The sequence below is a fragment of the Neolamprologus multifasciatus genome, chromosome 2, assembly GCF_963576455.1.
Source record: "Neolamprologus multifasciatus chromosome 2, fNeoMul1.2, whole genome shotgun sequence".
NCBI lineage: Eukaryota > Metazoa > Chordata > Actinopteri > Cichliformes > Cichlidae > Neolamprologus > Neolamprologus multifasciatus.
In genome coordinates this window covers 20,983,596-21,560,311 of record NC_140440.1, presented here as the reverse complement: position 1 = coordinate 21,560,311, position 576,716 = coordinate 20,983,596, and the positions used below count along the sequence as shown (strand labels likewise).

Sequence of the window (576,716 nt, the reverse complement as noted above, 5' to 3'; positions counted from 1 at the left end):
TGAATAAAAAATAGATAGTTTTCCCCTAAAGCCCACTTGGTGTAAAATAGAGTAAGAGAATAAAAGGTGTCTATTTAAGGTTTAAAAAAAAGAAAAGAAAGTGAGAAAAAAACCCATTACAATGTGTCAAGTCATTTTATGTTTGCGTCCATTTCCAGATGGTGTAACGTGGGCCAGCATATGCAAGTCAAACTGAGGGAGAACCGAGGTCTCTCTGGTGTTGGCAACATCGTCCCCGTCGATTGAATCCTCATTATCATCCTTTTATAATTGTTTTTTTCTCCCTCTTCTTTTTTTTTTATCGGATATTCTAATGGCTGCTGTTGCATGTAATTATGTAGCAATTATCTGCTTCCTTGCCTCAAACTGGTGTTCCATTGCTGGAATGCAAAGTCAGATTGTGTCTATTACACTCCCGCTGGCGTGGCAGGCTCACTTAGACTATAGTCAGACCTCGTGATCGGGGGACACGCTGAATGTTTGCCTAAACTCCTCCTGAAATCCAAAATATTTTCTATCCTTTTTATTCCATTCATCGGCACAGTTTCAGCCACGTCTGCCCCACTCTGCGGTCTGCGGTACAGAGTGATAATTAGTCTGCAATCTCAGAGTCAAGAAATCATTGATATGTATTTTTTTTCTCCCTCTCTCTATTTTCTTCTCTTCAAGTCAAGTTGATTCTTTGAAGTCGGGGTGTGTATGAAATCACTTGATCTTTATTTCTTTAAGTTCATTACTTATTTTCCAGTTGTGTGCATGTCATGCATTTTTAACAAACCCTTTGAGTTGACTTTGTGATGTGTTATAGCAGAGAACATCAAAGGAATCTCTGTCTCTGTCTCCTTTTCTCGTTCTCCCTCTCTCATTCTTTCGCCTTTTCATCTCCTTTCCCGCTTTTTACAGTGGGAACTGCATGCCCAGAGAGCACTTCTTTCCAGCCTGCATTTTGAGGGAAAGGGCAAAAACAAAAAAGAGAGAGGTGTTTACTTGCCATATTGTTTTTTTGTTTGTTTTTTAAAAATCATTTATAAGTCCATTTCACAGTTTAGTGGATGGTGAACACTTAGATACCTCTAAAAGACAGATTTCTTTAGCTGCAGGTATAGCTGATACATTGCTTGGACAAACGGTGCTAAGGACAGCGCCGTAACCTGTACTAATCGCACTTGCATCAGAATTTTAATGATAAAAAAAAAAAAGCAATCATTGCTTCACCATTAGAAAAAGTCAAAACAGGAAATTAAGCAATCTCAGAGGCTTTTCCACAATTTTCTGAAAAACATGACTTTTTTTTCCAACTGATGCAGCCATCTCCTACTTTGCCATCTGGAAATCCTTAGACTCCCACACTGCTCTATCGTAGAAATGCCTGTAGAGAGAAACCTGCTGGCAGACTCGTGCCTTCAGCAAGACTTCACTGGTTGCGCTGTGTGTGCCAGATTACATAAATTGGGAGGCGCACAACTGGATAAAAAGGCACCAAAGTGCACAGCGCACAATTGGCGATGATGTCACTTTTGGTGCAGCAGCAGTGGAGACAACTGCCTGAAAAAGACTACATGAAGTAATCAATTAAATTTTTCGGTACTTGCCACAGTTCTCCAATGGCAGGGTCGGCACCAGAGCAGATGGTCTGGATGGGCAACTAAATTTGTAAGCCTAATAGAGGGAGGCATTAGGCTCCACACACTTTGTTATTTTATAAAACACAAATAATAAAAAAGCAGAAGAAGAACAGTGCTGCCACCTTTACAGCCTTCCTACATAAAAAAAAATACAAATTCTAGCATAAACAACCTCCAACCAGAAACCTGCATATGAACCAGTATGCATAATAACCAGTCTGCTCATATTAAATTTGTTTTAGAAGATTCAAGCTGCTTTGAAGACAGCTTCATGAGCTGATGATGACCTTCCACTTCCAGACAGACATATATAAGAAGTAGCTGACTTCCCAAGCCCTGATTTGCTTTAGCCCATGCACTCCAAAAACCAGTGTCCTCCTCTGCCATGCTGTTATGATTGGTGGAGGTTCAGTAAGCTACCATCATGGCCCTCGTTGTTACTACAATGACTTATTTGAGATAATAAGTGCCTATTTAACATTTCCATTAGAAAAATGTGTATCTTAATTTTTAAGGGGGCACAGTGACCTTTTTGGACAGGCTTGGACGCCGTCACCTGGGGCCCGTATATAAGACCGACACCATCCATCGATATTACCTTACCTTACCTTTTTCATGTGACTGTTTTAAGTTCCATGTACATTTTCATATTCTAACTTAGGCAGCATATGAAAAGTTGTTGAAGATGACAGCACAACCAATGTTATTGCTCCATCCTAGCCTAATGTAGTACAAACACAGATATTTTTCATGACTGTGTCAAGATCTGTCTTGAACTGTGTCACCACTGTCCTATAAAAATGACACACAAACATGGAACAAACTGAATGCGACTGATTAAAAACTTTGTACAACAATACAATATTTAAAAATATTTTCTTTTTTTGACACTTTAGGAAAAGCCAACAGATTTCAAGCTAAAGGAATTTATGGTATTTTACTGCTGTCAAATACTAACATGGGTCACACCTGAGTTCAATATTTAATATCAAATAATTTCAAAATGTAACTATCAGTTTGACAAATAAGTACTCCACTGCAACCGACTGCTAAGAGCACAGTCTTCATTAATGACAGACTTTTTCTGTTTTCCTGTGAAGCTGTCATCTGCAGTATGTCACCCCTCTTTTACCCACATCTGCAAATCTCCCACAAGTGGAGGAGGCGACCTGTATTACATTTACTGAGATCAGCAGCAGACTTTTGGAGTTTAAAAGTCAATAAATATGTGAAAACGACTTAGCTCTGTAACCTGTTTTACAGCATCATGAAGCAGATTTTCTAACTTCCAAATGATCCAGTGAATGATGATCAGGTTAGGATGATCTTTTTACATCCCTCTGTATCAGCCCATCACAGCAACTGCAGCATCAGTTAGAAAGCAAACAAATTGTGCACGTAACATTTTGCCCTTCATGGTAAGACTTTCTAACTGCAGGCAGACAGCAACCCTGGTGCATAACTGAGACTGAAACAAGTTGAATTAAGAAGCTGCAGATCTCACCTCTGTATTTTGTGATGTAAATGATCAGACCTATTTTTGACACTCATCAGGAATACTCAGTCTGCTGTAAAATCGAATGCTCATATTTTTAATTTCTTTTTTATTTAGACAAAGATGGATACAGAAAGAGAAAGGCACATTGGAAGAAGTCTGCAATTATTTTTTTTTCCTTTTTAAATTTTTTTTATTGGCATTAAATATTCACTGATTACATGAGTCATTTAACATTGTAAAAATGGCCCTGATTTCCCTTGCAAAATCCTAAGATATCAGGTACTTTCAGTAGCAAGTAAAGAAAACATAAACTCTGTGTTTGTGTGTGTGTGTGTGTGTGTGTGTGTGTGTGTGTGTGTGTGTGTGTGTGTGTGTGCTTGTGTGTGTGTGCGCTCACACCCACAATAACTTTGAGCTCTCACATAGTGGTCTGAGTGAGGAGAAGGACTGAGATCCTACAGAGAGGACGAGATACTGAGAAAAATGGTAAATGGCCTGTATTTGTATAGCGCTTTTCTAGTCCCTAGGGACCCCAAAGCGCTTTACACAACCAGTGTAAAGCCATTAGAGACATCAGACAGCCTCAAAGTACCGATCTGAAGCACTTGGATGTAAGTAAAACACACACTTCCAGAACAATGACTTTCTTGCCTTTTAGAGCTATTTCCACAGTGACATCACTTTTTTTTAAGGGCAGTTATTTTGCAGAGAAGAGTTAGGTTATTTTAGCCTTTTAAATAGTTATTGTTTGTCTCTTTTACTTAGTATGTTGTATTACTTTTTAAGTTGTTAGCTTTTATTTACTTACTCAGGGGCATTTTATTGGTTTTGATAAATAATTTAAATGTCCTCCAGTGTTAGTGTGGTGCGTATTTATTTGTTAACGGTGCAATTATTGTTGTTGCTGATTAAAAAAACAAGAGCTTGCACCATGATGTCACAGGTGTTGTCAGGAGACATACGAGCAGGAGGCGTTCCAATGTACATACAAGGTTTTACAAAGATGTAACCACTTTATAATTTCAGTAATTTTGATTAATAAATGATCCTTTTCTACTTTTATGTTATATATAGATATCTGTTATATTTATTTATGTATTTATTTATGCATGTTTATACATGATCACTGTTTTATTCAATGATCAAGCTAATCATTTGTGCTATGTTTAATGTGATCAGGCTAAAATAGTGGGAAACACTGGTTGAAAATAGATATTTTTTTCACCGGATAATTGTGAATTTTCACAGACGGACATGTAATTCAGTTTAAATACTTTCACTGCTGATGTAATGCTTTCACCCAGTGTTCTTTTGGTCAATTTGCATGCACAGGAGCACAGCGCATATAAGACACAGGAGCAAAGATGCTCCATGTTCGAACATTTACATACCTTGCACTTATTCGTGACATACCCAAAAACCAGTCTGTGAGCGCCACAACACACTCTCTCTTCCATCTGTGCCAGGCCCTTGCCAGACATCTTGTGGCCTGCAAGGCAGCAGGGTGTGGTCTGCCCTGCAGGCACCAGAGGGGTGCCCTTCTCGCCTCAAGGCTCTCAGCAAGCCCAGCTGCGCCACGGATGGTCCCTGCCCCCGGGTACCAAAAAAGTGTGTGGCCTTCCTTTGATTTCTTTTCGTTCACTTGCTGCTCAGCACGCAAAAGTTTTCTTGATAACCTCTTGCTGACAAACAGATTCAAGCTAGCATCTGTGCATGCTTCACTTCACTTCTGCTGCCTGTCACAGCCATGCGGTCATGACTCTGCAGCCATGTTGGATTGTAATATTTTGTAGGCTGATATTTACAAAAAAACAACACAGGGACAAATCTTCCTCAGCTCGTGGTTTGAAATAAAGTTTCATCCCCGTGCTGCTGGAATATTTTGCACCTATACTTATTTACAGAAATGTGTGTGAATAACGGTATTCTGACCGCTCAACAATTTTCCTCACTCTTGGGTTCCTCTCCCACATCATGCGAAGTGCACCAGCTACAGTCTATAATCAACCTCGTAAGCAATTTCCTCAATGCATGCATGTTGGGAGAAATGTGAATGTTAAAAATGGAATGGCTATCTTCAGAGTCAAGCTTTTTTTCTCTCGCTCTTTTATTTATTTATTTTTTTTTGCCTCTTCTGTTTCACTGCCTGCATCTTCTCTTGTTGAATAGAAATTTTTACATTTTGAAAGAAATGGGAGAAAGGAATGAGATAGCCACAATTAGAAAAACAAGGGCAGAAATGGTTTGCTTCTTTTTATGTTTTTATTATTTCAGCCATCCCACCCAGCCTTGTGAAAGAAACATACAACAGCATAATATATGCTTTTGGCAAGTCTTAGTGGTAACCCGGCGGTTTCAAATGTTACCAGACTGTTACATTTCTGTTACAGCTGTAACTGTTAGGCCGCCTTCTGATTGTGGAAGGTGTGCTATGATCATTTATTTCTATCAAACACAGTAACTTAGACGACGTCGACTGTGTGGATAAGAGTGTGTAAAATTTCCAGTTCTCTCACTCCTCAGCTTTGGAATATAGAGCTTTCTAGTGATCATAGAATCACAATCTTGTCCTAAACTGAAAATGTTGCAGTGTATCATTCTGTGGTGTTAGCATCATAACACTGCAGAATGATGTAATGAGGGCTCATCAAGCCTATTAGTGTCACGGTGCCTAGGACACAGAGATGTCTTTTCCTTCATCTTTTAGTTCTGTGCTCCTATAAGTCTTTAGGTACCATTCTGGGTTAAGATGAATTTTGTGTTTGAGCTCCGTAGTCTTCTGTTTGTGTTCAATATTCCTAGTGCCTCTGAGTTTTATTATCTCTTTCTCTGGTTCATGGGTTCTTGTGTGATTATGTTATTTAACTTTTTTTTGTGTTGCCTTTCTGTCTCCCCAATCAGTCATGTCTCCATGTTTGTTTGTCTCCTGTCCCTGTGTCAACTTCACATCAAGTTCAAGTGTTAGTCCTGGTCTCAGTGTTTGTTCCTTCCTGTTTTATTTTGATAGTCCCTTATCTCATGTTGTGTCTAGTTTTGCTTCCCCCGTCTCGTTAGTCTGATTTTGTTAAGCTGTGTTTCCTGGTTTTCCCAATCGCTTCCTTTGGCTGTGTCCCAATTCAGGAGCTGTGTCCCAATTCAGGGTCTGCACGCTTGAAGTACGCATTTTAAGCGTGATTACGTCACCGCCACGCGACGACGGCTGTCCCAATTCGAAGTATACTTCAAATGCATACTCCAAATGCGCCGTCGATTTCCCCAAATGTCAAGCGTGGTCCGGTGCACGCTTCATGGTCCCATATATCCCACAATTCATAGCGCGGCGGTGGGTGTGGATAATTTTGCCGCAAAATAGCGGCCGAAGAGTGAACTGTCAAAAGTAAGTACTGAATACGATGTCACTTATTTATGTGCGAATGTTTAATAACGAAGAACATTAAAACATTGCCGACATGTGGCCAACAGCAAAGTTATGTGACATTAGTGATGTTTGTGCTTTCAGCGTTAACGTGGTTTTACAGCCTATATATATATATATATATATATATATATATATATATATATATATATATATATATATATATATATATATATATATATATATTATAATAATCTGACAATACTATAATATTGGCCATAAATTACATTACCACAGTGAGATGACTTTAGTCTCATGAACAACATCAGCTAATTGTTATTTACTAACTAATCTTGAAATGACTGTTTGGTACAGAAATGAAGCCCAACAATCATGTTTTACAGTCCTGTGGTCTCAGCCTCAGATACTCAACTAATCAAAGTGATGTCATGACAAAAATGAATGACCAACAAAACATTTTTCTCCTTTATTTATGTCACATGAGACGTTATGAGACGTTATGAGACGTTATGAGACGTTTCTCGCAGTTAGTATCATGGTTGCTAGGCAACCTGAACAGCGTGACGAAGGCTAGACCGTCCCATTTCACAAGCCTATCACTTCCACACTTCTCGTACTTATAGTACGCACCATACGTAGTACGCGTAGTGCGCGTACTTCAAGCATGCAGACCCTGAATTGGGACACAGCCTTTGTCCTTTGTCGTGTGGTCCGTCGAGGTTGTGTCCTCCCTTGTGTTGAGTTGTAAGTCTGAGGTTCCCAGTCTTGTTTTCACATGTTATTTTGTAAATTGTTTAGTTTATTAAACCTGCCTTTTAGTTTATTCCTTTGTGTTTCTGAGTCCTGCTTTTGGGTCCAATCTGCCAGCCACACAGCCAACGTGAAAATTAGTTGCTGTTGCAAAAAAAGTAGTGCCTGAAGCTGCAGCTGCGTTATCTGCAGTTAATGCACTGGTAATATGCTCACCAACATATAAAGGCAGCCAGATGTTGCCTTTATGTCAATTTTTCCCTTTTCAGTAAGGAAAAAGAAAATCAGATATATACTGTGGCCTACACTAAGCATCCCTAATCCAGTGATATAAAAAAAAACAATTAATTGTATGTAAATCAATTTTCATTACTTTGATGTTGTGCAGAAGATATTGTGATCTGTAGTGAGAGCAGAGGAGAGCCCAGAGATGTGGAGGTATGCTCTGGAGAGAGGAGTAATGAATGAAAGCCAGTAAAAGCAACACAGAACACATATGTACAGGTGGAACAGTGAAGCTGTAAGAAGCAGAGGAAGTGAAGGTAGATAAGTTCAGTTACCTGAAGTTAACCATCAAAAACAATGCCCATTTCGCAAGAAAGGTGAAGTTGAGAATGCAGGGAAGCTGAAGTGGGTGGAGATGAGTGACAAGGAAGCTCTGCAAAATGGTAGTGAGACCTGCTGTGATGTATGATTTGGAGACAAAAAGACAGGAGGCTGAGCTGAAGATGGCAGAGATGAAGATGTTAGGATTTACACCGGGAGTGACCAGGATGGACAGGATTAGAAATGAGTGCATCAGTTGGACAGCTCAGGCTGAGTGGTTTGGAGACAAAGTTAGAGAGGCTTAGTGTGAGTCGATTTGGACATGTGCAGAGGAGGGATAGTGGATATATTAGACAAAGACTGTTGAATATGGAGCTGCCAAGCAGGAGGAAAAGAGAAGGCCCACATAGAAGATTCATGGATTTAGTGAAGGAGGACATGCAGGGGGATGGTGCGGCAGAGGAGGATGCAAGGAATACGGTGAGTTGGAGGCCGATGATCCGCTGTGGCAGTATTATGATCTCCTTTTTTGCCCAACTACCAGAATTCCCAGTTTGCTCTCATCAGTCAACTTGCCTGGCAACAAAATTCCTAATAACAATATTATTTTTACATTTATATTTATTAACCACCAAAGGAGTCATCTAGAAGTTAAGTCTATTCTAAGTTCTTAGATGTTGACTATTATTAAAAGCTAAAAAAAATAAAAAAAAGTAAAAAATAAAAAAAAATGTTTATATAATTTAAACGCCTGGAAATAAAATGCAGTACAGTAAGTTATTTATGTTGACCCACCTAAATCGAGTATTCAGGAGAGCATCTGGAAAATCAGAGGAGAGTTTCCTCCAGCACGGAGCCTCGGCAGCTGTTGCTAAGAGACTGAGAAGTTGTGGGCATAAGTTTCTTTTGGGCACTGTCTTATCAGGTCCTCTCTGTTCTTTTAGCCTCATGTTTCCTTTCTGATAATTCCAAACACAAACATTACTACCACACAAAGACACACATTACATCCATGATAGATAATGACAACAGTTAAACAAAAGCAAACCACCGCTGCAAAAAGCAATGCATACATGATGAATATTCATTTAAACTTCTGTTTACAGTGTCCCCTGGATATGTGAATGGTTTGCTCTGGGTGGTGCAAATTGAGGTCACAGTTAGAAATGGATCTTTCTATTTAGTAAAGTATTACCCACAAATTTGAAATATGTAAGTAGAAAAACAAACAAACACTTTAAGGAAAGCCGACAGTGTACTTGAAACAAAAAGATACTTACTTAACCTCTTAATCAGGGGGCAAAAGGCAGGAGATCAGTTAGGCTTGGTAAATGTGTGTGTGAATGGGTGGATGACTGATTGTGTAAAGCTCTTTGGGGTCCTTAGGGACTAGTAAAGCGCTATACAAATACAGGCCATTTACCAGTTAGGCTTGGGGCGTAAGAGGTTAATTAATTATTATAAACCTACTTATTTTCTGAATTATAACATATCAAAGACATGGATATGGTAATGTCAAAATAATTTATATTGCACATTTCATTATACAGAAGCTTAATGTGCTTAACAGAGAAGATAAAAACATAACATAAACACATAAAAAAATAAGCATTAGCCGGTGTGAATAAAAAGGTTCTGAGTCTGTTTAAGTGTTCTGTGATGTAGTTAGTCTCAGGTTAGCAGCATACTTAGATCCGATCCTAAGAACATTTAAAAGAGTCCTGACTGTGTTAAAAAGGGTGATCCAGAGTCAGAAATGTACTCGAAGGCCAAACCATTATGAGCTTTAACTGTACTAGAAGGATTTTAGATGTAACTAAAAATAACTGCAATGCACGCCAGTGAATAACATTAGAGGTTTTCTGTAGTAGACTTTCCTTAACATGGAGAACACTACCTGGCAGGAGGTGTCCAGAAGCTTTGCAACTACTAGTGGAAGCGTGTTTTACTTTGTGGGCCACTCCAATCTGAGAGAACTCTTTTCTTTGACTGTAGATGGTGAAGACATGAAAGAAAAAAAATGTTGTAGGCCATTTTCCCTCCCACCACATATATATTTTGTCAGAATGAATCTGACAAAATAAGCCAAGAAAAAAAGACTGTGGGCCATGGTGTTGGACAAAAGTAGGGCAGTATGTGCCACTGGGAGTATTCTTATGTGTTCTTAGTCTATCCCACTCTGAAGTATTTGCGTTCAAGGTAAAGTAGAATAAAGAGGCACATCTATCAGAAAACACTCGGTGAGATCCATAGCCCAAGGCAGTTCGGTCTGAAACCTGTAAGAACACAAACCGCAGTCAAACTCCTGCTGGTCCTCTAGTCATCTCTTTGATGGGGCTGTGCAGTTAGTACAGCTACATGAAATGTAGTTATTCCCTCACTTCATTAGAATAAAAAAATACTTTACATTCAAGCTGATAGTGGTTTGCAACAATCCTTTCCTTGCCCTGTAAATTTGTCTAACTTTACGATAAAATTATTTCTGCAGAGTGTGAGCGTTAAAAAAAAATATTGACTTTATTTTTAAAAACTGCTATTCAGGGTCGCTGACGATGTGTTAGTAAAAAGAAGTAGAATTTATCCTATTGTTCCTGTTGTGTACGTAGGAATTGCACTACTTATATCAGAATGCCACCATCAGCTCTGTACTTGGGAAATAATATTTAGAAATAAAGGCAAAAAATAAAAACAAAAGAAGATAATTTTTTTACAAAATTTTTACGAGGCAAAAAACAGACAAAGTATGAGAAGACCGAGTAAAATTTTAACACAAATTTTAAGGAGGAAATGGAGTCAGGAATAAGAGAAAGATCACAGTCCTGTGAATATGAAAAAAAAAAAAGCAAATTATACGTTTTTCTCAAAATTCAGACACATACCAGTGACAGTGAAGAAAGAGGAAATAAGATTTTGGGGAGGTTCTTCAGAGGTTCTCCAATTTCACACTATCAAATTAAAGTGTCCATGTATCTGAGGATGGATGAGTGATACTCCTGCAAGGTGCTAGGTGGTCTGCAATTCCCATGAATAATTTGAGTGTGTCACTGTGGGCGGTCCCCATAAAGGAGATTGTGCAGGCAGGGGGCCGGGTAATGATAGATATACCTGGTTTCCCTTTCATCCCCTTCTTCACCTTATCATGAGTTAAAAGACAATATGGATCCTAAAGGTAGCTGAAGGAAAAAGCAAGTAATTGGCTTCATTTTTTAAAAAAAAATTAGTCTTTAAACAGATAAAACTGTAATTTCTTTCTTCCTCTTTAATATTATCCTTCATCGGTGTTAATTTGGTATGCAAATCGAGGCATTTGAGGACAAGAGTTCAGGAGTTCCTCAAACACTCATTTTAGATGTTTGATATTTACATGAAAAAATCCAGATCTGTAGGTCTCATTGGTGGAAAAAGAAAACTAGCCTGAGACATCGTCAGCACCAGAGAACTCCCACACAGCTTCACACTATCACTTGCTGCCAAGGTGGCAGCTATGGTGACAGGGGCTAAGAGGGGAGCCTGTCATTTGAACAGAGAGGTATGAGAGAGACGACACAGGGAGCAGGGACTCAATAAAACTGAGAGAGGGAGCCAAGAGGGGAAAAAAAATAAAATGATATAGGGCTGTGAGAGGCATAGTGGTGGTTTGGGATAGAATAAATGGATTAGTAAAAGAAGTGGTCAGTTTTTTTCTTTTTTCATGTCCTTTTAGAGTTCTGTTTAAATAGAGCTTTTACGTGGATAAAAGTAAAGACATCCAATGGGAATTTCCGGGGGCTTTTTTGACATGTTAGGAAAAGCAACAAATGATCCTTCTATCAATACAAAAGCTTCATATTCCTACGGAGTATTTCCCCCTTTTCAGCAGAGACAACTTCTTGGAAGTGTTTTGCATAATTGTCCACCCATCGTTAACATTGGCTTTCTGAAGTTTCTGATCACTGTTCCATATAAAATTCCTTTTCGTATGGAAGAGCAGTCAAAAACCTTGGAAGAGTCGCAAGGTATTTGAAGGCAGGCTTTTTTTGTACCGTTTTGTTTTTTCACACATATTGTCCATTTTAAGTACCACCCCACAACATTTCAGTAGGATTTACACAGCTCTCCATTTCTGCTGTTTGAGACTTTCCGTGGCAAATTTTTTAGCTTTCTGCTCATCAAGCCTCATTCACACACTGAAATGTTTCTGTGACCAATCGCTTCACACTAAAATCTGGGATTCATCAATGTTTTCTTAGCTGAATTTTTTTGTTATCCATGAATCAATTGAGAACGGCCTCAGGCCATGTGTATGAACAAATGATGAAGGCCTGACTGCCTCTGAAAACTCAAACACGCATTTTTAAACCGAATACTGCTTCTGCAGTCACTACAACTGCTAATTATAGTTATTTCTTTTTTGGTCCTTATCTAGTTTTCCAAAAGGCCATAAGGCAAGAACTAATTAGACTTAAATGCATGAGAATAAGATAATAAATTACTTGTAAACAACACAAATTGCAACAAATGTTTTTAATTAAAACCTGCTGGATGTCATCAGTTACAGTTTGGTTTCCTCAGAAGAACCTGAATATTTGTCAGTTACTCCTTTTCAGTTTTTTAATGAAAAAGTTGGAACATGTGTGATGTGTCAGCCTAAGTTAGTATTTTTTTTCCATTTAGTATTTTTTTATATGCAGTTATGATGTTTTCAAATACTTTAAATAATGACTAGAAGGCTTTAATAATACAAATATTTGCGTGTTTGTTCACTGGCAAACTCTAGTCTTCCTCTAATGTTACTTTTTGCACAACAGTGGCACACCTGCCATGGAAGTCAAATTTGTGCAATGTTTTTGTGATTGTAGCCCCATGCTTTTTGACACGAACATTTGCGAGAGTTGGCAGATCTCGTGATGAAATTTGGGGTTTTTTGGACACTTCTTCAACAAACAATCTGCTCTTGTTAGGAACTAAAAGAGGTTGGACGCGGAGAGAAGAATCGCCACAGCAAAACCAGGTTTATCCTAACACTGCAATTAGTTCCTTGGATCTGAGTATTATTGGAGGCTCTCTATTTTACAATACAAAGTACCATGAGACGACTGCTGATGTGGTGCTATATAAATAAAAACTGAATTGAATTGAATTCAATCCGAGTCCTGCTTAAGTGGCTGTGGGGACTGGCTCAAACTGTTTCATTTAACTTCACCTTCCAACTGTTCAGAAGCGCAGACAGAAGAATTGAGCTGCACATCAAGAAAGTAAAAAAGTATTAATTCATGTGATGTCACGGTCTGCTGGGGCAAGCAGTGTGGGAACTATTTAGGACCCGGAAGCGGCAGCTCAGGTGCAGATGAGTATTTATTTACAAAAGAAAATACAACAGCAATGGCGCGGGTGAAGGTGTAACAGAAAACCTAAACTGGGCAAACTAACAAAACAAACCAGAAACGTGGATGCAGGGAGGTCCGGGGAAATACACACAGAGAGACGGATGGAGAGACGCAGGGAGACCAAGGGGAAACAACACAGACGAACCAGCAACGACTAAGACAGAAGACACGACTTAAAAACACTCAGAGAACACAGGGAGATTACACACAGGTGGGGGACACAGCTGGGAGTGATTAACGTGATGAGACTAGGGAGGCAAACTGAAAACACTCACATAAGACGCAGACCTTCACAATAAGACAGGAAACACACACACGCAAAGACAGACTAGGAAACGCGGACTTAACACAGGAATAGATGGGCAGAACAGAATACAATAAACAGGAGGAACAGCAGAACTAAAATCCCACTAATAGAAAACACAAAACGCTGGGTCAAAAGGACCCAGGATCATGACATGTGAATTAATTTTGTGTAGATGTTTTAGGCCTTCTTTATTTTGTGTGTTTTCTATGTGAAAAAAAATCCATGGACAAGATAGAGTTTTTATAGAAAAAACATTATAATTAAAAATCCTTAGAGCACTGGCCCAGAAAGGGATCGAGTTAGGCAGAGCAGACAGGCAGGCGTGTAATACAGTGGTGGAAAGCCTGAATAGGCACTGTTTCAAAAAGGATCAAATGCTGCTTGTTGTAAAAGTCAAAAATTTCCATGGTGTGTACTTATTTTGTTCACATGGATGTAGCTCACCATTCAAAAGTCTCACTAAAAGTGGTCTGCTTTTTTTTCCTCTGCACTGCTCTGTGTCTCCCCGAAGGCTGAGAGTTGATGTGACTGACAGACAGCCACGGACAGCTTGGTTAGACACACTACACTCATGGGAGGCCACCAAGACTGAAACTGAGCAGAAAGCAATACAGTGAGGGAGGGGGGAAGCTGACGAAAGGACTTTTAGCGGTCGAAGGAGTGCAAGAGAAATAAAACAAGATAAAAAATCAGAACAAAAAAAAAAAAACACTTGACGTGAAGGAAAAATAAACAAATAAACCATAAAGATTGCGTAAGTTTGAATAGCTGTGAATTTGTCAACTTCTTTATGTTCCTGCCCACTAGGTTTATACGTGTGCACATCTTATCAAGGTCATCTTCTGATCTTTTCTCCGTGATGAACATTGATTCAAAAGTCAGGCAAGGATTCAGGCATTTGTTCAATGTGCAGGGGGAAAAACACATTGTGGAGTTCACAGAACTCCTTAATACTTTCTTTGTCCTTTTACCTGACAAGATTCAATATAACGTTGGTCTGGAAACTATTAAATACCCATAGTTGGTTCTCAAAGGTAAGAATCAGTCATTTAAAACATATAAGACTGAGGATCAAAAGAATAAACTAAACGATCACGATGACTGTGATGACAACAGGCAAAAAAGAAATTCTATTAAAAGTCAGATTAAAAGTCGGTGTGCAGAAAATAAGTCAGGCAACACAACGCATCAGCCTTTCACCTAGACAAGGTGTGAAGTACTAGTATTAGTAGCTACTTATTAGCAGGTACCAAGTAACTAAGGACTAGGAAATACACTCCTCTCCTTATTTCTAAAGTACTATTTATGCAAAGCATTTTCTGTTTTTCATGGGTTAAAATGAGCAAGAGTAAGTATACCACATGATTGATGATTGACTGCAGTGATTTTGATTTATGTTGCCAACATTTCAGATTATCATCAGTTATGTAGGGACAGAATCATAAACTAGAAGATGCTAATGAAATTTTCTGATATACAGTATAATATCTTTTGCTGAGAGGGACAGACCATCAAAAAAAGATTTTGCTTCAGTTTTGTTGGGTGAAATCCTAGAATTTTGTCCTAATTAGCAGATGCCAAAGAACCAAAACCAATGCTGCCAATCTAGAGTGGACCTACAGTGTCGCACAGGCATGTCAACTAGGAAAACCATTCAACATCCAGAGCCTAAAACTCAGGGTGAATGATATTCACCCCAAGGCCCTGCCACTAGCCCTCTTCCCTGGTAAATGGCAAGTAATCCCTGATATACAGAATATTTTACTCTGCAGAGGAACTGACGAGATCCTCAAAACTCCATCACTACATACAGCACTCACCTCTTCTTGCCTTCAGAAACCCAGAAGTTAAGTAAACTCAAGGACTTGATAGCTATTGAGGCAGTTTGATAGCTCCCTTTATACTAATGCTTTTGGGTTCTAGAGTCACTAGCACACCAGAAAACAACAACAGCATCATGGCTGCAGCTTATAGAGTCCCATCAGTGGGACACAGGGTCCACTTGGACTCTATGTCAAAAGCTTCCCTTGAAATGCTGTCAAAGAGGTTTTCAGTTGCCAACTCAGTTCCTCTCGTCACCAAAACACACAGCCACAGATGTCACGATGCAATTACAAAATTGATCATAAACCTGCAAACTGGTGACACCTGCTGCCAAGTGCAGTTGTAAAAAACACTGTTGTGCTACAGCATAGTGTTCATTATGGACAAACTATGATTAGCACAGGAGTCTAAAAGCAGATCAACACTTGGGCTCAGATCGGGAATCACCTCAAGGTTTTACTTACTATTACCCACGCAAATGTTGAAGGCCTCCCGGCAATACAGTGCAATTATGGTGAGGTGGAATACACATATCTGGTACAACCCATCCTCATGTACCCCACAAGAAAGGTGATGTTCCATGTAATTACAATCAGTTTTAGCAACTTGTGATCGATGCAACAGAGCCTTCACCGCATAGCACATGATCAGTTTGCTTCATCACCCAAAGATGTGCCCAAGACCCCTGGTTACAGGAGAAATACCTGGGTGCTGATTACATGGTGAGATACTCATTGAGGCCTTGTGAATCACACAGTCCCTGTCATCAGTTTGTACTGCAAGATTATTCTAAGTGTACATTACCCCAGACAACATTGTTTCTGTCATAACTCCCACATGCAAACTCAGGCATCATGGTAAGATGGTTTGATATATTTCATGATGTATGTATTCTCTGTTTTTATCTCCATTACAGTATGAGATTGATTTTTATTTTTCTGCAACTGTGTTTTCACCAAGCTTACGTTTTAGTTTAAGTTAAACAAATTATGCGTTGGTCTAGTGGAGGAGTTTAAGTGTCTCTGGGTCTTGTTCATGAGTGAATGAATAGGGGAGCTGGAGATTGACAGCTGAATAGTAGAGTCACTATTCCTCCACATCGAAAGGAGCCAGTTTAGGTAGTTCTTGCATCTGACAAGGATACCTCTTGATGAGGTGTTCCAGGTATTGGAAAGAGGCTCTGGGGTAGAGCCAGGACAGGAGAGATTACATTTTTCAGCTGGCCTGAGAGCACCCTGTGTTCCTCCAGAAAAGCTGGAGGGGGTGGGTGTGAAGAGGGAGGTCTGGGGTTTAGGTTTCTGTCCCCATGACCAAGTCCTGGATAGGAGAAAGAAGATGGATGGATGGAGGGACTTCCTTGGGAACAAATTGTTATATTATTTCATTGTATTCCCAACCATTATACAGTGGGGCAAAAAAGTATTTAGTCAGCCACCGATTGTGCAAGTTCCCCCACTTAAAATGATGACAGAGGTCAGTAATTTGCACCCAGAGGTACACTTCAACTGTGAGAGACAGAATGTGAAAAAAAATCCATGAATTCACATGGTAGGATTTGTAAAGAATTTATTCGTAAATCAGGGTGGAAAATAAGTATTTGGTCACCTCAAACAAGGAAAATCCCTGGCTCTCACAGACCTGTAATGTCTTCTGTAAGAAGCTTTTCTGTCCCCCACTCGTTACCTGTATGAATGGCACCTGTTTGACCTCATCATCTGTATAAAAGACACCTGTCCACAGCCTCAACCAGTCAGACTCCAAACGCCGCCATGGCCAAGACCAAAGAGCTTTCGAAGGACACCAGGAAAAGAATTGTAGACCTGCACCAGACTGGGAAGAGTGAATCTACAATAGGCAAGCAGCTTGGTGTGAAAAAATCAACTGTGGGAGCAATCATCAGAAAATGGAAGACATACAAGACCACTGATAATCTCCCTCGATCTGGGGCTCCACGCAAGATCTCATCCCGTGGGGTCAAAATGATCATGAGAACGGTGAGCAAGATCCCAGAACCACACAGGGGGACCTGGTGAATGACCTGCAGAGAGCTGGGACCAAAGTAACAAAGGTCACCATCAGTAACACACTACAACGGCAGGGAATCAAATCCCGCAGTGCCAGACGTGTTCCGCTGCTGAAGCCAGTGCATGTCCAGGCCCGTCTGAAGTTTGCCCAGAGAGCACATGGATGATACAGCAGAGGATTGGGAGAATGTCATGTGGTCAGATGAAACCAAAGTAGAACTTTTTGGTATAACTCAACTCGTCGTGTTTGGAGGAAGAAGAATACTGAGTTGCATCCCAAGAACGCCATACCTACTGTGAAGCATGGGGGTGGAAACATCATGCTATGTGGGCTGTTTTTCTGCCAAGGGGACAGGACGACTGATCCGTGTTAAGGACAGAATGAATGGGGCCAAGTATCGTGAGATTTGAGCCAAAACCTCCTTCCATCAGTGAGAACTTTGAAGATGAAACGAGGCTGGGTCTTCCAACATGACAATGATCCAAAACACACCGCCCGGGCAACAAAGGAGTGGCTCCGTAAGAAGCATTTGGAAGTCCTGGAGTGGCCCTAGCCAGTCTCCAGACCTCAACCCCATAGAAAATCTGTGGCGGAGTTGAAAGTCCGTGTTGCTCGGCGACAGCCCCAAAACATCACTGCTCTTGAGAAGATCTGCATGGAGGAATGGGCCAAAATACCAGCTACTGTGTGTACAAACCTGGTAAAGGACCTATAGTAAACGTTTGACCTCTGTTATTGCCAACAAAGGTTATGTTACAAAGTATTGAGTTGTATTTTTGTTATTGACCAATACTTATTTCCACCCTGATTTACGAATAAATTCTTTAACAAATCCTACCATGTGAATTCATGGATTTTTTTTTCACATTCTGTCTCTCACAGTTGAAGTGTACCTCTGGTGCAAATTGCTGACCTCTGTCATCATTTTAAGTGGGGGAACTTGCACAATCGGTGGCTGACTAAATACTTTTTTGCCCCACTGTATATCATTATTGATTTTATTCATTTTTCTGTTGAGAATATAAAGAGTTGTTAAAGTAACATATAAATGATCTCAAAAATCAACCAAAAAAGCCCCTAATTTTAAGTTATAAAAGCACACAGACTTCATTACAAGTTCTTTTTTCACAAACTGATGCTGAAAGCCTCGAGAAAGGCAAGTATTAAATTGGATTATGTATTCAGCTGGAAGAGAAAACAGAAGTGGACAGGAGGGTGCTATTTTTTTTCTCAGTGTGACAAAGATTCACTTTGTGACTGAGGCCCCTGTGTTCCTTTGTTTTTTTTTATTTCCAGCCTTGACAATTAGCTAATATTTTCACCAGGTTATCCACGTTGATATATTCAGAATTATATTTGCCATGGCAAACCCATGTCACACAAGTAGTTTAGTGTACATACTGTACATATGCTAACATTTAAAATGAGAAAACTGACAAATCTTGGGCTTTCCCTCCTGTACATGTGCATACCAAAGCTTTGCATGTGTTTACATACATTATATGGATACAGAACTATAATCCATATCGCCACACATCAGTCTGCACAAGATTTCCCAGATCACCCACTTCAGAAACCTAAGCTGTAAATCACATTCAGAAATGTGTCACTTTTACAGCCAGTGTCAGACCTTGGCCTCTAATCACCTTTCCTCTGCGTTTCCCTTGCTTCCCTTCATCTCCTTATCAAAGACCCAGCGTTTTAATCCAGCATGCCTCTATGGTCACAATCACTCATGAGTGTCTTGGAAATCCACCCCATCTCCTCTTCAAATCCATGCAAATCACAACATCTAAGCGCAGCGGAGCTTCCGCTGAGACAGAAATATGCACATATGGGGATGGGACAAGTGAAAGGCATCAGGGGGTGCATGTGCACCCCTCCACTTCTCTTCTCGCTTCTCATCCTTAGCAATGTTTATGTCATGCTTCTCTTCAAAAGATCTCATTCGTTCTTTTAAGTCCATTCAATTTGGCACCGTTTGGCAATGTTAGGAAAGTTGGAGACAAACTAGGAGAGAGAGAGGGCAAGTCCCAGGCATTTTGGAAAGAGAAAATATTGCGCTCGTGATCCAGGGAGGGGTGGGGGGGGGGGGGGGGGGGGGGGGGGGGGGCTTGACTAAGCGCTGAGCTTCAGAAAGTGTGTGAGGAGGGTGGTGGTAAATTGGGCTGGGGTGATAGGGGGAGGGGTGTTTCACAGTTAAATCTGGGTGCAGAGAGGATGAAGGATAAGTGTAGGATGACTAGAGAGGATTGACATTACACGGGCATATTGTATGAATGCAAGCACATGCCCACACACACTTTGGGTTTGAAGTAAGGGGCTGAGGTCACATCTGGAGTTTAGTTAATCTCTCTAAAGTGTTACAGATATGCATCATGTTTCCAGTGAAATACTGGAATGTTTGACCCTGAAGTGGTAATGCGATGCCTGAGAACTTCTTCACAGCTACAGTTTGCTAACTCAGTGAGGCAGTGTTGCTCTAAATATAAAGCTCACACAGGACACCCTTTTTTTCCTTGCATCAGTTCTTTTACATTTTTAGGTGTAAGCACTGAATAAATTGTGTATTGTGACACACTCAGAATAGTAGCCTCACTTTCATTCTGTGAATAACAAGCCTTGTTGTTAAAGGACAGGCCCAAGGTTGTTTCCTTTTCTCTCACTGTAAACTCCCATTACTAGTGCTAGTCAGAGACAGGTTATGCGTATGCTCCAATGCGTCCGTTTGCTTGTTTGTCAGTCGGTAACACACGCTAAACTTGATTAATGAATATGAGGGATATTTTATGGCGCTGCTCGGAGAAATGTTTACATAAAGTATTCCTGAAAAAGAGCCAAATGTAACACCATTCATCATCCGAGTAGATGAAGAGGAAAATCCCTCGTTAAATCAAATTACATTTAGATTAAAAAATGATGAAAGCATATTGTTGATGAGGTGCATTTACAATTCGTTCATAGTATCTCACCCAGACCGGATTACCAACAGAACAAAACGGGTGACAAGCTCAAGGCCACGGACCCCAAGGGGCACCTGAATGCCAGATGCAATGTTAGGCAGTCGGTTTGCAGCACTGTGATTAATTGTTACTTTGTTTGGAAATATGGTAATACGCACAATTAATGCACAATACAAGCTGGCATAATAACAGCGCTTAATAGCTGATTTTCAAGCCGTGTCATGCAGGGGACCTTGCTCCAAAATCTAGCTAGGAAACCTTCATTATTTTAGCTGACAAGGTGCATATTGGCCAGTTTAATTAATTTTTAACCACACAGTAAACATTACCCATTGTTCTTCTTTGATTTTTTTATTTAAAAAAAATGAGTTTTAATTTTAGTGTTATCACTCAACAACCAGCGGCACTCCACCTGCCCTCTTTAAAGACACACTCCAAACCCTGAACTCAATCTATCATTGAACTTGTGAAAATGTTGCTTTGACAGTTGACAGTGGCTAATTCTGTGTTTGAACATACAAAGAACTTCAGAACAGTATATTGAGAAGAGGAACTGGAATGTGAATTTTCCCTGTGTAAATCAGGCAGTTATAATATTTTTTTACAGCACTTGTGAATGCATCAAAAGATGCACACACACACGCACACACACACACACACACACACACACACACACACACACACACACACACATATATATATGTACCAAGAGGATTATGTATATATAATCATCTTGGTACATAAAAGGGAAAATCAATGTCATTTTCTGTAGAGCTGGTTAATATACTAAGTGAGAAAACGCTACATAATATTACAAAGCTCTTGGTAAGCACAGTTAAGTAATTTAAAAGACTGAGAGAATGCAAATGAGCCAAATTCCCTTCTTGCTAAACGCGTGCTATTACGTTAGTTTAAACTTTTGCATCCTAAACTTTGATTTATCTATGATATTACAGATCAGGGACTAACAACACACTCAGGCACATACTGTACTTACAAATACTCCTGACCTACCATACACGGCTCACAGTCTCCACGTGCGTGCACACATAAATAGATAACTATGTGCCCACACACGCACACACGCACACACACACCTGTGCTTGCAGCACTCTTATCTGCAGAGTGCCAGATAGGTGCTGTGTGTCCTCTGAACATCCTGATTTCATCTCCTGGCAAAGTGATTGACAGCTCCGACAGTTGGGCTCCATCCACTCTGCAGACATGTGGACAACCCCACACACATGCAGGCACACCACACACACATACAGTACACACACATAGCTGCCTAACAGCAGCAGAGAGATGAAGATGTGGGAGTAAGGCAGAGTGGTGGTGGTGGCAAGAGGCAATGGTAAGGGAGAGAGGACAAACAGGTAGACTGATGGAAGAGAGATCGATTGATTAATTTGGGCATACATTGGGCAGGTATAGGAAAACTAACATTAAGGCAAAAAGGTAAATGTCAGGAGACAAGAGAGACTGTGTGGGCAGCTTGCTGCAGACAAATGAGAGGATAATTATCCCCTCGACACATGCGGCGGCGGGCCCTCAGTAATACACACGCACATATCGAAACATGCATTTGCACTGATATACACTTTGAAGAGCAATGAAAGGGCAATTACTGGGACGTATACTGTCGAAGCTCGAAGCTTGAGTGCTTCTAGGGTAATACCAAGCTAGGAGGTGGTGTTTTGTCGAAGACTACCAGACACACTCATCAGCAGACCAGAAGCAGCAAGCTGGTTGGGCTGCACAGATTCATCTGTCAGTTAGTAATCACGCAGCATGACCTTGTTTTCCCTGACTGCTCGGGCTTGTCAGAAACACTCACAGTAACATGCATCACTCACTCCCCTGACATCCATCTTTGCATGTGTGCGTCCATGAGAGCGAGTGTGGTCACCACGTATATTTGTGTACGACCTAGGCCATCTCTGCCTCGGGAACGACAGCCAGCCCATCATTAACCTCTCCGCAAGATTCCCTGACATGTTTGCTTCCAGCGGTGGCCATTTTCTCTCTATAAAAAGCATGATGAGAAGTGATAAGGTGTTAGGAAGAGAATACAAGTCGGCAACTTGGCTGTGCCCTCACAAATTACCCTTTAAATGCATGTTAATCAGCGGCGGTCGTTCAATGCGGGAACACGTGTGCAACAAAGCCCCAAGGCCTAATTCAAGTCTGCAAACTTAATAAAATTTTATAATTGAATATTTCAAATAAGCAAATAAATTGCTGTTTATTTTTTTTTACACAATAATTCATGTTTATTAAAAGAAGGTCATACAGTATGAAATTAACCACGCAACTGTTTATGTCGCATTGTGTTTCAGAATGTACACATTAGTGTACTGAATGCATTCACTGATTTAGTGTTACCTTAATTATGTCGCCATGTTTGCAAAAACAGGAACCCTTATGAACATTTCATCTACAGTGCTAAAGGTCTGCTGAGCTGTGCTCATGCTACCTGCTGAAAATCAAGTTTCGTCTGCCTGGTTAGGCATTGCTGTTTGCATTGTTTAACATTTTCCTGGTGCTTGGAGAGATTTGAAGGGATGTTTGCAGTACTGTATAGTGTTTCTGTCCGTTGGGCCAATGAATTTGAAGTAATTTGTCATCTCCATCCCGCAGAAGTCACAGACTGGATTGCCATCTTTATCCGATCTCCTTCATGAGTTCAGGTCAGGTGATAATTTCAAAATGTAAGGAACAGCTTCATTGCTTTAATTTAGGGACTTTATTGTCAGTACGACAGTAACGTGTCACGGCGCTGCATTGCAGACACCTGATGAAAGTTACCGGTATCAGCTGTTATGACTTACAGCTGATACCGGTGAAGCCCCAGGGACGCAAAAGTAAATAAAATAGGTGACCCAGCATTTTAAAGGCAGGCACAGCTTAATGTTAGTGAACTCAGACTTACAACAGCGTTATTTGACTAAAGAAATACGATATTAAAGCAGGTCTGATATATGTCATCAATAAAAGAGGAGAATTTTAGCTGCCTCAGTATGGTAGCTTCGCAAATCTTGCTTATCCACTACCTCATTTGTCACTGCCATCTCTGCTGTTCCAGTAGATAACAACAAACAAAAGGAGTATTTAATAGCAAGATGAGTGATAGGCTAAACTGTTGGCTGCTGCCACTTCATATAGTGCGTCAGGGTTTCTTTAAATATTTTAAACTATCACAGAAGCAGTGTCCTTTAGTCAAGGCGGTATTTTATATGTCTTTAAAACCTTTTTTATAAATAAAGTTAAACTTCATTTTGTTTGAGGAAAGGAAATAGATTCTGTGGCTTAAAAAGATTCAGCTTTCTTTTCTCATTCTGTGGTTAAGCGTAAACGTCTGCTATAGTTGGAAAGCAAGTACGCCTACCTGACAACAGCATTTCTCATGTGTAAGCAGAAGCTGTCAGTGCTCATAGCCTCACCCAGGTAAAAAAAAAAAAATCACTAGTATCAATAGCTGTGTCCATAAATAAAACAGCTTCAAACAGACTGTTGAGGTTAGAGCTTTATGAGATTGATGTATTGTCTTGCTTAAAGCCACAGACACTTATTGTCACTTGACAAAAAAGCAATGAGTTCGACCCTGGGCTCGTTCTCTGTGAGGAGTCTTTGGCTAAGACCATCAACTTGTAGCTGGATAAAGTGTGGAGGCTGTGATAAGACTCGAACACAGCAGGAGAGCCTAATCCAAACCACCTAACTCCTCCAATGCTGAGCTGCGCAACACCATGGAGATGATTAAGCGTGATTCCTCAAAGATAAATGTTTTCGCAAGAGATTACTCCCTGCTGGTGCATAGCAGAGAAGTTAGCTAGCTGGCTTAGAGAGCTCCTAAAATATATCATCTGTGCATCAGGCATCCTCATGTGAAAGAATTTGTCACAATTGACAAGCCTGCTGATGGGGTACAGTAAGAGACAAAGCGGACTGATGTTTGAGTCACAAAAATGCCAACAATTTTCATCCTGCAGTCAAGCTTCTTTTTTTTTCTTTTTGAAATCTAAGCTAAAATTGTCCTATATTCCCTTTCATTTCAGGCTCTCTATATTTTTTTGCCAAACTAAATTAAGGGCAGAAACTGTTTTCTCTCTCTCTCTCTCAACATGTTCTGAGACATTTCCACACACACTGAAGTATAACAAAGGCCCATCACACTTCATTTCCTCCCACATTCAGTCTTGTGTACTGCTGTTCCTGTAGCTGAATCGACATCACGGCAGCCTGAGATAACACAGTGTTGTGTCAAGATTATGTCCTCAAGTGTAATTTTACTCTGGCTGCTGCACTGACCAAGTGCAGCTGCAAAGCTGGACGGGCGTGTGTGTGTGTGTGTGTGCGTGTGTGTGTGCGTGTGTGAGGGAGAGAGAGTTATTTTCCTTTCACAGTGTTGGGGCTACACTACATTATAGCAATTGGCACTCTTTATTTTCTTTCCGGAGGAACAAGCGCAAGAGGACATTACTGCAACAGTCTACCACATGCTCATACACACCTGTATTGCAGGTATGTTCATCACAGCTGGGTCTATAGCTGATAGCAGCTGATATTTCTAAGTGGCATGTACATTTGTACAACTTACTCCATTTACACGAGCACTGGTGGATTCTTTTATATAAAGCTTTTTTCTGACATCCACATATTTGCATGATAATAATGATTTCATTTCATTTCATTTATTTATTTATAAAGCACGTTTAATAACAACAGGGAGCTGACCAAAGTGCTGTACAGAGTAACAGATAAACAATGACATTGACAACAATGACAGGTAAGAAAATTAAAAGAAAATTAGGATAAAAGAATTGGTAACTCTCATACAGTTTCGAAAGCCAGAGTAAAAAAAATATTTTAAGGTACAATTTAAAAAGAGTAACAGTTGGGGCCTTTCTAATATGGAGAGGTAGATCATTCCACATTTTCGGCGCCACAACCGTAAATCTCCTCTATGAACCATCCTAGACTTATGTAAGGTAAGGAGCAGGTGATCGCTTGATCGAAGGGCTCTAGAGCAGCGGTCCCCAACCCCCGGGCCTCGGACCGGTACCGGTCCGTGAGTTCTTTGGTACCGGGCCGTGAGAGTTGAGGCTCAGGTGTGAAATGTATGGTTTTCAGGGTTTTTAGCAGTTTTTAGCATTATTTTGTCATCGTTTTTATCGTTAACTCGGTTTTCCTGGGTCTTTCCACGTGTGTTATGAATAAATCTTCTTTTTTTCGATACCGGTACTAGTTTTATTTTGTTGTATTTATCCGTGACACCTTAAAATATTGTCGGGCATAAACCGGTCCGTGGCGCAAAAAAGGTTGGGGACCTCTGCTCTAGAGGGCGTATAAAGCTGCAATAGGTCAGACAAATAGTCCGGTGCCTGGCCAATTAGCACTTTATAAGTCAAAAGTAAGATTTTGAATTTAATTTTAAAACGCACTGGAAGCCAATGAAGGGAAGCAAGCACCGGAGTAATATGTTGGTGTTTCTTCACACGAGTCAAAAGGTGAGCTGCAGCATTCTGTACAAGTTGGAGCCGGGCCAAGCTGGACTGACTGACACCCACATATAGTGAATTGCAGTAATCCAGTTGAGATAAAACAAACACATGAATTGCTCGTTCCAAGTTTCTAAAAGATAAAAAAGATCTCACTTCGGATAGGAGCCTTAATTTGAAAAAGGACCGCTGGACAACTGAATTAATTTGTTTCTCGAATGTAAGTTTGCTATCCAAGAAAACCCCCAGTTTTTTTTACATGCGTTTTACCAGCACATGTTAGGTTGCATAAGTCCAAATCTGGGGCATTGAAATTACAGCTCGGTCCAAAAATAATTACCTCAGTTTTATCCTCGTTGAAGGTAAGAAAATTTGAGGCCATCCAGGTTTTAACTTCGTCAAGACATTTGACTAGCAATTCCATGGGCGTGGAGGTGTTTCTATTAAACCGAAGATGAATCTGGGTGTCGTCGGCATATGAGTGAAAGCAGATGTTATGCTTCCTAAAGATTAGGCCTAGGGGCAACATGTAGATTGAAAAAAGAATTGGGCCTAATACGGAACCCTGCGGGACACCACAAGTAAAAGGAGCTGGGGTAGAAAAAGTCCTCTCGGAGAGGTATGACCTAAACCATTCCAAGGGGATACCTTTGATACCACATTGCTCCAAACGGGAGATCAGAATGCTGTGGTCAACAGTATCAAAGGCTGCAGTTAAGTCTAGGAGCAGGAGCACAGCTGGGTCTCCTGAGTCAGTGATTAATAAAATATCATTAAGTATTTTTACTTGTGATCACCTTGTGTTGCACATTTTAAGACTAGCTTGCTTTTTTATAAGCTAATGGTAGGCTGTTATTGCTAACATTTGGTTGGCTGTATTCACATATAGTAATATGAAGTGTTTTACTGTAATGTGACAAAGATGAACAAGACTGGGGCCACACTACCTTTTCCTTGCTGTCACCAGTGAAAGCAGGTCTGCAATGTGATCCTCTGGGTTGTAATAGCCCAGGGCATGTGAATTAGCAGAATTCTAAAAAAAAATACAATTGTTGGGGATTGCATGCTTTTAATTAGGAATAGATGCCTCAGGCCAAATGTAAAATTAAAATATAAAATTATAAAATAGGAACTGAAAAAAACCCAAAACCCTGTCATACACAAAAGGCGCTTATTAAGGAAAAGGCCAAAACGACTGCGGTCTGTCTGTGCTTGTGTCTGGCAGCATGTCATGTTGGTGCAGAGGGACCTCTGTCCTTATATCAGCATTTAAGTGTAGTCAGCACTCGCAGGTGGGTTTACTGAGCTCACACAGCACTGCAAAAATGTTGCAAATTTAATAAAGAAGTGAAAAAGGTTTCTGGAGACAAGAAAACTTTAAACAAATAGTTTTTGTTCTGTTTTATCTATTCACACTTAAGCATGAAATTACTTTATGTGTTATAATGAGCTTCTTTTTAAAGCAGTACAAAGTGGGAGTCTAGCCAAAGAAAACCCCTAAAACAATCAAAAACAAAAAAACAAAACAGAGAAACAAAGGTATTGTATCTATTGACTATCTTGCGATAGCGAGAGATCTGTGAGTGTGAGTGGATAGTGTAAAGCCACAGTATGCATTGGTGAGCTCTCTGCTCTGTGTGTGCCTGCCGGTGTGAATTTGTACATGCGTGTGTGGTCCTTGTATTTGTGTTTGCCTCCATGTGAGCCCTAAATGCCAGATCTTCAGACTTAATAGGCCCCCATTAAGAAATTATCTCTGGTGCTTTTGTGCCTTTCCACAGAAAAATCTAACTATCAATTAAGTGGTTGTGTGCCTAGATGGCCCATTTGCCTGCCTGTTGGTAATTATTGGTTTTCTCAGTGTTTCTCTCTTCTCAAGCCGGCCCTTCTCCTTTTGATTAGGCTTCTCCAGAGTATTACAATCCACAAACTCTGTCACTCTTTTCCAAAATTAGCTGTCTTTCCAGCCGTAAGCATTTTTCAGCATGCCTCCAGAGAAGGAAACCTCAGTTGAACCACACAGATAGGACAAATAGTATTAGTATTTCTGTGCATGTAAATAGTCCTAAAAATGTCATCATATATTTCATAGTTTGTTTTTTCAAATTAACATGTATTTCCAGTGCACACAAACAGTTAAATTGTGTCTCAGACACAAGAGTTAATTATCACCGTTTGTCTGTGTCTACCTTGTGGCAACAGAAGTGTCTTGAATTTGTTTTCTATTATATAGCACATACAGCACAGTAATCAGTGTGTTTTCAGATTTATCTGCATTTTGCTTATTAGGATCTTACAAGTGTTTAAATTCATAAAAAAGGCTAGAGTTAAATCTCTCCAGAGATGATACTTAGGGGGTGTTGAGGAAATTAGTTTTTTTTCACCTTACTAAAATAAAACATTATTTTAAAACTGCATCTTCTATATACATTTTTTTTGTTTTATCTTCTAATATTATTAATTTTTTAATGATCTGAAACATGTAAGACAAAGAGGAAAATAAGAGATCAGTAAGTGATGAAATACTTTTTAAGTATAAATGTGCCTTTTCTGGCTAATCATAATTTAGTTTCATTTCCAAAATTGTTGTCATTTTGGGAAATAGCAGTGTGGAAGAATCAAATGTGCTTCTACTCCTGATCATTTCCAATTTCATACTTCAATTCCAAACTTACAGGAGAGTCACTGTTTCTCCTTATTTTACCAGTTCTTATATCCCTGACATTAACATTTTGTTGTACACCTGCAGAAAAAAATAATAAGCTAAAACTGCTGACATTTTTATCAGCATGATTGAGACCCAATATATAGAAATGATGTTAGCTTAATTATAACCATACACAGGAGCTTCTAAATGACACAGCACAGAGTGAGGTGGTGGTGGGGGAACAAGAACAATGCACCTACGGCTAAAGGAAAATTAGAATATTTGATCAGAAATAAACGGCAGAGAAGTGACTTATAAAACAAGGTTCAAGATATTCACACACGCTGGTGTGAAGTCATGTGCCCCAGATGTATGACACTTCACAGGCACTGTTCTACCTCACCTGGGTTTGAGTCCACCCTTGACTATTTCTTGCATGACTCTCTATTGGGGTGGCTGTAGCTCAGGCGGTAGAGCAGGTCATCTACTGATCGGAAGGTTGGTGGTTTGATTCCTGGCTTCCCCTAGTCTGCATACCAAATATCCTTGGGCAAGATATTAACCCCAAATTGCTCTCCGATGCATCCATCGGAGCGTGAATGCTACTTAGAACAATGTGCTTGTGTCAGTGGGTGAATGCACAAGTTGTGTAAAGTGCTTTGAGTGCTCAGAAAAGTGCTATATAAGAACCAGTCCATTTACTATTGTTCTATCCATGTGTTACCAGCTCACCAGTGTCCTGTATATTAAAGGCAAAAAATTAATATTTAACACTTAATAGTGGCATTCCACTTTTTAAACAACATTTTATACAGAATAACCTCATAAAAAATATTTTTTTTATTATTTTTAATTACAGTTTCTGCTACAGGTACTGTAGCTATAATAATGCAGTACAATGTATATGTAGTTTATACTTGAAATCTGCAGAACAGTGAGTAACTAAAGCAATAAAATAAATCTTATGGAGTACAAAGGATGATAAAGTTCGAGGCTGAGATGGTTTGGGCATGTGCAGAGGAGGGATAGTGGATATAGTGGACAAAGGATGCTGAAGATGAAGCTGCCACATAGGTGGAAGACCTCAGAGGAGGTTCATGTTGTGAAGAAGGACATGCGGAAGGTTGGTGTGATAGGGTGAGTTGGAGGGAGATAATCTGTTATAGCGACACTGAAATACAAAGTATATTTACATACAAAATACAGTGTAGTAGTAGAAGAAAACAGCATACAATATAAATACTAAAAAACAACAATTAAAACTGCACTTAAAAGCCCTTCGAGTAAATGCACCAACTTACATTCCAGCAGTGATCTTGCCCATGCTCTCATTTAGTAGTGCTGAGCATTGTATGATTAATAGTACTCAAGTCAAATGGGGCACAACTTCATGCTGTAGCCTATAAGAAAAAATGTGAAAGAGGCCACTTGTGTTAATGAACCACATAAAACTTATTCAAAAGACGCTTGCTGCAGCAGATTTCACACAACCATCCCTTTTCCTTCTCCTCCTGCTCTCAAACCATGGATTTTTCACGTTAGACAAATATATTAACAATTGCACTGCTAGGACACACCTTAATGCATATATATATATATATATATATATATATATATGATACATAATGATCCTAAACTTTCTCCAGGCGAGCGTGCATTCAATTTGTCTCACCAAACTGATGTAAAACCTGATGCAAGCTAGCTCATCTAAGTCATTTTAATGTTATTTTTACCACCGTGTTCAGAACTGTTTGATGTCAACGTTTTAAAAAAACATTCTTTCAGCTTTAAAAGGCACTATTTAGCTTTAGAAAACCATCAAAGACACAAGAAATTCATTACATCAAAGAATTCAAAATATGTAGCTTCCACAGGGCAGCCACAGCATGGAACTGGCACGCTGTATGGTTTGCTTATTTCTTACTAAAATGCACTGACAGCGTTAGTAAAACAATGAGCAGAGCTGAGGAAACTCATTCCAAATTTCTGATTAATTATGAATACTAACCATAAAATGAATATCCACAGCAATTCAGTAAAGGCTGCAGTTTCGCCTCTTTCGGCAACGCCTGTTTGAAATCAGCTGACAGGCGTTACTTATTGCTGTGCTTTGTCTACCGCTGCCTGTCAAGGTCAATAATTGTGATTCAGGCTATTCATGCTCCTCTCCAATGTGTTCGCCTTTCATGTGAGGACAAGGAGTTATTTTGAAGCCTGGGAGAGACGGGGGGGGGGGGGGGGGATGGGGGGGGGGGGGTCAATTGATTTGGAAGATACTTTTGCTGATTAGAGCCATCACTCAGTGTCACAATTATCAGTGTCATCAGCTCGTCTGCAACACATTTTTGCTGCATCCTGGGACAGACCAACGCCCTCTGTGTGTGTCTGTGTGTGTCTTATGCATGTGTGTGTGTGTGTGTGTGTAAATGTGTGTGCTCGCAGTCTCCCCACACTATCTCACACACTCCCAATTACTCTACCTGATTGGATATATGCAAATTGGACCAAAATTAAAAGCCACCTGCAAGGGGACCCCTCGTGGGACAGTTTTGTACACACACATACACGCGCGCACACACATACACATGTATATACATCATGCAGTATGATTTCTTCAGCTTTAACCTTCAAATGCCCCAGTGGTAGGTAAACATGTCCATTTTCATTTCTAATAAACCAATATGTACATGATGCAGATGTAACGATGCTATATGGCTCCCTTCGTACCGATATAAACCAAGAAGAGCTTACTTCTTTCTTCATCTTCCTGGTTCCTCTCACAGCATTTCTTTTAAGTATATTCATGTTTTTATTCCTTTCATGGTATGCTCTCTCTCCCCATGTATCTCTCTAATCCTATACTGTATCTATGCATCTGCCATCTTCTCTCAGTGGTCAGGGCATCCAGTTGTGCTAAAAATGACCGCTGCCCCACTGTGACCAGCAGGCCCTTCTCCTCTCCTTGCCATTCTTTCCCTCTTATCGACTCTCATCTTCCCCAGCCTTCATGTTGTCTGTATTTCAAAATCACCTTCTCTTCTCTTCTCTTCTCTTCTCTTCTCTTCTCTTCTCTTCTCTTCTCTTCTCTTCTCTTCTCTCTTGGCCTTCAGAGAACAGGCAAGTTGAGAAATCTCTTCTCTCACACAGGTAGCCCCAGTAAATCTCTCTAAGCTCTGCCTCCCCTGCCATACCTTTAGATTGAAGGCCACCTCCAAAGGTCACTGAGCAGAACTGATCCTCTGTATTCTCTTTATCCCAAAAGGCAGGATGAGACTGGAGAAGTGGGGTGGCCTGGGGCAGGGACTAAGATAGGAAAACAGAGAGAGAAGAATGAAGTGAGAAAGGAAATGAGAAGTAGTTAGGGCATTGGAGGTGATGGCAGCAAGCAGAGAAGGACGTGGGACAGGTAGCTTAGGACATGGCAGGTTCTGGGATACAGCCCGAGGTTAAGAAGAAACCAGATGTAGGGCGCATGAGTAAATAAAGGCAATACAGCAGGAAATTAAAGTAGAAACCATTCCAAAACTATATACCAGACGTGGGAAGACTCTTTCCTTAATTCAATCTTCCAGAAATTAGTGATTACCTAACGCATTCTTCTCTCTCCGGTGGGCAACTCAAAGTCAGCACTGAAGTGAAAGAAAAGAGGGCTGAAGAATTAATTCAAATACAGGCAAGGGGGCAGGGATGCAACACAAGTGCAGCTGTGCTTGCCAAATATTACTCCCCTTACTGCCGTTTTATTTTGACTACCGGCATACTGAGCTCTAGCATGCAAATGCAAGCACACACGCACACACACACTGACACACAGCAGTGCAATGATAGGCTTTCTGCCAGTTAGCATAGGAAACAGCAAGATAAACAATAGCACTGGTTTATGTATGTATAGTATTTAATCTTTAGACGTAGCACACCGCTGTGTAAATGACTGTTTATGCCTTTGTGTTTGTGTCCATTAAACAGAGAGACAAAGGGAGAAGGAGGCGAGGGAGAGAGTAAAGCGATGAAGACAGTTTTAACAGCCCCGGCCTAAACAGGGATGAAGAGAATAGTCCTTTATGTGTAGTCTTCCCTTAGTCCTTAGTCCTTGCTTAATTTCCTGCTGTCATTGGTGCTAATTATGTTTGTTGATAGTTAATTGGTGGTGAGGCATTCTTAGCATCTTTACATAAAGGAAATAGCTGTGTTTGTGGGTGTGCGTTGCAACATGTGTGCGCTGCTGTGCACACATTCATGACCGTGTGTGTGTTTGTGTGTTCAGGCTACTGGTTGAAGCTAACGATGTCAGCTATTGCATCCATGCTTTCATAAATCTCTGTCCAGTCCCATTCACTGTCTTCCCATTTACGCACCATCTTGCCTCGGTAATTTCTCTCTGTAATGAAAGTTCCTCTGCCCATCAGCGGCTGAAAATGATACTGGAAATATTAATAAGGGGCCCTTTTTAACCAAATTACATTCTATCAGAGCCGAGATTAAATTAGCAACCGCCAAGGTGTGTAGGAACGGGGCTAATGGAATTGGATGACAGCTTCCGTCAATCAACAAACGATTTAGGCCATTGCCTATCCGACCTTGTTCCACCCACCCTTATCGTCCTCAACGCACACACATGGAAATATGATCGGGTCTACGAGTGGACACAGGATGTTTGGTCTGCCCCAGATTACTCACAGAAACATTGTGTACCTTGACTGTTACTTGCAGCAGGTGGAGGGAACCGTGTGGGCCTTCAAATTCCGACCCAGAGTTTAACAATGCAGTCTGTTATTAGATTCAGAGGTCTAAATGGTTTGTTTAATGCCACAGTTGACCCATCGTGCTGCATTTTAATGTAAACCTGAAGATTGCCTCAGATGGTTTAAATACATTTTCCTCCCACAACATATCTCTGAAAAAAAACATCCAAGCAATACTGTGACCATTATACTGCAGATACTGGCTTCAATGAGGTACATTAAATAGGTTCTGCAATGCATTTGTACAGCAAGAGCCATTCAGAGACAGGCTCATCAGAGATAAAGCAGCGGTGTGTGCATGTGTGCGTCTGTACTCTTACCAAAACAGTCAGGTATACCTAGTGATACTGATAAGAAATGTAGCTTGTAGTAGTATGAAAAATGAATCAGACTGACTGGCTCATCAGGATAACAATTTCTTCTATAAATGCTGTAGGATAGTGTCTTTTTATCTCTTACTGTGTATTTCTATAAGCTGGATGGATCCCGGTAACCCTTTCTTCCCTTCAATTCCTCATAATTCTGTTTCTTTGCCCCACTAGTATATCCTCTTTATTCTCTTTAACACATTCAGGAGCGCGTGCACACACACACGCACACAAACGCACACATACACTTTCTTTTTGTCTCCCCAGGTGTGCACTGGGCCAGGTGTATGTCTTCACGGGAGCTCATCACTGCTCTAATGAGAATGATCACTGCTCATCTGTCTTCATCCACATCCAACAGAGAGCACCTGCTACTATCTGTGTGAGTGTGTGTATGTGTGTGTATATCAAATAATATATACGGCAGTGTTCAATTCACTGCATATATAGGTAATATTCACTATGCATATTGGTTATGGCTATAATCAAGGTGGACTCACATGACTAAATCACAAACGGCTCTTGTTTTTGCACATTCAATTTGACTTCAAATCTAACTGCGAGAAGCTAATAATCACTTGTGAACAGAGTTTTTTGAAAAATTGCAAAGGCACTGAGAAGTTCTCCACAAGCTTGTTCTGATTTAACCCCTGTACAAGATTCTCCTTTGTTGTTCGCAACTGTCAGCCAAAAGGGTTTGACGTCAAATGTCTTAGTTGAATAAATCAAAGTCCAGCAAACCGTGGCAGAATTCAGATTTGCTACAAACTGTGAGATGCATCTCTGTGTAAAACATCTTAATACTCTATTAGGACACTGATCACAGTCAGGCTAGCTTTTTTCAGCTGAATGCTAGGGTTTCTGGCATGAATAAAGTCGGTTTGATTGAAAACAAGACAAAAATAATGAGTCCATCAGGGACCAAAGTATTTATCAAGTGAAAATCATGCATTTTCTGTGTCAAGACCTGTCTGTAATAATTCTGATATGTATGTCTATTGCAAGTTTACTTTGTACAGTGTAGCCCATTCTAACTTACTGTAAGTGCAATACCACAAACCTAACCCTCACACTCCCCTTTGGATCTTGGAGTCCAGTTCTGCATCTGCCAGCTTACCATCACTAAAAAACATGAATTGGATGCCATATGCGGTACCATATTCGTCTTCTCATCTGGGGCGATCGTGGCTCAAGAGTTGGGAGTTCACCTTGTAATCGGAAGGTTGCCGGTTCGAGCCTCGCCTTGGACAGTCTCAGCCATTGTGTCCTTGGGCAAGACACTTCACCCGTTGCCTACTGGTGGTGGTCAGAGGGCCCGGTAGCGCCAGTGTCTGGCAGCCTCGCCTCTGTCAGTGCCAGGGTTTTAATAGTTTTGCAATTTTCATTAGTTTTTATTTTTATTTAGTTTTGACTTCAGATTTTCAATTTTATATCAGTTTTAATTAGTTTTTACCAATTATTTGCTAGTTTAGTTTAGTTTTTATTTTTTTTGAAAATCCTTAGTTTCAGTTTAGTTTTGATTAGTTTCAGTTATAGTTTTAGTTGTGTTTGCAATAATTAAGTGTAACAAAATCCCAGTTTCATCATATCAGTCATTCTCTTCTGCTTATCCTTGGGTATGTTGCTATTCCAGCTACCATACCCTGCACCCTGGACAGGTCGCCTGTCTGTCGCAGGGCTAACACGCAGAGACAGACAACTCACATTCCCACCTATGGGTTCTTTAAATAAATAAATAAATAAAGGCAGATGAACAACCATTGATACCAGGCAACTATAAAATGTATATCTTGGCCCCAATGAGACTATTAACTCTTGCAGCACCGGGTGTTCGTAATTTTGGTTCAAGTGAATTGATAAACTTTTTGAAGGCAATTGACTCACACAGTTATGTAGATATCCCAGTCCTGTTGTCTCGGGATGCATCACGCTGCCTTGCCTGGGTTTAGCTTCTGTTTTCTGGGGATGAGGGTTGAGTGTGCTCCCTTACCTTCTCAAGGTAAGCTAGGTTAGCCTTCTTGTGTGAGCTTTTCAAGTGCACTTTAAGGTTTGTGGGATTTTTTTCCCTTTAGAAATGTCCCTCATAATTTGTCTCTTTCCACTACAAGACACTTGCTTTATCCAAAACACAGTCATATTCAAAGTAATCCCAAATTGGACTCTGGCTCCCGACTTTTCCTGACATGATTCTGCGCGTGGACGGAGCAGCAACACAGATGACTCGACTACTTGCCACCTGCTGGCATAATTAGACACAGCAAGAAAAAAAATGTAAATTAAACTTCATTTTCACCCTTGACTATTGTATGACACGCACACATCAATGAAAACTAAACACATTTGCTATATTATATATACATATGCTATATGTATATATATATATATAATGTATATATATATACATTGCTATAAATTCAGTTAATTTTAGTTAGTTTTGTGAACACTCATTATAGTTTTAGTTAGTTTTCCTTTTTTTGTTTTTGTTTTTATTTTTATTTCCGTTAACGAAAATGTTTTTTCACTTCTAGTTTTCGTTATTTCGTTGGTTTTCGTTAACGATTATAACCTTGGTCAGTGCGCCCCAGGGTGGCTGTGGCTGTGGCTACAATGTAGCTGCCATCACCAGTGTGTGAATGGGTGGATGACTGGATGTGTAAAGCGCTTTGGGGTCCTTTGGGACTAGTAAAGCGCTATACAAGTAGGCTACAGACCATTCTCCGTGTTATTCCCACTTGTAGGGTCTACATGCTTGCAAAACCATTTTCCATTTGGCTTGATCCAGGGCTTCTTCACAGGCATTGTTCGCTTGTCACATGTCTTCTTTGATTCAATCCAGACACTGCTTCTTCAGCCTTCCTTTGCTAAGGCTAAGCGGCATGGCGGTCTTGGCCACAGAATCCTCTCTGCTTCAAATCTCATGTTCGTGTCATCGAAGTCTAGCTTCGTGCATCTTGTCTGGGCACTACCCCCATTTAAAGTAGAATGTCCTCATTCATTCATACAGATTTAGGCTCAGGTCACACTTGATGCTGCTATGAACTATTCGATACTCAAGTCAGCATCTCACCCCGTCTGTCACCGGTAAGTTCCAAAATGTCCACCTTTCCCAGTCACCACCACAAAGAGGAGGTGATGGGCCTTTAACAAGCTTGTGACAGCACCAAAACAGTAAAAAAAATTAAGTAGATAAATAAATAAAACTGCAATATTTGTCACCCTAGAATGAGAAATTGCATCAGAGAGACTGCATTATTAACTTCAGCAGTGGAACAGTCCCAAAAGAGCCTGGGACTACTGAAACAACTAAGACTGAAACAGTATATAAAATTGGAATTTGAAATCCTGATACTCACACAAATTTAGTCAGGCAGTTGTGTTCACTGCTTGTTACATTTATATACAATTTGTCGACGGTAGAAGTCTCGCGCTTCCACATCTCGTTTTCTCTACTTCAGGTGTCACAAGGTCATGTTTCCTCTTTAGCTTCACTAGGCATTGCTCCCTTTGAAATACAGCATGCTTTGGCAGCTTTGAGAGCTACTTGACTTTGTCCAGAGCAATCCTGAGTGTGTGCATGCAATTCACGGGTTAAGAATTTAATGACCACATCTGCTCTAAGCCCATTTCAATCAAGAGGCCTAGTGGGACCCCTTCCCTTTTGATTTTTTAAAGGCCTGCACTTCAAAATATGTTTACTTAAAACTGATCCGTGAAAGAAAGCAAAACAACAGAGATTGTATTTACCCCCAAAGGCCACATCAATTGGCTATTGTCAAAGTCTAAGTAGATTTTATGTAAAACTCCCAATCAATGCTGTTAGTATTGACCAAACGACAAAATGCTTGTTCATTTTTTTCTCAATCCAATTAGAATTCTTGTGGCTTTCTGACAGCTCGTTTATATCTGTGAGTGAGTGCCCAGTGCTGAATGGGTAATTGTGCAGTTGGTGTGTGCTTGCTATTGTGTGGAGAATCTTGTTACCTGAGTTTGTATAGGAATACAAACCCAATTGGTTTAAATCTGAGATTAACAAAGTAACACAAGGATGGGCTATTGATTGCTTTCTATGATCAAATGAAATCAAAGGTGCGTATGAAGCACTCAGAGGCCTTCGTTGTGTCCTCTCTTTTTTTGTGGTCAAATGAAAGTGCACCATCTTCCAGATGTAGATTTATTGACTAATACAAGAGTCTTTCTGCATGCTCTATTGAAAATATATATAGCATCATAAAAACCCATTTTCCTCAAGTTGGCCACCAGAAACTCCCTTTTGTTTTCGTCTGAAATCAACATCAGCAATTTCCCAGTAATTGCATGTCTTGCACTTGTCAGTATCCCCAAACAGGGTCCTGATAAATCAACACCGACAACAGAAAATGGCAGTTTGATCTTCATTCAAAAGGTTGTTTCCCCTGGCTTTGTCAACATGCCATCTTCCTGTTCAGTCAGTTGGTCCTCCAGGTGTACAATGCCTGCTTGATTCTGAGACATGAGTGGCAGTGACAGTGTTGGAGGGAAAAGGTCAGATATGACACAGTAGTTATGGAGTGGGAACACAAAGAGCACTTTGACATTTCTGGGCAAATTTCATGCGCTGCATTTTAATCATAAGGGATCAGGAGCAAATGACTTGATCAGGGCACTTTAGCATCCCAGGTGGTAGATTTAATGAGCAAACAGCAAAACTTTGGGTTTCCTCTTGAGTAAGAACCGCATTACAGTTTGTGCAAATGCTCCAGTAACACCTGTTGGGAAAGGTTGCTAGTGCTATTAAAGAAGGCACAGAAGGTGCACTGCCTTGGGAGTATTAAGAGCTGTAGGTGTAGACAAACAGTTAAATTTTTACCTAAACCAAAATGGTATTTGCTATCACCTAAAGAAATAGAGCCCGACACTCTTATATTTCATTTTGTCTTGTTACACAATACCTGCAGCAATGATCGCATTCCAGTGGGATGTTTAAGCTCATCTTCAGACTAATGACTGCTAAGTAGCGAGCAGAGTATGGAGGAAATCATAATTTGTTTTACTTAATGCATACATTCTGCTTGCTGCCAGACTAAGATGACCCTTAAGGCTGATGATGCTGTTCAGCCTCCAGCTGCCAGGTCAATGGGGTTCAGTGTCCCTGTCCAGCTCCGTGTCTTCCAAGTGGGATGACATGAGCCATCCTTGGCCTCTGTCTCCCACAGTGCCAGTTCTACGTCCAGGCAAAGCCATTAAGGAAGCAATTAACAGGCTCAATTAAAGAATGATGAAGCAGAAGGGAGAGTTTGCAGAGTGTAAAGTGACTAAAGGGCTTTAGCTGTGGCCCTTCAGATATCGGTGACTTTAGAGGGCTAAATCTAACTATAAATCGGCCCCTTGCTTTATATTCATATAGTTGGTAAGTTTGTCGCTCAATGTTTGTCTCTATTTAAAGAAATCATACTCAAAAACACAGTAATAAAGTGGGAAGGAGCTGTAAAGAATGCTATACATATTTTTCCGATGCAAATCAGTAAGCAGTGCCTTTCCAATCAGGACCAGGAAATTGCTTTGTATCATTTTAGTCAGCTGTCAAGGAAAAGAAAACCTCACAGTTTTGATGTTTGGGTTTCATAATTGAGCCAGCAAGTTGGAGTGTGCATAAAGGCTCCTGCCAATAGCCTGATGTGAATAGAATATAAAGGGATACCTGAAACGCCTGAGATGAAAGCATTGCTTATAGATCTCTTGATCTTGTTCACCTCATCCTTCTTTTGCCTTTTGCCATCTTTTCCTCACTGGCAGATTGCAGACCAGCTAATGGTACCTTACTGCTTCAAAGGGCCTATTCACTTGATAAGGACAGCGTGAAACACGTACACTGAGCTAAGCTTGTTATGGTAACCCTGCTCTAGACCAGTGTCCTCATTAGATCCAATTCCCTCGGGGTCTTTTGTGAACGTATAGAGTTGGGTCATGTACAGGACCTGGCAGGATCTGTGCACACATCTGTGTGTCAATGTGTGTGCGTGATTGTGAATTTCTAACTTCGTCACACCAGCCCCTAGGCAAGCCACTGATCCTCTCCAAGAACGATAACTACAGCTTTGCTGTGATGCTAATGAAGATGGATAGAAACAGAGTGAGAGCAAGAGAAGGACAAAGAGAAAAAGATGAAAGGGGAAATATAAGCACTCTTCCACCGTGCTGCAGGTTAGGATGTAATTGTTCCCCCCTTGACTATCACTATAGGGTATCTAAGGTAGAGCAAACAGACTTACCCCAAGGCCAAACTCCCACTGAGCCTTTGACTTCACTTATGTAATACAATCTCAGGGTGACTGATGGAATTAGTCTGGGACTGTTTTTCTGTGAGACAGGAAGTGAAAGCAAAGAATTAGGGAAGGGGTGCTGGAGGGTGCAGGGAGATTGGGTGGCAGGTGGGGGGCTTCGGCGGGTGGGGTGGAGTGGAGTGGTTGCTACCTCCCTGATGAAAGTGCCAAAGACAGACAGGCGCACACATATGCAGTGAAAGGCAAGGTTGATTGTGCCCCACTGGCAGCCGTCCTCATTACTGTCCACAGGCAAGACTGGAGTCCCCTATTAGACAACCATTACTGCTGCTGATGGGAATCTGTACTGTAACACTGACGCAAACAAGATGGAGAGATCTGGGAAGCATGCCGAAGCCGTAGTGCCAGAGCCTCCAGCGAAAGGGTGAGATGAGGCTCTCCGCCCCGATCGCCACACTTCTCAGCTGGGTCAGACTGCCTAAGTAGCGGCCGTGTGTCAGCATGCCATCTCTGGTTTCCCTGGAGCTAAGACATGTTCACCTAATTAAAACCCCTCTTTCCTCCTACCCTCCGGGAGATATGGGCTGCAGTGAAAAAGATGCCTAGGGAGGGAGAATAGGGAGGAAATAGGTGAGCACACCAGTGACAAAGACAGAGACCAGGCAGACAGGAAAAGAATGAAAGATAAAGGGGAGATGAGAATTTTGCCGAGGCAAAGCAACAGTAAATGATAAACTGAAATGTGTTGCTCTGCAGAGGAGGGGTCAAGACAGCTCCGCTCATTCAGAAGTTTTCTCAATTTTTCTTGTCAAGGTGGAGAATCAAAAGAGAGAATGTGGAGTGTATAGGGGAGACAATGAAAGAGGACAGATTCTTCAGGGTTTTGGTTGCTCATTCACTGCAAAAATAGAGAAAACATTTTTGAACTTGCTTTTTTTTTTATCAGCTCCAAAGCGTAATCAGAACAAGACTGTGCAAACGCAGACAAAATGTGAATAAAAAAGAAGCAGAAGAAGTAGAAGGGAAGGAGGTTACAGAATTCATTGTGTAAAGATGGGGAGATGTATTGGAAAGAGAACAGAGGGAAGCTGAAAAAAGCTGGAAATATTACTTGCTAATTAGCATCACCATCATAATCACATGGTTCTTCAGAAGGTCTGAATAATGCTACTTTGTCATTTGATTTGATTTGATATATCTTTATTAGTCCCACAAGGGGAAATACTTCATTCTACTACTATAGCTATATACTACTATACTATATATAACACCATTCTACATGTCATGAGACAAATTCAACAACCATTTGGAGAATTACAGCTTTAAGTGATGTGGTGCTTTGGGATTTGACTTTTCACAATTAACATTCTCTGATAAATGTTATGACACATTTATGGCTGTTAGTCTTTGATCATTTGCCTGAATAATTAAAAGAAAACCTTTGAATTTTAAAACTAGGTTACTCCTCTCATTTTCTACCACGTCCCTCTTTTGTGTCCGTAGAGGCCTGCTGCTAGCATCTCCCTCCTGTCCAGAGTTATCCTTGGATGGCTCTCTGCCATCCAGCAGTAAGCAGACAACAATAATGGAGAGGAGAAGCCCGTGGAGATGTATAGTGCTTTGTCACTTGAAGTCTTGCATCACTTATGTGATTTCGTCATAGTTTGGTCAGCAAATGGGAAATGGATGAAAAAATGTATTGAAACGTTCTTGTTCTTTCAGTTTCTTTCCATATTGGTAAGTGGAAGTGAGTTGTGTAAAATATCAGTATTTAGAGTCAATATTTAGGATGGCCACCTTTATTCTTTACACAACCTGGACTCTTTTGGTTAGCTTTCTTGTCATTTCCAGTAATCTTCAGGAATAGTTTTCAAGGGTTCTTGAAGGACTCTTCTTGCTGGCTGCCTCTTGTTCCGTTCTCTGTCAAGATGACCCCACACTGCTTCAGTGTTGTTGAGGTTCGGGCTCTGGGGTCAGTTCATGACTGACAATGTAACATTATTTGTTTATCTATTCTGGAATGCTTCTACTGCTTGGGCAGTGTGTTTGGGATTATTGTCAACACGAGGTTACTACCTTTTATAGGTAGTAACTTTTGCATAGTGGATCAAAATCTGTATTTTTCTGCATTCATAATGCCATCACGTTTGAAAAGATCTCCAATACCACTGGTTGAAATGCAACTGGTTGTTTTGCAGATGGCTGTTGACACTCACTGTTATATATCTCTCCTGAACTCCTCCATATAATATGACCAACAATTTCAATCCAAATTTTAAAGACTGGATTCATCACTCCATAAGACCCATTGCCACTGATTTTCAGTCTAGGTCTTGTGTAATATGTGGCACATAGCCTTTTCTCATTAGGAGAAGGGCTAGATGCATTTCTCAGGTCCTGTGTCAGTTCTTTGCTGGATTTTTTCCCTCATTGTTTTAGGATTTTCAGACTTATCATACTTATCATCTGCCGTCGATATGATTTTAGGCCTGCCCCTTCTTCTTTTGTTTTTGAGTTTTGGGCTAATAGGTTTTTTGGAATCACCTTGGTGATTTTTAACATGGCATTTTACAGTATGCCCGGCAAATTGTGTTATCTCTGGCATTTTTCAAAGATTCAACTAAAGAAAAGGGAACAAATTATGTGTTTTTACGACAGGCTGCTAGTAACAAAGAGCTTAAAGATACAATTTAAAATGGATTTTTTGCTAAACCTCCCTTCAGTAAGCTGCCTTTTTTGTGTTTGAATGAATCACAGGTCAGTGAATAGATAAAGAAAGAAAGAAAATTCTTCTGATTGGAATTAAGTGTAAAAGCAGCCTGGGTCTGAAGAAAAACTTTGAAAGCAGGGGGAAGTATTGCTTTAGACCACTTTAAAAAAGCTTACAAGAAAGCCTGGCTATTTGGAAGTAAGCATGAAGAAATGAGAAAATGACCCCACTATTCAATTGATTTATTATCTGGAAACACTTTCCTAATAGGTTTATGATCTCTTTTAATTCTTCTAAGTCTTATTTAAGGCAATATAATGTCCACTTTGTAAATTATGGTTCCAACAATTGTAAAATACTGTATATGTGTGCAGTGTCCTTGGTTTCTCAGTTCGAAGCACCTTTGCTTCATAATGACTGATTTAAAAGAAAATAAAAATGTTAAACATGAGTAGTCAAAGCAGAAGTCTGGAAACCAATGGATGATCTCGCCACAGCTACATTTGTCTTTTTTGCTTTCATTTTCAGCCTATATATCTGCACCATCTGTACACTGCTCAGAAAAGATGGCATTTGACATTGGGACTGCAAATCTTCCCAGCCTGAGTCATTAATGACCCGACCGACGGGGCTGCTGGCTAATGGAGCCACACACCAAAGAACCTCTTCGCCTTCGTGCATTGTTAACTAGGCATCCCCACCTAGCTCAACAGCAACAGCTAAGAGTGACGTTGCTTTGCTGTGTACATGTATCGACTTGGTTTATTTTATTGTTGTGATCTGGCTTCATGCTTAGGTTATTAGGTAGCTGGTGCCGCCACAGAGCTAAGATGTTAGTTAGACCCAGAGCCTTGCATGCACACTAGCCATCCTACTTTTTAATCTGGCATGATTCTACATGGATAACAAAGACATGTTTTAAATTGGCCTAAAACATGAGAGAAAGTTCAAAGCATCAAAGCTGAGCATACAAAGTCACATTCTGTCTGGCGTGCATCCAGGAATCTCATGATAACCCATATGGAAAAGATATATACAAATCTTATAAAGTTTGTATCTGTCTTGTGTGAAACTTGTATGAAAAGCATACAATATAAATGAAACTTGTATGTTTTGGACATTTACTAAAACAATATATGAAAGTAATGAGAAAGCGGCCACTTTCATGAGTAAATCATATAAGCCTTATATGATTCACTATATGAAGTAGGCCAAATCGTATGCAATTCTTTTATAAGTTTTTTCTATTTCTTTTCCATATGGGAATACACACACCCTTTTTTCCTTTGGTAATACATTTAGATATTATATATTCCGTGTTATGACATTTTTAAGACATATATAATGTTTTAGATCATCTATAAGGCACAATGTAGCTGTTCAGAATTGAATTTAACCATGACATGATTTGGTTATAAGACAATCATAACTAAATTGGGACTAAAAATTTGAACAGATTGAAAAATACTTACGTTCCATTTATTTTGATAACTGTCATTAATAATGACCCTGCTAAAAACACCTGCAGAGCCACACTGTAGCACAGATGAAGCAGTGGAACTAGGCTATATAATGTTCCTCTTGCAACTTCTGCGCAAACACACTGGTGAGATGACACAAAGAGACACCTGGGATCATTACATCATTAGAAAAAGAATGTATGTAATAAAACATTTATAGTGAAAGAGAGAGCACCAAATCACAGTTAACCGAACAACTGAATGGTAAAACTGGAAACTGACAAACATTTGCTTGGTTCTCTTTGGTGTTCACTTCTCTATACTTCATTCTACTACTATAGCTATATACTACTATACTATATATAACTCCAACTAGCTATATAACTACCTATATAACTAACTTACTTTTGTCTATTTTTAAATGTGTATTTTATGGTGTCAGTAACTTGATATACATTGATTAGCTAACTTAAGTGTTAGCTTTTACCTTAAAATGTAAAAAAAGACATTTTACTAACAAAAAACACCTGCTGTGTAGCCACCAGGCAATCAGTTCATCAGTGGAAACCGTAATTAGCACAGCAATGGAAAGCAATTAAAATAATAACAACAGAAAACACTCCAAGAACGCAAACTCACTCTCACTCTCTGGACAATATTTTTATATGCATGTATTACATTTTGACTGATAAATCATTAAGTTGATCTTGAAGACCTTGGTGGATGTCAGCCAAATTGTAATGTATCGTTAACATGAGCCCAGTCTACATACCTAAACCTGCAATACATCTCTTTTCTATAAAAACGTAATGTTTCTCTTCAAAGTATAGTAGTGTGTATTTCATAAAAAAAATATGTATTTAATGGCCTTAACACAGTATTCAATATTATCCATTTAAATTTCTTAAATAATAAAAGAAAAGGAGCAGGAGAATATGTGCTCTTGTCTTTAAAAATGTAGCATTTTAGAAGGAAAACAATTTTCACATTGATTCATCGTTGTTCATACAGTTTGTTTTTTTTTTTGTTTTGTTTTTTTGGTCGTTTTTAGAGAGGTCAAAAGCTTTTAAGAAGAAATTGTGTGTTTTGATGTTTGTCCACAATTTATTTTTGAAGATGCACTAATGTGCTGTTCAAAGATGCTACAGAAAGGATGGATTTAAGACACCTTAGAGCATGTCTCCCAAAATACTGTACAGCTGATCACAGAATACCAGAACAGCACAGGGTGACTTATCTACAGCCTCCTACCTTGTAATTGGAGTTTGTGCTCTGTTTATCTGCCCATAGCTTTGTTGCGGATTATTTCATTTTTGCAGGTGTGACATGACAAGTGGTTTGAAATTCCTGTAACTGTGAAGGATGTGCCTGAAGCTGATGAATGTCCTTTGACATATTGTGTTGATTTAATATCTTCTCGAATTCACATGAATTCATTGTTTACATCAATCTTTGCACCTTTCCCTTTGCTGAAATCTGCTTTAAGTGTGTTTTTCCTTGAAAATGGTAGCAATTTGAGGTGTGCTTTGGTATACAGAAAATACCCCTGGTGGGATTTGTCTGGTTGTCCGGACAGGTTGCCATAGTGAAGGTAGTGATTAAAGCTATTAAAGCTGCAGGCGTAGGGTTAAATGGGAGCTCTGACTGCTCCTGCTGTCACAAATTAAACAGAAAGAGAGAGACAGAGCAGAAAAGAATGGGAAAGACATGAAAAGATGGAATTAGAAGGGAAAAAAAATCCACCAAGACAAAAAAAAGTGTGGGTGAGCAAAATGTGATTAGTTGCGCTCAAAGCAAGGCAGGATCCTAATTGATTTCTTTTTACAGCAGATGAAATAAAAGGTTATGGTGTTCCAACAATAACTTTCCTATCTAAGCCCAGACAGGGGGGGTTTATCACACTGTAAAAGACAGAGGTCGTTCATCATCACAGTCTGATGTGTACTACAGGAGCTTAAGGTGTAGCACAGGAAGTGTGTGTGGATGTGCATGCGCAAGGTAGGGCGAAAGAAAAAGAGATGCTTTTTTACAGTACGCAGCATAATCTGGTGTTTTAGCAAAGTGACATGTTAATTTATTCTCCTGCAGGCTCAGCCGTCTGGGAAACGGAAATCCAAGGCAGAACTCTCTTGATCAGGATTATGTCAGTTTTCCTCTCGCTTTAGAATGCCAAAGACAATCAATACAAAAAGGATCACACTGTAATCATCAGCTCTGAGGATACTGGCAAACGTGTCTGGGTGAAAGCAGTACAGAGCTACACAAGATCATGACATAATAATCGCTGAATATCATACACTAAACTAAACAACTACAGCTAAAGAGCAAAGATAGGTTGCACTACAGAAAATTCAAAAAGAATTCAGAATAATTAGGAAACATGAAACAATTCTTTAAAATGGGCAGCTGGCTCAAATTAAATACTGAACTACTGAACCTATATACTAATAAATAGAGGGGAAAAAACATCTATTTTTAATGCATTTTTTGGACACAGTCTAATTATATGTATGATACAATGCAATTACGAACAACACCATATATTTCACAATGCACTAAGGAAAAAAACCTAAAGAATTTAGTGTGTCTGTAAGTATTCTTGTTTTTCAGGGATGACTGAATGAACAACACTCTTATATAAAGAGGTAATTATGTTGTTGTTCTGTTGATATAAGGTGTATGTTGCCATATGGTACGTGCTTGTAAAATTGTTGTTTCTTTTAAATGAGACATGCTTGAAATGAAAGAACTATTACCTATGACTATACAGTTGTCTTCATACTCATGGAGGGAAAGTAAGAGAGGCGAGGCTGAGACAGTTTGGACATGTGCAGAGGAGGGACAGTGGATATGCTGGACAGAAGATGCTGAAGATGGAGCTGCCAGCGAGGAGAGAAGAAAGACGATGACCACTGAAGAGATTGGTGGATGTCACGCAGAGGGTTGGTGTGACAGCAGAGGATGCTAAGGATAGGGTGAGGTGGAGGCAGATGATCCAATAAGGCAAGCCCTGAAGAGAGCAGTCGGATAAAGGACAAGTAAAAAGAATATGAAAAGTATATGAAGACCCTTTTGTTTCCATTAATCATCTGGAAATTTATTGTGTCGGTCTCATGCCTGAGCAAGCACCCCAGTGGCTTTTTTGTAAAAGTCACAATGATGAGGTTAAAAGAAAAATCAGCTTAGATGGATTATGTCTTTGTCTGTCTTTCACACAAACAGGCAAAGACATGTGAGAGTACTTACTGATGTTGTTCTGTGTTCTACCAATCACAGCAATCAAGTAAGTGATGCTTAATAAATCTGTGACCTAATCATGAACATTGTTTGGAAGCTGTAGCGTTGACAGGAAAGACATATGGCTATAGATTTGTTTTTTTGTCTTTTGTTTTGGAACAGCACAAGCAGAAACATTTTTTTTTCAAAGTGCCTAACATGATACTCAGAAAGCTGGCATCCTTTTGTAACAAGGACAAGATGGCCAAAAATTGAGGGTATCCTATATGCAATTTTCCGTGAAATTTCCCATACTATCTAGTCCAGTGTCTCATGCATTTTCCACAACAGAATTGGCAATACCTATATAAACTTCCCTGGCTGTTAAGTGATGACGTATAAACCCTGCTTCTCGGTCCAAACTCCTACAACCTTCATTAAGGCGGTTGTCTTTTTAATTTGTTGTAATGCTTTGTATTTTGTTCTATTCAGTCTCAGCAAGCCCCTAAAAACAGTCACAGTCGGCCTCTCTAGTTTTTTATTTGCACTGTTCATCTGCTGCATGTTTTAAAGCTCAGTTTTAACCCTCTCGGGCCCAAATTAAGTTTTTTGTTGCTAATGCACAACCAAGTCCTACAGTGGTACTTCTGAGTAAAAAAAACTCATAAAATATGTATGTGGGGTAATCAGGTTGTTAGTTCTTAACTGTTGCAAATCTGCAACGTCTGCCTGGAGAGGGTTAAAACCTCACGGGCTTTTACAGCACATCCACAGCCCATAGGCTCACTGCTTGCCAGACACTAAATATTTGAGCTGGTCAGAAAAGAATCACTCTGAGGCTAACAAAGATTTGAAAGGTACATGAAGCTGAGGATCAGGAGCTTTTCATTGCACTCAACCAAACCATGTAACAGTATATAAATGAGTAACGTCATGCTGGGGATGGATTCTCTCAGATGCTCTTCTGACTCAAGTTTGGTCTGTTTTCAACATCTTTTTCCTGCAATTCCTGTGATTGCATTTGTCTCTGCCCATCTGGGACTCTCACATTAACCTTTAATGAGGGGAAATATCTCAGCGTTCATCCTCCTTCACTGTGGTAATGTGTTTATAATATGCTAAACATAGATAACACACAATTAAACGCCAACTAGCCCAACTTCAGTAACCCTACTGTTTAGTTTTCTGTCTTCATTTATGTCTCAAATGATGGCAGAGCTCAGTAAGAACATGGTGTATTATCTTTATGGAAGCTAGCAAGCTAACTTCCTGCTAACGTCTAACTGTGTTAAACTTCATAGACCCTTTTTTCATGGATGCCTGGATGTCAAACTTAATTGTTACACCTGGTAAAGCAGCCACACTGATCAATTTATTAAAGATGAAAGAATTTAGACAATTTTTAACTCTCAGTGATGCCACTGTGTTTTCTGATGTGGACTAGCTAGAGTTGTTATGTTTTAAACCACTGTTTACATTTTAACTCATCTTAGAAAGAACGGATTCTTAGATTCGTAAAATTTAAAAGACTTAATATAAAACGTCTATGAAAAAACTTACAAAACATAATGAGTGGCTTGTAGGGATGACACATATATTGGCCAAACATTGGTTCATTTCAACATTGATTGGGGTAGGATTTCACAGGTTTCTGACCATAGTCATTTAACCCAAAACCTACCCACATTTACATTACTTACGATGTGTTCAGGTTCACTGGACCTGTGGGTTATAATGATGTGGAAACTGAAGGTTTTGTGTACCTTCAGTCTGAACCTGCTGTTAGTCTTAATATGTGTGTGTTGTGTGTTTTGTCTTTCTCCCCCTGCTATTCCTTCACAAAGATTGCAGCATTGTTACACTTCAAGCACCTACACCTGTCTGAACCCATATTCCTGCACATTTTACCCTCTGTCTTGAGGAAAGCATTCTGTAATTTCTTGAACTCTACCCCGCCTGCAAATAGCAGAGAAACTCTGAGAAATTCGGCTGTCAAAAAAAATGGGGAAACCGAACGGTCCTCTTGCCGAGGAATGAGCCACCCTGCACGGCTGGCTCTGCGGTGCAACCAGGGCCAACAAGAATGGCTGTTACTCATGTGCTAGGCTTTTTATCCCAGATTTTATGCTGGAAAATCATCCTGATGAGGAGATGCATCAGATTAAAATCAAGATAAAAACTTAAAATAAACATTAACAGTGATGAAAACCACCATTTTTATATATTTGTTAATGATAAACATGTAATGCTGTTTACATATGCAGAGCGGATCAGAAGTAATAATCTAATGTACATATCAGCTTAAAACACTGACAGTAGCTACTCTGCTGCATAACAATGTGCAAAAGTACTATTTTCTGTTCATTTTTTTAATGTATTTTTACCTAAGCTACAAGAGTTTTCTTGTAGCCCACTATTTACACAGTATGGGACTGCTGTTCTTACTTATATTAAACATATGTCAAGTCAAGGTAGATGCTTTCATGAAGCACACTAAAAACCAAAAGATGACCGAAGTGAATTTGATTTTTTTAAGCATAAGGAAAATAAAAGATGATAAATAAAAAAACATAATGGTTGGTTTAAGAGGCAAAAAAGTAAAAGTAAAACAAAAGACAACAATACATAAAAAAGGCATTTATAGTATAGCCAAAATCATGATCAGTGGCAAAGACATAGTAGGAACATGCACTTTAGTTCAGAATGACCTCAAATATATTTTTTTATCAAGGGAATGGAGATAAGAACTCTGTTCCCTATGGCAAATGCTCATGAAAACAAGTGAAGTGTTTTGCTGCCCCCATTGTATCAACCTGCACTTCTCCAATCCAAGACAGTCCAGGTGTAAAGAGACCTGCAGTGTTTGTGTGTGTGTGTGTGTGTGTGTGTGTGTGTGTGTGTGTGTGTCTGTGTGTGTGTGCATGTGTGTGTGTCTGTGTGCACAAAAGACAGAGAGGGAGGGAGATGAGAGGTAGACTACTGAGTACAGGAGCTGTTGATTGTGTGTGAGAGCTTTAAGAAAGGGTGCAGAGAGCATCTATCTGTATCATTCACTCTAAAAGCCTGGAGAGATGGAAAGGATGGATGGGAGGACAAGTAGAAGTCAATAAAGAGATGGTCGGGATGGAGAGAGGAGATGAGAGTAGTTCTATGTGAAGATGACTTGGAGTCATCTCAAGGAAAAAGAAAGGGGGGGGGGGTGCAGAGAAAGAAAGAAAGAGAGAGAGAAAGGTATAGAAACACAGCAGTGGAGGAGAGAGAGAGAGAAAGAGCCAGGTGCCCAGGGATAGAATAAAGTGTAAAGAAAGGAATTTGGCAGGGCGGGTAACAGAAGTGATAAACAGGAATGCAGTTCTGAGAAAGACAGAAAGGGGGCAAAGCAAAAGGATGAGGAAACAGATGAAAGTACCACAAGTGAGGAAAGGACAAGGCGCAAAGATGTACAGTAAGCGCAAAATGAAGAGGGAATCGAAAGCCCAGGATAATAGTTCCCTTTAGACACAGAAAAAAAGCCAGTTCCTACATCTCCAAAGTATCTTTAGTGTGCCTATTTATGTATGAAATACAGATCCACAGCCAGGAAATAAGATCACCTTTTCCTCTGACATACCTCAGTGTTGACTTTACAGAGCCTTAGTGTTTGTACAATCCTCAGATAGCCCGAGGTTACACTTTTGAATTATTGCTCAACTAGACTCTTTACCTCTTGCTATCACTTTGCACAGCTCGGCAGAGACGGGGAGGAAAAGTTAGACATCAGCTTCCGCTATCAGCTGGTTTAGAGTGAAAAGCTTCACTCCTCACACATCTCTGATTGGTGTTTAATGATGAATGATATATGTTCCTCAAAGATAGGAGAGGTTGGAGTGCATAAAGGAACTCGGGCGCGTCTGAGCAAAGCACACAAAAACCGACTCCACGTAGCAGTTGTCAGAATTTACAAGCGAGAGCGAGAAGCCGCTGGCTTGTCAAATGTGATGCAAACAGACACACAACAGGCAAACGAAAACATATTTTAGCCACTAATTCAAGGAAAATCACCACACACATCATCCATCTGCTAAAATGCATTGTAGGTTGATCCATCCAAAAAAGGGCCCACAGATAGGTCAGAGGTCTGAGAGTAAATCCTCAAATTTGTGCTGTGCTAAATGGAGCATTATGCAATGTTTGGCGTCGCTAACTGGGGGCTTTTACTGAACATCTTGTCCTGTCGCTAATCCTGCCAACAGCAACCAGCCAGGGAGAAAATCAAACTCTGACCCTGAAAACATGCACACTCTCACGGAGATGTGGGAATAAACCCATCTGCGGGCAATCATACATACATACAACATACTTAAATGTATTTCAAGTACAGCAGAAACATGAAACTCGTGCAACACACAAGCACACACACACAGAAGAGGACCTCTGATTAATTTGGCGCATGATGCAGAAAAAGTGTTTAAAAAACAGTCATGGCCTATTAAATGCTTATACCTGAGAGCATGGATCTTATAGCACCTGTAATCCTTCCAGCTTAATTAGACCTTTAGCTGGATTTCCATGTATATATATAGTAGATTGTGACAAAATTACATTGAGTTTCTTTTGCACATTTACAGTCATTTGCATTTTTTTCTTCTCAAATTCAATAAAGCCTTGGAAAGTAAATTATACATTTTTTCTAATATACAGCACGATTTCTATTCATTTGAATAAATCCCCGTTTCGCAACTAGCTAAAGATATTGGTGTGTTAATGGATAAATCTACATTTAAGGATATAGGAGAGTGGAAATCCAATTTGTGTCAGGGCTCTCCACCCGATCCCCACTTTTATCCCCACACGCGCTTGGCTGGAGGAGTAATCGGCTTTGTGTAATAAAATGATGATGATGACTTTATCTGACATTTGTAAAAGGAGGAGTCCCAGATTTCTGTAGGTCTGTATTATCAGCCTCCATCCAGTGAATTAATCTTCAGACAGAGTGAGACAGACTGAAAATGTTGTTCTTGGGAGTAAACACAAGGGTTATATTGAGGTGAACGGAAGGGATGTGTTTGCAGAGGGTTTTGTGTTTGCCTTGTTTGTGTCTTTTCCTGGCTCTGTGTGTGTGTGCGAGTGTGGGTCTCAGCTTACATGCGCTCGACATGTTCTGCGAGATCCTTGCCCCTACCTCCCCTCACCTGCGAAGTGGAGGAGGATGATTACATACCAAGAGGTCAACTTTATCTCCATGGAGATCCCAGAAGGAACACTAATATAAGAAATATGCTCAGAATACCTCCCCATTACCTGCAGTTGCAAGCGAGAGAGGAGGGGGGAGACAGACAGACAGCAGGAGTAGATGCAATGAGATGTAACTAGGTAGCTGTGAAAATTGTTCCATAAAGCTGTGTTTTCAGATAAATCTCAACTGATTCAACCTAATGATCTGAGGAACACACATCACAGTCCTCTGTTTAATTGGCTTCAAAACACATCAAGTCTCTAGCCGGTGACATGTATTCTCTCTGTTTCCAAATATGCTGCTTTCTATATCCTGCTGGATTTCATGGTATAGGGTTTCTCTGGTGCTTTCACAAGGGCCAGATTCAATTAATGTGGCTGTGAGTTAAGTGGGCCCTAAGGGGTTAAGGTCTGTCATGTCAGATGGATCTGTTGGTGTAAAGAAACAGGAGCATCCCACAATCCAGTGTGGAGTGCAGAGGGGGAAGAAATGCCTCAGAGCCCATCTCAGTATTCCCTTCACATGCCTATATGGTTTGGAGGAATTTGATCTTCAGTCTCATACGAGCAGACATCACCTTTTCCCGTTAGGGTAAAATTCATAACCTGCTCTAACACCGTGAGTTAGAATTGCACATCCTTATTCTGCTCTTCAGAAGGGCATGTTCTCCTAATGGCCAAGAAACTCACTAAGTGCACGCAGAGTGAGGGCTATAAATTATTGCTCCTCTGTAAAGCTTAGTACATGTGTACATATGTCTGACTTGGGTTTAATATTTAAAGATACAGGCTGGTAATACCTAAAATAATACAACACACTGACAGGAGAAATCCATGTTGCTTCATTATACTGTTTCCACAGAGACATTGTGTGCACGCTCGTGTGTGTGTGTGTGTGTGTGTGCGTGTGTCTCTAGTAAATTAAATGGAGTGTGATGTAACATCTAGCGAAAACAGCTATGTTATCATCTAAGACCAGGCTAATTGATGAGTGCTTGTCTGCAGGATTTCAAAGATGACTTGTTTGTGAACCCCCTGTATGACATGCCAATCTTCTCGCTCTTATAACAGAGCCAGCAGCAGTTATTTTGAATAAGAAGCCTGTCACACAGCTAGACAGAGACACCAGCAAAATATCAAGGAGCAGGCACCCACATGTTTTCCGAAGGATTTTGGTACGGAGAGCAGAGACATCTTTGGGGGGAGAGGGGGGAGCTAAACAATTGCTTCCACCTGCTGCACTGTATATACTGTAGATTTTCCAAACGTCTCTGCACACCTGGCCCATCTGTATTTTATTCAAGGGTAAATTGTTCAGAAACACTTCACCAGTTAGATAGATAGATAGATAGATAGATAGATAGATAGATAGATAGATAGATAGATAGATAGAGTGTGTGTGTGATCTGGCCATCACTACTGTACATGATGGCACAGGCCTAGCAAATGGTAGCCTCCTTGGATCCGCATATGGCCCAGATGGATAAATGAAGCTACCAAGTCAAGGGTTATGGTTATGACATGGGCGTATGGTTGGGGTTAAGGGTAAGACTAGTGTTTGCCATGAAAATTATGTTATGGTGCGAATCTCTCCTGCACTTGGTATTCCTTTAGTTTTTGTCTGAACAGCTTAATTACAATGGCCTGACAAAACAAACAAGATTAAAAACATTCATTTCGAATTCAATTTTTAAAAGCCATGCTGTGTTTTACAAAACAATACAATGCATTTTGTGACTCTTTCATTATTTGTTAGGTAACAGGCTGTAGAAATAACATCAACCCATTATTTTTTTTCAGAATGGCCAAAGTGTTTATTGGCTTTATATTTCTACAAGTCATGCGTTCACCGTTTTTATCATCCTCTCAGCATGCCCTGGTTGGATCCATATGAATTTTCTCAGTCAGTGAGTAGAAAACATTTTAGTCCAGCTAAACTCCATTTTTGAGCTAGTAAACAAATCTCAGCCTGAATGAGTGCTGCTCAATCCCCACCTGCAATTCTCTTCTTTTAATCCTTCGAATAACAAATCTTGGATGTAAACAATCCTTGACACCATGCTGTATTTGGAGAGACTGGCGCTTAACTTTGCTTCTCTCCTTAAAGTACAGTGAGACAAAACATTGGGGTTTCCAAGCTTGAGGCCCTTTGTGTGTCAAGTAGGCACTTAGTGGATGATAAAAGTACGGAGGGATAATTATATCCTCATCAATACTCCTCTGTGTGTGTGTGTGTGTGTGTGTGTGTGTGTGAGAGAGAGTGTGTACAGCTTTACATTCCACACCCACATATGAAGCGATATGCTAACATGAATATACGCACAGACTGAGCACATTCTAATTCAATATTTAACGAATAAAGACAACTAAAGAAATTGCAGTGTGTGTGTGTGTGTGTGTGTGTGTGTGTGTGTGTGTGTGTGTGTGTGTGTGTCAGTGCATGTGGGTGAGGGTTGGATAGCGTGTGAGAGATGGCTGAGTCATAAAGTGACACAGGATACCCTGTCTGGCATTGTGTTTCTCTATCATCTCTGTTTCGCTGCTCTCTACTTTGCATTTTATTCATGTATTTTTCTGTCCATTTACTTTCCCCCCACAAGGGTAAATCTCGGCAAGGCCGCTCAGTTATTGAATTTTCAACTATCGGGAAGCATTAGGCGGAGAAGTCCCCTGCCTGATTTTCCACTCAATACTGTGGCATTAAGGACAACACACAGAGCCAGAGGCTACGGCTTGTGGTCCACTTGGTTGGTCAATTCAAGCTAGTCAGGAAGCCAGGGTCGGGGCTAGGACTGTAATTAAACAAGTAGACCCCCGTGGAGCGTCGTCTCGGGGCCATATGCAGCGAGAGAGACGGGGAATGCCTCAGCCCCGTCTCCAACCCTCAAAGAAAGGGCAGAATTCATAGAATCCGAGCCTATCTGCAGACGCAGGAAGGCAGGCTCGCTGTGTCTGCACTAAGGACACACATACAGACACACAAACAGACCGTGGTACAGGGCAAGGCCTCTTCTTTGGTAGAGTCTCATAAAGCCTTGTCTCCATGGCAACTACTGCCTCATTAGAAAGTCACTGGTGGTGGCCAGTACCCATGCACTTTCCTTCTTTGTGTCTTTTATTCTGCCTTTGTGTCTTTTGTTTCTTTCTCTTTCCCTTTCCATAATTACAGCTTAAATTGTATTTTACTCCAAATAGGTTTGTTACAAGGAGAGACAGATAATAACTATTGAGGACGCTAAACTGAAAGTGAGAAATGACAAAGGTTAGACACGCGTTCTCTCTGTTATCATCCTCTGCATTATTAAAACCTTGTTTTACCTTACCTAACCTAACACGTTTAATTATGAATTTGGCTGATTGTGAAATACTCAAAAAAATCTTTCTTCCTACCCTGTCGTTTCAAATGGACACGATGAATAAAAATTTTTAATTTAGTGTGGGCTTCGCTCCGAAAAATGCGCGACGTGCGAGGGCTGGGATAATAAGGTCATTTCTGTTCACGTATTAGAAAAAGTCAGAAAATCTGACCTCAAAACCTTTAAATGCATTTTTCCGTTTTCCAGCCGCGTTGTCATTGTGTGCCCTACAACCAGCTCAATTGGCAGTGGTGGGAAGCCGGCAAGGGATAATGTCCTTTTCACCACGGTAGAATCGGTGCACTAGATGACAAGGACATGCAAAGGAAAAATCTGATCTGTCGTGGATCAGTATTGTTGTCTGCCACATTATTTATTCTGGCTAAGAGTTGCCAGAATCAGAGATTTTCAAATCCGACGCAGGGGGGGTATTAAGTAACCACAGCACAAAGCCCACTAATAATTTTTCACTGGCACAGCCACAGCTTCGCACTGGAAAAGTGTCATGATTGCTTCTTTCAAAGTCAAACATCTCAGAAAATGAAGTGAAAGAAGAGAGCTGTAAGAGAACATGGCACATGCTGAAATTTCAAACAGGAATCACACGGGTCATATTATGATCTGTTAAAGCATTACACAGAGCCGGTAATTCTGCCTGGTGCTCAGATCCTTGATAAAAATCAACTTGATACAACAGCTATTACATACTGTAACTTCAAACTGAATCAAGAGAACACACCACTTTAAGCGCGCGGTCTGTCTATTCAGATCTTGTTCGCTCTTTAGAAAGTGTTCCATGAATAGCATTTAGTTAAATACTCTGTTTTTTTTTCTCTGTGACTTCCCCAGATATGCAGACAAAAAAAGACTAAGAACTATGTAATATTCACTGATTTTACATGAAAAAAAAAACCACTCTCTGCACTGACGTGTAGTATTTTAACATTTTATTTCTACCCTCCGCACTACGTTTGCATTAATTGTGACGAAAAGCGTTGTTGCTGTAGTTTGCATAGAGCATAAATGAAATTTCATAAAGCCTTCTTTTGTCTCCCAAGGTATGGATGTTTCACTTAGTTCTTGGTCTTTTATCTATTTATGCATCAAATCAAAAGGGACAGTGAACCACATTTAGGGAGTGGAAAGTGTATCCTGAAGAATTTAATAAGAAAAGAGATTTTGATGGATTACAGACCTTCTCCACATCTGAGACATTTTCAGAATGATAAATCACAAAGGCCTTTTATACCCCCTCTTTCTTTCACTTTTCCTGTCTCTCTCTCTCCCTTCTCTTCCTCTGCCTCCTCTCCTTCCCATCTCATGAGCCTTGGCTTTCAATTGTAAGAGATTACAGGAGCATAGCCGGACTACGGCCCATCGAGGATCTTTTATTAATATTTATATGCATATGAAACAAGCCAATTCTAAGCTGTCGGGGAACAGCTGAACCCCGTGCCCCCATAGTGTATCTATATATACCTATAAGTATAAAGGTATATGCATATATACAGGAATCGGTGTGTGTGCAATATCTGTGTTTGTGTGCTTGTGTTTCACACTGGCACCGACTGCTTAACCCCGCGCCGTCCCAGACCACCTGAGCCACCAGTTACATATCCAAGACTCGCGAGCTGGTGTCTCCCAGCAGGATTCGATAAGCAGGATTTGATTAGATGAATTAGCAGGACTTCTGGCTCTCCGTCTTCAAGGTTAAACAGGACTCCAAGGGTGGAGGTGTTGCAGCAGTGGGGCCTCTAAATCTGCAAACAAGTGTGGAGCCTGGCAGTCAAGGCTATCGAGGAGCTGATATCCCACCGGTGGAAGGAGCAGAAGGAGACTAATCCTTCATACATAATAGATAACCAAATCCTCTAAAACACAGAGACGCTAGCTGCCTGCACCACAGAGGGCCTGCCACTGCTAACAGATCAGACATTAGGTACCCCCCAACACACACACCCCTCACCACCTTCATTAATACTCAATTACAACAGAACTCCTTCAGGCTGACACCATTGTCTCCTACTGAAAAGCTGGCCTTTGTCAAGAGTACAGGTGTAGCTGGCCCCCTGCACACTGTACACAGAGATAAAAACTGTATAATATCTCTGTCACCAGAGTTAAGTGGAGAAGGAAGCCAGCCCTCAGAATAGCATCTCCTCACATTGCAGCCACTTTGCATTTGTCTGTCATACTGATCAAAACAGGAAGGCAATGAATAGATGTGAGAGAACTTTGCGTCTATGCTCGCAGCTCGCCGGAGTGCCCGTATTATAGGAAGGGAAACATAAACTGCATTTAATTTTACTCCTTGGCCACTCTGGAGCCTTTGTGTGCCACAGCTACGCAACACAGCCATTTCAAGCTGAGCCGATGCCACGCACTTTCTGCGCCCTCGTCGGGCAATATTGCGATATGAGAGCTGGGACATGAGGGGCCTCCTGATCAAATGGCACTTTAGCTCTTGTGTCTTTTAGGTATTTATTTATAAGACACTTTACATGATGTGATATTAGCGATTTTATTTCACGCTCCTTTTTTTCATTCTACACGATTCTTTCAAGTTGCCTCTCCTTGCCTTATGTTGCTTTTCTAAAAATACAAAAATGTCTTGACAAAAATAGACTGGGTCTTAAAACCGGAGATGCTCTCACATTTGCAAACCCAATTACTTTCTTCCTTTTGATACATAATCAAGAAGACTGGAGCGTTTTTATGTTCACATGTAACTAAACTGCTTTTTTGTGCGTGTGGGTTTTTTTTTTTACTTTTTCATTTACAAAATCTACATTCCCCTTTTCCACTGAGTGCACATTCTATTGAGCCATTATAAAGTAATGAAATGCCTCTCCTCCTGGGTTTTTGTCACCATTCCTAACATTCGTAGCTGGAAAGCACTACACCGACTGGAAGATGTCACTAACAATACTTCCTAGTGTAGAATTAGTCACTTAGGAATAGAGTACTGCTGCTGTTGTTCCAATTAGTGAGTCCCTGCATGACTTGCTTGCTTCTCCTCACCTCCCTTCGCCTCACCACTTTACATTACCCCATCTATCCCCATTATACTCGATTTCCTCATCTCTCCGTTTCCTTTCTTTTTTCTCCCTTTGCATTCAAAACTCCTTTCAGCCTTTGGGGCTCCAAGATTTCAGACAGAAATAACTAAGCAGGTATAGTCCTCTCTGTGCTTTGGAGAATAAGAAACCAAATGCCTTCTTCCAAATCTTCCCTTCTTCTTCTTTTTCTCTGCACTTCTGTCTGTCTGTTTGTCTGGCCACTGTTCCCCTGGCAGCAGGATCCCTATGGACTCCTGGTGTGAACTGTGGGTGTTTAGCTGTTAATCTGTCAGACTAGCTCTATAGACAAACACTGCTGCGATGCATAATTCTCAGTCCACAAGGAGAAAGGACGTGGAGGCCATAGGGCAGCCAGGAGAGTGATGAGCCACACTAGCATAATTAAGGCCAGCACCTCCCTTGGGATGAGCTTGCACATCCTTCTCTCTATCTCTCTATCTCTACACTATCTACCTGTGTCCTTTCTATCTCTCTTCTCCTTGTTTTTCTTCATCTTTCTTTTCTTTATTTTCTCTCTCCACTGGTGGCGAGATAAATAAATAAATAAATAAAAAAACAGTATTTCATCTGTCTCTCTGCTGCTTATATTAACTGCAGGGAAACCAAAAAGCGATATATAGCAGAGAGTGAAGTGTTGAATCCGTTAAGAGTGCAGAAGTATTTGTGTTGATTTATTTAAAATGCATCAAAGCATTAAGGGGTATTTGTTGCTCCCCACCTCAGCACAAGACTAATTGCATTTTTAGTTGTTGTTTTTACACCATAATGGATATTTTCATAGAGACTCTGAGCTGGTTAAGACCACTTCTTTCCACATAATGGATGTCAATTCCCTGTTTAATTTTCAGCCAGTTAAGGATTACCTCAAAAATGGGGACTTAGAACCATAAGTACATGCAGCAAACTAAAATAATTTCACTTTTGCTTCAAATTGAATACAAATCACTGCTAATCATTTCTAACTGAGCCCAGATGTATTTGATAAGTTCCAGAGTTTGATCCTTTCTTCCGCAAACTAGTGCAATGCTGGGCGTGTTATCTTCAGCAGAGGCAGGTGTCACAATCAGTGGTTAAGCTCTTAGGTCTTTGACTAAAGATCGTTTCATGTTTGCTTTTAGATGTCTGGTTGGTAGATAACATGTTATCTGAACTGGTAACATTGTGATGAGGTCGCAGAGGAGTGTGACATCATCTGTGAGGCCACGCATCAAGCATAAAAGCCGATCTGAACCGCACCGTAATGCGTGTGGTCACAGAAGAGGGATAGAAAGCATGATGGCTGCTCATCCAAATGGCGTCAACCTCAACACTGTGCTTTCTTTGGTTCCAGCAGTGCACCTACAGCCCCGTGGCACTCATGGCCTGATGGGCAGTGCTTCTGAAAGAAAGAGAAGCCTGTGTGGAAGTTTATCAAACCTGCATTCCTTCCAGCGACCAGATGATGGTGACTGCTTTGGTTGCTAAAAGAAGTCAGACTGTAAACGGGTCCATGAGAAAATTACTCTCCTGCTCCTTGATGAATGACCCCAGTAAACACCTTGTGAATGAGAGAATGTATTATCAAATAAAGTGTGATGTTTATATTTTAATTTACAGTCTCATTAAGAATAAAATCATTGTGTTTAGAAAAAAGAAGAACTATGACTATGACTATGAAGAACATGTCTGCAGACAAGGCAGCTGGTTTAAACTATGTTTTAATAGCATTTTAATACAGAAATCAATGGGGAATGAGCTCTTTTTCGGACACTGCAGCTTGACTAGATAACTCTGGGTATGTTTTAGCAGCCTGTGATCGACAAGTGCTTACAGCAGAAATTATCTCAGTCATGTCTTTAGTGACATTTCTTTTTTTAAACTCAATGGCATTGGCCAAAATGCTACCTCAGTCATTCAAAATGGGAGTACACAAAAAATCAACAGTCTGTGGTCTCGTTGCAATATATTTAATCACTTCATTGGTCAGCATAACTTATTTAACGGCTGTAAAATTTGTATTTTTTGGGCATATTGTAGAGGTATGGCTCATCACCCTGTAAACACAGGGTCTAACATTCGGTTAACATTGAACTTTTAAAACAAGCTAAACTTTCCAGCCAAACTTAAAGACCAAGAATTGAAACTCGATAGTAATGAAAGCATAAAAATTGTAACAACAAATGATGGGACCATGCACAAAAGTCAGAAATCCCAATCTCCGGGGCACTTATTCTGCCACCACCTCTACATAGCCCCATTGTAATTGGCAGGGTCGATTTATCTGCAAAGTGACATAGCAGTCATGTAACATTAGCAGAAGCCTAGGAATAGGTCAAAACAAACCAACTACTGTGCAATGGACCAATAAAGTGAAGCAGATCAAATGTATGGTTGTAAATAAAAGACAGAAACAGCTGCCCAGACACACAGACAGAGATTCCTTTATTTATCAGTGAAAGGCTGAAACACTGCCAATGAAAGGTGCCACACAAAAGTGTTTTAATTTGAAAGCAAAAACGCACAAACATGTTACACACAAACATTATCTAGTCACACGTGGACATCATTTATTTGGAATTAGATATAGAGTTTTGATGTGAAAAAAGCATTAGGCACAGTATGGGAACAATCCATGCTGTTATCCTTGTTAAATGTGACCTGTGTTAGCAGTGGGAGCTGTAGCTTTGTTAGCAGCAGCATGTGACAGCTCTGGTAGTGGAAGTGGTTGTTACTGCTGATCTAGCTGTGAAACACAGTGCCATGTCTCCAGGCAAGCTGGAAGATACCATCACACACACACACACACACGCGCGCGTGCGCAGACACACACGCCCGCCTAAATAGTTTGGATGGAATGGAGAGATGGGTTTCAACAGGAATGAGATTGGAAAATAGACAGTTGTCCTTTCCTCTCTTACACCTGAGAGTCCCGTAGGCTGCATATCAGAGCACTACTCTTTAACTCTCCCTATCAAACTCTTCTCCTGCTCTGTTACCTCCTTCTCTGCTTTCTCCTCTCACTGCAGGCAATTGGTTTGATCTGTGATCCTTCTAGTCTCGTCTCTTTCCTCCAAACTTTTAAACTAAACACTGTTGTTTTCTCAACTTACAGCACTCTGCACATTCAACGCTAAAGTACACTAATCGGCATCTGGCACGTAAGCAGATTTGATATATTGGCATTTTGTCTAGCGTCAGCCCTCTGCAAATCTCAAATGAGAAGTATATGTATATAAAGTGTGTTACTTCCATCTGTACTGAGATCTCCCTAATCATTTTACTCCAGGGTACTCTTTCAAGCAACAGACTGTACTTTCTTGTCTTTTTGTTGGCACGCATACAGAAAAGCCAGAGTCAATCTTATTCAATAACATCATCCTGAGGAATAGAATTGAAATAAAATGGTCACAAAGTATGCTGGTTGTTTTGTAGCATGGGGATTTTCCCTCTTCCAGTAACCCTCTTTTTTTCTTTCTTCACAGACTAATAATTTCAAGAAATATTTGCATCTAGTTTGATGACAGAGCTGTGTTTTGAACTGTTAAATTCTTCTTTAATCACGTATCCCATTTTAAAGCTTCACGGTGTATGCTGTGCAGACCATTTCCTTTATTAGCAGGGTTCTGTAGAACTAGTAATTCCCAGGTGAGATGTAAGAGAAAGGAAAATAAAAAAAACAATAAAGCCATGTAAAGATGTGCTTAAATATGTCACATACAAATGGCCTTGCACTGCATCAATGCTCTGTTGAATACTTATACTTCTTCTTTCACAAATAACCCATTGTAGTCAAAGGTCTAAATAACAAATATATATATATATATATATATATATATATATATATATATATATATATATATATATATATATATATATATATCTCTGAACAGCCGCTGGTCTTGAGATATAAACTGGAAAAGAACAGAGATTATTTTAAAGATGAAATAGCCTGGTATATTAATCCATTTTCCAACATATATCGTTCATCTGGTTGTCATGGGACTTGTTTTCTTTGAGAACCTTTGCACACAGCACAGTAAAAAGATGTTTCTCCAATCCATTTCATTTCAGCATTTATGTATTTCCTGACACAAATAAGTATGCTTCTGTGTAAAATTGCTATTAGTCATTTGGTTAAGCCCTTCCATCTTGAATCGGGGTAGCATTATGCTGTAAAAACAGCAACGTGTTCCCAGCCTCATCCCAGGTTCTCAAGGGGGAAGAGCAGCAGTTGTTGTTGTTTGAGCTCCATTCATTCTAAGCTGGTGAAAACACACCAAGGCATATGGCTGCTTGATTTAGTTAGCTTGTAAAATGATTTCAGAAACTACATTTGGATGAAGATAACAAAGTAACCAAGCAATTAAATCAAGTATGGTCAATTTGAAGCACCTGATAGCGCAGACCCAGCTGTGGTGCAACATCTGGTGAAGGCTCCACAGATCAGTAAGGCAAAAAGCTGTGGATTCCACTCGCTTTTGCAGATTCACAAGCAGAAGCATGCATAAGTAAAATGATGTTCTTTTGTGTTTGTGTGTTACGCTTGAAATGTAATGTTACATTCCCATTCAAAGGCACATTTAGAGGTCGATTCAAATAGTGGTGGCATTCAAGAGTAAAAAAAAAAAAAAAAAGAATGAAAGAAAGAAAGTGTTTTCTGCCACCTGGCAAATGAAAAGGGCATTTGCTTCCTCTGATCTCACCAGCATGGCAACAGCAAGAAATGCTGGCATATAGCCCTGCTGCCTAACCTGTATTGAAAACTCAGCTGCCGCAAGATCTCAAGCTGGACTGGAGCTGACCCTCGGCGCACGTGCTTGTTATTTTTTGAGCTTATTTTACCTGAATGAGTCACCTGCCTCACCTTTAGTAACCTTTCTCTTCTCATGATATGCATTGAACTTGCTTTTTTATTTATTTTTTTAAAAAAAAGACATATCTTCATCTGCTAAGCGCATAAAAACAGATCCTCGCCGCTGCACAGTAGCAATGTTTGAGCAGAGATGAATGCAATCAATAGATGAAAGACTAAGTGAAACAAATGGGAGTTAGCGAAACAAATGGGTTTGATTTGAGGTTGTAATCTGTGTGAGTGCTGCATGGGGGCCTAAGAGACAGTAACAACTAATATTAATGGTAAACAGTGAATAAAAAGACCATAATAAGGCATGCATGATTAGATAAAGAGGAAAAGGTCACAGCAGGTTGATGCATCTGTCTCATTAGCTGCTTTATTTGTGTCCCTTCGTTTACCCTTCATTAGCTTGCCTGTTTTATCCTTTTTCCTCTTCTCTAAGTCTCGCCATTCATTAGGCCTGCTGCTCTCCACCGCTTCTTCGCTATGTGTTGTTTCTGAGTGTAATGGCTTCCCACAGTGTGTCTGTCTTTCGAAAATGTCACCCCACTCTCCAAACAGCGTACTACTTTTGACATGAGCGCAATGTGCGGCAGACAGGGCACAGGGATTAATTTACCATGTGTGTATACCTCTGCGCCAGACAGGGGTAGAGACTGTGACTGAGGTCTGACAGCAGAGACAGAGCTTTACTCATTGGATCCTTCAATTCTCCTACTGCACTTGATGTCGCAGGCAGTAAGGGAAAACGGGGAGGTGCGTGATAGAGCAGGAGGTGTGAACGTAGCCCTGTGAGAAAGATAGAAGGAGGGTGAAAGGGAGGGGGTGGCAGGAGGAGATATAGGGTGGGAATATGCATGGCGTCGGGGTGAAAATAAGTAAAAGATGGATCCCAGCAAGGAGAAATGTGAAAGTCCAGCTTGCAGGGAGTTATCACTGTAATGCAACTCGGTGCCAAAAGAGGTCATGTGTGTGCTGCAGATTCATTAGTTTCAGAAGACATTAATATCCTATAATCATTACCAGTTATAGCAAAGAACATTTTGTATGTGTGAGGCTTTATTAAGCACCATTCCATAAACCTTGGGTAAAGTCGGAGATTAATGAAACTGTCTCTACAGTGTCCTGATCTGCAGTTCATTAGTCAGTGCTCTGGGAAGAAAAACTGTTTCATCAGATGTGGCTGCATTCATTTTAAATATAAGACACTCATATGGCTTTTTATTCCCTTCTTTTCAAGTTCATTTATTCTCTGCATTTCTTCTCTGAATACATTTGGTTACATTTTTAAGTCACCTAGATAGATGTGAACTAAGTGCAATGTTCTTTTTTCTTAGAAGAATCTCGTGGCCTTTGAAAGGAACAAAACTGGGAAATAGCAAGGTCACTGACACAGAAACAGCAAAGTCTCTTTTCATATATCAGCTATGGCAAAGGTCGAAAATCTGAAGCTGTAATAAAGTTAAGATGCTTAGATATATATATTTATTTTTTATGTTTATCAAATAGATCAAAACTGTAAGCAGCAAACAAAAAAAATGATGCTCATATGGTTATGTCAGTCAGAGATCTGATGCTACACGACTGTGCCTTGCTGTGAGTTTTGACAGTCTGGCCATTTATCATCACCATCTCAGGACACGAAACAAAAAAAAAAGAAATGTTAATGCTACGTACACAGGCTGCTTTTACAGCAAGTGCAGGACAAAGTGCATGACTGTGCAGGAGCTGCCAATGACTCAGCAAGTGTTTAAATAACGTGGATAAAAGTAAGCAGTGAAAACTAGTGCTGAAGTTACTTAGCAAGTGAGATTTACTGGCTGCCACTTCTGTTCAGACATGTCATGTAATGTAAAGCATTCCATCATAGATGACTTTTACTTTAATGCTCTTTACAGCTTCAGATGTAAACGGGGCAAAATAGCAAGTAGCGCTCAGGCACAGTCAGTTCATTTCAATATCAAGGGCAAAAAAAAAGAGACAGGGGTTTTTCAGCACAATTGGCAGTAAATTGTGTGTTGCAAACATTAGCACATCATTTTGTGCACTTGATTTAAATATTCTCATGTGCAACAGGGTCAGTCACAAAAAGTCCCCAAGTTCCCAAACCCAGTTTCTACCTTAAAGAAGATAAAGTGGAGAAGAAGGTGCAATCCGTTAATTAGAATTATTTCAGCTAGCCTAGAAAAGTCTTGATTTGCTTTTAATAACTGCTATTAAAAACAAGAACAACTTCAGGTTTCTTATCAGAACTATAGCCAGGTGGACAAAGAGTCACAGCTCTGTTGAGCCTTGTATTCCTCTCAGCACTAATGGCATCATGAATTTATCTACAAATATGGTTTTAAACATCAGAGGAAAAACAATTAACAAGTGACTTTCCACTGATGTCACAGAAGTAGAGCAGCTTTTAAAACCTCAACAGTTCCTTTAGCTTAATCATCAACATGTCTGTTAGACTCCATTCCTATACATCTGCAATTATTGATACTACAGAAACTGTAAATCATTTCTTTAACAGCATACACACGATCCAGATGTTTCAGTCAATAATATACGATCCAGATGTTTGAGTCAAAAATATATTGGTTTTCAGATTTTTTTTCTTTACAAAGTATCTTTTTTAGTTTAAATGAATAATGTGATCATCTGGCGAAGATTAATTTAGTGATAGAGTTTCAGTCAGGATTTAAAGTACATCATTGCATGGAAATGTCACCAATGCAGGTTACTAATGATCTCCTCACAGCCTCATACAACAAAGTCTGTTTGTCCTGACAGATCGTCATTTGATACCACTGATCAAAACGTTTTACCATTAAGACTACAATACCCCACTGGGATTAAAGAGCACATTTTTGTGCTCATTTTGTGAATCCCAATTATCTGATAGATTCCAACATGTTAATTAAGGAATGAATTTTCCTCACACACAAAAGTCAGGTGTGGAGTTGCACAGGGTTCTGTACCGAGAACAAGTAATTTTTAAGGAGTGGGTTGCTTTTGTTCCTGGCTGCCCAATTACTGCTAGTTCCCCTTTTTGCTAATCTAAGTGTCCTCTTGAGTTGTAAATTGCTGGTTTATAATTACTCACCTGCCTTTTTTTAATCATTTTTAATCAAATTTGTATCTGTGTAAAGCTTTAGTCTCAGGTTTGCAACTCTTGAGTACCAGTAGCTGAACTAGGTTTGTTTTTAGCCTAGTTGTTATTTTGTTGTTATTTTAAAAGTATGGCAGTGCAGAGCTTTCTTCAGCTTTGAGAGTACAAAAAAGACTACTACTCCCAGCAAATCTGATGTCTATCCTCTTTTTTAGTCATCTATTGTCAAGATGGGGAAAAAGATTTTACTTTACTATTCATACCAGATGGGGATAAAAATCTTCACTCTCAACCTCTCTTGCCCCATTTGAAGAGCTGATGGGGGTAGTGACTGCATGTTCACTGGTGTTCACTTCAGAACATCCCAGCTTGGTTTATCGTGCAATTAAATTAAGCTGCAATTACTCGTGACACCTCCGGTGTCCAGTGGAAAGTGACACCATAGTCATTCCCCTCCTGCGATTCCAGGCTTTGAGTGCATTCCTGCTCCAACCGCTGACCAGCCTACACAGTGGTGTACTGCTGTGGCTAGCAATGCCATCCCATGCAGTGACAGTCTCCCTCTGGCCTACCACCGAGGTGAAACTGCTTAAATAATCTTGGCTGAATTTGATTCTGCCCCAGCTGATATCACAATCAGCGTCTTTCATTAAAACGTTGTGTTTACGATAGAGGGATGTAAGGTGTTGTGGAAAGAGGACAAACATCCTAAAATCATCATTATTGGGGATTTTATTGCTAGATCTGATGGACTTCCTTTTATTATCTCATATTATCCTTCTGGCAGAGAACTCGCAGTCATTACTGATATTTCCCTAGTCTTCCCCTCCATCCCTCAGCTCACACACCAATTGTTCACTTGGGTACCAATGACATCATAGATAAACAATCAATTAAACTCGAGTCTGTGGTAATCATGATTCAGAACATTTCATTTACAGTCTGCATGAATGGCTAAAAACCGCCAGATGTAACCTTCACAAGTAAGATGGTTTATACCCAATCACAAAAGGTGCTAAACAACTTAATAAAAACCTAATTTTGCAAATTAGCTTTAATTCTGACTCAGCATGACCCTGCCCTAGAAATCACTCCTGTTCAAATTGATGAGCATCTCAACCAGGGTCCCGCTGAACACTTCCCCACATATTCTCCATCTGTGAGGGTCACATTATACCGTCCTGTATACAGACTGTGATCACTGCTGAGCCTGTTTCTAAATTTTCAGCTGTGTTTTGTTTACTTAATGTGAGATCTTTAATGTGCCAACTCACAAAATTGATTTTTTTTTTTATTACCGAGTTCTGGCTCAGTTCAGGAAATCATGTCCAAGTGACTGAGATATGTCCCCCCCTATCTACTCCTGCTTTAATCAACCTAGGCACTCAAGCCATGTAGGTGGCATAGCTATCATTTTTAATTGCATCCATAAATGTTCACCTGTCTCTCTTGCCACATTTTCGTCTTTAGAAACTCTCTGTTTTCATTTATATGGCTAGCACCCATCGTGTGTGTTTGAATTTACACGCCACCTAAGGCTTAGTCTTTCTTCTAATTTTATTGACCTTTTCTGGGTCCTTTAATCTGAAACAGTGAGGAAGAAACAAAACATAACAGGGGACAAACACTTGGCCTTGTGCTGTCCCATGCCACGTCTCTAAATAATGTTTAACTACTTCTTTTTATTGCCTGTCATCTACTATTTTCCGTACAGAAACAATCAAGCTGCATTTGCCCTCACTGTCTTCATTCCAAGTCATCCAGAAATTTGTGTGAAAATGTCTTTTACTCCTTTACCCCGATCAAATGGATCTGTTGGTCAAGGAACTGTTATACAATTTCAATAGAAAATGTAAACCTGTCTTTCATGACATGGCCTTTTAAGGCAAAACATCCCAAACACAGTGCTCTCCCATGACGCTGTGATCATATGACAGATATAAAGAGGAAATGCAGAAGAGCTGAGAGTAAATGGAAGAAAAAGAAATGTATTTTGTCTTTGTATAATCTAAAAAAATACAGATGTCAGCCCATTATCATAGAGTGAAACAAGCAAGGAGTACTTATTTTCTCTCTTATTTTTAAAATTTAATCTTTAGTATATGCTACAACCCCAGGGTCTTCTTTCAGACAGTACGCCCAATACCAGGCTTACCAGACCTGCTCCTACACAGCAACGAGAAGCACCCATAGACATATGAACAATTTCTTTATCATTTCTTTAACAAATGAGAAGACGTCCAGTTTTACATCAAACTTGGAACCAAAAATTATCTGTCTTTTTTAATGGGATCTCAGAGCAAGAATTCATTTCGCCACCTTTCAGCTTGACAGTACTCCCTCTAGATTTGAACTGACCACTGGTCCTCATATTTTCATTATGACCAATTTTTCATCTCTATTTAATCGAGGGGGGGGGGACTTGTTTTGTTTTTTGAAGCAGTTGTTAGTTTTATCTCCAAATTAAAATAACAGTCGATGCTCTCAATTAATATTGCATATGAATAACAATAATGTTTTTCTAACATTATCAATCAGGTTTCTGTGCCCAGCACGACACAGAAACAGTTCTTATCAAAGTGACAAGCAATTTATTTAATTGTTGCTGACCCTGGTGTCTGCTCGATTCTGATTCTTCTGGAATTGCGTTCTGCCTTTGATACCCTTGACCATGACGTCATTATAAACCACCTTGAAAGCAGTGTTGTAATCAAGGACATCCTTGCCTGGTTTCAAGGGGGGATTTCTCCTCACCCTTACTCTGACGGTCTTCCTTGGGAGTCAGTTCTTGTTCCTCTTTTATGCTCTATTTATGTCATATACAATTATAATAATCTTTGCTGTTTTGCACATGATACACCACTGTATGTAGCACTGGCAGGTAGTAAGATAAATACAACCTCAAGTCTTATGACCTCACTCTCTGATCTTAAATGCTTGAAGTCAGTAAACTTCTTGAAGGTCAGTGATTTCAAATCTGAGGTCCTCTTGTTTGCCGCCCCCAAACCTGACCTGAACTTGACAAATAAAATCTGGGAAACCTGATCTTTAAAACCACTCCACCCACAAGCTGAGTGACTCAGACCTTTGTCTATACAAACAAATCACCAGCACACTACATCCATTTTTTCAGCTAAGAATTAGTGCAAAAGTTAAACTTTTTTTAAAATTTTTGCTTTTTGTTTTTGTTTCTACCTCAAGCAGACCCTGAAAAAGTCATCACAGGCTTTCGTCTCATCACAACTGGACCTCTGAATAATTTAATAGTTGCTTTCATCATTACAGAAGCCACATCCTATTTGTGGGAAGACATCCATACTCAGATTAGTAAACAAATCAGACAACAATTAAACTCGAGCTTTTGTGACCATGTGACAGTTCACCTGGCTAGATTAAGGATCAAATGATGGCAATAAATAAACTTATTGCTGTTGTGGTGCACGCATAAATGAATGCAACTCTCTTGCTTTATAGAAGCTTGTGGAAGATTTTTTATGCTGCAGGTATGAAGAAAGACTTCTAGAAATAGCTGAAAACAACACCACACCACCACAGAGCTAACCATGTTAGCTGGCATTAGCTGAGGTTAGTTCATAGACTGCTTTAAGAACTGCACATGATTATTTGCAACTAGCAGGTTGTTAATGCTAGCCATCAAGTCTAACAGTCTACAGTCTATGAACTAACCTCAGCTAACGCCAGCTAAAAATGTTAGCTCAGTAGGGCGAGTAGCGTTCAGTAATAGTAATATATCACACAGCAGTAGTACATCAAAGATACTTAAGTGGCACATAACCCAGGTAGCTACCACAACTAAAACAAGTAGCACTAGGCTAACGTTAGTTTTTAAAAAAGAAAGTACTTCCAGACGTTTCTTTAAGTTGGAGGTGGAGTCTTTTGACGCTGAGAGCGGCTTTGTTGCTCGCAGAGTAGCACTGAATGGTCATATTTCGTCCATCCCTTTCTTCTTTTTTAAATGTGAAGTGGTGTCAAAATTTCCTGAGAATTGCCCGTGCACTGCTGGCTCTGTTGTGCTGGCTTTGGGTCCATTGTGTAACTTACAGAAACTAGGACCATGGCATCATTTGAATTTGAACCTGTTGTGACGTGAGCAAGACATTGGGGTAGGAGAAGAGGCTTCAACAGAAGAAATAGAGGGCAATCAGGGTCAGAGATCAAACTGATTCCTGAAACTGAGAGAACAGAATCAAGCAGCACAGACAACAAAGGCGCTGGTACATATATATATATATATATATATATATATATATATATATATATATATATATATATATATATATGATATAATATCTTTTATTTGTCCCAGAGCATATAATGCACTAAAGGCAAAAATCTGGAAAGCCATGTTATTAATATAGATGTTTCCCTTGTTTTCTCAAGCCTAAATAAAAGCCTTGTCCTCACACATGGGCAAGTTCCTTGTAAAGATTGCTAAAAGGACATGCGATGTCCTGTTTCCTGGCACTTTCTGATGTAAGCCCTGGACAGCGGGATTTAATATTGATGCAGGATTTCCTGCAGAAGAAAAAAATAGCAGATATATTTTAAATACATCGGGAATCATCACAGAAATTGAAACAAAACTACAAAAGTGTTCTAAAGTGTAACACTGTATCATAGATCAATACATGTGGCTTAAGTTTTTTTTTCCGAAAAACACACAAATGGGAAAAAAATCTTGCTCAGAATCTGTGACTCTTTTTATTCTTCCTCATAACATCCATTAATCAGCCCAACAATACTCAGGTATGATTATTTCATACAACTGAATCTATTCTTTAGCCAGCATATCAAGGACATTAGAGGACTGTTAGAGCCGTGTGTGCAGCAGAAGCACAGTTAGGACAGTTAGGCTATAATAGTGATCTTAAGTTCTTCATGTTTTCACATGCTGCTCTCACCATCCACACTAGAAGAGCTCAAACGCTCAGCTCATCACAGGTCCTATCGTGTAGGGGGTCATGGTCACAGCTACTGACAGCCCACTGGTGTGACCAATATGACGTTTTCAGCCTGCATCCCACACTTCAGCACAGTCTGAAAGAGCTGTGATGACACGGAATAAATGCATAAAATAGGCAAGGTCAGCTAACTGTGAAAATTCACCCATATCTATGAGGAAAAATCAAAAGCTCTATCCGCTTACGAAAGTACTTCTTCTCTGGCGCAAATCAAATCTGTCTTAGCATGAGAAAAATTTTGCCCAGTGTCAGGGAGGGAAAATAAGGTTTACAGGCAACCAAACTGTACGCAAATGCATAGATTCCAATGTAAAACCACATTTATGATGAAAGTTTAATGAAAGTTTTAAGCTCACACAACTTTATGAGTTATCAGGATGAGTGGATCCTTTTTGGACTTGCTCATCATTGCCTATTCAGCTTGTGATAGTTTTCTTGGCAGGTCCCTTTCACTCACTTTACTAAACTTTAGAAGGGAACATCCAATTGCTGTGACATTTAAGTTCAGCACAGTGTCCTCATCTGCTGGCTCATACACGGAGTGCCCATTGATCCTGAGACTCTCTGTGATCCAAGCTATCAAAATGTAAAGGTTTTGAAAAACATCTTCAGGAAACTAAAGTTTTTTTGATCGGATCAATATGCCCAAATTATTATGCAGAATCCTTTCACATCAATGATGTTTCTCCATTTCACAGCCATAAGCTAGTTTTAGGAGTGTTAATATATGATGATATGAGAAAATTGTTTTGACACAGCTCAGCTGGTATTAAAATGTGGGTAAAAACACTTTTCACATGCTATAACTTGTTTTGACCGACGACCTGTCCCACAGTGATAAGACCTTTCAAAGTTTACCCAAAATGTCATCTTTAAAGTTTTTCCCAGTAATCACCAGTACCGGTGCTTCTGTGTGTCACTCCATGTCACAGATATTAAAATGTTGCAGTATTGCTGATAAAACTATGATAGATACCAAGAAATCTTTTTTATAGAAGAAATCAGTCTGAACAGAAATTACATTTTGGCTTTGGATTGTGATCATGGGCTTGGAATGGGTGTAAAATTGATTTGGTTGCAGAACTTAAATGTGTTTTTAGCTTTGAAACTTTAATGTGGCACCAAATCTGCTGTATTTATGAAGTTACGAAGGATTAACATTGCCAGAAAATAGCACGGAGGTAAACATTCATAATTGGTAAAATATTTATAGAGTATTTATTATGTAGAACTAAAAATTTATATCCCTTTTTAAATCCATTCATACATCAATCCACTTCCTTCCATTTTTTTTTATATTCCAATTAATATAAAAAATGTCAATCTCTAAAAAATGTTGAACTGTATATCTTAAATTGAATGAGGACCAACTGACCAGATATGAAAGGGGTTTTATGATTTTAGAGATGTGTTAATTGTGCACCCTCATCGAGTAAACCGTATTGTCTGCATGCTTGGTAATGCTTATTGATTAGAGAATGTGCTGAAATGTTAAAATCACCTCATATCCAGATGTGAAGTTGTTAAAAAGAAAATATGTATTGAAAGAGAAATTGAAATCAGCAGTCTCCTGGCAAACTTGTTTTCCTCAGGTTATTGTTGTTTCATAACATGCGGTGAATTGAGCAACTCAAGTTTCAGAAGACATGTGCGCAGCTGTTGTTTGGTCTGTTGACAGTGACACATAAATTCTATTAAGGTCTGACCTCGAGAAACTGGCCCTGCATCTTTAAGAGTGCACGTTCCCACATGAAGCTAACATGTTCAGATGCTGTCAGATTGACTGAAAGGCGTGCACGTCTGAAGGTGACTGATTCTAACTAGCCATTTTCTGCTTTTTCAGAGGAATGCTAACTAGACAACATTAGAGGTCCTCTAAAGTGCTACAAGCTCTAAAGATCAGACAGCCTAGAATGTTTAAGAAACCATTTTAAAAAAGAAGAAATATACAATGTGCATTGCACTAATGGTTCATCGTTCTTGACTTGTTGTCATTGCCTTTGTAACACTATTCACTTTGGGCATTATTCTGAATAATAGGCTCTACGGTTACTATAAGTTCCACTCCCAGCTCTTTGCAGTACAGAGTTAAAGAAACTGTAAGAGTGGTAACATTATGTAGTTGAACTGCTGTCCTGACCTTTTTCTAGTCTGCAGGGAACATGGCAATTTACAACAGAAAACAACAGTGAAAGCCATCCCGCTCTATTCTCCAGTGATGAACTTAACCAATGCATGCACCACACCTGCATTATTACAGCACTGTTCATGCCAGCCCACTGCAGCCTCGCCCTCTTAATAAAGTAATGTCTGGAGTGGCTGTGAGAGCCTTGTCTGGGAGGGTATGCAATGGGCTGGGGAGTAATGAGCAAGTCTGAGATAAATAATGGATCGCCGTCATTCACATTACAGAGGAAATGACTGTAATGGTGCTTGCAGGGTGAAAGACCTCCATCTAACACATTAACACTCGGGACAAAGACAGAGAGGAAAGGGGGGGACCAAGGGAAGGAAGAAGATGAGTGGATGGCATCAATGTGTGGGAGGAGAAAGAGATCATCACCCACAAAACACGCTGCCACTTGAGAATGGCACAAAATGAAGCGAGAGAGGAAAGAAAGGAAACGAGCACATGACTATTTTGAGGTTGAGATCGATTTAAACACCTGAAAGCTTCATTACCAATATGACTTATATCTGAAGGAAGTTCTCTTTCATATTCTGATACCTTCCTTCTGCAGCCCCCCTCACACATGTTCACCCTACCCTCCCACCGCCGTGCTCTCTCACTCTCTCTATCCACTATGCTCTCCCAGGGCATTAGAAACAGAATGGTCTGAATGTGAGCCTACAATAGTGGAGATAAATGGGATTTGAAGCACAGGCTATAAGGAGTGGCAGTCATTAGACAGTAAGTGAGCCAAGCGAGTTGTTAGGACATGAGCTGTTCTAGTCGTTAGGAAGGGATGGAGGGAGAGAGAGAGATGGAGCAATGGAGGGAAGGAAGGAGGCCACTGGCTGTTTGTTCTAGGACTAAGTGCTGGATAATGAGATCAGACTGACATGACCCCCAGAGCTGAGAGAGACAGCTTTGGCATTACACCTCTCTCTCTCTATCCCTCTGTTTCTCAATCTTATTCTCTTTGTCTTACACATACTTTCTCTCTCTTTGTGTGCATATCTTTCTTTGTCTTGTGCAAACTACATCTTCATCAACCAGTGGTATGTGAGCTCTAAAGCTAATAAACCACTGGCATTGTATAAATCTAAACAATAAAATAAGACTACACTTAGGTTAAACCTTTAATTCGCTGAATGGAGGTGAGCACAGAGAAGACGTTAGTAAAAACTGTAAAGACTCGAGAGAGCAGGCAGGGAATGTGCTATTTTCAGATATTTTCAGAGGCAACAGAATGAACTAAAATTACGGCTGCGTTATATTTTATTTCACAAGCTCGAGGCCCTCACTATACACTAAAGCACTTGTCAGATGATCAAACAGTGTCTGAAATCCATCTCCCTCAGCTTATAATTTCTATGCAATCTGACAAGCGCACCCACTTCATACAATAATGGGCCAGGTGTGAAATGAAGCTTCTTTGCAATAGTGAGATTTCTTCCAGTGTTTCCCCCTCGTACAGCTCGGCAACAATGAGGAGCATGAGGCAGAGGATAACTGGCTCCTCTAAACTTCCACGGATGCTCTCAGAAGCAAAGTCATGTAGTCATATAAAACAGGAATGCAGTACTTTTGAAGTCTGCAGCAACTTGTCCTCCACCCTACTGTGTAAAAGAAAATCCTGTAACACTTTAAAATGAAGGAATCTTCCAGGGTTTTTTCTACATTAAATTTTACAATTTACAGAAACTGTTAAAAATGATTTATGTACTGGCAGAAAATTACTCGGACATTTCCCCTTTTTTTAACAGTGTTTTTTACTTCGTAAAGTGATCAAAAGGTTATTTTCAGCAGACAGATCACCATTCAACAAGGTATTAGTGTTTGGAAAGGTGAGGTACTTGGATTATAATGTTTTCTCTGGACAAAGAGATGCCAGCGTCTTTGCACGTTTGACTAAAAACGTAAAGTCATATCAAAGCCATGTTAGCACAACCTAAAAAATAGAAATGTAAGCCGACCATACTGAAAGCGTCCTCAAAGTGTGAAAAGTGAACATAGTTGAAAAAGAAAGTCGCTTTATATAAATACTAGGTTCTGAATACTCCTATATTTCATGAATGCCCACTGTGACTATCTGCAATACTGATCTTAAGGTCTAACATTGCTAAGATGTCCTGTTTTTACAAAAAGCATTAAAAATACACTCTGTTAAATAGGATTGGTTGAGAGATTTTGATTCAGTTCAGTCATCTGAATCCTCTAAACCAATTGAGTTTTTAAGTATAGGGTGATGCTCTCCCTGTAGGCTGCAAAATTGCAGGGCACACTAATCATATGCAGTTATCCAGTGGAAGTAAATCAATATCCTCCCAAAGAAAAATCTCCAGGCTTTTTTTTTTTTTTTTTTTTTTTACCAAACTCACTCTATAAACCTTCCCCCCACGTGGATACACAGGGAGTAAAAATTCCACCAAGTCTTACATATGTTGTCTCATGACAATAAAAGAAAAATAATGGGGGCAATTTTTGTCTTTACTAAAACTTGTCTATCAACCAAACTGTAGCAGCATATCTCAGTAAAGTCATCAGGCAGCTAGAAATACTATCCACAGGCAAAGAAATGACTCTAATGTAACTGTAGTACATGAAGAAATCGGGCGTGCCCCAAAGCCCCAAGCAATCTCTTCAGCCTGCAGACAGCAGTTCACCATAAGGGAGCTGTTCGGGGGGTACCACAGATGTATGAGAGTTGGCATCAGCATCAGCCAAAGCTAGTACAGTCAGGCCCATTTAATTATACAGGTTTGTGTGGGTACATCATACAGGAAGTCTTAGGGAGAAGAAATGCTCCTTAAAGCAGGCCACACGTTGTTCCACAATCCTCTGGTGAGCTTGTAGGACTATTCAACATTTGATATGCTACTACGGTATTTATATGGCTGGTAGTTAGTTTGGTAATATATTGTATAAAAACCAATACGCACCCTCAGACTTCAGAGCGCGAGCATATGGCTGTTTCCTGGAGGCAATACTTACCCTTGCTGAACCGACCGATGTCTAACCTGCAAAGAACCATTAAGAATGGTTCATTTTTGGCTAGAACTACCTGAGCTAGGCCTAACTGTAATTTTAAACAGCATACAATTTTCATAGAGACTCTCTAAATGGGGAGGAAAAACACAGAAAAAGTTAAGATGTTATTTGGGAAAGAGGGACTGATAGCTCATCACAGGCTGTTTTTATGTTTTTCTATGTTGAATTTTTTTTTTTTAAAAATCCAATACTTTTACACAGGGTTTTTTTTCCCTCCCTCTGTTTGCACTAAAAAAGGTTATGTTGGAAAAGGTGGCAGCTGCAGGCCATTTATCCAGAAGATGATTTTTTTTTTCTTTTTTTACAGTTCTGCAGCCACTTTTGTGCAAAATGAATCCAGGTGGCCATTGTTTTTGCCAAAGAACAGATGGGCAAGCTTTAGAACAGTGAATGTCTATTAATGACTGTTTGACTGACAGTTGTATGAATGCAGCCATCATTTCTTATTTGGCAGCTGATTGATTGAGTTCTTGGATGACTAGGATGAACGCCTTTAGATTTATGAAGTTGCTAGTGTATAATTTGTGGGCTTTGATGTCCCAGAGTAAGTAACTAAATTGCATTATATTACCTCTTTTCTAAAATCTCAAGAATAAGTTAGTTGTTAGCCTCTATTTCCACCTCTTTCGTTTTTGTGATTGGGATGCTGCTACAAGTCTTAAGTATATTATTCAGTTAGACTTGAATCATACACTTTAGACTTGTAGCAAGTCTAAACTCCAGCATGATTGCCTCAAACCAAAAAAACTTGGTTTGAAGGTTGGACAAACATGGTTCAGATCTTGTACATTTGTAAAACCTTCGTTTTTTCTTTTAGTTTTTAGTTTTAGTTTGGTTTTAGTTTAATAATTGCACACCACTTCTTCTCTCTTTTCACAAATTTCTCTGCCTTTTCAGATGAGCAACCACAGGGACAGTCGCCAGAGGATTGAGATGACCAGGTCAATAGAGCTGCCAGAGGACAGAAGAATTAATTACTTAAACTTTCTTATTACTGATTTCATAAATATGTCTTTTTTTAGAGAAAGCATATGGTAGGGTACCAAGAAAATAACTGTTTTACTGGTATTAGGAAGTCAGGAGTGGCAGGACATATATAAGGACAACGAGACAGAGCAGACCGAGGGGTTTAAGGTGGGGGTGGGATTAAATCAAAGATCAGCTATGAGCCCCTTTTTTCTTGCATCGGTGATGGACAAGCTGAAAGATGGGGTCAAGCAGGAGTCTCCATCTGCAGTAATGTTCGCAAGTGTCATTGTGATGTGTAGTGAGAGCAGGAAGCAGTTTAAAGAGAGATTAGAGAGGTGACGGTATGCTCTGGAGAGAAGAGGAATGAAAATAAGTAGAAGCAAGAGAGAATGTGCTTGAATGAGAGCGAGACAGGTAAAGTGAAGATGCAAAGTGCAGAGGTAGTGAAGGTGGATGAGTCTAAATACTGTGGGTCTAAACCATCTAAAGCAACGGAAACTGTGCAAGAGAGGTGAAAAAGCATTTGTCAAGTGATTTGTGACTGAAGGATAGCAGCAAGAGTGAAAGGAAATCTTTAAAAGACTGTAGTGAGATCTGGGCTCGTGTATAGTTTGGAGACGATGGCACTAACAAAAAGACAAGAGGCTGAGCTGGAGGTGGCAGAGTTAAGGATGTTAAGATTTTCATTGGAAATGACCAGACCAGGATTGGAAGTGAATATATGAGAGGGCAAGCTTACGTTGAGCTGTTCCAAGCAGTTTGGACATGTGCAGAGGAGGAATCCTATGTTGAACAAAGGATGTTGAAGAATAAGCTGCCAGGCAGGAGGAAAACTGGGAGACCAAAAAAAGTTAAAGTTAATGGATGTAGTAAAGAATGACATGCAGAGGCGTGGTGTTGCAGAGGATTCCAGGGATAGGGTGAGATGGAGAAAGATGAAGAAATATTAATGGAGCAGTGTGTGTGTGTGTGGTTGTGTGTGTGTGTGTGGGGGGTGGGGGGTGGGGGGGTGCGCATGTGATATATTGTTACATACATTTCAATATTGACAGAACATAACCCCAGCAAATACAAAATGCAGGAAATTTAAATTTACTGCATTGAAAATGCACTCACTCACTCTTTCAAATAGATGCATGTAAAACACAGCAGAAGACTCAAAGACTCAGCGGTCCTGTTGCTCTATTTTCACCTGTATAGCAGTTGGGCAGGCGGAGGTTTGCCCTGGTGCAGGTGTGACGCAGCGGTCAGTGGAAGGATACGGTGTTCTGGCAGTTTCTCTGTGAATTTCACATTCCAGCAGCAGCACACGGTGCTTGCTTGGACGTTTAGGGGTTTTTTTTGCTGTAAAAAGAAGTTTTCTTCCCACTCAGTGAGCAGCGGACGCTAATGTTTTTGTCACTTTTTACAGAATCAAACTCAAAGTAAGGTCAGTACTTCCACGTGTTAAACGCTGCATGCTCATATGCTCTCCTGCACTCGTTATATTATCCATTTTTGATCTGCACACAGCTGTTGCCACGAACGTCGCACTCGCTTACGTCATTGTCATGAGACGCTCTCGCAAAAAAATCACAGTTTTAGTAACACGGTAACGCAGCGTGCTTACGGGAAAGTAACAGTAATCTAATTACCTTTTTTGCAATAGTTATCCCTTACTTTACTCGTTAACCACAAAAAGTAATCGGATTACAGTAACGCGCCTGACCAGGTGTGGCCAAAATTACTCCATCGCACATTGACGACTTATCAAGGAGGTCACAAAAGAACTGAAAACAAAATCTAAAGAACTGCAGGACTCAATTGGTTCTGTTAAGGCCAGTGTTCCTGATTTAACAATAAGAAAGAGACTCGGCTATCATGGTTTCGCAATTACCAGACTGAAGGAGCAGACTCAGACGACTGTAGAAAGGTTTAAAAGATTTATTTACAAACTGGACTGAATAATGGACCAGCAGTAGATTTATTGAGCAGGAGCTAACTTCAACACTGATGACCAGAGAGAGTCTGCGGAGAGGGAGAGAGGCTATTAGCAAAGACCAACAGTGAATGGGAAGCAGTAATTGCACTGTGAGTTTTTGCTTTGAGTCCTTACTTGAGAGCTGACAGAGCTGCGCTGCGAGAGGGATTGCTGTGGAGCAGGTTTGAATCCAAAGGCGATGGAAAGAGTTAAGCAGAAAGTAGGTAGGCAGGTGAGTTTCAGGTAAGTCCTTTTTTTCAAGGATCAACAGGGCTAGTGTGCTGATGAGTTTCTGACTGTGAGCTTGGGACTCCACGAGAGAAAACAAGTAAGTACTTCTGTTGGTGAGGCAGGAAATATAGGTGAGGAACAAGATAGCAGATGAGAAACAAGTGTTACAGAGCAACACATACAAAGGCAAGAGTCAAACAAAGGGTGCCAATTTACTGTCATGGTGCAGGCAACAATTTGGCAGAGGATCACTCCCACAGCCGGTCATTTAATACTCAGCACTTGATGGAGCAATGAATTGCAGGTGTGTGAGAGCAAACCCAGGAAAGGCAGCACTGCCCAGAGGCAGAGGCAAAAATGATCTGCCCACCTGAGAGACAAAAGAAAGAAAGGGGGGCAGAGAAAGAGAGATTAGAGAAAATAGACAGAAATGGCAAAAATCATATCATAGCTTCAGGACCTGGTAGACTTTTTAATTGCAGAGTGTTACTCTAGTGGACAGATACGTGAAAATTATGCTCTTTAATATGAATTGACGTCTTCCTCTATAATTTGCATAGACATCGTCTCACATACAGCGATTCCTGACATCTGTATATTTAAATTTCCCAATTCCAATGCCAAATCCCAATTCTTTTGATTTTCATATTCATCATCATCCCACAAGTTCAGCATTATGTTCTTTATTTGCATGTTTCACATTCAACATATGCTGCCTGCACATAACTTTACGGTCACTGAAAATTTGATACTGCAACAGTTTTTCTATGAGAAAAAAGAAGAATAAAGAAATCAAAACAGTGCCACAGGCTTGGCAGAAAATGCTTGTATGGTTGTGCACCTTTGAACTAAAGCTCAGGGCCATGACATTATATATAAAGTCTACATCTAATTTCATAAACATTCTGACTGCTTTCAATTCAGCAGCATACAGCAAACACTGGAAAAACACATGAAGGACCTGAAAGAAGAACAGAAAGTTGACTTCCTTGAAGTTCAAGCATTCAAACACCCTCCTCCAAAACCAAGGAAATCAGACAGTTCTTGGAATCACAAGGTAATATAATGGAGTAGCGTCTATGTCACTGACAAGCCTTCCAAGATCAGCAAAATGACTTTTTTTTAATAAGGATGCATTAATATAATTACCACACTCTTTTATGAGAATTATGCGTTTATGTTTGCGCACCATTAAAATGCTGCATAGAGATCTGCTCTTTGCACAGCACATTTTAATGGGTGGAATCAAATGGTCCAGGATTATGGTGCCAGCTGTGGTATGGGGGTAAAAGCCTCAGGGGTCAAGGAAAAAGGCTTCTATTTTCAAAGAGCACTTTAGTCTAGCAGACCTACCTATGTGTAGCACCAAGGAAAGTGTCGCATGCAGGCATTCTTACACTAAAGTAACAGGCTCCATACATGTGAAGATGTCTCTTTCACATGAATTTAACTTGCTGTACTGTAGTAAATCATGTGATATGATTTATGCACGCAAACACCTTTTTTTTACAGTGTTGCTAGTATTTTATTTATGTGTTCATATTTTGTGTTCATATTCCAGCTATTTCAAATGTACAACTGAGAGAGAGCACACTAGCAAATAATGTTTTACAGGATTTCGCGACTGCCATACCCAAGACTAAAAATATCTTATGTTTTTACATTGCATTGCTAATGCTGTTCTTTCCCTCCTTACCTGATGCTGTGATAACAGTGTTTCTCCATAGTGGAACTATGGAAAAACAACAGGACTTCAAAGTAATGTCGAACAGCTTTGCTGAGACAATCTTTGTCAAGTTTTTCTTTACTTTTTCTGTGACACACACACACACACACACACACATAAGGCTAGAAAAGAGTGATTTGTGTAAAGAGGCTTTGACAGAAACAGGAAGGGAGCTGCTGAAACATTTCTCTCTTTCTTTTTTCTCCAACTGACGAGGGATATTTGGAGAAACTGCAACTATATTAATTTTCAAATACATGTCTGTGGAGAATTCCGCTGGAATTTTCAGCTACATGATAACCAGTGCGTGTTTCCCCACACATAGGTGCGTAATCGGTTGATCGTGGCTCCAAGAGTTGGCAGTTCGTCTTGTAACCGGAAGGTTGCCGGTTCGAGCCCCGGCTCGGACAGTCTCGGTTGTTGTGTCCTTGGGCAAGACACTTCACCTGCCGCCTACTGGTGTTGGCCAGAGGGGCCGATGGCGCGATATGGCAGCCTCGCTTCTGTCAGTCTGCCCCAGGGCAGCTGTGGCTACGACTGTAGCTTGCCTCCACCAGTGTGTGAATGTGAGAGTGAATGAATAGTGGAATTGTAAAGCGCTTTGAGGGCAATGAAAAGCGCTATATAAATGCAATCCATTATTATTATTATTATTATTATTATAGGCTTCACAGAAATGTAAGCGTGTTTTTTTGAATACTTCAGACTATTATTCTGTACAATTCAGAATCATGGTTCTGTCATGACTCATTCCATTATCTTCAGTGCTCGCTATTCTCTCAAGCCACAGTCAGTTTTACTGTTTTTTTACACGTACCAACAGTATTTCTCTCTGTGGACCCATCCTCCACTTCCCCTTTATCTTCAGGCCTGTCTTCTTACCAGCCATGCTCACCTTCAGCTGCACTTACTAGCTAGACAATTTTGCCTTTTTACAATAAAGCTTTTAAATCTTCTCTCTGTATCTGTGTGCTGTGTGTGTTTGGGTCCACCATGTTGTTTTAAAGAACAGAGACATGTGTTAAACTTCAAGATTAACACAAGTCTTTGTGTGTTTACCCTTGTGAGTGAGGTCCGAGCTGTGATTGATGAGTCAGTCAAAGTCTGTGTGTTGATGAGACGACTGTTTAACACGCGCCAGCCTGAATGCAGGCTGCTGTGTTTTAAATGGTATCGACTCATTCTGAATCATCTTTGGGAAAAAAAATGAAGCTATACATCATTTGAAAGCACAAAGCCTCACTATTTAAAAAACACAAAAAAACACTATTCTAGGATACCAAGACCACAGCAGAAGCAGTTCACCATTTTGTAATCAAATGTACATTAGCTGAACAAAATGCTCCTGAGCTTTTAGTCCATGTAAGTATGTGGATATGTTATTTTGAGGTTGCATCTCCAGTTGTTTTGTCTTGCTCATCTATCGCATAACTTCTATTCCTCTTTTTAGGCATGTGTCCGTTTAGCAGTTAATTCCTAAGGTGAGCTCCAAGATGGGTTAAAACTGCATGACAAAGGAGAGATGGGCTCTGCAGGCGAATCAACAAAGTGCCACAGTGAAGCAAAATGTGATGTGTGCTGCTGGGTTGGTGGAATCGCAGGATGGGGAAATTGAAATCAGCTGGCTTTTCTATTTGATAAAATGCATGTGAACAATTTAGGGGAAATATTTTGATAAAGCAGCATGGGCCTCTCCTTTTTTTCACTTAGAGGTTTTATTTCAATCACATTTTTAGCAGAATAACCCACCTCTGCCAATGAAAGGATTCACACCTAGATCAGTGTTAATGAACTGGGAAAATAGAGGGGAGTGGATGTGAAAAAAACTGGGCTTTAATGTTGAAGTGATTAAAATTGGACAAAAATAGATAGATGGCACTTTTGTGGACAGTATTTCTGGCCCAAAGTGAATGAATGAATAGTTTCTATGGGCATATCAGATGGTTTGATACTAAGCGAGTTTGCACTTATATGTTCTGTCTCCTGGAGCTAGCAACTCCAGCACGACAAAAGATCTTTCTTTCTCTCTGTTATTCAGTTCTAATATGTCACACAATAAAATGGCAGTCAAATAAATGGCAGAATGGCTTGCTTTAAGATTTCCAGGTGGTGAGTGAGTGCATATTCTTCCCCTTCTTCTTTCTTATAGCTGTATACTTTTGCTGCGGTGATCGTTGGGTATTTCAAACTGATACAAAGGAACTCAACCGAATGGGAGCTTGAGGGCTTGTCGGATTCCTTCATGTACCGCAGTCAGACGGTAGACTTACTGCTTGTTAGCCTGTTGGCCTATTAGCCTGTGCATATTACTTTCTGATTTCTGCTGCCTGACAACTTTGGAGAGACTTGGTGCAGCAGCTGCAGTTTGTTAAAGTTACAGAACTTTTAGATCCTTGAGAATCCTTTCTGGTATCCCTGTGCTGGTCTTGGCAGAATCCAATTAATAAGTTGGTTGCACAGCTTAGTGTGTGCTGTTCCTACTTGCTGCTTTGCCCTGAAGTCTGAGGCATCTTCACTGTCCTACAAATGACCTCTTGTTTCAGTTCTTTTATTAAGTCCAGTCTTTATCAGCTCTTTCTCAGATATTTTACCCTTTTGAATCAACCAACCTTTCCATTTGTAACGTCGGGTTGTGTTTAGTGGTTGAGAGGAGGCGGTAAAAACACTTAGCAGGATAGTCAAAAGAATACACACTCACACTGGCATTGGGAATTCCACAGCGTGTTCTTTAATATAGCTTCTCTTCGTCAACCATATAAGCCCGGTTGAACGGCTGCAGCTTAACAAACATAGCGCACAGTGTTCGTACAACCCATAACGTTGCAAAACAAAGGTGTCTGGAGAGGTAAAACATGAAATCCGTCCCTCCTCATGCACTAGCATGCAAACACATGTCCACACAATCACACACAGAGCAGTGGCGCATACCGATGACAAAATTAACCCTCGACTTGGGTTGTCTTACCACTATACCACTGTGACTGTTACACATTGAACTGCTTCTTTTTCCTCTCCATTTACAAATTCACCTGCTGGAGCAAGATATTCTCATGGCAGGTTATTGTGCTTTGGATTCAGTAAGGACCATCCAGAAATAGGCTTACATGTTTAATCTCTTAGTCACGGTCCCCCTTTTTTCCCAGCAGGTGTGTTCGGTTAATCTTTTTATATGACTGACTGGTTGGAATCCTTAAATAATTAAGATTATTGGTGTCAGCAACTTTCATGTCCCAGCTTGGCACTTTAAAACATTATATCTGAAGGTTGGAGGTTGCATGTGTTTCTTGAGCTTCAGAGCCTCAGTTTGAGATTAATCACCTGTCTGATTATGTCAAGATACTGCACATAGCACACTTGAATAATCAGTGTACATAGTGTATATATATATATATATATATATATATATATATATATATATATATATATATATATATATATATAGTGTGTGTGTGTGTGTGTGTGTGTGTGTGTGTGTGCTGTTCTTTTTATTATTATTTGGAATGGGCTTCTCTATTTTGGGAAGGTTAAGTTCTGTTGATTTGTTCTGGAACTGTTTTGTTTCTGTGGAAGCTTCAAAATCAGCTTTTAGGTTTGATTTCTACTTTAGGAGATAGTACAGAACCTCATTGTGTTTCTTCATCTGAAAAGAAGATTAGACATAGAAGGAAGCATGAAGAAAATTCTCTTTTTGGAAGAATACGCTTCAGAACTAAATTAGACTGTGCCTGTATTAACACATATCCTCTTCTGGCTTTTCCTTGACAAACTTGTTTTTTCTTGTCTATATTTTATACTATACATCTCTTGAACAACTATTTGTCAGTGGTGCTAGTCAATGAGTCTCTACAAGGTTTCCATGACACATCCCTCAGTTTGACTGTTCCATTTCTAATTGGTTCTTTCTACCAGAAAGAAATGGCACACAGATTCACAGATGAGCAGTGAATATTGTAGGAAAGATTCTACAACAAACTGTGTGCGCTGTATCCTGTGTCAGCATAAAAAAAAGCTGAGTTGAGTTTTCAGGAAACAGATACAGCAGTACTATCTAGTCTGAGCACAGTACACATAAGTATTCATGGGTGGCTCCCACTTGAGCTCATCAGCTGTATCCTATATCACCAGCATGTGAGTCAGGTTTCCAGTAGGCAGGCTCAGTAGTCCCAACACATATTGATTAGAAGCACCTGAATGAGGACAGTCTGCAGCTTTCAGTACCATCTGTTCACTAAGAGTTTGCAAATACTAGTGAAATGTGTAACAAAAAAAAGATTTTTTTTCAGTAATATACCATTCATACTAAATTATACTAGATTGAGATATGTGAATATGCTTGTGTAGCTTACAGAACTCCTCTGCCAAACCTTAATAAGCATATACTTTGTGACAAATAAATAACAGACTAAAATTATTAGCTCTCTCTCCACTCAGTTTCTCATTTCATAGCTGGACTCCAAGTCCACAAGTTTTGAGTCCCACGGATGGACTCCAAAATCCACAAATTTGGGTCGCTGCAGGCAACATTAGTCCATGTTCTGCTCAATGAGCTCAGTTTTCCTTCTGCAGTTCTCCTTCTGCTTAGAATGGCCATCCAGCTTGCAGTGGATCTAAAGAGAACGAGGACTACAGTCAAAAGCTGTAGTCTAAGACGCAAGAGTTGGAGTCCATCTGGTGCCGATCTAGAGACTCACTGAAGAGGCAGCTAAATGATACAAAGGACCACAATAACAGCAACCTGCCCACCCAATGTGGAACATGTAAAGGAAAGGGCCTGGACTAGATGCTTAGCAATGACTTAACTGTCAAAATAAGAGCAAGCAGATTATCCAATAATAAGTCAGTTGCAGATGGTGTCATTCTCTCAGAGGGCTTAAAAAAATCCAAATTTAGTTGCCAAATGTACTTGGGTGGCCGTTGATAAACCTGGGTGGTTGCCCAAGTGCAGACTGTGTGTGGGAAACTATTGGGCTCATGATGGACAGTAAAAAAGATCCAATTTGATGCAGCAGTATTTAATGTGTCATTTATTTTTCCTTTCCTCTTCTTCTTCTTCTTCAGTGTCAAAACCTGCTGTTACCCACAATGCAACTTGACTGCTGTCTGTTTAGAGATTTGTTTGTGCAATGCTTGTGTCAGCTAATGTAGCCTTAAGCTGCTAGCCTCAAGCGGAGATGAGGAACGGGTTACAGATGGTAAACTCACATTTATTTGTCTTTGTCAAACTTCTAGTCTTTACACTGAACCAACATAACTTAAGGCAATTGAGAAGACTTCATGAAGCTCCCTCTGGGGCCACAAAAAAAAATTTCTCCCCACATTTGCAGTAGCATTCACTGAGACCTGTAAACAGCCTTTGATGTACAAAATTGTCGAATTTTCCCTTTAAACCCTGGGATGAAAACATGCGTCACCGCCCACACCGGTAAGAGGAAGCAACACTGTGTCAAAGTAACTGTTTCACCATGGAGTCACTTTGTAACATTAAATGAACATTACGGCCACTGGCAATGTGGAAGCGTGGTGATGTTTATACTGCAAGTCATGGGAATAAGGGGCAAATCAACCTTCTTTGATTAGACGCCACCCACAAAAACGCCCCACAAAAAAACAAAAAAAAGCTTCCATAAATGACTGCTACTAATGAGCACATGAAATCAATTTATTTCGTATCTGAACTGTAATGAAAAGATCATACTGGTGATGCGGAAAATATCTGGCAAAACAACAGATGTGAGTGAGCAGAGAGTATTAAATTCAGCCTTTTAGTTTCCCCTCACTAAGATCTGCAGGTGCTCTTGGAGGAACCGCAGAGACCACGGCAAATCGCAGAGTATCTTGCCTGGATACAGCTGAGCTCTAGGCTGGGGTCAAAACCTGGCAGGTGGTGTTCCTGCCAGGTTGCCCCAAAACATCACTCTCAGTTGAGCCATAACAGAGACCAGCAGATGGACTGTTGATTTGTATTGTTGATTTTTATCTACCACACTTTTGCATTTACCCACCTAACCCAACTGTTATAAATAATTGCAAAAGGTTGTATTTAAAGTGTTTAAGTGCAGTGATCTCTTCATGGGTCTAGATGACAAATGCACAAAGAGTACTGCATAGTAAAAAACACCATTGAATTACCAGAAACCTATTTCAAACTCTGCTTATAGGACTTATAGGTTATCCCAATTCTATACTGTGTGCCGCGCGATAACACTGAGGCTTGTTAACGTCTGCCAGTCTAGACAATGATTGTCTGTCTATAACCTTTGGCAAGCAGTTCTTACAATGCTTCACATTGTGATTAGGCCCTGTTTCTTCACTGGAGACGTGCTCCAAGTGGAGTGAAGATACTTTGTGACAAAGGCATTTGAGGAAGAGGTGAAGACCCCGGAAAACAGCATTTATCTTGTTGATAAACCTGTTGCCCTCCAGTACAGCCAGGATGCCCTTCAGAAACTGTTATCTAGAATAAAAACCCTTGTTGAGATTTCAGGCTGTTTGGGTCCCTCACTCTCTTGTTTTACCATGGATTGAGGAACTGGACTGAAGTAATAGGAACTCTGTGATTTTGAAAATTGGTCTGTCAAGGTACCCATTTAAGACCCCACTTAATGCCCCTGCATTTGAGGTTTGAATTTTTTCCCTTCACTTCCATCAAAACATATCGTAACAGGAAGCTCTGGGCAACAGCTATTTCCTGGCTTATTCATTAATGGGTGGAGTCAAAACTCTCTTTGTCAGCAGCAGCACCTAAACTGTAATTGTGAGAAATAGTTGGCTGTAAAAGCTGCAAGTGGAAGCCAAGAAAAGAAGAAGAACAAGTGACGTTAAAAAGCATGCTGCAACCTCCACCCGCCAAAAAAAAGACATCTTCCTCAGCAAAAGCTGTCCCAGCACCTACTGGCAGCAGCAAACCACTCACCACCTAAAATCTTAAAAGACAACCAGGGTTTGACAGAAAAGCCGTTGTCCGCCTTGACACGTGGAGATTACACTTTAAGCATATTCATTGCAGTCACAAGGTGGGTTAGGTGTAAAGCACTTACTCATTTGGTGTCAGCAGCCACACAGGCAGGAAGTGTAACTGAGAGTCGCTGTAACTTTAGAGGCATGCTGTTTAAGAAAATTGAGATGTTTCTTTGAGATCTCTGTCCATTAGGTCTATGAGAGTGTCGTATTTTTATGTACCCCGCCAAACTGAGACGATGTAATGATTTATAATACAAATGTAATGTATTTTAATAGAATACACATTCCCTGCTAGTTTAGTATTTCAGTCTTACTCAAATTAAAAGTACAAAGACCATAAGCAAATGCAAATATATGCCCAGTTGGATGTAAGTTAATTATATTTCTATGGTTACATATCCATTTGTTTAACAGTTTAGCCAGCATTGGTCCTTTGTGCATAGCACCTCTTTTGGGTCAGTTACGTCCAGAGGTTAATGGTTTCCTGTGAAGTTAAATATAATTTTCGTTGCACTATAGCAGGGTATGTCAGGATTTGCAGTGCCAAGGGCCAACTGTTACTGAATGTTATTATGGTTAAATGCTGTCCATTTAATCTTCAGTGTTCCTGTTAATTATTCCCATATTAGTTAATTAGTTTTGTTTTTAAAACTATGAAATGAAGCAAACAACTAATATTTTGTCAACATCAACACTTACAGTTTTATAATCACTACTACTTTAAATAAAAAACAGGTATAAAAGCTATAAAAAGGCAAACAAGTACAAATATAAACCAAATATCTGATCTTTAACAACCAAAGAAACTGTTAAAGCTTCCTCAAGACGTGTAATAAAATTCCAGAGTCCATCAAGCCCATCAGGCTTATCTCCGCCTTGGACAATTAGAGCAGCATGTTCCACTGATAGCGAGTCAATAAAGTCTTTATGCCTGTTCTCCATACTGAAACAGTTTGGTTTTCATTGTTTTCAGGTCAATAAAATGATCCATTTGGCTGATAAAATAGCCAGTGCCCTATGCACACTTTTCGATTTTGCCTCTGTCATTTTCACATCGAGGTCTGACAAACTTTCTGTAATATTTATTCTGAACAGCTCAACAGGAGGGCAAGGCTATACCCTCTACTTCACAGCCATGCCAACACAATTGGGATGATGTATAAGCAGTTTTTGTCAAAAGGAAGGTTGTGATGTAGTGATGTAGGCCGTTCCATCGTTCCATATTTTGTAGTATTTCCGAGCGCTGTGTCCCGCTCTGTTATTATTATGGATATACCCAAGTCACATTGCCATTGCAATTCAGCTGTTCTCTGAAGTTAAATATAATTTTCATGCACTGTGTACTGTAAGGACTATTACTGAGTGTTATTAAGACTAATGAACAAGGTCGCTGCTAATTCTTGTCACTAGCATCAGATGATTTGAAACTATAAAATTAAAAACAAGCAGGGGACGTTTTCTCAGAGTTCATGACCACCATCAATGTCAACATCATCATCATCATCAAGCAGCTAATGTACAGTCATGTAATGGCTTTTGAGGTCATTGCGTTATTAAAAGCCTACATCTGAGCATATTTCATCAACACCAAATAATTAGTGAAAAATGAATATTGACTCTAATATTTCTTGTAGATTGAAATGGTAACGTGTTTCAAATGAATGTTACAGTTCCCATGCCTCAGCTGCTCTACTGTGGGCCAACATGATGGAAAGACAATTTACCAGTTTATATCAAAAAGAACTGCTATATCAGTGTCTAGATTATAAATGAATAACAAAACTCATTTCCCCTCCCCTTCTCAGAGTTTGTAGTCTACACATACTCCCCGACCCCTGGACTGGTTAAGAATGAGTATCTGTCTCTTTTCCACCCTCGTTTTTTTTTTTTTCTTGAAATCCTGATTCATTCGCACCTTTTTAACTTTCTTCGTGTTTCTGTCTAGACTGTTGCATCCTAATTTTCTGTGTCTTATCCCTGCATGCACCCTCTGCAAATATAAAGAGCTCCGGTTTTAAGGAAAAAATTAAAAATGTGCCAGTGCATCAGGCAGTGCTAAAACTTTCACAATGTTAATTACATTAAGTTGCTGATTGATGAATGTTATTAGAAAGCACTCTCATGAGCTACTTTTAAGCTAAGTGTTTTAATAGAAAACTGTAGGTTTTCCCACTAGCCCAGCCCGGTACAGTTACCAAAACATCACAGGACCTTCCAGTGGTTTCTTCTCCCTGACAGTCTGTGTATTGATTCAATTACCTGAAAGTCATGTCAGTGTTTGTTACTGCCACTCTCCCTCCTTCATTTCACAATGTTAGCTTTGTCCACGTTACCCACACACGGTCTCCCATGCTCCCTGGTTGTCAGTCTCGTTTTCTGTCCGTCCAGGTCTGTGCGTTGAGAGCTTCTCTTCCTTTCCTCTCATGTCGACATCTTACATTCATTACCACATGGCCTTGGCTCAGTCTGCTCTCTCCCCTTCTGTGGTGCTCAATTACTCTGTCTTCCTGGGGCAAGCACTGGTGTCAAGCTACTGTAATGACTTTCTGATTATCTGCCTTTATGTGATGAATGAGATGGAAATGTACCACCACGGCCAAACGGGGGCTGGCGCCAGGCCAAGCTGCCACACCACAGTACGGATTGATGCGGGGGGAGGGGGGGGGGAGAAAGAAAATAAACATTAGATTATAATGATGCTCAACTCTTGTTGTGTTTGCCGCTCGAACCAAAGGAGTCTCGCTCGATTTCGGGATTTCAATCGCTCTGATCAGACTTATTGTTTAGGAGTGAACTTGCGAAACCGCGGCTCGTGCCCATCCAGTGATTAAATAATCAGCTGGCTTGTGAGGAAGAGATAAAGACAGGATGCAGGATGCCGGTGACACATGGCCATAACCTCTGCCTGAGTGGGCGTGCTCTGTGTGAAGATGCAACTGTGCAGAATTCACCCAAAGACATTAACACACACCCATCAAGGGCAAAATCATTCTCCGTTTTAACATCTAAAACTGGGTGGCTTCTGTGATGTAAAGCGATTGTTGATGCTTGACTTGACCTTCTAAAACTCTCCTATTGATTTTCTCCTTTTTCCCCCAATGAGTGTTGATGCCTGCTCAGCCTCTAATGTGCTGGAGGTGAAAAATGAGGTTGACGTAGACATGGTTAACCATAATGCGAAGGTGGATGCCACCCGATAGCAGCCAGACACCTGAGATAGCAGGCCTAAGTCCAGCTCGCCACTCACCCCCCTCTCCGGTTCTATTATTCATCCCTCTTTCAAATGCCTTTTATGCTGCTCAATTACCCCTCCAGCGGCCCAGTGTGGACACTGTAATGACATTCTGATTATCAGTCTGTAAATGAGAAATGAAATGAGTGTGTGATGCCGTGCCAGGGGAAGAATGGAACGGCGAGGAGCCTTTCAAAAATGGAGGCTGTGGAGGAGAGAAAGGGGCGGGGGGGTGAACAGAGGGAGGGATGAGTGCGGCACTCTGGTGATCATCGAAAAGACGATAAAAAGAGGAAACATTTTGTAACACGCTGCAAATGTATGAAATTACACTTTAGAATTTAATTGCCCCTTACTCAAGGCTTCACTGTGCTCACCAACAATGCAAGGAGAACCTTTATGTTTCCAAACAATCAGTCGAGTAGAAAGGAGTCGTGTTGCAATTGAAAACGCGTCCAATCGTTTCAGGGCGAGCTTAAATACCAGATATCCTCTTTATGTAGTGAATTGGGTTGAATGGAGAAGTAAAATTCGGCGCTTGCACTGTTTACAACCACGTTATGATATGAAGGTAGTATAGCTAAAATGCTGAACGCCTCAGAAGAAGAAGACTGCCATCGCCTCAAGATAAAACACTGTCGAGGCAAATTTAACACTCCAACTAAAAAAGCCCATGTCAGAGTTTACTCTGAGAATTTGTAAATGAGGATTACAGGCACACCTTGCTGTACTCCAACGGTGAATGGCGGCGAGTTTAATGAAAAATAAATGTTGATTCAAGTCGGCTGAAGTGAAGGATCCTTTGAGAATTATTATACTGTGTGATACCATGTTAAAAGTGTGATTTTCAAAGCCCCTGTTCTTGTCCTTTGAAAACCAGCATAACTGTCTGGTTCTGGCTCACATGACTAGAAAGTTGTCTGTCTACTTGGCGTTTTATTGCTCCATGAAATGCCTTTCAGTAGCAATTACCCAAAGTTGTTCTTGTCCAGGTTTATCTGGCAATAAAATGCAACTCTGGGCCATCTCTGTGTTCATTAGATCAGCAATCTAACTGGCCCACTAAACTACAGTCACTTCATGCTGGAGAGTCTCTCTCATTTCAGCCCAATCAACAGAAATGCTCTGCAGCCCCAGACTGCTGTTTAATAGGATATTAACATCCTGATCAATCACCTTAATTGATATTTTTTAGGCATTAACGCTCTCAAACTCTAACAGATGTAATTGTCAGATAGGGAGTGGGATCCCCATTGGCAGTAATTGGGCCATTATGGATGCAGGCATGACTGAGAGATTTAGAATGCCAATGACATAGGAGATAGATAGAGCCTGGGCCTTTGTGGGTGGATCTGTATATCACTCATGCTTGGGCACCAGAGGATTGTCTGCTAAAAGGCTGGTCTAAATTAGCCAGGGATGCACTTAGATGTGATTTTAACAATCCTGCGCAAGTGTGCACAAACGCGTGTGCAAACAAATCTGCAATGCCTGTATTTTCTCTCAAGTGCACTGGGGTTTCAGCTCAAAAAGTTCCCCGTGTGTGAGCGGCAATGATGCCATATGGCGTCCTGTGTTGACTGCATTAAGGTTGTGTGTTGTGCCATTAGAGCCAGGAGCCAAGGGGTGACTTTGGCATCTTCATTAATCCTGGCTAAATTCCGCGTGCCGGAGGAGCCCGTTTCCTTGAGCGCCTGCTGACGCTAGCACAATGTCACAGCTCACTCAGTCACTGCTTCTTCTCCCTTTGGTGCAAAGTAGGAGTAGAGGGACCAATTGTTTGCAAAATACCTTTCATTACTCCATTGGCTGAGAGCATTTGAAGTGAATTTGTGTGAATTATTGCCCATAGCTGAGTTTATGATGAGAAATTTCTGTAAGTGCACTTCGAAGACGGCTTTTATCCAAGCGTGGAAGAAAGCGCTGAGAAAGAACTGTGCGGGCTAAGTGGGAAAATCACACAATGTAACATTTTCCCTCTTCTTAAATATTATCTGTGTTCCTCCTAAGGAATAAAATCTGTGAAAGCAGCCTTGTGCACATACAGGTGACTAATTAACAATAACAAAAACAAAAATGTATGAAAACAGAACTGATCAAACTCTCCTTTTCACATATCTGAAAAATATATACACACAAGGACCATCACCAGTACGAGTGTTTCATTGATGTCCAGAAATGTTCTATTTGTGTTAGAAAAGATCTAGTAAGCGTTGAGCATCTTGGCTGGCCATGAAAAGTCCTCACACTTTGTGGCATAAGACTCTGATAATAGGTAACATGCTTAATATGTGGAAGACAAAAAAAATACAACCTGGAGATTTTTTGTGTGTGTGACAAGTAATAATAGGTGCAACACACATCTTGTTTCCATAACAACAGGCTGCTAATTTCTTTTACCTGTTGCCTTGTTACAGGCATGTTAGATTTTTTTGACGATGTTTAATTATTACAACAACAAGTTTCTCCGCTGGCACTTTTCTCCACGTTTATTATTCTTAGGGGGAAAATGAAACCCAGCTTGTCCATTGTTAAGATTGATTGGTTGCCAAAAAGCATTTAGCGGCACTCACATTTGTTACAGAGGCCACATTCTCAGCATTACCATATGCTGCTGCTACCTGTAGGTTTTTGTGAGGCAGCAGCAGTTAAACATAGCCTGAAGCAACAGCTGTATGTATTTGATATTTACAGAGCAGCACCTGCTGAAAATCCTTATTTTTTCTGACCTCAACCAGCTAATCCTACCTTTCTGCAGTGATGTAGATGTACTCTAGGGTTTGCCAGTACATTATAGCAAAGCTGGTGGGTGTGGTCAAAGGGACAGGAGTCTTGCACTCTTGTACTATGAATCATTTAAAAGTGTACCCACTCAGTTATTAGGTTTTTGTAAAAATAATCATGCATACCACTTGCAGTGAGTAAAGTCTAGACTAGACTAGGCCCTATTAGGGAGATCAGGTCCCTCCTATGTCACTGCAAACTTTGCACATCGCCACTGCTGTAGTCTAAATTTTGTCAGCCCTCGGGGCCCCCCACTGGCCTGGGTCCCAGAGCAGTCGCCTGCCTTGCCTAGTGGCAAGCAGCAAAACACTGCTGGGTGCAGGGTTAATTCAACTGACACCTGACAATTTACACTCACATACATATACACAATTTTTTTTAAGATCACCAATTAATCAAACACAGATGTCTTTGGAAAGTGGGAGAAAACTGGAACCCAAATACAAAATCCTTGCAAGCACAAGGAGAACATGCAAATTCCACAGAGAGTGGCTCCAGCTAACGAGCAAACCTACAGCCTTCATGCTGTGAGGCAAAAACTACAAATAACAGATACAAATAGTTTTTTATCCCCTAATTATTTTTACTATGAATTCATTTCATATCACTTTGGTAAATGTAATTTTAATTTAGTTAGGAGGTAGCACTCACTAATATTATTTGATCGTGGATAGATAGATAGATAGATAGATAGATAGATAGATAGATAGATAGATAGATAGATAGATAGATAGATAGATAGATAGATAGATAGATAGATAGATAGATAGGAGCAGTTTTCTGTGTCCATTAGTAAAAGTTACTTCCCGAGTTGTGGAATGTAAGAAATTCTGTTGTGTTCTGCAAAATAATAATAATAAGTATTATTATTATTATTATTTCATTAAAAAACATAGCCTGCATAACCTGCAAACTTCGTTGTACACTTTTTTTAATTTATAGTTACTCATTTGCTCTTATCGTTGTATTAGCTCTTATCGTGATTGACACAAGCCATTTTTAATTTTAGTCATATTATATCTGTCTCTATGTTACACTGATTACACAGAACAGTATTTTACTTTCAGTCCTGCTGGTGTATTTTCTTTTTTGTCTCAGTTTGTTTTGTTTTTTTTTAACTAAGCCCGCTATGCCCTGGCCCTTTTGACTGAGCAGGAAAGCTGCTCCAAACAGAGCCATTACACAAGGTCAATTGTATTTGTCAGAATGCATCTGACGGAACTTATCACATTATCTCATTGTTTCTGCTTTAGGGCTTGTGCATCTGTTCAAGTAGCAAATGAGCCCAGAAAAGAAGACAGCGCTGACAGTTTTCCTCTCGCCGTATTCAGGTCACACTGTCTGGTAGTTAGATAGGCAGATCAGACTGCTTCAGCGCCAGAGGAGATTCCTCTGTCTGGAACATCATTTTTTAGCATATTATCAGTTGATGCTAGACTATATTCAAAGTATTCTATGTATAATGTGTTTCCTGAATTTCAAATCTGTATGTATTTTGTGTCACGGCAGATAAAACGAGAATTGCGACTGCAGAGGGTGGACTTTATATAGCCTGCGTTGTTTTCATGACATTGTTTTGAGCTCATGAGACCTTTTTGGCATTTTACTTCATCGTTTTTGATTTAGATGTTCTGCAGCTACGACTGCCAAATGTTTTCCTCATGCTGGTGATTTCTAGAAAACCACTAATGACTGAGGAGGAAAGTCAGGAAACTCAAAATCCAATTTTTTTATATTTTTAAAATTTATTTATTAATGAAGGTTTTTCAGGGAAAGAAATGACCTGATGGTGAAGCTGGAGGTTGGGGGAAGATGTCAAGTCAAACTTATTACAAATTTATCAAGTGGAAAACATGAATGTTTATACCAAGTTTCGTGTCAGTAGGTCAAAAGTTTTTCACACTTTTCTCTTGAAATCATGAGCGTGAACCATGCCGTGGCACTGGTGGAAAGTCGGAGTGACGTTTGGGTACCACAAATCCCTGTAAAAATGTTTGTGTCAATCCGTCACATAGACGGGAAAAAAAACTGGAGTACTACCAAAGTCAGTGGGATTTATCCACTGGGGAGTGTTCCAAATTTCATGGCAATCCATCCAGACTTAGTGTGGACCAAATTGGTGGACTGACCATCTGACAGCCTGACATTGCCTAAAAAGTTGAAAAAGGAACTCTGATAGAGACAAGAAAGAGACGAGAGCCACGATCGATGAATCAAACAGATACTCTGCCCACATTACCTACAATCTGGTGCTTTTGAGAAAGTTTTAATATGGAGAATACTGACGCACGCTAATCCGTCATTGATTGAATAAAGAATTTTTCAGATATTACAGCGTGGACAAAGACCCCGAAATCTGAGTAGAATTTAATAAAGTGACTTTTAATTCCTACCTTTAACATAAACGTAATTACAGGTCTCACTATTGGGCCGTGTCAACAATGGCGCTGTGTCTCTGTAGTGTTTTGGATATGCTTTGAGCAAAACTCCAGTGTGAAGTTGCACTTCTTTGTCAGCACAGAGAACTTTGTGAGAATACATCTGAGATAAGCGCATTTGTCTGACTGAGGGCATTCTTTTGGAGATGGGCAGAGTGCTGTCTGACTTTGCACATTTGTCTTCTGCACTGAGGCACATCAGCAGTTCATCTTGATAACGGAAAGGGCTATGCGAGCGGATTTGGCGAAATAACCTTTTGTGAATATAAAATGAAAAACAGAGCATGGGTGGGTGAGTGTAGGGGTGAAAATAAAAAGAAGAAGCGGAAGTAGTTGCATCATTTTATCAGATTTCCATCATATATAACATTTTACCGGAAAGCCTTTTGTAGCATTAACCTGTGCGATGGTTTACCAGTTTAGTAGCAATTAGCTTGCTGGTAGGCTGCACTTTTCTTTTCTTTGTTTTGGGTTTTTTTTAATCTATTTTATTTTTTCTGGATCGTAAACTGTCACGGACCCGGCTCTGGGGACTCGGGGTCCGTGGGCAGTGGGGACTAGGATTGTTGTTATTATTATTATTATTATCGTTATCATTATTATTTGGTGTGTTGTCTGCACTGCCCCTGTGCACATCTGTATGTAGGCAGGTGGCTGTGTTGCCTGTCTTCTGGGGCCAAGTTACAGGCACCTTCAGCCCTGGGGGCGTGGCCTGACTTGAGGGCTGGCCACACCCGAAGTCCTTGCCGCACACCTGCTCCTCATCTGGGCTCGTCGGTGGAGCTATTTAGAAGAGTGATGGAGCTTCCACCGACGCTGGATTATTGAGTTTGACTCCACGTTAGTGTCATTAGTACCAAGTCCAGTGAGTACATGCCCGCGGTAGTCGAGTGTCCTGACAAGTTGCTTCTTTGTTATTTTTCTCCAGGAAGGAGCAGGGAAGACAAGAGCAGCGAGCACGGGGTGCGGGGACACACTGGAGCGAAGAGCACGGAGCACGAACTTGTGGGTGAAGACACGACACGGAAGTCAAGGGGAAAACATGGGGTTTATTCTGTGAACTATTTACACCACTGTAAATAAACGCACTGCCTTCATCACAAAGTCCTGCATCTTGGGTCCTCATTCCCCTCATCCCCACGGTCTGCCCCACAGACCGTGACAGTAAACATCCCTTTTATATCTGTTTACATTTAAGTTGTTTATGCTATTAGAAAATTCCAGATTTTAGCTCTATTCTAAATTGTCTGTCTCAACGTCTGTAGCATTAAATCGAGCTGCTGGAGCACACACCTTTTAAGAAGAGTTGGCGATTACACAGATTACACATGACTCGTATGAAAATTTAATTTATTAATAAAGAAAACAAAAGTGAAATATAACATTAGTTCATCAGTAGTACGTGTGACAAAGCAAGTAAGGTTTAAATAAACCCATATGACCCCAAAGAGAAAGAAAACAGTTCAGTTTTGGGGGGGGGCAAAACACAAGAAGAATTGTGGAAAAGCCTGTGATCATATCAGCTAATATTCCTAGGAAACACAGCAATTCCTACTTGTTGGAAAGAACTGGGAATTACTATGTTGTCAAAACATTTACACTGATGGGATGAACGTCTTCTTGTCCTACAACCATGCCCACGTAGGTTAGGGCAACTTTTGCAAACTTAAACAGACACAGTCAACTGTGCCCAAAACTAGCTGACAAATATTGCCGCACTCTCTCAGAGATGTTCTTCCCGTGTGTCACAGTACACAACCACGTCATCTAAATAAACTGCAAAACCCTCCAATTTATGCACCATTTTGTTCATTCGAATGTGCTTGCTGCATTAAGCAGTCCAAATGGCATGGTGGTCTAAGAATATAGGCTTGATGGTGTTACAAAAAGCATAGATTTCTCTGGCTCTTTCAGAAATGGAAACCAGACAATAACCCTTAAGAATGTCAAAAATACTGAAAAATTTCACACCCCAACTGCAGACGCAGATGTGAGTGAGAAATTCTGTTGTTCTTTCTGGGAAATCCTTTTACAGGTAAATACAGTGTAAGTTGCAGCTGTGATAGCCATAGTTTTCTGTCATGTGACCGACTCACTAACGTGGCGACTCTCCCAGAGCTCCAGTTTGTTAACATCTGTGTGTATCTTGTAAAGAATTGCTCACTTTACGCTGCTGCCATTTGCCAGACAGCTGCATGTATTTTTGATCTGGATGGGTAAAAAATGCCACCATGTGGGAGGTGAAGAACAAAAAATTGTTCATCGTTAAAGCAAAAGTAAGCACTGCTATAAATCCTACGTTTTGTTGACTTGGACTTTTAAGCTGTAGGGTCGCAAAAGTTCAAGTAGCATTTATTTGTCTTGTTATTGTAGCGCTGTAACAATGAAGTTGATGAATGTCAGGTAAATGTTTCCTACTGTTTAAATGAGTCGCCACTCTCTTCTTCACAACCTGGGTCACTGTGGAGAAGCAGGAATTATTGTGATTCACCTGTGAGGCAGGGTTAAGAGAAGTGTGATCACATGTTGGTGCCGTAACATCCTTCAGGCAGCTGTAAATAAACACTGATCAGTGCATCTGATAGCACAACTATCTGCTATTTTAATTAAGTTAAAGTCGGAAACGTTCAAAGGAAGGCTTTTTTTAAACCTTCACATTCATCTCCCAGGGCCTCGCTGTCAGTGTGATGTTCTAGATGTCTTTTGTGCCATCTACCATGGTACCAACAGTTTTCCTGAAACTTCACCCACCCATCCATCCATCGATGTTCTGCTGCTTGTAGTGGTCTGTGTCCTGGAGGAAGCAGTCTAATCTGAGTGGTAAAGAATTTCTCGCCACCTTCTCCAGCTCATCTAGAGGATACTGAAGTGTTCCCAAGCCAGTCTTGAGACACTTCTACCATGTCCTTAATCTAGCCTGGGTCCTTCTCCCATTATGACACGCCTGTCATTCAGGAGGCATCCTTGTCAGATACACAAACCACATCAACTGGCTCCTTTTGATGTGGAGGAATAGCTGTTCTACTCCGAGCCCCTCTCAAACGACAGAGCTCCTCACCCTATCTCTAAGAGGGAGCTCCATGTACCTTGTATCCATAATTTCGTTCTTTTGGTCAGGACCCACAGCTCGTGGCCATAGGTGAGGGTAAGAACATAAGTCTTCACCACAACAGATTGGTGATTTCATCACTGCTGACGCTCCGTCTGTCAACCTCCCACTCCGCTCTGCTCTCACTCTTGAAAAAGACCCTAAGACACTATTCTATGCCCCTTAAGCCAGTCTTAGCAACCAGGGATCAGACAACTGCAACCCTGCTACTTTAAGTTAGAGTCACCATTTTTGACACAATGGAAGAGATTCCTGCATGCATTACAAATGAGCAAATACAAGCTGTCAGATTGAGACTTCCAAGGAGCATTTTAAAAGTAGCTGTAAGGAGATGGTATCAAGAGAATAGAAGCCGGATTTAAATCTTTTTTATTTTATTTGTATGAATGTTTGTTGATTTCTGCAGAAGTGTTTGAGTTTAACTTTTCCACAATTTCAAATTTCTGTCTTTCAGCATTACCACGCTGACATGGCTCAGAGCAATGGACGTATGATAATAGCTAATGGTAACGTTTTGTTTTTGTGAGAATTTTGATATCAGAAGAAGATGCTGGGTTTACATTAAAATCACTCTTGCTTTTTTTTTTTTAGTTTATTCAACCACTGGCCATTTAAACTTTAAGAGGTTTTTGCTGCTCAGGCAGATCTGATCCGATATGCTCGTGTCTGTTTTACATCACATTCAGAGATGTGCATTATGATCGCTGAGGAAAAGGACAAAATAAGGGGTTGTGTTTTAGATTTTGGGATTCTACAGACATACTGGGATTAAATATTGAAGTTTGGAAATATTTTCCATAGCATGTTCTCTTTAAAAATTCTGGCAAAGATGCAGTGCAGTGTATGATTGACAAAAGAGTAGGAAAAAACTGAAATTGTCCTCTAAGTGTTTTATCAGTGCATCCAAGATCTCTATTTTCCATGTGAATAGGACAGTGAAGTGGCTAGATGGAACATGCAATGGAAAGAACCTGTGAGTGGGACTCTAAGAGGCCAAATGGAACCCTCTTCAGCCAATTAGAGTCCTGGAGGGTGCAGTACAGTTAATCCCCATGGTAACACGGATGAAGGGCACAGTACTACATCCTCCTGCTCCTTTTCTGTCCCCAGCTTTTCATGTGAAAATGTATTCCATTGTCTCGAGCTCCTGCTGCAGAAATAGGCTTGTGGGGGGTAAAAAAAAAAACATCTTCATTGACAGGAAGAGATGTTTTCCAGGAAAGAAATCCTGGAAAAAAAACAACTTAAACCCCCCCCCCAGAAATACCATTTCAGATGAGATGATGGAGAGACTCGCTAGCACACGGACTTTGTTTACCTGTTTACTAATTTAACATGTTTTCAAGAAGTTGTAAAATGTACTTTGTCTGTTGTGGAGGAAAGAAATGATTCAGAGATACATTAGCACATGAATTAAAATGAGACAATTCCATTAGCATGATTGTCTCAACATCCTGCCATACAAGACCTGCATGGTGGATGGGCTTTGGAACCCAAAAAAAAAAACAAAAAAAAAACAAGAATGAGTCATAGGTTATTTATACTTGTTTCGGGCACAGTAAAGAGTGGTGGCAAGCTACAAAAGGATCTATGTGGACCATCAACCCTCATTTGACCACAAGTTAGAGCTTGGCATTGAGTGATAGAAAGTGTACATAGTAGGGGGGTGGGAGTGGGGATTATCTCAGTCAACATTTATAAACACTGAAAAGTGCACATAAAGGAGTTCTCATCATTATTTACGATTAATTGTAATTTGGAGTGATAATGGCCATGGCAAAAATTGTCTTTTTGACATCACAAGAAAGCATAATATGTGAAGAATGCCCATTTGCAGGGTCCCCCCCCCCCTTCTAACTATATTAATATTAACAGTGCCTCATATGGTTTTCTGGTATTTTGCAGTTTTGAGTTTTGGAACATTATGGATTATAAATTATTTCTCACCTGGTTTTCTCAACTCACTCAGTCCAACTTTCTATATATAAATTCAAAATAGGTGAGGGGAAATGTTAAATATACTAGTTTTAACAAATTAATCAGCTTTTTAGCTGCATTTACTCTTTGTGTTTGTCACATAGCAAGTGTGACAAAGCATCTCTTCCCCATGCACTTGCTTACAGTGTATTTGCCTCTTCACCACACTCCTCACCAGGCACCAAAGCATTTCTTTGCCTCACCTTGTCTCTCCAGACATGTTTTTTTTTTTTGCCACATATGGCAGATACTTTTCACACTTGGTAGACACTTCTTGCTCGAGTGTGAGATATTTTCAGTTGTGATGGCAACTACTTCCTACTACTATGGATTGCACCTGTCGCCAGCTCTACTTGAGATGAGCCGATTCATATCTGTATGTAGGCTATATAATGCCAGGGCTGGGGGAAAAGGGGTGGCCCTCACAAGTATGATACTTTTTGAATTCAAGCCAGTACTGTATTAGTGTATTTTGCAAGCATGGCCATGTTTTGTGTGAGATGCACTTTAAAACTTTATTATTATCCCTCATTGTGCAAAATTACATGAGCATAAGACTCAGAATTAGACCCCTTTCATCATCCCGGCTTTCCTGAGATGAGAAAAATCTAGTATTCATAGTAGTACTCATATTACCTAGCCTAATCATATTTGAACTCTTCAGTTTGCTATCAAAGAAAAATGTAGCCTACACATTTTTTGGTTGTTTAATTTTAGAAAAAATACATCTAACTCCACCTTTGCAACCTATAGGCTACAGATGACTCTTTTATCCAGCCTATTTGAGGTGAGGGCATACTTAAAAAATCCACAAGGAATTAAAGGTGAGTGGTCTATTCATCACTTGCTATTAGTGCAGACACCCCTTTCTGCTTGTGTCTGGCACAGCAGGGTAAAAGGCAGTTAAGGCCTAAGCAAAATAATGACAACCTTTTTCTATAATGGTATTTGTGTGTGTGTGCCCCAATTTCAGTGCATGTATCTGAGAGAGTAAATGTAAGCCTGTTCACGTGCGCTTATTTATGTTTGTGTGCACGCATGTGCTAACCAGTGGTACAAGATGACCACGCCAAAGTACAAGAAGCAATTATACCCTGGGCTCCCGCTTAGCGGAATTTAGCTGTTGTGAATGTGGACTTTTAGGAGAGCCTGGGGTGATCCAGCAATTGGAGCAAGAGACGGAAATGGTGTGAGACGGATGAAAAACAGGAACGCAAAGATAGGTGTGTAAGTGAAAACGTTCAATCTGGAAGAGTGAGGAAGTGCTATAATAGCTGCAGAGCAAGGCAATCTTATGGAGTTGAATGGTGTTGAAAGTGCCAAGACGGAACGGTAAAAACGGTGGTTAGCCTGGGATGAATGCTACAGTGAGGCAGAGGTCACATGCAGGAAGACAGAAGCATCTAACTAACGTGGTTAGTCTGCTCACATCTGCCCCGAGCGTGAGCTGATGGCGAATTTGTGAGGGCTGCTGATTTCCTCTATCTCACCTACCTTCCTCTATTTGTGCTCCTCAGATGCGGTCAGAATGGGTCATTGACACCTGAACACCAAAAAGAGTCTACAAAGGTCACGGCAAACTTCCCAACGGCAGCTGCAGCACAAACGTAGGTGTGTGAGGGCAGAACATTGGAAGAACAGAAGGTCCAACATTCAAAATGTCAGATCAAAGCTTGCTTGCAGCAGGGCAGAGGATAAAAAGATTGTGGCCTTGATCTTGGAGGCACACAAGCCAAACCACATGCTTGCACATGCACACTGCAACACGAAGCCAAATGGATGTATTGCTGCCAAACTGTTCATCCAGATGGTTTGAAACAGGGGCGCTAAATTAAAAGTTTTCTTTATAAAATCACACTTTATGGAATCTGAGGGGACAGGATGAGTGGGTATCATACTTAAGGTTTTCTTTTTGTTAGAACAAATCACAAAGCCTTAAAGCTATGAAGCATCTCTATCCAGGTCATAAAAAACTTAGACTTCACCAGTGTGGATCTGCACCCAATAAAAGAGAAAATAAAGTAGGAATAGGTAGGTGTCCTTTTTTTTTTTTAATCAGAAGCAGAATAACGCCTGTATTGTTAACTCTAGATCGGAAATACGTAAATACCTTTACCTTTGGTGACAAGAAAAAACAAATAAAGGTGACATCTGAAAATCTATAGCATCCTATACAGGTATCCAGTCTTCCACTATTAAAGCTATTCCTAGGAGACAGGCAAATGCCCCACTAGTTGCTCCTCAGAGATAATGAGCTGCTTAGTGCTGAGTGAGATGTTTGCAGGGCCAGAGGGCTGGGATTGGAGCTGCTTCAGTGGCTCTGTATGGAGAGGGCCGGGGCTCGGCTCTAAATTAGTGAGCCTTCTGGATCAATGTGGGTTGTAATTAGCTGGTATTGATCCCAGACAGATCAGCCACTACAGTAGGCCACAGCCAAGCACCTCTCAACGTCCATCAAGTTCCATCCCCACAGCACAGCAGCACAGCCTCAGATCACTCTGAGAGCAAACAAATAATATCAGCCAGCACACTCAGCTCCTGGTAAGTGCACTAAAGATACTGTTGGACATTTCAGGATTCACTTACATATTCCATTAGTGCACTGCACAATGCATCTTTTTGATTCAGTGTTTTATCTTGCTTTCCATTAAATCTTATAGATTACATTATGTGCTTGCGTAAGATGCAGAGGGGGGGGAAAGCGGGCCAAATCTTGGATTCTTATCCTGATGCATCACCCATAAATCAGCTGTCATTAGTCGCCAGAACTGCGGACAACACCAGAGATGATGACATGCAATCTGGCATTTGGAAAAAAGAGATATCATCTTCTCGAAAACGATCACAATCAAGGGTTTTTTTAAAGATATCTCATCAAACCGAAGCAAGCGATTTTGCTAATTTCACAAATGCTAATGGTCTAGGCCCCCTCATTAGAAATGTCATGTGTGGGGTTTTTTTTTCCTCACTTTTTTTTCCCCCGTGCTCAAATGAAGCTTCACAGGGTGGCCCTGAAGTGATTGGCAACAACAAGCCTTCATCTAAATAGGAATCTTTTCAGATTACCCCTCATTTTTACCCATTTTAAGAAATTGTCACCGACACTTGTAGAAAGTTTCCTATTCTCTTTCTCTCTTGCCTGAATTTGTAATCACAATAAAATATATTGCCTGTAATTAGAATGGGCCTGCCTGTCAGAGATATGAAGCAGAATTCAAAGCCTGAATTATTTAAGTCTATTAAACAAATGCAATTCAAACAAAGGCAAGAGAACTGTGAAATGTGGTCAAAATTACACTCTTCACGTTCTAATTTCTCTTCAAGAGCCACTGTCTAAGGACCTCGTACTTTCACGCCTAATAGACTTGAAATTTCTCCCCGTGTAAGTTAGAAATGATCATGCTCAAATCGTTTCATTGAGCATGCTTCAAAGAACAGTAATGGCAGCATTAAAGATTCAAACCTGTCCACTCTGTTAAGGGAGGGTTTATGAAAAACCGGCTTCAATCTCACAGGGACATTCATCCTCGTGAGGTGTATAATTAACAGTGTTGACCTTTTCAAACAAACAATTTCTCTATTTAGAAATGCTGCTGAGTAAAGATGGTCCTCACCCGAGGGAGGAAATAAAGTCAGGCTCCAGCAGGAAAACAGCGGGATAGAAATAATGTGGCAGAATATTCTCAGTCATCCAGGTCATAAGATATGAGGAAGTTCAAGTAGAAAACAGGATGACTTGTTTGTTCTTGAGAGCCTTTCACCTCTCATATAAGAGTAACCATCAGCTCCAGTGATAGCAGTAATGATGCCATTTGGATGTGTTGTTTTATTTAAAAGCAGTTCAGACTTTGGCCAACTTCGGTGTCGAACATGAATAATTGCCTTTGCCTCCATCCAGTTCTGGCCTCAAGCTTATTGAACTACTAGAATATCCAATTTCATCCAGTCCAAATGTCCTTTTTGCTGCAGTCTGGCTTGGTTAGATTCAATATTGCGGTGATGTGAGCAATTCCAAGCCCAAATGAATCTCCCAGCACAAGCCCATCTCAGAAAAGATGTTTCCAGAGATTGAAGCACGGGGATACCAGGTGGAAGAGTACTGGTGCAAAGTGAATGAGAGTAATTTGCACTCTGTAGGTTAAACCAAACTTTTCTCTGATATACAAAAATAGAATCTCGAATCAGCAAGAAAAAAAAAGGTGAGCGATTTTCTCAGATGTTTTAGGTTTGGAGTCGTTGTGTGTGTATTCCTCTGGTTGTTTTTCTTCTGCTTAGACTGGATTAAAAGGGACATTATTTCAAAACCATCTACCAACAAGTGTAGCTACAGCTCTTTGCAGGGCTGATGAACCTTGGCTTAAACCTTTACAAGAAACAAAGAACATGTAAACAAAAACCCACAACTATTACCGTGGGAAAACACACAAGAGTGACTACAATCATTGCTATGCTTAGCCAAACTTTAACTGACCAAAACACTGCAAAAGCGTACTACACCAACACGTTCTCACTCCCACAGCGTAACATTTTACGCTAGGTGACAAATCGTCAACATATTACGTTTTCGGCTACCCATCACGTTCCTAAATGACGACCTCGGAAAAATGAGGAAATATGAGAACCGTATGGACTCAATCTACACATGTTCACTCTTTTTCTTCAAATCGCTTAGAAACACGCTATTTAACATCATTGAAGTCCTGGTTAAAGTCAGGAAAAAGGTTATGGTTAGGGTTAGGGATAAGGTTAGGTTTAGGGCTGGAATACAGGGCTGGAACGTCTATTACCGCGGGAGCGTCATTGCACTGGATTTCGGCCATAACCCGCCACGTACCATAAGAACGCCGAAGGTCTCCTTTCGCGTTCCTCAGGAACGCCGCGGGACGTGACAAAACGGCGGCATGTTACGCCTCGGGAGTGAGAACGGGCTCACTACACAGAGGTCCCCAGGATCAGCTTCATAGCGATTTGTTGTTTTTATGTATGTTCGGCATAAAAAAAAAGATTCTCAGCCCTCATAAACACCAGGATATAACTTTGAGTAAAATGCAACTGAAGTATATAAAATCAAAGTTGTATTTATTCAAATAATTGATCATTAAATTATAATTAAAAATTTGACTAGATTTCTACTAAAATTTAGTGTTTACATTAAACTTACCAAAAATACATGGAAATTTCATATTTAGTCAAATAACTCAAAGTCAGATTTTGGGCTTTTTTTTTACTGCAGATTGCTAGCATTCTGAAATATGTGAAATATTACTGATCATACAGTATATATTTTGTTCAGTTGCACACTATCCTGGTTAATTAACCAGTTAAACTGATTTGCAGTTGAAATGTTTAAAACTAGACTCCAAAAGGATTTGTTTTTCCGCCTACATTGTTTAAATAAAGTTTCTGTGTACTTTAATATGATTATGTTTATTTTACATAAAAAGTACAAATGAAAATAGCCAACAAAATACTGCTTTATATAAAAAAAAATGTTGTTTTTTTTTTTTATCTTGCCATGATATGTTAGTGTCATTCAGATGGCCCTACCTGGATGACTGTGTTTGAGATTCTAGCTGTGTTGCGTCCTGTAGTGTCCACTTGAGTCAGTGCTCAGACTCAGAGATGTGTCAGTGGCTCTGATGCGGCTTGTCAGGCATGCTCTAGCTTCTGGCCAGCCTGGTCCAGCCAGGCCCAACCCTTCTCACCCTCCTGGGACCATCTACAGACAGCCATCACAACCCTGGTCTCTCTCTGTCTCTCATCCTCTCATCACCCTTCTCCTTGTCCCTCAATTCACACCACTGGAGTGTGAACATCAGGATTAGGTAAATGACAGGAGGAATCCAAAGTTGACTAGGCAAATGTCCTTTGGGTCTGTCTTTTATCCTGATATGTGGCCTTTGGAAAGAATGCCAATCTTTCTTCTTCTTTTTTTGCACCGGAGTTAAAAACTGAGTAGTTTGTTATTGCTCTGTGTTTGCATTAGATTAATCAATTTCCATCAATTTTACCATCAGCCGCATCAATAAACTTTAAAGATTTTTCTTACACTCTGAGGCCAATCAGGGAGCTTCTCCTCATAGAGACCAGGAAATAGAGACACGCTAGATTTACCCACATCACTTAATGTCATTACCACCGGAGGGGAAGCTGTCAAAATGAAGATGAGCTTCACTGCATTACACCTTCATTGCTCAGGGTGCTCTCATGTGTAAGGTATACACTCCAAAACAAAGCAACTACTATTCACACATTCACAGCATTCCATTTTCACGAGCCGCCTCTCACTCGCTTCTATTCAGTTCACTAATTTCAGGAAATGAGTGAAAGCCGAATGACAAAAATGAAAAGTGTTGGGCTTGTCACGTTAGATCGGCTCCAAGTTTTGCGAGTCTCACTGCATTCCTCCTGCATTTGGTCTTGTGTTGAAACCGTCTGTACAGTAAACCTTCACTCATCTGCCCTGTCTGTATGTGTGCTCTAGAGTCCCAGGAGACGCTTATTACCCAGTCATTAGTTTAGTTTCATCTACAGAGAAAGACGGTTGAAAGCCTGATAAACCTTTGACCCTTTTATACTCCTGTATGGAATTTGGCTGCTCTGTGCTACTTTGTTTCTTTGCCAGAATGGCTATTTCAGCCATTATAACAATAGTAAATTGCAGCGAGGGAACCAGTGCATGGATTGGAGTTTATTCATTAGCGCTCAATATGTGTTATGGAGGGCTACTGAAAATAGAGAACCTGTCAGGCATAAAAAGGGCATGTGGCTGTTCTTTTCTTGCTCAAAACTGCATTTGTGCCTTCAGCAAAACAAAATGGCAAAAAGATGTGATTTGTTGGGCCATTTGTCCCTTTATTGCAAGTGGCTACTGCAACAATTTAGCTGGAGACATTGAAAACGTAAGCTGTAATATCGTCAGCTAAATGGTGATAAATAATTTTTCAAACTTTGGAGTTATAATGTGCTATCATGTCGGCTTTTGTCTGGTAGATAGAGACCTCATTTATGCCAGGGTTTGAAATGACTTTATTTTCTTTTTTTTCCCCAATACTGTCCAAAAGTCTTCAATGCGTCAGATGTTTCCATTCTTATGCATCACACATTACCATCATAAAAATGTCTGACCCATCCCAGATGACCGCAAATATACATCTTAAACAACAAGAACAAGAAGTCCTGCAACAGATGGTAGGATCCCGCAGAGCCCAGGGGCTTGTTCTCCGTATGTGGATTAGCATTTTAGGTGGATTAAATTGTTGACAACTTGTTGTGATCCTGGATTTTATTTTTATTTTTTTAAGAAGGGGGACGGGGTCTTCAAAACTGTTGCTGGATTGGTTGTCACAGCAACATATCTATTAGGTCAGCCCAACACAGGAGCAGTTTATTGAATGGAACAAAAATAAATACATGATTACCCCAGCCTTACACATCCTTGATGTCCTACAGTAATACTTGTTTACTAAGGAATAAATAATCAAACTATATACTGTATAAATGACTATAGACTATGAATGCAGTGAACGAACACACAGAACAGTTAACATATAATATGTTTGTCTCTTGTGGGATCTACTAACATATCCTCTCTCTTCACTCAAAGGGCACTCCATTTTTCTGAGTCAGTTTCCTGGTCAGTGAACAACAAGCTTAAACTTTAGCTATGTTAGTCATGATTGCCTAAAATAAAGACTTCCCTCATGTTACTGAGTTCTCTTATGACTACCACATACACAGTTTTAAATCAGTGGCTGCCTTACATGCATGAGACAACATGTGAGTCCAAGACAGGAAAAATGTCAGCTGAGTCTGCCAGCATCACCCCTGTTCCTGTGTCAGCAGATATTTTCCCCTCTCTTTGAGTCAAAAACAGCTAACATGCCCCCTGTTACAGAGTTGACTCTTGACTCAGCAGATATTTCCTCTATCCCTGAATGTGACTACAAGTCAGTTGACACAATTGCTCTAGCCCTGAGTCAGCTGATGTCCAAGTCATCACCCAGAGTTTTTCTCCATAATTTATCTACACTTACTGCCAAAAACCCCCATCCTGATTCTGAACCTGATTCTGAACCTTTTCAAGAGTTTTGTATTGTACATTTGTATGGTGACAAATATGGATCCCGAACCACAGCAGTTATAGCCAAGGCTGATTTGCAATGCCTATCCCAAGATGGACCTTTAGATACAGCTGTTAAAGTTAACCTTTAGTCCAAGGAACATCTGTCTGCCCTGCCAACTGCTCTGGTTTGCTGCCTTCTGGCTCTCCCTCATCGAGCACAGCCCTCCAGTATCTTTTTTGCTTGACTCTGAGGGCCCAACTCAACCACCATCCACTTGCTGGATCCGCCCGAGATGTCCCAAGTTGACCACTATTAGCTATCTCCAGCCCCCAAAACGGTCATGCCTGTCAGTCTTGCCTCTGGGCTGTCTTGCTGTCGTAAAAAAGAAGAAACGTTACATTCCACTCAGCTAGAAATTATGCCCACATCACACCAGTTTTAGCCAACCTACATTGGCTCCCTGTTAATTATTGTGTCAATTTCAAATTTTTTTTGCTTACCTTTAAAATTTAAAATAATTTGTCTCCCAGCTATCTATGAGAACTCCTTCATTTGTATATCCCTAATAAGGCACTTAGATCTTCCAATCAAATGCTCCTGACGCAACTGAGGTCTCATCTGAAGTCCAGAGGTGATCGGACCTTTGCTGTCGTAGCTCCCAGACTCTGGAATAACCTCCCTCTTTATATTCGTTCCTCCGAGTCCATCCAGTCTTTTAAATTGCATCTTAAAACATATTATTTTAGTCTGGCTTTTGATTCTAACTAGTATTTTATTTTGTGGCTAGTTTTTGTCTCAAACAATTGTCATATTGTTTCCTACCCTCCTTTTAACTGTTTCTTTTTTATTCTGTCTTATGCTGTTGCTCTGACCAACTGTGAAGCACTTTGGTCAACTTTGTTGTATTATTATGTGCATTAGAAATAAATTTTCATTTGATTTGAGCTAAGGTCAAAAAGTATACAAAGGATGATGATGAATGCCAATTTCATTCTAAGACCAACAAATACTTTACTGAAGCAGATTATAGATTCTTGTTGGTTCAATGGATTCTTGACCAGCAAGAATCCATTGAATCCAACCTGTCTTGACTCAATATTTGTTGGTTGTGGTGCAGAGGTCAACTGTCTCTTCACTTTTCAAATATGAATCCAAAATAACACAGATGAGTTGCAGTATACATGCAGCATGATCCTGGAGCTGTCAGAAGTACAGAAATTATATGATGTATTCATTTTAATATTTACCGATGTCTCACAGTGAGTTTCTGAGATCTAGTGGAATCTATGCCATGAAGGACTGAAGTTATGTTAAAAAGCAAAGGAAGGCCCCACTTAGAAATACTATGTTGTCAAGTGCTTGGCGTGTGAATATGCATATACAGTATTTTTTTTATGAAGGCACAAAACAGTAAAAATAATATGTGCCGAACATCTGTTTCTTTATCACAAGATGGGAACACTGTTGACGTCTAATGTAATTAAGATTTAAAGAATACTCTGGCAATTACCTGTCTAATGGGGCGTTTATCAGCCCTCATTCTCCAAGCTGTCTGTCTTACAGGCTGGCTCACTGAGAGGCACGCAGATGGATATGAAAGCACTTTCAATATACAAAGGAGAGAAAGGAGAGGCTTTAGCAGGACAGTCGTCTTACCGCAAGAAGTGCTTGGCCCAGCTGACGCTGACTCTACACTCTATGCTTCTTGTTGTCATGGAGGAGAAAGAGCAAGCATTTCCCAAAGTAGGAGAAGCTGTTGATCGCCTCGCCAACTCCTCGCCAACAAACTACCTGTTTCTGGCACTCAAGCATAAACAGTAAAAAGAGGGCACCCCAGCAGTAGGAGCGTAACCGCATGGAACAATCCATATTCAGTGATGCAGTGAGGTGGGTGGTGGGGGCTTTACCTTTTCCATCTCCAGTGACACCTGAAAGACACCCTGCAGTGTTGCCCTGACAACAGTTATGAACCTGCTTGGCCCCCTGGGTATGAGGTCAGGGTTGAGTGACATCTTGTCTTTCTGTCTTTTGCTCCAGTAGGTGGTGCAGACTGATTGTGGCACAGCGGGGGGGGGGGGGGGGGGGGGGGGGGGTGCGCGTGTGTGTGTGTGGCAGGAAGAGAGAAAGAGTTGTGCTGTGTCTCTAGGGTCAAGAGGTTATAATATTCAAATAATCATTGGGCACTTAAAAAAATAGAAAAGGACAGGAAGGGTGAAGAAGACGAGGTCTTCGCAAGCTGAATTGGTTTTTTCAACATAACATAATGTACTGACTGGGAACGCTGCCTGTTTCAAATGGCGTTAATGTGTGGTTGAATATTAACATATGTTGTATTATATGACATTGAATGTACCTTAAACACTTGCAAGAGGTCAGTGAACAACGTTGGTGGATTAGAGCAATGCCGTATAATTTTAAGAAGAAATAATGACACCTGCAGAAGTCCTATGATGCTAAAATATTAGCATGTGTGCGTCTTTTTCCTTCCCTTGCTCATAAAACATCGAGGAAAAAAAAGAAAAAGTAAATAAGTATTAAGAATTTACAGTCTACTGTTGTTCAATTTATTCTCAGTGTCCTGAGATTTTTTTGCCTGTGATAATGAGCCTAGCTGTGTTTTATAGCTGTCTGTGGGCGTCTGTGTATGCTGAAAATACAGCTTTGTCCATTTGGATTGATCAGTGGGTGGTGGTTGATTAATTTAATTGGGCTCTGTGGTGCATCAGGTTAGTGGTTGTCAAATTATAGCTCTTAATTGATTGATTCATTTTTATTTCTCATGTAATGAAATTACCCATTGACAAGCCAGGCAGACTGGTTCTAATCAATACACGCTGGTAGAGGATAAGGTTTCAACAACCATCTGTGTTTTCAACAGTTATTTATGCTTTTACGTTTAGCAGTGTCTAATATATGCACGTAGAGATCATAGTGAATTGGTAATGATGTTAAAGAAGCAGCGTTTAGTGTGAAAATAGTTTTGATAACATACAGAAAAGATAGTAAAGCAATACATTTACTGATGGTAGGAAAAATGTGCAATAACAGTCCCATCAGATTAACATGAGAAACCTTTTACCAAATCCTGTTTTTTAAATGAAGGAGGTGTCTTGATATAGGCAAAGCGCACCGCAAATGAGATGTTAATACCATTTTGTTAAAGTATGATTAAAGAGCATTGAAATTTTGTTGAATTTATTTCTTTTTTTGACATTTAAATTCCAAAGAATGCAGTACGTGTTTGAAATAAAAGGTTTTTCTCTAACTCTATAATTTCACATGAATTGTAAGCACCCATGTTTCATACTTTTGACAGAGACTCCATTGTCATTTTCTCAGGTTTTTTTGATTCAGTCAGAGATGATTACAATACATTTCATTTTACTCAGCATTAAATAATAACTTTCAACACCCTCATCATTTCATCACAATGAGACCAATTACATAACCTCACAATTCAGGTAGGTTTGTCTTTTCAGTGCAAAGTGCAAAGTGAAACTCATATTGACACAATATATTATAACTCCCTATTATCCTTCAATCAGCCACCAGTGCTCGCTAGTGCTGATACTGTGTGTTTTGCAACACTGGGTTGGCCGCCCCCTTTTTACCTTCAGAACTGACGTCTTTCTTCATAGAACAGATTCAGTGAGGCGCTGGAAACATTTCTCAGAGATTTTAGTCAATGTTGACATGAGAGCATCACACAGTTGCTGCAGATTTGTTGGCTTCTCATCCATGATGTGATGTTCCACCACATCCCCAAGGTGCTCTATTTGATTGAAATCTGGTGACTGTGGAGCCTATTTAAGTACACTCCACTCAGTCTTCTCAAATAGCCTCAAGAAACCAGTTTTGTGACATCTCGCTAAAAGCAGCCATCAGAAGATGTACACTGTGGTCATAAAGGATGAACATGATCACCTTTAGTATTCAGGCAGGCTGTGGTGTTTAAAACGATACTCACCACACCAGCAGCAGATAAAAGGCAGGATGAGTCCATGCTTTCATGTCGTTTACACCAAATTCTGGCCTACCATCCAAATGTTGCTGCAATGGTCCGAACAGGCAACGTTTCTCAAGTTGTCTTTTTTCCAATTTTGGTGAGCCTGCACAAACTGTACCCTCAGTTTTCTTGTAGTTGATTGACAAGAGTGGCACCCAGTGTGGTCTTCTGCTGCTGTAACCCATCTGCTTCAAGATCAAAAATCTTGAACATCCACAGATGCTATTCTAAACCAAAAATTACAGGGTGGGGCAGTTATTTAAGTTACTGTTGCCTTCCTGTCAATCATTTTTCTCTGACCTCTGGAATCATCAAGGCATTTTTAGCCAGAGAACTGCTGGTCACTGGATATTTTCTCTTTTTCAGACTTTTCTCTGCAAACCCCAGAGATGATGGTGCATCAAACCCCCAGAAGATCAGCAGTTTCTGAAACAGAACCAAGGACAACAACCATGCCACATTCAGTGTCACTTAAATCACCTTTCTGGTAGTTTGTGGCTGTAAAAAACATTAATTTAATTCTAAAGCCAGGCTGCTGTTTCAGTAGATTGGTCAATGTACTGTGACACCTCATAAGGAATCGGTTGAATTTGTTTTACCATCTTCCATTCATGCTACTCTCTTCACAGAGAACAACGTGTGGATGTTCGTGCAACAACACGAGTATATGTTGTAGTCTAAGCAGAAACTATCTTAATACTAAAACATACTCCCCTGTCATTCACCGCTTCATTTCTACACTTGGCTCTCTTTTTTTGCTGCAGGCATTTGCTAATAGGAACCTTGCCCGAGGCGCCGTACCTCACACTAAGAGTATCGCTTGTATGAACACTGGGCCACTATATGAACAACACATGAACTCTCTCATTAGTTCTTCATTTTCTCAGGACTTTCTCAGCTTTTGGTCATATGGAATCTTGTCATATGGAAAAGAAAAAGGTTATTAATGATGAGAGATGAGATGAATGAATGCGTTCTCCTCTGTAGGCCATACAGAGGACATTATCAGCAGCAGCATGCTGGGTCCATGTCTTTTCCAATCATCTGACCTAGTTACAAAATCACTCTAAGACACACAGACCCACACAGCTCTCTAGCGGGTATTGCTGGGGATAACTAGTGTCATTTCCTCAGCAGTGTCTCGTGATTCAGTGTGTAAGCATAGTGACAGTTCAAGGAGACTGAAGCAAAGGAAACAATGGCTATGAGGACCTCATTCAGTGTGTTTTTCTATTGTGTCTGTGTGTGTAATATGTGTATGATGCACATGCTGGCTGACTCTTCTCTCTGTGGCAAAGCTGCTCTATAGCACACAGACCTCACAGTTTCTCCCAGTTCAGCCTCCACTCAATCAGCTGGCGATCTTTCCCCGTTATTCTCAGATTTGACATAAACACTTTCTCTCACTCCTCCCTTGTACTATATTTGTCTTTTTTTTTTTTCATTTTACCTTTTCCGATGTTTTTCTTCCCTCAGTTTGCACGTGCTAAAGTTAAATGCAAATCAGAAAATAAATCAAGCCAGTAAAACCAAGACATTGCTTATTTTATATGTGATTACTATTGCACTTCGCCAGCGTGTGCCAGTGGTCAGCTTTCACAGAAATAAGAAATTGTGTCACGAAGGAGCCAAAGGCAATATTTTTTTTCCCCCTCTAAAATGTTGGCACACAGAAGATAAGTGCACCATATCCAACGCAGACAGGGGGGAAAGCAGTGAATATATTTCTGTTTCGCACTGTACATAGCTAAAATAGCAGGATGCGGGTTTTTTTCTTCTTTATTTTTCTAACCGTGCGTGGGATGTGGAAGTATACACATTTCTTGAAGATGGTCTAAAGGATATATTGTTAGAACAATCTGCCCACTTCCTGTCAGACGTGAGTGTGTAGTATGTCATGGGAATAAATGGCCTGTTTATAGGTTCGTCAGTATGCATGCAGAGGGTCTGTACCCTCGAGGCTGGGGTCTGCCTGATACATTGACGGTGAGTGTCTGAAACAAGGGGATGGAGGCCCAATGACAGACTTGAAGCCCAAGGTGGGAAAACCTGCATCCAGCTGCATTTAATTTTCAGTGTTTCTCATTCATCTCACTCGCTCCTTAAAACCCAGTACAACATTGCAGTAGGTGTTTTTGTCATCCAGGATATGTTGTCTTATTCTCGGGGTAGAAGGTGTTTTTGTGTAAGCGTTAAGTACAGGGCTTCGTTCCATAATTGAAGCGAGCTCTGAAAGTGTTCGGCTGGAGTGAATAACTTAGGCAGAGGTCTGGAGCAAGGACACACAGCCATCATCTTTGGCCGTGGCTTATGTCAGGGTTGTGGCAGTGATTGCGATGCCACACAGCCCAGGGATATAGTAGCTGTGGCTCTTGCGCCTGTTTTCTTCCTCGTCCTCCATGTTGTGAGGCATACTACTGCCCTGGAGCCGGGAGCTGTGGCACAGAGCCTAGCTGGCCTACCTGCTTCTGCCCTTATCCCATCAGCCAGCTGTGGCAGCTCTGGGTGTGAAAAGACAAAGTTTGTGTTTGTGTGTCTCTTTGTATTTTAAGAAAGCTGCAAAAAACAGTGGCTGATGGCAAAGCGTGTAGGTGCATCGAAGCTTGCACTTTATCTTTTTGGGGGAAAATCCAGGGGGAGTTTATTTATTTTGAGATTTGTTGAGGGTTCCACCTCTTATTGGACCAAGTGTACTCTGCAGCCACACCGCAATGTTACAAATGACAGAGTCTAAAGGACGTCAATGATGGTTCAAAAACTGCCATTTTGCTATTCAAAGGCAATTTCTTCAAGTGTGAGACAAGCGGGCTAGTCCATTTCACAAAAGGCATGTCATCCATCAACAAATTGATTTGAAAGCGACTTGAAGAGACAACACTGCCCTTTTCACTACCACTTCATGATATAGACTGTATCTCCTTTGATCGGCCAGTATTATCAGCTTTGTTGTCTTTTCAATATCTCAGTTTCCAGAGGTCATCGAACTCCAACAATAAAACATTGTAACAAACTGTAATGTTAGACTTTTTATGTTAGACTTTTTATCAAGTTTTTAGTTTTTTATCAATTAAATGCTTTTCAAGTACTTACAGTAATACATAGTCTTCTTTTGTTTACAAAATTATATCTAGGCATTGCCTTATGGAACCACAATGGGTCGTAGTAAGGAAGTTATTCTTAATGTTATGTGATTACACGATGAGATTGGCACCTATATTTTTCCAGCTGTTATTTTATCTCGTTGGAGTTTAAATCCAACATTACTTTGTGTTAGTGCTTTCTGACTTCCCCATGTAGTGTTTGTAGCCCTCACCCCTAATGCCATTTGTCATTGAGTACATTTATTTAAATTCATGTATGTATGGATCCTTTAAAAAAACAGGAGGTAATTATTGTTTTTAGTATATGTTTGCCAGACAGGAGCACTGACTGAAGTCCATTTTCTGCTATTGATTTTTACAGAAGTACAAAGGGTAATATCGGACTAACAGAGATTAAGCTACAGTGCCTATTATCAACATGATGAAAGAGCATGTAACCCAGTGCAAAGGTCTTGTTCACTTACATGCTTTTAAGAGCTTCTGAACAACAATGCTTGTACTTTTTTTGTACACTGTAAAAAAAAAAAAATCAACATTAAACAAATCTGTTATATCTCCTGGTAATTTTCTGACATCAATGATCTGTTTTGGGGGGTATTTTTAGTGTGTGTTTGCATTGTTTACAGATCTTTGTGGACATGTCTGTATGTAATAAACAACAGAATCCAAAGTAGACAAATATCCATGAAAAATATCCGTAAAAAAGATCTTATATTTTAAAATGGTCCATTATACTGTATATGTACGGAATATTTTTTCAGCTTATATCATGGATGATTGAAATTACATTTAACAGGAGCTACATGGGTGATAATTATATAGATTTATAATTATTTTTATTGTTTGCTTGTTTTTTTGTTCCCATGAACAAAAAAATAGAATATGACCAGACCTGTATGCAAGTCAATATGTTATGAGCCAGTATGTTGTGCACTTAAGCTTAACCAGTACTTTAACAAAAGAGAGTGCATCATAACTATATCCATGACATGTTATGAATGCTTGTTACTGAAGACAGTAAAATAAATAAGTAACAAAATAAATGGTAAAGGTGGAGTAGATTTAATTAGCTTAATGATTTCATTAAATTGAAAGTAAAAATTGAAACATAAGATTCTTCCTGGAAACCCACAAGCACACAGGGATGTCTTTTTCTTCGTTGTCATCTTCTTCTTCTTAATAATAATAATAATAATAATAGTCTTGTGGACTTGGAGAAGGCATTCGACCGTGTCCCTCGGGGTGTCCTGTGGGAGGTGTTGCGGGAGTATGGGGTGTCTGGCCCATTGCTATGGGCCATCCGATCCCTATACAACCATTGCAAGAGCTTGGTTCGCATTGCCGGCAATAAGTCGGACTCGTTCCCGGTGGGTGATGGGCTCCGCCAGGGCTGCCCTTTGTCACCGGTTCTGTTCATAATTTTTATGGACAGGATTTCTAGGCGCAGCCAAGTGGCGGAGGGCTTTCGCTTTGGTGGCCTCAGAATCTCATCTCTGATTTTTGCGGATGATGTGGTTCTGTTGGCTTCATCAGGTGAGGGCCTCCAGCTCGCACTGGAACGGTTCGCAGCCGAGTGTGAAGCAGCGGGAATGAGGATCAGCACCTCCAAATCTGAGGCCATGGTTCTCAGCCGGAAAAGGGTGGAGTGCCCACTCTGGGTCGGGGATGAGTTTCTGCCCCAAGTGGAGGAGTTCAAGTATCTCGGGGTCTTGTTCGCAAGTGATGGGATCGGGGCTGCCAGCTGCAGTAATGCAGACGCTGCACCTGTCCGTCGTGGTGCAAGAGGGAGTGAGTGTAAAAGCGAAGCTCTCAATTACCGGTCGATCTACATCCCTACCCTCACCTATGGCCACGAGCTGTGGGTAGTGACCGAAAGAACGAGATCCGGGATAGAAGCGGCAGAAATGAGCTTCCTCCGAAGGGTGGCTGGCCTCCTCCCTTAGAGATAGGGTGAGAAGTTCGGCCATCCGGAGGGCTCAGAGTAGAGCCGGTGCTGCTCCACATCGAAAGGAAGCCAGCTGAGGTGGTTCGGGCATCTGACAGGATGCAAGCTTTTCTGTCCCCACTCGTTACCTGTATGACTGGCACTGTTTGACCTCATCATCTGTATAACAGACACCTGTCCCACAGCCTCAACCAGTTCAGACTTCAAAATCCGCACATGGCCAAGACCAAGAGCTTTCGAAGGACACCAGGAAAAGAATTGTAGACCTGCACCAGACTGGGAAGAGTGAATCTACAATAGGCAAGCAGCTTGGTGTGAAAAAATCAACTGTGGGAGCAATCATCAGAAAATGGAAGACATACAAGACCATGATAATCTCCCTCGATTCTGGGGCTCCACGCAAGATCTCATCCAGTGGGGTCAAAATGATCATGAGAACGGTGAGCAAAGATCCAGAACCACACGGGGGGACCTGGTGAAGGACCTGCAGAGGAGCTGGGGACCAAAGTAACAAAGGTCACCATCAGTAACACACTACAACGGCAGGGAATCAAATCCCGCAGTGCCAGACGTGTTCCGCTGCTGAAGCCAGTGCATGTCCAGGCCCGTCTGAGTTTGCCAGAGGAGCACATGGATGATACAGCAGAGGATTGGGAGAATGTCATGTGGTCAGATGAAACCAAAGTAGAACTTTTTGGTATAAACTCAACTCGTCGTGTTTGGAGGAAGAAGAATACTGAGTTGCATCCCAAGAACACCATACCTACTGTGAAGCATGGGGGTGGAAACATCATGCTATGGGGCTGTTTTTCTGCCAAGGGGACAGGACGACTGATCCGTGTTAAGGACAGAATGAATGGGGCCAAGTATCGTGAGATTTTGAGCCAAAACCTCCTTCCATCAGTGAGAACTTTGAAGATGAAACGAGGCTGGGTCTTCCAACATGACAATGATCCAAAACACACCGCCCGGGCAACAAAGGAGTGGCTCCGTAAGAAGCATTTGGAAGTCCTGGAGTGGCCTAGCCAGTCTCCAGACCTCAACCCCATAGAAAATCTGTGGCGGGAGTTGAAAGTCCGTGTTGCTCGGCGACAGCCCCAAAACATCACTGCTCTGAGAAGATCTGCATGGAGGAATGGACAAAATACCAGCTACTGTGTGTGCAAACCTGGTAAAGACCTATAGTAAACGTTTGACCTCTGTTATTGCCAACAAAGGTTATGTTACAAAGTATTGAGTTGTATTTTTGTTATGACCAATACTTATTTTCCACCCTGATTTGCGAATAAATTCTTTACAAATCCTACCATGTGGAATTCAGTGGATTTTTTTTTTTCACATTCTGTCTCTCACAGTTGAAGTGTACCTCTGGTGCAAATTACTGACCTCTGTCATCATTTTAAGTGGGGGAACTTGCACAATCGGTGGTATGACTAAATACTTTTTTGCCCCACTGTAACTGAAAACAGCTTTAATGTTAAACTCAAAAAAGTAACAAAACTGAGTATCCAAAAAATAAACTTACACAGACAGACTGACAGAACACAAATGAACCGAAATGAAACAAACACACGGAGCCAGAGAAAAAAAATACAGGGAGCAAAAGCCCAAAACAGAACAAAACAACAGCACTGCGGCCCAGCAACAGTCCAAAGAAAACAGACAAAAAGCCCATGAAAGGCGCAGAGGCCCAGGCAACAGTCTTGAAAAGTTCAGGAGGCCGGGCCCGGAGGCTGACGGCACAACAGTCCAAACCCGGGTAGTTCAGGGGGGCGGCCCGGAGGCAGGCGGCCCAAGAGCCAAGAGGACAGGTCAGGAGGCCGGCCGGGCGGGAGGCACCGGCAGCGACGTAGTTCAGGGGACCGTCCATGATGGCAATGATGTCCACTCATCGGCCCGGAAAGCGGCCGAACAGGACGTGCAGGCCGGACAGGACGAGCAAGCCGGGCAGGACGAGCAAGCCGGGCAGGACGAGCAAGCCGGGCAGGACGAGCAGGCCGGGCAGGACGAGCAGGCCGGGCAGGACGGGCAGGCCCAGACGGCATGGGGACCTCAGGCGCAGACGAAGCTAGACAGAGCGAGGCAGGACCAGGCGACGCCGAAGGCGAAGACTCGGAGGCAGGACCAGGCGACGCCGAAGACTCGGAGGCAGGACCAGGCGACGCCGAAGACTCGGAGGCTGGACCAGGCGACGCCGAAGACTCGGAGGCTGGACCAGGCGACGCCGAAGACTCGGAGGCTGGACCAGGCGACGCCGAAGACTCGGAGGCTGGACCCGACGAGGGCGGCGCTGCAGGGGACGGCGTGGGAGCCGCAGGTGGTGGCGCTGCAGGGGACGGCGTGGGAGCCGCAGGTGGTGGCGCTGCAGGGGACGGCGTGGGAGCCTCAGGTGGTGGCGCTGCAGGCGACACAGGTCGCTGGACGGGCCCCTCGGACCCTCCAGCGGGAGCAGGAGGCTGGACGGGCCCCTCGGACCCTCCAGCGGAGGCAGGAGGCTGGACGGGCCCCTCTGACCCTCCAGCGGGAACAGGAGGCTGGACGGGCCCCTCTGACCCTCCAGCGGGAACAGGCGGCTGGACGGGCCCCTCGGACCCTCCAGCGGGAACAGGCGGCTGGACGGGCCCCTCGGACCCTCCAGCGGGAACAGGCGGCGGAAGCGGTCCCTCTGACCCTTCAGCGGAGACAGAAAGCTGAACGGGCCACTCAGCCCCTCCAGTGGAGACTGAAGACGGCTGGAGCGGTTCTCCAGAACCCCCAGCGGGACCAACAGATGAAGGCCGGACGGGCCCCTCGGACCCTCCAGCAGGACCAGGTTGCAGAACAGATGAAGTGGGTGTGATGTCAGAATGTCCAGAGTCAGAATGCTCAAATGGAGCATGCAATAAACAGTCACCGTCTCCCCCGAGAGGAGTTTTGCTCAACAGTCCTGGAGTGGCGGCGGCCTGAACGCCGTTTCCTTCGGGATGAGGAAAACAGGAACCGGTGGAGAAAAGGAGACCTCCTCCTCATCCTCCGACCACATAGCCGCCAGGAAAAAGGCAGGCGAACGAGGGACCCGGCTGGTGTGGGGAGGGAGAGGAAGTCCGTGGCAGTGTTGAGACAGGTGGAGTGTGTGTGTTGTCCTGGGGCAGCGGTGGGGAAGATGTAGTGAGTGAGAGAGCAAGCTCACCAGCCTTGACCTGCTCTCTCCAGGCAGTAATGGTGCCATCCAACTTAGTGTCCTTAGCAAACTGAGAGAGCTGAGGGTTATGATGAATGATGGCATCTACTGCACTTAGCCCGACTGCCATAGTCCGTAAATCCTGTGACTGGGCAATGCGGTCGAGCAGACTCACCATCCGCATCATCTCGCCGTTGAACTCCGAGGAAAAAGAGTCTGCGGGGTCCATGTTCTGGTCGCGATCTTCTGTTAAGGAACGGCTGTGTGCAGGCAGGAGAAGGACCCAAGTGCAGACTCCGGAGACAGAAAGTAACTGAAAACAGCTTTAATGTTAATAACTCAAAAAAGTAACAAAACTGAGTATCCAAAAAATAAACTTACACAGACAGACTGACAGAACACACAGCTAGATAAACGGTAGATCGCGACAATGACAAACTGAAACACAGGGCTTAAATACATAGAGGGAGCAATCAGGGAATGGACAACAGGAGGGAAACACAGCTGGTGCAAATCAGAACTGACGAGACAAGGAAGCGTAAACTGAACACACTGAGATAAGACAGAGACCTTCAAAGTAAAACAGGAAACACATAACACAGACTGAACAAAAGACACAGACTCACATGCAGGCACTACAACAGAGGGAACAGAGATGTGGGACCAGGGTAGACACAGACTGGACACGGGGATATAGCAGACAGGGGAGACAGCAACTAAGGATTACACAGACACAAACCATAAGACATGACTCTAACGAAAACCCAAAGACTAGAAATTATAAATAATATAATAAACTCAAAACCCCTGGGTCAATGACCCAGGGGTTCACTCATCTTTGGAAAAGAGAGTTTATTATGGAGAAATGTCTCTTTCCAAAATAAAAGCTATACTATACGCTTCTTCTGGGCTATATTCTAGCAGCATATTAAACATATCAGGTCCCCATAAGGAGAATCATGTGCTAACGGCTGTCTAAATGACTCGGGTAAAGTTTGTAGCATGCGTGCTTGTTTTTGTCTGCTTCCACTTGTCTTTGCACTAGGATGATGTCGGAGTAAATGTGCAGTCATATTGGTTGTGTTCCCACTAGTGCTGTCAGCGTTAATCTGAAATGACGTTAACGTCACAACACGGCAAATCTCCGTAACGAGCTACCGCGGATCGCCTCATGAGTGGGGCTGGAAGACGTCAACACATTAACAAGCTAACTGCGCTAACACACTAGTTCCCACCAATTGAGCATTGCTGGCACATCCAACATACTGTTTTACTTTTGTCCATGACACACTTACCTTCAGGGTCATATGTCACATGAAAACCAAAATAGTTCCAAACGCCAGATCTGAATGAGGGTGGGGGAGGTTCAATTTGCCATGTTGCAACTAGCCTAGCTTCTGTCTCGCTAGCTTGCCCTGCGCTCAGTGAATCTGTGTTCGACTACTCGCCTAGGCTGCACTGTCGAGCGCAGATCCACTGAGCGCTCAACACAGACAGCATCGTCAGAAGGAAAGTTGATAAAATAAATTAAAAATGTTGTATTGTTCGATACATATGCATACCGAACCGAAAGCACTGTATCGAACGGTTCGATATCGATACGAGTATCGTTGCACCCCTAATATACAGATACCTAATAACATAAATTGATAAAACATAGTGTGAACAGCTTTGCAGTTAATTCATGGCTAATCTTTAAACTTTAACATTTGCTCATTTTAAAAGCTCACTACTGTTCAAGACTGACTGCTTTTCAATAACTGTTTCTAATACTCAAAGTGAGTAACAGCATTGCCAGCTACAGGTCCTGTGTGGATATAGTTATTGGATAAACATGAAGCTTATGCATAGGATCAGTAAGCAAGATCTGTAATCACTCGTCTTCCTGCTTTCCTGCCTGTTTAGCTGCTAGTCTATTTTTTACATTACTACGACTTTCCCACACTGTCATACTCAGTGCTGTTAGTCCAATCATCTTCTTGCTCGTCGTCTTTGAGCCAATCAGCCTCAACTGTGCTTGGTTTAAATCTGCGGTCTCTGTCATTCTCCCTTTCAGGCGTTCAATCATGTAACCCCCAACTCCACCTCACCTGAGTCTTGTTTACTTGTTTGTTTTTGTTTATTAAGTGAGTATGTGGCCTAAACTTTGCACCTCTCTTTACAAAGAATTTGTCCTCACCAGACCAAACAGTGCCTTATATACCAGATACAATCCTTTATTTCCAATGTCCTGAATACATCCATGACCCCAGCCACTCACCCCAGAGTATGCACTTATCCTCCATGTTTCCCAGCGTCACCCCTCACTTCCTCTGCCCAAGGCTATCTATCATTTGTCCCAGATTCCTTCTCAGTGGGATGCAGCAACATTCTCCCCAACAACTACAGGGTCCATTTGGACTTGCTCCAGTTACCACAAAAAAACAAAACAAAAAAACAACAACAAGTAGAGCTGTGGCACAAACAAACAGTAACAAACAGTCTTTAGACACAAAATAACTGCAGATATATTTTAATATGCATGAAAAAAAACAACAACAAAAAAACCACTTAGACAAATGAGGACTTCATCCTGGTTCACTTTTGTTCTACACGAAAACTGGTATCTTCAAACTAAAAGGACTGCTACCGCTTTCTGCTCTTTCTATCATTTATTTAACACTCCAAGACCGGAGTGTGTGTGTGTGTGTGGGGGGGGGGGGGGGGGGGGTGGTAGGATTTGGGGACAGTGCATAAAGAAAAGCCCCCTGGTAAAATGCAGTGTACACATGTAAACTCGCACAAAATCATGACCCAAGACATTCATTTCTTTCTTTCTGTGCCATTCTTTGTTTTCTCTTCCACACTCACACCGACTGACTTAACCACTGAAGAAAAATACACAACATCATTCAAGCATCCTAACACATTCACACACAATGACTCTTAGTGAGACCAATTAATTGTGCATGGCCCCACACAGACACACACACATACACACACACGCACACACGCACACACACACACACACACACACACACACACACATGCCTTCTACACCAACACAAATAAACTCGTGGAAGTTTGCCCCTGGGGCAAAACAGTGCACCCAAACACATTCCTAGTAGGGAAAAAGCTCAAACACTTCTTACAGTCCCTTTTTATCTCAGTCATTCTGTTTGACATCGGCTGCATCCCATCTCATTTCTATCGATCTGCGATCTGAGGTTAAAGTGTCCAAAGTCAAAGTTACACGGGAAGGAGGGGGGAGTTAAAAAAGCATTCAGCCTTCAATTTCAAAGCTATAAAAACTTGTCTGTGCTAGGGATGTCACAAAAGGACGCGTCTTGCTAGTAGACTTGCATGCAAACACACACAAACAGACACACAACAGGCTCCTGCAGCTTTCCAATGCTGTAATTTCTGCTTTTTGAGGGCAGACTTCCTTCGCGGTGCTGTCCAAGGTCCTGACCAGCTGACGTGATACAGGAGCTGTCCAAGGTCCTGAAACCTGTTTTGGCTCTTGCATACTAGGTGGTGGCAAGAAGCTTGTTTACATGTTATGAATTCGATGGACTCTGTTAAGGTGTTTGGGGATTTTTGCAAAAGTGTGAAAAACAATCAAATTCACTTTTTTTTCATTTTATTTTATTATCAATACCCCAAGTAGTTTAAGATCAGCTGTTATCTGAGTCGTCTTAATGACATTTTTCACCATTAAGTAAGCAAAGTTAAAGTAAATATAGCCCTGGTGAGTGGCAGAGGGATGCTATAGATTCTATACAGCTAGGTCTGTGGCAGAATTTCCAAGGTACAGTGAGTCATGATGCTGTGGCAGAACCTACCGTTTAATGTGATTTCTCAGACTTCTCCGTACTTAGCAATGTGGGACACAGTTCAAACGAACAGCTCAGACAGAATATATCGGGGATGCTGTGTCTATGTGTTACCATGTGTATGAGAAAGCTGATGAAGTTTGCTGTGTTGCGTGGAGGTGATGCATTTGTACGTGCCCGGATGCATGCGGCGGTGTGTGCGTGCACGCACGCGCACACACTAAGTTGGGCGTAACGATGGATTCAAAAAGAAGCCTTTGAAGTATTTTGATGTTCCCTGGCTGCTCTCTTGCCAGTTTCCTAAATAGGTCAGAGACTCTGCTCTCTGCCTCCTGCACTGTGCTAGCTCTCCTGCAGCCTGCTTGAGTCAGAAATGGCAAGAAAAGAAAAACAATCTTACTTAGCTTGACATCGCCTCGCATGACCTAAAATCGTGCCGTTCTAGTGGATAGAATCATTTTTTGTTTTCATGCCAGGTGTTTGTATTTCTACTTGAAGACTCTAAAAGTCAGTTCCGTTAATGAGAGATGGAAAGGAGAAAAGCAGACACACTGCAGCAGAACAGAAGAAAAAGGATGTAAAATGGATCCGGACATTTAAAAAACAGAAGACTGACATAGAATGAGGAGCTGATGAGAGGGATGGCACAGAGGTAGCTTATGTGAGGGCTGGTGTGGTCCTGCAGGCCATCTGTCTATGGTGCTGTGTGGGTTCTGGCTTCGTGCTGCTGGTTCCATGTAGGCCAGTCATTTGCATCTTCCAGCCTGCTGATTAATTTGGTATCTGGAGGAAGCCTTTTTCTCAGACATATCAACTCAGCATGCCATTTCAGGGCTGGCGTGCCATGTGTCTCTCTGTGTGTACACATGCAAGTGTGCTCATGCCGGCATGTGGCTCTTAATTCTGAGCTTGGAGGTGGTCTGTTCCAGTCTCCGCAGGTGCTAGGGTGAGTTCAGCACAGAGCCAGACTCAAAACTTAAATGCCAAACTTAGATAGCATGTGTCTTTTGGGGCAATAAAAATATATCAGGTGTGGTCAGCATAGCTGTCCATTATCCTCCTTTTCTCGTTCTTGCTTCTCATTTACATGCAGTTAAGGAGGCATCCTGAGCATACTGAACAGGCACACATGAAAGCAAGCAAGCTCCTTCTGCTCACCATTCCCTGGGACCCTGTTAGCACCTCCTCTTCTCCTCCTTGCGATGGGAGGAATAAATCAGAATGAGTGAAGTGCTTTGTTTCTAGTTGCAGTGGTGGCATGTCCAACCCTTCTGGGTGGGGGGGTGGGCGGAGTGGCGTGATTTATTGTCGAGTGGCACAAAGTGTAAAAAATCTGCAGTGGGAACAGGAGACACCCCCACAGAATGTGATTTGCCTTCTGTTGGGCTGGATCATATTAGCAAATAAGGCAGAACCCATCCCCTGCCCAGCTCCAACACACACACAAACACCCCTTTTTTCTTGCCTGAAATACTGTGGATAAGCCAGTGGAAATCAGAGAGACAGGCTGGTGTATGAGGGAGGGAAGCATTTATATGTTCGGAAAAGCCATATCCCTGCTTCCTTCTGCTCCACCCTGCTCATTTGTGGCCCACAGCCCTACAAAAAGAGTCCCAAACTTCTCTCTGATCCCCCCCTCCCCCCCCTCCCTACCAGCAGGAGGTCTGGACTCAACCAGAAAACCCTCAGCCCCCCCCCCCCCGGGCTTTTATGATCTCCTCCATGTCACCACCATGGATAAAAGTTGTCTTACATCCTCACAGATGTAGGGCCAATTTTTCCAACCCTCAAGGCCCCCACACAGATGCACAGGTTTGTGTCACAGTCAAAGGCACAATCACCCACACAGCCACCACATTCACACAAGTGCACACATAGCACATGCAAATGTGTGCACACATAACTAATATGTGTCACTGCTGCATATCAAAGTCTTTATGCCTCCCTACAGACTCCAAAAAACATCGGATACACTCGCCCTCTCCCTCTGACAGACGTGCTTGATGCACATTTTATAGCATGCAGTGCTCCCTTGCAATACGCTTTTGTGTTCATTTGCTGTTGTTTTTGTTTTCCCGTTTTCGTTATGCAGCATGTTTCCACGGAATAACCACGAGATTAAATGCAACTAAGTCAAAACTAGACAGATGCCCTATCACATTTGAAGTATTGCCACCTGCTGTGCTTTGAAAAATGAGTGGCTATATTTGAAGCATGAGCGTCGGGTCTGCTACCCTCCACTGTTTATCTTAGTTGACTTCCCATGGGGGATTGTAATGCTTGTGTCAGTGGGCGCACTAATAGAGATGTGTGAGGTTAACACTATTGTATACATCAATGCTGGGGATCTGTGCTCCACCATTATAGGCCTGTCACCTTCCTCCGGGGATTATACAGGTTTAGAATAGAAGATGGGATTCTTACAATACAATACTGAGGGTTTTAATCTAGACAAACAACACCTTCATATGAGGTATTATAACAGACTGTCATCCGTAGATCTCACTTCTTGTAGAACAGGATGTGGAGGTGCTTGCAGAAGACCTGCCACAGACCATATTATGAGGATTAGTCAAAGTGAATTCTACCTGTAAAATGTAATGTGCTAAACAAATGAAACTGTCTCAGCCTGCAATAAGAAGCATGAATTGGTAAAGTTTGAGAAGGTTACTTTCAAAATGTTCATCTGTATCAGAATAGGATTTTCCGCTTGCAGATTGCATGGGTAGCATGACATTTTGTGTCTTCCGAAGTGCAGTTCCGATCCTTACAATATCCCAGCTATAAATTTTCAGCCACGCTAGTGACGTGACTCGAAAGAGGGCAACATTGGGCTATTGGCTGTGATTTTTAGCAGGAATTTGTTTGCAAGTAGCGTGTGGAATCAAATGGATTTAATGTGCTGTTTACAGCTGATTAGGCAATGTTAGCTTGCAAAATGCAAGATGTAAGACATGAGCATATAATTGCTAAACATCAATATGTTAGCGCTGACAGTAGGAACTATGTTGCATGGTGATGTTAGCAGCCTGGCTCAAAGTTCAGCTGTTCAGCTGTTAAACTCTTGTAGTTATTCCACCTGCTTTTTAATCTCACTTTTTAAGCAAAGACTAAAAACATTTTTTTTCCTCCATTTTCATAATATATTTTTAATAAAATTATATTTTAATCACAAACGTGATGGAAATTAACTTGACTGCTTCAGGATTTCAAGAGTCTGTTGTAACTGGGCCATTGTGGAGGACCTGCAGACATGGATAACTCTTAAATGTAATTTTTCCCCGATAACAACATCCTCAAATGTGTGATAGAACCTTTTTATTTTGTCACATCAACATCGTGGATACACATCAAATGAGCATGAACATTTAGCATTTTCTCTAAAAATAAAATGGTACACAGCCGTATGGCTCAGACATTTAACCACTCCAAACAGGTTCCTTGGATTTAAAGTTTTTCATTACTAGCTCAAAGCCATTTCTGACAACTGGAGTGACTGTACAGAGGTGAAGAACAGTTTCCCTTAACCCTGAGGCAAGGTGATTGTGTTTGTTTTCTTTTGTGTCTATGTAGATGTTTGTGTGCCGGTGGAAGTTTGCGTGGCAGATACATGTTTTTTTTTCTTCTTTTTTTTCCCATTTCTGAAATAGCTTTCTGACCTTTCTGTGAAGTTTTTCCTCCTCTTTTGTGCTGTCAGCCATATCCTCCTCTCCTAAATCGATGGCTGCTACTTGTGCTCTCTTCCTAGCAGCAGCACAGGACTGGCATTGCTTAATGTTTAATAATGATAACAATCTTGATCTGACCCCCTACCTTCAGTTTGACCTCTCCTCTTTCTACCATTATGTGTATTTATTCATGAAGGCACACAGTGATTTAACCAAAAACCAAATAGCTATGGCAAAGTCCTGAAAGAAGGGTAACAAGTTGAGGGAGAAAACACATCAAACACAGCAGTCTTCATTTACATTTTCATTTAATTTTCCTTTGGCCTGTAGCGCCTGTGTACAGAATCAATCCTTTCTACTCCATTTCCAATATGTTACTGAGAGACAGCAGGAAGAGAGGGGAAGTATTGATTGACTGAGTGTTCATTGTGTCTTCTCACAAAGTGCGCACTTCATAAGCACGGCAATGAAATTGCTGTTTGTTTCCTTTTTCTGTGTCTTTATTTTATATGAAATAGTAATAATGGTTGTTTTATATGGCTGAGGTGTGACAGTCAATACACATCTCTTTCTCTTTCTGCATCTGACCGTTCACTCACTGAGCAGCCTTTCAGTCCTATCTTAGCAACTGTAACTAGGCACAATATCTCTGTCAAGGTCTGGAATTCTCCACATGTGGAGATGATGTGCATGAGAGCATCTTAAACATACATAATTTCTACCACAAGGGCTATCGCAATCAAACCAATTGAAGCAGTGGATTGAGGATGTCTTTAATTAACTGCAGCTACTGTAGCTAACGGAGATGAGTGGTGCTGTTTTTGTTTTTATTTTTAGTCACGCTTTTTACTGATACTTTCAACACCATAGAAATGATTTGTGTACAAAATGATAAGCTATGTAAAATGATCCACCACGGTGTGCCCGTCTCTTACAGTGATGTGACAAGCGCGGGCTGGGTCATGTGACAAAGGGCTATTTTGATCCAAATAAGGCACAAGTCTACTGAGAACCTTTAAAAGAGATGCATCCCCACACATACAGCATATTGCATTTATAAAACAAAATTGCTGATATTGTTTTGATGACTTAATACCAAATGAGTTGTGTGGGAGTATCGATCCAGCTGTGTGGATCCAACAGGTCTTTGTATCTGTGTGGGGTAACAAGCATATTAATTAAGCTTTATGAGCATGTTTTACTTTGTGTGTTTTGTTGTGTGTACAAATAACACAGTAACAGCGCACATCATTATGCAGTATTTATTCAGTTTCCCCAGAGGTACACCTTTACATCGAATACAATTTCAGATTTAGTTTGTTTTGAAAACTAATGAATAATGTGGGCTGTTGTAAGGAACAAATTAGCAAAATATTTAAGATTAGACACTTTAATGGGGAAATTTTACATTGAATGCATTTTTGTTTTGGTTTTTTTTCTATAAATGATGTAATACTGAAAGCACACAAACACCAGAGGGTGCTTAAGTGTGTATTTAAAGCAAGGTAGAAATCTTAACAAGTCCAGCTTGCCCAGTAACGCCAAATGCACCCTATTGCATACAAGAGTTTGAGACCCTTAGGTTAACCCTAACCCATCATCATCAGTGTGACCCTAATGCTAACTAATTTTCTAACAGTAGCTACAAATAATAAAATGTAGAGTTGTATTTATAGGTGCCAAAATCCATAGTTGCTGAGCGGAAATGAAAAGCATGCTTCTTTTAAGCCTAAAATAAAAACTACTAATAATAGCCTTAATTTAAAAAATAAATGATTAAGAAGAAAAAAAACTACTAATTACGGAGGGGGAGGGATTTAGGGTCTCTAAAACTAATACTAAGCCATTGTACTACATTGTGGAGGTAAACAGCAAGGTGCCGTGCCACCATTTAGTTTAGCCTTTCATGTGCATAACATAGTGTACATGATTAAAAGCACATAAGTATTAAGTTACACAAAGCAAGAGTAAATAGTGGATAAGTCAGTAAAACTGCAGTGAGTATTCTGTGGCTTGTTGCAAACATAGATTTTTGTCTCTAGAGTTTTTGACATTAGAATAAAAATTCAGGCTGTCGGGTTCATTTGTCTTCAACTATCATTGGCAGCTGTGTATGCGATTCGCTGCCGCCACTGATGTTAGTTGCCAGTGTTTGTGTTAACTGAAAGCCTGACACTCATTCACACCTTCAGCTGGAAAGGTAGGCCAATGCGCCTCAGGACAAGTGCTCCATATACTTGCAGTATCTACTGAGATTCCAGTGATTTTCGGTGAGGAAGAGATACTCCTAATGGAGGTGTATATTAGGCAGCCAGCTGTCTGTTAGTGCAGCTCTGTGATTGATGGGAGGAGACACGCGCCATTTACTGGCCAAGCTGGAACTAGAAGGAATCTCCATCTTCTCCTTCAAAGCAGTCACAAGATACCTCACAAAGAAAATTGGCCTATTTCCATGAAGGTAAGACCTGCTAAATTCAGCACCAGTCATGCAGCAATATAAGCAAGCACAAAGTGTGTGTGTGTGCGTGCGTGCGTGCGTGCGTGCGTGCGTGTGTGTGTGTGTGTGTGTGTGTGTGTGTTTTCTTCTTTTTCTCAGTTGTGCACACAAGCATGGGCAGTAATGAGAGCCCAAACAAGGGCCATTGTTCAGGTACATAAATTGGTATTATTGCCAAGGTTCATAAATTGGCTTGCAAAAGAGTTTGCAGTGACTAGTTCTACGATGCATCCATAACTGCGAGCACATTCACACATACAAAAATATGAACACAAACACTTTTTTGTAATTCCATCTGTCCCAGTTTACAGTTGAACTTCAGATAAATGTGCTGGAGATGCCTGTCAGTCACCGTGGCTGAAAAGCCACTTAAACGTTCAGATTTTTCTACTTGAATTTCCATAGTTTGTCAGCTTGGGTATGCTCCAGACATCCTACCCCCAAGTAGGTTGATGGATGTATGGATGGCAGCGAGTTTAATATGAAAACCATCATTCTATATGAGAATAAAATGATTGTGCCAAATTTCTAAATTGGAATAAACAGAACAAGTCTATAAAGATAAAGTTTGTTCTCAAATAACAATAGCGCTCTTTGCCTGTGGGATCTTTTGTGTCTTATTTGCCAAATTGCTCTCTTTCAGAGAAAAAAAACAGGATCAGACTCTTACTCTTGCATTACCACAAGTACTTTCATAACTGACAGTGTGGCAGTTAATTAAATCACCATCTCGTTCTCTCATATGTATGCTGTCCTGTGTTTAAACAGAGTAGGTTTGTCTCTGTGACTGACATACAGCATTCTGTCACCCACCCATTCATCAAGCTCTTGTGAAAACAATGGGCTGTTTGGAGCCGGTCCTGCCATCCTTTCCAGTCCAGAGGGACATGGGAGCCAAAGACAGATGCTGTCTCATCTCTGCTAATTTGATTTCTGGTGTGTGCCTGTTGCAGTTACATGGACTGCACATTAATTGAGATCATGCAAATAAGAGGGGTTTAATTTACTTAATTATAGCTTTTGTCCCTCACAGTATTTTTTCTTGTCCCTCTCTCCTTTCTTGGGTCAGTCAAATGAATGTGTCATCTTGGTTTTCCATTAATCAACATCCTACTTGAGAATGCTTTTAATCACTTGAGACTGTGTTTAGTATCGTTTGTTTTTATAATAATACAACAATGATAATAATAATAATTATCATTATTATTATTATTAGATAAGTGGAAGAAAATGCATGGATTGGTGGTTCTGCTTTGGCACAACTGTCAAAAATATACAAAAGAGTAGAGATAATGTTATATTATAGACAGCCTTCTATATAAGGAATACGTGATTCTGCTGAATAAACTATTGAACTGTGATGTGATTAAAACTAGTTTGTGATCCTGAGCAGCAACCTTAGTGGCTCATCAAGTTGTTACTAATGTGTTCAGTACTGGTTAATGCGACTTTACGTGTTATTAGTCCTTCACTTGTCAGTAATGATGAGTGTGGTTGCTTGGGAAACCTTTATATCTTTTTCGAGAGGGTCCTTCTTCCTAATGGTTTTACTTTCCTGTGGAAGGTGCAAACCATCATGATAAGAAAGAAAAAAAGAAACACGCACACCAAATTATTCATTTATCCACTTTAACCATTCTGTTTGTGTTCATTTGACTGACTGAAGTGGCACAAGTTCAGTTTGCTCAAGGTTTTGGAGGTGTAACTTCAGGTAACTTCAAAGCTGATTTAGTTATATGTTGCAGACTCACCGGGAATTCAGGAATGGGTCGGTTTAGTTAAGAGCTTGAGGGTGTTTGAACTGCAAGAATCCCGGAGTGCATCATCCAGTCTCCGAGGTTAATGCTGAGCTAGCTGGTGATGGTCAGTAAATATTTCCAAGACACTGGCTGATGCCTTTTGAACCCCGGTGCCATGTTTTATATTTGTTTGCATGCCTCGGGAGTCTGAGGGTATTTTCAGACAGTCTGAGCATGCTGACGTGCTCTGATGTTTTCAGTTTGAACAAATGGAAGCAGCAGTTTGAAAGTAATATGACTTATTTTACATTTAGCACAAATAGAACATATTTCATTTGGTACTGGTAAATTTTAAAACATGTTTTAGAACTGTCTGGAATTCATGGAAAAATTATAATGTTAATCATTGTGATGAACTCCTTTAATTGCTTAAGGTGATTTTGTTTAGCCAGTGTTGTGTTTTCAGAACTATGTAAGGATGTGCTTGGTCCTGAGCAGAGGCAAGTACCAATACTTCGTTACTGTACTTAAGTACAATTTTCAGTTATTTTGTGGAGGTAAACACAGACGACACGAGAGCTCTCGATTGACACTGCTCGTTTATTACTCATCACCACACAACTGAACACTTTTCCCTCCAAAACACAGCAACAACACTTCCTGAGAACTGGGTGTGAGTGGAGCCCTCCAGTGGTCCACCACACATGCCCCCCCCCCCCCCCCCTACACCCAGTAGGGTCATCCCCTAGTCCAGAACCCTTGCTTTAATTAAACGTCCAGAACGGCTGAACCGGGGAGGTGGAGAGCTGGCGGAGGGGAAATGAGCCTGAGGGCCAGGCTGGCATGGGCGGTCAGGAAAAACTGAAGATAGCTCGGGCCCCACGCCACGGCGGGGGGCCTGTGCCGGCACCACCTGATCCTCCAGAAGCACATGTGCTGGTTTAAGTCTGTCAATAGAAACAGCCTCCTGTCGACCCCCAAAATCCAAAAGGAAATGCTTCCGGCCCGGTTGAATAACCCTAAAGGGGCCGTCATACAGTGGACTATGAGGCCTATGAGCGTCATGCCTGACAAAAACAAACTGCGAAGAGTCCAACAACCTTGGAACAAAGGTGTCGGGCACACAATGGTGCACTGGGCCAGGAAGAGAAAACGAGTCTCTTGGGGGACGGAGAGACAGCACCGATGGAGCGAAGCACGGGGGCGGGCTCTCAGGCAAGAATTCCCCGGGGACCCGGAGGGGCTGACCGAGGACAAGTTCAGCCGGGGAAACCCCAAGGTCTTCTTTAACTGCGCAGCGCAACCCCAGTAAAACCCATGGAAGGCGGTCAACCCAGTTGCCATCTGTGAGAGAAGCACGGAACGCGGCCTTAAGCGACCGGTGGAAACGTTCGCACATCCCGTTGGCCTGCGGGTGGTACGCAGTGGTTCGGTGGACCTTGACCCCCAGGCCGTCAGCCATGGCAGACCAAAGCTCGGAAATGAACTGGGGGCCCCTGTCTGAGGTGATGTCGGCGGGGGGACCGAAACGCGAAACCCACGTTGACAAAAATGCCCTGGCCACTGCTGCTGCTGTAGTGGACGCCAGAGGCACTGCCTCAGGCCAGCGGGTTGTGCGGTCCACTACAGTCAAAAGGTGTGTGAAACCTTGTGACTGCGGCAGAGGACCAACCAGATCCACATGCACATGATCAAAACGCCTCCCTGGAACACGGAAGGATTCGAGGGGCACGCGGAAGCACGTTGGCATGGGATGCACGCAGCTGCCCACTCTTTCACTGATTTACGAAGGCCCGGCCAAACGAACCTAGAGCTGACCAGCTTGACCGAGGCCCGGACGCCTGGATGAGAGAGGGCGTGTACGGAGTCGAAAACGCGACGACGCCACGAAAGGGGAACTACAGGGTGTGGACAGCTGGTGGAAACATCGCAAAGCAGGCTGGGCCCGCCGTTCCACATGGGTCTGTCCTCCAATACAAGGCCCGTTTGCGCAGACCGAAGGGCAAGGACGTCCGGGTCGGCCTGTTGGTCAGCGGCCATAGCCTCGAAGTCTATGCCAACATAAACGGGAGAGACCAGCACACGGGATAGACAGTCAGCCACGCAGTTGGACTTACCAGCCACGTGCTGAATGTCAGTTGTGAACTCAGAAATGGCTGCCAACTGGCGCTGCTGGCGCCCGCTCCACGGATCAGAGACCTTGGACATCGCGAATGTCAAAGGTTTATGATCGACGTATGCGGTGAAGCTCCGACCCTCGAGAAAAAAACGAAAATGCCGTGTCGCGAGGTGCAGGGCCAGCAACTCCCTGTCAAAAACGCTATGTTTGCGCTCACTGTCCCTAAGCGTGCGACTAAAAAAAGTGAGCGGTTGCCAGACACCGGAGACCCGCTATTCTAACACTGCGCCCACCGCCACGTCTGACGCGTCGGAGGTCAACGCAATCTCCGCCAACGGAAATGGGTGGGCCAGCAGGGCGGCATTTGCCAGCGTGGTCTTGGCCCCAGAAAATGCCTGGATGCGTTCAGGGAGCCAATCAATCGGGTCCTTAGCTGTTTTACCCTTCAAGGCAGCATAGAGAGGCTGCAGCAGGTGCGCAGCTCTGGGGAGAAAGCGGTTGTAGAAATTGACCATCACCAAGAACTCCTGCAGCGCTTTAACGGACGCAGGACGCGGAAAAGCCGAAACGGCCCAGACCTTGTCTGGCAACGGAACCACACTGTCACCGGAAATGCGGTGGCCCAAGAAATCCTGAACCGGCAAGCCGAACTGGCAGTTGGAGGGGTCGACGATCAGGCTGTGTGCTGCCAAGCGCTGGAAAACCTGATGCAGATGGGACGCGTGCTGACTCTCAGAGCAGCTGGCCACCAATATATCGTCAAGGTACACGAAGACGAAGGGTAGACCGCGCAAAACAGAGTCCATCAAACGCTGAAAAGTCTGGGCGGCGCCTTTCAGGCCGAACGGCATGCGCAAAATTTCAAACAGGCCGAAAGGGGTAATAACGGCAGTTTTGGGGACGTCTTCGGCGCGCACGGGAACCTGGTGATACCCCCGCACCAAGTCATTTTTAGAAAAAATCGAGGTGCCGGCGAGGTGGGCGGAAAAATCCTGGATGTGGGGAATGGGGTGACGGTCGTTCTCCGTGACATTATTCAAACGGCGAAAATCCCCACACGGCCGCCACCGACCGTCTGACTTGTGCACCATGTGTAGCGGAGAAGCCCAGGCACTATTCGAGCGCTGCACTATGCCAAGGCGCTCCATTGCGGCAAACTCTTCCCGAGCAACGGAGAGTTTTGCGGGGTCGAGGCGGCGCGCGCGTGCGAACACCGGGGGACCAACCGTTGGAATATAATGTTCAACCCGTGCTTCGTTGCCGTGTTCGAGAAATTAGGAACAGTCAGTGAAGGGAACTCCAAGAGCAAAGGCTGAAAAACGTTCCCTGAAGTCACTAAATTAGCCCGATTCAGGGGCTCGATGGCGCGAGTGAAACAGGGTATCGAAGAAAAAGACAGTGCATCGATTAAGCGTCTGTTAGCGACATTGACCAGCAGTCTGTGGGCACAAAGAAAATCGGCGCCCAAAATAGGTACAGAGCTAACGGCAACAACAAAGTTCCATTGGAAATCCCGACCATGAAAACAAACAGTCACGAACCTTTCCCCGAACGTTGCGATGGGAGAGCCATTAGCCGCAATAAGCTGTGGTCCGTAGCCCGCTGCTAAACTGTCGGCTCCGGACGGGGGAAGGAGGCTCTTCTGGGAGCCGGAGTCGACCAGGAAACGTCTCCCAGAGCGCAAGTCTTCTATGAAGAGTAGTTTTTCTTTGTCGCCAGCCGTCGCGGCCACTACAGCACGCTGGCGGGGTCCCTGTCCCAGGGTCGGAAAAGCACAAGGCGGCAGGCAGCGGCGCGCTCTGGCGCCAAAACGCTGATGGTAGAAACAGAGGTCCCGTCCGTGGTGTCGCTGTGCCGCGATTCAGGGGTCACCAATGTGGAGGTAAACACAGACGACACGAGAGCTCTCGATTGACACTGCTCGTTTATTACTCATCACCACACAACTGAACACTTTTCCCTCCAAAACACAGCAACAACACTTCCTGAGAACTGGGTGTGAGTGGAGCCCTCCAGTGGTCCACCACAATTTATACTTTACTTGAGTGGTTTTTCTTCTGACCACTTTTTCCTTTTACTCCCTACATTTTTAAACAAATATCTCTACTTTCTACTCCTTACATTTTCAAAACAGACTCGTTACTTTTGTGTTTGGGTCGAGTTATTATTTCGTCACTCGGAGCCTCCAAACATCAAAGCGATATGAAACACATGGAAGGCAGTCCTGTTCACATAAAAAGAGATGACGATTGTCAAAGTCGGGGGTTAAAGGTGGGATGGCGTTTTTTGTTTTTGTTGTTTGTTTGTTTTGTTTTGGGGGGGGGGGGGGTTGCCACAATGACTACATACATAGTTGTGGTTGCGGTACTTCCACATCTAGCTACCCCTATGGAAGAGGAGCATAAAGGGAGTGACTTTTTCAGTAGCAGGTAATTTCAAATGCAATGTTTCTATCAGTTTAACAAACATCAGCAAACACAGAGACTGTTTGTGAGCAGTTCGTCGCACAGTGTGTTGCTAGCTAAAGGTCCAGCTGCTGTATTTCACAGGGGGAGAAAAGAAAGAGAGCTAACTTAACTCAGAGATGGAGAAAGATAAGAAAGAAGAAGAGAGGGTAAATTTAAAGGTAAGGACTGCTGTTTGATAAACTGTAATTGTAAAGCTTATGTAAGTCCTCAATATCTCATTTTAAATCCGATATTGTGCATCTGACATTATGTTTTATCATATTGTGAAACATGCTGAAAAACAAACTGAGGTAGACTAACTGTTATTTAAAGGTTGCATGTTAGTGCAGGATGAACTGGTTAGTTTGCTGTACTGTGATGGATTTAAAGCAAAGAACAGTGTGTGACTGGTGCCCAGTGGCTGTGGTTGCATGGTCAGACTTAGGTCACATCAATTGTAGCAGAGACTCATGAATTCTAGCTGAAAATGCTGAGATCCATTCACTAACTTTATACCGTTTAGAAAAAACACAGGATAAAGAGTGTACTGTCAGTGTAGAGGATGGATGTCAGCCAGGACAACCAATGAAACATCTGCTGACATCTGGTTTAATTAAGTTGTCTACAGCCACAAAGAGCAGCAGGTCAACTGATCACAGCCTGCACATTAAGAAAATCTACTGGAGCTCTCAAAATAAATTATCGTGAGTTATGATTCTTTTCCCCATACTGAGCCATTGCAACCAATTTTAGGGTTCCTCCACCTGCTGAATCCACTTTAACCCCTGACTATACAAAGTTTACTGTTTAGAGGCAGGGTGCGTATCACTTTCAACTGTTCCCCTAATGTTTACGGTCAAGTGAATATCTACAAATACCTGTCCTTATTATATTTAAAGATCAATATTTGGCAGTGGGAGGGATCTCCTGGGACTCCTCCCACATTACACAGTGTAAATTGAGTTTGAAATACGCTGGGAGATTTGACTGAATGTACACAAATTGTAACTCAGCTTAATTTGCAAACACCCAGTGCAGTGGTTTAGTGCAGTTATGTGGTGATTAGTACTGTGATTCATAACAAAAAAGCTCCAGGTTTGAATCCACTGGCTGGAAGGGCATTGTCTCCCTATGCCACTCTTGGTTTCCTCCGGGTCCCACAGATTCCTCCCACAATCCAAAGAAATGCATGGGTTAGGTTAATTGGTGATTCTAAATTGGCAGTGGGTGTGAAGGTGAGTGTGAATGGTTGTCTCTATGTGTTAGCCCTGTGATAGATTGGCAACCCTTCCAGGGTATATCCCACCTCTCACCATATGACAGCTGGGATAGGCTCCAACAGCCCTGTGACACAGATCTGGATGGATAGATAGATGGATGATGGAACCAAGCATTTTCATTAAGGTCTGATTTTAAAAGAAATTCTAATATGATGTTTATAGCTGACGTGCATTTACGTTAGATGGAACTGGAGTTGAACTAAAAACTGTAGTGTTGATGCTTTGGAACAGTTGCAAGAAAACTGACACAGAGCAGCCTATATATCAGATGACTGCAGATTTGCTTAAAAAAGAGCATTTTGTTTCATTGTAATTAGTTTAATTCTGTCAGGCCTATCTTTAACCCTGCACTAATCAACATTGCAACATTGTGAGCTGTCTTTGAAGCCAGTTCTGTACAATAAGAGAATGAAGGCAGCATATGCTCCTGGAGTTTTTGCTGTTGTTTTGAAATCTCACCTTGGCAGAGTGAGAATAGTGTTTTACCCCGTTTGTTGCAGAATGTGCCAGGAAATGGTAATATGGCAGACAAAAGTGTCAAAATAAATTATACATCTCTCCAAGACACACATATCATATCTGAATACATTATCACAACACAACCTGACTATGATTCAGTGTGTATTTTTATACCGATGTACTGATTTTAGGAGCTGCGCGGTATCTGTGTCGAGGAGGCACCTGCAGATAACTGCTATCCATTCCAGACATAATAACATGAAATAGCAGAGGCTGAACTCTGATCCAGGTGAAAGTTGAGGAGTATCAAAAGCAATATCTCACAGATGGCCACAGCTTCCCTTTAGAAACATCTGTTTATTGCCCCTCCAGCCCCCCTCCCTCCTGTGCAGTCGCTTCAGTGTACCTCGAAACAAGTCTTGAGCAAACATCAGCTGTCTCATGGGGCTAAAGGGGTACTCTGCATGCCACGTCTCTGCGACTTTGTCGAAGCATTACCACGGGTGAAACTATCACCAACTGTTGCTAGCAAGTAATATCAGTCACATCAGCAGCATCGTCAGGCATTAACGATTTTTATTCAAAAACAGGTTAACTATTGTTATTTGGCAGCAATTATACAGCCTGTCATCAGGCCAAGTGTGTAGAATAAACACATCATTTCCCACCTATAGAGCAAGTGTGCTGTGGCTGAAACCCCATCCCCCCTCCAACAAACACAAGAGCCTTACACACACATGCATGCACACCACCACCACCCACCCCCGCCTCCTCCACTTCTTTCCCCTTGAGTGAATCTGATAAAATTAATTGAAAAGAAAAGCAAGTAGCATCCTAAGGCAGTGTTATTGTTATTATTATAATTAGCAAACGTGGCGTGGCCCTCTGTCTCTGTGGCCTGTTAGCTCAGGGCCTAAAGCCTCTAATGAGGTGGCAGTCATGTGGCGTCAGCTCCACTTTGAAAGAGCAGTGCAGACAAAGCAGAAGGAGCTCATCACCATATCTTTGTGGGCCTGTGCATGTGTGCATTTGCGTGTATATGCAGACAGAGTGCAAAACGGGGGCCCTGATAGCATTCGGTTGTGGTCAAGAATAAAGCGGACACCATCGACAAAAAGCATTCCAGTCCGTTAATGCACCGTTTGGATTTTTTTCTTTTTTTTTTAGCTCTGCTGCCTTGTTTACCCATATACTGCTAAAAGCATGGTCATTCATTATTTCAAAATGAACCTATAAAAAGCATAAAATTGGATTTATTTTAATAGGAAGTCAACAATTACTGTCTAGACACGAGTGAAAAATGAACAGTGTAGTCACTGGAAGCAGAGATAATTGTCTAGATCATCACATCATTACATCATCCAGGCATAAACATCTAAACATGAGTGAGCTTTAACTATACAGTAAGTTGGGAAAGATTTGTATCATTAATCTTGCTTTATGCTTGTTTCTGGGATTGGAACAGAAAATATGTTATCACTCTGTTGATACAATCTAGAGGAAAGCTCTGTTCTAGTTAGTGCTCCAATCCCTTTCCCTTGTACATCCCACATATTTTCTCACAACTCATCAAAACAAAGAGACGTTCTCGCTGCTTGTTTGTTCTTGTGTTGCATCATGGAAATACAAATTTGAGCTGTTTGCACAGAGAGCAGAAAAAGACTTTTATTTTTGCGGGGTAACATTTACTGCCATTTATGGCTGTTTCACAGTGTTTGTAGTAGCTCCACTGTGGATTTGAACCATGGACCTTGATATCACTATGTGATTCTTCACACAGTGTGTGAGCTAAGATCAAACTTTGTCTTATATGAAATAATAGTGGCTGAAAATGTTTCATTATTGTGTTTCTTGGGTGTCAGATGTGCAGTCTATTCATGCAGACACAACAAAGTGCAATGTGCCAACGCTTTGGTATATAATCGCAACCCCTAAAAGAGCTAGCAATGTAGATAAAAACTGAATGTAATGATTTGCAAATCTAAGAAAGACAAAACAGTAAAAAGCAGCATTTTATTTACAATAGAACATAAAAAGATATCATATCATTACATGAGACCATAAAATGTATTTTATACCATCCCCTCTTCTTTTAACAGCAATTATCCTGCTGAAATATCCAATGTCTTCCCTGAAAAAAGATGCTATCTGGATGGGAGCGTGTAAACCTGAATATACCTTTCAGCATTAAAGGTGCCCTTCCAGATGTGCAAGCTGCCAAATCCATAGGTACAGATGCACCCCTATACAATCAGAGATGCAGGCTTTTGAACTGAGCACTGATAACAAGCCAAACGGTCCCTCTCTTCTTAATCTTTAACCTGGAGGACGAGGCATTGATGATTTTCAAATAAGAATTTAAAATTTCAGAACAGAAGAGTTTTTGACTTTGTCTCGGTCCATTATAAATGAGCTGTGTCCCAGAGAAGATCATGTTTACATATGGCTTCTTTTTTACGTGATCGAGCTTTAATCTGCATTTGTGGGTGCCACAGTGATCTGTGTTCTTCTCAGACATTGATTTCTGGAAATGTTCTGACATTTCATGACAGAACAATGCCTGTTTTTAATGAAGTGTCGTAATACGTCCAGTATTGATTTCCAGCCTTTTCCTTTGTGCACACAGATTTATCCAGATTCTCACAATCTTTTGACGAAATCATGTCATGATGAAATTTTCAAACTCTTAAGAAACATTAGATTCATAATGTAGACACATTTTTTTTTCTTTTGCAGATTGGTGTCTTTACTTCTGAGAAACTCTAGCTCTCTAAGATGCACTTTTTTTTTTATACCCAATCATGTCACCGACCTGTTGCCAATTAACCTAATTAGATGCACATACTTTTCCAACCTTTTGTTTGCCCCTGTCCCAACTTTTTTCAGATGTGGTGCTGCCATCAAATTCAAAATGAGCTGCTAATGAACAGTAAACATGTCTAAACATTTGACCAATGTTCTACGCTTTATTGTAAATAAAATCGGGTCTGTGTTTTCTTAAATTGTGTTTTAGATTGCCAGGTATTATTCATGTCTGACAGCAGACAACAGCAAAAAGCAATGTTTTTTGATGGTTTTATGAAATAAGTTTCTTTCTGTTTTTTTATCAGTAGTGATTGAAAAAAAATTTTAAAAAAAAAAGCTTAGCTGTATTTCTGACAAGTTGAAAACATATATTTTGAATATACAAAGAAAATCAAACAGACACAGTGAAGAAAACAATGTATAAGGATTCCAGGGTGACTAAGCAACAGAGTGCAAACTGTAGAGATAATAATGTTTTATTTTATCCTGTATCTCAGCTCATGTTGAGATATTGATTTAGCAGTTTAGCTAGTTTTCTTAGGACTGGATTAAGCTGCTGCCTCTAACTATAACTATAGTTATAAATCCAAGATCTGGATTCATAAGAACTGCAAACTGTTTTCATGGAGATTTATTATATATATATATATATATATATATATATATATATATATATATATATATATATATTAATGGCATTGTTTTAAAACAGATTGCTGTTGTTAAGACAGATTTCAGTCTTAACAACATTTAAATTCAATGTTAGAAGATAATGACTGTGTTTCTTCTTAAGGCAATAGACCTCACTGTTTCATATCATCAAAACATTTAGTTAAGCCGCATATTTTTCTTATGTATGTAATAGAAAAGGAAATGAATGTATTTATTATATGCGAATGTGCAATAATGTTAAATTGTTTATCGAGCAAGCTTAGAAATGAAATCAAATTGGCAAATAGCTGGCCGAGAGTGAATCTTCGTTAAACTGGTCCAGCTCCTAATTAGTCATTAACACTGGAAAAAAAAAAAGGTTGAACTTGGGTGTAACCCCAGGTCCTCCCAGCTGAGATCACAGGCTGATGTTCGGCAGGAGGCAGGCTGTTTCGCCTTGAGCTGAGACTTAGCACTAAAATTCAGGGGCGCACACAGCTGTCAGAGGCCTTGATTGGTGGAAAAATGTACCAGTCATATAACCAAAAGTGAGCCCTTGCGGAGGTCTTTGAATGCAGTTTGCTGCCACACAGAAGTGTTTAGTTTCTCTGAGCCATCATGGGAAATTGCTGAGTAAAAATAAGTGGGTGTGTGTTCATGCGCACATATATACACATGGTGAAGTAGAGGGGGAGACTCAATTAAAAACCAGCTGTGCCCTATTCCTCTGTAAGCCCTCCAGCATTCCTCACCCTCCTCCTCTCATGTCTTACCCACCATCCCCTCCTTCTCCAGTACCCCCTGCCACAAACCCCCCGCTGCACTGTAAGCTGCCTGTAAGCTTCTTGACTCATGCTGATGGATCTAATGCTTCCCCCGAAAACACGCCGGCACGCATTTGAATGTGCAGACATGTGTGCACACATGGACATAATGAAACATGCAAACATAAAACAGCATAGCCTGCCCCTCAAATACACAGTATATGCTCATTTGCATCCGCCCCCGCCCCCCCCCCCCCCCCCCCCCCCCCCCCCCCCCCCCCCCCCCCCCCCCCCCCCCCCCCCGCTACTCGACGTAATTACAGCAGACTTGTGTGCCAATCCAAACGGGCTCCTTTTCCACTCTCTCCAAGTCCCCGATGTACCTGTTACTGCCTCACATCAGCCAGCTCCCAGTGGCACTTGCGGTATTGAGGGTGAGATGAGAGAAAAGAGAAATGGTTGGGAGCAGAAATACAAAGTCACAGCCTTTTTGTTACTAAAGAGACAAACAAATAGACAGGCGCTGGAGAAACAGACTGAAAGGAATGCCAAAAGCCTGTTAATATTGGACTTTAATAACCAGCTTTTATTTTGTGCAGCAAAGGTTATTCTTGAGCGCAAATTGGATAAGAAACTGTGTGTCTAACAACCATTACTGCTGCTTTTTTCTCATATTTGTTAACTCAGAGCCCATCAGGTTTTCTATCCCTTTTCATGCTATTTTGAATAGTTATAACTTACGAGCTATATTATTGCTGTATCGAGAAAGGCACAGTTAATATAGCTTAATAAGGGTCTATCCAGAGGGCAGCAATAGTGCTTAGCCAGCTAATCAGTGGTAATTCTATAAGTTCAGGTCCTTTAATTAGCTCATTTGCATTTTGAAAATTAATCAAATTGATTATATAATTAACAGTGCAATGCATCTTCTTCATTGTGTTTGTAAGGCACACGTTTTCACCCGGCGCATGCACAGATGCAGTTTGTATTGAGAGTTAACCCTTGTGGATGCAGATGTGACTGATGGTGATATATCTATGGGACAGAACTCATTGCACAAGGTTAAATAGAACCCCTGACACTATGCAGTCTGTAATAGCAGAGATAGCACTAGGAACACAATTCACAGTCAGAGCGCTGTAAGGCTCATGGACCCTGGGCATTGGCTATAAGCATTAAGTTTTGATAGGTTATAATAGCCTGTGCTAATATTGGCTCATGATAGGGAAAGGTCAACTAACTCATCTACACGCATAGCATGTGACAACTGGCCTCGGGATTATTTTTTTCCTCATTTGAGCAAGTCTCAAGCAACACATTCATCCACGGGTCAGATTGTGTGCCTCACTGTTTCTAATTACGGGGTAAGGCAGAAGGATGGGACAGAAGGCTAGGTACCGAAAAGGCTAGGAAATGCAGTGTAACCCCCTTTTGAGATTAAGGATGGCAGTTTGCAGCAAGTGTGCAAGGCATTAACTAGTCTTACGTTAAAGAAGGCGTTTCTGGGTGGCTGAGGCCTTTCTCAGTGTCTGTATGCACTACACACTGTTGCTTTGTGCGCGTTCTAGGATTGATCACCAACCTTCCTGAGAAGGACCCACACATCTCGTCCCATTTAATCTCAGATAGTCTACATTAGAATAACATTAGAATAAACATTTTTAAACATTTTTTTAATTAACAAATGGATGGACAGTCTGGCCTCTTGTCTGCTGCTAATGTGAGACTCTTAATAATTTTCATAATCATGGCCAATTAAACACAGATGTTAGATACAATTAGCATTTATTTTTAGGTCGTTCGTGACAATTTGCTAAAATTAGCATTTCTGCGGGCTTAATTCATGCTTCGTCAACAGGTGTTTGATTAATTGCCCGTTGTTTTGTTGCCAAGTGTAGCCTGTGTTTGTTTGTGTCTGTGTCAATCTATGCGAGGCTCGCATAGATTGTGTTTTAGAGCGCAGGAGTGAGGTCCTTTTGGCAGAAGTTGTGACATTATCAGCAAAGCATTAAGATTGAATGTGGGTCACAGTTAGGAGTGAGATGAAGGCTTGGGGTTAGTCACTTTGAGGTTAAGGTTGAGTATATATGCAAAGGAACTGCACAAACTTGTCTGTGTTTATGTCTCTGTATGCATACATGCACGTGTGAGAGCGGCCAAATGAGGGAGGATGTTTAAGTGGCGAGAGTTAGGCAAGACAACCACTGAGAATTGGGTTTTCACACTAACTGATTTTGTGCAACTTTAAATACTAACTAAAAAAACAACAATACTTAAAAACTAGCTTACTCAGTAGCAACAATATCTCTTCATTGTTTGGATTTGTAGGGGAAGACCAATTTACTTAATACTGACAGAAAATTGGAAGCGAGTAAAGACAAGAGGATGGAGGATTTCCACAACTGATCCTGCTTTGTGGCAGGGCCGTAAGCAGAAGCTCGAATTAAAAAGAAAAACCATGAGCAAAATGCTCGTGAACAAGTGTGTGGTTTTAGCTTCTGGTTGATCTAATCTGGGGTTTATTCACTGGCCAGTCTCTGCATCTCGCTGGCTAAGTGTTGGCCTATTATAGGACATATTAAGGCTAATCTCTAGGTGTGTCCATATGCAAGGACTTAAGTGCAGATGGATAGAAAGGACTGATTTGATACTGCTGACATCACTGCTTTTAAGTCCACACTAACACCCTGCAAAATCAGAAGGAAAGGTGGGGGTGTGCCTCTGTGTTGTTTTTTTTGTTTGTTTGTTTGGGGTTTTTTACCATTATGATAATCTGTGGTCTTCTGGTTTGTGTCTTTTACTTTAAAGAAACAAAGATGTGGATGCAGCCATAAGAAGCAATCATACACTGTTGTCAACAAACTAGTGCTGCCTTGCTATATCTTAATGTAGCTAAGCTCATTAGCCTCAAGAAAACAAAATTCCACATTGGACAGTATATGAGACAAATAAAAATCCCTGGACAAAGCTGCACCTGCATTATTAAGAATGGGTACCATGAGCCCAAGTCAAAGCTTTCTATTTTTTTTTTTTTTTTTTTTAGGTTATCACTTGGGGACTTTAAAATGGTTCAGTACGCCGTCCTACCCTCATCTGCATTTTTCATCTTGTACTGCACCTGTGTTACCCACTAGAGATCCAGTGATTCCTTCCTCTTTCCTTTTACCCTTCGCTCTGAATTCAACCAAGCCATCTGTGAATTCAAACCCATTTGCAGTTTTGTTAGATTTTACTTACGCTATAAGTGGACACCTTTGTCCCGATCAATATACCAATTGTGTGCAGGTTGATGGATTGCCAAAGCCAAAAAAGAAGAAGAAAATGAACGAGGTAAAATCAAATAAATAAATTAAATAAAGCAGAAAGTGGGAGGTTTATGTCCCCTGCCAATCCCCAGTTATGCATAAAAATGCCTCTGAAATGAAATCTTTATCAAAAGAGCCACAAGGTTCTCCTTACAAGGTGTTTTCAAATAAGCAGGCGTTATTATCATACCTCCATTGGGAAATATGCATTTACAGCTCGGAGAGTGAGAGGCAATAGGGTAACTGTTAACAATGTTTTCCCTAGTTATGGTGCATAATTGCATGCTTCTATTATTGCACCTTTCTATTGCTGCTAATACGGAGAAAGCCCATTAGGCAGTGTGCTAATGTGAACAGTAGCCTGCAGTGCAGTGGGTGCAATGTTTAAAAAGAGATGCTTGAGGACCACTGTAATGAGCACCAGGCCCTGGAAAGAAGGCACTAACACCAAAAGCGGGCATGTGTAAGTTTCCTGAAAAATGCACTGAGATTCAATTTTTGCTTGTTAGTCTGTAAATACATGTGGCAATGTAGCTGCTGCTGCTGCCGCTGCCTCTCGTGAAATTGTCCCATTATGTCCTCAAGTAATCATATATTAATACTGAGTGGAATATGCATTTTTCGAATAAATCCTACACCATGTTAAATATGTTTTAAAGTGACAATAATATGTAAATAGATTTAGATTAATAGAGGAAGTGCCCTCAATAGTGATCTGCTATTCAACATAGCATAGTTCAACATTTGGGATTCAGATGGTTTAATCGCTGTCACTGCTGATCCCCTGCATCTCATCTCGTAGTGCTGCAGCTGTGGCTGTAACAGCCTACTGTGGATTACTCTTCGGCATGCGCTGATAATGACCACTGACTTTGGCTGGGCCGTGAACGCGCGCTCCGCGAGCCACGGTCATTTCTCTATACCGTGTGTGTGAATGGTCGCTCCCTGGGTGCCGCTGCGCGCAGCCTTTACCGATCGGCCGTGGTTCAGTGTTCAGAGCATGCCCGCTCGCCCCGCCGTTTCTCGGGTCCGAAGAGAAGCAACGGAAGACGTGCCGTTTGCGCACAGCCGTATTCATCCAGTTTTGGTCCATTTTGGGGGTTTGCTTTTTTCTTTTTCTTTCCCCCCCTTTTTTTTGCCAGTCAGCACTGTTTGCCTGTAACGACCACCAGCGCAGAACGGATGGTTCCGTTTGATTCCACGATTTTGGTGAGATGCTGAACTGGAGGCTCCTTGCCTGCCCTCTCTATCAGCTCATCCCCTCGTGCTGTCATCTCACTTCGCGTTCAATAGCGGCTTGACAGGATAGTCAGGGCAAAAACAAACAAACAAAACAAGAAAAAAGAGCGAGAGAGAAGCATGCAATAGACAAGTGTCAAGTAGCTTCGGGCTGGTTCGGTTGGAGGGAAGGAAAAAGTTCAAGTTGAAGAAGGAGGATTATGCAGTGAGTGCCGCACGTAACTATAAACAGGTACGTGATATTTTGCAGTGTATTCCTGTGGAAACGATGCTGCTGATTAACCCGCCAGCTTCTGTGACCGAGCAGCACGTGTGTGTGTGTGTGTGTGACATGCACAGTCATATCTTGTGGCAAGTAGGAAGGGGAGGAGGGCAGCGCAGAGCGATGACATTGAGGTGCCTTTTATCCGAATATCATTCTGTAGTCCTCATGCGAGCCCTTGACGCTTGGCTGACATTGGTGATCGGGGTCATCTCCCCGCGTCTGCAGTGTCGTTCACGTGCCATGCGTAGAGACGTCCAAAAAAATATAGTCCCGTCAATAATGACCTTATTAATTGCGGTGGACTTTTTGTGGCGTGAGAGGTTTCCACATGGCGATTCTGCGCTGCATATTTTTTTTAAAGAAATGTAGTAACCTTAAAAGAATCAGGGTGGACTTCGAGACCCTGTCGTGACTCGTGATGAAGAGCTCCTGTCCGACGCGTTTATGGCTGCCGCAGCGCAGCATCCTCTTTTCAGCGCTCCCCGTAACGTGCATGAGAAAGTAACCTAAGTGAGTGCCCTTCGAAAAGAAACCAAAATCACGCTTTCAGTTCATAATAACAAACATGGAGCTGCTGGAGGGCTTTAATTGGCTGCTTGACTTGTCATTGCCTCTTGCCTCCCCTTCTCGGGACGGCAACAACGATGCATTCCTGTCTCTTATTTCTTGTGCACTGCACTTTATTCAGCTTTTTTCATTCATATTTCTTCTGCTTGTTTGGTATTGTATCAGAGGTGAGGGGCAGTGGAAGTGTGAGCTTTCTTCTTTCTTCTGCTGCTACTGTTTTTGGTGATGTGCTCATGCACAGGACAGCTGCCCCCCTTCAAGCTGCAGCAGAACATAACAGTGTAGGACACACAGGAATGAACATGAGTGAGACTTTTAGTTAAGGGTTTCAGGCACAAAGTTTAAGGATGAATAAGGAAAACTTTTAAAGTCAGTTGTATATCAAGCAGGGTGGCGAGGGATATGAGGCCCACACACCAGCTGTATATCCCAGAGCCTGGCAGTCATCGGCACCTTATGACATGAAACACACACGCAGACACACACACACACACACACATGCCACGAAGATCTTGGTGATGAGACGCACTGTTGAGATTCACACTTCAATCTAACTGGTACAGTTTCTCTCTGCGGCCCTGCTATCTCCTCCTCCACCTTTTTAGCTCTCTTCAAGCCCGCCTGCGTCTGTGTGATTTCTGACGCTCTTTGATCTCTCTCCTGCTTTCCATTCCTCCATCTTGAGCTTTTGACAGGGGCGTAGAAATCAAAAAAGGAAGCAAAGCCCTCAGATTTGCGTGGGATCACTTCTGACACACTTTTAAGCGCATGCATATGGAAACAAGTGCATATGTTGCTCTCTCTCGCCATTTGTCTGGTTCGCTCGCAAGGACGAGTGCACAGGCTCAGCTGTTTGCCACAGTGTTTGACCTGCCAGGTGTAATCACGGCCAGTTTGCCGTGTTTGTGTGTGCATATAGTGAGACTCGGTCTTAAGTGCTAATAGGCGCTCACGCCGGAGAGCAGCAGGCTGTGTCAACCGCAATCTCCCGACTAGCCTTGACGGTGTCCTATTTGGCATGATGACACACACACATGCACAAATGGGCCTGAGATGCATAGAGTTGACTTAAGGGTCTGAGCACTACAGGTTCCCTGAGTCCATGTCCTTGCCGTCCCTTCACAACTAATCATCAAGATTAAGTCAGTGCTGTTACCATGCAGATATTCTGCAGGTTGACTTCTACATAAATATGGCATTTTTTTTTGTTGTTAAATCACACATAGATGTTGTTGGGGATGATCTTTCTGTTAATCTCTCTTCCTTTTCCCAGTGCTCTATATGGGTTATATATTTATACATACATTTCACTGAAACACCTGTGAGTCCTGGAAAGTGGAGCATCAATCTTCATTAGCCTGCAATGAGGCTGGCCTTGTTGAATAAATGACTAGCATAGAGAAAGTGTGTGTGTGTCTATTTGTGTACGTGTGTGTTTGGCTGTGTGTACGTGTGCACTCGTGTGCGAATCTGTTGAGTCCTGTGGCCCACTCCGACCTGGCTGACAGATGACTGCAAGTGATTTCCAGGGTTCAGCAGATTAGGGGATTAAAAGACTGAAGGCTTCACACAATAACCCTAATGCATGTGCATGTCAGCAGGCACACGCGCATTTTGGGGGCTGCGGGGCTGTTCGGAGGTCAGCGATATCCAGTCTGACCCCTGTGCTGTGTGTTATCCCACACTGTGCAGAACTGTCCACAGTCACAGATGGAAAGCGGCATAAGAAAATCTCAAAGGTTTGATTTCACTTTACAGGTGTGAACCCGTAGAGGTACTGAAAGCCCGGTTGATACATTTTGTTCTCCCCAACCAATTCAGAGCCTACTTAGTGTTGGAAAATGAACCAGCATAGTAGCTGAATAGTTGTGACTAGGCCAGTGCAATTTTGTTGCCGATTTAGAGCCAAAAATCCCTTTTAAACACAAACCAGTTACCATTGTTTCCTTTGTTTTAATTCCTATCAACTAGAACTACATTGCACCATGTTAATTGATGTCACAGGAAAAGAGCTGCTTATACGTATGTCTCTCAGGTATAATTACCTGAGAGAAGTAAAGTGCCTCTTATTTGAAGGCTTTCGCATGATTTCATGTGTTGACTGGCTTGGTTTTGGAAACAGCTATTTGCTGCTTGGTGTTAACATTTTTTCCCTTTACCTGGCCATTTCGACAGGGTGTGAACTGCTAAGCACTGTTGTTTCTGACAGCGCAACCATAGCAATTTCGGCAAGTTTTTAAATAACTTAGATCCACAGGGTTCAATTTGGGATTCCAAGTTTAGCTCTTCATTTATTTTTAAGATGCTGGGAAGAATGAATTGAGCAATCACACCCAGATAATCTACACACAGTTGCATCTTGAAGCATCCACTTCTTTTCCTGTTATAGCAATCAGGTCGTATAAGGTTCGGAACGATTTGTGATGTTAAAATATATATATATATATATATATATATATATATATATATATATATATATATATATATAAATAGCAATTATTGCTGCTCTACGGTACATTAGACTATAGCACTTTATAATTTGGGAAAGAACAGGATAAGTAGTAACGGAGGACAAATAGCCTCTTGTCACTGCTGATTAACTAAGAACACTGACCTTTAGAGAGAGTAGAGGTAGGTGAAAGGGATGTTCATTCTGTCAGAATATGCAGAGAGGGTGTTATGTTTACACTGTTGCTGTAATTGTCAAGACGTGCTAGTAAATAGAAAATACTAAGCTTGGTGGCACAGCTCTATTAGAGGCAGGTCCGCCCGGCCTACCACCCTCCCAGTTATGTCACAAGCTCAGGGATTTTTTTGCTTTTTTTTTTTTTTAGAGCCAAATATACAATCATCTCAGTGTCATAAATCCACATCCAGATAGAGAAACTGCTGCAGGAATGGGCTCATTCCTATGATACTGCCCTGTTTGGCCTCCTACACAGTAGAGTTTGGGCAGCATGACATACAACCGTGTCGGAAAGGCTTTTATAAGGACAGACCGACTCAGTTAACCAGTTATGCTTCCATACTATCCCCCCTTCCTTTTTCCTGCCTCGTCTGGCGAGGCCTCACTTTGATCCATTCATGCTCGATTGTCCTCTTTGTGTTATATTTCAACTTTCAACATTAATTGTCCTCCTTTCGAGAGCTTGCCAAGGCATAGGTAGGAATAGCATGCTGTGGGTTTTTGAGAGGCTAAAATTACAAAGGCTTGCTGATGAAGGAGAAAATTATATTAATTGCAGTAATTGATTAATTGGTGGGTAGATGAGTAAGAAACCACAGAGTGTGGAAAAAAAAATAGTCGATGACATATCCAGTGGCTTTCTGTTGAGATATTTTAAGGCTGGAGTTCATAAAAGGAAAGCTAAAATTATTATTAGCATTAGTATTATTATTAGTATTATTATTATTAACCTCCTGATGTGATTACAAGACTGAATTCAATTACGTTTGGTACCACTTTACGTGTGACGAATCTGCCAGTGCAGTTACATTTTTTATGTTGAAGCACTTTTTAGAAGAGCGCCTCAATTAACAGTCCTCCTTAATGTCTGTGCTTCCAGTAGTCCCATCAAATTGAACCAAAACACTGACTCAACATATCATCTTAGCATCTCTCTAAAAGGCTATGACGCACATGGCTGTTGCTCCCTATTATTTAGCATTTTTCAGTGGAAAAAGAGAGATCACATTAACGTAGAGCATTGGATAGCTCTTTATCGGAACAAGCTTTCTTAAAATAGCCACGAAAAAAACATATAATAGGAGAAGATGACGCAGCAGCCAATACTTAGACCCCAATGTAACATGATTAAATTTTAAAATGCGTAATAGTCTGAGATTTGTGTTGTGTTGATCTTCTGTGATTTTTCCTAAACGTACAATAAATTTGAAAACCATAAACTCATCGTTCATCTGGGATTTGGACACTCCTCAGAAGCCTTTGTGGCCTGTGATTTTATTTGACGGGTTTTGTATGTGTGCATGTGTGTGTGTTGCTCAGACTATACTGCTAAGCGTTACATGATGAGAGCGTATGCGTGTGTGTTTGCATGTGTGCGGTGTGTGACACCCAGCATTAGCTGTGCTTTGGAGAAAGTGACGCTCGTAGAGAGCAGCCTTCATCTTGGATTACCATGCTCATGGATCCTGTGGGTTTTTGTGTTGGAAGTGATGGCAGAGTGGGATAATATTTACTACATCTGTCTGACAGCTGACCGACTGGTTTTAACTCATCCCTCTCATGGACTCATGGCGCTTTGTGATGAGCTTCCTCCCTGCATTGAAGTGCAGCCAAGCACATGCGCCTGCTTGCATGCGGACAACGGCTGGTGCCGAGCCTTTCATCATAACAAGGCTGTGTAAGACCATCAGTTTCAGCGGATGATGTGGGTGAAATTTGGAACACACGGAAACAAAGGCCGCTGACCAGTGAGTGATGTGTTCACTCATTTAGGTGCTCAGCGTTCATGTTGATGTTTGAGCGAAGGCGAGCACTGTCAGTCATCTGTCAGTGAAAATGACATCTACAGCACTGTGTATGAAACGGGCTGAAGGCTGATCTTTTTGCAAAGAAGTCATGGTACAGCTGAACATGCACCTTATTGGAAACAAATGAAACTGAATTTCTTGGCTAACTTTCACAGAGGAAACTTAATTGAAGTCACCAAAAAATAACATCCTTCGTCTGTTGGTCTTTGTTTAACAGTTCAGGGTTTTCTTTCTCAGTGTAGACAGTCTTTTTTTTTTAACAAGTTACTAAAATTATTTTCTTCTGTTCCCGAGGAGTGGAGTTAATAGTGGGAAAGTCCTTATCTGCCTTTAAGAAGACATTGTGACCGGTTGAGTCATGCTCAAATATACTGCCTTTATTACTTAGACTTACAGAGTCATTAAGGTCTGACCCCGTTGCTCCTTAGATCAGGAAGTGTATTAACAGCATTCATTGATGATACTTAAGGATCTTTTGTAAGAGTGAACTTTCGTAAAGCCCTCTGACCCAGGAACTATTGAATATTGTGGGGATTAGACAGGTATCCGCTTTAACCTTGACTGGTCGAACATGTAGAAACTGAGGACAACTTCAAGAGGAAAATCAGCATAAAGGCAGTAAAGGGTGCTCGGCCACCATGTGCAATTAGAACAGCTTCAGTATGCTTTGGGATTTATCCTCCAAGTCTCTGGAATTCTACTGGAGGGATGGCAAATTATCCTGCCCAAAAATATTCCCTTATTTTGTGTGTTAATTCCACTGGTGGAGATTATCATTTAATGTGTCAGTCCAAAACAGTTCCACAAGTGTTTAAGTGGACTGGGATATAAAGACTTTACTCACCAACTCCTTCTGGGACCCCCTGGCACCCGTGCATGGGATCATTGCCATTCTGAATAAGATCACTTCCATCAGCATTCCCATATAGGATAAAAGTGGTCAATCAGAAGAACTTTGTATTGGTTTGCAGTGACCATTTCCTGTCAGGGCACAAGTGGAATGAGTGAATAGCCTTACTATAGGAATCAAGCATTCAGGTTTTATCTTTAACATGTCATCTATGTTCTCTAATAACTGCATGATAGCACTGATATAGCTAGGCAACGGACATTGCACAACAGTTTCAGACCAGTCAGTTGACAATAATCCCTTCCCTTAATATGTGGGATCATTCAATTCCATGCCTTTCCTTGGCCAGTGAAATAACTACAAACTCTCTGTGGCAGCCAGTGGAATCTGTATATTTAGTATACCATCTATCCATGTTCTCTCTGCCTCTCTCTGTCTCTCTTTCTAAGCAGACATGTCTAGTTACAGTCTAAAATGGCCTTGTGAAGGAGGATGGGAGTTAAGATGGCATCCCCAGAGACTTTTCAGAGAAGTAATTTAATAAACTGTTATATTTTCCCACTCCACAAGGGAAAGGGGATAGACTCGGAAAAGTAATGAAACTCAGCTGTTGAATTTTTAATATTAAAGAATCAATTTCCTATTGCTGAACACAACTAAGTAAAAGGTCCTTTCTTCCACATGCATTGCAGCTCGCACAGAATATCATTGACTTATGGCTGGCCTCCTGTTCTTACTGTGGGAAGATGTAAAGGTTTGATGAGAACATTTGTTGAGCAGCATCTTCTACCTCCCGTCCACCCTTGAACGTTTAAGCACCAGCTGGAAGCACACATTGTCCTCACCTAAGTCCCTACTCCAAAAAAAAAGAAAAAATGGACTGGCTATCGCAACCATAAATGCACTTTAAAAAAAAATGTTAAAAGCACCAAAAGCATTTTCTGAATTAAGCTGCAATCCATCTGACGGTCAAGATTTCACAGTGTGTAGGTACATTTGCAGAATTATGAAGTCATACATGCTTTACACTGCTTTCATGCAGTGCTGTAAAAAAAATAAAAATAAGTCATCTGGATACAATTACTGGAAATCATTTCTTCAGATGTCTTGGCTGTCTTAACAAATAACCAGTCAGCCATTCAGTCTGAGATTCCTTAAAAAAGGGTCTTCCAGGAAAACTTTTCACTTATGCATAGGCCAAGGCAGGGTATGCTGAAAATATATGCAAAAATAATGCCTTTCGAAGAAGTGGTCATTCAGACCTTGTGCTATATATATCTATATTTTTGGGATGCAGGATTAACAATAAAAACACACACACATACAATGTGTTACAGTTTCTGTGGTTTAGGAATTTGTGGAAGTATTTAAAGGCATTTATTAATGTTTCCCAGCATAGACAGTATATATTGCATGACTATACAGCCAAGTCAAACCCAAATTAGTCCGCAGTAGTGATGCTCTTGTGGTTACTGCAATGAGATGAGGCTGGCATCTTTAGCATTTTTGTTGGAGTTAGCTAAAGTGGCTCTGATTCTGTTTAAAATTAAGACTTTTAGAGCATCCATCGGCTTCTGCGTGTCCCCAGCAGAGGCAGCTGAAGGCCAGCATTTTCCCTTTTTTTTCCTTCTTTTTTGCTAGTTTCTTCTCCCATTTGTAGCTCGCATTGTCTTCTTTTTACCTCTCTCTTTTTTAAATGGTTCTGACCTTAACAGGTTTCTGTGACATCTGATTGATGCTGAACACTGGTATTTGATAATTAGCGCAGTTTCCTACCTTTCCCACTTCTGTCAAAAAGCATTCGGCTGTTTGTTTACTGCAGATATGCAATGACACTCCTTTTACCCTGACTCCACTGCTATGTGAGGGAGACAGAGAGAGAGAGAGAGAGGTCAGGTGATGATATATGACCGCGATGCTGCATTCCAGCACAGGATGATTAATCTCTGCTGGGAACACTTCACGAATACAAGTTTAACCTAGCTCGGCCTTGCACATGCCTGGACGCACACATGTGCGGGCGTGCGCACGGCACAGCAAACACACACAGGTGTAAACACGCGCACACTCTGCATGCTTAACAAGCTGGACATAAACGCTGGGCCAGAGTGCATGTAGTTGTGTTTGTATGCAATTCATGTGCAACTACCCTACCTTCCCCTTCCCCGACCCTCTCCACCTAGCATCCAGACGGATGTATTCACACAAAATCACACTCCCATATACACCCATATCCTCTTTTTTTGTCTCTGCCTGCCTTGTTCATTCTGTCTTTTCCCCCTCTATTCTCACTGGCCTCAGTGGTGCAATGTCTCACATTCACCCCTCTCCTCTTTTGCCTTGTCCATTCATCACAGACAGTCACAGATGCTCACACTCACACAGGGAGAAAGAGAGTCAGAAAAGGGAGGGAGAGAAAGAGTGCGAGCTGCTCTGTATAAGGCCATTTGGCTCCACTAACAGTGAGCATAAGGCTATAGGATTAGTGCTGCTAGGTGCTAACAGCTTCAATGTCTTAATAAGCACAGAGAAAGGCAGGATCTGGCCCTCTTTGTGCGATACAGCTGTGTCTATGTACATAAGTGTGCATATTCAGGTGCTCTGCACAGGTACAAATACCTTTTGGCAGTCCTGGGCCAGCACATTGAGAGGATAAGTGTAAATACAACGGGCTGCATCCGAAGCTCCATTACTTGAGCGCACTTCAACAAATTGTTCCGCAGTTGTACTCATTGAAACACAGAGGGTGGTTGAACACATCTTTATTTTAATGAAGTCATTTATTGTAATGGAGAGCATTTACAGACAACTGTAGCTTAGATTCCTATGCTTTTGTCATTTCTGCTTCTCTGCCTCTTTACATAGTAACAAAGACACAGAGCTGGCTATGTCTCTGTATCACTGATTGAGTATAGCTGCGAATGCAGTCCATCTTCTTTCCTGGGACTGGATGGAAGGGTGGGCATTGGTGGGGGTGGGGATATGAGTTTTGTAGAAACACACTGTCATGTAATCATGTAATTAAATGTTTCTAGCAAGACAGGAAGACTTGAACAAATTCAGGATAAAATGAGCATCTAACACCAAAGCTTTTGACCATTAGCTTTGTAAATTGTGGTTAGCTTTTTATCCAAGACTACACCGATAGAGCAGACAGGGACCGGAATCTGCCCATTTTTAGCATTATCATCCCTTACCAGTGAGCAGCCATTCATAATGTTAAATTATGAGTGGATCTATTTCATGCATGCGCAAGCAAATAGTCACAGCTTCACGCTAAAGTGTCATTAGCTAAGTCCACCAGAGTAAGCTATGAAAACGTTCATAGCAAAAAACTAGTCAGACTATTAAATCAAAAGAAGACAAAGTAGCTTAAGCTAAAAGCCATCTGGAAAGGATCAAAGCAGTTACGAGGGAAATTATGGAGACAAACAAAAAAGGGGAAAACGGTCAATGTCCTGTTATCTGGTGAATTTACATACATCATTTTCATCAGTATGTATATATAAGTCCCTGACATTTGTTTTGTTACATAAGTCTATTTCTCCTGCTTTTGTTAAGGTGGTAAGGTAAAATAGATCAAGGTCGGTGTACAGCAGCTCATTTTCAGTTCAGTTTTGGTTAAAGCACTTTATTTGAAGTTGTTAAAGTGAGAGAAGATTGTGGAACAGGCTGCAGTTTGGGGGAAAATTTCCATTATTATATGTTATATGTTTGCATGTGCTGTCAGGTACAGTTTTTAAAAGTAAATCAGAATCAGGAGAAATTTTTCTCTCTAAGTGTGGGAATGTAATTGATGTCTACCCACATAGATGTACCTTATGTATGGCGAGTCTCGATTTATAAGCTATTGTTGTTGCACTATAATCAGTAAAAATGTTCTATATTTTTATCATTAATCTTAGTCTTATCCACCATGGTCAGACTTGTGGTTAGTGGTGAGAAGCATACTTTTTATTAAAGCTTCTTGCTTTGCTAAAATACAAACCATGAAGCCATTATTAGTATAGCAGTTTACAGAGCTATTAAACCAACTTTCATTATTTAAATTAAGAAGTCAGTAAAGACTAATTGGTTCAATCTGAACTGCATTCTGTCCTCTTGGTGTCGACTTTAAGGAGTTTGGAGTCAGTTGCATAGCTCGAGAAGTTGAAGATTGGAAGCATTTAACTTGCAACCTGAGTTTAAATGAGGTTATTACTTTTTTTTATTACTCCCAGCTATAATTAAAACTGATCTGCCACCGAAAATGCAACAGCAGCCCTGTTTGCATTACGTCGCATGGATCCTGTGTGCATGCGAAGGCAATTTGGAGTGGTAGATTAATGCAAGTTGGCAAAAGAGAAACATACATATCTAACGTGAACATATACTCGCAGACGATTGTGCGTTTTATCTCTTTGGGTGTTAATCCTTTATTTAGCACCAGCTTAATTCATAACATAAGGAGTGTCCATTATCAAATGCAAAGATTTGGGAGAGCAAAATAGTACTGCATAAAGGGGATGAAAGAGAGTAATGTAATCCTTTGTGAAAGTGCCATCATATCACCCAGCCCCACTCAATCGCCTCACCAGCAACAGAATAGATGAATGTCCTGGATGATTCTAATCTCATAACCCGCATACACACATTATACCCACGCACACTCACACACAGATGACTTGTCTACACCATATTCATATTTGATGTTATTACTATTCACTCATGTGAATAGTAATAACACGAATGGATGTAATGATGTTATTGGACTTGAAAATGCCCTCTGAGACTTTAGTGTGTGTGAATGTGTCTTCTAAAGATGTGAGCTTGGCGTGTTCGACTTTGCCAATTATATTTGCAACTCCTGCACAGAACATTCGCACTTAAGGTTAATGCCTCGGCTTTTTATTATTGCCACATGTTGTCGCGTCTCAAGAGTTCTTTTGTTTCTATAAGTGTCAAGCCCTGATGGAGCTCGCGGTGCGGTGTGACACTGTGCATAATAAGGGCACTTCACGTTCACCGTGTTTGTGCGGTTGTATCTAGGCAGAGCGGTCTAATCTTTAAGTCCACTTCTCTGTTTTCTTTACCCTGCTGTCGCTCAACATTGATTTAAGAATATAGCCCTATTTGCACGGAACGCCACGTAATAACTGTTGAGCCTCTTGAAAGACAGCAAAATGTTCCTTATCGCATGCTGCACTGCGTGTTATCCATCTCATCATCCCGATGTCACTCTTCTGATAGATTTGAACCTGCTTTCTGTTACTTGGTCTGCATACTGTGTAAAGACATGAGCCTCTTGATAATTTCCAGCAGAGCCTCTTTAACTCTGATGTAGGAAACAGACAGAAGAAAGAGGTGGAGAACAGCAAATAAAACTTTGAAAAACAAAAAAAAAGAGACACCAAAATCACCAAAATGTACAGGACTAATAATATTACTGGACGTCTGTGTTTGGTGAAATGTGGTAGGTCATTTGTGGTGGAATATTTTACTTATCAGCTACAAAAATCACATGTGAGCACAAAAAGCCTAAACAAACCTTGACCTTTTTTAACAAATAATCAAAGGTTCCTGAGTCATACTTCCTGTGCAAATATGGCATATGTGAACAGCTGCCAAGAGTGGTTTGGGAAAGACTGCTCACAGGAGGAGGATTTGGTTCATAATGTAAGGTTTTCTGGATGTTTCAAGTTTTTAATTGTTTGTTTTGAGTGAACTTTGAATGTTGTCAGTGATGATAAAATTCTAGTACTGCCTGGAAACAACCAGTCGATAGGAAATAATATGTATTCCCCGAATGGTTGACAGTTGGTTGCAGGAGGTTGCTTGTTGGAAATTTGCTTTGCCATGGTCATCCATAGTTTGTATGGAAGGCACTGACTTGTCTCATTCACCTTACCATCTGCTCACTGGGAGGTATTCAAACTGTGAGGACTGCGATGCAAACTGGAAACAGAGACCATTAAAAATAAAAGTTTGCACCTTTTCAAATGTCTTAATATCAGTCTTTACTTTGAAGGCTAACGTTCTCGAGTTGGGGATCTCTGTGCAAACTATGGGTGACTGTAGCAATCTGCTCGCAACCAAAGCAGTTACAAGGAGGTTTTTTTGTCAGCTAACCTCTAAACTATCCAGTTGATGTGTGACTTATAGTTACAAAAACCATCTGCTGAACTCTAAAGGTTGTGAGGCCTGTGAAACAGTGTTATATGTAAATATATTATCTGCTTAAATGGCCAGAAACTGACCAATTGTGACAAGGTATCCAAAAAAGCCAGCACAGAACAAGAAAACGCCTGTGGCGATAACGCTGTGTGGGTTGTGATCAATTGATGGTTTCTCATAAACTTGGTGAAGTTTTTATCAAAAGTTTAGTCATTTAAAAACACACTACAGGTGAGTATTTATCAGTAATTCAAAGAATGGACACAATTTAACATATTAAAATTAGGGATGCACCGATACCGATACTGGTATCGGGTATCGGGACCGATACTGTAAAAATGTGGTATCGGTTAACTCGTAAAAGTTAACCGATACCACGAACCGATACTAACTTATTTCATTAATCAGAGGGTGGATTGTCATTTTTGTTGTAGTTTTTTAGATTGGCCACTAGGGGACATCCCGCGCTAAACAGGCACAGGGTTAGACGAGTAAAAAAAGAGAAACTGGAGGCTGCTGTAGCTAGGCTAAACAAAATGTCAGCAGTGTGGACCGGAACAGCCAACTTTAACTCAGGTTTTGGAAAAGCGATGAAAAATGTCAAGAGAAAATCCACGGGCAGTTAAAGTAACAGAGGCTCTGACTCATTTTATTGCTCTGGATGACCAGCCAATGCCGGTCGTGGAAAACATAGGATTGCACCGTCTTCTGAGCATACTCGAGCTGCGATATGAAATTCCCAGCCCATACATCAGGGAGATAATGGTGCCAAAACTTTCTAAAGAGGTAAAGACAAGCAGTGTGTGCGATGTCAGTCCTTGGTTTAACGGCACAGTGGACTGATGATCCATGGGCAGATGGGGAGTTCGTTCGTCAATACCAAATACTTTCGTTATTTTGTTTGTTTGTTTACAATATGGACACTCTGCAATAATTTAAAAGTTTATTTTATTCTCAAACCTAATTTGTATTTATTTTATTCCAAACAGAATTGTTTATTTATTATTCTGAAAGCTCGAGACAGTGCCAATAGTTCAGTGATATTTTGTTAAATTACAATGTGGAGACTCTGCAATAATTTAAGAGAAGTGCTTATTTTTCACTTGAAATTTTTTTGTGGTCATTTTTATTAAGATATTATTTATTATCGGCAGAGAATAAAATAAAACCTGTCTTCCAATTCATTGCATTTGTGTGTGTGTGTGTGGTAGAAGTATTGGTTTTTGTACTCGGTATCGGCAAGTACTCAGATCCAAGTATCGGTATCGTATCGGTTTGAAAAAATTGGTATCGTTGCATCCCTAATTAAAATAAAAGACTGAAAATAAACCAAACTAGTATGGATATCATAGACACACAAAATAGATATATACTCAACTGATTGTTATTTGATTGAAAGTAATTTATGTTAGAGCTAAACTGGGCTCCTAATGAACAATTATTCTTCCTGCTGCAACCTGCAAGACAGGCATTAATAGCTTCTTTAAAACTATCCCTGTGCAATATATTAAATACATTAAAGTCATATAATATATATTTTCTCTCTTTGTTTACTAATCCTTCACACCAAAAGCAGAAAAGATGTGAAAGAAGAAATTTTCAGTGATATAAAAGAAAAAGGAAGTGTAACATGGCATTAAAATACATAACATGATGTCTAGTAAAATAACTTCAGGTCTAACTGAGTCGTATCCTCGAAGTTTGGTGGCAGCAGAGCTCGGATCTGTGATTAGACTCTAAATTAGAAATTTGCTTCGAACTGAATCACCTCAAATATCATCTGCTATAAGGTCAGCATAAGATATGTGAGAAGGCTCAAGTTCAATTTAGAGGAGTGTGTGTGCTTTGCTTTTAACTGCTCAGACTATATCTTAGAGCAAACACTTGCATCCTGTGTTATTTTCATGGATTTAGTTTTGTGGATTTTCATGGATTTAGCTGGTGAAGGCGCACTGACATAATTACTTAAACTGCCTTCATGTTTATTATGTCTGCCAGTATAATATTTTCCTCAACATGGATTTTATAACCCCAGAAAGGAGCTAAACCCAAAGAGAGTTTGAAGCAGAATGTGAATACTCATTAAATCAGAGGTGCAAGAGCATGAATGTATTAAGTGTTTTCATGGACACGATCACAGTCCATCAAAAACCTCAAGGACGTTCTTTTTTCCTACCCGAAGCCAGCAATTTTATTTTATTTTATTTTTTTGTCTGCTCCCTTATGTTCCTTTTACATTTGTGTAAAAGGATAAAAACAAACTGTGTGCCAGGATTTGCACTCGTGTAAGAGTTTAACAATATTAGGGTCGCAGCTACTGTCAATTAAATGATGGCAACAATTGTTGCCACTAGCCCCTCTCACATCCTGATACCTTGATCGCTTCTGACAGAATGTTTTATTTCCTGCCAACCGCAAATCTGTAGCTGATGTTTGGAAGGCGAAGCTTGGAAATACAATAAAGTCGTATATCTGTACGTTTTCATTCTTATGAACCACATTACATTTGTCTCCTGAGGTTTTGTTATTAAATCTGCCTCAGTACTGCCACTGTATAACCAGATGCTTTTATATTTCTGGCACAAAATAATGCTTTCCATTCATTTGAGTCATGTTTACTTGGGAAAAGGAATAAAAATGGAGTTAAGAATACATACGTTTTATATACCACCAGCAGGGTTTGTGTGGATGCTCAGCTGAGTAGCTTATCACGTTTGTTGCCTTGCATCTTCTCTTTGAAAATTCCTTCTCTAATAATAATAATAAAAAAAAACATGTACTATAAAATATGAATACTAAACAATAACTGTAAAAAAAGAAGAAAGAATCAGCGGAAAAATAATTTGACTGCATTCAGACATGTTTTTGTTCCACAGCAAGGACTACGACAGAGCTTTTAAACTGTTAGATTCCTGCTGCTTTTTAATATCTTGTGTGATCTATTTGTGTCCTAAGCTGCTAATAGCTAGAAGGAATCAGGGGAACACAGCAGGGGTGGCGCTCAGATAATGGATTGGTTATTTTATGTTTCTCCCCCAAAAAAGAGATTTTGTGAATTTGTCTCCCCCCCTCTTCCTTTCCTTTATTTATCACTTGTCTCAGTTTTGTTTTACTACAAAAAAAAACAACAACAAGATTTTCTTCTGCGTTGGAGTGCTATAAAAATTCAGCATCACAGTTGTTTAGAAGAGTGCTGGAGTTGGCACTACTTAGCTCGAGCAAAGACAGAGCATAATGTTTTTTGGTAAATCAGTGTAGGATGGAATTTCAGGACCCTGCACTTACCCTCGGCAAGAGGATATCACTCTGGGTGAGCTGAACTAGAGGAACACTGGCCCAGTGGGCGAGAGCGATTTTCGAGAGCGCTGAAACTCTATTCTCCATTTCACAGTCACAGCACTGGCATAGCTGTGATAACAATGTGCCCTAAACCTGACTTATGTTCTTATTTATTCTGTGTGCCCCTCAATTCCCTGACAATTATTCAGGGGGGGGGAATTTTAAAAAAAAAAAAAAAATTGCCGGCATTGTACGTGCGCTCCAACGTGTCGGCGGTGCAGCAAGGCAGAGCTGCAGCCAGTGTGCTTAATCATACAATTTAGAAACGCGTGAGAGAGAATTACTTTCAAAACCTGCTCCTGACGACTTCAAAGTTTTAAGGATGGCAGCGTGCTAATTCTCCATTAATTACTGATATAGAATAAAAAAGTCAAAACAAGTTAATGGACGTTTTTTTGGAGCGGGAATCGGGGAGGGGGGGGGGGGTAAACTCCGCCTCTTCACGCAGTTTCACATGACTAGAGAAGACAGAAGTAACTGGCAGAGGACTGGTTTATGAATTTGCGAGACACTTGATCATCTATAGGGACCAAGGAATTCTCTGAAGTAAACACTAAAAGCTGTAATGTTGGGCGATGTTGCATAAATGCTTTAGAAACGCCGCGCTTGTTATGGGCTAGCCCAAACCTCAGTGGACCAATTTAGACAGCCTTATAATGGCATCTCTAATGCTCCAGTCTACATGAAAATAAACAAGTCTGTAAAAAAGAATATTACATTCACCGTATTATTGTTTATTCTCAAAGAAACAAATTGATCTTTTTATGACATTGAATCTATAAAGCAGGGCGTTTGCTATTTTACAGCAGTTACCAAAGACAAACTAGTGAGCTGGGCTTTATCACTTGCAGTGTGGATAGAATTTTTAAAGCCGCCCAATTTGTTACACCTGCTGTGAATGGGAGGGTTGTGTGCAGGTAGAGCCTGTGTCGCCATTCATTTGAGTGTTTTTCTATGTGGGGGACTGTGTGTGTGTTGCCTTTCAGTCGTGAAGCATGGCTGATTCCCTGATCCAGCAGGTTAAGGAGGGCTTTGGCTCTGTGCTGCTGACCCATCTGGACTGTTTGGTGGTTTTCAGCTTCATCCCTGGACTACAGGCGGAGTGCTCATCTCTGCTGCCTTTACTCAAATCAGACCTCCGGCATTACAGCTGTGGCGAAGTTTTGTCGGTTATCAACCTAAAGTACCTCGGACAATTTTTATATGAATCACAATATGCGATATGCGAGTAATCCCACGGCAGATGCAGCTCTTGACTCAGACATAGCAGCACGCACACACACGTCGAGACGTAAACAGTACAGATGGATAACTCAAATTATTTGTCCATATTTTTTTCTGTTTTGTGATAACGCTGATCCTTCTCAATCTGTCATTGGTGACTTTACTGCCTGTCCAAATACCGTATCTCTGCTGCTTTCCTCCCCGTCTTATCCTGGAGCTCAAGCTTGATGTGACCCCCGTACACACGCTACGAGAGCCAAGAGATCAGTGCTCGGATCCATTCAGATTACGACCTTCTTTGTTATTCTCTCTCTGTCTCTTTCTGGCCCTCCCTCCTTTTCTCTTGTCCACCTAGCCGCAAATGGCAACTCCATCCAGAAGTTTGGACAAGGACAAATAGTACAGATGGTACACACACACACACACACACATGCACACAGAGGCAGACACCGCTGCAGGGGCTGGGTAATGTTTGAGGGCCAGAATAATGTCAGCTGACCAAGGCCTTGGTGGCTCCCAGTCATCCATGGCTGCCAACTTCAGTAACATCAGCTCCACTACTCAGTAATAGGACAAAGGCAGCCCTCTTTTTTTCTGAAGCTTTTAATAGGTCAGCTGTGTGTGTGTGTGTGTGTGTGTGTGTGTGTGTGTGTGTGTGTGTGTGTGTGTGTGTGTGTGTGTGTGTGTGTGTGAATCAAAGACTGACAGAAAGAGAAGAGGAGGAGCAAAGCATCAGTGGGACTTTGTGTCTTTTTTTGTGACTTGAAGGGAAACACTAGCAGGTATCTGTGCAGCAGAAGATGACAGAAACACGGTGGTGGGTGACATAGGATATACTTTTACCACAATGAACTGGATCGATCTGGAGTAGCGGGAAATGTCCTGCCTGTAAAAGTAAAAATCTACTGGATCTCAAAAATTATGATATGACTTATTTCTAAGTGACCCTTTTTCTCCATGCTGCGCCACTACAGCCGATCTCTGAGTTCCCCCATCCTGCCAAAACCCACTTTAATCCATGGTGGATATCAATAAAAAATAATAAACGGATAGTTCCTGGAGGCTATAGACCAGCTGTGTGTGGCATAGCTCACCCAGAGACTCTGCCCATAATGTCATAAGTTGAGTTGGATTTGGGCTACTGCAGTTGCCATGTGTTGCCAAGGAAGAAGATTGTGTAAGGCAGGGGTAGGTAACCTTTTTGATGACGAGTGCCATCTAAAATTTCCTCAGAAGTCAATGTGCCATATGATTGCATTAGCAATAAATTTAATAACGCTCTATATTAACAGTTGCTGCACTGAGCGGACAGCTCCTGAGGCATTTGAAGTGTCAGAATGTGGAAATTTCAACATCGCCTGAAAAAACTGACAGCTAGCAATGCCCCTCTCACCAGTAGGCTAAGAGATTTTTAGCCAATTACAAGTTGAATCTGGTAGTTGGGGTATCGTCATTAAGAAGCGGCACAACTAATGTGTCTATGCAAGCTAATTTGCGATGTGCACCGCTGGCCCGGCCATTTATTTTTTAATGCACCCTCTCAGATTAATTCACTGCATGTCGTGCCCAGGGCTGGACTGGGACAAAAAATGGGCCCAGGCATTTTGACCAGAGACCGGCCCACCAGGTATTAAAGCCATAAAGCCTTTGAATGAAAACAAACGCTGTTGTGACAGTGATGTACACTGTCTTGTTGGTATATGTATGATTTCTATACGTTGTACATCAGATAAAAACTTTGATTCAGATAATTATTTAATAAAAACTAAACATTTTAAATGAGAATAAGAAAGAAAAGTATTTCTTTGTGCCCCCCTGTTAATGCCCTAGCTGGCCCCCTGGCAAAACTTTACTAGACTGGCCCCTGCACAGTTACCAGCTGTCAGCTACACAGAAAAGGATCCTGGTGTTATTTGTCTCTCAGAAACAGTTCTTAACTTCCCTTCAACTCATTCATGTGACCTAAAAGGTAAACCTGTTTCTCCATCACCTGTTCAGCTCTGATGATTCAGTAAGGTCATCTCCTGGTTTCATCTTCATGTTTCCCTCTCACCAGATAACCAAACCGATATCATGACCAGCAGCTTTTACAGCTGTGGCTCCAGCAAACATCAGCCGATACTAGAAATTAATATAAAATAAATTCTAACAACAGCTGATCAAGCTTGAAAGTGCTGCTGTTGTTTAGCGCGACAACCGCTGGTTTCTTCTTTCTGGCGCAAAGTGGACAATAAACAAACAAGAGAGAAAAGCCGATCAGCTGATCATTGATCAGTTTCATGACTGAATGAGAGAGAGAGGCAGCTGTGCAGCGTAAAGACAGAATAAATCCAGCTTTGTGTCTTTTTCATTCTAGCTGAAGTCCGGGACAAACTGTGTTCCTTTTCAGCTCAATACGAAACGGGTAATATTTTCTCTGAATGCGGGACGATTCCGTTTGTACAGGACGGTTGGCAACTCTACTAACTAACCTTATGAATAAAATAAAGTTCACTATCAGTAACATCATAGCACCCACCCAGCTGTATAGAAACTCTGTCATGCTAGCACGCAGTACGAGTTATTGTATCTGACGGTAAAAAGTCAGCACAACGAAAATAAACTCCACCTAAACTTGGTTTATATCTGACCCAGATAGACTGCAGGTCATAACTTCTTACCTGAAGTTCAGTTCACCTGACACTCGGACCGGCGGCCGCCTCGGGTCTCTGCTCCTCCTGCCTCCCCTTTCCCTCATCCACCTGGCCTCTTGTGGCAGCTCCGCCATAGCCACCACCAAACAAGTTATTTTTACACATCTGCCAGCATCTGGCCAATCCACCACCTTTCATTGTTTATACTGTTATAAAATAAATAAATAAATAAAAATCATCGGCCCATAAAAACAAAAAATCACCATCGGCCCACCGAGCAAATGCCCGGTATGCTCGATGGCCAGTCCAGCTATGGTCGTGCCATCAGTTAACCCTTTGCGTGCCAACCGTGGCACATGTGCCCAGGGTTGCCGACCCCTGGTGTAAGGTGATAAGAGTATGTCTAATTCTCCTGTGCCAACTCTGAGCCATTTTTTTGCCCATTAGGAGTAACTAGTGAAATACTAATACTGTGCAGTAGTCTTACAATCTTATCAAAAAAAATTAGGAATTGAAAAATGAACAAAGAATTGTGTTCCCTTATTTTGAAAGAAAACTATCGTGGCTTGTTCTTCGTCATTACCAAGCAGCTAGATTTGTAGCGAGGCCAAGTTGGGTGGAGGTGAAGCACTTAGGATTCGTAGGATTTGTTGCAGGATCGTTTCTCTTAAAGCCTTGCTGCAGTTACTGGGAATGGGGTCTAATTGCAACCCAGTGGTACCTATTTTGGGGTATGATTAGTTAGAAACAGCTTTATTTCTGTGTAAGAGCCAACTAATGTTCAAGTTAATCAGCCAATGGCTAACGATCAAGCGATGAAACACAGGCTATGATGACGGTATGTCAGTCTCCTCAAGTATATTCATTCAGGGTGTCTCTATAGCTCACCTGGTGAAGCTGGTGGCCTGTATACAGCAAAGCAAGAGTCCTTGCTGCAAGGGTCTGTGTTTGAGTCTACCGCAGACAATATCATGTAGGTCATTCCCCCACACTGTCGCCTTACTTTCCTGTATACTCTCCACTCTCCTGTTGAATAAAGGTTAAACGGGAAAAAAAACTCACCATGATCTTTAACTTCTAGCTTATTACTTCTGTTTATCACTCTTTGCAGTGTGCTTTTTTCAGCATCTCAGACTGGATGCTGCACATATTTTACCTTTTTCTAACCTCTAGGTATTCCCGCTATCAGTGTAAAAAAAAAAATGCAATCCATTATATATTCACACTTATCTTCACTGACCAACAATACATTTCAATTTGTGTAGAAATAGTCATGGTATGTACTGGAATCTGACGTTCAGGTTGAAATGTTGCTCAGGAGATGTGGCATTGAAAAGCTGTGATAGACACATGTACTGATGCACACATAAAAAAAGGAAAAATATCACGCTGTGTTCACTTGGCCATTGTTACTTAACTCCCAGTCATCCTCCCACACAGCAGGGCAGCCAGCCTCTTGACACCATTCCATTTAGCCCACACTCCTGCCGGAGGATTCAGCTAATAACTCACATAGCCCGAATACAGCCATAGCACGAAACAATTACTTTTAAGAAGAAACAGAGGAGTCAGGGGAAATGAGAGAATGTGTAACCTTGAGAGAGGATAACGTTGTATAACATCAACCAAAACCCCCGTGCTCAGTGATGTGGCAGAAATAAAAAAGAAAAAGAAAAAGAAATCATCAGAGTTTGTTAATGAATCTCTCAACTGAACTGAAGTTGCATTACAGCACACACTCATCATTATTCAAGGCCTTTCTCGTACTCTCTCTGCAGGCTGAAAAAAAATACAGGCAAGGAAAGGAAAAGAAAAAAAAATAAACACTCCCAATGTGTCAAAAATCGAATGTCTCTCCCAGTAGAGAATAAATTACCTGAAGTGACTAGGAGTATGTCAGAAACACGCAGCTGGTCTATATTTTCCCATCAAACACATAATTTGCTTGTAATAGTTATAAAACAAAAACAAGTTGGTGGCTATTGATTGCATGTTAAAATTAGCCCTACAGCAAAGAGGGCTCTGTCTGATCAATGGGTGTTAAACTGATAGAAAAGATGTTTAGAGATGAATGAGAAGGCAGCGGGAGAGAGATTGCATCATAGATTGGTGTGTCATTGTTATTGTTATTTTCTCTTCACATTGCAAAGACATAACAATATGTGGTTTACATGTTATATATTTTGCATTCCTCTGCCATCAGGGTTTCTCTTCAGTAACTGAAAAACAGGCTGAGATCAGGTGATTGTCTAGGCCATTAAAGAATATCCCATTTCTTTGCCTCGAGAAACTGTCGGGTTCCTTCTGTGGCATGCTTTGGGTCATTATCTATGCTGTCATATGCGCTGTCTGATCGGGTTTGACGCATTTGTCTGAATCGGAGCAGAGACTACAGCCCCGTACCCTTCACAGTTCATCCTGCTGCTTCTATCAGCAGTCACATCATCAATAAACACTAGTGACCTGGTTCCACTGGCAGCCATATATGTCCACGCCATAACATTTCTTTCATCTTGTTTGACAGATAATGTGGTATGCTTCGAATCACGGTCTGTTTTTTTTTTTTCTTCTCTTTTCTCTTTCCATCATTCAGGTTAATCTCGTATTCATCTGTCAAATGAATTTTCTCTTCCAGGGCTGTGCAGGCTCTTTTAGATGTTTTCTGGCGAAGTCTAATCGGTTCTTGAGTGTTTGCACTGTGTGATAAACCCTTTCCATTTACGTTTATTTTTGAGTGTAGGCTTTAAAAATCATGCAGAATTGTCGCAACTATGTCATTGAGAGTGTTCTTAACTTAGCTGGAGATTAAAGAATTTTTCTACAGTCTTTACGTGTCTTTTGTGGTCTTTCACGTGTTTTGGTGTAGCTGAGCTGGTTGTTGCATTCCTTATAAGAAAGAATGTACCAGATAGTTGATTTGCACACTCCCAAAGTTTGTGTTATCTCTCCAATTGGGTTATTTTGGTTTTTAAGTCTAATGATGGTTCTCCATTACATCCCTTTGGACCCCACATTCAGAATTCTACTGAGTTCAGCTCAAGACCTTGTATCTGCTTAATTTACCATGAAATAACAAGGAAAAAGGCCTCACTTGGTTTGTCTGTCAATTGTTAAATTTCAGCTTCTAAAACTGGGCTGTTATGTATGCATAGATAAAACTGGAGGTCTGCAAATCAATTACATTTTAATTTTTTCATTTCAGATTCATTGTGTTGTTATACTGAGAATGTGTGTTTGCTGGGGCTCTATTGACTGAAGCATGAAAAACAGAAAGGGAATATGAGGAAAAGACAATAGGGGAATGAGCCAAGATCGAAACAGGGGACTTGCTGCTCGGGGCATCAGTGCCAAAGCAGAGTGACAATGTAATTTGATACAATTATGTTACCAGTGATTCATTTGAGAAAGATAGACATGTAAATTATCAATAATACAACCTAATAATCAAGAGTAAACAGACATAACCTACTTTTGGGAAATACAGAAAATCAATGAAGCACACTTAGATCAAAGATGGTTAAGAGAAGGTTGATACAACAGAAGGGTAATTAAAGGCAATTTGTTTAACCAGTAGACCCAAATATCACATCTTAAAAGTAGCTAACATTGAGATTAAAGCATTTTTTATTTATTTATTTTCTGTGATTGTGTTGTTCCTGCTCCAATTAGTGTACATGTCTTCTCACTTTAGCTCACGCCCTTATTACCCCAATTAGACCTATTCTTTGAGTCTAGATGACAGTGCTATACATGGTAATAGAAAAACATACATACTGTGGTTCACAACATAAACAAAGCCAACGCTATGTGGAGGAGCTGCATTTTCTGCTTTGCTGATAAGCAGGCAGAATTTCAAGAAAATTCCTACATTACTGTAAATATTACCTAATGTAATAAGCCACAGTGAGACAGAGGGAGAACCATTTATATGGAGCTACTTTAGTCACATATATAAAACTACAAATTTTCATAAACAAGATTCTGCATTGAAATAACAACAATTAAAACATTGGCATGAACTGTTAATTTTCTTGTAAGCCCATATTAATGATAACAGGAACTTGAGCTTGGTGCTTTAAACATAGCAGACATTGACCAAAGTAGGTTAGATTTTAGGTGTCTGGTTTGTGGAAGACATTATGTAAAGAGTAGCAATTTCAGTGTACTGCTAGTGCCAGTGTCAAGCCCAGATAGATGGGAAGGGTTGTGCCAGGGTGAGTATCCTACGGTGGCCCTCAGAGACCAATTGGACTGCAACTTAAGAAAACACCAGTAACAAGAAAAACTCTGCAAAAGCACACAAAACACAATGAAAATGAAAACAGAAATGGGAAGAAACAGATATCCAAAAAGCACAAGGGAAGTGCTTCTGGGGAGGCAATAACCCGACGGACCAGTTGCAGGAACCAAAATATGCTAAGAATTGCACTGGGAGACACTTAAAAGAAGTGGAAGGTCTATCAGTTTTGAGAGGAAAGAAAAGATGAGAGGTAAGTGTGTTAGCCTAACTATTAGCCCAACAATCCTTCATCAGTATTATATGAACCATGAGATTAAAACACACTTACCTAGCATGTTTTGGTTCCTGCAACTGGTCCGTCGGGCTATTGTCTCCCCAGAAACATTTCCCTTGTGCTTTTTGGAAATCAGTTTTTTTCTATTTCCGTTTTCGTTTTTCCTATTTCCATTGTGTTTTGTGTGTTTTTGCAGCGTTTTTCTTATTGCTGGTGTTTTCTTAAGTTGCAGTCCAATTGGCCTCTCAGGGCCACCGTAGTATCCTGTAGAAAATCTTTCCAAATCATATATGCATATCACCAAGAATAAGTTTGAGCCATAACAGATTAGTCGTGCATCCAGGTTAACGGTGACCACCAGGAAACTGTCCTACTGTAGACTATGACTAAAGGGAGAGAGCTGGCTGCCACGATGGAGAGATGGGAGGTAGATATATTGTGTGTGCAGGAAATTAGGTGGAAGGGAAGCAAGGGCAGGTGGATTTAAGCTGTTCTACCATGGTGTAGATGAATAAGACAGGAGTACTGGGAGGCTAGGTGTATGGGAAAGAGGTGGTAAAGGAAAAAGAAAAGGCTTGTAGTGAGAAAGGGACTTGTATCGATTGCGTAGGCAGAGAAATCGAGCTGGAAATGATGTGCAGCAGGTTAGGGTGATTAAGGATGGAAATGGAAATGTACTAACACTTGAAGACAGTGTGCTGAAAAGATGGAAGGAGTACTTTGTGGAGCTGATGAATGAAGATAATAAGAAAGAGAGGAGGACATGTGGAGGAAAGTTAGTGAATCAGGAAGAGCAGCGCATTAGTACGGAGGAAATTAGGGCAGCTATGAAGAGGATGAAGTGTGGAAAGACAGTTGGTCCAGATAACATACCTGCAAAGGTACAAAGATGTACGGTAGGAGAGACGCCAGTGGACTTTATAACCAGATTCTTTAACGCAATCCTGGAGAGTGCCCAAAGAACGTATAAGAAGAAGTGTACTGATACCGATTTTCGAGAATGAGGGTGATTAGTCATACTGCAAAGCTATGGGGAAGAGTTGTTGAAGCTAGATTAAGACGAGAAGTGACAATTAGTGAGTAGCAGTAAGCCCTCATGCTGAGAAAGATCACTACAGATTGAGAGTGTTGATGGAGAAGTACAGAAAAGGTCAAGAGTTTCACTGTGTCTGTGGATCTAGAGAAACATATGGTAGGGTGCTGCGTGAGGAAGTATGGGAGGATCTTGCAGGACATGTATGAGGACAGTGAGACAGAGGTGAGGTGAACAGTAAGAGTGACAGATGGATTCAAAGTGGTGGCAGGATTATGGGTTTTGAGCCCCTTCTTCTTCCCAGTGATGGATGGGTTGAGAGATGAGGTCCCGAAGGAGTCTTTGTGGACTATAATGATTGCAGATGGCATTGTGATCTGTAGTGAGAGTAAGGAACAGGTGGAAGAGAGCCTGGAGAGGTGGAGGTATGTTCTGGAGAGAAAAGGGTTGAAAGTAGGTGGAAGCAAAACAGGTTGCGTGTCTGTGCACAAGAGGGAGACAGGTGTTACAGTGAAGATGCAAGGAGCAGAAACAGTGAAGGTGAAGAAGTTTAAATACCTGGAGCCAACCATCCAAAGCAACAGACAGTGCACAAGAAAAGGGAAAAAGATGGGTGAAGTGGGTGGAGACAAGTATCAGAGGGGATTTGTGACAGAAGGATAGCAACAAGAGTGAAAAGGAAGGTTTACAAGAACATAGTGAGATGTGCTGTGATGTATGGTTTGGAGATGGTGGCACTGACAAAAAGACAGGAGGCTGAACTGAAGATGTTAAGATTTTCATTGGGAGCGACCAGACTGTAAAGGATTAGAAATGAGTACATCAGAGGACCAGTTTAGGTTGGGCGGTTTGGAGACAAAGTTAGAGACGCAAGGCTGAGATGATCTGGACATGTACAAAGGAGGTATAGTTAATATATTGGACAAAGGATGATGAATATTGAGGAAAAGAACTCATATAACATTTGTGGATGTAGTGAAGGAGGACGTGCAGAGGGTTGGTGTGACAGAGGATTCTAGGGATAGGGTGAGATGGAGAAAGATGATCTGAAGTTGGTAAGCTTTAGAATTTACAGGTAAATGTAAACCGATCAGAAGAAGTAGGAGCAAAAGCATTTTTTTCCCAACCCGAAGTCCAAAAAATACCAAGGTAATCAAGTCTGAGGCTTTGTGTGGAATTGACATTTTCACCGAGTGACTTCAAAATATAAGGGCACCGAATCACTGGCAAAATCTGAGCTACTTCTCAGCTGTGCAGATGTAAGGTGATATGTGTAAAGAGAAATATATGTATATACATATGTGTGTGTGTGTGTGTGTGTGTGTGTGTGTGTGTGTGTGTGTGTGTGTGTGTGTGTGTGTGTGTGTGCGTGCGCGTCTTGGGTTGACTTTCTTTTGCAGCTGACTGTGGTTGAATGGCGAGAGCTCGTTTTAGAAGATGTGATTTGAGGAGTGATCAGGGAATTCCTCCGACATCGTGTGCCTATAAATCATCTCTTTAATCAGCCTGAAACTCCATCCCAGCACACAGCTGACAAACACATACACAGACACACAACAATGCAAAGCAAAAAAACAAATAAATAAGCGCCCGCTGCAGGCTGACAGACCGTGACTATGTCACATAATGAATAAAAGGAGAGATAGAAGATAAAAGTAGAGTGAATGAATGAAGGCAAACTAAGGGAGGTGGAGCTGAAAGACATAGCTCACACAGGTTGGCAGAGTCAGTGCTGAGCCAAGCAGTGCCAGGTTGGTAATTGGATCCGGGAGTCTTTGGGGAAAGGAGGATAGACACTAGGGAAGTAACGTGGGCTAAAACCCCTTTCTCCTGAGCCTATCAGCCAAGAGGGGCTATGGAGCATATTACACACTCGTTTACTTGATAGAATTCAACACCAAGTCTAAACAAGACCCAAACCTAATCATGAACCAAGCAGCTTTTTTTCTATGGAAATATATAAGGTCTTTGCTGTAAGGCATTTTAATCTGATATACATAGAAATGAAATGCCTTTGCACTATAGCAGAATCTATATTAATAACATCACTCTCGCTGATGTTCAGCCTGAATGAGAGAGACAGAGGGAGATAGAAAGAGATAGAGTTGTCCGATAGTTGTATTACAGTAATACCTTGGTTTAATGGATGTCTGGTTTGGAATAAGGCTGTACTCAGTCCAATTGAGATTGTGTTGTGTTGAAGGGATGAGGTGCGCCCCCTCATAAATCCTCTCCTAGATGAGATTGGGGTTCAGACTGAGGGAATGAGCGGACAGTAAGAAAGACAGAATGATGCTCGCAAATCCAGCTGAGGATTTTGCTGTTGTGACAGTGTGTGCGCTTGTGTGTGCGTGTATGTGAGGATATATGTGTGTGTGGTTGGGTGAATCCCACATATGGGCTGTCTTAATCCCCCAGTCAGGCCTGGTGCTGTCTATGTGACACACACACTTACCCATACCTACGTAGAGGAAGCGCCAATGTTTCTCAGACAGAGCTCTTTGGAGGACGACGTTAGCGCTATTCAATTCAATTCAATTCAATTTTATTTATATAGCGCTGAATCACAACAAAAGTCGCTTCAAGGCGCTTCATAGATACAGAGAAAAACCCAACAATCATATGACCCCCTATGAGCAAGCACTTTGGCGACAGTGGGGAGGAAAAACTCCCTTTTAACAGGAAGAAACCTCCAAGAGAACCAGGCTCAGGGAGGGGCGGCCATCTGCTGCGACCGGTTGGGGTGAGAGAAGGAAGACAGGATAAAAGACATGCTGTGGAAGAGAGACAGAGGTTAATAACAGATATGATTCAATGCAGAGAAGTCTATTAATACATAGTGAGTGAGAAAGGTGACTGGAAAGGAAAAACTCAATGCATCATGGGAATCCCCCGGCAGCCTACATCTATTGCAGCATAACTAAAGGAGGATTCAGGGTCACCTGGTCCAGCCCTAACTATATGTTTTAGCAAAAAGGAAAGTTTTAAGCCTAATCTTAAAAGTAGAGATAGTGTCTGTCTCCCGAATCCAAACTGGAAGCTGGTTCCACAGAAGAGGGGCCTGAAAACTGAAGGCTCTCCCTCCCATTCTACTTTTAAATACTCTAGGAACAACAAGTAGGCCTGCAGAGCGAGAGCGAAGTGCTCTAATAGGGTGATATGGTACTACAAGGTCATTAAGATAAGATGGGGCCTGATTATTTAAGACCTTGTATGTGAGGAGCAGGATTTTGAATTCAATTCTGGATTTAACAGGAAGCCAATGAAGGGAAGCCAAAACAGGAGAAATATGCTCTCTCTTTCTAGTCCCTGTCAGTACTCTTGCTGCAGCATTTTGGATTAGCTGAAGGCTTTTCAGTGAGTTTTTTGGACATCCTGATAATAATGAATTGCAGTAGTCCAGCCTGGAAGTAATAAATGCATGAACTAGTTTTTCAGCGTCACTCTGAGACAGGATATTTCTAATTTTAGAGATGTTGCGCAAATGGAAGAACGCAGTCTTACATATTTGTTTAATATGTGCGTTGAAGGACATATCCTGGTCAAAAATGACTCCAAGGTTCCTCACAGTGTTACTGGAGGCCAAGGTAATGCCATCCAGAGTAAGAATCTGGTTAGATACCATATTTCTAAGCTTTTCAGCGCCGAGTACAATAACCTCAGTTTTATCTGAATTAAGAAGCAGAAAGTTAGTTAGCGACATAGGATCTTCTCTATTACTCACACTTTCTTTTGCAGTCAGACAGACAAACACACACTATGTAACACATTGTCCCTCTATGGCCCCTATCCTCTGAATGTAAATGGGTTAAAGGAGAGAGAGAGAGTATGTAAGAGTGAAGCCAGAGGGAGGAGGAAACAGCTGGAGGTGCAAAAGGTCAGTCAGCCAGTGGTTCTGCTAAAGCCGCTGTTGGATGCTTACAATTGTCTTATAGGAGAATACATCGAATGTAGACAAAGGAGGCAAAGGGGGTGCTGGGAAATGACAGAACACGAGGAAGAGAAGGGGGTAAAGAGCCACGAGTAGGCGGCGCAGAGACAAAAGAGCAGAGATGAGATGACAGCAAGGAGGGCGGCAAAAAAAAAAACAAGCTCAGAAATGCTTTGGGTGGCAAAGGCAGTCATCTTGAGCAGAGGCTGATGATTTTATTGGGTTCTTCGGGAGCCTGTAGCGGAGGGGAAGGGTCAGGTTGCCCATGTGTAAACAGCAGATGTGGAAAAGGCGCCTGCACACGCCACCACCCCAGGCTCCAGCGAGCTGCACAGTCAAGGACTCGCCGTGTGTTGCTGCTCGCGAAGCCGTCGCCCATCTGCTGTTTGCTTCAGCCCCATAAGCTCAAGTCCTGTAAAGACATTGACACTGACAGCTACCTCGAGCCTGTAGGATTCAGGTGCGATTAAAACAAGCGTCGCCTCCATTAGGTTTTACACACTAGTCAGCAGTACAGCGAGCAGGCCCAGGCACGCTCTCGCTCATTAGTAGTATGGACTCTGTACTGGCAGGGCACTAATTGTTTTTCTGTTTAACTGAACAACTTCATCAATAATCATTAAAAAGGTGCTCAAGCAGGTGGGGCACTCCTCAACTTTGTCAGAGGCTCCACAAAACAAAATGCGCAGCAAACACACAAACAAAGGAGCTCGAACGCGCAACATATGAGTCATACCAGGCGTGCTTTCTTAGCTTTTATTAAATTCCTGTGAAATTAGTCTCATGATGCTAATTTTATTAGGTTTTTTTGAGACTTCTGATTGAAACCTTGAATCAATATTGGTTCCAAATGGGACTGAATGAAGACCATTACTCATCGGCTAAAGTGGCGGAGGCTGAAAAGAAAGAAAGTCGAAAGCGAGACTTCTTCTGGTAAAACAGACGAAGACGTGCCTTTCGGAATTGAGACGTGAATTTTATTTAGCCACAGAATTGATCACATTTTCAGTCCTCCTGATGTAAGATTTGCTTCTGTCAGCTGTGCTGCCTGTTCCGCGCAGATATGTCTTTCTCTGTGTGCAGCTCTTCGCTTGCTTACTGTCGGTGACATTTCAGCTGCACATTTGGGAGCATGCTGCGTTCTGTAAAGGTTGTCATAGCAAAGTCTAAGGCAATGTCTCTCTCCCTCTTCCTCAGTCACTCACTGTCTCTTCCCCTCTTTTTTTCCCAGTCTTCTTCCCACTTTATCCCCGTCTCTGTCAAATTCTGTCAGTCATTTAATTTGTTTGTTTATCTCTTTTGCCTTTGTTTCTCTGTGTTTTCCCCCCTCTGTCTTAGACGCGCTTTCGCTTGCCTTGTCTCAGTTATAACGTCTCAGTTATAACGTATCATTATTTTATACACCCACACTTATCTTCTCAGCAACCTATAATGCTCAGAGTCATTACATGTGACCTGCATGGTAAACATTCTGCCTCGCCAGTCCTCACCTATACAGCAGTATTCAGCTCCATTTATTTAAGATCAGATTTTACTTGTAGCACTCCTTTGCTTGTTTGGGACAATCAGATCTTTTCCCGTCCGCGTGTCAGCCGGTCCTTCTTACGTTACACTCGCTGTACCCTGAGCCAGCCTCGTGTCTCCCTCTGTTAGTGGTGATCTAGCTTTTGTTTCCTTCGCTGTGTTTCTCCCCTCCCCTGTTCTGTCATCTGTTGCTGATAGTTGTGGCATATTAGAGGAACCCAGCCCTGGGGCAGCCTATTTGTATGGGCTGTGTGCTCTCAGAGCCTGCAGAGCTGACAGAAAAGCTTTACAGCAAAACACATTGTGTGTTTGGTTCCACACTTACACACAAATCACTCTCGTTCATTTACTTTTTCTGTCCTGAGGTGATGTCGCAGCGCTGGGGGAAAGTTTGCCTGCCCTCCCCCGCCAAGTTCTGTCTGTGTGTGTGTGTGTCTGTGTGTGGGGGGGTGTATACACACACACACACACACACACACGTATATATATGTGGGTGTCTGTGTGTGTGTTTGTCTACTAAAGCCAACAAGTGAGCATGTTACAAATAGCTGAGGGAATGAATGCTTTTAGTCCCCGAAGGCATGCGTGAGTTGGAAACAGAGAGGAGATGAAAGCTGTTTCAGGGAGTAAGCTGATTGAGAACTTCAGTCATAAACACAGAAATTAGAGATTTAACCAAAGAGCCATATGTTAGACAACCAAACCAAAAAAGACCAAAAAAAATGCATGGACAAAATTACATGTCTGTTCATTCATTTTTTTAGCCAAGAGATTTTTACTTAATTTTCTCGTGTTGTTTGTGAAAGGCATGTTGGTCTTGCACGAAACAAAGAATTTGGCCTTTTCAAAGCACCACCTCTAAAAAAAAATATATAACAAAAAAAACCCATCTCCTCCATCACTCTAATCATGTTTTCATTGTCTCTTTGGCATTTGTGTTATGGTGTGTGAGTGACAGAGAATAGATGTGGATCTTGAGTAGTAATTAAATCAAGGTCTGCTGCCGTTAAACATGAGGTTTCCAGGGGTGACAATGCCTATTGACAAAATCTACATAAAATGTCAACTGCTCCTTTCTGTTCCAATTTTATGTTATGTACCATTGTTGTCAAGGTAAATTGCTCATTTGTTGGGGGGGGGGGGGGGGCTATAAAGTGAAAGGAGAAAAAAAGGCATTCAGTGAGAGGCATTCTGGCAGAAAGATTATAAAAGAGTGAACACCTTGGTTCTTTTTAGCGATGTCTCTCCTTTTTTTCCAATCTCTGTTTCTCGCTTTCTCCCTTTTTTTTTTCTTTCTTTTTTTTTTGGCGCCTGTCTGTTCAGTACAGTTGGTGAGATTGCTCTCCTCTGGCTACTCACAGTTAAGAGAGGGAAAGAGAAGCAGCCACAGGAGGCTGACGATGCCTTCAGACAGACAAGGCATCAAAAATGTTTGGCGAATTTTGTCCCTGTTTGATTGCAGATGCACAGGACCAAAGTTACGAAGACGTGTGTAAGTGTGTGCGTGTGATGACTAAGACTCAACGTTAATTGGCAACATTGTCAGCTGTATATCAGAAATACGAATGTGGCAACAAAATGTCTTCGGCTGATCAAAGCCGAGCGTTGATGCGCCATCTTTGCTGTTGTAAAAGTTGCCCTGTGAGAATTGTAAGGTATTCGAAGAGGGAGTTGGGTTTACTTGGTGTGCCCTAATTCTGGGATGTCAAGCATAAGGCTTGGGGACCACTTTCTGCCTTACAAAGAATCCAAACCAGCCCACTGAATGAAAATATGAATGAGTGCATAGATTTTAAACTGCATTTTCCTAAGTTTTATTACTTTTCCTATTCACCATTTACACCACACCAAAGTAATGAAGTAATAGATAAACATTCCTGTTTTCTGCTCTAGAAATACCTGTTTTTTACTGTGAGTCCACAGGTTGTTTTCTTAAAAAAAGGACATTTTTGTGAATATTTATAATTTGTAATTAAAAGACAGAACTTTTACTGTAATCTTACACATTTATTGTGTCATTTTATTGGTTCGACCCACTTGAGATCAAAGCGGGATGTATGTGGCCAACAATGTAAAATGAGCTTGACAACCCTGCCCTAAAAGGGATATACAGTCACGGTGGCAAGCACGGTCGTGTTCATTCAAGCACACACACAAACACGCACACAGGTAACGCTATTCCCTCAGCTACATTCATGATACATTTGAAAAGAAGCACGTTACTGCTCGGCTATGCAGGGTGAAATTAACATTTAATTTGGTATAAAATCAGCTTTTAACACCATTCAACATGAAAAGTGTATCAATGGTAGCAGGGTTAAAACTCTGTTTTTATGCTCCTAACTCGCTGAGCCATCGTGATTAAATGAGCAGAGTAAAGCGCAGAGAGGGGAAGAGGAGCCGGAGACACGAAAATAGAGAAAAGAGCACTTATTGGTGTGATCCTTATGAGTTGGTCTTAATTAGCATAATGAGGAAAAGAAAGGATTAAATAAGAATAGAGTACATGCTGCCAGTTACCATGGAAATGAAAAATGAGTTGGAAAGAAAGCAAAGTTGGGCCATAGGTTGTCCTTCACTGTATCTCAGGTTTTTTTTAAGGGCACAGGAGTGATCATTATGCATTGTGTCATTTCAGAACCCCGTGGAAATAATCTCACAATGCAGCATGCGATAAATTTATATATAAATGCACCACCAGCCACTGAGCCAGTCAATAACGGAAATTAGAATACACGATAATATGAAGTGATTAATAGTAGCAAAGACAAATAGCATTTTCTGCCATCTTATAAACAAGGTTATTCAACCACACCCCCAGAATTGGCATTTAAGAATGGCAGCCTTTAACCCTCAGATAAATGTTTTTGGTAGTTTCAAACAAGCTTCTGATATCACTCATTTGAATATTTTTACCCCATTTCTCAAACACAAAGCTTCCAAGTCTACTAGTATGCCTTAATTTCTTCGCAGCCAGCTCTTGTCTTTGAATTTCACCAAAGATTTTCAATTAGATTAAAATTTGGTGACAGAGACGGCCAGTCAAGGACATCCCAGGGACAATTCGTGAATTAAATCTTAATGGCTGAATTGAAAGAAAGATGTGGAGAAAAAAGTGTTTAATTCTTCGAAGGTAAAATTATATTTATAGACCAGAATGCCTTCCACATTTATCCCCTTATTCATTATTCTCCAAAGGAAATTGTACCTACAAGGTACATATATTCTTTATCTCTACCATTTTTCTGGGATTTTTTTTGTTTTTATTTTAGCAGAGATGATAGCAGTCTGTCCACAGGTCTGTGGAGAGATGTTTATTCTTTCTTCCCAGATGCTTCTTTTCAGCTCTTTGTTGGATGGATTTTGTTCCTCAGCCTTCAACTTTGAAAATGCACTAAAGGTGTTCTATTGGACAAAGTCAGGGGACATGTTTGGCCAGGTTCTACTTTCTACTTCTTTTAAAAGTCTTTTGCAGTTGCTGTAAAGGGTTTAGAGTCACTATCATCTCAGAAAATGTTTTTCTCTTCAACCAATATAATTGTTACTCAGTATTTGGGTATATGTATTTATACTTTAAAACTCTCACAGCAAGGTACTTGCTTTGCCATATTCCGACTTGCACTGATTGGAAGTTGCACCACCTACCATTATTCAGCTGGAGTTACTAATGACTCTTGAAATCTACAGTGGAACAGAGACCTCAGTGGCTGAGGAGGTTCGATATCTTGCCAGCCAGGTGCCCCCCTTTTTTCCTAGTTGTCTGCTATCAAAAGTTTGGTCCAACTTGGAAAAAAAAGTGCTGTTTGGGTTTTTTTTCTGTGCCCAAAAGTTTTGCTGCAGGGTCATGAGATTTAAACTTTGATAGTTTGATGCTGCCAATGTAGAAGTCTCTTGAAAATTGAAGCAGAAACAAATTAATAGTTGTTCTGTCACATTTTACAATAACATGGTGTCCTTAAATGCAAATAATTGTATTAAAAACTGGCAAAATAACCGTAAATAAAAGTAAATCCCTAATGAAAGCCTGGTTCTGCTCTAGGTTTCTTCCTGTTAAAAGGGAGTTTTTCCTTCCCACTGTCTCCAAGTGCCTACTCATAGTGTACTGTCTGAATTTGTATTATTGTAAGGTCTTTACTTTACAATATAAAGCACCCTGGGGCAACAGTTGTTGTGAATTGACGCTGTATAAATGTTGTCATTGTGTATAATTGTGTGTTAAATAATTAATGACATGTGTGACTAAAGGAGGTCAGAACGTCAATATTTCACTTGGATTTTTCAAAATCATAAAAATAAAACACAAAGTCACAAATTTAATGTTGTAGCTGTTGACTGCCTGCTGCAGCTAACAGTCAAAATAAGTCTACATATCCAAAAAAGCTTTGTAATAAATCAAAATATTATCACTGCTCATCTCTTTGCTGCTGAAATGGCTTTACCCCTCAAAAAGAAAACGGTAACTGAAAGGAAAAAGGTAGAGACCACAAAAAATAACTCCGCTTATATCATACAGAAGTCAAAGAATGGGGGGAAAAAAAGCAGGGGTTGAATGAAAATGAGCTGTTTGTTGCAAAGAACTGTTGCATTACAATAGAGTCTGTCCTTGGAAGAAAGACTTGTGAGGCAGGGTCTCTTTCCAAGTGTTTGTATGGTGCCAGAAATATGGAAGAACTGGCATGAATGAGATTCACAGTGAGTGAAAGTTATCTCATCCCCCTGGTTGGTAAACTGGAAGGTCAGCACAGATGCTGCTCATATGTATAAATTTAAAGGTATAAAGGTATTTTTTCTGACCTTGTTGTGCTTTTCCACTGCTACTGTTTATTGTGTCCATTACCGCTCAAAAAAAATCAACCTTATCACAGGAAAGGCTTAAAACGGGACAGGAAAGAAGCCTGTTTGCTCGATCCCTGTGGAAATGTTCTAGCTGGTTTTCTTGTGTGACTTTAGTTAGTAAGGTGCGACTTGTTTTCAGGCCCCAACATGAACCCTCGGTAACTTCTAACGTTTTGAACTTGCAGCCATACAAGCGTACAGACACACACACTGCTGTGGCCACTCATTTGCATGACAAAGGCTTGGTTAATTATTTAAGGAGCCTTATTTGATCAATACAGGAGAACTGTATCCGACTGCAGGGACAATCTGAGCCACTGGATTCTATAGGCCTTCATTATTCATGAGAACCACAGAGAGGGACCAGGAAAGAGGGAGGAAGGGAGCAAAGAGATAGAGAGCAACAACAAAGGTAGCGAGGTCTTGTTTCATGTGTATTAAAAGTTTTCCTTTTTTAGTGCTGATGAATATTTTAGAGGATTTGAAACTTAGATGGGACCTCTCTATCTGTAGAGGTGAGAGCGTAGGGGAAGGGTTAGGTGGCGACATTGCTGCTGTGGCAAGTGCGGTTTGTCTCGGGGTAAGGAGGTCACGGAACTAAAAGCTCCGACACACAGGCTGCGTGTTAAGTGTTATATTTAAAAGAGTTATTCCATGTTTTCCCTCCTATTCGACGACCAGAATCCGTAATGGCTGCAGAATCGCTAAAATCATAAATGAAGTCATATCTTTCACATTTGCATGCACGGGCTGATCTTTGTGCATGTGTTCCAGCAGAGTTTGTGTGTCTGTGTGTGTTTGCATGTGTTGTGGATTAGTCACAGGTACATGTCTGCACGCCAGCCCGGCCAGGGGGGCGCTTATCTAAAAATAGTCATAATCCCACAGGAGCAGGAGCATGTGAGTGAGTTCTGTGTACCATCGTCGCTCCCCTCCGGACAGGCCTAGAAGGGTTGGAGGTGTTACGCAAAGGCCGTGCATGGCCCAAGAGGTTATTTCATCAGGGTGTGTATGTACACGTTAGCACATGGGTTCAAGATGTGTAGATGTTTACTGTTTTTCTTTTCTGGTGGGTCTGGATAGCCCCACTATCTCCAAAAAATGAAGGGGGGAAAAAGCATCGAAACACTTACATGTATACAAAAAGATACACATACAAAGAGAAGCAAATACTGAGGTAAACATCATCCCACAACAAAAACACGTAATTGTTCCCCAGTTGAAAATCCATCCACTTTTATTGACTTCTCCTCCACTGCAACGCGCAGCTCATTTGGTTCTTGCTTCATCAGGGAATTTTTATGCGGCCCTGATGCGGCTCAGCCTTTTGAAGAGTAGGCGAGTTATGTCTCTGTATAGTGTAAAGAAATCAGGAAGAGAACAGTAAAGCCAGGGCCCCCACAAGCAACTGCTGCAGAAAGATTTAAGTGAAACCAAAAGTAGCACAAGTTTTAGGTTTTTGCTTTTTTTTCTAACTTTCATGTAACCTTTTTTCCCTGTTTTTTGTTGGAGGCAGAAAACTTTGTTTCACTAAGCGAGTTTTTGCAGTAAGTGCAAAAAAAGAGGGGGAAAAGTACTTGGATGTTGCATTGTAGCAGGTCAAGGCCAGGCAAAGGGTCCTTTGTGGGATCATCTTCAGATTGAAATACCAGATGGTGTTCATAAGGTGAGATGCTTTCTGGTACTGGAGGAATGGTGAAGGGAAAACCTGGGAGAGTGTGAAAAGGAGGCTAATATTCAGAGAGACTTCCTTTTGCTCACCTTTATGACATCTGAGGGGAAGTTACGGTATCCAATCAGCATGTGTATATGTGTGTGTGGGTGTGTGATTACGTGCACGTTTGACCAAACATTCATAATTGGGCCCGGCAGCTCGTTAGACTTTGACTCAACGCCGTCGTCATGCCAACCGACCACTTTGCTTTTGTGCAGGTCTTCTTTTTTGAAGAGATGGCAACCGCATGGAGATGCTTTGCACAACATAGCAAAATGCACCATCATTAGTTGTTTGTATGCAACCTTACCTTTTCTGGGGAGGGGGGTGGGGGGGGTGATTCCTTTGTGTCCATAGGCTAACTCGGTGTGTTCCCATTTCTTGGCGACTCTCTGTTGTCGGTTACTGACTCCGAGCCAATCCGCCAGTGGCACGTGCTTATCTCACATGTGTGTGCGCATGTCTTTTCTTGAGTGTGCGCAAACTATGTCAGTATGCTAGTCTCATTAAGGGATTGCTCCCGTTCACCTGGACACCTCTCTGGGCATCTGATTGAGCTAAGACGAGCTGATCCCAACCGATCGCAACACCTGCTGTGTCGACATCTGGAGAGTCGGAATCACTACTTATCAGTGCTTAAAATAAAACGGAAGGAAGGAGGAGGGGAAAGCAGCGAAGGAAAGAGAAAAGAAACAGCCAAGACAGAGTTGGGGTTGCAGTCAGCTTATGAATTATATATAAAAACTATTAGACATAAAGAGAATGACAGAGGAAAGGCTTGGCTGAGTAGAACTTCCTCAGTCACACTCGGCATGTCAAAGTGTGTTTTTTTTCCTCTCTCTTGAAACTGACTGTCACAGGCAGCCCCGTTTCTGAGTCAGACCCTCTCTGTTCTTAAATAACTTCTTTCTCATCTCTGTCAGCCTCCCTCAAGCTCTCTCCCTCTGACTTTCTTTCTGCCAATTAAAGGGACGCTGCCAAAAACTCATCTAATTTGATCTGTATTATATTTAATTTGTTCGCAACTATATGTTGGCTCTTAAAGTGTGTTCAGCCAATCATCTAATTGGATTAAAACGCTTTTTTATCGCGGCAACCTGTTGCACTAACAGGAAGATTATACCTTTAGTGCACCCAGCTGAGCATCAGGACAGTTTTTAGCTATGGCATTTTATTGCATATTCCCTATGAAAAAAGAAAAACAAACACAGACTTGATAATGTAGTAACAATCCTTTTAGATTAAATAAATGCATCTGAGCTGTTTGATTGATAATTACTTGGAGCTATTATTCTAAAATTCATCCAATGAACAGATTTTCTGTGGGCTAAGGCAGACATGCTCCCGCCCAGTACAAAATCTGAGCTCAACTTCAGCCTGATTGGTTTACTTCAGCTCAAGTGTTGCATTTGTGAGTGCAGCTCTGTCAGCTCCACGAATGGACTAACGGTCGGTGTGGAAATGCTGCCGCAATGGCCGCGGCTCTCGTAATTGTTAACTATGAAGTTCACATCAAAACCGATAGCCAGTCTAATGCCATTACCCCCAAGCTTCTGTTGCCACTGGCTACCAATACAGTCTGCCTCTTTTTTTTCTAGAGAGCGTGCCGCCCATTTGAATTGAATGTGAGTGAGCGAGAGAGGTGATAGACCAAGCAAAACAGCCTGAATAAAGAGGGAATCAAAAGAGATATACTGGATTCTGATCATTCAAGGAGAAGAAAAAGGACACACACTGGGTCTTGACAGATGTAAATGTCAGCTGGATTGTTTGCTTTGAAGGGCTCGGAACGAAGAATACCTATACCTGAATTCTCGTCTTTTGCTAAAATGTTTTGCTAAAATGTGTGTGCTTTTCTAATAGGCTGCGGGGGCTGAGATCCGCAGCAGAGCTATAACAGACATGAAGAGCCTCAAGGAATGTCTCGTCCTTTACTGCGCTTTTATTTTAACTTTACGCCATATGTATCACAGTCCTCTATGCGTCTTACCTGAACTTGTTTGCTCATTCCTTTAAGCACGCAAGTGGCTGTTTTTTTTTTTTTCTCGAAGGTGAAGTAAAGGAGAGGAGGCACTTGATGCAACTCATCACTGAACTCACTGCTACTGTCTCCTGCCTTGTCTGCTCAAAGCACTCTGGCACCCCGCTGGGAAAGATGAGAGGCTTGATTACAGTCAAATTAGCAAATGAGCAGGTTAATCACAGAACCAAATTCCAGTATAAGGACTGTCATTTTTCTGAGAGATGCTCCTGCTTTTCCTCAAAGAGCCTAAAGAAAAAGAAAGGAAGGAGGGAGGAGGAGGAGGGAGGAGGAGAAAAGGCGGAGGACGGATGTTTTTTTCTCCTTTCTTTTTCAAGAAAAAAAACTCCCTGGTTTCTGCCCTTCTTAGCTCTGAAGCTCGCCGTTTGAGGTTAAGGGGAAATGGTTGCATCAATGAACTTTTTTTTTTTTTTTAAGAGGACACTTTTTCCCCGTGCATTCTCCCTTTTCTCTCACTCCCTTCCCCTCACTGAGGAGACTGCATCAAACCCCTCACTCCAAGCTTTTCTACCCACTCTCCCGCTCGCTGGCTTTCATCCTTCACTTCACAGGAGCCTTTGGGAGACTTCAGATTTTTTATTTGCTACAACCACGTAGAAAAGGAATTTCTGAGACATCGCCTAAAGTTTGCAAGGACGTTCCATTTCACACAGAGAAAGAATGTGCGGCGAACTCACTGAAGAAAAGGCAAAAGTAATTAGGGAGAAAGGGTAGAATTTCTCTGCTGACCTTGGTCAGCTGTGCCACTCTTGTCGAGTTTGTTCATGTGACAAGCTGAAGATAAGTGTTTAGGAGCTATGTGATGCATCAGAGTGAATGCTCTGCTTTGCCTCGGTCAATGGCCTTTGGACATATTTATGACTGCAGATAGTGTGCATGTGTGTACGTGTGTGTGGGTAACTGAGACATGGATGGATTTTTGCGAGCAGATGTGTATGAAGTCTGGAGCAAATGGAGTGAGAAGCTGAGCAGCTGGCGGAGGACAAGGAGTCAGCTAGTGAAGAAGATGGGAGATTTACGCACGCTCACAAACACGCACACAAACACACACACAGGCACGTAGATGCGAGCGATGATGATTCAAGCTGGTGGCGCACACGCGAAGTGACATGACTCACACCAGTTCACTTTCCAGATGCCGTCATTTGTGTGTCATCTCGGCGACAACCTACTGCAACACCGCTAAATTAATTTCTCCTGCCTTGTCACCCGCATGTCATCATCTGTCATCAGTTCAGTGAATTATATTTTCACTCCGGCAAGTGTTTCCAGGGAATTTGTCTTGGATGTGCTCAAATCTCTTAATGGACCCAAAGTTGTGAAAGTTGGCTCTCGCATTTTCTGGGTGCTGCCACCGCTGCAGCCAGAGGAATTCACGGCGGAGAGCTGTGCAACACGGCGAGGGATGCCTAAGTAACTGCGAGCACTCAGAGGGCATCTATATTTTATTTGTCAGTTAGATTTGAGCGAGGGAGAAGATCTGCGCTTTGCTTTCCGTTGATCGCTTTCTTGACAGAAACGTATCAGCGCGTGTCCCTCTTCGTGCTCAGCATCAGTCCCACTGACCCCTCTCCTGTCTTTCTTCTTTATTCCTCCATTTTTTTTCTATCCATATTTCTCTCCTCCTCTCCCTTTCCTTCCCTCCACTTAGACAACTCTATTGGATTTTTAGTCCATTCCAAATGAATTGAGCTGCGGCACTCATGTTGAAACGAGCCCAGTCAATTGCCTAAATGTAACTATGCACAGTTATTGGTACTGCAGCGCAAGCCATTTGCGGGAAGCCTAAACATTATAAACAAATAAAGCAGCCGTATTGCCTCCAGGCCTTTGGTAGGAATGCACTGCAGTGTCTGGTGAATGGGCAGCCAGCGTGAAATCCAATATAGGCCCGTGCGTTAAGGAGGAGGGAGAACACTCCACTCCAATCTTCATCAATATAGCACTATACAAGACTGGTGTGGCTACTGCCACCATAATACGACCACTTTTTTTTTTGACCACTCCATGTCACATGATACTACTAACACCAATACCACCTGCTATTTCCTTTACTACAAAGACAAAAAAAGGGAACAATCTGCAAGGGTTTTTGGTTACAAGAGTTCCCCGCAGAGCTGTAATGAATCTTTGTGGCTAACCAGAGCAGGTGATTCAGGTGGTTCTTAAAAATGTCTTCAGATCTTTTGTGGATCTTAAAAATGCCCCCAGACACGGGTGATTTCAAACATTTCATGCACTTGTACTTGTGAGTTTCATTTTGCAGCACAGTTGTGGCCTTTTTGAGCACTTTTCATAAACATGGTATTTTAAAGTCCAGGTGTAGGCGTGGGATAAAAAAAGGCAACTTTTCCAAGTCCTGCCTTTGCCTATTATTTCCACTGCAATCACAATGGCCACCACAGAATAAGTGATTGGCAGTATAGTTACAGGAGCTGCAGCAGCAGGTGTTATAAATGTCTCAAAATTGTGATTAATGTATGTGTGTAGGTTCGACACTCCAGCCTCTCTAAAGGGAAAAAAAATAATAATGATTTTACAGCACAGCCACACACATGGCAATGAGCAGGCTGTGTTCTACCCTGTCTACCCCACAGACTCTGTCCTAGACTTTGTTTATCTCTTATCACTGTGCCCTAATGGTTTAGCGTGGTACAAGAGCAGTGAGGGATAAATCACCAGAGGTTTTCTGGTTGCTACAAGACATGCACACCCAGAGGAGTCCTTTCTCCCTCTCTCCGATTTGCTGAAAACCCTCCGGTTACCTTGGAAACCCCTTCATCATGAGCAGTTATTGTGACACTGACCTAGAGCGAGGGCCAGGGCTAAGTGTGATGACCTCACACCATTAGTTGCAGGGTGTCTTTTGGTGACCTGTGCGGTGTTTCTAAGGGACATGTTCTTCACAAGACCGCACGCACACAGTCTCTGTGTGAGGTCACGCGGCTTCATGCATATTTGAATGCGCAGAGATTAGGGAGGAGGTTAAAGGGTAACATGTACATGTACCAATCCTCACGAAGGATGATCCTGTCTCCTTCCTTTCCTCGGTATGCTGTTCGAAATGACAGATTTTTAACCCAGCGACAGTCCCGCATCTGTCCCCAGTCCTAGCTAACCTCTCAAACAGTAACACATTAATCGCCTCAACTTCTCTTTTTCCCCATCACTGCAAGCAGTATCCATCTTGACAAGTCATTTATTCTTATTTTCAATTTTGCAGACTTATTTTCCTTAATAGAAGAGAAACAAATCTGCCAATTGGATGCGATAGCTCATTTGTATCTGTCATGCCAAAGTGGGACATTTCTTGAATTAAGATGGGGTTTTAAAGCTTCAGCAGGCAGAACACTTGTTGCAAAAGAAATTATGTAATACCTTTACCCCACCGGGTAGATTGTTGGATTGTTTGTGCTTGAAATGTGGTGAACACATTTTCAGGAAGACTGAATAAAATAAAACATCATTATTATTTGTGATCTGTAATTGGTTTTCATTATTTCTTCTTTATTGTTAAATGCAGTTTTCACATACTTTGTTTTGCAAGTTACAGCAAACTTTTGTAAGAGCTGCTTGCCAGGCTGTAATGTAGCCTAGTGTGGGGTGCTTTTTAATTCAAGTCTAACTGCTGCATTGATTTCCTTCATTCATCCATTTCTCTCTATTGCGTTGCCATTATGGATATGGCTGCTTTATAAAGTATCTTTATGAGACAGCTTAAGCTTTTTGTCCACCTCTTCTGCAAAGTGGGCCCTTGCAAAAGCTGAGCAGTCATTCTCCCATCCCATCCCCCATCCCGCCACCCCACCTCTCGTTTCATTTCTTCTGTGTGCCTTCCCAGCCATATCCTCTCTAATGAAGCTAAATCTAGCATGCTAAATGGGACCAGTCAGCTATGTCATTGGTGCTGGAGCAGCCTGGGCTGTCTTCTATTGGCCCCAAAGGCACAAACACTTCAAGACGGTAAGTCGGTGGCATTAGAAGCATTCACAGTACAGTAGGCACAAACAATATAGTCCCAAGTAGCGGGCACTTATCAGTGGTAGCTCTGAAATATTGGTACCATGCATGCAGCCGAAGACAGAGGCACCCATGTGTGGGCTGTAGAGAACAGATAAAAGTAACAGAGTCAAAATGTGCATGTGAAAGTGCAACTGTAGCTCTAGCTGAGATCGCTACTGTACCAGAGATCAACAGTAGCGAGACGTGCTCGGTGGGAGACCGGCTTGTCGATTGCACCACTCTCAGCTTTAAAGTTCTCAGCTTCAGGATTTTGTATAGAATCTAATGGCTTTGGAGTGTGAGTGCACACAGTAACACAAGTGGAAAAGCACCGTACTATAGGACCCTACATGACAATCCAAAATGTGCACACACTTACAGGTACGCACAAGCACACGCGCACACACAGTGTGCCAAATCTCCTACTGAAGTCCAATATATCCCTCACAAACCTATTAAAGGTGCTTCATACAACAGCCTCTCAGCGAGAATACAGAGAGGGAAGTGAGAAAAGAACAGACTGAGAGGGAAACAGAGCAGAAGAGCGTTTTTTTAGGTGCTAAAAGTTCAAACACATTCTGGTGTACATGTATACACCGTTTTATACGCAGATTCATTTTTATGACGCTTTGAACAGTAAAACATGCGGTAGCAACAATTTTCTGCTCATTAAGTTGTTTAAAACTGTACATTTGTAAGCACAGATACATTTTATTATGAAGTGTCCTTGTGTCATTGCAGTGCATAAAATGTTTTTATCACTAGCAAATGCCTCTTTATCTGAAAATAAACCGGGGCTTTTCAGTCGGGCGTAGGATTAGCTCAGGCATGCCAGAAAGTCGAGTTCAGCTGCAGTCCTGGTAGATCAACTGACCTCAGTGCCAGCAAACATCACGTGATGGCTGAGCTGATACAGTCCTGTGTGTTCACTTGATAAATCTCACAGCCTTCTGCATATCTGCAAGCTTGGTGGCCAATCTCCATCACAGCCTCCCCTTTTCATGCTGCATCTGACTTAATTACTGTCACATCTGTTATCTGAGCTGGGGTCTTGCTGTTGCTCTACCTTCCTCCCTTTCCACGTACGCACAAGGTCCCAGAGCAGAACCACGGCACCAAATATAAATGACCGCAGATAGAAATGTTGCAGAGAGAGTGCTGACGGGGGCTAGAAAGAGAGAGCATATTTTGCCCATATTGGCTTCTCTTTACTGTTAAATCTAGACTAATTTAAATTCATCTCCTCACATACAAGGTCCTAAATAATCAGGCCCTATCTTATCTTAAAGACCTCATAGTATCATATTACCCCAACAGAGCACTTCACTCTCTGACCGCTGGCCTACTTGTGGTTCCTAGGATATTTAAAAGTAGAATGGTAGGCAAAGCCGTCAGCTTTCAGACCTCTCTTCTGTGGAGCCAGCTCCCAGTTTGACTTTGGGAGAAAGATACGCTATCTAATTTCAAGAATAGACTTAGAACTTTCCTTTTTGATAAAGCTTATAGTATGGCTAGATCAAGTGGCTCTGAATCCTCCCTCATTGCAATAGACCTAGGCTCCTGGGGGCTTCCCACGATGAACTGTTGGGGTTCTTGCTCATATTATTGTAGCATCTTTACCTTGCAAAATAAAGCGCCTTGAGGCAACTGTTGTGATTTGGCACTATATAAATAAAACTGAATTGAATTGAACAGAAATAACTTTCTCCTTTTCATGGTTTGCATGTGAAGTACCTTACTTCGCAATCAAACCATGATATCACTGGAGGATACATCATACTGGATATGAGCATGCTGCAATGTGTTTTGGCAAGCAAAAATATACATTTTGGACACATCCCTGGCCTTCACATTTTTCTTTTAAACTGTCACATGTTTGCCGTTGCATTTTTGTTAGAGCCACTCAAGTTTGAAAGTGCACACAGACTTTGCTGTTAGGATAAGTAGATGACCTCATTTCTTATTTACCCAATAAATAAAGTATCTTTTAGATCTTCTTTCTGGGAATTCCCTCAGCTTTTAGTGTGTGTATGGGAGGGGTTACTTTGTTTCACTCTAAGTTAAGGAATGAATCACTGCAGCTTATGTTTGACCTACATACCTACATACATGACCTGAGCTGAGGTAAGACACCCATATGTGGCTGACGGTGTGTCTCCTCCCTGCTCTCCGACTAGTTGACATTTCAGCCTGAAGAAATGAAATCTTCTTTGGCATTTATTCACTGCTCCAGGGTTGCTCAGCCCTATAGCTGCTGTCATTTACACTTTTTAATATGTGTGTTAGTGCTACACTTTCCTGTTAACTTAAACAATAGCTGACTACCCTCTGAAGAGACAGGATGGCAGTATAATCGCTACAGTGTCCCTCAACATTTCACTTCCGCACAGAGTTATGGCATGCACACATACACACACACACAGACGATGCATGTTGTACAGTAAAAGCCAGCCAAAGTCTTCAGTGTGTCACCTCTGTCATAGTGTTAATTAGACAGTGTCACCGGCTGTCCCCAGTGACATTTATTGCACATTTGAATATTTTACCCAGACAGATGGTAAGAATGTCAAGGCGTGACACTGAGTTATTAAGCCCTAGCCCTCTCCCTCTGCGACAGAATGCAGGGCTTGTCAGCACTCGATTGTTTTAATAACTCAGTGGCAGTGCCGCAGCGAAGTTTGCCCTCACTCTCCGTGCTACAGCTAGTTCCTAGGGCACAGGTGAAAAAAAAAGCCCCACACACTACCAAGGGTGTGATTCTGCTGAATGAGGATGAGCAGGAATTCCCTCAATGAATAAAAGAACAGGGTAGCGTAGCTCTGTGACCCAACTGCTGACATTATCCATCTGTAGATTGCCAAGCTTTCTATATCTCACATGACCTTCACCTGCATTATAACACTCTTGTCAGACGCACAGCCCAGCATGGATGTGCACCATAACCTCAGAATAAGACACTACTGTAAAGTGGCTGGAAATATCCAGCCCTCATATCACTGCAAAGATGCCGAGATGGATGGTACTCCAAAATACACTGAAGTTTCTTTTCTTTTTTTTAAATATAGCAGCACTTTCCAACTCAAAAAATCTAGAATTAGGAGATTTTGAGAGGATGTCCGCACACTGGATGCCTGTGGAGGAATAGGTCTGCTCAAATTTAGTTTGGCTGACAGGTGTTGGGTTGGATCCTTATCAGCTGATGATCACACAATGGCAGATTGTGTGGCAGAAGCTGTGGCAACAATCCCTGTCGCAGAGGATTCACACTAACACTAAAGAGAGGTAAATAACTGTGAAAAGACCAAGTTAAACTGTCTTTGTAAAAGTAGACATCATTCAGGCTCTACAACTTTGAGTACTTGAATAAGATCATTCAAAAATCTTTCCAATAATGTTAGCAATATGTCAGCGTGCCCATATACTGGCACCATTTGCCTGTATTTGTGCTTGCTTGTTTTTTTATATCTCATTGAAAGAAAAGGTTTTTTTGAAAAGTTTTCCTGTGAAGAGACGAACCAGAAAATAAGCCGAGCCCACTTGTCAGAATTATTACATGTTGCATTTCCAAAATGGAACTTCAGTTATTAAGATTATAGTGTAAAATTAGGATTAACAGCTGGGTGAACACAATTTAAGCAGTGACTTTTTTTTCTTTTTTTTGCATTATTCATTTGCCATATTGAGGGGAAACGGGATGGAATTGTGTGAAAAACACAAAGAGACTTGGAGAGCAAATTCTAGCTAGCAAATGGGTTTCGTGGAGAGACTGAAGTGCAATGTAAATTTGTAGCAGGTTCTGACTTGTTGCACTGTTTGGGTGTAAAGGCCCTTTAATACAGATAAATAGTCAACAAATATTGATTTGTTGGCTCTATGCTGTGTGTATACTAAAACAAGCCAGTACACCCAAGGTGGACCTCTGGCATTTGATGCTTGTGAGTAAAAAAAACAATCCACACACATAAAAAACCTTTTCTCATTTGTTTTCGTAACAGTGTAAGTCTATAATATAAGCCTGGTTTGTTTAGTTAGCCAAGTATATCCTCCCTGCTGTCGCCGCGTCCCATTCCCACAGCTCATTCTCATCTTGTCCGTCATTTCTCCCATGAGTTTTTGAGCTATGTGTAATTACCCAGTTTGTTTGCACCTTGGCTCTAACTGGCTGTCTTGTCACAGCCAGCTTGTGTTCACAGGAAGCATGTGTGTGTGTGTGTGCACGCGAGGGTTTTCATGTGCCAATCAGTCTTTAGCAAATATGGGCGTGGCAGGCAAGAGTATGCAACAGTTCTTGTGTGTTTCTCAGCACATGTGTGCACCACCCCGAGCCCGCTCTGGCAGACATGGAGAGACAGAGAGAGGGACCTTGTCGTTCCTAATCCCTTTGTTTTGAGTCAGATTAGAGCTTTGCGAGGCGTTTGCGAGGCCTGCAGAATGTGGATTTAAGGATTAGTCTAATAAACAGAGGCTCTGTGGCACTCTGCAGCCCAGTGTGGAGATTACACAGGCACCAAGTGCAAGAAAGAGAGAGGGATGGATGCCCCCCCATCCACCCACCACCTCCTCACATCCTTCCTCATTTGTTTTCCATCCTGGCAAATGAGAGGAGAGAGCGAGAAAATGGAAGGTGGATGGGACCTTTCCTCCTCCCAGCAACTGTGAGTCACATATGCAGACTCTGGGGTTGGTAGGCCTAAATCTTATCCTGTACCCATGTACAATCCCAACAATACTTCATAAATACTGGCTGATCAAAGGGGATGTTGCCTCACTCAAACCCAATACTCAGCAGAGCACAAACTAGGCACAGAACAAGGCTCTGCATTGGCTTGAAAGCCTAACACAACTATTAGCTCACTAAGAATCCCATCTTGTCTGTCTGCATTTCTGATTAGCATTTTCCAAAGCCTGTACTACTGGAGATAAATGAATGTGTTCTTGCTTTCCTTTCTATTTCAGTACAGTATGAAAATCAGCTTGCAGGGACATGAAACACGATAGAACTAGGCTCAATTACGGAGAATATATCTTGCTTTATTTTTCTAGGTGACCTTATTGTTGCATAGCAGTGCAGATGAAAGGCAGCCTAATTTGTAAACTGTACTACAGACTCATTATGTGTACACTTGCTAATGATTGTTTCAAAATCTGAAATATGGAAGTTTGCCGCACATCACTGCACTCAGATGCTGCATTGTAAAGTAGTTAAACCCAGAATGTACACAGTAATCAAACACGGGTACCATTACAATTATCATGTAAATCTGACAGCTTCATGCATCTCCAACCTGATATTATTCTTAAAATGTAATTTATTTTCTTGTGTGTGAAAATCAGCAATGCTTTGAAGAAAATGTGTTTCAGCAGAAAGTTTTTTTTTTCCAAGATTGCCCTTTAAGCGAACTCAGAAACAAACCTTTGTGTGCTAAACAAGTGAACTGAAAGGCTTGTAGCGTGCGCTGCAGCTAAGCCATTAGCTTAGCAAAGTACCAGGTGAAATAGCTAATAGCGCTTAGGCCTAAAACGATCTGAAGATCTGGATATAACAGTCATGTCATGTACCTTACTCGACCAGCGTGGAAGTAGATGAAGCAGTAGCATTTTACTTTGAAGAAAGATATACTGAAGGGTGATAGATCAATGTGTTAGCCTGCTAACGCTAGCAAACAAGTGTTCACTTCCTTAACTAGTCTGGCTAACTGGAATTCAGTACCGGCTAGTCAACAGACTGACAGTCTGCCAAGCTATGTAGTTATTATAGAGTTGTCTCTGTAGATGAAAATCCTATGATGCCACTAACTAACGCTGCTCTTTAAAACTGAAAGCACTTGAGTATAATTCACCTCCATTAATGCTGATGAACAGTAGTGATGGGTCGTTCGCGAACGAAATGGCTCTTAGAGCCGGATCTTTGAAGTGAACGACGCGAGCCGGATCTTTGAAGTGAACGACGCGAGCCGGCTCCTTATTGGGAGCCGTGAGGTTTTTTTTTTTTTTCTTTCTCTCACCCTCTCTCACGCCCTTTTTTCCGCTAAACTCCGCACACGCGGCCTGTACTTTACGCTGAGCAGAGGGGGGAGGGGCGTTAGTTACACTCAGAGCCAGAGAGAAAGAGAGCCAGGGACAACAACGTCACATTAGAAAGGTATAGTAATCATCCACTATTTTCAGTTACAGATGATAAAGGATTCAGAAATCATGCAGGCCCATATGACAGAGAATGTGCATCTTCTTTTTGTTTTAATATTTTAATTTATATTTAATTGTGTTGTGGTTTGCAGTGTTTTGTGTTGTTTCACGTTAAATTTGTTTAAAAGGAAAAAGCTGAAAATGTAAAAATTTTAAATGTGAATAGTTGTTTTTTGTATTATATGATTTATTTATTACATTTTATGTGGAGTGAATAAATAAAGTATATTTATGGTGGCCCTTAGAGACAAAGCATGTACAAACTTCAAAACACGTACAAACTCCTAAGCATGTACAAACTCCAAAACGCGTAAAAACTCCAAAACACGTAAAAACTCAGAAGCAAGTACAAACTCCAAAACACGTAAAAACTCAGAAGCACGTACAAACTCCAAAACACGTAAAAACTCAGAAGCACATACAAACTCAGAATCACGTACAAAAGACAACAGAAGTGCTCCAGGATGCTAGGGCGCAGTGTTGAGCTTTTGTTTCCTAGTGGCTACACAAGCCAGGAAGTATCAACAACCGGATTTGGTGTGTGGTAGTAACAGGTAAATGAACTTTTTTTTTTTTTTTAATTATTTGAATAAATATGAGTGCTTGTCTATAAATACAATACACACATGCTTTCAATTGTGTAATTTAAGTGATCTGGGTAGCTCTGTTTTGGAAGTTCAGTAAACGCTAGAAATGTGTTTTGGAGTTTGTACGTGCTTTTTGGAGTTTGTATATGCTTTAGAGTTTGTACGTGCTTTGTCTCTAGGGGCCATATATAAACATATATAAATAAAACCACTTTTTTTTAACATTAGTAATTCCTTTTCTGCATAATTTTATATTATTGTTAATGATTAAATAATTAAAGCAACAAAACAACCTGAAGAGCCGGTTCGGAGCCGAAAGAGCCGGCTCTTTTTAGTGAGCCGAGCCGAAAGAGCCGGATCTCTAAAAAGAGCCGGAAATCCCATCACTAATGAACAGCTTAAATTTGGTCACTATGTTTTGAACTGCCATAAGACGTGCAACGTCTTGGTATTTTAGCAGCAATACCTTGTAGTTTGTTGTTAGTAAATAAAATTAAAAAGAGAAAAAAAATTCTTGCCCTTGAACACAACCGAATATGTTGTGCTTTTGAACTGCAATGAGACTGTGTTGGCATTTCAGTGTCAATATCTTATTTATTATTATTGTATTTTTTGCATCTGTGTTGCAATTTTCTACAATGGAAGCAATTTTCTTTTTTACTAAGACAACTTTGATTTTTACCTATTTGGCTCAAAGAGGTGTTGGAGGTAATAATGCGAGGTTTGTGGAAGAGAGAGAGCGAGAGATGAGATGTTTCCTGTCCTGCACCCCTCAGCTGCTGGCTCGCAAAGTACCTTGGATCCAAAATGGAGTTGTAGTTTCCAGTTGAACTGGAGCCATCCAAGCATGCGTCCATCCGTTTGCCTTGTGTGTATACTGTACGTGTGAGTCTACACACGTTTTTGTGTGAATTTCCAAAGCCACCCGAGATCGAAGACATGATTAATGGCTGTTCGTGGTGAGGAGCCTCTCCGTCGGGGCGCAGTGCAGAGCTCATAGACGGAGCGCTTGAGTGCGAGTTGTACGGCAAATAATGGAGGTCGCAGTGCACTGATAAAATTGTATAAATACAGGAATATTTATCTGCTGAAGCTCCTATTAGCCTTTGACACAGAAACACGCATTTATTTTTACAACATTAACTTGTTATCTGTAAATGAAACTCAAATTCTGATATATAAAATAAGAAATTAAGTGATTTTTTTTATTACTACACATTCTAAAAACTAATTACTATGATTCACCTTTACTTGTATTCAGCACAGAAAAGAAAAGATTTTACAGTGAAAAGAACAAATTATATGTTAGGACAATAAGGATTTACACCTACACATTGGATGTCAAGTACACGCTGCTTTTAGGGGAAATCTGAACATGTAATTGAATGCTTTGATAAACTGTGCATATAGTATTTCCATTTAAAGCATATTTGGACTTTGACTTGGATGTTCATTCCTGAAGTCAAGATGCACAGAGGCTTTGTGGCGATGTATAATTGAGTATGAGTTTCATTCAAGGATTTGTTTTCCGTCTTTATTCTCTCGCAACCTCTCTGTACTCAACTCTCTTCTTGTCTCCTCTTTTGTTTTTTCTCAGTCACTCCGTGTCTTCCTCTCTTTGTCTTTGTGAACAAACTGCGTAAACAACTTAATTTGAGCAGCGGCACAAAAACAGCAGAAAATTGAAGCCAAACGCTTTATAGCCACAATTTTGTCTTTTGTGATAACAGGGCCAGGTTTTCAATAGGCCATCTTTTGCTATACAAATTCCATTCAAATTCTAAAAAAACCCCCACAAAAAACACAAGAGCGAGCGATAGAGAGAGAGAGAGAGATCATGAGAGGGAGAGAGAGACTGAGAAAGAAAAAGACACCAAATGAACAACTTCATCTCCTGTTGACAAAGAGTGCTGGAAGAGTGGATAAATTTTCTGATGGAAAGGCTCCATGCTGTGTTTTATCAGGCTTTTAGCTGCCAGTCTTGTTGGCTGATTGCTGCTTTTGGTGTGGTTACAATTGAATTAAATGAGCCAGGTAATGGCTGTGTTACAGGCTCCTCTAATGCAATGATAAGAAGCTAAAATAAAGATAAGACTAGATAAGATCAGATGAGATGCTTATAGGATATAAAAGATTAAAAAGTACATTGAAGGGGTAACAAAAAAACAGTAATAATTATTCTTATGTTTGATGCTTTAAAGAAGCATAAAAAATATTAAACCTACTTCACAGAACAAAAGAAAAGCTATATAACGGAATCAAATCCTCAGGCATAAAATTGTGTGTGATGTAATTACATGGTTGTAGTTAAACGAAAAATGGAGTAAATGAAGTTTTACTATGGATACAACAGCTGTAAATACATGTAACAGGTTCAACATACTATATAGAAGTGTAAGTTACAGGTAATATTATAATGTAGCACTACTTTAGTGTTCTATTTCTTGAAAACCTGTTTAAGCATCTCATCTAACAAAACAAAAATAGGACATGTACTTTTCTGTATTTTCTGATATGAACAATTATTGAGACTTAAAATATTCTCAATAATACAAGTGCACAACTCTTAGAGCTAAGAACAACAACAGCTATTTCTGGTGTCTAGTAAGAAGAAGTCAGCAGAGTGAACATGCCCTATTTGTAACCTCCTGGTTGGCTGCAGTAGGAGTCATCTGGTCAGGAAGCCTCCCACAGTGTGATGGCCCTAAACAGCATCTATACTAGCGCTCACACATCGCCTCGGTGCTTATTTGTATGATAAATGTGAGCAGTGGCTGGATGGAAGATTTGCAGCTAATTGTTTTCGGCGATCGTGCCAGTCTACCTGTAATCATCAGAAAACGGAGCAAAGGATTGAGGTCTGAGTCCGGTCAAATGTATCCAGCACGTTCCCAGAGCTGGATATCTCGGCAATGGTTTCCTGAGGCAGATTTGTGTCACGATGGAACAATACCTGTGGCAATTTCAAGGCACAAATGCACCAATTTGCCCACTGATTAGTAGGTCTTATTCACTTTAACCTCCCACCCCCATATTCTGCTAGTTTGATAGAATAGTTTGCGAGAAAACAGGAAGGGAGAATTGGGATTTGTTCATGACTCAATCTGTCACGTGTGTTTCGATTGTGCCAGGTGAAGAAAATGAAGCCTCATTTTGATTCATAAGAACTGAATCTTCATTGTCTGTTACTTTGCTTTCCTTGATATTTGGATTTTGTTCTTTAGGAGGTTGATTAGGTTGAACACAAAACCGTCTTGTTTGATACTTGCTAATCCACTGATGTCATTAACATCCTATTAACTGGGTGTGATTTCTAGTTACAGTGGATTTACATTGTGTGCTCCATATTTCTTTTTTTCCCCATTCAAAGCTGTTATTTGCAGAGAAAAGGCCATTATCTGCACCAAACTTCACCTCTGTAATTTCCAAAATGAATTCCCCGCCCTCCCTGTCATCTTCCAATTACATTTCTCATTCTGCCTGGATTTCATGGTCACTTCACGGTTGCGTGCATGTCTCTTTTCTCCTTCATCTAACCACGCTTTCTTGCCTGTCAAGGAGACGCGGCTGTTTTGCAGGCTCACGCACGTCTTTCTATAGTTTTGCATTTATTCGTGTGTTTGTCTGTCTGCTGAGTCTGTGTGGGTGTCTGCACATAAATATGCATGCACCTACGTGCTAGCGTACCATGGAGTTGTGGTATGTGAACAGTCAGAATGACAGTAAGTCATTGTACTTCTGATAAATGAGATGATCTGCCTCGTTGTGACGATCTGGGGGGTTGGACTGTTGTCGCTGGAGTAATTAACTAAGAAAAGTTTGCCTGTATGTGCTTCAGTGACCTTGAGGAAACACCTGGCTGGATGGGATGTGATTGATAATGTGTTCCAGATCTCAAGGTTGTTTCCCTTAGCTTCCTCCAGTCTATCCATCAGCCCGCTATTGTGTGTCTTCTCTTCTGCTTCTACTATTTTTTTCCATTAAAAAGTAAAATCACAAAATCCAGTTTATGACATCACAACTTAGTGTGTAAGGCTCACACCTAAAGCTTAGACTTTTGGATGACTAATGGGAAATTTTCCACTTACGACAGATGAGTGTTCATATTTATTATTATCAGTTTATTCTGTACAGTGAAGCTCAAACGTCCAAGGAAACTAGGTGGTTCTGCATTTATCCCATCAAATCTTTTGAAAGAAGTAAATTTAATTTCAATAGGTGCAAGCCATACAAAGATAGATTAATATTAGCCACAATATACGCTTTAGGATTTGACACTTTCTTTGTGTTAACACACAAAAAACAGCTCCCATTAACACATTAAACACAACTGCATCATTAGTGTAATTCTGTTTTCTCAGCCAGTTTTCATCTGATGTAAAGTGACCAACTTTTGCCTATATTTTTGGCTCAGTATATGCTGGTAGAACAGCTTTAATGTGCCATTGCACTGGCTCAGAAACTCTACAGTACACCACAGATATTCCCTCATTTGACGTTTTTTAACGATGGCAGCGGACAGAGCTGTCAGTCCGGAATCTACCATACTCGATCAAGTTTAGAGCTGTGCGACTGCAAAGGCCATGGCATATGATTCACATCCGTTTTATACATTTCAAACCATTCAGTGACCCGTCATGCCCTATAGATGGTGGCATTGTCACCCTGGAAGAGACCACTCCCGTGAGGATAGAAATGTGAGGGGGTGGGATAAATCCGATCGCACAGAGTACCGCTGTATTCGTTTGTGGTCACACGTCTGTCAAGTAGACCTAAACCATTCCAGCAGAATGCCCAGGAGCATACACTGTACACTCTTCACTGTAAAGATCAATGGGGTCCTTTTCTGGTTTTGTTTTTTCCTTTAATTTGTCACCCACCTGTGCACACCCACAGCTCCACACGGAGACTCGTTTGGCCATTATTTCTTTAACCCCAGTCTGAATGTCCCCACATTTTCTGAGCCAGTATCGCTCTCTATTTCCTCGCCCTCCATTCAAGGTACAAACACATTAAGGTCGAACTCCTAATAGCCTGTGTGATGGATGCCCAAGCATAATGAGCTCTTTATGAGACTTAATACCTACTGTTAATCAATGGACATAGCAGGGCACTTTTCAATACTACCTTCTAAGCATTTTAAAATGAGCCCTCATTGAATAGATTGACTCACATTCTGTATACTTGTCTCTCCTTCTCCTCTCTCTTCTAATTCTTCCTCTGCTCCTGCATGTAATTAATTACATCACATATTCAAAAAAGAAATGATGCCTGTCCTTTAGAGATGCCCTTGTCTGCTCTCATATTGATAAAAACTATTAAGACTGAGCAGTATTTTTGGTGCAAATGCAATGCAACGCTGTAATTCTGTGGGTGGATCTGACTTTTTTCCGCCTCAAGTAATGGAACCATGGGTTCATTACCATAAATATCCCATAGTAGCTATAGCTGGAGGAAGTGTGCCTGTCAATTACAGCTGGCTGTTTGGTTGTTGTCATATCGTTGTACTTTGATCCTTGGACGCCAGCGTAATGCATTCCTCAAGGCTGCAAAACTTGCATCAAGCTTTATTAGTGTCATTATCGTGTATCATAGACGCAGTGTCATAATACAAATGTTTAGTTGCCTTACAGGCTGTTTTACAGTTTATGTCAAGTTTAGGAGACTCTGTTGTCTCAGGTATCGCTGGACTGAATATGTGTGTTAGCGATGTTCTGTTTGCGTGTATCTGTGTTTGGGTGTGTTTGATTATCCCTCAAAGCCTCTAAGGGAGCCGGATTCATTCCCACTCTGATAATGAGGGAGAGACCAGCAATGCCCTCAAGTCATTTCTCCTCTTCTTCCATCCTTCCTGTTGCTTTTCTTTCTTTCTTTCTTGCCTTTTGCATCTTTTTTTTATTATTATTTCTTTTTAGTCTCGATAATGCACCTGCACTTGTCCACTTTCGTTGTGTGCATACCTCCGCCGGCATTGGTTTAGGATGACCGCATTTGAGTCCCTCTCTGTTCTAATAGATTTAAATGCCGTCTGACCATTTTTCATCAGCGCGGTCAATGGCTGACTGTCTCTGTGGACCACAGTGCTAACAGCTCTGTTTCTCCCTGCAAAGCGTAAGCGCAACAGGGATGCTCTGAAAAAAGGAAGGAAATTAGAGGAGCCACCTTAGACTGAAGGAAAACATCTGCACCAAATAATTCTCTTTAGTGATGGATTGCACATTTTTTCATTCAGTTAATATTTAAGTTTAATAAAAAAGACTGGAAATTTATATTGTCTGATTCATCGCTTTCCTAAAGTGCAATAAACTATATATTTAAGGACTTGGGAGTTTTTAATAGCAGAGGTTGGCAGCATTCACTCCTGTGCAGTAATAAAGGAATTAGTGTGTATTTATAAAGGTAATATACAGTTTTACTAAATGTACCCACCTAAAGAACTAAAAGGGAGCTTTGTGTATGTGAGCGAGGGCAAGCATGCACCAGGAAGATTATGTGATATGCCTCCACATGTTCAATGTGCACCACGTGAACACGTGTTTTAGATGAAAACAAAACAAAATGTGAAATGCGAGCTTTGACTGTAGGATACATAATAATACATCTCAGTGAACAAAACCAGTTTATGTACATTAATAAAAGCAAAGCTTAGCTGTGCACAATTTCACTGGGATACCTGTGTATGGGAAATTACTAGTGCATGAAAGAAAAGGAAATTCCTTGGTGCGCAGCTCCACGAGCTGGCGGTGCTCCCTTGGTCTGGTTATGATGAGCCAGGCTCAGAAGAGTTGTGGTTTCGTGTGTGTGTGTGTGTGTGTGTGTGTGTGTGTGTGTGTGTGTGTGTGTGTGTGTGTGCGCAGGTTGAAGAAAAAGCGGTTTGTTTTCCTTGCGGAGTTGAGAACTTGCCTTGTTGCTCTTGTTGCTTGCTCGGTAAAGTTTGCTGGAAGACTTTGTGTTGTGGCTGCTGTTACTAATTAAAAGAGAACCATCAAAGACATGAGAGGGGTCAGAGAGTAAAAGTAGAAAGGAAGAGAAACAATGGGGACTTGGGGGTTTTATTGCCCTGCTATCAAGTTACAGTTGCAGTAAGTGACTGGAGGAGCAGTGTGACTCTTTCCTTTTTAAGAGTTCACCTTAATCACACAAATTAACAAGTTAATCTGTGGAAATCCTAATGGTACCTACAATAGCCTTACTTATCCTGCATCAATACTCTAATGTGTTTTATATTTGCCTGGCTACTCATGTCCACTCATGCTGTTTGCTCCTGTCTTACTTTGTCTGTATATTCTGCTGGGAGTGCGAGGCGAGAGTGAGTCACAGCAGTGCATCCATTAATTTTAGACCAACCTTTCTCTGTCTTTTCCCATCTCTCCATCTCTTCCTCTCTCTGTTTTCCAGGTGACTGAAGTGGAGACTGACATTAGGGAGGCCCTTAGGAGAGCCCTCCCTCTCCCGTCACTGCCTTCTCCTCCGTCTACTCTGTCTTCTTCTCGCTGCATTCAACCCCACCACACAACATCAGCATGGATCTGAAGGACCGCAGAAATCGCTCACTAACCAGGGGCCGCTGCTCCAAAGACTCCCAGTATAACACCTCCTCCCTGGACACCGATGAGTGTCGTGTGCCTACCCAGAAGTCCTACAGCTCGAGTGAAACGCTCAAGGCCTTCGACCATGAGCAGAGGCTGCACTACGGCGGGTGTGTGACGGACCTGGTTCACCATGAGGCTGATGAGTATTCTAGGCAAGGTCAGTTTGCCCTAAAATCCCCTGTACATATATATATTTATGCACCCACTCTATGCTGGACTCAAGACATTACTGAGAAAATCACATTACCTTTATGACCTCAAAGGACATCTGTTTTGGGAAACACACTTATTTGCTTTTTTGCTTAATTGCCCAAAGGTTAGAAATCCACCTAACGAGACCTAAGAGGCTTATTTATGTATTCAGATAAAAATAATGATATAAAAATAACATGCTGTTGGTTAAGAAGGTGTATTGAATTATGTCTTATTTTTGCACATTGCATATACACTGAGCAAATGCAACCCAATAAACAGCTATAGCAGGGCTGTCAAACATAAGGCCCGGGACCAGAATCGGCATCACAAAGACTCCAATCAGGCCCACATATTTACAGCTTTTCCACTCAATAAAGGACCCTCCTCAATTGCCATTCATACTACACTAAAGTAATCAAGTAACAGATTAAATGACAGAAAAGTTCTTGTTTTTCTACTTTCTACTAAAAGGGGCATTGTCTGTGAATTTATTAAAAAAATATATTTTATTGCAGTTCTGGTAGTTAAGTAGGCGAGGAATGATGAACTAACAGAACTTTTTCTGTAATTTTACACATTTATAATGGTCACTGGTCTGGCCTACTTAACATCAAAGCCGTATGTAGCCCATGATGTAAAATGAGTTTGACATTTCTGTGATATAACATCTCTTTGTTTTTCTTTGTACCTTCGTTGCCTTAAATATTTTAGGGCAATGAAGCAAAGGTTCAGATTCACTCAGCAAAAGAGCAATAACACATTTCCCAAAGTGTCATATGATTTTTTGGAATAATAATTTGCATTATGCATAATTTACCTGCATAAAATACAGCTTTGTATTAAGCATAGAAGAGAGTTTGGGTTTTATTTGCAGGTAATATGCATCCAGGGTAATAGGAGATGATGACTACTAATTGAGATTAAAAAGCGAAACTCAAAGCTCTTGGGGGTAACATTTCCCTGTCAAAATCTGAACAATTATTCCTGATGCCTGCGTAACTCCAGTATTGTTCTGTCCAGCGCAGGTGGGTGAGCCTAGCGTAGTCATAGTCTTCAAAAGCCTTTCCACTCCTTTTCTGTGATCCAGCATTACGTAAAAGAAATTCTATCACATTGTGAACGGCCACGTTGTTGCATGTGAAAAAGGCTTCCAGCTGTACGCTACTTTTAGCCACTATGCATTTCTTGCTTCTGTTGGCAAGCTGTTAATGTAATCAGAATCCTGCACTTTGCGGAGGAGGACCAAAGCAGACCTTTAACACTGGCAAGGCTGTCATAATGAACTTCTGTATCCCCCGGTGAGCAAGCTAGCCGATAGGCCGATAGGTCATTTTTAAAGGGGTGGGTCAGCCTTCGTAGCCCATGTCTTTAAACTGTGTGTGTATGTGTATGTGTGGATTTGTGTGTGCGTGTGCACGTGTATTGCAGGGGGACATGAAACAGGCAGTATTGATCCTTGGCTAGTGAAAGGAGTCAGACTCAATGGGATTGATCTCTACTAAGCTCTGTTTTCTCTGCATGGACACAGACAGAGGAGGAAGCCAGCTCAGAGTAATACAACACTACAATGCCTACGATAGATAAAAAACAAAGTCCCCCCCACCTCCGTCAAACAAATGCATAAATAAATGTGTATAGTATGTTGAAGAATCCTTGGTGGTTTTTTGCAAATAGAATATCGTCATTAAAGCTTTAAAGAAAAGGTGTAAAGCTACGGTAGCAGCTTCTAACTGCATGTGGTCTCAAGAAATTTGAGAAATGGATCAATCGGGCAGTAGTTTAAAGAAGAAAATGTGCAATGGCACACTCACAGGGGAGAAAGGTTTTGGAAGAAAGGAATACAACAGAAGAACATACTTCTTCTGAGGCAAAGGTAACAGCAGAAAATGGAGGATTGATTGGCAGAATGGATGAAAGACTGGAAGCAGTGGTGTGTGTAGATTCGGACACACTCCAATGCTGCACTGAGCTGACCTCACACCAGGCAATAGCTGGTCGATACCAAAGTCCTCTCAGCCTATCGGCTCCCTCGAAAGCCCAGAGCCGCAGATGCATCGTGGGAAGTGTGGCCACAGGAGACCAACAGTGTTGCAGCACCATATGGACTGTGACACTACGGGAGGAGGCATGGTGCTGGAAGGATGGAGAAAGAGAAGGAGTTGAGTGTGAGAAAGATAGAGCGAAAGAAGCAGCAGACAGAGTTTCCATGATCCTCCAACTAGATATTTTTATAACTAGCATGTGAGATAACGAGGGATGGAAACAATGTGTTCATATTTTGTCATTATCGAGTACTTTAGCGGTAAGATAGAAAGAAGCGAGATACTTTATTTTCCTTACAGATAGTAGCTGGTAGACGGATTTCAGAATATTGACTTTTTGTTCTATTGATTTTCTAAAAAGAAAAAAGAACTAAATAAACCCAAGGAGGAACAGTTTGATATCTGAAACTGATTTGTAGTATTATTGATTAATAGCTGATAAAACCACACAAAAATATGATCAGCTGTGATCGAGTAGGTAAGCCATCCTGGCATTTTTCTGTTTTGTGTTGTCAAGATGTTCTGAGGTCATCTAAAGATTTTCTCACATTTTTATTTTTGCTTTAATGGTTCTGTGTAACACAAACCAATTTGCAGTTCTGTGGTGTGCTAATGCATATTGACTCACCCTTACAGCTGTCATTAGAGTCATGTGTAAGAAAGCAAAGCTTGAGTCAAGCACAGGTGGGAACAAGTTTTTTGAATATATACCAGTAGTTTTAAGGTAAATGAAGACTCAGTTTATATTGTCTTGTAGAATAACTAATAATCAAATAATGTTTTTTACTGTCTGGTTCCTTTACATGGAAATTAATACATGGAAATGCTGTATATATGGAAAAAACAGAGTTTTCACAATTATAAGAAGCTTTAAAGTCAATATTTGGTATAACCACCTTTATTCTCCAACATAGCCTGAACTCTCTCAGGCAAGATGTCTTGTAGTTTTTGTAAGAAGTATTCATGAATGGATTTGGATTTTGGCTGCCTTTTGTTCCAATCCCTCTCATGATGATCCCTTACTTCAATAGTATTGATAATGTTCAATAATGAGGTCTGGGGTCTGTGGAGGTCAGTCCATGACTGTTAGTGTTCCACTGGGTGTTTTTCTAGCCAGACATGCTTATACTCCATTGGCAGTGTGTTTGGGATCTTGGCCATGCTGAAAAATAAAGCCATCACCAATCAGAGGCTTTCCAGATGCTGCTACATGGTGGATCAATATCTGATGGTACTTTTCTGCTTTTGTAATTTTATCAGTTTTGACAAGATCCTGAACACTTGAGGCTTGAATGCAGCCTCAAACCATAATAGATCTCCTGACCTGCTCTGTATACACTGAGAATAATTTGAAGCATAAATTTCTCATTCAGATGTATCATTCCATAAGACCTGTTGTCACTGGTTTTCAGTTCTCGTGTAATTTAGCATGCCTCTGCCTTTATAATAGCGGAGTCATCTTAGGCCAAGCATTAGATGGATCAGATGAAGATTGGATGGTTCTCTTTGGTCCTGCATCAGATCTTTGCACAATTTCTCTGTACATCAGATACAGCTCATCCACTGTAGACAGTGTTTTAGGCCGGACACTTCTTTTGTCCTCTGCTTGTCAAGTTTCTTTAAGCACACACTGTACACCATGCCAAGATTTCACCTAATTAAAAATGTTATTATATATGTCTTCAAAAATTTGTTATATTAGTTCAATATAACAATTTTTTCATCATTTCAGATGAAAAGGTACAAGAACTGGACTGCAAATGAGTGAAAAGCAGCCAGTGTCCAAATAAAAAAATTCAAAAAACTTGAAAGACTTTCAGGAGCAGTTCATGACTTTTGCTCAGCGCTGTAAATTAAACTAAAAGCAGCATCTGATTTTGGAAGCATATTTGCAGTGTGCTTTGGAATTCAGCAACAATGAGATTTTTCTCTGGATTTTGTAGTATTAATTTTTTTGAAGGTAGTATAATATACATTTGCATACATATCAAATGAAAAATTTATCACAAAAGCTCATCTGCTTTCTGCATTTCACATTAATGTTTGAACTATACAGCATGTTGCGTTGTGTTCACTGACTGCTGTTTCCTATAATTAAAGAAATAACTCAACGATATTGAGAGATTATCGCCCCATGTGACTTGCAAGGTATCATTCATTTGAAATAGCAACAGAACAAAATGACCTCTGCCTTGCTAAGAGGTAATCAGTCAGCTAACGTTCATTCATGGGCGGCTGAATGAAGCATTTAGGAATTTGGTCTGTTTATCTGGTTGAAAGATGAATTGTGCAATATGTTCCTGCATGTGGCTGAAATCCTTGATTTTTTTCTGGGTTTTTTTGATCCTATGTCAGTCCAAACATACTGCAGATTTGTGCAGCCCTTTTTCATTTCAGTTTATTTCTAGTGTTTGAAAACTAGCTGTCTGAAATGGCTCTTTGGAGATCCTGATAAAGCGGGCTCAGTTGTGTCTTCCAACAGACCCCCCACTTTCATTGGATATCAACTCCACTGTTTCCCCATTACACACTTATTACCTAGTCTGCTTGGATAAGCACAGCCAAATAACACAGTCTTTTTCTCAACATAACATGCAGCAGCCTGGAAAGCTCATTACAAGTGTTCACTATTTAATACCACAAAGCCATGCATTTGAAAACACGAGTGATCCCAATAAGGCGCAAATCTGACTCCCATAAAAGCCGAATACGAGAGACGCATTGGTTGGATTTATTTTATACATAAAACTGTGACAAGTTTCATTTCCCTGTCTTGTTTTTTTCAGCTGGTTTGTTAGTAGTTTGAATCGCTTCCCAATTGAACCCACGACAGATATAAAAATATGACAAAAGTGTAAAACATCACTCTGAGCGATGTGCAGAGGCACACTTCCCCATACTCTCCTACTGCACTTTCTCTTTGTTGTATTCACCTCACAGTCTCTCTGATCTTTCAACTCATAGTACATCTCTTTGTCTCTCTCCAAGTCCTTTCCGCGGCTCCTATTTAGCGCATCCCAGGGGTGTGTCATCCCTGCAGGTCCACCTCGAGACAGCAGGCATTATCACAGCCACTGCAGTCTCTAGAAGCTGTGGCCTTTCCTTTCAGATGGATCTAAATGGGCCCTTCTACATTCTCCTCTGCTGTTTTACCCCCAGGGCTTGAAATCAGTGTCACAGAGAGAATCCACCACCCACCTATCTACCTCACTGCCTGGACAACACTCAACATCATCTACTGTCCCTTCTCAATTGTGTATCTGTTGCTCTCTCTCTCTGTCTCTCGCTTTTTTTTCTCACTTTCTTTGATGTCCTTCTTTGCTTTTCTGTCACACCTTTCATGTCTGCTCTTTCACTCACATTCGCTTTCTTCCCATTTCTTTCACCCTTGCTGGCCCTGTATTGTTGCTTTAGTGGTCATATCACACCTTTGTGTTATGTTCAGGCCCCCTCTATGGATTTGAGACCAAGCTCATGGGGTGTGACACACAGGCTTTGCCAGCTATCTGGGTTCTATAGGTCTGGCCTCTCGTTTTCAGAGATATGGTCAAATGTGCACGCGTGTGCCTATATTACCAGAATGAGGCCACTGAAATCTGAAGAGCTGCACTATATATCCTGTGTGGCCATTTTTCCCTCATTTTCCATTCCCTTTTCTCCATTGACTTTGATTTGACAAATCACTACAGTGGCCAAGGAATGCCTTGTCCAAAAACTCTGGCCAAACTCTGCCACTCGTATCCTGGCACGATTACCTCCGCTGTCTGTATTCAAGACCGAATGGCAAGGAAAACCCACTGTGAGGTGGCTGGGAAGAAGCTTTATGCTAGAGAGGCTTCTTTTGTTTTCTCTGTCCTCTCCATTCTTTGGGGAGACTTCCAAATATCTGTGAGAAAAGCAGCAGCAGCAACCTCTCATAATATGTCCTCTTCAGCAGGATTCAGGGACTCACCCTAACCCTCTGGAGAGAGCAGCCTTCTGTGTGACTGTGTTTGCAGAATCCTCCATGAAAGATCAAAGGAACCTGTGTAAAGTCTTACGTGATGAAAGTGTGACTATTTCAAATCGCTCCTCGGCTTAGGTGTGTGTTTACTCGGCCACACAAACATCCCCTAAAGGCCTCTTCCATTCAGAGTGAGCTGTCCATCGATTTTAGCAGTGTCAAACTCATGATGGGCATTGCTGTTGGAACTCAGCCCCCAACGATTTGTTGCAGATCCACATTTGGACCCAAATTATATATTTTTTTCATTTTCCTACTTGCCATGTTCAGGCCCTAAATACTAATTCAACTTTAAGAAGTTCCCTCTACAGTGACAAACTAGTTTATAGCACCCTCAGTGGCTTGTGAACATGTTTAGCTGCACAGTAGTAGCATTTCCCTTTCAGATAAACATCCCGTGGGTACACGGTTGAAGAAGCAATATATTTGTCTCTTCCATCTGAAGTTTGATTACAAGTAGAGGTGCCTCTAGTCCTTAAAGCAAGGCTTCCAACAACTTTCAACTGTGATCCCCAGTAGGAAGCCAGTCAGTGTTCTCATTTATGATGCTTTACTCCTTTGTCTTCTTCTTGGCTGTGACTCTTACACGGTGGTGATTTGAATTAGGGTAGCAGATTGTACCTACCACATATTCCTTACTTAGTGGTGCTTATCACTTGCAGCAGTCGGTGACACCATGCCTCTCAGAAGGAATGCCCATTTGTTTGTGGTCCCTTCGTGGACCAATTGCATAGCTGTTCTGCACCGGGGACACAGAACAGTAAAAAAAATAGTGTAAACAAGTACAAATTTCCACAAAATTAAAGTAAAGCAAAATAGAGAATGCAAGTTTTGTATTCTTCTTTGTGTATATTCATGCACACATGCTTATCTGTGTGTTCGTGCATTCCACCGAGTTACTGTCAACCTGTACTGCTGATGATCAAAGAGAGAACAAAGCAGCTGCATGCTATTAAAAATAAATGGCGGTGAGATTAAATACAATCCCTCCCCTCTTCTTCCGATCCCTCTTTATCTTTGTCTTCTCCCTGGCATTCTGTGCCTCTGCCAGCTGCTGACACTCAAAAGCATCCCGTAGCTGCAGCAATAGAGCAGCAGAGTTGCTGAAGAATATCCTGGGGCCGACTCCACTCCACTCCTCCGATCCTCAATGCGCCCCACTCACCCCATCACCACATTCGCTCTTTTAGACAGGAAACTGCTCATCTGGGTTTGTATATGTGGCCCCTAAACATACAGGGATGTCTTTAAAGGGGTTTACAACTCAAAGTAGCATCTGGTCCAGCATTTGGCACACAGACTTGCGTATATATTAAAGAGATCTGGTTTAAACACTTAATTTAGTTATTTTCCCCGCATTACGAATTTGTGCACATAAACCGTGTTTGTGAAAGATTGAAAGGGATTATGAGTTGTTTTGGGAGTAAGTGCGGGCCTGTCAGAACCCGATGTGCCTCTTCGACATCATCTACACAAAACCAAAATGCACCTCGGCTTAGTTTTGTCAAATCCTCCCCCGTGCTATAAAAGGAAAAGTGCTTCGCTATTAGGAATGATGTTCACACAGGTGCATGCACAGCACATGAAAACACAGGGTAACAAATGAGACAAATAACAGGGAGAGGCTGGGGAAATGCATGCTGATTGTGGCAGCTATTTAGCACCGGCGCAGGCTTTTATTCGCAGACACACGGGCACACACAAATATTGGGTAACAAACAACACTATTAATTGACAGAGTCCAGGGAAATGCATGCTGACATTTGCAATTTTCTTAGAATAAAAATCATTTATCAGACAATTTTGTGTGGGTTTTGTGAGAGTTGAGTTAATCTATGTTTACTATGTAATGACCCTCTTTGACTCTGCTTTGGCAGCTTTTGATAAATGAGGCAGATTGTAAATGTCACTGTTATCAAGTGTTTTTTTCTCGCTCGCTCTCAGTGGAGTCAGTTGCTTCCTAGGCTGTAATTAAACACGTTCCCCCGCGACAGAATTTAAATGTGTTTTGCGTGCCACATATAAATATAAAGATATAGGCCACATTTCTTACATTATACATGTCCATATATGTTTTGACGTTCCCCCTGCCCAAGTAACAGAAAGGTGGGTGAGGGGGGCTGTGCAAAGATTGGGTTTGCAGCTGATTTTGCAGCATGTAGAGGTAGGCTTCCATATGTCATGGGATTACAATGCATAAAAATCTTAGGAATTATAAGTTTCAGAAAAGAAGCCTAAGTAACAACAGATGAACAGGTGGAATCCTATCATGGTATCACACTGGCACAAGATTAATGGATCAGTTCTTAAATCGTGCTTTTGTACTCTACTTGAGCACTCGAAGGACTTACATCAACATGTCTCAGTCAACCATTCACACACACATTCTAGATTTAAGAGCTTTCTATCATCATAACATTCATATTTGAATGAATGTATCGAGAGCAACTAGGGGTTCAGTATCTTGCCCAAGGCATGCAGACTGGACCGCCCAGGAATTGAACGACCAGCCTTCTGATAGAGATAATAGATGAGCTGCTCTACCTCCTGAGCCCGCAGCAAACTATTTAAACCCAGACTCGTCCATTGGATTCCCAGATGGAGAAGCATGATTTGTTGCTCCAGAGAATACATCTTCACGGCTCTAGAGTCCAACGGCGGCATGCTTTACACCACGGCATCCAAAGCTTTTTATTGTGCTTGATGTAAGGCTTGGATTTAGGTGCTGTTCTTGAGCTAATCTGAAGGCCACATGAAATTTGGACATCTGTAGCGACTGACTCTGCCAGAAGTTGGTGACCTCTGCGCAGTGTGTGCCTCGGCGTCTGCTGACCCCGCTATGTGTTTTTCTGTGGCCTACCACTTTGTGGCTGAGTTAGTGTCTTTTCCAGTTGCTTCCACTTTGTTATAATAACATGAACAGTTGACTGTGGAATATTCAGTAGAGAGAAAATTTCACAACTGGACTTGTTGCATAGGTGGCATCCAATCACAGTACCACAGAGGAATTCACCAAGCTGCTGAGAGGGACCCATTCTTTCACAAATGTTTGTAAAAGCTGTCTGCATGTCTATGTGCTTGATTTTATAGTGATTGAAACACAGAAATTCAATGATTTGGATGGGTGAGGGAATACTTCTGGAACTACAGTGTATATTTAGCTTAAAGTCAGAGTTTTCAGTGTCATGAAGCATGGCTGTGTAGTTCTCAGTCATCCACAGTGGCATGAAGGTGTCTCTTTTTAACCTGACCATGTTAACTTATGCTGAACCCATAATTAGTCTAGAGAAGGTAATATTCAGAGTTTGAGCTTAAAATCAGCTTGAAGTGCCACATTTTAAACTGATTCCAGTAAGCGTGATATAGATCATCTGCTGAAAGGGCGCAATTCATATATGCAATTTGTTAAGCCACGCCTTGGTAACTCGACCGAATAAAGCCCAGCTGTAAAGTTACAACAGCGCAAACTGTGCTTCACATTGTCGCTGGAATTTGCATGTATTCATTTAGTGATGTAGAAAATGTATAAAGGTTTTTATGCCTGGCCCTATTCTACTGCTAAGTCTCTTTTACACTGCTGAAATCAAAGCTACTAGAACACAGTTTAGAAAATTGAACGACTTGATGATTGACTTATATTTGCAGGCTATTTATCCCCTGTTTAATCAATACAATTCATTTCACTTTCATCTGGTAACAAACTGAAGCGATTTGCGCGTCTCCTTTATTAGACGACAGAGTAACTAATAAAGTACCCGAAGGTACAGAGTACCCTTTCGTGTTAACTGATCACATTTAAAGTTACAGAGTTCTAATGTCCAGCTGTCACATTAGAAACACTGAGCATGAAAATAAAAATATTAATATTATTTAATATATTTATTTTCAGCACTACTCAAAAATTCACAACGACACAGTTACTCTTTTCTTCGTCTTTCTTCTTCTCTCTTTCCTATTCTCATAGCAACAGTGTTAAAGCTACATGTTACTCTTATTTTTTATAATCTCTCTCACCTCAATCATGGCTGTGATTGGAGCAGGCAGTGCTTAATTGATCTACTCTGTGCAGAAGAAAAGTCAAATGACACGTCAAACACCTCCTTTTTATGTGAGCACACACAGAGCGTTAAGTAGAAAGACTGTGTTAACAAAGAAAGTTGCTAACCACCTTTGTGAAACTTGTTATCTCTGACTGCGGTTTTGTCAAGCCAGCTAAGACAAACAAATCCTGCTTAGGTTGCTTTGTACTATGCCCCCCTGGTTTTCCTTGTATATTGGAACAATAGATGAGGCAAAAAAATTCCACAATCTTTTGTGGTCTTTCTTTTGATTATTTTGTATATGATGATATATTGCTCCTGGTGTGAGAATCTCAGTGGAAGCATTCTTTTTTGGTTTGTTTTTCCCCCATGATCACATGAATAATATCCTTTGTTTGCTTACCCTGGGATGCCCGAGGTGAAACCAAGGTTTAAAACATTACACAGCTGGTGCAGAGTAAAGAAATGTAGGATTTCAACCTTGATTTGGCCCATGGAACACATTTCGCCACCTCGCTGTTCTAGGCAACCGAGGTGACAAATGTATAAATAAAGCAAAAATCTTCCTGTTCCGATCAAGGTTTGACTTGGAAATTCTGTTACTGCTAAAAAGTCATCTTTTTTTTTAACTTAAACCCTGTAAATCTATTTTTCAGGTGAAGGTACCATAGCATAAAGCAGACTTGTTGTTGCTGTGGTTACCTGCAGTTAAATATACCCTTGACTGAGAGATGAATTTTTGTCTGCTCTGTGGACCTGGATCCTACGACCGGCAGCTCAGTGCAGTAATTGGCTTTTTTTTATATATACCTGTATTTGGAGCAGGTTTTACCATTTTTTCTTCCACAATTTAAAGGCTGCACATCTGTTGTGAAAATGATGAAGCAGTTTATGTATACATAAGCAGAGAAGAGAGAGAACGAGAGAGACAGACAGTGGTACTTTATTTATCCCATATTTGGGAAATTCTTTTGAATCTTTGAACACTACAGATGCTGTTTTGTACCACTTACCAGAGCTCTGCGACAAACAGCACAGCATGTCTCCTTTTGTATTTACAATAGTAAAAGAAACAATTATAAATCATATCTGTTTGATTTAAAATTTAGTTCTCCAGTGATGACAACAATCCTGCAAATCTTGATCTTGATTTTTTAAAAACAAATGTGACACTTGATGAAAAGCTCTAATGGCGTCATTCATAATTTCTTTTAGTAAATTTAAATTTTAGATAGCAGATTTATATTTATAAACAGTTATGACTGATTTGGTAATTTTGAACACACACAAAAAAAACGTGGTAACATTAAAAAAACACCCCCCAAAGTAGTGCTAGTCAGCCGCGCATTTCGACAGGTGCCTTGGGCTTCACGTGTCACGTTGGGCTGTTCAGTTAATCAAACTTTAATTTTAATTACAATTTTGGTCTCCAGTGATTATTAAAACAAGGTAATCATGATTTTAAAAAAAACTATTATTCTGACACATTTTATGACGATGGTCTTGTTTTTGTCTTTCCAGATTCACTCCCTGCCAGGCTGTGGCATGTTTAGTTTAATCCACTTCTATTTGTTTTTTCAATGACGTTAGAAATCAAAAAGTACAAACAAATCTACTTTTTCAAGGACACATATTTTAAGTAACCTACAATCTGTCATTTTGTTAAATAATTGTGTTCACAATATTGGGTAATAATAACGATTAAAATTATTCCCGCATTTACTTTTACGCTTTAATAAAAGTCAGTTTAATCGCAATGCCAAAGAAATATGCCAGTGTCATAACCAAGGATAAGCCGTGTCTCCCAGTCTAGTCAGTTTTGGCCCCTTGCTTATGGATGAGAAATACCTCACTGCTTAGAGCTACACTTCTCAGTGACAAGACCTCTTCTCAAGTGCATGGTGTTGTGTCATGTCTCCTCATGTCCTGTCCAACCCGGACTGCTGTCCTCTGGGCAGAAGTAGAATGAGATCAAGAATGGATGACATTTGTTACACCTATTTTGGTCTCTTCATTAGAAGGTGCAAGGCCCCTGTGGCTCAGGCGGGAACTGAAAGTACGGGTGTCATCTGGGAGGTGTGGGAAGTGTTTGACCATAGCAGTCTGATTTGTGCGTATCTGTTAGGTCGTTATTGCACTGCTAATGGTGGCGTTAATGACATGTCACACACTATGGGATGTATATGTGTGTAACTGAGAGTGTGCGCTGCCATCGTGTCATGACATGTCAGTCGCACAATAAAGGTAATGCCACAACAGCTTGGTTGCTGGCCGCTGACTCACAATAAATAGCAAGAATTCGAAGAGCACTTCACTCAGTGTTTTTAGCTTGAGTGAAGTGTAGCTTGTAAATGGAAAAACAGAGCAAGGAAAGGAAGAAAGCGAGATTTAAAAAGAAATATGATCATTTTTATGTGAGAAAGAAACGGAAAGACACCGAGCGAGACAACTAAGTTAGATACCAACTGTTAGTGCACACGGAAACAGGAACACAAGGTACACAAGAATGGTAATCAGTATAATCAAAATCCAATTCCAATAAGAGTAGGTTTAAGTGAATGAAATTGAACTAACAAGAGAGAAATAAACATAGCAAATAGATTAGTGTGTGTGTGTATAGGTGAGTGTAGACATCTGTATCGAGGATTGCAATAGGACAAAGCTTTAGGAACTAGAATGTTCTCAACACTTTGCTCTAATAAAGCAAAGGGCAGTAGAAGATCAAGGCCTGCTATGGTCAGGGTTAGGCTTCACATTATGGTTTTAGTTAAAAAACAGTGTGTTAATTAAACTACTACACTACCGCATAGCAATTAGTGAGCGCTGGCATTATGCTTGCAAGAATGAACCGGTTCATAACTGTCAATGTTAAAGGACACTTAGATGAAGTATTGGTTAGGAAAAAAAAGTTTTCTGTCTACTAATTTGTTAACGTTTCCTGCCTGCCTTGCTGCTCTGTATACTTATTACTTTCCTGTTGTGATAATTACTACTGCTAAGGTACACTATGCCGCTTGAATGCAAACATGTGTCATTTTTGGCCACTTAGAAATACTGACGGTCCCTTTGTTTATTCCCTACTGGGGTATAGCGACTGAGAACTCTGGGGTGACTAGATCCCAAAATACTAAATGCTGGTTGGACGATATGTCCAACCAGCATTTAGATAGTGTAAATGCTGGTACACTATCAACTAATCGTTAATAGTGTACTTTGCTAGGAAACAAAACAGAATGCTAGGAAAATGGATTTTTTATATTCATAGATTGTGCGTGTGTATTTGTTTTGTTTTGTTTTTTTTGACAGGCAGCTAGTAACAAAGATACAATATAAAATTGTTGTCATACCTTAAGTCAGGTGCTGTTTCTATGCTTGAATGAGTCACAGGTCAGAGTTAAGTGGCTTAACAAACAAAAAGACATTAATATCTACTTTAACCACTATGCAGTTGTTGTTTTTTTAAACTCTACAATAAGCCTTCAAATTCCTGAAAATGACTGTATTGCCTCACTGGTACAAACAGTGTTTTTTTTTTTGTTTGTTTGTTTGTTTTTTTATTCAGCCAAACAGAGTCTTGTAGATTTATTTGGATTTACCTTCACAGACCTATCATTTGGTTGAAACACTGCATGTTATAAGCTGCAGATTTACTTGTTACTTTGCTCAGCAGTAAGTTTAGCTCCCTTTACCCGAGTACAGTACATAATCATTTGGAGTATTCATGCGCCACACGCTGTGCCTCAGAAAAATAAGTGACATGGGGGAAATAGCTAGCATCTTGCTGAAACTTACAACAATACAGTAGTGTGAGTGGGTATGGCATTGGCAGTGATCCATTAAACCAAATGTACTTCCCTTGATAAAACTCATTATGTGTGTGTGTGCGTGGGGGAGCGAAAGTGTGCAATGCACAGTGTATGTGTGTAAGTGTGACTGTTTGTGAGTAGACAGCTTTGTGGGATAGAGGGCCTATCATTAAAAAATCATTTGTGCTTGTTAGCAGTTTGACAGGCAAAGTATAGGCAGCAGGACTCTGCATTATGCTGGTTGACTTTCCTCCACCCCACCGTGTAATTCTGTAAAGGATGTAAAGCAGGCAGAACTTGTGGGTTTCATTGCCTGCAATTATGCTGCTTTTTTTAAGATTGAATAGTTTACAGTCCGGGCCACCCTCGGACATGCCATTTTCAGCATTCAAGGGAGTGCGAGTTCAGAACAAGTTCTGATTTGCCCTGAAGTGCCGAACGAGTGAACTGATTTGCTCCTCAGTGGAGGCTGCATCAAAATCAGGAAGCAAATGCCACTGTGCACGGTAGGTTCTCCAACAATCTCCTGACATACGTAAAATTACTGTTAATAACAGTAAAAGCCTTATTTTCTTTGGCACAGCTAGGAAATGCAGAAATTTGTTGCTAATAGCAGCCAAAATGTGTCATTTCTTAATATTTTCCATTTTCATTTGCATCCAATTCTGAATTCATCTGCGCTGCACTTTAGTTTGCCTGAAGAAAATGAACTTCTCTTTTGTGTTTTCTTTTATCTGAATTTTGAAGCAATAAAAAATACATCTATATTGCTTCTTAATAAATGCTTTAGTGATGACATTTTTCAACAGATCCAAGAGAAAGGAAAAGGACAGCAGAGTCAGGAAAGCAGCAGAAATGACCAAGTAGAGAATAAAAGGCAGCTTGCAGTTAAGGGTCATGCTTCCCAGATCAAAAAATTCCCAGAATTGTAGAGTGCATAATTAATCTGTGCAATTAGACAAGACATAAGAGCATGCAAACAGATGCAGAGGAATTTAGTAGGGGTTTAAGGATCCTGAAGCAGACCAACACGAACATCACCTCTTCTGTTTTCGCATATAGCTACAGGACCCTATCCTCCCACAGACTCTACCTGCTGCTACCTGACCTTATTGAGCTCTCATTATATTACTAATAGAGGCACAATAGTAACCTGAAGGAAGATTGTAAAACTGAAACACTTCCGTGCATAAACACCGACACAATGGGAGGATTATGTGACAGAGAAACTCTAGCATGGAAACTACTAGTAACAGGTATGCAAATGGAGCTTTAAAATGTGCAGTTTCACTGAGTGAGATTTTCCCTTAAGAACACCTTTCAAAAGATTAAAATAAACCTTTCTGTTGCTGTAAATAGTTTGTGTGAATATAGGTTGTAAATAGTAGCAGAGAAAAGTGTGCATGTAAGGGTATGCTAATTAGCCATGCACTGGTGTTGCTTATGCTAATTAGCCAAGTGAAGCCAGTTCAGGCCTTGTTGAAATATGCTAGCTCTGTCAGAGCTGTAAGACTTAAGTTTTATTGCCTGAAGATTCTTTAAAAAAAATCATAATATTATTATTTTTTAAATATCCTAATGAAGTGAAAATACTTTTGATTGAAGCTGGTGATTGAATTAACATTGTGTCAAAGCAATGAAAAATGATCCACAGTTTCATTTGCACAGGCTGCTGCTGTGCTACACTGTGTGTGAAGATGGGGGTGGGGGGTGCGCTTCCTTTTAAGCTGATAAGGGAAAAAATAGTGAGTGAAACAGAGTGAGGCAAGCTGATGACGAAAAAGGGGATCATAAGATGCGGTAGTGAAGACTGATGAAATCCTTGGTCATGGTAAACACTCTTTGCAGGGAGAGAGATGAAAAGAGGAAAAGATGGAGGTAGAGCAGACAGACAGAGCAGTGAACAAAACGGCAATAAAGTGGATTTAATGGAAGCACCTCAGCAGAGAGACAAAGAGCAGGGGGAAGGAGGTTGGCCTTAATGGGAATGCATGTTAAGAAAAGGGTCAAAGTTCAAGGTCACTTTTTCTGTCTGAAGTAAGAATGGACGATATGAGACTATTTTCACAATACTATTATGCTTATATGGTTATTTTTTAAAAACCTACATCGGTGGTGGAAAATGAATAAACAGCTTCCCAAATCACTGTTTCCATGGTGATGAGGTGAAGTCATGTGTAAAATGAAGTGAGTATTGCATGGTTGTTTACGTCAAAAATGGGATTGCTAATGATCAATCCCATTTTTGTCTGCTGATTTTGAAAAATATCTGAATGACTTCTGTGTTCTCAAAATGCTTTTCTAGTTATAAATATAACTTTTCAGTAGATTTTCAATATGATGCCCAAGCCAGTTTGTGGCAAAATATCACGGAGTGGAGATGAGGGTTGTGGATATTCTGTGTAGCACACCTGATTTTTAATCATGGATCAGTCTTTCTGATCATTAGATATTAGAAGCCAGGACTAAGATACAGATGCTGAGATAAAGTTCGCGACTAGAGAACTAGTTCAGTTCATTTTTATTCAGTGGCTCAAGTCTTTTATAAAAAAGACTTGAGCCGCCCCTTTTTCCTTTAAATTTTGCTTCCAAGGAGCCAGACTTTCTTGTACTTTTTTAAAGGTGCTCTAAACTAATTGTTCTCCGGCCTTTCTAAAAAAAAATTATAGGTTTTCTATGGACATTTGCTGATTTTTCACACATTTTCAGTGTCCTTGTACCAATTTTCAGGGGATTGTTTTTTCTGTTAAGTCACTTAACAATGACATAACACTGACCTTTTTATGCTTGAATGACTAAAACATTTAAAAAAGCACGTAACTCAAGGTAGGAACAACTGTTGCGTCTACATGTGAAAAGCTAGCAAAGAACCAGCTTTAAATCCTCTTAGCTAGCAGATGCCAAAGGACATCATTTGTTCCCAGTTCTTGTTGAATCTACATAAAATGTCAACAACAGGCTGCCAACATCTTTAGAAGACTTTCGAATGTCCCTCGAGAAGCCTTGAAAACTGTTCATGAAAGCTACTTAAAGAAGTGACAAGAAGGCTTGCCTAAGAGAGTTGAGGCTGTGTTGAAGACAGGTGGTCATACCAAATACTGACTTTAACCCTTTAAAACCGGTTGGAGCAGCACGCTCTGTTTTGCGTAACTATTTTTAAATCCCGGTAGCACTGCAACCACGTGAGCTAGTGCAATAATTTTTTTTGCATATGAAACCTGAGGAGTTGTACTTACATCTTATGCCATCAGCTTGTGCTAGGTCACAGTTTCCTTCCACATATAGCTTTGCAAAAACTGCATAAAAAGCGCTTGCAGCAACAAAAACATAATATTCCAGAAACAGGCTTTGCCGATCCGATCAGCTGTTCATAACACTTCCTACATTGGATTAGACGTCAGCGCGAACTATCACATGTCCGCCATGATCTGGCCGAAACCGGAAGTGACGTCATTTTTGCGGAAATGTAGTTTTTTTTACCGTCCGGGCCTCAATGAGCCTACACTGGTGTTTTTAAAAGTTATGTTTGACTTTATGACTTTCTGTGTCATTTCTGGGATGCTTAGGACTCATATTGCACTGCTGGAAATAGTTTATTTTGATGCATATGCTGCTTTTTTGCAAATTTGCACTATAATATTTATTTTCGTTTTTCCTGCAGTGTATAAAAATTGGTGTATTTCAAAAATAAAACTATGAAGGCACTCAAAATAAATTTCCTGTGGTGGGAAACTATTTTGTGCAACTTTTTTGTATTTACAGTTTTGAGGGATAAGCCTCTTAAATTTTTCTAATTAGAAATATATGTTAAAAAAACAAAAACGATTTTCAGTTTTTTTGTAGTTTATTGCACTTTTTTGCAATTTATGTAATCACTATACACTTAATTCATACATATTATTAAAATCTAGGCTGTAATGGTTGTATTGATGTATAGCAACTTGAAATGCTCCCAAAAATGGCACTACAGCATGTAAAAATATAATATAAGCTCTGGCGGACTTGGTTCTATGCTAGGTCTTAAAGGGTTAAAGCATTCTTTTTTACTTTATATACTGTATAGGCCGGCATGTTTGCATATGTCTCAATTTTCAAATTCCCTAGTGAAATATACAGACTTTCGCAAAGTACTATATATTTGCAAGTATTATTGGTATTGTGGCGCGCTTGAAGACTGATAAACTTGGGCCTTTAGTGAACAGAAGCTCTCTGGAACATCAGTAAAATCATGGTGGGATAGCTTTTGGCTCTTTGGATCCTGAAACATGTTAGCACACAGACAATTAACAGACACAGCCCAAGTTTGCTGCCAAAATGGCACAAGCCTTAAAACACACATTAATGCACATAAGGGCGGGCATGACAGCGACGGTGTCGTATGGACGGACAGGGACTGATTTGATTAGAATTCAGTGCCACATTTTGCCCCCACATCTGTCATAATATCATATAACAAACATGCAATTGGTTTTCTGTTTGAGGAATAACTGAGATAGATTTTCACGTCTGCTTCAACCCCTCGCCCCAATCCATCTTTCTTTGAATACATAGTGCATCGGGCGGTGTCTCCAGCTGATGGTGATAAGGAGAGATTGGATTTTACATGTGTAATCACTGGTTATGAGATGTTAATTGTACAGAGCGGTGTCCTGTGGGATGTAACATTAGATATGTGCATGCACGCACACACGCACACAAATGCACTCAAGCATACACTTAAGTGTTGTGTAACTGTGTCCACGCAGTGTTTACGTAGACTAGCTGTGTTTGTAGCCCAATTATTGTCATTTTAGGCGGATGGGATAATCTGCATAAAAACTCATCCTGACTGTGATTGTGGAGTAGACGCTTTTCTAGCAAGCAGAACAGTTCTGGATAATTTGCTGACTGATGTTAAAGAACCCATGTGCTCTACTCTCTCAGGCCTCCTGGAGTTCTCTCCTGTCCTCCTGCGATACTTCATCTCAGGTATGAGTTCATCGACTTTAGTTAGATCCTGTAGTGTAAATTGCCAACAAATTGTCAAAGTCCCTTGGCTCACGGATTGTAAAGAAGGTTCCTTTTGTCTTCCTTTTATGTTAAGTGGGAGGAAAAGACAATGAAGCGAGGAAAACGAGGAATGGTAATACTCGCTGATATCTTGTGGTGCTTGGGTGCCTTTGCACTGTAGCTTGTTGGAAGCTTGGCAAGCTGTAGCGCATTAGCCGAATCCACCTGTGGAGCTTTATACTTGCCTCTGCTCTCTAGCCTAGTCCATCTGTTTGCCTGAGTAGAAGTATAGAGCCTTTCATCACTTCCCTGGCTGCGTTTCCCTCCGCATTACTTTCAGCACAACTCTCGAGTTCCGCCGAGCCTGTGAAGAGGGGCCGTGAAGATCCAGCAGACGATTCTCATCTGTTTAATTCCTCTTTCTGTGATTGCGTCCGTACGCCTGATGAGTCACAGTTAACCCAGTCACACAGCTGTGCGATTCCCAGCGCGCTGATTCATATAGTGTGCCACCACAATGCCAACCTCTCTCTCTGCTCGCCTCTTCCTTTACCCTCCCTCACAAACTGCTAATGAAGTGAATCACAACTGTTTTTCCCCCGATCCCTTTACCCCAACAGCTGATGGTGAGCGATTGCATCCACAATACTCTTTTAATTAGTATAGAGAATAAATTGGTTGAGCATGCCTTTTTCCTTAATTGCTTTTTCCTCAGCTTGGATTTAATTGGGCCGCAGCTCTGTTTATTGATCTCCTTTGATGTGCTTTAATTTGGATAATTTTATATATTTATTTTGGACGTGACGAGTCGGTTTGTCTTGAGGGGGAGAGTGTTAGGCGGTGGGGCTGGTGCTGCAGCAGACTGCGGTACATTCGGAAAGCCTGGGGTCCAGCGTGCAATGGCAACTAGGTGGGGAGATGATCAAACCCAGAAGGCAACGAAGCAGCCCCACTAAAGTCTGAGAGGCCTCAAGTGAGCAACTCTTTGATCTCACATCAACACCTCATGAATGCCAATGTGGATCAGTAAAGCAAGGCAGCCGGGCCTTCTCAGCCAGCCTTAACAGGCTTGCAGGCCAGTACATATTTCTTCCAGCAGCTAGTTTTTATTTTGTGCCTGATTCATGCTGCGTCATCTCTCCCCCTCCTGCCTGCCACAACAAAGCGCAATTTTCCTCCTCCGCCTCCGTGGTTTCATAATTAGTGTGCTTCTCTGCGTGTGATGGTGGGTTTGTTTTCCAGACGTGCGTGAGCATTTGCTTGTGCGAGCATTCGTTTGTGCTAGTGCGATCAGTTTTGCTGCATTTACGCACATTATTCTCAGCAATCCCCTTAAACCCATCTTTCTCCTTCGCAGGGGGCAACTTCACCCTGGCCGAGCTCGGAGTGTGCGAGCCATCTCCCCCTCCGCACCCCGCCGCTGTTCCCTACTGTCCCGACCTCGGCCTACTCCAGCGGGGTTACTCCCTTAGCGCTGGCTCTGACGCCGACTCAGACCCCGAGGGGCCGCTGTCTCCAGAGCGGGCCATCCAGCTGTGGGCCGGACGAGGAGGGGTAAAGTCCCGCCGAAGCTCAGGAGTGTCCAGTCGCGAGAACTCAGCCCTCACCCTCACTGACTCTGAGAATGATAACAAGTCCGATGATGAGTCAGGTAGGACAAAGGACTCTCAGAAGTGTTTCATTTATTAAAGTTGAGGCCCATGATCTGAGAAAAAAGGTGGAAGAGTATGAATTCGATGAGAATGCGTGAACATAGTGAGGCTGATGCTCTGGGCTGATGTTATATGAAATGGGACCATGAAAGGGAATGTATGCATAAATCTTACACAATATTGCGAAAATCTCTCTCCGACAGACAGCCATTGCTTGAATTGCGAGAGAGTTGGATTTATTGATTAAGTCTGTTTGTGATCTGAAGAACAGTAGTTGGACACCCCCCCAGAGGGCCTCTTTATTTTCATCAATAGCACTTAGCCAAAACCCTCTAACTCCACCCTTTTAAGCCACTTATCTGCTGATATCTCACCACTGGTCTGTCAGTCTTCAAAACAAGAAGATAAAAAAAAAAAACTTCTGAGCTTTTTTGGGGGAGCGCCGATTGCATTTTAGCTTTTGTGAGAGGAGCTAATCTCGCTTCTCCAATTGCATCTTTTCTCTAAATCGCCCCGTGACTGCGAGAGTGCGTTTCTCCCAGGGGAAATCTCATTCCTCCGGCATCTTTGTTTATTGCCAACTTCCCATTTCCTTGTTAATCCTGACGCAGTCGTAAACCCGCGCACAGGCCTCACTGAGGTGTCAATGGAGGTTAATGAAAAGTGGATGGAAGGAAGAGCAACAGTCTAATTAATTGAATTCTCGGCAGCCGCACATATCAGCTGTGGATCAACCTCTGTTGGACTGTGAGCCTCAGAATCCGAAACAACTTCTGTCGACTGATCAAACTACTCAACACCTATTAAACACGTCAAGAAACACCTTCCCTGAGATGCGCTTCTCTTCCAACCACCCGATAATTGCTTTGTGGTTAATTACCAAGCTAATCTTGCAGCCACAGATATCAGCTGCAGACGCCGCTCTCACTCTCTCTGTTTCAGGGCCAGAGGAACAACATTGAGCACTCTGTCGCCTGTTTTTCAGGACCTTGTAGAATTAGCTTTTTAATCCACCTCTGTATTGTGATAATCACTTGCATGCAGTATGATGTCACCGAGTGTCGATTGTTCAGGCAATCAAAACATGGAAACATCGCAACATAAACGTTGTCAAAAAAGTAGTATTCAAGTCTATTTATACGCTCCTGGGGGGGGACAGACATTCATACTTTTGATTATGCAGTACACGTCTCAAATCAAAGTAATTTTAATTTAATTCCACTTCAAAAGTTTGCCTTCTACAGAAGCATTAAGGGAAACCACCATCTCACACCTTTAGGCCCGTCTCGTGGTTTCACAGACTGTAGATTTAGATCAGGCGTCTGCACTGGTGTCTCTGCCAGCATGAAGAGATCAGAGGCAACGCAGCAGCCTGATAGAAAGACGAGTGTACGTGTGTCTGATCAAGTCAATCCATTAGTTATTTAGTCTCTCTGAGTGATGAAATCTCACCCTCTGCTCCTGCTTCTGCTTCCAAACAAAACACCAGATACAGCCGCACGTCACATTTTAAAGCGCCCGCCAAACCTTAGCATTAAGCGCATGTTGATCTTGTGTCGATTTTGCACACGTGCATATATGTTTCTGAGTTTGACACGTGTCCTATATCGCTTGTCTATCGGCGTGAGAGTGTATAAGTCTGAACCGTGTGAGTGGAAGTGTGAAACAGGAGCAGCGGGAGTGTCAAAACAGCAGGAGGAGGATCTGAGGGTCTAATAATAGAGATTGACAGAAGCAGACAGAGAAACAACATCATAAACACATGCTAACAAATCAAAAAGACGGTGACGTGCCAAAACACCAAGCAGCATGCTGCACCGCTCTCATCTCGCCGTGTCTCTAACAATCTTCAGAAGCCTCACCTCCACTTGCTTCTCCTCCTCCTCCTCCTCCTCCTCTTCATCTCACTCCTCTCCCATCTTTCTTCTCCAGCTTTCAAGCTTCCTCTTGTGTCTTTCTGTTCGCTCGTACGGTGCCTCTCACCAGCTCTCGTTACGCTCCTGTCAGTATAGCTTGGCAGTGTGACTGACAGGTTTCAGTTTGAGGGTCTAAGGTTCCCCTTCAGGGTGCATGTGGATGAATGTCTGCGTGTGCCCTATTGCAGATTTCACTACCAAAATAGAAAACCCACAGAAACCGTGACAGATATTACAAACCTCCAGGTTATTACAATTTGTGTTTGTGTGAGAGTTTGTGTGTTTTATTTTTTTATTCATTTTTTATTTTTTGTTGACAGCAGGGCAACTGACTGAAGAGTCAGTGAAGTATATATTTACAGATTTCTTTTACTTCACATCTGTGATCTTTGTTTTTCCATTCTATGTCGTTATAATGGCGAACAAACAAAATACACACGTTTCCCTAACCGTGTAGTTGGACACCCGTATATCTGAGTGCCTAACTACATCTACTATTTTTGTATCTTTGTTCCTGGAGGAGGTGAAAAGCCTGGAAAACAATCAAAACAAAAGCTGAGTCAATAACAAATTAAAAAGTGTTATCTTTTTTATAGCAATCACGATTCCTGGTGCCTTTGTTAGTCTCAACACAATCAGCACTTCAAACTGTACATACACCTAAGGAGATGTTACATTAGAGAATCTTGAATACAGGTTTTTTTTTCCCGTTTTTTTACATTTACAGCCACTGCATAGACAAACAAAGTGCACAACAAGTGTCACTATGTGTGATCTGAAGTGTTTGCAAAGCGAACTATATTTATGATTTGGAATAAAAACTGCATTCGAAAAAAGATTTACCCCACCCGTGCTTTTAAAATGGCTGTCAGTGTCTCACGTTGGGAAATAGGCTGTATCCCAATTCAGGGTCTGCAGCCTTAAAGGCCGCATTTTAAGGCCGATTACGTCACAGCGACGCGACGAAGGCTGTCCCAATTCGAAGGCTGCTCAAAATGCGGCCCTCACATGCGTCCTTCACGACCCTGATTTTTAAGGACGTGGCGGTGTAGACTTCGTGGCCCAACATATCCCAGAATGCATAGCGCGGCGGTGGGTGTGGATAATTTTGCCGAAAAAAAACGGCAGATGAGGGGCGCCCGAAGAGTAAACTTTAAGTAAGTACTGAATATTATTTCACTTATTTATGTGCAAATGTTTAATAACGAAGAACATTAAAACATTACTGTTGGCCACATGTCGGCAAAGTTATGTGACATTAGTGACGTTTGTACTAACTTGGTTTTAAAGCCTTTACTTTAAAATATACGCCGTTCAATAGCTGACCTTAATCAGAGAATGATCAAAGCTCATGTAGAAACAAACAAATGAACAAAAGATTTTCTCCTTCATTTCTGTCAAACAATGCTGTATGAAACATTTCCAGCTGTTAGTATCATGGTTGCTAGGCAACCTGGGCAGCGCAACGGAGGCTAGACCGTCCCATTTCACAAGCCTCGCACTTCCGGCCTTAGCGGTCTTTAAGTACACGGCCCTTGAGGATCGTTGAGGCTGCGTACTTTAAGGCTGCAGACCCTGAATTGGGATACAGCCATATACTTTAGTTTACACTCACCAGCCACTTTGTTAGGTACACCTGATCAACTGCTCGTTAACACAAATGTCTTATCAGCCAATCACATGGCAGCAGCTCATTGCATTTAGGCATGTGGACCTGGTCAACATCAACTGCTGAAGTTCAAATCAGGCATCAGAATGGAGGGGTGGGGGGTGGAGCAGAGCAGCAGGTGTGGTGTTAGAGGAAGGCTTACCAACACAGCTGATTTCCATTGTATAATTGTGCGTTCCCTGTTTGAGTAGGATGCTGGGACCTGACAGCAGAGCTGTGTGTACTGCACTAGAGAGGGGCGGCTGCAAAACTGCCTAACTGGAGTCACTGGAGACATTATAAATAAACATTCAACTGCCTGCAAAGCTGTGTGTTGTGGGTCCTTTCGTCACAAGTAACTTTGAGCTGATTGCTTTGAGCTGAAAAGAAGGCCACAGTAACTGAAACTAGTTGTTACAGCACATCGAACCTTGAGCAGCAGAGAACATGACACGAGGTGCCTTTTCTGTCAACTAAGAACAGGACACTGATATTTTGAAAATGCTTACCAAAACTGGACATTAGAAGTTGCCTGTTCTGCTGCAACATTCAGGCAGTACTGTCAGGATGGATCCACCCTGCCCTGTACTGATGGTTCAGGTTGCAGGTGGTCTAATGTGTGAGGGACATTTTATTGGCACACGTTGGGCTTCTTAGTACCAACTGAGCATCAATTATTTGCTGGAACCTGCATGAGTACTGCTGACCATGTCCACCTCTTTATCACCACAGCGTAGCTATCTTTTGATGATTGCTTCCAGCTGAATAACCCTCAAGTTTGAGTTTAATAGTTTGTATAATAGTGAATATATAATATGTAGAATAGTGTATTCAAATTAATAGTAATTTATGTGACAAAGAATGAATGCAGTTCTGAGGGAAAAGGAGGGTTAGACAAGGTGCACTTAATAAGGTGGCTTGTTAATGCATATCTGCTGGTGTGACTGTTTTACAGGCCCTGTCACCATTCCACACCCATACATGGAAAGCATAAGCAGCAAGAACATAGTAGCTGTCATCACAAAAGGCATCGATGAGATTAACACAAATAGAAGGAGCTGATATGGAGATGGGTGTCAAGGGTCTGCAGAAACTGTAGAAATCTAAATATATTTCCCTTTAAGTATCTATGTATATCCAAAAAATGGGAAATGAACAATACAAAATAGCTACGAGCTCCTCCTACTGACATTTTACATGTTGTCCTGTGAGCTTCATCCACTGATGAGGATGAATTGACCGTTAAGTGAATAAGTTACTGCTTAAGGAGCAGTTTGAGTGTATTCATTTCCCCTGCAGAGCTCTGGTATCTGTCACACCAGCTTCCTGACTCTCAGTTCATAAGAGAGGATTTTTCATTTTCTGGTTTGTTATTCGCTTGTTGGGGTGTTTTCATTCACTGGTAAATTCCTTTTACAGAGAAGTATGCAAAGCCTGTTAAATTAGTTTCATAAACGCAACTCAGGGATTTCAAAGTTTCCCTACATCCAGTTTTATTGTCGACTATTGAATAAAGACACTTCCCGTTTATTGCCCCTTCCAGACACTATTAAAATAAAGAGACTAGAACGTTGACTTGGCACAGCCAATGCAAGTTTCTTTAGCGGGAGACAAACAAATATGGGCATAGTGAGCAGCATTTGGAGATTTCATTTTGGCAAAGTGGAGGAAGAGATTTACTGTCACACTGTGCACTGCCTCGTAAAACGTCCGTCTGGAAACACAGGCAGGAGAACAGGAGTGCTTGTAAATTCCCACAGCAGTGCCTGATGGTCACATCCAAACTGCATTGATCAGAAGGGAGAATGATTAAAACATGCATTAAATGAAATAAGATCAGGCTCTGACATTGATTTAAACCTGAAGCCCAGGCCAGACTTTATGGCCACAATCCATAGTCCAGCGCTCCTCATATGCTTGTGTGTGTGTTTGGGTGTGTGGTCCATATGCCTCTGTGTTTTCCTCTCATTATACAGCAGCCATTTAAAGGAAACATACAGAATCAAATTCAACTTCAGCATTGGTTCCCATCAATAAATCTTGCCTTTTCCCCGCCTGCCAACTTTATATACACAGACTGGCCGCTCAGTTGAGGCCCAAATCACACATGCATGCTGATTAGCTGTTTTCAGACAAACTCCCTCTCCTCCTCCTTCCTTCTCTGGCTCAATCTCTCCATCTGGTTGACTGGATAATAAATCATGAGGTTGTATTGTGACATATGTGACAGGATGTATTAATCTCATAATTAGAGAATGAAAAGGTGGCGCTAAATTTAGTCTGGCCTTTTCTGACTAACCCTGCCCCCGATCTGGGCTTGCTCAAATGCCTTAATTCCCCTCCTCGCAGAGCCTTTCTTCACTCTGTTTTTATTAAGGAGCTTTGCTGTGATGCTTTTATTATGCTAAAGTATTAATTCTCTTTTTTGAAAAGACCAGAAACAAAACTTTCCAAATGTCTCTAAAAACATCTGCAGTTGAGAACTTTTTTTCCCCCTTTTGTTCTTTTCTTTTTTTCATTTCCTTGGTAGCTGGAGCTGTAATTATGCTTTATAAAAGCAGAGTTGGGCAAAGTGATTCCTCTGATTAACTAATCAAATCTACTAGCACAGGTGGCAGAGTGCCTGCACCAGCGCTGTCCTCTTTTTTTAATATTCCCACACAAAGCAAACCGTAAATCAAACTGCATTCAAATCGGCTGACAGGGTTTTTTCTAATTTTTTTTACCTTAGACAGTCACGGCACTCAAGTGATTGTCTTGTAATCAAGGATATTAAGATAATGTTTAATTATGATCATTTTCGTTTTGAATAAAAAGTGCTTTATACTATGCAACGCAGATTATAATTATATGCCACCGAGTGACTGTAAGACCTTTTTTTGCTTTCAGGTGTTAGCAGTTAGATTTACACTGCAGCCACTCTCAACACGAGTAACTCAGTTCGTGCCTCGCCTGTCTATCAAATTCGAGCCACACTTATAGAGTTGGGCTGGTGGGGTCCCCCAAGACCACTGCTGTCCCCTCAGGGTCTCTGTGAGTGTGTGTGAGTAAGAAACTGAGAGTGAGAGCACGCGTGTTTGTGTGTTGGGAGGGTTGGGGGCATTAGCCTCTGATTGAGTTTTCAGAGAGCAACGTGGGGTGCGAAAGGCTCGACAATGGTCTAACAGAATTAGTAGCTTGTGATGAATGGTGTGTGAGAGCAGCACTGACAGTTCGCTTTCAGAAATACACACCACTGAGAGCGTGCGCATGCTATGTGTATGTGTGCGTACACCTCTATACTTCACCCGGCGGTTCAAGGACTTTTTGTCCATGTACTAAGCGCAGTGCATGCCGGAATGACAAAAGTGGTGATAGACACACACGCGCGCGTGCAGCATGCATCTGCATGCGTATGTCCTCTGGTTAAGCCAAAGGTTTGAAATATGCCCCGCAGTCAGGATCAATAATGATTGGTCTATTCAACATGGTGCTCATACGTGCTCACACACTCGCACAAAATTAAGCGATGAATAGAAAATTTTCCCTGTCCTTGTCGAGCATTGTCGACCTGGAGCTGATAATACACATGCACAAAGACGGGCAGGCAGGTCCACACCACAGACACACACACACACAGATGCATAAGAGCAGTGTTTAATAAAAGCCCCGGGATATCGATCTCAGTAGATGGATGCTAACTCACATTAAGGGAAGGTAGCCGGGAGTGATAGAAAGGCAGAGAAGAAGAGGAAAACCTAAACGATGAATAAATGGAAAGAGGATGATGAGGGAGGATTTTCCTATACAGCTGACAAAGAGGGCAGTCAAATATGCGTTATTGTGCCAACTTGCTGGGGTAAGCAGGCAGTGAGGGTCCACTCATAGTAACAGTAATATTATCAGTTTTTTAAAAAAAGGTTACACACATTGTAAAATATCGTTTGTGTTGGACTTGTAACTTGCTGACGACTGTGCTGCCATTCTAATAGGGAATTTAGTGAGCCGTAATGGGCTCTCATGCCATCGTCAGAACCTGCCTAGAGAAAGAGGGGGGAAAGGAGTGTAACGGTGAGAAGCAGCGCTGAGAGCAAGCTGAGAATTCTCTAGTCAATTATGAGTGATCATATTTTCCTCCGCGTGGTGCTGAAACTACTTTTGTAGTTTAATGGTCAGCGCTTTGCCTCCTAATGAAGGCTGGAAGTATCAGGCTGAGAACAAGAATAAGTATAAAAAAGGCAGATAATCGGAGGTTAGACTGCAATTCGCTTTGTTTTTGTTTTCTTTCCTTAAGTTTTTTTTTTTTGTCAGGCCGTTTCTCTGATTGTCTTGAGCACTTTCAGTTTTGTTTTTGGTTTGTTTCTCATGCTTTCTCTTGATTTTTCATAATCTTTTTTCTTTTTTTGTTTCTTTTCTCTCGCCTTTTCTATCTTCCATTACTTCTGCTCCAGCTTACCTGGATGATGAGGATGATGACGATCCATTCGGAGACTATGTGATCAGTAAGTCACTACTGACTGTAGCCTCCTTGTGATTATTGAACCCATTTTAGATCCCCTTGTATGTGATGTGGTACGATATTTAACTGGTAGTAATATGCATTGTTCAAACAAATTACAGGAACACTCTGAAAACACATCGGGTCGATGGGAAAAGAAATATCATGCTGAATATCTACACTGATATAGACCCAGTGATGTGTTAGGAACAGAACGCTGTGACATTGTTTGATGGAAATTGAAATTATCAGACTACAGAGGGCAAAATTCAAAGGCATGCAAAAATCATAGTAAAATCCCTCCCAATGTAGTCCATTTTACCAAAGTTTCGTTACAGCAACTCAAAATAGTACTTAATAGTTTAACCACGTGCTTGTATGCATGAGATGTTGGATGGTGTCCTGGAGGATCCCCTTCCAGATCTGGAGCAGGGCATCACTGAGCTGCTGGACGGTCTGAGGATGCAACACACCGGATGGACTAAAACACAATGTCTCTGAGGTACTGGATTATTGGAACGTATTGGATTCTGGTCTGGCAAGCGTGGGAGCCAGGCAGTGGTATCAGTTCCTTCATCCTCCAGGAACTGCCTATACACTCTCGCCACATGAGGCTGGGATGTGGACCAAGAGATACCCAGGACCCACTGTATCAGTATAGGGGCTGACAATGGGTCCAAGGATTTCATCCTGATACCTATTTGCAGTCATGTTGAACAATGTTACAGGTAACATAACATTCTCCACGGCATCTCCAGACCCTTTCATGTCTGTCACATGTGCTCAGGATAACATTTTCTTATCTGTGAAAAGCACAGGGCACGAGTAGTGCACCTGCCAATTCTAGTATTCTATGGCAAATGCTAATTGGCTCAATGGTGCCAGGCAGTTAGCATAAGGCCCACTAGGGGAAGGGTGTTGGTTCCTCAGACTACCCTTATTAAGTCTATTTCTGTTTGTTTTTTAATCAGACATTCACAGCAGTGTCCTGCTGCAGGTTTGTAGCTTTCAAAGTGCTCACCCTGTTCCTCATTCAAAAAACCAGCAGATACCGGTCCCGCTGATATGTTAAGGACCTTCTACAGCCAAGTCCAGCTCTCCTAGACTAACTGCACGTCTCCTGGAATCTCCTCCGTGCTCTAGACATGGTGCTGGGCGACACAGCAAACATATTGATGTGCCATCCTGCAGGAGTTGACACCAAAGCATCTGAAACTGATTAACAACCCCCTCTGCTATTTAAATGACCAGATCAATATCCCAGAAGTTTAATTTATTTGATGCTATTCTCTGATTAAAAAGTGTTCCTTTAATTTTTTTGAGGAGTGTATATTAGTTGCTGTGTATAGGCACCGCAACCTATGTAATCCTATTTTCTAACTTGCCTCCCGCTGGAAATTATTATAGCATTATTTTCCTATCCACGCTTTAAATCAAGACTTGACATTTTCATCAGTCCATCATTAGACAGTGTCAGGATGTTGGGTAGAAAGGGAACAGTAAAATAATTGGTTTCCGTACATTACTCTTGTGTTTCATCTGATACAAGATGAAGACACTGTTCTTCTTCACATGCCTCATCTACATTTACGAGCGCCTCTCATTATGATCTTCTGTTCATTAGCACACGTCCAACTGGTTAATCTCTTTGCACTTGATCAGAGAAAATTTCCCAGAGGGTCCATTTTTTTCTCCTCCTCCACTATTGGAAAGTCAGCCATATTTACTCCTGTTTCAGAGATTGTTTGTCTTTATAAGCGTGGGTTAGTGTTAATGCTCGCGTTATTGGGCCGCAGAGTTTTCATCTGTTTTCATTAGTAAGAAGTGGTAGAAAGGAGTAAGAGCAGAGTGCGTATTAGAAAAGGAAAATAAACATTTTTTTTATGTTAGAGGTTGAAGGTTATTTTTTATTTAATACCATTATGGTTCGTTTAACAAGATTTTTCTCAAGTTCGCAACCTTGAAGGCAATACAAAGGTATTCATTCACGTGGCAGCAAAGACGTGAGGAGATGTTGGAGCGCAGATTATCTAAATCGGATCATGTAAAGGTTTATCTTCTTGACATATTCTGACCCACACTTTTACAGTAAACAAATAACGGAGGGCTGTGACACTGACACTTTCAGGTTAAAATTGTTGTTTCATAAATTCACAGAGTTTGCTTTTCTGGCTTAGTTTAAATCCTTATGGAAGCAAAGTTTTTACCTTTGATATTTGCTGATGATAATTTCCCTCAATGCCTTATTTTATTACTTTCTGTCCGTGGAAGCAAGTCAGAAATATACTATTTGCTTTGCGCAGTGTTCTGTGGTGAGTAAATAGCATGACTTCTCTGGAAATTAAAATCTTAAAAAACTGTATATTGCATTTGCCTTATAGCGCACAAGAAATACAATAGGTGGGAACGGCTTTATTGTATTCGCATGCATTCACTTTGAGAGTGGGTAGCAATAAAAAAAGAAACTATATCAAGTCAGCATTTAGGTAAATGGAAAAAAAAAAAAGATGAGAAAGTTCCCATCTAAATCCTCCCTGATACTAATATAGAACATACAGTACGGTCATCAGCCAAATCCTGACAACTGCACAAATCAAAAAACTCTCATTCTCCTACCACCAGTTCTGCAATTATTAAAGCCGTATTTCATTTCGGTGTATTTCAACTCTGTTTCAGCGCTTCAGTAGCACCATGGGTTTTAAATATCATTTAAGGTCCATGTAATTTATATTTAAAATGAAAGAATTCAAATTATAAAATAAAATTAGTTATCATGTATTTCCTTGTTTAAATTAATTTAACTTCAGCGACATGCTATATGAGTATAAATACTTAATTGTGTAAAGCAGCCAACTATCTTTATGCACATCTTTGACGATGGCAGCCTTATCAACGTCTACAATCTGAAACCAATAACTGACAAACTGTCTACTGGCTAAATCATTCATACAGATGTCAGATGTCCAAAGAATGATATACAACCCCACCAGTCACTGTAGAGGACAACAAGCTACTCTATCATCAATCTTCTCAACAGTTATATTGATATAAGCTCCAATGTTCAGCATGCATAGGTACATAACTAGACCTGAAAAGACCTATACAATTATCGTGCCTTTTTGTTGTGTGTGTCTCTTGCTTGTTTTTGTTTTGTTTTCTTTTTGCTTATTCATCTGTTAACACTCACTTCTATATGTCTAACATTTATTATATATGCTTGGAATTTTTTCCACTGTTCTCACACTTTCTGAAATAGTAGTAACCTTATACTGCCAGATCATTTTGGACATTTTTCACAAATCTCGTGGTACCCAGACGATAAACCTTAATCACTTTGGTGATCTGACTTTCCCTGTATTAGCATAAATGAAAATAAGTCAAAAATATTAGATGAATTTGATCCAGACGGTGATGTTTCGCTTGGGATCCTTCCCACATTCACATTGATTTTGACTTTACTTTCCATACAAAACACAATCACCCTATGGACAAAACCAGGGCTTACCAACAGGGCATGGACCTCTTATCTAGTTAGGGGGTGATCAGTGACTGTAACTGTTTAATGACCATAAATAACTCCATGGTTCAGTGATGTGAAGAAAACAGTTTCTTTTGAGCATCCCACTGCTGCTCCAAACCAGACTGATGGTGTCCCGGTAGAACATTGTATTCTAATTTGATAATAATTGCTGTGCACTTGTTAATGTTCTTGTCTAATGTGTGTATAGTTTCAGAGTGGCTGCGTGGCTTTGTTTGGGTGATGACAGTGAGTGAGAGAGTCTTGGCTGTCTCCTTCCAATAACGCTATTAAATCAATATAGGCTTTTTTCTTTAAATGGCACATATAAAATGTCACACTGACCAATCACAAACCAATTTGTTGGCTAGTACATGTGGGTTGTAACAGCAGCCACGCTGTGGGAGTGTAATCCTATGTTTCTGACACCGCCTCGGTTTTGCTGCAGGCTCACTTTAGTCGCCAAAGCTCCAAACATTTCTCACAGCACGATCTAGGATCGCTGTTCTGGATTGATGACCTCAGAGCTGACCGCGTTCCTTTGACGACAGCCATCTTTCTTCCCAGACAGCGTCACACAGTGTAAAAAGCCCTTCCAGTGTTGGTTAAATAGTGTGACATCAGTAACTTCTAATGATATATAATTTGTGAAAACAGATACTTTAGATGGTAAACTAGCAGAAAGCTTGCAGCTTGTCACACAAACAGAAACGAACAGCATTAGAACATTTTGAACTGCCATACAGTGTTAAAAAAGTAACCATTAACAAAAGACATCTCTAGTGTGCTTTTGATGCTTTATTCTGCTCTCAGACGTCGCTGAATCATGTAACTATTTTGTTTGTTGAATATTTGCATAATACATGAAGCTGTGAGATGAGAAGCGACTAAAAAGGCAGAAAAAAATGTCACAGCACTGGTTAATGTCACCACCGGTTGAAGTGTGGATGACAGGGTCTTGTGAATAGGGCACTCTAGAACAATATGGAAGAGTGAGTTAATTACAAACTATAATATGTGTAAATAATTTAAGGATGCATTTTACAGATTGACAGTACAGTCATTGTAAGAAGAAAGTATGCACTCTTGCATTACTTAGATTTTATGTATCTGGATAGGAAAAAAAAGTAATGTGGTTCTCACCAGGTCAATGAGGTAAATACAACCTAATTAAAACAACCTATATTATGCTGTATCTATGTCAAAATGCAGGAGCATTGCTGAAAAGCTAAGTACACCCCATCACTCAGTAACTTGCAGAACCAATTTTAGTAGCAGTAACTTGAAGTAACAATTTTCTGTATGACTTTATCAGTCTCTCACGTTGCTGTGGAGGAATACTGGCCCACTCGTCTCAACTTTAACAACACCATTATTCTTTCCTTTTTCACACGTTCTGTTGTGGATTTGCTGCTGTGCCTGGAATCGCTGTCCTGTTGTGGGACTCAGTTTCAGCCAAGCTTTCGCTGTCAGATTTCATACAGAGGAGATCATGGTCGACGCGGTGGCCGCAAGGTACCCAGATGCTGTGGCTACAAAACAAGTCCAAATCATTACCCCTCCACCACCGTGCCTGACAGTGGATATCAGGCGTTAATGCTGTGTTTGGTTTGCTCCAAACACGGTGTGCATTATTGCGAAACATCTTCATGTATGTTCAGCTGTAACTTTGCAAACTTGCGCTGCCATGTTCTTGTTAGAGAGATGAGTCTTTCTTCTGGCAGTCCTTCCAAACAAGCCACCATACTTATTCAGCCTTTTTCTGATTTTGTACTGTTATCAAATTTAACATGCTAACTGAGGCCTCTAGAGTATGAGATGTAGCTCGTGGATTTGTTGTTTGTTTGTTTTTTTTTTCAATTTCTATGACCCATCAAACCTTAGAAGGGAAAGAGCGAGCCTTTTCTTTTCACCGTGATTGTATTTCTTGATGTTTAATTAAGATCTAAGTGCATCACAGAAAACATTTCAACCTTACTTTTATTGACTCTTCAACATCACCAGTGGTGGAAAGTTGCTGACGTATATGAAGACAAGAAGTTTGCATGTGTTTTGCATGACAACAGCAGTATGAGGAAGTTAACGGGCTGGAGACTGCTGACAGATCGTAAACTGCATTTATTGTTTGGAAGTTAGCAGACACAGTGTCCTGATGAAAAATCCCGTGGGACAAGTAGTTAAAAAAAAAGTACAAGCTGTAGAGGGCAATTTTTATGAGTCAAATCGCAGTGAATAAGAAGGGAAGCTGCGGGAGACCAGATACCATTCAGAGGTTGTTCCTCTGTAATTTTTTAAATGAACAGTCCCGGCAGCTGTCGCTTTATTGTTCCAGGATACAAATAAAAAAGGAATGAGAATCAGTATTATCATTAGCAGAATGGAATCAACAGTGTAGTTAATAAACCTTCGAATTCCCTTTTCTGCATATTTAAAAATAGAACACATCCAGTAAAATGTTCAAGCAACAACAACAAAAACAACCCATACTACTATGAGCTGCAGCGTTAGCATTTCTGCTTTCTCTAATTCAACACGTAGCAGCTGCGCTTGGCGTTCAGAGCTTCCTCCTCCAACAGAGTGATTATGACAGGCTGATTGGTGTTTTGTGTTCTTGGGGATGAGAAGATCAATGCGGGGCTGATAGCGAGGGCTGGGCTGGGAGCGGAGAGAAAGGATAAGAGAAAAATGGGGATGATGCCTTGTCGCTCTCAGGGATCAAGAGATTTTAGGGGAGGAGAGGATGGAGTTAAAAACAGGCGGTAGGAAGGGGTTAGAGCAGGGAATTTGAGGAAGATTCTAGTGGATTGTGGGGGAGAGGATATGGTGAGTGATGGATAAAGAAAGAAGGGAGATTTGTAGGAGGAGCAATTGAGAGTAAGATCCAGATTTAACAGCACAGTAGAAGAGATGGCTGAGGATTAACATTCTGTGACTGTCTGCAAGTGTCGGGATAATCTCTGGTGTCCTGTAGTGCACTGTGGGAGGCCCACCATTGCTATGGGGGTTGAGGCCTACCACCAGGGCTGTCACTCCGTGTGCATGTGTGTGAGTCCTCGTGTGCGACGCTCAGTCTAGGTGTGGCAGGTGGAATGAGGTGCTGATTCCAGCCCCCCCACCATGCTGCCCTCTAAGCAGCATGATGGATATGAACCACGGGTGGCATGAGCTGGACGCAGCACAGGTGCTTTTCTTCATCGTCAGGGTAACCCTTACTTTACAGCTAGCTTATCTCAAACTCTTCACTTTTAAATTTAAAAGTGATTTAAAAGGGGGAAAATTCAGCAATCTGGCGTACTAAGTGCACGCGTTTCCCTTCTGTATGTAGTGCGAGGAGGTGAGTAGATAGCTCCTTACAGAGTTTTAATCCATATTGATTTGTGCTTCATGCTGCCTCACCGAATGGAGCGCAGCACCGTGGGGCATCACACAGCATGGCGAGGCATGCAATGGCATTACCTTGCAGGTCTCTGCCGGCCAGTGTTTGTTTATGTGTGAAAGAGAAGGAGTGGGAGATTACCTGATAAAAAGGCAGGTACAGTCTGGCAGCAGAGAGAAACATTTTTAATAAGAGACACCTATAGCACACATGCACCCACCTATGGAACGTCATTGCTAGATTAAGATTAAAGAGGTGCTCTGGCTATTGATGATTACTGTCGATGACTGTTCACACATACAGACTTGAAGTAGCAGGTTCCTCTTATGAGCCTGATGCTTGTGGGGGTGTTAGGCATTACAGTAGCAAATTTAGGTAATTATCTCTGATTGGACAGTTATTTTCTCTCATTGCCACTAGTACTGTAGTGGTAAATTAAAGTGTGAATAAACCTTACGATATCTCAGTTACACTATCCAACAAGCACCACTGTGATGAAAAGATGTACCCATCAGTCGTGTCACATATAACACATATATAGTAATTCACTGGTTTTAAACACGAGGCACAGACCATCCTTCCTCATGAATTTGTTGCATTCATAAACCTAAACACTGTGCTCTGTTATTGTATGGGTACCAAACAAAGACTCCGATTAAAAGTGCCCTGCTCAGCAGAAACAAGCAGGCAGTGGTAATGTCAATATTTCTGTTAAAACCATTTCTTCTCCACTCAATACTTGCTTTAATAGGTTGGCTTTGTTTCGCGGCGAGTCAAATGGGAGGAAAGAGACTAGATGAAAAGATCTATATTCGAGTCGCTAACCTCTGATTGTGCAAGTCTTCTTTGTTTTGCCACTTAATACTCAGCGCTGGCTAATCATCAGACAAGTATCTGACTTTATCCTCCATCTCCATAAACGGGGATTGAGACAGCCTGGTATCTCAGCTGGTCCCAAATCTTCCTTTTTGAGCCCTTTCCATGGCAAAGCCAAGTATCAGTTGTACAGGCAGGCAGTCAGGCGAAAGCCCAGAGAACAGAGAAATATGACTATTTGGATTCTCATCAGCTGCCATTTTCATAATGTCTTGACTTTACAAAAGAAAAAAAACCTAGGAGAAGTGTTCAGTCTGTCTTCATCTCCTCTCTTTTCTCCATTTTGTCAAATTGGAAGCTTTGTCCGGTTTATGCAGGAGTATGTCTGTCCTGCCCAGTTGCAATCGATAGTGCACCACGGTCACCTTTGTACGTAATCAATGGGTCACTCTAGACTACCCCATCCATTGTCCCCAGTGGTCCCTTTGCAAAGTCATAACTATCTATTTTAGGAGACAACAGCAAGTTGCTGATATCTGTTACAGTATCCTACATAAGCTTATACTTGAGATCAGTTGCAGAGGGATGTTTTAAAAAATTGGTATGAATTAAAATACTGTAAAACTATATCTTGATGCCGAAGGTTGTAAGCGTGTGCACAAAACACAGCCGCCTCAGTAGTAGCAACCACTTCAGTGAAAGTTAGCCTCAGAAGTAGCAAACATCAGCGGGCAAAGCCAACAGATCTGCTTTAAATTAAAACAAACAGCAGCTTTGTATCTATTTCAGCAACATTTTGCAGGATTACGACATCACTAAAATGCTGTTGTTGGTGGAGAGCATATGCTAGGGATTAAAAGAGAGAGGCAGTCCAAATCCTGTTCAAACATTCCTGCCATTATACTTCCACACTGGCACTGCTCATTGCACAGAAACAGTAGTAAAAGTGCCATAGAAAACCATTAGTTGTTTTTCTCAAACACAGAGTCGTTCAGCTGCAACAAGTATCATCTGACAAGTGTCTTAAGATCTTAAATCTGAAGTTTATGATACTAATTGTTCTTCTTGTACCAATTCAGAACTGTAAATCTGTTGTAGCTGTGGGTCATTTAACAGCAGTGGGTTTTAATTAAAATGTTAAGTGATGATAAACATCTATAAAAGATCTGATAAAATTGTTTAATCGCCAATTAACAGTAGATCTTTGGAAATGAGAGAACCACATTATGTCAGGATGGAAAGAATAAAAACCTGTTTTCATTTCCAGATTCTGGCAAAACTGCTCATGTTTGAGAGGTACACACAAGGTGTCCTTTGGCATTAGTGCCAGTACTCAGTGGGTAATTGCAATGGTGAGATGGGTCTTACTCCCAACTTATTGCACATATATCCTAAATCTGGACGCTTTACCATCATATACTTAAGAACAATGGCAGCCCTTGTTTAGTACATTTGCCTGGCAGGTGAAAGATCCCCGAAACTGAGAGAGGAACCATCAGGATGATTATCCAGTGTCATGACCCCTTGCAACTAAGGCAGTCAAAAGAAGTTTGAGTACCCTGAAGTCTGGTGGCTGCGAGTCAAGTGGTGGAGCAAGTCGTCCACCAATTGGAAGGTTGGCGTATCAAACCCCAGCTCATCACCTCTGCATGTCGAAGCATCCTCCTGTGCATCTGTATGTGTGTGTGAATGTTAGACAAAAAGTGCTGACTGACTGGGTGAGTGAGACTTGTAGTAGAAGATGCTTTGAGGTGCAATATACATACAAGTCCATTATGCCATCTGCTTCCCCCCCCCCCCCCCCCCCCAAGCATGTTTTCCTGAACCTAACCACATAGTATTATAAACAAAAGTAGGTTACAAGAGCTGTCATATGATAATGCTCACAAAAAACAGACAGCTGTAGAAACAAACTGCAAAATTAGTCAAATTTCTAAGGCAGTCTTAGGTTAACACGTGACCCAGCACTGGCCAGAATTGATGATATTGACACATTACGTATGCAGCTGCAGTCATCAGGTAACTTTCACCCCACACCTTGGCAACTAAAAGACTAAATCGAAATCATCCAAACCGATCAATATTATTATGCTCCTGTCACCCCTGGGCGTAATTAATGCAACACAGCCCTCAGAACCTATTAAAAATGAATTGACTAATTGCAGATCGGTGGAGCGCTCTTGCCTCTATGTTTCTATCCAAAGACAATAGAGACACGACATTGCAAGCGCAAGTATCACACAAAGGGCACAAAGCATTGAGAAAATTCTACATCTTTATCTAGTCAGTGTAAACCAGTTTTCAGTATCAAGTCCTTTTGTATCTTGTCTCGAGCCTCTGTATTGATTTTTCTTACTTTTGATTCTAGGCCCCATCTCATTCTGCTTTTTCTTCTAAAATTTCTCAAGCCTTTCAGCATTGTGAATTTCCTCATCAATGTAGCCGACACGAGGTGCCGGGATCACTCCAGTAGCACCACTTATTTGTCTGTTGCCACAAGACGTTTCCATCGCTTCTCCAGTGTTCGCTTTCTTTTTTTTCTTGTTACCATATTCTATTCTGTTTTTTTTCCTCCAAAATAACTCACTCCCCCTCGGTCTTGAACTATTCATTCTCACAGTGTGCGTGTTTGTGAGCTGTGAGGAGGCAGGAGAGCTATATCTGGCCCTATCAGAGTGAAAATGTCAAGAAGGGTGCAAAAGAAAGACCCATGTGTCTTTTGCTCTGTAGATTCACCTGATCTTTGAGCCCTTTGCTCTGCCAATGTTTCAGTATGTTTTGGGGGTTTTTGTACGCGCGCGTCTGTTAGTACCTCAATCACTGTTTTTATTTTGTTTGTTTGTGCTTAAGTTTGCGTAGGCACACACGTCTCCTAGTGTGAGTCAAGACAAGTGTTTGACTTTTTTTTTTTTAAACAGATCTCATTTTTCTCCTTTCTTCTCCATCTCCCTTTTAATGTTTTTTGTTCCCCCGGCTTTCAGTTCTTCAGACGTTTTTGGATCTTTTCTGTTTTTGCTTCTTACCAAAGTAAAACTCGTCATAAAGGGATCCCTTGGCCTTCTGAGGCCAAATATAGCAAGCGGTATGTCTCATTTGCTGTTTTTTTAAATTTCTTTTTCTTCATTTCGCAAGCGTATTTTGTACTCTTTTAACCTTAGTTGGACAAAGTTGGAGTTAAAGTTAAAAACAGGATTTGCTTGTCTGTAATTGCAGACATGTTGGAATAGCTTTTGCAGTATTTCTCAAAGTGTTGAGACACAGTCTACACACACATGGACAAACACGATCCAAAGAAATGTTCATAAACATACAGCATATGCATGCACAGAGCCACACATACACAACATTAACAATTAGGCTTAAGTGCACCTGACTCTGTATGTTAAGGAGCCATCCAAAGATCACTGGTGAAAGATGAGAGGTATAAAATGTGACAGATTACTCACCCTTTCCAGTACGCCCACAAACACACACAAACACACACACGCACCTCTTCCTCCATTTCTGTCATGTGATTCAAAACGAAATCCTATTTTGCGTTCTCAGGCCCACACATTAACACTGTGACACAGTGAGGTGCACGTTATGAGTCTAACTAGCTCTGTAGCAGTGTCACATCGCCAAGTCCCCGCCTAATCAGGCCACTTGCGCACACACACGCATTCGCATGCACACACTTTGCGGAGGCCATGTGTTGGGACGGTGATAGAGGGTTGGCAGTTGGCAGACAGACAGCAGACGCTGTTCTTCGACATCAAACGTCTCAGAGCAGAATCTCACTTTCATGCCTACTCGCTCTCTCTTTCTCTCTCTCTCTCTCTCCCTCTCTGTGACACACACACAAAATCACGAACGCACACTCGCAAACACAACAACACACATTTCCTCTGATCTTGCTGCCAAAACTCAAAGACTTGGAAGGACTAATACGCACACACGAGCAGGCACATACACACAGACGTATACCCGAGTGCTAAAAAGTCTTGAATTAAATTTCGTCAGCCAGTGTTGAAACCTGTGAGACATGAGTACAAGTTACATGTGTGGCTGGAAAAATTATTACTCTCTCTTTTTTTTTTCATTTTAACACTGAATCTAATCAACCATCGTGGTTTTATTTATAGCAAACAAATTAGCACCGGCATGTAGTAAGCATACATACATTGTCTGTGAAGGTTCTCAGTCATCCAGGTCATCGTAGTCAAAGGAGCTTGCAAAGAAAAGCGTCTGGACTTCTTTAAGTTACTTGAAGACGTTTCACCTCTCATCCGAGAGGCTTCTTCAGTTCTGAGGTCAAATGGTGGAGAGTCCCAGATATAACCCTAGTGGGAGTGTCCCCCCACAGAGGGACAAAAGGACCCCCTGATGATCCTCTAATCGCCTGAGCCAAGGTGTGGAACTGGGTGTGGGTCCCAATCAGCCAGAGTTTCGGGTGATTTCATTGTGAAACCTGGCCCCACCTTATCATGCGAATTCCTGAGGTCAGATGGCCCAGGGTGTGAGTGGGCCTTAAGGCGTCTGGGAAGGGATCTCAAAACTGGATTATAGATGGCAGAGAGTTGGTGTCGTAAACCACCGCCTCTGTTCAAAGATGGTCGCTCACAGTGGACATAGATGGCTTCTTTCACTCCTCTTTCAAACCATCTGTCCTCTCTGTCCAAAATGTGAACATTGGCATCCTCGAAAGAGTGTCCTTTATCCTTAAGATGCAGATGGACAGCTGAATCTTGTCCTGTGGAGGTGGCTCTTCTGTGTTGTGCCATGCGCTTGTGAAGTGGCTGTTTGGTCTCTCCAATGTAGAGGTCTGGGCATTCCTCGCTGCACTGTACGGCATACACCACATTGTTAAGTCTGTGTTTTGGCGTTTTGTCTTTCGGGTGAACCAGTTTTTGTCTGAGTGTGTTGCTGGGTCTGAAGTACACCGGGATGTCATGCTTGGAGAAAACCCTCCTGAGTTTCTCTGATACACCGGCTACATAGGGGATGACAATGTTGTTGCGCCTGTCCTTCTTATCCTCCCTCGCTGGTGTCTGATCTTCTTTTCTGTGCCTCTTTGCTGACTTTAAGAACGCCCATTTAGGATAGCCGCACGTTTTGAGTGCTTCCTTTACATGTGTGTGTTCCTTCTTTTTCCCTTCAGGCTTAGAGGGAACATGTTCTGCCCGGTGGTGTAGGGTCCTAATTACTCCAAGTTTGTGTTCCAGAGGGTGATGGGAGTCAAACAGGAGGTACTGGTCTGTGTGTGTGGGCTTCCGGTAAACTTCGATGTTGAGGTTGCCATTCTCTTCAATGTGCACAGCGCAGTCCAGGAAAGGCAAACAGTCATCCTTCGTGTCTTCCCTGGTGAACTTGATGTTTTTATCCACAGCGTTGATGTGCGCAGTGAAGGATTCCACTTCTTGTGTCTTGATTTTGACCCAGGTGTCGTCTACATATCTGTACCAGTGGCTGGGTACTCTTCCTTTGAAAGAGCCAAGAGCCTTCCTTTCCACTTCCTCCATGTAAAGGTTGGCTACAATAGGTGACACGGGGGAGCCCATAGCACAGCCATGTTTTTGTCTGTAATAGCCTTCGTTGTATTTGAAATATGTAGTGGTGAGGCAGAGGTCTAACAGTGTGCAAATCTGATCGGGTGTGAAGTTGGTCCTGTCCTCCAAGGAGCTGTCTTCTTGTAGTCGTTTTCTGACAGTCTCCACTGCCTCCGTGGTGGGTATGCAAGTGAAGAGAGAGACTACATCAAAGGACACTATGGTTTCATCTGGATCCAGGGTAAGTTTCTGGACCTTGTCAGTGAAGTCGGTGGAGTTCTTGATGTGGTGTGGGGTGTTCCCCACGAGAGGAGCAAGGATGGTAGCAAGGTGTTTTGCAATGTTATAAGTGGCTGAGTTTATGCTACTGACTATGGGTCTGAGTGGGACAGCTTCCTTGTGGATTTTTGGAAGTCCGTAAATGCAGGGTATGGCATCCCCTGGGTAAAGGCGGTGATAAGTAAGGCGGTCAATGATTTTGTCCTTTTCCAAGTCTTGAAGGCAAGCTATAACTTTCTTTTTGTAGCTGCTTGTGGGGTCTCGCTTTAAGGCTTCGTAGGTATTGTTGTCACTGAGGAGAGTAGTGATCTTTGTATGGTAATCTGTAGTGTTTAGGACCACGGTGCATCTTCCCTTATCCGCTGGTAAAACAGTGATGTTGTGGTCTTTGCTCAGGGAAGCGACGGCCTTCTTTTCCTGTATTGTGAGGTTGGACGGAGGGACTTTGGCACTGGAGAGGGTGGCTGAGACTTTCATCCTGATTTGCTCTGCTTCTGTCTGTGATAATTTATTAATCCGAATGGCAGATTCTGTGGCTGTGATGAGGTCCACTATGGGCAACTGTTGTGGAGAAATGGCAAAATTGAGACCTTTGGCTAATACTCTCTTTTCAGGTTCAGTGAGATTCCTGTCTGAAAAGTTCTTAACCCATTTCTCCTGACTGTCTTCAGGTGTGTTTTCTTCTATGGGTTGTGTAGGTTCAGATTCAGAATGAGGAGTGTGTGTTTTTGAATGCAAGGTGTGAAATTTCCTGCGTTGTCTTTCTTTTCCTTTCGAGTGTTGGGCCCGCTGAGCCTTGTCCACAAACTTGTAAACCTCTTCTAAGATTGGAGAGGGTAGAAGTGTTTCCAGTTCCTGCAGAGTCTGGCTGATCTTGATTTGGAGGGCATCTATAGTGAAATGGACCTGTCTTATCCTTTCACTTAAAAGGTGATTTTGTGCTCTCTGTAGAATCAAGTCTGCTCTGTATCCCCTGACAGTGGATCCAAGGCGCAGGCTCTTGGGAACAACTCTGGTTTGTCTGCATCTTAGGTTGAAACGGAGATGGTTCCTATAATCCGCTAGTTTCCTTGATTCCCTTTCATACTCCCGCACCAGTTGAAGGGTGTTCCTCCCAAAATGTACGGCAATATGTCTGTGAAGGTTCTCAGTCATCCAGGTCATCGTAGTCAAAGGAGCTTGCAAAGAAAAGCGTCTGGACTTCTTTAAGTTACTTGAAGACGTTTCACCTCTCATCCGAGAGGCTTCTTCAGTTCTGAGGTCAAATGGTGGAGAGTCCCAGATATAACCCTAGTGGGAGTGTCCCCCCACAGAGGGACAAAAGGACCCCCTGATGATCCTCTAATCGCCTGAGCCAAGGTGTGGAACTGGGTGTGGGTCCCAATCAGCCAGAGTTTCGGGTGATTTCATTGTGAAACCTGGCCCCACCTTATCATGCGAATTCCTGAGGTCAGATGGCCCAGGGTGTGAGTGGGCCTTAAGGCGTCTGGGAAGGGATCTCAAAACTGGATTATAGATGGCAGAGAGTTGGTGTCGTAAACCACCGCCTCTGTTCAAAGATGGTCGCTCACAGTGGACATAGATGGCTTCTTTCACACCACACCACATCAAGAACTCCACCGACTTCACTGACAAGGTCCAGAAACTTACCCTGGATCCAGATGAAACCATAGTGTCCTTTGATGTAGTCTCTCTCTTCACTTGCATACCCACCACGGAGGCAGTGGAGACTGTCAGAAAACGACTACAAGAAGACAGCTCCTTGGAGGACAGGACCAACTTCACACCCGATCAGATTTGCACACTGTTAGACCTCTGCCTCACCACTACATATTTCAAATACAACGAAGGCTATTACAGACAAAAACATGGCTGTGCTATGGGCTCCCCCGTGTCACCTATTGTAGCCAACCTTTACATGGAGGAAGTGGAAAGGAAGGCTCTTGGCTCTTTCAAAGGAAGAGTACCCAGCCACTGGTACAGATATGTAGACGACACCTGGGTCAAAATCAAGACACAAGAAGTGGAATCCTTCACTGCGCACATCAACGCTGTGGATAAAAACATCAAGTTCACCAGGGAAGACACGAAGGATGACTGTTTGCCTTTCCTGGACTGCGCTGTGCACATTGAAGAGAATGGCAACCTCAACATCGAAGTTTACCGGAAGCCCACACACACAGACCAGTACCTCCTGTTTGACTCCCATCACCCTCTGGAACACAAACTTGGAGTAATTAGGACCCTACACCACCGGGCAGAACATGTTCCCTCTAAGCCTGAAGGGAAAAAGAAGGAACACACACATGTAAAGGAAGCACTCAAAACGTGCGGCTATCCTAAATGGGCGTTCTTAAAGTCAGCAAAGAGGCACAGAAAAGAAGATCAGACACCAGCGAGGGAGGATAAGAAGGACAGGCGCAACAACATTGTCATCCCCTATGTAGCCGGTGTATCAGAGAAACTCAGGAGGGTTTTCTCCAAGCATGACATCCCGGTGTACTTCAGACCCAGCAACACACTCAGACAAAAACTGGTTCACCCGAAAGACAAAACGCCAAAACACAGACTTAACAATGTGGTGTATGCCGTACAGTGCAGCGAGGAATGCCCAGACCTCTACATTGGAGAGACCAAACAGCCACTTCACAAGCGCATGGCACAACACAGAAGAGCCACCTCCACAGGACAAGATTCAGCTGTCCATCTGCATCTTAAGGATAAAGGACACTCTTTCGAGGATGCCAATGTTCACATTTTGGACAGAGAGGACAGATGGTTTGAAAGAGGAGTGAAAGAAGCCATCTATGTCCACTGTGAGCGACCATCTTTGAACAGAGGCGGTGGTTTACGACACCAACTCTCTGCCATCTATAATCCAGTTTTGAGATCCCTTCCCAGACGCCTTAAGGCCCACTCACACCCTGGGCCATCTGACCTCAGGAATTCGCATGATAAGGTGGGGCCAGGTTTCACAATGAAATCACCCGAAACTCTGGCTGATTGGGACCCACACCCAGTTCCACACCTTGGCTCAGGCGATTAGAGGATCATCAGGGGGTCCTTTTGTCCCTCTGTGGGGGGACACTCCCACTAGGGTTATATCTGGGACTCTCCACCATTTGACCTCAGAACTGAAGAAGCCTCTCGGATGAGAGGTGAAACGTCTTCAAGTAACTTAAAGAAGTCCAGACGCTTTTCTTTGCAAGCTCCTTTGACATACATACATTGCATTGTAGTGAGGCTCTTATTCAATATATACAGATGGGTAAGAAATAAAATAATAATAATAATTTCAGATGCACCCATAACAAGGCAACATGCAGCTGGTACAGTCAGTTTAAACTAACACTATCCTTTCTAGTAGTTTGATCAAACAAGCTGCAGTAAATGTTTTGAGTTGGTTTTACATGGTCACTCTTCCTAACATGACACATTTGACTTTTGGAAAAAGTTGTTTGGTTTAGGTAAAATTGGGTATAGTGGGTTTTAGATTACTTCAACAATCAGATAACCCACTCTAAGCAAGAACGTGGCGACAGTAGAAATGAAAAACTCACTTTTAACAGGAAGAAACCTCCAGCAGGACCAGACTCAGGGAGGAGCAGCAGTCTTACATAGAGTCTTGAAAATGACTGGACCCCTTGTGGATCAAAGGGTTATATGGACATATCTGTCCATATAACTCTGTTTATTAACTTTTGTTTTGTTGTAATCAGTCAGTGTGACCAGGGTATAGATCAAGGAAAAAAGTAACCATGTTTTCCTTGATCCTGGTCAAGCAAACAGAATCCCGGGGCCTGCGACCTTTGAGGTCCTTCAGAGGATGCTACCAGTGAAAAAACATCATGAAAGAATTAAGAATGGAGCTAATGCCTTGATTAAACCTTTGCCTAGCACCACTGAATAATTCAAAGGTCTCCTTTATTCATGATGGATGAATGGTAACAGACAGTGATAGAGAGTGGACTCAACAGACAAGATGGAGAGGTACCGCATAGATATGATTGATAAGATGAAAAATGATTCATCGGCTCATCTTGACCCAGCGAGAGCTGCAAATGGAGCCATGGGTGGCAAGCCGGTGAAGGAGACATTGACTTCTTGCGTCTTTAGAAAGTTTGAAGGAGGACTTGTGAAATAAATCAAAGAGGAAGTGAGCAAACCTGTGCTCAATGCCTCTATGTTTATCGAGATTTACAATATCTGTGTCATCACATGGGAGCAAGCTTTGGCCATTTGTGTACACACTCTCACTGACACACTTCAGCACATGTGTGTGTTTGTGTGTGTGTAACCACCCAAAGATCCATTTTACACACACAAGCTCCCTTTACCTTGACAGCAGGCCGACTTAAGACACAGTATTGATTCAAGGAGTAGCAGCACTCTGCTTCTGTGAGTGTGGTATTGGGGGTGGGGGATTCGATGAATGGACCATATTTATTCTATGCTGTTTGCGTGCATGTTTGTAACCAGCTTCTCCTCTAGAGAAAGTTGGTCGGCCCCTCTGCCCTTCAAAGTCATTTGGAATTCATCTGCGAGCCTGACCCTGACAGCTGTTTGTTTTTCCTCTCCAGAGAGCGAGGAAGAGGAATGGAGGGATGGCAGTGGGGGTGTGGTTAATGAGTGAGAAAGTGATAGAGATTGGGGAGGACAGAAGAAGAATGGAAGTGAGACTTGGATGAAAACTTGGGGGGGAAGCAGCAGAGGACTGTTTCTATTCTTTCCTTAGTGGTCTCAGCGCTGTTTGGTTTGTTGAGCATTTGAGACACACAGGATAATAAGTGGTGCTCTGAATGACTTCCATTAGTATCCCTCATAGACCACTAGTTTGAATGTGTTGAATCTGTATAGCAGCATGAATACAAAGCAGGGAAAGGCAACTGAGATAAAAGGACAGAAGAGTCTCTAAGCAATCCCTGGGTGTAAATATAGGTTTTTCATAAGAAAAAAAAAAAGAAGAAGGGGAAAAAATTCTGGGTACTGAATTAGTGTGTCATCTGGGATCAGTAAAAAAAAAAAACCTTTCTGGCTGAGTGTAATGAAGAAGAAACCCAGTGGGATGGATTGGTTTTGTGTTTTGTCTGTGCTGGATGTGGGGGTAAGCAGTCACATCAATGAGCACGGAGAAGGAAGGAGGGGAGGAGGATGCTGGGAGAAACCAGTGAAGAAGAATGGTTTTGAGAGGGGAAGCGCAAGGCCACGGCAGTCGGAGGTGAAAAGAAAGGGAATCCCAGAACGAGGAGACTTGTGATTCGATAAATGGGCAGAGTGGAGCGCTGGCAAGAGAGAGGTGCTCGCCTATTTTTATATCCCTCCTTGTGGGAGCCCCTGTTCGCTTGATCTATCCATCATAATGACAGAAACCCCCAAACTCACCTGCTTCTTCTCTCCTCTTACCCCCTTTTCTTGCTTTCGCTCCATTCTGCAACTCTCTGTTTTTCTGCATATTTTACTGTTGAGTCAAGGCCGACTGCTGTAATTGAATTAATAGGCTGTATATTGAAGCCTCTCACACAGAAATTGCTTATTGACTAACAATAACTATTTAAGCATGCACAGCTGACTCTGGCAACAAGCTCACACACACACACACACACACACACACAGTGTTACGTCGCCCCTCCGCTCCCCCAAGGTTTATTCTTCCTTGCACAAGTTTTGTGGTCTTCCTTACATTGCCACAAGCAATTCATATGTCCATAGCTTGTGAGTATTGATCCATGAGGCTTGGGTATTGTAATCTCTTCAGTCTACACAGTAAAGAGCCAATACAGGGCACGTACACACACTTTCCAGCAGGAAAATGCACACATGCATTCTGGACTGTAGTGTTTGTTTATGGCTGGATAACGTGACTTTGAATCGAGGCCAGAATTTGAGAATTTATGTGTATTTTTATTTCACGTCACATATAAGGTTACGCGTAAGCTTTGTATTTGTTTGTACCGCGCTGTTTACTTAACCATGAAAGGTTAGCTGTAGCACTACCTGTGTACACTGTTGGAGTTTGATTAAATTCCTCGTGGAGGGATTCATCATCTTTAGCAGGCAGAATAGAAGAAATTACAAGGCCATCAATCCTTGTGTTTGGTCTAGCTCTCACCATCTACCTTTGTGTATTTTGCCTTCTGTATTCATTGGATACAGACTTTGATTTTTTTTTTTTAACCCGGTACTGCTCATACCCACCCTGTTCGTGATGCTAGGAGGTCATTTGTCTCTATGTTAGAGCTGTCCTGTCTCCCTCCCTTGTTTTGTTTGGATCCTACAAATTCTTGTAACTCTTCATCAGATATACTTGATATATGTGGGGGTTTTGTTTTCATTTTTTATTTGGTTTTTGTTCTTTTGCATTAATGTATGGCCTTGTATAAATATTTTAGATCCTTGAAGCATTGCAGAGGCATCTGTTCGGTGTAGAATTTATTCTGCACTTCATGACAGTGACCGCAAATGCACAGCCAGACTCAATAACAGAAGAAGAAGAACATAGTATTCCACTTTGTTTAAAATAAATTGACAAACAGAAACTACTTAAAAGCATCCTCATAATGGCCCTGTCTGACTCCATTCATCCATCCGCTGTTATTTTGAACATGGTGCTGTATGTTTAGATCAGGAGAAAATTGTCACGCTGAGCCCATGAAGGAGATTTTGTTGTTTTTATTTTAAGGGAGAGTTCTTGAACAGTCAAGCGCATGTTATCGAAGAAGCAGATAGGTAGTTTGCAAGAAAAAAGAAATGTAAAAAAAGACTAGCAAAAACTAAATAAAAATGAATTTTTAAAAAGCCCAACGGGAAAAGTACTGGAAAGCCAAAAAGATGATAGGAAAAACAAACTCATGAGACATGAGGGAAGATGCAGGAGGAGAGGCTGATAACTTGACAAAGTGACTGTTGAAATATTCAGAGTGGTAATAAGGCATTGGTAAGCCAAATTAAACAATAATGAGGGCAGAAAAAGAACAAACACGGGAAGTAGAAACAGCAAGCCGTGCCAGGACATAACCTTCAAAATACAATGGGAAGCCACAGAAAAGAGGACATGAAACACACAGGCAAGCAGAGAAAATGCAGTGAGGGGAGACACGGGGACGGGTAGAAGGCAAAAACACAAGAAGAAAAACAAATGAAAATCTAAAGACATTGCAGACCTTGACAGATATTCCAATCCATCTCAAGGAAACCAGTCATTTATCACAGTCTGTGCAACCAACAAGCTAAAGCCGGTGTGTTATAATAGCGGCTAGGAAATGAAGAAAAGTTGGTGGTCATTAGATTATTTTAAGGAGCTACTCACAGATTAAGACATCTCTACCTGTTTGTGAGTCACAGAGAAAGAGGCTGGATTGATACTTCCCGAAAGAAATGTTGCCTTACAAGCTTAAGTCAGAGAAAGAATAATGCCAAGAATAACTGAATTGTTATGAATGATGAAAAATAAAGCTAGATTGTATCTACAAAATTACCTTTAAACAAGGAGACAAACAAGCTCACTTGTGTTTTGGTGAGTTTTTTATTACATATCTTATCAACTTTTTTCTTTCTTTTTTTTTACATCTGACAAACAACACAGACCAGTCAGGTAGACCCAAAAAAACATCTTCATTAAATCCTTTCATGCTCAGATGAGTTCAGTTTGAATTCATTCTAACTAGATCTTATTTTGTTCTTAAATTGTCCTATTAGCCTACTTTGTAGCCATTCAGCCAATACCAGTCTTACCCATGTATTGTAAGCACTTTAATTCCTTAGAATAAAATCAAATCATGTTAGCCATCTATTGTATTTTATTGGTTTCCTTTTAAACTGGCGATCACACTTTTAGCAGGGAAATTGAACCATTCATTCGCTTTTTGACCATCACATTACATTTGCTTATTTTCTTCTGCCTATCAATTACTTTTAGTTACCTGTTAAGTTTTTGCTCAAACTTTTAGTCCAATAATAAATCATATACTTTACATACTAGCTAGTCTTTCTATTTAGTCCCAAGTAGCACCGGATAATAGCAGGAGGAACAGATGGGCAACAGATGTGCTAATAATGGCAGTGTGGTTACAGACAGAACACCTGCCAACCAAATATTTTTATTATACCAATCATACTGTCTATATAGATATAGATAATGTACTGACTTTGTGAAAGATCTGCAAAACGATTAAAAAATATATTAAAAGAAAAGTCTTTTAATACCACTTTAAAAGCAATTCAAATAGACATACTTGGAGTTTGGGGGGATTGTTTTAAAAAGAAAAAAGTCTGTACAAGTAACAAAAACTCAGCATGTTTAAATACATTTTTATTTTACCATATTTTAAGTAATTAATATTTGGCTTTCACTGGGACCATGTCTGGTATGTTAGGGCCAGGAAGGTCAGTTAGTCTTCAAAGACACAATCTACTTTTAAGATTCGACTCAAAACTTTCCTTTTTGACAAACCTTACAGTTAAAGCTTGATCGGGTGACCCTGAACCTTCCCTTAGTTACTTTGCAATAGGCCTAGGCTGCTGTGGAATTCGAATGATGCACTGAGTGTTTCTTCTTCACTCACCTCTTTTCACTCTCTGTGTTTATACATCACTTTACATTTAATCATTAGTGATGAATACATTTTCCTCCGCAATGTGTCTTTTGTCCTGTCTTTCCCACCTCACCCCAACCATTCACAACAGAGAGCCTCGCGTCTCTGGATCTGTTTCGGCAGGAGAATTCCTGTTAAAAGGGAGATTTTTCCTCCCCACTCTCACCAAATGCTTGCTCATAGGTAGTCATCTGATTGATGGGGTATTATCTCTGTTATTATGCAGCCTTTAGCTCACAAAATAAAGCACCTCGAGGTGACTGTTGTTGTAATTTGGGGCCATATAAATAAAACTGAACTGAATATGGATTTGCCAGGAGGTGGTCATTTTAAAAATAGACATATTTTGCATTTATCATCCTCAACAAGTTCCTGTTGTTTTTGTCTCAATTAAGACAAAACAGCTACCTTTCATTTTGTAATATTAGATCAAATATATTTCAACATTTTGTTCTTGGATTTATTTTTAGGTCCGGTAACTAAATTATGATCTGTGAGGACAATAACCCTGCCAACCCAATCATTCATTTGCCTTTTTTTATATATTGGTATGCTTCATTGACAATTTTTGAGTAATTTCTAACACGTAAAGGTCAAAACACAAGGCTTCCCACTGAGAAGAGCGCCGTGGAACCAGAACGGCTCTCCGCACTTCCAGCTGTGAGGTGATAACCTTCTCTCACTTCACCAAATCCCTTCTTTTGGCATCTCATGAAACACAACCCATGTGTGTGTGTCGGCAAGCGAAGCAGTCAAATGCGCATGGAGATGAAGGCCATCTCATGTAGTCTTGCTCGAATGTGTGTCACTGTGTCTGTGGCACGGGGTTTAAGTTTGCGTGCGCCACGGAAAAAAAAAAATAGAGAAAGCACTCAACCTCCCCTCGTCCCCCTAAAAACATCCACTGACAATCCCCTCTTTTGCTTTTTAAATCAGGTTTTACAACCATCCTCCACTGCACCGTCCAGCCATCCATCCAATAAAAATCCAGATTTAAGTGATTTCAGTGGATTACAGAAAAGGTATTATCCTGCTATCACTTGCTTGGAACATGCAGCTATACCAGCTCGGCGCTTACTGTTAACATACACGTACCAGTGTTGTTTTAGCCATACTGAGCAAAGAATTTCTCTCTGTTGTTGTCACATCAGCTCAAGTGTAATGCGCGTGCATCTTGGTTTGTCTTCCATTGTAGTTAAATTCAACAGTGTGGAAAGCCTCCAAAGTCACTATTGGGAAGGAAAACATCTGCTAAATGGTCACATCTCACTCTCAAAGCCATAGCTAAACCAGGATTTACCTGGTGTGTGCTCCAAGCGCGCACGTGTGTGTGCCTTTGTGTGTGTCTCCACCCCGTGTAGTTGTGCGTTTGGCAGCGCAGAAACCCTGGCTAACCCCCTCTGCGCTTCCCAATGTCCCGTCTCTGAAGAGCTATGACCATTAAGCAGCTGTTCACTTCTAAAGCAACGGAAAAAAATGAGAGAGCTGCGAGAATGCAAATGAGTCTTGGTATGCGCCAAAACTTCTCCAGGGGGACGCACTGTTAGGTCACAGACACACATACAGTACAGTACATGTGCTGCCACACGCACATACGCGCTTACATGCTATGCACTCACATGTAGCTGAGTTAGACTCGCTATTATGTAGTGCAAGGATCCTCTTGAGTATCAAATGATCTTGCTGTAACTACATTTCTCTTAGAATTGGAGTGGAGAGACATTACAGTCCAATACATCCGATTAAACAGACTCCAGGTAGTGACTTCTTCAGGCGTAACTGCCTGTCTCAAGCAATACCTTCCTATTTGCGTTACGGTTTGATATAGTGTGTCTGTTTGGCACGGTAATTGTTCGGTGCGTTCGGTACACATATTAGGATGTGAGTGTTATTACAAAGAAGGAGTCTCTCGCTGTGCACCAAAACAAGGACGCTGTTTCAGGGACTCTTGAAATGTGTTCATAAAGCGCCTCCTTTGTGTAGCTGTCTGTGGTGCTGAAACCAGGCTTAAGGTGATAGGAGGCATGTGTGCCTGTGTTGGTATGTGTCAGCAGCAGCAAACCAACAATTGGGCACCTATGAGTGGTCGACTGAATCGTTGTAAAAATGTTGACAAGTGACTGAAAATGTTGACAAAGTCACAAGAAGACTTGTAGGTTTTTTTATGGGGTTTTTTTTTCTTTCTTTTTTTTTAGGCAGTTGTAACTCAATTGTAGTGAAGTGCTTTACTGGAATGCTTCCCTCTTTTTCCCCGAGATGTGATAGTGTATAGCAGAGTCAGCCTCTGGGTAATGAGAATATATGGTGAAAGGTAGCGTTCGATGTCTTTTCTTTTCTTCTGTGCCCTAGTTTTATTTATACTTTGAAGCAGCCTGACACTAGTCATTCTTTGCCCTGTGCATGAAAGAAATTTGTCACTTTTGTATTTTTGTGCATGCATGTTGGCCTTTGTGTGCACCGGTGCATGTGTGTGTATGTGTGTGTACTCCTTTTTTTGTTGCTCCCTCAGTAATAAGAGCTTAACCTTATTAATCACATTAGTGTGCCGAGGGTGGCTCTGGCAACACTCACACATGCCTCCACAGACACACTCAGACATGCGCACACAGGCAGCGACATGTCAATCTGTCATTAGTTAATAGCTCATTAGCACAAGGTGATTAATTACTCTGGCAGGGTGTGGGGATGAGAAGGATTGGGGGGGTGGTGGGATGAAAGAGGAAGGAAAAGGACCACGGAGACACTGAGTCTTTATGCCGAGGGAAAAGCGAGTCGGGGAGGGTGGTGTGGTGGTGTAAAAACGGTAACCTCTCTTGCTTCCCGTAGATATCGATTTCTGGAGGCTATGCCGCAAGCGCCATTCATGCATGCGTGTGTGCACGTGTGTGTGTGCGTGTGTATACACATGCATGTACGCTCCGCCTTCTCCTGGAGGTGTTTTGCCTGGCTGTGTTCTTTCCCGTCTCACGGGAATCAGCTGTAAAGGTTAACTAGTCTTTTCTTAAGCTTTCAGCCTCATGACAAATGACCATGTTCAACCCATGGGGCACCTTACAGCAGACCTGCCCTCTCCCCTCCTCTTCACCCACTATCCCCTGGTGTTTCAGTTCATGAGGCGGGTAGTAGTGGGTGAAACGAGAAGGTAGGTGGATGGTAGCAAAGTAAGGAAGAAAGAACAAAAAGTGTCACTGAGGGAAGAAAGAAACTAAGTGTTGAATAGAGAGCACGAAAAGGGGAAAAAAGTACTCAATGACCTGCTAGGAATATATAAATTGACAGGTTTCCATTTAGACTGCCTTGTTTGAGCTCTAGAAACCCCGTATTAACCTGTGAGTGTAATAGTGAGATGAAGAAAAGGAAAGAAGGAATATAAATCTGCATAAAGGCTGCATAGGTTTCGCTTCAGCTCATGCAGTTACATGAGCCTTGCTCACCTTTGCCTGTGTGACCTTTGCATATTCTTTTCTTTAACACATACGTCTGCTTCTCTTTACATCCTCTCCGCACAGCCTTGTGTCCTCTATACTTCAACTACAGGTTGAACGGCCTCTCCAGTGAGCACTTCACACTGAGTGGGGAAATTGTGTGTGTAGCTCTCATACATGTATACACCTGATATATATGGTTATACAGATATGCCAGGTATAATGATGCTGAATGGCATTGATAAATAGCCAGCTTGAGGAAAATGCATTGCTTTGTGTTTGCGCGCGTGTATACGAACATGTGTATATGCGCAGGGGTGTGTGTGTGTGTGTGTGTGTGTGTGTGTGTGTGTGTGTGTGTGTGTGTGTGTGTGTGTGTGCATGATGGAGTATTACAAGGTGTTGTCAAAAAAGCAATTTGTTTCTCTCTCAGATGTTTTTTTTTCTTTATCATGACAAATCGACGTGAACCTCATCTAAAAATCCAGCATCTCCTCCTGCACCCCCTCCGATTCTACCCAGGCTGCGCTCTCAACTTTAATATGATGAAGTCATAACCACAACCCCCCCCCCCTCCCCCATACCCCTCCCTTCTACCCTCTTCCGCCGCCACCCCAATCGCCACCCCTTCCTTTTCCCGCCGTAAATCGACTCTCAGCACCTGCTAGCGTGGGTGCCGAGGGAGAGTACCTGCACGCGTGCGCGCGGCTCATAGTCTCCGCATACACATGTGCGAGCATGTGTGTACATGCCCCCACATATCAACCGGAGTGTGCGCACGCCAGGGTGCCGCAGCGGCACATTGTGCACAAGTCACGACGTGACTCGTTGAGGATGATGAATGGCGTGTGAGAATGTTGCATGAAGAAATAGAAAATGGGGCTGACAGAGGTCCCCTGGAGTAGAGCCTTATGGGTCATACCTGCTCATCTCGTCCCTGTCTCTTCATTACTACACACACCGGATTCTTTGCCTGTGTAGCAGCTTCATACCTGCTCCTCACCGCATGCAAGACTGTATCTGTTTAATAAGCATCCACTTCTTTTTGAGCGGCATCCTTGTTGTCCGACTTATAGCAAAGTTTACCTTCCACATTGGTTCTCCAGCGTGCAAAAACAGAGGAACGCACAGACTGGCTTACCAATGACTAGCTTATATATCTTTCGTAGTAGCGTTGAAATATCTGATGAGCAGCTTTGAAGATGCATCGCTGCATAATGTCTGATAAGTGTCTTAAATGATGTGCCTGGATGCATACTGAATGTTGATTAATGTGTTTAATCATGTGGGGTTATGCTAATATTGTAAAAACATGATGAGTTGGTTGGCCTCAGCCTTTTGTTTTTTCTTTTTGTGGTTGACATTTGACTAGATGTGTGCCCTCTGCTGGGCAGTGCGAGGACCTTCACTCACCTGGTAACCTCCCACCTGAGACTTTGGCCGGAGTCCATTTATGGAGATAGAAAGTACAGTTTTGTATTTTCGAAGATTTGTCTGACAAGCTTGATGTGCGAGGTTCTGTTTATCATTGTCTGTCACTGAACAAATAATTTATGATTTTTTATTTTAAAGAAAAATGAAAAGTACCAGTACTTTTTTATTTTATCTTGTGAGGTTTAAAAATTGTTGTTTCACAGGCTGCCATCGTCCTGCGTTGACATTGTATCGTTCCTTTTTAGGCACACGGTGTGGATGTGAGCGTGCCCATGTGAGATCTGACATATTACCGGCTTCAGCGCCGCAGTGTCCTCTGCCCTTCCTCCCCCCCGTCCTGCTCCACGTCTCTGCTTTGCTGCCTCGTCTTTTCTCCTTTTAACCTCACCCCTGTTCTCCTACCTTTCCATCTCTCCTCTCTCCACTTCCACTCCCTTGTATTTTCCTCGTAACCGTTCTATCCTTTCCCCTCCCCTCTAATGTGCATGCTTTGTCACATTCCCATGATTCTGTCACTCTTTTTCTCTCTAGCGCTCGTGGGCTCCATTGCGTGTTGCCGCCCTCGTTGCCACCTCCTACTCCTCCTCCTCCTTTCTACCACTACACCATCCCTCTTTCACTGTCTCACCCCAACCCCTTTTCTCTTTCTCCTTCGGCTCATTCGTTAGTTCTCGCCGTCATCCTTCCTCCCCCTCCATCTCGCTGGTGCATCGCTGCTGGGAGAGCGAGGGAGAGAGAGCGAGCGAGAGAGAGAGAGGGCAAGGGAGCTGGTGTGTGTGCGTGTGTGTGTTGAGTCTGCTCTCAGTCTCAGCTGTGGGCAGATGGAGGATGGAGCCACAGCCACATCTCTCCTTGTCTTCTGCGCTGCCTGCCACAGGCTGAAAGGCGCTCTCACTCTCAGTGTTTTCTCATCCATCCATTCCCCTGTGCCCGAGTTGGCCTTGATCTGTGACGGATTGAGCAAAAAAAAGGACTGAGGACTAGAAGCAGGAGGGGAGACAAAAAAGACCTGCAGTCTCCTGGAAAAGCAGGGAGAGCAGTGCAGGGCATTGCGCTCATCATTTTTTTCCCCCCCGGTGTTTTGGTGTTGTGCCGTTCATCTCTGCAGAGCAACAGCTACACGTGCGCAAGTGTGTTGATCCACATAGCGCAAGTGTGTGTGCGAGCACGCGCATGTATGTGTGTGTGTGTGTGTGCGTGCGTGTGCTCGTAGCTCTTCGTTCTGCTCTGTGTCTCTTTCTCTCTCTCTCTCTGCTCCTGCGCGGTGCTCCAGCACTCAGCTAGCGGATTGTGCTTCACAGAGCTCACTGAAATAGGCAGAGAGAGGAGAAGGGAGGGAAATCAAGAGTGAAGAAGAAGAACAGTGAGGCAGAGGCAACAGACAGCGAGGACTTTGATAAGAGGGAGAAAACAAAGTGCAAAAGATTGAGAATCAAGAAAAGAGGACTCTTAAGGGAACAGAGAGCAGTGGAGCGTGGAGGAGAGGAGATAAGGGTAGAGGGTTAATGAGAAAGAGCGACAAGTACGGAGCGATGCATCACGCAGGCAACACAGGAAGGACCAAGACCCTCTCTCACGAGACAGGTAGGACTCTCGGATACTTCTTTGTCACTACAGCGGTCAGATGGCATGGTGCTGTGTTCTTTGCAGACAGCGGGAACAATAGAGCCACGCTCGAACTTCACTCTACGCAAACCCCTGTAATTCGTCTGCTGTGGATGAACACACACGGATCTTGAATTATTTATGTTTTTTTTCCCAGCCTGCACATGTTTAATTTTAATGACTTGTCGTTATATCACAGGTTATATATATACATATGGCGAAGTGCGAGAATGTGCATGCACGGTGGAGGCAGTGGTGGTGATCAAAGGGCATACATCTGAATAGAACCTGGCTTTGATGTGCCCTTGAAGTTATGATTGGCATCCGTGAATGCCAGCATGCGCCGTTCGGATGCGATTCCGAGTGGGGTTTTTTTTTTATTGATTTGAAGTTGGATGTAAGAGCATCTTTGTGTGTCAGCCACCCCAGCCTTCTGGTGAGCACGTTCCAATTGACGGCGATTGCAGTGATTGACAGGCAGCTGATGGGGAGAAATGTGGGACAGGTTGTCCCCCCTCTCCACCGCCTCCACGTCGATCTATAATGTATTCATCGGTGTGTTCTTCAATATTTACAAGGTTATTTCGAGCTATTTGCCTTTCTATTCCGCTGTTGATCAATTGATTGACTATTTAGATGTGGGTTTCATTTATTTAAAAAAAAAAATCCAACTGGCTTGATGAGTCTCAACTCCCACGTGTGAACGGACCCGCAGGGGTCATCTTTAGCGTGGCGGTGTTATTTGACCAAACAGTTTGACCTCCGAGGGAAAGGTTAAGCACGTCTGCGGCACATCTCTACGTCTGTATCCATGTACGTGTTTGTGTTTGTGTGCGAGCCATATAATAGTTGTTTGATTGCTTTGTGGGTGTGTGGGGATTGCTAGCACTCGTCAGGCTAATCAAACAGTTCCCACAGAAAATCACAACGTGGCACACACCCCTCTCAGCAGCTCTGACACATCTGCCTCCTATCTGAACAAACATTATGAATTTACAAGCTAGACAGCCATAATGTGTGCGCATGTGTGTGCGTGTGGGTTTTTTTTTTTAAGATAAAGGCAACATTGTCTAAGGAAATACAAGCCTTTGACAAGCTCATACAAACTCCCTGAACCGCCCACACGCATACACATGCACACAAAGCCACCCACCAAACACACACACACACTCTGTTACAGGGATCCGGCCCAGTGGTGGATAAATGTGCCTTTCTGATTGCTGCCACAGACAGGACGTGATTGGCATGGCAGACCGGGGAATTAGCCATGGTTTCTATGGTGACTAATTAGGAGGGTCCTGACTGGTGGGTTTATGAAGACAGATGACAGATCGGTGGTTCACTTCCTGCTTTACAGATTGTGTGGTCCCATTGGCTAGCGGGAACCCCCGCTATCTCAGACAGACAAACCCCCCCCCCCCCCCGCAGGCCACCTCGCACGTGTTCAGCTGTCACCAGATATACAAAAAATTAAAAGTTGTCCTAAACCGCGATGATGACAACATCCGACTGTGAGCATATTTGCCGTAAGTTGTACTTTGGCTCCGAGCAGACCGACGCGCAGACTGATAGGTGGGGTAGATGTCTGCCATGGCCTCGTTGCTCAGCCTCTGCTTCACCCACAAAAAACAACACTCGCTCGCTGCTGTAGGCTGGACGTATGCATATTTAGAGGCTAATTCAGAATACACTCTTTTTTCGTTCTTTTTTTTTTTTATGTGACAATAAACAAGTCAGAGTCACACGCACACACTGATTATGTAGCTATAGGGCATGTGAGAGAGAAATAGGTGTGATTGGGTCCATCTGTGACACAGAGAGAGAGACAGAGAGAGCTCCATCTGTGGACACCTGCCCTTCCTCCAGGCTACCGTCCCTTTTTCTCTCAACTGCCAACAAGATCTGTGGTCGCACAGGTGCATGTGCGTCTGTGTGTTGTGCTGTGCGTGTTTGTGTGTGAGTTTTGTTTTGTTTTTTTCACAAATCAGAGGGAAGATCTGCGTGTTTCATCCGAGGTGTCAGTATCTTATTGTGAGGAATTTCACACAGAGTCTCGCTGATTTCCAGCACATTTGCGAAAACTAAAACTCAAAATGCTGTCACAGGTAAACGTGTGAAAGTAATTGATATTGGTATTGTCCTTAAACACAGTCTGTTTTATAATATGGTCTTGAGTGAAGGCGTTTCTTTTTGTTTAGTTTTTGAAGGTAGGGCTAGCTGGATGCTTGTTAATGGCACACCTGTGCTTTTATTTAAGGTTACAAAAAAAGAGAAAAATAATATTACTTATTCTTCTGCTTTTGCTTTTTTAAGTCTGTAATCAACACTTCTACTACTCATTGTACCATGAATAATTGATTCCCTTGGACACAAGCAATCCAGCCTACAACACACTTGGACACCTTTAAAAGCAGACACACACACACTGCCAGGAAAATCTGTGATACCAGGTAGAAGAGTGTGAGCCTTCCCTTCCGTTGCGCTCAGCTATCCATCTTGCCTCTGTCCCTTTCTTTCAGCCAAGCACCAGCTCCACCTAATGGCCTCTACAGGTACTGAGGCACTCACACACACACAAACACATTCAGACAGGCTGACATGCACACACACATGCTTTGATTAAAATGGCGGGAGCGCGATTCCATGTCACCAAGACGAGCGAGGTAGTTAGGAAGCCGCGGAGATAATGGCCCTGATTTTTTTTTTTTCCTTTTTGGGTCGGACGCTATTTATTGGAACACAACCCCTCCACACAGTCAGCGAGGGGTGGAGGAGGAAGAGGGGGGTACACACACAAAAGGAGAGGTGATTGGAAGAGGCACAGAGTGGGAGAGGAAAAAATAGCAAAGCGATTGAAGAAGACGTGGATGTCAGGGCTAAACAAATAAGCATGTGTGGGAACAGATGGTAATAAAGTTCTCTGTTACAAGACTAGTGGCTCGTACGCACGCTCACACACACGCAGACCCACACAGGCACAGCTTGATTATGCGGAGTATCGGGTCATGAGTCATTAAGACTTTGCCTCAGTGAAGCTGACTCAAAAGTGAGCAACAACAGTCCTCTACAAAGGCCGGTCACTAGCAGTCATCTCCCTTTCTCCCGTCCCTGTCTCTACTCCGTCCATCTGTCTCTGTCTGCTCCCACCCCCCATGTTTCCACCTATTTCGGCCTCTTTGCCTTCTCCTGTACTACTCCGCCTTCCCCAAACAAATTCCTCTTCCACTTCTCTCTGTGTTCCCATTCTGCTTCAGGAAAATGAGTTTCACTCTTGCTTTTCTTATCCAGTTCTTCCTTAAGCCAGAATGTGCGTATACGTGTGTGTGTGTGTGTGTGTGTGTGTGTGTGTGTGTGTGTGTGTGTGTGTGTGTGTGTGTGTGTGTGTGTGTGTGTGTTGGTGTGTGAGGGCAATGCGTCCTCAATCACAGTGAAAGCATTTGTTTCCCTCCACCAGGGGAGATAGATTAAGTATTTCACTCCCTTTTCGTCGCATTGGCTTTTTTTCTCTCCCCCCCCCCCCCTTCCTTCCATCACTGCATTTTGTCCTCCCCACTCAAGGTCAGTTGGAAGATTGCTTTTAGCCCCTTGTGTCCTCCCCAACACCCCATGTTTTTATTGTGCACACGGCCATCAGTGCTGGTGTATAACACGTTTGTGCATGTTTGAAATCGCAAGATTGAGGCAAGGGGGTGGGGCTTAGGTTGTATTGCTCTGTCTGACCTCTCTCTCATCAGGTAAGCGCTTATGTGGCTGTTTGGTTTTTGGTTTTTTTGGTGTGGTTTTTTGGGGGATGTGTGTGTGTGTGTGTGTGTGTGTGTGTCTTGAAAAGCTGGTAGTCAATCTTACTTTTCGAGTCCATTTTGAAGGAAAAAAAAAAAAGAAAGCGAAAAGAATCGTTAAGCTTAAACACGCCGATATTAAAACTTTAGGATCCTGGAGTTTTTTTTTTAATTGAACACACTTTTAAAGTTTTTAAGTAAAATGCTTCAGAAAGGGTTCCTCACAAATTTTATAGATACATTTTCCTATGTTAATATTTAATGCTTTTATTGATTACTGAATGGTATACTGTATGTGTGTCTGCTATAAAGTTTGTGTGTGTGTGTGTGAGTGTTTTTTTGTATGGACGGTTGGCGGTATTAATTTTCACAGTGGTGATTTGGGTGAGTAAAGGGCTGGCAAGCTAACTGGTGTTCTCAGCATGCTTTTGAGTGCGTTTGTATGTGTGTGTGTGTGTGTGTGTGTGTGTGTGTGTGTGTCTGATCAGTGAGCTGGCTGGTTTTACGCTTCACTACCCTGGCTGCTCATCCATGTGTACCATCTGCATGTGGCGCTGCCATGTGTGTCACCTGTACCCCCAACACATCCCACTCCTCTCATATCTCTAAGCATCCCTCCATCCACGCCTGACACTGTCTCAGTGTTTTCTTATCTCTTCTGGCTCTTCTGCTTTCATTTCAAAAGCTAAATTAGAAAAGGAGGAAGAAAACAAAAGCGTGGCATCGCTGTTAATTTAAACCCCTTTTCTTACTTTCTCCTCCATATTAATGCAGAAGAATCGATTTTTTTAGAGGTATTCATCATTTGTTTTATTCACCTTTTTAACTTTCCCTTAAGCATCCCATCCCTGAATCTGTGCAGCTGTGTAGGATGCAACGTTACGCCATTTGTTAGCCATGCAACACTAACGCTCTGAGTGATCGATCCGTGCCAAAGCTAACTACGAGACAGATGAAAGTGTCACAATTACAGTCAGGCTCAAGTGATAAATTGATCCCCATATTTCTGCTAGAAAGGAGTTTTTGTCCTAGAGATGCCATCGTTCATCTATACAGCCTCATTATACCTTCTGCTGCAGCAGTGACAGCCGTGACTCATTGACTCATCACGCCGTTGTTTGTAAACTCGAAACCCGACTAACCATTCTCCTTTTCATTCCTCATCTTATCTAATGTTTCGCATTTCTCTGCTATCTACACCCCTCTGCTGCTTCTCCTGCTGCTGCTGCTCCTACCTCCCGTCCACGTATCCCTTCTCAGCACCTCCCTTCATCTTTAATATCCTTCTCCCCAAAGCACTGACTCCAGCTTCCTGAACTCTTCACCTCTTCTTTTGTTCTCCCTCCTGCATCTCTTCCTCTTTTCTCGTGAACACTCTCCTCAGGTTCTGTGTTATTACCATAAAAAGAAGAAAAAGAAGAAAAAAAGGAGGAGTGACTACCTTTCCTCCAGCCCCAGACTGTGAGTCACGCCGCGCCGCCAGCTACTGGCTGCTTCCCTGGCTGTCAAGTCGGGACAGATGTGAAGCTGATTTTAAGGGATTGGGTGAGGACAACAGCTCATGCATTAGTGCGTTACACCCGGCAGTTTCAAAGAGCCCTGCTTCTGCCGGGGAAAGTCAGGTATTTTGGCTGTGCAAAAAGAATAGGTCAAATATAGGATTGTATTACAAGCGCAGAAAGGGAGGTGTTTCTGTGCTCACGTTTAGTGGAGGAGCTGTCCTCATTGCTGTAGTTTTGTGTAGGGCATAGCTTGAGGTGCTTCTTTTCCCAGTTGCCAGAGGGTACCGTGTTTGGATACTTGAGTGGCTTAATGCATAAATGGCACTGATGGAGAGTGCAAAATGAGGTTTCCCTTTAGTGCTATATTCTTCCCCTCACTGTAGTGCTGTCACATTCATTTTTAAGAAAGAGATTATCGATTATGTGTGTGCCTTAAATCACTTAAAAAAAGGGAGGGGGAGACTTTAAGCTCGTCTCCACGCAATGAGTAATGAATTACAGACCAAGTTTTATTACTTCGGAATTACTTTGACGAACAGAACGAAATGGCTCATCCGAAAGACGTACATTAGCCGTCCATCAATTTTGTGAGGTTGGGGGCGGGGGGTGATACACATTCGGCTAAAATGTTTTTTCACTTCTCCCTCAATTAACTCGACATAATGTTCTCACTTCCGCCAGGAGATGATTAAACAGAAAAACATCATCACAGCTTCCATTTTCTCTCTGTTGTGGTTTTCTTTATTTATTTATTAATTTTTATTTCTCTCTCTGCGCTCAGTCACAGTGCAGGCATATTTACAGCTCAGGAGGGATTTACTCACTAGATTCAGCTCACTTTGAACTGCAGACTACGACTTTGAAAAGCCTTGTAAATGTCACTGTTGCGCTGCACAAATAAGACATTATGTGGCTTCGTAGCTCAATGCATAATCTATAGTTGCATAACAGTTTTTTTTCCATTCTTTTCATTACCAGTGTTAACTCCACTCTCATCCTAATTCAGCAGAAAGTAGCTCCAACTGCAAAACAGAAGACGCGTGCTGAGGAGACGGTGCGCTGTGACCTTGCCTTAGGGATGATGACAAAGTGAAAAGGAGTCTGTGCATGTGTGTTAGCGTGTGTTTGTGTGTGCGTGTTACTAATGACCAGCGCTTAAGGGGGAGATGAGGGGGAGATGGGCCGTGCAGGAGGGCAAAGGGGGCACCGAAATGATTCCATCGATCATTCTCGATCACCTAAACAATGTGACCCGGCACATTCATCTCGCCGCATGTGTGTCTCTCTCTGTCTACTTCACTCTCGCCGTCTCTCATATTGACACACATTGTGGCTCTCACCTTTTGTCTGTCTAACCTTTTTCTCTGTGTGTATACACACGTGTGCTTTTCAGACTGATGCTTCAGTGATGGCACTGGCCAAATGCCAGCTATTCCACACAGTTCCATTAGCATTGCGAAGGCTGGCCGTAGATTGCTATTGATTGCCTATGGCCTCTATTCACTGGCTATTCAGCGAGAAGCACACACACAGACACACACGTGTTCGTGCTGAGAGGCTCGTGCACAAGAAAAAGTCTGGAGAATGTGAAAGCAGATGCAGACTTGAGTGTTTGAGGAGTTTGGATTTGTTGGGTTTTTTTGGTTTGGGCTTGTGATTTATTCATTTAACTCTGAAAGCGAAATGGATGAAACAAGTTAAATATTTTATTAATGTCATTTCAAAAATATTCTCGTGTTATTCTAAGTATCGGCTGTTATTTTAGAGAAATAGAAGAGAAAAATATCTTGGTGGTTTGACTTGCTGTTAAACAGGCCTGTGTGCGATGCGTGTGGTTGTTGGCTTTGACAGGGACTTGAGGACACCGAGCCTGTCGATGGCTGAGCTTTGGATTTTAAAACAAATCAATGCCAAGTGGCTGGACCCCGCAGCCACTTCTTAATGAGAACCCCTCGTCAGAGATGTTCGCACTCCCCGCGTCCCCACTTCTTTCTGTTCTCTTTTTCGCCCGCTGCTCTGTCTCCATCGCTCCATGCCGCTCCCACTTTCCGTTGCTCTCAATTATCGCACCTTTTTTGCGTCTCGCCCGCTAGAGAAGATCATCATATGCGCACACACGTACTCCCAAAGCTCAGTGTTTGCACACCTCTGTTTTCTTTTCCTTATATTTACACTCGTATATCTTCTTAGATAAGCTCAGTGTCAGCAGACCCTTCACTAACAGCGGCTCAGTCTTATAGTCATAAAGGACTGCGCCTCTACATCCAATCACAGTGAATGTTTTCTATAAGTTTCAGGAGATTGTAGAAAACCTGTCACTTGATAATGCACATACTACTGCTATTACTTACTACTTCCAGAAAAGGAAAAAAATCTGCAGTACCTGCAGGTGTGTAAATCCTGCAAAAGCCAAATCTATTGTTTACCGTGTGTGTGTGTGTGTGTGTGTGTGTGTGTGTGTGTGTGTGTGTGTGTGTGTGAGTGTGTGAGAACACGTTGAGGGGATTAGGGATGTAATGCAGGATTATCCAGCAGGTAGACTTCCCACTTCTTCTGCTGAGGAGGAGATGGAGAGTCGGCGAGGATAGGGAGGAAGAGACGGATGGACAGAGAGGAGTGAGCAAAAAGAGCAAAGGAGTCGAGGGAGGAAGGGAAGTGTAGCAAAGCGCAGTTTGCAAACTTTATACAGAGAAGTAGTTTGGAGGAGTTTCACATGCATGAAATTAAAAATAAAGATTTACATAACAGATATTGGGAAGGGTGTTTAGAAATCGTGTTTCAGGGTGATTTGCTTAATAAGAATGACAAAAATATACACACATTCACAGCAATGTGCACTCCAGACCTTTAGCAATTTGTTCTGCAAGCACGCAGCAGCTCCGTGATGATCCACTTATCTCTGTTCTTACTCTAAGAAGCGGCAGATGATCTAAGAGCCCTGTTCGTTTTACATTGTGCAAACAAGTCAGCCATGCTTCTCAGGGCTAAGTCTTTTAATGATTTATAGACAAGACGTAAGTTTGTTTCTTTTAATACTGTGACACACCGGGAGCCCGCGCAGCGCCTGAAGAGTTGCTGCAGCAGCGTGCGAGAGGAGAAACGAGGAGGCGGGGGAACAGGGGAGCGCTTTCCAGGTGAGTTTTCGGAAACCAGCAACGGGAGCGAAGCATTGCTCCATCATGTGTATTTGTATATTAGTGTCAGCAAATTTCCCTTTGCTCTTTTTGTCAGGGCTCTTAACATTGTTAACTTCGCATCACTGTTGGAACATAACCACACAGATATAATGAGACTTGAGTCATTGCCATTGCTCTGTTCAGAGTGTTTTGTTTTGTTTTTTCAATTTTATTTAGAGCAGCATAGTGCTTCAAGGTCCCCGCTACCTTTGCTCATCAACAATTGCCAAGTATTAAATAAAACGTGAGCTGCGTGAGCAATGTGAGCAATTCCTCCGCCTCCCACCCCCAGAGTATAAAGTCCACATGGGGCGATAGAGGCAATTTCACACACACACATATGCGTGCGCACAAACATACTTAGAGCATCTGTGGCTCTGGATCTGTAGCTTTTTGTAATTGTTTTGGACTAATCCGAGTTTTAATATGTCTCACACAGCGGGGAGGCCTTCACGCCTAATAGACGCCACGGATTTGTTAAATCACGTCTGTCTGCGAATGTGTGTTTTGGAGCAAGAGAGAGAGCGAGAAAGTGAGGGTGTGTTTGATTATATACGAGCTCCACTTTGATGACAGTTTGTTTTGGAATGTGCCCGTGTGTATTTTAATGAATTTAAAATAACTATAGGAGTATATGAAAGCGAAATGACACACGGAGGCACAGAGAGCATCTGTGTGTATAGACACAATACTCACACAAAGATGGGGGATACACACACACATACACACATCCAGCAAGTGAACCCTTGGCAGTACTTCTCCAGTCTGTTTGAAGTAGCGTCTCACGGGAGGCAATAGGACTGTGGCAGTGTTTCACCCACTCAAACACACACTGGCTCCCAGGGAAAGAGGGATTGCAGAGAGAAAAGGCAGACAGAGGAGACAGTAGGAGGAGTGTTTCTGCTCAAACACACTCCAGCTCGTCTCATCCCTTTCTCCAGGTCTGTCGGAGCTCTGAGAACAGGTTGAGGTTGTTTACAGCCACACTTCCCTTTCCCCTCGGTGCCCATACGCTCATATCTCGCTCTATCATCCTCACGCCGACTGGGTGAGATTGAAACAGCGCACTGGGGGATGCGGCAAGGATATTACCCTGGCTGCATCAGCATCAGACGGGGAGACTTGCCGTTTCATTTCGTGGCAGCCTCAATTACAATAGCCGGACGGAAGGAGATGACTTCGTCCGCCGGAGCTGAACTCAGACACCAAAAAGCTTCCTGATAAAAGCCTCCCCTCAAGAATATTTTAAAACTCGGTTAGGGCTCTCTGACTGAGAAGCACTGCTCTCTGTGTCTGCTGTAAGCTGCGTGACCTGATCAAGGCCACACAAATTTAAAGCACCACTTGCCAATTTTCAGAGCCCATAACCTCATCTTTGAGAACAAACAAGCAATACAAGCAAATATGGCACGGAAGAAATAAAGTAGGGGAGTCAAAACATGCCGCGTGAGTGATGGCTGAGTGAAACATATCAAAGGTTTTTCTCTTTTCCTTTTTTCCCCTTTCTTTCCAAGAATGACTTAAAAAGCAGCTCATTTGAATGTTTTTGTTTCCCAGCATCAGCCAGCAGGCAGCCCACAAATACTGCTTGTTTTCTTAAGACAATGCGTACATATGCATAAAAAAACCCCCAAAAATTACAATCGCACAAAGCAATCCCGTTTAAAGACAGCGCTGCACTGCTGCCAATCTGCAGAGCTATTATTTTGTGCCTTGTTCTGCTGTTTTTGGCTCGTGCATCTTTCATACAGTCCACTCTGAACCTTGTCATTTTCCAGCGCATCCCATATATGAGAGCAGGTAGAGCATGAGGATAAGGTGCTGCATCCAGCTGTGGCTCTTATTCATTTCTCCAGATCTCTTCCTCCCTCCCACCTACCCAGCCCACCCCACAGTGTCCCCTGGCACAGCAACAAAAGCAGCTAATGGAGAAGGAATGTACCTACACACAGTCACAGATGGAGAGATACAGAGAGAGAGAGAGAGAGAGGGCGAGGGACAAAGAGGCACACAGGCAAAAAGAGAGAGGGAGAGAGAAACAGAAGGATAGAAGCAGGAGGAGGAGGCACAGTGTTGTATGGTGTGCAGCGGAAAAAGAGAAGTAAAAAGCTCTTAGTCATGTTGCCAAAGTAACACCCTTGTTCCATGTGTTTCCACAGCTTCTACGCCAAGTTGTGAAGTAGTAGAGAGTGCACGCTACTTTTTTCTTTTTGGAAAAATATTTCCAAACATCTAATTAGATTTTTTTTTGTTTCCAAAATAGATTTCAGAAAGTTAAAAGGCAAATCTGATTGTGTCTTTGCTTCTTTTGGTTTTTGACATGTCTGCCTCTAATTTATCGGACAACACAAAGGCCCGGGGCTGTGACAGCAGAGAGGTGAAGATGTCAAATTAGGGATTATCTTCATCATCGAGGGAAAAAAAGGCTACTAAAGATCTCTCGTGACCCCCAGAAACTGTTGCAGGAAGTGATTAGAGATGTTGGTGAGCTCCATCTTTTTTACAGCCTACTTTTTTCTTTTTAGGCTATAACAAATATGCACGTGCACACATGCACGTGCATATTTGTGGGTTTGTAACACTAACTAACTAACGTAGGACTCGCTTAGTTAAAAAGTGAGGCATAGAGATAGTGAGAGTATGCGCATCTTTTTGAAAGTTCAGCCATGATTCATTGGATAACATCTCACACTTGCAATTAAGGCTCGACTGGCAAAAAGGAAATAATGTAATACTAATAATAATTTGAAGGGCACTCTGACAATGCATCCGTCCTTGCAGTTTCCAGATATTCCATTTTATTTATTTATTTATTTATTTTTCTTCTTCTTCTTCTTTTTTTAGCTTAATCTTTCCGACAAACAGACAAATATTTATCCCTCTGCCTCGCTTCTTTGCTTGGCGGGGGATAAATTGTGTGTGCGCTTCTATACAAATATCTACATTCTTAGATACATACAAACACAAATGCTGTCAGCGAGAAACAAGAAACAGCTGACTGAGAGTGTCATAAGAAAAACACCGTGCTTAACCAGCTAATGCCTAAACTTTTCCTACGCCTGTCGCTCACTTAAGCTTTTCTGCAGCCTCCTGTAATTTTTTTAATTCTCAAAAATTTTCGCTGGCATTTCCATCATATAGTCCATCCATGGCATTTCCATCGTATTCATACATTACGAGTCCAAGAATAAATATATAATAATATATTGCACTAAAACTGCACCATACAAGCACACTTTTGTCTCCTTTTCCTGACATTTCCTTTCCTTCCTCTCTTCCATCCTCGATTCTTTTCCCCTCCCTCTCCTGCCCTTCACCTTCTCTCCTCCTCTCCTTCATCCTCTCACTCATCCTCCAGTTCTCGGGGCTATTTTTTTTTCTTATCTCCACTTAGCTTTTAGTGCTCTTCTGTGCCCCACTCCAGGGGAATCCACCTCTTTCCAGACTTGCCCTTATTTTAGCAACACAGGCTGGTCCTCAGAGAGCACTGTCAGACCTCATACACTATGCCGTCTGCCCCTCTGTGCATGCACGTGTGTGTGTGTGTGTGTGTGTGTGTGTGTGTGTGTGTGCGTGCGCACTCTCACGTGTGCACGTGTGTGTCTATCTGCGCTTGCATAAACGTGCAGACTTTCTGACGTTTCAAGACTGACGGGACAAGCTGTGTCCTCAAGAAAACATGGCCATGTGATGTTTCTGTATTTCTTTCTTTCTTCCGCCTCTTTCTTTCTTTGGTTCAGTGTGGTGCAGTCAGAGCTACAGGTGAATTATTAATGAGAGAGGGAATTGTCGTTCTGCTTCAGATCGCCCACTGCTTCTTACAAGAAAAGTCTCGGAAGGAAGGCAAGCATGAAATACCAAACATTCGTGGCCTTCTGTGAAATTCAAGAGCCATAAAGGAATTGGAGATTTTCTTTTTTTTTTCTTTCTTTTTTGGGGAGTTTGCAGACTTCTCTCAATGAATGAGCACACGTTGGTGTCAACATCAGATTCTAACCAGAAAGAAAGAGAAAACGGAACTAATCAGTTATTGTCCTTTCATTCGTCATTTACTTTATTTGGGATCTTTAGATCACCAAGTAGAGTTGCATTCCTCTAGTTTTTGCAGTGGTGTAATGAACACAGGTAGAAGAGATGAAACGTTTTAGAAGCATCACCGGGGGCCAAACGCTTTATTATGTCAGATTTACAAATTCCCCACACCCGAGTTGGAGGGAAAAGTGACCTACATAACTACAGACCACGGAAAGAAAAAAAACAGTAGTGGCCCAATTCTCCTCTCCTCCACTCCACTCCCTCATTCTCTATCTCTGTTGCTGCTTCTGTAGCTGCTCTTTTTCTCTCTCATTTCGTCACCCCTCGTTTATCTCTATCCTTTCCCCGACAGCGGCTTGGCGAGTTATCACCCCTCATTCCGATGAGAGGAATGGCGTGCATGTCTGGGTTTTTTCTTTGTTTTGTTTGTGTGTGCATGTGTGCGTGTGTGCGTGCGTGCGTGTTTCCAAGTGTCTGCGTCCTGTGTGCGTGTCTGTGGTATACTCGGTGTTGCTAAAATGGTATGGTCGGCAGAGGGGGGTGGTTAGGTGATCCAACCAACCTGCTACTAGGTAAACACCATCTGTTCACACAAAATCTCCCCCCCCCCCCCCCCCCCCCCCCCCCCCCCCGACACCATGACTAGAATAGAGTGATCCAATTGTACCTATCCTCCAGCACTTCTACCATGCCAGGTTCACACCAAGGTGTGTAGGTGTGTGTGTGACAGTGATCATAATAGATAATTACAGAATTGTTGGATTTTTTGATTTTGGATCTTGCTGCACGAAGCACACAAGAAGCTTATTTTCTCTTCATATATATATCTATATGTGTATGTATGTATATTTGTGTGTGTGTGTGTGCTGTCAGTCTCTGTCAGATGTCTTTTCTCCATCTCAGCCTGCAGTACAATTGAGTCAAATCAATCAATTCAGGTTTCTTGGGCAGACCAGTGGTGTGGCAAGAAATTGACCTTTCATTTCAATATGTGTGTGCGTGTGTGTGTAGGTGTGTGCGCGCACCAATGTGTGTGTGTGTGTGTGTTTGTACACAAAGCAGAGGGAAGCACTTAAAGCTAAGTCGCTATCTGCCTCATAGCGGATGGAGGCATCCATTGTGGCGGTGCCCCTAGCTAGCCACTGAGGAAAACACACACACACAAATGCACAGACAGACGAATACAGCTTTTCAACCTCAGCTATAGCAGATATGACAAGTACAGGGACTGTGGACACAGCATTAGCTCGGCTCTCTGCTTTTTTTTTTTTTTTTTAGCTTTTATGTTAAGCAGCATGCCATTGCAGGCTTTCCATTTTCACCCGACTGGGTATTGAGTGTATTGAGTGAGTGAGTTAGTCTGGGTTAAGTGGCTGTGCTTAAGGGCACAACAGCACTGCTGAGATCACTGGCTGCTCCCGTACAGCTTTGGAACGAGCCCTGCGAAACAAGATAAAGGGCTCATGAAAACACACATCGTAGCCAATGAGAGACACACGCGCACACACACTAAAGAGAAAGCGTACGGACAGTGTGCGGTTTGATTTTCTGTCATCCCTTTGTTTTTGCTAGATTGTCAATTCATATTTATCTCATTTCCTCTCCTTTTCACCCACACTTTCATTTATAGATTTCAAACCTCTCTCACACACACACAGTCACACACACACACACACACAAACTCGCAGTGCCAGATGTGGGCTGACGCTCCCCATCCATCCAGAAGGTGGGGGTTTAATAGAGATTTATAATGATTATCTGGAGTCTGAGGGAGAATATATTGTTGCTGCTTAAAACTCTGCTGGTAGAGGGCATGCATGGAGGGAGCGAGAAAAGAGAAGGAGTTCAGAGGAGGATATGGTGGTGAGGTACTGACAGCGAACTGCAAACGCAAGCCTCCTCAGCGTGCGTTTGCGCTGCAGGCTAGGTCACATAAACAAAGCCAAAAATCTGAGGGGCCAAAGCTGCTGGGGCTGTAACCTGAGGGCACTGTATTGAAAAGAAATCCATGTGTGTGCGCGGCTTCTTTTTTGTGTGTTGTTCAGCATGTGCTTCACCAAGACTACCCACTCCTTGCTTGGCCCGTATGGCCTCTGTAATATCATGATAATGCACTGTGATTCCTCCACTCCTGGACCCTGCGTGCTCTCCAGAGATTTTTCCGTGGAGAATTTCTTGGCTGACTGCAGTCTTCCAACTCCTCCGCCGTTGTCTGTCTGTCCTCATCCCGCTGTTTTGCACTAAAACAGCTCATAATTATTGTCTTAGCATCCTTCATGTATAATTTATCAGCCGTTTAAAAGCAGAGGTGCATGCAATTAAATCTAGAGGGAGCTTCTGTCTTTCCAAATCTCCCCGTCTTCTCTCGCTTTCAAAATTCCCACCCCGCTCTTCCTCACATGAGCTTTCAGTTGTGTCCTTTCCGTCTCTGTTCTTTTCTCCTACTCTGCGCTCTTGTTTATTCCGCTTCTTCCCGTCTCTTAAACTCAGTTTTTAAGTCCGTCCTCCCTAACCTCCTCTCCTCCCTCACCTTAATATCTAAATATGTGATGGAAAATTGGATAAATCACGCAGAGGTGTTCTCGTCCTTTCCCTCTTCATATCTGTTGTCTCTTCATCCTTCACTCTTTTGCTCCCTTATTCCCTCGCTCCCAAAGAAAAAGAAGAGGAGAGAAGAGGCGCAGAGTAATTGGATTCCCCCTAATAGCGAGGGTAATGTTGACAGTACATAAATCCTGCCACTGAAATAGCGCCTCGTTTATCTTCTGATTTTGTCTCATTGTTTTTCGGCGGCTGTTTTCCCCACACCCCCCTCCTCCAACTCCTGTGCATTTTCCTCTTCCATCCTTCCTTCTTCGCCCCTCCCTTCCCTACATTTCCCCCCAGGGTCTCATCAGGTAGCCTTGATTGTCTTAGATGGGCCCCGTATGGGACAATGCATCTCCACATAAATTGGTCGACACGGTTTGGTTGCTGGCAAGCAGATATTGGAGGGAACAAGGCGGGGAGGAACATAAGCTCGAGACGCAGATAAAAGGGAACATGCACGTTGCGTCGGATATGTGGCGCAACATAAGGCTTCACAGGAAACAATAAGGGATGCACTCGACTCGGTTCTATGCAAATAAAATCTGTTCCTTCTCTCATTCAGCATATTTTGCCTCAGTGCCTTCATCTGGTTTCAAGGATGGCGATACTTCAGGAGGACCTTAAATCACATTCAGTGTCAGATCTGTAGGATCCTGTGCCTGTGAAACAACCACTCGTTTGATAACACGTGCAAATCAGCTCTTCTGCAATTTTCATGCAAATTATAAATTGGCACCGTAGAGACTCCACATTGCACTCATGACAAGAGACAAATTTAACAGGAATATTCAGGAATATGTGCAGCAGAGGTTGAGATACCCTGATTTTTAGTTGCCAAAGAGGGTCAGAGCTTAAAAAAGCAGGATTCTCTTCCACAATGAATGCAATCGACTTGGTATCTTTTTTATTAGCTCTTGTTCAAACTTGTGCACATCCACATTTATGCACGTGAAACCCAGGTTCTCTGCTATGAATGACTCCAAGTTGAGATAGCACACTGATGGTTAGAGTCAGACTCCTAGAAGCTCCTACAGAAGCAGTGACGCAGCTATTTTCACAGTCTGAGCAGCTTCTACCATCTCTGAAGTATTTAAGTACATTTACTCAAGTACTTCTGGGAATGTTTCCATTATGATACCAGCGTAAATCTCACTACATGGCAAAGGGACTTCCCTGTTCTGTTTATGATTTACATTTAAAATTAAATTAAAATTATTTTTTAAGGACATGTCATGTAGGCATGCAGAACTGAAAGAATGAGGCCGGTGGCATTATGCACGTCATTGTGACAGTCTTAGGTTACAGCTAGGTGAGACTTTTGTACAATAAAAGTAGAAATATGGCAAAATTCAAACTGCTTTTCCTTCTTTTTTTGGCACAAAATGATTAAAATAGGTTTTCCTTAAATTCCTGCTAATTACTTCAGTAGTTCTTCACTGTCACGTCTTAACTAAAAGTATACGTTTTCTTGATGCTAAAATATAGTGATCTCTCCATCTTTGGGGACGCTTTGTGTGTGTTCAGAACATAAAGAGTAAAATGACTGAAATTCACACACTGTATTTATCTGTTAACTCTGCTGTGCTTCTTACAAAAGAATATTGCCTGATTAAATAAAAGAGGAAGCTGGCTCTCAAAGCTGTGAAGCCTAAATTTGTGTAAACAAAAGACTTTAACTTGGGTATTTTTGTGATCACATTACAGGCAAAGATAATCAAAATAAAGAGAAGAAGACTTTCCCTTCTTTAAAATAAACACAGAAAACAGTAGTTCAGTTTCTTGATAGTTATTTATGGAAAAAAAGAATTTTTCCACTTCTGCAGCATTGGAAACACAATTACAGATTTAAGGTTATTTAGTATCAAAAGTGAAAATGTCACTGTGTCGCCTCTACTGCAGCATTAAGGCTGGATTGGAGCCAATTTTGGGTGTGTTGCTGTTAGCATACGCGACACCTGTTACAGTTTTATCCACCACTTTCTTACTGCGGTCATCTAAGGTAGCACTAAATCCAGAATGGTCTCACACAGCAGACCGAAACAATGCTGCTGCTGGCGCATCCTCGATTGCTTTGGCTTTACCGTTCGCTATTTTCACGACTTGGCTGCTGCACAAGACATTTAAACCCTCTGCTCCTTCATTTGAGTCAATGGTGCAAGGCTTTTACGAGCATGCCCTGAACCGAACAACACACACGTCTAAAACCAAACCGAACCGTCCCTAATCTGCGGATTGTTTCAGAAGAAAGAAATCCCTCTTGATAGTTTAAAGAATGATGAACTTATAAACTGAATGTAAAAAAAAAAACCCAAAAAAAAACAACCTCTCTGTCAGGAATTAAGGGTAAAAAATAATGTCTCTGTTTCAGATTCCTCCTCTTCTCTCAATCGCTATGGGTTCTTTATAGTAGCATCAGGCGCCCATCATACACACACCTCAAGCATCCTTTCTTTCATCCTTTATATTGACACAGGAGCGCGGGTCAGGCCAACTAATCAATCACCTTTGTGGCATTTGAATTGTTTGCTCTGTCTATAGGCTTCCTCTGTGCTCACTCCTCTGATCTCTTCTGCTGCGAGCACAGAAACACTGACAAGGTGAGCCATGAGAGAGGGCGCTTGCTACAGAAAAGCACTGGGTGGGGGGATTCTGAATGGTCAAATAGTGCATAATGCACATATTCAAAACGTTGCAGGAGTATGAAGGACAAGTCACACTCTTTCAATCTGCTTTCCCTGCTTGAGGATCCACTCGCTCCTTTCTTATACGACAGCCTTGGACGAACAGAGATGAGAGGATGATATAAAAGCTGTATTATGTATATTATAATGCATGCAGAATCTTTTTCAAAACTGGCTGTGCAGGCAGACATCAAAGCACCTCGATTTCAAGTGCCTATGTAGGCCAGAAATCGTGTATTATTTGTTGCTTCCCTGGGTGGTCTGAAGCTGCTCTTAACACACCACGCACTCGTTTAATTGGATTGTCAATCTGGGGGAGCACACTTCCTCCTCTGTTTAACACTCTCACATAATAACCCGCCGCAGCCCTCAGGCGCCGTTACCTTAACCACACATCATAATCATATAATAATCTGATTTTATCCGTGGCAAAGCCAAATCATGCTAAAGATGTGATGGCAAGTGGCTGGATGCGCTCACAGGAAAAGAGGAAGACATTTTGTCCCCGTGTCACCCCTGACATCAACCCCCTCGACACTCACACACACACACACACACACACACACACAGAGCTTTGACATCTTTCTACAACCAATCAATAGGTCACATTTCTTATTACACTCTGCCACCCATCTAAACCAGTTCCCGCTTGTGCACACAAGCAACAAAAACACAGACGCCTACACTAGCTATTAAACTACAGTTTCCTTTTTTTACTCCCCTTTAGCAGGGGAGCCACCACACTCCCCCCACTTTAATTCCTGCAATCTGGTCTCCTCTTCACCCCTGCTTCATCTCCACATTTCAGGCACATCCACAGCCAGTTTTTTTTTTTTTTTTTGTCACTCGGCCTATTTTTCGTGCCATTTTTATTCAACCTTCTCAAATCCTCTTGTCCACTTCGCCCTCCCCTCTCCTCTTTCTTCGCACCTCCTCCTCCTCTTTTCTTGCCTCTCATTTTCCAGTTTGCTGCTCTCCTCCTCATCAGTCAGTCAGCCCGTGGTCTGACAAAGACGCGTGCTCTGACGAAGGCTGCCAGGCTGTCAGCGCATATCTATTCACCAACATAAACATGCACACAATTAACGTACAGCAAAGGGCAGGGAAAACAGAGGGGCGAAGGGAAAAAACAAAGCATTGACTCACTGACTGCATCTGTATTACAGAGTTCTGTTTGAAGTTTGGTGTCTTTATTTCTTGTGAACGTGTCTTACAGGCCTGTTGTCAAACAGAAGGGAAAAAAGTGCTGATTCACACTCTTTAGTCTCTTGACAATATAATTGGAGACTGTACGAGAAGATAAACAAACTTTAAAACCATTGTTTGTGCACCAGCCTTCAGTGAATGGTATAGTATGCATTAGCTATCAGGCTGTAATTTTTCAAAGCCACCATATGTAACAATTATTGCCATTCACCTGTATAAGCAAATGGAACTTGTCTGTAACTCTTTACCGTAACACTTATTGCTTTTTTGCTATATTTGACTGGTGCATTATACAGGCTAGTATTCAGTTGGTATTTATTAAGCTAGCATTTAGCTCCTGAATAGTATTGGAACAAGATTTAGCTACTCATCGAGGCGGCTTTGATAGAAATTTGCCTTCACACACAGTGATATCAAAGGAGATATAATTTCTCTTTACTGAAATGAGTTTGATTCAGTCCCCTCTCTTGTAGCGAAGAGTAAACAGACACAGCAGGCCTTTGGTTTGGCATACTGATGTCCTGTGGGAGTTGGTCTATGAGCAAAGATGAAAATATGCACAATTTGATTCCAAGGAAAGACATCCTCAACCCTGATACTTTTTCCTCCAGCAGCCTGCGTCTTCCAGCACTCTGTTTTCATCCCCCATTCCCTTGTTAGCCCGTGCTCACCGTCTCCAGGGCTTTCGGAGGAACGAGTGGGTGATCAGTACGGGAACCTATCGGCGCTCGCGGCAGGATGCGCGTGGCTGTGTGTGTGTGGAAATATGTGAATGCCCGAAGTGAGATAATGTGACGGAAAGCCAAAGGAATTGATGTGCGGCAGTTGCATCTGGTAGATTCACCAGCATGGACAAGGGTGGAAAGCCAAATTCAGCCTTCCAAGTGCTGCACAAACTGCCATAAGATTCCATTCTTGGAGTGCATAATTTGGAGATTTATAGAAATGGGATGAAGAAAAAGAAGAACAGAAAGTGCTGGCCTTACAGGAGTCAATCTGTTCTTCCGCTCTATTGTTGGTTTAAAAAAAAAAAAAACCCTCGCAAAAAGAGGGGCTCAGCTTTAGAGCCGGCCCTCCTCTCTCCTGCTACCGCTTTCTGTTGTGGGTGTAATCGTTAATCCACTACCACAAGTGCCATCAAGCCCCTTCTGGTGCTTTCACTATTTCCATACGTGCATGCACTCTTCACGCTTCTGGCACCGTTTCCCTTTTCTCTGGTCTGCAAGCAGCTATCCAACAGTTAACCCCTTTGCCACTCCATTTGCTTTTGCTTTTTTTACTCGCAGTCATATGCTTGAGTTTCTAAGTCAGACTGGCAGAAAAGTGAACTCGTCATCGTCAAAAAGGCAACATGACAAGTTACCCTGGTTTCCTCTGTGGCGCACTCAACAAACACTTTGGAAAAAAAAACACAAAACACCACATTTCCAGCCAAAAGAAACTTTTAGAAAAGCATTTGTTAAATGGATCATCAGTAAATGAGGCGCTGCCTGTTAAATGAAGAATCGAATAATGTGCAGTTAACGATAAACAGAACCTCATCATCAGCCTGGTCTAATGATAGTCTAATTGAATTTTTTCATGGCAAAGAATTAGAACGATCATTTTGACAGTGTGAGCCACGGGCTACGATGCAGCTCTGAGTTGTCGATAAAAATAGTGAGCCATTTGGATCTGTCATTTCCTGTCTGTTACTCTTTGGCTTTATAATTTACTCATTGTTGTTTCAGGATCCACTGTAACCCGTGGTTTTGCTTCAGATCTACAGTAGCGTTCTTTATTTTCTGCTCCACTAAAGAACTGATTAAATTGTTATACTCGCTAACAATTTTTTTACCCCAGACACAGATTAAATTTTCGCTGCAGAGGATGTATATAAAGCTTTTTAATGAAATGCATTTTCCCCGTCCTCTTTGAGCTTGCTGTATGCTGGCGAGCCTGCTAGCAAGGCTGCCCCCAGATGCGACCTAACCAAGGCGGCCTCTGTTTTGAGGGCAAACAGTGCCAGATGGGGGTTTGTACAGCAACTCGATAGATGGAAGTCAGGGGCCCTCGAGGCAAAGTGGAGCCCTGTGACATTGAGGGGCGCAAGTGGGCGCAGAGCTGACGAGATGAGAAGTGATATGCCCTCACCAGTCCTGTCACGCCACCTCATTAGAGACTGAAACGGAGAGGGAGAGAGTTTTTAGGGAAAGACGGCAGCAGTGGTGTTTTTGTTAGCGATGGATCTATTTTGGGTTAAATTACAATCATAGGAATGCTCTACTGTCATCAAGGAACCTTGCCAAGTACAGTAAGTGTACTGTACTTGTCACACGAGCGTAGCTGTGAAATGTTGCTGCAGAGGCAAGAAGCGCATGTGGTGCACATGTTGGAAGTGAGAGGTAGAGGGTAGGGTGGCGGCATGACAGGGGAGGGGAGGGGGGATAACATGAAGGCATGAAATATTAACCCCTAGCTAAACACCCGAGACTAGCCGTCTGTGAAATCCCGCTGCAGACAATACTAATACGTGCATTCACAGGGGAGATGATAGGGCCTTGTTGCATTGCCAGATGGGAAGTGTGCATTAAGGAGTCCTCTCATGTATTCATGTACCCATAATAGGATCTATAAGATGAAAATCCCAACAGTCATTTCAGTAACGCAGACGGAACAATACTGCAGAATTCAGAAACGCGTGCACGCGCTCAGACATGTATGCATGCATGCATGCTGTCTCTCTCACACACACACACACAGACACACACACAGACACAACATCCTTTGCCTCCGAAGCTAAATAGTTGATTGATGGTCTAAGCTGTGAAGAAATGCTCTCCTTTATGTCTCTAAAGGTTTGTAATTGCTGCAGTGAAAGGATGCTCACTCGCCTGGAATATTGATCCTAATGGGATTACTATCCTGCACCAGAGAGAGGGTGATGGAGGGAAGGAGATGGAGAATTTGAGAGAGATGAGGAGGGGTCCAGGCTAGATAGGTGAGCAGGGAACACAGGGAGAGGTGGAGTATGACCTTGGGTTTTTTTTTTCTTCATTGATCTTTTTTTTTTCTTCACCACAATCCTTCGGTAACGACTTCCGTACAGGAACGATTACGCCTCGCCTTGGAAACCAGAGATGGGGATAAAAATGTGGGGGTTCTCAAGGGAGAGATCATGGAGGGGCAATGCAGCCCTCCTCTCTCCTGGTCCTTCGGGACAGTAGTTGTTGTTGTTGTGCATGTTTTCTGCAGCAGAGACGATGCACCTTACGTCTCCAATAACTGCAAACAAAAGTGGGTTCAAGAAGAATGTGGAAGAGATACGTTGGAAAATTGTTTTCAAAGAAGGCAGTTCGACTTATATAACTGCTGAGCCGGAGGTGTAACAGAAACTGAAATAGAGAAGAACCATATGCTCTCGGTGACCATATTGTAATTCTGGGAAAAGCACAGCTCACTGCCTCGACTGATTATTTCCATCACTGTTCTGCTTTCACCCCGCCCTCCTCATCTCTCCGAATTAATCAGCATGGAGGGCCATCAGCCTGTCTGTCATTCTGTCCATCCATCCGCCTGCCTGTGTGACTGCAGTAACCCCAGATGGGAGGCATGGCCATCAGTGTGGGGCCAGACTGTCCTCTGCAGCTAATTGAAACATTACGATGAGAAAGACTCACGGAATCTGCATATGTGTGTGCCTAGGCCCTTCTGTGTGTGTGTGTGTGTGTGTCAGTCAGTTTCAGACTGACCATAATGTTGGTCATCTGCCTGTGTTGTGACTAACTCCGGGCTCATTCCATGCTGCTGAGCTTGAGCACATAGTGGCACTCACACAAAAGTCACCTTTGTGAATAATTATCAGAAAACCATTATGTCCGCTCAGTGCCTCTTGATGTTCCTCTGTGGGAGTGTGCCTTTTCATAGAGGAATGTGTGTATGTGTGAGTCATTGTTTGGCCGGCTTTGAAAGTTTGTTTTTCCCCAGTGGGGGGTTTCAGGGAGAAATGACTTTCCTTAGAGTTCGAATGGAAGAAAGAGGTAAGGATTATCCAGACGAAGATGTGCCGGGTGGTGGATGGAGGGCTGAGAAACGGCGACGGGCTCGGCAACAAACTGTAGCTGAGACAATAATAATCAACTGCAAACCGACTAAAAGAACAGAGAATATTGCCTAACCCACCTGGTGAAAACCGTCCAACTACACACACACGGGCTCTCTCTACCTGCCTGTGGGGTGATTGTGAAAATGAGTTTTCAATACCTTCAAAGGCTTGTAATGCAGCCAGCAATTTCATTTTGACAGACGCACTTCTAAAGGTTCAGTATTTTTTTTTATTTTATTTTCTGCAACACAAAGGAAAGTCACAGTGTGTGTGTGTGTGTGTCCGTGTGCGTGTGCATGCGGACGCAGTAGTGACCAGACTCCCACAGTGCCGTCTCAGCCTTTAAGAACTGCAGGAAACTTGTAGAGGACAAAAAACAGCATGAAAGGAGATAGGGGGGGGGGGGGAGGGAGGAGGAAATAGAGGAAGGGCAGTGTCAGGTTCACGTTCCGACTGTGTATTTGCATTAGTTTTTGAAACTACACTTTTTTTGACAAGGAGGTCTTTGCGGGATGATTATCGGAGCGTCGGCGTGAAGCCCCGCTGCTTTAAAACTGCTATTCAGTGCGATAAGCAAACAGGTGTGGAATTTGAATTACGGCGTGTTAGGGGTGGTAGGGTGGGGGGAGGTCAAGTTTTAATAGATGGACGGCATTGTTTATACAAATCGCTATCAGTCAGACTCGCCCATTAGATGGATAGCTTATCGATTGTGTGTCAGCTCGCGCTGGTGTGTGGAGGAGATTTAAATCACTGCTGACGTGATTTAAATTTCCACACAAAGCTAAGCAGATGTTGATAGCACATGTTTATGCTTCAGTTGTGCTGAATCCAGTTTGGATTATTCTGATAGTTCAAACTGTTCCGATGAGTTCCGGTAATAAGAAGACAGCTTGCATGGCTGTGTCTGCGACAACACGTCAGGTCTCATAGGGTTAAGACAGCACCAATTGTACTAGCTACACTTGCGCTGAGTTTTTCTTTTCTTGGCATGAGGCTTGTTCCAAGCATCTTGGACAACTTGCCACTGTTCTTGTGTGGAATTATTGTGTCCCAGACTGACTCCATGATACTGATATGAGGACTCACTTGGAGGGGGGGGGGAGGCGTACCATCTGTTGTAGAACTCTTTCTTCTTGTTGCAGAAGATAGTTCATTATGGCTCTAGCTGTATCTTTGGGGTCACTGTCTAGCTGGAAAATGAATCTCAGATGCTTCCCTAAGGGTTCTGGATGGTATGTCGTATAAATCAAAGCTTTTATGCACAGATCTCTATATTTAAAGGCGTAGACATGCGCCCATGCCATTAGAGGCTTCACCACAGTGCACACTGCAGTGCTCCTGCAAGTGGTTGATCCTCAGCCAGTACATGCGACTGATGGTCTGGCACTGATCGCTTATGACACAGGCAGCCACGGGGGGTCCTCGGGGCCTATGAGGGCCACACAGTCTCATTTTGGCTTGACATCACTGGCTCTGACCTCAGAGGCGGTGCAAAGCTGAAGGCGCAAAGTGCCTCATTTGATTGAGCAGAGCGAGAGCTTAGAAAGACAGAGATAATGATTTCCCTCTGTGAGCCATTCATAGTATTTGTGCTGTTGTGGAAATCAACAGACTGTGTAGAACAAACACACAGGGCAAGCATCTGTACTCGAGAGAAAGACACCTCTATCTTCTGGAAAAAAAAAGGTGATTCATCTCAGTGCAAAATAGCAATCATATCTCATTCTTCTCTTAACCGCTGGCTACACGATGACATAGAAAATGCAAAGTATAGATATTCACAATGCCGAGGTTTATCTGTGCCAAACACACACAAGTCAGCATTTTATATACGCAAGTAATCAGTTAATGGTCCGTATATGTTTTTGGTCATTACCTTTAAAAAAGCAGGTGGCAAAAAATAAAAATATTAGGTGGTTATTTTGCGATTGTCGCCGTGGATCTTCATGCACAGCTAAATTCTTGATCCAGACCATTAAATAGTTTACTCGTTATTAAGACTAACCAGGCGGGAGTTTGAAGTTTTCTACTGTTCGAAGTTTTCCCTTCCCCAACAGATTTGAGTTGAGAAGGGAAATCCAAAGATATAGATTATTTGTGATTAATGATTTCTGGAAGACAGAATAGGTTATTCCAGATTTATTGTGTGTGAAGATGAGCCTCATTTCTTACGCGCTGATTGCGGCCGGAGGGCTCCGCAGGTTGTTCACGCCTGTGTTTATGCATGTGCGAGCGTGCACATTTCCCAGGACACAGCACCCTGAGACTGATGTGCCTCGCGTGTAATAAAGAAGCAGCATAATGAGATGCCTAACTTTCCCTCTTTGAATGATATTTTACATTAAAAATGTAAATTAAAAAGTCCCCCCTTCACCACACCCCGACCCCCCTCTCCTCATCACCATGTCCAAAACAATTTTCTGCATGGCTCCCTTGCGGTACTGGAGCAGATTGTGTGTTTGTGTGTGCTCGTGCGTGTGTGCACGTGCGCATGCGCGCGCGTGTGTGTCCGTTCTTGTCTGGACCCTAAATGATTGTGATTGCATTTCCATCGGATTTTCTCCCCGGCGAGAAGGAAAGCAGGGCCGGAGACGGAGAAATGGGATCAGAGGGGGAAACTCATCTCCCCTTCCCAGACACAGTCCCTTTCTCACACACACACACACACAGAGACACACACTCTCACACACTCACACAAATACATTGAATGGTGTCTTCTATTACTTGGGGTATTAGCATTACTAATGAGGTGTGAGAGAGGGACAGAGATGAAGCAAGTGGAAAAAAGGAAAAAGAGGTGGATCAGGGAAACAGAGCGAGCGAGAGGGAGAGGAGTAACTATCAATCTCATCGCAAAGGAATCAATGAAGAAGGTATAGAGTTGGAGAGGAAGGCAAGGAGCAGAAATTTACTGGGAAAGAGTGAGAGTTGGTAAAGGAGGGAGAAGCAAGACGGGCGGAATGAAAGTAAAAGCGTAGCAAGAACTGAGAAGTGACATTTCCCATCCAAAACCATCTGTTCTGTGGTGTAGACTGCATGCGTGTGTCTGTGTGTCTGCTCTCTATGTACATATGTGTATTATCACACACATATGTGAGAAGCTGGTTATCGTATCTGGTAATCCAGGAGGATTTCACGACTCATCAAGTGGGATGAGAGGATATCCTGATTTACTAACAATGGCTTTAAGAGATGTTTTCAAACTTCATACTCATATATTCTGCAAGTGTGTGTGTGTATCAGGACACCTGTTCTGATAACTCAACACTGACAAGCTTATTGTTCAAGTGCTACCAACACTATAATTCCCTATACTGTCTGTAATGCACAAGTAATGAAACATCCTACAGTGTGTACGTGTGAGGTCGTGTGATGTGTGTGTTTCACCCCAGATAGCATCTTTGCACTAGATAAACCTATTGTTCTCCCCTCTAACCACCATTATCCCAGTGCAGAGGAAAACTGCTTCACTTGTTCAGTGCAAAATCCAGAGTATCGCTCCTCACCCATCTCCTAACGCTGTCTCATCTCTCCATCCATTCGCTTTTATAATTTCATCTGTTGTTGCGTCTCCATCTGGGGCTCCTCGGTTTTTTTTGGAGGGGGGGGGGGTTGTTCTTCCTGCACATCATTTGTGCAATCACTCTCTTCTTTTTACCCCCCCCCCCTTCCCCCCTCCTCTTCTTGCACTCCTTCTTTTGTCTGTCATAGCTGGGTACAGCGCAGTCATTTGCTGCTATAGTCTATAGCTAGAAGCCCTCTCGCAGAGATAGATGCCTGCCTATGAAAGACATTTGTTTCCTTTACTGTCACTGTGCAATAATCAGCCACTCTAACGTAATCAACATATTGCCCTTGCAGTAAATACAGCTGAGCAAGTGGATCCGCGCACACTTGTGTGGGCATGTGAGCTTCTGTGTGTGTGTGTGTGTGTCTGTGTGTGTGTGGAAATAGGAGGGAGGTGAAGGGTTTTTTTTCTTTTTGCTGTATTTGTGTGCGTGTGTACCTGCAATCGTGTAGATGGGGATGGGTGTCTGTTCGGCCTCTCTTCTTTTCTTTGGCAGCGCATGCAAATGCAGATTCTCATGCATGCGTATGCCATGTGACAGAGAGAGATGATTCTTGGTGAAAAACCAGTTTGTTAACGAATTAGAGTTAATTAGCCAACTTTCAGTTCCCAATGCTGTAATTGGGCCCATTTCTCTCTGTTTCCTCCAGCTGGCGTCTCTCATCCACTGCGGAGAAAGGAGGGGAGAGAGAGAGAGGAGTGAGGGGAGGACAGAGCGGAGGGATGAGTTGGAGGAGTTGTTGGGGAGCAGGAGGGGGGGCATTACATGTCTGTAGGGGTCTGTGGAGTACGAGCGAACTTACCCCCTGGGGGTAAGAACCACTTGCACCGGGATTCGAGACAGTAAGAAGTATTAACTGAGAGATAATGACGAAAGGAAGGCTGATGGGAATGAAAATGCAAAAGAACGTGTGAGATGAGGGCGGAGAGGAAGTGCGAGGGAGGGAGAGGGGGTGGTTTGAGGGGAGGGGGCGCGAGTGGGGTGACAGAAATATTGAAGGATGAGAGGGGAGACGGTGAAATCATAAGCCATTGCAAATTGAGGGAGAAAGATGCACAGTGGTACAGCAGTTTAGGGGCGAGCACGGAGCAACCTCGTTCAAGTCCAGCTCGTCTAGAACTTTCTCACAGGCTCCTTCTCGCGTCTCCTTTCTTTTTTCTGTCTGTGCCAGCTTAATAAACCCAGAAATGCCATGAAGATAATATTTTTAAAAAACGACACTGCAGGGTCTGGTTGAGAAATAATGCTACATATAAAAATCATGAGGCAAGGGAGTCGTGAAGAGAAGGAGTGATGAAAGAGTGGAACAGGCCCTCTCTTGGTACCGCAGTGTGATGATCAGTAGAGTCTAATGAAGGTGGAGATGTCCCCCAGGAGTCCTGCGCTCTCTTGACGACCACTGGGAATGGCAATTAATGCATGGTGTACTGAAGGAAGATGCACACACACACCGGTTGGTGCACACATTCAGATGCACAGTTACATAAAACGAACCACAGCCCAACTTGCCATGGTCTAAACTCAAACTGTGCAAATGCTGCATTCAACCATATTACATTTGCCATCAGTTTACATAATGAAAATGGCGGAAAAAAACGGAGAACAGTTTTATTTCCCATTATTCCATACCGGCTCCAGAAAGAATAATTCACCGCTCAAGTGATTGGCTCCATTGTGCACGTACGTAACCACCCAGAACACTCAACGACACAGGCCTTGTTTTTCCTTTGGGTTTCCTGCACAAAGGAGTCCTGTTCCCTCTGCTGCATTGCCCTATATTTCATAGATAAATCTGTGTGTACGTGTGTGTGCACCAGCGCAGCTAACTCCCCTCACACTGGCCCCTCTGCTCATTATCTTATTGGTATTTTCTTCCAGTTGGTGCACTGGCTTGAGTGGAGAAATGAGGGAGATTTAGAGTTGGGGAAACGAGCCTCGGGTGGATGGGTCCCTCCCTGCACTGCGGATTGTTGCATGTGTCTTCTGTGGAACAACTACTTTTAGAGCAGGTCACCGAGGGACCTTACAGTTATGTAAAGATGAAAGGATAAACTGCTGAGGCAGTGAGAGTGGAGAGGAATGGACGGTGTTAGAGCGTGCATGCACATGAATGGGTGTCTGCATGCGTGTGTGCGCATTAGGCGTCTTTGCATGAATGAGTTGGTGAATGTGTGTGTGTGTGTGTGCTTAGCAAATGTTACAAGCCAAATACGGCTGGTCTGCCCTCTTATGAGATAAAAGCGTCTCCCTCTATACCACTGAGACTGCAGTGTAATGGCACTACAAGACTGAAGCTGACACATGTGGTTGGAGGAAAGGGCCGGGGCGGCGGAGAGGGGGAGGCGTTATAGAAACGATGGGCGGGTGACGTCAGTATCAGCCCTGACATTTACACTGCAGGGGGTGGAAAATAAGACCTCCTCTGTTCCGCCTCAACCTCTCGTAGTTCAAGAGAGATACTAGGAAAGTTTCGCTTTTTTCCCTGTTTGGCCTCTTCTTTATCCATTGAAATTACCTTGGCCTTTGCGTATGTCAATTGAAATTGCTCTTCCTTTCTCTTCGTCTTTGTTTTGCTCTCTGCTGCTCCTACTTGTTGCCCACTGAATTTTTCTTTTTTCTTTTCTTTTTTTTATTTGGTCAAAGGCTACATAAAAATGATGACCCTCACTGCTGCAGAAAATGGGCACAACAGCATTTAAGTTACAGGCCAAGGTTTTGTATTCTGTACTTGTTTTATTCTTTCCCCAGCCTTTTTTCACACTTCCAGCAGTATAATTCCTCAACTGTAAAAGGAGATTCACTGTAGTTATTTATTTTCACCAAGGACAGGCAGTTGGGATGGAATAAGCCATCTGTGAAACGTTTTTTCTTTCTTTTCTTTTTTTTAATGCACGCACACGCACACACTGATAGTTTAGCACACAGCAGAGGTGCTATCAGTTGTAGTTAAGGAGGAGGGGTCTTAGTTACCTCTAGGTTAATGATCCTCATTAATATGCGCTAATATACCCCAGGTCATGCAGTAATTAAAAATCTCATTCAACGCTCTCAGCTTAAACTGACTGACTTGGCTTCGTCCTATAAAGATTAGCATTTATTATTTGTCTCTGAGGTCTCTAGTTCACAATGAGAGGTGAGCCTAATAGTCTAACGTGGAGCGTGCGGCTGTTGTGCGTCTCCTAGAGTGCCTACTAAAGGCTTTTTGCCTCTGCTTGGCTGGGCATGACTGTTTGTGAGCTGAAAGGGCTTGCAGGTTGTGCCTTGGGGAGTTGCATCACATTTGCAAGAGAGTGTTTGTGCAAAAGGGGACCACAAACAAGCGCTCCGAAATACACACTCAGGCGTACACCTAGATGCACAACTGCATGTCAAGTCCATTAGCATAGGGACTTCCATATTCCTCTGAGTCAGCTGATGTCAGCTGATGCAAGCTGTGCTAATTGTAAGGGTGTATGACTATTGCATGATCATGTAGGAAAGAAGGGTAGATACATACACACTATGTATATAAGGAGACAGAATAATACCATTTACTAGCAGAAGGCCCAGATATAGTGAGAGAGCCGCGGCAGAGTGTGGGACAGCAAGTATGTGCTGCACTTTTTATTCCGTTTGAGCTCGCAATCTGCATGTAATTAACATCTGATTTACTAAGGCAGCAGCTAATAATGCAATCAGTGATAACGCTCGCCTCCTAAGCACATCCTGCAAGTGATGATGATTTCAAAAGGGGGGCAGTAGGATTTGTCAGAGATCCACCCAAAATAATATTTTTGTAATATCCAAAATGTCAGTTCCATTAACTGAGCTTCTTAATGAAACTCAAACAGGGAGAATAAATTGGGTGTCTATTATGGTAAAATTGTAATAATGACCTATTTATAGAAATGTACGTAAAGGTTAAACGGATGAAGCAATTGAGCCCACTTTTTGATGGAAACTGTGGTCATGCTAAAAGTTCCACAGGACACACAGTGATCCAAAAAACAAATGAGATTGAACTCTGTGACAGTGAACCTTCAGAGCCGCTGTAAAATCCATGCCTCCATCTGTTACGCCTCACTCCTTAAAAATGCACACAGTAGAAGCAGGTAGATCAATCCAAATATATAAATAGTATCGGTATCAGATCGATACTAGCACAACAGGACCGATACTTTCTGTCCTCTAAGTTAGCTATGTAGCACACTGAATTGTGTAATTTATTTATTTATTTGAAAATGTCTTGTTTATTTATAGCCTATAGCACATTTAAACAGACACAGGCACACTTACATTCCACATCTCCAAAATATATGAAAAGCTTTTGAAAGCTTATGAAAAGAAATTTCTTGTTGTGTTGACTAATGTGGAAGGGTAAAAATCACAGTGATATAGTGGTCACTAAAATGTGTTCATAATTTGAAAATTAACGATGAGTCATATAAATTATGTCACGCAGCTCTCCCCTACATAAGCTGCCTTTATACGTTAAAAACTATCGGTATTGATATCGGCAAAACCGGCCTTGACTTTACTTGGTGTCAGATCAATACCAGAATTTGCAGCAGCACTAGCAAACTGCAAATTCTGTCTGATAAATAACTTCACTGCACCGAGGTGCAGGATGTGTCTAAACCGAGATGCCAGCGGCTCTGTAAATTCTGCCAGGAGTGTTGAGACACTACCGCCTGCTCAGAGAGAGCACAATGCTCAACAGTAAGCTAGTTAGTGAGAACAAAATGTGGCCTATGTGTTTTCCAGCTCTCTCAGTCCTTTTTTCTGTTGTTACTATAAATAGAGACTGCAGAACATCAAAGAGAGGAGAGGTTTCTCTCAGCAACAGGCCACAGTACAGCCATTATCCACTGGCTCTAAATACATCATCCCTCTTTTGGCTGATCCCAACGTAGAGGGTTCTGGGGACTGCGTGTGTGTGTTAGTGTGAGTGCGTGTGCTTTATCGTCAAAGGAGACACTGCTGACTCAGCCTCACAAGCCCACTGTCTCGCACGCATACATCAAATAATGTAACAACTCACACAAAAGAGTGTGATTGAAATTGAGTTGATTCACGACTTTCCAGTTAAACGCGATATCTCCAATTGCACAAGGTCGCAAACTAGCGTGCACCAAACGGATCGCTTTCCATCTCCTCTTTCTCCCCTGGCTCTCGCTCTCTTTTTTTGTTCTTCTTTTGGATTCTTGTTCTGCTCTTTAATTGTTCTTCTCTTTTTCTGCATCTTTCTGTCCTTTTTGAGCTCGTCATAGCAACCACACCAAAATGGCTGATGTTTTTGTAGAGCTGTGCTGAATAGGTATTTGTGCAGTTACCTGTGTGTGTTACTATGACCGTGTATGGTATGTAGCTGAATGTGTGTTTTTGTATTATTTGTGCACTTGTCTTTATTTGCTTTTTTTTATGATGCATTCCACGAACACTTGATTTTTAATGAGTGTAGTATTAATTTCGGATGATTGTGGGTAATGCAGGATTTGAGTTTATTTTTCGCACTGGCCTCATGTAATTAATAAAAATAAGCACATTCTCTATCCACCACAGAAGAAGACCTAATTATTAGCTGTGTGGAAATTTAGGCTGTCTGGAAATGGTGTAAACATTTAATTCAAGCTTGGGTGACTCACATTTAAGTGCTTATTAGTAGGAATGTTTTGAGCAGTGAATTTTTTTCTTCTTCTTCTTTTTGGTGAAGCTTCTTTCTTACCTTGATCTTTATCAGAACAGTGAAACTGTCCAATTTTTATCTTTTAGTAAACATTAATTACAGCTAATTACATTAAATGAACTGTAACTCGCCTTTTTTCTCCTTTTTTTGCATGGCAAGCACATAGACATGTTGAATTTAATTTCTGCTTCTACTCCTAATTCATGTCCCTAGCTTGTACCAGGTTCACAATTTTTCCACACACCACTAAACACTTCTGCGAGTGATTCAGCAGCATGGAATATTGGAGGGAAAGCTCTGTCTGCCCAGGTTTTCACCCCACTGATTTTTCAACTGCAGCATCTAAAAGCTTTCTCCAGTGGAAATAACAAACAGAGATATTGGACTTCCAGATAGAATATAAATTTAATGTCCAAAGCTGCAGGCAGGTTTCTGTTGTTTTTGTCAGTGGCTACACTAAGTGCCAAGACCAAGTGCTATCTCCGGTAATCAAAGACTTTGTCCATATGTGACTCTCGGCCCTTCTCTCAAGTGCGAAAACATGGAAGCAGCTTTGCTGGTGCCACGAAATCTTTTGGATTTAATACAGAAAAAGTGCTTTTTCTATTATTCAGATGTAATATTTGTTTCACTTGTCTTCGTTTTATAAAAGGAATGAAACTGAAAATAATTGGGTGCCATTTTTAAATGTCGGCTTTTATTCAGTGTCATATTGAGGATGTGTTTTGTGTGGTTCTTGTTACTCTGTTCACATATCTGCACGGATCAGGCACAATGTTAAAACTGCTGGCACGTTAAGGGAACGACATTGATCCTTCTGCTGCAATGCAATGCAACTTTTAATGGCAAACTTTCTGTCCTGGCATCCATGTGGATGTTCCTTTCACACATGCCACCCACCTAAACATTGTTGCAGACCAAGCACCCCCCCCCCCCTCCCAACCATGGCAACAGCACTTCTCTCACATCACCCCGACTGCTCGAGGCAGATGGCTGACCTCCCCGAGCCTGGATTTGAGCGAAGTTTCTTCCTATTGAAATTGAGTTTTTTTTTCTTTCAACTGTCACAGCAAATTGTTGGGTTTCTTTCCTTTAATATTGACAGCTCTTTACATTACAGTGCAAAGTGCCTTGAGATAACTGTTGCTGCAAATTAGAACTGTAAAAATACAAGATTTAATATATGCCGTATGCATAATTTTTGGTGATTTTGCTGATTAATAATTTATTGTGTTTTCTTCCCTGATATGTTCATTTTTTCTGTTTGGATCATTAATAGGCAATGGGTTGCTTAGTGAGCACAGCAGCAGCACAAAAGTGATGTATTGATACGGGTTTTTGCAAACGACTCACACACGCGCGCGCACACACACCAGCAAACTGACTTTTCTGCACAGAAATGTCGCCCTGTGCTCCTTTCAGCAATTACTGAGTATGTTCAGAGTTAATGGAAAGCTGAGAGGATAGCTATCTATAGCTCTTCACCTTAGGTTGAAGGTCTGGCCGTATTTTTGTGCTTTCCATGCACGTATATTGTGTTTGTGCACGTGCAGCTGTGGTGAAGTGCGCTTGCTCATGCATCTGTGCGTGTGTTTGCATTGATGTGGGAGGAGGAGGCTATTTATTTTGATTGTTTTCAATGAGGCTCCAATGCGTAGAATCCATAACAATACCATCAATCCACAGCAGGAGCAGCAACATGGATGTAATTTATATGGTAATGCAGCCTGCGTGGTTGCCCCAAGTTACACAGTGGACATCTCTGACAGTGGACAGCATGACTGTGCTGTAGCATCCTAATGCTATGTATAGCAACAGACACACACACACACACACGACACACTCTTGCACATTTCCGCAACAGGGAGGCATGTTTCAATTAGCAGATGCTGAAAGATGCTCGACTGCATTTGTGCTGCTGGGGCTAAAGGTCGAGTGTATTGTTTTGTGTCAAGCTGGGTCTGCTCTTGTATCCCTGGTAGAAAATAAAAACCAAAACAAAAAAATGTTTCTTGACAGGAGTGGAAAGGACCTCCTGAAGCAGACGCTGGAATAATCTGGGAAGTATTTTATTAGAATTCATGGCCTGCATCATTTGTTTTTCTGCAGCACACTGTAGCATACTGTATGACTGTGTGCATGCAAATGTACCCACGTGCATTTGGGGTCAGGCTTGCTGTAAAAGCTGTCGACTCTGGCCTCCACCTTTTTGATCTATACAATGCTCCTTTCTGTTTAATCCACTGTGAGCATTGTGCAGTTCATCTTCAGTTCTCCATCCTGTTCACTATCTTTGCACTTCGTTTAGGTGAATATAGGCTTTTGTATTTGTATAGGTTTTAAAGCACAGCAAAGCTCAATCAGTCAGTACTATGTTGCGGTGGTCAAGTACGACACACAAAGACTTTTGAGGTCTGTGTCTGTCTCTGTTCCTTCGTAGAATAGTCTTTGATGAGACCATCAACACTGTTATTCAATTCATCATCTCCTTGCGTTTCTATTCAAAGTTCTGTTGACATTAGTTTGTAATTGGTTTCCATTATCCCAGTGCACTTCACATTATATGAAGGCCAAAGGATATTGTTAAGAGGCCACTAATCATCAGAACCTATTACTTCTGAGTGACCTCAGAGCCATCTTCTGTAGAGGTGGTTTTTGATTTGTGATTGAAAAGATGGTACAAGGTAAAGGTCTTTTGAGGATTTCTGCCTTTAACTTTTCATCTACCTGTATACATATCCTCTTTCTTTTCCCTTTCAAATAATCCAGTTTCATTCATTCATTCCTTTTGTGCTGCTTCTGTGAGGCTGGCTGTAATTTTCACAGCGTTCAAGTTTTAGACAGCATATCTGGCCAGATAAGAAATGTGTCATTTAGGTTTGTATTTTCCACTCAATTTAATTTTTTATTCCTTTTTTAAATTTTTTGTTTCGAATTGTGTGTAGTTTCACTTAACAGCTGGACTGGGTTTGCTCATTTCTGTTTAGTTTTTATTAGTTTCTGGATTAGTCTTAAGTAAAAAATCGATGGTTGCCCTTTGATTGCATTGAATATTTTGGGCCATCTGAGACCAATTACAAGTAGTTGCGGCAACCAACTGGTTACTTGGAGGTTGAATAACCTTTGGGTGACTTCTGTGTGTGATTTGACTCACAGTGAAGGTGATAACTCTCAGCCAGATCGGCCAAGGTCTGCAAATAATTTCCATCTATTTTATGAATGCAAAGGCACTACCAGCAATCAACCCGAGTCACTCAACTGTCAGATGTCTTTGTAATACAGGATTTAACACAACAAGCTTCTTCAGTTCTTCAGAACTGAAGAAGCTTCTCGGATCAGAGGTGAAACGTCTTCAAGCAACTTAAAGAAGTCCAGACGCTTTTCTTTGCAAGCTCCTTTGACTACGATGACCTGGATGACTGAGAACCTTCACAGACGGTTGTATTTGTTATATTCTTAGTTCCAGCACCATGGTAGCTTGGAATTGGAAGTTAGGCTCTTTACAAATTCACTGATTTATGTTCACAAGCCTCCTTGTGCTGCGTTGTGTTGACCAGCTGCATCAAGTTACTGGGTATTTTTCAATCAATATCCCATCTTCGTATGGTCAATAGTCACAGTGGTGACACTCAGTCACAGGCTTATAAAATCAGTAATACAAATTTTAGCAAAATGCTTAGTTATTTAAAATAATTGTAAAGACTGGTAGAAACAGTTATTGTGTAAAAGTGTAGAAGCTTTGTTCTCCAAAGCAATGAGTGCATAATGTAATGCAAACCAGTAATTTGAAGTTACTTTCCAAGTGGTACATAGAAGTACTGTGGAGTACTTAATTTTCAGTTCACTGAAATATTTCAAATATACCTGTTGCTCAATGAGAATGAACAATTTTTTCTTTACATCTAGATGACATTAACAGGTGACTTTTTTTTAAGCCTACACCGAGAATTTGCTTATTTAAATCGTTTTTGAGTAAGCGAGTTAATTCTTATTGATTTAATTAATCATGTTGAATGACATCCAGCTCAAAGTTGGCTCAGATATTTACAGTTTGAACATTTGGTCTTCAGTGACTCCAGAATAAATACTTCATGTTTGAATGGGAGCAGAAAAACAGACTAGTGAGAAATCGTTGGTTGCCGATTGAGAGTGAACAAAAAACTGTTAAAACAAGTAGATAACATTAATGGATAGGCTCAGTTTAAGCTCTATTTAAATTAAAGATTCTAAGAAATGCTTGAGTGAGAACCCGCAAACTCAAATGTTATTTGATTTCATTAATAGTGATGATTAGCATCCAGCTCAAAGTTAGTTCAGATCTTTACTGTGTGAACGTGTGGTCTGGAATAAAACATTTTTTGTGCATGGGAGCAGAAAAACGGAGACCGAACAGAAAATTTGATAATTTTTTTCTCAGAACCTTCATTTTTCAAAACATCTGATATTTTTGAGAGAAACTCTATGAGAACTTGGACCGATGTACTCTGAGTAAACCAGAAGAAGACTCTGAGTCATGCCCTGAAGTCTGGATAGCACCCTTTTCCCCTACTGAAAGACATCTTCAGCCACAGCCCCGGGCTGTTTGTGTGTCCGTGGAGGATCTGCGTGTTTGGGAAGACGGCCCCTATACTTGCGAAGCGACAAAGTGATGCTGGCGAGATGAAAGAAAGAAGCGTAGCACAAGCAGAGGAGAGCTCTAGGGCAGAGAAAAACCCAGACACTCTGTTACACATCAAAGAGGGAGCCAGTGATACAATCATCTCTTTAGGCAATGAAAGCCCAACTTTATTAATTAAAACACGTCTGTTGAATCATCTTCTCATCTCTCCCTTCCCACTTTACTCATTTTATCACTCATTTTCGGCAATGGCGCTGATTACGAAAGGAAAGAATAGAGGGGGTGGATGTGGGAGGGCGCATAAAGCAGGCCGTTCCTGGATAGACTTCCACATCCAGTTGTTGCTCACACCAACAACAGGTGTGCGTCTTGCAAGTCGTGCAAAATGTGTAATATTAATAAGCAATGAATAAGAGGAAATAGGAGGCGAGAACTTGAGAAATAGGAAGAGAGGGGAGGAACAGGAAGAGAGGAGATGGAGGAGATAGACTGAACTGTATGGATAAATAGAGAAAAGGGTCCATTGTGTCAACAGCTGTCTAAATAGCCCTCAGATCACTGTCAGGCACTATCGTACGCGCGCATACACATATATGTGCATAGTTAGGCACACACTGACTGACAGCACCCCCTCAGTCCAACATCTGTGCTGACAGCAGCCATGGTAATGAGTCTCTGCATGTGCCAGCATGGGTGTGTCGCTTCTTTTTCCTCCTTCTTTCCCGGCGCATAGCTCATTCAATCATTTTACTCGTCTTGTTGTTTTCCCCCCGCTCTTTTCTTTTCGTTATTTCTACTTTTTTTTTTTTTTTTACCCCTCGTCATCTTTTTAGGAGCACGTGCTGATTGACTTTTCCGCGCTCGAGTAGCAACCAAATGAGAAACATTGTCAAGTGTGAAGTTGTGTGGCAGATCGGAGCGCTTTTCAGGTGCACCGCGCCGCACGTAGAGGTGTGGAGGAAGAGAGGGATGAATGAAGGGAGAGATGAAGAGATGATGAATGGCTCTCGTTAGAGGGGTAATTTGTCTCTCCTTGTCTGACTGGGCTCCAGCTGTCGCTCCATCCTTCGCTCCACTCTGCTCTCCTCTCCCTCGGCCTACCGCTCCTCACCTCAGCCAGATGGGTGGACGGATGGACGGATTGAGGCAGGAGGGAGGGAGGGACGGAAAGGAAGGCAAGGACGCGGAAGAGAAGGGAAGGGAAAGCATTGAGGAGCCAACTAGCAGAATTATGCCTCATGTATAATGCCGTTGCAGAGTAAGGAATGGCTTCACGGGGAAACAATAGACGATGCTAAACTCATTCGCTCATTCACATGCAGTAGCTCAGCAACAGGCAAAGCTTATACGCTTGTATGACTCATACAAGCAACTCAAAGCCTGGTGCCCGCGGAACAAACTAATGACGGCTGTGTGCATGTGCACGCGTGTGTGTCATGTGTTTTACATTGTACACAAATCATCAAGGGACATTGCTAATACTTCTAATACAATGCTACAGTCTTAGGATTGCCTAGATTCTCCCCCATGATACGCTTCTTTTTCACACTAATCAACACTTGCGCGAGAGAGCTGTAGATTCAAAGTGAGTGAGAGACGGGCACAGGGAGAGGAGGACTGAGAGATGTATACAGATGGCCAGGGAGGCGGCTGAAGGATGGCAATGAACAAATCGTCAGGAGAACCACGTGAGCTCATTGCCAAGTCTTTGTTCTAATAACACAAAGCAATTTCCACTGACCTTTCTAGAAATGTAGCGGGCAGAAATGACTGAGTTAAGGATGCCCCACAGCATAATTGCTAAGGAGATTAAAGTTCCCTTAATTGCTTTTGGCCAACTAGTGCAATTTTTCCTTTTTTTGTGATTAAAGGCATTTAGAATATTAATAACAGCATGTGCACGAGCTCTCACACACACAGACGCAGCTGTGTGGACCCGTGTGAAAAACATGCCTGTTTCTTCTTCTGCTTCTTCTTCTGCAAGGTGTGCTGCAACACATTTGCCATTTTTCTGTTGCCAGTGGTCACCAGTAGCCTCATTGTAGCTTTGTGAAATATGCAAATCACTAGGTTCCCTCTCATCATTCTTTAAAGAGTCACTTCATGTAGATCATTGGGCCTTTTTTTTTTTTTTTGCTCGTATCGGTGGCTTATTCCCCCTTTACCTCTTTATTCGTTTTGTTCCTGTCCTCCATCTTGCTCAGTCCCCTCTTATTGCCTCTTCCCCTCCTAATTCCCTTCCTCTATTGCTTTCTTCCTCGCATTTTTTTCCCTTTTATTGGCAATAAGTTTTGTCAGCTCATAGCTTCTTGACTGTCCCCCAAACCCCCTCCATACCTCTCTCTCTCTGTCTGTCTCTCCTGCTCTTGATTTCCCCGGTTAACCCTGTAACCTCACTGTCTCCCCCCACCTGCGTCCCCTTCTCTCCATCAGTCTCTGCCTGTCCCTCTCTGTCCGTCCCCTTTTCCCTCCTGTCGGCCACAGTGTTTGCTTTGTCATTGTTTATCCATTTTTCTCTGTTTGCTCTGATGAGATTGACCGTACACACACACAGGCACACACACATACCTAAACAGAAGACAAGGCTAGCATGTCTCTGGGGTGTAGTTAACGTGGGGCTGTGGATCGATCCTAGCTCTGGTTTCCATGACGCAAAGCTCTGAGCTGGAGCAGTTTGGACAGCAGGATGGAGGCATCAGTCTGTCTCTGTCTCTATCAAATAAATCTCTGCAAAAGCCGCGACAACACCTGGAGTCAAAGGTGTATTTACCATGATTAATGCGTTTCATTTTGATGCCGCATAGAAGGGCGCGTTAGCCAACAAATATGTCCAACCGCTTTGTTTCTTAAGTGATGTCTGCATTGATCTTTCTCCCCTCCCTCGCCCAGGTGCCGTTTCTCCCCCGAGGCGAGCAGAATTGCATTGTCACTGAAAAAAAAGCCCACCATGCCCCCCGATCTATCATGCCCTTTGCAGTTTTTTGATTCCCGTCAATGCTCTGTGATGGGAAGATGAATGCTGTCAAATTACAATCACACCACATCTGTATTCTGAAGGAGCGCCAGTAAGGGGAAAAAAAAGAAAGGGGGGAGATAGTGCAATGATGAATGTGCAGCTATCTTTTCTTTTTCTCCAAGGTCTCAATGCTTTTCTGTCTTTCTCCTGCTATGTTGCTGACTGTTTTTGTTCTGTGTGAAAAGAAAGAGAAAGGAGACTGAAAGGCTGTGTTTTCGATTTTCCCGCTGAAGTCTTCGGCGACAAACGAACAAATAGATGAAGTTTGTAGAACTGGAGAAGAACTAGACCACTTTCCCCCACACACTTAAACTTTGGGGGAGAAAAAATGGGCAATTTGTTATTGTAAAGAAGAAGAAAAAACATGGCTGGCTAACAAGGGATCTTACTTTGAAGGAGGAGAAAATAAGTGATTGTGTTAAAAAGTCTTCGGTCGACTATCTAATTAGTAGTTATAATAACCTGAGTCCTTCTGTGGATTGACTGGACTCAGTGGCCTCATTCTTATCATATTGTTGATTGATTGAGCTGCAAATATGGCAGACATAATTATTCTATATTTTGAGCCGTCTCTAAATAGAATTTATTAGATTTGTCTTTGTCCTTGATTCTAAACCTTTGGAGAGTAGAGTGAATTCTCTCCATCCCACTCTTCTCTCTCTGGTGTATGGGACAGCCTGATTGTGTCCACGCATCCCATGGCTCCTACTATTTAAAGACTCGGCTGTTAACTTTCTTTTGTCTTACCCATGTAGAGGACAATCGTATCATGGATGTAGGTCCTAGCAGAAGTCTTCTACCATTGGTTTTGAACTATTTTAATGACAAAATAACAGATGCTTATAAATTGCACCGTTGGTCAATTCAGTATGACCCCGTTGCTTCATTTGGTCATTTTTTCGGTGTTTACAGGAGTAGATAGCGTCCTGTGTCAATTTTGGCATGTGTATGAAAAAACATGTATGTATATACGTGTGTGTGTGTGTGTGTGTGTGTGCGTATAGTACTGTGAATGGCTTTAAACCACTTATATCAATATTTCGTTTAAAAAAAATGAGAAAACGGCACTAAAATTGTCATGACTTGAAAGGAAACTTTTTTTGTACTCATTAATGCACTTAGGAGATCTGCACTGATCGTTCTCTGTGTCTCAGCCTTCTGTGATTGTACCCAGCATGTTCTACATTATTAATATCAGGGGGATGCTCAAAGAAGCAAGTTTAATTAGGGGTTAACCGGATAGCTTTGTTGAATACAGTGTGCGTGCAGCAGGTGTTTCTATCCGTGTGCAGATTTTTAAGCCGTAAAGGTTAAGGTTAGCTCAAATTAAGTAAAGCACAAAAAAATAAAATCTCTCATTCAGAGACATTTGATCTTAATTTTATTTTATTTCATAACAAAGACAAACACATTTGCATTAGCTCTGTCCAACCAGTAATCAGTAATACCAATAAAACTTTTTTTTTAAAATTCAGATATAGTTACCGTAAAATTTGGATTGATCCCAGAGGTATTAAGTTACCTGTAATTTGAGTCAACAGGGCCCTTAAAAAAATGGTGGCATCTCCTCATTAAAAATATCCACGTCTCCCATTCAGGTTGCCTCTGTGAGCAGGCCCCTCTATCACTGTCAGACAATGCCATCTGTTTTGTCTAACGTCCCCTCCGTCCTTCTCTGCCCCCCCCCCCCCCTCTCTTTCTGTCCCTCCATCCTCCAGGTCGTCCACTCCCTCCAACCTCTTCCTCCACCCTGCTCCCTCCGTCCCTCCCGTCCTCCTCGTCCGCCCCCCACCACCCCTCCCCCGGCCCGTCTCCACCGATCAGGGAATGCCAGGTGCCCCTGCTGGAGAAAAACTCCACCCACTCTCACCTGGAGCCCCACCCGGAGGATTCATACTTGCTCCGGGCCCAGCCCTCGTCCACTGGTAAGAGAGCGCTCCATTCAACCATCCTTTCATTCTCTCTTCTCTTTTTTTTTGTTTTAATGTTTGCATCAATATGCCATCCATCACCTGAGTCGATGCATTACCTCATCATGTGTCCATTTCCTGATCTGATTTAGTCGTTCAGTAAAATGCCAAGCAATGCTGCGCTTTAATTTAATGTCACATCTTGTTCGGCTCTGGCCATTTGTTTCTGCTTCTCTGCATTCCACTGAAGTCAGCATTTGTTTGCAGGGCTGGAAATCAAACCGAGGGGACGTTTTTACTGTGATTGCTTTAAAATAATAAGAGAACGTAAAAAAAATAAATAAATAAAATTTGTGGCCAGTAATAGGTGGTTTTTTCGAGAAGACGTAAAACTTTAAATTTGGATCATTCGTGGATGAATTCAAAGCAAACAATTACAGCGTCAGGTAATCGTTATATGACACTGGTTGTAATAAAAAACTGTTTATGATTTTTAAATCAGTTGTTGCATAAGCATAAAAAGAACTAATAAAAAAACCCTGTCTTCCTTTTATTTTTTTGTGGCACATGTGACAATCCTAGACTGACAATTGCTGATTCGTTAATGGATTGCATTTTAAATGTAACCCTCCCACCTTAACCAAAAAAAAAAAAACAATGATGCAAGGGGAAGCAACCCCCTACACTCTGCAGAGTGCAGCTTGGTTGCCACTGAGTAGGTGTGCTTGTAGTTATTTTCCATATGACATTAATAATCCGCTGGAAAGTGAAAGGTAAGGGGATGATGAATTTTAAGTGCCAGCAGGAGGATCAACGTAGCAAAGACAAACTAGTTAGTTTCCCCAGCTTTAAGCTTTCTCTTTCATCACCAGGCCCTTCTTGTTGGCTGTTAGAGGCCTCGTGTGCATATATCAGCACCTCACCTATTTTTCTCCTCTTACGCTGTGTGCGCATACACATGCACGTGCAAACGTCTGCAGTGATGAGGCTGTTCATCAGTATACGCATTTATTCTCAACAATTAGCTACTGTGGGGCAACTCTATGCCTCCCTTTCCCGCTCTTCCCTGTTTCTCCATTCCTCTGTGCATCTGCACTTGTAATCAGTAGATATATTTAGCAAAGGCCTGATGGGAGGGAGAGGGGTGGGCAGAGAAGTCCTAATGTGATTTTTGGTGGAATACAATCTATTGTTAATGGCGTTAGGCTCTCCTTTGATCCAGTATAAATCTTCATTAGGGAAGGCCCGGGTCCCAGGTTCAAGAGCAACGTGATTAGGAGGCTTTTAAAATGACGTTACATCAGCCTTCTAATTGGTTTACTGTTTGCTGGGGCAACATCAATCATTAGCCCAGTAACCGCACAGCAAATAAATTCACTCTGCCACTGACACCCTAATGGCAGACACTGGTAAAGAAGGAGAGTGAGGCTCGCAGGCGCACTCTCTCTTTCTCTCATTCTTGTTCGTATACACCCACACTTTCTGTTGTGGGGCTTCTTTCAGTCTCTGCTGAGCTTGTACGCGCAGACAGCGAGCAAGAGAGACAAAGAAAGAAAACAATGACGGAGAAGCTGGGAAATAAAAAAAGAAGAAGAAGAGGCACAAAGAGGCAAATGGGAGCAGAGAGAGAGAGGGGGGAGAGAGAGAAAGCCAAACTTTGACTTCTTGAAGTTGTTTAATGAGACATCGTGCATGAAAAAAAAAGGAGAGAGAAAAGAAAGCAGCCAGAACACACCAGTAAAAATAGATGGGGATAGGGGGGAAGTGAGTGAAAGGGAGACAGAGACGAAGGCACGTAGAAAGTTGAAGAGACACGGGGTAAAAAAGGGTAAACTGATGAGAGCTTCGAGGTTGAAAGGGAGATATTTGGATGGGAGAGCAACAACATTCGGGTGAAAGTGCTACTTTTCCAAGCTAGGACTGCCGATCTAATGGTGTGCAGAGAGAGTCCTTGGCTTTGGGCATCCATTAAAATCGGCCTAAATGAGTTCAGAGTGTCAGTCTGGCACTGCATAAACATAGCCTGGCATGCAGGCGAGGCGAGCGATGGCTGCGAGCAAATAAAACACCTATAACCAGCGACTGTTTATGCATGTGCTGTGAAAGTGCATGCCTGTCTGAATATGTGTTTGGTGTGGTCCTGGAGAGAGTAGATGCTGGGCAGGAAATGAGCCTTACCAAGCCAGGCAGAAACTGACCACAGCGAGATAATCCTCAGGAAACTGCATGCTGCGTGTGTGTGTATTTGTGTGTGTGTGTGTGTGTGTGCTCCTCTAAAGTAGTTCACCATTACCTAAGCTAACAGGTGGACAGACATGACTTGTGTTCCTAGTGAAGCGTGACAGGTGAATGGGAACGGAACGTTGTTGCCGAGGATTGGCTGGGAATTGGTCTGCGAATGTTTATATGGGAATACTGTCTGGCTCGGAGCACCTGTCTGGGAACGCTCCCTCGGAACGACGGGAGAGCTGAGACGACCAAACGGAGCGTAGCAGATCGCTCCTGGAAAGAGCTAGCATTAGCGCTGTCTCTGGCCATTCATTATGCATGGGGAACACTAAGCTATTTTTAGCTCAAGCTTCTTCTAAAGTGGCTAGCTATCTGCTGCCAGGGAAGCCACCTCAAGTCACTGCCGAAGCAATGAATGTTTAATGGCTTTGTTGAAACAAATCTACAGAAACAAAGGCACAACAAAGACACTCTCCGTTCTTCTCCACTAATGTTATTCTTCCCTAATGGTGCTTATGTAAGGGTGACATTTGCAAAGCAGTTGGACAATTTGTGCATTTGTATTTGTGTGTGTTTGTGTGTGTGTGTGTGTGTTTGTGTGTGTGTGGTGGGGGGGGTGGGTGCAGGGTAAAATGCACGCATGCATTTCTGCTCATAGACTGTTTGTTTTTGGCTGAATTTGATGACTCTTCTCTAGCGGATTATTGCCTCCTAATTAGACAGAGATGACTAGCCAAGGCAGAGGCGGTGTGTGTGTGTGTGCATGTATGTGTGTATAAATGTATGTCTTTAACTTTATTTTCTCTTTGTGCCAGCACGTGTCTGTTGTAGTGTGTGCAATGGTGTACAATAAAACCTTAGTGAGAAATAAGCTCCTTTGTCAGGCTGTGCGCACGCGCGCGCGTTTGTGTGTGTGTGTGTGTGTGTGTGTGTGTTTCACCTCAAGTTCTCCTTCCATGCTCAGCCTCAGAGCTCTGAGAAGAATGACAAATGAGGAGCATGTGACATTCTCAGATAGAGGACGCATGAAGCAGCAACACATGGGAATATACCACCCTTAAAAACATGGGGAGCATGGCAATTAGATTGGAAGGGAAGGTGCATGAAAAACAATGAAGGTTGGTGCAGCAGTTTTAAAAAAAAAAGGAAAAAAAAGGAAGCAGTGGAGATATGGGGCGTGAAATAAAGAGATGGGTAGACAGAGGGAGTGAGAGGGATAGAGGGACGATAGGGAGCGAGGGGTGGGAGCTGAGCCCTGCAATGATCCCTTTTTAACTGCTGAATGGGCATTTCTGTCCTGCACACAGGCACACACACACAGAAGCACATCCTGCCCCGTGACTTTTCTCTGTTAACCACAGAAAATGTCAATAAACAGTTTACCCATCCAAGGCTGCAAAACAAACTGCCTTGGTTGGTTCTTGCTGCCAGTTGGCCACACACACACACACACACTGTGAGATTAATATGATGTGCGAGGCCCTTCCTCTGGCTGAAGTGTGTTTAACAGGTTAGCAGACAGGCTAATGCTCTTCTGCTGAATGAGGCCACTTTGAATTGGCGAGCACAATGAACTTCCAGGGATTAGCCCGAGCCAAACGCACCAGCTTACAGCTATAGTCCCCCTCTCTCTTCGGTCGCAGGGGACCTTGGACAAGAATAAACTGGGTCAGGCTTCGACAGCAGTCGGAAGGAGGCTCAGAGCTTCTCCACAAAAAACAAAACAAAACCAAGAGCTGTCAAGTAAATGCTTTCTGTTTACTCACACTGGCGAGTGAAAGAGAGGGGAAAGAAAGGAGGAAAAGATAAAGTGGAATAAAAAGTGATCTGCTTGAATGCTCACTAATTGCTCTATTTCCTTTTTCGCATGTTTGGTCTTTTATCAGACCAGGTTCCTAGTAAAACGGTTGTTCCTATTAGCCTACCTGCAGGTTGTAGTTTGGAAACCACACACTTTATCTGACTAAGTCCCCTATCTTAATTTATTAGAACCATTTAGCTCAAGATTGCTCATTCCTGCACGCCGCCTCTGTTCCAGTGGTTACTCGCGTTTGTGTATTTGTGGCCAAAACAGAAACGCAAATGTTTTCTTCGGTTCTCTGCATGTATGAAAAAAACAGCCTTGTACCTCGGCCTTGCTCCTCCGGCAGACCCCACTTCTCAATATGTTTGTGTTTTCTCCAGCGAGCTCTAAGGGTAGTTTTTTGGGTTGTGTTTTTTTATGGATTTGAAGTCTGCATGAGAACAAATTTCTTTGACATCAATCTCCCGTGCTGTAGCAGAAAAAAGAAAGCAATTTGTCTCTGATCATAAATATTTTGTAGCACGTCTAGAAAGATTTTTCTTCTCTTTTCTGTTTTTTTTTTTCTTCCTTTCTTTCTTTCTTGAACTTCTACCAAAGGTTGAGGGACTTTTTGGAAGAACAGTGCTTTCTTTAAAAAACTTGTTCATTTTTTTTTCGCTGCAGCACATTCTACAACAACACAAGCAGAGCATTAGTAATGAGTCATTATAAACTTTATTCGGTAAATATTGATTCAGCGAAGAATAAAAGGAACAATCACATTCTATCATGTAACAATTCAGTTCGGTTAGCCCGACAAAACATGACAGCCGCGGCGGTCCCAATACGCTATGAAGAGAGTTAATGCATAGAATTACAGGCAATACTTTTCTCCGAATTTACATTTTTCTGACATTATCTGGAGACGTGCAATTGAATTTGCTGCTGAATGATAGATAACAGGATTAGCATTTTTTTTTCTCTTTTGCTTTGAGTCTGCAAAGCAAAATGCACTTATTACAAAAAGTGGTGGATGCAAGTTTCTGCAGACAGAACAGAGCGTGACTCGATACCTGCACAACATAATTTAGTGGCTGGATATTTGAAGAAAGTGTGTCTGCACTAGGGATGGGTATCGTTTAGGTTTTATCCGATACCGGTGCCAAACCGGTACTTTTGAAACGGTGCCGGTGCTTAAATGGTGCTCAAACCGGTGCTTAAAGAATGGAAAACACAAAATTGGTCCAAAAACGTCTCATGTTCAGCTGTTTTTTTGTAAAAAGATAACAATGTTAGCCTTTTCTGCAGCTATAGGGCATATATGGTATCACTCTTGGCTGGAAGCAGTGCTTAAACAATGGAAAAAACACAAACTTTGTCCAAAATCCTCTTATGTTTAGCTGTTTTCCACTTTTTCTTTGGTCATTTTAGCCTTTTTGGCCAGGGTGAAGGGAGTATCTGCCATCAAACAAGAAGACAGCCACATGTAGCTATGATGGTGTTTGCTAGTTCACCTTACATGCATTAATGTAATAACGTGGTTAGCCTACTCAACGTAATTACACACGAACAACATTAAGCTACTGATGCAGAGAAGAACAGCTGCTGCTGCATCATCATCCGTCATCATTTCTGCTACACTGGCAGGGCTAGGGGCCAGGACTCTCCTCTTCGGGTTTTTGGGGGATGTTGCTAACTCCAGGTCCGATAACAGGCAACCCACAAGCAGTAGATGTGCACGGTGTGAGGTCTCGCAACAAGCTATCAAATACGGCGCATTTCTCGGCTTTAAAAAAGAACGCTATGCGGCGCCAGGTGTTTCATCAGATTTGAGGTGTTACCTCCTTTGACAGTATCACAGTATCAGCTTAAAGCACTTGTTGCAGGCTGCTGAGTTTGCATATTTTGCTGAGAAGTACAGCCAGACTTTTGACCGCTTCGCCTTGGGCATTTTTAATCTGTAGCTTTGCTCTAAAAGAACGTACGTACCTGGACCCGCCTACTATCCTCGGAACGTAAAATGATTGGCTAGAATCTAAAGTGTATCATTCCATACCAGTTGGTGGCGCTAATGCACCTTTCAGTTGTTTGCCAACCGCCAATACAAATGTAAGGAAGAAGAAAGTGTATCACAGCTCAGGAAAAAAAGCACCGAAATAAAGCACCGAAATGTGCGCTGCTTTTCGGTCTGGTTACTACCGTTTATGTCAGAACCGGTGCCATCATGGCACCGGATACCGGTACCCATCCCTAGTCTGCACACACACATACACACAGAAGATTTTACCACATTCACACACCCAGGCTACAGCAGTTTGTGGGAAAAGTAGGGCTGGGAAAAAAAGAATTCCTCTTCCATACAAGGTGTGCCATATATTATTCATCCAAATTTGAATGAAAAACCTGTTCAATATTTATGGGAGAGAAAGTGAACAAAAGCATAAGGCATGCATTTTTGTTTAAACATGGGAGACAGCAGGCTGGTCTAGTGAGCGTAGGGTTGCCTAGTTTTATTTTTTGCATCGCTGGGACTGTGTCCGTGCCTGCATACGTGCCCAGCCAGTATACGGCTTTTGTTTTTTGTATTTAGATGTGTGTGTGCTTTTGTTGATATGGGTACACTATATAAAAGTATTTATGCAGAAAGAGTGCAGTACAAGGTATTTCACATTTATAGGGACATTGCAGGGAGGGGAAGTCTAGTTAATTTTATTTATAAAGTGCTTTTAACAAACAAGGTTCATCTTAAAGTGCTTTACATTTCAGCAAAGGAACACAAGGAAAATGCAAATAAAAGGAAGATGAAAGAGAAACAATCCTTAACAAGAAATAGAGCAGTATAGGAAGGAGGAGGAGGAGGAGGGAAGTACACAAAATAAACCCCATGCTTTAAGATCAATTTACGTGCAGAGTTTATGATAGAGAAGGATGGCCTTTCGGGCTGTGTTGTGGCTGCATGTATGCGGGTGATTGCATGCACGCATGTGTATCTGTTTCTCCCAAGAGCATCTTTGCACGCACAAACAGATGTTTAGCGTCTCTCCTGTGTAGCAGAGGTCAGGCCCCATCTTTTTTCCGCCAGTCTCCTTCCCCCCTCTCGCCCCTTCTCTCCTTTCACGAGCATCTGTTCTCCAGCCACGGCGGTGACACCTGCATCCCCGCGGTATTGCAGAGGAATCAGGTCACCTCGCAAACTGGTTGTCATTACAACGGGCGTTGCAAGCAAGCCGGGTTCCCCTTAAACACCCGTTCAGGAGAACAAAGAAAGATGCATTTGCATAATGTAGATGCAAAATGCATTCGTCTTCTGATTTGGTTTCTATCTGTCAAAAGTCGTCACCCTCCCCCCCCTTCCCTCTCACACACACACACACACGTGAACAGGCAAATATCAAAGCGGAAGAGCAGACAGGAGAGTTCAGCACATCCACACTTCTCCCTTCCTCTCGCACGCTGTTTCTTATCAAATCCAAGAGAAGATGACATATGGAGGAGGGCAAGTGTGATCACGCAGCTTGACAAAGCAGTTGCTTTTTTGTTGTTTTCACCCCACACATATGTGTGTGTACGTGCTCCAAACTTTGATCAATTGGAGAAAGACAACGCACCAAGTAAACAGTCTCATGTATCTCCATACTCAGTGATGATGAAAGTCTGATGCGTGGCATCGATGAAAAAAATAGCAAACGATGTCGTAAAGCTGCGTGAAGCATAAATGACGTGCAGGTTTTGCACTGTCATGATATGTAATTTTTTAAGCAGCTGGCAACAAAAAAAGTATGTTAAGATCTCCTGTACCATATAGTATGTGGTTTATTGATTTTCCCGTGCAAACCCACACACACGCACGATGAAGATGGGCTCAAATCCCCCACTGATTCATGGAAAGAGGGAGAGGGGGAGGGGGAGAGAACTGTGATGTGTGAATGGGTGTTCTCGTCCGAGTCATCCGGGTTTGTTTTTCAGCTCTCTCACTCAACAGTCCATTAGCTCATTGTTGGAAGGGCTGGTATTGGATTCTAGCTGACATGTTCCCCCAAGTCTGAGAGCAAGAGATGAGGGCGCACGCTGTGCTGAGTGCTCTAATATTGCTCACACGCATCTTTTTGCTACTTGGGGGGGAAAAGAAAACTGGAGAGAAAATGTAAAAGTGAGACAAGGAGAGAGAGGAGTGGATAAAAATGAAGATGGACAAAATGGAGAAAAACGTGAATCAAAATGTAAGAAGATGATTATCAAATTCCACGTATCTGTTGAGCTGGAATTTCCTTCTCAAATAAGTTATCGACCGTTTGGAAAACATGACACCTACTCCGAACCAAATGATTGCAGAGGCAAAAGTAGTACATAATGGAATGATAATGAAGTTATTTGCAAGCTGAAGAGCTTTGCTTTTGACATACTGCGAAATAATCACCAAATATCAAATAACATTTCTGTCCTACTTTTGGGTTTGTAGCATTTTGGAACCGAGTCCTTGATCCCTTTGATCTGAGACTCTATTTTCACACAGAAGTGTTTTTCTTAAATTCGTCTCTGTGCTTGTTTTCTTCCAGGGGCTGCCAACCACCAGAGTCAGACCACGCTACGACCTCCACTGCCCCCTCCACACAACCACCACACTTTGTCCCATCAGTCTGCCAACAGCCTGAACAGAAACACCCTGAGAGGCGGACGAAACCCCATTCACGCACCCGCTCCGGGGACGGGAGATGGTCCGACCACCCCTGAGTCTGTCCAGTTACAAGACAGCTGGGTGCTTAACAGTAACGTGCCGTTGGAGACCAGGTCAGAGTATATATTTTCTGTTTTGTTTTGGATTGTTTTTCTGTTGACGGGTTTACCTGACGCTGATATCTGGAGCCACTTACAGTAAGCACAGCAGTTGAATAAGCCTTGAGTAATCAATAGTGAGGAATGAAAGGTCAGATCCATTCAGCAACATTTCTGTAAGCTCAGTGTGGCGGTGTCAGACAGAAATGTTAGAAGAGAAAGAAAGAAGCTGTGGTGTATTTGGCCATGATGTAAAATAACAACTATTCACTCACTAGGACTACCACAAAACGTGTTACACTAAAAATGAAAGAATACTTAAGAACTTAAAAAGGAAGGCAATTAGGGAAGTGGGAACAAATCAATGGAAGGTCTTGGCAGACTAGCAAAAAAATATTAGACTCCATGGGCCATGGACACTTTTCAAACTATGCCCTCTTGAAATAAATGGTGCTGTAACCTAAGTGATGAAGTGACTATTTAGTAAGCTGCTGTGGCTGACAAGCTGACTGGTAACAGAGTGTCTTAATAACACTGGCTATCTCTAGCCAGTAATAAGCTGTCGAAGCTTTTTTGCCGTGGCAACTGCTGGTAAGCTTTTGGGAGCCTTTTAACTAGTCTGTGTTTAACTGTGAGTTAATGATACGGCAGCCCTGAGAAGTCAAACACACTTGAGCTTAAGAAAAAAACACAATGGAAATATAAAATCACACATTGGAAGTATAAAAAAACTAAATCTCACAAAACACAACAGAAGCGTTTCTGGGGACACAATAACATGACGGATCAGCGGAAGTGAAAGGAAGCAAAGCATGCAAAGGACTGCACTGAGACATGCTTACAGGAAGCGGAGGATGAGTAGGGTAATGTGTGTTTACGTCACATAGAGTAGCGGTCCCCAACCTTTTTTGCGCCACGGACCGGTTTATGTCCAACAATATTTTCACAAACCGGCCTTTAAGGTGTTGCGGATAAATACAACAAAATAAAACCAGTACTGGTACCAAAAAAGGAAGATTTATTCATAACACAGGGGAAAAGACCCAGGGAAACAGAGTTAATTATAAATTGATAAAAAAAAAAATAACGATAAAAAAACAATAAAAACCCTGAAAACTATAAGTTTCACACCCGAGCCTCAACTCTCGCGGCCCGGTACCAAACAACTCATGGACCGGTACCAGTCTGTGGCCTGGGAGTTGGGGACCACTGACATAGAGTAATATAATACTATGTTGGCTATTAGCCGTTTATTGTTAGCTTGTGACTTCTGCAACTGCTCTGTCATGTCATTGTATCCCCAAAAAACACTAATGTTATGTTGGACTCTCAGAGCCACTGTATAATAGCCCCAAAATCTGTAAATATTTATTATTTAAATATTTGCATTCTTGTGTAAGAACAGAGACAATTAATATTAATTAATTCATAATAATTTGCTTAGGCTCCAGCTTAGTGGTTATTAGCAAATTACTAGCAACATTCCACTTAACCATTCATCAGCTGCTTTTTCTTGAAATCTACATATAAATAAATCAAAAACTTTTGTCTTTTTTAAAATATTTTGGACCATTAACAACAACAAAAAAAATCTACCCATCCCAGCTTTAAAATGAAAGGTCCACTTTGACATCGCCATTCCTTTAAAGGTCAGCAAAGCTTTTAACACCGAAAAGTGGAAAAGTAAAATGTAGACACTTCTCCAGCTGTAACACAAACCTATCACAGTCAGAATATTCATTAACTCCAGTCTACAAAGCTGTGTTCACCAAACCTAAAAAAAATCCACGTTTTAAAACGTGATCTAAGCCTGTGAAATTTCATTACAAACTCCACCTCAGAGCGCTGTACAAACTACTCTGCCTTCACAAGTGAAACCACTTATTGCAATTGCACTGGAATTAACTGACCCTGTATTTGCTCTTAAAATGCTGCTTTGACCGTTGTCCCTTGTTATTTTTTGTTATTTAACACCCACCTAACACCAATTTATTTTTTAATTCAACAAATCACTGATTGTCTCCACCATGATGAGTTTGTATATTTAGCATTCTTGTTATAAATGTTATGGAACCCTGAGATATGGATATCAGTTCATAGGCACTGTGAGAGTGGAGCACCTGCATGAATTGTCTGAATAATACAGTTCAGCTAATTATCTCTTAAACGTCCATAATTAGGTCCACAATATGTTGCACAAAGATACAATTTCTGTATTTTTTCCTCTTTTATACCAACACAATGGATTTTAAGTCAAATATATGATCAAAGTGCACACTAGCAAGGGTTTTACAACGTTTCGCATTAACTTTGAGACATTTTCAGAGTCCCAGAAATAATTGTGTTTGTGACAAACATCATCACGACCAGACAAGTCCTGTTCTCTTACAGACATAATAGCTGAATGTTGAATTTGCATTTTATAGTTTCTCACTATCAACAGATATCAGTGCAAATATGGTTGCCATGATTAGGTTGAACAAAACAAAATGAACCTATCAAAGAGAGAGGAACAACTTTAGGAGTGGCCAAATCAACAGTTTGGTACATCTGGCACCAAAAAGGCCTGGGAGACCACAAGTACAGTGCACAATCACAGAATTATTTCCATGATTAGGAAAAAATAAAGTGTAAAACTCTGATTATACTCAAGAAGAAGAAGACCAGATGAGCCAGGAAACATAGTATGTAGAAGGGGTAAGGAACAGCTTAGGTACACCCGTAATATGGATAATGACCCATATACAGGAAAATTTTTCAATGGCAAAGTCAGTCGTTTGTTCTCAGCCAAAAAGAGAATTCTCTTGATCTTAATAAGTATTGAAATTGAATTCAAAAAGACCCACGCAACAGAAGGTGGCTGCAAAAAAAGGTGAGAGCATCTCAGTGGAGGACACACAGCATTTATGTGCCGTCCACAGTTCTAAACTTCAAGCAGTCACTGACTGCAAAGGATCCAAGTACTAATAACTATGCTTGTATTTAAAATTGTTAGTTTCTCAGTTTGAGCCTCTGAAAATGGGGGACTGTGTTTAAAAATAACTGTCATTTCTAAGCAGTTAATGCAAAATGTTTGTAAAAGCCCCAGAATTAAAATTGAAAGTCTGCACTTTAATCACTTAATGATTGTATGCTTTAAAAACCCATTGTGGTGACGTACAGAGGCAAAACTACAAAATGTGTCTCTTTGTCCAAGGAATTATGGACCTAACTGTATCTGTACTGTTTTAGTTCCCAAAGCAAACACGATCTCACACATTTCCATTATTTCTAAACCAGTATATGAACCTTTAAATGAAAAGCCAATGGCTCCAGGCTGTGATTCATAAAAGTGTGCTGCTCAGTTTCCTTCTCTACCTCATCCCCAAATAGGACACCTTACAAAAGAGTATTATGCATGCAACCTGGAGTGAAGAAGCAGGAAATACAAACCTTTTCACACACTCTACACATGTGGTGGGGGGGAGGGGGGGTTGTCAGTACACAAAGAACACTTACCAGGAAAACAGAGCATTCATGCAGGGTATTACTATTCATGAAGCATGGCGGTGAGAGGGAGACTGCCTGCATGCTTGTTCGCATGCGCGTGGTCAGTCTCCTAGCATTTACTCTGCAAGCTGTACTTGTGTTTCTCCTGCTGGGTGCTGAGGCTTCCAGCACTGATGGGCCTGGATAAACTCCCCAGAGCGTTGGACCTGTGCAGTATTTATGAGGCCTGGCTATGTTTAATTCATCCCCACTGATCTCAGGTCTATGCTCAACCTGTGCTCACACATTGTTCTTGTATGCATGATGGGTAGGAACAAGAATACGTACACCTTTAAAAAGAAGCTGTTTCCACTAGCAGTTTCTTCTTCTAGGCCCGCGTTGTCATGTTGACGTGACTGGCACAACATCACTCGAGATGAAGGACGATTTGTTTTTCTTGCAATTTCTGATCCAGTGATGTAGGATGAAAATAAAATGTATTTAAAGTTATAAATCCTTTTTCGCCTTATGACTGCTATCTTTGCAGATTTGAAGCGTCTCACACACACACGCCCACACTGTTGAGGCCTCTACTGTGCCAGTATTTGGTCATGTTCAGGTGGTGGGGTTTGGCATGGCTCAGAGCCTGTCGCTGTGAATGGAGCCCAGAGCAGCACACAGAGTATTCCAGCTCCACCCTCCAGCCCAGATTGGGCCCTCCTCTCCAGTCCAGGCTATGGTGGAGGCTGGGTGTGCTGGCTTGAGCTGCTGGAGTTGCTGGAGCTCGTGATTGGGACGGAGCCAGCCAGGCAGAGCCAGCCAGGCAGAGCCAGCCAGGCAGAGCCAGCGAGTCACACCATCCCTGTGCTGGCAGAGCCTGTCCTCCATCTCATTATAACCTGCAGCTATAGGAAATGATGAGCAACCTGTTCATGTGAGGGGAGGGAGTGTATGCGTGTATGCTTGTGTGTGTATTTGCATCCAAGCATGTGTTTGTTTTTTGTTTTTTTAAAATCAGACTGCTCCCCACTGTAATCATATGTAAATCTTGGCATTTGTTGTCCACTCATTATGCATTGTGTGTGTGCGTGTGTGTGCGTGTGCGTGTGTGCACATGCGTTTTGGCTTGACCCGACAGTGTGACAGCGGTGAGAGGATGAAGATTGATCACCTAAGAACACCCCAGGGCTTGGATGACTGGCAGAGACAGAGAGAGATAGAAACAGACGAGGGGGGGGGGGGGGGGGGTTATATAGCAAAGAAATATAAGTCAGGAGAGTGGGAGGTGAGAGGGCGGGGGAATGTGGAAAGGAATGGTTTACGGTAGAGGAGGGAGAGATAAAGAAGGAGAGCGAGGGAGAGAAATGGAGAGAGGTGGTGATTGAAGGAGATTGTTTTGGGGAGTGTGTGTGAGAGATAGAAAGGCAGAAGAGGGAGATTGAGGCCCGCAGAACATGGATACATTTACCCGTGTGAGATAAATGACTATAGATGGCTGATGCCGCTGTGTGTGCGTGTGAATGAGAAACACAGAGACAGAATACATTTCTCTGTGTGAATGCGACCGCATGTGTGTGCTCGTGTGTGTGTGCGCACGATTTGTGTGAAAGAATCTGATTTCCAATCGCTCCCTCTGAGCCCCTATGGGTGGCTCATGCCAGGTTCAATCTCCGTGATCTCAGGATATTCCCTTGCACCCCAGGACGCTCCTCTGTGGGCCACAACCCTGGGGGGTGGCGGAATAAGATCACTGAGAGGGATGCGGCATCTCAATTTATCTGGAAGGAGCTGGAAAGGAAGGGGTGGACGTTACTACCGGTTACTTTCAAATGCATTACTGTGGGGACAGATACAAAGATGTTACCTGTTGGAACAACAACCGGTGAAGAAGAAGGAGGAGAGGCAGTATATCTGTTCCTAAATGATATACTGTACGCACTACTGTAACAGGCACAGCTGTGTAACATCAAGTTTATTAATGACATGACCTCGTATTCATACATTAAAGCTACAAACTCAGTAATTTTTTAATGTTATTTAACAAAAACAAAAATGTTGTACTTCTAAATATTCAGTGATTAGTGTGTAATTACATCTTCCAACAAAGTGACACATTCTCATACATAATCCATTAAAAATACATAGGAGCATGCACCAGTTTGTTGTTCCCCCAACATATTTTGTTGGTCTTCCTCTTCACCTCAATGACAAGAAAATATGCATAACATACTCATTAATTTCCAATATTGTCACAGTTACTTATTGTCAGCAGATTAGACAAACAAGCATGTGCAGACAAAAGTCAGCTAAACAACAGCAGCGGCTGTTTATAAGCTAGCGTTATACCAGCTAATGTTATGCTCAAGTGTCCTAAAAATCACACTTTTAATCTGATAAACAAGTTTGATGTTTTATGACTTTTATCACTGAATGTCCGAGTCCACTTCAAAGATAGTTTCACTAATGCTGGCCAACAGAAGCTAATAGCGGCTAACAGAAGCTAATAGCAGCTAACAGCAGCTAACAGCAGCAAAAACAACAGCGCTTATCAACAGAAACGTTCAGCATATCCTAAGCAAGAAACAACTGTAATGTGATTGCCAAATTTTATAAAGCAATGCATTACATTACTGCATTGCTGAAAAATTTTATGTGATTACAATAATGCAATGATAATGAATTGCAAACACATTCCACCCAACACTAGTAGTGCCGTTTTACCCACAGAAGTTGCCTCCTGCTGGCCATTAGAAAGAATGCAGTTTTAAGAGGCTAGAGCATGGCTATTCAACTACGAAGTTAGTTGGGCCAGATTTTCAAACCGAGGAATTTATCTGGGCCAGATATTTTTTTTGAAGCCAGTAAGCAGCAGATCATGATCAATTTCAAACCCACACAACTGTATTGAAAAACAAGTAATTTTTTTATTCCTATTCCCCTGTAAATCTGGTGACCTCTCACAAATGCACACCAAAAGGTCCATTTAAAAAAAGGGAGCTATAACTAAACTATTTTTGCACATTTGAAATAATAATAATAATAACAAAAAAACATTTTGATAATTCCCTTTCAAATTAAAATAAATATTTCGCTGACCACTCACTTTTCCTGCCATGGATGGAGCCCCATCCGTCACAAGTATACAGACACGCTTCATATCCAGACCATTTTCCTCAAAAAGGGCTTAAATCTTCTCAAACATTATTTCGCCAGCTGTGTGTCTCTCTAACGGTAGTAAGCCGAGCAATTTCCCATCCAAAAAACGGACATATACGCACAACTGTGCATTATCAGTTCTGTCTGTGATCTCCTGCTATAGACATTACATCAGTTTTCTTCAGGTCATTTAACAGCATTTCAAACTCCTCTGACGCCAGAACTTCAACTCTACGAATATTTGAACTGTCCTACAGGGGTATGTTTTTAATAGCAGATGTCACACTTACTTTAATTTTTTCATCACTTTTCACCGCATCCACCACGGCCAGCATGCTGTATGTCTCTGTTTCAGCATCTGTGAAAGGCCTTTTCTTCTTCGCCAAGAAGCAAACACGAAGGGAAGATGCTGCAGCTCCCTCTTGGGCTGTACAGGACCCTCACCATGGTAGTACAACTCCGGTTGTAAGATTATTAAACTCGGTAAAATGAATAAGTATTTGTCAGTCCAGACAGGGTTAAACCGACAGTTTTCATTGTCAATTTTGCGCTTTTGGAGTTGTCGCATCATATATTACGATGATTGTTTAATATGTTTACATCATGGTGCATTGTGGGTTAAATATTGCTAGGCTACTAGGAGTGTTGCATTCTCAGTCTACACTATGCTGTAGGAATTTTTAAATTTTAAATTTTTTTAAAATTAATTAATGAATTAATTTTTTGCATTTTCTCTGTGTTTCTGCCAGGACCACAGGCAGGGCCACTCGCAGGTTGCTTTTGGGCCGCATTTGGCCCGTGGGACGCCATTTGAATAGGCTTGGGCTAGAGGCTAAGTCCATCCATCCATTCGCTTCCGCTTATCCTTTTCAGGGTCGCGGGGGGCGCTGGAGCCTATCTAAGCTTTCATAGGGCGAGAGGCAGGGTACACCCTGGACAGGTCGCCAGTCTGTCTCAGGGCCAACACACAGGGACAGACAACCATTCGCACTCACATTCATTCGCACATTCACACCTAGTGACAATTTGGGTTATCCAATTAACCTATCCCCACAAGCTGCATGTCTTTGGACGGTGGGAGGAAGCCGGAGTACCCGGAGGGAACCCACGCAAACACGGGGAGAACATGCAAACTCCACACAGAAAGACCCCGGCCTGATGTTGGAATTGAACTCAGGACCTTCTTGCTGTGCGGCAACAGTGCTAACCACCATGCCACCGTGCTGACTTTTATATAAAGTCAATGACCCAATGCCTAACTGGCTTCATTTAAAAAGGATCTCTCAAATGTTCCTTTAACAGAATTAAAAAATGGATAAAATCCCTGTACAGCGCCTAGTTTGCCAGGAAAAAAGAAAAATCTAAGCTATATACATAAACTGGCTGGATTTGTTTATTTTTGCTTTTTATGAACATTAAAACTCTGAATTTTCCCCTCATCTGCACAACAACAAGCAAATGAATCCCAATCTACTGTATCCATCTGCACACAATCTTTTCCTACAATCGTAGCAGGTAGCAATACTCACGACTCCGTCCTTGAGCATCTTCCTCTCCCTGGGCTCTTTGTTTCATTCTCAGATCTGACTGTTTTTCAGTCACCCCCATACCGTGTAGACCCCCGTTAATTGTTCTCTACATCTGATGATGACTCTGAAAGTGCTATGCTAAGCAACCGCATGTTTGTGAGAGCTGAGAATATGAAGAGCGTGCGTGTGTGCGGGCATGCAAAAAGCTTGTGTGTGTTTGTTCGCTCAAGGGGAATGCGAGCTTTGACTTCCTGCTAATTACCCAGCATGCTCTCTGTTCTGTGGTTAATTGTCCAGGTCCTCTTTTTCTCTCAATGGGGAGCGGGGTTGGAACGGAGTGAAAACACATCTTCTCGTCTTCTCTCTGTCTTCTAATCTATAGCCTTTATCTCCATTGTCTATCCTTCCCCTCTTGTGTCACTGTTTGTTCCGCAAGGATGAAAATTAAACACTCGGTAGCACATACGGGGCAATCTCATGAAAGAATAACCACATAAATTTATATTTTACTGCACGTGGGTGGGCGCCTGTGTGTGAGCCCGAGTAAATGTGTGTCAGTGTGTGAGTCAGTTTTGGCTAATGTTCTGTATGGATGTGTGTTGCATATATAAGACATAATGCATGACAGCGAGGTAGCGGTGGTTAAGGGAATCTCTGTCAGCTCTCTCTAATTATGTGTGACATTTCCACGCTGGACCCCTGTCAAAAACCCTACACTAGGCACACACAAAAGCACAAACACAAATACAAGCGCACACACGCACACACCCCAGCCTAATGATACAGAGTTGTGATTGCCGGCTGCCTGCTATGATAGAACCCCTCCATAGTCCTCAGCAACATAAATCAATGTCAATTACCTCCCCAGAGCACATTAGACACTTTCCATTCCTACTCGTAATTAGTATGGCCCATAGACATATTCCCATCCCACACCAAGCTCACAGCGGAGCTTCTGCACACAAACAACAAAGCCAGGGAATGAAATGATTTCACTGCTTAAGTTCAAACACATACCAGCACATTGAATCATACGCTTCGTGTGGCACAGAATACAAACAATTCAGCAGCTCACCCTCCCCTTGTGCTCACACGTGCATTATTTGAGTATCACCATTAATTACCGCTGGTCCTGCCATCACAGTGAGTCAGCAGCTGTGAAAATGAATTGAAACGAGCACATGAGCCGCTTGACCTTGGATGGCGCACGTGTGTGATTGAGCATATATGCATGCATGCCAGAGCATATAGGTTTATGCAATGCATAACAATGTGTTGATGTTGGTGAGACTGAGAATGTGGTATTTTTAGACAACAACCTCTTTTTTCTTTGCGTGTCATCGCCTCGTGCTCTTTCAGCCTCTATCTGTCTTCAGCTTTTTTCTCTCTCTTTTGCCTAATTTTTTTTTCCTGGAGTCACAGGCCATACCTGACAGCTAAAAGAGAGGAATAGGGAGAGAAGCGATGGAAGAGGGAAAAAATCCAGCAAGATAGCAGTCCAACAATCAGTGGCTTGAAATGATGAGAGAGAAAGAGAGAGACAAAGCACAGACTGGCTGAATAATTGATAGAGAGTGGAACAGCGCTCCCAAACTAAATCTTCATGCTCTGAGCACGTCACCTGGTTTTGCCAACTGTTTTCAGATGAGCGGACATGCTGTTATGAAACAGCAGCGATCAAAAGGATAGAAGACCACAAAGTGCAGTGAAACACCTTTTTAAACAGAAATCATCCAGTCCAGTAACAGTGGTGGGTTATTACTGGTCCCATTAGACTAGTCTGAAAAGAAGAGAGAGCAGGCTGCAGAAGAAAGAGGACAACTCAGACACACATCTGTGCAGGAATGAGTCATTTGTCATGGTGTGGAGGTAGAGAAAAAGCACGAGGCTGGGGACTTGGAATCTGCTTTACTCCAGCTTATCAAAGAGAAACCCGGCAACCTTCTCGGATTTTTGTGTTTTGTTCGACCGCATATGAAAGATAGACGGGGCTGTCATGATGTTGCCCACTGATTTGCGGACTACTTTTGGCATTTTAGCCATCATTATCTTGGACTTTTGAAACCCCATGTGACCATATTTAAACTACGGGGTAGAGCTTATGGTTTATCCATTATTCACCATTATATTAACTGGGATCAGTTCAATTCAACTTTATTTATACAGCACCGAATCACAACGGCAGTCACCTCAAGGCACTTTACATTGTAAGGTAGACCCTACAATAATACATACAACAGAGAAAAAAAAACAAAAATCATATGACCCCCTATGAGCAAGCACATTGGTGACAGTGTGAAGGAAAAACTCCCTTTTAACAGGAAGAAACCTCCGGCAGAAGTCAGGCTCAGGGAGGGGTGGGGCCATCTGCTGCGACCGGTTGGGGTGAGAGAAGGAAGACAGGATAAAGACATGCTGTGGAAGAGAGACGGAGATTAATAACAAGTATGATTCAGTGCTGAGAGGTCTATTAACACATAGTGAGTGAGAAAGGTGACTGAAGAAGAAATACTGGTAATGGTTAGCGAAAAAAACAGGTGAAAACCAAGTATACTGTATGCATACAGTAGCACCGATCTTAGCTAAAGCTACCCTTTATTTATTTATTTATTTATTTATTTTTGCTGTATTTAAGAAGACTTAAAACCAGTGAATGAGACCATAAAGTCACCAGAAAATGTTTTCTGAGCTGATAAGTCAAGTGGGTCATCGGGTAATTTTCTCATGGGCGTCTTATTTACACTCAGATATTCTTCTTTTTAAAATTATTTCAACATTATTAAAGCAGCGTGGGATCATCTTGACAGAGAAAAGGCACAAAAGGCAGCCAACATCCAAAGAAGAGCTTTGAATGTCCTTCAAGAAGCCCGGGGAACTATTCCTGAAGACTTCTTAAAGAAATGTCAAGAAAGGTTGTCTAAGAGAGTTCATGCTGTGATGAAGAATAAAGGTGGTCATATACAGATCTTCAAGCTCGTTAGATGTGCGCAAACTCTGTTTTTGCCTTATATGCTCTTTTTTAATTTATATTTGCATCTGTTTCCTATTTTACTAGTAAAACATCCAGAAATTAGGGGTTCAAGACTGGTTGGTTTGAGGTTTTTTCATGATTTATAAAGACTTAGTAGTAATTTGGTAGTAATTAGTTCCACCTCTTCATAATGCATTCCACCAAGTCACTGCTTAGTCCTGTGAATCTGGCCCGATTAGGCAGGAGATAAAATTAGAAGTCAGATTTTAAACAAACCCCTGGCTTTGCCAAACATTTAGGAAGAGAAAAACATACAAATTGTAAAATAATTACCCAAATCCTAAACTGTTGGCTTGTTTACTCCCCATCCTATTGTCTCGCCACTTTTTTGGCCTGTCAGAGTAATTATTTTTTGTGAGGATAATGTTATCCTAACAGAGAAGTTATGGAAATAGTTTAGCATTTGTAATAATCCAAAATTATCCATTAATCATGACAGAATGGTTAAAACCCAGGCTCTAGGCCTCACACTGCATTTAGATGAAGTGACGGCCAAAAATTGTTTCCTCTCTTTGCAGAAATGTCTGTGTGGCCAAGGTTCATTATTCACAAGATAAAAGTAGGAGAGGATTCAGAGAGCATCTTCACATGTGCACACAAACACACTAGCAAACACACAAACAAGCAAGTTCCACAAAAAGCTGGCACAAAAAGACTTTATTTTTCTGTTCAGTCATCTCTGAGGCAGTGGAGTGACCTTCTCTCCTCTGATAGATCACACTCACCTCACCTGAGGGCTTTGTTCTGTCATACCACCTGAGGTCTGCGTAGGGGCTGTGTGTGTGCATGCGTGCCACAAAAGATGTCACAAAGGTTTCACTGAAGTTCTTCTTCTTGTGTCCTTTAAAAGAGTCTTCAAGTGCAGTCTTTCTCCTTGCTATGGCGAAAGTGTTCTTTCAAGGTCAGATAACAAAAGAAAATCCGAAAGAAGAAAGGGACTTTTTTTGTAGGAGGGGAACGAGGGAAGACATGATTACAGGAATAAAAAAGGGGGAGAAAGAAGAGGAATATTGGAGGGGTAGTGGAAAATAAAAGATAAGACAAGAAATGGGAAAAGTAGCTGTGGTAGGGGGAGCAGCGAAAGAGTGAGCGGGTGAGCAGGTGCAGTGATAGCAGAGGATAATGGGTAATATGAGCAAAGGGATGATGGTTCAAATCCCCCTTTTATCCTCTCTCTGAGCTCTGACCCTACCTGGACAATGAGGACAGCAAAAGGGGGACGGCAGTGATCTTCTCCAGCCATTAAGGGCAGAAACGACGCAAATTATAAGTGGGGTGAACAGAGGAGAAGCGAAGCCACAGAAGAAGGAAAAAACAGGGCGGAGCAGGTGGAGGTTAAAAAGACTGGAACAGCACTGAATTGGAGACACAATCAGTTCAAGGATGTTAAAACCCATATGGCAGGAAGGGTTCATCGGAAAGTAAATTGGACAGAAGCTTGCACATATGCAACCCTGTCATCCAGACGGTGATTAGGTTATAATTTGGTGTGTTTGCACTCAAGCAGAGCTTGTTTTAACCACTTACCTTATAAAGCGTCTTTCTGTGTGTGCTGACTTTTCTTTTTTCACCCCTTTTTCTCATCTTCAGGCATTTTTTGTTCAAGACATCGTCAGGGACCACCCCTCTCTTCAGTAGCTCCTCCCCCGGATACCCCCTGACCTCGGGAACAGTGTATTCTCCACCGCCTCGCCTGCTACCCAGAAACACTTTCTCTCGCTCAGCCTTCAAACTAAAGAAGCCGTCCAAGTACTGCAGCTGGAAATGTGCCGCGGTGACAGCCATCGCAGCCGCTGCCTTGCTGGCCATCCTGCTGTCTTACTTCATTGGTAAGTGAAAGCATTTTTATGAAAAGGGTTAACCAGATTTAATTTTATTTTTTGTCTATATATACACCCCTGAACAAATACAAGCTCAGTCGACACACTGTGTCGCATTGACCTAAAATACATAAACCTCCCACACCTCCACGACAAAGTGTCAAGTTAGTAGCCCTGCCTTTAAAACACAAAGCAGATTCAGAAGGTGTGAGCTTCGTCACTTCAGTCGACTGCTGCACTGTCAAAATCGAGCCCAGCTGGAGCCTCAGCCTCCAGTCAGCAACAGTGCACAGGCAGTTAGAGGGGCAGAAAGATACACAAACCGCAGCATACTGCGGCTGTTTCTGCAAGCAGGTATCAGTCAAGGTAGGAATCCTAACAGATCCAGCAGGAAAGTGGATGTTTTTCACTGATCTGAAGCCAACGTGCGATAGTCATACTTTAAGGAATGGCAGATACTCAGAGGAGAGCACTTACCCAGCACATCAGGAAGAGATTCTGATGGGCTGTCTACCGGCGAATCTGTGTGAAGAGAAGGGAGGAAAAAAATACAAAACATTGCATAGAGTGTGTGTGGGAGTGTGTGTGTGTGGGCGTGGATTTTATTCCTTCTTGACCTCATTCACTGGACAAAAGAATGCAGACCTATGCATCTGTGTGTGTGTGTGTGTGTGTGTGTGTGTGTGTGTGTGTGTGTGTGTGTGTGTGTGTGTGTGTTTGAGGGAGAGAGGAAGACAATAGAAAGAGGAGGAACAGAAAATGAGGAAATGTAATTATGTATGAATGTGCATGTTTGTGTGTTTGTCTATTTCACTGTGTTAGTGTGTGTGCAAGAAGGCAGATGTGCCACTGAGCCCCTGATTGGCCTCTTACCCGAGAGACCAGAGTCAACAGATGGGGGGAAGAGTGGCATCAGCAGAAATAACAAACCTCTCTACATATATTATTAAGATCATTTTTTTCTTTATTTATAAATATATTTATCCAAACGTGACCACATCGATCTAACCGTCCATAGTGAGTTTGTGATATATGCACCCATATGTGTGTCGTATGCACCCCGACCTACCGAATTTCATGCATGTGCACTCCAATCTGTGCATGTGTCAGTATTTGTGTGATTTGTGTAACCCCCGTGGAGTGCCCTTGACAGTAGTGGTGTGTGTCCTCCAGAGCAGATCAAGGCCTCTTGCCGAGGGCACACAGTAAGATCCATTCTCTCCTGAGCTTTACACGGTCACACTGCAGTAGACAGCCACATATGGAGCCACAAAACAAAAGCCGGGAGAGGGACGAAGGACAGCAACCGCTGCCCTCATACCCCCTAACCCCCCCGAAATCCTCTCCATATGTACTCAAGGGCACTGGAGCGCAGAAAGAACCAAAGACCTCCCGTTATTCATCTTTTACTCGAAGCGCAGAGCTCACCTGGGGCTTTAATGACACAAATATTTGTTTTCTTCAGAACATATAATTGTTAAATGAACATCTAATTGGGGAAATAAATCAAAACACATTTGTTTCAAAGACAAATTTTTGCTTCTACCTTTCTTTTTTTCATACCACTCCATCAGTAATTTTTGGGTACCTGCAGACACATAAAGCTTGCTAACAACAGCAGTCTTAATAATAGGTACTTTTAGATTGTTAGCTATATTATAAAAGATTTTTATTTTTTATTATTGGTGTATTTACAGCACAAAAGAGCAAGCTATCCAGATACCCTGTCAGTATACTGTATAATATTGCATTTTTAATGGAATTGCATGATTAAGGGGAAATAGAGTATAATATTTTTCCCTCTAAGCCCCGCTTTCTGTATATTTTTCAGTTTTATTATATGCCAAATAGTGTGTGTGTGTGTATGCTTCACCACCAAACTTAATTGTCCAACTGGCTATAATTCAGTAAGCTGAAACAAAGCTGAAATGAATACTTTATTGTTATTATTACTATTGCTAACTGTGGCCCCTTTTCAGCTGTTGTAAGGAAATGTTTTTGCTCCGGTGTTTTTTCTACGCTGAACAAAGCTGTAGCAGTGCTGCCAAGCCTGAAACCCTTGTGTTTACCATGCTTTTTGTAGCGTTAATCGTGCAGCGAGTTCACTACTCATAAGGGGGATTTTGTACTACCTTGTTTGTGTGTTATGTGTGCGTGGGGCCCAGCGCTCACTGTGGGGATTGTGCAGAGCACCCAGAGCCATGCAGCGTGAAGAGGACCCCTCTGAGGCGTCCGCCCAGGAGCCCACTCATAAATTACACCAGGACACATGTGCCTGAACAGCACTTTTTCATTTTTTGTGCTGGTTGGCGTGTGTGTGTGTGTGAGAGAGAACTCCTAACTTCTCCGTGTGTGTCTGAGAGTGTGCTGGCCTTCAAATGATTTGCCTTTCCTTCTTTTTTCTTTATTCAGACTTCACATGAATATTAAGAAGAAAAAAATTGCTTGACAATCTTCCAGAAACTCAGGCGCACGCATGTGTGTGCCAATTGAGGACGACGTCTTCAGAAAAAACATGACTTTGCATGTTTCAGGAGCACAGCTGACTCGCTGTATCTCTGTGAAGCTTATTTACTGTGTCCTACTGTTAGAATGAAGTCTTGGGGATGAGGTAAACATACACACGTAGCATGCAAAAAAGCGTTTGGAGCTGCGAGTCGTTATTTGTGTCTGTGTGAGTTCGAGGGAGTTTATTTATAAGGGAGGACAGAAAGCGTTTTTTTTCCCCTCTTCAAACTCCAGCGGAGTATGGCCTCCTCTTTATGTGTGAAGGAATGACTGAACGGATGGAGGGAGGAGGATAAACGAGAGTGCTTGTTCTTCATTCCCCCGGCGTCTTGTTTGCTTGCTCCGCATGGAGCACCTGAGCCAAAGGAGAGGTGGTTGCTAGGATACAGGTGAGCGGTTGGCATACAGGAGAGAAGACAGGTCCATCATTGTGAATGGCAACCTGGAGAGAACGAGATAGAGAAGGGTGAGAGAAGAAGAAAAAAAAGGAACGGGGTGGAATGGAGTTGGTGCACAGGGGGCAGAGGGGAGCATAACGGGGAAAGAAAAAGGAGGGATAGATCAGTGGAGAGACAGAGGAGGGGAGGGCTGATATGTCACTGTCAGCACTGTAAGGTGTGAGATTGGTTGATGGGGGGGCGCGGGTGAGGTTGTTTGTGCTGCTGAGGAAAGTAGAGGAGATGAGGAGGAGGAGTGACAAGACAGCCAGGTGTGGAGAGAAGAAACTGAAGGGAGGCAGAAGGGGGAGAGATGAAGGAGAGCGTGGCCTCCTGAGGGCTCTGTCACCTGGAATATCTGCGGGACTAATGTCTCCTAATTGATCACAGCGAGCAGAGAACAGAGGGAGTGTGACAGAGGACAGAGAGAGGCTGTGAAGGACAAGGGGTGACGAAAAAGAGAAGTTAAAGAGGATTAAAAAAAGAGAACAAGGATGTAAACCTCTGAGAGCAAAAACATATCCAGCAAGGGGGGTAAAACAGATAGAAATGCGCTGTAGTGAGGAATGAGAGGAGAGCCTGGCTTGATGGATGAGAAATCGAGGTCGTGTCAAACTGCTTGCGCCCAGGTGGACTGTTTTCATACACACATGCACAGGTGTGCCCTTGACTGCAATGAGTAAACTTGCTAGCGGGCGCTTGTGTCACCTTTGCAGGGGTGTTTGGCGCCGATGTGTGCGCGTGTGCATCTGCGGAATTTGTCAGGCGACGTGGCATAATCCACATGGTATTGTCAGCACTAATGAGTAAGAGCGCACATACGCACGCACAGGCGCGCGCACACACACGATGTATTTTTAGTCTTACTCTCAGCTCCCCTGTCTGTTGATTCAACAGAACCACACTCCACACAGACACACACACAGTGGCACTGTCATCGAGCGTGACCTTCATGCCTCCGAGCCGACCACTTTCCATCCATCACCGCTGTCTTCCTGTTCCAGAGTGATCACAATCGCTTACTGCCCATTCTTCCCGATTACAAGTGTCTCACTACAGTGCATTCATATCACTGCTCCCTTACATAATCACATGTTAATGATTTTACTGTTCTGCCAATTGAACAGTTTCTGGACTAGAAATACAACATTAGTTCTTCGTCCCTTTCCTTATCAATCATCTTTAGAGCCTTTATATTAATTTTAAGCTCCCAGCCTTGTGTGGATGGGAGGTACTACTGTACTACTCTTCTGAGAAAGAAAAAAAAGATTTTAAAAAAGTACCTAATTACACTTTTTGATATACATGATATACAAAAGTCTACTCTTAACAGGCTAAATGATTGATGTTTTAAAAAGTATTCATTATGTCATATTAAAAAATAAGCAAAAATCGTAAAAGCATACAAGAAAAGGAGCAATTTTTTTCCTAACTTGATCGTCCTTTAGGCAAGAACAACTTCTATACTGCATGCTTGTTTTCCCAAGTAGTTATATGCCAAAGTTTGTATTTATTTGAATAAGACTGCTTCTTTTATGAGTAAGTATAAAAGCAAGTCAAGACAGTCAAGTGGATAGTTGTGTTGGCCATGCAGGTCTCGCAATGTGGCTGCTTTCCAAACGCACCTCCTTGACCCCAAAGTCCCCTCTCACATTGCATGTGGCTTCCCTTCTGCTGATCTGAGGTGGAACAGCTAGAGGTCAGGATGTGTCACTCATGCCAGCGTAGGCGTCCGTGTGTGCATTTAATGTGTGTGTGTGCGGAGGTGAAGTTGGAATTGGGCATATGGTGAATGCAGGAACCTGGGCATAAGGATCAGACGTGGAGCGTGTGTCCACAGCAGCAGGGCCTGTCGGACTGATAAAGGTTAGGATCTTACCACACGTTGCCAGTCCAGAAAATGGGCAGGGCATGGCCAGGACCAGGCACAAGGTGCTATACCATCTGCACCAGAGGGATACATGGGTCAATGCACTGGTAAAGGTAATGCAAAGCAGGGAGCAGGAGTTGTTTAAGTGGTGACATCGATGTTCTTCCTTTGACGTGAGCTTCGGTACATGCTTTGAAGGAAATAATACCCATGTGTGCATGAACCGAGGATTTGCATCCTCAGTGATGTCACTGCTGAGCGATGTTCATACCGTCTCGTGCATTAGTGTGCACGAGCTCATTTCATTCATTTATTTCCTCATTCATTTATTCATTAGTGCGGGTCTTATCGGGGCCTCAATCGTTAGTCCAATTAGGCCTATGGTGCTTCACTGGTACTGTGTTGGAAACAGGAGATGGATGAAAGCAAAGTGAAAAGAAATTGCTGTCCTCCCTTTTTTTTTGTCCTCTTGCTCCGTCTCTCATTTTCTTTCGGTTTCTCCGTCTCTTGGCCTCCACAGCGAACTCTTTTCTCTGTCTTTCGTCCTCACTCATTCTTTCCCACTCTCTGATCTGTGATAAGATAGCATAGTTCCTCATATCCTGTTTCTAATACAGATCGATGAGAGGGAAAGGAGCGAGGTAGGAAGGGAGGGATGAGACGAGGCAGAGTGGGTTGATGTTGCTGGGGGGAGTAAAGCGGCGAGGGGGGGGGTCAGGGTAGAGATATCTGAAGAGGAAATGAGGATTCAGAAAGGAGGACATCACTCAGATTCACATCTCTTTTCATTTAACCAATCACACACGTGCACGCACACGCGCACCCACACGCGCGCCGGGCGGCTTCGTCTGCGCCGGGCCGTCTCAATATTTCGGTGCCAATAAAGAAACCATTTTCAGCTGTGTGATTGAGTGAGTTGCCGTTTCTCTCGGCTAGACACAGCCGTGCAGGTAGGAGCTGCTAGCAACTCGCATAACCTTTTGTGTTGCAGTCAATTACAGTTCAGTTGCATCAGCTGGGTGAGGAGGTCCCGTCGGGGGTTGCAGCGTGCGTGCACGCTTGTTGTTAATACCACGCAATTTTCAGCATGCATACGCAGATACACACTCAGAAGCAGACAAATTGTGTCTCTCAGTGTATATGACCCCCAAGGGCAGCAGCCAACCGCCGCCCCCGTTCCTCTGTCTGAGGCTCTAAATGATCTCAGCAAGCAGCGCCTTCAAAACTTAGCTGAGAGAGAAGGCTGCTTTATTTATAGATTACATAAGTGGATACTGTGTGGTAAATTCTGAGAAAACGTCCCAAATGGCCTGAATATTGAGAACCTGAGGCGGCATGCTGCTCTTTTCCTCAGTCTCTTCAATATTAGCAGCACTGCACCCCTGTGCCGCAGAGGTACAGACGCCTCTTTTTTTCTCAGGTGGCTCCTTTTTTTGCATGTGTGTTTTAGGAGTGTGCGAGGTGGGGAAAGCAGGGGGGTAGAAAGGCTGGGAAAAGGGTTCCTAAACCAATTAAAAGGCAGACCAAGGATGGTGGGGTGAGTTGGGGGGGGAGGTGGTCTACAATTACTGCCCTAATTGAGGTCAGAGTTGTTAATTTAGTGGTGAATTAGAACGGTTAATATGCATTTATCGGGATGGCCAGGGGAGAAGGCGAAATGGGGGGAGAAAAAAAAGTGTCGCCGCCGACCAGGGCTTGTGTTCTTTGTGCAATTTTGGTTGCGTTGCGCGCGATTGCATGCGACAACATGCGAGAGGCCGTTCTCCGGCTTCTGAGCAATTAGGAGCATCGCAAATGGTTCACCGGGGATACACTGGCTTTTAAGCAGGCAATGATAAGGTTGAGTTGAGACAGAAAGGGGTGAGAGGTGTAAGAGCATAGAGAGAGAAAGAGGGGTGGGGAGAGGATTTGAACATTTGGAACATGTTCCAGAGAACAGAATGATGATGATACAATATTTTCCAGTCAGGGGACACTTGCTGCAAAGTCACCTTTCTCCATCTCTGCCTCGCTCTTTATTTTCCTTCTCTTTCCTTCTCTCATCCAGAAATCCATTTACACCCTTTAACTCTGAGATATATAAATATTTCCCAAAACATGCGCATGTGCGTTGTATTTCTGCCTGATTGCCCGTGTTGTGAACCACTTACTGTCAAAGGATGAATCACCACCATCCTTTTTTCTTTCTTTTTTTTTACCCAACCAGTCAATGAATACAGGGCCACTTATCCCTTAAATCTTTTCTTCTCCTCACTTGCCATCTTCTTCCCCCTTCCTCACTTTATCCGTGGGGGCCTTTATTCATCTTTCCTCCCTTTTTTTCTGCAACATCATCTGTAGCCTGTTTCTCTGCTCCTCTTTTTTATATTTCCTCAGGGGATTTCATGTGTTCTTTAATATTCTCTCAGTTCTCACTGTCCTCCAGTATTCTCTCTGTTCCCCCCTTGCCTCTCCTCCTCTGTGCTGAGGTTTGGCACAATTTCTCTAAGAGCTCCTGACCGTTGCACCCTCTCCGAGCCCGGCCACCACCTCTCCCTTTTCATCTCTCTTGTTTCTCCGTCCATCATCCTTTTTTTTTTTTTTGTCATCACAGGATCACGTTTTGTTTTCTTCAGACGCTGTTTTTTGCAGATGATACTGGCAAGCACTTTGCCTGTCTGAATTATGCATCGAGATTACATAAAAACCTCACGGAGCAACTGATCTATTTTTAATCTGACTCGTTTGCTTGTTAAACCTGCTTCTCTGTGATATTTTCTATGTGTGCGTATATGCAGTGTGTGTGTGTCTGTCAAATTGAACATGAGTGAGAAGACGGAGATTAAAAAGAAAAACAGCCCAAGTCTGACTATCGCTCTTGTTCTTCCCAAGTCTGTCAGTCGGATCTGATTCAGATAGGCTTTATTGGCGTGGTATTTAATAAAGCCTTCCAATCCAGTTTGAAAACAGTAATTATGGCAATTATGATCAGAAAAGAAAATGCTTAAAATTATGGCAACACAAAGCTAAATACATCAATTTCAGCAGTTTCATTTCAGCTAAAATTACACCCTAACAAACTTAGAAGTGTTGTTGAAATAAGGGATGGCACTTGTAAAGAGAATGATAACAAGTGTCTCTCTTTGTCTTTCTTTCTTTCTTTCTTTTCCACGTCTCTCCTGCTCTGTGTCTTGCTGCAAAAGAATCCTGTTGACAAATTTTTGGCTTTTGCGCTTCTGTCGCTAAGGAGTAAGTGTGCCATCTATTGGTCAGCTTTCCACAACCACCCACAGAAGAAGAAGACGAAGAAGGGGGGGGGGGGGAAACAAGACAGGAAAAACAAATTTGAGAAAAGTGTGCACCAACCCTCACCGACACAATGATGAGACACACACAGTAAGCTAACTATAGGGCTGTCTGCTATGTGTGTTCTTGGGGATGACCTAGATTGAGAGTGCCATCACAATAGACTCACAATTGCTTACTGTCTCCAGATGGTTCAATAGGCAAGCTTTCAATCGACTGCTCCCTCTGATACCATCTTTGCGCGCACCTGTGTGTGTGTGTGTGTGTGTGTGTGTGTGTGTGTGTGTGTGTGTGTGTGTGGATGCATGTCTGCATTATCTACAAGAAGGGACAGGCAGAGATAAGACGAAACGAAGGAAGAAAAAAGGGGAATTAAAAGGAAAAGTAGGAGAGAAATGAAGGTCAGCCCAATGAAAGAGGAGAGGGCAAGAGTTGGTGTAGCAGGGGAAAGAGAAAGGGGTGGGAGCCCTCTTTTTGCTTCTCCCACTCCATCTCTTGTTTTCTATATCCCCACGCCCCCACCACCACCCTCACACATGAAAAATAAAAAAGAGCTGACAGTGGAGGCCGGGCAGCAGCCAAAGGTGTCAGCGCTTTCTTTTGACCAGGAGCAAGGGAGGGAGGAAAGAGGGGAATAGCAGAAGCATAAAAAGGAAGAAACAAAGAAGCAGGGTGAGAGAAAAAGAGCGACGGGACACTTTAGGGGGTGAGAATGAGTCTGCCCCGGCAGCGAATCCTAAAGGCGCATCCCCTTCCCCCTGCAACTTTTACACTCCCGGCCCCTGTGTGTGCAAACGCTCGGCAAGCAGAGATAGAATTTGACAAGAAGGAAATTGATTCCCGGGTTTCGGATTCAGGTGTTGTGAGGCTTCTGCGGTGGGGATAAGGCCGACGCTGAGAAGCGTGCGATAGCGCCTACGTAATGCATTGGACTCGATCACAGATTCGTGCTGCGTGTATCATCAAAGCTCACATCACAGTATTCACGTATACGCGGGAAAATGCTGGTGCATTCCGCCGTTAACATTAACGTTATCTTCGATATTCAGACGCGAGCAGGCGATTCATCTCCGTTTTTTTCTCCCCACTACAAAGATTCTTTGAAGGCATTAAAGAGATCAAAACAAATCATTTACAACAAACAGAAAACATACCTGTCACCAAATAAATCGCTGAACTTTTGCAGTACAGTCTTTCTGTTTCCTTTTTTTCTTTCAGTTTTTTTGGGGGGGAGGAGGGGGAGTTCTATGGGGAGGAGGAGGAGGAGACGCTTGGCAGCAGGCTAAGGAGGGAAGAGACGTGGGGAGAGTAAAGAGCTGACAAAGTGAAGAGCGAACACACTCGAGCAGCCTTATACCACCAGCACACAATAACACAACAGAGGACAAAAGAAGAGGAGAAGCGAAAGGAGAGCCATAGAGCATTCTCTTCAGAGAGCAATCTGTCACTTGCTCTCTGCGAGACGGTGTAAAGGCTTCCAAATAAAAGCTGAAGATGCTTTCCCCGTAAAAGATGGCTGCGAGAGGTCGGGGGTTAAGAAAGCAAAACAGAGAAGGATTTTTTGGGAAGGTGGTTTAATTGCCTGATTTGTAAGATTTTACCTCTGTTTGTGTGCCTGTTAACTAAACCCGCCACTCTGATGGCCGTGCGTTTGATTCATGACTTAAATATAGAGGTGGCTGATTCTATTGATGCTACGGGATTTGCTGTCTAAATGACAGATCAGATTTAAGAGGGCTGGCCTCATATTTCTTTGCCTTGATGAGCCTTCATCTTGGGCTTTTTATTTATTTATTTATTTATTTATTTATTTCCATCCTGCTTTTCCTCCCCTACATCCTCACTCTTCATCTCTCTGCGTGCAGCAATCAACTTGCTGGGTTTGACGTGGCAGCTGAAGCCATCCGACGGCCCCGTGTTGAACAACGGACTGGGAGCTGGTCTGCCTGTCAACAGCGATGTGGCCACACTGCCCTCTGGAGGGAGAGGTATGAACTGCAACACACACGCACCCCTCCCACACATCTTTGCCTGAAGAAGCAGGCACTTTACATGTTTTTAAAAAAATGAAAAAAGAAACTTAAAGGTTAAGGCTGCTAATGTTCTGCATTTTTTTCCCCTAGCAACAGACCTCGTGAACATAACAAATTCAACAATAAATAGATCCTAACAAGTGCTGTTTGTGCAGCCAAAGCCTACTCGTTTCTTTCTGCCACAGAGCTCCGGTGCTCCTTCATTTTGATGAGGGGGACGCTGGAGTTTATTTTAAATCGCTTCCACCATTTCTTTATACCATTGTGGAGGTATTTCTCTAAAGCAGCATCCTAATTAGCATGCCAATTGCGTAAAATGAATCAACAGAAGTGACTTTAGTATTTTTAATGCATTTGTGAATATTTATGGCTTAACTGGCTTGAGGCTGAATGCACCACTCATTGCAGGAAAGTCACAAAGTTTTGAAGGACAGACTGCCACATCTCTTGTTGCAAACAAGAAGAATGTCAGCCTTATCTTTTATGGCTTATAAATGCTATATCTGCTGTGTTAAATACTAAAACAGCCCAATAGCTTCTTTTTTTCCCTCCCAACCAGACAGCCTCGCACACATAAATTATTTCTATAATTCATGACGCAGTAGTAGCTGTGCTGTCTGTGTATGCTGCTTAACCACTCTGCTGAGTTGTGTTGAGCTGGGTTTCAGTCAGCAGCGAGGTAAAGCTCCCCTCGCTCACCCCCTCTCTTTAAAGGCCCCCATGCGGTTTTTTCCATCTATTCTTCTTTCGCCTGCTCAATCTCGCTCTGCAACATACACAGCGTGTACTATAGGTATGTGTGGGCTGCTGCTCTGTGTCTGTATTCTGTATTAATGAGAGGACTGCTGTGTGTGTGACTGTCTGGGCCAGATGCCGCTGTTGTTTTTCCACATTGTTACTTTTATTTCTTTGCTATTCTGCGCACAGATGTGCGCGCTCACATTGCTGTCTTTTCCCTCTCTGGGCTCCGACACTGTGCTGTTAGATGACTGACCTGATTGCAGGATGTTTCTGTGTGCGGGCCTGTCTGCTTGGAAATCTGTGCTCTGCAGTTCTATCGGCCCTCTATCATTTCAGCCCAGACAACAGAGTCAGCAGTCATGCAGGCTTTGATACAGAGGCGTCATTTTGCATCCCGCATATCGCGCCTAACAGTGTTCGTTTTAGTATAAACTTTGAACAGTTTGCACAGCTAATGGTGCGTGTCCTCTATACCATTCAATGTTTGTGCCAGGTTATTCCCATTAAAGTGCGATGATTAACTATTGACTGTACCAATCAATGTCTGGAATCACAGATTATGCAGTTTCTTTCCCCTTTGCTCCAGGTCCATGGGCAGGCCGGAACAGCAGTATAGACTCAGGCAACATCGAGGTTGGGAGGCGGGTGACTCAAGAAGTCCCTCCGGGAGTGTTTTGGAGGTCCCTGCTCCACCTCAGCCAACCACAGTTCCTGAAGTTCAACATCTCCCTCGGCAAAGATGCCCTTTTCGGGGTGTACATCCGCAAGGGCTTGCCTCCTTCGCATGCGCAGGTAAAATCTGTACAAGGACCATCAGCATCTTTGAACTAATAGGGTACTCACAAATTATTATTTCATTCATTATGAAAGCTTCATAATGAAAGAATAATCTTCATATTCATCTGAGTGGAGAATGTATTTTTAAAAAAGAAAGAAAGAAAGAAATGGGCTTGTTTCTTGGGACATCTTAAAATTCATTTGTGATTCATTGTAATAGTTGTTTGAAAAAACTAATTTGGACTAAGATTTACACTTAATTAAATTTCACAGTAATGTAACTTTTACTGCCTCTTATTAATTAGAAGCTACTCCATTAACAATGGATTCGATTTGTAGGAAGGGATAATTGCATTCAGATAGCTGTTTCACTGCCTGACCTGACTTCAGCTGGGGAAACTGCGCAGTCGGGGCAAGTGTAAAAACACTCCCCTGCAATGCACACAGACACCCAAAGAAAACCCTGCGAGGAGCTTTGTGTTCCCTTCCTCATGCTTCACTGTCATTTGCCAGCTATCTTATTTACCAAATTCCTCAAGCATATAAAACCATGCCTCATTTTCTGAAGCCTGAAAAAGTGAACTTGCTCTCACACGTTTTCCTCTGCAGTACGACTATATGGAGCGCCTTGATGGGAAGGAGAAGTGGAGCGTGGTGGAGTCTCCACGGGAGAGGAGGAGTATCCAAACCGTGGTCCTCAATGAGGCAGTGTTTGTCCAGTACCTGGACGCCGGTGCCTGGCACCTGGCCTTCTACAACGACGGTCGGGAGCGAGAGACGGTTTCCTTCAGCACGAATGTCATGGGTGAGACAGAGTCGGCATTTGTCGCTGTGGGCGGAGAGGTGGCAGCGCGGCAGGGAAAAGCAGAACGGCAGTGAAAATGAGATTAGGCACCGGATTTTAGGAGCTGGTTAGAGAGAGGCACGCAGAAACTTTCTCTACCACTGGCGGCAAAGCAAGGTTGCTATTTTAGTCAAATAGATTCCCCATCAGTTACTCTGTGACTTTACACATTCACAACGTGCAAAAATGCTCCCCGGCAGCATGTGAACAATGTTGCCAATGCAACACAACCATAGTAACATTGTCAAGTAGGAAAGACTGCTCAGTGAGTTAAAAATGTACGTTTGCCAAAACATAGTTGGGCACGCTAATATGTCCAACAGTGTGACAAAAAAAACAAAAAAAACCCCACACACTTACATTAAACAACCTTCATCTTTGAGGTGGGTGAGGACCACAGTGTCACATGGCCCTGTAAACAGAATGATTTTAGGATCGTAACCAGATAATTTTGGTTGCATTCGAGCCAAAGGAGAACAAAAGGACAAAAGGCGGGGTTGGATGGAAAGAGTCAAGGGGAGTGAAAGAATCCTTCACTGTCAATAACGGAGGGGTAGAGCTTTCAGCAGTTGGAGTAGTGGCGAGATGGAGAGGCGGAGGCGGCAGGGGCAGAATGAGAGTGGAGTAGTTAGAGGGGGAGTTGGAAGAAAGGCCTAATGGTAGGGGCAAAGCCAGAATGGGATGAAGTGGAGTGAAGGACGGGAGGAGGAGCTGAAGAGGAGAATGAAAGAGAGGGTGGCATTAGGGTAAAGGGGGAGGCGAGGGGCTTTAGTTTTTTTTTATTTTGAGGGGGGGGAGGGTGCATGGAGTAGGGGAAGTGTTAGGAGAAGCAGTGAGGCTTGGCTGTGTCATTCTTTGTGTAAGAAGAGTGGAAGTTGGAAGAAGCATATAGAACAGAGAGGATAAAAGTCCAAGTGTCCTCCTTGTGATTATGATTAGCACCGACCCCGTTCCTTCCCACCAAACTGTTTCTCATTTCTAGTGAGTAGGTTAGAAGGCAGATGGAGCAGCTCACAGAGTCCAGCTAAAATCTGGCCTAGCTGCACCAAACATCCGCAGCTTGATGAAATATTAGTGACCTCGGTGGGGCCGGACATGAGTGAGGAGTGAGAAAGTGAGCCGTGGATAGAAAAGGGTCGAAGAGAAAGGAGAAGGAGAGTGAAGGGGGATACTCTTATTTTCTATGAGCGGAGCATTGGTGGATCCCATCTCGTCAAAATGGCTGATTCATAATACATTCCTGCCACATTATGAAAAATGCAGACAAAAAAAGAAACGCATGGAATCTTGAAGGAGGGCGTTTGATGTCTGTGCGACTGTGAGACTCTGCAGCGCTTCGACTCAATTTGTAGTATCTTAAAGAATGAATTGTGCCAATGGTTTAATGGAAGGCTTTGATGCTTGCCGTCACACTGTCTCACCCCTCGCCTCTCCCTCTCTCTGTGTCTCACTTCATCTTCTTCACAGATTCAGTGCAAGAGTGCCCGCGCAATTGCCATGGCAACGGAGAGTGTAATTCTGGTGTGTGCCACTGCTTCCCAGGATTCCATGGCATGGACTGCTCCAAAGGTATTAGCTGTTTACGAATGCGCTTCTTCTGTCGGAGCAAGGATGAAAAGGGAAAAAAAATCTGTCATTTCCGCTGTCTAATTAGATGAGCAGACACATTTCAGCTTCGTGCAAAAATAAAACGTAAAAAAAAGGAGAAGAGGATTAAGAGTAGCAAGATGGTGCATGGCCTTAGGTGGAGCTGAGACAAGATGACTGATGATGAATGGCAGCTCCCCTAGCTAACGACTCCCTGGCTCTGTGCTCACCTGGGGTAGACAGCTTTGATGAATAGTTTAGTTACCTCTGCCTGTAATTACTCTTCATGTCATTGGCGCTCTCCAGCCCCTTAACCACTCTATTCAACCCTCCTGCACGGTGGGATGCAGATCTGCGTGGGTGGGCGACATGCACTTTTTGCCGCTTTGGCGATCTTTTAAAAAGCTTGCTAATTTTTTTTTCTTTGTTTGGTTTGTTCTTATGCGCAGGGTTTAATCTCTCCGTTTCTCTGTTCCTACAGCGGCATGCCCAGTGCTGTGCAGCGGCAACGGCCAGTACGACAAGGGCTCCTGTGTGTGTTACAGCGGCTGGAAAGGACCCGAATGTGACGTCCCTGTCACACAGTGCATAGATCCTCTTTGCAGCGGCCACGGCACCTGCACTGATGGAAACTGTGTGTGCTCTGTCGGTTACAAAGGGCCAAACTGTGCAGAGGGTGAGCGCAGGAGGTGTAATGGTGCATGATTGTTTTTTGAAAGTAAGGTGAAGCACAACAAACTTCACAGATTTACCCCTTCTAACACCAGTGAACACAGCTTATCATGGCATAATCTTACGCTGACTGAGCGTCCATGTATACAGATAAAGTACGATGGCGAAGCCAAACATATCACAGATTTTATTAAGGGCTGAAATCGCTTCTATTGATCTTTGTTAAGAAGGATCAGCACGCCGCGATCATAGTCATCAGAAAGCAAGAGAGAAAAAATAAAGGGATAAAAAGATGCTGAGGAGGGAGCTGGAGTCAGGGTGGTGAGAGGTGAATATGTATGAAGAAAGAGAGAATAGGTTGAGAAGAAGGAAAAGAGAAAGCAGCACGCCACGGGTGAAGAAGAAGATCGGCAGAGAGGGAGATGCAAAGGGAAGAATAGAGATGAGTGGCAGAAGGAGTCAAAACATGGGGCCTGAGAACAAGGTCAGCATTTTTTCTCCTCTGCGCTTCATTTTTCTCTCCCACCCCGCCAATCCCCAATCTCCCTCTCATCCAATTTTTCCCCTTCTACTCCAGCCTCAAATCTGATATTCATCACAGCAGAGTCCCTCAAACAATTTACCTGAAGTGCCAGCGACATGAAAATCGATAACTGTGATCCGCCATTTCTGCCAGGCAAACAGAAATGGAGGGTCGAGGTTGTGTGCGAGGGGGCCACTTTTATTAATACTGCGTGTGCGCCGGGGTCAATCATGCCCGAGGTGGTGGAAAAAGAGGGAGGAGGTGGAGGTGGGGAGAGCGGCGTCACAAAGAAGAGGACAAGATGAGAGAGAAAGAGAGAGAGGAAAATGCGAGTGACCGGGACAGAGCAATGCAAGGAGGCCTGAGAAGGGGCGGGCGAGCGAGTGGGTGGGTGGGATGGGTGTGCGTATTGCCGGGAGGAGGTAATTTGTCAAATTGGTTTTCACTCACTGCTTGGACTCAGAGCTGCCTGTCAACCTGGCAGACTGACAGTGTCAGATTCTCCCCGTGTATTGGCACGATACACGCATACACACAAATCAACCACACACACACTTCCACATCCACACGGGCGAAAAGCTCACACCAAATGATGTGTCAGCGAAGCGCACTGCTCTTTCAGAGTGGAACGCATTTGCTGCTGTGCCCCAATTATAGACTTAGCTATTCATTATCGTGTGCTTTAATTGCTTTAGTAATACGTCTGGTAACATTTTACTTTATTTCATTATCTTTTTATAAACACAGAGTGAAATGATGTCCTCTGTCACGTCTGTTTTTTTAAAAAAACAACTATTAATTTGTTTTTGTCGTCAGCTCTGTAATGACATTTTTTAGTTTGTTTGTTAATTTCTTTTTTTCTGCTTTTTTTCTTTTAAATTGGTGTGTTGCTGGCTTAATCCAGTGGACTGCATGGATCCAACATGTTCCAACAATGGCATCTGTGTGAACGGGGAGTGCCACTGTAAGCCAGGCTGGGGAGGACTCCACTGCGAACTGCCCAGGGCCCAGTGCCCAGATCAGTGCCATGGCCACGGTGCCTTCATACCAGACACTGGGCTGTGCAGCTGTGACCCCAACTGGATGGGACCCGACTGCTCCATGGGTGAGTGTGATTGTAAAGCTGGTTCAGCTGCGAGAGTCAGATACATCGGGTAAAAATGGAGGTTGTGGGTTTGAAAGTTGGAAAGAAATAACTGCTGATTACCCTTTGTCCAAACATATTTCGCGGTCCCAGTATGGCTAATTAGTTTGCCATTTTATTTCATACTGTTCCGGTTTTCGAGCTACACTTGGACCAAATCTACCAAATCGTAAAAAAAAAAAAAAAAATTACAACATGCTCAGAAACAGGGTACAACAACTGTTGTGGTATCGAAGCCAAATTGGAACATGCAGGAATAAAAATGTGGCAAGTTTGTACTATCAAGACTATATAAAATTATCTCTCTCAGTAGACTGTCAGTGACAGTATGGTAATGACAGATTTTTATGGTTATCAGGGTAGTGCTTAAAATCCTAATTTGGGAAAGGCAGAACACTTTTATTTATATACCAAACTACAGTACTCTGGGTTTTTTGCATTTTGCATAAAAGGAATATGAATAAAATGACTCTGTCCCTGTGCTCTGACACATATTAAACATGGCTAGGCTTTCAGAGCATGTATAAGTTGCATCTACGAACCAAAAGCTTGGGCTTCAAACTGCTCGAAACTCCTTAATGATCCAAACACGGTCATGTCGGATACACTGCTCTGGCATTTGAGTGCAGAAGCCCCGCCCACCTGCTGTTCAGACCTGCTGTTTATAGGGTCAGCCAATAAGAAAACACAAGCACTGGAAATTTATAATGTTTAAACAAGGTAGCTGTAACACATCTCAGTTCAGGCCAAAGTAAAACTTTTTTTAATCTTGTAGACTCGAAAGACTGTATGACCCAAGAGGTATGATTAGGCTGCTTTCAGTGAGCTACTCAGAAATGAGGTAGGAATTCTAACTTTGTTAAGCCTTCGTGATTACTATCAGAATTTTTTTAATTGGTTATGTATTGCTCTGGGAGCCAATTCTGTGATTCTAGTACCGGGGAGATAATGACATGCTAGTTCCAAGGCTTTCATAAGAATGTATTGGAGGTGTTCTTGCACTGCGGATAGTAACACATACACAGTTTACCAAGATGGGATAGGAGGTTTCACAGTTCTTTATCTCAATAAAATGAAGCCGTTAAGCTTCCACTTTAGAAAGTAAGACAGCCACCTCCGTCATGCCAGCCTGGGAACGCTTCCTCAGGAGCACGACGAGAGCTCCAGCATTTGTTATGAGAGAAGCAATGCTTAACTTTAATAAAGACAACATTGTTTCACACTGCAGGATCCCTCAGCAAGTGTGTATCAAAACGTCTGTACATACCGCGTTCCCTGCACACCAGGGGGTCCTGAGCACACAAGCGGGATTGTCACACTTCGCCACATGCACTGTCGCCGACTGCAACATCTGAGCCTCTCAGACAGCGACTGTAATAGAGGCTCAGGAAATAAACCCTGTTGTTGCACTACTATAACTACTGATTTTAATTAAAAATACATGACAGAGAGTTGTGTTTTCGTGTAATGTGGATTTGATTGTTTTGAAGCTCAAGGTTCTCTCTTTTGGCACTTGCCAATGTGATTTGAAATCAAATGCAGACACATTTATGTTTTCTAGCTTTAAAAATTGACTAAAAGGATTGAAAATGACATTTTTGCAGATATTTTTTTCAGATACCACCATATTTTAAAGGCATTTCAAGTTAGGAATTGGTACTTTGTAACATTTGCTATTATGTTATTCAAAGCCCATATATGTATCTGAACAGCAACCCTGTTCACTGCCCAGTAGTGTCCATTATGAATACATACAGTCATGTGTTCCTGTGAAAAACTAAGTGCACCCTTACTGCTTTCATTGGAGTAAAGAGGGTAAGTAGCAGCCTGGAGCTGCTAATCAAATGCACCTGACACGTTTATAAAAGCACATGTTTTTGCCATTTCCTGCACTGGAGAATTCAGATCTTCCCAGGAGTAAGTGTCTCAGCAAAATTACCTCAAGGTCACATCATGCAATGCTTAGAGGAATTCCAAAAAAACTAAGAGCTACATCTCAGACTCTGCAGACCTCAGTTAACATGTTAAATGTTAAAGTTTGTGAGAGTACAAATAGAAAAAGAGTTAATAAGACTGAACACTGTGATTGGCCTATTTAGAAAGATTGCCAAGAGAAAGCCTCTTCTCTTTGAAAAGGATATGGCAGCACAGCTTAGGTTTGAAAAGCTGCATCTGAACAAACCACAAGACTTCCTGTGTCTTTTCCACTGAAGAATGTCCTTTTGATACATGAGATCGATGTGGAGATGTTTGGCAAATCCAAAAACCAACTGCCAAGTGTGGTGATGGACGCATGATGACTTCAGGCTGTTTTGCAAAACACAGCCTGTCATCAAACTGAAAGGACAAGGACCTGGTCACCTTGTAGTCACTGAGTTGCCCATGAACGTCTCTGTGTAGAGTCTAGAGTCAAATTTCCAACACCTGAAGTTTGACCCAAACTGATCCGTGATCCAAACTTACCAGTAAATCTGCGGCAGAATGGCTGAAAAAGCAAAGAATCAGGATGCTCCAGTGGCCCAGTCAAAGTCCAGACGTCAAGCCGACTGAAAAGCTGTGGGGAGACCTTAAGAGAGTTTAAATGAATGCCTGCAAACTTCAATGAACTGAAGCAAAGTTGCAAAAAAAATCCTCCACAACAATGTGAACGACGGAGTCATACAAAACACAATTACTTCAAGTTATCATTGGTTAAAAGCTTTTGAATCAAGAGCTGTATTTGGTTTTTCACATGACTGTATATGAAATCTTAGAATACTAAAAATAATAAATACAGGAAACACTGACTTTTGAGTCTAGCACCGTTTGTTTGTGATCCAAATCTTTTCTCCTTCAGAGGTGTGCTCAGTGGACTGTGGAACCCACGGAGTGTGCATGGGCGGAGCCTGTCGCTGTGAGGAAGGCTGGACCGGTGCAGGCTGTGACCAGCGTGTGTGCAACCCTCTCTGCATCAAACATGGAACCTGCAAGGATGGGAAGTGCCAGTGTCACCAGGGCTGGAACGGAGAGCACTGCACCATCGGTGAGTGTGTTCCCGTGAACGTGTGTCTGGAGGTGTGTGTTTGACGTGCGTGCCTGTGTGTCAACACGTGGGTGTGCACAGAAACACCAGCACCCAGTCAGACTAAAATGGCAGCTCCTTTATACTTCCTTAAAGGAATTTGGAAATCAGAAGTGGAAGCAGGAGAAAGGCCATGGGGAATTGAAGAAGGGGCTGACGTAGAAGGTGGGCGAGCAGAGAGAAGAGGTGCAAACTTCTTAGAAGTGGGGGTGGGAGATTACACAAGAGCAGGATTTAGCTGTTTTATGCTGCCTCTCAACTGCAGACCCCAGGAGTTTTAGTTTTTATGGCCTTTGAAACACCAAAGTTATGTGATGAAAGGCACAAAACAAAATCCCCACTTCACCTCACTGCGATCAAAAAATAACTCTCACTTTGTTTATGGTGTGTGCATGCACACAGTTGCGCTAGAGTGTGAGTGAGCGTTTTTGTCAGTCAATCACTGTCTCATATTGACATCACTGTCACTTTGGATGGATGAGTGCCAGATTCCTTTGATTCACCGTCAGTGCTTTGAGACACAAAGTCTCGTTTCCTTGTCACCAAAAGCACTGTGATTGCAATCTGATACACACACCAAACAAAACACCAATATATATATATATATATATATATATATATATATATATATATATATATATATATATATACACACACACCTACACACACATAGGCACATACATATGCACAGGGGAATAACAGTTTATGATCTCCCGATTTCCCCCATCAGAAAGTAGGGCAGCTTTGACTGCATCATCAGCCCAAGATGAAAGAGTTATCAGGCCTCAGCTTGGCGCAAAGCACACTTCACTAGCACCAGACACACTCAGCGTTAGTTTATCTCAGCTTGCCTGTTATTCATTTCAGCTCTGCATGATGTTGCTTGCATTTCTTTCAGAAAAAAAAAATACTCTCCCCATCTCTTACCTTTTGCACATTTTCTCCCACTGCAGACCATGGGAGCATGGTTGACAAAGCAGGTACCGTATCTGACTCTGGTGTTTTGTTTCTTAGCCTGTGGTGGTAGAAGCTAGCTGCTGCATTTGTGGGTTCTTGGCCTGGCTTGGCTCTGTAGACTCTGTGGTGCTATCTGTCCGTAGATTAGGGCTCCAGCCTCAATGATGACTCCCTACATGTAGTGCACTCCCATTACAGCAGTGGACTACAGCAGGGGTTAGCTGTCATTGAGCCTTGATGTGTTGTGGGGTACCGTAGAGCCTAGTGTGGTATCAGCAGTGTCGAGGGGCTGTGCTGTGAAAAGTGTGATCGTGCATGCGTGTGAGCGTGTTCTCCTTAATATTTCCAACATGGAGCCTGGAAACACAAAAAAAACCCACTCAGGTATTCCACTCATGTGTTGTGTAAACACAATCTGCTTCACACGAGGAGAAAATAATGAAAGTTGTAAAAAAGTTTGGAGGTAATTGCTGTATTTCATAACCCAATGATGCAGGTCCTCAATGTGGTGTCAAATACATACAGAACTGTTAAGTGTGTGTGTGTGTTTACATTTGGGTTTGTGTGGCAAGTGTCGTGGCCATGGTAGAGTGGCTGCTAAATTTATTTTGTGCACGTGTGTGTGCTTGATTATGCTTGTGTGACTGAAAGGGCCTACAGTATTAATTTAAGAATTTCTAATTTTCAACATCCCCGCCAAAACCAAACCAAACCAAAAAAATATGCCGTTTAGTCAGATCACTCAATAATAAACAGAATAACAGCTGAGGTTAACACACAGAGACGAGTTCGGGTCTGAGGTGAGTTGTCTCACACGCACAACAAGAATGCTTAATAGATGGCCCCGCAGCTGAACCTCTGCCGGGTTGCACGGAGCGGCACAGATTGCCTGACAGTACAGGTCCCTGGAGCGCCGTTGAGAGTGTCCTCTCACCCTCTACGCTTAATGGAATAGCTCTCATTGTTTTATGAAGAGCCAACCCAGAGAAAAGGTAAATTGCAGGGTTAAAAAGGGAGCAAGAGGCAGGGCGCAAAAAAAAGAAAAAGGAAGAGACGGAGCCAAAGGGAAGCAGAGAGGCAGGTCAAAGAACAATTTGGGATAAAGCAATCAATGTAATTTCAAAGGTAGCTTGTTAAGAATAGGAGAAGCAGCTAAGTGGGGTATATTTGAGAAAGTACAGCGTTATCTGGTCCATCTATGAGCTCTGATCGCGGATTTATGGCTGTGACCTTTACTTCATGACCTTTAAAGGAGGCAGAGCTGGGTACAAGGGGAATGGAGAGAAAGGTGGAACTTTTCAGTACAATGTCTCGACTTACTTTCTTTCATACACTTTGTTCTCATTCTATCTGTCTCTATCTCCGCCTGCCTCCCTCTCACTTCATCCTTGGAGTCCTACACGATATCTTTCAAGTCACATGCCCCACCATCCACACCCACAGACACTGCACACCACATAATATGTGTGTGCGCGTGTGTGTGTGTGTGTGTGCTCACCCATAACCCAAGGCAATTTCTTCTCCTTTTTAGGAGGATTTCATCAGAGTCCAACCACATTACTGGGGAGGGTGGACTTAATAGTTTCTGAAATCCCACTTTATTCTAGTTAGTATGAGGGGGTATCGACTGGGTCCTGGCATTAAAGAGAGAGGAGCCTCGTGCTGGCCTGCTCAGGCAAGCCAATCAATGCCCGCTATGGATTGTCCTGTCCGGGTGCTTCATAAGTATTTGGCTGCTTTTAAATGGCAACTCCATTTAACAGGCAATCACTGCTAACTGCCTTTGTTCCCCGAGCTCAATACATGGGGACAATCTATTCCAGGCTGACTGTTAATACAGCATCATGAGCAGTCCCCTGATGCAGAAAATGGTCATAATTAAAGATAAAACCTTTGATTTGAGTCTTCGTGTTGAACTGAGTAACGTTGTTAAGCTCGCCCGGCTCCCCACCTCTTCCACCACAAACAAGATGGTGCGCCGTCTTTCTCTAAAAGTCCTTTGTTGACTTTCCCCCCTCATCGTCTGTTGGTTGAGACATATGATAAAATGCCAATCGGGGTGAAATGCCTGTTAATTTAGCCGCTGCCACGGTTTAGATTGCACTATTTGTATTCATAATGCATGGCTTTATTGATGCAGCGATTTGTTAGAGGGCAAAATTCTACAGTGCAACTTGAGTGAAAATATGTTCATTAATCTACTGAGCAGGACTCAGTGAAAAGCATTTCATATTCATAATCTCTTACTGGGTTATTTTGTCCTTCCTCACTCTGTCGGCACAATACTACCGAGTGAGAAATGTCAGGTCATATCTCCAGGGTGTGTCGTGCTGGGCGTGTGCGTGCGTTTGCGAGCGAGAGCCTTTTCGTGCATGCATGTATTGTTTTATCAGTCAACCGTTTTCTTTGCCTTTGTCTCCCGTGGGTAGACTTAAGAGTGTCGCATCCCGCTCCCTCATTTGTTTAAGAGGAAATCACTGTGACAAGTTTGTTTGGGGCTCTTTGTGCTGCTGGAGAAAACATTGTCATTGTGTGTCATCATGCCTTTTTTTTCCCACCCCTTCCCTCCTTGATAGATTATAATGTGGCAAACAGACAGTTTTGCGTTAGAGAGGTGGGATTTTGAAAAATATGGGAAAGTTGTAAGGGAAGCCAGGAGTTAAAGGCTTTTTTTCCCCTTTAAATGGCATTGATGGGGTACGTTGTCTCAGCATGGGTGCAAATTATCAAATGGAATCTAGGGATTTTTAAAGAAAAGTTTTGATTTCGTGGCATTTAGGAGATATTAAATGGTCCCAATTTGGTGAAATTGTCTTAATATGGGAGTCAGTTAAAAGGAAGAAATGAACATTTTGTGGAAAATTTATGTAGTCTCAGGCCTATCTGTTCATCACGAACCACCAGCCATTTGGCTAAGATTAGCATCAAGCCAGGAAAAAGCTAGCTTCGCTGTACAATGTGCAAAACTGTCTCACTCTGGTCCACAGTTTGTCTTTGACCTGTCTTCCTCCCCTCACCCCTAACCAGTCGCAGCAGATGCCCCCCCCCCCCCCCCCCCCGAGCCTGGTTCTGCTGGAGGCTTATTCCTGTTAAAAGGGAGTTTTTCCTTCCCACTGTCACCAAGTGCTTGCTCATAGGGGGTCATCTGATTGTCGGGGTCGTCTTATCATAGGGTTTTTGCCGTACAATATAAAGCACTTTGAGATGATTGTTGTAATTTGGCACTATACAAAAAAATAAATAAATGAATTGAATTCAAAACAGCTTATTACACAGGGTTATGCATAAGGCTTGTTTGTGCCCTATAACTTTCTGGATTTTCTCCTGGATTCCTGGCCAACACGCAGTCACGACACTCCAGGAAGTCTCTGCTGCCTGGCAAGAAATATCACACATACCTTCCTGTAAAATGACAAAATGCAAGTTTTCGCACTCCACTTTTAGCATATAACATGTTATTTTGTGCAGTTTTAGCAGAACTGATTGATGGATATTATAACATAAGTGCCAAGTTAGCTGTTTCCCTGCTTCCAGTCTTTATGTTAAGATAACTGGCTGCAGTTTACAGCTCACATAGAGAAATATGGCATGTATAAAGCATACACATATACATAGCATATATAAATATGTATATATGATATAAGCCTCCAAAAGTTACCAGATAATATTAAAGTGAGAAAATTGCACTTTCCTCTATAATTGCAAATTCCCTTATCCAGAGCACCTCAAAACATCCGCTCTGCCTTGCCTTAAAATCACTCCTGAGTTGAGGGTGCCCTTGCTATGCTAGTTACAGAACTTACTTGGCTCCAGGGTCGTAGATTCTGGTAAGGGTTTTTTGCATACGCCGAAGCGAAGGTTTATTAGTTCATAGACTGCCACCACACAGACACACGCATGCACGCACACACTCTGTCAAGCATAATCTCATTCTCTCATGAGAAAGCATTACTCTCAGGCCATCAGAATCCCATTACCTACACTGAATCATAAGTAAGAGAGAGAGAGTGAAACTGCACCCGAGAAAGAGAGAGAGATGATCGGGTTGGGCTCCATCCAGTAAGTGAATAAAGTGATCTATCCACCTCAGTCCACACACACACATATACACACACTAGGAGGCATCCCTCAGGTGCAGAGACATAAAGATGGAAAGGTGTGCATGGAAACTGACCTCCTGATTGGAATTGATTCCTGAACAATCAGCACTGGCAGTATGCTACCATTATTTGGTAACCACACTGAGTGTGACTCATTGATCTATCATTACCATATGAGCATATGTGTGCGTGCGTGTGTTTGTGCGTGCGTGTGTGTGTGTGTTTTCATCTGTGCATCATTAATGATAAAACAAACATCACCCTGTTTCTCTCCCTCCCCCCCTCCCTCTCTCCTCTCCTGTCCTCTTCTCACAGATGGCTGTCCTAACTTGTGTAACGGTAACGGCCAGTGCACCATGGGCCAGCAGAGTTGGCATTGTGAATGTCAGACGGGGTGGAGGGGTCCTGGTTGCAGTGTTGCCATGGAGACCTCCTGTGCCGACAACAAGGACAACGAAGGAGGTGAGTTTGGGTGGGGGGGCGTATAGTGCCTTAAGAATTCAATTAGCAAAATCTGCTTCTTCAAAGAAATAAAGGATGATGGAGAAAATAATAAATTAAACAAAATATAAAATTAAGGTCTCCTGAGAAGAGTCTTGACTGTGGATGGCAAAATTAAACTTTCCTAAGTGAAAGAAACAGATTATTCAAAGCTTCTTCTTTTTTTTTCGCGTCCCTTAGAGCATTTATCATTGCTCTTCTTCTATCAGATGGACTGACAGACTGCATGGACCCAGACTGCTGCATCCAGAGTCCCTGCCAGAACAGCCCCCTGTGCCGGGGCTCCCGGGACCCTCTGCTAGTCATCCAGCAGAGCCCGATGTCCCAGCCACGAGTCCGCTCCTTCTACGACCGCGTCAAGATGCTTGTGGGACGGGACAGCACCCACATCATCCCTTTGGAAAACCCGTTCAACTCCAGGTATGGCAGGAAATTCAACCGCTAGCAACTAAGGCCATGTCTTAAGAATGTGACACAAAAGAGACGTTCACAGAAACATTACAGATCAGTGATACTGTTCTACGCCCCACAAACTAGCAATACAAGCCAATAATGAAAGTAGGAATGCAGGATAAACGCTTTGATCATTTACATTTACTTTGTCTTTCGTTGGTGTTGTAACATTGCGTGGTGACTGTGCATGACTGCAAGTTTGCATTTCAGGCGAATCTTAAAAGATTTGACATTTAAGTGAAAAAATACGAGCCGTGGAAAATTTCCAATCTTTAGATTTCCAAAAACAAATATCAAATAGACTTTGAAGTGGTTCGTACAGCTAGCCAAGACCTTAACAAATCCCACAGCCAATTGCTGGCAAGCCAAGATTCCCCATAGATTTAGAAGAGCTGTGAAGCGCTGTCCACTGTGTTGATTTTCCTCCGAATATATTTACACATGCTGACATCGGACGTTTCAAAGAAAATAACTTATCAAAGCGACGCTACCCTGAAATGTTTAAATGTTAATCTGCGTCTATTAGTTCTCGAGAATGCAATCTCTCGCCCGTACTTAACAATACGCGCACATACCCATCTATATTGTCATGGTTTGTTTACGTGATTGACACGAGCTCATCTAGATGGTGGGGGTAGCTGATTGTTTCTAATTAATGAGTGGTGGAAGAGCAGGGCAATAATTGAATGGGCAAATTGGATGATTGAAAGATGGAGAGATTAATCAAATCAGATGATGGATTGTTTGGGAAGACTGGTTTGACAGGCTGACTTTCGCTCCCCTCACTTGTGTCTCCTCTGTCTTCTTCCAGCTTGGCATCTCTAATTCGGGGTCAGGTGTTGACTACAGATGGAACCCCTCTGGTGGGGGTGAACGTGTCTTTTGTCAACTATCCCCACTACGGATACACGCTGACACGGCAGGATGGAATGTATGTACAACAGCCACCCAGCACTCCTTGCTGAAATATGGAAACTACCTCACCACATAGGCTCTGTTATTAAATCAGATTTGATTAGATTAGGTTAGAAAACTGATTCCACGAGAAGGCAGTGCTGTTGGTGGAACAAATAATTAGATACATGAAAGAAAAGGAGATTTCAAATAGCAGAGGAGTAAATGTATGTAACAAGAACAACACAACTGAGGATTGTAACACTAGAATCTTGTCTGAAGTGAAACTGATAAAAAGAAAAACACATGTACATTATAGCAAATGCAGAGGAAGAAAGGGAAAAACAAAGTGCATAACGCAATGTAGGGTTTAAATTACTTCTTCTTACTTCTTCCTCCTGTTAAACTTGATTTGATTTCGTGATTTCACATGTGATTTTCTTTTTCACTGTAGCGATCAAAGCAAGGTTGAATCAAAGCCTTAACTGCTTAAGCAATTTTGAATTTCTTTTTTTTTTTTCTTCTTTGATAGCCACTTTCCAAAGACATTTAGTTAAGTCATCTTACATGTCTTTTTAGTTCCTCTGCAGGAATTCCAGCTTCTCGGCTGCTTTGATTTGACTTCTCTGTCCAATTTCCCCCCCCAACAACTTCTATTGAATTTAAGTCTGGCTGACATCTCTAACATGTTATTTCAAAATTTGATTCACTGGTTCTTCAGCCTGATCTCCACGCATTAAAAATACATTTTTCTCCCCTCCCTGTCTTCTGTCATATTCTTTAAGCAATCGCCTTTTATCATTTGTTTCTTTGCAGCGTTTTCTTCGAGAAATATCCAAACTTCTTGTAATGTTTAATTGACCTTGAATTCCAGACGCGGTCTTCAATGAACACGTCTGCGTCTGGTCTTGTTTGGTCTCGCGGATTTTATGTTATTTTCTTCCAGTTGTTAGAGGCTCTCGCAGCTCCTCACGCAGCTCTGGCCATTTCCCATAAGACGTGTCAATTGTGTGCGTGCGTGTGTGTGTGTGACCTTTTCCTCTACTAATCATTAACCTACAGCTGTTACCCATAATTTAGTGACAAAGGGTAAAAGGATAACATCTAATAAAATCACTTCTGTTATGAGACGTGTGTTCTAACGTCGCCTTGTTCATATTTCAGAGCAGACCGATGGCTAGGTTGGCCTTCAACTTGTCACCTTGTTGTGGTCTGTGTACTGGTTTTTGGACCGTAATTAATAATGTCTGAATATTTATTTCAGGTGTTTTGTTGTTGTGGAGTAATTGCTGTGTTAAGCTCTGTTTAGGTCCAAGTAACTTGGCCTGTCCATCCACCACGGCACTCCCCATGTATACCTCATTCCCGTCCTCTTCTCGCAAACCTCTCCAGGTTTGACCTGATAGCTAATGGTGGTGCATCACTGACCCTTCGGTTCGAGCGCGCCCCCTTCCTGAGCCAGGAGCGCACCGTGTGGCTGCCCTGGAGCCAGTTTTATGCTATGGACACTCTGGTGCTTAAGACAGAAGAGAACACGATCCCAGGCTGTGACCTGAGCGGTTTCGTCAGGCCTGACCCACTTGTGATTGCATCCCCTCTCTCCTCCTTCTTCAGCTCCAAGCCAGGGGAGAAACCCATCATACCGGAGACACAGGTGCAGTACCACTGACCTCTGGCTGCCGGCTAATCTTCCTTCTGGTTCCCTCGCTCTCTTCCCACTCTCCTGTATGCTTATCTTTTTGTAGCTCTCTTTCTCCTTCCGCTTCCATAGTTCCCCCATTTTATTCCCTCTTTCCTATTCCTTTATTTCTCCCATTGTTTTTTTGCCATTTCTTGTCCTTCAGCCATCAGTGGAAGCGTGACCCCCATTACTCCCTCTTTCTCTAATCCTCCCTAATCCCTCTCTCCCGCCATCCTCTCTTTGTCTTCCAGGTGCTGCATGAGCAGATCGAGGTGCCTGGCACAAGTTTAAAGCTGTGCTACCTAAGCTCCAGGACCCAAGGTTATCGCTCCCTCCTCAAGGTCACCATGACTCCAGCAGTGGTGTCCATGGGCCTTCTGAAGGTTCACCTGATGGTCGCGGTGGAGGGCCACCTCTTCCAGAAGTGGTTCCACGCCTCGCCCAACTTGGCATATACCTACATCTGGGATAAGACAGATGCATACGGGCAAAGGGTCTACGGGCTTTCCGAAGCTGTCGGTAAGTGGAAGGGATGGATAGAGGAAAAGCTGTGCTGGCGGGCACAGATCATTTTTTTCTCCCAGCCTTGCACACCCTGAATACATTAGACACTTTACCACTAAGACAGCACTGGTTATGACAGAGGGAGTGGGGCTAATTAGTGAGCCTGAAGGGGAGATAATACACCAGAAACCCAGCTTGGATCCACTTCGCAATATGGCCCCAGTGAAGGGCTCTTTTTTTTTTTCATATGTCTATTTTTCATTGAAGCCGCGTTTGGTTCAGTCAGCCAGCCGTAACTGTGGTGAAGGGTTATTAACCATCAGGAGGAGTTAGCAGTTAACTACTGGAGCAGCAAGCAGGAGTCCAGGGGAGCCTCAGTGCTATTACATTCTGCTGTCACAGTCGCTCACAGATGCTGTCAGCCAAACACTGCTGTCAGGCCACAGATGCAATGGACATCTGGGGCTTCAGTGTGGAGGGGCACACTGTTTGGAAAATTGCATTCGCTGAAAGATCTTAAATGTCCCTTGAGTAGGAGCAATTTTCCAATTCCTGGAGAATATAAAGGACATACGTGGCTGATGATTAGGTTATGTTTTGCTAAGCATAGATACAGACACAGGTATACTGCATTACTGCTTGTAGTGAAGCTGAAAATGTGATGGCAGCAGCACTCTCTTTGACTCAGGAGGGAGATGATGTGTTAACACACTTTTTTCCCTTTAACAAGCAGGAACACAACAGCACACCCATGAAAAAACCCCGAAAACAAGCACGTAACACAAACACTCTCTGAGTAGTCTTCAAAAATACACCTGATCGCAACTAATTTCCCTTAATTGTTCAATTTATTTACTCAAATTAACCGTGGCTCAGTCAGGACGTGAACACGATCAGGGCATTATTTTTCCACGAGCAAAGTTTTTACCGTTGCAGCCAGTGTGGCCTCCAGGTTTAAAGGGCAATCTTTCCAATTAGCAAGCTTTTTAATTGATTTAACAGCATGCCAGAGTGTTAGTAAGGTGCGAGTGCAGGTTTTGGTACAGGTGCTAACTAGCTTCTCTGTGTTTCACACCTTAAATGAACTTGGGATTTTGATGAAGTTTCACAACCTCTCTTCCTGTGTTGTTTCTTAAATGATTCTTTGATGTTTTCTCATCCCTTTATTTTGCACGTTCCCCTCCACCCAACCCCACCCCTCTCGTTTCTCTTGCCTCTACTCTTTCCTGCATGTAGTGTCAGTGGGCTATGAGTATGAGTCATGTGCCAGTCTCATCCTCTGGGAGAAGAGGACGGCCCTCCTGCAGGGCTACGAATTGGATCCCACAAATCTGGGCGGCTGGTCGCTCAACAAGCACCACATACTCAACACACGCAGTGGTATGTATACACACACACACTTACACACTGATAGTTATGCAAAAGCCTTTTCTGTTTGTCCCCTGTTTTGCCTTCCAGTTTATATTTAGCCCGTTCCCTGTGTGTAGCAGGTTTACAGTACTCAATGTGCTATTGTCTTGGTGGTGATGGTGGAGAGGGGTTAGACCACACTGCGCTTCCTCTAGTTGAAGTTGCCAGACTTTACCTGTCAGTGAGGATTTTCACAGGAAGTGTTGTCTCACCTAGTTTGACTCCCTCATCCACTAAAAGTGTGCACCGACCAATCAGCAGCAGCTACTAAAACAGAGACAGGTGGTGTGGTTGGCAGAGACACCTTTGCCAAAACTGAGATCGCTTGAGTGGTATGCCATAAGCTGTATATAAAAGATAGATGATCTCACCTATTGGTTTGTGAACTCCAATTGTGAAGCCTTAATTTTAGCATTATGGCCATTGCCGTGTTGGCGCAGGATCAGCTAGTGCCAGTAAGCTCGGTTACTAAGTCCGTGTCGTTTCCTCGAATAGACAGAGATAAATGTGAAATAATACTAGAATTTCATTCATTAAAACTGGAACCTCGCCTTCTTGGACATGAGCTGACATAATATTTGTCACCGCAAACCCAGTTGTGTTCAGTCCAGTTCAGTGAGTTGAATTAGCTGATAGCTACCAATTAAAGGGAACTGTAGTTTTGTTTTGGGGGTTTTTGGCACTTTTATGTTGGCTTCGTTTTTCAACCCTAGGGGTTGCCGCTTGGTTTGAACGAGCTAATTAGCTCACTATGCACAAGTTCAGCCGAGGCTAAAAGCTTCCAGGTATTAAATTTAAAAAAAACATTGAACAAGTTAAATTTTGCATTCTTGATGGCTTCAGCAACAAGTTAAAGGAAACCAATTCTACATTGGGGTGGATGTGATTGGGGGTAGCTGATTCCACTGTTACCTGTGGAATACTGAGCCCTTATCTGCGTTTGATATATCTGTTTGTCTTTTGTTGTTCCCAGGCATCCTTCACAAAGGCAGCGGGGAAAACATCTTTGTGACAGAGCAGCCTCCGGTAATCATGAGCATCATGGGAAACGGCCGCAGGCGCAGCATCTCGTGCCCCAGCTGTAACGGCCTCGCGGACGGGAACAAGCTGCTGGCTCCGGTTGCTTTGGCAATGGGCATCGATGGCAGCCTGTATGTCGGGGACCTCAATTTTGTGCGCCGGGTCTACCCATCTATGAACACAACTGGCATCCTGGAACTGAGGTAAACCTCCAGATCTATGGGACAGTAAATTACGAATTAATAGAATAGTAATCAATAGGAAAGCAGTTGTGAATTTAGAGGTTTCTCTATGTTGCAGATATATTGAGGTAAGTCACCAGGAAAAGGAAAAATTGTGGATAAAGACTGGATGTTTTCAGTGCTTACAAGATGTTAGATGAAAGAAGTGAGGTGAGAGACTTGGACTGGCAAGAAATATAGACTGTGCTAGATAACATTTCCCCAGGGTGTTTTTACACATCTTTAAATGTTGCTCTTCACACCACTGCCAGCTTTGTGTTGCTCTCTGTAGGTTGCTCTGTGCAGACTGTGTGAATTAACATTTGTTTTGCTGTGCTTCTGTCTCCCTTTCTTTTCTTAAAGGAACAAAGATTTCAGACACAGGTAAGAGGCTCAGGATGAGAAATTAACAATGTTACATTCCCCAAAAAGGGTCCAGGCGATGAAGGGGGAAGTAACAAAAAGTGTCCGGGTCAGAAAAAGGAGTCAAGGAGGCAAAAGGGTTCAATTAAATAGTTTTATTAAGGTAGCTCAACTAAAAGAGACGCTATCACCATTTAAGGAAAACAAACAAAACTCAAGCGTTGGTCAATAAAGTAAAAAGTAAGTCAAAAAGAGAGCAGCTCACTAGCTGCAACCACACAAACACACAGCTCACTAGCTGCAACCACACAAACACACAGCTCACTAGCTGCAACCACACAAACACACAGCTCACTAGCTGCAACCACACTAATGGCACTCTGGCCCAGAGCTCACCTTTCCCTGGGCTTAAATCTCTTTAATTACTGATGAGAGTCAGCTGCACAAAAGGGAAAGGTGGCACCTCAGGCAGAAGAGGTAGTGGGACATGCCCACACAGGCACCTTCAGGAGGAGGCCCTGCTAGGGCCGTAACAACAACATGCCAGCAAAGGAAAAAATAAATGCAAAAGCGCTTCAAAGTATCATTTACAATGTAAATCCAGGCTGATTTTATAATTATACCTGTTTTGGTTTTTTTGTCTTTTTTTGCTTCAGTAATAACCCAACCCATAAATACTTTATGGCTGTGGATCCGGTATCTGGGGCGCTGTTTATCTCAGACACAAACTCGCGACGGATTTACCGCGTGCGGTCATTAACCGGTGGTCGTCTGCTGTCGGATAATGCTGAGGTCGTGGCGGGGACCGGGGAGCAGTGCCTGCCCTTCGATGAGCGTTGTGGCGACGGTGGAAAAGCCACTGAAGCTACACTTATGAGCCCCAAAGGTGAGCCATTTAGGGGGAATTTCACGTCACAGTTAACTTCATATTGTTCAAATTGCATTTTCTTGTATTACAGTATAAAATGTGGATACAGACTCTTAAGACATCCTTCGAAATGAGTTTTGTTGAGGAGACCTCCACTTTGCGATCTACAGTTCAGTTCACAAGACATGTAATTTAAGGGGGCTTACATTTTCACTGATTAGTTTTTTTTTTCATAATGCGCCCATCTTATGACTCAACTAAAGCAGGACAGAGACAGAAGGAGGTTATAAACCAGGTTAATGTTAAACTTATAATGGGATTATTTTTGTGGATCATTGGATCTCAGAACACTGTGACACCAAACTGTCAAGGATGTCACACTGTCACATTTCTTGTCATGTGTGTACATGTTGCTCCACAGATGTTAGAATATATACACTGTGTGCATGCAAGAGTGCATGCATGTGTGTGTGTGTATGCACGGTTCATGAGATAAGATGGGACGATCGGGGAAGACAATGAACTGCTGATTCTCTCTTACCCGTCACGCAGTCAGAAAGCGTCAGTTCCTCCCTTTTCCTGTTTCTTCTCTTCCTCCAGCTCTTCCGCTCTTTTTCCTATTTATCTCCGTATCATTTACTCTGTGCACCCTTCGCTGTATCCTCCATCTGTTGTTTACTATCCCAGTGCATCTAGAAGTTATTTCTGGGCACACTTTACTTGAACAGTCACACCTCTCTGAGCGTCTGCTGTCTGATAGACTGACGGGGTGACACCAACCCAGTGATAAAGGATAAAACGGAGAGAGGTATAAACAAGTCGAAAGTTGGGTGTCAAAAAACAAAAAACAAAAAAGAGATTAAGAGGAAACCAAGGAAGGAAGAGAAGCGCAAGAGATCACTCGCCATTCTAGATGATCTGCGCGCCGTCTGCGGTTGCCCTGTAAGGGGAGTTCAGCTCGGCATCCCGATGACTCATCCCAAAACTAACATTTCTCAACAGTTCAATGCCCGTTCCATCACTGTGTTCCCTCTCATTCGATGAAGCATTGAGCAATTGAGCTGCCCGGGCTGCTATTCATTTTCAGCAGCTGAAAGAGTGAAGTTTAATTGACTTAAAATGTCTATGGGTATGGCCCCGCAGTGTTTGAGTTATGAGTCGTCATTCACGGTGTTCATCTCCCCCCGCTGACAGGTATCGCAGTGGATAAAAACGGGCTGATGTATTTCGTGGACGCCACCATGATCCGCAAGGTGGACCAGAATGGCATCATCTCTACTCTGCTGGGGGCTAACGACCTGACCGCCGTGCGGCCTCTGAGCTGTGACACCAGCATGGACGTCAGCCAGGTGGGAGAGAAAAGGGGGAAAAGAGACAAAAGCCGATGGTGTGATTGATGATGATCTAAGAGCTCCCTTAGTGCCGAGCTATGATGACTCTGTGGAGTAGAGCCAGCCGGGAGGTCAGGGAGAAACTGATTTAGGGAGGGATTAAAGAGTCAATGGATAAATGAATGGATCAGAAGAAAGTGAACACTGCTGCAGTCACTTAAATGAATAAGAGACTTGTCTGAACCTTGGCACCCTTTCGGTATAGATACCGTCTCACAGATCGTATAACCTCTGTTTCTGCCCGTCAGGTGCGTCTTGAGTGGCCCACAGACTTAGCAGTGAACCCCATGGACAACTCTCTGTACGTCCTGGAAAACAACGTCATTTTACGCATCACTGAGAACCACCAGGTCTGTACATACAGGGCTGCAAACCCATTAGAGTGCACACTCACCATAGGCTTTTGACAATATTTTGTCCCAATTAGCCTTCCTAAAGCCAATTTAGAAGTTAAAAGTTCAAATTCTAAGTTTTCTAAGTTTTGCAGGAAAATTACTGATTAATTAGTTCTAGGAAGATACTACTTACTACTTTGGAATCTTATGTTGGCATCCTACTTTTTTGGATCATCAATACTTTCTGCATTGTTTCCTAAAGGTGAGCATTATAGCAGGTCGGCCTATGCACTGCCAAGTGCCGGGCATTGACTACAGCCTCAGTAAGCTGGCTATACATGCCGCCCTGGAGAGCGCCACAGCCATCGCCTTGTCCCACACCGGCATCCTGTACATCGCCGAAACAGATGAGAAAAAGATTAACCGAGTGAGACAGGTATGTGGTTGTCTGGTTGTTTCTTTGTTCAAAGTGTGGGTGTTTTTATTTATTTATTTATTTATTTGTTCATTTATTTATTTTTAGGTGAGCACTAATGGAGAAATCTCTCTCCTGGCCGGTGCTGCCTCTGACTGCGACTGCAAGAACGACGTCAACTGCAACTGCTTCTATGGTGACGAGGGCTACGCCCCCGACGCTGGCTTGAACTCCCCAACTTCCCTGGCCGTGTCCCCCGACGGAACTCTTTTTATTGCAGACCTCAACAACATACGCATCCGAGCCGTGCGAGCGAACCGGCCCGGCCCTGCCCTCTCGAGCGTCGGGTACGTGGGATCGGCGCAGTACGAAGTCGCGTCTCCGAGGGAGCAGGAGCTGTACGTCTTCAATGGGGAGGGGCTTCACATCCAGACAGTCAGCCTCGTGACTGGGGAGCCGCTTTTCAACTTCACCTACAGCCCCGACGGCGAGCTGGCCATGCTGGTGGATAACTGCAACAATACTGTGAAAGTGAGGCGGGATGGGCTGGGCCAAGGAGGAGGAGCCGGCCTACTCAGACTGGTGCTGCTGCCTGAGAATCAAGTGGTGACCCTTGCACTGGACCCCAGTGGGGGGCTGCGTAGTGTGTCAGCCTTGGGCCAAGAAGTGGCTCTGATGAGCTACAGTGGCAACACGGGCCTCCTGGCAACCAAAGCTGACGAGACTGGATGGACCACATTTTACCAGTAAGTGTGTGACACTGTGTGCATTGTCTTCTTTGAGTGCTGTCGGGTTCATTTCCATCAATTCCTGTCCTCCGATTCCTGCTTTCTCCTTGAGTTTCACACAGTGCTCTGCTGCCCCCAAGTGTTAGCTTTTATATCTACAACCAAACACCCCCACCCCCTTGCCAAACTGTTTTTTGTGACTGTTGGGTGTGCGCTTGATTTTCAACACACAGGTGGCACAAGTATGAACAAGTCTGCAATCTCCCATTTCGCAGGTATGACAGCGAGGGTCGACTGACCAACGTGACATACCCGACGGGCATGGTGACAAGTCTGCACCGAGAGATCGAGCGCTCCATCAACATCGACATTGAGAGCTCGAGCAGAGACGACGATGTCACCGTCATCACCAACCTGTCCTCGGTTGAAGCCTCATACACCGTGGTACAAGGTAGGGGACACGCTTAGCACATACCTGGACACACGGAGGAAAAAGGATCCGGCATTGAATTTTTAAATACTTGTGAAATGATGTGGCACAAAGACAGGCTAATCCTGGGTTCAACTTATCAACATGGAACAGTGTAAATCAAGCAACTATCGTTCATTAGTCATTCTGAGTAGACTTTTAAGTAATCCTGATAACGGTGAAGCAGATCTGTTTATGTGGTATCATCGCCCTAATGAGATTCATGCAGGCTCTAGCACTGCTTTGTCTTAGCATTCAAAAAAACACCGCCGCCCTCTGATGCTGAATGTGCTCAGGCCTGCCGGCTCTAATTGAAAGTCTTCTAATTTTCACTCAGTTATGTGCATGCTCCAGGAGATTATTTTTCTTTCCCCCTACCCACACCCAGCCCTCTCTCGCTCCCCTCTTAAGGAGTAAAATTACCAATATATAGTTAATCCCAGCTGGGATCATCCTGCTTTTGAATATCATCACAGCAAAATTCATTAACTCGTGTAGAGTGAATCCTCCTCATCCCTCAAGCTCTCTCCTTACACACAGACAGAAACACACGCACACACACATACTGACAGTTCCCATGATCCCTGAGCTTATTTGGTCTGTTTAGAGAGGTGGGGGGACAAAGACGAAGAAGAAGAAGAATTCTCCCGACACCCCACCTCCCCACTGACCGGTGCTGTGTGACAGACGTCTGAATCCAGACCAGACTCGTTACGGTCCAAAAAAATTTAGAAAACGTTGCGTCTACATATATGTTTAGTCGTCCACCTTTGTTGCGGTAGAAGAGAAGAGTTGTTCACACGGCTGTAAGTAATTTAAGGTTTCCACTGCACTGTGTGGGTTTGAGCACAGCTCTCTGCTGACATACTCACTTAACCGTCTCCCTCACTTTCGGCTCTTTCTCGCTCTCTTCATTAACTCCAGCACAGTGAATTCTCCTTGGCCCTCCAGCTCTCATTTCACCCTCTCTCTCTCACGCGCGCTCGCTATCCCTCTACCTCGCTTCTGTTTTATTACGAGGTTGTTCAGACAGAGAGAGCGGAGAAGATTTATCTAAAGGCTGTTGCTGCCAAGTCAATGGAAAAAGCTTCACTTGTCTGTTTGAGGCATTGTTAAAATGTGCCTGGAGCTTTATTACAAATTGGCCTTATGGATTACTGTCATTTATGGCAGGACTTCAAAGAGACAACCATCCAATCCCCTACCCCCTCACCTTTTGTAAGTGAAATAAAGAAAGCTCCCAACTCTGCATCTTCTCGATATTTCTGAGCTGAAAACAATTTAATCTCGCTTTTAATCACTTCATTGTGGTCGGGGGTAGGGAGGAGAGCTTGCTTTCAGACATCAGAGGGAAAATTTAGCCTCTGCATTAATCACGGGCTTATCTGTCTCTATTCTTGTTGAAGTCGATAAATTGGAGAGATGCTGATTGTGGAGCGATGTCTCTTTAGCCTGAGGATTTTTCTATTTAGAATAGCGCGCAGTTTGTGGGAAGGAGTCAGAAATCAGGTCCGCAAACGTTTAATGGACACGATCTGATTCCGACTGACGTAAGCCTCTGTGACTCGGATTTCCCATCGCCATCAGATGCTAAAGTGCCCGTTCTGTCGGATCTTTTCTGATTGGTCCGTCGGGTCTAAGCTTGGATTTTGTGAGGTAAAAAACAGAGTAAATACGTGAATCTGTCAACACAGGCTGCAGTTTGCCTGACAGAATCAGCTCATCCAAACAGTAGAAAGCTTATGTAACATTTCCCAGACCACAGTGAAAATGCAGTACGGTTGAAAAGCAGTGCAAAGATAAAATGATACAACTTGTCTGATGGAACCTACAGTGTTTTTTTTATCTTTTCACCTTCTTTTACTGTACGTACAGTAATTTTCAGAGTGAATGATTCTATGTATCCTTCCCTGAAAGGTCATAAAACGTAATGTATTCTCCTCACCAGTGTTCATATCCTATCTATTGCCAATATCCTCTACATGAAATTAGTACCTTCACATTGCTATTCTGATTTCATAGATTATAATTTTTTTCTGTCTGACCTGAATCGAATACTTTCAGGTTTCGATTCCCTAAGATTTGGGTACTACGCTTCTATTGAGGTACTGTCATTTGGATCTCAACACAAGAACTTAGGTTGCAGTTGAATAGTCAGACTTTCTCTTTTTCAAACCACTTTTCATTCACCTCAGTGGAAAACGTCATGAAGCAAAGGAAAGGTGCAGAGGAGAATTTGCAAAGATGTAGGCAAAGAGACTGCACTTACACTAGTGTGCCAGGTAGAAGCTGAAATTGCCCAAAGATGGAGCACTTTCCACTTTATTAGTTAGATTGGAGTTTCTAAGAAGAATATCTTTTCCTATCACAGCGGTGGTGTTGTCTTAAGAGATGTTGCTCCCCCTCCTGTCCACTCGTATTTTCTCTTTCTGTCTCTCTCCGCTGAATCGACTTTAACCCATCCTTTGTTGGGGCTTTCAGCATCTCTGGAGCAAAATTAAGTAATGATAATCCTAAAAGTTGGCAGTGAGTGCAGCAGCTCCCAAAACAAGGATATAAGCACACAACACTAAACACTAAACTAAACAACCTTCCCACATTATTTTAAAATGGCTAATTAGCTTTATTTATATACCGCTTTTGTAAACTCATGGTGAAAAATACTTCACATGAGGCAGCAGCAGATTTAAATAAAGTGGAACGTTTCGAGTATTTGTTTTCGAAGTTTTCGAAGTATTTGTATATCAGCTCCAGATGTGGCATTAGGCTGACAGTTTAGCAGTCTAGTCATCACTTTGTTCTCAAGCATTATCTTCTTTCCTTTCATAGTCCACTGTAGCCTGTGCTTAAGGAAGTCATAAAGGAAGCACTAAAGCACTTTAGTGTTTACCAGCTCTTATTATGGTCGCCACACCCATATTTCCGGGTGACTTCACTCATTGTGGAAGCTTCCCAAAAGACATTGGCTATTCAGTTGGAACCTGGAAGTCTTGTGTGCCTCTCGTCTTGTCTTTGATGCCGTGTCTGCTGGTGTCCCCCTACAGACCAGGTGAGGAACAGCTATCAGCTGTGTAACAACGGGACCCTAAGAGTGATGTACGCCAATGGGATGGGCATCAGTTTCCACACAGAGCCGCACATCCTGGCGGGTTCTGTCAGTCCAACCATCGGCCGAAGGAACATCACTCTGCCTACAGACAATGGTCTCAACTCCATTGAGTGGCGACTGCGCAAGGAGCAGACCAAGGGCAAGATCACTGTGTTTGGGAGGAAGCTGAGGGTAACCAATTTTACTAAACTGTCCACTGCTTTATTAAAATCCACATGTGCAGTTCACTTAACTTACCTGACAAATGCCTTCCTTTTCTTTAGGCTCATGGCCGCAATCTCCTCTCCATCGATTTCGATCGCAACACCCGTACGGAAAAGATTTACGACGATCACCGCAAGTTCACACTGCGCATCATGTACGACGCTCAGGGCCGGCCAGCTATGTGGTTGCCCAGCAGCAGCCTGGCCGTAGTCAACGTGTCGTACTCCGCCACTGGACAGCTTGTAGGGCTGCAGAGGGGAAGCATGAGTGAGAGGACGGAATTTGACCCCCAGGGACGCATCCTGTCTCGCTCTTTTGTAGACGGGAAGGTGTGGAGCTACAGCTATCTTGACAAAGTGAGTGCATTTATCTTCAACACTGTCATCCGCAGAGTCACATCCAGAGGAAGGCATTAGCAAGAAAGTACAGTAATTTGGATTGTAGGACTGAGTGAAATAATACATCATTTTTATGGTTATGAAGGTTCAGATTTGTCAGGGGAGAGAGCAAATTACTCCTGGTGCTATTTCACAGGAGACAAGTCACCCAGTGATAATGCTATTATATTAATCTGTATTTCACCTCCCTGCTCTGCTTCCAGTCCATGGTGCTGCTCCTGCAAAGCCAGAGGCAGTACGTCTTTGAGTTTGACGCCTCGGGTCAAGTCACAGCTGTCACGATGCCCAGTGTCGCTCGCCACACTATGTTCACGCACGTGTCCGTTGGCTATATTCGCAACACCTACAACCCTCCGGAGAGCAATGCCTCCATCATCCACGATTTCAGTGAGGACGGCAGACCTCAGGCCGTACATTACCTGGGCACCGGGCGGCGTGTCCTCTACAAGTACGGCAAGCTAACAAAGCTGTCGGAGATCATTTACGACAGCACCGCCGTCACTTTTGGGTACGACGAGACAGCCGGCGTGCTAAAGATGGTCAACCTGCAGAGCGGGGGTTTCTCCTGCACCATCCGCTATCGCAAAATGGGCCCGCTTATCGACAAGCAGATCTATCGCTTCAGTGAGGAGGGGATGGTCAACGCGCGGTTCGACTACACCTACCATGACAACAGCTTCCGGATTGCCAGCATGAAGCCGGTTATCAGTGAGACGCCACTGCCTGTTGACCTCTACCGATATGATGAGATCTCTGGAAAGGTGCAGAAGATTTGTTCTGGTTTACTTTCCTGTTTTAGCAATGCCCTTTCCAAGTATTTGTAGCTTACCTTTCTTGCTTTTTCCTCCTTACAGATAGAACACTTTGGAAAGTTTGGGGTCATTTACTATGACATCAATCAAATCATCACCACTGCCGTTATGACACTGAGTAAGCATTTTGACACCCACGGTCGCATCAAGGAGGTCCAGTACGAGATCTTCCGTTCTCTCATGTACTGGATGACGGTCCAGTATGACAGCATGGGACGTGTGGTGAAGAGAGAGCTTAAGATCGGGCCCTATGCCAACACCACACAGTACCGCTATGATTACGATGGAGACGGGCAGCTCAGTGGCGTCAAGGTGAGCAGAGAGGCTGGGATTCTAACCGTGCGGTGTGTCTTCATTAGAGGCTGAAGTATCCATAACTCTGATTTACAAACATCATTGTTTGTTTCCAGGTGAATGATTGGTCTACCTGGCGCTACAGCTACGACCTTAACGGTAACCTCCACCTGCTGAATCCTGGGAACAGTGCCCGGATCTTGCCTCTGCGTTACGACCTCAGAGATCGCATTACGCGCCTGGGAGATGTCCAATATCGCCTGGACGAAGACGGCTTCCTGAGTCAGCGTGGGACGGACGTTTTTGACTATAACTCCAAAGGTCAGCTCCTGCGGGCATACAACAGAGGTCCAGGAGGCTGGAGCGTTGTATATCACTATGATGGGCTCGGTCGCAGGGTGTCCACGAGGAACAGCCTGGGGCAGCACCTTCAGTTCTTCTATGCTGACCTCAACCATCCAACCAGGGTGACGCACATCTTCAATCACTCCAGCTCTGACATCTCGTCACTCTACTATGACCTCCAGGTGGGCGTGGTTGGTTAATTATAAGATCATCCTGTTTGTTTGTGGTACAGACTGATTAATCAGCACAAACATGATCCTGAACTAAAATGGGAATTTGTAACTGTCTATTGATCAGGGTCATCTCTTTGCCATGGAGGTGAGCAGTGGAGAGGAATATTACATAGCTTCTGACAACACCGGCACACCGCTAGCAGTCTTCAGCAGCAATGGACAAATGATCAAACAGGTATCCAGCTGTGAATCACACCTGTTCCACGTTTATTCCCTCCACCATCCGCATTGTTGTTTATATTTGACTGATCTGCTTCTCTTACCCAGGTCCAGTACACAGCCTACGGCGAGGTGTATCTAGACTCTAACCCAGAGTTCCAGCTGGTGGTGGGTTTCCACGGCGGCCTGTATGACCCCTTGACAAAGCTGGTCCACTTCACCCAGCGGGACTACGACGTCTTGGCTGGACGGTGGACCTCACCCGACTACAGCATGTGGCCCAAGATAGGAAAAGATCCCGCTCCCTTTAATCTGTACATGTTCAAGAACAACAACCCTCTCAGTGACATGCTGGATGTTAAAAACTACGTCACAGGTAGATAGTTACAAATATTATGTGGGCCAAATGGTGAAATGTGTTGTATGAATGTTTAGCCCTTGTACTCTGTCTCAGATGGTTGGCTGTGTTTCTTCCTGGCATATTAAAAAGCAGAGAAAATAACGCTTCTAGTTTACTTAACAAGCTCATCTTAGCTTATGTCCTGAGACTGTCAGGAATCTCTAGTGTTCAGCAGAACAGATTGTTGTGGACTAGATAGTTTATGCTAGTAACAATGTACTACAGATGGCACGGACGAGATAAGTCACAAAAGCAAACACGCTTTCAGTTTTTTGGTTTTTTGTTATACTAAAACCACTGCTTCATTTGCTACTGTGTTTAACTTTGTCATTCAGCAAAAGTAATTTCCCCTCGTCTGCTTGCTGTAGATGTGAAGAGTTGGCTGGTAATGTTTGGCTTCCAGCTCAGTAACATAATCCCAGGGTTCCCTCGACACTCGCTCTACTTTGTGGAGCCACCGTATGAGCTGCAGGCCACCCAGCACTGTGAGAACGGACAGGTACACCTATTTAAAATATATACCCACTCTCATTATTAAATCAAATATTGACCATTTTCTTTTAAATCTAATATAAATGTGCCCTGTATTTACTCACTGCGGTCAGCTGTGTGTTATTACATTATCATCTCTTTCAAAAAACTTTTTCTATATAGCTCATAACCGGCGTGCAGCAAGCAGCTGAGCGCCACAACCAGGCCTTCATGGCCCTGGAGGGTCGTCTGCTCAACAAGGAGCGTCGCAGGCGCAAGGACAAGCCCGGCCACTGGTTCGGCACCAGCACCCCCATAATAGGCAGAGGAGTAATGGTGGCGCTGCAGGAGGGGAGAGTGGTGGCCGGCGTGTCGGCGCTGGCCAGCGAAGACAGCCGCAAAGTGGCTCTGGTGCTCAATGGTGCGCAGTACCTCGAAGGCACGCATTACACACAGGATGGAAAGGACTGCCACTACTTTGTGAAGGTAGGCTCTGCTGACAGCGACCTGCTGGCCCTGGGGCTCACAAACGGGCGAAAGTCACTGGAGAGCGGAATCAATGTGACAGTGAGCGGGCGGTCGAGGAGAGGAGTGACCGTGGAGTTTGCAGTTCCGTCATTATTACTGAGCATTCGGTACGGGCTCGCTGCAGATGTGCTGGACGAAGAGAAGGTAAGACTGTTGGAGCTGGCCAGGCAGAGGGCGCTGGCGGGGGCCTGGGCCAAGGAACAGCAGCGAGCTAGGGACGGAAAGGGAGGCAGTCGCCTCTGGACAGAAGGGGAGAGACAGCAGCTCCTAACGACAGGTCGAGTACAGGGCTATGACGGCTACTACGTACTGCCTGTGGAGCAGTATCCAGAACTGGCTGACAGCAGCAACAACATCCAGTTTCTCAGACAGAACGAGATGGGCAGGAGGTAACAGCCCACTGGAAGGGCGGACTCTTCCCACTCTCTCCCACTTTCACATCTCGAGATTTTGTCCCGGGTTCCTTTTTTTTTTTCTCTTACCCTCCCTCCTCTTAAAACCCATGGAGATTTAACCAACAAACGGGGTTATTCACGGAACGCTGCAGGGACTTTTAAAAAAGAATGACTTACCAGACAACACATTGTTAATTTTACTGCCACAGGCAAAAAAATAAAAATACAAATAAAAAATACAGTTTAGTCAGTCAGATTTTTTGTTCTGTTTTTTTTTCTTTTGAAAAAACTTTGAACAACTGAAAAAGCACTGAAGAACTTTGAGAACTGTTGCTTAATGAGTAAGAAGATTCCCCTTTTTAAAAAAGATAGTGATATTTTTGCCCATATTTTTTGGGTCACACTGAGAGCGTCCATGACAGCTACTGGTAACACGGAGGGTTTGCACTGCGGTGGCTTCTGCGATCGAGGCTTATCTGTCTCTAATCGACGCTAGAGGCAAAAAAAAAAAAAAAAAAAGGGACCAAAGTGGAGGCAGATACACTCCAGAGTGCCGCCATTAAAACTGCTCATCAAAAGGAGGATGTCGTGCACAGCGACAGACACGGCAACGCTAAGAGTTGCCCACCACTATGAGTCGTCTCCCTGTCTCAGGCCTCCCATTGTCCACCTCGGACACCCAACCAAGCAACACGCGGGCTAACGGCATCCTTGAAAAATCCACGCTGTTAACAGACTACGAAGTAAACTTTTTAACAAAAACAAAGTCAAAAAAATGTGATGGCTATATTTGTGGACAGTGGTGTCACACGGCATTGTTTATTTTGAAACGGGGAAAAGAATCATACTACTTACATATGTGTCCGACTACACTGAATTTCAGGATGTTGCGTATACTGTAGATGCCGTAGTTTTGTACGTTCCAGTCGCGGTAGAATTGTGAGACTTTCACATAAGGCACTTCTGTACAGATGATCAAACACACCGATCACAGAGTCCAGACAACATGCTTACGTTAGTATTTATTTGATTTTCTTCTTCTTTTTTTTAAATTTATTTATTCTTAGTACTATATGACAATCATGAATGAGTCACCAGTTCTATTCAATATGAACATTAAATGGATGAGTTTATTTTCTTTTGTAAGATATGTAAGAAATTGTTCATTTTTGGGGTTTTTTTGTATTCATTTCCGTTTGCTGCCAGGGCAAATAATAGTCACTCTCAAAAAGAATAATTTATGTAATAAAGTGTTTTAAAAAAAACAGTTTATACTTTAAATAAAGTCTTTAAAACTGTGAAATCTGTTTTTTCGAAATATATTTCGATGTACAGTGTATAGACTTACCTTTATGCAGCACAGTAGAATATTGTTCAGATTATCAAGTTTTATATTTCTAAGAGGAAGTGGCTTGTAATGTGCAAAATCTTTAGCTGGTCTTACTACTCTAGAGTTTTGTGGCACTCTAATACTCCATATCTACAATATCGACCCACCCCCAGTTTGTTGTTTTTGACTGGTTTTTTTTTTCTTTTTGTTCGGAAGCTGTCCTAGATCCCAACAGCAGTAGCAGTAATGGATCCCTCTCACTGTGAAGAGACTCGTGCTGGATGTCATAATGTACCAAATCAGTATTATCAAAGGATGATTCTTATACATTCGCTGAAAACGAGACTCTTCTGAGAAACCTTATCAATAAAACATAATTGTTTACTTCAGCCGAGTGACGTGTACTTCACTTTCATCCCACTTTTCCGTTTGAAGACTACCGATGTTACTCATACGGAACATCCTCATTATTTTATGACATGCATTCGTATTAGTTCTGTGATGCTGAAATGCATTTCAAAGGTATCTTTGAGCTTGTTGCTGGTACTGGAAAGTTCCAATAATTAAAACGGGCAGCCCCCACCCAGCCCTTTCTTTGTTAACTGTACATCATTTCCTTAGGTTTATTCAGAAAATAAGAGGTAATTAACAGCAGTGTTTTATAAACACACAGAGAGCTACCATTTCCCTCTCGTCTATGCTCTGTGGGGGGGGGGGGGGGGGGTGTTACATTTTTTTATATCTGCTGCCTCTTGACACTTACTCGGGCATGTTTACATAAGCTAAAGTAGATGTGACAGCATTTTCAATGAAGGCTTAATTATAAAGGAGGAGCGTGCGGTCGCAGATGATATCGCAGTGCCTTTGATGATGTTGCTTACAAATTTAAAAGCCCCCAAAAAACACAACCTCAGACTCGAACCTGCACTTTCATTCTTAGTCTCCAGCAATACACCTGCCAGGTTTGACAGGTGAGGTGGTGGTCTCCCTTTTTTTTAGGGGTTTCTCACTGTTGCCCAGGCAATTATCGCGATAAGGCACAGGGCAGGATCTGATACATCACCAGCTCAGACAACACAGTTTAAAAAATATAACTCTGACATGTTCATGTCCATGCCACCATCAACTACTCTAGTAAATGTTCCCTATAAACATTAAAAATGTTTGTATTAATGGGTATTAGTAATGTAATTAAAATGTGTAGAATTTACTGTCCACTTACGCTCACTGCTCGCTCTTTTAGGTACAACTTGCCAGTACCGGGTTGGACTCCCTTTTGCCTTCAGACTTGCATCAAGTCTCCATGGCACAGACTAAAGAAGGTTCTGGAAATATTCCTCAGAGATGTTGTCCCAAATTGGCATGACAGCATCATAAAGTCCATAATGTAACTCTCCCATTACCCCACATCCCAAAGGTGCTCTGTTGGCTTGAGATCTGGTCACTGTAGAAGCCATTTAAATACAGTGACCTCACTGTCATATATTTAAGAAAGTAGTTTGAGGAGATCTGAGCTTTGTGAAAAGATGATGGTTAAAGGGACAAACATGGTAAGCAATTATCCTCAGCTAAGCTGTGGCATTTAAACAGTGCTAACGTGGTACAAGAAAATATCCCCCACACTGTTACACCAACATCAGGCTGAACCATTGATACGAAGCAGGATGAATCCATGTTTTTTTTATGTTGTTTATGGCAAATTCTGACCCTGTCATCTAAGTGTTGCAGCAAAATCAAGACTCATAAGACCACATGGCATGTAGCCTCAGTTTCCTGTTAATAGCTGACAGGAGTGATGCCTGGTCTGGTCTTCTGCTGCTGTAGTCCATCAACTTCAAGTTTTGGCATAACGTGCATTCAGAGATGCTTTTCTGCATACCTGGGTTGTACAGAGTGAGTTCGTTAGGGAGGCAATAGTAACTCAACTATCAGCTATTAGGAGTCTAGCCATTCTCGTTCAGCCTCTGACATCATCAAGGCTTTTTCCCCCCACAGAACTGCTTACTGTATATTTTCTCTTTTCCAGACCATTTTCTGCAAGCCCTAGACATGTTCTATGGGAAATCTCAGACTAGCCCACCTGGTACTAACAACCATGCCACATTCAAAGTCACTTAAATCACCTTTCTTCCCACTCTGACCCTAGTTTGAACTAGGTCACGTCAGCCATGTCTTCAAACCTAAATGCTTTAAGTTTCCGTCATGTTATTGTTTGAATGCATATTAGCAGTAATAAGAACATAATAAATTGCCCAGTCAGTGTAGGTTACAGCAGCATAAGCACAAGTTAAACTTATAACTTTAAAAAGTTTTGAATGTCTTTTAATTGAAACAGTTATAAATACTGTGGAGGCTAGCTTAATGAGAAATGTGATACAAACTATAGTTGATTCACATGTGAGCTCCCTGCTGTATCCCACAAATGAAGTGAAATACAGTGAAAACTGTCTAATGCTATGTTTAACGTGTAAAGTGATAGTTTTCATGCTCAAAGCTCACGACTTTTCAGTGATGGCTCATTCTTAGCTCAGCAGGCAGTTTGGGTGGGGAAAGAGTCTCCTTTTGTTACCACCAGTTGCAGTGAACTGGCTTAGCTGGCAACTATAGTGGAAACATTAAGCAGTAGTGCTTGCAGGTGAGTTTCAGACTTATATTTGATAAAAGGTCACAAACAGAGTGGTAGTGTAACTGGGAAAATGTTGCTACAAGGGAATTTTAGCGTCACAAACTGTTTCCACAGTGCCCCCAAGTGGCCAATTAGAGAAAGCTCTTATAGGTGTAAGTAAAATACGGAAATTTACATTACAAATAAGTCTTCTTTATATTCTGAACATATATAGTAATGTTAATTCTGATTCATAAACATGGATAATAAGCAACAGATTGATGTTTCAACTGTGCAGTTTATTTTATTATTTCCTCTGAAAATTTTAAGGATCCTGCATTTCAAGTAACCATGGCTTCAAAATCCCAATGAATATACTGAGACTAAAAGAAAATCACTAGAAGTACAAGTACCCTAAAAGTGTTTATGCTTGAGTAACTGTGCATCTTGTAATGTACCTCCTCCACAACTACTGGCTGCCAATTAGGTCTCATTTTCTCCTCTGCTCCCCCCCTTCCTTTTATTTGATTGTAAGATATTTGGTGTTAAAAATAGTTGAAAACTCAGTCACCAACAGCCACAAATCTGCACTTTCATCCCTGCCTAAATCTCACACACACACACACACACACACACACACACACACTTCATTCACATTGCCCATTTAAAAAAAAAAAACTAAAAAAAACACAACCCAGAGCCTTTTATGGTTATGGCAATAAATTATTTTAATCATCTACAGCAAAAAGGCATCGTATGGGTAATTTGGATCAGTCTGTATAGCAATCACAACATCTTGTTTCAGTGAGAAATAAAGCTGAAAAGCTAATATAATAAAAATAATATTGATAGTCATTTCTTTGTATATGAAGAAAAACATTGTGGCTGTTAACTGTTGCCATTAATCAAACATAAATCGCTGTTAACAAATAATAAAATAAGAGCATTCCATTTATTGTCTTACCGCCTATGGACAAACGTACATTTGTTAAAATGACTTGTGTGCAAATGAGATGGGAAACATTTCAAGCATCAGCCCTGTCTGCAGCGGGGTTCTCACAGCCTTTGGGTATCATCATACTGGGTAAAAGTCCTTGATGTTTTGCAGATAGCATAGCTGAAGGCAAGGAGTAAGGAAAGCTTTTGTGGTTATGAAGACAGGAAGGAGTATATTACAGAGGCAATCATTATAAAGTGCCCAAGTTAATCACGCAGGATGAGCCTGAGACATAGTATGCTGTATGTTTGGCATCTACCATATTGTGTGTGCAAATCTGTAGCTTGTATGTTGTTGCACAATTTTAGTAAGGAGCCTGAGATTTTGGTAATGTTTACAAGCTCTGTTAGAAACTGCTACTGTGTAACCGTGGACAGGTCAGTCAGTGTGGAGGGTTGCACATGAAGGTAGAGTACTAGGATGAAGCTTCCACGTGGGAGGGAAGACTTCATTTATAGAAGTAATTTATAGCTTTACAGACATACGAGACTTCTGGAGGGAACAGAGGGGCGTTTGTGAGGAAGTGCAAGGTTTAAGTCAGATGGGAGAAAGGGCGATGGGCTTCGAGGCACAGAAATAGGGGCAAGAGGGTAATGGGGGTCAATCAGTAGGGGAATGGCGTTATGTCAGCATGTCCCAGAGACAGCAGCAGCACAGAGCTGTCCAGCAGGCTGTCAGGCATGTGTCCGCTGTGTCATCCCTTCTCCTGTCTTCAACCACGTACACTACAGTGAAATAAAGAGTAGAGATGGAAGAAAGAGGTTGGAAAGGGTTTTAAAGAAAAAGAAAGCAATTAGTGATTTCTTTTCTAAAACAACATAAAGTCCAGTGATATAATTCTCAGTGTCAAATCTCCAGCAGGGAGTTCAAGTGTAACCAGGGGTTTATACACTTTTCCTCTAATTACAGTCATCTTAGGAGTTTAATCTTTACAGTAATACCATAGCAGCACACAGCCATGATCACACAGCATTACACTTGACTAACATCAGCGGTGCTTTCCCTTTACTTCACGTGTGTAGCAGTGGCTTTATTTCATCCTTCGCCAACATGTGGAAACTTGTCGAGGCAAATGATCATGTTAGCCATACATGAGCTTTAACAGCTGCTCCAGCCTGAATGAGCACATCTCACCTTCTTTGTGTTTCTGATTAATCATTTATGTGGAAGCAAACACTAATCCAGCTTTTAACAGCTTCAGCTGGGAGGCAAGTTACCTAGGTGACATGCCACTGACCCAATAGGCAAGGACAGATGGCTTACCACTTTTCATACTGAACTCTGATAATGATGTGGCAAAGGTTAATAAATGTTTGGCTAATATTTATTTTTATGCCGCTAATCAACATGGCTTGCAATGACAATCTCAGTCACAGCACACTTACCTTTTATTGACCAGATCAGGTTTATCTTAGGCTACAAAAGCAGCCACACCTTAGTGCTCGCTTTCATAAATAGAAGGATTGGCCGTGTTTTCTTCATGCAAGGCTGTTCTCTTTGCATACTCACTTTGAATATTTCTTTTTAAAACGTGCCCTTTCTTTCACAGCTTGTGCTACACTTTATTGGCTGTTCAGTGGGGAGTTCAAGCCGCATTAACACACCTTTCATCTAAAACCCGGCTTGACTTCACACATCTGAAACCTTAGCTGCCTGCTCGGGATGCTTGAAGTTGTACCACATTACGGTTCCTGGTAGAAACACAGGCATTTGTCAAATTGGCAATTAGATTATCAAGTACCACGACTTAACAACACGTTATTTATTGATGTTGTTAGGGAACATAATGGTGGCTTTTAAAGCAGCGGAACCCCAATGCTTACTTTAATAAAGTGGGACTTTTTTAAGGAAGCCAAGCATCTAAATGAAATCCTGTTTTTTCATTCTGCCCGAGTGTGTTGTATACTTTGTTAAACAATGTTGACTTTATTGTGTTAAGCACACACTTAAGGGGACAAAAAAGAAAGAAAAAAAGTAGTAACGACTACATACTAAAGTAGTAACTTCCCGTTGATGAAGCTTAGATTCAATAAGATAAGACTTTATTGATCCCACAACGGGGAAACTTTTGCATCACCTCAGCTCAGGTACAGATATCAGAAGGAAATACAAAAATACAAATAAGTACACTCAATGAAAAAAAGTAAGATAATACACTATATACAATGGTAGCATACACAGTATGTGATTATGGATATGGTTGGAAATATGGAAGACATAAACTATATAGCTTGATATAGCTATTGTACCACTACTATTCCTATTTATAGACATGTACACACACACACACGTACACACTAAATATACATATGTATACATATACATACATATATATCTGCACATGTCCATACACATGGAAGGTCCATTATGCATGAAGTGGTGACCATGGATGTTCACAGTGTCCAGTGACTTATGACATTGTGATTGAGGAATTATAGAGTCTAACTGCTGTTGGGATGAATGATCTGCGAAAGCGCTCCTTCCTGCAGCGAGGGTGTAATATTTAGTCTAATCTAAAACTAGCTAAGAGAAATTACACACCTGTCCCAAACAGGAACTCGTGTTTCAGGAGCCCACTGAAATGTGTCCACTTCAGTATTTAAATATAGTCCACTTCACTTCACAAACATAGATATCAGTTATTTGTTTATGAAGTTTGATTTTTTGTCACATGCCTCGGGAGGATGTGACTGAGCAATACAGCTTGTTCATTCAGTAGAAATTTGTTAATCACAAGGCAGGCCAGTCCTAAAGCATACCACCAGTTTTACTTCAGCTATGACCATAAACTCATCAAGAAAATGTTAACGGTCTAAGATCAAGTGAGCAATAAGATATTTTGCTTATCTGGCATATTTGCTAGAGCAGCAGAAAGGCCCTTCTCTTGCCATTACAAAGAATATGTGTTTAAGGTACTTATGTAACCATCTTAAAAAGGTACAGCTAACGTTAACAGATCAGCTTCCTAGTGGTACTAACAAGGGGCAACCTCCAGACCTAAAACCTGAAACCAATGCCAGGTGCCAAAACGTGCAGCTCTTTTAGTAGCCAGCTGACAAGGTAGCACTGCATCGTCTCACCCAAATATGGTCATTCTTAGCTCCAAAATGTTTTCAAAATGCCTTTCAAAAAACAGTGTGTGAAAACAATGTAGCTACAAACAGCTTTCCTACTGTTTATGAGTTATGTGAGTAGCTAATCCTTGCAGCTGAATGCAGACTTGCAAGACTCCCAGTGCATCCCCATAACATCCAGTCAACAAGTAATTCAGCACAGGACTTAAAATTGTGTAAGGACAGTGACAACTTGTAGTTCTGCTAGTACTGCTGGATTTGGACTCACAAGTGTTGTGTAGCACTTTTGGGTCACAGTGCTTACCTGTGTTTTTGGGAGCTTCCCCATACATGGGCCCGGGAGGAGGTCCACCCTGCCAGCCAAACTGAGGCTGTCCAGCATACCCATAAGGAGGTTGTCCTGGTCCGGGATAAGGACCACCAGGTCCCATTGGTCCGGGAGGGTAGTTCGGGTAAGCTGGGTTAGGTTGCTCCATGTTCACAGGGTATCCCTGCTGAGGATACGCTGGGTAACCAGGAGCAGTTGGGCCCTGGGCTGGGTAACCAGGAGCAGTTGGGCCATTGCCTGGGTATGGAGGCGGGTTCTCCATGTTTGGCTGTAGGTCAAACGATTGCTTAAAAGGAAAAGAGAAAAAAAAGTTAAAGGTGGTGTGATTATGGCCCTTTTCTTGACTAGTAAGCAGATACACTGAAGCTACACAGAATACCTTTTCAATTCCTCCATATTCTAGTTTCCTACTCAGAAAGTCTAAAGTAATATTTGGCAGTAATTTGCCAAAGTTCTAAAAAAGAGAAACTGTTTCTAGTTTGTATACATCACACACTTCACTCACTCTACTTCTTTAACCTGTTGACTATTCCACACTTTCGGCAAACAGCCATTATCTCCACTCAGCCACAGAGGAAAGATAAGCACAGTACATTACTCTAATGTTTGCAGAGGATATCTTATGATTCAGTGGTCAGTCACAGCACACAACCATTCCAGAGGCAAGCATAATTATTTTACTATTCACACAGAAAGATTGGCTTCACAGCGTACAGAGTGAGGCCAGTAGTACACGTGAATAAGAGAGAGGAAGAAAGAACTCTGTAACCACAAGGCCTGTACAAGTTGCATTTTCACACTTATCACATTATATCACACATTCATGTCTTCTTTTTGTCAGTGTGCGAATCAAACACGGGAAAGAAAATGATCCCAAAGCCGTTATCAAAGTAAATAAACTATGTCTGAGATCAGCCATTTAAAAGTCATTTCTTTCAAGTGCATTTCCCAACCAGTGGTTTCTGAGAAGGTTTATCAGGGGCCAACACCGAAACACTTGCTAGCTTTCACGTAGAAGAGCCACAGAAAGAGAAAAGGCTGATAGTTGGAAAACTGTAGTGGTGCTTACATCACTGGAATCCCTTTTTCACCTTGTATATGTACACTATAAACATCCAAATGGCTTTCATTCCTTCCTGCTCATCTTTTTATCCACATCCAATCTCCCATCTGTAATTTTAAAAAAGCTGCACACACAGAGTACTTCCAAACTGGATGGTGAAAAACGTTATTACTACTAATCTACTCAGTAGGATTTAACGGTGTACTTTTCTGTACTTATTACTTATGGAAAATCTCTTATTGGGTTCAAAGTACATAAGTCTTTTTATAAGTGTCATTGCCCAATGGCATTAATAACCATGTTTGATTGTGGCTCTTGGGTAATGTTATACCTGCAGATAAGCTATGAGGTTGGTTTCATACCACTTTCAATGTGATGTGGGAATGTTAACATTAGCAGCCCAAATGTGACAATAAGCTTCATCACGGCTTTCACGCATTTCACAACCCGAATATGTTCTTCAAGCTACTAGCAGACGGCACTCCCTCTAAAGATGCCTAGGAGGGACAAAACAATTCCTGATGATTTGTTTAAGTAGTTACAGTAAGCCAGCACACTCACCAGCAAAAAAAAACAAAACACTGGAATAAGCTCACCTGTCCTGCTGGGACAATGAGAGGTGACGCCAAAGTGTCCCCTGTGATGAAGGTCTATTCTGTCCCTCTCTTCCTGTGTAAGATTACGTGTTGAAGGTTGAGAAAGAAGCCAAACAAATGATTGGTAACCTGACACCTATGAGGATGTCTGCATACACTGTCAAAGTTCACCTTGAAGGCCATGGGCTTTTATTATACCCACATACATTTCTTACTAGACTTTGGTACAGGGTTAAGTTTTAATGAAAAGATTTTAATAGACGTTGATTTCTATGAAGGTTTTCTCAGTGTGTCTTTACTGTGTCCAAGTGTGATAATTTGCATGTGTTTGTTTTTCCCCTCTGATGAAAAGCAAAAATAAATGAGTGAAGTGAGATCACATGTGTTTCCACAACAGTATCATGATGACAATATCACAGACAAACAGGGCACACGGAGTACCTGGACACTGAACACTAAACCTTCCTGAATCCTTTAAATGCCACTGAAAATGCCATTGTTAAATAATGACAAGCAAGAAGTTTCCCTAACAGTTGTGTTATCCTTGTGGCTGAGTTTAACACTAATATCTGGAAAATAAACTGTGTGGTAAAGCAGAACACATAAGCACTACTATGGAATGTTTAAAATATAACCTCACAAACCCAAAAGAAGTGCTAATAATTAGCATTAAGTAGTAAAAGGAAAAAAAAATCTAATTTTTTTAAATGTTTTTTAGTACATAGGACTTGAACTACTTAAGATATGATGCCAATTTAAAAATTCTGTTCAGAAAAAATACACATATCTACCTAAATACCAGGGCCTAAAAGGACCAGCTATAATAAATAAATAAATAAATAAATGGGGGGGTAAAAGCCCATATTGCCCAAAATGAATGAGCTTACATTAGATTTACATCATGTTTGTACAAGCTGAGCTGTGGCAAAGCAGTTCGGTAGCCTGGCAGCCCCTGTTTACCTTGTTTTTGTCTAGAGACAAGACAAGACTCCGTGTATATTAAGACACCCCATTGGACCCAATTAAGAGCAATCAGAACCATAACTCTGTCATATAAACAGGTGCTTGGAGCAAACTGAGAAAAAAAGCTCTAAACTAAAAAAAGACACGAAAACAAAAAAGAAAGAAAGAACAGAAACTATAATGAACCTTTGTTGCTCAGCAACGCTGCCTTGAATTAATCTAAGTTAAGCTAAAGCTAGTCTGTTAATATTTGATCCGTTTGTATTTTCAATAAGCGTTTGTTAGTATGACTAGCCCACTTATTATCAGGGTTAGTCAACAGAATTTAGTTTAGCCTATTAAGTGTTCTTTTTTTTTTTTTAAGAACTCTATAGCCTTTACATAAGGCAAACAGGAGTCGCACCTGCAGGCCACAACCCAGTCCGACCCATCTCTAATTTCACAGTGACAAGGCTCGTACACACAAATATACACAGTCCGGCCCTGGCTGGGCTTCCTACCTTTGAGTAACCACTATTCCGGTCAGCTGGAGACGGCAGCAAAGTCTGCTTAACCAGAAACGGCGTCAGTCTTCTCTTCTTGTTACTACTTCTCACCGCAATGACCGATCACTGTCCAGAAATTTGGTGCGTATCGCGTTCACTGGGTGTGACGTCATTTAAAGGGTACGACATGCGGGAGGCGTTTCGGTGGGCCACAGAAGGGCGGGATTGGCTGCTGAGCAAGCCCCCGCTCGCCAGCGTCCAATCACAAGCTAGAGCGATGACCAGCCGTTCGCTAGGGGAAAAACAATGACTTCTGGTCGTTTGAACAGATAACCGATTAAACGGATCTACATCACCCAAGCAGTGACGAAATTCACACGAGGAGCAAGAATAGCTTAGAGGAGTGACTAACTGGTCAATTATTCATCGATGACCTTATTTCTCTCACTCATGGGAGTTTTGCTCATAAAGCAAATGGATAATTTACATATGTTATCAAAGACACAGTATAGTCAAATATTATTTTATATATGTAAGAATTATTTTTTTTTTATCATTTCCTGTGTTTTATCTATCATATTGCATTGCTGGTTTTGTCCCAGCAGATGTCAGGCTAGCCCCAGCCTGGAATCATAAGACCTTCTCGTGTTTATATGAGATACACAATTCGGATATTCGCCAAATGCGTGTGTTTAATTTTGTTTAAGTTGCTGAGCACACCGGGACACCGTGTCGTCGAGCTGTTAGCTGTTTATTAACATTATATGCTGTAAGATTCAGGCATTCATTTAAGACACTTCCGATCTTTCTGAGTCCCAGTAATTGCAGCACTTTGGCGGATTTCAATTGTATATCTTACAGATCCGAGAGAAGGAAAACAAACTCCACGAAAGTGGTTTGTGGAGTGGGCTCTATGGCTGCACTTGTGTTCCTTATAGGCTGATTGCTATCGTTTAAAACCCTGTTATGTGTGACCGTATTCTCCCAGTGATTTATTGGCTTGTCAAAATGTCTTGCACGTGCAGAGAGGCCATGGCGGTTGAGTGAATTTGTTTTCTTTGAAACAACTGTACCTGTTAACTCAGGGCTCTATACTACACAGCGAGTTCAAAGAAGCTTTTTCCCCTACCTAGATTCACCTACCCTAACATTGGCTATCAGGATAAATTGCAAACAACGCTGGTTATCAACTCCCTAAGTTAACCCAGTATTTCCCCTGCGCCATCACATGAAAGGGGTGACGTCAGCATCTGACCAATCACGAAGGGAGGTTTCAAGACTCATGTGACTTTTCCACAGAAAATGGTCCCTGTGAGTGTAACCTACTCCAGAGACGTTATCAAATGGTGATGAAAATCTCAAAACAACATAAAATGCCAGTAAAATGTGTGGGGTTATGATATTATTTTATGCCATGTTAGACCCCTAATTAAAGATTGTGAATTATTATGTAGTTTCAGTTTGCATTATGCTCCTGAACTAGAAGAAGGTGATAATTATTACATTTGGTAAACTGATTTGCATTACATTAGACTGTTGATTTATTGTGAATGAATGATATTGTTTTATGATGCATTATACTGCTGAGTTATAAGAAATACTGTTCACAGAAAGTCATCGTCTCATTTGTTTGATTAGAAGAGAACAGAGCATACTGCCCCATTTCATCAGGAGCAGATAAACAGGGAGCCAAGGTCGTAGCTTAGGCGCTGTGTGAGAAAGAATGTTTAGGCTCTGATGATTAGGTGGGGGCCACTAGAGGCTATAAGAGTTTGATCAAGGCTCCACCATTTTGAGATCTGATGCTGTCTGCTGTATGGTGTCCATCTCCCACGCGTGTGTTCATTAAATCATCGTTTGACTTGACCCGGCCGGACCAGTGTGGTTATTTTGGTTTTCCTCTTGTATCCATCCCCAATATTTGAATCCGTAACAAATGCAACACTGTTAAAGGGCTTCCTTTGACAACTGACACAGTTTGGCTTCATTTTGTGATTTTAGTAAGGTACAGCTTAACATATTATGTATTTGTAGCCGGTCTGGCCTTAAACTCTTGTTGCCGTTAGTTGTCTGCGTTGTGTTGTGCGAATGACCAGAGGAGTCAGCTCTCACTTTGCCAGCTGGGTGGATTTATTCTCCCAGAACTGTTTAAAATAAAAACAAAACAATACAGCGACTTCACTTTACTAGACTTCTGCATGAACACCTCTCCTCAGCGGGGCCTCTACGCGACTGAGGTAACAAATAATACTGCTAAAATGTATTCATAATCATATATAACAAACGAAAATGCACTGCATCGTGAACATATAGTGACAATTACCTCATCAACAAAATTATACTTTAGGGAGACTTAATTTACCAGTGGCAATTTTACATATTTTTTTAGTTACATATATCTAACAGCAAGTTGAAACAGTGAACATGCATCACAAACAAACAAAAGATATAACCAGTTCACATGACACAAAAATAAAAGAGGGAGTTCACATACCTGTTTAAAATAAAAACAAAACAGTACAGCGACTTCACTTTACTGGACATCTGCATGAACACCTTCAAGTGAGAGAGAAGGATAGTGGACCACATGAGAAGCCACGTGCATGCTCCTATGCTCTCATCTGAGATTGGCTAACTAGCATGTTACAATAAAGTGCTGTACTTGGCAGAGAAACAATAATTCACACTAAAATATCTAACAGAACTGTGAGACAAAATGCACAAAGGGAGCGAGCAGTGTTTGAATTACTTTTAGTTACTTTAACTGTGTTTATTCGCTCTGTAACTGAGAACACTAGCGTACGCTCACTTCTCCTCAGCGGGGCCTCGGCGCAGCTACAGGAAGTGACTTCGTGGAAGTCAAAGGTCACATAAACAAAATAAAAGCTACCAAAATATAAATACAGAAAATAAACATATATAAATAAACACATATACATAATAACCAATACTGACAAAGCAAGATAACAGGATGGATGGATCTTTGGTGAAATATAAATTATTTTTAATACACCCGTTACATATTGTCCCAATAGAGAATCTACATCACACTTACAACGTGCTTTAAAAGAAAAGAATTAGTGAAAACGTGTCGCTTACAAATTATTTTAAACCCAAACTCGTAACATAACCTTCTCCTGACAGTTTGAGTGTTTATTCTCTAAGCTGCAGAACAATAAAATTGAAAAAAATATGTAAGTATTAATTATTTATATGTAAGTGTTAATTAATAATGCTCATCAGGGAATCAAAGACATTACATGGTATTTTTAAAAAAAACAAAAAAACCTTTAGACCTTTTTTACTGTTCACATGCAGGTGCCCGAGGGATCTCCCGGTATGGTGACACTCTTTTCTGGAGAATTGATTCTTGATTTGATTCTTGAGTTGATTCTTAATCTGCTAATTTACCCCAACAGGAAGTGAATACTTCACAGTAAAGAAAACCCAGGTTTAACCCAGAAGTTACCTGGATAAGCCAGACAAGTCTGGCTGCTTAGCATAGACCACAGTTCTTTCTGAAGCTCTCCCCGAGTGGTTCTTGGCTCTTGGACAACTCTTTTGATGAGGTACTGACTCTTCTATCAGAAATCTTGAACGTTTGATTGTGGCTGGTTTATCGTGAAATGATGTTCTTTCCACTTCCCTAATTCACTGTAACATCCTGAAGGTCAGAAATATGCCCGTAACTGATCCCATCAGTATCTTCTGCAACAGTAAGGCTCCTACTGTCTTGCAACCTTATTGTTGCAAGACACTAAAGTTGCATGATCTTTGCTTTTACCCGTCATAAGCTGCATTTGCTGTGACACCTTGGTAATGAGAAACCTTTCTTATAGGCCATGAGTTAGGACTGAACCAGCTAGTACTAATTTCCACTGATAGGGGGCAGGATTGCATTCATAATAGAGATCTCAGCTGGCTTCTAGGCAAGGCAAGGCAATTTTATTTGTATAGCACACTTTAAGCACAAGGCAATTCAAGGTGCAATTCAAAATTAAAAACAAGCAAGTAGAAAGCCATAATAAGATCAGTTACTCATAAGCAAGTCTAAATAAGTAAGTTTTAATTTTAGACTTAAAAGAGTTCAGTGTCTCTGATTGATTTTTTAGGTAAACCTTTGAAGATACTGTTACAGTAATAGAGGTGGCTAGCGATAAATGCATGGATGAGTTTTTCTAGGTCTCCTTGTGTCATCAGCAGTGTTGGGACTAACGCGTTATTAAGTAACGCGTTACAGTAACTACGTTACTATTGTGGTAACGAGCACGGTAACTAGTTATTATGCCAAAACCAGGAACGCGTTAGTCGTTACTAGGATTTAGATAGGGTCGTTACTCGTTACTTCGTGTGGTGGCTATCGCGGAGCTTCCACAGATTCTGTAACATTAGCAAGTGGTGGAGGCAGCAGGTGGAGGACGCAGAAGGAAAAGAGACCCGAGGCGGCCGCCGGTCCAAGTGTGAACTGAACTTCAGGTAAGAAGTTATGACCTGCAGTCTATCTGGGTCAGATATAAACCAAGTTTAGGTGGAGTTTATTTTCGTTGTGCTGACTTTTTCCGTACTGCGTACTAGCTAGCATGACGGAGTTTCTATACAGCTGGGTGGGTGCTATGAAGTTAATGATGTTGAACTTTATTTTGTTCATAAGTTATTAGAGTTGCCAACCGTCCCGTCTGGTATTCAGAGAAAATATTACGCGTTTCTTATTGAGGTGAAAAGGAACAGTTTGTCCCGTAATTCAGCTACAATGAAAAGGGCACAAAGCTGGAGTTATTCTGTGTCTTTGCTGCACAGCTGTCTCTTCTTCTCTCATTCTCCCCCTCCCTCTCCCGTTTCTATTTCAATCATGAAAACTGATCAATGATCAGCTGATCGGCTCTCTTGTTCGTTTATCGCCCACTTTGCGCCAGAAAGAGGAAACCAGCGGATGTCACGCTAAACAACAGCAGCACGTTTAAGCTTGATCAGCTGTTGTTAGAATTTATATAATATTAATTTCTAGTATCAGCTGATGTTTGCTGGAGCCACAGCTGCAAAAAAGCTGCTGTCATGATGTCGGTTTGGTTATCTGGTGAGAGGGAAACATGAAGATGAAACCAGGAGATGTCCTTACTGAATCATCAGAGCTGAGCAGGTGATGGAGAAACAGGTTTACCTTTTAGGTGACATGAATGAGTTGAAGGGAAGTTATGAACTGTTTCTGAGAGACAAATAACCCCAGGATCCTTTTTTAGGTAGCTGACAGCTGGTAATTGTGCAGGTGCGGATCTAGCAAAGTTTTGCCAGGGGGGCCAGGTAGGGCATTAACAGGGAAAGGTGGGCACAAAGAAATACTTTTCTTTCTTATTCTAATTTAAAATGTCTAGCTTTTAAAAAATAATTATCTGAATCTTGCGAACAAACGATTCATAGATTGATGCAAATATACCATCAAAACAGTGTACATCACTGTCACAACAGTGTTTGTTTTCATTCAAAGGCTTTATGATTTTTCCTATAATGGTGGGCCGGTCTCTAGTCAAAATGCCCGAGCCGATTTTTTGTCCCAGTCCAGCCCTGTATGCAGCTCATCTGCAGTCTGGTGTTACCTACATCTTCCTATTCAGAAGGCAGAATTTCCGAGTTCCGAGTACAATCAAAGTACCACGACTGCAGTTTTTGTGTTGGATGTAAAAGGCGCACATGATGCTGTGACGTAGGCTAGAATCATGGCAGCAGTCAATGATGGTCCGGGTGTGGGATTTCTCTCGTGGAAATATGCACATTATCTGTTCCTTTCTATTGGTAGGTGGCACAGTGCACTTGTGGCAAGTAAGCAAGCTAGAAGACTGGCAAAGTTATGGAAGCAACACATTAACAAGAGAATTCTGAGTAAAACCAAAGTTACTTTCCCTAGTAACTAGTTACTTTGAAAGTAACGAGTAACTTGAAGTAACTGAGTTACTTTTGATAGAAGTAACTAGTAATGTAACTAAGTTACTATTTTAAAGTAACTTACCCAACACTGGTCATCAGTCCTTTAATCCTAGAAATGTTCCTCATATGATAGAAGGCTGACCTTGTTATTACTTTTACGTGGCCCTGGAGGTTCAGGTCTGAGTCCATTATTACAACTAAATTTCAGGCCTGGTCAGTAGTTTCTATTTGGACCAGTTTAAGCTGATTACTGATTTTTAGTCGATCTTTTTTGGGTCCAAAGATAAGTATTTCAGTTTTGTTTTTGTTCAGTTGAAGGAAATTATGAGACATCCAGTTGTTAATTTGCTCAATGCATTTATTAATTGTTTGGATAGGTTCAACATCACCTGGTGACATTGAGATATAAAGTTGGCTAAGGCTTTCAATGCCTCTTCACGCCTCCTTTTCTTCATATGTCCTTGTGTCATTCCATGTCACTACATATGGCTTAATTTAAGGACTAATTTGTCTTGGTTTCTTTGTATGCACAGATTATTTGGGATGTTACCAACATCTGGTAATGATTTCATGTCAATAGCCCCATTAGAAGTATAAGTTTGTTTTCCCAGCTGTAAGTACTCATTATGAAATCAAAAAAGGATCTGTAATTCTTACCTCAATATATATTGCTGGATAATATTTACAAATTCATTAACATACATCATGTTTTCTAAGACAATAACACCCTTATATCTATCTTATTACACTGTAAAGTAACTGTCAAATACAAACCAACCTGCGCATATCTCACATATAAGGTTTTTGTTTTTTTTAAACCACTGGTAGATGTTAAACCAAAATATAACTCTTCACTATTATATATCAGAATCAGTATGTGTGCACATACAAGGAACTGGGCTCTGTTTTCTTCCCTTTTTCTGTTCACATTCAGTGTAAACAGAATGAACAGCCATAGTAACAACATGTATGGCATATCCATACTGTATGTGCAATGGTGAGGAGTGCAAAGAATAAATTATGAAATAAAGAAGGGATGGATAACTGGTTACTATATATACAGTATATACATGCTTGTTTCAGCAGCAGGTATGGTGGATGTTTGACAATACATGATATTCTGTTTAATGAATGAGTAGCATACCAGAAATTGGACAGCGTGACCTCTGCTATTGACAGTTGAATTTAAAAGGCAATGATTTCTGTTCTGCAAAGAATTCCATGTAGCAACATGTGATGAGGCTTGCACATTGAGTATGTGTAACAGGACACCTGTATCAACAAACAGAGCTGTAAACCAGTGGTGCCACTGGGTATCGAAACCCTGATCTCTGACATATGCACACTAAGCACAGTATGTTTACAGCGGAAGCGTAAAGTCATGCACAGAAAGTCTGTTGATGAAAGTTACCGGTGACACATTAGGCAACAGCAGAGATTGTGCAACAAACAGTGAAGAAATCGTCCGCGTTACTGAGCCAAATGCAAGACGGTGTAGCCTGCATTGTAAGCATCACAGACCAGTTCTGAATACATGAAAAACAATTCAAAAATACTTTTCAAAGATCACTTCTAGGGAATATAGTAAATTTTTTTACAATGAAATGTTTTCAAGCATCAAATGAGCCTCATGTAATCCAAGAAACATCTGACAGTGTCTCATATTTAATTTCAGTGTAACAGCGATCGAGGAATCAGCGTTTACAGTGTTCTCTTTTACTCATGTGCTCAACAGGAATCCTGGTAAACAGCTGGCTGGCTTTCCTGTGGTGTAAGTAATGTGAAATGGAGTTTGTGTGCGTGTATGTGTCAAACATGCAGCCTGCATCAGCCCACTCCCACCCCTCCAGGCCCCTTCCTGTCAGGATACATCTCACCAAGTAGGCTGTGTGTTTGAGTGTCTGTTTACATCGTCACCCGGGCGATTCATCCTGAACTTGTACTGCTGGGCTTTAACAGGAGCACAGGAGCAGCTGATAAAAATAGATCCTCATCGGCCATGCCAGCTTTACCCAACCCTCTTACAGGGAAACTGGGAGGAGCGAAGATGCAAAGAAGGGATCTTAACTCTTTGGAAAAGGGCACTGGAGCAAGTTTACCAGGGTTCATTTGAACTTGGATGGCAAGGGTGGTCATCTGTGGTGTTGTTTTCAACAGCACAGACATATTTTTTCCAAAATAACATTTCACAAATGTGCAGCAGACCAGAGACTGGTAGTCCACTCATCAACAACACAAAACATTTCAGGATCAGCTGCTTGCTGGACACAGTGTAATGTATGCAATGCAGTGAAAATGCATTGCATAAAAGCATCATATTGGCCTACTACACTCCTGAAATGTGTGCTATTATATCTTGTCATATTGAGATGTCGGAGGTATTGATAGGCTGTCATATGCCCTGCAATAGAGTTCCTTAAGTAAATCTCGCTCACTCTGAGATTTATTATTGCTGCAACAAACCTTTCTTATCATTTCTCTGAAGTCAACCCATCATCGATCATCTTAACCCTCAGTTTATCTCATATATATACTGTCGCAATAATGGACACACAGATACTAGATGCAAAATAGCTTGTTTTAGATAGTTTAAAAGCTGAGAGCCTGCAGTGAAGTCCACAGTAAGATAAACAGGGATTATTTTAAAGTGTGAGTCATGTAAAGCCACTCTAGAGGAGTCCAAGAATTAAAAAAACAACAACATAGAGCTGGCAATGAGCATGCAAAGTCCATTTACGTACTTTATTAAAAATAAAGAAATAAATCAAAATATGTTTGAAAACCTTGGCTAACATTTGTAGCTTACTTTAGCCTGGATTCAGCTGTAAAATCAGCTCAATGCAGCGCGTCTGTGAGAAAACCAGAATTCAGCCAAATATCGTTGCTAGATGGTGACCTCGATAGTCTAGTGAAATGTTTTGATCCCAGATAAGAACATGATCATGATTAGATAAACCCTCTAACAGGAGGAATTTAATAGTACATCATATTCCCTCTGGCAGAGAGGAACCCCTTTAAAAACTATGGCATGAGCATATGGTGCTTGTCACAGTCACCTGGCCTCACATGCTATGCAAAACACTCAAACCGAGTTCACTCAAACTGTGTATTATTACAGTGGCAAAATGTTAACCTGCTGTCTGAGCATTGTATTTGCTGTAAGGTGAGCTAATACAAGCTAACAGAGCACGTTTAATTTGCTTGTTCTTAAAAGAACTACAGTTACTACACTGCTTGCTTTAATTAATTAGAGGTGGTTGCTAATGATATCTGCAAAACCATATGTCTTCAACATCTGAACAGAATGATGTCACAAAATTACACATGAACAATGTGGGGCAGGGGCTGCTTGTCTGTTTTTGCTTGAATACTCCACTCAGAATAGACTGTCATTATTATTAGCTAAAATACTCAGTAAATCACAATTACATATTTGAAATGACTATCTGGTCAAATACCAGCAGGTGTCATACCCCCGCCCCCATACTGCGGTATAGTTTTACTGTGTCTGGCCTCTGAGGTGCAGCTGCTTTCATTCCTTAAGACCAGACCTACTTCCACAGTCAGTTTCCCTGATCTATAGACTGCCAGCGTCTGGAATAAGCCAGCATGCCTATCACTGACCTTGCTGAGTGGCCACGGCCGGAGACACAGTGTACATGACTCTGGGCAGCCTTGTGCTTCAAAGCCACTCCTGATAAATATCAGAAAAAAAAACATTTAATAGATTTTTCAGTGTTTTTTTGCTATGTCTGAAAATTCAAGATTGCATTTCCCATCGACATAACCAGTGCATAATACCAGGATAAAGACTAAAGCTGTGGTTCTCATACTTTTTCTGACAATTTAGAAGAAAAATATTCATGAAACACATCCTGCTAAAAAAAAAAAAAAAAAAAAAAAAAAGTGAATTTCAGTGAAAGTGGACTGGGACCTAGATAGCACCTGTCTCCTCAAAGTGAACACTCAGAATGCTTTCTATGTTTCATTCACCCAACCTCACCCACATTTATGTAACACACTTTTTTTCTAATTTTCCCACACATGCACTGATAAATGCATCTTGGACAATGATACTTCAGCCTGCAGACTAGAATAGCTGGGGATTATCCACAAAACTTTCTAACTGGAAGGACTGTTTTTTTTTTTTTTAATTATTTCCCACCTTCTCCTAGAAAAATCATATTCAGTCTGGCCCCGTTCCTGACATTCAGAGAACCACAAGCCTAAAAATAACCATTTTACCACCACACAGATCAGCAAAATTGAGCTTCTGTGCGCATGTGGATTTCCCTTTTAAGAATACAAGAGTATCAGTACACAAGTAATGCAACACACTAACTGCCTAATATGCATTTTTGCATGGCAACATGCTTTTCTGTTACAAGGTGTAACAGAGTCATTGTCTTAGCTACACTGGCTATAGTGGATTTCTGTGGAATAAGGCAGCACAATCCATTTACTAAACGTGAAGCCCAAGCTTACAGGCTCCTCCCACTTGAAGTCCATTTGAGCACAGAAAACCTGACATAAAGCACAGACTTGTGCTTTACCCAAAGTACATGTTATCAAACTTTATGAGCCATCCTTTGGGGGTCATAAAAATACATTAACACTTAAAACCCTTGTAGACCATTTCTCTTTAGAGAAATATATACTTTATTTGAAATGGTAAAAGTTTAAGTTACAAGGCCTTTATGTTAGTGTGCAGCTTAAAAGCTAAAACATGGACAAAAAGAAATCGAAGACACAATTTGACAGTTTTCACAGCCTTTATTTGAATTACTTCACATTCCATCACTTCCTCTATACAAAACAAAGTAGGACCTGAATTTCGGAAGGCACCCCCGCAATGTTAGGTGACACTTGTCTACCAAACAAAGAAAGTTAACCTTCCTTTTTAGGGGAGTGGGAGGGGGAAATGATAACTGATGCATGCATTGAAAGTACCAACTTCATATGTCTCGGTATGATCATCTTATAGTCCCTCGACTTTTTTAAAAAAAAAAAAAAAAAAAAAAAAAAAAAGCAACATAGTACAAGTTTCTTATTTACAAAGATTTTAAAAAGTGAAATCAAAATGGATTTTTTTTTTTTTTTTTTTTTAAATCCTGCTACAGTTCTGAAGTGAATCAGCAACCAAACAACCCATTTAGTACAATAAACACTTTTGTAGGGTTAAAGCACCCTACTTTTATGCTTTCATTCTTTAATTCCAGACAAAAGCTTTTACTTGTTTTAAAAAAAAAAAAAAAGTGAAAAAGCTTCATTTGTAATGCGTTACGGTCCGTGATGACCTTGGAGGCATTTAAACAAATATCTCCACAGGAGGTAATACTGCAGCTCAGATGTCCATCTCAAACTGGTTGTCATCTGTTGGGAAAAAAGAAGCACAAAACAAAACAGTTGAGATTAAAAACAGTGAGGTTTGACAATCTGCCATCAACTTATTTGTGCGGTTGCAGCCACACCTTAACAGACAATGGCAAAGAGAACAAACTAGCTCTTGTCACTCCAAAGGAAACCATCAAGGGGGCAAAAAACACACGGACACACCAAGGACATAGAACATAAAAACAAGACTCACGGCACGTCTTGGGTGTTTTTACCCACAAAAAGAAGGAGACAAGTAGGCAGGGGTCACGTGTAATCCTCATGGTCTTTAGTTTGATAGGAGGAATGGAGGAGGGCAGATTGATAGCTGCATGTACTTCAGTCAATAACAAATGACTAAACTGTGAACCCAACCTTTGGACACATGGCCACAATAAGCCCCACTAGAGGATTTGTTGCCAAAATAAGGAACTTTATCTCTAGCAAGTCACAATATTCTAATTGGAAATGAATAATAATAATAATAATAATAATAATAATAATAATTCAAGTTGTTTACCAAAAGACATTAAACTAAAAAAAAGAAAGTGGAAATATGATGCTTTTCCTCAGCCTGTGACATCATGATCTGAATATTTGGCTGTGTTTGTACAAGTAATCCCAGTGAGTCACAAGCTCAGGCTTAACACTCGTCTAAATGCTCATTTCTTTAGTCGTTTTATTCTCCTTGCCCAGAAAACAATATCCTGAACATATGATCATCTCACACAACTTTCTGACTTCTGTCCATGAGGGGCCGCCAATCAAAGGACAGCTAAAATGGCTCTAAAGAGAGGAACAACATCTATGCACAGTTTAAGATAACCAGATTTTGAACTGTTAATCGTGCAAAGTCACTTTGTCAGACATGATTGTTTACCAATAAACTGCTGGCCTCTTTTTAATAAAAAGGTAAACGGCTAACAAACAGTTCAGCTGCAGAGTTGAGGACTGCAGGAACAGCAGGCCGTATGCATATGATGGTTAAGGCTGGACACGCTGGCTTAATCAGCATTTCGACTTAATCATAAAACAGTCAGTGGAGCCAATTGCGCCCCCCCCCCCAATTTTTCTCAGGGGTTAGGAAACAGACAGGAATCAAAAAACGGTTTTAGTTAAGAACAGGTTCCATACTGTCCGTTCCATTTCATGGGTTCATATGCCTTGAAGCTTATTAATCCCTTTTATCAGTGTTGGCATCCCCCCCACCACCACCACCCTAACCCAACAGCTGCACATTGCAAAACAAATTATTGAACTATTTGTTTTGCGCACCTCAGTCACATGCAAAACTTTTTTTTCCTCCCAGTATTTATCCCGAGTGTTCAGATTGATAAAATTGTGTTGGCTGACATCACTCTCACAAATAAAGGGAACAATAAGGATTCTGAACTTTCAGGAGACTCAATATGTGTCAAGTAAAATTCTACATTACAAGTTGTGTTGACACAAATTAATCTTATATGTACAAGACATTTACCTGCAATGTCTTTCTCTTCCTCTTCTTCCTCCTCTTTGAGATCCTGCAACTTCCCCGTGGAGTGTGTGGCTGGTACAGTTACCCCTGGGATTTGGGGAAGACAGCATGGGGGGGTCCGAGCAAGAGGAGAGTTTCGACAATCCAAGAGGAACTTTCTGTCATAGATGATGCGGGTGCCTATTTTGTTTTAGGAGGGGGTGGGGGTTAAAATCAAAACAAAGAGTCAAACAACAGAACAAAGGCTGGACTTCTGCAAGCTCAAACTGCAGCCTAGTTATTACTCAAGCCCCTTTGCAGTGATCCAAGGTGCACATCTGGAGATTTGGACAATATTATTCTGTACTGGAGGACATTTAAGTGGGGAAAGGGTTGTGTGCACACAATGTTTAGAGCCGTTACAGTAATTCTAGGAATTCCAAGAAATCAAACCACAAAACATTCTCACTTTGAAGCAAGATGCTTTCAGATTAAAGCCACATGTTTCCTATTTTGATTCAGCAGAAAGCTGTTACATACAGAGCAGTCATTAAATGCATATGAATGAACCTAAAAGTACTTATTTTTATTTTAAAATGGAGTTTGTACCATCTACAAGGAAAAATGCGTTGAAAAACAGTTACAGGCAATTCATCCTAGACAAAGGGAAGCAAAGCAGAGGGAAATGGGGCAGGGAAAGGGGGCTGGAATGCAACCTATAGTGAAAGCAGCGACTGTGCCATGCAGCTACATATGAAAAAGGGGGTCAGGAACACAAGCATCGACTTGATAGGGTGTGTAAAATTTAATGTGTCACTATACAAAGTGTAACTCAAGTCAAAACTCAGTAGCAACATCCTATCATATGTCCTTTGGCATCCATTTTTAGGCCTTTTTCTTGAAATGTTTACATTCCCCCATGCATTACACATTTCACCCCCTCCCCCTTCAAAATGTACAGAATGTTCTCTACTGTTCCTCAAATGCAGAACAGAGAGAAGCAGGGATAGGACGGCCTCCCGCTCCTCCACCACTGCGAAGGCCAATCACTCTGTATTTCTGTCAGCCAGACACATACACCCTAAAAGTCACGAGTTAAGACTGGGCGTGTTGTGTTTGAGACAACAATCAGTAAGTTTGACGCTGCAACAAGTCACCGATCACACCACCGTGTTTGTCACAGGGGGCAGTGTTGTTACAAGCCTTACCGATACAAGTTTAACTGCAGAACTCAAACAATATGTATGTAGTTATACATGTATAAAAAAAGAAAAGAAAAAACAATTTAAGAAGAAACAAAACACCGACGTTAGAGTATTAACCAACTCGATGCAGGTAAAGCACACTCGTGAACATACGGGGCTGTGGCCTGCTGTGAGCATACTCTCAATCTACAAACGAGGCAGGGGCCCATCTTTGCCCGCTTTTTGGTCTCGAGCAAGTGCAAGGGCTGTTTTTATTGACGTTAGGGGAAACCAATATTACATCAGACACTTTTTATGTTGTCGCGTGCAGCCTATCGCGAGAGATGACACGTGACCGTTTGGACGTAGGCACAAATCATTAGTTTCCAGCAAAAGTCAAACTTTTCGAGGGTTTTCCCCCTTTTCTTTCCTGTTGAGTTCTGAAAACATAAATTGAGAACACAAAAACACAACACAGTGCAGTTTTTCTTACCTCCAGGCGTGGTGGAGAACAGGGTACCCCCGGGTGTTTGACTGTAACAGTCTGGTAGCTGGGACCAGTCCTTCAGGGTAAGCACCCTGGTGGGGATAGGACGGCTTTTAACTTGATTTGCGTCGACCGACATGCTAATTTTGGCCTAACTACTGCTTCAAAAAGTGCTAGCGACTTTCTTTGTTTCTTTAGCCCCGAAACTCGTAAATACAAGTTTCCCCACAGCTTTCCTCACGGACAAAACTACGTAAGATACCGTAAAGTTTTACAAGCTTCACCTGCAAACTAAGAGTTAACGCAAGCTCAAAGTTTTAAGGTCTGTCACGACAACCAGCTTCCAAACGCTGCTACACTCTGCATTCGTGGTACCCAAGTCTGCAGCAGCCAGCCGTCATGTTTTTGTGCAGTAGCTATCAGGCACGTGGGACAGAGTGTATTGGGTACGAATGTTTATCTCCAAACGTCAGTCCACGAGGGCGGTGACAATGAGTAAAAAGTTAAAAAAAAATCCTACGCTCTATCATTGTCAGTTTACCCCGTGGGGGAAATAGTGGGAATTGTATTATTACCGATGAATAACATTAGTTTCTCTTTGTAAACGAATGGTATTAAAATAGCCATATACTGGATAGAAATAACACGAGTTCCTGCGAGAATACCTAGACAGGGGTCATCTGGTTCACAAACCACGCATCCACCTCGTGGTTGTCAATCACTTGGCAACACTGCCCCCTACATGTGTGTCAGTGTGTTAGTACCATGCCTTCATGTTTAGAGGAGAGGAATTGTGTGCACGTCTCTCACGTGGCAGCTCCAGATCTCTGATCAATAACAGCAGCACCGTCTATACGGGTTACAGTCATCTCTGTTTTATTATAAGTTTTCTTTAATCAGGAAATGCATTATTACTCTCCAACATTTCATTTACCCAAACATGTCCTATATTATTTATAGGTTTATATGGAGATATATTTACTCGTTTCAGTGTTTTGGAACAAAGTGTGCACGTCTCGCATGAATCAGCAGAGCTCTGATCAATCCCAGCAGTAAGTATCAATAAGGGTTACGCGATTTACTTTTTCTGTAATCGGGAGATACATTAGATGCATATAGTTATACATTTGTCTATTTACCCACTTGTGGTGCTTGCGTTTTATTTTATTACATTTATGAATAATAAAGATTCTCGTGGAGTGGATTAACTCAGCAAATAGAGAAGCAAAACAGATTTCCCATTGGTCTGGAAATTTCTAGCCTTTGGCCAGTTAGTCTTGTTATTATAAACATAAACAGATACATAAATAAACATGTATTTCCAATAGAATATGTACACAAAAGAGATAATTAAAGTTGGCATTAAATCGGTTTAATCAGGACTCCTTTAAAGTGACATATTTGTTTGTAGTTTTATTTGACAGATTGACCTTCTTTTTTGGTTTTATTTTATTTGTTTTAAAAAAAAATCTCCTACTTTTCAGCCACTTGAGGGCGACATTGACGTTAACACAAGGAACACTTTTAAAAAAAAAAAAATTAAAAATCTTTCTCATAATAACTGCCTGTTTCCTGGGATCTCCTCCACGCTCTTGAGTCTGTGCTGGGAGACACAGCAAACCTTCTGGCAATGGAATTTATTGATGTGCCGCACTGCAGGAATTGGACTATCTGTGCGACCTTTGTAGGGTCCAGGTTTGGTTTGTCTCATTGTTGCTGCTCTTAATTTCATTAACACCAAAGCAGCTGAATCTCATTAACCCCATCTGCTACTTCACTGACCACTTGAGGGCGACATTGACATGAGGGCTTTGGAGTTGACGTCACGCCGCAATGCAGCCGGACCACTCAATATCTTGAGTGGTCCGGCTCTTGACAGTACTGGCAAATTCTGCCATGACTGCTATGGGAGTTTCACCTCTAAGCCTAGTTAAAACACCCAGACTGGTCTGGGTGTTTAACTAGTGATGGGCAGATGAAGCTTCATGAAGCACTGAAGCTTTTCATCCAATTGGTTCACCCCAGCGTCTTGAAGCTTCAAGCTAGTAGGACATCTACTGGACGTAAAAATATTAGTTGGCATGAATTTGAAGAGTGTGGCATTTTGCACACAGCCTGTAAATGTCAACAACAAAAGGAGCGTGTAAAACATCTATATTGTAGTGATGGCAGTATACTGTGTATATTTATACTGGCAGTATGGAAAATGATTATTTGGAAATGCTTAAAATGGAAATTATCATTTACTGTGAGGTGAGGTGTGGTTGGGGTACGGACAGTGGTTGTGGTTTTGTAACGTTGAGGTATGGACAGCTACAGACTGAGGCCTCAGTCCTGCCTGTTCACATTTTATTCAGTAAAAACTAAATTTTCACTGCTTTTATGACCTTTTTAGTGGGGAGAACATAGCTAGGATTTAATGATTTAACAAATCTTTTAAATCCTTTGTCCTCCACAATGCTAAATGGCTGGGAGTCCTCAATCACCATGCTAACCAGGTCTTAATCTATCTGAGATTGTTCTCCTGAGGTAAGACAATAAAAACAAAGCACAAATATAAATATCACACACGAAACTTATTACAGTTGTATAATATTGTTATATCATTTAGTAACATTACAGCATGCTATATTATCATTGCATTTGATGGCTCACCTGGTCTTGCTCCACAATCCTATTCTCATGCAAAGCTCTGTAGTGCCTAAGCATAGATGAGGTGTTGTTGTTATATCCCAGCTCCCTGGCACATAGCAAACACTTCACCTTGTACCACTACATACAATTAAAACTATGCATTTTCAAACAATAAAAAGACAGCTGCCCAACGCTCAAAGCAATTTACAATTCCACTATTCCTTCAGTCTCACATTCACACACTGGTGGAGGCAAGCCACAGTTGTTGCCACAACTGACCTGGGACAGACTGACAGAAGCGAGGCTGCTATATCGCGCCATCATCAGTAGGCGGTAGGTGAAGAGTCTTGCCCAAGGACACAACGACCAAGACAGACAGAGCTGGGGATCGAACCAGCAACCTTCCAGTTACAAGATGAGCTTCCCGACCCCCTGAACTACGGATGCCCTACATGACTGTTAGGACAACTTATGTATTGCAAGTATGCAGTACTAAGAATAACTTGATGTTTCTGACTTTGCATTATGAATTGTTTACCCACTGACAAACATTTCAAGTTCTACTAAATTAAAAAACAATTTGTGGTAACCTGATTATGATTCAAAAAGAATAATTAACAACACTTCTTGTAATGGTGTTAAAATCAGCCCAGCTTTTATTTTCAAATGCAAAAAGTAAAAGAAAATTAGCCAACATACTGGGCACATATAATTGACAGTATAATTGTTTATTGTTCAACCATTGTTACTGATATTGAAAGCTTATTGATAATTTGTCCAAGTAAAGAATGCCCTCTCACAAATGTCATGTGACAACCTCATTGGCTTACAGAATTGTGATGTCACACACATTTAGAATCTTACCACCACTTTGATCCTTTGATCCTAAAACCCTTAAGTAGGGGTGAGACGCAACAACTTTTAGTCCGTTAATCGCAGCATTTATGTTTGCAGCATTCAAACGTTCGCCAGAGAAGCCTTTTTTTGGATCCTTTTCAGAGTCACTGTTAACAGATTCCAACATGTCTCCAAGAAAACAGAAAAAAAGAGAAAACGTAAAGCCCAGCACTCCTCTTTGCAATCGAGAAGACAACACTCAACTGCAGAAGATGTGCTCGGAAGAAATGCATGAGGAAAATCTCATGAACAATCACAATACGCAACACCCGCCCCAGCCAGAGTACACCAGTTGCGTCTGGCAAAGTTTTTTTAAACAACGAGCGGAGATTATCTTCCTGACAGAACAATATGAGAGAAGGACCGCTGAAGTAGATAGACTGTTCAGCCAGCTTCTTGAAAAGGAAGATATTCAAAAGGAGAAAGAAATGGAACTCCTAGACATGCGGGGAAGGAACTTTGAGCTCCAAGCAAAGCTTAATAAAGTACAAGAAAAACCAACAGAAGAAAAACGAGAAAGACAAGGAAAAAAGATTCAGGAGCTGCAAGTAAAGCTTGATGAAGCTCTGCAAAAAAATCAAGAACTCCTCCAAGAGAAGAAACAACTGGTCATAAAACTCCAAGGCACTGAGATAAATGAAAAAGTGCTGAAAGGAAGGGTTGAGTTTCTTCAAAAGAAAGCGCAACAGACCATGAAAAAGGAAGATACGGATTGCAAGTTTCAGGACAGCGAGAAACACAAGGAAGCCTTGCAAATAAAGCTTGATGAAGCTCTGCAAAAAAATCAAGAACTCCTCCAAGAAAAAGAACAAATGGACATAAAGCAGCGCAAACTGCAAGGCATGGAGGAAAAGTACAAAGGGCTTCAGGCAAAGCTTGATAAAACACTGAATAAAAATAAAGAGTTGCTTCAAGAAAAAAAGCAACTAGAAATTAAACAGAAAGAAATGGACTCCAAGCTTGAAGGCGTGGAGGAAAAATACACCGCGCTGAAAATAAAGCTTGATAAAACAGTGCAAAGAAATAAGGATTTCCTACAAGACAAAGAACAGCATGACACAAAACAGAAAGATCTGGATTGTGAGCTTCAGAACATCAAGAAACACAACCAAGGTTTGCAAGTAATGCTTGATGAAGCTCTGCAAAAAAATAAAGAAATCCTTGAAGAGAAAGAAAAACTGGACATAAACCAGAGAGGCATGCAGGAAAAATACGGAGCGCAGCAGTTAAAGCTTGATGAAACGCTGCACAAATATCAAGAGCTGCTTCAAGACAAAGAACAACGGGAAATAAAGCAGAAAGAAGAAAAACAAATTCTCCAGGACTTTGAGAGGAAACACCAACAGCTGCAAGACCGTTATAACAAACTGAACTCCAAAACAACTGAGCTGGAGGGGGAAAAGAAAAAAGTGCAAAGACAATGCTCAGAGATGCAGAGTAAGCTCAGTGACATGCTGAAAAAAAACACAGAACTGGAGAAACTTTCCAACAACTTGAAGTGCAAAAACACTGAGGTGCAGATGTTAAAGCAGCAACTAGAGAAAACAAACAAAGACCTGCAGTGTACACTTCAAGAACTCGAGAGAAGTCAGCAGCTACAAGACACACACAACAAATTACAACAGAGTTATACAGAGATGCACGAGGCAAAGCTTATGCAGGAGGCCAAATGTAAAGAACTGAAAGAAAGGCTTGAAGAAAAACAAGCCAAATTAGAAGAAGTGGAGACAACATGCAGGAAACTTGAGAAGGAAAATACACAAACAATTGATGAGTTAAGAACCCTCATCCTAGAGAAAAAAGTGCTCGTGGAAAAGATCATGGAAAAGAAGAAAAAACGCTTCCGCTTCTTCTGGTGAAAGAACACTCCTGCCTTTTCTACTTTTACTAGTTTTTCTTCTGCTGATGTGACCCCTCCACCGTTGCATCGTAATTTTCACCTCTCCTGTCCTCACCTCTCCCTTTCTCTCCTGACACCTCTCCCTCCCCTATTTCCCTTTAACTCCTAGCACCTGTCCCATCTCCCCCCCCCTACCCCCTCTCTCTTTCACCCTCACCCCCCAACCAGTCCCGACAGTTGACTGCGCCCTCTAGAGCCTGGTTCTGTCATAGGTCCTTTAAAGGGAGTTTTTCCTATCCACTGTTGCACCCAGTGCTTGCTCAGAGGGCATTGTTGGGGTTCTCCCTTTCTCCCTTTTTCTATCCCTTTCCTTTACCCTCTTCTTCCCCCCCCCTTTTCTATTCCCCCCTTTTCTATTCCCCCCTTTTCTATTCTCCCCCTTTTCTATTTCCTTAATAATTTAATAATAAACACAATTGACTACATTTTAAATGTGTCTGATCAACGTCTTCATTCAAGAATGAATTGTCTTTCTCACGGAGTCATGTGTATTTTGTGTTTTCCTCGGGCTGGTGATCCCTGCGGTCGTTCACCCTCGGAGTCCAGAGTTTTAGTGTTTTAATCACATTTAGTGTTACATTTCAGATCACCGCAATAGGATATCCATAATTTAGGATTCAGGCATTTGTTTTAGTTCAATATCGTAATCATTCTATGACTGAGTAGTTTACAGAACCTTCAGTCTGCAGCAATAACTTCTGTTGGAGCTATTTGTTCTTATTTTTTATTATTTTGAAATTAGTTAAAGTTTGTTGTTAGTTTACTTATATTTTGGGGTTTATTTACAAGTTTATTTGTAGGTTAATATTTGTTTCAATGTTTTGTTTGTTTGATGTTGCCTTGTCTAATTAGTCAGTAAAAGCTGTAGGGCCATTTTGTTTCTATAAATAAAGAGACTGGTATAGGACCAGCATGCACTGGGGTGGGCCTATGGTTTTTTAGCAGAGCAGGAGAAGCAGCGGGAAGTAACAAAAAATGGATCTTGTTATTGCTTGCCAAACTGGATAAAATAAACCATAAAAACGCAACTTTAAAGTTTGGACAGTGGACTTATTTTGCCTGCGTACGAAATATTATCTCAGTGCAGCAGTGGCTTGTGGACTTTTAATTGTGGGATGTTTGGTTTGTCAAACAAAAGGAATTGCCACTACAACTTCAATTCATTGACATTTGCAAGCATTCCTTTATACACAGCATTTCAGTCAGGTTGAGGTCTGGACTTCCATGCTGTAGATTTGCTGCTGTGCTTGGGGTCATTATCCTGTTGCATGGCCTAATTTAGGAGAAGCTTTAGCTGTCGGACAGGTGGCCTCACATTTGACTCTAGAAAACTCTGGCATACAGAGGATTTCGTCGACTGCAAGGTGCCTATCTCTTGTAGCTGCAGAACAAGCTTAAATCAAAAAATTATCCACTGCTACGAATCCTGGGATAGGGTGGGCCATGAAGGATACACCCGAACCATCCTTCAAATCCAGGTAAAAGGAGGAGGCATTTGTGGGTCACATTTGGAGCAGCCTTTGTCGCCTGGCTCTGATGTAATCGGCTATTAAAGGCAGCCTTTGAATCACAAAACAACCACAATGGACCAAAGTGCTGTACAGTACTGAAAGTTAAAAAAAATCTACAAAGTGCTGTACAGAAGATTAAATAGGGGAGACCGGGGATAGCTGTAACATTTTTGACATTTCTGTCTGTAAATTAGAGCCCTTTTAAGGTAGTGGATTCAAAATGTAATGCAAAGTATTTACATGTCTCTGCTATTACATAGTGCAGCTATTTTCTCTGCAGCACAATTACCCATTGCATGGTATGGTCTCAAACACAAAGAGTGAAATGTTACAATTAACCCCATAGTCTGGGTTAGTTGTAACATATCCTGGGTGAAATGTAACACAATGAAATAAGGGTACTGACAAAATCCTAACATGTAATCTTTTTTATTCAACACATGAATGCACTTAGAGCCATTTATGTAGCTATGTGTGTGTGACAGAATGCAGAAATCTAGCTTTTGAACATATTCCAACCCCCCAAAAAAGACAAGTTATGGAATTTTCTGCAACTGAATATTTCATTAATTTTGGTTGATCTTCCTTGATTTTGGCCTCATTGGCTCAGTGGGCATTATAACCTACAACTCTTGCACCAACTTTTGAACATAACAATGAAGCTGAAAAAAATGTAGCTGTGCACCAGCATCGCAATTCCATTACTTTTTTTCATGGCTTACCTTGGTGTGGTTTGCAAAGTGCTTCAGGAAAATCAGGAAATCTGTTTCTTGCACCCATCTTGATTTATTTCCACTACCAATACTTCCTACTGGTCCATCTCTGACACAGTGGTCTGCATAATGTATGTGTGGGAACACAAACAGTGGAGGAATTGTGTTGCCAATGGCATTAACCGCGTATACAAAGGCAACCAGTGAACCTTTCTGCTGCTGTCGTTGCCCCAACTTGTTTAATATAAGTTAAAGCAATAGTGTGGTAAGTTGTAACATTTGCATTATTGTTACAACTAACCCAGACTGTTGCTGTTACAACTGACCCAGACTCCTATAGCCATAAACTAGCTAACATTGCAGCCAACGGCTAAAACATTAGCACTAAAGACCTACACAGAATATATCCCCATAGGCATACAAATAACATAATTTAAGTTTGATGAGTTTAACTGCAAAGCAGATAATGCTATTAGAAATTGAAATAAAGTAGAAAAACTCACTTTTTGGCATACAAATTACTTTTTTTTGTGTTAAATTGTCTGTGTTTGACAAAATGTGCTTATTTTTCACATGTGATAGCAGAACTGAATTGGGCATGTACAGGATGAATCACGTCATTTGAAACTTAGCCCTGATTGGAGAAATTGGAAGTGTTACAACTGACCCACGTTACAACTATCCCCGGTCTCCCCTACATAAAAACAAATAGAAAGAAAAGCCACAGAAAAGGAAAAATAAAATAAAAAACTGTATACAAATAAATAAACAATAAAATAAAATCAGCTGGAGTCTATCCCAGCTGTCACCAGGGTGTCAGCTAACACACAGACAACCAGTTGCACTCACATTCTGTCACGGACCCGACTCTGGGGACTCGGGGTCCATGGGCAGTGGGGACTAGGACTGTTGTTATTATTATTATTATTATTATTATTATTATTATTATTATTATTATTATTATTATTATTATTTGGTGTGTTGTCTGCACTGCCCCTGTGCACATCACAACCACCGGATCCGTGGCCGCCCGCCGGAGCTGCAACGCCGCCGCCACCAGACCCGTGGCCGGCCGCCGGAGCTGCAGCGCCGCCGCCATTGCACCCGTGGCAGGCTGCCTGAAGTATTCTGTTGCTATCACGGGACCCGAGGTAGGCCACCTAAACTCTTGTGTTATAGTCAGTGTTGGGTAAGTTACTTTAAAATAGTAACTTAGTTACATTACTAGTTACTTCTATCAAAAGTAACTCAGTTACTTCAAGTTACTCGTTACTTTCAAAGTAACTAGTTACTAGGGAAAGTAACTTTGGTTTTACTCAGAATTCTCTTGTTAATGTGTTGCTTCCATAACTTTGCCAGTCTTCTAGCTTGCTTACTTGCCACAAGTGCACTGTGCCACCTACCAATAGAAAGGAACAGATAATGTGCATATTTCCACGAGAGAAATCCCACACCTGGACCATCATTGACTGCTGCCATGATTCTAGCCTACGTCACAGCATCATGTGCGCCTTTTACATCCAACACAAAAACTGCAGTCGTGGTACTTTGATTGTACTCGGAACTCGGAAATTCTGCCTTCTGAATAGGAAGATGTAGGTAACACCAGACTGCAGATGAGCTGCATACAGGGCTGGACTGGGACAAAAAATCGGCTCGGGCATTTTGACTAGAGCCCACCATTATAGGAAAAATCATAAAGCCTTTGAATGAAAACAAACACTGTTGTGACAGTGATGTACACTGTTTTGATGGTATATTTGCATCGATCTATGAATCATTTGTTCGCAAGATTCAGATAATTATTTTTTAAAAGCTAGACATTTTAAATTAGAATAAGAAAGAAAAGTATTTCTTTGTGCCCACCTTTCCCTGTTAATGCCCTACCTGGCCCCCCTGGCAAAACTTTGCTAGATCCGCACCTGCACAATTACCAGCTGTCAGCTACCTAAAAAAGGATCCTGGGGTTATTTGTCTCTCAGAAACAGTTCATAACTTCCCTTCAACTCATTCATGTCACCTAAAAGGTAAACCTGTTTCTCCATCACCTGCTCAGCTCTGATGATTCAGTAAGGACATCTCCTGGTTTCATCTTCATGTTTCCCTCTCACCAGATAACCAAACCGACATCATGACCAGCAGCTTTTTTGCAGCTGTGGCTCCAGCAAACATCAGCTGATACTAGAAATTAATATTATATAAATTCTAACAACAGCTGATCAAGCTTAAACGTGCTGCTGTTGTTTAGCGTGACATCCGCTGGTTTCCTCTTTCTGGCGCAAAGTGGGCGATAAACGAACAAGAGAGCCGATCAGCTGATCATTGATCAGTTTTCATGATTGAAGTAGAAACGGGAGAGGGAGGGGGAGAATGAGAGAAGAAGAGACAGCTGTGCAGCAAAGACACAGAATAACTCCAGCTTTGTGCCCTTTTCATTGTAGCTGAATTACGGGACAAACTGTTCCTTTTCACCTCAATAAGAAACGCGTAATATTTTCTCTGAATACCAGACGGGACGGTTGGCAACTCTAATAACTTATGAACAAAATAAAGTTCAACATCATTAACTTCATAGCACCCACCCAGCTGTATAGAAACTCCGTCATGCTAGCTAGTACGCAGTACGGAAAAAGTCAGCACAACGAAAATAAACTCCACCTAAACTTGGTTTATATCTGACCCAGATAGACTGCAGGTCATAACTTCTTACCTGAAGTTCAGTTCACACTTGGACCGGCGGCCGCCTCGGGTCTCTTTTCCTTCTGCGTCCTCCACCTGCTGCCTCCACCACTTGCTAATGTTACAGAATCTGTGGAAGCTCCGCGATAGCCACCACACGAAGTAACGAGTAACGACCCTATCTAAATCCTAGTAACGACTAACGCGTTCCTGGTTTTGGCATAATAACTAGTTACCGTGCTCGTTACCACAATAGTAACGTAGTTACTGTAACGCGTTACTTAATAACGCGTTAGTCCCAACACTGGTTATAGTTACTGGCCGCCTGAACTGTTTTTCTCCCGCCACGGTTTTGGGGGATTATTGAACTGTTTTGTGCCTCCGCTGGAGTCGCGGTTGAGCCTCTGGGACTTTTGAGATGGACAGTTTGGTCATTTGGGGGTTGGTCCCGGCCCTCCGTCCTGTTACCCCCCGCCGCCCGCCCTGGGCTGGTTGGGTTGTGGTTTTTGTTTTGTTTTGTGTCGTCGGGTGCCGACCCTTAGAGGGGGGGGTACTGTCACGGACCCGGCTCTGGGGACTCGGGTTCCATGGGCAGTGGGGACTAGGACTGTTGTTATTATTATTATTATTATTGTTATTGTTATTATCGTTATCATTATTATTATTATTTGGTGTGTTGTCTGCACTGCCCCTGTGCACATCTGTATGTAGGCAGGTGGCTGTGTTGCCTTTCTTCTGTGGCCAAGTTACAGGCACCTTCAGCCCTGGGGGCGTGGCCTGACTTGAGGGCTGGCCACACCCGAAGTCCTTGCCGCACACCTGCTCCTCACCTGGGCTCGTCGGTGGAGCTATTTAGAAGAGTGATGGAGCTTCCACCGACGCTGGATTATTGCGTTTGACTACACGTCAGTCTTCGAGCACAGTCAAGTGTTAGTGTATGCCTGCATGGATACAGTGTGTAACGGCTGCCTCTATTGTTTTCCCCTCAGGAGGAGTGTGGGACGAGAAGGAGCAGTGAGCACGGGGAGTGCAGGGACACTGGGGCAGAGAGCACGACACGGGGACTTTTAGGAAGAAGACACTACACGGAGTCTGGGAAACTGGGGGATTTATTGTTGTTTACTTCACCACCTTGTAAATAAACACTGTTGCACTGAAGAGTCCGGCGTTTGGGTCCTATTTCCCCATCTCCCCACGGTCTGCCAGCCAGACCGTGACACATTCATACCTATGGACAATTTAGAGTTTCCACACAATCACAGGAGAACATGCAAACTCCACACAGAAAGACCCACAATTTCATACCATAAGGTCACCAGTCTCCCAGCAACTCATTTCTCATATATTTGCCCAACAACTTCACAAAAGCTGGAGAATTTATTGCGGGACCATGTACTCTCATGTGCCTCTTCATTTTCTCAACAAATGAAATCATTTCTCTTTTAACACATAAACAGTGTGGATGCTGAAGAGCTTCATCTGTCATGGAGGTGACCAATAACCCAATGGTCACTCTGACAAAGCTCCAGCATTGCTATGTGGAGTATGGAGAACCTTTAAGAAGGACAGAGGCTGTATCCCAATTCAGGGTCTGCAGCCTTAAAGGCTGCATTTTAAGGCCGATTACGTCACAGTGGCGCGCCGAAGGCTGTCCCAATTCAAAGGCTGCTCGAAATGCGGCCCTCAAATGCGTCCTTCATTTCCCTGAATTTTAAGGCTGTGGCAGTGTAGACTTCGTGGTCCCATATATCCCACAATTCATAGCGCGGCAGTCGGTGTGGATAATTCTGCCGCAGACGGCAGAAGCGGAGCGGCCGAAGAGTAAACTGTGAAAAGTAAGTACTGAATATTATGTCACTTATGTGTAAATGTTTAATAATGAGGAACATTAAAACATTACTGTTGGCCACATGTCAGCAGAGTTATTTGCCATTATCGATGTTTGTACGTTCAGCTTTTACTTGCTTTTAAAGCCTTTAAAATATAATAATACAATAGTCGACCTTAATCTGACAGAGAATGTGATGATTTTGTGGATAATTAAAGTCAGTCATATATCCACAAACACAACAAGCTGAAAGTCAGTGATGCTGCTCGGTTTGCAGTCCTCAATATCACGGCATAAGCAGGATTCACTGCACTGTTAATGTTAGCTATGTTATATTGCTGCCTCTGTTCGGTGGTGTCGAGCCAAACGGACTTTAACGTGTGTTTGAACAAGCTGACGGTTCACTCGTTAAGCTGAAAGAAAGATGCTTTAATCACAGGAGTCACACATGTGTCCACTGTACCATCTGGGAACTCTTCTTGTTTAGCACTCGTAATAACACAAACACTAAATCCTCCTGTTTGTAGCAGTGTATACACCTGAGACTGTCACCTGTCTGTCCTGCACTCTCTCTCTTATTTTCTCTCTGATTGTGGAATAAAAGTATGAACATGTATTTATAAGTTACACTTGTGTTTGAATCCTGCAGCTTATTACACATTTGATTTCCATGTGTGACAACTGCAAGTGTCCAGAATGAGGACAGACTGAGGGACCCACTGCTGCACATCATCTGTGAGGCTTTGCACCCCTGATGGTCCACCAGGACAAACTCAGCAGTGTGTGAGGAAGAGGAGGAGGAAGAGCCAGCAGCAGCTGACAGATGGAGAGAATAGACAGACTGTTCCCTGTTTGTGAAGGACTGCTAGAAAAGTTTAGAATAACTAATTGTCTGTCCTGAATCAGTCTTATTAGGTAATGTTCAAATAATTTGATCATCCCAGTGTTTTCAGTGTGGGAGAAAGTACTCAGGGCCTTCAAGTTACACACTATGAAAGGCAGCAACAAGTTTAATATTCAGAAACTTAAAGTATGTATCAGCAGCAGAATGGAGCTAAAAATAAATGTTTGTTTCAGTTTTATGAAGCTTTGAGTATTTTGGATTCGTAGCAGTGCTGTGTTTGTTGCATCATATTGCTGTAATTGTTTATATGCTTTATATATTCTGAGGTAAGTTGATCTATAGTGTTACATCATATTCTATAAGGATGTTATGTGTTTGTATACTTTCTGCCCAGTTTGACCCATTTAGCAGAAGTCAGCCTGTTTAAGGCTCTGATATCTATTCTGTATGACTTAAAGCAGTTATGACATGGTCTGATTTTCTCACCCAATAAAGGAATATTTAATATATCAGTCTACTCTTCATTCTATCAGACACAGTTATCACAGCTCGTGCATTTGCTTTTTACACATATATGTAAGCACTGAGGCAAAATGTAATAATGCCAACATACTGTAACGATGGTTAAATGTTATTTTACAGTGACATGTTGGTTATCTCTGCACACTGTTGTTATTTCTTTAAGATACATGTTTGGTTGTGCTGCAGGAAAAAGGGAGTTAATGTGTGCAGGAAGGGGAGGGGGGTCCCTTGTTGTTGTGTGACTGTGCGGGGCTGAAGTGAGGTGCGGTACGAGGGCACTCTCCCCGGAGTTAACGGCCCGTTTGCCTGTGTTACCGAATAAACGGACAAACTGAGATCCAAACGTCTGGTTCTTGTGAACGCTACACTGGTGTCAGAAGTGAAGAAAAAAAAAAAACCCGAAAACGCCCGACACCCTGTTGCTGGCGACGCTGACCGTCACGAGACACGAGGATGTTGCCGGGCAAGATTAAGAAGGAGACGGAGGAGAGGGAGGTTCGTCCGCGCTCGCCTGCCCATAGAGTGAGGGAAACGGCGCTGCGGCTGTCTGCTGAAGCTGGATTTTCTCCAGGTTTGACTAGGCTCGGGAACTTTTCGCACAGCGGCCGCGATTCCGGCGGGAAGGAGTCGACCTCGCTTGGCGCGCCGTCACGTGATGTAAACAAACATGGCGGCGCCCAGCAAGCTGCGGCGAATATAAAAACGCCTAAGTTCAGCGGCAAGACGCCATGGGAAGTGTTTATTGCACAGTTTGAGCTGTTAGCTGTTGCAGCTGGCTGGTCTGAGGAACATAAAGCTCTCCAATTGGCTTTGTGCCTGTGTGAGGATGCAGCTGCATGCCTGCTGCTGCTGACCGAGGAGCAAAGGGGAGATTATAATGCTCTGGTTGGGGCACTTCAGAGACGCTTCGGGCAGTATAACCAACCAGTGCTGCTGAGGTCGGAGTTCCACAACAGACGCAGATTGCCAGGAGAGCCCCTTCGCATTTTGGCCCATGAAGTCGAGTGTCTTTGCCGGAGGGCGTATGACAGCATGCCACCATCAGTGCAGGCGGAGTTAGCTCGGGACCAGTTCCTGCAGGCCCTGAGCCCTAAAGAGCTCCGTGTGCAAACTCAGCTTGCTCGACCGGCCACACTCAGTGCAGCCCTGGAGCTAGCCTTGGAGAGGGAGATGCTTGCAGGATCGTCTGGGGGCACTGATGACACACATGTGGTGAGGGCTATGTCAGCACCTGTGGAGCAGATGGAGATGCCAGCGGGCCTGTGCAGTTTGGTTCAGACGGCTTCTCTGCAGTCGCCTTCCCCTCGGGCTGGCCCACGCCGCCGACCACAGAGCTGCTGGGGATGTGGACAAGTCGGACACCTCATCAGGCAGTGCCCCAAGCTTGCAGCGGTTCAGGGAAACGCACACGGGCCCGTGTAGGTGGGAGTACACGGGCCAGGGAGAACAACGTCCCCACACCACCGCCATTTCCGCCCGGTGCGGTCATCGCTGTGGGCTGGACCCAGGTTGGCGACTTTTGCCATGTTCCAGTGATGATTGCGGGGGTGTCCTCTACGGCCCTTCTGGACACAGGGTCCAATGCAACGCTGGTCCGACCCGATGTTGTCCCAGCCGGAGCTGCTGTGCATCCAACTAATGTGCGACTTAAGACTGTGACCGGTGATCTGGCCCCAATTAGAGGGAGGGGAGTGTTCCAGTTTAAGGTGGGGGACCTCGGTGTGCCTTATGCTGCCTGGGTGGCTGACGTGCAGGACGCCTGCATCCTTGGGCTGGATTTTTTGCGAGCCATTGGTGGTGTACTGGACTTAGGCAAAGGCTTCCTCGTACTCCCTGATGGGAAGAAGGTGCAGCTTATTCCTCCCCCGGTCTGCCCAGCATCTGCCGCGGCGTCCACCTCCACCTCGGAGACCCCTGCAGACCCGCCAGCAGAACAGCAAGCGGAAGAGGAGGAGACGCTCTCAGCAGTGAGGAGCATCTGGTCAAAGAACTGTGAGGGGCTGACTCCACAGCAGCATGAGAGTCTATGGCAGGTACTAAGAGAGTTTAGTGACATTTTTGCCCTGAAAGAAAGTGATGTTGGCTTGACACATTTGGTGGAGCACGTCATTGAGACCGGGGATGCCCAGCCTATTAAAGTGCGCCCCCGCCGCCTGCCCCTGGCTCATCAGGAGGCTGCTGACAGAGAGTTGTGTGAAATGATGAAGGCGGGCATCATAGAGCCATCTGATAGCCCGTGGGCCTCCGCTGTGGTGATGGTGCCTAAGAAAAAGAGCCCAAGGATGCGTTTCTGTGTGGACTACAGACCACTCAACAAAGTGACAATAAAGGACTCTTACCCCCTTCCCAGGATTGATGAGTCTCTCGATTTAGTAGCCGGATCCTCCTGGTTCTCCACCCTGGACCTGCGGAGTGGCTACTGGCAGGTGCCACTGTCCCCTGAATCCAGACCAAAGACAGCCTTCTGCACTAACAGGGGACTATGGCAGTTCAAAGTCCTGAGCTTTGGTCTTTGCAACGCTCCTGCTACCTTCGAGAGGCTTATGGACAGTGTGCTGGCTGGCGTCCCACGGCAACGGTGTCTGGTCTACCTGGATGATCTTCTAGTACACGGGAGCTCCTTTGATGCTGCCCTGGATGCCCTGAGAGAAGTGTTGGGGAGGGTGGCGGCTGCAGGCCTGAAGCTGCACCCCGACAAGTGCCACTTCATGAGGAGAGAGGTAGAGTTTCTGGGCCACAAGCTGGGTCATGAGGGCATCAGCACTTTGGAGGAAAAAATTTGCACCATTACTGAGTGGCCCACACCAGCAGACCAGAAACAGCTCAAAAGCTTCCTAGGACTGGCGTCTTATTACAGGAGGTTTGTGAAGGGCTTTTCCTCTATAGACCGTGACTTCATCTGGACCCAGGACTGTCAGCAGGCATTCAACACCCTCCGCAGATCGCTGACAGAGTCCCCAGTCCTTGCCCCCCCTGACCCCACCCTGCCTTTTGTCCTGGACACTGACGCAAGTAATGTGGGGCTGGGAGCTGTGTTGTCGCAGGTTGGGCCGGAAGGTGAGAAGGTGGTGGCATACTTCAGCCGGGTCCTGAACAGGAGTGAGCGGCGCTACTGTGTCACACGACGAGAGCTGCTGGCCGTGGTGGCAGGGGTGAGACACTTTAAGTACTACCTGTGTGGCACATCTTTTGTTATCAGAACCGATCATGCCGCCCTCCAGTGGCTGATGTCTTTCAGGGAGCCAGAAGGACAGGTGGCTCGCTGGCTGGAGGAGCTCCAAGCCTTCAATTTCACTGTGGAGCACAGAGCAGGGACGCACCATTCTAACGCAGACGCCCTCTCTCGCCGCCCATGTGCTGCAGCTGGCTGCCGTTACTGTGAGAAGCGAGAGGAGATTGAGCGGGAACTCACAACAATAGACGGAGCAACACAGCTCGCCTGCAGGGCTCTTCTGGTGGTGAATGCAGCGGAGTGGAGGGCACGGCAGGAACAAGACACTGACCTGCTGCCAGTCCTGCAGTGGCTGGAGAGGGAGGAGCAACCCCTTTGGGATGAGGTCACTGGGTTTTCCGTCTGTACCAGGGGGCTGTGGGCCAAGTTTGCAGCTCTCAGGCTGAAGGAGGGGGTGTTGGAGCGTGCCTGGAAGGATCCTGCCACAGGGGAGGAGAGGTGGCAGGTTGTGGTGCCAAGGTCGCTGAGGTCAGCTGTGCTGGAAGCCTGCCATGGGAGCACTGGCTCCGGCCACTTTGGAATCTCCAAGACCCTCCGCCGCCTCCGCCAGGGCTACTACTGGGGTCAGCAGCGGAGGGATGTGGAGGACTTTTGCCGCAGCTGTGATGCATGTTCCTCGCACAAAGGGCCACAGGACCAGTCCCGGGCTCAGCTTCAGCAGCAACCAGCAGGAGCTCCAATGGAACGAGTAGCTGTGGACGTCATGGGCCCATTTCCTCGTACAGACAGAGGAAACCGCTTTGTCCTTGTGGCCATGGACTATTTTACCAAGTGGCCGGAAGCATATGCCATCCCAGATCAGGAGGCTGAGACTGTCGCTGATGTATTAGTGGAGGGGATGTTCAGCCGCTTTGGAACAGCAGAGACCCTCCACAGTGACCAGGGGCGTAACTTTGAGTCCAAGGTATTTGCTGCCATGTGTGAACGCCTTGGGATTAAGAAGACTCGCACCACCCCACTTCACCCCCAAAGCGATGGACTGGTGGAAAGGTTTAACAGGACGCTGGCCCAGCAGCTAGCCATCCTTACCTCAGAACACCAACGGGACTGGGACTACCATCTTCCCCTTATCCTCATGGCCTACAGGTCGGCAGTGCAAGACTCCACCCAATGTACGCCTGCCCTGCTCATGTTAGGGAGAGAGCTGAGAACTCCTGCAGAGTTGGCTTTTGGGAAGCCCCCGGACGCACCAGAGGCACCACCAGGCCGGGACTACGCAAGGAAGCTGCAGGACCGGCTGGATTCTGCACATTCCTACGCCCGGGAGCAGCTGGCGAAGGCAGGCCTGCGCCAAAAGAGGAATTATGACATCACCACTAAGGGGAGGCACTTCCGTGCTGGGGAGCTGGTGTGGGTCTACAGCCCAAAGAGAAAGAAAGGACGGTGTCCTAAACTGGATTGCAGCTGGGTGGGGCCCTGCAGCGTCCTGGAGCGAGTGGGGGAAGTTGTTTACAGGGTGCAGTTGCCTCCTAGAGGGAGGAAAGTGGCGCTGCACAGAGACCGGATGGCTCCCTATAGAGGGCAGTCCCTCCCCTCCTTCCCTGAGGGACGTGTACAGAGCTCCCATGACCCTGCACAGAGGGACCCCCGGCCAGAGCTGCGTTCCCCTCCCTTGGACCCTTCACCTCAAAGCCCCGAAGCTCCGTGTACACCCCAGGGGCTCAGGAGGTCAAGGAGAGAACGCAGGTTACCACCCCGCCTCAGAGACTGTGTTGTTCCCTCGGGGACGAGGAACTTATTGCTGGGGGGGCAGTGTAACGATGGTTAAATGTTATTTTACAGTGACATGTTGGTTATCTCTGCACACTGTTGTTATTTCTTTAAGATACATGTTTGGTTGTGCTGCAGGAAAAAGGGAGTTAATGTGTGCAGGAAGGGGAGGGGGGTCCCTTGTTGTTGTGTGACTGTGCGGGGCTGAAGTGAGGTGCGGTACGAGGGCACTCTCCCCGGAGTTAACGGCCCGTTTGCCTGTGTTACCGAATAAACGGACAAACTGAGATCCAAACGTCTGGTTCTTGTGAACGCTACAATACTGAAGGAACAACATTTGTCTCTTATATATAATTCATCTATATATATACTGTCAAAGATACTTGAATGTCTTTGAGTGAAGATTTAAGGTGATGGGACATATAAATAGCTGCAACTTCAATCTTTACTGAAGCTCAGTATTTGACACAGAGTTCACTCACATGTGCTGTACCAGTGTACCTGCACATGTGATGTGATAATAGAAGTGATTTGATTTGAGAGTTCAAACTCACTGCTGTAATAACTAATAATGATTAATATAATAACTATAATATTGGCCATATCATATTTACACTGACTTTAGTCTCATGAACAACATTAGCCAATTGTTATTTACTATCTAATCTTATATGACTGTTCAGTACAGAAATGAAGCCCAACAATCATGTTTTACAGTCCTGTGGTCTCAGCCTCAGATACTTATTAAATCACACAAAGCTTATGTAGAAACAAACAAATGAACAAAATATGTTCTCCTTCATTTCTGTCAACCACACGTTTCCAGCTATTGTGGTTGCTAGGCAACCTGGGCAGCGCGACGGAGGCTAGACCGTCCCATTTCACAAGTCTCTCACTTCCGGCCTTAGCGGTCTTTGAGTACGCGGCCCTTGAGGACCGTTGAGGCTGCGTACTTTAAGGCTGCAGACCCTGAATTGGGATACAGCCTCATTGTCACTACCCAATCCGTACCGGAAACCCGATCGGTACCCCGCATGCGCGAAAGGTGTCTACTTCCGTTCGTAGCATTTTACGATAGTTATGGGCAGTGTTGGGACTAACGCGTTATTAAGTAACGCGTTACAGTAACTACGTTACTATTGTGGTAACGAGCACGGTAACTAGTTATTATGCCAAAACCAGGAACGCGTTAGTCGTTACTAGGATTTAGATAGGGTCGTTACTCGTTACTTCGTGTGGTGGCTATCGCGGAGCTTCCACAGATTCTGTAACATTAGCAAGTGGTGGAGGCAGCAGGTGGAGGACGCAGAAGGAAAAGAGACCCGAGGCGGCCGCCGGTCCAAGTGTGAACTGAACTTCAGGTAAGAAGTTATGACCTGCAGTCTATCTGGGTCAGATATAAACCAAGTTTAGGTGGAGTTTATTTTCGTTGTGCTGACTTTTTCCGTACTGCGTACTAGCTAGCATGACGGAGTTTCTATACAGCTGGGTGGGTGCTATGAAGTTAATGATGTTGAACTTTATTTTGTTCATAAGTTATTAGAGTTGCCAACCTAATGCAGGACTCTGGTATTCAGAGAAAATATTACGCGTTTCTTATTGAGGTGAAAAGGAACAGTTTGTCCCGTAATTCAGCTACAATGAAAAGGGCACAAAGCTGGAGTTATTCTGTGTCTTTGCTGCACAGCTGTCTCTTCTTCTCTCATTCTCCCCCTCCCTCTCCCGTTTCTACTTCAATCATGAAAACTGATCAATGATCAGCTGATCGGCTCTCTTGTTCGTTTATCGCCCACTTTGCGCCAGAAAGAGGAAACCAGCGGATGTCACGCTAAACAACAGCAGCACGTTTAAGCTTGATCAGCTGTTGTTAGAATTTATATAATATTAATTTCTAGTATCAGCTGATGTTTGCTGGAGCCACAGCTGCAAAAAAGCTGCTGGTCATGATGTCGGTTTGGTTATCTGGTGAGAGGGAAACATGAAGATGAAACCAGGAGATGTCCTTACTGAATCATCAGAGCTGAGCAGGTGATGGAGAAACAGGTTTACCTTTTAGGTGACATGAATGAGTTGAAGGGAAGTTATGAACTGTTTCTGAGAGACAAATAACCCCAGGATCCTTTTTTAGGTAGCTGACAGCTGGTAATTGTGCAGGTGCGGATCTAGCAAAGTTTTGCCAGGGGGGCCAGGTAGGGCATTAACAGGGAAAGGTGGGCACAAAGAAATACTTTTCTTTCTTATTCTAATTTAAAATGTCTAGCTTTTAAAAAATAATTATCTGAATCTTGCGAACAAACGATTCATAGATTGATGCAAATATACCATCAAAACAGTGTACATCACTGTCACAACAGTGTTTGTTTTCATTCAAAGGCTTTATGATTTTTCCTATAATGGTGGGCCGGTCTCTAGTCAAAATGCCCGAGCCGATTTTTTGTCCCAGTCCAGCCCTGTATGCAGCTCATCTGCAGTCTGGTGTTACCTACATCTTCCTATTCAGAAGGCAGAATTTCCGAGTTCCGAGTACAATCAAAGTACCACGACTGCAGTTTTTGTGTTGGATGTAAAAGGCGCACATGATGCTGTGACGTAGGCTAGAATCATGGCAGCAGTCAATGATGGTCCGGGTGTGGGATTTCTCTCGTGGAAATATGCACATTATCTGTTCCTTTCTATTGGTAGGTGGCACAGTGCACTTGTGGCAAGTAAGCAAGCTAGAAGACTGGCAAAGTTATGGAAGCAACACATTAACAAGAGAATTCTGAGTAAAACCAAAGTTACTTTCCCTAGTAACTAGTTACTTTGAAAGTAACGAGTAACTTGAAGTAACTGAGTTACTTTTGATAGAAGTAACTAGTAATGTAACTAAGTTACTATTTTAAAGTAACTTACCCAACACTGGTTATGGGTCAGAGTATATGTTAAAATGTTTAGAATAATAAGTATATCTTAAAATGTTTGCAATAATGAAGCATTTCAGTACAATATAGACAAAAACGAAAAATAAAAAGATAGTTACGGATCGGGACTCCCTGATCCTTACTGCGCATGTGCAAAGTCGTACCGTAGAAATCGGGTCTACCCGATCCGTACCGCGCATGTGCAGATGTTTTCTTCTTCTTCTGTTCGTTTAATGGCAGTTTACTCCCCAGTGTACGAGGATACTGCCACCTGCTGACCGAGTGAATGAACCCTATTGTAAACTGAATTGGCGTCATTACAAACGTGTGTTAAATTTGATTTTTTTTTCCCAAACCTTTATTTAAACATCTGTACAATACAAAATGGAATTAAACAGTACCACAATAATGATGTTGTACTTACAAAAGAATTGTATGCATAGATAAACAAATACAAGAACAGTATTCAGAAACAACAATATAAATATGCTAGGGGGAAAGTAACTGATCAAGCCAAAGAATAAAGTGATTGAAAGATCTTGATTTTTTCACAAACACCAATAGTTTTTATAGCTTTTGGGTTAGTGGAGTTCTTAATTGAGTTAAGATACTGTACAAGTTCAAAGGAGAATACATAAAAAGAGGGATGTCTTCCTAAACATTTGGACTTATGAATATGACATTTAGCCATTTAAGTTAATCATATATCTGTTATCAAAGTTGAATTGTTTTTGGTTTTTGTGCAGACCAAACAAAACATATTTCCAAAGCAGTACAAATCCTTTAAATATATTTTCTGAAATAAAAACACATAAACTTTGCCAAAAATCTTGTACAAGGTTACAAAACCAAAAAAGATGTATAGTAGATTCCTTGGAAGTTTTACAAAAGCTACAGCTTGTATCAATGTCTAATTTGAATTTGCTTTGAAGATAATCTTTAGAAGGATAAATTCTGTGTATTAATTTATAAGAAATATCTTTAATTTTGTTGGTAATTAAAAACTGATTAGGGAGTCTCCAAACTTCGTTCCACATAATACCATCTCACAGCCGGTTCCAGAAAAAAATGACATATGGTAGCGTGGTTATGGTACTCTGAAATAAAGCTCTGATCGATTTATTGTTGTTTTTAGATTGCTGCACTAAGGTCAAGAAGGACAAGCACAGAGATGAGTCCACTGTCAGAGGCCATAAGAAGATCATTTGTAACCTTCACTAAAGCTGTTTCTGTGCTGTGATGAGCTCTGAAACCTGACTGAAACTCTTCAAATAAACCATTCCTCTGCAGATGATCTGTTAGCTGTTTGACAACTACTCTTTCAAGGATTTTTGATATGAAAGGAAGGTTGGAGATTGGCCTATAATTAGCTAAGACTGCTGGGTGTAGAGATGGCTTTTTGAGTAAAGGTTTAACTGCAGCCACCTTGAAGGCCTGTGGTACATAGCCGATTATTAGAGATAGGTTGATCATATATAAGATCGAAGAATTAATCAATGGCAGGACTTCTTTGAGCAGTTTTGTAGGAATGGGGTCTAAAAGACACGTTGATGGTTTGGAGGAAGTAATTATTGAAGTTAATTCAGAAAGATCGATTGGAGAAAAAGAGTCTAACTTAACCTCTTAAGCCCCAAGCCTAACTGATCTCCTGCCTTTTGCCCCCGTATCAGGGGGCGTTGGGGCTTAAGAGGTTAACATCAATGGTACTAAGAGTAGCTGTAGATAATATTACATCTGTGGGATGATTATTGGTAATTTTTTCTCTAATGATAAAAATTTTATTTGTGAAGAAGTTCATGAAGTCATTACTAGTTAACGTTAAAGGGATGGTTGGCTCAAAAGAGCTCTGACTTTTTGTCAGCCTGGCTACAGTGCTGAAGAGAAACCTGGGGTTGTTCTTATTTTCTTCAATCAGTGATGAGTAGTAAGCTGTTCTGGCTTTGCGGAGGGCTTTCTTATAAAGCAACAAACTATTTCTCCAGGCTAAATGATGATCCTCTAAATTTGTGACACGCCATTTCCTCTCCAGATTACGAGTCATCTGCTTTAGGGTACGTGTTTGAGAATTATACCACGGGGTCAGGTACTTCTGATTAGAGACCTTAGTTTTCACTGGAGCTACAGTATCCAGAGTCGTACGTAGTGAGGAGGTGAAATTATTAACAAGATAATCGACCTCTGTTGGGGTAGCGTTCAGATAGCTGCTCTGCTCTGTGTTGGTACAGGGCATTGACGATGATAACAGTGGCTGGATTATATTCTTAAACTTAGTTACAGCGCTTTCAGAAAGACATCTACTTTGATAAAGTCCACTCTCCACTGCTGCGTAATCAATTATTGTAAATGTAAATGTTATCAAGAAATGATCAGACAGGAGAGGGTTTTCAGGAAACACTGTTAAATGTTCAGTTTCTATGCCATATGTTAAAACAAGATCTAGAGTGTGATTAAAGTGGTGGGTGGGTTCTTTTACATTTTGAGAGAAACCAATTGAGTCTAACAACAGATTAAATGCCATGTTGAGGCTGTCATTTTTAGCATCTACAGTACATGGATGTTAAAATCACCCACAATAATTATTTTATCTGAGCTCAGAACTAAATTAGATATAAAGTCTGAGAAATCAGACAGAAACTCTGTGTAAGGCCCAGGTGGACGATAGATGATAACAAGTAAGACTGGTTTCTGAGTTTCACAGCTGGGGTGGACAATGTTAAGCATCAGGCTTTCAAATGAATTAAAAGTCTGTCTTGGTCTTTCATTAATAGACTGGTGTGAAAAATTGCTGCCACACCGCCCCCTCGCCCTGTGCTTCGAGATTTCTGGTAGTTAGAATGACTCGGGGGTGTTGATTCATTTAAACTAACATAATCATCCTGCTGCAACCAGGTTTCTGTAAGACAGAGTAAATCAATTTGTTGATCAATTATTAAGTCATGTACTAACAGAGACTTGGAGGAGAGAGACCTAATATTTAATAATCCACATTTCACTGTTTTACTCTTTGGTTCAGATGTGGATACTGTATTATTCTTTCTTTGTAAATGTTTAGGTTGTTTGTTGCTGGTTTTTAGTTTGTTTTTTGTCTTTTTGGAAGCAGACACAGTCTCTATGGAGATGGGTTTTTGGGGGGGTAGCAGGAGGAGAGAAGCTGCAGAGAGGCGTGTGTTGTGGAAGTTTTTCCACTTAAATAAAGTCTGCAGATGAGCGGTGAGCGGTAGCTAACATTCTTTTATTCCCATGCACACAACATACAAACAAGCTTGTGAAGCCCCTGCATGACCACGGGGCAGGGTCAGCAGAGTCTCACTGAGCCAAAGTCAACCTCTCAGTTAAATACCTTCTCCAGGAACCAAAGGCAGTACACAGCTGTTTCACACCTTAAGGTTCACACTCCCTTGCTACTTCCCAGAGTCCTCAAGAGACAAAAGACTGGTCCTCTGGAGTTCCTGTTTTCCCCCCAACATTTTGCTACACCCCCTACCATTTGTCTTAAGTATGAGTGTCAGACATGTTAAAACAATGAAATAATGTGATTAATACCTTAGTGAAAGAAATTCCTCTACACGTGTAAGACTGCAACTCTGCTTCCTGGTCCCAACTCTGGATAGTCATATTTTGAGGGGTTTAATAAATTTGTCGATATTTCTAGAAATGAGAGCTGCTCCATCCAAAGTGGGATGGATGCCATCTCTCCTAACAAGACCAGGTTTCCTCCAGAAGGTTTGCCAATTATCTATGAAGCCCACATCGTTTCTGGGACACCACTCAGACAGCCAGCAATTTAAGGAGAACATGCGGCTAAACATGTCACTCCTGGTCTGATTGGGGAGGGGACCGGAGAAAACTACAGAGTCCGACATTGTTTTGGCAAAGTTGCACACCGATTCAATATTGATTTTAGTGACCTCCGATTGGCGTAACCGGGTGTCATTACTGCCGACGTGAATTATGATTTTACTGAATTTACATTTACCCTTAGCCAGCAGTTTTAAATTTCCTTCAATGTCGCCTGCTCTGGCCCCTGGAAGACAATTGACTATGGTTGCCGGTGTCTCTAGCTTCACATGTCTGAGAACAGAATCACCAATTACCAGAGTTTGACCCCCAGCGGGTGTGTCACCGAGTGGGGAAAAACGGTTAGACAAATGAACGGGTTGGTGGTGTACCTGGGGCTTCTGTTTAGGACTACGCTTCCTCCTCACCGTTACCCAGCCGTCTTTCCCCAGCTGCTTGGGATCTGCCGGGGAACAGCTAGCGGGGCCTACGCTATCTTCGGCTGCACCAGCTACAGAGGCCTGGCTAGCTAAGGGTGAGAGCAGGGTGCAAAGCCGAGTCTCCAGTTCAGTAATCCTGGCCTCCAGAGCTGCAAATATGCTACATTTGTTACAGATATCATTACTGCTAAAGGAGGCCGAGGAGTAACTAAACATCTGACACAATGAGCAAGAAAGTGCAGAAGGGACAGGTGAAGTAGCCATGGTGCTAACGGGTCAGCTACGAGCTAAGCTAGCGAAACAGTACAGAGACAGTGAGTGAATACTATAAATTAGGTAGTGAGTACACAGAAAGTGTGCTTCGGATGAAGCACGTGAAGATTATACTGTGAAAAAAGAATGTATTTAAAAGTTGTTAATTAAACTGCTAAGCAAATAAGCTACTCAGAAACACCACTGTGTTTGAGCAGGAACAGGAAGCGATACTATACCACAGAGCGAGCGAACACCAAGTGACAGCCACTAACAAGACTGGCTACGGATACCGACTACGGAACGGAGCAGTTGTCAGCCACCTCCTGTACATGGATGACATCAAGCTGTATGCCAAGAGTGAACGAGACATCGATTCACTGATCCACACTACCAGGCTATACAGCAATGACATTGGAATGTCGTTCGGGCTGGAGAAGTGTAGTCGGATGGTAACAAAGAGAGGGAAGGTAGTCAGAACTGAGGGGATTGAACTACCAGAAGGCAACATTGCAGACATAGAGGACAGTTACAAGTACCTGGGGATCCCGCAGGCGAATGGGAACCATGAAGAGGCCGCTAGGAAAGCTGCAACCACCAAGTACCTGCAGAGGGTCAGGCAAGTCCTGAGGAGTCAGTTGAACGGTAAGAACAAGATCCGGGCCATCAACACGTACGCCCTGCCCGTGATCAGGTACCCTGCTGGGGTAATAGGCTAGCCAAAGGAGGAGATAGAAGCCACTGACATAAAGACAAGAAAGCTCCTTACCATGCATGGAGGGTTTCACCCCAAGTCCAGCACCCTGAGGCTGTACGCTAAGCGGAAGGAAGGGGGTCGGGGACTGGTGAGTGTCAGCACCACAATCCAGGATGAGACAACGAACATCCAAGAATACATCACGAAGATGGCCCCAACTGACAGCGTGCTCAGGGACTCAGGGATGTGTGGAGCAGGTGAGATATGGCATCGTCTGTGGAACGATTAGTCCGGTAAGCAAACTGAAATGAGTCGATGGTGGCAGGAAGTGAAGAAGTGATGTGATCTCTCATCAGTCTTTCAAAACACTTCATTACAATTGAAGTCAGTGCTACTGGACGGTAGTCAAGCGGCAAGCGGACTATTGTCTCTTTGGAACAGGGACAATGATGGACTGTTTGAAGCACGTGGGAACCATTGCTTGGGCCAGGGAAAGGTTGAAGATCTCCGTGAACACCGGTGCTAGCTGGTCAGCGCAGGCTCTCAGGACCTGGCCAGGGATTGCATCTGGTCCTGCTGCCTTCCTGGTGTTCACCCTCCTGAAGGTGTTCCTCACGGCATGCTCTGTGATGATGAATGCATTGTCTTCACTGGTGCACTCCGAGCACGCGCAGCCGTTTGTTGTTTTAATGAGTGGCAATGGTGCTTTTACTTGAAAGAATTTTCAGTGACTTTAATAAAAATACCAAATCAGGCACACATCAAAGCAGGATCATAAATGTAAAAACCAGGTTTCAATCTAATATTATACGGGGTTATGTAAGCTCCATCGTATATAAACATAAATTATCAGAGCTCAGCTAGATTTGTGTAAGCTGCATAATATGTAAACAAATGATCTGATCTCAATTATCAGATCTATCTGCAAAATATATTAGATAAGAGTGCAAGTACGTAGTAACTTTTTTATTATTATTATTATTATTTTGCTTTTGTTTGGATGTAAACTTCGGAAAAATACACACATAACCATTACATGATGAAAGAAAAATACAGGTGCTGTAACAGAGCCAGAGAACATACGCATTACTGACTTCCTGTTGCCTTTTTCTTTTTAAGCGGACGTAGCATAAGAGAGCGCAAATCCACTTTGGCTGCTCATTGGTCGAGAAATATGGAATCAGATGACGTAGTGGTTCCGGGTTTCTAGGTCCCGACAAAAGGTAACTTTCGGTCATTCGTGAAAGAGCGGCACACGGCTGACCGGGCTTTCTTCAGCTGAAGGTAAGAACGCTGCCAGCCTGCCAATACAGGAGGGTATCACTCTCTAGCTGACCGCTGTAATCTCATTAGAGCCTTTATCCGTTAGTTAATATGTACTGCTAATATTGAGCAGGTTTAAGCGACAGCAGCTAACGTTAATCAACTTGCCAGTGAGACGCGCCGTGCCAGCAACGTGCGGCGGCTTTTGTCATCATTTCGTCTGCCATGCCGCTCCTGACCCATTGTCGTTTCAGTTCTAGATAAGGAGGTCAGATTTGCTTCCCAGCTCGCCTTATTTTGAAGCAGACCAATTATGTAAAGGGAGCAAGAAAGTCGCTTTAATTTTAATTACAGCTCGTATTGTTTTTCATGGTGTTTTAGCATAACGGGTTACAAGTGGAAACGGCAGACCCCGGCTACAACTTTAACATTTCCCGGTATTAAACTGTCGCTTTCGTTGGCAATACATGCCCTAAACGGATATGCAGTGTTGGGCTTTTTACCGTTAGATAACGTGTTATCACTCACAACTAGATTTAGACGTGCGAGGAGATTTGCATCGAACCACTCACTCCCGTATTCCCGTGTAAAATGATTTGAATTTACTTTTATTCAATTCCACCCAAGAGAGAGAGAGAGAGAAAAACTATTGCTTTAAACTAGTGAACCATGGCCTTTCCATCATCACCATCACCGTCCCCACGTCGTGTCATCACACAGGAATGTTTTCAGGGTATTTTTATTTCCACAGTAAGAGCCCAGAAAAAGATGCTGACATATAAATATTTCTTTCTCCGCCGCTTTGATTCATCTGTGGGTGTACTGTCATTCTTTAAGATGTATGGACAGATGTGACGTACACTGAGGATATGATTCACTGAAATGATTCACGATGAAGTGTGTGAGCTTTCAGGATTGGGAAAGCCAGTTACGTGGTTTGACCTTCTCTTTGCATAAATGTCTTAATGTAGCTAAGTACACAGTGTTCTTTTATTTGCAGGTAACCGGTGTCTGTCTTGTGCCATAAAGACACTTTCCACTTAATAGCCGAATGCCATAGGCTACAATTACTTTGTCACGTGCTAAACGGGTTCAGCACGTGACGTTTAGCCACAGAGCAAACATGTGGATATTGACTACATTTTGCAATTATGAGACACAATTTGTTTTAACTACTTGACCGCCTCTGCACTCCGAGGATATCAGCAGGCTGAGCTTGCTCTATAGTGACCCTTCCCTGACCACCAAGTGGGGTGAGCCTAAAGAGTATTGTCATTGGTTGTCTGCAGCACAATCCTTATTGGACAGTAGCCAGTCTGGTCAGAGTGACCACATCTCCGCACTACTTCATCCCTCCATGACCTTTCAGTTGACCTGTTGTTTAAAAGTAGGCAGGTGTTTGAGTGCAGCAGAGGACATTATAAGGAGCTGAGCACTGAAAGCGTTCAGACATACAGAGGCGGTTTGGTACGCAGCGAGGAGGTGGCGAGGCTGTGGATACTTGCCGTGTGCAGTGCAGTCTTCCTGTCTGTAAGAAGAGGTAGCACAGCGGTGGAAGGGTTTAGATAAGCCTCAGCTACTGATGGTTAATAGTTCACTTTTTATTTCCAATCTAGTGTTTTGTCAGAGTTCCTTTAAGCAAGAAGTCAACCACCAGACAAACTTAGTTAACCAGCCAACTTCCCTTTTGTGACATCTCTTGGCATGCGATAGATATTTGGGTGAAAATCAACTCTCTTGCTTTTGACTTTTAACGTGAGTTATTTAAGTGATCTCACAGGCAGCTGATGAATGAACTGTATCAATTGACTGTATTGTGTTTTTTGTTTTTCTTTTCTGTCTCAACTTTAGCTTAAGCATTTTGTGGACCAAATATTTACATGCTACAACTGTGGGACTCTTAAGAGTTTAAGAGCTTTTTTCCCCTCTTCCCGTCCAACACAATTCTCTTGACGCATCTCAAACATCTTTGGGACCACCAAGCTTTAAAGTTTTCTGATAACCTGCTGCTCAGCTCCCTTCCAGAAAAAAGCATGGGTCTTCAGTCAGACTCTGTCCTCCAATCTATCCTCCTTTTTCCAATCCACCTTATCATATGGCTGTACTCAATAGTCTCATTCCTGCCTTGGTACTACCTCACCGGAGCTGGCCAAGGAAAAGCTCTGTCCAAGAGGATAAAAGCCCGTTCCAAATCAGGATGTGCCGAGGGACCATACCGCTCCGTGGACCAATTTGATTCCCTGGCCAGGGAAGACTTCCCAGGCAAGGACACACTCGATAAGCTGTTCAAGCATGCTGTGCAGCGCTTCGGTGAAGCTGATTGTCTAGGAACCCGAGAGATTCTGAGCGAAGAGAACGAGACTCAGCCCAACGGCAAAGTTTTTAAAAAGGTATGGTTGCTTAGAGTTTACTGCTCTGTTGACAGATGCTTAAGTGATCAGAGATGTTCGGTGTTATTTATGTGACCTTCTCCTTTTAGCTGATCCTGGGGGAGTACAAATGGTTATCCTACAATGAACTCGACTCCATAGTCAGTGAGTTTGGCAGTGGATTGGCGGCTTTGGGGCAGCAACCCAAAAGCACTATTGCAGTCTTCTGTGAAACCAGGGCAGAGTGGATGATCACTGCTCAGGCATGCTTCAGACGCAATTTCCCACGTAAGTATATCTCAGTGCGTTCAATCCAAGGTTTTGGGGTCAGATAGCGTGAATGCTGTGTTAAGTGTTTCATAATTTAATTATCTCACTCACTGAGATCCCTTTTTTAAACAATATTATTATTGCAGTGGTGACGTTCTACGCCACACTGGGGGAGGAGGCGATTGCTTTTGGACTGAATGAGACGGGTGTTTCACATTTGATCACCAGCGTGGAGCTCCTTGAGACTAAGCTGAAAGTGAGTTAATCCTTTACAGCACATGGTCTAACCACCACTCCTAAGAACAAGAGAAGCAGTGATATGATTATTCTCATGAGACGTCTTTGTTTACCATCTAACCAGCCTCAATTATCATCACATGATTATAATTTAAGATGTAGCAAATTGTTAACATTAAATTTTGGAAAACCCAGAATAATGTTTTTGTCCACTGCTTCATCGATGAAATAAGGAACACAGAATTGATTTTTTTAAAGCATTTTTTAAAAATGCATTTACTGGCTTTCTGTTACAAAGAAAATCCCAAAAGGACTATCACTTTTTTAAAAATGTTATTTATAGAAGGAAATCTTGTACTTGGGCATCCTCCTGTAACATTTTTACTCTTTGCTTTTTCTGCATAGACTGTACTGCCACAGATCCCCAACCTGAAGCATGTGATTTATGTGGATGACAAGAAAATGAACACAGAAGGCTACCCAGCAGGGCTTTCCATCCGCAGCATGCAGTCTGTACGAGAGATGGGCAGGCAGCCGGAGAATGGTGTGTATTTCTGACTCACTCTGGTTGTGCTTTTTGTCCTATTTCAGGCACAGTACAAGACAGTAATGCTTTCCTTTGTTCTACAGTGGCTAGGGCAATTGTTGAGCCCCAGCTATCCGATCTGGCTGTTGTGATGTACACCAGCGGTTCCACAGGCAGACCCAAAGGAGTTGTCATTGTCCACAGTAACCTAATTGCAGGAATGACAGGCCAGTGTGAACGCATCCCTGGGCTCGGGTGAGTTGCAGCAATGGCTGATTTGTAGTATTTTAGTAAGGCTACTTGGAGATGTGAAGAAATCTAAGAAAAAAAGAAAGTTATTTCAAATTGCAACTAAGGAAGTGCAGTCAAAGATCCTCAGTGTAAACATTGGAAAGAGGAACCGAAAATGTCTACTAATCGTTGGTCCTAACCAAGACTTTCAATGACTCTACTGTGGCAGGCCTAATGATACCTACATAGCCTATCTGCCTCTGGCTCATGTTCTGGAAATGACAGCTGAAATCTCCTGTGTCACATATGGTTGTCGGATTGGCTATTCGTCCCCACAGACACTGTCAGACCAGGTAAGCAGCACCGACGCCAGGTTGCATTGTTTCTGTCACTGTAGTCTTTATTTTAATTGACTCTTAGTGGTGTTGCTGTTAATATTTAGATGAAAAGTCTGGTTTATTTCAACCTGTTGTTTTTCACAGTCTAAGTGGCCATTGTGACCCTTGCATGCCGTGGCATCGGTCCACACTTTATCTACATTGTAAAGATTTGAGGAAACAAGAGTTCACAAAACCAGATGTGAATCGTGTTTATCATGGCAAACAGTAGCTCTCCAAAAAGACAGCTTTTTATATTTATTTTTTAATCTTACTTAAAGGAGATGGCTAACTTAGCCCACTGGAAGTTTTGCTAACTGCGCAACAAATCAGTTGGAAATGATGAGAAACACTTTAATAATGTCTGGTTTTATTAAAACTTGAGGCATGAGTTTGTTCACAAACCAGTGTGACTTGATCTTGCCTTTGTCGATTAGATTCTGTAGTCTGTGACCACAATAGTCACATCAGTGGGAAGCAGGGCAGATTGAGGAGGAGTTACATTACAAACGTTGGACAATTATTTCAATCTTTTTTTTCCCCCTTCTCCTCTTTAGTCTACCAGGATAAAGAAGGGAAGTAAAGGAGACTGCTCTGTGCTCAGGCCCACACTGATGGCAGCTGTGCCAGTAAAAACCTTGTTTTTTATTTATCCTGTTCGTGTCTTGCTTAATTATTTTATTTTGTTTGCCAACTAGTGTCTAAATAACTCCTATATGTTTGGTCCAAAAAGGAAATCATGGATCGCATCAACAAGAACGTGATGAGCAAAGTGCAGGAAATGGGTTTTGTTCAGAAGATGCTGTTTACACTGGGCTACAATTATAAACTGGAGCAGATCAGGAGGGGCTATGACGCACCACTCTGCAATGCGTAAGAAGCATCCTATGCGTTCCTGTGACCCTTGCACTAAAACGCGATTGGCTTGTTTAACTTAAAATCAAAACACTGCGTGATCTCTCTTTGCAGCTTGTTGTTCCGGAAAGTAAAGAAACTGCTGGGTGGGCGAGTGAGGATGATGCTGTCTGGAGGAGCGCCCCTGTCCCCGGCCACTCAGAGATTTATGAATGTGTGTTTTTGCTGTCCAGTGGGCCAGGGCTACGGCCTCACTGAGACCTGTGGAGCAGGCACTATCACAGAGGGTAAGATAACATTTTGAGTGCCCAAAATAATGACAGATGAGTTCAAATTTAGGCATTATTTAATTTAAAAGAAACAAATCCTGACTTATTTAGTCAGTTTTATTTTAAGATGGATTAACTAAAGTGCCTCAGTTCCCTAGTATTTGCTGACTGGAAGCAGTCATTATTGTAGTGAGCCTGGCCAATAGTCACACAGGATAAACAAATACCTCAGTATAGAAGCAGATGGGCCTAAATTGAAAATAATGTTTAAATAACTGTTCTTAAGAAATGTTTTTCATTTTACAGTTGAAGACATCAGCACCGGTCGTGTTGGAGCTCCTCTGATTTGCTGTGAGATTAGACTCAGGGACTGGGCTGAAGGTATGTTTGGGGGGGAAAACATGCCGGGACACGCTTGTGCAGAATGGAAAGATCTCCATTGCAGCGTACTCATGTGTTTTTTATTTTCACTCAGGCGGCTACACCAGTAAAGACAAGCCAAATCCAAGAGGGGAGATCTTGATCGGTGGCCCCAATGTAACCATGGGCTACTACAGGAGCGAAGGCAACAATCAGGACTTCTTTGTGGATGAAAATGGTCAGAGATGGTTCTGCACCGGAGATGTAGGAGAGGTTTACCCAGATGGCTGTTTACAAATTGTTGGTGTGTATATTTCTTTTTCTGGGCGGGGGTGGGACGCTACTGTGAATGATACGTATTGTGTAAAGCCCTTTGAGTGCTTAAGTGGAGTTTTTAAAAAGGTGCTATATAAAAATCAGTCCATTTATCATTTACTTTTTCTCATTAAGACCGCAAGAAAGATTTGGTGAAACTGCAGGCTGGAGAGTACGTTTCTCTCGGTAAAGTGGAATCTACTCTGAAAAACTGCCCTCTTATAGACAACATCTGTGCTTATGCAAACAGGTGAGTGACCTACTTTTTTTTTTTTCCTTATTTATTCAGGGAAAGTTAAAATGGTAGGAGATGCAATTTAGAGGCAAAGTTTTTCCATATCCCAATATATGATTTACATCTGGATCAACGAGTATAATGGCAGATTATAAACGATATGGGGAAACAGCTGAATGAATTTGCAGATGGTGACCTTTCCACAAGCTGTTTACAGTTCAAACATCATATTCAACTGCTACAGGCGTCTGTGTTTTTACTCTAAACTTAAGAACACGAGTGCTTCTTGAAACATTTTTTCACTCTTCACATGTTTGACTTTGGAGAAAAATTATATTATAGCGATCAGTCATAGATTCATATCAGTTTCATATGCATGATAGGTCAGCTGAGGTTTTGTGCTAATAAACACTGACTAAACACAGATTTGCATATGACGGGTACAAAAAAATATTATTTCACGAGTTACTTGCATAAAGTTAGAATTACAGGAAATGTTATTCAGGGTCAGGGTTTCTTATCAGTTGATGCAAATGAACCAGGAAATGAGATAAAAGATAAAGGTACTAGTAAACAACCCAGATGACATTTCCATGAAATGTTTACTTGTACGTATGGTATATTCATCAGCTACAGGCTGTTTCTATTTGTATTATACATGATTGCGTATCTATAGAAATGTCTTTCACTTATCTCACACTTGAGATTTGAGATGATGATCTCCATTTGAAAATGTGAATGACACTTTTTTTTTTTTTTTTATCATCAGTTTAATAAATGCAGTACATAATGCAGTATATGGACAAAAGAATTGGGCCACACCTTGCAATCATTGTTTTCTGTTCTTAGCCAAATGCATATACAACCAAGCACCTAGCCATGTGATCTGCCTTTGCAAACATCCGGGAAAGAGTGGGTCATTGTAAAGAGCTCACTGAATGTGAGTGTGGTGCTGTAATAGGACAAAGTTAGTGTGGGACATTTTTTCCCTACTAGATATTCTACAGTTGACTGTAAATGTATTATTGGAACCACAGCAACTCAGAGCATGTAAAGTTGCAGAGCAGGGTTTTATAAAGTCATCAACGATCTGCTGATTCAATAACTGCAGAGTTTCAAACATCAGCATAAACACTGTGCATGGGGAGCTTCACGGTGTGAGTTTGCATGGCTGAGCAGCTCCTGTAGGTCATCCAGCACTTTTGTCCATGTAATGTATTTTAACATATTGAATTAAGCAAGCTACGGTTTAATTCATTGGGTAGGTGTTTTGTTTTTTAAATATTATTATTATTATTTTGTTTTTTCTGACCAAATACAGTGTTAAGCAAGTGTTTATTTCTGGGCTCTTAATATAAACATAATGTGCAGGAAAACGTTTTTCAACCTAAATTTAGTCCAGTGTGTTCAACATGTGTGTACTGTTCTAATTATGCAGGCAGGTTTAGTTCCACTTCTGAAAAGGGGCACCCGGTTTAGTTACAACAGTACTGACGTGTTGTCAGAACAGTTTAAACATGGTATATTGCATAATATTACACAGAGATGGTTACTCAGGCTATCCCAGCCGTAGCAGTATTTCTCAACGTTGCCAGCACTTGCTTGTGTCTCACAGCTCCACTCCTTGAATTCTTTTCTCCTTTTATCATTCCACATCACTCAGCACCGCTCCTGCAGTCATTCTTTGCCTTTTTTGTTTTTTTTCCCCTGTGCTTATTATACCTTCATGTTTACACTTTAAATCATTTCCAGTCTGAGTTCTTCTCCAAGCTCCAGTAAAATCAAATTGTTACTGTTCATACATAATTACCTGACAGGCTTTTGCGCCTACACACTTGAACCGACAGCTTTCAGTGTGAACACCCAAACCGTCACGAAATTCTTCCCACTTCAGATGTGTCACCTGCACTCTGGCTGACATGAGAACTCCAAGTGACGTTTAAGTGTCTTAATGACGACTGAATCGACAAATGTAGCGCTCACTTCGACTTCAGCTGATATCGGAACAATTAAATTTGGCACCTAATTAGACTGAAGTGATTACGGCTGCAACTTGAATTGATTATTTCGTCTGTAGTTGTTCAGTGGTGGGCATGCAACGTAATGTTGAACCGTTTCTAAACTACTTCTTCTTTTTTTTTTTTTTTTAATTGTGTGGCCTTGCAGTGATCAGAACTATGTGATCAGCTTTGTGGTTCCCAATCAGAAAAAGCTCACAGAACTGGCCAAACAGAGGGGCATAGAGGGGACATGGGAGGAGATCTGCACTAATCCTGAAATGGAAAGCGAGGTCCTGAAGGCGATCAAGGAGGTCGCCACTAACAGTAAGAGTCCATTAAGTCTTTTCACAGCATTGTGATAATAGAAGCTATGCAAGTTTTGCTTTCATCCATACTTTGTCCAAACGTGCCTGAACATCACTTTCCTTCCTTGTAGTTAAACTCCAGGGATTTGAGATTCCAGTGAAGGTGCATCTGAGTCCAGAGCCGTGGACGCCTGAAACGGGCCTAGTCACAGATGCGTTCAAGTTGAAGAGGAAAGAGCTGAAGAACCACTATCTCCATCACATAGAGAGAATGTATGGGAGGAAGTAACTTCCAGCAGGCCCACACCACCCAGGAGTTACTGCTTTCACCATAACCACGATTTTTATGTGTAAATATTCCTCTGGTTACAAAGCTGTACTTTGTTTGTGTTCCACAGCTTCACAGAGAAAAGCGTAAGCTGTAAATAGTTGTAGCCGTTTATCCGTGTGTGTGTGTGTGTGTGTGTGAGAGAATGTGTGAGTGTGAGAAGTTGTGTTTGTAAGAGACGCACCAAAGTGTCAGTTTTTGTTATTAGAAGGGTGAAAAGCTATTGCAGCTCTCAACTGCCATCCATTGGAAATTGCTGGGACTCTTATTTGTAGCTGTTAGAAACGGCATCTTCGGTCCACATGTTGCTTAAGTCTTGCTGCTGCTTTTATTGAAAATGTTTCAAAAAATAAAGGAAAAAAATGCCACCATGATTGCAGAGGCATGTCATGCTGTTTTGTAAAGTTGGAGTACTGATGTTAAGGTGCCTTCAGTCTGCAGTTCTCATGTAGTCGAGCAGAGGTGGTAGCTAGACAGTTTAAAAAAAAAAGAAAAAAAAAAAAGGCTGAATGCCGTGTTTACTTGACTGAAAGGAAAAATACTCCCCACTGCAGACACATTGACACGATTAAGAGCATTTACAGTCGTTTGTCCGTGTCTGTAGCTTTGTTTTTGTTTCTTACCTGTGTTTTATTTATGCTTTAATGTTATTTTAATGGTTTGTTAAGAAAGGAAGACCAAAATGTGTTGGCCTAAATGACTCAGGAAGACGGACAAATGTTTTAATATATGAAGTTGTCAAATGTGGGGTATAGAAACATTTTGACAAATGTTTGTAGGCACCTTATTAAAAAAGCATGATTAACTACTAAACTGCTTAGCCTTTATTATAGTCACAACTGGCATACTGTAATACTGTGCGTACTTTACCTCAGTTAATAGGTTATTGTACGATTTGGTATAAAGGATCCTTTGAACTCTGTTTTAATGTGTTTTCTATGTATTTTTCCAAATACTGTCATGTTGGTGGATTTGCATTGTTAAAAGTTAAGTACACAGACGATGGCAGTCACTTCAGTTGTTTGGTGAACCTACGTGTATTTATTACTCCCATCATTGCAGTCACATGCCTTGTTCGACATCTCAAGAATAAACACCTTTTCGTACTCAGTGTTGTATGACACTTTATTTTATTACAAAAAAACTGAATATACAAATGCAATATTTATTATTATAAAGGTGATCACTGCTGAGGCCTTTGTACACTTCAGGGGAAAGCAGAGCCTCAGCTATTCCAGTCTTGAAAGCGGAAACAGTCGCTAGCGATCTTCCACACGGGCTGATCGTTGTTGGGTGAAGCCTGAGCCGTTAGGAGAAAGTTCTGGTTGAAAAAACGCTGTTTGTTCCCTTCAAACTTGACTGTGCCACCGGTCACCACAAGCAGTGTTGTCTGGCCTTGGGTTGCTTGCTCTGTGAATGAGGAGAAGTTAAAGTTATTTTCTAAAGCAGCAACAGAATAAAGGTTTACATTCACATTTTAATGAGACAATATGATTAATAGGGATCAATTTAATAGTTCAAATGTGAGTTTGGGATTGACCCACTGACCGTGCACAGGCTGGCAATCCAGTGTTTGAACCTGGAACTCGCTAGATGGCAGGGACTCAAAAAACTCGCCCAGGGCTTCCTGTCCCGACACCGCATTCCCGTTCCACACCAAGGTGGCCTTGTCCAGGTAGAGCCGGATTAAGTTCTAGCACATGGGAGCCAGAAAATGGTGAACATTAACAGCAACAGTGACATCAGCCTGTAGCAGAGCACCATGCTCATTAGCTCTAGTGAAACTGAAAAGTAGTTTTCATTTTAAAGATCACAATCACTTTAAGAATAAGACTGCTTTCACTGCAGAGGAGCTGTGGGTTAGTAGGGAGCTCACAGTTGAATCCACTTTAATAAATTTACATCACAGGCCCCAATAAGGAAGTCTTCACAATATCTCATACTTAGAAGATTTTAAAGCTAAGTTTCAACATGCTATAACCTACACTCATTGGCCACATTATCAGGTACTTATTCAAGCTGGAGCCCAACCGATGTACTGACCAATATATCAGATATATCAGGACTTATAATGACCAACAGATGAAAAATGTAAAGATGAAACAGATGAAACACCCAGAAGAGCATCTGTGGATGCATTCAAAACTTGAAGCAGATTGGCTACAGCAGCAGAAGACCACAGGCTGTCACTCGAGCTAAGAACAGGAAGCGGAGACTACAATTCACACGTGCTAACTAAAGTTGACCAAATACAGAAGACTAGAAAACGTTGCCTGATCTGATGATTTTTGCTTTCTGCTGCAACATTTGGCAGAGTCTGAATTTGTTGTAAACAAAGTGATAGCACAGATCCATCCTTGTATCAACAGTTAAGGATGGTGGAGGCGTGATGGCGTAGGTCAGTGATTCTCAAAGTGTGGGCTGCCCCACCCCCGGCAGGCCACAAAAGGTACTGCAGGTAGGCTGCAGTAATAACAGAAATTCAGTTTGTAATTACTCACAAGTATGTACACTTAAACATTTATATACATTTATCTGAAACAGAAATTAAAATTGGTAACTGGAGGTGGTTAGTTTGTGATATTACTCATTACTTTAACTTAAACTCTGTATTGAAGGAGTGGGTCACACATTGGCCTTAACACTTTTCATATGGCTGCACAACATTAGCAATTTATAGCTAATGTGGTATGTGTTTTTGGAATAACATTTTCAATGAAATACGTCATTTTTCTTTGGTCTTTAACATTTTTATAAGAGTTTAAGATTTAGAACTGGGTGGGTCCCAAATGATTTTCTGTTTTTTAAAATGGTCACAGCACTCTTGACTTTGGGAATGACTGGTGTAATGGGACATTTTCTTGGTACATATTAGGCTCCTTTGTACCAGCTGTTTAAATGTCACATCTTAGCTGACATTGCTGACCATATGCATCCCCTTGTGACCACAGTGATGACTACTACAAGCGCTTCCATCACATCGCAAAGCTCAGGCCGTCTCAGACTGATTTCTTGAACATGACAATGAATTCACTGTAGTAAAATGGCCTCCGGTCATTAGATCACAATCCAACTTGTCCTTTCAAAGTGGAACAGGAGTTACATCATGGATATGCAGCTGACAAATCTCTGATGCTGTCAAGTCCACAAGCACCAAAATCACTTTGTTGAATCTTTGCCATGAAGATTTAAGACGGGACTGAAGGAAAAAGAGAGACGCAACTAGAAATGTGTGGCTAATGGAATGACCGGGGGTTGGTTGTTTTTTTACGGATTCAAAGCTTATTGGTCCTTCACATTTAGGGATTACAGAATTAAGACAAAGAAATGTGTTGACTCGACCACACGTGGAAAATAAGGTAACACGGGGCGTATTTACGGCACTTTCGGGCCACCGTATACAGTTTGGTCTTAGAAATTAATTTAAGTTAAATTCCAGAAACAAAACTCACCCGCCTCTTCTTATCCATACAGTCGTAATAAATGTTGACAAATTCTTCTGAATATCTGCATGACTGGTCGGCATGAGTCCTGAAATCCTGAAGAGATAACTACGTATTAATCAAAGCTGAACACGGTGATTTAACGTGTGTTTTTTGGAAACGGCATGGAAAAGCTTACCAGGGTGGTTGCCATATGAACGGATAAATTATTGGAAACAACTCAAAACAAAAATATTACAAAAAGACTGGGAAAACTTCACAATTCAGACTTCTTTTCTTCTCTTGTTATTCCTTTAGCAACCAACACATTTCTATCACACTGGGTATTACTTCCTCGGGGCACCAACTCTGCCTACCAAAATAAGATGTCAGTACAATCTTTCAGACTCATTTATGCTTCTCTCTTCCGAGTTCCACTTTCATGTGGTGTTTTTTACATTTTAAGGAAACAATAGTGGTAGTAAATGTTGACTGTATGGACAATAATACGGAAGTGGCGTGGCAAAGTCAGTACCATTTTGGTGATGGAGTTTTAGTTTGAAAAGAAAAGGTCAACCAGCGCGGAAAGAGAGCTCATAATTTCCTGAGTCATTGCTTCTGTGGTTTATTAAACGAAATAACTAAAGAGTATCCTCAGTAAGCTTTAATATATTTATTTGGACATTTAGCTATATTTTAAGAATGGAGAGGTCGGTGTCCAATGTGGAGGTGTGTAACTTTGCTTACACGGGGCAGTTTGAGAAATTAAAACAGTGCATCCTGTCAGATAAAACGCTTGCCTGCAAAACAGACCAGGTAAGAACACATGACCCACCAGTACAGCCCGCGGGAATTCATTTTTTCCCCTACAGTAAATCGGAATAATAATTTTCTTTTTAAAGCAACACAACTTTCTGTGATTTCAGGACCGGAGAACCGCGCTGCACTGGGCTTGTTCTGCTGGACACACCGATATTGTGGAGTTTCTTCTTGACATGGGAGTTGAAGTGAACCTGCAAGATGATGTAAGTTTGTTTGTGGGTACATTAATTCTTTCCTTCTGCAGACTTCTCCCTATAAGATGCCATGTGACCATTAATACAAGAGATATACTGATGAACACATTGTTTCAGAGTGATGCCACTGATGTCTGTGTTTTGTTTTGTTTTCCCTTTCAGGCTTTGTGGACCCCTTTGCACATTGCAGCATCTGCAGGCAGAGAAGACATCGTAAGATCTCTGATATCCAAAGGAGCTCAGCTCAACTCAGTTAATCAAAATGGATGCACCCCTCTGCACTATGCCGCCTCCAAAGACAGATATGAGGTAACATCCACAGGTTGCAGTATTAGTCCTCCATACTTCTGCAGTCAGTTAATACAGTTGTGTTATCTCCCCGTTTAGTTCAGTGGTGCTTTGTTTTTGCACATAATTAATTATATAGTGTTGTGCAAAAGAGTTTGGACATTTGTCTGCTTTTTCCACTTATCTTCGGTCCAGTTCTTATACCTCACAATTTTCAGAGAAGTGTTTTTTCCACATAAGCCACATAACACTAACCTATGAATCATTCAAACAAACAAAAAAAGACACCTAACTCAAGGAATGAGCCAGTGTTGGCTGCACATAACAGACAAATTAGCAAAGAACCAATTTTAAATTGTATCTTTAGGCACTTTGTTACTAGCAGCTTGTCATAAAAACACAATTCATTCCCATTTCTTTAGTTAAATCTACAATAATGTAAGAGATTAAAAAGATTGAAATAGGGCTGCTCGATTATGGCAAAAATGATAATCACGATTATTTTCACTGAAATTGAGATCTCGATTATTTGACGATATTTATTTAACCCTTTAAGACCTACCATAGAACCAAGTCCGCCAGAGCTTATATTATTTTTTTTTACATGTTGTAGTGCCATTTGTGGGATCATTTCAAGTTGCTATACATCAATACAACTGTTATAGCCCACATTTTAATCATATGTATGCATTAAGTCCATAGTAACTACATTAATTGCAAAAAAGTGCAATAAACTACAAATTGAAAATCGTTTTTTGTTTTTGTTTTTACGTATATTTCTACTTGGAGAAATTTAAGAGGTTTATCCCTCAAAACTTTAAATACAAAAAAGTTGCAAAAAATAGTTTACAACAACAGGAAATTTATTTTGAGTGTCTTCATAAATTTATTTTGGAGATACAGCAATTTTTATATACTGCAGGAAAAACAAAAAAACAATCCTATGATGCAAATTTGCAAAGAAAACAGCATGTGCATCAAAATAAACTATTTCCAGCAGTGCAATTCGAGTTCTAAGCATCCCAGAAACTATTCAGAAAAGTCAAACATGACTTATAAAAACACCAGTATAAGCTTTTAAGGCCTACAAGTAAAAAACTACATTTTCCGCGAAAATGACGTCACTTCCGGTTTCGGGCAGGAAATTGCGGACATGCGATAGTTCCCGGTAACGTCTTTTTCAATGTGGGAAGTGTTACGAACAGCTGATCGGATCGGCAAAGCCTGTTTCTGGAATATTATGTTTTTGTTCCTGCAAGCGCTTTTTATGCAATTTTTGCAAGGAGTGGAAGGAAACCGTGACCTAGGACAAGCTGATGGCATAAGAAGTAAGTACAACTCCTCCGGTTTCATATGCAAAAAAAATATTGCGCTAGCTTACTTGGTTCAGGTTCTACAGGGATTTAAAAAATAGTTACACAAAACAGAGCGTGCTGCTCTGACCGGCTTTAAAGGGTTAACAATAACAATGTATTGAACAATGTATGACTTTAAAAATAATATAAAATAGTGTGCAAATACTGATAACGGTGCAAATGTTTGCAATATAAGAAATAAATGAAAAATGTAAACATCTATGTTTAGTGAACTTTGCAGTGTTGCTCTGTGGTGCAGCTACTACACCATAGCAAAGTTTACACACTGTGTCTACTTGATCCACGTCTGACTCCGCGAACCCATAATGTTTCCACACCACTGAAGTTTTTTTTTTTTTTTACCTCTCTTTTCAACCAACGGCAGTCACTTTCCTCTCTAAATAACTTCTGCTTAGCTTTCCGAGCTTCCCTCGGGTCCTCTTAATTGTTGTGACACGTGTTCGAAATGCAGAGAGGTGCGCTCGATTTGCCACACGGAGCAGCGCGAGAGTAAAGCATGAGGGAGGTGCTAATAATCGGCTCAGTCATTTTTAATGATCGTTGAAAGCCCAGATCGTAATCTAGATTAAAATTCGATTAATTGAGCAGCCCTAGATTGAAAGGCATAAAATGTCTTGTATGCCGAAAACATGGCAAACCTCACCACGGTGTGCAGTATGTCCTTTAAAAGAAAGTGGACGACAAAAGAAGTGGCAGGCAATGACACAGCATACACAACAAATGCAACAACATATTTAAGTCATTTTCTCAAAAAATAGGAAAAATCGAGTAAAGACCTGACATAGAACCTGAGAAGATGCATCTCGCACTTCTGTTGACCCATCTGCTGTTCACTGAAGCCTCAGAAATGGTCTCAGCTGAAGGGTAGCTGTCAAGAAGCCATTCTTAAGGAAGGAAAATAGGGACAAAAGGCTGAAGTATGACAAATTACACAAGAACTGGACTAAAATCGGTGGCAACACATCTGATGGAGTGATGAATTTAAATGTGAAACTTTTGGTTAAAATTGTTGTCAGTGGTGTAGCTCAGGGGAGAAGTACAGCTGTGAGTGTCTTCTAGTGATGGGCAAAGCACAGCTGTGTGAAGTAGTGAAACATTTGAAGCAGCTGTGCCAGGATTGTACTGAGATTTCAAAACAATTTCCACAGTGACACCCACTGGCCACTTTTACTATTGTCATGTCTTGATGACGTCTACTCTGTGAACACACAACAAACGTGTTTTGCACAGTTCTAAACAAAGCTATAAGTTATACCAGGCTAACAATAATTATGACCAGCACATGATTTGGAGAAATCTTCATTGACCAAAGCCAGAAAAACTTTGAGATTGATGCCTGTTGGTATTTCCATAGTTTGCAATGTCGTCAGTTTTTGTTCTACACTTAGACACAGTGGGTAAGCCACTGAAAGCTGAAGTGAAACACACCAAGACTTCAGTCAGCTATGGTCATGTGATCTGAGATAATGCGTCCTAAGCATTTTGAAAAAAGATAATTATGCCAAGTAGGACTTTTCAGGGCCCAGTTTACCCGACATTAGTACAATAACACTGGCTCTCAATATAGTAATAATCATTAGGAATGATCACATATTAATTCAAATTAATCGTTTATCTGTTGCTGTTATTTAATTAATTTTTTTATTTTTCAAATTTTGCGCTCGCTTCCAGCAGGTGGGCCCTGGAATATGTACAGGTGGGGTGCTGAATGGTGGGTTTCTTGTTCTCTACACAAGCTCTACTGGTGCTTCACACTGAGTACTGACACAAATATAGAAAGTAGGGCTGGGCCATATCATACTGTTCACGGTAATACCGGTATAATGTTGGGCAACGATAAGAAAATGAAATATCGCGATAGAATATGGGTAAAACGCGCATGCGCAGTGCCTTTGTTTTCATACACATGGCGGAAAAAGCATTTCGGCGACGGAGAATGAGACGGGCGAAAGCGGATCGTTGAATGACACGGATGAACCAGAATTGGTTTGTAAAAATGCTGCAAATTCAGTGGTGTGGAACTGGTTTAGCTTTCGTCCATCAGATATACAACAAAGCACTATTTTTGGTAGCGCATGCTAGCGGGCCGTCGTTATTACTGTGTTTTTTGGAAAATACAGCACACTTAAAATCAATCCTTTGTTTTTTCTGAAAATCAACAGTGCCCCTTATAATCCCGTGTGTCTTTTTTTTTTTTTTTTCTTTTTTTTTTTTTTTTCTTCTTGCCTGTCCCGTTTGGCTCTTTTGCCATCAGAATTATTGTCTAAAGGCGAAGAAAGATGCCCAACGGATTTTCTTTACCAAATTGACCATCCCAGCTTTGCCGTAATGGTCCATTTGATTCACCTTTTATTCTTTATTTTATTTTCACTTGCTGAATACGGGACAGACTTGACTGGGGGAAAGAAAAGGGAGAAAGAAAGAGGGAAAGAAAAACAGTTGAGAAGAGGGACGGGGGAGAAGGGCAAAAAACAAAAACCAACAGAATAAGCAGAAAAAAAAAAAATACATATATCGATCACCTGGATCACCTGTTGAGAAAGAAAAAAGAAAACAAGCAGAAGAAAACGAGAGTAATACAATAAACAACATCACGATATATGGGAATATGACAGTAAATACTAAATATTAAACATTATTGTGCAGCACGTAAGATCGACAGCACAGTGTGCATTGAGGTAGGAGCCAAAAAGGGTGTAGTTTGTGTGTGTGATCACCCGTGTGTACACCTGTGAGCATGGACGCGCTTGTTTTCTTAAAAGGTTCCCTCATGTAATGATCTGCTAGAGGGTGTGGGGGGCCACTGCCCCGTCCTCCAGGGCATGAAGCAGGTATGGAGGAGATCAAAACTCCAGACATCCAGAGGCCCTCAGAACACAAGAGACCAAGGAAGACCAACAGAGGGGCAGCCGTGCCACTGTCCCAGAAAGAGCTGAGGAGAGTCCCAGATGAGGGGTCACCCAGCAGCCACGGAGCAGAAGCCAGGGGGGGTTGCAGTGACGTGCCCGTGAGCTCCGCCGGCAGCCAGCTGTGCCTGAGTGACCGAGCCCCAGGCCGAGAGGCCGGGGGCACCCCACCTCCAAAGTGGCCCAAGCGAGCCCCAGGCTCCAGGCCCCGATAAGCAGCCGCCAAGGAGTGAGCCGGTGTGTACCCGGACGCCCACCCCCGGACACAAAGAACCACCAACGCACCGATGTCTGAGGGAGTCCGCCCCCGGCAGGGGAAGTGGTGGGGGGAGATAGGCCTCCAAACCTTGGAGGGCCTGAGCTGTCCTCAGAGAGGTGGCGTCTGATACCCAACCTGACATATGGACACAGACATACAGGCACACACAGATACAAACATCCATTCCCACCCTCATGCTCTCATATGCACTTACTCCACACTCAACCAACGTGGAAACAGACATAAAGAGACGCTGTACACACAATCACACTCCCCAAGCGTACTCTACGAACCGGGTCTAGGTACCCTTGCCCCTGGAGGGGGGAACTGCACCCAGACCCAGGTTGTGTTACCCTTTTCCCTGCGGTGGGGAGAAGCAGACCGCCCCGACTCCGCAGCAGCAGGGAGGCCCCACATTCCGGACCCCAGTCGGACGGCCAACTCCTCCTCCTAGCCCCCCTGCTCCAGCCGACCGCAGAGAACGAGGGCGAGAGAAGACTCCTAACCTCCCTCTACCCGCTCATTGTAGTGTTGATGTATGTGTGTTCTAAGGTGCATTTAAAACCCAGGAGGGCATGGAGCTACCTGCCAGAGAGCAGCAGGTAAGCGCATAGTCCCTCCTGCTAGCCCTCAATGTCTACGTGTATTTAAAATTGAGAGGTGGGCAACGACGCCAGGGGTGAGGTGTACACCCTGATGGTAATTGGGATTCCGTGTAGCGTGCCCACCCCCAAGATCCTATATGTATGTGTAATGAGAGTGTGAGTAATGTGAATGTCTAAGTTGCGGGATAAAATTGAGGCAGAGGCAGCCAGAAGGGGACGGGGGGGGGGGGGGGGGGGGGGTTACCTCCTCTGCACCCTGGTGACACACCCCTACTCCAAGGCCCTGCATGTGTGGGTGGTTGTGGTGGAGCGGGAAGAGGGAGGCAGCTGGAGATGGGGAGGGAAGGAAGGGAGGGGCAAGTGACCCCTCCCTGGGGCCAGCTCCCCCGCTGACCCCAGTAGGCACCCCCATACTCCGCGACCCGCCAGGGAAGGGGGGCCCAGGCCCATCCGAACCGGGGCCCAGTGCAGCGGCGCCGCCCGGCCCCACAGAGCCCGGGGCAGTCCACCCAACCCCACCACAGAGAAAACTGCACCCACCCCATCATCCACTCATCTTCCAGACTACATAAGACAATAGACGCCCAGGCTGAGATCTTCCTCCACCTCTCCTGTATCTCCCCCTCTTGCAGAGAGAGTTCCTGAGAGAGGAAAGCTCCTGCAAGATGTGACAACCCCCCCCCCCCCCCCCACCAGTTGAAGAGCCCCCCAGGTGGCTCGGCGCACCGGCGGCACCCTGCGCCAGTGGTGGGCCCCCATATACCCACCGGCCCACAACCCCGGCAACACACCAACCAGGACCCAGGCCCCCGAGGCCCGGCCAGGGCCCCAGGCCAGAGCCGGAGCGCCCCCAGAACCTCACGCCCGTCCCGGATCCACCCAGGGGCAGCCAGGCTACCAGGTCAGTAACCCCCGTCCGTCAGCACAGACCCTCCCCTAGCCCCGCTGCACGTAGCCACGAGGAAACCGTCACCCAAGAGCCAACAGAGCCCCTAATTGGCCATGACCGCTACCCCGGGTTGAGCCCCCCAAGGAAGATGCTCCCGGGGAACCCCCCGACGCCCTAAGCCTGACCCTACCCCCACACCAATCACAACAGTGAAGGCGAGACCAAAATATGACCCCCCACCCCCACTAGGTGATGGAGCTGATCAGAGGAGCCCAGAGCGATTGATCTGATGTGGTGGCAGAGGCTGTATCAAGACTAATGTAATCTAATAGATAATTTCTATATTGGTTAGAATTAAGATTGTTTTTATTTTTCCAGTTCATGAGGACTGTTTTCTTGGCTATGCATAGGGCAGTGAAAACCATATGGGCTATATTCTTTTCTGAAGTGACATTATCTAAGCTGCCCAACAAACACACTAAGGGGGAAGTTGGAATGTTACATTTCAGACACTTTGATAAGTCTTCACATATCTCGCGCCAAAACTTCTGAACTGGTGGACAGAACCAAAGAGCATGGATATAATTGTCCGGTGAATTGGTTTGGCAGTGTGAGCAGTTGTTGGTAGATGCAAAGCCCATCTTGAACATCCGAGACAATCCCGTGTGTCTTATGTATGAATTCTGGTTGTGTTTACTAACCTCGAAACGATTTTATGTGGTACATGGCACTCGAAAATCTGTCAAATGTTTTAGTACAACTTTGCTAAGCTACAGAGCTGCACCGCTTGATGGATTGTCGGAGCATTACGGCTATCGTAGGCAGGGGCCTTGTGGAGTGATACGTACTGTGCTTCAACATAATATTACTGTATTGTGTGTGTATAACCTCTTTTTAAGTTTTGTGGATATTATACATGGTCATGCTGAGGATATGTCGGCCAATTTCCACTGGAAATGCCTTTTGGTTAAACTGTCAGCAAGGAATTTGCATTTGCGCTGTTAAATTTTTATATAACTTTAATGCACATAAAAAAAAAACAGATGCTTGTTTTGTACTGGCTTTACATTCCTGTGCCTTCGGAGTCGCATTAGCCCTGTGCTACCACCCCTTTATTATCGCTGGGCCCTATACACACAGGGCTTGGCTTATGAGTAACCACTCTCTGTCACCTATAAGTCACACCCTGTACACGCAACAGGTTATTAAATTTTTGAAACATGTTCTCATCCAGGGTACCAGGATTCGATTGTGCCTTTTCGTCTTTTCTTAGATCAGCATAAAGTTTTCTCTTTAGAATGAAACTTGTAGATATGAGCTTTAGTACTTTTAAGGAAACCCTGTAGGAATAAGTAAAATATAATTATAGGTTGCTTATACTTCTCAAATGTGCAAAACAAAACAGCTTTTCTTTAACAATAAACTTGTTGTGCTGAATATTTGTCTCCCCCTTGTGGCACATAGAGGTATTACAAAGATACCGTCAACACGTGCTTGTAATGTGTTCTGGCTGTGTTCACTGCTTGTTGTACAGTTTTCATTTAGACTCTAACCTTTCCTCTGGACATGTAATGAAGTTATATTTATGTATTTGTTTTTATCTGGAGTATTAGAAGGTTTTCCTGAACATTTCTTATTTGTTCTGAACCATCATCACTAATACATCAATACATCCCCTCTTGCTCTCTGAGAAGAATCACTTGGATATAAGAAAAGGTGATTTGTCAGCTTTATTAAAAAAAAACAAACACCCAAATCACTATCTACAGCTTTATTTTTAAGATAACGAGAATGTTTTATTCAATATAACTGATAATAATATAACAATATAAGGACAAAGCTATCTCAAATATCGTGGCATTGTTGTAGCATGTATGCTGCAGTATCTATATCATTGCTAAGATTACAAAGATTTAATAAAGACCTATGTATATATGGGAGACTTGAGGTGGTGGGAAACAGGGTCCAACACACTGCAACAATCAAGATGCATTTTTTTCTGTTAAATCAAATGTGCATATAAAAGATCATAAAACTGAATTTTTTTCATTGTCTTCTCTCACAAGGACTTGGACATGACATGAATGGATTTCATTTTACATTTACAGGGTTTTATTTCAACCACAGGTTTTTTCCCAGTCAGGATTGTCCTAACTTTCAGTCTCACTTCCTAACATGAAACTTCCACATGACTGTGGTAACCAAAATGACGAGATCTGAAAACGGGTATTTCATAGAAACTAGAAATAACTGGATGTAAAAGTGTGGTGTTCAGCTTGTGAATGAAACATTGTTGCCTCTTTGCAGATTGCCCTGCTGCTGTTGGAAAATGGAGCAGACCCGAATGCTACTGACAAGCTGGACTCTACGCCTCTTCACAGAGCATCTGCCAAGGGCAACTACCGGCTCATCCAGCTGCTTCTCAAACAGAGTGCATCAACAAATATTCAGGACTCACAGGGCAACACAGCTCTGTATGATTACATATATGTCAAATGCTATTTTTTTTTTAACATCATGCAATATGAATACAAAGATGAACTCTAATTATACCTAAAAATAAAATGTTTTCTTACTTACTCTAGCAGTACTCGAAGTTATCATCCACATTACATTAGCTATACAGTGTGATTAGCATTGGGGGGTGGGGGGGTGGAGAAAGGCTTTTCTGTATTTATAGTTATGCATTGATTTTTATTTTTTTCTTCTCCCAGCCATCTTGCATGTGATGAGGAGCGTGTTGAAGCAGCCAAGTTGCTGGTGGAACATGGAGCGAGCATTTACATTGAGAACAAGGAGGAGAAGACCCCGCTCCAGATAGCAAAGGGCAGTCTTGGGAACATACTCCGTCGGATCGTGGAGGGATGATGCTTTGTCTAACCGACGCGTCTTGTTCCAGCTCAAATCCCCACCACCAACTGCCAAGTTACATTCTAAGATTTCCCATCCCGCTCAGTCCTCCTTAAGCGGTCCGTGTGGAAGATGAGATGATGGACTCAGATGGTGCTTTGAGACTGCACTGATCTTATTTGTTGTCTGAGCACAGGTTTTCAAACCCCACAGGCTATTTTCTATTAAATTTGAATTGTAATGTAAAACATGAAGTTCAACCTGTTAATAAATGTGTTGTTCATGAATGACGTATTGCACAAAATTTTGTGAATGTTTCCTACATTTTTGTTCTTTTTATTATTAGCTTATACCCAGGTTCCTTAAAGACTAACTGAAAATATTGTTGCCTATCTGCAACAGTATTAACCTCTCACCTGGTGATGGTGTCATACAGGTGTGGCTATGTGGAATATGGTTAAATGTGCAACAGAGCTTTATCTGACCACACCCCAAAACCCTGGACATTAAGAATCCTAAGCAAACCATTTTTGGACTTCTCAGGTTTCAGATTAACTGAATAACAAATAAAAAGTTGTGCAGCTTCATTGTTTTTAAGCTAAATCTTAAATAATGCGTACCTTTGAATGTAGCATGTCAACCTGACAACTTCCCAGCCACAACAGCTATTTAAATCTTGTAGTAGTCATGCAATATATGTTATATGTTATTTATAGTACTGCCAACACAAGGAACAGTGAGTGGAAAACGGAAGTGACCAGGTTTTCCCTATTGACGTAGTGCTGCAAAGCGTTTGTTTCTTGTTCCCTGTTCCACATGTTGAGATTATGGCCCACATTTTTATTAGCGGAAGTTTTCAGCCTTCTTTTCTATAGTCTGCCTTTTACTCAATGGCTGTGAAGGAAGCAGCAAAGGGTGTCTTCATAGGTCATTAACTGTTCACACTGAAGTGGAAAATTGCCCCCACGAGCTATGCAGGTTTTTGTGGAACATGACTGAAACTACCACAAAGGAAAATAAAGCTAGAATAAGCATGAAACTGCTGGGAAGGCAACTCTCACTTGTAAGTCTCACATGAAACTCGGCTCAAAAAACAGATGGATAAGTTGATGGAAGCCAAATGATTGCTGGAGAAAACGGAAAGAACAGTAAATAATAGTTTTAAAGGACTCTGAGACAAAAAAGAAGAATACATGAAAGTGAAAAGACTGTCACTTAACAAAAATATCAAGTTTTAGCACATGCTAAAAGATTCTCAGTGTTAGGAATGGGTCCAATGTTCTACCACATTGAGTTTGCTGGGATCTGGCCAGCCTATAAATTGAGGAAGCTTCAAATTGCCCTAAAAATAAATTAATAGTTTTTAGGTATTTAAAGGATGGCCAAGGTGAGCAACAATACTCAAGTATGCTGTGCCATTTAAATGATGTTCCTTTGGTATTAAGAGGCCAAAAGTTACCATTTCAGCACCATCAGCAGCTGCTTGAACCACTGATAAAAACCAGGCTGGATCCACGACCTCATGTCGTTCAATCCAAATGTACAAACATGTTCTCAGCTCACAGGAATGCCATCGGGTGTAGTCTACTGCTGAGTCTCATCTACCTCAAAGTTTATTGTGTGTTTAATAAAATGCAAAAGAACAACATACCAAGGTGTGGTGTTCACACCACAGTATGCACTTTTAAAATAGTTAAAATAGTTTTTATTTTTTTAATTTATTTATTAAATACTAGTATTGCAGGGAAATCCCAGTAGATTAGCAGTTTATTACCAGATTTGCCCATCTTGCACCAGCAACCGTGTTTAAATCACCTTTCTTCCCCATTCTGATGCTTAGTTTGAGGTCGTTTTTACCATTTCTGCCCTTTACCTACGTGCATTGGCTTGCTGCTCTGTGACTGGCGGATTCGATAGGAGATACATTTAAATTAAACGGCGTAGCTGACAGCTGAAATGCAACTAAATCAGAAAACAGACTACAAATGTAGCTTGTTGGCTTATAAACATATAGCTCTCCTGGACGATACTAAGCCATTTTGAGCGAAACGTAGAAGCATTTTTTAATGCAATTTGACTCTTACATAAGTAATCCAGGTTTTAAAAAAATTATTAATATCAAAAATTTCTTTTTCCAAGAGACACTGGCCAAACACGGATATTGCTGGACAACCACCACGGCACAACCCTTTCCTGACATCACCTGATTAGGCGCTTTTCACTTCCTGACAGGGAGGTCACAAAAGACTTCACCGGAGTCTCCTTTCCGAGGTGTTCGCACTCTACACTATCTGGAGGAAACAGAGCTGTGTTGAAAGGTAAACATTTAAAATTTCGTTATTATATTCGATAAGTCACTGTGTGACCTAGCTAGCGTTGCGTAAAAAGGCTAAGCTAATGTAGCTACCAAGCACTCTGAAGCTAGCATTCGCGATTCCGCTTACGAGCCTAGCAGTACAGATCAAAAGCACAGGTCAGAGTCCAAGATTGTCGCCTTGGGTGTTTACATTTTACATATAAAAGCACTTTTAGGTAACTGTATTGACTAATTTCTAACTGAACGAAAACACTGTGTGGGTTTAGCGAGGTCTTGGCTGTCAGTTGCTGTCATCGGCGCTGTTGTTCTTGGCGTTTCCCAGAAACAGTACGGCTTCTGTGTCGTGTTCAACTGAAGCAAAGCTGTGGGGCCTTTCTGGAATTTGCTGGGGTTAAATCCTCTCCACTCTGATCATTAATAAATGTTACAAGAAACACGTGGAACTGCTAGTGGGAAAACTCCCCTGTCGCTGGTTTTACTTTCGGTTAGATGTCGTTCGCAGTTACGAGTCAGTCAAAAAGTGAGCATTTTAATGCGTGGGACGATGCAGTCTTGGCTCAAGTTAAAAAAATAAAGGGATGACGCTGGCGATTGATTTACTTGAAATAATGCAGACACCTAAAGACAGTTCAAAGATCGCATCCCATCAATACGGCAACGTATCTGCTGATAAACAGCTGTTTAAACATCTGACCAAGCACACAGTCACCGATTAAACCAAAACTATGACGCTGAGGAATGTAAAGATTCTGAAATCATAGTTTCACGCCTTAAGTTATTATTGCTCTCTTTCCTCATATTCTGCATTGCCAGGATGTCAAACTCATTTTTCTTCTAAGGCCACATACAAGCTCACTTTAGACCTCAAGCCCAGTGAAACTACCCTTACTCTCAGCGTTAAGAAGTTTAACTGCAAAATCTCATCCTTGAGGTATCAAAGAAGGGTGATTTCAACAGTAATTCTCAGATTTTCTTCAGGCCATAGAAACACTGCTGCAGTAGATCAAAGAAACCTGTCAGCACAGCTCTCCAGGGTTAAATTGTAAGAAATAAATGCATAAACTTCCAGAAGTTCTGGCTGCTCATTTCTCAGACTGTGCTGTAATTGTAAAAGAGAACGTTTCTGTTAATTCACAGAAAATGCTCGCCTCCTCCCTTTTAAAAAAACAAACAAAAAACAAAACTTTGGAGACCTTTTTGAAAAGAAAAAACAGACATTATTATTGTAGACAGATAAAACAGGAACTATTCTGTCATTTAATTGTTTATGTGTTACTTAATTACTTTGTGTGTTATGAATGAGGAGGTCTCTGTCAACAGGAAATGCAGTAAAACTACAGTCAAAAGCCCAAAATACATTCCTCCTTTCACATTTTCCAAAGCTGTACAGCAAACCAAACTGGAGCCTTTGCAAGGCTGATTCTGGCTCCTGGGCCTTTTGTTTGAGATCTCTGCTGCATTGTATCTTCGAGCAGTATAACCCTTTTATGTGGTGTAATATGCAATGTGCCTGTAGACAAACCTGCCTCTCCAGTGCCCATCCCTCACATGGAACATTCAGTTCCTGCATGTGATAACAGGCTGGCATTCTCTTAAAGGTACAGAGACCCTGCAGATGTGCCGTTTGGTTCTCTGGCGCCAGACATGGAAATGCAGGAATTTAACCACTGAAGAGTCTGTTTACAAACAAACAAGCAAATGAGGAGACTTTACCATTTTTTCAAACATATCCTGTTTCTTTCTATTCGCAGATCATCTGTCCATCAAGTTAACAAATCCCTACAGCTTCCTGTTTCAATCATGTGTGATCTCAGTCAAGATGGTGTTTGGGAGTCGGACAATGCGCCCGATTTTTCCTCGTTGACAAGACGCATAGACTCATTCCGTGGCTCCAACCTTGCTAACAAGGTGCCTGCGGAAACACTGGCACAGGCTGGTTTCTTCTACACTGGCGAGTCTGACCGTGTCCGCTGTTTCAGCTGTAATATGACTGTGGATAATTGGTACAGCGGAGACAGGCCTGTAGACAAGCACAAGCAGGTAATCAAACTTGTAACATGAAAAAGTGGAAGTGGTTAATATTTCACTTTTTTTTTTGTCTGTTTGGTTTTCTTCCAAATTGATCCAATTCTAATTCTCTCATTCTCACAGTTTTCTCCATCATGCACGTTTCTCACCTGCGTCCACCGTACCAGTTTTAACCAGAATTCCAATACTGCACTAATCAGTGAAGAAGTAAGAGACATGGGATATCGTTTGAGAACAGGAGAAGTGGTTGATGAGGCCACCTACCCTAAATTTCATCACATGAGAAATGAAGAAGCCCGACTTCGGACCTTCTCTTCTTGGCCCAACAGTACTCCAGTGAGACCCAGAGATCTGGCCCAAGCCGGCTTCTTTTACGTGGGGCAGAGTGACAAGGTTCAGTGTTTCTGCTGTGGTGGTCGGCTGAATGGGTGGGAACCAGGAGATACTCCCTGGAGTGAGCACAGCAAGCATTATCCCAACTGCTTCTTTATCCTTGGGCATGATGTCAGGAACATCCCAATCCAGACAGGTATAGAGGAGGATGCCAGCAACAATCGGCGTGCAAATGACCCGGCCTTAATGCAGAATTTTGAGGCAAGGCGTGCTACTTTTGCTGGTGTCTGGCACCCTATTGACCACGAGAGGCTTGCCAGAGCTGGCTTCTACAGCACAGGTAATGTTCAGGTGTTTGAGACTAAAGAAACATTGTGCCACATTTTAAAATGTATGGTCTAAATTTTCTAGTAGGTAGCTGTGAATGCAATCAAATGTAATTTGTATCCTTGCAGGAAGAGGAGACGCAGTCTTGTGTTTCCATTGCGGTGGAGGCTTGAACAATTGGCAGCCTGAGGAAGACCCTTGGGTGGAGCATGCCAAACACTACCCAGGGTAAGAACAACTATGGTACCCCCGTCTTCTTAATATGCCTTTACACATATGTATATACACACACAGGTTGTCTTCTTTGTTCTGTGGCATTTGCGTCTGTTTTAATCAAAGTATATACTGTTTTAAAACAGGTGCAGCTTCCTTTTGGCAAACAAAGGGCCAGAATTTGTCAACAGCATCCAGCTACAAAGACCACAACACGACAGAGCTGTAAGTTTTTGCTTTTTCCACAAGTTGTGGATGCGTAAACTACAAATTAAGATTCCCTTAAAGCACTGTCAATATCAACACTAGAGGTCTGGCGTATGTGCCCAAATGAAAGTTGAACATGAAAATCTTAAGGTTAGTTTAGAAAGGTTTTCATCATGGATTGCAAAGCAGGAAGGCTCACATTGTTCTTCACAGACAATCACTAACTTGTTTTGGAAATGTACCATACTTTATATGTATAAATGGGTGTATATGAATATTTGGGAGTATATTAATTTTCTACACCAGAAAAATCATCAGTAGTCCCAGATTGGCCTCTAGTTAAAATAAGCTTAGTGTTCCATTTCAGCGTGTGAAAGGTACGTCATAATTAAAGGACTTACAGTGATCTCAGTCACAGGGTTTTGTTTTTCCCTGTTTGCTTCCAGGCTTCAAGTCATCAAAATCCAGTTTCAGAAGATATGGAAGGTACATTTTTCTTTTTTTCTTTTTTACTTCAGTGCCCCAGATACATCATGAAACAAAGTCTGAGCAGTGCTGACTTCTGTTTATTTAATTTTATGTCAGATGAGGACCCACTGGAGAAACTACAGAGGCTGCAGAGGGAAAAACAGTGCAAAATATGCATGGACAGAGATATTGCCATTGTATTCATTCCATGCGCTCACCTTGTTGCTTGCGAGAATTGTTCACAGGCCCTCAACAAGTGTCCGATCTGCTGTCAAGACATAACACAGAAGATCAAGACCTATATTGCTTGAGAACAATATATTCTTGCTCAGACGCAATGCTGCTTTTACACTGTCATTATAATATTGTAATTATATCGTAATTGTAAAGTAGAGCCTATAATATTATTTATGGATCAATTTTCTTTAATAAATCTTAGAATGATAATGTGTAAAACTATATTTTCCTAGTCCTTACAATGGTAAATATCTGTATAGATGTAGATGGTTTTATAAATAGTTCCTTGAGATGTAAATACACATTAAAGGGCTGTTCCTATGTTGAAACACATTTTGCCAGAAGTGCCTTTCTTTTGGTTTATGTATTCTAATGCATCACTTACCACAGATAAATTGACTTGGATGTTATTGCTGTCATTTTCATCCACTTTTATCCTATTTATTCGGATTTAACTTGTGTGTTTTATGTATAGAACCAGTTGCTGTGTCTTTACATTTCTAAGCTCAAGTTTAGGGCTTGGAGTTAACCATTGTAATGTTAGAATCATTTTATTGTTTCTTTAATTAAGTGTGAATAAATATTTATGCAGACTTGGAGTTTCATTTCATCACTAAACAAAATGTTTTGTGTTGTATTTGCAGAGATGATCCCGGTGCACTGATTGTGCAATGTTAGCTAGACAGTCACATTTCTATCAGATGAGGTTTGAGAGAGTGTAAGAGTGATGTAACATTTGACTGCCTATAAACTGAAGTGATGGCTGATGGTAAAATATACAAGAACTGACCCAAATTAATCAGATTTAGAAACAGATTTTTAATTTTTGTGCAGCATTTTAGTTTCAATTATGGTATTAGATCTGTATTTTATTAAGTATCTCGTGGCGGACCACCAGGTGTCGTCTTTACATACCTCCACAATCTTCCTAAAGGACAGTAGGGGAGGGTGTTTTAACCATTACAGCAGAATTGGAGAATTGTCTTATCTGATGTGCTAAACAAAATACCTTGTCTATATGTTGCTTAGCTCCTTAGTTTGTTTTTGCTTGTGTGTAAGTTGTCACTGTGAACTGGGAGGGAACTGCAGACGAGAACCATACAGATTTGCTACGATACTTCAAATAGTAACATCCTAGGTCAGTATTGTGTGCTCCTTTTATACATACAAAACAAATGGCTAGAAAAGCTAGCCCACGGAAAACAGAGGCGGTAGTGTTACCGTGCAGTTCTCGTCAGTTACCACTAGATGTCAGGCTATAAACCGTGCATTCAGTGCGAGTATTGTGGCCGCTAGGTGGTAGCTCTGCACCAGGATATCCTCCTCCCAGGTCGTCGAAACAACAAACCGAACTACGGAGCAAGCGGGGTGAGAGAACGTCCGAAACCGCCTCTGACCGCGACTTTTAAACTCTTTTTACAGAATTGTGGCGGAATTCAGACGGAGGCTGTATACGAGTAGTAAAAGTTACGATTGTACCGGGACTACATTTCACAACAAGGTAAGTTAGCTGTAAAATGGCGGAGAGCTATCTGGAACTTAGTTGATTTGTATTTTGCTAGCCGTCTCGCTAGCCAGGCTAGCTTTAGATGAGCGCAGAGCGCGGATGTCTGCCTGAACCAAGTCGCTTCGCTAGCTCGCGGAACATGGCTACTTCGGTTGTTAGCAGGCTAACGAACTGGATTTTTTACACAGCGGCGCAAAATACGTAGCTCGGAACAGACCGAGGCGTTTTATTGCCATAACCGACTTACTTGCACTTTATATATTTGTAAACAAAGTGTTTGTTGCTTATGCAATACGGTACTGGAACTCCCGAGGCAAGATGGAGGACGCAAGGACGTGATGTTTTTTTAGGTAACGTTAGCAGTAGCTCTTAGCATTGCTAACTAGTGGGAGTTATTTTCAGTTCGGCCATTGGAGTTTATCTGCTATTATTTGCTTTATCTTCGGACGAAGACTGGTTACGAGTGACACGTAGACAGAAATTAGTTAATGTACACGGCATCATTGCTGACTAGCCTTATTGTGTTCTGGCTAATATTAGCTTACGCTAGTACAGAAAGGCTTGCGTTGTTTTGTTATTATGGTCCAACTAGTATAGCAATGGTAAACGCTGGCATGTTCTGAAAATCTGACGATATTGCATTGTATGCGCTTCTCGTTCTTCTTATTTGGCTATTCATAGTTTGTTTTCCCTAAGTAGCGCATGCTTACTTCATCAAATTTCAACTAGCTGACGCTGGGGAACATACGCCAAAAATCCACGGTTACTTAGCTACTCGCGCTAGCAACAGCAGCGCACCGGCGTCAATTTTGACAGGAACCGACGAAGAGCGGCTCCGTGTCGGCAGCGTTGGGGCGAGCGGAGCCGGTAGTTGGTGGCATAGTTGTCCTTGAAAAATTCACACAGTTGAGTTTCACATTAGCGTGTTTTTTGTTATATAGCATTCTTTACTATCGTTTCGCATTAACAAGTTTATGAGATACACTCCCCGATTTGGCGCCACTTTTTCTGTCTGCACGAATCCCGTCGTCTTGTCATGCAGTATCCCCCTCACTATCAAGGAAATGGGCACGGTACCAAACTCTCAAACCAAGAATTAACTGTGAAAAGCTGAAACTCACATAGTCATAGAAACATCATCATATTGAGCACTAATCTTCGCTTTGTTGTTAGCTGATGTTAACCAATTTCACGTTTACTATTTAATTCACAGTAAACAGTAATAACCTGTAATTTGGCACGCGCGAGCCTTCATTTTGCGTGAAATTGTGAGTAAGAATCAATTTGCTAACGTTACTTTCGATTTAAATCGGATAGTCGGCCTTAAAGTTTACTAAGTAATTGTGTCTGGTTTAATAATGGAAGAATGACAACGTTGTGTATGTTTGCTCTAAGTGTACTAGGACTGAAAGAGGGACTCACTGCACCCAACCTGGTGTATAATGGGTGGAGTTTGTCTTTTCCAGACTGAATCGTTTACTCGGTAGGGCTTTTATTGATTTCACTGACTGCTACAGAAAAAAATACATTTGGTTCAGAGTGGACATGGTATTAGTCCTGATTTGAAAAGTTACTTCTACTTGCTACTTTGATCTGTGTGCCACTAATTTACACTTCACAACCATGCAATAGTTTCCCTGTGGCCTGCAGAATCTTGTTGATGTTGATACTGGCATTTGATTGGTTGAGATATGTATGGGGCGGATAGGGCAGTGCCATATTTGGACATTGAGGAAGACACTCCGGTCTTGATTTTATGACGTTGTCTGTAAACCCAGGAGAGCAGAGAAAGGGAGGGAGCCAATGGTTGGACAGTGAGCATGACAGGAGCGTTTGTGTCCGCCCCCTGTTACCATGTGAAACCTTTTTTTCTTTTTCCCTCTCTCACTCTCTCTTTCAAAGACATCAAAGTAACATTTGCTCACTACAGATGCTGTGATTTCTGGAAACACAAAGTGTTTATTTTGTTTAGTTTTCAGTGTTGCTGGTGAAATGTGCAATAAGACTGCATGTGTAGCACTCTACAACAATTCTGCTCCATATTCCAGGTCACATGCAACGTCTCCTGCCTTGTATTTTGTGAGGATTATAAGCCAGTCGTAAGTTAAAGTTATCCAGAAGATGTTGCAACAATGATAGCACCAGAAATACCATCAGAGTTCGCCTATACTCAGTAAGTATCTACTAATAGTTTACATTTATTGTTAAGGTTAAGGTTGATATATCTCATGCAGTTATTTGTTTTTGTCAGGGATACAGACACTCGATTCTCCTCAGACACAGACTTCTCTGAGGATCCTGATGGAAGGAGTGCAAATTCAGCTAAAGGAAAGGTATAGATGCAACAAATGGACCATTGCACAAGTATTGGTAACACACATTGTTTTTCTTTCCTTACGCTCTGCACTGGTTCTCAGATTTATATTTGTTTTTTCACTACTTTCCCAGGGTGGAAAGAAGGGGAAGAAGGCAGCAGGGGAGAGAGGAAAAGGAGGGAAGGGAGCAGGCCGTATAAATGGCCACCACCAAGAGAATGGCATGGAAAACATGATGCTGTTTGAGGTTGTGAAGCTGGGAAGGAGTGCAATGCAGGTATGAACAGTAAACCGTTTGAAATTGCCACCGTTTTTTCCCTTTTATTTTACTCAGTAAGAGAAAAAAATACACAACTTGTGCTTGTCCCCATCTTCTTGCAGTCTGTTGTTGATGACTGGATTGAATCTTACAAACATGACAGAGATGTTGCACTGTTGGATCTCATCAATTTCTTCATCCAGTGCTCAGGATGCAAAGGTATTTATGTTTCTCAGCTTCAGTACTAATACTACATGATTGGCTGTTTCTTAAACTATATTGAGGAAGTATGTAGTCTTTGTTGTCCTGCAGAACCTCCCTCCACTCATCTGAATCAGTAGTTCCGCTTTTCCACTCAGGAAATTGTCTTCTGTCTAACCTCTTTATTCTTCGTCTTCTCCTTCTTCTGTGTTTTTTCCTGTCAGGTGTGGTTTCTGGAGAAATGTTTCGCAACATGCAGAACTCTGAGATCATCCGACGGATGACAGAGGAATTTGATGAGGCAAGTTACCACATTAGACTAATAATCACACCATATTCACTATAAATCACTTAAGTTTCATTTCAGATGCCAAATACAGAATTCTTGTACATACCAAGGACAATAAACTTTGCTAATTTGTGGTAGATAACTGCCACCTGTACTAGTCATTGTAGTGAAGGACTGTCGTTCCTCTGTGTACTTTGCAGGACAGCGGTGACTACCCTCTAACCATAGCCGGGCCCCAGTGGAAGAAGTTCAAAACAAGCTTTTGTGAATTCATTTCGGTGCTAGTGCGCCAGTGTCAGTACAGTATCATCTATGATGAGTATATGATGGACACAGTCATCTCCCTTCTCACCGGACTATCGGATTCCCAAGTCCGAGCCTTCAGACACACCTCAACACTGGCAGGTAAGATCGTGTGTGTTTATGAATTATATTTAAGTGTTTGTGCTGATTTACAATCAATAGCTTCTTTTCCAAGCATACAACAGTTAGCTAGCTGGGAAAAGTTGTGTGTTTTAAAGGTTTTTCCTTGTTGTATCCTTGTGTTTGAACTGCAAACTCATTTGTAGTGCTCTTGGATATTAAAAGAGGTCAGAAATCTTCATTGGTGTAGACTCTAGTTTTTTTTTATACTGTCTGCACATTTTGTTTCATAGTAGTATTAAAGTTAATAACCCCAGTGATCAACCTAGATGGGCCACCTGCACAAATCTTTTAAGTTATTTTTCGTGATTAGATCCTTTTAAATGTTTTTGCACTCCTAAGGACAGGGAAACTGAAGTCTTTATTATGAGCTTGTTGTGTACACATGAACACTTAGGATAAATGTAAGCAGCAAAGGGGGATTTAAACGCATTAAAAACGCAGAAGAATATTGATCATATGCTCTACAATAATCCGAGCTGTGTAGAACACATAGCCGATATTGTTAGGCTTAATGCTTACTCTGTCACGTAGGTACTGTGACTATAAAACATATAGGGGTTTTTTTCTGTCTGGAAAGTTGTTGTCACGAACTTTCAGTATGCTTTTGTTGTGCTTCTGTTTGGGTGTGAGTATTGGTCTTGGCAGGCTGGCCTGTTTCAGCTGGTGGACAGTTATTTTATATAATACACTAGTTAATGATTGTTCTCTGCACCTAAGCTACTGTGTTACCCAGGTGTTGCTAAAACTATTATTCATAATCAATTTGCTTTGAGTTTGGTGACTTGTCTTCTTTTGTAAAGCATACTTGAATTCAAGGTTTCTACTTAATCAGAATTAAAGAAACCCAAACATTTTTTTTTTCTAAAATATAAATATTGTTCCAGTTGTGACCATTTCACCATCCTTTAAATTTAAGGTATTGCGATTTTGCTCTGTAGTGCAATCAGAACTAACTTTGATTGCAAATTATTAATACCAAAACCCACTGATGTCAGATAAGCTCACATAACTTAATGAGAGACAGTTTTGAAATAATCTACAGATAACAGAAATTATTTTATTTCTTCATGTTCCTTGTTGTGTTTTTGACAGCCATGAAGCTGATGACAGCCCTGGTGAATGTAGCTCTAAACCTGAGCATCAACATGGACAACACCCAGCGCCAGTATGAGGCAGAGAGAAATAAAATGGTCGCTAAAAGGGCAAATGACAGGCTGGAGCTGCTGTTGCAAAAACGTAAAGAGGTAAGCATTGCAACAATTTGTTGCATTTGTTTTTGTCATGCAGCTTATCACATTAAGCACGTCATGTTTATTCATTTGTACGTTTGACACTTTAAACTTCACATTGAAAACTGGTTTGTTTGAGCAGCGATTTGTTAATGTATCAAAATAATTGGCGACTGTTTCTTAGGGCTCTGCCACATTGTATAATCAGCTATAGTACTGGTATACATTTTTACGTTAAAAGTATCCTATCGCAATATTTTTACTGTAGCAAAACCATTTGTTTACGTTCTTTTGTGTGTACAACAAGGAGACAAACCCAGGCATGTCTGAAAGTAAGAGCATTGTGTCACTAATGACAGTTTCGTACCTAAAAGAGAACTACTTCAACAATCTCCAACAAAGTACTGATGTTTGCAACACATACGTACATATACAACTGTTCCCCATAAATGTGGAAACAACACATTTATTGAGATAAAAACATACTGTTGAGTAAAACCAGGCTACAAAGGAAGGAGATGCTTGCAGCTGGAGATGTTTGACCCAAATATAAAGAAAAAAACTTCATCATCCACATGTATGAAAATGTTGTACAAGTTTCTGATGAATTAGAATTTAGATTTATGTCAGCTTTTGTTAAAGTATTAAACAGTTATATAAAACTTAAAGTTTACAGGACAAATGCTAACTAGACTTCTACTTCTGTGCTTGCATTTTATTTATGCTGTTGATGGTTATAATGCTGTTCAACTACAACTGTAGTTTGTCATCCATGACAGTAGCTTATGGAAAAGAAGCATTGAAAACGCCCTTCATTTATTTGCACTAAATGCTGCTTTTCCTTCAGTTAGACAAAAACGGGAGCAGTTGGGTAGGCTGTATAGCCTCAAAAATATATCACAATATTTTGAGAAAATTTTCAATAATGTATACTTTTTTCAAAGTTCATAAATATTACAGCAAATTGCTTAATTCAGAGAGATGCGGTGCATAAGAAAGGTGTGGCCTGTGTTTAAAAGACTTGGCAAGCATCGTGTCGACTGTTGAAGTGGAGCCACACTTTTGAAAGTTTAATTCTGTGTCTGTGTGCACGTGCTGCATGATGCTGCAGCTGAGAGGCATCTCTTCCCTGCCCCTTCCACACAGGCTGTGAGAAGGACGTCTCTTACAGCTTGAAAGTAACAGAAATGACTAATGCTTCAATCTTAGTGCGAATGAAAATTGAAGTTGGAGAGATAAATGTTATTGCTGTTCAAGGTCTGCCTGTTAATGTGACTGCATGCATTTCAGATTTATGCTCTGTTCAAGCAGATTTGCAAATGTTACTGTGTCTGCCCTAGTGCACATACTCTCATAATGTTTTTTTCTCCATTTTTGAAAAATGACCAGAGTCCTTTAGACACGAAGCCAACACATTCAGATGCCATTACATTAATTGAAAGTAGCTATAGATTTTTAAATATTGCCAGTGTAGCTATGTAAATGAGGTAAAAGTGTAGCATTGATGTGTGAGAATAATGTGTATCATCTAGCACACAGTAAAGTTGAACTGTAAAGAATGGATCCATTTTAGATTTAGCAAATTAATAACAAGCTTTAAAAACTCCCTGGTCACCAAATCCATTTGAACAGATGACTTTGAGCCTACTCTGTTTAGGTGAAGAAAACTACTTTGGTCCTTGATTTGTTCAATTTATAAGAGCTTGCGTCTGTGCAGAGTTGTGGAACACAATGGGCTTAACTGGTTATTATGTTTCAGCAGCTGGAGACGGTGTTGGCAACAACACAGTGGGAGGGTCCCGCTTTGTACCCATTTCCCCCGTAAAGTGGGAGGACACAGACCAGTTTCTCTCAGAACTTTTTTTTTTTTTTTGGGGGGGGGGGGGGGGAATAGTCATTGCATACACAGTATATTCTTCTGAGTATTTATTGAATTGAACTTTGTTTCAAAATAAGGACTCTATTGTGAATCAGAGATGACAATACCAGAAATCTCAGGTGATTTGTGAAAGATTCACAGTATATTATTTGTTCTTTATTTGTTCCTTTTTTTTTCCTTTTTTTTTTTTTTTTTTTTTTTTGTGGTCACCTCAAAGAATTTAAACCAGTATTCTACAAAATCAACAACTGACGTTAAACTTGGACTCTCCCCAAATCATGAAAGAACCTATATAACCATGTAAACAGGAATTACTGTAGCTTGTGAGGAGACATTTGTTGGTTTAGGAAGAATAGTGACTGCTACTCCTCTGTAGGTGGTGAACCCGCAATGCCAAGTGTTATTTAGCCTGTATGGCGGGTTTATTGGTTATATAACAGCAGGTCCCACAGGGCATCCATCTGTTAGTTCACTGTGCAGCCACACCACAGCATGGTGGCATAGTTGACTGTCACACTAGTCTTATTATGTTAACAATGCATCCTGACCACCAGTTATTGTTGCAGTCTGGTCAGTTGCTGCGTTTGTGTGATAAAATGTGCTGACATGGTTTTTTTTTCTGCTCTTAATTTCAGCTCCAGGAAAATCAGGATGAGATTGAAAACATGATGAATGCAATATTCAAAGGAGTGTTTGTGCACAGATATCGGTATGGCCTTACGTCAGTCAGCATCCAGTCTTGAACTTATCACTGTCTTTTCTACAGACTGCTAACAGCCCTCATTCGTTTTTTTTTTGTTTGTTTTTTTATTAAATAATGTTTTAACAGGGATTCAATAGCAGAAATCAGGGCGATCTGTATAGAAGAGATTGGAGTGTGGATGAAACTCTATAGTGATGCCTTCCTCAACGACAGCTATCTGAAGTATGTGGGATGGACGATGCACGATAAGGTGGGCAATACAAAGGACTCTGAATTTTTTAAAAGCTCCTCTTAAGGTGTATACTTAATTTATTTTGCTTTTTTTAAAAAGAGTGTGTTGATAACGGCAGTAACCAGTAATGGATACGTTCGTACTCTATTCCAGCAAGGTGAAGTACGTCTAAAGTGTCTCACAGCACTGCAGGGCCTCTATCACAACAGAGAACTCAATGCCAGACTGGAGCTCTTCACCAGTCGCTTTAAGGTCAGCACCACCTGCTGGACAACTTAAACACAACAGCTGTATTTGTTCCATACTTGGAGAAACAAACTCCATGGGCTTGTCTTTATTTAACTATGCTTTCAGTAATTCAGGAGTTTGCGAGGCAAAATGACTCATTAAGTTTTCTGTCTCTCCTTTTGTTTAGGACCGCATCGTCTCTATGACTCTTGACAAAGAATATGATGTAGCAGTACAAGCTATTAAGCTACTTACTCTTGTCTTGAAGTAAGTGGTTGTTTTTGATAATATGTAATGTTGTTCAGCACAAGTGATTGGGACGTAGTTTATACTTCAAGGCTGAGCACTTGTAAATTTTGTGATTTACATCAAGTACATGTGTGCTACTGATAAAGTCTTTGTAATTTTCTTTGTATTTGTTTCTGCAGTAGTACAGATGAGGTGCTGACTCCTGAGGACTGTGAGAGTGTCTATCACTTGGTGTACTCGGCACACAGGCCGGTCGCAGTTGCAGCTGGAGAATTCCTTTTTAAGAAGTATGTTAGACATAAGTTAAGATTTCTAGCTTCAGGCTTGTAGTGATTTTTGTTTGTAAACCTTTACAGTTCCAAGAAATAGTATATCAGCTGTTTGAGTTAGTATTCCTTGTGATTCCCAACTAATGAAAAATATTCTCAAAGATTGTTCAGCCATCGAGAACCGGAAGATGAAGGTGCCCCCAAAAGGAGAGGCAGACAAAGTCCCAATGCCAACCTCATTAAGACCACTGTCTTTTTCTTCCTGGAGAGTGAGGTACATTATCATGCTATATTTTCTGTTCTCACATTTCTGTCTTTATTGCGCGTACTGTTTTGTAAACGGTATCAGTGATCCATCCCTCATCTGTTTGAACACTTATTCCATCAGCTCCACGAGCATGCAGCTTACCTAGTGGACTCACTCTGGGAATGTGGTGCAGAGCTACTGAAAGACTGGGAGTGTATGATCAGCTTACTGCTAGATGACCCGTTGCCAGGAGAGGAAGGTATGGCACTGGGTTTTTTTCTTTCTTTCTTTGTACTGGTATGCAGTTGAGAGCACTATTGTGATTTATTGATTTCTCTGTTTGGTTTTTCTTTCGCAGCTCTTACAGACAGACAAGAGACGGCTTTGATTGAAATCATGCTGTGCACTGTACGCCAGGCTGCTGAGTGCCACCCACCTGTTGGAAGAGGAACAGGGAAGAGGGTAAGAGTGGCTGACACGCTAAAAATCATAAGCCAATACTAGTCACGTCTGTTTGTTGGCTTATGCTGTCTTTGTGCTGGCCTAATCGGCCAACTATCCTGGGATTTCTTTGGTGACAGTAATATTATAGAGTTAATTATGTTAAATTGGTTAACTCTTTATGAACCTTCTGAAACATGGCCACTTAAAAGATCTACAGATCCACGTCTGTTCATAGGTCTTCAAATAATTGTCAGCCAACTTGTTGTTTGATTATTTATTTATTTTTGTAATTTTGCTGTCTGAAGTGCAACATGTAGGCTATCAGAGGATAAGACTGTTTGCTAAGATTGTTTTAATGTATATACTTTCTTTTGCTCATTGTCGTGGTGTTTGATTTTGGAGATAAGAACAGTTCTGGGATATTCTTCATGTTTTGTTTTGTTTTTAAACAGTTGAAAGTTGGTGCGTAGCTTCGCTCTGCATAATTGTAGATACTAAACTTGTACTTTCTGTCATGTTTCTACTGCACTTGCATACTTTCTTTATTTTAATGAGTTTAACCACAGCTGCTTTCGGCCCTTTTTATGCAGTCCTTCTGAGTTGTTTACAACACATCAATTTCTAAAGAACTACTTAAATTATTTAGCAAATTCAGTTAAAAGCTAAAAATAAAATTCCCCAGAAGCGCTAAAAAAAGATTAATGTAGTTTACATTTACCCTAAATGGCAGTGTTCGGTATTAAGAAGTCAGAGTACACTTTCTGAATGGATGAATGGAGACTAGTTGTGTGGTCTAATGTGGTTGCATCACACATCAGGTGATGACGGCTAAAGAGAAGAAGACTCAGCTGGATGACAGAACCAGAATAACAGAGCTGTTTGCTGTGGCTTTGCCCCCTCTACTGGCAAAGGTATGTCATATCCACTCAGCTTTCTTAGAAGCAATCTTCCTAAGGAGGTTGTACTTTTAACAGTACAGCATCATTGTGCTCTTTATGTGCTCCACAGTATGCCGTGGATGCAGAGAAGGTGACTAACTTGTTGCAGCTTCCGCAATTCTTTGACTTGGAAATTTATACCACAGGGCGTCTGGAGAAGGTAAGACAAATTGGCTTGTCGGACAGCGCTAATCAGATTAGAACAAATCGGATTAATGTATTTAACATATTAATGTGATTGTTTATCACACACGATGCTAATATCTCTTATCTCTCGCTCTTCTCCATCCAGCACCTGGAATCCCTGCTACGTCAGATCAAAGAAATTGTGGAGAAGCACACAGACACTGAGGTTTTAGAGTCCTGCTCTAAGACTTACCACGCCCTCTGCAATGAGGAATTCACAATCTTTAACAGGGTGGACATAGCCCGCTCCCAGCTGCTGGATGAGCTGGTGGACAAATTTAATAGGCTATTGGAGGACTTTTTACAAGAGGTGAGAGTAATAGTGCGCTTAAATGTCCAGCATACCTATAAGTCCAGTACAACAGAAACTAGCTCAACATAAACCATGAAAAGAGCACAGCCTCCATTATTTGTGTTCTGTTCTAGCTCTGTCACATTTCATAACTCTTCATTTATTGGTAGTGGAACTTATCCTGTTGTACAGAAGTCTTATATATAGCAAGGATGAAAATACTTGATGTGCTGTGAATGACCTTATCATATAGTTTGTAAAGAAGCTCATCAGAAATGTTCACCTTTCTGGACAACCTGAAAACTCCAGTTTGTTTTTATTTATAATAACATTAAAGATCTTGACCTGTTAAAATCACTTTTTTCTGTACAGGGTGAAGATGCTGATGAAGATGATGCTTATCAGGTTTTGTCAACTCTAAAGAGGATCACAGCTTTTCACAAGTATGTTTTCTCAGAAATATTATCTATGTGCTTTTATCTACGTCTGCTGCATTGTTGGTAGATTCAGTGTGCACGTTTTTGAAAGTGATGAGACGTCATCAACTCTTTTGCAGTGCACATGACCTCTCGGGATGGGACCTTTTTACCAGCAACTTCAAGCTGCTCAATACTGGCATAGAGAACGGGGACATGCCTGAGCAGGTAATATACATAAGTTACTCTGCATAATTTAAAAAAAAAATTTTTTTTTTAATGCTCGAAAATACTGATACATGTTTCTTTTTTTTTATTTTGTGTGGGATTTTTCTCTTTCTCTCTCGCTCCTTGTGAGTAGATAGTCATCCATTCACTGCAATGTACCCACTACGTGATACTGTGGCACCTGGCCAAGTTATCTGAGGGCAGCTCCAGAAAGGTGAGGTCTAATCACATTTCATTGCTATTTTGTGCTGTTTTAACAGATTTAAGCAGCTATAAATGTGATGTTTTAAAATGTGTTTGTCTTTGTTTCAGGATGATCTGGTGACCCTGAGGAAGCAGATGAGGGCATTCTGTATGATGTGTCAGCGCTACCTCACCAACGTTAACACAGCTGTCAAAGAGCAGGTGACACAGATGAGAAAGTGACAATTATCCATGTTTAAAAGTGCGCCTAAAATCAGCTTGAAAGCAAAGCAAGAACACCTAAAGTACATGGACTTTGTGCAGCTGAACAGACTTGCCTTTTAACTCTGAAGTGGTGGTTTGGTTGCCCCTTATTGCAGCTACAATGGATATTTGTTAAGCTCCAGAGCACTTATAATGTATCTGCTTAATTTGAAATCTAATTTGTGATCATTTAGTTTAGGGCTTGTGCACACAGAGTTTTAACTTTATTCTTTTCTTCTTTGTTTTTTTCCACAGGCGTTCACCATCCTGTGTGATCTCCTGCTCATCTTTAGCCACCAGATGGTGTCCGGAGGCAGAGAACACCTGGAGCCCCTGGTCTATTCTCCAGAGGACTCACTGCAGTCTGAACTGCTCTCGTTCATCATGAACCATGTCTTTATAGACCAGGATGATGACACAAATAGCACAGGTATGAATATGCAGATGTGCAGTTTTGGCACTGCACTGGCCAAAGTGAGGAAGTAGCTAATGGGATTTCAAATTGTTTGTTCCCCCTCAGATGGGCAACAGGACGACGAGGCAGTAAAGATCGAAGCTCTGCACAAGAGAAGAAACCTCCTGGCTGCCTATTGTAAACTCATTATCTACTGTGTGGTAGAAATGAGGACTGGAGCTGATATCTTTAAACAGTACATGAGGGTAAGCTTAAGCATTTGTCATTTTAAAAATATGCAGTTGTGTATTACCCCCATAAACTGTGAATATAAGTAACTCTTACAGGAAAAAAATAGTTGTTTAATTAACACATTTGCTGTTGTCCTGACCTTGGGCACATGCATGCACACACACACACAAAATTCTTCACGACCTTTCAATGTTTTTCCTGTTTGTTTTTTTGCTTTTACAGTATTACAATGATTACGGTGATATCATCAAGGAGACTATGAGTAAGACTCGGCAAATTGACAAGATTCAGTGTGCCAAGACGCTCATCCTCAGTTTGCAGCAGGTCAGTGTGCACACTGTTGCTCGCGTATTAATTAATTCCATAATTGTGACCTTCTGCTCATGCGTCCCAGTGGTTAAGATGTTATCTAATGTTCCATATCTCTCTGTGTCCTAGTTATTTATTGAAATGGTGACTGAACTGGGTCATGGCTTTGATCGCTCCTCCTCGGCATTCTGTGGAATCAAGGAGTTGGCACGTCGTTTTTCTCTAACTTTTGGTCTCGATCAAGTCAAAACCAGAGATGCCATTGCCATGCTGCACAAGTAAGGCTTTATTCTGCTCATATTGGGTTACAAAGCTTTTCTTAGATTTTGGCCCCGTATCTGGGAACTGTCATGTTAGACAAATTACTTCTTGAATACGGTGTTTCCTTTGCCATGTTGTTTTTCCTCCGAATTTTTGAGAGGCTTAAGGCATGAAATGTTACACTCTAGCCTTTTCCAGTACAGTAAGTATTGTAGAAAAACATGTTTAAAAAAAACAAAAACAAAAACGCAACACTGAACTGCAGAAACATAAAGGAAGGCAACCAACCATTACATATTTGAGCCGTGTGAATGAAATGAGCCGCACAGAGTTTTCTTAATATCTGATGGTGGATCATCACTACTATCATTTCAACTATCTTCTCTAAAAACAAACTATTGCGGTGGCAGAAATCTATTTTAATACCGTTATAAGTGGTGGAAAATTGGTTGTTTTAAGCATTCAATCTTCTCGGTGGCTTTTGTTTTTTTCATGTGAATTGTTAAATCTCTCACAGTCAGTGAATGCTACGTTATATTGGACATACGGAGCGAAATCTCTGATGAAACATTGGTACTAGTAAACCTTTATCTGTTTGAGCCAATCAGTTTCACAGATTAGTATTATTAAATTTGTTCCAATTCAAAGAGTTCTGAAAGAAGGCCTAAAACTACTTAAGTTATTACTGAAAATTGAATTCTTTTGTTCCATGGTGCAGAGGGAAGATTGCAAGAGGACTGAAACAAACAAAAATAAATGTATAAAAGTAGTTCCCATTAATTGTTGCTATAGGCCCAGAATCTTACAATATGCCTGCCTAGTTGGGTCCAGTACACTTGTCATGAAGTCATATTTTAAAATGTGCAATATAGAGGTAGTAATTCTGACAGCTCTCTCTAGTATTTCACAGGTTTAATTATTTTATATAAAGTAATATTACACTATTGAAAGTTGTGGCATGACTACTGCAACTTGCTTTACTTAAGTGGTACGAATCAAATGCTGTATGTGTTCAACACACTTAAACTACTAGATCTGATATGTGGCCAACAAGTCAAAACAGTTTGTTTTTATATTAAGAATCCGATAACCTAAAATATTCAGTTGTCCATTCTCAGTTTGTTACATTTAGGAAAGGTAAACCGCTAGCCTGTAATAACAAATGAGTGTGCTGTTTGAGCAATTAACAATCTAATTAGTGAAGTTCTATGTAGGTACCATATTATACAAATAGTTATTGAAGCAGATTATTTTTTTATCTTTTGATTTTGAAAGGTCTCTAAATGTTGAAAATCCCAGTGATTCCAGCCTCAGCATCTAAGGATATGCACAGGGTTGCTGCTCTTAACTCAGATATTTTACTACAGTAGGAATGAGTGATATGGCCCAAACATAATATCACGATAACGATAAATTTGGTCATTTTTTGGGGAGTATGGTCTATCTTCTTAAAAAGCTACATGAAGCCTTCCTTCACCATCGTTTGGATTGGCATCATATCTTTTGGCAAACAAATGGTGAGAGCTTGGGTAGTATAGTTCCAGCTAGGGCTGTTCGATATAACGATATATATCGGATGACAATATAAAAACATCTATCGTTTCATTTTACGCTATTGTTTGTTTTGTGGTATCGCAAAATAAACTGTTTACGTTAATATTTTTTCATTATTTTGATGGTCACCGTAGTGGCTATATTAATTTCTTAAAGTTCTCTCTTTCTCTTATATGTAATATAACCACACTACTGACGGACAAGCGCCTGGTTTTTATGCGTTGTTGTTAGCAACAACGACGGTAACACCTTTGCGTGTCCGCTTGTTTATGTTCCACATAAACCTTTCACAAAAAAGCTCAAGATCCTGTTGAGACTTTTCAAAATAAACTGAATCACGTGAAAGAGCAGATTATTTACCGATGAGAAGTAAAAAAGAGCCTCCAGGTGCTAAAAAATAAACCTTGGACTCAGATGTTAGAACAGGCTTTTCCCCGCAGCACGCTGTGTAATAAATACAAAGAAAACTGCGGCCGTTACAACTTATGTATAAAAATGTATAGTTTCATGCATCGGTTAAAACACTCGACTCCAGGTAAAGGACGCGCAGCTGGAAACGCTTCACGCAAGTCGAGCTGCCCGAGATTCACAGAATTTACAGAAACTGTTAAATTTTTGTGATTTATATCGTTATCGAGAGGATAGAATTCTTAAATCGGGATATGAGATTTTGGTCATATCGCACAGCCCTAGTTCCAGCATTTGTGTTTTTTAAAATCATACGGAGTACAACTAGCTAGAGACTCGGTGAGGCTATGCTGAATGAGCTTACTTTGTTTTAGTTTTGTAGCGTTAGCTGCAGAGTTTTCTCTCAGGCTTTCAGACAATCCTAGTACAGACTCGGCTGCTGATGCTTGAGATGGTGAAGTAAGTTTAGAAGTATTTTCCCCCATTCGATATTACAGGCGTCTTGCACTCCTTCTATATTATTGTGGTCTGTTCTGTATCTGCTCATTTGTATCCAAAATATTTCCAAACCACTCAAGTAGCTGCTCTTTTGGGATTAAATCTTTAGCAGTGATGCTTTAGCCATGTTTGCCGTCACTTTCACAACTTTAATAACTTCATGCTGCATGACCCACGTTAGCGTAATCCGCTGTGTAATAGGGTGATTTGTTTTTACACCATCACGATATAATATTGATTTATTGACCCGGGACAAAAACTAACGGTATTATCATGAATGATGTGCGTATGCACACCTCTACTACACAGTTAAGATGAACTGCTTTTTGTTTAATGTCCACAAAACGTTGCTAATCCTTACTCACAGGTCTTTCTTTTTCTCTCTGCCTCTGTGCTTTTCTCAGGGATGGTATTGAGTTTGCATTTAAGGAGCCTAGTCCCCAAGGAGAAGGAGGCCCCCCACGCAACCTGGCTTTCTTGGACATCCTCAGCGAGTTCTCCTCCAAGCTTATGAGACAAGACAAGAGGACTGTGTAAGCTGATTTTCTTCTTTTCTCCCCCCTCTGTTTTTGGATGGGAAGCTTCAGTATCTCAGTGGAACAGGTTTTTGTGACAACTGGTGCAACTGGTGTTTCTGATGCATGACAGCTTTTTTGCAGCTTCGAATGCCCCAATTGGAATGTGCACCTGGTTTCACGTGTGAAGTTTGTCCTGTGTATTTCGTATTTCATTTTCTCAAGATGACCTCCCTCTTCTCCCCAGCCACATGTACCTGGAGCGATTCATGACGTTCCAGATGGCGCTGCAGCGAGAGGACTGCTGGCTTCCCCTCATCTCCTACAGGAATTCCCTACAGGCTGGGGGCGATGATGATACCATGTCTGTGATGAGTGGCTACTCCAGCAGAGGCTCTTCCGTTCGCTCCAAGAAGACTAAGCCTCCTGTTGTTACAGCTGGAACTTCAGCAGCCAAGAGGAAGTTGCCAGAAGGTATTGTTTACTCAGAAATATTAAAATAAAAGTGTTTAATTATAGTGCAGGTGGAAAAAATATATTGATTTTTAGTTTGGTTTAAAAAGATTAAAGCTAGCAGGTTTCTATAAACTATAAACACGAATTAAATCGGAGAAATGCATACAACTCAGCCAGGCACGATGTTACAAACACAGAGCCCAGATTAACCCAGATGTCTTCTCACTAGCCTGCATGGGTGGGGTTAGGAGATTAAACAGCAGATGTTAGGAGAGAGTCAAAGTACTCTTTAACAGTCAAAAAACCTCTTTAGTCTATGTTTGCTTCAGAACTATTCATGACAGGATATCGCTCTGATTTCAAGAAAAGTAGAGTTTACCGGCCCCAAGGCAAAGTCCAAGCCTTCTTGGTTATTTTAAAGCCCCTAACTAATAAATGAGAAAGCATAAAAGCTCCATACAATCACCATCAAGTTTGTTTTTGTTTTGTCCTTTACAAGTGATACTTCATGTTTCTGATGTTATGGCTTAATTTACAGCTCCAGAGAACATTATCTCACACTCTGTTGCCACCAGAGCACTTGAATGCAACAGAATGCCATGCTAATTCATATTGTGGACAAATTAAGCCAAGAAAAGCGATTAATAATAGGTAGATATGCTAGCCTTTATCAATGTGACAACACGGCTGAGTATTGTGGCTCACTGGGGGCTGGGGAGAGACGGCCCACCATTTTCGCTGTTGTGTAATTTTCCAGGTGGTTTCTGTTCCTGGAGTGCCAAACACACAGACATGCTCAGAACTGTATTTCAGTTGTATACCTACGCCTCTTCTGTGAACTGTGGCAATCCCTGCCCCTGGTGCAAAGGTTAATGTGTTGCTTTTACCATAGCAACCAAACAAAATCCTAAATTTTGATTCTCCTCAAACTCAGCATGGCCAGGACAATAGAGCTTTGCATTGCTAACTTGTGCAAAATGTATAAAAACTAGAATGTGTGTGATTGTTTGAAACAAACACTTTGGCTTTTCCCGTGCAGAGGAGAGCAGCAGCAGCAGCGAAGTCTGGCAGCAGAGCATGACTCCAGTCATGATGCCATCTCCCCATCTCACCTCCACTGCCATGCGGGACCCTAAGAGGGCGCGTGATGACAGCTTCATGGGGGTCTACCCCCTCCCTCACGACCAGCAGCAACCCCACCAACACCCGCAGCACCATCAACCGACGCCCCAGCACCACCAGGCATCCATGGATTACAAGTATGCATGCCTCAGTCTTTCATTGCTGCACTATTGCTGTCATGTTCAGCACAGTAATCGTTACAGGCTAATACACACTGCTTCTTTCAAATAAAAACATTTTTACTGTAGAGGACTTATTGATTCTTCACTGTGCTTAGATGCAAAACCTCTGAAAACTTTATGTTTATAAGTGCGTAATAAAATACAAGTACACTTGAGTTGGCAAGACCACACATAGGTTCAAAGACTCAAACACATTACTTAGGTCTGTAACATATCAGTGTGAAATTATTAGCGAAGCATTTTGATGCACAATAATGAGGGCAGTTTTGATAATGACCTATTACCTAGATAAATCTCTAGGAAAAGAACAAACACATTAGGAGTCTTTACAGATTTGCTATGTGTCTCTTAATCAGCAGAGAATGGGCAGATCAATGAGGAAAAATGGTGTCTGAGCTTCAGAATTGAATTAATCAATCTGCGAAAATATACCTATATGATATTAGTGAGCAGGATTTGGAATCGTGCCTCTAAGTAAGTTGAGATTATATAAGATGAGTAGTGAATAGTTGTAGCTTCTCAAAGTACAGGCTGAGAAAACTGGAAGTAGACTGGAGCTACAGCAGTAAGCACTTACTTTCCTTGAGCACCTCCAATTACTCAAAAACCCCACAGTCCAACATTAATGTTTTTTCCCTCTTCTTTCTTTGTTGACCCTATAATCTCAAAGCTCTTTAATGACCATTTACTTTTAATTAATTATCTGTTATTTAAGCATATCCCGATGTTTCATACTATAACATTTTATAAATACATCTAGGCTTATATCCAGGCCGATTATTCAGGCCAGAGCATCACTTATTCTCTGAGAAAAGGTTTGGACTGGAATGAGCCAAAATACATTAAGACAGGGTTCAGTGTAATTGCCCATTTGCATGCTATTAATTTGGAGGGCAAATGGTAGCAAAATGGTTGTGCCTAACAGCCTGCCAAGTGTTGGTCCTACTGGGACAGTGACTGACTAGTTTATTTATCCACCCTGAGTTTCTGCAGGCATCGGGCCAGTGTGCAACTAAGTTGTATCCTCATGGTATCCCCAGTAAAAACACCAGACAGTTGTGGGTCAAAACATGGCTAAATAATGTGCTCTCATATATTTAGTTCCCAGGTGACGTGGATGCTGGCTCAAAGACAGCAAGAGGACGCACGCCAGCAAGAAAGAGCCATGAATTATGCCAAGCTCAGGACCAATCTGCAGCATGCTATGTAAGTCACAGGCACACCTGTATGCCGATGTGTAAATCTGAAGACTAGGTACACTTAGTAATTATTTAATGGTTTGCTCAGCAGTCGTCGCGGCACTGGGCTCATGGAAGAAGACGAAGAGCCGATTGTGGAGGATGTGATGATGTCATCAGAAGGCCGTATGGATGACCTCAATGAAGGCATGGACTTTGACACCATGGACATTGATCTGGTGAGATACATGCATTTTCATGAGTTTGTACTTGGTGTACAAACATTAAGATGTCCTCTGAAGCGCTGTGATACAAGCTTGTGTCTTCTTGTGATCTAGAGGAAACTCTAGATCACAATTAAAGTCTGTTTTTGTTTTTTGTTAATGGTCTTGGAAGGCAAATCAGCATTTTACACAAGTGTCTGTTTCCAAATTGTCTCTTTGTCATTTAATGATTCAGTTTGATGGTAGTTGGAGATTAACAAAGAACATTAACCCTTTTACAACTAAGTTCAGAATGTATTCTGATGCATTTGTGTAACTGTTTTTTATTGCGCACACTGCCGGCATAGGATGTAACCAGGCACCTTGTTTTGAATGTTGCCTGTAATAGAACTAGCACAAGTCAGAAATCAGAGAAATGTTTGCTTGTGGAAAGAATATATGTCTTTTTCTTCTTCTTTTTTTTAAAGTATGTACTTGCCAGTACATTGCAATTGTTGGTATACCATGATCAAAAAAGACAAAAATATTTTCATAATTTATGCCAACACCACAGATTTATGTATGCCGAGTGTAAAGCCAGAACAAAATTTGATCCGAGGCTAATACCTCTCTTGGATACTGGAGCTGGATTCCATGAGATGGGCTCCAAATGTCATGTTGAATCAACCAGAAGACTGTACAACTGTCCTTGTTTCTCTAAATTCACTCTACTTGAATGTTCCAAGCATATGCTGAAATTACATATAAGTATTGTATGTTGGTTCTGTCGATTTCTGCAATCTCTGCTTTTCTCTCTCTCCTTTTTTAATATATGGGGGTAAAGTTCTAACAGTGGGTGGGAGTAGTTGTTTGACAGTCTACTAAATATGCCGTTTCTTAAATCTCATAGCCACCCTCCAAGAACCGCCGTGAGAGGTCTGAGCTCAAGCCCGATTACTTTGACCCTTCTATCATGGATGAATCGGTAAGGAGCACCAAGATCAGGATCCTGTACTGATCCTGCTCACAATCTTATATTTTGTTTGTTGACGTCTGTTACATGTGAAGCGACACAACTGTTGGGAAGTAAATTGCAATTGCCTGCCTTTTAAGCTAGACCAGCTGCTAGCCTGTTTTATTTGGGTTGTGAATGAGGCTGTGCATTTTGACAGGTTGAGCTGACTAACCTTTAGCCAAGTGCAACATTTCTTTTTGGTGAGCAGAGCAACCATTAGGCTTGTATGAACGATTTTTATTTATGTCTGACTGGATATCCAGCCTTAAATTCTTGTTCCAGACTGTCACAAAACCTCTGGGAAGGTTTTTTTTTCTTTCTTTTTCCTCCAATGTAACAATGTAAGGCTAAGTTGACCCCTGTGTGACTGGTTTATGTTATCTTAAACAACCTTTTTGATCACAAAAATGAAACTAAATCATCAGAATGGAGCAGTTTTGTCTGCGCTAAATACTTCAAATCTTGTTCCATTAAGGTTTTTCTGAGGATATAAACCATTTCCGATGTACTTGGCTTTTACCAAGTTTTTTTGCACGGCTCAGAACAAGCCTGTTTAAGATCAGGATTTCTCAGTAACTGTTAATTTAGTTTGGAAACTGGTTGAAAACGATCACGTTCTGTCAGACTTTAATCATTACTGATGTAGATGGACATTCTATCATGTAAACATCCAGGAGAGTGCAGTGTGAAGTCTGTATTAATGTTCTGTTTGTTTCTTCCAGATGCTTGGGGTGTCCATGTTTTAAGCTAATATCCAGATGATTTTGACGCTGGGATGAGAGAAGAGGCGCTTTGTATTTAAAGAGAATTTTAGAAGCGAAAACAGAAGTGTTTTCTGTAAGAAAAGGCAAAAATGAAAAAAAAAGGAAAGAAGAAAAAAATCTGGCTTGTACTTTACGTGGACCAATGACAACCCACACTCAGTGTTGCTTGCTCAGAGAGGACTTTGTTTCAAATATTTACTTTTATAATCTTGGGTAAGCTCTTCCTGTTCAGAAATAGCGTAACAGGCCACTTCCAAACCTATTAGAGATGAGACATGTCTGAAGAAAAATCAGTAATAGCCTTTTGTTTAACTTTTTTTTTCTTTCTTTTTTTTTTAATGGGGATGAAATGGTGTGTTTAACTTAAGAAACATTTTTGTTTATGTCTAACCCTTTTTACAATTGTAGTAAGTTACCAGGTGTGAAGTAGTAATTTATAAACGGACTGTAGTAGCTTGCTTGTACTGTGTTAGCCAAGTGGATGGAGGTCTTTATGTTTCTGTGCTTTTTTTTTTTTTTTTTTTTTTTTCCCCCCCCCCCCTCCCTTTTGTCTGTTTCTTCTTCCTGTTGTTGCCCCTGAGTTGAGGTCCTAATAACCACTGGTGGTTAAGATGTAATGTAGAATCAGCTAAGATCCCTTTATGCTGTGAAGATTCCTATAGAGTCCACTGAACGCTCCACGCTGTAAGTCCCAGAGCTTAGCCCAAGATTTGGATCACTCCTTAACCACCATCTTACCAGATACATATGTACACCTTTCCCCCTCAAAATGAGCTCTTTTTTTTTCTTCTTTTTTAATCCCAGTAGTACCACCGTGTGGGCTCTGGGGGATAACAGCTCGGTCAAAGAAAATCACCTTTTTTCTCTTTAAAATCCAGCAGCATAATGTTGAAATGGGTATCTCTACATTTTAAATAAAAGTTATATATGAATCGGTGCTGATTTTATATATGTGCTTTTGGTTTATTATTTTCTTATTTTCAACTTTTCAACCTTCAGTCACAAAGTGAGAAATGTGTAAGTAAAACCTAAAAAAAATGAAAGCATGTAAAGTCATGCATCAAGGAAGATTTTTAAATTTGTATTTTTATGTTTTGTTCTTTTATTTTTTTTTCTTTGTCTTGATAATGTCTTCGGGTTTCTACCTTTTTTCCTACATGTAAATTAGTTTGGATAAAACTAATGAAAAGACTTGTGAAATTCAGCTTTAAGGTTTTCTCAACATTTAAAAAAAAAAAAAGAGTCCGGTCACAAAATACTTCTAGATTTCAAATGTTAAAACTGTAAGGTAGTCATTCAGCCAATACTGAAGATGAAAGTTATTCAGCAGCGCTGTGGCAGCTAGACAAAGCTTAGATTTTGACATGTATTTGTCACACACAAGTTTTAATGAAATGTTTTGTCTACTGAGGTTTTTATTTTGTAGTCATTCCATGCTTAAGCCTTAAACATGCTTGTGGAGGTCACATTTTCTCACAGTAATCTTCCATGTCAGAGGATCAGTCATGTTTAAAGGTGGATAATTGGCTTCTTAGAACATGAAATATGAGGTGGTCAGATGTAATGTGATAAAGTAGATAAACAGCCTATATGTGTTTTGCCTAATTATTTTATGTAAGTAAAAAAGAAAAATTCTTTTAAGGAAAAAAGTACTGTTTATTGTTTGTTACTTACCACTACATCGGTATAAATTCTTATTAGATCATGTGTATATATACAAAATTTTATTTCTTTCCTTCATTTTGGCCATGTCTGTGTTTTATTTTGTCAGCACTCTTGCCTATACTCTGAGTTGTTGTCTATTATCCCATCCTCTTTCAGTCACTCTGTTTTCTGATTTGTACTTGTCTGGAGACAGTAACTTTTGAATAAAAATCAACACATTTCATCTGTGGTACTTTTTACTTTTGACCACATGAAACAAACTGCAACTAATGGAGCTATGACTAATCAGGCTGCACAATAGACTTCTTATGTTCTCTTTGCAAAGCCTAAATATGGTGTGGTTTGGTGATTCCAAAGGTGGAGGAGGCTGAAACGTATACAGTATGAAGTGCACCTCAACATGTTAACAATTGATTATTATAAAGTAAAAAAAAAAAAGCCAAAGTGTGTAAATCTAAAAACGAAAACCCGATTAACCTTAACACTAGAATATGGATAATAGTTAGCTTTCATACTAACGGTATGTAGGGGGGGAATGGCGTTAGCCGAACAATGCTAATTTCACTACTAGTTCACATAAATAAAATATTAATTGAACGAAAAGTGTAGCTAGCGGTTAAGTTTTTGAGCTGGGTATTAACATATAAAGCAGAGAAACACTACGGATAAACACTGTTGTTAATTATGTATATGTCTAGATGTAAATTTAGGCTAAAGTATGGCTCGGAGGCAAACCGTTAGCAAGCTAGTAACTGTTAAAGCAAATTATACTACGGGTAAACACAGTTGTTGAACAAACAAAGTAAATTTCAGTGGATGGCGAATGTAAATAAAATGTAAATTTGACTAAAGTAGTAATGTAAACTAGTAGTAGTAAAACTAGGAGGTAAACCGTTAAACTGCATTAATTTTTAAAGCCGTAACATTCTAGTGCGGATAAAAACCGTTGTATTGAAACGGAATCCTTGAAAAGGCTTTTGATTCCTTGAGTTAATTTATACAACTAAAACAAACTACAGTTAAGTAATTGTTCAGCGAACATTATTTAAATTCAGTTAGAAATGGGTTTAACTGAACACACTTCTATGGAAGCTTGTTTCTGGAGCAAGCAGAGCTATGTTGAAATTTTGAGTTATTACAAAATTATTAGTTGGAGAAAATTTTTGACTTACAATCTTGAAATTTTGAATTACTTCTGAGGGAGTTTGAGTTTTTCAGGACGTCAGGTAAACAACAGGTAACCGCTGGAAAGGTATTACCTCTCATGCCACATGGGGGCAGTGTGGTTCAAGGCAGACCTCCACTCTCCCTACAGTGGCTTTACTGCTGTACATTTTCTGACTCATAATACATATAGATATATATCTTGCACTTCTACTAAGTTACTGACAAACAGAATGTACACATCTTGCTACACACAACCTTTGTGTTGACTATCAAAAACATCCCATTTTTAGCAAGAGTTGTCATGTGGAGACAAAGAGCGCCAGTGTTCCTCTTCTGATAAAAGTGAGGACGCGTGGTAGCAGGAAAAAAAAGGGATGAAGGCAACTGAGACTTCTGTGTTAAATGCATGATTAATAAAGAGGTGCTCAGATCACTGCGGGCGTACCAGAATAGGACCTGGCAGTGAGCGCCCTTCATGTCCAGCTTGTAATACATGAAGAGGCTCATCTATCACTATGTCTGCTTGTCACACGTCGGCTATCAGAATACTGCGAAGGGAAGCACTTCCCTCTGCAGCCCTGTGTAATTGTCATCTGAGCTGTCAACCTTTTTTTGTAACATGCTGTTAGTGGTGTTCATGCAGAAAGAGACCAAAAAGGAATCTTGGATTTGTGTGTAGCTGTTGTCAAACCAATTGTCAAAGTTATTTCCACATCTCACGCTTCTGTGCCAAAGCGATTATCTTCCCTATACTTTTCTTTCTGTAGCTGTTTTGTTTTGTGTTTTTTTTTACTTCCTTTTCTTTTTCCCACAGCAATGCATCTGCTTGGGCTGACTTGGGGGTTAAAAGCTGTGCCGAGGTCAGGGCTGCGGATTTTAAATCAGAGCCTCATATGGACTTAGAGCCTGTATTTACTTCTGATAACCCAAAGGCCTCAACATACACTATCAGTTCAGCTGGTGTTGAAACCTCAGTGGGTCAAGGAGGACTTCTGATTTACACATACACGTGAGTTCACTGTGGAAACTCATCTAAGAGGATCCGAACAGCATTTCATGGTCATTCAAAATATGTTTGCTCTACATTAATTGCTGCTCTTTCTTGTGATTGATCGCAAGCTTCCCCCTAAGAAGAGCTGTTTCATGCAGCGCCTGAGACTTTTCCAGGACTCTGCGAGGAGATAAACCTAGAGTTTTTTAATTCCGTGGATAAATCATTAATGAGAACATTGGTTGTAATCTTCTCAGCTTGTAAGGGCAGAGGAAAGCAGCTGACCCTGGAAAATCATTTACCAGAGCCGGCCTCAGATTAGGCATGCGGCCTCATTCACACAGACAGGCCAGCAGCGCTTGAATGTCCAGACTCATCTTCTAGCGCCTCATTCATTCCAAACCGTATCATTCCAACAATGTGCTGGGCATCCAATAAAATATCTTGTAACCAAATAAAGGGAAATAATCTCTCCTGGACTAAGAGGAGACGCTCTGTGGGCTGTAACTGAGATGTCAAGGTGAATGTGAAATGAGAAGTAGGATCAATGCCCTTCATTATGATGAGCAGGTTTCATGAGACAAGCCAGAACAGGTCAGAGATTCCAGTGAGAAGCTATGAATAGAGTGTCGTGGGAATCCACCTTCTGCCTCCTGTCGGTTTTCTTCATATTGACACACAGGCAGAGCGGCTAAAGGTATGCTGAATGAGTGAACGAGTGACAGGGCTATTGTACTTGGGGGATAGAAGCTGGAGGATTAGTCTCTCTTTGGCACTGATGGTCCAGAGTGTGGAGGGAATCTGTCATCAGCAGAGCTGCAGGTGGTCCAGAGGTCTGAGCGGGGCATTCGACCTCACGAAGCAAGAAAACAAGACGAGCATTCAGCTGGGAGCAGGAGGATATTTACCCAGGGTTACCCTGGAATTTGATTCTCTACACCTTCTCTCCTCACTTCACACCATTGTTGTGAAGCCACTTTCACTCATCCCAGTGGGCCTGTGCTCTGCGGTGAGGATAATAAAGGTTTTCCCTGCAGGAAGAGGAAACAAGATTACGGGTTTTTCAATGAGAGGGTATGGAGGAGGGTGGGGGACAGAAGACACGCAAGCCAGCGAGGTAGCAGTGTGCCACGCAAGGCCGACATTTTCTCCACTTTCATTTTCAAATCCCTTGAAGCGCATTCAAAGGTGACCCGAGGACGAATGAATGGATTTGTGGGCCAAGCCCGCTCTGCTAAATCATGAGTCTCAGTAAAGTTTGGATGAGTGTCTTATAAGGGCGTGATGAGACAGGTCTCATAAAGATGATGAAGAGCTCTGCATGTCACCAGCCCCTGCCAGGAAACCCCAGTGATGAACGAGGGCTGAGACACCTCTGCTAATAAGACTCATCTCTTTAATTGGCTTTATGATACAGCTTTGTAAATGGGCCAGGGTGCGGCTGGAATGTGTGTGTGTGTGAGTGTAAATGTGCATGTTCGTGTGTGCAACACCCACATTTAAACTATTACCATTTGTACATGTATGTGGGGGTGTACTCGGCGTATGTGCATGCATGTGTGTATGCGGGAGGCCCGTGAATGTGCCTGCTGCAGGCTTTCTCGCTTCTCTTCCGTGCCGATGAGGAGCAGAGACAATGTAGCGGAGCCTCATTAGAAAGAAAGCACTTGTACTCCTGGCCAAGATTTAACACCTCACCCAATAATAATTTATTCAATCTATTCTTAAGTATTGCAGGCACTGGTAGATAGGGGTTAGGTTATGTAAGAGTGCGACAGTGCGTAGTTTGAATGTGATATGATGATAATTATAAATCCAAGGAAGACGACAGATGGCGAGGTACTTTAAAGGTTCAGCCGGTATAAGTATTACTACTCTGCTGCTGCCAGATCAGTTCCTGGGAGAGCAAAATTAGAGGTAGTCAAAGACAAGAAGAGAGAGTGCAGACACCCTAAGAGAGAGCTGGTCCTTGTTAGCACGCTATTCATCAGTCTCGTGAGGTCAGGGTTCAGGGGACCCCGAGGCTTGGTGTGCCACCTCTTCACCCCTGACCCCCAGCCAGCACCTGGAGCTGAGGTATTTCCTCTCAACATTTCCTTGTAACATTTCATCTCTATTATGACTTCCCAGGCGTGCACGCTGAGCAGAACCGACTGGAATGGTTATACATTTCTATATAGCTCCATTACCATTCATGCACACACACTCAGGCAGAGAGAGAAAGGAGTGGTTGACCCAAGGTAACATGGGAGTAGAGGACAGTGAGAGAGGAACCGGGGAGGCACAGGAGACAGGACGGGCGGAGGAGGCGGAGGACGGAGTGGTGGTGGGGGGGGTCAGGGTCACAGCTGTGATAAAAAAAAAAGAGGCCAGAATGAAAGATGTTCCAGTCGGACCGTGAGGAAAATAAACATCCTCCTATAAATAGTTTGGAGTCCTGTTCATCCGTCCTTGTTGTTACTTTAGCCAGGTGCGAGCAACTTTGCTGTCTATAGCATGCCCAGAATCCGCTGACCTCTCTGAATAAACTTGTAATGACAATAATGATGTTAATGTAAAGAAAAAGAAAAGTTTATTGGATAAAAGAAGCATCAGTGATTACCCCTCCAGTAGATAAAACATCCCTGTCTTAACTTTGCATCTTCCCATACTCCCTAATGTAAAAGTTGCCCCTTATGACCCATGCTGTTGACCTTTTGTTCTCTCCATATATCTTCATTTCCCTCCAAGAGGTTCTGCTGAGCTGAGCTGAGCTGGAATTATGTTTTTCTGACTGGCTGATTGACACATGCAGAGAGAAATGTTAAAGAGATACAGACGCAACCCCCTCCTCCTATCTCTCATTCTCAGTTCCTTTCTATATTCCCTCTCTTCAACTCCCTGCGCTTCTTCCGGTACACCTCCCGCCCGCCACCACCTTCCTTTATTTATGCCTGCAGAACCACTTTGTTGTGCTTTTAGTGGCTGGGTTTGTAGATGGAGCAGATGCTAGAGCTGATATTCCCTGATCCTGCAGCGAGCCGAGATAAGAGCAGATTTATGCCAGAGCGAGGGAGCATGGGAGTAATTGCTGAGGCTTTCATGATGCGGCTGAGAGCACTCATGTACCCTCGGCTGCTTACTAACAAGGACATCCTCAGATTTAGGAGTTTGTCTCCCTGGGTTTAAAGTGTTTTTTTCTTCTTCTTTTTTTTTAAGTATATCTTTGTTTGCCAAAGGTGTGTTTGCGCAACAGTGCGTTCTTAGGTGCAATGCTTCCTTTTTTTTCCAAGTTTGAGCGTGGGCATGTGCACATATGCATTCCCTGTGATCATTCTTGCGTCTTTGCTTTAAAGGCGTGTCACAATTACAGCATTATGTGTGTGTGTGTGTGAGAGGGCAGGGGAATTATTCCCCATAAACTACCTCCAGGATTTTTTACGGCCTCTTTATTTATTGCTGCTCAGCTGAAAACATGACATAATCAGGATAGCAGATAACATTTTCTATCTGCTGATAAAGTTATCTCAAAGTGGTTTTCTATGGCATGAATTGAAGCGCGTTTGCTTGGAAATGCAATACAAGTGCTACTGAAAGAAAAAAAAGGCCCATTCAGACGATGTTTCCATTACCAGGATTGTGAAGGCGTACATGCACGCATGCATCCAGGGTTGCTATATTACCTCTTTAAATATAAATACGTGATCAAAGTTGCAGCAGCCTACACAATTACAATGCTGAGCTGCACCTGCCAGGGCATAAAAGCCACTGATGAGGTTGTTGTGGCTACTTTATTATGTACTCTGATTAGAGGCGGAGGCTAATGCTACTTCAGACGAGCACTGAAGAGAGAGGTGAGAGATATGCTAAGCGTCCCCTGGCGATGATGTCACTGAGGACATGTCAGTGACACCAGGCAGGAACAATGACATGTTGATCTCAGGAGCTTTAGAGTCTGACCTGACACTTGACTGGTGCAAGAGGGTTCAGACAGGACAGATACTTCTACGAGATATCCAAAAACACACACACACACATGCACACGATCGTTAGCATGCCAGAGTGTACAGCACACAAGTATGCATAAATCTTATCTTTCTGCCCTGTCCCTCACCCTTTAGGGCTTCCTGTTTTTCTGAAGGGGCCCCGAGTGATTCCAACTCTCTGCTGCAGTTGTCGGGAGTCATTTGAGGCTGGTGGGTCTGATGGGAAAGACACTTTGACGAGTATCAACTGGGGAAAAGAAGAGGGGTGATAAGTGGAAGATCATTAGTTGGCCTGAGCCGGAGCCAAATCGAATTAGATGACGCACACCGCAAGATCGTAACGCAGGCCAAAATCAGTAAGGACACTGGGATCAAATTAGATGCTAAATCCCCGTGTATCATTTAGCAACAATAATTTCTTCAACACGTCAGCTCTGTGGGCTACTTGTTTCACTTCCAACCCTGCCATAGAGAGCCGGCGCTCAGTTCAGAGGGAGAGAGCAATGAGTCAGATCCTCTGCTCCAATTATATCTGCATCCTGCAGTCTGCTCTTTAAAACGCACACGCACACATCGTTGCATAAGACAAAAAGCACACCCAGGCAGAAAGACACACTTTGAAATCCACACTGCACGCATAGCTGCCAAGAAATGCATGTAGCAGTCAGAAAATAACAGACTGCCAAACAGAATCACACACACACACACACACACACGGACACACTTGAGCAGGAGCTTGTTGACCATCACACAGCCAAGGGACTGCAAAGAAGGGGGTGGGGTGGGGGTGGGGGGGTCGAGCTCACAGAGGTTGCTTTGAAGTTTCTATTCAGGTCTTTGTCCCATTCAGGCTGCTGGCAGTAGACATCTCTACTAGGGCTCCGGCTCCTCCCATCGTCACACCGTCCCCTCACACACAGACACTCAAAAAAGAAAAGAAGGCACGTCCGCAGGTCCTGTCCATCACACGGGCCTTAATTAGAGTGGATTCGAATGCACCCTTTTGTACCCCGCTCACTCTCTTCTCTTTCTTTAACCCCCACTTTCACTCATTTCACTCTCTTTCACCAGCTCCCACCCTCGCTCCCCCCCTCTCCCATCCCTCCCTCTCTAACCCTTTTTCACTTTTGTTGCCTTCCTTTTCTTGGCAGGGAGTGAGGCACCTCTCCAGACATTTTTTTCCTGCGCCTTGAGCCCCCTTCTTCTCTCCCTCCCAACCCACCCACCCCAATTCCAAGTCTGGAAGCTGAGTGTGACCTAATGTTTGACAGACAAGTAGCCTCGGAGAAAAGACTCATCTATCAGAGGCTGGTAATTCTATTAGAATAGACAGAACACCCCCACAGGCCAGCATTTGGCATATTCTCTCCATCAGTTTAGCTCTTTTCTAAACCCTCCGGGCCACAGGCCTACAAAATGCAGCTTACGCTAACAAATAATCACAGTGAGTTAATAACATATGCGTGTGTGCGTGTCTGTGTGTGTGTTTGTGAGCGCATGTCTTCACTTTCTACCCGTTTTTTCAATGGGAATTGTCTAGTTCTTTGATATGAAGCATCAAAGGACAATTTCCCTTTTCAAATTCTAATCTCATCCGAGAGGCTAAAAAGGTATAATGCAGGGAACTGCGGCAAGTTAAGATAGGAGGATCACAACCAGGCACTAATCAGGATTGCTATCGAGATTCCTGGATGTTTATATGTCGACAAAGATGGTTACATGAAATGTCTATTGTCTTGGGTGGTTATCAAGCCTAATTACTACTATGAGAGAAGAGAAGAGAAGAGAAGAGAAGAAGGTTTTACTTGCGTCTCATACTGGGATGGTAATATGTGGAGGACATGTTTTGAGCAGATTGTTATTTGTGTGTAATCAGTGCTTTTCTGTCAGTCGTGATGGCTAAGACGAGTAAAGGAGAGGAGGAAGATTGAAGCAAGCATAAGAAGAAAAGGGAGGAAGACGTCTGGACAGCAATCAAGCATACCACAAACAGGAAATGTAAGTCTGCGGATAGCCCAGCTGTTGTGATTGGCCTCTCTGCCGCTACAGTTAAATCAAAGCAGCAGGAAAAGCTTATACAACAACCTTCAAGTGTCAGCCTCTGAAAATAGTCTGTTAACATTAGCTGAGTTTTCCCACCGTTTAAAATGGCTCAGTGTTTGGAGTGGATCAATGTTGTTTGTGTTTATGCCCTTACGTTTCCTTTGGTGGAGACTTTACAGTACGTGACATGGACGAGAAACATGTGCCACTAACTGCTCGGGTGTGCGCGGGCGTCTCTGTGTGTGAGGATGCATTGTCTCCGCGGTTAATGACTGTTCGATATTGATTGCAGCTGGAACGTCCCAGTCACATGTTCCTCGTCCTCTCCAGATAATGAGGGTTAACCACATGCCAAAGGGGCTCGGCTCATACCTGGACGCGCAGACCCGGCTCAAGCCGCGTCTCCCGCAGCACTACCAAGGCCATGAGCCTCTGGTCTCCGGGCTGGGCCTGTAGATCACAGTCGTGTCATGCAGCCACAACTAAAGGGAAATGTGCCAGACTTCATTAAGGGCAGATTAAAAGCGAGAGGAGGGCGTTTTAACCGTGATTTACTTCCCCTGTGAGTTGCTGGACGAATTACAAGCCCGCAGCAGCCTCATCCTGGAACCATGATGTCATACTTTCAGTGTTTGCTAAGTGTAAATATCAGATTGGGAAGCAACTATGTGCTCGACAGCAGGGTTCATCTTGGATTCAGAGAGAAGAAAACAAAAGCGACAGCAAATGTCTCTCCGTTCTCCCATTTACGAGCTGTAAGAAATGACGACACAATGAATTTCATATAAATCTGTGAACGTTTAAGAACCAAAGAATCGCTTCAGTTTAAAAAGGGAAAATTTACAGTGTTCCTGCTTTATATGACAATATAGTATTCATAGCAAGAACGGTAGCAGGATTTGGGGATAGTAATGTTAAGCTGACTGCCAGTCAGTCTCTAAAACTACTGAATGTGTTGCCTTGCAGGTTCATATAGACATTCATGGCCCGCAGAGGAGGAATGGTGATCACCTGACATTTCTTTTAACACCAGCAGGAGCATCTTTAAGGAAAAAGTCTTCAAAGCAATTGGATATACTGCAATAATATCTGCTGTGCGCTCGTGTTCCCTAAAGCGGGATAGAAATACTCTAGTAATCCTTTCAGGTGTGTCTGTGCCAATATCCAGTCAAAATTTCAATTAATCCAGTACTTTGGGTTACAACTTCATAACTGCTAAAGTGGTGACGTTCTTAATCAGCCTCAGCTGAACTTTGCAACACTAAAAGTGAGAGGGTGAATAAGCAGGACACCTACTATCTGCCTGGTCATTATAACCGTGTCAGCGTGGTAGTAGGTGTTTTGAACTGTGATTTGACCACATTCTGACACATTTGATCAATTAAATATTAAATGAATAAAAGCATGATTACAGTGCTGTGCACAAGTGTTGAGCTACCCCTGATTTCTTTATATTCTGCTTCCAAGGAGCCAGACTTTCCTGTAATATTTTAAAGTGGTCTTGAGTCACAGTTCTCCAGGCTTTGTGAAGGTCATTCCAAGCTTTTCTTTGGACATTGATTGCTTTTTAACTCATTTTCAGTCCGTGTACCTGACAACTTTCCGAGGAAGCTTCTGTTTGTTTGTCTGTTCGTTAAGCCACTCAACACTGACCTGATCTATAAATCATTCAAGCTCTTAAAGCAAAAAGGCACTTAATGTGTGGGCTGAACCAGTGTTGTGTCTGCACATAAACAGACAAACAAAAACCAATTTTAAATTGTATCTTTAGACACTTTATTACCGGCAGCTTCTTGCAAAAACACATAATTAGTTTAACTGAATCTATGAAAAACTGTTTGACCGACATAAAACTGTATTTTTGCATCAACAAGGTGATTCTTAAAGAGCTATTAGATGAAAAGTTGTTATATTGTGACATGGTGTGTAGCGTGGCCTTAAAATTTTTGAGGAAACTAGACAAACCCCCCCCCCCCCCCCCAATCCTACAGCAGACGAGCAATATCTGTACTACCGTTCACTGAAGCCTCATCGAAAGAGTCTCAGTAGAAGGGTAGGTGTCATTTAGGCATTCTTAAGGAAGAGGAAGTGGCTGAGGTTTGCTAAATTACTTAAGAACTGAACTGAAAATCAGATGTAACAGGTTGTGTGAGGTCGAAAGAGAGGTACAACAGCGAGTATAATCTGATATTGATCACAAACACACTAGAAAAGCAGTAAAAACATACCTGGATAACCAGCTGATAAACAGCTGCGCTGAAATAAATAATGTGAGGTTCAAGACTTTTACACATTACTACCAATCAGCGATGAAAAAACCCCTTAGACATGGGCGTTCTCCATTTTGAAGTGTGTGTGCGTGAGCTGCTGTGATATGAAAGTACATTCAGGCTATTTATGGAAGCACTAATCACAGCCACCTATACACATTAACACAATGACCTCATTCCTTGAAAATGCTAGTATCTCATAGGTAGCTGTAGGAAGGGTGAAAAACACTCGATGGGTTCTCTATGATGTGAGTGAATATGAAGGCTAAGATCAATACACTCCTTGTTGCACAGAGGCGTTTTTGTTTATGTAAAGGCATGTGGACAGTCAGTCATGTTTCACATATTGTAGTGAATATAACATTTTTTTTTCTTTTGAAATCTACATACACTATAGTAAAAGATTAATTTTGATCATTCCTAGGACAAATCTATGAATAATGTTTTGCTGGGCTAACAAACGTCTACATCACCATCCTCACGAACTGTTGGCACTATGTGTGGCAGTCCACAAAGTTGTACACAGGTGGCATCTGTCCATGACCCTCTGATTGGTAAAGCATCAGGCATCCAAGATGGCAACTCTGTGGCAACTGCTGCTGTTGAGGATGCACACACATTAACTGCACAAATATAAATTTACTCAGACAATTAGGGTGTATAATCACTGGAAGCCTGTGTTATTGTCTCACAGAGATTTATGAGCTGTCAACACGCCATGGGATGTAATAAAAAAAAAAAATTTCAGAAACCCTAAGACGTGTCTTTAAATGTCTGCTTTATTTCCTTTCCAATTAGACTCAGTCTCCCCCCCCCCCCCCCCCACCCCCCACCTGTAGTCTGAGAATCGATTTCATCACAGCCATTAGGGGGCAGCATTGATTGAATAAATGCAAGGAAATGAAGGGGAACTCTCCTCTCCTTTCTCCCTCAAGCACACACACACATATGCGCGCACAAAGGGGGCACAGACATGGACATGATCAATTATGTGTCAAGCATTTCTTCCTCAGTGAATGAATGGCCCAGTGACTATAGGCTACCGACCGTCTATTGTCTATTGACACTGGAGACTAAGTTCTCATGCAGTTCATTATCCCAAAAGAGGACGACTAGAAAGAGATCCAAAGAGACCATTAATCATCATTCCCTTCAGAGAAGAAAAAGAAGGGGGCCAAAAGAACAGATACTGTAATCCTGTGTATATAGAATAAAACCAATATATTTACAGCGGCACAGCTAGAAATAGCAGAAATTACAGACTAGTCGTAGGGAAAATGTTACAAATGCAATCCTTCATAACCAAAATGATAAATGTGGCGCTCCAGGCGAATTTCTTGATGGACCAATTAGTAATTAGTTATCTACTGGGAACAACAAGCCCTGGACTTAAAGGGGCCAAAGTTTTGCTCTTGTAAGCACTTTCACACACACATACACACACACACTCTGGTGCACTCGTTTTCAGTATGACGAATAACTCCAACGCCCATTTCAATTTGGGTCGATGGCTCGGGCCGAGGTGGTGGTGGAGGTGGTGGTGAGAGGGGAGGTGGAGATGTGGGGTCAACCCAATAACACCCCCGCCCCCCTCACCAATTCTCGCTCCCTCCTTCTACCTACCATCTACCCATCCACGTCCCTTAAATGCCTTCGCTTCCTGCTTCCAAGTTCGGACAGAGCGCTGTGATTGGCCGCCGCTGGCACAGTGGGCTGTTCCTCATGCGCTCTGTTCAGCTCGGGTTACAGTTGAGCTCGGGCTGCCGCACACACCGGAGGGCACAGTGTTACAGACGGTCAGAAAAAAAAAACACAACATACCGGCGTGGAAATGTTGGTGAGCTGATTTAGGAGCCACGTCGAGAAGCAGGGGAGCAGGTCTAATCTTACCTCGGCACTTTTTTGTGTGTTTCATGAAGCAATAAACTAGCGGTGAGACCGGACTGTATTTTTACGCACCGGCCACGCAGCATGCCCGAGTTGGACTAGAAGCGACCCTGCCGGAGCGCAACACGCACGCGTAACGCCACTGAGAGCCAGGAGGAATATTTACAATATAAACTCAATTCCTTTTTTTTTTTTTTTGGGGGGGGGGGGGAAGGAAGAATAGCAAAAGAAGGGGGCGGAGGAGTGAAAGATAACACTGGAATGAAGTGGACCTCGGGATTCCTGGCGTGCTGCGGAGTTGTAACTGATGGATGAATGTGGTCATCTGTTGGCTATAAACGGCGACAGGTACACACACCACCGAGGGCAGCTCTGACAAAGACGCGGCGCGGCGCTCCACCGACAGCCGCATCGCCAGATTGTGGCAAAACTGCGCGATTGGTCAGATCCGCTCCACGCATAGGGATCGCTGAGTTTTGTCCACAGAGTGAAAGAAAAGGTCGTGAGGGGGTGTTTTTTCTTTCTACTGCCTCAGCCACAGGTCAACCAGGACACTCGGTGGGCTGCTGCTGCTGCTGCTTTCCTCCAAATCCTATCAAGAACCGGGGCTCCTTCGCACGGCAGTTCAGTTAAGGACACGGGGTCTGGAGCAGATCTAAAGAAGTCGGACACAAGGACATGTATCTAATATCGACCTCACATGCTCCCGACTGATCGTAGCTCACCTTCCCACCGGGCGAACCGCAGATAAAGGTTGCCAAGCGCACCGTCCGTAGCTCTAGAGTTCTCGGCTCACTCGTCTTGTGTATTTATCAGAATGGCGGGACTCGGTTGTTGGAAGTATTACCTCTGGATCTTTACAATAATGTGCAGGTCGGCGTTACCATCGGCTAAGTCGCTGGAGACTATAATCTGGAGCTCGCAGAATCCCAAGTAAGTCTTGCATTTTCATTTGGACGAGGCTGTCAAACTCTATGGGTGTGTGTGAGTGTGTGTGCGCGCTCAATGGAGGGCTAACATTTATGGAAAAGTTGCCATTGTGTACATGCTGGGATAAATGTTCTGTTAAATGTGGCAATTATCTTAAAAAGAACATAATTTATTTAGTTCTAATTGTCCTCTCTGCGCCGCAGAGTGTGGCGTTGACGTCTTTCCCAGTGGGGAATTTCCCAACACTGAAGAAACACCGTTAAGTACATGCTTATACAATGTACAACGGGCCCAGCTTAAATCACACATTAAGATGGGTAATTATAGCAATTTTATTCGCAATATTGCACCCACCGTTTTATTTTCCAACTAAATCACGGCTATTCTAGGGCTGTGAGAAGTTCATCCACTCATAATTGGTGCAAAGAATAAAGGTGAAAAAGTCAAGTAAACCACGCCAAGTGTGTTCAGCTATAGCGCAGGATATTTTTTTTCCTCCCAACAGGCGTACGAGGGCCACACTCCGTCCAAAGTGGCCAAGTTTGAATTTAGTTTCTCCCCACAAAAATGCATAACAAGATGGTTCCAGATATCAGGTGAGCAAATGATCGAAAATAATTGTATTTTTCTTAATTACCCTGGCTTGGATCCAGCGCAATTTCTTCCCATGAAATCAAGGACACGTTTTTCAAAAGTCAGCAGCTGAAAGCCAGACACTTTCTTTAAAAATCCATATTATTCCCATCCAAACAAGTAAAGTGAGCCCAGACTACTGATAATAGATTACGCTCTGGTAACAATTATCACCCACTTAGACTTGACTCCCACATCTACATCATGTTGGAAAGCATTCATAAAGGGGGGGAAATAAACTAAAAGAGAAAAAGAGAGAGAGAAAAAGATCTGTGTGGTTGGAGCTGACCTTCATTCGAGCTCACAGCACTGAGGGGAAATGGAGAGTAGCTCGACCAGCCTATAACTGTAAGTTACTCATTGAAGTGAATCCATGATTTATCCCCCAAATGTCAAATGTCATAGAGGCTCGTTGTGCAGTCAGTGGGTATGAATATTGCTGCCATGTTCATTGGAGTGTGTGTCTCTGAGTGTGTGTGTGTGTGTGGCCCGGTCCTAATGGCAAGACTACGGCCCATCAGCTTTTATTTGGCTGAAGAAGTAGTGGAACAATGAGCGTCATCAGACAAAGATACACACACACACACACATGCAAAAATCCACACTTTTTAGTTAAGAGTAAAAAAAAAATAGAGGGAGACATTTATTGATTGATGATGTCACCTGAAGGGAATGTCTTAGAAGGTTACCATGCTGGGATTTTGGGGACTGGAAGATTGTTTCTCCATCTGTTTCTCCACTCTGCTCCTTGTAAAATCCCCACGAATGGCTGAATATTTCATAAAGTTCACAGTGGAACAATAATGCACTCTGCAAAGTGTTCTCTCAAGCTAATTATCCCGCTGCTCTGCCTTTTGGAAAACAATAGACAATTATCTTGCTGTGTGCAGGCTTTACAATAACAAAAAAAAAGAGAGAGAGACAAACCTGTTTTTGCTCTGAAATGTATCAGTCAGCAGCACTCGCTGATAGGCAATAAAAGAAAAAGAGATGGGGTGTGTGTGCTTGCGCAGGAATCAGCATCCGTCTTCACTGTTTGTTCCTCTAAACTCCATCTCTCGGTATTGGCCTGTATTACTCTATAGCGATAACAGTGGGAGAAGCCTATAGAAATGTACAGTACACTATCTGGTGACTTATCGAGATTTACGATGTCTTACTTCCTGTTCCTGCTTTTGGGAGCGCTGCTGCCTCAGCTAATAAATTAATCTGGCCCTCTGCTTGCACAGTGTACTACATACACACAAAAACTATAACAATACCAGTGCCTCCCCACAGGCAATGACTTATGAGGCAAAGTCTAGGAAACCAGCAGGTTTGGGCCGCTATGGTGTGTGTGTTTGTGCAGGTTTATGTGCATTCCTGCTGCTATGGATTTTCATGTGAGGATGCCATCACTCCCGCCTCCTGTATTATCAATAACTGGGGGTTTGCTTAATTGATTTCCTCCTAGCGTGCTTGAACAGGCAGCATACATCATCGCGGTAGCACTGTCTTGCGAGAAAAATAACAAGAGGAAACATACTTGAGTTTTAGTTCTCTCTTCTTTTTTTTTTGCTGCAGGATGCATCAGACCTTTTTGATATTTAATTTGAGGCCGGATGAGTGAAGTGGCAAAGTAGGGGTGTCGGTGGGAGGGGGGGTGATGAAGGAGCAGCCGTGCAGAAAAAGAAGAAGAAGGCTGGGATGTGTCAGCGTCCCCCCGGCCGGTAAAGAACAGTCTAACATTTGATCAGAGCAAATCGGATTAGTTCTCATTTAGCTGAGTGGGATTACGCCACGAAATGTCACTTTGTTATGACTGATCACGTCCCATCGCCTTGGCTGAAGCTAGCGCCACTATGTACAGGCGTGCTACATACATGGACACACACACACACTGACACTCACACTGTGCTGAGGTACACTACAGTGATGCCAATTTAATGATGATCTGACAAGGTTGCTATGAGCGGTTCCTGCTCGTCCTCCAGCCCTCCTCGGCTAATATTTACCTCATGACCTGTAACTACCACAGCCTGTTTGCAGCAGCTCAGGAGACAAACAAGGTGGTGAGAGAGGGGTAAGAGAAAGAAAAGGAGAGGAGGAGAGATGGAAAACACAGTTGCACACCTCTAAAAACATGCAGCGAGGAAGCGGCTACAGGCTGGGCAACAGTCTGCTGCACTGCTTTTGAACTCTTTGCATTTTTTGGTGAGGCTTGGAAAGACTTTACATGAATTATTTTTTTATTTTTTGGCCTCTGGGTCAAAGCCCACAAAAGGACGCAAAATAGCAGAAGAAAGGGGGTAAAAACAAAAAGAGCGTTTGCGTTTGATAAAAAGTAAAGTCTCCTGATTCGAGCCTGTGAGTCTCTACTTTACTCGACTTACTTTGCTGTCCCTTTACCTCAGCTGTCTGTCTCAGAGTTTAACAGTTGACTGGTTTGCTTTATATCACACTTGCGTGGTTAAACGGTTCAGTGGGCTTGTAATTAAGCTAAACTTTATTACCACTGGGACATTTAGCAAATATGTTTAATTTTTCCCAAAACAAAAAAAGGAAATTTTTGTGGCTTTTTTTTCTTTTAATTGCAAAGCACTTTGAGATGATGAGGCAGCAATTTTATTGGTTCACTACATTTCCATCACAGCATAATTTAATTTAACTGCTGCTGGTTTTGTTTTCATGTTTAGTGTTTTACAATAAGCTAATTAGGCAGATTTTTTTTCTTTCTTTCTTTTTTTTCTTTGCATGAGGTAATGAGAAGAATACAATGTCTTCCTTATCTTGGAAGTGCCTCTTACCAAAGCAATCATTTCAATGGGTTTGTTCTCAGACACTGACTCATCTGCCACTTTCACCTGCTCAGCTATGCTGACTTTCAGGAGGAAGTGAAACAAAACAAACTGAAACGGCACAACTTGAAAACTGCCGAAACCTGTTGAGCGAGAGCCGGATGCAGCCTCAGACGAGAATCAGGATTTGGTTCGGAGTCCGGCGAGCGCTCCCTCTCCTGCTCCGTGCAGCTGCGGTCACTGTCGGGGAGGGTCAGAGGCCTGTTTTTGTTTCTTCCCTGCCTCACACCCCGCCGCTTGCCCCCGTTACCCCTTCGCGATACGTACCTTTTCCCTCTCTCTCTTTGCCTCCCACAGTCTCCCCCTTTCTCCACCCTTTAGACTCTGATCATGTTTCCCTCTGATAGAGATCTCATTACACACAGAGAGGACTTAGAGCCTGAGCCCCACTCAGAGAGAACGAGAGAGGGCCAACCAATAAGAAATACCTCTGGATAGCAACTGGCCCACAGTGCTGTAAAGGGTCCCTGTGTCTCGCTGTAAGGACAGCTGCGTTTTCTTTTATGTGTCTGTGTGTGTGCGCGCACACGCGTGCTTCTGTGTCGACACGACTGTTGTTTCAGCGGTGTGTGTGGGTAATGGCAGATTCTTCATTTGGTTATCTACACAAGGCACCTGGGCTCGGGAAAGAGGGCTGCAGGGCGTTTAGGTTATTTCAGCGAAGAAGAAGAAGTAGAAGAAAAAGAAAAAGAGGAAAACAATGCAGCTTTTTCATCATGGTTTTGCTCCAGATGGACTCACTTTATCCACTGGTGGTTTTGGCTGCCACATCACTGAAAGCTGATCATTCTGTTTTGCTGTGTTATTGATGCATTCATTTCTTTATATTCAAGCAGTGGTGCACACGAAACCAAAGCTTTTGTTCCCCGAGTTTGGGAAAAGTAGCATTTGCTACTAATTTGTTTGGATTTTTTCTTTCTTTCTTTCTTCCTCCGTCTTTTTGTTCTGTGTGTGTGTGTGTGTTTTTCCAACTGGTCGTCGTGACCCACAGTTCCAGTTGGTTTTCGTTCAAGACATATTACAGGGACAGCAGCTGAAAGCAGTGAATCATTTGGCAAGAGGGGACAATGCCTGGAAGGATTAGTCAATTAGCAGAACAAGAACATAAACAGCAGTGACTGGACACAATCAACAGCAACTTTACTGACGTCGAGAATCTAAATCCGCAGGCAACGTGTCATATCACAATATTACCATATGTACTTCTATTTAAATTTATATTTAAATTTTTATAAATATATACAGCTACACAAACAGGCAAAAATCCAAATCAAGTGTATTGACTTTTTTTTGTTTATCTGGGGAGTTGCAGCTCAAGATTGTAACCTGACACTAGTAGAAATATTGCACACACATCAACTAACAGAAATGGCACAGAAAAAATCAGCAAAATGCACACATTGCACACATATTGCCTAATTCCTGCCCCCCCACCACCAATTAATTAAATTAATTTTTCAAAAAAAGCTGGTTGGGATTTTGCATTTTTAACACTTGCCATTTTGTTTTGGAGTGTTTGTGTGAAATAAGACATCTAATATACTTATGCTTGGGGGGGATGACAGATAAGAACTTGTTACCAAAGCCCTGGAGTAAAAACTGTTTTTACATTTGGGGAATTTTCATATAGGTGTGACAGTTGCTAGTGAGTCAGAGTTGTGAGTCACTGATAACAATGATAAATGCAGCAAAGTGCATTATGCAACAAAAAATTCTTCACTGGGATAAACACCACATTCATTTAAATGGGTCATGATAGCTGAGTGGTTAGGGTGTGCACCACATGGGTGCAAATTCAGCCGAGCAGCACCACAACAGGCTTGCTTCCTTTGCTGGGAGTCGCTCCCCTGCCCTCTGTCCCGTATTTCCTGCCTTGTCTTCTTTTGCTTGTACCCAATAAAGGATCCTACCTCCTAAAAGGAAAAAATAGGGTGTATAGATGCTTTTTTAAAGAGTAATTGTAAGTTCAGTTGAGTATAAAATAAACTTCCAATCAGTTTGAGTCTTGTTTATTTTTCCTCTTGAGCTCGTGGAAGTGAAGGAGCGCTTAAGAGTGTACGTCCGTGCGCCATTGTTCTTTGTCCAGCCACAGCGGAGCATTAAGGAAGTGTTAGGAGCGTGCCAGTGTGCCCCTGTGAAAGTGTCGAGGGCCGGGTGGTGGATGAGTGTAGAGTGGCTGAACAGTGGCTGCCTTACAGGCTGTTAGCGACCCAGCTTCATTAGACGGAGGCCTGGCTGGCAGCGACCAGGAAGTTCCCATCAGCTCCGGCTCTGCCAAGCAGAGGCACAGACGACGGTGCTGGAAGGCTTCCCTTAAGATTCCTACTTGTCACCTCGCCTGTGCTTTTAGCTGATTCGAGAAGAAAAATGGGAAGGGATGCAGAGTTACAGGAAATGAAGAGAGAGGGAGAGAGAAAAAAAAATTGAATGGGCAAAGTCTGCCTTTTGTTTTCCATCTAAGTTCTTTTACATAAGAGCAGTTGAATATAAGGGGATTAAACAGAAGAGGAAAGGAAGCTAATGTAGAGCGTCGAAATGCAGCCCCGGGCTCAACCGCACATCCTTTGAGTCCAGCATAGAGATCCTAGATTACTTCCATGTGTCAGTGCAAGGAGGAAAGAAGGGGAGAAAAGAAGAAAGGAGGACGGGGATAGAGAAGTTGAGCAATTGAAAAGCAAGCAGACTCGGGCTGGTGGAGATCAGCGGCAGTATTGGACAGTGGAACGGATCTGTGTGACAGCCATCTCTAAAACCATTACCCCCACGGCTCCGACTCGGGGAACTCGTAACCTCCTCCTCCAGACTGACCTCACAGACTTAACTCTTTCTCATAGAACCCCTCTGTGCTGAGGGGGCAGACCTCATCGGATGCCATTCCCTAACAGTGGGCAGGCAACCTCAACAGCCAGCTGCACCGCACATTCTTTAAGACGTCAGGGGCTGTCACCGGCATACAGGCGACGAGGGATCTGTTTCCCCCTCCGAGTTTGTGGCACACTAAAGACCTTTGTGGGATTGGTTTGCATTTACTGTGCCAGGAGGTGACGGAGCCCAGCGACTAATCGCAAAAATGTGTGGGACAGGGGAGGAAGTGCGTGTTTATTAACAAATAAAATTGGTGAAAACACTGAGGTGGGAATATAAATTGTGATGTAGGGTTATACGGTTTCTTGCCTTTTTTTTTAAACTCCAAAACAAAAATACAAATGAAAGTTTCAACTTAATTAATCAAACGATAGATTTAGTTGGACAAAAGTTTTTCTGGAACTTTCAACACTAAAAAAATGTGTATTATTGACAAAAAATGCTTTTATTCTGCAAGTCAAGTCCAAAAAAGAATAATAAAATAAAGTGTATCACATTTAGATGTTTCTTATGGCTGCCGACGAGCTTCTCAATTTACATTTGACATCTTAATTGGAACCAAAAATGAGCCGTGCTTTGTAAAAGATCATATTTTTACAAGAAGAGCCTGGATGAAGCATGACCACGCCACAACCGGCTCGGAACATATCATTAATGATCATCACGGAGCTCTTTGTTCACTGTTACGAGTACACTAATGGAGTGACAGGGTAATTGAATCGAGTGGTAGGATAATAGAATGATAGAATGATAAAGTAATGGAATAGTGTGGTAGCGGCCTCCTTTTCCCAAGGGATACCCCCGTAAGTGTGTCAGCGTGGCAGATGGGCGGTCTGTAACAACCCCCTTACCCATGTTAATTATAAAGCATCATAATCCATCTATGGCATACAGGAGGACAGGACATGGAGACTATTAGGGCGAGCGTGGAAACGGCACAGTGTATAATCCTTGGGACTTTTCCTCTATTAGGCTCCCTGGGCACCGAGCAGAAAACCCCCCACTCATTTCTCCAGTAATCTAGTTTGAGCAGTGCCTCTCTTGCTCGTCGTCTCTTTCTGCATCTCTGCGTTTGCGTGTCCCAAATTTTCAGCTGTTAACTGGAAGTTTGATTTATCTTTGGGGTTTTTTTCCTCTTCCCTACTTCATTTTTTTCCCACCATGCCCACAGGCAAGACAGACAGCCCCCAAAAAGCATTTGAAATAGTGTGTGTATATGTGTGTGTGTATGCCTCCGTTAACCCATTCTGCCAAGTCTTGGCTCAGTCTTTTCTAAGCAAACTCCCAGCAGGGACCTGGTCCCCCTTGTGCTGGTGAGAGGAGTTGGAAGAAAAGGCCTGTGGGACTCCTGCTGCTCCCAGGCCCGGCCCCGGCCCCTCTGCCCGGGAAAAGCCCGGGCCTGGGATTTGCTGTGCGCCGGGGCTCTGTGTGGCAGCTGTGAGTGACGCTTCAATCGCCTCTCCCCGGGACGCCCCAGCGCAACCCTGCATTCCCTTTCACACCTCGGAAACGAGGGGGAAAAAAGACAATTACACACATATTCAGCAACCTCCATTTCCCAGTCTGTCTGCAATCCTGCATCATTGATGTACGGCCTATGAAAACACATTTGTAAAGTTTCTTGTGTTTTGCAAATAAGTCTGCCTTCTAAACAACTTGCAAATTAGCTTAGTTGTCCGGACAGCCCTTTTACAATTTCATTATGTATTTGAAGCTGCTCTTGTTTATTTAATTTTTTCCAACTTGTCGTCTCTCGTGGTAAACACCATAGCTCTGCTATTTCCTCTGAATTTCCCTTGATATTTAGAAAACATAAGTAATGGAAAAAGATTGGAGCCTTAAAGTGGAGTTAATGCTATCATGTATGGGTTGTCAGTAAATTGAGTTTGTCTCTGGGCTATTGGAGCAGGGACTGGTGAGCCAGCGGGATTTAAGTCTCTTAATTGAATTATTTTGATTGCTGACTTGATTGATGGAGTCAAATGTGTAGCGTTTCCATGACTTTTTTTGTCTGACTAATTCTTCTTCCAACAGAGCCATACCAGACAGATACAATAGGAACCTGTAATCAATCACAACTGCAGCCCCGAGCATTTTGTCTGGAGAGAAATGTGCCTGCCATCAGGTCCGAGTTCCACAAGCCATCCAGACAACGTAAAACCAACAATGACATCAGATAGTAAAGCACTCTAAAGTCTAATCTTCCCATAATGCCATGCTAAACCCCACAGAGACCCACTGCGGGGAGAAAGGCTTTTTTTTAATGCCTCAGTGCTGCTCCTCCTCCTCCCATGGCCTCTAGCTCTGTGTGCATGTGTGTGTGCATGTGTGTGTGTGTGCCCATGCATGTTGGGAAGCGAAAAAGAATTCAGGAGTGAATGGAGATGTCACTGTCAGACTCTGGCCTCCACATGAATCTGCTCCAGAATGACCATATTGGCAGCTTATCCGTATCTGTGTGTGTGCGTGTGTGTGTGTGAGCCCGTTGGGGGTCCGTCATTTCCCCTCCATGCAGAGTTCTTACGGCCCTGATTGGAGCCTGGCAGGACGCAGGTCTATATTTCATCCCATTCATATGAGGGAGGCCGTTTCATCTCGCACACACGTTTCCCATTACATGTGTGTTTATTCTCCCCCATGATGTGCTCAGCCGTGGAAGTCCCTCATCATCTCTCCGATATTGGAAATCGGAGTTAGGTTCTGCTAAAGCAAACACAATATCCCAAAACCTCTCAGCTTCCCTTTATGAACTGTTCGGAGAACACGACCATCGGCGTTGCGTCGGCTCCGTTTAACGAGTTACTCTGGCGGTTTTGCCTCTCGAGGCTCCGTAGCACGAGATTTCACACTGCGATTTTAACCGGCTAATCTTAATGTGTGGCGCTCCATCCGCTGTTCTGCTGTCTCATCTTCCATTTTCCCCTTCGCCCTGAAAAGTTTGACTACTTTTAGCTATTCCTCTCATCTGTCTCAAGTCCCCCCCCCAACTGTGAAACATGACAGCCCAAACATCCATCACATCACTCCTCTCTTCTCCTCTGCTGTCTTGGAGATGAAAGCTTTTTCTCTTTCAGACAAACCTCTGCGAGTCCTTTTCTTCGTGCCGAGCTCAGGCCCTGTGTTGCTGCTTTTAGGAGCTCTGTTTGCTGCGTTTTCTGATTTATTTATACACTCCTGATTGTAGCGCCTCATGCATGTCAAGAATCTCAAAGTCTGAACCTTGCCATGTGCATTATGCGGGCTGAGTCAAATTCTTATTTGAAATATACATGAATGCATGAATATATTTATCGCCGAGAAGCCCCCGTGCATCCGGGAGAGTCTCATTTCCTGTAGTGGCCCTGCTTTGGAATGGAGTGGCGTGATCTTTGAAGGCGCCCCACATGCGGCCACCGAATAAGAGCGCCTGGTGCACCTCTCGCACAATGGACGGGGGTAGAGGGACGGGAAATGATTTGGCTTCTCTTTTGGAGGGGCCGGAGCAGTCGCTTCAAAGCGGTGTGCCTGGCTGAGGCTTTAACCGGCCATCTCTCTGCATTAGATGTGCGTCCTGTGACGAGCCTTTGAAGGGTGGGAGCAGCTCTGGCTGGGAGATTGCGATTGCATTGCACAGGTGTTGGAGGGGGTTCGGCCTCTCAAAAAGAGACTTGCAAGTCAGTGGCTTCAATGGGATTGCGCTGCTCCACTCAGCCTTGCTTTAGTAGGCTGGAGTAAAACGTGTCGAGCCCAAGGGCCCGCAATGTGACGAGGCAACAGCTGCCTTGTCATGTTTGGATGTACACACACGCACATACAGAGGAAGGTAGTATGGATGTGTGTGCGTGCCAGCTCAGGAGTCAGCTGTGGTTGGCTCACCCAGATTAAGGTTTGAGTGTGCGTTACAGATGGCAGTAATAATGATCAGATAGCCCTTGTAATGGAGACAGCCCAGTTTGTAATGGCTTCCTAAAACAACACATGGAGCGTCTTTACGAGGCCACAATCCGACCGGTTATCACAGAGCAAACTGCGCGAATGAGAATAGCGTCATGTCAAACAAGCTATTTATTAGCAGACGCATCACACACACACGCATACATTTCATTTTAATACCGACAGCCTGCATCTTTGCCCGCGCACTCCGCTTGTTAAAGGCGAGTGTTATCAGAGGAGACACAGACTCCCGCTGCACCAGTTAGGCCGTCCTCCCCTTTTTACATTTGCTGTTAATGAGCCTAATGATGTGTGTCTCCGCGATTGCATCAGTCAATATGCCGTTCAATACGGGTTTTAGAAAACCCACTGACAACTTAAGCATGTCCGCCTGGATAAGATCTCCCATCCAAGGCAAAGAAGAAAGAGGAACCAATTTGTCTTGGATTTGATGGGACATGTGTAGCTGTCTTTTACAATCATGAGCCCGAGATTGTAAGTGAGAGAATAGGCTTGTCACTCAAATTCTCCGATAAGAAGCTTCTTTTAAGAAATGGAAGGCAGCTGTGTATTAAAAGCACCGCGTCCTAGTTATTACAGTTCATCGTTGCTCTCTTCTACAGAGATCTGTTGTGCGCTGGAGATAGCTCTCAGTCTTTCTGTTGTGCTTCCTGTTTGATTTCAGTGCAGGTTTAGTTTCACTGTTTCAGAAGGTTTTGTTTTTTTTACATTTTATTTCTGTTTATGTCAGGAGGTGTTTAGTATATAAGAGACCAGGGACATTTCGTTTTATGCTTTGTCTGAGAGTTGCCTCAAGGAGTTTTAACAATCTCAGCGTAGTGATTACAGATGTTTCTTTTTCTGCTCTGCTGCGCTTATTTTTAGCCGGGCTTAGTTAGTGTAGCTTTCCACTCATGCACCTGAAATACATTCCCTTGTTTCTTTATATTTAGTTTACTTTGCTAATGTTGCTTTCTTCCTTCCTGCAAACACAAAAAAATAAAAAAAATCCAGCGAGAGTCCTTTCTGACACTGATAAAAGCAGTTTCTTTTAGAAACCACACAGCATTTGATTGATCTGTCCCGTGGTCTTGATCCCTGGGCTTGGCTGATTAAACCTATCCATCAGCTTCTCTTATCAGTGGCCTAACAGATCGACTGCAGGACACTGAACTAAAACCCCGTGTATTGTTGTTACACAGAAAAAGTCAAAGGCTAAGAACAGGGAGGGAAGGGCTTTGCCTGAACCCCCCTGCCTTCTTCTTTTTCAAGGCACTGAGAACAAAGCATAAAAAAATTCCCCACTATGTTATTTTAAAGAACATGTATCCTGTAAAAAGCGGGTTTTAAGATGTAGGCATTCGTCATGCTATTGTCATTAGCATGCTGCCCATATTGAATTAACCTCGAAACGAGGCCTGAACAGTAGCGTCGCTGATTGTGATGAGTGTTTTCCTCCTGGAGGGAAAATCATATAGTAATGCTTCCTGCCCGCAGTGTCAGCTTCCCACTAGAGATGTGACCCTGCACCCGGTCACAATTCACACAGATATCAGCCAGATAATGACATCTCTTTCACTGACAGGCTGTCGCTCACATGCCCCTGCAAGAATCCTCACAAACCAACACACACACTTAAATGAACCTATGCAGGCATGCACTTGTGCATGCTTGGAAAAAACAAACAAACATAAAAAACAAAAACGAGGTCATACGAGCATGGTCCCCGTTATGAATCATCGGAATGATTTGCAAGTCTAATAACCAGTTTCATAAGACCTGCCTGTTATTTTCTGAAATAAATTTCAGTTTCTCATCTTCCGCCTGCGTGTTAAAGCAAATACATCAAGGCTACTAAAACGCTGGATGATTGCATGTCACTTTGCTCTCATTTATCTGCAAAGCATCTATTACCGTCATGTTGTCAAGTCGGTGCAAACGGCACGGGGGAGAAAAGCCAACAGATGGGCTTTTTAGAATTCACAGATGTAGGATTTTTTGGGACAGTTTGTTGAAGATAAACCCCTCGTTCCCCCCTCGCTCTTATCTTATCGTAAACGTCCTAAATTACGTTAACCTCTTAACACTAGGAAACACAGTATTTCACCGTGTCAACATATAGGCTCACGTTTCACTCGATAATGATCGCATCGGAGCTCGCATGCTGGTTTTTCTGCACTCTGCAGAGCATTTGAAAAACAGATAGTGCCATCAAAGTTAACAACTCGCTGCCTTATCCAGAAACAATCAGCCTAAGTTTACATAGTCGGAATTTCGCGTTGAAAGAAGATAGTTTATTTAGCAAACCTGTTGCAGCATGCACTTGCAGAAACAGGTGTAGACCTGCTAGCTTGTCCGCTTGCTGCTCCTCATTTTTTTAAAGAGGAGGTGGGTGTGAGCGCGTTTCCTTGCGTGGCACATTCATTAACCCGGTATCTGGCTAATCTCTTTGCTAATTCGTTTGGTTCTCCAAGTGCTCCTGTGTATTAATATCCTCTCTGTGCTGCCGCTCATGGGATGTAGTAGGAGCGTAGCCATGGCGATGATTGTGTCATTATTTTGCAGTCAGATGAGTGATATCTCAGAGGGCTCTAGCCGAGTTGTCCTGGCCAGTTGAGAGGAGCTGATTAGAATTGCAAATGGCCGCCAAGTGTTGTGTTTATTGTGTGTCTCAATATTGGAGACAATCAGGCGAATCAAAGCCCTCAGCTGGAGAGATGGGACTGAGGCACGGTGGGCCTCTCTGGTTGGCACCACGTCCTCAGATTTGCTCCCTCCTCCCCGCCTCCCCTCTTTCTTTTTTCCCCCCCTTCTCTCTGGTGCCCTCTCTCACAGTTGACTCTGTCGTGTCTGTGTGTGTGTGTGTGTATATGTCCTGAAGTACATGGACACAGCTGGAGAAAGGGAAGGAGAACGACACTAAATCCAGCACACTCAATCATCTGTAGTGTGGCGGTCCCTCTCACGCAGCTGAGAAATATTAAACACGCTCTATGATAATGAAAGCGCCCGCGAAGGGCATAAATATCAGAGGCAAAGTGCGGAAGGATTAAAACGTCGTGTACGTTTGCTCATAACGCAAATTTGTCATTGATTTCATGGCTTCCTGAATCGTCAGAAACAGAATTATCAGCTATTCATCAGTGGGAATTCTCTCTCTCTTATTATTATTATTTTTTCTTTTTCCGATGCCTGCCTCTGATGAGGAATGGCTGCACATATTAAGGGGTCGGGTAGAATACTCAAATACCTGCACGCAGTACTCTTGTCAAGCCCTGCAAATGGAGCCTATTGGCAGAGCGCCCTAGTTACGGCTGGGTGACAGAGTGCGGTCCAAAGTGCCCTAAACACACATTTTCTCCGCAAATCACTTGTGAATTGTTCTTCCTCAACGATAGGCCATTACCTCGATATTGACTCACTGTTTGTACAAGATTCGGAGAAATCCATCTGAAAGCCATCCAGTGCTGTTGGGTGAGACGGGAAGCGGTGGTTTTTAGCTCTCTGTGTAATTCACTCTGTCAGCTGCATACAGAGAGGCCTATCTTCTCTTGTTTCGCTACTGTTGGCTTTTAAAGAATGTGTAAGTATATATGCACATGTGAGAATGTGTGTGTTCACAACCCTGTTCAAACAACCGGATGATTCCTCGGGTCATACGTGCTTCTCATATAACGCCAGTTGCAACAGGCATGTGCAAAGCCCAGGTACGGGCATGCACAGTGAGCAGGTATTGCTATGGGGAAATGACTGTTAAATTTAAGTTTTATTGCACCACACACATACTTTTTTAGTGATTGCTGCTGGAGGCAAAATGGAAAACAAGGTTTTCAGGAATGTGTCCACACTCTAAGATAAACCCAGAGACGTTCACTGGGAGACTTTTATCGTGACTCGCGAACAAAGAGCGAAGACCGGCAGCCTTCATAAGACTCGCATGTCCGATTTGATATGATCAAGAGTCACTGGCCTTGAAAGGCAACAGCCAGTGCCTGTGAGAGGCAGCAGCTCATGGCCTGTTTAGACAGAGATGTGTGTCATTGAGCTTGACACGCGGTTGATGAGAGATCCTTAGAATTGTGTGTGTGTGTTTGTGGAAGGAGAAAAGAGAAACTGGGTGAGTGTGTGTCAGATCGCCGACGTCGTTGTTTGTGAGTGTGTGAAACTAAGGAGGGAGTTCATGAGGTGACATCTCGTCAGCTGTTTGACTTTCCCAGTTTCCCAGGGAAGCAGTTTCAAGAACAATGCAGAAGAAAAACCACCAACCACCGACAATTGAAATGCCACAAAGAAAAAGAAGAAGAAGAAAAAAAACCCGGTGCTGTTTGTTGGTGACTGAATTATTGCCGTTCCTCGAGATTGGAGACGGAGGGGGAAATGTGTGAGTGACTGCACAGTGCTTGTAGCAGACACATATCACCTACCGGACTCCTCTACCCATCCATCTCCCAGCACTCCTCACAATAGCAGGAATACATTAAAAAAAGAGTAAGTCAGGATGGAAGGGGACACAAGATAAATATTGTGTTAGTATTTTTCCTCCCTCTCCCGTGCAATTGTCTTTCACACTGACAGATGAACAATGGAAGTATTTTGAACTTTGCTGCGTGCTATCTTTTACTTCTGGGTTCAGAGCTGCGCTGTCAAAGCCAGACGTGTTCTGGCAGAGATTGATTGATTCGCTTTCTGTGCACCATGTCTTCTCTTTGTTCTTCCAGGAAGGCTTTGGTGTCTTTCCAGTATTGCAGATTTTCTGTAGCTGTGTCATATTAACACCTGTTAACAACATACAGGCTTATAAAATATAGATGTAGCTCCCCTTTGATCGTAAAGAGCTGCTGTAAAGTTCAACCTGCATGCGGTTCATTTCTGTATTCTATAGAGGCAAACTCAAATCTTTCTATAAGACCCCGACTCTGGAAGTCTTAATATGTTATTACATTAGGGCAGATTAATTTAAGAACTATTTGACCTTTTGGAATATATAATTATTATTTACATTAATTAAGCAAGCATCAAAGTGAACATCAGGCTTGTTTCCCATATGGGAAAGAAATAGAAAAAACTTATAAAAGACTTGCATCAGATTTGGCTTGCTTCATATAGTGAATCATATAAGGCCACTTTCTCATTACTTTTGTATACTATTTTAGGAAGTATCCAAAACATACAAGTTTCATTAATATAATTTTTCTAAGGATCTTATATCTGTTTTCACTCTTTTATGTTTTTCATACAAGTTTCACACAAGACAGATACAAACTTTATAAGATTTATATATATCTTTTCCATATGGGTTAGGTTAGCATAAGACTGGAAATTGAGAACAATGGTTTGTCCGGCTTTGTCCTATGTGAAAAAATTAATTCAAATATACCTGTAAGTCTTACAAATGATCAGGTCTCATTTTTATATAGAACACTAAATACAGTTTTAAAATGATATCATGTCTTATCACATTCACAACTTGATGCTATGTTAAGCTAACCTTTTGGGAAGCAAATAAACAAAATTTTGAAAAAGTCAAGTAATCCTTTAGAAGAAAGAGCACAAGTCTTAATATATCACCACATTATGGCAGATTCATTTAGAAACTGTTTGACCTTTTGGAATATATAATCACTTGCTCTTTCTTGCTAAGAATTATGATAAAGACTATGCTATTTATGAAGCTAGCAAGCAAGCATAAACAAATTATTACAATATATCTCATTTTATATGACACAAACTGAAGTGAAAATGTCATGTTATTTTTTGGTATTCAAAAGCTTTATGCTAGGTTGAGCTAACCATTTCTAGAAGTATCGTTAAAGTGTTTAAAGAAAAAGAATAGAAATCAAGAGAATTGGCTATTCTGGCTCTGTCCTATGTCACAAATTAACTTAAATGGACCTTTAGGTCTTAAAAATTATCATATTCCATTTTTATATGACACAAACTGGAGATTAAAACTAAATGTTTTCTTATTGTACTAATAACTTTATGCTAGGTTAAGCTAGCCTTTTGGAAAACAAGCAAGTATCAATGTAGCTTACTTTAAACAGAGAAATTATTTACTTTTGTCACATAGGACAGAGCAGGGTAACCTAAATGCACTTTAAGGTCTTAGAAATGATCATATCTCATGTTTATAAACTGAAGCATTAAAGTGACATGTTCTCTTATGACATTTAGAACTTTATGCTAGGTTAAGCTAGCCTTATGGGAAGCAAATAAACAAAATTCTCAAAATGTCAAGCTATCCCTCAGAGGAAAAACCACATTAGTAATGGGTGTCCAGTGTGTTTTGGTGATTTGATTTGATTCCCAGATGTGTGGGTGCCAGAATATTTCTAAACCGGGCAGCTGCACTTCATCACGGTGTTTCTAAGAGCCACTTTTATTAGAAGCACAAGTTTGGAAAATTAGCAACAAACCGTATCCAGACCCTCATCCTCAATAAGCTTTTTTTACTTGCTTCATTATTCAGTCTAAAACTGAGATCCCTCAAGTAATTTTAACCATGCTGAGATAGGAAGGCAATTGTTAGCAATTGAATTTAACCATGACTGGCTGTATATGAGCTGAACAGAAATTAAATAACTTTTTAACGTTTTAGTGTGTGTGTGTTGGATGTGTTTATTAGTGCATGTGACTGAGCAGCAATTTTTTTTTTAATGAAAATGTTTTCTGAGGGCTCATTGATGGAGTTAGAGATACCAAGCACAAAAAGGCCTCTGGTAGCATGTTTGCAAGCTGTGTGGGTTTGATAATGGTTATGGGTTTTTTTTCATTCCCCATGTTTCTTCCTGTGCTCCCTTAAGTGGGAGTGAAACCCAGTTGGGGTGAGGGTGAGGGATGCTATTGTTCGTCTGGGAGGTTCTCCTGATTTCTCCCCCTTTTCGGCCTGCTCGGCACTGATTATAGCCTCGCATCCCGGTCCAGCTCTCGACTCTCTGCTCTGCGGCAGCTCGTCCTCTGGGATCCTTCTCTCTGTGATCGTCCAGCACCCCACACCTCATTTACACGCACATTCATCGCAAACTTTGGCTCAATCGGGGCGTCTGGCACACAGGCCCGCTCACCATCACCCACTCAGGCCTGCATGGACACATGTATAATCTGCACATAGCCACACAAGCACATATACAGTGAGTTTGGGCCAGGCGGGTTTGGCTGTGACTGTAGACTGGGCCTGTGGAGAGATCTTTACGGAGCATGCAGAGCCCATCTGTGGCTGCTCCTCAGTGATGGGAGGCAGCTGGCTGTGTGTATGTGTCTGTGTGTGTTGTGTTGTGGCCAGGAAAAGGGGCTAGGGAGAGGAAAGAGCCTTGTGTGTGTTTGGGTCACAGAGCAACCTCAGAATGAGGGCTAAACTCAGGCTGAAACTGACCCAATGTCTCTCAAGCCGAGCCAAATCTCTTCTCTTCTCTTCTCTTCTCTTCTCTTCTCTTCTCTTCTCTTCTCTTCTCTTCTCTTCTCTTCTCTTCTCTTCAGCCCTCCAGCTGGAAGAGCTCAATCCCCGAGCTGAAGAATGAATAAGTGGAGGCCCAGAGAGCAACAGCCTGGGCCTTCTCTTGCTGTCAGCGATACCGTGGATGACGTTCAATCACGCCGCATACACCCATGCTCGCTTAACTCCCCTGCTCTTAGGGAGGGATGGGCTCAGCTCTGACAGAAACCACAGAGGCCATAAGAAGAAACAGATTATGCTCTTTCTCCTCCCTAATGACTTCTGACACTCCTCTCGCTCAACAGTGCTCTTCAGCTTGTTCGTCTGGAAACAACGTCCACTTCTGTCCTACTTGTGGCAAGGCCATCTGGGCATCATCTTGTTAGCTCATTACAGCCGCTGATGGTGTTATGCTAGCCCTTCATGTGACAGTGATAGAGGGCAAGCATACGGGGCTCGTTTTTGAACACGAGGGGTGTGTGCTCTTGCGTTGGAGCTCATCCGTTTGCCACTGTTATGAGCCACGCTGGATGGGATCTGCTCTGCATGCCAGCTTGTTGACTGAGCTAACTAAAGCTAGTGTCGTGTTTGTGTGTTTCTGTGAGAAAGAGAGAGAAAAAGGAAGCCTGTGTTCACACATACAAAAGCAGTTCTCTGCAGGGTGGAATTCAGGATATTCTGTCTGTCTTTTTTTTGCCTCTGACATCGTCATTTATGTCCCTCTAATGGGGACAGCCCGGAGGGAAAATACCAAGCTTTCTACTTTTCAGCAAGTCACTGTTGCCAAGTCTGGCCTACAGTGCAGCTTGGACCGGAGTTTATAGTTTATCCAATATCGCTACCCTCTGGCTAGTTTGTTGTTCTTTTTCTATAATAAGGGTCAAATCCTTCCTGCTTTACTAAACAGTTCTGGGGCCAGATGGACCTTGTTTTTCTTAATTTCAGGATGCTTGTGTTTGCTCATGTGTCTTTATGTGTGTGTGTGGGGCCTTGGTGAGCATTGGAGGCGACTTGTTTACTGTGCTTGACATGTGAGGAAATCTGTGTGTGTACACTGCGGGGCGTGTGTTTATGCGCGTGTGTTTATAGTCAGGCCTCCCTAAGAACATCTGCCCCCGCGACAGCCTGACAGAAGCCAGCTATGTATACAACCGATCGGGGTCGGGGTCGGGCTGCGGGCTACGAGCGCAACCCTGCGACCAGCTCACCTTCTCGAAGCTTCGGACCGGTTTGGGGTCTGGTTCTGTCGTCGTTCACGTGACTTAGTGGCAAAACTCTCTTTGGCCTGAAACGACCATGCTGCGTCTTCTCTCTCCTCTCTCCACATTAAGAGCGAAGCCATTTCAGAACCCACTATTTGAATGTTTTCATTGCGAGGCCGCGCAAGCAGTTGGCTGCACCTAGAGGGAAATGAAAGGCCAAAGCAGTCCCTGGTAGCAGGCAATTATTTAATATTGATTGACTTGAATGAGAACAGGACGCATTTGTAGCCTGTGATTACACAAAACATAGACTGCCTCGAGTGAATGAATCTGTTGTAAATCCCTGCCGCCGCACACTATCTTACACAAGCGCTCAACCACAATGCTCTTTGCATAACATGGCTTTGTGTTCTTGCAGACTTAAGCATAACTGTGTCACACAGTTATGACACAGTTATAACTGTGTCTCCCTGCTTTACTGCAGGGAGACTCTAGTATCTGTTTGAGCGGCAAACTTATGGAGTATTGATTGAAATGTTAGGAAATGTCTCACACTGTTTGGAAAGTGTAATCTCTAATAATAGGTGGGGGGTGGGGGCGGCCATGCTGATTGTGTGGATAATGCAGAGAGAGAAGAAGTAATTGGTAAGGGAACAGATTTCCTGGTGTGATAATTACCACGCTGATATCAGGGGGAATTGAATACCTGTTGTCGTGCGTGGAGAGTGTGCATATGTTTGTTATTTTACATGGTTTTATGTATTGTAAAGGCTGAAGAGAACGAGAGAGTAATTATGCGCCCAGCTGCAAAATCGAGACATTAAGAGAAGAGCCGGTGCCTGCATCTGGGGGCCGGCACGGAGGAATTAACTGTGTATACGTCGCAGAAATGTAATTGATTTTAATTGATATGTATGGCATGTTCGAGCTGCTGCTCAGGAGGAACAAATCAATTTGACACCATTCTGTTGATATGAGCCGTCTCTGCCCCTTTCTCTCTCAGTTCCTGTGCCTCGGGTCCATTCATTCAGCGGCCGAGGCTGCCTGCCAGCGCAACGCTCAGGGCAGAGGCTCGGGCTGACTGGATGGGGGTGGAGAACATGGCGGTGGTGGGGGGAGATTGAGGCTCTGTAAGGGGTTTTGAGTGGGCCTTAGTGTAGGCGGCGTTTTATATGAAAGTCGGTGAGGGCAGGGTGCTTGAATAGGGGTGGCTGGGAAGTTGAGCTGGGAAGGCCTAGGATGCACCCCACAGTGCTTTTGTGTGCTCTCACATCCGTGTGTGTGTGTGTGCGCGCATATGGGAAGGTGGGTGGGGGGTGTAGCATATTTGAGATCATGTGCTCATATTCACCATTGGAATGTAAAAAGAAAAGGGTGGGAGGGTGGGGGGTTCTCCTCTCTTTTTGCTTCGTTGTTTTCTGTTCCCTCTCCACCACAGCGTAGGTATGTTTGCATAAGCTCTTTACAGGATTCAGCATGCTGTGGAGCCATCCAGATGAAACAAAACCAACCTCATTTGGTTGTTTTGAAAATGATTCTCTTTATTTTGCTTGGTTCAGGCAGATCCACCTCGTTTGACATGAGGGGAATAAAGGCTCTCTCACGTTCAGGGTCATTTCCCAGAAACATTATTTGTATCTGCACAGCTCTTCCTCTGTGCGCTCAACCTTCTTTCATCAACAGGTCTTAAAAAGTCTCCAGACAACATGAATGAAAGATGCAATTCACCCCCACCCCACCGCCAACCCCCTTTTTTCCCTTTTCGACCTCCTCAAAAGTACAATAATCTTCAGTCACTCGTCTCCTCCTCTTCATTGCGTGGCTGTGTGTAGCACCGGAGTGGCGCTGATTAAGCCAACAGAGAGACAAACAGGAGACAAAGTCCCAGCCCACCAGTTTAGTTTCACATCCTGGACTGGAGCTGGGCCGCAGCTTGCCAAGTGGAGGGCTTTTAAACTGGGCTAAACACTAATTGCTGCCCTATTTCTTTTATGTTGCTTCTTTCCCATCTGCGATGGCGCTTCCAGACCTCCACAGCAGCCAGAGCCTCATTATAGCAGACAGTTAACAAAGGCTGGGAAACAGAAGCGGAGAATTCACTTAGGATAGCTATCTAACTGCCAACTAGGAGGCCTGCTCGGAAAATTGAATCAATGACAGGGGCCGGCTCACGATGAAATCCTTCAGGGATATTAAGATATTAAGATTTTTTGGAAATCTTAATTATTCATCTAAATTGTTGCGGCTCGCTTTGATAACGGAATAAATGGCCTGTAAAAGCGAGGAGTCCAGTGTGAGGCTACTCGTTTTAGTTGCTAGCCAGGCTTTTAAATGTTTGAATCAGAACATTTGACCAAAAAAACCCAAAAAATTGCCAACAATTTCCCTACAAAGAAAACAGAAACTGCAAGCTACTTGTTGAGTGAAACAAACAGCAGTGTAATCATGATGTTTGCCTCCTCTTTCTCCTTTTTCCCCCTGCTCTGTGGTTTCATGCTTGTTTTTCTGTAGGTGTGTGTGTGTGTGTGTGGAGAGAGAAGCGGGGGGAGGATGGAGAAAGGGGTGGTGGTGATGAGAGAAAATCGGAATGAGGGAAATGTTGAGGAGGTGAATGAGAGGGAAGGATAAAGCAATGGGGAATGAGATTGTGGAGTAGAAATAGAGGGGGCTGGGGGTAGATGGAGGAATAGCGAGAAGGTGGGGAGGGGAGGGGTGGTCAGTAACAAAGCCTAATGTTGCCATGGAAACTTGTTTATGCCTCACTGATGCATCTTGTAGATCCAATTAGAGACTGATTGTGTCTGTGTCTTCATAGACATACGCACGTGTAACTGGGCACAGCACACACACACATGCACACGCACACGCGCATGCATGAAAACATGGATGCATGCATACACACAAGTGCACGAGCACACAAGCGCATGCAAATTGTTGCTGCTGAAAATAGGCAGATTGTCGGGAGACGTAGGACAAAAGGATACCCCGAGTTCCCTCTCTCTTATCGGCCCTTGAATTTGCACAACCCCTCCCCTCAACCTCCACCCCCATGAGCCTCAGACAATGGCGGCCAAATAACGTCTCACCCGCTTCCAAGCGTTGTATAAGACCCCCCCCCCACATACCCACCATCCCACACATGCTTTCATGACATCATATTCAGCCGGACTGACAGAGAGGATTTTGACCACTTTGCATGTCTCTTATCTTATATCTCATATCTCTTTTGTGAATGAACTCATATGTTTGGTAATGACCCTGTCTGAGATGAATGGCCATGAATGGTAATCCAATCATGTTAATTTTCATGGGGGGGGGGTTTCTTCTGAAGATTGAAGACTTTTTAAAAGATCATTTCTTACAATGGGTGGGTGTTTGCCAGCGTTTAACATCATCAGAGGAGGAAGATTGGTGATCAAACACCACCACCGCCGTTGCCTCCCCCTCCCCCCAATAAGCTCGACCACGCTCGCGCACTTACACTATCAGGCATCAGTTCTCTACTTTCATCCGGGGCTGTCTGAGGAGTCAGTTATTTACTGGTGAAATGATGTGTGTGACGATGAAATGAGGGGCTGTAGATAAGGTGAGATTACACTGTGAAGGGTAAAAAAAAGAGGGAAGAGACTGTGAGGGGGGGGGGGGGGGGACAGAGAGGGGCCCAACCCCTGATGTCTTGTTAAAACACAAGGGATCAGAAAAAACAACAAATGCATCGCGCGTTGCTAAATCCTGCTTAAATCCGCTGGCATGGGCAGATCTAGCAGATAGCCCTGCTGCTGTGCTCGCTGTCTGCGCCCATGACGCACGCACGCACACAGACACGTACACGTACATAAACACACCCGTGGTCAGTCCGGCTGTCTGGGTTAATGCTTGGCTAACTGGGACAGCAGAGTTGAACCATGTTGACATTTTAAGCCTCAAACAAGTCCAGAACAATGATTCAGCCCGTCCAGCCCCCACCCCACATCAGACTGCAACCTCAGCCCATTTTGCTGACCGCACATACACACACACACAGGCAGGCGTGCATAAACATACACACCACTGCCCAAACATACTGCTTAGTACTTGGCGTGTCCCCTCCGCCTCCTCTCTTCACACACACTTACAGACAAACACACACTGGGTCTCCTCCTGTTCCCCACCTTTAGTGAATAAAGGAGAACAAGAGCTGATCTGATTGAGTTGGCAGCAGAGAGCGAGGTGGAGAGGTACAGTAAGGCCAGATGGATTATCTTAATCCTTCAGTAGATGATCACGGCAGAGGGGAAGATGAACCGGGAAGCTGTAAGCTCCCAGCAGACCCCTGGTACAATGTTTTCCTCCAGAGATGCAGGCTACTGAAGTAGATGCCATGTGAATACCACGCCGACAGGCTGGTATTATCCGAAACTTAAAAAATCTGAAATTATGAAGAAGCTTTTTTTCAAAAATGTGATGTAATCCCACCCGTACGGCCGTTTCTGTGGCGGCCATTTTGTGTCAGGCCATCTTGTTTCCCTTCTCGCAAACTTTTGGTATGCTTTGATTCATATCCAAGTATGAGAAGGAACTTAAGGGGATTTGTGTGAAACACACTAATGCTGAACAATGTCAAGCTGCTACATGTAGTGTTTTTGCGGGGCTAAATTAACTGCGCTCTGCCTAAAAGGCCATGCCAGACAAATCTAAACCCATAACTCCGACAGCTCAAAGTATTAAGGCTGTATAAACTGTTGCTGAATTATGCGCCTGCTTTTCCAGACTTAGTTTTTTATGTGTTTGTAACAATTTATTTTCTTTTTCTCGCCCCCTCCCCACTCTCAGGTTTGTGGCTGGAAAAGGCCTGGTGATTTACCCCGACATCGGGGACAAGCTGGATATCATCTGTCCCAAAGCGGACCAAGGGAGAGACTACGAATACTACAAGTTGTATCTGGTGAAGAGGGAGCAGGCGGAGAGCTGCAGTACAGTCCTCGATCCTAACGTCCTGGTCAACTGTAACAAACCCGAGAAGGACATCAAGTTCACCATCAAATTTCAGGAGTTCAGCCCCAACTACATGGGCTTGGAGTTCAAGAGGAACGTCAACTACTACATCACCTGTAAGTTTGTCGTGAAAGATGATTTATTGTTGATATTTAGCTTTTTAACCTTCATTTAACCGCAGAGGCCCGACTGAACGATCTGAGTAATAATCTCTGCTTCACACTCAGTTACACACAGTCACACCTGGGAGTTTCCTAGGAAAACTGCATTTTAATGGCCACTGCAGCAGCACCACAGCAGCAGCTAGAGAGCAGAGCGGTATTAGGTGTTTAGGATGGAAATGTTCCATATCATTACGGGACCTTAAAGTGGCAACCTTGACTGACTGCTGAATGTTGGGTTTTTTATTTTTTACATTTTTGTGGTGGGAAAAATAGAATTTTCTGCAGTCGTCTAAAGTCACCGAGTAGATTTACTGCTGCTATTTAGTTCTGCGCTCGGGCACTGTTTCGACATTTCACTTAAAGTTTTCAGCCTGATTCTACTTTATTCTTTCAAACTGCTGTTTTACAGAGAACAACACTACGGTAAAAGCAGCTATATTGCAGTTCCCACTAGATGCAGCGTTTTAGGTTTAAATATTGCTTTTTTGCTAAAACGTCAGTAATAAAAGAAACACTTGTCTGTTTCTGTTTTACTGACCGCCAGCTGTCTAAAAAAGCACAGGAAGCAGTTGACTTATTTATTCTAGCTTTTCCTCGAGCTCATACAGAAGAAAAGGCTTCAAATCTTTTGGAAATCTTTTTAAGCCTGAACATTACTGCCCTTGTTTGGTCTGAGATGACTGTGACAGTTACTTAATACACTGTTTTTAGTTTGTTTAGCTTTGAAGTTTATTATGTTGGACCTCAGTCTTTTATAACATGTATGTGTGTATATTTACTTTACATACGTGCATTTGTGTGCATATTATTATATGCTGTTTGAAGTTAAATAAAGGTTAATTTAACACAACATAAATAATTAGAATGCAATTATATTATAATAATATGAGGTAATATTTCATTAAATTTCCTAAAAAATAAAAAAGTACTATTTTTTTCTACGTGATGGAAATGCAAAAATACAGTGCATTTGTTGCACTCTTATTTGATCGCTTCCACTAACTCGAGTGAACCTTTTCATCACCAGAGCGAAACGTTTCAGACAGATGGGCGTGCGATAATGCCAAATTTGTCACAGAGAGGCAGCTGAACATATATGGAGACTTCAGTTTGCAAAGATAAATAAATAGTGAACAGTTTGGGCTTAAATGTAGCTTTTCTTTTACGGAAATGTGTATTTTCTCTGTAATTAGTGCCAAAAGTAAAGTAAAACTGTAAAGCTATTTTTGGGAAAATATTCTGGAAAATTATTAAGAAATTACAAACTTGTAGAATTGGAGTTTTTTGCCCTTCCATCTAATGTGTACTTTTACCATATTTTCTTTAATAATAATGCTTGTGTAGTGTTAAATTTACTTACTAAAAAATTAAAGATTGTAGATTGGGCAAACTTCCCCTACACATATTTTTTAGACACTGTCAAAATAAATTATTACTGCTTCCTTATTATAGGTGACTATTTTTGCAGTGACGCTGGAACAATAGCAGAGTCTTGCTCTCTGGTTGGCTTTAGGACAGATCTTTTAATTTGTAACCTCACTGGTTTGTGTATGAGTAAAGGACTTTTAGTAGAGGGTGTCAAAGGAACTGGGTCAGTCACTGTACTGGGTGGCGGTTGCTGCCTTTCACACAGATTCCTGCTCGTGTAATTTGATGCCGTAGTAATTACCTCAGAGTTAGCAGTGGGTGTAAGAGCTGGAAGGAGTTCTCGTGGTTGGACTGCTCCTTTACGTACTATATTTTCCTTTAAGGATTGAGGCTCAGCAGGGGGAAAAAACTGATGGGACCGTGTCTATCTCTAAACTTGGCTGTGTAAATCTGCTTCACCCAAGTGTCTGGTTGAGTAATTTAGCGCTGAAGTAATGACCAGTGGTTTAACAGGTGGGGTTAGAGGAGCCGGAAAATCCAGAAGCACAGCAGTGTCTGGTTCTTTGGTGGGTTTGAGGTCTTTCTCCTGGAGAATGTAGAAAACCTCAATCCTGTTACTCCGAACCTTTGGAAAAAGGTTGATGTTTGACAAGGGGTGATTTAGAAACAAGTCAGACTTTTGGGATCTTGGGCTGAAACGTGCCATTTTAAAATGGACAGGACCATTTTAAACCTGATGGAATAGGAGAAGTTGTCCTGATAATCCTCAATAACCGGAGCCCAGACCCTGGAAGATACCAATACCGGTCGGCCGCCTCATCCTGCTTCTCTCTAAATACATCGTATGCCATGTTTTGGGATTTTAGGACGTCCCTAGGTTCGAGTCATCAGAATTGAAGCTGTTAGTAATTGTGCATCAAATATAGCTTGCTAAAAATTTACAGGTTGGACTGTGGAGCATCTGGCCTTGAAACCTCATTTATTATTTGTATTTACCTGAAAAACTCACACCTGAAAAACCAGATATAAAGTGCAGTTTTGACACATTTAGAAGATAAAATCATTACGAATTTAAAGCAACTATTATGGATCCTCTTTTGGTTTCTAGCCTTGCCAGCATGAGAAGAGGCTTGGCAACATTTTCATCAAAATCCTCCAGTTTAAACTCCCAAAGCCTTCAAAGAGAAACAAAAACAGGGGTTTTATCTCAGGTACTTTACTTCATTGCAAACAGTTTAACTTGTAGGGGCGGTTGGTTTGTATATGTCTTATTAACTCACTGTCCTTTTGCCGTCCTTCAACACAAGGATTATCATGTCTTCAACAGCCTTATTTTCTGTCTGACGTTGGAGGAGTTCTATCACTAGTGGGATCTAAAAAAAACATAAAGCATATGATTCACACTTAAATGCACTCTGATAAGACTGCAGCAGACATTCATTGTTAGTTTTGGCTTGGTGGTAACAGTAAATCTCACCTGACATCTTTTAACTGTTGATAAGCCAGCCGAGCTGCAGAGGCAGATCGTGCATGAGCTTATCAAAAAAACAACGTTAATTTGTTTTATTCGGGAAAGTCGAAAGACAACATGCATTTTTACTGTATATTATGTTTGTTTAGAACCACTCATTAATGCTCTGCAGCCTGAAAGTCGACTAGGAGGAACTCTTGAAGCTCTTATCTGAACTGAGCTGTTTCTGTCATAAGCAGGAATCAGCACAGATGTGCATCAGAAGTTGCACCACCACCACGTCTTTACTGATATACACTGAGGTTTCAGAACGTCATCAAATGTCGTCTTTATCGGGGATGGAGCTAATGATTTCAATCTGCAAAAAGATGAAACACTTGCTGTTTTTGTCTTTTTAATGTGATTCTGCACATAATAACATACTGAGCTAATAAAGGAAAATAAGGCCTTGTTTCGCTTACTTAGGCTCTAATTTTATCTTCTGTTTGTATTTTTTTTAAAAGTTGTCTGACTTTAAAACATTTCTAAAATTAGACGTCAAGCTTTGCTTGATCTTGTCTCAGAAAACAGTCAGTCAAAGTCTTCATTGCATCTGTGATTTATTCTGAAACTATTAGAGATGACTCTGACTTTAGAAACACACTCTCTAAACTCATGCAACAAGCTGCTGTATGCCAGAGGATGACTGGCACAATGAGAAATTACTGCAGGAAAACATGGACCCAGTACCAGTCTCCTCTAATGAGGCGTGATACATAACAGTGTTTTATCCAACACATAATTAACTTTTTTAATATTTCCAAATATTCACAAAACACGATTAATCTCCTTATGTTACATTTTTCCCAAATAAGAACATAAGTCTTCCTTGTATTGTTTAACTGTATAAAATGAAACTTTGGGTATAAAACATCTCCAAAGTTCAGATGTGTAGATTTTAGTCTCACAAGTGGCTTCTGTTTTTTTCACACTCTCCACACACACAAATTAAATCGCACATATGTTTCTCTTTTCATGTGTAGCGGTTCAATCGATACTTGCGAACTCCCCCTCACAAACGGGGATGCAGAGAAGCATGAAGCTTGTGATGTTATCAAGGGACGTTTTTAGAGAGGGGTGGGCTGCTGTTTCAACGCTTCTCGTGGTCTTTTAGAAATATTTCTTTGAGCTTTATTACGCCCACATGTCTTGCAGATAACACCTTGGGCATTTTTTATTTTTATTTTTGGGCGTCTTCCTCAAAGTTTTGCTAACCAGCTGTTCGCAGAGCTTCTCCGCATATTGTCTCCCGATTACTTCATAAATATTTGAGCGAACTTTATTAATGGCACATGCATCTCCGTGCATCTCGACTGCGGTTTGAGCGAACATCAGCTTTACTTTAGCTCGAATGAGCTTTTCTGCAACGTTCTCTTGTGTCTCTGCTCCGTAACAGCATTCCTGCTGATGCGTGTTTTTTTATGTAAGCATTAGGAGCACTTAACACTCTCTCCATAGTGTTTTCTCACAGAAGCAGTTGTAAATCCTTCACGGGGGAGTCTGGTCGTGCAGAATCCAGCCTGATGGTGGATCATTATTAGGCTCATATACTGTAACGTTTTCGTGTCAGCAGTAATCGGATGTAGTATTTGTCTTGGTATTATGGTAATGTTGTTGTCCTTTGCAACAGGAAAAGCTTGTTTTATTTATTCCACCGCAGCCTGTGCATACACCGTGACACACTTCATCTATCATTTAGATAATGGCCATGCGTGGCTGGCGCATATGTGTGTGTGTGTGTGTTATGTGTGCATTTCCTTGAGGGCGCAAGAGAGAATAAGTACCTGCATTGAACGCACCGCCTGCTTTACCTGTGCAGCAGTGCACTGTGTGTGTGTGTGTGTGTGTTGAGGCCCCCTTAGGCAAGCTTATCCCTGCCTAGAAGATGTGAGTAGGTTATCCCAGTGACTCTGTGGGAATGTGGTCCGGTCAGCCAGCAGAGCGGTGTAAATCTGCTCTGTGTATAATGACCTGGCTTATCTGCTCTGATTAACGGTCAGACGGGAAAGACACCGTTTGAGATCAGAAGAAGACGCACAGGGGAGTGGACATTCCACTCAATCTACTGCCAGTCTTTTTCTTGTCCACACCCGACCTCCAGTCTGACTCCGTGGCTCTGTTAGCCCCTTTATCATTCGCACACCCCCACTCCCATCCTTTACCTCGTCTCTTACCGTGGGGCAGAATAGGCAACAAAAGGTTTGGGGTAAAGTAAGCACCAAATGGTGAGCGTGTGTGTTGACTCTGGTGATCACCACAGGGGATCCCGTCCACTCATCCCAGCCCCGCTTTTACAGGAGTCATGGTGGGTTTAAAGGTCAAAATTCATGGCCAAAGGGGTCACGGAAACACAGCAGGGAGGTCAGTAATGATAACCCTGCACTGATCTTAATCCCAGACCTTCAGTTTCCCCCATGCCAGCTATGTACACACACATAAACACACATACACATTCCCACCCCATCCAGGTGTAAAAGGGGACAAACTGGTTATATTTCATTGCGTTGTCTAAACACGTGGATTTCGAACGAGCTGTTTGTGAGCAAAATGACTGCGGCGCGTTTAGGGGTTAGAGGCAGGAGAGAGGTGATTTTAGACAGGAGGCTTTTAAAGGAAAAGGAAATATAATGGGGAAAATGAGCAACAGAGCGGTAAGAGAGAGAGGGAGGACAAGCATACACGCCTGTACAAATATATACATAGGCACTCTTTATATGTCACCTAGCAGGAGCCAAAAAAAAAATAGTCCCTTCATTTTCTCTCCCATTCGCTCCTCATTGAGATAATGTAGCGTGACTGCTTGGTTAGACGTTTGCAGTGGTTAGCCGGGCCGGTAAAGCTCTGCTAGATATAAGGGAAAAAAGGCCACGAGGCAGGAGACGGAGGCAACCTATCGTGGTGCACTTCTCCTCTTCCCGTGTAGCGGGGCAGAGTAAGCCTGATGCTTCCCGACAGCTGTCACTCTCCATCACAGTGTACCATCATGGACACTGACACGCACATACTTCCCCACCAGAATGCTGCCGCAGTGGAGCACACATTGTCTCACCTCCACAAGATATGCCCCACTGGAAGAGAGAAAGTAGGCAGGAACGGGGAGAGGGGGGGAGCAACCGAAAAGGAGGAGAAAAAAAAAGCCCAAAAACATTGTTTCTGCTCACAGCAAACAGTCAAGCTGATTTTATTTCTTTGACTTTCCACATAAATCTGTCGGAACACCTTCTGATTGTTTGTTCTGGAAACAGAAAGAGACTGTTGTTGTCGTCTGAGAATAAGTCAGTCACGAAAGAGCCGTATTTATCTCCCAAAACACTTAAAGATGGGTGCTTATCCAGTATTTGAAAATCACTGCTCGAGAATATCTGACAAACTGCATTTGACACACTGAGATGATTTTTTTTTTTTCATTTCCGTGGTGCTCACGCCTCATAGTATGCTTTTTGATGTGGACTCTCCTCTACATAAGTATCTCTATTATTTATATTTTTGCTTCAGCCCACACATAATACCCCTCCATCCAATTCAATTCAATTCAATTCAATTTTATTTATATAGCGCCAAATCACAACAAATGTCGCCTCAAGGCGCTTCATAGATACAGAGAAAAGCCCAACAATCATATGACCCCCTATGAGCAAGCACTTTGGCGACAGTGGGAAGGAAAAACTCCCTTTTAACAGGAAGAAACCTCCGGCAGAACCAACCACCACTTATAGCAGTCATCTTCCCCCTGGATAACATTCGCATATATAAGAATTTTTTTTTTGGCCTTGGAGTTGTTGGAGGTTGAGGATGAAACCCTGGGCTCGGCTGCAGAAGATCACAAGATCCTCCCTTGCCCCACATTTGAATGCAAGGACATAAACTCTCTATCATACCTCGCATGCACTAATGCAAGGTTCACGACTTTGGGAAGCTGGAAACACGCATACAAATGCAAAGGCACGTACACAGCCGAATAAATATACATCGACACTAGTGGCTCGATTATGATGTAGCGCAATAACAGTAATCTGATTAGAAAAAAAGTGTTAAATGTCATCTTTTAGAGTTAACATAAAATTACCATAATCAAATCACAGGCACTCAGAAACAAGGCAGCTGCAGTTGTCAGCTGAGCATTTAAACTACACAAAGGCATTTTGATTGTCAGATTATAGAGATGCAAATAACTCGCACATTTCTTAACTGGCAATTAAATGAATTTTTTTGTCAAGAAATGATAACTGTTAACATCTGGTAGCCTCCCTCTGTAAAAATCACACTGAAATATTTTAATTACAAGCAAGAGGCTCCGTGTAGGATTTTCCTTTTGCATCAATTATGGCCTCTCCTACATACTTATTATAAGTAGAGAACAAAAGCTGTATTGTTTCATTGCATATTTATCAGATTGTGGACATTGAAGAACCCCCCCCCCAAAATCTCTGACAGGCACTGAAATAATAATTTGTATTGTTGGCAAACATTTCTGTCTGTCCTGTTTTGTAAAACATTACAGTTTAAAAGCATAAAAGACTCTAAAAGCAATATTAATGAAGCAGTTTTAACATCCTTTTGATTCAAAAGTTATAAATAGCATTCGTAAAAGAAGCAAAAAACAAAAGATGCCTCGAGTAACCCTTAAATTTAATCATACATGATTAAGTTCAGTGTGTGTTTAAAGTTATTGAGTATTGATCGTAGAGAGTAATAGTTGTTGATTGACTAAATAACTGTCATTGATGTTACTGATTACAGGTTAAAGCGGCTAATCAGTAAGCTTTAAAGGATTCCATTTTCAAAAGTAAACCCCGCTAACAGGTCAGGTTATCACCGGTGAAGCATCATGGCCTGGACTAAGGAGATTTAACCCCCACCACCACCACCCTCCCCCGTGAGTGAACATAGCCCAGTGTTTATTAGAGTGCCAGTGTAATATATGACTTTCTGCTTGCTTTGCAAATCTATCCGGGCCGCCTCTGCTAGCTCTCCTTTGGATATTTCATTCAGAGAGGGTTAGCAGGCACAGCATGATTGTCGCTGGTTATTGCCTTTCGTTTATTACAGAAGAGTTTGTTTAGAGTCGGGGCGGGGGGGGGGGGGCATTGAAGGATTGTGGGGGGGGGGGGGGCTTTTTTTGGTAAGTGGAGGGGGGGGGGGCTGCTCATGTGACTGTACAACTGAATGGTAACCATTGGTTACGACTGAACCCGTTGCTGCTAGATGAAGCTGATATATTCATGTATTCATCTCAATTAGTCCTCTCCGTGCATCCCCCAAACGCAGACACTCATCCCTCCTCGGCTGTGCTCCGCGCTGATCTTATTAGAATATTTTTATCCTGCACGGATGCGAGGCCTCGCGCTCTGCTCTTTCCTGCGATGTCATTCCTCGTTTCCACCCCTTAAACCATCCGTCCTCTGCTCTCACGTTTCAAAATTTTATGTGTGTGTGTGTGTGCATTTGCAGGTGCTGTGGGAAGTCTGTTCAAGTCGTTTTTGTTAACCGCTATCTTAGATCTCCTCTCAGCACAGAGGCCACGAGAGACCGCAGAGCTGACTCAGAAGCAACAACACTGTTGATTTTTTTTTTTTTTTTTTAGTTTTTTTTTTCCAACCCTCTCATCTAGCACAAACTCATTTGTCGAATTACTATTTCTCCAGGAGCGATTTTCAGTTGTCAAACGTGGCTTCCTGGGCTTGTTTTAATTTCATCCTCTATGCTGAAACAACCTCTGTGGTTTTTACAACCCCTAAAATAGCTTCAGGCAAAAAGAAGGGGAGGCATATTAAGACTGCTGGGTAGCTGCATTTTTGGAGTCCGCGATGATTAGGAAAAGTAAATGTAGGACATGGAAAGACGAGCGTCAATGTCCATAAGGCAAATTATACTGGACAATGGCGTATCGCTTTAAAAAAAAAAACCACGCAAGCAGAAACACGGGATAAAACAATGAAGGCCCGTAATCTAAAACACTCTGGAAATGCATATTTTCTTTTCCATCAGAGATTGTCTGAGGTTGTTTGCCCTCTGCGTTGCCAACAACACATATTCTCAGTGTCTTTCTTCTCTGGCCAATAACTGAGCTCAAATCACAGCTCTGTGTCTGTCAGATGGAGCTCGCTCTGCCTCTCCACCATCCCTAGAACAGCGGTTTGTCTTTTCCAAGGCACACTCTGAAATGGCTTTGTTTTCCGACAGCCATTCAGTGGCACCCTCAGCCAGGGCCTGCCAAGAAGTCCGCCTCCCCCGAGCTGGAGCCCGGACTTGTTTACACAAACTCATCGGAGAAATATGGATGTATAATTATAGAGGCTGTTAGTTTTAATGTCGCATCCTCGCTATGGAAACCCACTGCGTGCTTGGTCAGCTCCGATGAGGGGTGGCTGATGAAACTCTGACCGGGTATGGCGTGAACATTTCTGTGGGAAGAGTTTTAGGGGAACGAGATAGAAGGGGAGGGGGGCAACTTCTTGATGGAATCGAATCAACACAGAGCAAAGCAAACAAACATGAATCACAAGGCGGTGATAGAGATTGCTGTGGTTGTCCAACGCATAAATACAGAGTCTAAATACTGCTCTGCAGGCCAGGACCAAACCCGTTTCTGTGAATTCAGCTCAGCGGCAAAATGTCCGTGTTCCATTCCAGCACGACCACAGGCACACAAACACAGTAACAGGAGCAGACAAACACACAAGAAGCGTGTGCGTTTGTGTGTGCATGCATGCGCGCCCAACACACAGGCATAAATAAGCACAAAGCCACATAAGCAAATTCAAATATATATATACTCATAAGCTCACACTAGATTGCAAATAGATGCTTGCACAAAAACACAATCTGCTCGCACACATCCGTCCTCCATCTCTCTCCCTCTCCACAGATTTGCTTGCCTAATAGAAGCTGCTGTATGCATTGTGCTGTAGCTCAGCACGAGATATTCTCAGTCAGCTGTCCCACGAGTGAAAAGCGTGCACGCTGTCGGGAGCTTGTGCACGGGTGCCACAACGATTGGTTGTTTGGATGGATGGATGCTGAAAAGAAACGTGTCTTCAAATGAATATGTGTTGCGTTTTGAGTTCAGGCTCGCGCCGCCTCTCGCAGCGACTCGATGATTTCGTACATGTTTTTTCCCCCCCAAACCCATGGGTCCAATTTCTCTCCATCTCTTTTCTGTTCGTCTCCCCCCCCCCCCCCCCCCCCCAACCCCCTTCCGTGCAACTTAATCTACCTCTCCATCCGCCTTTGCTGTTCCACCTATTTTCTCTCCTCCTAAGATCACCCCTCCACCCTCTCCCATCCCTCTTGCACAGTGACAGATTCTTCAGGAAACTGTTTCGAGTAAGCTAGACATTTTTGTGTGTGTCTGTCTGTGTTGTAGCTGTTTATATTGTGCTTGGGGGCACCAAGGCGGTGGGGCGGTGGGGGGGATCCTGAGCCTCAGTCTCTCTCCGCTCATCGGACTAGAGGTTAAGCTCCTGAGCTCTTTTGCTGGCCTGTGCCAAAAAAACACTGGTCCTCGATCAGCGCCGTCTTTACCGTGTAAACGATACCAAGGATCAGGAGAGAGGAGAAAGAGAGGATGTAATCAGTGTGTGTGTTTGTGCATGTTTGTATACGCGTGTCAATTGCTTGCCTTTGTGCATATTAGGATGTAATCAGCAGCATGTTCTCTGTGGTCTGCTGTGTTTTTCTGATTGGGGTTTTTTGGGTGGTTAACGGGGGGAAAGGGAGGAAAAAGCGTGTTTCTTTCCCTGCTTCTTGTGTTGCAAGCCTGGCCTCAATGCCCGAGAAGCCGAATTGCGGTTTTGGAGCCTTGCTTGGAGCCCTGGCACTTTTCACATCAGCTCCATTATACTCCCCACACCCACTTTAATATTGCTATATATCTAAAAAAAAAAAAACAATATAAACATATGTACACACACACATATATATATATATATATATATATATATATATATATATATATATATATATATATATATATATATATATATATATAAAATATATAATATATAATCCATCTGCCCATGTGCCACCATGTGTCTCAGGTTTGATCATGTGCGTTTTACACTGCATGTCAGCTGCAGTCAGCTTTGCTCAGTCGCCTCCATGTTAGCAGGTACAGGAGATTCCCCCGGGGCCCAGGCACACAGGCTCACACGTTAATGTGCAAAAATTCACACACGCGGGCACACACACACACACGTGTACGATCGCAGGGACACGTGCACGCCCACACACCTGTGCACTGTCCTCTCTCTGTCTGTCTTTGTTCTGCTTTTTGCAGATTTTGTTTTTGTGGACAACAGATGGACCGACGTCGACTCTGTCCTCCATCACAAGTACACCCTCTGTCTCTTTCACTGACATCTCTCTCTCTGCCCTCTATCTCACTGCCTTTACATTATAATCTCTCCATCGCTGCAACACATCATCAGTTAGTTACTGAGCGAGAAAAAGCTCCAATCGCTGATTATTGCAGGATCTCTTTTTCGGGGGGGTTGTTTTTGTCGTCAATTGAGTAATATCTCTCAGCTTTTTGATGGAAGCTGCTTTCTGACATCTTGTAACAATTAATCCACGTTTAGCTGAATTTTTCCCTTTTGATGTTGCTCACACCTGATTATTATACAAGCAGCATCATTAGCCTGAAGGCAGTTTTCTCACCTGGGTCAGTGCCTGGACTCTGCATCCTTCCCGTCCACCGGTACGGTTCCTTCTGACTTAGATTGCCTCATTTGGTTTGTTTTGCATCGCCTGTTTGAGAGGGGAAACGCTGCGCCTGCAGTAGGAATTATTGTTTGTTTGTTGGTTTCTCCATCTTTGATGTGTGTTATTGTGCCGAGAAACACCGGGCTCGCTCAGCTGTCATAACTCTCCTCTGGAGGCCGTATTGAAAAGGTCAGCAAAAATGAAGCTCCTCTCTTGGGGGAGGATGAATGGATATGGTATAAGAGAGCCGCACAGACACACGAGAGCCTCGCACACTTAAAAATGTAAATGCATTACAAACATTTTGTACACGTCAGCGTGAGTGAACGTCGAGTTCGTCGACGTGCTTCATTGCTTCACCTCTGGTTTCTCTCGCAGCAAGGTCACTCAAAGACGGCTCCTAGAGCTAGTCTATGTTTTTTTGGACCCTCACGGCCTTTGACATGACACTGCTATCTCCCACCACATTCCGATCCATCCCAGCGGTTCTTTTATCAGGCAGCGTGGGCTGATTTGTGGCTCGTGCGCCCTCAGAGGTGGATCGAGGAGGGCGACTCCTTTCTGGAGTCCAGAGTCCCATATCGGCCTTTGTAGACGACCACAGAGGCCGGAGAAAAGACAGGGAGGATCAGGTTTATCATCTGTCGGGATTTAGCGGGTGAACCACGGTTCACCTCGTGTGATTAGCAGTGCAAATGAAGCAAGACGGAGGAAAGAAAAAAAAAAAAAACTTCAATGAGCATCCTGCTGAGGATCGAGCTTACGGGGGAACCTTGTTCATACATCTGCCTCCTGATTACACATGTGCCACCTCACAATAGCACTACCACCCACTAATGTGGATGCTGCGGGATGTTTTTAAGGACATAACTACTGGGATTTATAGTAGGCTAAGCTAAATACAAAGGCATTTTCATGAGAGAAATAATAGGATAATCAGTGTTGTCGTCCCCCCCCCTTGACAGTACAATAAGAATGAGGCCAGATTGCTGCAGTTTTGCTTTGCAAAAACAATTTATGGATTCAGCGTTCAGCAAGAGCATTGTTAATGCATTTGCTTTGGAGAAAAAAAGTTTTTAGTGCATTCAAATAAAAATGTGCTCCTCATGCATTTAACATTTGTGCAGAGAAGGCAGCAGCGTGCTATGGAAAGAGTTTTCTTCTACTTGAGGCATAGGGAAAAGGTGTCCCTCACAGTTATGGCATATAAAACCGCAGTTAGGCCTTGTCCTTCGCAGCCTGTGAAGTAATCAGCTCTCATGTCAACAGTAAGGACAAAACTTGAGAAAAGCTGAATATCTTCAGACCAGTGGTTCCCTCATTATGGTCACAGTGTGGGATAAGAAACAGCCGTTCTTTTCCATTAATGCAGAAATGACGTTTTTTCTGACTTTTTTAAAGTTGTTTTTTTTTCTCATGGATAATGGTATCTGTCCCAAAACTGGCTTCATTTAAATGCCTCATTCATTTGCTAGTTTAATTCCTCAAAACAGGCTAACGGTCATAACATTAATACTTAATACGCAACATAAAATAAATAAAAGTCTGAATGCGTGGCTTAGTAGTGGACATAATTCACACGTCAAACCACTTCTTCTCCTCTGAAGATCCCCTGTTGGTATATGTTATTCATCCCGTGTATTGAATTTTACTTTCTGATTTATCGCTGCCATTACGATTTTTGACACATTTCATGTGAGGCGCTCATTTCAGGGCAGTTACTCTTAATATTCTCAACAGATACTTGTCTATTTTGCCTGCCATCTCTCTTGGCATCTCCCCAGCTCCCCCCTTGTATAAAATGACAGTTAATAGAGAATGAAAATTGAATATTATGCTCCATTTCTTTGTGCATAACTTCCCAGAGTGAACATGACCAAATGAAATTGCAACAATGTTGAAGGGAGGTTGTTTTTTTTTGTTTTTTTTTAAATTTTATTATTATTCCAACCTGAAGTGATCATTCATGCTGCAAAACAAAGGTTCCTCATAACTAATTAGAAGTTAGTGAGGATGTTATCAGTCGGATGAAGATATGAACTGAAATACGCGGTTAGAAGTCATGTTGACGGATTGTTAATGTGGATTAATGCACATTTGGAAGATGACAGCGATAGAAAGCAAACCGAGTCTCTGGCGGGATTAACGGGACAGCAAATACAGAACTGGCTTCTGTCTTTAACAGGGATGAAACTCATGCTCATTGTTAGCTGCACACACAGGCGTGCAATCAAGCCCTGTGCACACAGACATAATGGTTAAGACCGAGATAAGCACCAACTCAGCAACTCCTATGTGAACCATATTAACCTTTAGCTTTAGAGAGCTCGTGTGTGCGCACACGTGTGTGTCCCAGCATGTGCAGCATCCCTGCTAACCTTTAGCTCGGACCAATAGGAAGGTGAAATGCCAGTTTTTTTCCTCTCTCTCTCTCTCTCTGACCTAGTTTCCCCTCTACTTATTTCTCTGAACACGCAACATTTCAGCTGCTATTAGTCAAATGATGCGCTGTCTGCTGGGGGAGTTCAGAGGCAACGGTGTGTTTGTGTGTGTGTGTGTCTGTGTAGGTGTGTGTGTGTGTCACCCGTGGCTCGTGTAGCACCCTTGAATACACTAAACTAACAGGTGAACAATGCGTATGTGTGTGCGCCCACTAAGGCTGTACCTAGGAAAAAACAAACATACCTTATTGACAAGGAACAACAGCAAACAAAGAAAAATAACAGTCACAACTGTCTGTTTTTTCAAATGGTTAAGCCTTTGTAATTACACATTTATAGATGCTGGTCATCTAAGGCAAAGAGAGTTACTCCAGGCCTCTACTTCAGGCTTTTTTCGCCCCAGTTGTTTCTCTGCAAATGATTAGTGTTAAACTGCTGAGGTTTTCTGTGGCTGCAGCTCGATGATATCGGTGAAAAGAGCCATTACTGCCAATTAGCTACTCTGTCATTAGGGAGGGTTGTGTGGGCTACTTTTAACTTCTCCACACAACAGAATATATTATAGCTAAAATAACTGGTAAAAGTTGAAATAGCCAATATCTAAAAAATGCCCCATATTGGGAGCATTGGGAGCTGTGGGTAGGCTTTAACTTTAGTTGTCGGCGTGGTTTATTAAATTTATATTGAATGCTGTTGGCGCCGTCGTTGCTTCTCATAACTTTTAATAGTGTATGCAACAGCTTATAGTATTAGGAGCTTTAAGCCTCGCCTTCCTTCGGGTTGCACAGTTTTATTGTGACAATCGATTGCATTCAGAATTCTGCACTCCCTCGGTGTGCACCTGTCAGATTGTGTGGGCTCGGGCTCGGAAGCATGCTTGCACATTTTGAGCAGGCCGCGTTTGTTTTCCCTGTGTGTTTGCAAATTTGTGCGCCTTGGATGTGTCTGCGTGCGCTCGTGCTGGGTGGGGTGCGAGAGAGAGAGAGGTTCAGGATGCGATGTGCTCTAAGACGAGTCTGTCTACATCATGTCATGTTGGAGCGCGCTCAGTCTGTTCGTGTTTGAGACAGATGACTTGCCCTGCTCCCCAAGGTCCTCCTGTTATTCTGCATCCTTTATCTCCTACCGATCCGACAGACGGCCCCGCGCCGCGTGCCTACTTTTTGTTTGTTTGCGTGTAGGTGTGCGGTATGTATGTGTGTGCGTGCAGACTCTTTGTGATCGCGCACGGGACAGTGTCGTCCTCTATCTTCGTGCAAGTGTGTGTGCGGACACGAGGGGAAGTTTGATGCTGTGTGGGAGCACAGGGGTTTTGTAGCATGCTGAGCTGGGAAATGAAGAGTGGAAAGTGCAGTGGTGTAAAAACTCTGCCCCACCGGATCCAGTGTAGAGGTGACACGCAGACACCCACAGCTAAATGATGCAGAAGCTCTCTGTGACTGCAGGCTGTGGAGTCTTGTAGAGACACACACATTCCACAGATAGACACACACACAGACACTTTGGGATCCGCTGACAGGTCCTCTGCAGAGGTTAAAAGCTGTCATAAGTAGCCTTGAAGCACTTACACTGTAGGGCTAGCTGGGAAGTTCATAATGCCCTACCTCTGTCTTGATAACCTAGGACCACACACCTACACATAAAACACACACTCAATAAAAAAGTTGCAAAAGTCATATATATTCCCAGTGACATCTGTACACATTTTTGCAAATGTGAGCTCCAATGTACATAAATGTATGTGCACACTCACACAGTTTACTCAAATGGACCCAGTTGCACAAGCCAAAAAACACACACAACTGAATACTTAGGGGAGAGTGTAAGAGAAATGTTGAGTGTGAGTGAGAAGCAAGCTGGCACACACACACACACACACACAGTAATGAACACAAATATTCAGATGCACACAATCCAGCACACATATGCTTCCTTTACTTCACAGAGAGATCACCTCCCACTTCTTCTCTCCAAACGGAGCATGCCTCCTCCTCCTCCTCCTCCTTCTCAACTCCTCACTTCATCACCTCCTTCCATATTCCCTCACCGGCATATGCACGCACACCCATCCTGCAAACCCCTACACACGCACACTTCAGACAGATCAAATCTCACCCCTCTCCAGCTCGCACACTCTCTCGGAATCTCCAGCTTCGTCTCCCGCCCCTCCTTGCACCCCTGCACGCACTCCTCTTTCCATCCCTTCCCTGAACACCGCACATGTGCTCGCACACACACCTCTCCACTTCACCTCCCTCTCTCACACCCCGCAGCACCTCACCCACCCCCTCCTCCTCATCCTCCCCCCACCCTGCACCATCCCATAGTGCTCTCTGCTGGGAGGATTTAGAGGTACCCTGTAATTTTGGTGCCGGAGGAGCTCTTAAGTCCCGCCTGATCTTCTGGCTACACAGGCAGCCAGTGTGTGTGTGTGTGTGTGTGTGTGTGTGTGTGTGTGTGTGTGTGCGTGTGTGTGCGTATGTGTGCGTATGTGTGCGTGCTTATGTGAATATGTCTGTGTGTGAGTATATGCGTCATCTCTGTTCACTTCTGTAGGCCCAAGTTCTTACATGTCTGTATATATATTTCTTGCAACCATTTCAAGTGTGGTTCTGTGTGTGTGTGTGTGTGTGTGTTGGTGTGTGTGTGTGTGTGTGTGTGTGTGTGTGTGTGTGTGTGTGTGTGTGTGTGTGTGTGTGTGTGTGTGTGAGAGAGAGAGAGAGAGAGAGCATTCTAATCAGGGCACAGGAGAGGAGCTCCCCCTCTGGCTGTATACTGAAGCAGTGAGCTAAGCAACAGTTGTGTGCACTGGGCCGCTAACCAGCCTTAAACCTCGTCTCTAACGCTGCTGCTACCTGCTACCCTCAGCAAAGTGGCTCCTGAGAGCAGACAGCACGTGGTAATGCCAGAGCCGGTGCATGGTGATGCTTGCAAGAGTGAATTGTAAAAAAAAAAAAAGGAGGAAGAAGAAAGAGAATAGCTTTTGAACGTGAAGATGAGAAAATCATCTGTGTCCACCCTCATTACTCAAAACCACATTCACTCTAACCTAAATTCAATATTGAATTTCCAAAATGGCATAAAAAATGCGCGGGACTAGCGTTGAAGATATGACTATTTTTTATTGTCTGTCAGCTTTTATTACTGAAAAGAAACACGGGAATTAAAAAAAAGCCTCGGCCAGGCTGAGAGAGCACCCAATTCATCAGAGATGATGTGAAAAGTCTGAATGAATTTTCTTTGCTGGTGCCAAACCTGCGGAGGAGGCTACGTGGGAGAGTCGGCCAGTGAGAGGTTGGAGGTTGATTACTTATTTCCATTTCTATTTCTAGGACAAAGAAATGGAAGGCTGATGGGTTGGGACATCTATTTAGATCCATTTCATTCCACCATAATCAGGCTTTAGCCATGCCCTAATACTAAGGATTAGAAAAGGTTCAAAGTGCAAACATCTAGATCCCCCAGTATTATTTCCAGTCTGCCAACCTCACTTTGTGTTTGTGTCTGTGGAAGTGTGTGTGTGTGTGTGTGTGTGTGTGTGTGTGTGTGTGTCTGCATGCATTCTTGCATGCATGCCAGATCTGCTGGGGTGGGTTATCTCTGGAATCAGGCGCATAAACCTAATCTAACCCTCTCTGTGCTTATTCAGGAGTGAAATATTTTGTGCAAATAGGCCCTCTTTTCCTTCTCACCACTTTGATTCTGGTTCGGTAATGTAAACAAAAGCCGAGATAGGAAAGTCGCAGGTATGAGAAATAGCCATTTCTGCTGTGACGCTCTGTTTGATGCAGACACTCATACCTGCCACAGCTGCGTTAGCAGGGCTTCCTGCTTTTGCCTCAAATGGATGAAAAAGCTCTTTGTGCTGGTGTTTTTCCTTGATGGTAAGTGTAAATGATCAGATTGTGGTTGTGCCTGTTTATGTATTTAGCTTTTTTTTTTGGAAAATATAGACATTATTACTGGTGGTTACTGTGACTACCCAGTGCCTGCTCAGCTCGTCTAAGTGGAAGTCTGAATGCTGTAGAGAATGGAAATGGGGGGGGTGGGGGGGTGGGGGTGGGGGGTGTTGTCGGTGGTGTGTGTGAAAGGTAGCCAATGAATGTCACCTCTCATCCACTTTCTCATTAAACAACCTGCTCTCTGTCTGTCACATGGGCTCTATCCATCCCCTGATTTGGTGCTTTGGGCAGATGTTGCACGCATAGACACACACACACAGCAGCGTTACGCACACTTGCGGACACACAGCCCATTGCGCTGTATGAAAGCAAGCCCCCCCCCCACCAGGCTGGACAGGAATAATAAGCGGCAGATGATTCATGATAGCGATGGGGAATGTATTCAGCAGGACCACCTGAGTGACCTCATTTAGCAGACCTGAGAATAAATATAGACCACCGCTTCGCACTCTAGCCTTAGCTCACGTTGTCTTGGCCAGTCAGTGGTGCGCCTCTCACACTTCTCCCACTCTTCTCTTCGGAGCACCTCGGGGAGCAGCCCTTCCACTCTACCCTGTATGTCCTTGTGAAGTCTGTGTGCACTGGTGTATTTGCAAGCGCCTACATTCACATATGCATGTTAATGGGTTATGCTTTAGGTAATGTGTGCAGTAGTGGTACGTGTGTAGCGTTGGAACAGGAGCCTTTCTTCCAGGCCAGCTCTTTTTTTAAAAATTTTCCCCCCGTAAGGCTTCTCCTTGGCCGATACATTTGTGCTGTCGATATTTCCCAACATCAACATTTGGCACCTGGTTTCTCTTATGACTTCAGCAGCTGTAGATCTTTTGTTCCCCCCACTAGTCACTCTGTGGCCAGTGATCCACACCCACTAAAAGGGCCTTAAATCATACAAAAGACATTCTTTGGAGCCGACGGCTTTATTAAAAAAAGCAACATTCCTTCATGCAATGACCAGCTCTTTCTGTATTCTGAACCGCTGCACTCTGAAACAGTTTGTTCCCCCAAATCATTAGCAGCAGACTGGGAGTTTCTTTGTTCTTCATGCTGTCGTTCCTTTATCCCCATGTGTTTTTATCTCTGCCTGAGACACACGGGAAGACCCAATTCCCCAGTTTCCTCTTTCCAAAATGCGACACGACCGTCGGCCTTTTAATATCTGAAAATCCAGATTTGGATTAACGTCAGTATGCAAGGGATGAAATGAAAGAGAGGGAGGGTTAAAGAGGGGAGGACAAATTGAGTGAGAGGAAGAAGTGATAGAATGAGCGAAAGGCTTTTAGATTTAAAGAGGAGGAAGCTGGCAGTATGTCTTTATTTGCAGAGTAAGGTTGGGGGTTCTGAGAAACATGGCTGGCAGTTTTTTTTTCCTCCTCTGATCTGACATGATAGATGTGAATGCACCGATATCAAGCAACACAGGAATGCACGGTTCTTAACGGTGTGCGAGTTTCGAGATTTAGTGCAGGTTTTTAAATGCGCTCAGCAGTTGTCTCTTTAGTTGATTTCCATCTTGAATAATACTTAAAAATGATTCACATAAGGAAATGTGGTTAAAATTGGACACATTTAATCGGATTATGAATTTCCACTGGTACAGTAAAGGGCTGAATTATTTGACTTTTAAATGGCCTGAATGCAAACAACATATAAACCAATCATCTCTTTATAAATCCTGCTCTGTTTTCAGTCTCTGTTGTTTGGCTAAACAGAGGCCCCAGAGGGGCAACTTATCATTATGCCACATCAGTATTGCACAGGCCCGTTCAGCCAGCCTGAAGGAATAGTTAATTTAGATGACAGGAGTAAGTTAACACTGAGTAGATTTGCTCTCCTGGAGAGGATATAAAATTCATAGCATGAAGCTCACTGTTAGTCAGATTATTCAAGCGCCTTTGAGCTTGATCTTCAAAGAGCTCATTTTTTTGTATAACCTTGCCCTGGAAATTTAAAAATTGAACGAAGAGAAGAAATTGGGTGGAAAATGGCAGGATGAGGTTAGCACTTGTGGCAGCGTCTGGGCCATTCGGGGGCTGGGAGACGGGTGTGCGCCTTCAAGACTGGAAACAGGCCTGTTCACCTCACTGTCTTTGAATGTTCCCTTTAGAAGAGACACGGTCCCTGAGTAGACTTTACATAAATCATAAGACTCACTTAGTCGTGAGTGTTCTTTCACATTAATGCCCCACGTAAATTTCAAGTCTCTCTCGCTCTTATTTTTTTTCTGGTCCTGCGCAGCGCTGGGCTCCTCTGGCCCCCTCGTATATATTTTGGTGTCCGGTTCACTCAGTCGTGTTGAGTCTACAGCGAGGGGGATTTTGCCAAAGAGCCCCTGACATGATGTTATCACAATCATTCTCGCAAATTATCGAGTTCACCGGCCACGCTGACAAAATGTTGTGGTTCTCGTTGTAAATTTGCCGCCGACTCTTGAGTGCGATCTGATAATGTAGCATAATATTAGTGCAATTCATTATTTGGTTTTCTTCAATTTTGCCGAAGCACAAAGCTGAAATCCCACAGGGCAACAAAATGTCAACATTAATAACACTTAGGAGTGACGGGACATGAATCAGCTAGATGAGCTTTTACGTCGCTCCGGAGCCAAATTTCAACACAGAGCAATACAACATCAGTTTCTAGCAGGGGAACACGTGTAGAAACACTGATACACCGTGCCAGCCGTGTTTGTAGTGCATTGTTTGGACCCACCCAACTCCCCTGCCTGTTGCCAAGTCTGCTTCTCTTTGTGTCATCATTAGATAAGCAGCCTCTCCAAGACTATCTCATCATAATGAGGGTGCCATCTGAGGCAATCACCCAGGGAGATGGTCATTGAGTTAAGAGGGAGGGAAGGGGAGGGGTAGAGCCAGATAGTGCTGATAAAAAAAGAAGACTAAAAAAAAACCTAAATGAAGTGAGCGGAGGGGAAAAAAAGCAGGGAAAGAGAGAGCAAGACGGATAATGCGAGGAAGAGAAACAAAAGCATTTCAGAGGAAGGGAGTGAGTTGAAACGGCAGACTAAGCGGAGATGGAGATCATTTGGGGAATTCCAAAATTAGAGCTGCCATCATATGCACCCACACAGGCGCATGCCCACACACACACACACACACACACTCGAGCACGCATACAGCCGTGTGCTTAGCTGCCCAGTGTTAAGGTCAGAGTCACACTCTGTCTCCCTAGGTCATTATCATGGGCCCTAAAATAGACGGCCAATTGTATCGCGGTGTCTGAAGTGAATGTGACATTGAATAAACAGCCCTCAACCCTGAGCTCCTCGCTCAACTTAGGGAACGAGCGTGCGCTTTGAAACAAATGCAGAGAGGCTGACACGCACACATGCACCAATATAAAAATGGACACACACACACATTGAGGGAGGCATTTAGCTCACTGCACTACCAGCAAGTAGTGACACATGTGGCTCAGAGGGAGTAAGCTGCTGGAGGAGTTGGCAAGCAGCTGGAAGTCTTGCTGGCATGCCTCACTGCTAAACTATGCACAAGTAGAAACACACACAAACACACACAGGTTTGACCATGTTTCTTCTCTTCACCTCAGCACCCACCTCCCTCAGTAGACTCTAATGTTGTTCCATTCATTTGACTTCACTTTATTGTGTTAATGAGACACACCATTGAGAGAAGCCGGCGGTTGATTGAGGATGGGAACGGCTAATCACTGGAACAGCTAATCAGTGCTTGTCGTAAATATTGATTAGTTCTGTGCGTTATGGACGTGCTCATTAACCGGTGTGTCATCTTCTCTCTCCCCCCCACCCCCACTTTTCACTTCTTTACCCTCCATCAACGTCCTCCCACTTCTTCTCATTCTCTCTCCCTCTCTTTTCCCCCCCACTTTCTCCTTCTTACCCTCCAGCAACCTCCAACGGTACAGTCGAGGGCCTCGAGAACCGGGAGGGAGGCGTGTGCAAGAGCCGAGCCATGAAAGTCATCATGAAAGTCGGGCAAGGTAAATGTGCGCTCACCTCACATGTAGAACACAATACAGCGCTTCTGCCTCAAAGCCATGTTTCACTTTGGTGTGACATTTTCATTTAACGCCGTGCGTTACTAGTGTGACACGACTGCCTCCGGCCTCCGACCAGGCCTGCTCTGCAGAGCTGTTAAGTTACGCTAGAAAATAGATTGGCTACCAAGGTTAATATTATTGTCTTTTTTTTTTTTTATTTGACTTCTTTGAGGGCAGTATCTAATTTATTGAGTTGAGCGACATGGGACTCGATAAAATGTTGACATGTAAACGAGCTGCTCCAGATAATATGAAATTAACATTTACAAACTAGATTTGGACTTTTCTGTGTATAATGAGACAAAGTTGATCTGATTATTTTTTGTGTTTATTTATTTATAAAATATTTAAGAAAAAATTCAAAATAGTATTGTTAAAGCAGTATTTTGTGGTAGTTTAGAAAAAATATAGTTGTAAAAGAAGATAATAAAAACACGGTGAGATCATCAATATGAAAAGTTTTCTATAAAAAACAAAAAACTTACCAAATAGTTTAAAAAAAAGATATTTAGGCTAATTAAGTACAAATTGTTTACAGTTATGCTGAAAGTTAATTCCAGTCGTTTTCAAATTTCATTCAAACATGTTAAACTTTGAATTAATCTTGACCTTGGAAATAATTATTTGATACTTTCTTTCATATCTTGTAGCTTTTATCACAAGAAGTGTTGTATTTTATTATATTTCATCAGTTATTTGATGAGCTGTTATGGAAGCTTCACATGTAAAGTCGTTTGTAGCTTTCAATTAATTGTTACAAAATTATGTATTTTTTAAACACAATTTAAGAAAACTTAATTATTGCAAAAAAAAAAAAAATTCCAGTTTTAGGCATCACTTTAAAATCAGTAGCTATCGATTCATTTTGGACTGAAATACTGCAGTTATTACCCCTTTGATTTCTGTGTTGCATTACATAGTTACAGGCAATATTGTAAATCAATAACCAGGACTACTTTATAGATTACACTATTGAATTTTCAGGATTTGTGTGTCACTGACCTGATTTTCCACCCATTGAATTCCTGTCATCATTTTCAGTTGAACAGAGCAAAAAAAAAAAGAAAGTACTACCTCAATATAGATTGTCATTACCATATAAAGTTACATTTACCCTAATGCTTGATTTTATCCATTAGCTCGTCTCTGCACTCGTACACTAGTTTTGAATACATCTTAAATATCCACAAACAGTTTTTGCACAGTGTGGAAAATGAGATCCCGGAGGAATAACAACCAAATGAGAAACATCTATGAGGAATGACTCCAGTTCCAAATTGTAAAAAAAGGCCTCTGATGTTCCTCGGCTGTGATTCTTATGCAGTAATCACAGAACGAAAATGTGTTTGAAATTGGTATGTAAGTGCACGGTCGGGGCAAGTCATCTAAAAATGCTAGAAGTAAACAAGCTCACTTTGTTTGGATATCTTTGGTCGCAACATTTGGTTTGCATCATACATTTCACTTTTATACGCAGTTTTACTTGATATGTGGACATCCATATCCTGAGTTTGACAGACTACAGTACACAGATGTGTTACTCTGTAAACATTTCCCCAATCCTCAGTTTGGTTGTTTTGACCGAAAGAGACACTAACCACCATCTGAGAGGAACATCTGCCTGCCACAGTGATCTGATTCCAGCTTAAAAGCTCGATCCCAACATCCCGTCAAAAATAAACTCACTCAGTCTCGCTGAGAAATCTCCAGTGTGTGTGTGTGTGTGTGTGTGTGTGTGTGTGTCTGCAAATTTGTGTGCAGATATTTGAATTCTGGCTTGTGAGATGACAGCAGCATATCCTGGCAGCCAGAGAAAGAGAGAGAGACAGAATAGAAGCTAACAAGCTGCTGATGCTAGCAAGGTCTGAGTGGGAACAAATTCAGCAAATACAGTAAAAAAATACCCACAGCAATCTCACAAGGAGACAGCCATTGCATTATCTTTCCATGTAGGTCAATTTGAGCATCCAATAGCCTGGGATTGCAATCCCCTCGCAGAATGACAACACGGATGCATGAGTGCGGGGTTTTACGCCACGCTATTAACTGGGGGGAAACAATTTCGTTGTTTAACGTTAATCAAAGTTGAAAGGAAATGTCCTTTTCGAGGAAAGTTCGAGGAAAGTTTGTCTCAGCTGGAGTGTGTTCCTGTACCTCCTGGCTGTTCCTCAACTTCGCCAGAGCCATGCGCTCATTTTCCAAAATGGTCCATAGCGAGCTGTCACTCACAATCAATGTGCCCTAAAAACCTTGATAGAAAAGATGCTGTTGGCCCTGCTGCTACTACTTTTAAATCTATTTCTGCGGGCGGAACTTTTGATGTATAATGTTCCTGTCCAACCCAGTAACTATTTGAAGAAGGTCCTCGAGAAATTAGAGTGTTGACAGGGACTTTGATTTTGACATATATATATGTATGTGTATGTATGTATATGTATGTATGTATGTGTGTGTGTATATATATATATATATATATATATATATATATATATATATATATATATATATATATATATATATATATATATATATATATATATATATATATAATGTGCATACTCTCTACAGTGTTAAGTTTAAGATATTACCTTCACCATCTGTAATCCAACAAACAATTATTAGTGCTGAATACTGGAGTATATTCAGCTAATAACACACCACTTTATCCATATCGACAGGCTTTAACATAAATTCATGGACTTGGAATGAAATTACTAAAGAAATCAGTTTTTAAATTAATACACAAATTGAATACATTTGGCTCAGAGATTGATCTACTCCATGGTTAAATGTAATTTCTGCAGTATCTTGACATTTAAATGACTGTGCTTTAAAATCTTCAGTGGACTAATCATTACAGAAAGCAGGCCTTATTTACACTCCTATACTCGTATCTTCTGCAGTCACATAAGGCTTTGCTTTAGCAAACGCTAAAACCTGGGCTCCGCTTGCTTCTGACCCCAGATGCTGCCGTGTTTGACTGTTTGCTTCACATTCCCTGCGTATCTGTAGCTCCAATGCCAGCTCCTCCTCTTGCCAGATCCCCAAGATCTTCCCATATGTCCCCTTGTACTCCTTTTGCACTTTCACCACGATTGTATTCTGGTGACTCACTCCACTGTGAGATATGTGCACATTCTTCTAATGCTACATTTGCATTGCATTTCCATTTCACTGTGACAACACGTCTGGGCAGAGTCACGTCGAGTCATCCGTCTCTGACACATTGATATTTAATTGTTTTTTAAATGCCTCGCATTCTTTCCTTTGTCTTCAAAAAGAAGAGAAGCCGATTGGAGGGGGGGGGGGGGGCGTTTGAGGGGAAGCAGGAAGTCTATTTTTTATACGTACGCTGCTGTTCAGCACACTCTTATCCCCTCCGCTACACTCGTGTCACTCATGTGCTCATTAGAAATGTGTTGACTCACCGCTTCGATCGCATCTCCCCCTCATGTTTTCTCTCCCTCTCTTCTTCTCTCCCCAGCAAAATCTGTCTTTCCCTTCTATCGCTCCATCATTGTCTCCCTCACTCACTCGCGTTCTCCTCCTCGTCCCCCACCTTCCTCCTCCTTCTGGTGGGTTGGCAGTTCTGAGGTAGTTGCTGTCTGCATAGCTAAGGGAAATGTCAGCAGTACACGCTCGAAAAATGGGTCAGAACGTTAGAACACTCCCTGCACATGCTCAGTGGTTGACACAGTGTTGTGGCTATATTCATGGAGTGAATCAGATCACTGTGTCCTCTCATATCCTCTGCCATGCGTGAATGTTCCCACTTCTCACTCCTGTCTTTCCTCATCAATTATTGACAGCGCACAACAGCTCACGCCTAAGGTTCACCACCGCTGCAATCAGTAAGCAGCGATGGGCTGGTGTGGACATAGAAAACATGGGGGAACAGTGCGGTTTATGCTCCAAAAAACAGAAGAAGAAGAAAACGAATTAACGCTCTCATATTTCTTTCCTTCTTTGTTTTCCTTTTTCTTCTATCATATCTGCCAGACGCCCCCCCAAAACCACCACCTTCGCCTGCACTCCCCACGCTGATCATTCTCTACTTTGATTTGGCCAAGCTGGGGTGGAAATAGGAAGTACACTCCTAGACTGAAAGGCTCTTTTCACTCACTCACACACACACACACACACACACACACACACACACACACACACACACACACACACACACACACAAACTTGCCATGGGGGACTCGAATGTAAATTGCCTCCTCACACGCCCTCCTCTCTATTTCGCACACACGCCCCTTGAACAGCCCTTTGGGCAGATGCAGATAAGGCCTGATAGAGAAGAAGCATCTGATAGTGTACTGTGGCATCCATCTGGCTGGCTACGGTAATAGCTTATAACTGTCTTCTGTCTGCCGACCCTGCCCTTGTAAAAACCACGCTGTGGACCCACCAGTGTTTACTGCACAAAGACTTCAAAGTGTGTTGGCTGAGATCACAACAGACAGAGAGATAAACTGTCTCTTTCCTTTGCGCCTCACCTCAAAGCTTATGCAATCCCTTCCTCTCCTCGTCTCCCCCATTTTCTTTCCTGTCCTTCTATTCTCTTCTCCTCAGAAGTCTGCCTCTTTCTGGCAGAGTTAAAGCCAAAGCAATAAATAAGGCATATTATGGCCTTTTAACGTGATGAATAATGTAAAACAATAAAAAGTTAATATATAACTACTTTACCCTCATTCTGCCATGCCTAAGTGTATTGTAAGTATATTGAAGGTGTGTGCATTGGTGTGTGCGCATGGCGGTGTGTGTGTGTGTCTGTCTCCTACGCTCTCATGAATGTGTCAGTGTTGGAAATGGCTGTCTGAGTGTTTGCTGAAGGAGCTGCTGATGTAGATGTGAGCTCGTTTTTTTTTTTTTTTTTTACAGCAGGACAGGGATTTTGGCGTGTTTCACAGATGCTCGCTAACTTGTCCTTCCTTTTTTTGTGCTTTCATCTTTGCCTGTGAAACACTTTCAACACACGCAAAGATAACCTTCTCCCAACACAAAAGATATATCAAAAGATAATAAAAGTAATCCGTGGCGTCGCAGAGAACAAGTCATTGTAATTCAGCATATGCAGCTCGTCAAGGCTAAGTTTTTTCTGTGTCTGTGTGCGTTTTATTTCCTACAGTTCCAAATGCAAACCCCGCCATGCCGGAGGTTCCAGACAACACCATACCCGAGTCCAGTCCCAGTCTGCCTGACCAGGATCGGCCAGGAGCAGAGATACCAGGAAACACTGGTGAGCAGACTGACTGACATTATTACCATAAACTGCAGCTTAACACATTAAAAATGCTTTCTAGTTTCTCGAGTGCAAATATTTTAGTAAAATAAAGGTTTGTGAAATGTAAAAGAAACAAAAATTAGAGAGGGAGAGAATATTCACAGCCTCCAGGCTTCTTCTTCATAATTAGTCACATTTAGCCTCAAAAGAGAAAGTAAAAAATGAAGTCTGAATTCTCTCATATGGATTTTTCACCCCTCCAGCAGTCCTTTGATTTTGGGGGGTCAGCATGCTAACATACTTGTAAAATCACAGGTAATAAAACTACCCAAAAGTACAGGTCCAGTCCAACAACATGAAACGCCACCTTAAACAAATACAGCTCACTTTACTTATTCATGCTGTACACACATGGTGTACTGCACCCAAGGAGACTCAAAGACACACTTTTTTTTATTATATATCTTTTTAAACCTCATTAGAATTGCAGATAAATGAAGATTAGAGGCAGCGATAATTGAAGAAGTCACATGAGCCTCCTCGGATGCTCTGGGCCCTCCTTGCTTCCTGTTTTTACCAGCACCTTTCATAGCTGCTTCCCACAGGAGGGACCGCTTTCTTTTTCTTTTTTTGATCACTCCCCGTGCTAACTTTTTGACTTACTCCACAACTTTCGATGCTACAAACTTCCTCCAAGTACAGACTGTTCTGCCTGTCCCAATGTGATAAGCTGTCCTCATTTAATAATTGCTTATTTGACACTAGTTGCTCTATAAAAAGATTTCCTAATGTCACTTTTCCTCATACCTGGGCTTTTGCCTGTATGCCATTGTTAGATCAGTGATTATGTCAAGTGAAGAAGTAGAGGGCAGAATGAAGGACGAGGCAATGCGGTTTGAGGGGCAGATATTTCAGGAATGACATTTCTGACAGCCTCTTTTTCCAGCTTTCTTCAGCGACCAGAGTGTAGAAAATTCCTCCAGTTTCTGATTTCGCTGATAAGGCCAGAACTCGTAGCTTTCCTTGATGCCATTTGGTTGCAATAAGGCATGAAAAAAAGTTTGAAAACAAAAGCGGAGCCAGCCCCTCCTTCGCTAAATGGTTAAGTCCAGGAGTGGCCAGATGATTGCAGAGACACAGTCATTAAGCGGGGATGGCAGTCTCTGGAGTTATGAGACTTTTGTGTGCCTGCGCGGGGGTCACGGACAGTAAATAGGTGGTGCTGGGAGAGGGGCGAGTGCTGCTCTTTGGCAGCAGCTGCATGCATACATGGAAAACAGATTTGGTTCTTCTCATATTTCAGTCACTGGAGGAGCCAGTCATTCTCTTTTCCAACCAGTAACAACCAACCTTGCCTCCCCCTCCACCCTGAATCCCTTAAACAAAGGGATCAAATAAAATCAGATGCTCAGATATGCCTTCCTCATTTTTTTCCATATCTCATTTGGCCTTTGCCACATAAACCTTGACATGTCGTACGACTTGCCCAGGCACAAATCCTATCATAGCCGGAATCTTTGTTATGTTGAGTGATGACTACAGATTTCATTAGAGGCCTATTCTTGATTGAGCTGATTCAATTAGATTACATCAATGGGGCTGTTAGTCATGTTGAGCAAACAACAAACTGAGCCGTGCTCGCAGTCGATTCAGACTGCAAGATGTGCACACGACAGGACGGGCTTACTGTAAATGGTCTGCAGTCTCTAAGGGACTATATGAAAATTACAGTGGCGGCGGCGGTGGGTGCTCAACCTTATTTACCACCAAAAAAAAAAAGGAAAACGGAATAAGCTTGATGCTTTCATTAATATTTTCATTGCACACTGTTACCCCCAGCCCCCTACTCTGTACTTCTGAATATAGTGAGATTAGGCCGATTCCAGCCACCAAATGAGTGAAGCAACAAGAGGTGATAGCTTTGCACCTCCTCCCGAATGGAAAGCACACAACCACCACCACATATTCTTTACACGTGGCCAAATGCAACTCTGCAGAGCGCATGACAAGCAGGTTTCTGATGTATGCATTTGATCTTTTTGAATAATAAATCTCACAAATGCAAAATGTGAAATAGGGCCCCCCCAAAAAAGATAAAAAGACTTGTCGTTTTTTCCTGCAAGAAGTCAGACGGAAAAAAGTATAAATTACGATATTCTCGATTTTCCTGACCTTCTTTCCGTGGTAATAATTTTTTATACAGTCCCTAAACCCCCTTTTTCTCTTTTTATGTGTGTTTTCTAGACCACATGAATCAGGACCAGTCCGGGTCTTCAGATTCAGAGGGCATCCTCAGGTCCAAAGCGGCCCTGTTCTCCGTCATCGGGGTCGGCTGCATCATCTTCCTCCTGCTCATCCTCCTCCTCGTTATCCTCCTCATTAAGATGCGCAAGCGGGCCAGGAAAAACGCCCACTCACAGCCCCGCCCCTCCGCGCTGTCCCTCAGCACCCTGTCCAACCCCAAGCTGCCGGGGGGCACGGCTGGGACGGAGCCCAGCGACATCATCATTCCGCTGCGGACAGAGAACAACTACTGCCCTCACTATGAGAAGGTGAGCGGCGACTATGGCCACCCGGTCTACATCGTCCAGGAGATGCCGCCGCAGAGCCCCGCCAACATCTACTACAAAGTCTGACGCGCTTTTGCGCAGCCGGCGCCCCAGTCAGGAGATAGAAAGAGAAGGAAAAAAAAAAAGAGAGGAGCGCTTGACTTATGTTCGTGGGAAGGACACTTTCCTTTTGCATTTTCGGGGAACTTGTTTTTTCAAGCCCGTGTTATTTCTACCACCTGCTGCACAAATCTGGAGAACCGTGCACTGACCAGTAACCAACGGGGTTAGGAGCTGACGGATGAGAGACAGAGGTTTATTCTGTTTGTTTGGGTTGCCTGACAATCCCCACCTTCTTCCCTCCTCCTCCTCCCCCCCACATTGCCTCACCTCCCACCTCCCGTACCGTTCTCCCAGCTGTGTTCTGACCGCGAGGAGGGTGGGGTTGCGGGGTGGGAGACACCAACAGATGGAACTCAAACTTCGTCGTTCGCTGTCCCTTTGTGGGGACGGGATATAACTTATCTCAGTTCCCCAAAGTCTGCTCTACACCCAATTAAACACACCACCCTAGCACACTAAGGCAGGAGCAGGCAGACGCAGGCCCGAACACCGCTCGGCCTGCAGTTTGTGTGCAAGTGTTGGAAAAAAACAAACTACAAAACAAACGTGTGTGTGTGTGTGTGTTTGTGTGTGTGTGTATGCGTGCATTTCTGTGCATGTGTGCGCGCACGTGTGTGTTAGTCGGGGCTCCGTGCTGGGCCAGGAAACTCTCCAGATAGCTCAGGTATCAGACACAGTGTGTGAAATAATGTGTTCCTCTCCCTTCGCACCTCTGATGTTTGCCTTACTATTTTTGATGGAGGATTTCCTTGAACCCCGATTCAGTTCACAAAGCAGTTGTATTTTGTTAGACTTTTCCTACAAGTGCACAATGTATAGAGTTACATAGAGCGCCATTATTGCTCCATCTTCTCATCACCCATATCATCCACTGCTCCCATTTTTTTTCTTTTCTTCTTTTCCTTCCCCGTAAGGAAATACCTTGACCTGGACTGCTGATGTCAAGGTGTGTATGTGTGTGTATGTATGTTTCCAGGAATACTCCTATCTCTGCTGGCCTGATATGAGCTTTACCATTACAACTTCTCTGTGTGTGTGTTTTATCAGGGCGTGTCTTCCGTTAGTGTGTTTGGACATGTCCAGACCCGTTTGGTATCTGAGAAGCCTTATTGGCTTAGAGGTAGAACACTAGGTTACTGTTGCAAGCTTCAAAAATGACACACACAGACAGAACGACGCGCCTGCAGAGAGACAAGCCCGAGCTCTTGCAAAAACCTTTCAGTGCTCCAGTTGGCAATGATCTTTACTGTGTCTGATGAGCTTTCAGGGCGATTGTTTTTAAGACAGCAGGCAGGTTGATATTTGTTTATTCTAGCTTTTGGAGCCACAGTGTAAGCATCAAACAATTTCATGCTCGCTGCCTGGGCAAGGTGGGCGTAGGCTGGCACTGATTGGCTGGCCTACATAGGTAGGATGCCCTATATATAAGTTGGATGGAGAGCTACAGCTGAACACAGAGCTACAGTATTATCAGATGCCAATTGGCTGCCATCTGTGGATGAGTCAGTGGAGTGCACAGTTAGCGGTGTCGCCAGCGTGTGACTAATCTGTGTGCCATCTCCATGCCCACACTCACCAGCCGGGGAGCAGAGAGAGTGAGAGCAACGGCTAGAAGAGAAAATGTTCCTGTGATTTGGCTTTAACCTGCGAGGGTGATGGCGGTGGGAACGAGGGGGTGACGGGTGAGGCGGAGGTAGCTTTTTTAGCGTTAACCCCCCCCCCCCCCCCCATCCTCTCGCCAGTTGTGCTGTGAATAAAAATGCTGCGCAAATTATTCCACAGTCAAGGTGTTCAGCCAGCGAGGACACTGCAGACCAGCTATCACACAGCCCAGGGCAGTGGCACCGAGACAGGATTTACTGCTGCTGGATGTGTGTGTGCACGCAGAGGCTCGCTGCGTGAACGTGTAGGTGCTCATATGTGTGAGTGCTTATTTGTGCTTATATTTGCAGTTTATTTCTGTACGTATGCGCACATGTGTGAGTGTGTGTAAGTGTACCCTTCCGTGGTCCAGCCTCTGAACAGACCTTTTTTTTGTTTTTGGGACTGTAGAAGTAGGTGCTCCAAACAGTGTGGCTGCCAAAGTACAGAGTGCCGCAGTCCCGGTTAATGATGTGCGAGAGGAGAGGGGAGCAGATAAGGACAGCCATTCCTCGGCACGCAGACATGAGCTGACGTTTGACGCACATGTGCGCGCGCGCACACACACACACACATACACAAACACACCAAGACTGACGGGTCCAGGTTTATCTCCAGTCAAACGGTCAGGCTGCCGGTTAATGTTTATTCACCGGTAGAGACACCAATCATCCGCTGCCACATACTGTTGCCATCCACCGACAGACACTGCTGAGTTAAAAGGCAGCCCAGCTTGAAGACTCTGGGAAGACTCCAGTGGCTTTTTTTTTTTTGTGCGTGTCGTTAACCTCAGAGTTAACAACCTAAACAGCTGCTTGTGCTTTTGTGGTCCTGTGTTTTAACTCAGCATGCAGCCCTCAGCGGCCCTCTGCGAAACACATCTAGATCAAATATTTTTGTTTCGGATCGCCGCGCATCCGTTCACCTACACCAGCTTAGGGAGTCATTACCAAATTACCACAAACCCATATCTCATTTTCATTCATTCTAGTAAACCACTTAATGTTATTCGAGGTTTTTTTTTTTTTTTTTGGGTGGGTGGGCGGGGTGGGAAGGGTATAAAACAGTAAATGTAAATATATGGATAGAGCCCGATTTAAGATGTAATTTCACCCGAACACTGCTCACGAGGACAAAAAAATTAAGATTAGATTTTTGTAATGGAGGATGTTTGTAAATAGCTGTCTTTTTAAAGTGTGTTTTGTATGAATCCTTGCATTTTTTTTTTTTTTGGTCTCTGCAACATGTTTTTATTTACTTTTTCCTTTAGAGTTAATATTGCAAAAGTTCACATGAGCTGCCTTTTTTGTGCAGCTTTGTCCAGTATTGTCAAAATAAAGAAAGTCTTTGTTACCACATGTGTTTTAAAAAGAAAAAAATGGGGTTCAGATTTTTATTTTATTTTATTTTTTACATTGCCATTAAACACAAATTGTACTAGAAGCTGTTCAGGACTGAAGCTTTGTCACAGAGTGGCTTTGAAAAGGATGTGTCACGCTGAAGCTGTGAGTGATAAGGCCCTTCCCTGTTGGAGACGGCACTTAACTCTGCATATGAAGACTGTTATTCCACTGCCTTTGAGTTACCTGCACCTTCCACTCTATTATAAGATGTAAAACACTCTGGGCCTGCAAAGATGAATCTTTCCTCAGTTTTAATAAGTCTGTCGGGCCAGACTGAGAAAGAGAGAGAGATGTAGAGAGAGGGAGAGAAAGGAGGAGAAAAGGAGGCCATGTATGAGTGTGTGGCCGTACTGCGCTCGCCAATAAATCATCTGGTTTACACCACTCATTATCTCCCAGGCGGTCCTTTGTTTTAAAGATGCTCTCTCCTTCTCTTTCCCTCCCTCCTCCCCTCTCCTTTGTCATCACTCCCTTCCCAATTTAGCACAAGGATGCTGGTCGCTCGTGGCACGAGCCTCACTGTAGGTTGATTTCTGCTATTGTTCAAAGCCACAGTATTATTTTTCAATGTGCATGTGTAAGCAGAACCTGTTGAATTCGTTTCCCTTTGTTTGAATCACAGCTGTCAAGTTTTTGTTTTTTATTTCATTTTGCCGTTCACTTTTTTTTTCCCTGCAGCTTCTCAGCATAACCTGTTGGCACCAGCTACAATGGAAATAACGTTCCACCAGTTTGGAAACTACCGCATATTGATAAATAAAATTTTTCCCATGGAACTTGGTCTGGAGTGATGTTTTTTCTTTTCATTTTGTCATCCCCCTTTCTTCAAAGCCTTATGAATGTGGGCAAAAGATTTAATTTGCCTTCCCACTGACCACCTTCGTACATGGTGGGAGCACAAACCAGTCGCCCACGCTCGAAGCATTTCCCCCTCAGTGCCCCCTCCTCTCCAAACCCCTCCAAAAACCCTCACCTCAGGGGTCAGTGCTGCACAGATGGGTTTGTTCTGATACATTAGTCAGATTGAAATCACAAGCAGGCTTCATAAATTCATATTCGGGGAGTATGGACACGCCTTTTTGCATAGTAACTAATATCCATATCAACCCGCTCTGCCCCAGTGTCCTCCAGAATTACATTTCTTCATACATGATTAAATCTGATTGGCTGCACTCGGCATTTCCATTGCGTTTGTCTGAAATTACAGTCCCCATTTATCCGACTGAGGAGCAAACTCGAAGTCCTTGGTGAAAGTGGAGATGGCATGAAATGCTATTAAAGTGATTGGGCATTTTCTCTGACAAACACATCAGTGTTTGTGGGCATGGCTTTCGTTGTGGCTGATGATGTGAGCAGAGACAGAGTGGGCGAGTGAAGAGACTGATGGCAGAAGAAAGAAAAAGTCAGGGCAATGAGAGGCTTAATGTGCCTGTGGCTTCACTCCCCCCCCCCCCCATGCGCACACACACACACACACACACACACACACACACACCATAGCCCTTCACTTCACTCCACCCACCCAACCCTTGCTGTTTCCTTCTGTGCCCGAGGGCAGGTACATTCATCTGGTTTCCTGGCTCGGTCCCGAGACACCCCCGTAGATCCATGTTACTGTGGGTTTATTAAATCCTTCCCCCCACTGAGCTACTGTGTGTGACTGCATGTTTTTTTCTGTGTATGTCTCTGTGTTTGTGACTCTGCAAGTGTGTGTTTGTGTGTGTGTGTGCACGGATTTGCCACGGGGGTTCTTCTGTTGTTTTCACTAACACACACACACACACACACACACACACACACAAAAATCCTAGGGAAAAAATAGCATTGCAGCGTGCACTGCAGCATTTTTCCTCGTCATTTCTTAAATCAAATATTAGCCTCGTGTCCTCGCTGCATATGTTGCTGCAGCATTAGGAGACTCTCTGGCAGCATACAGTGGTTGTAGTGTGCAGTAATTCATCCTTTTGATTGCATCTCGGTATTGTCTATTTACTTGTCAGCAGCTGAACCCCGTCCTTACGTGTTCCCACTTGATGTAAGTATGTGCATGTCTTATGTTTTTTTAATCGTGTAGCATGGCGGCTGGAACATCTTTATAGATGAAACAAGTCACCTGGGAAAGCAGAAACTGCCAGCAGCTTGTGGTGGCTTGGGAACAATTTAACTTAGATATTCATGCATGACCATGAATACTAATTCAGAAGAAGACTTCCAAGGAAGATTTTTCTTTTTGACTGTGGAAAAGATTTGACTTATTGGAGAGTCTAACGTCACACTTAGTCAGCAAGCCCAACAAGCAAACTCACATCTTTGTGAAATGGAGTTGAACTTTATTTTCAAGCTGACAAAAAAAATGCATTAAGAAATTCACAGCGTGTGGCCACCATACCAATTATTGTCACCAGTGATGTAAACTAAACAAGAGCAGGGTCTTTTAAGGTGAAGAAGCACTGCTTAATGGGGGTTTTTTTCTCCCTTTGCACTAAGTAATTTATTTTCAGTTCTGCCGGTGGTTATCTCCCTCAGATTTTTATCATTTCGCTTGCTACGTCGCTGTCTACTAGGCAAGCCTTTTGCAGTTCTGACAAGGCCACGAAGCCTCAGATGGAAAAATAAAGTTGGAGAAGAAAAGCGACACCGCGCCAGATGATGGAAAGAATTTAGGAACATTGGTGCGATTCCTCAAACGGTGTAAGCTGGCACCGCATCTTAGTCCCCCCCCCCCCCCCCCCCCCCCCCCCCCACGTTATTTCACACAATCCGCTCGCTCACAAAATCTGCTGCTTGTGCAGACGCTACCCTTGATCTGGTGAAGCAAGTGGGTTAGGAACTCTGCAACTTTTCGACTGTGACCGGGGGATCCAGAGGGAAAGGCGGTCAATAGAGCTCTTAAGTGATTTTGGTGTGCGATCTCTTAATGTTTTTTCATAGGGATCATACAGAAGACTCGTAACTCACACCAGAATCAATATGACATGCAATGGGACATGTTCTTTCTCATGTAATGTACATATACATATTTAATGACTTAATGCATCACTCGCCATTCATAAATAATGCAGGCCTTCTAATGCCTTTCATCACATGGTGCTCATCAAATATCAAGCAGATTTTTGCTCAATCTCAGAGTTACGGAGGAAACCTGAGATGGCACAAAGAAAGGGGAAACCGAGAGGGGAGGGGAAGGGGAGACATGAAAAGAGAGTTCATTAGTCAAACAGTAACATTTAGATCATTCATGAAAGGGCTCATTAATGTGATTCAAATTCCAATCAGCGGGGGGAACTGTGTCTAAACAACATTCCTCTTTAATCCCTCGGAGGGGCAGGAAACGGAAATTCCACTAAAGCATCTTGGTTCTTAAGGGTTATAGCATGTTTCTATTTTATGCTTCACTATAAACACACGTTCACATATGCACAGACACACACACATGCACAAGCACAGCCGTCAGCCACATATTGATGGCATTGTTATGACCAGAACATGCCTGATCAGGCCTGGGCCGTGGCAGGGATCCAGGTCTAACCGAGACTCATCAATCATACAGAGTGAGGGAACCAAAGAGACTTGTATGCATTAAAAAAAAAGAAGAAAAAACCTGGAGAAATAGCTGGGGCCGCTTGGCTGCTGGGTCACAGGTGTGGAGAGCAAGGGAGAAAGTGGGAATTATTCCCTTTCTTTCTTTCCCTCCTCTCCCCTTTAAAGAGAAACGGCTCTTTTTCTCCCTGTGCCGCCCTCCCATGTCTTTGAAAACGCCATTTCCATCCACATTTTCTTCTCCCAATTTAAAACCCACACTTCATTTGCCCCCTCAGCATCAACACCCCTCTCCTCCTCCATCTCCTACTCTCAATTAGGCCATGCCTCGAATCTCAGGCATTATCTCTGCTGGCCATTTATATAACATGACTCCATAACGCATTTGCACAATTTTCCAATTACAGTATTATGCCTTGAAGCTTTGGTTCGTTCTGTCTCTCTCATTTCCCCCCTTTTCACTCAAACCGCTCTTGATGTGTAACACTACAAAAGAGTCACCCCTGCAAATACAGACATACATTTCTACTTTTAAATAATGGCACCTTTTTTTCTCTTCATGTGTTGCTGGTGTTTACGAAACTTTACTTTCAGGACCTCGAGCTGAATCATTTGCGCCCTGGCGCCGTGTGACTGACGGGTAGCAAGAAAGAAAACTTAAATCTTAAAGAATGCCTGGGGAATAAAAAAATTGGAATTAAAACACCAGAATATTTGAGAAATGTTTACATTTCGTGAGTCTGTATGAGTGATAAACAAAAATCTGAAAATGCCTAATCATAAAAAAATGTAGATTACTGAAAGAGTAAGAACTCGAGGGCACTGAAGAAAGACAAACATGACAAAAAAATCACTGCTCAAATGCCCAACTGAGCCAAAAACATGAGAATATTAAGTGAAATTAAACAAAAGCTTTACAACATTGAAGAAATACAAGAAACATTGAATGGAATAGAAACTTTTTTGACTAAATAAACATTTTAACGGCATTAAAATGAGATTTTGAATAGCGATAAGAAACTATTAAACAGAAACCATCAAATGGTGGCTCAAAAACCTGAGGGTATTTAATCTGAAGTGAAGAATGAATGAATGTTTCATAAAGTCTCCAGAACCCTTGAGAATACTCTACAAAAATATACAAAAAAATATAATTACCAAAAAATATTAAACACAAATTAAATACAGGCTGAAAAGTGGGGAAGATTAACTCTGGGTGCATTCAGTGAGGGGATCTGACGGCTCCGTAAGTCTTTGGGGAGCATTTGTTGGCACACCCCATAGAAAGAGGGGAAATCAATACAAATTTATGTAAGTGATGACCTTTAACCTTTAATGAAACTCTAAGATGTCTCTAAAACAGCAATGCTCCTATCCGTATGGCATTAATGTCACATAATGGCTAAATCATATACACTCACCAGTCGTTTTGTTAGGCATGTCGACCAAACAGAAGCATCAGAAGCATCAGATGGGGAAGAAAAGTTGATGCCAGATGGGTTGGTCTGAATATTTCAGAAACTGCTGATCTACTGGGGTTTACAGAGAAGGGTTGGAAAGAAGAAAATATCCAGTTGAGCAGCAGCTCTCTGGGTGAGTAAGCTGTGTTGATCCCAGAGGAGAATGGTCCAACTGGCTTGAGCTGATAGAAAGGCAACAGTAACTCAAATAACCACTTGTTACCACCAAGGTACATTCAGAAGAACATCTCTGAACAGCCAACACATCAAACCTTGAAACAGTTCTCCTACAGCAGCAGAAGACCACGCCATGCGCCGCTCCTGTAAGAACAGGAAACTCAGGGTACAAGCAGCAAAGGCTTACTAAAAACTGGACAACAGAGGACTGGATAAACATTGCCTTGTCTGTTGAGTTTCAATTTCTGCTACAATGTGAAAACATGCACCCTTCTTTCCTTATATCAACAGTCAAGGTGGGTGGTGGTGTAATGGTGTGGGGATAGTTTCTTGGCACACTTTGGGCCCCTTAGTACCATCTGAGCATCATTTAAACACCACAGCCTCCCACAAGTGTGGAGTGTAATGCATTAGAAACTGTTACAATTATATGTAACTTTCGTTACAAAGGTTTTTCAGTTATCTGCACGCAGGGAGCATAGAAAGAAAGAAAGAAAGAAAAACAGCAAACAAGCATGCTTTCTTTTCTTCCTGTGCACTGATTTCAGTTTATGTGCCAGAGGACAAAAATGACAGAGTGATGTGCATTTTTTCAGGAGTGGAGATGTGGACACTACTTTTATTTTTATTCAACAAAATGATAACAACAGTAGAATGTAAACTGCATCCAGGACAGAAACACCTGTGTTATGCTGCTAACACAACTTATTTGCAAGCATCTGCACAGGCAGCATGCTAACGCTAAGCTAGCGCTAAGCTAACCCAGAGCCTAGAGAGATGTTAAAGCTGAGTGAATCCTGACCCCAGCCCAGCAGCCAGACCCTCAACTTCAACAGGTAACAAGTTGATGAGTAGTTGGGCTAAAGTCTCAGTTTCTACCTGTTCATGTGTTTAAAGTAGAATCACTGTGGTGATTGTTTTGAGTTCTTCTTGGGTTGGCTTTCATTTTTGCTTTGTGCTGTTGGCTTTGTGTTCATACATGAACACTAAAAAAAAGGGGTACCCATTTGTGTTGGTGTGTGGGACTGTAGCCTCCGGTTAGCAACTGAGTGATATGATGTAAGAATGAACAAGAACCTCTGAGCCATGTTTCCAGCACTTTGTTGACTCTGTGCCACAAAGAATTAAGGCAGTTCTGAAGGCAAAGGGGGGTTTAACCCAGTGATAGTACCTAATGAAGTGGCCGGTGGGTGGATATGGCCTTTGCAGCCACCAGATTGCATCAGAACACATCAAAACACCAAATGAGGGAATATTATTTGGACGAGTGGTCTTTCATCCTTCTAGCACTGCACTAGAGAATCAATGCCGGCAGCACATTGTTGTCTAGCACCTTACTGAGACTATTAATGTTACCTGTAATTTGCTATCCTTCTATATGTACTTGACATATTTCAGCATTATGTCCTTATAATCATTGTGTTTGATAAATGCTGCATTAGGCTGCAAATAATTAGTCCAGATGTTTGCCTACATTGTGTATGAGTTACTGTTTCAGCTACATTCATGTTTGTATAGTAGTTTGGACTCTTTTCTTCCTGTCACTTTTTTTGCATCCCTACCTTCTGCTATGCATTGGTGGTCGATTAATATTTGCTTTCTTCTCTGTCATAGACTTCAGGTCCCTTTGACCAGTCTGTCTCCTATATGTATTTTCTAACCCCTCCATGTCCAGGCTGTGCATTTGCCAGTCAGCCAGCACTACATGCATGACCTTTACATAGTCCATTTGCAAAATGGATGGGTGGTTGCTTTCTGATCACACAGTGACAGTGTCACCACAGATAAACCTCACAAAGCTGAGCCCGAGGAAGAATCATTGCGGTCATGCTTGCGCAAACGCATGACTAACGCCACCATCACCATGCAGCGCATTTAACACCCAACGCCAGTCCTCAAAGTATTCCATATTTTTTGGGTTTTTATATGGCTCTGTGATGACTCATTGAGAATTGATGGCATAGGATTTCATTTATGTATCTTGTTCTATAACTTCATATCACACGTACAAACCTGTGGGATAATTTTTTTAAATGAAAAATTCGGCCTAGTTTACAGCACAGATTTTTCTCTCGTAGCTTTGAATTTCCATTTGTATTTGATTGCCAGTTTCCTCAACACACTGTAATAATGTTTTGTCCTCTACCGCATGCCAGTCTCTGCTTAGTGGTCTGTGAATTTATGGCCCCCGTGCAGAGTAATACGAAAAAAAGGAATAGCCTACCTCTAGGAACATGTTGTAAGCTGTACTTAGTCATATGAGCAATCTTATTTCCACAGCTACAGCACTGTAGAAGTATATTAAATTTTCACAGCAGTCTAAATCTTCTGGCTACAGTCATTAACTGGTCCTTAATGCTGTTTGGTGTCCGTGAGCAAACACTGTCCGTTGTGATTATAAAGAGCTGCACTTCCGGTCTCTCCAGGGTGGCAACTGAGTGCTGACTGGCCTATTGTATCAGTTCCTGTAAACCCGAGCTAATACAAGCGTCGCTGACCACCCATCTGCACACTAACTGACCTAAATACTGAACAACATCTGTGGGGGCAGAGTGGAGTGTGTGTCTGCGCATGCCACGGTGTTTTTGTCTGGAAATCTGTTCCTCAACGACAGTGTCAGAATAATAACGTCTCTGAGTCAGCGGCACGGTGAAGGATCTCTCAATGTCACCCGACTTGAAGACAGAGCGTATGTATCAGCGCTTGTTAGCTTAACAAACACAGAGAAAAAATGAAAAATGGAGAAGAGCAGCCGGGAAGCATCAAGAGAGCGTCCGCATACGTGCCGCGCAATGCTTGACAGGATGCATTAGAGGATCTCTGAGTGAAGGGTGACTGACCTAAACATGTGACCTAAGTGCTGCCCTAGATTTAGGAGTGCCACATGAGATCAAGAACATTTCACTCATCTGTATGTTGTTACTAGCTCTGCACCGGCACACTTTTTTTTTCTTTTCTTTTGCATTTTCGGGGATGACCTAGAGAGCACGTCCCTTTTTTTTTGCAGCAGCAAGAACAGCTTTAGGGGAGTGCTGTTTTACTGGGCCATCTCGTTTTCCCACACGCACGCTGACATCAGTGAGACATCAGTAGAACGTGGTGGGGGGAGAGCAGCTGAATATTCATGAAGGGCAGGGACCCATTTCAGCCCAGTGAACACTCTCTCCCTCTCTCCTTCGCTTACACACACACGCACACGCACACACACACAAGAAGTGCAAGGACTCGTTCCATACCAGCAGGCACATACTCATCTCATGCCTCACTGCACTCATTCATATCAAAAGCGCATGCTCATTACATACAACAGCAGAACACACACACTCGCACACCAGCCATTAGCCATCGTGCAACTCATCTAACTTGCTGTCGCTCATAAAGATATAATAAACATTTGAACAATATCTTTTAGCAGCAGCTGCTTATGAATCCATTAGCACAATAAGTGCATTTCTTGTTTCATTATGAAATAACTGCCTCAGAAATGTCTTAAGGCTAAATCTGCCATATGCAAAAAAAAAAAAAAAAGGCGGCAAGAAGAGACAGTTTTGCTTTTAGCAGATGGTTCCTAGCTGCGACTAACAGCTGTATTCATGTTTCCTTTTCATGCGGACGTTGTTTGACATCGTGATTATTAAACAGGCCTGTTTCAGAGCCCGTCCTCCGCCGTCTTATTCTGATATTGGTATGCAGAGGCGTCCGCGAGAGGAGGAGGAGGAGTGCATGGTGCGATGAGAGGATAGACTTGGATGTGATGAGAGGCTGAGGCCAGTCAGTCAGTCTGGACGTTTGGCACAGAGACAGCAGATTCCATTTCCATGCCAATCTGCCTTGTCTCTTTCTGAATCAGACTTGACCTTCACAGGCTGATGACTCCAGAGGCCTGGGACCAGGAGACGCTTTCTGCCTAAAACCAGATCCGCACATTCCCCTCTCACACGCACACACTCTCTCTAAGATGTGTTATAGGAATGGGGGGAAAAAAAACAATCATTCCCTCTTAGCGTGGTTGGTCTTGTGTCGAGCGCGAGCATCTATAAGTACGTGCGCACGCAAAAACTTAAAAACCACAGAAAAAAAAAGTCTCTCCCTTGATTTACTGTAAAGGAGTGATACAAAGGATTGAAATGAGACCAGATCGTCTTTAGAGAGCCAACCCTCGGCGCAGATGGCTCTGTTTTTCATCTTCACTCTCATGAGATCTCATTTTCTGTGCTCTGTTCAGCAATTTTTCTGCTTTTTTGTTTTTTTTACCATTTGAGTTTGTTTCCATAAAACACCAACAGAATCCAGTTCAACAAAACAAATAATAAACAAAACAAATGACTCTCCAGAGGTTCTTTTTCTTCCTCTTGCAGGTTTTTAACCGACCCCCTCCCCAACCCTTATTTTCTTGCATCTAAAGCTACAAGCACTGGAGGTCAAGGCACCGAGCAACCCGTCCTGTCTGCCCCCCTTATGTTTGTGTTTAAAGCCAGACTAAAATAGACCTTTACAAGTCACCTAATGAAAGTGACTCTGGGCCCTCTGGTTAATTGACCACCTTTAATGAGTGTTAAACTGCAGCAGTCATTAGGCTGGGGGTTGCTGTGGGTCACCGCTGGGCCGAGGCAGAAAAAAGGGAAGAGAGAAAAGGACAAAATACAGGTAAGGACTAAAATAGCACAAATGATTGTTCTTGTTTTTAGCCCTGTTTTGCTCGTGTTTTGAACAGCGTGTCTGCATTCGTTAACGTTCACTGCCTAAGGGCAGCACCTGTCCGGCTCACAGACAGAAAGCAGTGGCCATATGGGTGGAAATTCTTTCAGATCTGCTATTCTGCATCCAAATTTGGCATCCTTTATGTACTGCCTCCCTCATTCAGTTCACACAAGCAAATCTAATAAGCAAGCGAGAGAAAATAGAAAAATATTCTCCAGTTTTTGCATAAGCCGACTTTGGGTTTTTTGTAATTTTTCCATCTCGCCTTTATGATTTTGACACCCGGGGCAGTAAATAACCACGCTGTCATCCGCTCTGTCATGGCTGATAGGGAAGGGAATTTTTTTTTTATGTGTTTTCAGATGATCACTGATAGCTTTTTCTCTTTTTTCCTGCTGATGACCTCATTTGAAAAAGCATATTGCAAACAAACACAATGTCCTTGTCCTTTATTCTGTGTGCTGTGGAAATGCTCCTCAGGGGAGCGCGTGGAGAGACATACATGCGCAGACACGCGCGCTCTCACACGTGCACCTAAAACCCCTGTGTTATTGGACTGAAATTGAGCTCACCACATATTTCCTTGGAGTATTGATTTAATCAACTGCGTATCATGTTGAGACCCGTATCATCTGATGCAACACACACCACCAGCAGCGAGAAGAAGCGATCCATCACTATTTAGCTGGACAGGCCCTTGTAGTCTAAACACGGAACCATTACGCATGGTTTAACATGGACACTTTGACCTCGGGGAGGTGACAAGGTCAATGACATCATTAGACAGGAGTCAGTCTGTGTGCCGGAGCGAGACTAATTGCTATCAGACCTCAATCACAACTAATAACTGCTTAGATTTGTTTCGATACTCATATTATCCACTTCTAATATCCTGACGGATTTGTTGTCATTGCCACCCCAACATGGGGAGAAGCTGGTCTGCACCTCGTTTTGCCTTGCCAGTATGGTAGCTCAGTAGATCCCTTTATCCTTAGGTTCTGTTAGTATATTCAAAGGTGCCTAAGCTTTACAAAATAGCTAGAGGGTGATTTCCCACACACCGATAAAGCCCAGACTTGAAAATCATTTTCAAAGAAGGCTCTCATCTTTAGAGGCTTTGAAGCCCAGGAGAAGAGCTTGGAAAAAAAGAAAAACGTGACGCACAGGAACCTAGATTCTCTTGGGTTTAACAGAAATATTGAGACTTTGTTAAACCTCTTTTACCCTGTAGTCTGGCCTGATGCTCACATCTGCAGCCCGGGGGTCTTGTCTGACCAACCTGGGCTCGCCCCGGAGGCGCCACACACATCCTTGCCCATCACAGCTTTGTCAGCGACCTCACTGGACCGTGAACAGAGGCAGACCACTCCGGAATGTCGGCATTGAGCTCGGCCGGCTCAAATGGACGAGCGCGCAGATGAGCACATGCGAAGACACATGCACATGCGAACGCGAGCAGGAGTAACCCGATCCAATGACACAGGAGCTGGCCTCAGTGTGCGGCTAACTGCCTTATCTCCCTCTGGCCGCGCTCCTCTTTCCTCTCTACATTCTTTCAGGTATTTGGCCAAGACCTTTTCTCTTTGTCTGCCCTTTTCAAAGACCTGCTTTATGCTGGGAGCCCTCCAGACGTAGTGCTGCAATCTTCTCACTGCCTCTCTCTCTCCCCCTCTCTTTCTTTCTCTCTGCACACGTCTCTCAGACCTGCTTCCCCGCTTTCTCCCACATACCTCTCTCTTTCACTCTAATTTCTCCCCCACTATTCGAACACTCAGTTGAAAAAACAATGTCACCTGTGCTGCATCCCAGAAGCGTGTATGTGCATGTGCGTGTGAGAGAGAGAGCAACAGAGGAAGGCAAGGTAGGGGGATGTAGCTCTGAGGCTCTCTCAGAAGTGAACTAAGGTTAGACTAATGGAGCCTGTGATCTGGGGCTTTGTAATGGAGTGAAAATGGCCTCTTTTGAAGAGACAAGTGGAGTGTTTCTGGATTCGTATGGGGGCAGATCTCAATCAGTGTGCATCTGTGAGGGGCCATCCAGCATCTTCAGAATCTACTAATCTGCCATCGGATATCTGACTAGTGATCACACTTGAGAGGGCAATTGCACCCCGCTACCTACACAGATGCTCTTCCCCGAGGTGTTCCACGCATTTCTTTCTGCACTCGCTCCTATATGAATACAATCAACACAATACCTGTGCAGCTTTTGGAGAGCTTTTGGACTAATCAGCTCTGACAAGTGGAACAAAACAATTTAATACAGAGCTGATTTCACATCTGAGCGACTCGTCATTTACATAAGCTTTTCACAGTCTGCTCACTGAGCTGCGACAGGCATGTGGTGAGCCCAGAGAGACCGGAAGGCTGCTCCAAATATTCTGCCACCCCCCCCCACACACACACACACACACACCAAACCCCCCGCTTTATCTGACCTCAGCAAGGAGAGGGCTACACATGCGGCAGTACATGCAAAGACTCATTAGGATACACATGTGTGCAGATCTTAGCCCCAAAGTCTCTCCGTTTCCATAGCGCAGACACATGCGCACATGCACACACACACTTTTAGTGTCCTGTGGTTAGCAGAGGGAGGAAGCAGTGGCGCGTCTCTGTGCTGACTTAATGTCTTTTAACAGTTTGGCTTCAGGACCCGGGGTTGGCCAGAGCTGTGCTAAAGCCAGAGCTGGGCCTGATCATCTGTGACGGCAAGAAAAAAACCTCAGGCAAAGTGTGTGTGTGTGTGTATCCTCTCCATCTCTCTTCCTTCATTTTCTCTGTTTCAGTCTCAGTGTCTGCATGTGTGCGCATGAAGTGTGTGGACGCTACGGGGGACAGAATTACCCCGGACAAAGCCATTGACAGAGGCATTAAAGTGACAATAGAATATTTACAGCGCACAGCACTGATTCACTCGGCTCCCTAATATGCAGCACATCAATATCCCGGAGAATGCTCGTAACACACTGCAGTGCATGGCGGTAGAAATTAGCCCGGCGCGCGGTCTCGCATACACATGTTCACGCGCGTGCACACACTGAAGAAACTGCTAACTGGTGCTGACTTGAAGGCAAACGGGGAGGGATCAGGGGCAGAGCAGAGTGGGGAAATAACTGCTGCTCTGCTTGAGTAAGTTCCTCTCAGTACTGAGGAGAATAGATTGCTGTGTCCCCCTTGCAGAGCCCTACCTCTCAGGTGGCCCACAGGACACCAAGTCACCTTGTCATTTAATATCAGACACAGTAGAACAGCTGTACCTCATGAGTGTTTATGCTGGTGGGGATTGTGTGTGGCTGTGTGTGCGTGTGCGCTCATGCATTTTCGGAAATGATTGGAAGTTCATAGCCCCAAGGCCCGGGGTTACGCAGTCCTACAGAGCACCTCTGCAAAATCTGCATCGGATCACAAAAACATGTCAGTCAGTTTGCTAGCTTTTCTCCTCAACCGCTAACCGCTGGTCCATTTGCCCCGTATTCACAGCCAGTTAGATCATGCTCACATGTTCGACAGACCTCTCTCCTCCTGTCTCAGTTTCACAGTCCAGAGCTGCCGAAATAGCCAACATATGTTTGGAAAATAAATGTGCAGCGTAGAGGTCAGACAGTTAGACTGTGCACAGCTCTGGGCTCATTTAGGTAAGTACAGACCACATGCATACCCGACTGATCGAGAAGCTCTTTCTACTGTTGCTCTGTGCTGTTTTTTTTAAAATATATTTTATATCATTCATAATTCACGAGCTCTGGAAATATACAACCGACTACAACGGTTGTAATCTGAGAAAAGAAACAAGTCGGTGGGGTGCTGAATGCTGACAGTGATGTATACACAGCACTGATTAGAAATGTACAAACTGCTACATTACATGCATTAGAGGAGAAATAGAGACTGATGGATTGCTGTTTGGCTTACGAACTACAGTGAAGCACTGTAAATACAATGAGCTGCGGTCCAGAAGAAACAGGGCTATTTTTTAAAGGCTATTTCTTTACTTTTTTGGCACCAAACATACCCTACAAGAAGATAGTGGGAAAAGATCTGCAGGCTTTACACAGTGGAACAAGATATCTTAAGCCAGGACTTCCTATATAGTCATGTAACACTATCTAAAGGGGAATAAGTGTTTTTGTTATCATTTGCAGAGCACAAAAAAATCAGTGTATTGCATAGATTACAGAAATAAAACAACTTCCTGAACCCATATTCACCCATGACCCTGATGAAAAACATTTGCAGGCTTCCAAGTAGAACAAACAAAGTGCTGTAAGCTTAACTAACACTTACAGCCTCTGACTCAGTGTTACCTGGGATTTGTGTGCTTGGCGTGACACTGCGGCATTATGGGTCACTACTTAACAACTTGGTTGAAGCTCCCATTTGTTGGGTTGGTTGAAATGCACATTTTCCTGACAGGCATCCTGCCTCATGACTGCTCCCTCTCTCAGAGGCAGAGGTGGAAATAGTGTGACGAAGCAAAAATTGGACTTTGCACCAAAAATTGCTATTTCCTGTCCGCTACCAACAATCCGTGTCGGTGTCTGTTTAACACTGAGCACAGCCTCTGAACGCTTGTTGTGTTTAAACCTGGCCAATTCTTTATAAATTATAATCTCACAGAGGTGACGGATCATAAAACACAAATAGGCCGTGAATGTTTTTAAAAGGGAAGAAAAACAATTTTGGAGATGTTGGAAAGTGATGCTAACGGGATGGGAGCGCTATCTGAAAAGTTAAAATGAGAAAAATTACACGTACCCGAAAATTCAATACCAAGGGTGCCGGATCAGGAACATAGCAGATGTAAGAACATGTCGAGCCACACTCCAAACAGCTACCAGATCAGCCTTTTTTCTTCCTTTTTTTTTTTTAGCTGTACAGTGCTTACAGTACAATACCCTGCATCAGACTTCTGGAGGTATATCGTATCGAGTATCGTAGCTTCTCAGGGTCTTAATGAGGACTCTGACATTACACCATTTTTCGTAACTGAATACTTCATGACATGTTTCCAACAGTAACACTGGTTTTATGTCTGTGGAAGTCTGTGTGTTTCACTTTTGTACGCTTCATTTTTTGCCTATTGTGTTACGCCTTAAATCCCCTATCAAAAAAAGATAAAGAGACCAAGGCTACACAGCCTACAGGGGCTTTTTACAGAGCACAAAGCATTTGGGAAACACAATTTTTATATATATGTATATATGTGCACCTTGTCTATAAAATATTACTGGGGTACATTTATTTATACGCTTACATATTTCACGTGTTTTCTTGTGCTTGTCCTCCAAACTTTACACAGCTAATAAAATCCTTCTATTGGAGCTGTTTGGTGAGGCACCATCTGAAAGCTTATGGAAGTAATTTTGGACAGATGACAAGATTATACAAGCACCAAATACCTTTGTATTACATTCTAATTGTCTAGGTATATTAAAATCTTGATCCAGTTATCATATATATATATAAATCATAGGACTTTAAAGAGCAATTTTAAATGCTCAACAGATAAAGTACAGTTTTACTTTATGTCTAATAAGTGTAATTTGTGTAGTGCAGACTGGGGTTTTTAATGGTTTAATTATAGGGAAAGCAACCCAACTCAAGAGTGACAACATTATGTTTTTAATGCTATTGTCAAAAATAAATAAATAAATAAGTAATAATAAATAAAGAATAAACCACAGATAGACAAAGTCAGGCTGGCTGTATTATATCCACCAGTGAAGAAGGTAAAAAAGAGGAAAAAAGAGAATTAATCAACCTAACATAACACGTTTTTCATTTGAAAACTTTATAATCCATCACAAAATCGCCCTTTGCTTGACAAGTGGAAAAGAAAGCAGGCGCTGAAGAAATACGACCCCTGTCACCGCGCGATGTTTAATTCTCTCCTCCAAGTCGGAGCAGAGTGGCACAGACACCGGTGGTCCAGAGGTGTGGATATTGACCAACAACAGCAGACAGATGAAAGAGTCCAGCTCGTCTGCTGTCCTTCATTAGGACTTGTCCGGGATGCAGCTGGATGTACTTACCTTTAATAGTGCTGATAATTATCCCTGCCATTCTAGCATTCCCCCCTCGACATAAACACACCGCCACTCACACACTCGCTCACACAGCAGAGTTTATTACTTGGACGGGAATCATTATCAGGGATAATTTGAAAGCAATTTTGAGGCTCACCTATTACCTCTGTTTTGGTTCCTTCTGGTCATTAGCAGAGCTGTCAGGAAGATTGAATATTACACATTTAGAGGGGGGTCCCTGACTCCAGGTGTCAGGAGAGGTTAGGCAGAGCAAACGCAATGACACACAAAGCCGCTGCACCGTCCCGTGAACTCCACCTACGTTTGGGCTTGGAACTGAAAAATGAGTTTGGTTAGTAATTTTGCTAGTTTGTGTATTTATCGCATGGGGATCGGGGGATGAGGGGGGTGTATTATGATTCTGGTCGAGATAATTCAGGATTCTGCTCGGCTAAGCCAGTCGTACAGGAGGAAGTTCAGCACGTCTCGTTTTTTTCTTACCGCGAAAGATTAATCACTGTTTCAGGTGATGTGCCAGAGAGGCTGTGGAATATCAATAAAGGGCCTAATTATGAATCTGAGGTGCGGCTATTGTCTGCAGAAGACTTCCTCTTTGCTGGATTAATTATGAGGCTGCGTTTTACCTGCTGATTTTATTAAATCTTTTCATGTCTCAACTTCCATCTACTCTTTGGGCATTAATATGCAGATCAAAAAGAGAGACAGACTTTCTCTGGCAAACAGTGAGGTCATGCTTCAAATTAGCATATAACTAATCTACATAAAATATCTCCAAAGACAGAGCCTTGTTAGAGACACAGCTCTGGGTGCAGTTTCGCGTCGACCGAACCATGACAAGGTTGAGCGGGCTTGTTATTCTAAATGTAACTCTATTAACTTTACACTGGTACATTCCATGCTGTGTGCTTGCATATATTTCGCTTTAATGGCGACGCATCCACGGTATGTTATTTCCAGCTTTTGCGTTGGGTATTGGTGTGTTTTAAACTTCGCTCACTCTACTGTTTCATCCGAGTGAAATTAAAGACAGAGAGAGATGTCTTTGGCAATGTCTGAAGGATTAGTGAGAGACACTTGTGGAACAGGAAAGTCTAAACCTATGAATAATCTGCCTGAGTGTTGTTGATATTTACAAGCTGAATGCAAATGTCATCGTCTCTATAGATCATCTTTTTACACCCCCCGCCCGTGCCTGGTGCGTTGGTCTGTTTTGTATTCTCTCAGCACTTTAAGGTAAAGCCAGAGAAAATTAAATCATGAAATCATTACTGAGAAAGGTCAGAACATAAATATTTCATAATCTGATATTTTCTGTGTAAGATTGAGTTTATGCATGGCGACGTTAAGGCTGGGAGAATACCGAAATATCAGGCTACTGTGTCTTAATCTCGGGTAAGCAGCTTCGTGGAGTAATGGAGGCAAATATTTTTGGACAACGATAGGCGGAAACCATAGTGGCAGTGCTTCTTTGTAGTCGCTGCTCCAGCTGCCTTGCATAAGTTGGTTCTTTTTACCACTTCAGGCAGATCAATAGGGCTATACCTGCTGGGCGGACTAATAAAATGGTCGAGTAACCCAAGTCTCCGCAGCCTGTCCTGGAGTGTCGAGGCCCACAAGTCTGCGCGCTCTGGCTTCCACACACCCTTTCCTTTCTTAATGATCAGGATTAGAGAGGCTGGGGCCTCTACTGTAGGAGGAAGCAGCTGCTTCCATGCTCATTATAACCTCACAACTCCGGAGAGTGGTAACAGCTGGAACACACGTTTTGGAAGGAGAGGGCTGGGATACTGAGAAGATCTCATGTGGCAAGGAGCATTCCACATCGAGCGGCGAGCCGAGGCGTCGCATGACAAGATGACAAGGCAAACAGAAGTGAGGTTGACTGATGCTTTCGCTTGAGCATTTGTTTGGAGATTCTGCTCAACTTCCCATTATGTTCATGCCGTATCATAATCACCCAAATTTCTGTATAGATGAAGAGATGGATTCATGGCGCACTTTAATCAAGGGCTGCGGCGCGGTTAAATGACAACCGTTATCTGCAGCAGACGATATCTGCTGCTGATGATAATAACAAGACGAGGTGGGCTAATGAAAGGGACGGTGGAATACGGCGATAAGGCTGCATATCCACGGTCCAGGCTCAAACATTACTTTAATGACTTGATCATCCTTTGCATTTATAATGGGATGGAGCTCGTCTGCGCTGGATTGATAAAACAGTTACAGTTGGCAACAGTTACAGGCCATTTGCTGCACGTAAAGCCTCACAGCCGTACCTGCAGGGAATGTAGACGTATGAGTGCAGCTGGAGGAGGGAAAAAAAGGAGTCAGACATTAGGCTTGATGTGCACACTTCTCACAGTAATGTTTAAGATTTTGAAAGGCAGGAGCCGCCTCACTCGACATCTCGTAAATACCTGTAGAAATGGAGTTTGCTCCCATTTAAGTACTCTGAGAGCATCCGTTTTCTTTCTCCTGCCAGTGACTTTGCAATCTCCCCGCTGTGCAAAATGTGTAATATCCTTGCACGGATGGCAAGGCCAAGGCTGGGGCAGAGGCGAGACGGACTCTGTAAATTACCCAACGTCTCCCCTGCTATAATTCTCCGCTAATTGTCTGGAAGGCTCTGCATTCAGGTGTGGAATAATACTGGCCGAGTGGCGTATTGAAATTCCGCTGCTCTGCTCCCCGGGGTCACGTTCACAATATCCAGCCCTACAGAGCTGTGAATCTGGAGTTTAGCCTTTCTGCATGAGGTAATGAATAGCAGCATGCATTCAGAGGAGTTCCTCATCTGCCACGATGAGGCAGTGGCACCAATGGGCCTATTATCGCAGCACCGCTATGACAGGTACGTACGCCTCACACCCAGACACCCTGAACTTTCATTACAGAGAGACTCAGAAGAGGTGCGGGAATCATAACAAGGACTTTTATGTTCCTACATTCATCGAATCAAGCCCGAGATAGAGAGCTCTAATAATAGGATGACACAGAAGGAGAAGAGAAGAGAAGAGAAGAGAAGAGAAAAATAAGCAAGACAATAACAGAGAAGTGGGGAAAAAGGTTTTTGCATAATAAAGTAGCTCGTAACAAAGGCTCCACAGCAGACCTAAAGCAAGCCTCCTTTCTATTGTAACCCTGCCATTCAATGCATGGGCACCATGTGGGTATGCATACATCCTCCACCACCAACTCCCCCGTGATGACTAATGAAGTTGACACAGGGCTTTCAACTATTCATGACTTGAGGCCTGAATTATTTGTTGGCTTGATGTAAGAAGGCAAACTGTGTTTCCAGCGATCAGACCCTGGAAAAAAAAAGAAAAGAGAAAAAAGGGGGAGAAAAAAACTGTCCCCCTCTGTGGGAATGTTCTGACTAGGCGTGCCTTTGATTTCAAAAACACTGTCTCTGTTTCCTACATCAGCCCTTCACAGTTTACAGCAGCTCCTTGGGGGTGTACGTTCTGTGCAGCTGTGGGCATAAGAGAGAGAGAGTGAGGGAGATGGAGAGACAGATAAAAAAGAAGGAGAAGAGGCAGAGCTAAAGCTCATTATGCATCTTGCTTACAGGCGTTGTGTGGATATTCTATTAGCCATATCTAAAGTGTAATTGTACCATTGGGGGGGACAGTGTTGTAGGGGTGCCAGGCTTTCTCTCAGCGACTAGCGAAGTGTGGTAATCTCACACACCATCTCATTACAGTTTAAACCCCCAGCAGCTGCTCGCATTAGACTTTTATTACACGCTGCCGCTCACAGCTGTGCTGGCATAGCCCTGGACAGGATGGTGAGAGACAGGAACAAAGACAGACAGACACAGGGATTCCAGCACAACATTTGGCTCCCATCAAAAAAAAGGGAAAAAAATTGAAATATCGAAGCAGAGGGTTGTAATGACCCTAACAGCCTCTCAGTGTGATAACTCTACACCCCTCCCTTCTACCCCAAAACCCTAAACCAAGGCCAAGGACAGTTGCACAGATGGACCAAGTCAAACTCAGTCAGATTGGGATTCAATCAAAACTGCCAGAGTGGTGGTCACGCAAAAGCTTCACGCAGGGACAGCTTTCATAAGCATTTGTCTCATTCTGAAAACAGTATGCGGCATCGCTGCTCTGTTATCTCAGCACATCACATCTGTTTTACGCGAAAGTGTGCATGATTAATGCGTCGCTGTCCTTCCGCACAGGCCACGTTCACGGAAACAAGAGAAACTCTGTAACATGCTGGTTTAGCAAAAAAATACTTCATGTTCTGAGACTGAGATCCTTGAAAACACTGCTAATTCAATTTTCTTTTTGGATGATTATGGGATTTCCCAATATGAGGTAGAGCTCTAGATTAATACAAGTCAGATATGGGTGAGGGTGGGGGTATGATCAGCCTGTTTTTCCTTCTATTTATCCAACTCTGTGAAATCCAAATACTCAGTTTTACAGCATTAATACTAGGCGAGCTATTTAAAGTAGACCAAATTTAATTCAACCTTTATTTTAAAAACTTTGGTACCGTGGCAACAGGCTGCAAAAAGGACCGGTAAAGGACACCTGGATGAGATAACTGACCATGTTTTTGGTACTCTTGGTGTTTCTGACTCTTATTAAAAAGATGGAGACATACCCATGGAAATGGTTTCTCTGATAAAAAACGACAGCATTTTATCCTGACATACTCTCACTTGTGTTTTTGTAGTAATGCAATCTAGTCTCCTCAACTTTAGCTGGTTGGTTGTGGCAGATGGCTGCTGCTGGAAGTTTCTTCCTGTTTAAAGGGAGTTTAAACCCACTGTTGCCAACTGCTTGTTCATTGGAGTTCGTTTGATTGTTGGGCTTTTCTCTGCAGTATTGTAGGGTCTTATAGGACCTAGATAGGGCCATGCAGTATAAGGCAACTTGAGGTGACTGTTGTTGCGATTTTGTGTTATATAAATGAAACTGAATTGAATTAAAGCACAAAAACATACAGGTTTTTTGGATAGTTCCACTTGTCACGTCCTTCTCCCTGAGATTCTGTATATTTAATTTGAAATGAAATAATTTCAGCATTAATTTGAGTGGGTTTGTGTCAGTGATGAAAAAAAAACTGTGTGGGAGATATAGCTATTTTAACCACACGGTGCCCAGACGGCAAGATTCAAAAGTAATTGGAAACTGCCACAATATCCCTTTGAGCCAGGTGTGTGTTTATTCAAAGTTTCCTTCATGCATAAAAGAGCTCTGAAGTGGCTCAGAGAGAGAGAGCGTGAGTAAGATGAGATAACATGGCAGAATCTGTCAGAGAGAGATATCAAAGGTAAAATCAACAGTTGGTTTCCTTCTAAAAAAAAAAGTCTGTGCACACAAGAAACTTGAAAATGGCAACCCATTTGAATAGTGCAGAAAAAAAACCCATTTATGGCTGCACAAGTCCTCGATGGTCTCCAGGATGAAGGCATGCAACATCTGGCAAGACTCAGAAACAGATAGGCCAAGCATCAGTTCACAAAAATGTACAAAAGTGAGGCAGTGTTGTGGAACAAAGTTCTTTGGTCTGATGAAACAAAACTTCACCTCTGTCAGGCGGATGAAAAAGAACAGCGACATGATTAAAGCACCCCTGTCATCATTACGGCTGCCACTAGCGCCGGTACGCTGGTATTCGTTGATGATTTCACTGACGCTGCAAGCAGCAGGATAAATGCAGAGGTTTGCAGGGGGATTTCTGTGCGCTCAGGTTGAGCCAAACGCATCAAAACATATTTGACATTTCACAATTCAGCAGGACAACAATTCTGAAGCACACAACGGAATCGGCCTTAAACGTGTAGGCGGGAAATCCTCGTCTGCTGATCTCAATCTGATTGAGCTGCATTCCACTTTCTTGGAGCAGACTAAAGGTGGAGAGCGCCCACAAAAAAAGCAAAAGCTGAAAATGTGTGTGCAGTAGAGAAGGTGGATTGAAAGGATCTGCAGATGTCTTTGGGTCAAAGACTCCAGGCAGTCACTGACTGCAGAGGAATTTACACAAACCTCCAAATATTATTTTAGTTCATCTGGTATAACTTTGGCCACACTTGTTTATATTGACATAACACTCCTCTAAGTGCAATTTGATGTGAAACTGGGTTTTTATAATTCAAATTGACTGAGCCTGCAGAACAGTGCCAGCTTCTGCAAGCTGACTAAATTAAACCTTTGTCCCAAATGGAATTCATGCTACTTTGTCTCTCTTCTTCTATGCAGGGGAGATTCTCTCTGTGTGGATTTGAATGAGCCCCAGCACCGGCTCTGTGTGTGGGTACACTCATCTTTGTGTCTCACCTTGACTTCGCTGAAGGTGGCATACTTGCAGAGGACACTGGGACACAGAGCCCAGCTGGGGAGGGAGATGAGGCACAGCTGGGAATAATTAAACCCAGCACTGTCTCCATGAAGGGGCAGCCAGGCTGGCTTGGTGTCCCCCCAGACAGAGCAGCTTGTACAGAGACTGCATACACAACAGTCTCCCTTATTTTATTCCCCAGTGAGGTGAAAAAAAGGCACAAATCTGACAGTGACTCAGTGGTGGAATCCCAGTCACACAGCCAAGACACAACTTGACTTTAATGTTATTTCCCTAAAAGAAAAATACTCCTACATACTTATTGGCTCTCACTGTGCCCCTGGAGTGATAGACAAGCGCACAAGTGGAGGAATCTGTACAGATAATTGGCCGGAGCTGTGATAATGCAGAGGTTCTCTGTAACAGACCTGGCCAACTTTATCAGCTCTAAATTTGCCTTGGCTCTAGAATGCAAGATGGCCATATCACACAGCCAGGGTTTGCCGGCATCAAGCTGGGGCTGGGGTTTGTCTCATTTGAGGAATGCTTTCTTCCTCTTTCTCCTCCACAAACCTGATTAATTTACAATGGCACGGCTCTCTGTCTGTGCCGCGCTGATCCACTATCATTGGAAGTGAAAAAGGTTTACTTTGGATGTTGCGTTAGAAAAGTGAAACTCTCCCCAGATCACTAAATATCTTTTTAAAAACCTGCGCCGCATGCCAACTCAAACACTTTTACGATGAATGAATTGACTTGTGCTACATTAAAAAAAAAAGCCTGCTCTTGGTGCGATGATAAACAGCGCTTTTTCCAAGAGCCATCCAACTCCTTCTCAGTGCCAGAACTGCTGAGGTGAATGACCCAGCGTGCAAAAATTCTAGCGCGATTAATCAGGAAAGGCTTGGGAGGAACGCACTGCCGGCTGTGGCTGTGCTATCACCGCTCTTTTCACTCCCTGCTGTTTGTTTGAATAAGTTAGGCCGTTGAATGGATTCATTTGATTACAAAGGCATTGAGTTGGCTCATTAATGATGCTGTTAATGGCATCCTCCATCATTCTGGAATCACTATGTTGTTGCACAGGCAGTCAATGCACCACGCATTTCACCGCCTTTATTAAGTTACACTTTACTGGTCTGTAAAATTTGACTGCAGACATTTTATTTGCCACTTCTTGATAGCTGTGTGTGAAATATGGGCCGTGTGGAGCATGTAGGGGCATCTCTTCAGCCCGTCTTACGCCAACTAAGTTGTAAATAATGCTTGGCTGGTTGTCTCCCATCTCGCTTTACCAACTAATGGCTGCTTCATTGCAACCTTCACCTGTGTGCAACTTTGTTGCCTTGGCTGTAAAAAGAGAAGAAAAAACTAGTCCAGTGGGAGATTATTAACTGTGGCTTGGTCAGTCATTTTCCTGATCCGAGCCTCAGCAGTTAGCATGAGAACATCCAATATATCTCCCATACAGAAATCATTATAATGTATTCCTCTGTAGTGGAGAGCCTGATCTCAACACTTGTAAGCAAACAGCTAAAGGATTTTTGATTAAATCCCAGGGTGCAGACTTAGACGAAATGAGCTTCATTGGCAGCAATATTACCGCTTATTGCCCGAGCTTTCACAAGAAATTAAATTTATAACAAAGCACAGCTCTTTTTACGTTGCAGTCAATTCCACCAATGCGAACAGCTCTCATTGGAAAATACATCAGTAGCTCTGCTGTAATCAACACACACACAGAGACACAAAGACACGTGCACATACCATGACCAGTCAGGCACGGGTTGCAAAATAGACTCTGGATTCATTATCAGGCGGATTAGAAACAATACTGATAAACCCTGTGAGCAGAGCAGTTCACAAACAACTCATCTGTTTGTTCATTTGGCCTTCATGTTTACTCCAGTCTCTGTAACCGGGAGTGAATGAGTACAACACTCATTTCATATCTGGTAACTATAGAGATTAGCAAACACGCTCTATGGCTTCACTTGCAGTCGTAGCGGTGATAACAGGCCTCCTCGCCTCAGTTTTACACACAACACAGCGCAAACCAAACATTTTAATTTAAGTGCATCTCCATGTCCACGGAGGGATCATTAAACTAAGTCCTAATAAATGTGTATAACCATGATGGATGGCTGAACAACACCGTAGTCCCCCACCCCCCCCCCCCCCCCCCCCCCCCGCTTCTATGTAGATAAGTTGTTGCTGCGCTGCTTCGTGTATTGTGACGTCTCCTTCGGGGTTCTTGCAACAAGGAGAACTCACTCCACCCATCAAATCCATCAGGCTTTGGAGGGAGGCTTTATTCAGCTTGTTAGAGTAACACGTATGACCATGTAGGAGCTCTAATGAGTGGGGAGCTAGCCGGGAGAACCGTGTCTGGACGACAGAGAACATAAATCTCCTGTCCTGCTCAGCGCCCTGGGGACTGCACGAACACCAAAATTGTATGAGCCCACAGAATGTGTGTGTGCATGTGCGTGTCTAGGTGGATGTGGATGCATTATGTGTGAGCATGCAAGCACACACATAATGCAGATGACTACAACAGTACCCTCCTGGGAGACTCATCCACCATAGTTGAAAGAAGCAGGTTGTCTGAATTATGATCTAACAATAGTGCTCCACTCCCACTCTATAAAAGAATCCAATACGGGCATATCTATCATTACTGCAGCCCTTGCGCTCAACTCGCTTCTTGTTATTTGGAATGAGTTTTGGAAATCAATCCAGCCAAACTTTGCTTTGCACAAACCACCCTGCAGGTTATGATAATTCTTTCACTCTGTTTTTTAGATTCCCTATACATAAACTGCAGTCTGTGGTACAGATCAGACTCGGTGCGTCTGACTCACTTCCTTCCTGCTTCCTGACAGAGAGAGCTGTGTCTGATATGCTTATCAGCTGTATCCAGTGATATTGAGTAACATATACACTGGTATGCTCTTCCTGAGGCATGCCTTTCTTCACCTTGTGGGACAATTAGCTGCAGCAAGAGGTGTGTAATGAAAGTACGAAACTCCATCAGAGTATTGATTTGTTGGCGACATTTATCTTCCCATGGCGGGATGTGAACTCAAATTCAGTTTTAAATAAAAGTGTGTGCTCATGCCTGGATCTTTTTCCCTTATTAATCCCCCTAGGGGAAATTGATTCTATGTATTTAACCCATCCTAACTGTGAGCAGTGATGCCTCTCTTCTGCAACTGCTCCCACACAATTCAATTCAGTTTTATTTATACAGAGCCAAAAATCACAACAAGTAGCCTCAAAGCCCTTTATATTATAAGGTAAAGACCCTACAATAATAAAGAGAAAACAACAACAATCAAATGACCTCTTTGAGCAAGCACTTGGCGACAGCGGGAAGGAAAAACTCCCTTTTAACAGGAAGAAGCCTCCAATAGAACCAGGCTCAAGGAGGGGCAGACAAGAGACACACTGTGGAAGACAGAGATTAATAATAACTAATGATGAAATGCAGAGTGATGTAAGGATTGTCACGGCGGGGTGCGCCGATAAGTTTAGTTTACAGGACCCAGAAGCAGACACTGAAAGGTGGAGTTGCTGGCTGAACAGAAGACGATCCTTTATTTGGATGTTGGTACATGAAAAAGCATGAAGCTAGGAAAACTGTGAACACTCAAAAAACTAAAGGACTAAGAAACTCAGTGAAAATGCTATGACAAACTATGAACACTGAGTAACCTATGACGAAACACTATGCGGATGCAAACAGATGACCTGACAACGAAACATAGAAAACAGAGAACTTAAATACACACATGAGGTGATCAGGGGAAGTCGAGACACATGAGGAAACAGCTGACAAGGATGAACATAACGATGCACAGAAAATGTAAACTCAAACACAATGACATGAAAACCGGACTTTCAAAATAAACAGAAAAACATGACAAGACAGGCATGACAGCATCAACCACAAACATGACACAATATATCATGAACTCAAAATGCTGGGTCACAGACCCAGCCCATGACAAGGATTTTCTGGACTGATATGATGATGTTTTTGTATGAAAAATGTATTAGCATCACTTTATAAAGGACAGCTTTATACTATTTGACATTTGACAAGTGTTCCCAAGAACAATAGTTTGCATGCTGTTAAATGATTGTCTGTTTATATAACTCCCACCGTCATATTTGTACTTTTTGTGCCTCTTTTCTGTAAATTATTTATAACAAAATAAAGATTATTCAAAAAAGAGTTTAAGGAGCAACAGGCAACCACCACGAAGTGCCAAAACTCCAGCTGTAAGCCAGAGCCTTAGTTAAGCAAATACAGAGAAAATATTGATTTTGGCTTAATTATGGCGGAAATGGAGCCCCCAGGTTCAAACCCAGGTTCAAACCCAGGACTGGCGTGCTGTGAGGTAACAGTGCTAACAGCCGCTGAGCCACAGTGCAGCTTGGGTCTACAGAATGTGCTATTAGAGAAAGAGAGTGAGACAGAAGTATGGACAGTGCGTTCCCATGTGTGCCACAGGAATGTATACCAGTGTGAGTGTGTGTGTGTGTGTGTGTGTGTGTATGTGTGTGTGTGTGAGAGAGAGAGGGAGAGAGACGGTTTATGTAGCCTCAGGGAGCTGCTATGGTCATATTTTAATAAGTTGCAGTATGTTGGATTATGTACTGCAAGCTTGTAATATCACACCGTCAGGGGCAAAGCCATAACAGATTCTCTGTTAGCTGGTCCTTAGCACAAACACACACACACACACACACACACACACACATACACACACACACACACACATATATATATATCAGGGTACTCTCCAAAACATTGTTTTCTGTTCTGCAGCACTTGTGAAAATGTGAGCTCCCACATGATTCCAGTTCAAAGGTACGCCTTTGCCGTTTTGTCTGCCTCAGCATGCAGTGCTCTCTCTCCCAGCCACAATGAACAGAGCTCCAGGTTTAATAGGCCTTAAGTAGCACACCCCTTTGCTGCCTTTGAAGAGCAAACACTTTGCTGCTCTCACACACACACACACACACACACACGCACACAGAGTCATATATGTACACGCACATTGCTGTGTGAGCAATAAAAAAACAGTGGAACAGTGGCTAGTTCTCTCTCTGACACATCAAAAGGGGAGCTGAAGGGAGTAATGTGTGGAATGATGTGTGTGTGGACCAAGGCTGGGATGCCATTCATGGTTGTAGTGTTGTGGTTTTAACTGCCTGAGGAGACTTTAAGGCTGTGACTGGCAAGTTCTTTACAGTAGTTTTAACACATGACCTGTCGCAATCTCAAACGCTGTTTGCATTTTAAAAAAAAAAAAAAAAAACGCTGCTTGCTTCAGAATCTTTTTTTAAAAAAACAAAATTTTATTTGAGCAAAGTGCAGAAGATATAACTATATGACTATCATGTGCTTGACAAAATAGCTGCAGTGTCACTTACCCTCATTAAAGCCACGTGCCTCTCTCTATAAAGCAATAAAGACCATAAACAACCTTGGGAATTGTCCCCGTTTTTGAGAAACTGAAAGTGAAGCTCGGTCGGGCGCACACGCACAGCATGGGTGCGTACGTGCGTGTTTAGGAGCACATATGCGTGTTTTTTGGGTCTCGAAGTGAGCGATCGCATAACTCAGGCACTGAAGGAGAAGGGCAAAGTTACAATTAGCCTGCTGCCGAGAGCGTAGCCTCATTGTATGTGGCATGTTTATGCTTTGCTCATGCTGTAATTACATATGTCTTCTTTTGTTTTCTATTCCCATAAAATGAGGAGCATAATGAGGGAAAAAGCTCATTTCTACACAGAACCGTGTAACGCTACACAGTGCTCTTTTTGTCTTCAAGCTCATTTAGGCCTCGGAGAATGTCTATGGGGTTTGAAATGGGAGGAGAAGGGAGGAAGAGAGGACTGTAAACAGCGACATTGCTTCTCCAGATGGGAAACTTCTGTTAAGCTGTAATGAGAATGCATAATGACACAAACGAGCTTGATTAAGCTAGACATGCCTGCGCCTTTGTTGGGGAACATGAAACCAAGAAACCTATTACAACTTTTCTTTTTCTTTTCTTCTATTATTCTCTGTGATATCCTTTTTCGAGCCATAAGAGGAAGAGAGATGCCTTCATTAAATGTTTGGGAACATGTTTCATTTCTCTCTTTTTTAAAAATTAAAAAAAAAACACAAAACCCACAGCCATACCCAGTAGGGAGAGACGATGAAAAGGCAAGTACAAATGATTAAAAAACAAAGCATAGGAGTGACTGCTCCTAATGGGACTGTTTTCAACAGCTGCATTAACAAGCCTGCTTGATTTCTTTTGCCTAAGTGAAGTTGTCAGCCCATGTGTCCAGTGTGCTATGTTTAGGATGTCTAAAAGAGTTGTGTTTTCTGGCACCAGCAGATAATAAATGCGAAATGGTTGACCTAACGTCTCTTTCCCCCGTGTTGCTTTACGGTCATTCTCAAAACAGACCCGAGAAATCCTCCTGAGTCGAGGTCAAGAATCCATCACCATCCCCCCCCCTCCCCTTTTCCCTACATGAACATGCATTTCCATACCGGCTCTGTGTGAGAAGCAGGCCCGAGGGAAAATGATAAGAAGTGCTTCTACTTGCACTGAGCCCCTCTCAAAACATCATAAAACCAACATATTGCTTCCAATTGAATCTCTTGTGCTTCAAATTAAGTTAAAATACTTGTACCTCTCAGAGTGTGGATCTTTACATATGCAAATGTGGGAATACCAAATTGTCTGCCTTCATTTCCATAATGTGAATCATGAATAGGCCTTAGATTTGCTTGGTTGATTTCCAGCTATGCTCAGAAACAAAATCCATATTTGGCACTGCAAAAAGGAACAAAGATTAGAGTTTTTTGAAGGAATGCTAGATTACGCACCCTCATACTGTATTAGACCCAGCGTATGCACAAAAACATACACTTTTCATAGAGCAGCATGTTGTGAAAGAGTCCTACATCACGGATTACTTTACCATGACTCCTTTGATGAAAATGTATTGCTTTAACCTTGGAAACATGGCACGGCAGTCGATATGGTTTGAGAGACTTGGAAATACTCGTGCCTGTGGATTCAACAGACTAAAGACGCTCTTCGACTGATGAAACAATAGCAGGAGGAGGAGGGGAAACATTCTTCTGCCGAGTCTGCATTATTGGATTTGGATTGTAACATAGTAAGTCAGGCTGAGAGGGGGCCTGTGAATATCACGTTGGAATCATAATAGACAAGGGCCGATTGTTATTGCACCACACTTCCATTAATAATTCAATCATTTGACCCGTGACATGATTTCCCGTAAAACAATCTGATCCTCTGAGGGCTGATGGAGATATTCGAAATCTACGAGTGTGTGTGTGTGTCTGTTTTTGACTTTCCCAGTAT

General features: G+C 42.4%; 10 protein-coding genes and 3 long non-coding RNA genes across 33 annotated transcripts; 9 read left to right on the top strand and 4 right to left on the bottom strand.

Moving 5' to 3' along the window:
* Positions 1-145,101: 145,101 nt before the first annotated feature.
* LOC146524308 (uncharacterized) lies at positions 145,102-277,365 on the bottom strand. The gene is made up of 2 exons (XR_014868973.1): positions 277,327-277,365; positions 145,102-145,177 (listed from the first exon to the last, which is right to left on the bottom strand). It is a non-coding gene; the product is annotated as an uncharacterized LOC146524308 (long non-coding RNA).
* Positions 148,967-380,981, top strand: tenm2a (teneurin transmembrane protein 2a). 15 transcript variants are annotated; one of them, XM_085131673.1, is made up of 40 exons: positions 148,967-149,649; positions 206,709-207,059; positions 225,912-225,956; positions 226,072-226,110; positions 227,335-227,628; positions 235,624-235,674; positions 305,883-306,089; positions 314,643-314,874; positions 327,634-327,872; positions 337,829-337,951; positions 339,324-339,529; positions 340,124-340,319; positions 341,826-341,927; positions 342,427-342,621; positions 344,045-344,245; positions 347,121-347,306; positions 348,299-348,325; positions 352,718-352,864; positions 353,113-353,323; positions 354,168-354,287; positions 355,643-355,904; positions 356,183-356,450; positions 357,672-357,815; positions 358,819-359,068; positions 359,450-359,470; positions 360,106-360,335; positions 361,512-361,666; positions 361,957-362,058; positions 362,306-362,479; positions 362,567-363,204; positions 363,462-363,637; positions 366,700-366,935; positions 367,028-367,324; positions 367,570-368,127; positions 368,221-368,490; positions 368,589-368,999; positions 369,115-369,225; positions 369,318-369,585; positions 369,978-370,108; positions 370,264-380,981. In XM_085131673.1, the coding sequence occupies exons 2-40, from the start codon at positions 206,834-206,836 to the stop codon at positions 370,999-371,001; spliced, it is 8,487 nt and encodes a 2,828-aa protein (XP_084987799.1). In that variant the 5' UTR covers positions 148,967-149,649; positions 206,709-206,833; the 3' UTR covers positions 371,002-380,981. The 15 variants fall into 15 exon arrangements, with proteins under 15 accessions (XP_084987799.1, XP_084987790.1, XP_084987814.1 ...); XM_085131664.1 differs by having other exon boundaries at positions 339,303-339,529; XM_085131688.1 differs by lacking the exon at positions 226,072-226,110 and having other exon boundaries at positions 339,303-339,529.
* Positions 371,064-379,599, bottom strand: LOC146524307 (cysteine-rich transmembrane module-containing protein 1-like). 2 transcript variants are annotated; one of them, XM_085131752.1, is made up of 2 exons: positions 379,314-379,599; positions 371,064-376,660 (listed from the first exon to the last, which is right to left on the bottom strand). In XM_085131752.1, exons 1-2 carry the CDS (start codon positions 379,597-379,599, stop codon positions 376,557-376,559), a joined length of 390 nt encoding a protein of 129 aa, XP_084987878.1. In that variant the 3' UTR covers positions 371,064-376,556. The 2 variants fall into 2 exon arrangements, with proteins under 2 accessions (XP_084987878.1, XP_084987879.1); XM_085131753.1 differs by lacking the exon at positions 371,064-376,660 and adding an exon at positions 377,540-377,626.
* A 12,135-nt stretch (positions 380,982-393,116) lies between the features above and the next one.
* eif4ebp3l (eukaryotic translation initiation factor 4E binding protein 3, like) lies at positions 393,117-397,283 on the bottom strand. Its single transcript, XM_085131754.1, has 3 exons — positions 396,870-397,283; positions 395,217-395,393; positions 393,117-393,736 (listed from the first exon to the last, which is right to left on the bottom strand). Exons 1-3 carry the CDS (start codon positions 397,000-397,002, stop codon positions 393,708-393,710), a joined length of 339 nt encoding a protein of 112 aa, XP_084987880.1. The 5' UTR covers positions 397,003-397,283; the 3' UTR covers positions 393,117-393,707.
* Positions 397,284-400,267: 2,984 nt separating this feature from the next.
* LOC146524304 (uncharacterized) lies at positions 400,268-402,268 on the top strand. The gene has a single exon (XM_085131751.1). It carries the CDS (start codon positions 400,442-400,444, stop codon positions 402,251-402,253), a length of 1,812 nt encoding a protein of 603 aa, XP_084987877.1. The 5' UTR covers positions 400,268-400,441; the 3' UTR covers positions 402,254-402,268.
* A 3,425-nt stretch (positions 402,269-405,693) lies between these two features.
* LOC146524303 (uncharacterized) lies at positions 405,694-410,378 on the top strand. 2 transcript variants are annotated; one of them, XR_014869135.1, is made up of 3 exons: positions 405,694-408,102; positions 408,187-409,032; positions 409,675-410,378. It is a non-coding gene; the product is annotated as an uncharacterized LOC146524303 (long non-coding RNA). The 2 variants fall into 2 exon arrangements; XR_014869129.1 differs by having other exon boundaries at positions 405,694-409,032.
* A 14,173-nt stretch (positions 410,379-424,551) lies between these two features.
* On the top strand, positions 424,552-434,449 carry acsl4a (acyl-CoA synthetase long chain family member 4a). Of its 2 annotated transcripts, none has more exons than XM_085171798.1 (15): positions 424,552-424,683; positions 426,514-427,052; positions 427,142-427,319; positions 427,448-427,557; positions 427,944-428,082; positions 428,169-428,319; positions 428,525-428,648; positions 429,230-429,301; positions 429,406-429,545; positions 429,642-429,814; positions 430,103-430,177; positions 430,272-430,460; positions 430,607-430,721; positions 432,873-433,030; positions 433,143-434,449. In XM_085171798.1, exons 2-15 carry the CDS (start codon positions 426,696-426,698, stop codon positions 433,298-433,300), a joined length of 2,139 nt encoding a protein of 712 aa, XP_085027924.1. In that variant the 5' UTR covers positions 424,552-424,683; positions 426,514-426,695; the 3' UTR covers positions 433,301-434,449. The 2 variants fall into 2 exon arrangements, with proteins under 2 accessions (XP_085027924.1, XP_085027929.1); XM_085171803.1 differs by lacking the exon at positions 424,552-424,683 and adding an exon at positions 426,402-426,417.
* Positions 430,728-431,467, top strand: LOC146524302 (uncharacterized). The gene is made up of 2 exons (XR_014875960.1): positions 430,728-431,018; positions 431,095-431,467. It is a non-coding gene; the product is annotated as an uncharacterized LOC146524302 (long non-coding RNA).
* On the bottom strand, positions 431,990-437,110 carry nxt2 (nuclear transport factor 2-like export factor 2). The gene is made up of 4 exons (XM_085171844.1): positions 436,961-437,110; positions 436,792-436,878; positions 434,888-435,032; positions 431,990-434,749 (listed from the first exon to the last, which is right to left on the bottom strand). The coding sequence occupies exons 1-4, from the start codon at positions 436,973-436,975 to the stop codon at positions 434,565-434,567; spliced, it is 432 nt and encodes a 143-aa protein (XP_085027970.1). The 5' UTR covers positions 436,976-437,110; the 3' UTR covers positions 431,990-434,564.
* Positions 437,111-437,183: 73 nt separating this feature from the next.
* psmd10 (proteasome 26S subunit, non-ATPase 10) lies at positions 437,184-447,237 on the top strand. Its single transcript, XM_085171840.1, has 5 exons — positions 437,184-437,577; positions 437,688-437,786; positions 437,940-438,086; positions 446,408-446,574; positions 446,815-447,237. Exons 1-5 carry the CDS (start codon positions 437,464-437,466, stop codon positions 446,966-446,968), a joined length of 681 nt encoding a protein of 226 aa, XP_085027966.1. The 5' UTR covers positions 437,184-437,463; the 3' UTR covers positions 446,969-447,237.
* A 1,761-nt stretch (positions 447,238-448,998) lies between these two features.
* On the top strand, positions 448,999-453,673 carry xiap (X-linked inhibitor of apoptosis). The gene is made up of 7 exons (XM_085171822.1): positions 448,999-449,268; positions 451,019-451,307; positions 451,419-451,968; positions 452,084-452,183; positions 452,315-452,393; positions 452,822-452,861; positions 452,961-453,673. The coding sequence occupies exons 2-7, from the start codon at positions 451,068-451,070 to the stop codon at positions 453,152-453,154; spliced, it is 1,203 nt and encodes a 400-aa protein (XP_085027948.1). The 5' UTR covers positions 448,999-449,268; positions 451,019-451,067; the 3' UTR covers positions 453,155-453,673.
* A 691-nt stretch (positions 453,674-454,364) lies between these two features.
* Positions 454,365-477,061, top strand: stag2b (STAG2 cohesin complex component b). 4 transcript variants are annotated; one of them, XM_085171768.1, is made up of 34 exons: positions 454,365-454,581; positions 456,636-456,760; positions 456,839-456,920; positions 457,036-457,179; positions 457,284-457,380; positions 457,587-457,663; positions 457,852-458,056; positions 459,170-459,321; positions 461,821-461,894; positions 462,015-462,138; positions 462,274-462,372; positions 462,536-462,615; positions 462,777-462,884; positions 463,029-463,140; positions 463,255-463,372; positions 463,472-463,575; positions 464,376-464,468; positions 464,566-464,655; positions 464,788-464,991; positions 465,346-465,416; positions 465,530-465,617; positions 465,751-465,831; positions 465,930-466,022; positions 466,320-466,494; positions 466,585-466,724; positions 466,933-467,034; positions 467,149-467,297; positions 470,145-470,273; positions 470,503-470,729; positions 471,751-471,970; positions 473,117-473,221; positions 473,303-473,432; positions 474,307-474,381; positions 475,134-477,061. In XM_085171768.1, the coding sequence occupies exons 2-34, from the start codon at positions 456,720-456,722 to the stop codon at positions 475,155-475,157; spliced, it is 3,813 nt and encodes a 1,270-aa protein (XP_085027894.1). In that variant the 5' UTR covers positions 454,365-454,581; positions 456,636-456,719; the 3' UTR covers positions 475,158-477,061. The 4 variants fall into 4 exon arrangements, with proteins under 4 accessions (XP_085027894.1, XP_085027916.1, XP_085027908.1 ...); XM_085171790.1 differs by having other exon boundaries at positions 454,366-454,581; positions 473,306-473,432; XM_085171782.1 differs by having other exon boundaries at positions 454,376-454,448.
* An 11,940-nt stretch (positions 477,062-489,001) lies between these two features.
* On the top strand, positions 489,002-546,463 carry efnb1 (ephrin-B1). The gene is made up of 5 exons (XM_085171835.1): positions 489,002-490,096; positions 513,787-514,064; positions 535,979-536,071; positions 541,266-541,376; positions 543,606-546,463. The coding sequence occupies exons 1-5, from the start codon at positions 489,981-489,983 to the stop codon at positions 543,995-543,997; spliced, it is 990 nt and encodes a 329-aa protein (XP_085027961.1). The 5' UTR covers positions 489,002-489,980; the 3' UTR covers positions 543,998-546,463.
* Positions 546,464-576,716: the final 30,253 nt, after the last annotated feature.

Coding starts and splice junctions, on each gene's coding strand:
- psmd10 (XM_085171840.1), top strand. CDS start 437,464: ATGGAGAGGTCGGTGTCCAATGTGGAGGTGTGTAACTTTGCTTACACG. Junction 437,787..437,939: donor AAGTGAACCTGCAAGATGAT/GTAAGTTTGTTT, acceptor TTTCCCTTTCAG/GCTTTGTGGACCCCTTTGCA. Junction 438,087..446,407: donor CCTCCAAAGACAGATATGAG/GTAACATCCACA, acceptor GCCTCTTTGCAG/ATTGCCCTGCTGCTGTTGGA.
- LOC146524304 (XM_085131751.1), top strand. CDS start 400,442: ATGTTTGCAGCATTCAAACGTTCGCCAGAGAAGCCTTTTTTTGGATCC.
- eif4ebp3l (XM_085131754.1), bottom strand. CDS start 397,002: ATGTCGGTCGACGCAAATCAAGTTAAAAGCCGTCCTATCCCCACCAGG. Junction 395,394..396,869: donor GTTCTCCACCACGCCTGGAG/GTAAGAAAAACT, acceptor AAAACAAAATAG/GCACCCGCATCATCTATGAC. Junction 393,737..395,216: donor GGAAGAGAAAGACATTGCAG/GTAAATGTCTTG, acceptor TTTTCCCAACAG/ATGACAACCAGTTTGAGATG.
- acsl4a (XM_085171798.1), top strand. CDS start 426,696: ATGGGTCTTCAGTCAGACTCTGTCCTCCAATCTATCCTCCTTTTTCCA. Junction 427,558..427,943: donor TCCTTGAGACTAAGCTGAAA/GTGAGTTAATCC, acceptor TTTTCTGCATAG/ACTGTACTGCCACAGATCCC. Junction 433,031..433,142: donor CAAGGAGGTCGCCACTAACA/GTAAGAGTCCAT, acceptor CCTTCCTTGTAG/TTAAACTCCAGGGATTTGAG.
- stag2b (XM_085171768.1), top strand. CDS start 456,720: ATGATAGCACCAGAAATACCATCAGAGTTCGCCTATACTCA. Junction 466,725..466,932: donor TCTTTAAACAGTACATGAGG/GTAAGCTTAAGC, acceptor TTGCTTTTACAG/TATTACAATGATTACGGTGA. Junction 467,035..467,148: donor TCATCCTCAGTTTGCAGCAG/GTCAGTGTGCAC, acceptor TCTGTGTCCTAG/TTATTTATTGAAATGGTGAC.
- efnb1 (XM_085171835.1), top strand. CDS start 489,981: ATGGCGGGACTCGGTTGTTGGAAGTATTACCTCTGGATCTTTACAATA. Junction 536,072..541,265: donor CATCATGAAAGTCGGGCAAG/GTAAATGTGCGC, acceptor TATTTCCTACAG/TTCCAAATGCAAACCCCGCC. Junction 541,377..543,605: donor AGAGATACCAGGAAACACTG/GTGAGCAGACTG, acceptor TGTGTTTTCTAG/ACCACATGAATCAGGACCAG.
- LOC146524307 (XM_085131752.1), bottom strand. CDS start 379,599: ATGGAGAACCCGCCTCCATACCCAGGCAATGGCCCAACTGCTCCTGGT. Junction 376,661..379,313: donor GGAAGCTCCCAAAAACACAG/GTAAGCACTGTG, acceptor ATTTCACTGTAG/TGTACGTGGTTGAAGACAGG.
- tenm2a (XM_085131664.1), top strand. CDS start 206,834: ATGGATCTGAAGGACCGCAGAAATCGCTCACTAACCAGGGGCCGCTGC. Junction 355,905..356,182: donor CCATCATACCGGAGACACAG/GTGCAGTACCAC, acceptor TTTGTCTTCCAG/GTGCTGCATGAGCAGATCGA. Junction 363,205..363,461: donor GGATGGACCACATTTTACCA/GTAAGTGTGTGA, acceptor CCCATTTCGCAG/GTATGACAGCGAGGGTCGAC.
- nxt2 (XM_085171844.1), bottom strand. Junction 435,033..436,791: donor GTATGGATAAGAAGAGGCGG/GTGAGTTTTGTT, acceptor CCCATGTGCTAG/AACTTAATCCGGCTCTACCT. Junction 434,750..434,887: donor GGATTGCCAGCCTGTGCACG/GTCAGTGGGTCA, acceptor CCTCATTCACAG/AGCAAGCAACCCAAGGCCAG.
- xiap (XM_085171822.1), top strand. CDS start 451,068: ATGTGTGATCTCAGTCAAGATGGTGTTTGGGAGTCGGACAATGCGCCC. Junction 451,308..451,418: donor CTGTAGACAAGCACAAGCAG/GTAATCAAACTT, acceptor TCATTCTCACAG/TTTTCTCCATCATGCACGTT. Junction 452,862..452,960: donor AGTTTCAGAAGATATGGAAG/GTACATTTTTCT, acceptor ATTTTATGTCAG/ATGAGGACCCACTGGAGAAA.